The 532,336-nt window shown below is 42.9% G+C and overlaps 13 protein-coding genes and 3 long non-coding RNA genes across 53 annotated transcripts; 8 read left to right on the top strand and 8 right to left on the bottom strand.

Moving 5' to 3' along the window:
- Positions 1 to 7,963: 7,963 nt before the first annotated feature.
- SLC37A1 (solute carrier family 37 member 1) lies at positions 7,964 to 47,765 on the bottom strand. 11 transcript variants are annotated; one of them, XR_003924287.2, is made up of 22 exons: positions 47,370 to 47,765; positions 46,091 to 46,170; positions 42,836 to 43,118; positions 41,002 to 41,083; positions 40,076 to 40,202; positions 38,115 to 38,193; positions 36,546 to 36,681; positions 34,952 to 35,028; positions 32,983 to 33,149; positions 32,209 to 32,246; positions 26,543 to 26,626; positions 22,775 to 22,906; positions 21,089 to 21,179; positions 19,579 to 19,641; positions 17,740 to 17,825; positions 17,037 to 17,085; positions 16,105 to 16,178; positions 14,581 to 14,659; positions 13,907 to 14,004; positions 13,181 to 13,207; positions 11,477 to 11,529; positions 7,964 to 10,741 (listed from the first exon to the last, which is right to left on the bottom strand). XR_003924287.2 is itself a non-coding variant. In XM_041124974.1 (22 exons), the coding sequence occupies exons 4-22, from the start codon at positions 42,889 to 42,891 to the stop codon at positions 10,726 to 10,728; spliced, it is 1,587 nt and encodes a 528-aa protein (XP_040980908.1). In that variant the 5' UTR covers positions 42,892 to 43,118; positions 43,698 to 43,829; positions 46,091 to 46,170; positions 47,370 to 47,607; the 3' UTR covers positions 7,964 to 10,725. The 11 variants fall into 11 exon arrangements, 10 of the variants coding, with proteins under 10 accessions (XP_040980908.1, XP_040980909.1, XP_040980910.1 ...); XM_041124974.1 differs by lacking the exon at positions 13,181 to 13,207 and adding an exon at positions 43,698 to 43,829 and having other exon boundaries at positions 47,370 to 47,607; XM_041124975.1 differs by lacking the exon at positions 13,181 to 13,207 and adding an exon at positions 43,751 to 43,829 and having other exon boundaries at positions 47,370 to 47,607.
- Positions 47,766 to 58,714: 10,949 nt separating this feature from the next.
- Positions 58,715 to 70,024, top strand: RSPH1 (radial spoke head component 1). 3 transcript variants are annotated; one of them, XR_003924416.1, is made up of 10 exons: positions 58,715 to 58,810; positions 59,405 to 59,518; positions 59,640 to 59,745; positions 60,929 to 61,019; positions 61,258 to 61,393; positions 61,698 to 61,769; positions 63,550 to 63,781; positions 64,204 to 64,347; positions 66,189 to 66,300; positions 70,000 to 70,024. XR_003924416.1 is itself a non-coding variant. In XM_030020980.2 (9 exons), the coding sequence occupies exons 1-9, from the start codon at positions 58,760 to 58,762 to the stop codon at positions 66,236 to 66,238; spliced, it is 996 nt and encodes a 331-aa protein (XP_029876840.1). In that variant the 5' UTR covers positions 58,715 to 58,759; the 3' UTR covers positions 66,239 to 66,833. The 3 variants fall into 3 exon arrangements, 1 of the variants encoding a protein (XP_029876840.1); XR_003924415.2 differs by lacking the exon at positions 70,000 to 70,024 and adding an exon at positions 66,469 to 66,833; XM_030020980.2 differs by lacking the exon at positions 70,000 to 70,024 and having other exon boundaries at positions 66,189 to 66,833.
- A 7,840-nt stretch (positions 70,025 to 77,864) lies between these two features.
- Positions 77,865 to 99,483, bottom strand: UBASH3A (ubiquitin associated and SH3 domain containing A). Its single transcript, XM_030020979.2, has 14 exons — positions 99,366 to 99,483; positions 95,887 to 95,940; positions 94,081 to 94,267; positions 91,567 to 91,765; positions 90,680 to 90,849; positions 89,576 to 89,784; positions 88,591 to 88,717; positions 86,527 to 86,635; positions 85,011 to 85,133; positions 84,111 to 84,203; positions 82,927 to 83,071; positions 80,360 to 80,466; positions 79,732 to 79,838; positions 77,865 to 78,849 (listed from the first exon to the last, which is right to left on the bottom strand). The coding sequence occupies exons 1-14, from the start codon at positions 99,476 to 99,478 to the stop codon at positions 78,712 to 78,714; spliced, it is 1,881 nt and encodes a 626-aa protein (XP_029876839.1). The 5' UTR covers positions 99,479 to 99,483; the 3' UTR covers positions 77,865 to 78,711.
- A 1,982-nt stretch (positions 99,484 to 101,465) lies between these two features.
- TMPRSS3 (transmembrane serine protease 3) lies at positions 101,466 to 122,189 on the top strand. The gene is made up of 13 exons (XM_030021073.1): positions 101,466 to 101,597; positions 103,022 to 103,166; positions 105,173 to 105,283; positions 106,299 to 106,415; positions 108,235 to 108,358; positions 109,387 to 109,512; positions 110,244 to 110,287; positions 111,054 to 111,219; positions 111,474 to 111,643; positions 113,293 to 113,388; positions 114,548 to 114,690; positions 116,183 to 116,335; positions 119,292 to 122,189. Exons 1-13 carry the CDS (start codon positions 101,580 to 101,582, stop codon positions 119,310 to 119,312), a joined length of 1,434 nt encoding a protein of 477 aa, XP_029876933.1. The 5' UTR covers positions 101,466 to 101,579; the 3' UTR covers positions 119,313 to 122,189.
- Positions 122,190 to 146,558: 24,369 nt separating this feature from the next.
- Positions 146,559 to 150,295, top strand: LOC115343901 (trefoil factor 1-like). The gene is made up of 4 exons (XM_030020477.2): positions 146,559 to 146,640; positions 147,607 to 147,753; positions 149,337 to 149,486; positions 150,212 to 150,295. Exons 1-4 carry the CDS (start codon positions 146,559 to 146,561, stop codon positions 150,217 to 150,219), a joined length of 387 nt encoding a protein of 128 aa, XP_029876337.1. The 3' UTR covers positions 150,220 to 150,295.
- Positions 150,296 to 158,329: 8,034 nt separating this feature from the next.
- On the bottom strand, positions 158,330 to 221,058 carry ABCG1 (ATP binding cassette subfamily G member 1). Of its 3 annotated transcripts, none has more exons than XM_030020294.1 (15): positions 220,885 to 221,058; positions 217,569 to 217,812; positions 185,155 to 185,272; positions 184,263 to 184,395; positions 182,792 to 182,842; positions 177,775 to 177,920; positions 176,958 to 177,081; positions 175,764 to 175,878; positions 174,909 to 175,057; positions 174,622 to 174,723; positions 171,413 to 171,581; positions 170,550 to 170,650; positions 169,932 to 170,090; positions 168,428 to 168,546; positions 158,330 to 167,003 (listed from the first exon to the last, which is right to left on the bottom strand). In XM_030020294.1, exons 1-15 carry the CDS (start codon positions 220,924 to 220,926, stop codon positions 166,775 to 166,777), a joined length of 2,001 nt encoding a protein of 666 aa, XP_029876154.1. In that variant the 5' UTR covers positions 220,927 to 221,058; the 3' UTR covers positions 158,330 to 166,774. The 3 variants fall into 3 exon arrangements, with proteins under 3 accessions (XP_029876154.1, XP_029876155.1, XP_029876156.1); XM_030020295.2 differs by lacking the exon at positions 220,885 to 221,058 and adding an exon at positions 220,051 to 220,404 and having other exon boundaries at positions 217,569 to 217,813; XM_030020296.1 differs by lacking the exons at positions 217,569 to 217,812; positions 220,885 to 221,058 and adding exons at positions 195,363 to 195,367; positions 204,259 to 204,263.
- Positions 221,059 to 244,398: 23,340 nt separating this feature from the next.
- Positions 244,399 to 251,952, bottom strand: LOC115343553 (nucleoporin NSP1-like). The gene is made up of 4 exons (XM_030019613.1): positions 251,145 to 251,952; positions 248,837 to 249,079; positions 245,202 to 245,285; positions 244,399 to 244,606 (listed from the first exon to the last, which is right to left on the bottom strand). The coding sequence occupies exons 1-4, from the start codon at positions 251,950 to 251,952 to the stop codon at positions 244,443 to 244,445; spliced, it is 1,299 nt and encodes a 432-aa protein (XP_029875473.1). The 3' UTR covers positions 244,399 to 244,442.
- A 29,272-nt stretch (positions 251,953 to 281,224) lies between these two features.
- Positions 281,225 to 358,383, bottom strand: UMODL1 (uromodulin like 1). 3 transcript variants are annotated; one of them, XM_030020203.2, is made up of 22 exons: positions 357,819 to 358,383; positions 331,004 to 331,246; positions 321,900 to 322,061; positions 321,387 to 321,493; positions 319,242 to 319,434; positions 318,174 to 318,314; positions 317,249 to 317,368; positions 315,270 to 315,524; positions 313,721 to 313,833; positions 311,363 to 311,582; positions 308,754 to 308,891; positions 307,601 to 308,335; positions 304,346 to 304,458; positions 297,530 to 297,743; positions 296,247 to 296,384; positions 294,164 to 294,621; positions 293,348 to 293,490; positions 291,951 to 292,187; positions 290,927 to 291,086; positions 287,756 to 287,840; positions 284,823 to 285,030; positions 281,225 to 283,226 (listed from the first exon to the last, which is right to left on the bottom strand). In XM_030020203.2, exons 1-21 carry the CDS (start codon positions 358,291 to 358,293, stop codon positions 284,843 to 284,845), a joined length of 4,638 nt encoding a protein of 1,545 aa, XP_029876063.2. In that variant the 5' UTR covers positions 358,294 to 358,383; the 3' UTR covers positions 281,225 to 283,226; positions 284,823 to 284,842. The 3 variants fall into 3 exon arrangements, with proteins under 3 accessions (XP_029876063.2, XP_040980835.1, XP_040980836.1); XM_041124901.1 differs by lacking the exon at positions 357,819 to 358,383 and adding an exon at positions 334,776 to 335,022; XM_041124902.1 differs by lacking the exon at positions 357,819 to 358,383 and adding an exon at positions 332,453 to 332,493.
- Positions 357,999 to 377,872, top strand: ZBTB21 (zinc finger and BTB domain containing 21). Of its 2 annotated transcripts, XR_005932848.1 has the most exons (3): positions 357,999 to 358,095; positions 369,570 to 374,908; positions 375,992 to 377,872. XR_005932848.1 is itself a non-coding variant. In XM_030020204.2 (2 exons), the coding sequence occupies exon 2, from the start codon at positions 369,583 to 369,585 to the stop codon at positions 372,757 to 372,759; it is 3,177 nt and encodes a 1,058-aa protein (XP_029876064.1). In that variant the 5' UTR covers positions 357,999 to 358,095; positions 369,570 to 369,582; the 3' UTR covers positions 372,760 to 377,872. The 2 variants fall into 2 exon arrangements, 1 of the variants encoding a protein (XP_029876064.1); XM_030020204.2 differs by having other exon boundaries at positions 369,570 to 377,872.
- A 1,604-nt stretch (positions 377,873 to 379,476) lies between these two features.
- LOC115343769 lies at positions 379,477 to 382,926 on the bottom strand. Its single transcript, XR_003924276.2, has 2 exons — positions 381,828 to 382,926; positions 379,477 to 379,859 (listed from the first exon to the last, which is right to left on the bottom strand). It is a non-coding gene; the product is annotated as an uncharacterized LOC115343769 (long non-coding RNA).
- Positions 382,927 to 387,732: 4,806 nt separating this feature from the next.
- On the bottom strand, positions 387,733 to 390,166 carry LOC121233435. The gene is made up of 2 exons (XR_005932849.1): positions 390,079 to 390,166; positions 387,733 to 387,974 (listed from the first exon to the last, which is right to left on the bottom strand). It is a non-coding gene; the product is annotated as an uncharacterized LOC121233435 (long non-coding RNA).
- C2CD2 (C2 calcium dependent domain containing 2) lies at positions 388,881 to 430,167 on the top strand. Of its 5 annotated transcripts, none has more exons than XM_030020949.2 (15): positions 388,881 to 389,326; positions 391,437 to 391,535; positions 400,437 to 400,556; positions 400,981 to 401,082; positions 404,948 to 405,070; positions 405,373 to 405,493; positions 408,563 to 408,671; positions 411,709 to 411,770; positions 414,212 to 414,351; positions 414,642 to 414,813; positions 415,574 to 415,687; positions 418,048 to 418,175; positions 419,332 to 419,644; positions 422,216 to 422,253; positions 425,043 to 425,159. In XM_030020949.2, the coding sequence occupies exons 1-14, from the start codon at positions 389,027 to 389,029 to the stop codon at positions 422,242 to 422,244; spliced, it is 1,932 nt and encodes a 643-aa protein (XP_029876809.1). In that variant the 5' UTR covers positions 388,881 to 389,026; the 3' UTR covers positions 422,245 to 422,253; positions 425,043 to 425,159. The 5 variants fall into 5 exon arrangements, with proteins under 5 accessions (XP_029876809.1, XP_029876810.1, XP_029876808.1 ...); XM_030020950.2 differs by lacking the exon at positions 422,216 to 422,253 and adding an exon at positions 421,484 to 421,520 and having other exon boundaries at positions 425,043 to 425,157; XM_030020948.2 differs by lacking the exon at positions 422,216 to 422,253 and having other exon boundaries at positions 388,883 to 389,326; positions 425,043 to 430,167.
- Positions 430,168 to 432,751: 2,584 nt separating this feature from the next.
- PRDM15 (PR/SET domain 15) lies at positions 432,752 to 474,114 on the top strand. 12 transcript variants are annotated; one of them, XM_030020940.2, is made up of 26 exons: positions 432,764 to 432,831; positions 435,334 to 435,444; positions 437,948 to 437,993; positions 441,401 to 441,494; positions 446,293 to 446,446; positions 447,894 to 448,146; positions 449,333 to 449,455; positions 452,080 to 452,178; positions 452,971 to 453,192; positions 453,897 to 454,032; positions 455,136 to 455,317; positions 455,966 to 456,060; positions 456,995 to 457,082; positions 458,495 to 458,662; positions 459,943 to 460,037; positions 461,158 to 461,289; positions 462,247 to 462,381; positions 464,317 to 464,480; positions 464,911 to 464,990; positions 465,587 to 465,706; positions 466,436 to 466,567; positions 467,052 to 467,135; positions 467,333 to 467,508; positions 468,711 to 468,791; positions 469,087 to 469,299; positions 469,792 to 474,114. In XM_030020940.2, exons 3-26 carry the CDS (start codon positions 437,957 to 437,959, stop codon positions 470,266 to 470,268), a joined length of 3,540 nt encoding a protein of 1,179 aa, XP_029876800.1. In that variant the 5' UTR covers positions 432,764 to 432,831; positions 435,334 to 435,444; positions 437,948 to 437,956; the 3' UTR covers positions 470,269 to 474,114. The 12 variants fall into 12 exon arrangements, with proteins under 12 accessions (XP_029876805.1, XP_029876804.1, XP_029876799.1 ...); XM_041124903.1 differs by lacking the exon at positions 432,764 to 432,831 and adding an exon at positions 434,826 to 434,953; XM_030020941.2 differs by lacking the exon at positions 432,764 to 432,831 and adding an exon at positions 434,827 to 435,253.
- Positions 474,115 to 479,086: 4,972 nt separating this feature from the next.
- On the top strand, positions 479,087 to 497,602 carry LOC115343968 (histone H4 transcription factor-like). 6 transcript variants are annotated; one of them, XM_030020578.2, is made up of 9 exons: positions 479,087 to 480,371; positions 480,757 to 480,910; positions 482,030 to 482,253; positions 486,220 to 486,331; positions 490,180 to 490,332; positions 494,005 to 494,125; positions 495,149 to 495,287; positions 496,095 to 496,210; positions 496,838 to 497,602. In XM_030020578.2, exons 2-9 carry the CDS (start codon positions 480,760 to 480,762, stop codon positions 497,154 to 497,156), a joined length of 1,335 nt encoding a protein of 444 aa, XP_029876438.1. In that variant the 5' UTR covers positions 479,087 to 480,371; positions 480,757 to 480,759; the 3' UTR covers positions 497,157 to 497,602. The 6 variants fall into 6 exon arrangements, 5 of the variants coding, with proteins under 5 accessions (XP_029876438.1, XP_029876440.1, XP_029876441.1 ...); XM_030020579.2 differs by having other exon boundaries at positions 479,117 to 479,179; positions 480,242 to 480,910; XM_041124981.1 differs by lacking the exon at positions 480,757 to 480,910 and having other exon boundaries at positions 479,133 to 479,179; positions 479,392 to 479,426.
- A 5,794-nt stretch (positions 497,603 to 503,396) lies between these two features.
- On the bottom strand, positions 503,397 to 505,345 carry LOC115343969. The gene is made up of 2 exons (XR_003924349.1): positions 505,213 to 505,345; positions 503,397 to 504,684 (listed from the first exon to the last, which is right to left on the bottom strand). It is a non-coding gene; the product is annotated as an uncharacterized LOC115343969 (long non-coding RNA).
- Positions 505,346 to 506,128: 783 nt separating this feature from the next.
- On the top strand, positions 506,129 to 529,771 carry RIPK4 (receptor interacting serine/threonine kinase 4). Its single transcript, XM_030020986.2, has 8 exons — positions 506,129 to 506,368; positions 514,299 to 514,590; positions 522,306 to 522,454; positions 523,264 to 523,313; positions 524,359 to 524,517; positions 525,458 to 525,564; positions 526,076 to 526,328; positions 527,345 to 529,771. The coding sequence occupies exons 1-8, from the start codon at positions 506,187 to 506,189 to the stop codon at positions 528,520 to 528,522; spliced, it is 2,370 nt and encodes a 789-aa protein (XP_029876846.1). The 5' UTR covers positions 506,129 to 506,186; the 3' UTR covers positions 528,523 to 529,771.
- The last annotated feature ends 2,565 nt before the right edge of the window (positions 529,772 to 532,336 follow it).

The raw sequence follows: 532,336 nt of genomic DNA, 5'->3' as shown, positions 1-532,336 counted from the left end.
CCACCAGAATATTGAAGGCTGCATGAAATGGAGAAACTTTTAACTATTCTTGCAGTTTCCAAAATTACATTGGGTTCAGTGACGCTTTTCCGTGGGAGCATTACCTAGACAATCACTTGTCACACGTCTCTATTAGCATTGCCACCGTTTCTAAAAATCATAGGTCACAACCGAAGAAACTCAAAAGACTGGATGAGAAATCATTAGTGTCTGCTTTCAAATAAGACATTTGTGCTTCTTTTTTACTTGTCTCCTACTTTTTGAACCTGACTGTTCATCCAGGTCACACACGTGAGCTTTCCTCTACAACTTTGAAAGCCAGAAACTTTCACCAAGGAACAAAACTGAACTGAGATTTTCATGCAATAATAAGACTCCATCCACTAAGGAAAACAGTAAATAACATAAATTCACGGTATGGTCAGGAGGAAGGGCAGCACTGAAGTATTACAGAAAATGAAATGGAAGTAGCTTATGAGGGGAGGGAATGCCTCACACAAAAACCTGAATTTTTTTTAATTTTTTTTTTTTAATATTTTTCACTACCCTTTCTCCATCCTCCATTGGATTTTGCCCTGCACAGCCCAAGTTTTCACCATGGCGCTGGGTCTCGGCCCATACCTCCCCTGCCCTCCTGCACCCTCCCTTTCTTAGAGGTGGCCCCAGGTGAACCCTGGGACCAGTAACATTGGTTTTGAGATGTCAATATTCAAGTCCAAGATACTGCAAGAGGTGAAGAAAATAAGCCCAAGCCAGTGCTTCCCTTCCAAGCTCCTGCACAGGGAAGGACCCAACATCACCACGTTGAGGCTAGCTCTACAGCATGTATTTAGCCTCAAAACTGAGGAGAGCAGCCCAGGGACTATCACCAGGGACAACCATCGTGGCCGTCCCTGAGGGCTCCCAGCGTGACAGTTGCTGGCTTTTAGTGGGAAGCTTCTTCCAGAGGGACTTTCCTCTCCTGTCACACTCCAACACAGCTGAAACCATGTCTTCTTCCTAGTCTTTCATCCTCCTCTTCCTCCTTTCTTCTTTTTCCTTCTTTGAATGGGTTTTACTGGATTCACCCAGATTTTTTTTTTAAATCCTTGTCCTCTCACCTTCAGCTCCTTCCACACAACCTGGATACTGGATATGAAGGTTTTCCCCTCCTTGGATCTCTCCCACCGCCCAAGTGTTTGATGAAAATGCACTGATGGCTCTTAGCCACTGTCTAAAAAGTTCTCATAGGCAGCAAACAAGTTTTTGGACAAGAAACCAAGATGATCAAGAACATACAGAAATAAACACACAGAAATAAAGTAAAAACCCAGCAGACCTCCACTTTAAAGGGGACAACGTTGTGCCCCACTCTTCTCTCCAAACCCACACCTTTTACCTGCACTTTTACTCTTCGTTTGTTTCTCTTGTTGCTCTTCTATTATCATCTCCTCTGACCAGCGCTCTGCTCGCCGCTGTCTGCCCTGGTGTCTTCACCCGCCACGGCTGGGGGAGCTCCACGCTCTTCCCCTGCCCCATTTCATCCGAGGGGCACAGCCTCCCCGCCGTTTGCCATCCAGCTCTCCTGCCAGCAGTGCAACCAGCTCCACACCATCCCTCCGCCCAAGAAAACAGTGCCTACGAGCAGCAGAAAAGCCACAGAGCCAGAACCACTTACCAACAAAACAGGATTCCTGCAGAGACGCCAAGCCCAGCTTGCTTTGGAGCGTAGGTGTGCTTAACCCTCGCGCTTGCTAAGGAGAAGGCCAAAAGGCAACACATCACTTTGTTCCTCTGAACAAAATGGCACTTGCAGTCTATTTGTCTTCTACACGTTCCTCTCCCCTCCTCCAACCCAATCACACCATGTTCCCAGAGGGAGCAACTGAGACCAGAGTCTTATTTGAAGAACTTTCACCTGAAGAACTTATTTGAAGAACTTCGCCTGTTGCTGAAGAGCTGCTGTTCAGAGGTGCGCCTGATTCACGTGCCCGTGTCTGTGTGCACATACATGTCTGTGTGACTCTCTATAAGTCTTTAAGGTATGGCATGCATTATGAACATGCCTCCCCTGCAAACACCCCGACCCCCAAGACATGTGGTGGCTACCATAAATTAAATATTGCTAGCGTGCTATAGCATCATATTGCAATATGCAAAACATCACCATTACTAGCCTCTTCTGCATTGCTGAACGTTATTCGCAGGAATTTCCACGGAGTCCTCCACGAGAATATCCAAACCTCCTACAAGATTAAGACATGCCACCACTACTTGAGAGGAGCCGCACGCTCTTCTCATGTCTTTGGAGTCCTCTTCCTGCCCAGTGCTGCTGCTGTTGCTCTTTGGGTGCATCTGCTCTGTATTTCTTTTGATGCGATTTCTTGAGCGCCTGCCAGCTTCAACAACCGGCTCTGCTTCGTATTCTAAAGGTGAGGAGGTTTAAGCTCAGCCGAGTCCTCCTGAGACACAAAATCCACCACCGCGGATCACTTTGTGAAAGCATCCTGCCCTTGGCATCCCGGCCCAGCCTCTGCCAGCCAGCGCATCCCCCCCGGGAGCCTGAGCTGCTGCAGCCAGCCCAGATACCTGTACGGGCAGAGCCCAGCAAAGGCTGCACGCTCCAAAACGATCCAGGATTTGATTCTGGGTGAATCGAACTGTAATTCACAATGCAATTGCTTGGACAAACTTGCTTGAAAATAGACTCATACCACAGAATACTAAACTTGCTGGAAAGTCATGCAGCACCTGAGTGCTTACTAGATCCACTTTTTGGGCTAAAAAAAATAAGACTAGCAAGACAGTTTATCACAGGGTGGTTTGTTGTTGTTCTCAGCAGAACCCATTTATGTGGAAAATTTCAACTGTGCTTGAAAAACAGAGACAGCAGAAACGACGTAGAAGGCAGCTCATGATATTTACAGGGATGGATAAGGTGAATGTACTGGAGCTGCTAATCATCCATTTTGACTGCTTTTATGGGTCTGGGAAGGTGAAAAATCTGTGTATAGGAACCAGTCTGCGCTTCAGAATAACACTTCCTTTCTGATGACACACAGAAATGACATTTAGATGCTGCTTCAACAGATGCATTATTTTATTAGAGGATTTCAAGCAGGCAAATACAGGAGCTTTGTTTTCCCTGTTACTGTATGACTTACATCATCTGTAACCTTTCTACCAAGGGGTCTCATTTCAAATGACAGTGAAAACTGTTCTGAGAACTAGATGTGTTCTATTTCAGATGTTCAGGGGATTTAATCCATTTACCATTTCTAGGTGCTTTCCTGGAGAGGGATTTCATGCTCCTCAAAAAATTATTTGCTGAAATCTGGAGTAAATTTAGAGTCTTATGATTTGCCTGACAGCAAAGTGTATGGGAAGTCAGTCTGTCTAATGTAGCTCTTCATACAGATATCAATCCTAACACACACATTCTCAGGCTTCTCTGCCTTCACCCCAGATTTGTCAGTCAGCCCAGTTCTGCCCTTCTGGGCCAGTGACCCCTATTTTGAGAACTGCTGCTGTGAAAATCACAGCAAGCAAACCAGAAGGTTTCTCGCTATTGCTCTCCCCTTTCAGCAACTGCACCGTTTCGCAAGCAGACACACAGACCAGCTGTGGTAGTGGATTCCCCTCAGTGCCAAGCAAGCGAGCAAACTTTCTTACTTCCAAAGCCCTAACCCAGCCAAGAGGAAAGTGAAGAGCTGGCGCCGAGCTAAACACACACACGCTTCGGTGGGGTGATGGTCACCCCAGCACAGGTGACCTTGCATGCCATTTCAGCTCTTCTATTTGGGAGAGAGACTGTGCTTTTGATACATTTTTGTGACCTCTTCCATCCTTTTATTAACACGCTTTCTTCCTTTCACGTAACTGGAAAGCTGCAGCCAAAGGAAAAGAGGGAGGAAGCTTTATAAAGACTTCTACACAGGGATGGCTAAATCGAATTCTGCAGTTACACCTACCAGTATAAAACCAAACCTACAGATTCTGCCACAGAATGGCAAAACGTTCAGCTGTTTCCTACAAGATCATCAGAGCAATTTAAGAATAGATTCAGAACCAGCTGTACTTACTAAGCTGAAGTCTTACATGGCCTGCAGTGAAATTGGATGACTCAGACTCAAATACAATACTTCATCCTCTGTAGCACAAGTAACATCACTGTGTTTGGCAGAAACCCACTCCTTCCACAAATTTTGCCTGTACATCACTCAGCTACGATGGACTGCCTATATCCTTCGTATCACAAAAATGAGAAGGTGAGAATTCAGAAGTGACAAAATGATCGATAACTCCCCTTTTGAGCTAGAATCCCCATACCTATTGGGCAGTGAAATCCAGCCCTCTCAGCTCATTCCCAATTCATGCTGCAACTCGTGTGTGTGTATATACACACACACACATGCATACGTATCACTCTTGATTTAGCGTATGAACTCAGACTGCTGTTTTGAGTTCTGACCTCAGTGCGAGATGCTACTGCTGGTTTCTGAATAACCAAAAAAAAAAAAAAATTCAGGCAACCTGTTAAGGATTTGGGTATCAGATAAACTAAAAAAACTGCAGTGCCCAAGACGGTAAGGACTTCAAAGTTTTTGGATTCTCCAAATGCCTGCTTCTGAGCTACACAAGTGAAAGGGCAATCAGTTCCTAGGAATAAAGGCTGGAAAGCATTACATCTTCGCTGCAGCCTGTGAGTACAATTACGAAGTACTCACAGTTGGGAAAGGTTAAGCAACTTATCTCACCCTGCTCTGCCACAGTTCATCTATCCAATACCACCTTGTCAAGGTTTTGCCTTCTGTGAATCTTTATGTGAAACAAACAAAAAAAATTAACTCAGTCATAGATGGCAGGCCACAAAAAGCCAATTTTCTAACAAATACGAAATCCAGATCCTGCGTTATTGGGAGAAACCTTACAAGCTCAGGGCCAGGTTTATGCAAGAAAGTGACCTCTCAGGGTGAGGAAAAATGAGAAATAAGTTTTACTTCAAGTTTTTCTGTTATATTTTTAAAAACACACTATCTATGTGATTATGGCAGGAGAATCGATTAGTATGAGGGTAAATAAATGCAAATATTAGAGTAATACAGGTTCTAAGACATTTATTTGTGAAGCACTACCTCTAGCCCCAAGCCCAGATTCAAGTAACTGCAGTAACCTGAAGATGATCAAAGTAATTCAAACTGAGCTCCACAAGGACAGGCCTGCACCTGCCTGGAAAGGACATCCAAAATTTCAGCCCCCCTCAGGTTTTCCACTAGCTGCTCATCCAACCCTGCGTCCAACCTGCCATCACGCAAGCAAAGGAGCACGCTGATGCCAAAAAGTGAAAAATCAACTGAACGCTACTGGATGCAAGTCCCGCAACAGCTCCACTGGGACCTGCAGAAACCCTCGGCTGCTGCAGCACTGAGACAGGACATCACACCAACCGTCACAGGCATTTCTTACAAGCACAGCAACTAAATGGTTCCTGCAGAGAGAGAAAAAAAAAAGTTACAGGTGTGAGCACAAAAATGCCAAACTTTAAATGAACCTGCTGGCAGTTGAAAAATCAGAAGGTTGTTCAGGCCAAAGCGTCTAGGTATTTGACAGGTTATATACGCCCAAGTAATATGAAGTGACCGAGCAGCTGACCAGCTCCATGTCCAGCCACGGCAGCCCTCTCCCCTCGGGATACGTCCCCTGGGGCTCCCAGTCTCTCCCAAGGCCAAGCCCAGTGCCCGCCAGAGGCAGGTGGGGAAAGCAGCCCCCTCGTTCCTGCCTGCAAACGCTGCTCAGCACACAGTACCTTTGGGGTGAGGTGGCTCTTCCCCTCCCCTCCCCTTTTTTTTTTAATCCCAGCACCAGATTTTCACCTCTCTTTGTAGTTTTCCAGTCAATTCAGTCTTTTGTGCTTTGCCGTCTTTGGATTTTTACCATTACCCCATCCTGCATTCACATTTCTATAGCACCCCAATCACACCCTGCATTTTAATCACGCGTCATCACTTGGTGTCCTCCTCTTTCTTTTCACTTCCAAAATTGAACCATCTTTCTGTCTTTGCACTTCCCTTTTTAAATCTGTAGCCAATTTTTCATACACAAAGGCCCTTACTCTTTTTTTAGATGAGATCCGCTCAAGCTCTTGAATGCAGCCTTCTGGTGACTTATGCTATGAAGGGAATAACCAACGTTTTACAGCAATCAAGTTTATTAAACTCTGAGGCAGCAAGACACATACCACAACGTTAAGGTCACTGGACACGAGGCTGAAGCCTACCAGCAGTTAAATCCTTTCCTTCCCCCTCCCCAGCTTTAAGGACGACAGTCGGCTTTATAACTCAGCGTGGCAGAAACGTAGTTGAAGGTTACCAAAGCCCCAGGGCACGCAGGTGCAAACCTCCCAGCAAAGTGTCCACCGTCCCTCCGCAGGCAGGGCAGGCTGCGAGAGGAGGGCAGGAGGAAGAGTCTGCACCATCGCCTGGCCAGCTTAGCAGAGAGCAAAACAAAACCAAAACAGACTTGCCGTATGGTGAAAGGTCAGCAATCCGAACATCCGATCCGATAAGCTCTAAGGTTGGGACAATCATGAAATAATCTAATCAACCCTCCTATGTAATATGCAGGCCATAAAATTTCATTCAGACCAGAGAACACCACTGTTACCAATTCTGGGCCTCATCATTTGATGGGATTGTAAACAATCTTCAAATTAATTCCATATGAAGACCAGTAGCCTCCAACAGCTCTAAACATCCTCCAATTTCATTTATACCATCTTACATCTGCGTAATTTTGAGCAGCACTTCTCATATACACAACCTCACACATCAGTCACTGGAGAAACCTACCGGCAGCAACCAACCAGATTCCCAAGTGTAAACACGAGGTCAGCCGAAGTCTGAGGCACTGTGACGTTGCCGCGAACACACATGGAAGATTCCCATTGTTATTCTAAGGATATTATTCCAGAAACACATGCAAATAACCTCCCGAAGCGGATGACAGAATCCCTTCTGGAACTTCCAAACTGGCAAAACATACAGGAGTAGGTGTATCTTAGTGCATGGAGAAGGTTAGCAGTTTAACCTATAGGCAAAAGAAGTCTCAAAGCGACTTGTGAACACACCACCACCTTCCCTGCTGCCTATTCATCTTTTTCCCACCCTATAAACCCTTCCTACACAGAATGGAGAAAAACGTCCACTGCAGCGTGTCCAGCAACAGCCAGGGTGCTCATGAGGGTACAGGTACTCCAGTGGAGGCTCCTGCTCCCAATCAGGCAGAACAGAAACTTGGATCTGAGTCTCCCTTCTTTTGTAAGATGCCCCAGCTACTACTTGCCTATTCCTGGGAGGCACTTTGGGCGCATCTTGTTCAGAAATTCTGTCCAGGACCCTCAGACACCTCCTTCTAGCCAGAAACTGTTTTCCTTTTCAAGCAGTTTTTCCCCAGTGCATCTGTCGTTTGGACATTATATCTCTGGTAGAGACACACAAACCCTGTCAAACATTGTAATGGAATCAAGACAGTAAATGTTCCACATGATTAGAGCTAGAGAGAAAAGATGAAGCTTTTCAATTTATGTGGAACTGAAATTGAAGAGCAGGCAAAGCAGACAACAAAAGAAGTCACCTTAAAACTACGCTGTAGGAGCTGGACTCAGTCCCTGACTCAGGTTGAGTGTCCTCCTTCCCTACTAGACCAAAATAAGTAAGCAGAATACACCCATCTGATGCAGCTGATTGGAAATACTGATGTTGTACAACCCACAATCCCACAAAATGAAAAAAATTACATGTTCAAGTTGAGAAGGGCACTGTTTTCAAAACAAAACGTTCTTATTTGTTCTCCTAATGAACCATTTTCGTTACCCTCACAAGCGACAGGAGCACTGTCCCAGCAGGGATGTCTATCCTTCCAACCAATAAATGGAGCATTTCATCACAGAGATGTGAAAGATGAAGTAATCAACATTTCTCATTTTAAAGTAGAATCTATTTTTATTCAACACAGGACAGTAAATGGATAAAATTCACAATAACCAACATTAAAAAACAAGAAACAAATCCCGCAGTCATATTTAAATTTGGCTCTACCTACTGGTCATTCACATTTCTACACAAAAAAATTTTGTCAGTCTTGCTCATTTTCAGATTAATGGATATTGACACCCGATACTAACAAAACACACAGTTTATTCACAACTTGGGGGACCTTTAGGGTTGTTAAGAAAGAAAAGCAAATCTTTATCTTTTTGTCCAACACATTCATAGCTGGAACTGAAATGCTGCACATTAGCAAGGAAGGAGACATCGGCACACCAGGAGTCCTAACTCCCGCCTACAATCGATAGAAGGAAGGACTCAGCACAGCACCTCCAACATCGTCGTGATCCCATACCCAAGTCACTGCAGTGCAAAAGCTATTCAAATAAATAAATAAATAACAGCAGCAGCCCCAACAAGTAAAACGTGTAAAACCCAAAACACAGTTAAATATCTTCACAACGTGTGACTGTTAAATACAACTGAAAGCATTTTAACCTAAGACTTCAGCCCATAGGGATCAGCCTCTCAAAATTTGAGTGCAGCAGAGTTTAAATTGTTTCAATAAACTAGTATATAGCTTTACATACCTTTTCGGGGGGAAGGGTTTGGCATCTTCAGCTAAAGAAGTCCTCCATCCCTCCCTCCTCACACAGCCATTGAAGTTGTGCCAATACAGCTGTTTTGGGGTTGCAATGTTATTTTTCCCCCATTAGAGACTAGGTCAGTCCCCTGGCCAGGCTAGCACCCCCCCCCCCAGAGTCAGCCTGGCCAAGTGAGGGGCAGCGTGCCATGCCACCAGGACGGAATTCCTTTCAAGTAACTTTGCTGCAGAATTCTGTTGCATTTAACTACACCGTAAAGACCAAACGCAGCACTGATTTATGAATTCACATGTTGAGTATCCCCACTGGTCTCAACAGGTTTACTCAAAATGTGTGAAGTTAACCATTCATCTAGGTAACTGCAGGGTCAGGGCCGACCCAGAGCATTCCCTTACAAGGACTTGGTACCTTCCTTAAGTCTTTGTGGGACTGAGGTCTTCCCTGTATCTCTGTTCAGCAAAACAGTTAAAAATGAACACATTCTTATACTGTTCAAGTCAAGCATAAAGCATGTGCTAAATCAAACTAGTGAAATAACTCATCACAGACTGAACAATTACAAAACAGCCCTGGAAATTAAGTGTTGTGCCAGCACATGGAACACACCACCAGCAGCTGATGAGACATTTCTCCATGTTTTGGCAGTCTACTTTAGAGTGTGCTGTTTTGTTAATCAAGTGTAAAGACTACTGCATTGTTTCACAAAACTTAAGAGCATAGTTCAGAACAAGACATATGCCTAGAGCTTTAATAACTACAGTTAAGAATAATACACAGTTTAAATTATCTAGCCTTTGTGATCTAAGTATAAACACCTCATACAAAAAAATTGCTTTTTACTTTGTACATCTTTAAAAAAAAAATCACAGAAACATCTGTTTTGCAAAGGAAATGGCTGTACAAAGAAATGATATGTTTTGAAGACATTAAACCGTCTATTTGCTGGGTAACACTAGTTACTGAAATGTTCTCTTACAACCTACCACCTAGGTAATTTTTCTTTTCTGATATTTTGGCTCCAAATCTGAAATTCAGAGCCACTTGAAATTAGTCACTTCAAAGAGATTTCTGGTTATTAAGGCCTTGATCTGACAATGACTTCCACATGCACACACCAGCACTGAAACCGCGGAGCACCCAACAGAGATCACTGTGGCAGCAGGCACTAAGGCAGCTCATCTGTTCAATCCTGTAGTGCTAAAGTATGACAGCTCACAGTTCTCTGCCACCCCAAAGGAACAACCTCTCATTTTCAACCCAGCCTAGTGGAGCAGCACAACAGTTATATGACATTTGCACAACCAGTTTATAATGTCCTGAAAATCATTAGAGCTCCCCACTGGGAATTCTGACTCGTAATCTACTTTTTCTTGCTTAGGTCTCCTTTCACACAATGCTAATTGAGGCCTAACATCCATCCAGAGAGTCTGTGAAAACTGCTAACTGCGGTACACCGCAACACTAAATTCCATTTCATTACCTACCAAAAGGCTGGATGTTGTCCTTGGGATTAGAAGTAGTACTGTAGTTAAAAACTAATAATACAGTGAGGTTATTATTGTCTGAGCAGCTTCAAAATACTAATAGCAGTGCATCTTAATAGCCAGCTGGTATTGTGCTCTATAAAGTGACGCCCTTCATGTGCGCAAGATGACATAAGAGATACATACTTTACTCATTGACACTGGGATGTTTCACTGCTAGACTGTTATGATTTCAACTTCCTTCTGCTCTAGTTTTGACTTGTTTTTGGAAAATACACAGTTCGGCATTTTAATTAAAAACATCCTATCAAAAGAAATAAAAAGGCACTTGGTATTTCTCTTTGGCTCAGCTGAGGCGTGCTGCTAAAACCTTTCCAGTTCCTGTCTCTTCATCTGATGAATAGTTGCCATCCTGAGGTACTTATTCATGTGCAAAAATAAGAGCTTCAGGGATTTACCAGTTGCATTTCTCACATTGCTTCCAGTAAATGTGCAAAGTTCTTCACCAAACAGAATCTCTTAAATATAGAATAACGCATTCCATGAAGTTTGTTTTTCAGGGAAAAGCTCTGATCGCTGACGCAGTCCTTATTCCAAATCTGGTCTTGTAGCTCAGTGTTCTTTAAACCTGGAAAAGAACAGCAACCAGGCAGGAAAAGTTGAGGTGTGAGGCATAACAGACACTAACAGCCATCAAAATGCAGGATACATCCCTTGCCATGCATTTTACTATTCTCTGTCCATTTTACTTCTCCAAAACTGCAACAAAGGGGCTCAATTTAGATTTTCTGTATTCAAGTGTAACTCCATTGATTCAGTGGATTATTTTTTTCTCAATTTAAAACACTGTAAATTCAGAGCCACCCTTTCCTTTAAGGAGACCTTATGGAAAAAGTTACATTTGAAACTATTAATAAACACAGAGCAAGCAATCAAGTAGCTTCTTATTCCCCACCTGCATGCTCCATGATGAAACCCAGGAAGATTACATATTTAGGAAAAAACAAACCATAACCAAGAGATGGTGACAGAGATTTGTTTTCAGATACTTTTCAAAATAAGATATTCTAAAGAAAAATGTTCATGATTTGAAAACATAGAATCATAGAATCATTTAGGTTGGTAAAGACCTTCAAGATCGAGTCCAACCATCAACCATGCCCACTAAACCATGTCTCAAAGTGCCTTGTCTATGCGCTAACATCAAACTGAGATTATTCTTTTGAAGCAAAATTAAAACAGACAGAAATGGACGTACCGAAATCTTAAATGTTCAGTCTACATCTAGGTATTATGGGGCAAAGGCTTAGTACACATGTTTTTAAACTGTTGTTAAAGAGCAACAGCCATGCATAACACTTACAGGGTATGATCTGCATAACACCGAAGTTCCTTCTGAATAAGACGGAGTAAGAACTGTAAGAACAGTCACAGTATCTGTGTTAATATCCATACAGATATACAAATAAGCTAAGTTTCAGGATAAGATGTTCACAGTTATTCGAAGAGTTCCTCATTTGAAACATTACCCTGTAATGCTGAACTCAGTTAAAAAAAAAAAAAAAAAGAAAAAAAAAAAGAAAAAAAAAAAGATTTACAGATGCTCAGTCAATGTTTGGAAGAGGAGTTTTCACAATGAATAGGCAAGAGGAAAATAATTTCCTTTTCGCAACCGAGAGATCAATTTCTTTGCAAAAACCAGAATGGCTTTCCAAAGTTACTTTACCAGCAGACATGTAAAGAAACCAGCAGAGGGAACCCAAGACTTCAAGAAAACACGGCAGATAGGCATTTTGGAGCATGAAGGTATTTTAGCTGCTATTCTGAAAAACAACTGTGTGTGAAAAGTTTTAATCACACAATTAGTCAAGACAAGTAAAGTCAGTCATGTTTACTTGCCTCTGCAGGATCAGGACTTCAAGTGCACTTTGAAAGGTGTACTAAGACAGTACCCAGGAAAGTGATTTTACAAACAAAATTTGATGATTCCTATGTACCTTAGAGACAGAATTAAAACTTCCAGGGTTCCTCACTGTTACAGATTTCCTTATCCTCAGAGTTTCACTGTTATAAATGGAAGTTTCTTCACTATTATAAGTCTTGGTGTTTTAAGATGTTAAACCTAAGATTTCAGAGGTACGGGTGTGGCCAAGAATGACAGAACTGAATACCATGTAAGAGGCTAAAGCCCCTCCAGATATCTTTGAAGAAATAACATTTGAACATAGGCATCTACATGCTGTACTGCAAAGAACAGGAAAACCAGAGCAAGAGTTACAAAAACCAAGATTTATTACAACAGCAGAGAGTCAGTCCTCCCAAACCCAGAGCTTTACAAAGGCATTTTAACTGATGCTGCAAAGAAATGTGGCATTTTTTTCATTTGGTTTTAATAAATAACTATAAAAGAAAAAAAGCAGAGCTTTAAGTCTACTTGGGAAAACTATGACAATCTCCCAAACCTCACTCTGCAGCATGGAATACCTAATACTGAAAACAGCTCAAATCAGGATTTATAGAACTGCTGACTACCAGTGGCAATATACTTCAACTATTAACTTACCTAATTAATTTACTTAATTTTCAGAGATTTCACATCTTAAATGTGGAAAAAATTATTTTAAAATTTTGGGTTTACCTTGAATTTAGAAAAAAAGCCTCAATCGTAACTCAAAGCAAGACTTTCTGCTTTTCTTGTGTCAGGAAAGAGTGTCTCGCACACTTGGCATTAGCTCCTCTGCGGGAGCACAGAGCTCAGTGCAGTACTGTGCAGGCACAGGGCTTTGTCTGGGCACAGCCAGTACGGAGGAAGGAGTATTTCTGAAGCGTTTCACAGTCACCCTGCCCTCTCATGAGCACTTCCACCCAGGACTTCAAAAGGAGAGGATAAGCAGGTGACACTTCAGGACATCTCTGAGGTAGTCATAGCAGCATTCTGCTCTACTGGAGAACAAAGCTGGCATAGATGCCTGCCAGGGAAATCTGTGGCAAACTCAAAAATGTAACCTACAGGCTAACCTACAGGTGAGTGCAGCAAGACTAACTTCAAAGGTACAGCAAGACTCACCTTGCCTCATCTCATCTCTTCTTTGGTCTTTAAAAGCAAAGCAGAGCAAGTCAGAAGTGAAAAAAAACCCAACCCAACCAACCGAAACAAAAGCTTTTCAGATCTTCCTATCAATCATACGGGATCTCAGACAGGAGAAAAAAAGGAAAATGGATGTGCTTTGTACCAAGCAACCAAGTGTGTTGCACTCCTTTTCCCTAAACATCTGCTCCTGGTTACTGTCAGAAGTTAGAATGCCAGTTTTTCGTCTAACCTAGTACAGCAGTTTTAGGGCCCATCTGGAGATGTAATGTATTAACTTTCAACAGCTTCATTATCACGGTGATTTTGGTGATGCAGCAATGTAGCAGAACGTTTGTTACCGCTTTGCTAAACCGGCTTTAAAGAAAACAGAAGTAATTCTTTCGTGAGTGGAATCTGAAGCATCTTCTAGGTCTATATATGAAGGTTTACTTAACAATTATGCCTCCTGTGATCTCCTCGGCCAGCAATTAACAGATATGTATTTGCTCAGGAATTGAAGTGCATCAGAACTAATCTGCGCTTTTGATTAAAATTAGATGAGAATTTCAAAATGAGCAAATTAGCTCTTTAATCGAAAATTTCCTACACAAGTGGAAGTTTCTTATAAGATGGAGTATTGAAATTGCAAAGGGAAAATTTGCATTTTAAGACAGTTTAGCACAAAGGAAATACACGGTAACCAAACAGTATTTTTAGACTTACTAGCAAGGCACATGCATCTGCCACCATAAGCATGTAAAACACGTTGTTCCAACCAGATGGGGAAATAAGACCAGCTAAGAGAGGGCCCAAAGCTGCACCTGAAATATAATATTGATATTGTCACAATGATGCAACATAAGATTTACTATGTTGAAAAATAGTTATTCTGAGTTAGAATACCAATTTCTTCACCTAGTTAACTCAGTGTTACCTTATGTATTAAATGGTCCCAGAAAGCGCAAAACATTACTGGTACAGCTGCAAGCCTATGGGAAACCTAACACAGGGGAAGCTGGAAGACTAGAAGCTTGAGAAACGCCTGCCTTTGGCTCAACAAAATGCCCATCCAGTATTAAGCTGAATCCTACTCAATTTTCCCTTCCACATACCAGTGCGGAGGGCATGAATAAAATATCCCTGATCTCAGAAACAGCCCAATGGCATCTACTTTTGCTGTCTGTGCCCAGTATCAGTCTACCACCCTCTTCCTTCCTTCCTCCCTCCCTCAGGTGTGGGACCGCTAGACAGGTTTAAGGCTAAGTTTGCTCTACTCCCCATTTCCAAAGCTGTACTAAGTCCTGGCAAAATGTGAACTGAAGAGAGGCTAGTCTCTCAAAGATCCTTTGTTTTAACCTACCACAGCTAAGGCAGGCTATCTTACAGCTCTGGCTTACCTACAGATCCTGTTCCGTCGATGATCGCTGTCACTGTGGACAAGGCTCTTGCATTCCCTTTCAGGCTTTTATGGGTACCCTAAAGTGAAAAAAGACTGCTTAGACCCATTCTGAGCTGAACTCCGAAAAAGTCTTTAAATCATCATTTAGCTCATACCCCTTCATATTATGAAGATGCCTCAAATATCCTAGCTCAGACCCTTTTATCACTACTTAAAAAAGCCTTCTACTCCATCAGCCTGTTGCCTACAGTGTTCTCCTTTATTAAATCATGTTATTTAAACCACAGGAGCCAAGAAGCTTTCTGTTCTGCACATTGTGGATTCAAGCAACAAGGATGGCACTTCAGCTTTGCATTATGCTGCAAGGCTGTTTCCACAGCCATCTTTTTCCCCTGCTAATACAGCAAAGCTCTGCAGAACTGGGGGGGGGGGGCGTGCACAGAAATCACTGCTGTGACAGGAATACTAGATTACCAGAATTATGGTTATATACTGAAATGCTAATTCAGACAATTGTTGAGCCAGACAATTGTTGAGCCAAAAGAAGCTGTTCAGTCCCAATTTGAGAAGCCAGGTCTCCAAACAAAACAACTGATAAAAGGGGGTGACTTAGAACTGCTAATAAGAGACAGTCCTTTATCTTCAGTACACTTAGGAGAATCTAGTCAGGTAATAAGCGATTCACACTTGCTCATGTCAGATGTCTGATTGTTGACATCTGAGGAATTGGCTGGCAGTTTCAACCCTCTTTCCAAGGGCCAGGTAGGGATCTTGTGATGTCATGCCCCACTTTCTAGCTAGCCGCCCCTTCCACAAGGCTAAGGATAAAACGGGCAATGCATGGTGGCCTGCTTTGTCTTGCCAAGACCTCCAGGCCAAGGTTAGGGCTCCAGAGGACATTTGGAGATTTCTGTCCTGCTCCTTTTCCTATATTTAGAGCATTTGTTGTTAGAGGACTTTTGCCTCTTGCTTGGTGCCTTAAGGAACCAACACCTTTGAAAGCGACCTTCCAAAGCCTACCTAATGAAAGGTACCAGGGACAATGTTTTCACACGGCATTTGTGACTTGACTGACTTGATCCAGCTGGAAGTACTGGCAACCAGAGCAACTGTACAAGAAAGGGCAGAGGGTAGCATGGACAAAAATAAGGGTATGTGCCAGGTACAGCTTTCTGCAATGATGGGAGTTAAGTCTCCAGCACATCTCTCACACAGATACAGCTCCTTCTCTCATTTAAAGATGCAAAGTATAAAAAGGGAGAAGGCACCTGTATGGAGACCTAGCTTTGCATGCAACCTTCACATTCACTTTGGTCTGTCTTGTTAGTTGGAAAGAATAATTTAGAAGCCTCTCACAAGCATGACACTCATTCATACTAATACATGAACTCTAAAACAATCTCAATGGCTGAGTTCAGCACTGCCTATCCAGCTCCTTATCCCTCTGCTTTGGGAGAATGCAGCCCCTTCACTGACGCAGAAGTCAAAGGGCTCTCTCTGGAGGCCGAGAAGCCAAACTCACCAAGTCGGCAGAGACAGCAGTGGTGATCAGTGCATAAGGGCCATTCACCAGGGCACCACTGATAAGCAGCATCACTGTTGCAAGTTGACAAAAACGGAAAATGTGAGTTGCCTGAAAGACTTTTAACCATAACAACAGAAGACGTCATAGCCTATGGTTCTCAAATGGTTTAACGCTTCCTTGGCTCCCCTGACCCCATTACAGAATTGGGAAAGGAGGAAAAACAACATACATTCTTGTCTCCCTTCAATGCTTACTCCATGACATGAATTCTCAAATATAACAGGAGATGGGGCTGAGTCAAAAGGCACTTCCCAGGGCCTTTATTGATCCTGGCAGGTCAGAGAAAGGAGAAAATCTGACCAAACTGACCCTAAGAGCAGGGGATGATCACAGGATCCACCCACAAGCCCCTACTCTGCTTGTACAGTACCAAGCACCAGAGGGCCCTAAAACTTAACAAGGCTTTTAGGTAAGTGAGACACTACTGTCAGCACTTGTGTCTCAACTTCTGTTTTGAGGTAACAGATAGAAAGCCACAAGTGAACTCAGCCTATACAAGTGAAGTTAACATTGCTGTCAAAAGTACTACAAGTAGTCTTTAAACACCTCTGACATCTGGCACAGGAAATACAATAAAGCTTGTGCTGACACAACAAGCTCCAGAAAGAAGACTAAAGATATTAACTAAATCACTGTTCTCATGCCACCTTTTAGTCATTTCCTAGCCCCCCTTTCTCACCCTGTAAAAAGCCTGCAAAACAAAGTATAGGGAATTTGATTACATACTTCCTCCTCTCAGGGAAAATATAAAATAAAAATAAAAAATAAAATAAAATTAAAAAAAAAAAAAAAAAAAAAAAAGAGCATCAAAGGATCATAAATGAAAAGTTCACAGAAAGCCAGGCAGAAAATAATTTACAAATACTCACCTACAGTAGCCTCAAGGCCCATTTTACTAACTGCAGAGAACATGTACAACTGTAAAGATGAAAAAACAAGCATGTTGAATACCAACATACAGACTAATCCTAGGTTCTCCATTTTCACCATGTTAACTACAAAATATCTTAGTTGGTATTATGTGAAAGCTAGTTCTAGGTTTTACTAAATCCTTTTAGACCACAGCAGAATTATTGTTTGATTGGACACAGGAGGGAGATAAGGGGTTTGCTCCTATTCCCCAGTATGTCCCTTCAGAAGAAAGGGCTGTGTTATGACACCACTCAATTTTAATCTCTCAAATTGCCAGCTCCAACACAGCACAGAATACTGTTCACAAAAGAATCAAAGAAAATGCATCTCATATGTCCAACTGCCAGTTTTCCAACAGTTACAGCGCAGAAATTTTAGCCTTTGAGCAGCTAAAATTCTGGCTAAGAACTGAACATGAAATTTTTATAAGAGAGTGAAACCCTCCACATAATCCTATAACAAGCAATACATTAGACCTGTTTGCTTGTTTAGTAAAGGGAGCCCCAATGTCTATATTTGCTCACATGCTCAACTTTTCATGCCAGCTTTTAACCTGGCCTGAACTCTTTACATCAAAGTTAGAAGATGCTGTCTGCACAACTTCCAAAAGAATGCTGTCAAAGTCTCACCCACAGCTGTAAGAGAAGGGCAAACTCTTACTGTGGGTGCCGCAAGCAATAACATCATTCCGCAGGTTGATGCCCTCTTCTCCAGCCTGTCTGATATCAGGCCTGCCAAAATTCCACCTGAAAGAAGGCATAGATGCGTGAGGAAAACTCTGTGCATGTTTTACACAAAAGACATCAGTTATACTTAATGAAACCCAACCTGGATTAAACCAATACGATATGACTTTTTATGTACAGGTTATACACAGCAGCACAGAGCATGAGACTGACAACGTAATTTTCACGTAGCAATATCCTTATTAACCCAACTGGTTTTGAGTTGGAAGATAGCAGCAGCAGACAGTTGTTCTTCCTCATTGTTTATTCTAACCAAATATCCAAGATGACGGGGTGGGGGCGGAATAGAGAGGGAAGAAATATTTAGAAATCATTGTTCTGCTGCTTTTGAACGCAAAAAGCCTTTTTGCCAGGTGCCACACAGTCCCACTGCTAGCATTCTGGAATCCAGCTGTGCCCAGCTACTCACTGGTCTCTTAACTCCTCACATGCAACAGTAAACTTGGCTCTCAAGTGCTCTGTCCATGTTGCACTGCAACCAGGGGAAATGAGCTATTCTAGATCTTGGGGCAAATGAAACATTCAGTTTTCTCTCCAGGTAATCACTTCAGGATCTTTAATTTTCCCTACTTCTTGTGTTTGCCAACGACTATACACAGAAGTACTCATTGGAGCACATGGCAGGAGGGGGCTGGAAGGCCTGAGGGAAGGAGCTGCCAAAATGATATAAAGGGAACTTGGTACAGGGAGAAGGAAAGGAAGTTCTCTGGATTCTCCACATTCCTAAATACTGCTGGGCCTGCCTCTCCCTTCCCAGCTGCCCATCTCCAAAGCGCTCACATCCCACTTGAATTTAAATGTAAATGCCAAAGGTCCAGGCAGCACTGGCACATTGTTAAGCTTGTATTCACAGTGGAGTAAGGTGCTGCTGAAAGAAGTCACTCAGATCTCTAAGGTACTACTGACTCTGGCTTCTAGCTATCCGAGATGAAATAAGCAGTGAGAAATGGCAGAAGTCACATCCAGCACAAGACTAGAACAGTAACTGCAACACACCTTGACACCTGCATCTTGAACTACCAGGGTCTACATAGCTCTTGATCCAGTGAAACTTCATCATTAGCATCATTTTCTAATAGACTGATACAGGGCTTATCTCCATAAGGGAACCGGGGGAGGTGGAGAGGGGATGGGTGTGGGGGTGCGTGCGTGTGTCATAAATCAGCTGGCCATCAAGATGATGATGCTTGGTTTATTGTGAGCTACACTGTCTGCACTGGCATTAAAAAAAATTAACTATTTAGCAGCACCTCACAAATTACAAAGGAATAGTCTCATCCTCATTATTATTAGTCTCCCAATTTTATCACATACAGTTGTATGAGGCATCAAGAAAAAAAAAAACCAAACCAAAACAAACCCACACCTGTGGCCATTCCCCTCTGTGCCCACAAAAAATACAAAACTGTACAAGCTGGGATAGTTCTGTTCTGTTAGAGTGACAAAAGGAACATATTTTGATAGGTGGAGTGACCAAGACTCATGGCCCAGAGCTGACAGAGCTGAAAGATTCTATAATATTTACCTCTTACAATCTGTATGGGACAATATCACCAGTTCTGTGAGTTGTTGAAAACCTAGCAAAATATCTTTAAATTGAACAACTAACTCAGCTCTCAACTTAGTACCTTTACTGCCACTCTTCTTCAGTATACATAAGGCACAAGGATTAGTAATATATGTAAGCTGTGTGTACCACAGCTTTTCCTAAACTGGTCTGATTAAGGATGAAATATTAATATATAAAACTTACCAAAGATTCCACCCACATCAAACAGTGTAGAAAGGTCCCCAGCTCTTCTGGCATCAAGATGCTCTAGTGACAGAAGAAAAATATTTGTCTCATTTCCAGACCACAAAATGTAGAAATCTCAACACAGTCTTGTCATGCTGGGATAAAGGCATTTTATGGCAGTTTTGTTTGTTCACAGAAATAAGCTACCATAAGCTGTCATTGTATATGACAAATAAGAATGTATCATAACTGGGTATTCAGGTATATAGTCTTTTGAATGCAATTACACTTGTGGCAGGACATTTTACTACTTTAACTATAGATACAGCTGTTGATTGCTGAAGTCTGGACTAACAATATTCCCATTTGTGAATAGCGACACATTCATAAACAGTTAACAAGTGCTCATGAGACTCTTTGCTCTAAAAGCATGATTAGCATACATTTGGATCACTTAGAGAGCCTTATCCTGCAGGCCTCCATCACGTGACCAGTAATATTCATCATTAAATTACATCTGGCAACCCTGCTTGGCATAACATGCACTGCGTCGTTTATGGGGACTATGAAGAGACAGTGATTTCCTTAACTTCACTGTTTGCACATACTTACGTTTAGTCTAATGTAGTTACTGATATGCTACAGGGTCAGATTTCCAAAAGTACATCAGGAAGTTGGGGAACCCAGTCCTATTGTGTTAAGTATGAAGTTTCAAAAGGAGCTGGATTTCTAACCCCCTTTGGTATTTTTTTAGAAGTCTCTGAAATACATTTGAAAGAGCAGTATCTGCTAAAACAGTGGGGTCAGTGGCACTACCATAACGTCACCAACATCTGCCACAGTACAGATGGCAGTACTGTGGTAAATATCAATAACCTTTCTATTAAAAGCCCACTGCTTTCAAGGTACTCAGTCCTGCAGAAGCACTGGTTATTTGGAGTCCACACACAACAGCCTTTAGCTACAGGATTTGCAGCTCTATGTGTTTTCATAGGGTGTTCAAGCTGTCTCTCTCTGCTGGTTGTTACTGCCATACTTGTCCAGTACAGCTTTTTTGTTAGCTGGGTGTTTAAAGGTCACATTGTGACTCACAAGAACATGAATTTCTCTGGCTAGAGAGAACTCCTTTCTCTGCAGTCTTCAGCACAAAACAAAAAAGCAGTACTGAACAGATAAAGCAGCTCATTTAGATTTTTTGTACATGTTTTAATAAGGCTCTTCAATCATGTAAAAACATTAGAAAGTAAACCTTTTTGACTGGTTTGCAAGAGCCAAAGACACAGCATTGACGTTTGGAATTGTTGAAGATAAGCCAGATTCTTTTTTTGTTTGTTTTGAAAATGCCCTCTCATAATACTGAATTCATTGAACTGAGAAATATGGTAGCTGGTGACTTACAACTCTCCTGCTACTGTAGCAAAGACAGCTTATTTCGGAAGCAGACATGATTGTTTTCTTATTTATTTCAAGCTCTTATTTCCAGACACTTTGTAGTCACAATTCTGTATCCCCTTACTGTGATACTTACCTACATTTGTGATATAGAGGGGAAGCCAGAAGAGGAAAGTATAGCTCACCAGCTTTGCAAACAGAAGACAAAGGGAGAACTCTATGACTCCCTGAGAGAATAAAGAAAATGGGAAGTTAGCATCTTGATAGAGGCTGCTACTTTCAAAGACCATTATGAAAATGGTTTCTAAGAAGCATTTAGGCTTTTCTTTTTCTCTCAAGAATTCCCAAGAAGCATTCTTCCCCTGAGAGCACAAAGATTACCATCACAGCAGACTGTGGTATTTTACTTACATGCTTTCTCTTCTTAATTGTACTGAATTGACCGAAGAGAGAACACTAAAATGAACAGGAAGGATTTGATACTGTTTGGGACACCTGCATCATTTACGTTCCTCATGTAAAGAGTTTTTATATAGAATTATAGCAGATTCGGAGTGTATTCCAGAGAAATTGGCATATTTTTGCATTCTTTAGATCCTTCCTTCAGATGGGCCTAAGATTTCTCCCTTATCATTTAACTCTTTACAAAAAGCCAGTTAACCAGTATGACACAGTTCAAATCAGTATATGTAAGAGCACACTACAGACAGGGTATAGGCCTATCTGAAATACTCATTTGTTCCATCCTCTTTGCTGCTGGGTGTATGAAAAGTATACTCACTGCACAGAGCTGCAACCAAACTGCCAAACAAACCTACCTTCATTCCTGTCACCATCTAATACATTTTTGTTTGAAACCAGATTTCTGAAATCCCTGGTATGGAGTACTGCAGTTATCAGCAGGGACAACACACATACACAGCTCACACTACTTCACATCCAGCTGTGACCCTTCCCAACAACAGGCAGGAAAAGTACCACAGTGTTAGAGATTCCAGGTGGCAGCAGCAGCAATTTTTCTACGCATTACTTCCACTTTGCCACAGGAAAAAACAGTTGAGACAGAGGACCAGGCTGGATAGGATGAGAAGATGCAGGAATACAGTGGTTTGGTGTGGGAGATTTCTTCCCCTACCTTTACACCTGGTCCAAATCAATTTGCATTTAATTCTACTTGTGCAACCTACTAAAGCTGCTAGGCTTTAAGCCAAGAGGACAATCAAGGATGATAGTCCCTGACCTAAAGGAAACTTCCTTTCCTTTTACCAGCAGTCTGAATGTTTGGGCTGTCTGAAAGTTCTCACTATAAACCACAAAAGAGATTTTAAAATTAAAGCTTTTAAAAACAATGTTGAGGAGTGTAAATGGGAAGCCATGGAAGGAAGTTCTGATACAGAGAAGTGCTTATAGACTCAGCCTGCTATTCCATCCTTAACACCAATGTGTCATTAACTAAGACCAGTAAACTTTTACATTATAGGCTGTTCTAGTATTAGTTATAATGAGGTGAAAAAAACCCCAAACCAGTTTATATGGGTACTGGAGCCTAGATGCTTGTAGTTTCTAAGATACAACCAATGAGCTTATGCCATCTGCTTACTGGGGAAGAGAGTACTCTATACAAGTGTTTCACTCTCAGAGGGGTACACCTTGTCTTGTGTACCAGAATCTGATTTAGCCTATGTACACCAGAGCTGCCAATCAAAGCTTGTGATGCAAAGTTAATGTCATCTACCACTCCCTCTAGAACTTCATGGAAATATGAATTCTGAGGCAAAACTTAATTCTTAGAGGAACATGCCAGAATAGCACATGTACTCACAGGTATTCGCAAGGCCCCAAGGAAGCTGATAGCTGATGTCCCATGTCTACCTTCCCCAGTGACCACAGTGCTGGAGTTCAGTGACACACTGCAATTTTCACTGTCAATAAGCAAATGCTGCATCTCTGGATCCTGCAATTTTCCCCAGCAACACCACATGAAAAACAAACGAACAGTGCATCAAAACATGTATCAAGCAATCAAATAATTCCAAAATATTTTTTAAAAAAATTTATCTGGTTTATCACAGAAAGTTACAGCTTTTATACAGAGTACATAGAGAGAGTATAGAGTATATACAGAATATCAGGTGAAACAAGTCTGGTTGTTTATGTCCAAATGCATACACTCCATTATGGAATCAAGTTTCTGTTCTACTGTGGCACAATTTCAAGCTGCAAAAAACACATTAGAGTACGGTTTAATGGAACAAAACAATTTCCAGTCTTCCCTTATTCCACTACACAAATGTGGTCTAATTAACACTGACAATCTACCAAGTACTACAACATATTTCTGTATAGAAGCATGTATTATCTTCCTTCTGTACAAATATTAAGCACATTTTTCAGACTCTGTAACATCATCTTATTCACCGATTTAAATACAGGCCATTTTTCCAACTGAATTACGGATACCAAGTGCTTTATGTTAAGCAATCACTTATTTTTTCACACCTGTTTCATTTGAGCATTGCAATCCACAAATTATAAAAGCCTGGAGTTTACCAATATTACCTAAATTGTGAATTCCGAGTTCTTTTCTAGCACTAGGAAAGATTTTACTCTAATACTGGCTGCTAAGAATACTTGTGGAACAAGTTATCACTCAACAAGAACAAGCCATCCCAGTCTAGCCATGAGGATAACGTTATTTTTATCCATCCACCACACTGAAGTGAACTCTCAGAATAGAACTAGAAATTTACATCTTACAGCTGCACATAGAAAAAGATATTTTGGGTATAAATAGTCCTCAGTACTTCTTTTCCAACTCAGGAGGAGAACGGGATATAGCTATCCTTACTTTTACCTGCTCGCTGAGAAGCTTACCTAGCTGTGTACTTCTACTAGCTATGGAGGTATTCTACATACTGTCTTCTTTCTCTTAATTCTTGTGTATTTGAGTAAGGCCTTCATGAAGAATTAAGCCTCAAATATATATTTGGCTGCAGGTTAGTAAGGATAAAATGGCAGGCTATTCCATTTCCAGTAGTTATTACAAAGATAAAAACTTTCTGATTAATATTTGGTAAGCTGATGGCGGAAGAAAGAAAAAAAAAGTAACCAAGTGCTGGACAAATTCAATTCTGCTATTTTACACTCAGTGATTCTAAATAAATTCTGTTTTTAAATAACTTCTTTTAGGAGAAAACGCTAGGGAACCAACCAGGCACCTGAGCCCAGACACTTAGCATAATTTTAGAAGCTACCATGCAGCATCCAAAAATGTTTGTACAGGATTGGTAGATAGGACGTAGGATTTACAGGAGACCCTGCACCCTGATGAAGCGTTAACTAGAAGACAGGAAAAACAGGACCTCTGATGTGGCACTGTAAACCTATGTTATGGCACATGAGTCACTCCATCATCATCCTAAGTATTTATCTTCTGAATTCCTGGAGCAACTTCAAAACTTGGAACTATTTTAGCAGTAGCAATTCAAACCATCAGCTATTACACTTTTAAAAAAGAGAGAAAAAAAAAGAGCACGTGAGGGGAAAAGAACATGAAAAGAAAAAAAGAAAACAACTTAAGCAGTAAAGCTCCCCACTAGATTCAATGAAAGACACTTCTAGATAGTGTCTTAAGTGGCTATCTCTTGCACAATTTGCACAGCAAACTTAACCAGGATTGTCTGAGGTAATGCTGCTCGTTTCTCAGACAGGTAGATCTAAGCCTATTTAAGAAGACTGGGTTAATATTGGACTGGAAGTGACCAAGGTCCAAATAACTTATTTAACAATTCATGCTGGAAACTTTTATTGACAATATGGAATTTTTATGCTGCACATAGCTAAATGATAAATCTCTGCTTGGCAGAAATAACACTGTTCAGTCTTGCCAGCTTGTCACAGAGTGCGATTAGGCATATGGCACACTCTTGATCTCTGGTGAAGGACTCATTATCCCTCAATTTTGTGTAATTTTTAAGAGGCCAACCTGACATAAGCAGTAAGGAACACACAGAGGTATTCAGGTCACGCACCCAAAAACACATTCTGCTTTCCACCACTGCATGTCCTGAATATGTGCTTTCTTTTTACAGTAATTGAAGAGGTCAATGAAAAATCAGTAAAAGCTGCCATTCCAGTGTGCTTGGAGGACACCAGCTCATAAATGCAAAACATCTGTTGTTTGTACAGGGACAAAAGCTGACTGCAATAATCAGCTCACTATAACAGTAACACAACCCCTGTGAAAAGGAAAGGTCAGCTCTGCTTTGACAGGAATAAGATTAGCTTCTCTCACTGGCAGAAAATCAGGGGGCCCCAAACAGTGACAAAACAGGATTTTTAATTTTTTATTAATCTCTTTATAAACCTTGTTAGGACTCCATATTACAAACATATAACCCAGCTGGCAGGGTGGAGGCAGCAGCGCAGGCAGGGAAGAATATCGACGGGATTGCCAGCAAGTGCCCTCGTGCTTTGCTGTCTGTGCTGTCTCTCTGTCCTGCTCACAAGGGAGCACCGCTCAGTGAGAGGGGTACGACCTCCTTGCCCACTCGCTATGCAGACTCTTTGCACAGGCTGATAGTAGAGGTACTAGCAGAGTTGGAAGAGAAATCTTTGTCTGCTAATTTGCTGACTATATTTTAGCTCTGTCTTCACAACTTGTCTAAAGACACCTGCTGATACTCTTGCATCTTCTCCCCTTATCTTACAGCTAGTTGTGAAATAATATTGCCAAATGGTTTCTGGGCTGGAGACCGTTCTTGGGCAGCTCAAAATGAACACGAATAAACTCAGTACAGAGGGGATTTAGGCTGAACTGATCAAAATTATGAGTAAAGCATTTCCTTAGCAAAGATGTTCATCAACGGTGATTATTATACCCTGTGAATGCTAATTATTGTTCTATAGGCAAAGGATGAAAAGAACAGGAAGTTTCTATTTTCTTGTAAAAGTCTAAAAGAAGCTAAAAAAAAAAAGTTATCCTCTCAAGATGTGATGTGCCAAGTGTACTGAATACGAATACAAAATTTCAAATGGAAATTTTCTGTTAATGTCCATCACAAGATAAAATGTCTTTTTGCTCACAAATGGGCAAATCCACAATTCAGTTTCTAGTGAGAATTACCAGCACTTATGCTTACAGATTTTAAGCAAGATTTCTGTGAATAATTGCTCATATTTAGAACTCTCCATTCTCCATGTATAGTCTTGTAAGTATATACATCTATTACATTAAAATGGGAGAGAAGTAAGACTGCAAGGACTGGACAAACACAGTATAAGTAGTTTAAAGATTTCAAATGGTCTATCTTTAAAATATTTTGCAGTGCATTACTTTTGCTGGAATTGTATGAAGATCACAAGATAAGACCAACAGAGTAAGCATGGTATCTTATTCAGCTCAGTTTGCAGTATCTTAGATAACGCTTAGTTTCCTCATCTGAAGTTACATTTGCATACGAAGATGGAAGTAGATTTCAGCATCATAAAAGGAAGAGCAATCTTTACCAACAGTAAATCTACTGTAAATATTCCATGTGAGCTTTACGAAGTCTTCTATACTATTTTACAACAATATGTTATATTTTACCTGAGGTTTGTTGGTTTCCTTAGCATTTAAGATTGGCATCTGCACTCTGAATCGAGATGTGCCATTCAGAAAGGTTTTAGAACTCTGAAAAAAACAAAACAAAACAAAAAACTCCCATACTTTCACTGCTTGTTTTTTAAAGGATTATATTAGTGTTAATCAAGTCTCTGCAACAAAAGTCTTTGTGCATTGTAACATAAACATAACCCCAACTGGAGCATCTTTAATGACTGTGTATTTTGGGGTTTTAAAGTTCTTATGCAGACCTATGGCAATGTACATAAAATGCAATCACAATTTTACTCGAAGGCTGACTTCATACTGTTTTTATATCGAAGCAGCAGACTGAATTCAGAGCACAGTCGTACAATTCTTAACATCTTTAGCTGCTTTTTCCTCTGCTGAACTTTCATTGACATTGCAAACTTATTTTTTTCTCCTAAGCAGATGATCCTAGTAGCAACTACAGAAGTTGATTTGTTTCAGTAAAACCTTGATTCTTCATTTCCCTATCCCTTTAAGATGAAAGTTTATCCCTTTAGCTTATGCTTACTATATTCTTCTAACCCAGAAATGGACTGTGCTCTTATGGGCAGGAGGGTTAATGAAGAGTCTAAGCACCTCCAGCATGCCCAGTACAGAAATTGAAGCAACAAGCTATATTTTAGGCCCGAGATGGACTTGCTTTTTATACTTACTTATTAATAAGTGCATTAGTATATCAGTTCACACCAAAATTGCATTCATTGGAAAACATCATTCTGAGAGCCTTGGTCTAAAAATATTTACCAGGGACGTTAAGATTCATCTGCTGAATTAAATATACAGCTTCAAAGTAGGTTTGCAGTCAGGTAGGGACAACCTACCTAAGACCACAAGAGGCACTGTGCATTCCTCAGGGACGAGATGTTTAAGTGTCTAATCACACTCTGGATGCCACATTAAAAAAAACAAAATAAAACAAAAAAACCCAAACCCTGCCCCAAATAAAACCCCCCAAACCCACCATCACAAATAAAAAAAGAATGCCCATCCTCACTGAACATTTTAATTCAAAATGAATCACTAGGTAATTCTTCACTAGGTAATTCTTCCCCAACAAAACCACAAGGATATGTATTGCAGTATTCTTTAGACAAACTGCCATTCATCAACCAAATCTTTCTAAGGCAGTGAAAACCTTTTGAAGATAAGCTAAAGTATTTCTGCTGCTCAATGCAGAGCTGAGGCACAAGCAGTCTTGGGCATGCATTCCCTCAAATAAACAAACAACACTCAAACCCCCAGGATCTGATAAAACAGATTTTTAAAATTTTATCTTACAGAAAATTAGGCTCTTGTCAAAAAAGTGATTTACAGTAATCTCTGGGGAAGAAAATCCATTATCTAGAGACAAGTCATCTACATCTTTATTCAGCAGCTCAGCAGAGAAAGAATGAAAGACTTTTTCATTTGACTGTCAAAAATAAGATCTACTGTGGTAAGGAGGAAATGCCTGGGGAAAAGGACTAGACTGAGAGGCTGCACATTTAATACTTAGACTTCTTTCTCCTTCAGAAGATAAAAATTGCAGCCTAGTATCTTTTAAATGCACAAGCACTTTGCCACAGGAGTTTGAGTACCAAGTTTCCTGGAAATGCAAAGTCGGGTTAAAGAAAGTTCCTAGAACATAAAGACAGGTCTGTATGAACATGCTGCAACTAACATGTTTACCTATGAGGAAAAAAAAAAAAAAAACGTACAGGGAGAGAAGATGAGAAGCAGTAAAAACAGTTCTAAATCATCACATTTCACAAATGCTGTTAAATCTACTCTTTAACTTTCATTATGAAAGTGCACCAATGCTTAACAAAGCACACTGACTTCTCACTTGCATTTGTCCTAAGTACAGCCTTTTGGAAACTCATAGATTAAGCCTCCAATGTTAGCACTTAAAAGCACTTTGTTGTACTCAAATATTTGTCTTGAAACAAATTTCAGATTCGTAAATCAGAGCCAAGGTGAATACAAGCAAATGAAGCAAGAATTGGTGAATAAAGAATAAGAACCATGCATTCAAGGCTCTGTGCCTGGCTCTCCACCTGTGCTTCTGGACAGCTTAATGAAATCAGATTACTAACCACTACAAACTCTGTAGAAATACTGGGCTCACAATCACGCTGCAAATAAACAGTAGACCAAATTCACCCAAGATAGTGATACCAGGGATGAATCTGATCTATAAGTCTACCCTAAGTCCTTCCCTCACGTTGAGCATTTATTTTAGTTGTACTTAAATTTAACTGGCCTCATTCTTCCACAACGATGTTCAGCTTTTGGCCCCAGCTGGCAGAGCTGCCTGCACCTAACCAAGACATCTGTCCAAAGTGACCTACTACAGCCTTATGAGCAAAGGAAGTGTGTATTTTCTTTAATGTCTTAGAAAAAACATTTCTAACTATTTGCAAAAATACACAGGTTGTTCAGGTTGTCACTGAAATGACCGAGCAAAAAAGGACAGCTAGCATTTTATGCCTGCTAGCAAGTGCTACCCCTTGTACAACACAGCTGAATTTTTGTTCCCAGTAATAACACAGTCTATTTTACCACATGAACCTTCCTTCAGTTAGCAATCAGTTTTCTTTACAGTCATTGTCATTACCACATCTGCACTTGTAGGAGGTCTTCTTGAACTTCTATTGTTACCTTATTAATTTCCTTAACTTCTAAAACCACCCTCCCTGCAGTGAAGAGAAGCTGTGAGCCCTATTCACTAAGGATTTAGAATCCATTGTACTTTGCAGACCACACAGGTCTGAAGAGAGGTATTTGAGCAATTCAGATAGCATACAGCTTCCCAAGACAACAGCAAATCTTTATCTGAGAAGCGTCCAAGGCAGGCGGGGAAGCACTTTTATAAACCTCTTACAAGACTTCCAGATGTGAATACGTGGAATAGGGAAGGAAGAAGTGATGCCTTTTGTTCTGGAGAGCAAGGTTTCCAGGGAAACAGAAGGTCAAATTCATCCCTACACAATGAGACTGTGCCTGCAGCGGTGATCTTGCTGGTACCCTAGAGAAGATTAGGTGAAATGCTAGCCCTTTTCTGGGACTGAGGCAAAGCGTGGTGAATGGAAGGGGAAAAAAGCTCCTAAAATAATAAATTTTTGTTAAAAATATCACAGCAAGTAGAGATTGAATGTCAAATTTTTCCATACCAGCTCCTTGAGACGTATGAGCAACATCCTGTGCAGAACTCTTTAGCTATAATTTCCAGTAAAAGTGTATTTGAAACAAACAACAAACATTTACTTCCATGAAGCTTAACAGCAAATGCTGTCAACATTATGCTCTAGGTATTATAAACAGCAGCTGAAATGTTCACGGGAGCATTTGAAAGGCAATTAAATGACAAATACAGAGCGCATTGTGAGCACACCTTATCTCACAGTAACAAACTAAGAATAGGAGTTCCACAGACTGTTAAAAGTATTCAGAAGCTTTATCAGGAGTACTTCATATGAGGAGAAAAAGAACCCATTAACTGGTAAAGAAGAGAGAACACAGACTAGATAAGTTGCCTTCAGTCACTATTCAAGAAGAGGAGAGGATTTAAAATGTAAAAAGCCATCTATCTGAAACTACTGGGGGGGTGATAAAAAAAACCAGCAATCATCCCTGTACAATCTACCTGCGATACTCGGAACTAAAAGTTATAGTTCACATATACCTACATGTGCCAACAATCTCCATGTATAATCCCTTAGCATTGGAAAACATATGTGGGATTCCCTTGGGACCTTCCCTCCAACGCTCTCCCCAAGAGCCCTGATTTGCCCTCACACATGGGAAACCTTAAGACCTTCTTTGCCACTCTCCCCCTACTATTCTTCCAAAGAACTAGTTGAAAATGTGGCAGACCTGATTGCCCACGGGTCCCTGGGAGCCAAAGGAGAAAGAGCCTGGAGAACACGCTGCTGTAGGTTTTGGTTACAGTAGACAAACACATACCAAAGTCTTATGGAACATGAAACAGAGATGACCCTGCAAACACACTCCTAAACAAAACTGGGCTACAAATGACATTCTGTTATGGGAGACATTATATACTGCCGGTCTTCCTAATGCTCTCTTTCTTGTTCCCTTTCCTTGCTTTTTATTTTTCTCTTGTTCTATTTGGATTGCCTCCCTCCTCTTGAGTCAGAGCTACACGAGGCAAGAAAGGAATTGTCTTCTCACGTAGTGGCTAAAGCTTTCTAAGGCACTTCTTTTCTCCATTGACATGGCTTTCTACATTACTTAAATTTGAGTACATAAAATGTCTTACAAACTTTTGTTTCAAAAGCACTGGCCAAACATCTTGGTACCAGAGCTTAACCACTTCCAACCTACTTTCAAAATAGTATTTGAACAACCTTATACTAATACTTAAAGAGAAAGCTTTCCTGTTAGAAACAATTGAAAACGTTACGAGTTTTGCTACCACAATGGCACAAGGAAGTATACACGCAATGTTCAGCAACCCAAAGAAAGCTTAGACATTTGCACACACACGCTTCGATCCTGCTTCAACAAGGCCTTAAGTGGTCAATCTCTGATGCTGGATTTTCAAACTCTTGTGTCAAGAGAGTCACATTTTCCCTTGTGATCCAGACAGTAGGTGTGATAGTATATTTTCAGCTTAGTGAAGTTCCTTACCTTGCCAAAATTTAAGCCCTTGAAGTATAAGCTCTCATACAATAGCAAGATCCACTGCCTTGACGCCAGTAAAACATGATCAACGCATTCTAAAAATACACTGTATATTTTTAAAAAAAAAATCATCTATGTATAAACAGCATCTCCATCCTTGAGGATTTCAAAATCTGACAGGCAAGCCCTAAGCAATCTGATCCTATGTCAAATTTAGACCTACTACGAGCAGAGGGTAGGACCATACAATGTCCAGAGGTCCCATCCCTTCCAACCTAAATTATTCTGTGATGCCACAAAAAGTAAAGCATTCATTTGTCATGCAACGCATACCACTAAGCACAGATTATTTCTCTCTCCTTTTCACAGCTCTTCATTAATGTCAGTTTTGGTTAAATAAAGGCCGTATTGTACCATGACTAAACTCACTGTCACAGACTGATTGACTGCTCCACTCTCTTCACCTCAGCTTCCTATCCATCTCTTGCGTCCTCTTTTCCCTAGCCATGTGCTCCTACTGTACTTCCCTCTATCCAAGGGAACATTCCACCTTCCATCCCCAGGCCCATAGATGCATGGTTCATTGATGCTGTGTCAGCAAAAGGGCTGTTTGCTCTTTCTGCAATGCCTAAGCAAGGAAGGCAAAAGCAGGAGATAGGTCAAAATGCTCTGAAGATGCCCGGGAAGACTGGAGGGAAGTAAGAAAGTTCATTAAAAAAAGATGAACAGTTTTTACTTGGTTTACTGTAGCAAGATCATCTATTCCAAACTTTAGTTAAAATAAACTAATTCACCTCTTGATTCACATTACTTTGATTGAAAGTAAGCTACTGGTTTACCAGTGAAGCACAAAAGACCAATCATTCCCTCAAGTACAGGGTCAGTTATAACAGCCTGCCACAAAAGGGCCACGCAGATTATCCGATTTCCAGAACTATCATAATAAACATGTATCAGGAGGCAAAAAAATCAAAATAGAAAAAGCATTCACTTACACTGGATGGTGTGCAGGAGCAACTTATATCTTTAGGATCTGAAATACAATACCATGCACAGTTAGCAGTGAAAACAAGCATAATGAGTATCTCTTAAAACACTTACCAGTAGTGTAATTTACCAACAATAAACCAACAGTACAGGTAACACAGAAGTAGTCCTGGTAGAAATGTGTAACTGTAGCTTTAGAGAAAAAGAAAAGGGTGCTCCATGGTACCCTTCCCATCCTATGACCACACCGAGTGCTATTCTGGCAGTCCAGCTCATTACAGCATTCTAGTTATATCTGCAGAACTTTCTACTTCCTGAGATAGGATAGTAACAGTAAAATAAGCATTCATACTAATATCTCTGAGTCTATGTAGGGATAAGATGGGGCAAAGCTTTTTAATTTCTAATTTAAAGTGACAAAACTTGCTCTATCAGCTGACTTCTGTATTTCATAGCACAGAATATGGATGGCATGAGTTGAATGGTAGCACAGAATATACATTGCAGCCAGGTGGGACATTCTGCTACGATACACTTGAACAGGCAAGTGTACTGAATTCTGAAATGTTACTCTCTCAGGTATGCCAGAGTCTGAGTGTACAAACTCTTTAGACGTACACAGGTTCTTCTCCATCTAGCGTTCTAGGAAGAAGTTCTTTAAATATTGGCATAGCTTAAGGAACATACTTTGCACTGGGACATTTAGCTTAAACAGCTGGTGTTCTTCACCCATAATGAGCCCTCCGTAATTCTGTAATTTAATGTCCCATTAAAGCACTTACGTTCAATAAGAAACAGGAAACAAACAATCCCCATCACAGCGATGATAACACCAGGCATCACGAAGGAGAGACCCCAGCATGTAGACACCCAATAAGCAGCAATTAAAGATCCCAAGATATTTCCTACTGAAGTGTGTGAATTCCAGATTCCCATGATCAAACCTCTCCTGCATTAAAAAAAAAAAACAACCACCCAAACATTTCTTATTATTCCAACAATAAGCATTACTATCTTGAGAAAAGCGTATCAAAAATGACTATTCATCTGTGGGGTTAGTGAATATTTGCAATTCTATTGCTCTTTAAAGGACTGCTTCTCTATGCTACAGTCTTTCATCTGGCAATTTCAAGGCACCTAAATATTAACAGAAGTGTTCTAAATACTTCTCTGTGCACGACAGAACTCATCCTGCGTTCAAAGGCACCACTAGGGCTTGCGTATTTCTGGATAAGAGTTTCTCTGATAAAAACAAGTATGCAGATGTTGCGTAGCATGGGCACGCCAAGTCTGATGCTTCTGGGAATTAAAGTCCTCCTGCAAACACACTGCACTGATAATCTGATGCTTTCAGGGTATATTAGACTTATCATGCAGAAGAAAACAATCTGTACAGGATAGGTAGAGCAAATTCAGTATTTTCTGATCACATTCTGGACTTGCTAGGCACTCATAGAAGATAACACCTGCACAGGCTCAGCTAACAGACACATCAAACTGCTGTCTGCCTGGGAATCCCAGATGAGAGCTGCTGTAGAATAGCTTCAGCTGAGCTAATGTAAACCAGAAAAATCCTACTGAAGTCAAGACAGTCAGCAGGTTTTTCTTTCCTTGCAAGTCATGGGAAGACTGCCTTGCCCTGAGCAGCAGTTTACCTGGAGCAACCTAACTTGAACTAAACCTAATCTTTTCTGTTGGCTGAATACAAGATCTAAGAGGTCTGCTCATGTTTCACGAATTTGTAGCAAAATGAAAACAAGAACCAGATCACTGACGTTCAAGCGAGAGCCCTATCCACCAGTCCACTATGCGGCCTCCTTAAAGTAAAGGGTGTTGCTTTTGCACAAAGCAAAATCTTGTTTTACACAGTCTCGCCAATACATACAGTATTGTATGACAGTTATCATTCTCTGCATTTTGTAACATTCACCAAAAAGGCTGCAGGGACTATGGAAAACTAGTTTGAGCCTACATCTTCTTAACTATCCCGTGATTTTATATAAAAAGCATACGCTTTATTTTCATATGTCCTTCTCTTGAACCGATTGACAATAACGTTCATTCAATGGTATGTAACTACAATGGATGGCACTGAAGTAGCATTAGTATATGCTACATGCATCAACCAGTATCAGAGCCAATGGATTTAGCATGCAGCTCTTGCAAAATTTATGGAAAACTCCTGTGTGGTATGACAAAATAAACATTATGAGCAATCTATATGCAGGATTGAGGAAAAAAAAAAAGATTATTTAAGGAAAGTGACAAAAAGAAAGGTTAAATCAGTTGCCATATCTATTTTCTTTTTTTAATTAAATTTTGGAGTTTCTGTAAGTGTGTTAGAAAAAAAGATACTTTTAGAGTTACACCCTGACAACTGCTTTGAAACACAAATGAAAACACGGGAAATTCCACATTAAAATGGCATAATAACAGTCTTTATTAAAAATGGTTTTAGATTGTTAATATTTGCAAGAAGTATTCTTAATTCAATTCTGAAATATTTCACCTGAAAAATTAAACATCAGACTAAAGAGCTACCACAAAACACTGTTTTGACATGAGGGAAAGTATGTCAAACCGATATATAAACTAATCGGCATAACAAAGGAAACTCCTCTCAAAGATCTACCTGCTTGTTTCATCCCAAAAAACACTGAACCAAAAGAAAGATATTTAAATTTTCTATAATATTACAGCCCGGAATGTATTGATTTGTACTTCCAAAACTTTGGATTACGTATTATTTACCTTCCTTTTCCAAACCAGTTGCCAATACATGTAACGACACTTGGCCAGCCCGTAGTTTGCACCAACCCATTAGCTATCTGAAAGTATATAAAAATAATAATAAATAAACATACCCTATAATAAGTCAGGTTCCTACACAATTCCTGCTGAGTGCTGCATTGGGAAAAGGAAGCCTACACAAATGCTTTGAATTTAGAAATTTAGTGGAGGGTTTTGAAAGCATTCTTTTCCAAGAATAAACAAGTTACAATGTTTTGCAGAGATTCTTCCCTCTACCTACATCTCTCCAACTGTTTTATGATTTAAAACACGGAAGATTGTAATTCAATCACATGCTTACCAAAACCCACGTTGCACTGAACTGAACAGAGAAACAAATTCCTCACACCAACGGCAACATAATACTTATCTCAATTTGAACATACAGCAAAGCATGTTTGCAATCAAACAAGGTAGAAAAAAAGAAGACTTTAGGGGAGACTGGGTAACTTTGAACATTAACTTTAAAATTACAGACACCTGTAAATAAACTGAGAGGAGAAACTTACTATGTTGAGGCTGATGTAAGAACTATTTCATCCCCCATGTTGCACAGATCATAACCCCAACTGAACTCCTAAAAAACTCCCTATCTAGAATTACACATTAACACAAAGATCACAATACAATAATTCACATATACAATGAGCATTTGAACACGCAACAGAACAACCTCACTCTACCCAACAAAAACCAATTAGGCTGGTGGTGCAAGACCACCCTTGGTCTTACAGGATTCACTGACCACCTCAGGCAGTGCAGCATTGGTAGAGATAGTTAGATTAACCCTAAAGGAGCCAGCTCCTGTCTTGGAAACCACATAAGCCAAGAGCGCTGGGGCAGTGACATGGTTAAACAGATGACTTGGTGAAATGGTTATAAAAGCTTGCAGTACCCAAGTTAGTATTGCTGCATGCCATGTTGCACAACGCCATGCAAACGTGCCAGCGGTGAAAGTGCTACTGCAATAGCACCAAGAAAGCAGCAGGGCAAGGTGCAGAGCTGTCCAAAATGACACAGAAGTGCTAACCATATCCTGGTCCTGATCTAAATTCCATTTTAGGTCAATGGTAAATATTCTTGTGATGCCTGATTAGATCTACAAGTGCTCTGAAAAATCCCACACAATGGATCTCGCTACAGAAGCTGCCTGTTCTCAGCCACACCAATGTGGGAGACTGTTTATCATTAGCAGTATAAACGTAATTTTCCTGCAGAGAAAGCCAGGATACATCACTCAGGTCTTGGCAGACTGACAAAAGTAAATGCATCTGTTTTAAAACTCTCCCACACTTATGCTTGCTACGATTTGATCACTGACTTAACACAGACTGAAACACTTTGTTTTCAAAGATTTCTTCCACTAAAAAAACGTTTTTCAAAAATAAAACCTGGGGCTACCCACTATCATTTCTGCCTGTCATCAACGACAATGTATGCCAGCATTTACATCCTCCCATCCAACCACTAATCATTGTTTGCAACTGAAAAAAATCCAATACAACATTAAACAACACCACGGAAACTCAGAGTATGTAAATAACATCGTGCCTACCTGGGCCATTATGTAAAACCACAGATTATGTATATTATAGAAATAACCCAATCCAAACATTGCAGTGAAGAGTCCGCTAGCAAGCATCCCGACTGTCAGATAGTACCGGATAGGTAGCCGTTCTCCTATTATTCCACTTGAAATGTAGAAGGAAATAAAAAGAAAGGCAATAGTTAAAAATTAGATCATGCACCAAGCCTTCACAAATAGAGAATATTTTGTGTTGTTTAATTCCTGTTGAGGAGAAACTTTACTGGTAACTGCTGTTTTCCTTCACAGCAGCAAATGAGCAATGTTTAGCACTTGATAGAAAAAACCAACAAACATTTCATGTTCACTAATTGCCAAGTGCTGACATCTGCACAACCATCTTTCAGGGAAATACTCACCTGGAACACACTGGAAGTCATTTACTTAAGGAGTCATTTTCCAAATGACCTGTAAGGCAGGACATGACTCCGGCCATTTAAGGTGAGACTTGTCTCCCTTGCTAACGATTCGAGTTATGAAGGTTCAGGTTTTAGTCAATAAAAAGAAGCATCTCCAAACAGCAGCTAATATTGCACATTTTAAGATGGGTTCGGCATTTTTTGTTAGGAGGTGTCTGCTTCTGTCCTTTGACTATAGAGAAAGCCAGGACAATCAGTTTAGTCTATACGTGCAAGCTGGAGACTGATAAAGTTTACGGACATATATTCCAGCATATTGTCGTGGTTTAACACCAGCCAGCAACTAAACACCACGCAGCCACTCACTCACTCCCCCCCCACCCAGTGGGATGGGGGAGAAAAATCAGGAAAAGAAGTAAAACTCGTGGGTTGAGATAAGAATGGTTTAATAGAACAGAAAAGAAGAAACTAATAATGATAACACTAATAAAATGACAACAGTAATAATGAAAGGATTGGAATGTACAAATGATGCGCAGTGCAATTGCTCACCACCCGCCGATCAACACCTAGCTAGTCCCCGAGCGGCGATCCCCCGCCACCACTCCCCCCAGTTCCTATACTGGATGTGACGTCCCATGGTATGGAATACCCCGTTGGCCAGTTCAGGTCAGCTGCCCTGGCTGTGTCCTGTGCCAACTTCTTGTGCCTCTCCAGCTTTCTCGCTGGCTGGGCTTGAGAAGCTGAAAAATCCTTGACTTTAGACTAAACACTACTTAGCAACAACTGAAAACATCAGTGTTATCAACATTCTTCACATACTGAACTCAAAACGTAGCACTGTACCAGCTACTAGGAAGACAGTTAACTCTATCCCAGCTGAAACCAGGACACATATATTCCTTCATATTCCATATGAAGGCAAGACAGGCTAGACTGCAAGTCAGAAAGCATTCCTGCACAAGGCAGTCAGGATGGGTGCAAGTAAGAAGCTTTCTATATACCAACAGGTATGATACCACCGGGGACTCAGGATGATGTGGTTTTTTTACTCAGCAACCAAGTTTTCACTCTCTTCACCAGAAACATTACAGTAGGAAAGGGCAATATCTCAGAAGTAGTACAGCCTCATAAATTAACACAAAGTGATAAAGCAGGTTTCCAAGAGAATGAGGTTTACCTTAAATACATTCCAATTGCATATGCACACAGAAATGAGTAATCCAGTGCTCCCAGTAACTGTTTGTAGTTGTTCTTATCTAAGAATAATTTTCAAAACAAATTATCAGTTTTAATGTACCAATAACTTCCCAACCATTTTTACATATTACAAGAAAAATGTTAGTGAATGTGCACAGACATTTAATTTTCAATAGGCATGTTTAGACTTAAGCATGCACTTTGCAAAACTTTTTGTTTAACAAAAAAAAAAACCCCAACCCTCTACAACTGACCCTTTTGCCTGTAACATATTAGCAAAATATTGGTAGGCCCATTCTTAATTCCACCTTATTCGAAACAGTATTTTGGAAGAGAAAAAACATCAGTTATTAACAAGGTGCCCTTTTCTTATAGGTCCTCAGGCAAAAGAAAACCCAAACTTTAACAGACTTTAATAAAGTGGAAAGATGTGTTGCAAATGTGTGAGGTCCTAACAGTCAAAATGGCTAAAAAAAAAAATCCATCATCATATAGGCATTTAAGGAATCAGCTTAATATATATTTTTTAAATGGTTAAAGCCTTTTGCATTTCATTTTCCAACTACTCATAAGGCACAGAGATAGAAGTTTCGTTCAAAAAAACCCCAGGGTTCTGCTCTGTACAGCAAATGACCATAATCACAACTAAATGGGACTTGCAGGCAGGATGGAGGGAGCAGGAGGGATGGAGGGAGCAGGAGGGACTCCATCCAGACAGAAACACCAAGTCTAGTCTCAAGAGACCTGAGCTCATACCAAGAAAGACACTTTGTGTATTTGCAAGGAGCCACAATTCCCATTGACTTTGCAAATAAAGTCACAGTTATTACAGCATTCCTTCTTTCAGTGTTACTCCCAGCTTGCCAGCTATGTTGCCTGAAAAACAGAGCTGAAAGAACAAGTCTAGAGTGCCATCCCAAGGGGGTAGCTTTGCAATAACCTGTGTGTTCATGGAAAAAGGAGGACACTGGAGCTCAGAAGTCTCCATTAAGAAAGCTAACTAGTGTTTTAGACAAGTAAACTCAGTCTCCCCTTGGTCCAGGGACAAGAAACAGCAACCAAGTTTAACTGCATCCCAATACATTTGGAAAGTTGTGGGACTAAATAAAATCAGTAGACCAATTACCTTGCAGCAGGCAGTTAATACACAGAATTTTGTCCACAGAAAACCCAGAGCTCAGATCTTTAATTATCTTTGAAGAGAGTAGGACTTTTTTTTAATTGCTAATTAAAGAATAATTAGAATGGAGGGATAGATAGACTGGACTGGCACATTGACAGAATGGACCATACTTCACAGATGTTCTTGTTAGTGATAAAAGTGTCAAGGAATGATTCAAAATCTCTATTAAATTCAAATTTAATTGTAAGTAGGCAAATTTTTTTTTCTATTTAAGTGAAAGGCCAGGTTCATAAGCTATTCAGTAAGTTGTCAACTCTATTCTACAACAAAGTGCCCCATTTTTCTCCATTAAAATGGGGAGAAAAACATTCTTTCTGGCAGATACGGACTCTGAAAAGTTCCAATTTAGATAAACACCAAGTAATTTCATTTAAATGATTGCTGGACCTTGAATTAAAACAGCAGAAAATTATAACGATTTATTTTATTCTTCACTCTTTTTTTCCTTAATAGACATTCTAAAGACAAATCCCATTTTCTGACTGAAAACTGATCTACTGAAACCATCTCATAGCTATAACAGGTAAAATAATGTCAGTTGTTTAAGTGACTTTAAGTAGGAAAGACATCATAAGTCACAACTTAACTTTCTTTGGAAAAATCAATGAGAACATGGAAAACAAAACACCCCTCCCATACACATCTCCTGAATCCCTCCACTCATGAAGAAGAAACAGCAAGAGGCAAATAATCTAATTATGAATATCATCTCATTATTATGAAAGAAAAAAAAACAAAACCAAAAACCCAACCCTTACCAAATGGCTCCCAACCGCACTGAGATATATTAGATGGCTTTTTGACAGGCTGAATCTGGGCAGCATATTCTTGGTAGGAGTTGACTTCAACTTCATGTGAAGCACTGCAATGCTTATGCAGCTCTCCCTGATACAGAAAAGAAATTTGAAAATGGAAAATGCACTTGTGACTTTTAATACCCACTCAGCAACAAATTTAACAATTCTAGCTCTATATGAACCTGTGTCAAACCCACTGAAATCAGTAAAATTGTTAGCCATTATTAATTGCTTGGTATTTTGCTAGGTGAAGCCACTATTACATGCTACAGTGAACTGGTGTTCCTCATACTGCAGAATTTCAAAATTGCTCACTAACATCAAGTTGCTTTGCCCATTGTTGCTCATCAGTTACATACAATACAGCCCTGGGGGGATTTGATCTGTGTTTGGCAAGCTATAAAGACCGAAGATTAAACTAACAAACCTAGAATTAGATAATATTTCGCCACCAGCTTCACTAGGAACAGAGTCCCAAATGTACAGAAAACTGTAACTATGATGTTCAACAGTCTTGTAAATGCCAGTCGAATTTTGCCATGTTTGACTCATCGGTTATGAGCAACTTTTCTCAAACTTTTGAACGTAAACTTGTAAACTCTGAAGTATCTATAAATGGATTCGTTCACATGAATTAGGTGTAGGCATAGCTGTTTCAAGTCTTAAGACCAAAGATTAGACCTATACACAATATTCTAGGTGTGGTTTCACTAAAGTTTATCAAGTAAATGTCACTGCGTACTAGCTTTATCAGTTTTTCATCTTTTAAACCATTCCAAGTTAAAGTTTAACACTGCCTTTCACAAAAGGAAATACTGAAAAAGACGACTACTTCCGTGTTTGACAGGAGTAGAAGGATGTTTAAACAAGGACACAACCTTGCTTACCTTAACTATACTAATAGGTTTCCTTGATAAATGGAAGCTGGCGTACAACAAGAAAGTGAGAGAAAAAATGAAGGCTCTGTACCTACAACATAAAAAAAAAAAAAGAGTATTTGAAAATTATTGTATTCAGGTTTACTTTTAGCACTGAGTTACATAAAAATATTACACAAGTCATTGGTAATCTTGGAATAGTGAAAGACAACTATTTTCATGTTCTCCAATAGCCTGAAAAAACATCCTAGCAGTTACACTGCTTTACAACATCTGCTCTGATCTGGCTTTGGGAGGGAGCTTGGTAGCACATGGGTAGAGGCAGGACAACGTGGCAGTGCTCTGGAGTCCGCAGAGCTGATCTGCCTTGTTTACAACCTTCCTTCGGGGGCTGTTATAAGGCAGTTCAACATTAAACGTACTGATAATCAGATTTCACATTTCACTCTATCTTCCGGTTTTCTGGTACAATTAGGACATAAATGATGGCTCTGTGAATTGTCAGTTTGGCTACTGTGGGTTATTACTTCTTTCTTTCCTTACTGCTTTTAGGATTTTGCTTTACTTTGGCCTTCCTCTGGAACAACAGAAATCAGCCATTTCTAGAGATGGATGGGGGGACTGACACTGACTGTGTATACCATCAGCTGGAGCGCATGAACATAATTAACCAGCTTTGGGATTGGGAAGGAATTTTCCCTTGTACCTCACCTCACTGGCATCCTTGGGTCTTTCTCTGCAGTTCGTCTGAATGAAAAGGGTATCTCAAACTCCCTGTCACTACAAGCATTACAGAAAGATAACAATCTGATCTATTCTATTCTCTACCTTCAGCAGTTTCGGTTGTTTAAGGAGAACGTTTTCTGGATTGGTGCTTTTAACAATACACAGAGATCAGAGCGCATCTACTGGCTCATTCTAGCCTTGATCTTAAAATTAACATCTGTAAATAAAAGTACATATATATGTACAAAGACCTGATATCACACAGCCTACTATGGTCCCTAATTTTTAATTAACATTTCAAAAATCATTTTCTGCCTCAAACTTCTACATAACAAGGGTGTTGTTTTATAGATCTGGCATATTCACAGAGACATCAAAAAAACTAGTGAGTTATCCCACGAGTTGAGTTATTCACCCCCATAACTGAAAACATCCTCACAAGTGATAAAACTGAAATGACTTTGTCCTTGCTGCTCTACTAGAGAAAGCATGTGATAAAAGTTGCTCAAATAGGAAGCGCTTGGTCTTTCATTTGTTATTTTTTTGTTATGCACACACAATTGACTCAGTATTCTCTCAGAAAGCACAAGAACTGATACCATCCAACTTCCACGATTAGTTTTCCTAAAGCAAAGAGGTTTTGGTTTTGTTTTGGGTTTCTTTGGTTGGTTTGGGGGGGGGGGGGGGGGGGTTGATTTTTTTTTAATATTATAGTAGCAAGAACTAAAACTGTAATTCTACAAGTCTATATTACACATCAAATTATGGGGGAGAAAATACACTTCATAAGAAGAGAAAGCTAACCTCGAGCACCTGTCCCACCTAAGAGTTTGAAAATAAAAACCTGAAATTTATCCTTTCAAATACATACCTTGCAAAGAAAAGGACAAAAGGCTTTAATCTCTAGCACACTTGACTAGTAAGGGTCTTGTCTGGGTCTTGTCTGGGTTCCCCCAACAAAGTATCTCACTTTTAAATGTCAGCATTATTTATTATACAACTGACTATATTTTCTTGCTGTATATATTAAGCAATGAAAAAGCAGAAACAGAGCAAGGCAACAGTATGAAACTCATGTTGTCCAAAACAAAGATCACCAGCATACTTCAAGACTTACCACTGATCTCGTGAAAATGAAGTGATGAAGCGAATCCCAGGAGGAAGCTGAGCCATCTACTCTATAGCTGGTATCAAGTTTTAGGTGACACACTTAGGTACTTGTGGCAACGTTATCTGTTCTTCAGAATACAATAACAAAGATCCTCCCAAAGCCGTGCGATGGTAGGCTGTTAACAAACGTGGAAGATACGCTGCTGAGTTGATCTCCCCGTAGGTTTTTTTTCTTGTACCTTCAGTCACGACGTGGCAAATTCTTCACTCTGCCTTTGTTAATTGCTGATCTTCAAATAAGAGAAGCTGGTAAGTAAATATTCTTATCGAGTTATTGTAACATTTTCTAATCATAACATTTGAATCAGCAATTATTTCTTTCAGAGACAAGTAATTACCATAACTAACCTCCTAGACATCAAAAATGTAATGGAGGATTTTAAGTCAACATAAATCACAGCCTTTTCTGAATTTTATCATGTATAATCTCTTTTGAAGAAGTCAGCATAGTATAAAGCAGTGGGGACACAAAGGAAAGATGCACTTAGAACATGATCCAAAGACAGCTGATGTCCAAACGCTCTGCTTTTGTCCCAGAAAGACTACAAATAGGCAATTCCCCATCTTACAATGATCTATTTTAACACATCAGAAAAATTCATGAGGTTGAAATTTGTTCAAAAATGACTGTAGTGTTTTCAGCACAGAACAGAGATTCCTCCAGCTTGAGAGTGGGTGCTGCTGAACAATGCTGCCACCAAGACTTGACCAGCACTCCCTCTTCCAATTTCCCTGTCCCAGTATCAGTGCTGCACAGAGCACCGTATCGTCAGAAAACTTGGAAAAGAAAAAAAAAAAAGTTTTTTCACTACTTGAGCTCCCTACGCCAGCTTATCCAGCACAAGGGAGAAGGCAGGCTCACGTGCATATGTGCCATACAGGGAGGACTGAGACTGTGGCAGCATCAATTCAGTTTCGTTTAAAATCTTGTAGAGTTCCTCCTGTTTATTCAGATTTGGGCGAAGCCCCTCAACAGAAAAAGATGCACAGCACCCTTTATTACAGGTACGGCAACAGGAACTAGCTGCACTCTTATTTCACAGCAAGTCTGAGCCAACTGTTGAGTAAGATGACAAAAGGCAACGTAGGCAAAAGCCGTCACTGCAACTCATGCATACAAACAGAGCCTCCCTGTGTGCTAACAGCAGAGCCATCCCACCAGGATGCCAAATAACACACCAGGGTCTGCAGCATAACCCCCACCCTCCCGGTACCCCAGCTAGTGGGTTTAACGCCAGCACCAGCCAGTGCCACGCTCCTGATGGGAAGCTGGTAGGATACAGGACAATCTCTGCTGGTAAACAATGGGAGGTGAGCTAAAGCAAAATCTCCTTTGAAGAAAACACACCTCCCAAGGCCAAGGGTTTTTATTAACCTGGGAATTTTAGAGGCTGCCACAGGGCAGGCAAAGGTGTGAGACCCTCTCCTCTCATCTTTATTGCCCCATCTTCCTACACAAATTAAAACTACTCCTCCTCAGCCAGCTGAATGACACCACCAAACAGTATCTGCTGTGTCAAAGCTGGCAACTTGAAAGCTTCACTATCCACATAGGCTTTTTCCCCAGGAATGGAGGAAAACTACCACCTCTTCACATAACAGAGTACCCCACTAAAAGATCAAGGGTCTGCTCCTTTATGCTAACACATTTTTGTCATACCTCTATTTTTTCAACAGTGTCCTGGGTCAGCTTGACACATCCCTCCCCTAAAAGTGAATTGACTTGCTAATCTTGTTTGGCATGTTCCACCTCTTCCCCCTGCCCCTGAATCAGATAACTGGTTGTGCAATTAATCAGCAAACCCCACAATCATTCCCACCCAACAAGAGTTTCCTACCTCCTCTCTGAGGTTGCAGAGGTTAGGGAAAGTGCAACCCTACACCCTCCTCCCCTCTCCCACCCCCAGCTGCAGGTCCCTGCCTCCCTCTGTGTCACACCTTGCAGTCATACAGCCATGGTTCAGGTGGCTGATCCATCAGAAAACCTGCCCTAAAAACCAGCTGATCCAATAGAGAATATTAACTCACTGCTATGTAGGATGAATCCAAAGCAGCAGGAGCATAAAGGCAGGGACTAAATGTGGGACTGCCACTTACAGCCACAGCTAGCTAGTTAGGTCAGCTGAACTCTTAATTTCAAACCAACAACAGCTTGTCAGTAATTTCAGGTTTGGTTGAAGTGCGCTGTGGATAGCTCCAGTGGGAGAAGAAAGGTAAAGAAGAAAAAGAGGTGGGCACAAGCAGCCCAGAGTAGGAGTGAATTTTTCTCCCAGCAGCAACAGATCTATTTCAGGGTGATCCTAAACCCTATTTCGCCTCTCTCACAGTTATCCCAAACACCAAAACTATTATTTAACTTAAGTGAGGTGACAGAAATATCTACTGGGAAAAAACTGAGAGGCCAGCAAAGAACAAAAATCTGAGTTCATAAACCTCTTTAAACAGTTCCCTTAAAATATAATGGGACAAGGCAATTCTCATCATAGAAAAGTAATTGTTTAACAGGTTACTATTTAACAGCTTCAGTGTAAGCAGAAAAAGACTTCACACATCTTACAAAAGGTTTTGATGCTAAGCGGTCACACAAGGTTGCACATCTGTGCACCTGCTGCCCAGATCATACTCACACCACCTCCTAACAGTGTCTCCTTGCCGTAAATCCAAAGTCACAAGGCCCTAGCAAAGACGACCGGACAATCAGCAGCGTTTAGAGAATTGCACTGTAACTCTATTTGACAGGGGCTGATTTCATTTTATCTACTGCAGGCAGAGACACCTGAGCTCTCATTTACTCATCAACAGCTTATCTCTGTCCCCATATACCCATAAGTTCCTCTGACATTCATGTGCTTTTAATAAACAAATAAAACTTCCTCCACAAAAGCACAGAAACTTGGGGCAATAAAACTTGTGATAACAGGTTATAAAGATCACATCCTGCTGTAGGTTAAACCAGCTTTTAAAACCAAGCTATTCTTCAGAAATGACATTAACAGGCTACAACACATAACTGGTGGTTTACTAATACATCCTTTATATTTCTGTTTTTCTGATGAAGCCCAAGGACAAACTCCAATTCAATCACTCGAACTGGTTTTACGTTCTTTCATTTTCAGCAACTATTTTACCCGACAGCGAAAACAAATACTTTCACTTCCTCCTTGTTGTACTGCAATGCATAAAGCAATACTCTGGTACTTACTTTGAATCCATATTCACCTTCCAAACTTTGTATTGCTTCTTCAGGCTTCCCGCTGCACTGGCTGAAACATAGCTCCCTCCCTGTTTCAGGAAAATACAGTCATTCGTGACTGGCCTTTACCACTGCAAATACTGCAAACCGTGGCTCAGCTGTGCTGCGCGCTGGAGAGACAGAGTGAAGCTCCTGCCCCGTTACGCACAGTTCCCCTGGAGGGCAGACATTAATTCTGTGTATGTAGAGACAGCGGGTAATGCAAGTCCTCATCAGGGTGTCCTTAAGGACTCAAAAGGCCTGTAGACACATGCAAATCAAATGCATATTGTGCTTAATACCCAGCAGCTCTGCACCTGAGCCATAAACTGCCAAATCTATCAGCTTTGGACCCTAAATGGCCATATTCCTTCCATTTAATAAGAAAGCAGAAGACAGTTAGTCCTGGCTTAAGGGCAGGGGACAAGAGTCTTGTGAATACAGAGTGGATCCACACCTGCGCCCCGGGACCCAGCATTACCCACGGCACCGCACCACACGAGATGACCCACTGGAAGCCAGGGCAGCCACCCAGCCTCCCTAGACGCCCAGCCCAGGCCAAGGACAGCACACCCTCACCCTGCGGTCCTGCGGGGCCCGGCCAGGAGCAGAGCGAGGAGAAGGTGCCCAGCACACGTCTCTCCCTTGGCGGGCCTTCCCCAGCGGTGCGAGGGGCTGTGGCCTCCAGGAGCACCCCACCCGGCTCGCACCCCACGGGGAGGCTTCAGGCCGTTCAATGCCAGCCGAGGGCTGGTCTCTGCCCCTGGGTTACGACTGCTCAGCGGGCTCCCGCCTGCAGCCGCGCAGCCTCCGGGGCACACCGCCTACGGCTACTCCCGCCGCTGACAACGAATCCCGGGGGCGCCCCGAAAACAACCCTCCCCGGGTCCGAGGCCTGACCCAAGCAACCCGAGCCCGTCAAGAAACGGAAAGGGGAAGGCAAGACAAAGGGGGAGAGGAAAGAAAGCGGAGAGCCGGGGGGCGGCGGTGGCCGGGAAGGTGAACGCCTGAGTCCCGGCAGCACCGCAGCCGCCTTCCCAACGCCTACCAGCGGAGAGCCGGCGCCGCCGCGCCCGGGTCAGCCCCCGCCCGGCCGCCGCCACTCCCGAGCAGCCCCGCGGGGGAAGGGGCTGCCGCCGCCGCCGCACAGGCGGGAACCGGCGGCGACGCCCCCGCTCCGCCCCCGCCGCGGGAACGGCAGGTGCACGGCGGCCCCCCCCCCCCCCCGGCGCCCGCCCGCCAAGCCTACCCGCTGCCGCTGCTCTCGCCCTCCCGCCGCCGGTAGCTTCCTTCTTCCTGCCTGGCCTGCGCCGAGCCGAGCGGCCGGGCGCGGCTGCGGATCGCCAGCCGGCCGCGGGAGCTGCGCGGCGGGACCGGTCTGCCTGGGCCCCTCCCCTCCCCGCCGCGCCGCGGAGGAGGAGGAGGAGGAGGGAGCCCCGCGGCGGCGGGGCGGGCCGCGCCACGGCCGGGCTCCGCACGGCTCGGCTGGGCTCGGCGGGCAGCCGGGCACCCCCGCCGGGCCGGGCCGGGCCGCGGCGGCTGGCAGGAGTGGCGCCGTGGGCCGGTCCGTGCCGGCAGCGCGCCCCGCGGAGGCTCCGGGCCGCCTCTGTAGCGGTCGGCGAAGCCTCTGCGAGGGGGAAGCGCTGCCCCCGGCCGGGCCTCGCCGCCGCGGGGCTGAGGGGGCGGCGGCGGCTCCTCGGCGGGGCCCCGGCCCGCCGGCGAGAGAAAAGGCGCTCCTTGAGCCCGTGCTGCCCGCCGTCCCCGGCGACCCACCTGTCACCCCGGCCGCCAAACCACAAACGTTCAGAAATCACCCAGCAGGTCATCGGAAAACTGAGGGAAGAATTCGGTGGTGCTTCTTTTAAAAAGAAATAATACATTTATTTTATTTGCCTTCTGGTTTCCTGATCCTGCAGTGCGTTTTCATTTTCAGCAACCACGTGTATTTCAAAGCTTAGTTATTTAGATAAACATGTACTTCCAGCTGCAGGTCTGTTAATTTATCGTGACCACCTCACCAGCGCAGATAACCCTATGCTGTTTATTTCATCCAAAACTGAATAAGTGCTAACAGTTACCTTGTGCAGGTTTTAATTTATGTGTATAACCATTTGTCCCCTGTAGAGTATCGCCGGCCTGGCACAAGCAACCCACTTAAGGCACTCAATAAAATGTTCGGTTTTATTTTGTCTCTTCCCTCTCATCTTGCACTACCTATGCTGGTAACACCAATAAAAGAAACTCTGTCTCCCACTGCGATATTACTTAGGCCCCACATTTCAAACACTTACACACATGCTCAGCTTTGCTCCATGATCCCAGTGGTATCTTTCCTTCACTTTCTCCCAGTCAATAAACAAACCTTTCTGCCTTACAATAATGTTTGCAGAACCAGGGTCTCAGAGTTGCACCTGGACCATTGCAAACACAGATGGGTGTTGCACAATCTGATGCTTTTAAGCTTGTCACTGGCAGATGTTGATTCCTGCTCAGCCTCACACATCCTTCTAGCTGAGATTTTTAAGTAGTGAATCAGAGGTTAAAAAAAGAAGTCTTTACATCACCTCCCCAAACCCTACAAACTTCCTACTTCAAAAGCTAATGCACTGCTCTTGATTATCATCAATCTTGTCTTCTAAGGAGATGATTTTGGTCCACAGATAAAAGCAAAAGCCGCTACTCAGCATCAAAAGGTCTCGCATTAGCACAGCTTTTACAGAATCATCCTGCTGTATAAGAAAAACCACAGTTTCATCCAGTATCTCGGGGAAAGGACAATGCATAGTTGCTTTTTGACAATATGGTCCCATGCCCCTTGTGAATCCAAATGAAAAATTGTCTGCCCCAAACCCTCACCAGCTCAGCTGAAATGGCTGATGCCCCGGGTAGTAGATTAAGTTTAGCAGACTCTTAACACTTGGAGGTGGAGCATAAACAGGCATGTCCCAGAGCTGTTTTAGCTCTCCGCGTTTACTCTCTCCTGTATGGGGGTGCAAGAACTGGAGAAGGAAATACTTCAAGCTTCTTTATTCTTCTGAGCAGGCGTATCATGGAAATGTCATTGTCTTACGGAGAGGGCATTTGTTCTCTGGGGTGGAAAAGCACATGCTAACGTCAGATATAAATGGGGTAGTTACAGCCAGAGCAGAGAATCTGTGTATGTTGATGTTTGCCATTTCTGCTGTAACAACCACTTAGCAGAGACAAAACTAGTCAGGAAATGCTCCTCCAACAACAGTGATTTGCATGAATCATGTGGCTGCACTTTTGCACCAGGATGGGAAAGCACCCAGGCACTGTCTGTTCTGACTGGCACACACACACACAAAAATGAAGATTTGTCTCTTTACAGCAGAAAAGGTTAGACCCATCGCAGTGCATTTCTTTGTATACATGATTAGCCATCCCAAATTATCACAACAACTATCATCATCATGTTGGATCTCCTATTTTTTAATTGATGTTGGCTTGGCCTTTTTTACAGTTCCTTAAAGAACTTAACCTTGCTTGAGTCTTTCTATCTTCAGTTACAAGCAACTTGCAAAAAGCACGAGCCAAACAGCAACAGAACCCCCTGATATTTTTTCCTACTTGAAGTAGAAACTGCATCTCCCTTTAAAATAAAGGTCTCTTGTAATCCATTCCTCTAACATCACTGAAACCTGCTGGCTGCCACTTGGCACAGCTGCTCTCTCTGCTATGCCAGTGCTGGTCACCAGCAGCTACAGTTGCCAGAAGCCATCAAATAAGTAAGAACGCAGAGAGCAGGAGCAGGGTGAGCTTGTGCTGCTGGTTGCACAACAGCCTGCTGGTGTTGAGTATCGAAGGAGGGCCAGAGGTCCGTCAGAGTTAAAGGAGGTCCACAGCCAGGAGTAAATGGTTAAAAAACAGAACACAAAAAAACCATTTTTAAAAATAACATGTAATCTAGAGCCTCACAGAAAAAAATAGAAAGGACATTTTGCCAGTTCCTTTCTAGAAGGAAATACAAATGAAGGATACAGTCCAGCAAGTGGTCGTATTGGGTATCAAGTGTGACATCAGGTTGGCTTTCTAAGCCTCTGGCAATGTTCATACTAGAGGAAATAGAAAAGGGCGTGTTCTTGTCTGCAAAACCAAACGGAAGTAACTATGTATGAGCTGACAGATGCTTTTGCTGGCACTTCTCTCAGAAAAGATAATCTAATTTCCTGGTTGACAGTTAAATTTTACTTCCACTGAACAAGTGTGGTGCTCTTAACTCCCCAAGTCCTAACATAGCAAAACACTTTGAAGTCAGTGGATGTCAGCATACTCTTTCCTTTGCTGAACAGCTGATGCTGGCTGAACAGAGGTCTGAATGCAGACTATTGCATCCTTTAGCTGATTAACGTATTTATTTTCTTTCCAGTAAATTGCACAAGTATATTTTATGATTCATAATTGTACAGATGGAAGAGGCTAATTTGTTTAGACACTGAGTGATCTCTTTGTCTTCGGGGATCAGAAAAGTTCGTAATTTCATTACATAATAATGCATTGTTAAATAGTATTTTACTGTATAAAAATCAGTATTTACTTAGACTTTATTCCACACAAGTAGCAGGATTCTCAGGACTGATATAATCATGGCATTTAATTGCCTTTATTAGTTTTCCACGCTTTGTTTTCCCAACAGAGCAGCTGGGATATTGTATAAGCAATTCACATCAACACTGGGTGCAATCCAAATATAACCTGCCATCAAGCTTTGGCAGACAAAAACAAAAAATAAAAATCCAAAAGAGCCAAAGACAAAGGAGGCTGTGAAGGCTATGCCTGTATGTATGGGAGTGGACAGGTATAGCCCTGCTGCGTCTGTACTCAGAAAGGGCTGGAGGTAAGCCAACCGTGGTCTGGAAGCTATGTAGCTGAGTTAGCACAGTATGTCCTGCCTCTTGATGAGAAATTTTAGTGCCGGCACAGCGCCACACTAATGTGACGACATAGTTTCCAGACTGGTACTTTCATCGCATCTAGCTTGCCAGAAAGCTAGTGAGAATCACCAGTCAGTAGCTTTAGGAAAAGAGACCAGCGGACAAGGCCGCTGTGCCAGCACAGCCTCTTCCCCAGCCAGAGCAGGATGGTACCTGAGTACTAAAGGCTACTTATGGAATAAAAAACCCCTATAGCACGTGGAACATGGAGAGGGAGGGGCAGTAAAACTGCCTCCAGGCCTCCTGCATGAAGATAGATACTGCTGTGTCTTCAGGAGACATTTAGGAATAACGGCATTTATTTGAACCCTGCGAGTTGCCTATCAGTCTCTGGTTCCATTCAGAAAAATGAGATCAGTGGTGCTGATGGTATGCTACTCTGACCCTCCTCCTCCAGGCTTTCCAGAGAGGTGGAGAGTGGGACTGTTAAATCACCTCATGCCATCTACGGAAAGATCTGTAAAAAAAGCAGTTACAGCAATAGTAGTGTCTGTTGGGGTAGGATCTACTGGAGGGAGTCCAGGGCAGAGCTGCTGGACGTGACCTGTTGCTACAGGGATCAGTGGCCCCTGTAGCTAGGATGGAGGTTCCCTGGTTAGACAACCCGATCAGCTCTTGTACCTTCAGCCACCTCCTCACAGAAAACCGAACAAGAATGTACTGAGAACACAGAATTTAAAAAAAACCCAAACAAACACGACCAAACTGTATTATTATAAATGGAATCTTTAAAACAATATATAGACCATCTTTCATCACAAAAGAAGAACATCTATTTTGAGGAACTTATCTTGAAGAACTTAATTTTGCTTCCAGCAGGAAATGAGAGAGTTTCTCTTGTTACTTTGCCCTTATTTCTACTTTCTTCTTAAATTTCCTGGAGACCTGAATCGAAGTGCAAGAAATGGCTACGGAAACAATTGCTGAGGAGTAAACAGATTGAAATAGGCAGGTAGACTACTGACAGATTTCATTTCTCTGTGTTTGCAGACTTGATCACTGCAGGGTAGTTATATGAGAAGGGTTGACTGAGGCACATTTTAATAGAACTAAAATCCCAGACCAGCTACAAATACCATGGTAAAATAGAAAGCAGAGCAGAACAGAGAGCTTACACTAAAGCAATTGCCTTGCAAGTCATGTATAAGAAGATGAAGTACGAAGGTATTCAAGCTGACAGGAATGAGGAGGCAGCAAATTAGTCCCATCTACCTCAGTTGTTTCATTCTTCTCTGTTGAATTCATTCTGAGTTACCAGGTTAGGCCTTCACATGGTATGGATAGAAGGATTGGGCTGCTTTAGCTTTATGTCATTACAAGCTATGCCTAAATAAAGCAGCTTAGATTTGGGGGTTTGTTTATTTAATGAAACAAAACCCACTTCCAGAGAAAAATATAGTATTAACACTGCTTTATTCTTACACTGACCATAAGATATTTACCTCATGAATGCCAACTGCTTTCTTGGTAGCAGTAGTAACACTGACTGTGGTAAAAGTCTTGAGAAAAGACATTAGCAACAATTTCCTAAATGGAATAGAATTGACCTGTGTGTGTCCCTATTGCACTTTAGTGGAAAGGGAGACCCCTTAGATAAAAGAAAAACTTGACAATTTTCCCATATGTCTGAAGAATGGAATGCAGTCTGTACTTCAAAATGAGCAGTAAGGTCGGAAAAATGGGAGGCAGGGTATAAATACAGCAGAACATTTTCCTTTGGATATTTTGCAGGAGGGAACTGAAAGGTTATATTTAGCCAAGATGCAAAAAAGTATTACTGGTATTTCAAGAATGGCTTTCATACAAACTTTTGTTTCATATCATCCCACCTTCAGGATATCCCAATGTTAATTGTACTTGGAGGAAGCAGCTGGAAACTGAGTGGCTAGAAAGGTCATTTACTTGTTTTTCTGACGGTTATCAGCACAAAAAGAGGCTATCTTTACTTGGCATACAAACATACTGAGCAGCTTTCATTTTGCCCGTAAAGAGCTTAAAAAGAACTGTGCAGAGAGTTCCCATTTTGCCAAGGGTTTTGACATTTCAGAATCTTGTCTCATTCTGAATTGGAGGAAAAAAATATACGGAAGTTAGTGACAATAAATTGCACTTTGTCCACTGTTTGCTCCCATAATCTAAGAAATATTTTGAATTCTTTAAGTGTGTCTGATAGTATATATTGCAGAATAATAAAAAGACCTGAAATGTGTATTCCCAAACAAGAACTCTCATTTAGATATTATTTTAATTCCCTAATCCCACAGTTTTCCTCCAAAAGGCTAATGAAATCAACCTGGTTTATATTTAAGTTTCAGGAGGAAGAGAGTTGATTTCATTAAGTTTTTCCTGACAACTCCAGTTTACACTTTGCTAGTATCTGATACTGACCATGCAGTATAATAGACTGTGGTTTTAGCTTTTACAATGAGAAAGATGAAAATTACTATCTTCTAAGAGATAACAAAATATTTCCCTACAGATTTCTGTTCTTTAAATTCCTGTCAAAAGACATAATCTTGCCCAAGTCTGCCCTACCAAAAGCAATAAATGGTCATTTGCATCTCTAATTCAGCCCAGAGCAAAACTCAAACTGATTTGAGTGCCCAAGGACGGGCCCTCACAAAGTAGCCAGCTCTGTCAGTAATGATTGAACAGTATGTGAAGTGAGGAAACCAACCTGTGAATCAGGCAAATTACTTCCACTCTTCCTATTAATTGTGATGGCAGAATTTGAAAAGGTGGCTCCCTAGGGCCACATCACGGTTCACAGAGGCATTGCCCCTGGAAGAAGGATGCACGGTAGGACAGGGGCATAGAGCAGAAAGCTCCTCGAGGGCAGGAACTCCGAAGTGCACCTAGCATGAATTAAGAAGCACACCACCTTACCACATCAGAGGTAATGTGTGCACCCTGCTGTATTTTTATCACTCCTTTGAAGCGAGACACTGATTGCAATGTAAACGTGAGCAAATAGTACTGTCGTTTCTAATGTTCATTGTGCAACATGTGTTTTCAAAGCTCGGTCAGTGCTGGAAGGAGCGCCTGAGGCCAGGCCTGGCACAGCAGCATTTTCCCTGCAAAAACCTCTGTGCTGCCCAAAAGCCTCCCTCTTCTAACTCAGGGTAAAGTCCAAAGACAGCCAGGAGCATAGCAGGCCTTAAAAGTGCCTTGTGGCCATTCCTCCCCACAGAGGAGCTCTGTGGCTAACTTCAAAGTGAGGACCTGCAAAGCAGGATTAAAGGGCATCCAGGGCTGTCCTCTCCTGCAGGAGGCACCTTACGGTGCCTAGCAGCCTTTTTTGCTTTGCTAGGTCACCGTCTTTCCCTGTTCGTAAGCACCTCTGGCAGCAAAGGCCTCGGGGTTCTCTGGAGCTCGCTCTCCCTGCAGGGCTTCTGCTCAAACTGCAAACCAGGAGCCTCTCCAGGGCAGCTCGCAGCTATGGCAGCTGCTGCCCTCTCCTGCCAGGGTGATTGGCAGTTGGTGCCCGCAGCTGCCAGCTGAGCCAAAAGTAAGAGCAGAGCAGGTAATCAGCATATCCACTAACCCTCTCTGGCCTTTTGCCAAATGAAGTTTATATACAAGATCAGCAGGACCTTAAGAATATTTATGGTATTATGTTGGTCCTTTGACAGAAAAGGAAAAAGAACTATAAAATAAGGATGATAGCAGCCCTTCTTTCAATAGTAACATACATAAAGCTTAACTTTAATCTCACACTGAAACACATTCAAATGCAGCTGGAAGACCAGAAACTACAAAATATATCTTCCTTGTCATTAATTGTATTTATCTGTATAAGCTGTAGTTTACCTCTGTCCTGGTTTCGGCTGGGACAGAGTTAATTTTCTTCCTAGTGGCTGGTATAGTGCTATGTTTTGGATTTAGGATGAGAATAATGTTGCTAACACAGTGATGTTTTCGGTTGTTGCTAAATAATATTTATACTAGAGTCAAGGATTTTTCAGCTTCTCGTGCCCAGCCAGCAAGAAGGCTGGAGGGGCACAAGAGTTTGGGAGGGGACACAGCCAGGGCAGCTGACCCAAACTGGCCAAAGGGGTATTCCATACCGTGTGATGTCATGCCCAGTATATAAACTGGGGGCAGTTGGCTGGAGTGGGGGTGGATCGCTGCTTGGGAACTGACTGGGCATCGGTTGGCGGGTGGTGAGCAATTGCACTGTGCCTCACTTGTTTTGTATATTCCAATTATTTTATTATTATTATTGTCATTTTATTATTATTGTTAGCTTTATTGTTTTCTTCCTTTCTGTCCTGTTAAACCGTCTTTATCTCAACCCACAAGTTTTACTTTTTTTCAGATTCTCTCCCCTGTCCCACTGTGTAGGGGAGGAGTGAGCGAGCGGCTGCATGGTCCTTAGCTGCTGGCTGGGGTTAAACCACGACATTCTCACAGGACAGTTTCTAGGTATAGAAAACTTTAAATGATGCCTCCCTCATTTAGGTCAAACTATGTGATCCTGACATACAGACTTTTGTGCTATCTGCCACTTCTAGGTTCAGAGCAGTTTAAATTTTATAAAGAAATAGTTCTTGGCTGTTTCCCAAGAAAAGTGAACTGTTCCTCCTTCAGACCCTTTCCTCCTTCAGGACTCTGAAACAATTACATAAAGCAAGAGCAGTCAGTGATGATTAGGGGGAGTGTCTCGGACAGCTTGTCACTGCTTCCTGTTTGTGTCACAGGTGTTCCCTGGGCTGTGTCAACTTTGAAGCCAAAAGACATATCCGGTTATTTTTGTCATCGAGTTTAACAAGGAGCACCTCTATATGCATCCTGAACATATTTTCCCTTACAACTCCGAGTCGCAGTGTCTGCTTAGAATTAACATGGGACTCACAGACTAAGTAACCAGTTTTATAATTAGAGACATTACCTTATGACAGGTAAAAGAATTGAGCCATCCTTAGGTGAAAGAAGAAACTTAGGCATCATTAAGAGTGAGAAAGGAGGAAATGAGCAGGCTATGCTTCAGATAATGTGCACTCACATCCAGTTCTACAGGAGGTAAGCAATCGGAGCAGTAGTTTGCATACTCTGCAGTTACTTATTAATAGTATGGCCATTATGCAAATTAGGCTTCCCTAGTCAAATGCTGGGGATGTGCAGGAAAGAGAAAAGAGAAATAACTATACAATTTTGAGTTAATAAATGTATAGCTTCTTAAAGCTCTGCCAGCCAACCAAATTTAATCTCAGTGTCCTTAAATGTTTCAAACTGGGTTGGGTTGGGTGTTAACTCAGAATCCCAAATGCTTCCTAAGAGCTAAGAACATGATGGTATTTAGCAATAGTTCTCTTCCTTTTTCATCTTTGCCCAACTGAAAACAAAAAGACACATATGCCACATAAGTGACACATCTTAATAAAAAAATACTATTTATTTATTATCTAAATACTGGCTATTTAGATTCCTACCTATGAAAACTAAGAAAATTACCCGAATATATGGCATACCTTTATATAGAGGTGACCCTGTTTTTCTTCTCATTTGGGTTGGTAAAGCTTTGACCTAGGGTATAAGGTGACCTCCACCACGTTTTTCAACCACGTGCTGCTCCTTTTGCTGCCTACCTTAGAGGCGTCACCTCCTCCGCCCAGTGCTTAGTTAGCTAACTGCTTTTCACCACATATATCCTTGCATGGCTCCTCTTGTGAAACCTTGGCCCTTAAATTACTGAGCAAAGTGACAGTGGGGTGATTTGCCTGCCTCCTGTATCACTGGCAGGCCCTGAGTCCTGCCAAGCTCCTGCAAGCACTGTGAAGATGCTGCTTTGCAGAGGAGTGAGGTACCACTTGCATTCAGTAAGACAATCGGTCCTCAGCATCTGCGGGAGGCAGGCATGAGCTGTAGTGCAGTCATCATCAACTCCCTTAGCCAAGGTAGATTTTCAGGGCAGTTTCCTTTGTAAAGAGTAAGAAAGCACTACCTTGCGCTGAGGCAAATAAGATCTTTTTAAAGAGTGATTGTTTTTGAATACTGCAGCTCACATATGAAACATAAAAAAAAAGCAACATAAAATACAAAGCAGGTCTTTTCCATTTGGGGTATTATTACTGATTAATATGGACTGAGGGTGACTATGATGTACTACACTCTCTCCTTCTCCTTATGAGCTGCTCCTTTCCACTCTTCTTGGCCTTTTGAGAAAGGAGAGCCCTTCTCTTGCCTCCCTGTGTTGCTTTAGCTGCAATCATATTAGTACGGGAGGCTCTTGACTGGCTGACGTGGCTGAAATTGTCATCAGAGTTACGTAGATCACTGCTGAGGCTGACTGAGTAGAGGGGCTTGGAGAAAAGTCAGAATACAGAGAATTTCCTACATATTAAGATCATTGAGAATTATAGCTGCTAAAAGGAGAAGAAAAAAACTTTAGCAGAAGTAAAAGTAGTTGTATGTGTGAAAGCAGAAGATATGTAAGTGATGTAAAAACCTGACTCATGGTTCTGCTGTCTCACTGTTAGAACTGCACAGCACCCCTGTCACCACAGCAGTTCAGTGCAATTTAGAAAAAATAACAGGAGAGGTTAAGTTGCACTCCATTCATTTATGCAGAAACGCAGGATTTTCCAGGCCAGATCACACGGTGGTTTGATGACTTCCAGTGCCTAAGCTCCAGAAGTGATTAGTGTCAGAGCATTTCCCTGCCTCTGTCCTGACCCCTGAGTTAGTTACCCATATGGACTGTTCTGCTGTGCATTGCATAGAGAAGAGAGAGGAATCTCTTCAGAGTGCCCCGAAACGCAGAGCCTGACTGCTAACAGTATGACAGTGTGCCAGGTGTGCCGGTGACAGCCCAAGCACATTTCTGTGACACCTCTTGAGGAGTACACGTGGGTCCTCTGTCTCCAGCTGCGCCATCGGACGTGCACCGTCAAGCCAGCTGTGGAGATCCTGTGGGATTTCAGAGACCGGAGCTGAATGCCGTTGGCCTTCTGGCTCCAGTTTAAGGAGTGTACGGAATTTCCAGTAGGATTCGCCAGGCCGCGCGGGGGGAACGTGTCTGGTCCATCGAGCAGGTGAATGAGAGTCATCATCAGGCTGAAACTGTATGATATAAAACAAAAGATGAGCTCCATGGACTGGACTTAAACCTGACAGGAAAAAAAAGACTTCTAGATGCAGGAATGGTTTTAATAAATCTAAAATGTTGTTTACAGGCCAAACCAGCCAAACTACTGGGAGCTCTCAGAAGACGGGCGGGGACTCAGGTCTCATCTCAAATGCCACCATCCCGTTTCACGACACTTAAGGTACAGGTCGGGGCGCGCTAGGCGCAAGAAGCCGGAGGGAGGGCAGTGCCGGCGGAAGGCGGCGCCCCGCACCCCGCGGCGTTCACTAACGCGGCAGTCCTCTCACGGTTGCCGCAGCCCTCCCAGGACTTCGGCGCCGAGAGCCACCAGGCACCCCGGGAGGCCTCCTGGCCGGGCGCGGCTCTCCGCTCTCGGTTAACAGCCCTTCTCCTCACAGCCGAGGCGGCGGCGAGGCGGCGGCGCGCGGCGGACCCGCCGCCCGCCCCCCCGGCCCGCCGCGGCGGTGAGGGGCGGGGCCGGCCGTTGCTCTCAGCACCCGGGACAGCAGCGCGAGCCCCCGCGCGCCCCGCCCTCCCCCGCGCGCCCCGCCCTCCCCCGCGCGCCTTGGTTGCCACGGTGACGGCGACGCCGCGGCCATGTCGGACCTGAGCTCTGAGGAGACCGAGGAGGCCGAGGCCGATCTGGGGGTCCGCCGGGGCGGTCGGGGTGCCGCTGGCGGCTCAGCAGCGCGGGCGGAGGCGGCTCTGCCCCTGCCGCGGCGAGGGGCCCGTCCCCCCGCTGGGAGCATCCGCCGCCGAGGGCGCTGGGGAGGAGCGGGGCGGGAAGCGGCTCACGGCCGCGGGCGCCTCGGCGAAGGGGTGGGGGAGCGCCAGCGGGGAAGGGAAGAGTCAACGTTACCGGTTAGGGGGTCTTGAATACTGTGTGCCGGCCGTGCCGAGCCCTGGAGAGCTCCCGAGGCGCTTCTTCCGTGGGCACCGGAGTTTCGGAAGTGGGGCTGTACCGTTTCAGCTGGGACCTGCCTAACTTTCTCCGCTGGATGAAAACAAGTCATCCATACTTTCCAGTAATGTGTCAGGAAGAGAGGAAAGCCTCTGGGTGCCAGGATCTGATCAAAGTGTCTGCATAAGCAGTACATCTGTTGGCCAGGTGCTCCTGCAGTCTCTGATTCAAGCCAAACTGGAGCAGCTTTGAGCAAACACTTGTTTTCCTCTGTCTAATGAGGTTAAATTCAGTCAGGTCTAGCCCTCTTAAACATTTCTCCCCCCCCCACATTTGATCAGGAGTATGATGGTGAACGCAATTCAGAAGGTGAGCGACATGGACGTGGAAAAGCACGTCTACCCAATGGTGATACGTACGATGGAGAATATGAACATGGTTTCAGAAGTGGACAGGTAAGACAGTGACAGAAGACAGTGGTTGTGGTTAGGTTTCAGCAGTTCTTTTAGTTTGGGCACTATATTGAAACAAGAGTGAGAACTGACAAGAATTTTATCTATACCAAATATGTTTCAGGGGACCTACAGATTTAGAAATGGTGCTTGCTACATGGGAGAATATCTTCAAAACAAAAAGCATGGCCAGGGTATTTTTTTTTATCCAGATGGATCAAAATATGAAGGTAAAACAATGAACACAGTTGCAAGGATTTCTGTAACTGAAAGGACACATTCTTTCCCTCTCCCTCCTCCCCCACCCCACCCCGAATGCAAGGAGATAGTGAATTGGAGAATGCATTACTTTAAGAAGATAAATTTGCTATGAAATGTTTTCCTTTTATTTCTTTTTTACTACAAGCTCTGAGAAATGTGGGTTTTATTTATGGGGACTTATGTCAATTATTGTAAGAAAGCTGGTATTCAGCAGCGTTTTATTCTTGTCATGTCCTCCTTTCAAGTGGGGTGTTCCAAGTCCTGAGAAATATTAAGTATCTTTTACAAATCAGTGCAATCTTGGTAGAAGAGAGTATAGTTACTTATTTCTGAATGATGATAACTACAGGTGTGTTCAGTACAAAGTATTTCAGGACTTTATTATGTCCATCCTTAAAAAATAGTCTACTGATTAGAGCACTTACTCAGGGACTGGGATGCCTCTGAAGTTTGAAAAAGCTGAAACTCGCATTGTTTCCCTTCTTCCAGGAGACTACCCGAAAAACTCTGAATATCAGTTAGGCTTCAAGGGACAATATTTCCCCCCTCCTTTCTAAGCTAGACAAGAAAGAACATTCATGTTGTGAGGGCTAGAAGCAGAGAGCAAAAAGAGCAGCCCAGTCTTGCCTTACAGGAGCATATGCACGTGTGATTTTTTTTTAATTTAATTTAAGTTTGAATAGAAGAGTAATTAAGACACACAGTCTAGCATCCTTTTGAGTATATATGCCCCGTGACTGACAGGACAATTTTAGCAAATGAGTCAAACTAAAGTAGTCCCTCTTTTTATTTGAGTCACATTATCTAATGCAACTGTAATACATTACCAAATTTAAAGATAGGAGCTGGATGTGACATGACTTCTTGTGTTCATAATGATAATGGAGAGTGATAATGGAGACAGACTGTGATGGACAAAATGAAAGGGAGGTCAGGCAGCTGCATAAATATGTGTGGAGAGGGACAGACAGAAGGAAAAAGAGCAAGGGCTTAGAGTAAGGAATGGTGTAAGGAATGGTAAGGAAGGACAATGGTGTCATAGCTTTCTTTTCCTTCTCTAATAATTCATGTATGATAACTTTACAAACTGACCACTAAATCACACAATGAAATAAAGCATGTCTCACTGTTTTTATGGTATTCTCATTAAAGGAGACTGGGTGAATGACCAGAGACACGGCTATGGAGAGTATACATATGCAAATGGAGACACCTATACTGGAGAATGGTTTAACCACAATAGGTTTGTTTCATTCTTACAGTGATGTTTCAGGTCACCCAATGGCATTAAAATGCAAAGGTCATTTTCAAAGCATGGCTGACTGGAGCAAATCAAGTGCTGCTGGATGACCCTGGCAATTTAGTCCATCTCGAGTCATTTCAGCTACTTAAATAATACAGTTTTAATACCTTAAGTATAACAACATCCTAAATTCTTAATATTCAGTAATATAAAGCAAAATTATTATTTTTCTTCTTAGGCACGGACAAGGTACATATGTCTATAAAGACACAGGATCTAAGTATGTTGGTGGTTGGGTAAATGGAAACCAGGAAGGAGAAGCTGAACTTATCCACCTAAACCATAGATTTAAGGGCAAGTTTTTGAATGGAAATGTAAGTGTGCTGGAAAACTCTCTATTCATCTGAACAGTTAGCATGGAATTGCCTTAATATGACCTGTTTCCACTTAAAATAAGAAGCTAGGCTCCTGATCTTTTGTAGTATTTCTTGTACCATAAATGTAACATGAAACTGAATTAATCTGTAGGACAGAATGCCAAGTTTCTCTGCAACTTGGCTTTCAAACTATACTGTTATTGACTATTGTATGAATTTTGTAGTAAAGCATATTTTAAACTTATATGCTTAGAATGTACTAACTTTATAGTTCTGATGACTTTTTTGTATCTTTGTGCAGCCTATAGGTCGTGGCAAATATATCTTTGATATTGGATGTGAACAGCATGGCGAATACATACAATCAGAGCAGGTAAAAGAAATAGTGCAAATTATACTGAATATCAGAGAAATCAGTAAATCAAATTTATTGTTGAGTAATCTATAAAATGCCTCAGACCCTGATGTTAAAGTAGATCTTAGCAGTCAAAAAAGGGTAGAAACTCATGCATTTTTAAGAACTAAATGAGGTTTCATTTTGCTTTTTTCTTTAGCTTCTCTACTGTGTAAGCTTTGAGAAGTACAAGGTGTGATTTTTGCATTACTTGCAGACAGGAGTCCTTTCTGCTTAAAGTTTAGAAGAATCAGGACCTTCCCAAAACATTTAAAGTTTCAAAGCACAGAAGAATGTAGATGTATTTGTCTGTGCATTTAGCCTGTATTCTACTTCATTCTGAACACCAGAAAACAATGAAAAATATTTCTTCTTTTATTTCTGAATTGCTTGTTGCTCTTTGTGCAAATGGTAATTTCCAGCAGACTCGTGTTTTGGAAATATGTCCCATTGTTGTCCTGGTCCTGGGAGGAGCTTAATATCCACAGGTCCTAATAAATGTAGGGAGCAGCTGGGATCAGGGCTTGTTTTTCCTTCTCCTTCATGTGTGATTGTTTTGAAATGTTTCTGATTAATATGGGGCAAAATAGCTATAGAAATAAGAAATATATCAATATTACTGGTTTGATTTCAAGAAAATATGCCACATTTTAGCTTAGAGTTTGCTGCCTCTGTTGTCTGAAACATTAGTTCCCATTACACACTCTTTGAAAATTCTCCAATGCAGCAATTGTTTCTTAAGACAAGGACAAAATAATAACAAAAAAAATCCTATCATTAGTGATAGAGATTTGCAAAACATGGAGACTGTTTTGCTTTTTTGGCTAAAAGCAAGAGATCCTCAAATTAAGTATCGGATTCATTTGAGCATCCAAAGTGATGTGTGTCTAGTATCCTCAGTTCAGTTGGGAATTGTTGGATATGCTGATTTTGGAATATTAGGCCATTCATGTGGGAGTTTAAACATGAATTTAAAAACCCAAGGTTAAACACTAGGCTCCTGAAAATCGTTACTCTCAGGAATAATAATTTCTTCTCATGTGAATGCTGTAGTGACTGTGTAAAGCAAGGGAGAGTGCTGTCACTAAAGTAAGATTAAATTTTGCCTCTTTGCTTTAGTTGAAGTAATCGCAGAACAAGGCCCATTTAAAAAAAATTTAAAAGAAATTAGCTTGCCATACAGATAATGATTCCATTACTAAGACTCCTTCATATTTGGATAAAATAAAGCACGATTTTTTAAATAAAAAAAATTATCTTCAAATTTCAAAAACATCAGCTTTGTGCAGTACCTTACTGCTTCCTAGATCCATTCCAAGGTCTTTCCTAAGCAAAGATTGGGGCAGAAAGAGCTGTTTTGCTGCTCTGTTCCTGTGTGAGATAGTGTAGCATCTTCCAGACAGAGCATCAGGTCTTATTTGCTGCTGTTATACTGTAGACAGGCACAGAAGAGGAGACATAGTTGATAGGCCCCTCACAGCTGATCTGTTTAAGGGAGAGACAAAATTTTACCTTAAAGAAAGCAAGCTGGCAAGCCTTGATCATTAGTAATAGTCAGCTGATTTTATCAAGGTTCGAAGTATAGTTCTGTTCCAAGATTTGCGGCTGCTGAAGTTCCTCCACCTGTAAATACTTTAAAAGGCCATGTCATTGCTATTTTGAGCCCAGATAAAGAGGTTTTAGTACACAAAACCACCATCTTAGTTACTCCCTTAATACCTGTGAGATGAGATGCTGGATTTCCAGAGTTGTCTTCTAGGATAAAGGAGAGGGAGAAGAAGAGGAAGAACCCTCATTCCTTGTTGCACCAAAATGGAAAGCATCAGAAATTACCAAATTAACACTCTGGACTCCCCATGGGGAAAACCCACCTTCTCCCAGAAAAGCCTCCCTAGTGGGAGCAGCAGCAGCAGCAGCAGCAGCAGCAGAAGAAGTAGAAGAAGAAAGAGCAGCAGCAGTAACTGAAGAGGAGAAAATGCCATCAATTGCAGGTCTGTTCTGCTGGACAGCTGGAAACTCCATGCTTTCATTATCCCCTGAAGCCATGTTTTTCAGGTTTAATATCAAGTGGTGTGGGAGGGTTGTTCCCCGCCCCCCCCATAATTTACCACATACTGAATGTTAGGAACTTCCAAGTCTGTTCATAAACTGCACAATATATATATGTCTGGTTTATCTCACATAGCATAATGACATACAACTGTCTTGGGAAGCCTGTGAATCATTTTAGTCTATATCATGGCCTGTTATACAAACTTGATTATAAACAGTTACAGAAGATTTTGTGGGATTTCTCATGTGAGTAAAGACTGCAGACTTCAGTAGGAGTTATTAGCTACTGCATGAAAACAATGGCTGAGTGCAAATTTGTAAAATTAATTTTCTTTGGTATTTCTAATTTCTCATATTTCAGTCACTGATGAGCCTGCTGAGGGTAGGGATGATGAGCCTTCTCTTCATGAAGTATCCAGTGAAGTTTTTAGCCCAGCAAGGGATGCAGGAGAGGAAGATGAGGGAAGCAGAGGGGAAGAAGAAAACAAAGATCAGGAGGATCAAGGTGAGGAATGGGACATGCATGCTCATTTTTCAATTACCAATCGGGGTTTGAAATTATGTATGTCAATCAGCTCAAGTCATGCTGCTGTTGAGAGGTCCATTATCAAGCTGAAGAAACCATGGGAATGTCTACCTTTAATAAGGGGGGCCGTCCTCTATAGACGTAAACTGGTTTTGAGTAGTCAAGTTCATATAGTGTAACAGTACAAATTAGAAGTGACACTTCTGTGCAGCATTATCTATGCACATACAGTTGACACCACTTGCAGAGCTGAATTTGTAAGTGATTGCATTTGCAAACTTTTTTTTTTTTTTGGTACAAAAATGAGAGAGAAGATTTCAGACCCTGTGAAATTCAAGGGGTTTTGAGCACTCCACTTTTCTGTCATGGGTGGAACTGTGTATTCTTATTCTCTCAACTGAAATTAAAAAGGAGGCCAAAGAAATCTGAAGAAACAAATTTTAGGTATTGTTATGCATTATGGTTTGAACAGTCTCTGGTCGATTTGTTTCTCCTACAAACCAGAGAGATTTGGAATTCAGATAATCAGGTTCTCTTCCAGGCAGTTCAGAAGACTGTTTTAAATACAAAATTACTAAGAAGCAACAAAAGGATGCATCTATGTTTACTCATATTCAGCTGATAGACCTCCACCCAATTGTGTTGTTTGTATTTATTGTTAACGTTTACAAGCTTACATATCTGACGTATGAAAACATAAAATAAATTTATCCATTTGTAATCAGTCCATCTTACAATAAATCAAAGCAAAGCACTATCCATCGGGATCAGAAAGACTATTAAACCATGTAAAAATGCCTGGAGGTATACATTAAACATTTAGGTTAGGTCTTGGAATTTTTGTAGTTTATTTGCTCTCATTTTTTACCCATCACCTCTGAAGGTGCTCTCCTGCTTCAGGGCAGACTAGCCAGCTAGCTGATCTGGTGTGTAGGAATGATATCTTACAGGATCCCTGGGTTGCATCAGATACAGCAGAAATCTCAGCAGGTTTCCTGCATAGCTCTGCTTTGGATTTGGCAGAAGTTCACTGAGCCTGTCTCAAAGTTTGTCTCAAAGTCTCTTGGACTCAAAAAACCATTTTGACTGAACTTGATTCTAATAAATTTTCTGGCCTACCACAACGTTCTGGTATCCCCAATGTTTTTTGTGGTGTTTTGCCTTTTTTTTTAAAAAAAAAACAACAAATGGACCCAAGTATCTGTCAGAGACAGCATAGATGCAGATACCAATGCAAGATAACATAGGAATGTGGTAGATGTTCTCAAAGTTCCTTCCAGCTCTTTATTTCTAGACTCAGAGAGTTGGATGATTTTATACATTTTTCAGCATAGGTCTACATCCATAATTAATTAGACAACATATTGTTCCCCTTGTCTTTATGTTTAGCAAGATTAAGTTATAGTAAGAGGAAATGATTTGAAGAAAACGTGCATACAGTGAAGAGCAGATGTAACAAAATCTGTTTTCTTGTAGCCTTATATTCTCTGTCCCATTACAGTAATTTTTTTCCACACAGGAATTCCATTCTTCTTGCTCCATGTTTCTTATGATATCATCTAAATAGGAGACGTTCTTTGGCTATTCCAGAGATACATATGGGCTGGCTGGCAGTCAATATGTGTGTACTGAGTCTTGTCTGGCAGCTGACAAACAATGTATAACAGTTAAACTCAAGTATTGGCAGTGAAAGGCAGTGGGGAAGGAGGACTGAGGTAGACAGCGTAGTCCTAGAATTATGTTTTAGGTTACTAGGATTACGTTCCAGTATTTTGTAATAAAACGCATCTCCATGTCCTGTCTTTCCTTTGCCTCCACAGGAACTGCTAGTTTAGAGGATAAGGAGGATGAATCAAAGGAAGCAGAGTAATTGGATACAGCTAAAGACAAAGAGCCAAAAAAAGGAAATGTCAGAGTAAATCATTTATTATGGTAAACCTGCAATATTTTTATTCATAAAAGGCTGAGTTAAGATACTTTGAAAAAAACATTTTTGTCACTGTTCTGTCTGGAATATATATCTCTGAAACTTTTATGATCTCGGAGTATGCTCTGAGATGTTGTGTGTTGTCTCACAACAACTAACTTTATTCCATGTAGCAGGTAGCCAGTTGTTGAATTCAGTGCAGGATTATTCTGGATGTATGAAGTTGTGTCCTCACAAGTTTGCAGAAGCAAACTCAATCTTCTCCTACTACTGGTAGTTCTTCTCTTCCTTGAACCCTGCCTCTGGGCACAGAGACTTGGGGGTTTTGCTTGTGAAGACAAAGACAAAAGCAGCACTGGCCTTGCCAGCTCTATCTGTATCCCCTGTCACTGGACCACCAATTACAGGCCTTCATTTTCCTTGTTTACTTTATTGTTCATGTAGCTGTAGAAGCTCTTCTTGTTGCCCTAAATGTCCCCTTGCCAGTTTGAACTCAAACTGAATTTTGCTTTCCTAATACAGTGGTGCATATAAATTCTTCCTTTGTAGTCTCTTTTTTGCTTCCACTTCGTGTATACTACTACTTTTTTTGTGTGTGTGTTGCAGCTCAGTCCCAAGTTTCTTGTTTACCGTGTAGCCTTCCTTAAGCTGTTTAAAGGAGACTGTCAACTGATCAGGGTGAGGAAGTGGATCTGTAACAAATTCCCAACACTATCCCACACTTAATAGCCTCGCTGATGCACAAGCTCTCAACCAGCATGTTGTCCATAGTCTTCTTCACATAGAGGAAAACTCTCCTCCTCATTTTCCCTTTCTGTCTCTATTAAAGAGCCCTTCATTCATTGGAGAGCTCCACTTGTGTGAGCTGTCCCACCATGTTTCAGTTTTTCTAGGGATGTCACGGTTCTGCATCTGCACACAGAGCAGTTCCTAGTTCCTCCTTTTTGTTTCCCGGGCTGGATGCAGTTGTATACATGTACTTAAGGTAGGGTCCCTTTAGACTTCTTTTACCTTTCCCGAGGGGTATCTTGCTCCCATCACCCTGCCTCATTTACTTACCACCCCTGCAGTGACTGAATCAAGCGCTCAAGCTCTCTGTGCAAGATTCCCTTTATTTCACAAAAGAATCCAACTTATATATGTTTCAACAAAGATCTAGAAAGTACTAGCGGCATACAGCCAATACTACTAACACAGAAGCGCATATCTGGCTCAGCTGGGATGTTTGCCAGTCCTCACTCAGAACAGTTAAAGATAAAAACGTTCCATACACATACTCATGACTGTCTTCAGCAACATCTTCCCAGGCCTACACAAGGCCATCCTCCAACCTGACCTTGTAAAACTAGTTCTTCAAAGGCTTGGCAAACATGCAGCACAACAAATTCTAATGGTCACTCTTGAAAACAAATGCCAGGTGTTCCGAGCTGGTCCCACAACCTCTGAACTCCATTTCTTAGTGTAAGCAGTTATCAGCATCCTCTAAGGTATCAAGTTTAAGTCTCTCCTCACCAGATTTGCACACCTGTTGGCAAAGATACTCTTACCCCACTTTGTTAGCCCTCCTTGGTCCTCCAAGAGAGACCCACGGTGATGAAAGCCAAAGCACTACCTATGGCAACAGCCACGTGACCAGTTTTTACCTCTCAGGATTGTCCCCCCTCCTACCTGACCTCTTCCCATAGAGGATCAAGGGGACATCCTGTGGGTTTCCATGTCCTTTGCCACCCAGAATCCTGCAGTTACTCTTGTTTTGCTCCAGGTGTCCCTCAGCAGTATCACTGATGGTCACACTGATAAGCAATGAGGGATCACAGTCCCGGGACCAGATGAGCCTTGACCATCTCTCTACAACACCCAGTATCTGGGCATTTACCGAACAGGAAACATCCCATGACAGCATGTCTGGTCAGCAGACAGGTTCCTTTATTCCCTACAGAAGGGGATCTGCAACTGCTACCACTTGCTGCAGCTGCTCAAGCTGGGCACAGCTGGCTCTGAAGCTTTCCTTAGCAGCATCTGTTCCCTTCCTATGGCTCAATATTATTCGGGCTCAATACCAACTCCCTGCATTCAGGTCTGAGTAAGGAGGAGGAACATTTCTTCTGCTGCCAGAAGTCATGAACTTCAGCAACTTCCCTCAAGGGAGTCCCCATCCACTACTCCATGCAGCACAGGCCCTAGACATCCCTCCACCTCAGGCTCAGGCTCTCACCTCTGTGGGGACTCTGCCGATATCCCATTTACTCTCCTTAATAGTGAACAGTCTGCACACCACCTTCTGCAGGTCCTTGGACACACAGCACCTGGACCACGACACACCCCCCACAGGGGAGGAACCCATCACCCACAGCCCCGTGAGAGACTCAGACACAACATCCCTCTGCCCAAGCCCTGTCTAGGCTGTCACCACTGATGTGCCAAGGGTACTTTCTTCCCTGGTGCTGGAGATCAGGCCCAGTAGCTCATCAACATTGGTGTTGCACAGTCCCACACTTTGGAGGAGAGTTTCTGCCTCTCCCCAGCACCCACACAAATTACCAAAAGCTCTGCTTGCTGTATTCCCATCTCCCAGATGAATAAGCATCCCTACACAGCAGACAAAAACCAGTCCAGCACCCCCTAATCAGCAGGCAGTTAACTACTGAACATGCAGCTCCTTTTAACTCAAGAACTTGTCAATCAGGAAGCAGCCAGCAGGAGAGAGCAGCTGCAGAAGCCCCCTAGAAGCTACCAGAATCAAATGGCATTATATAAATAGTAAGTTAAAAGTACAGAGCAAGGCAGAGCTGCACAAAGTATTGTATAAGCACTAAATGCCACAGACAGATCTTTTCTCCTCTTCTGCAACGGAATAAAGCTGCTCTGAAACATTTTTTCCTGATAATATGTAACAATACCTTAATTATTAACATACGTATCTGTCTGACTGTAATTGACACTGTCATACTGTGGGAATATTGGCATGAATATTGATGGGCCTGGAGCCTGAGGTAGAGAGTTGTCAGCCAGTAGCAGTTGCTTTTGAGGTAAAATAACTGGTTTTGGCCCAGTTGGGATAAGACATGTTTTACTGATATTGCTGAAACAGGACTTAGATTTTCTTATTCTTCACCGCAGAGCAGGAAATCTATGCTAAAATTTTAGTTTAGGGGAAAGAGGGGAAACATTTTAACAAGTTCCTTTTCTCTACAACTCACAATTTCAGCAAAGATATGTCCAGAATTTTGAAAGTTAGTGATAAAAATGGATTAACAGAAAGTGGAGATAAGGAAATGAGTCATATGAAATAAATAGAATTTATTACTTCTCCCTTGCAATTTTTTCCTATCAGATATCTCATAGAAAATTCCCGTGCAATCTTTCCCCTCCTATCTTACATGTCATTTTGTTTGCAATTTCTTTTCACACTGATGTGATTTCAGTGAGCATTTTTAGAGGTGGTTATCTTTTCCTCCCTTTGCTTTCTCTGGCAAAGAGAAATGCTACATTTCCATCATTAGTGTAGCAAGATCAAAGCAAACTTGGCTTACTAATGTTGGGGTTTTTTTGTCTTTTTATAAAAAACTAAAAATTATTAGTTTACTTAGTAAATTTGAGAAATATCTGTACAACATATTTCCCAACTCACTTCCATTCTGAGGTAATCTTCAGGTCAAGCCGAGTTCATTCTTGGATAATTTGTATTACCTTTTCCCCTGCAGCCCTGTACTGTTTATTAGTACATGAGTGACCTCCAGTGGTATACCTGCAAAAAAAATGCATCTTGTCTGGAATACAATCAAGGAAAATTAAGAACATCTGGAATTCTCTAAAGTGTTACAAGGTGCTCCTGAGAAGATGGCTTGCTCCTTTTGGAGACCACCAATGCTTTTTTTGGAGGAGACATTTCATTTCACTGTATTTTCCAGAAACACCTTAAGGATAATTTGGAAACTATTTAATAGTAGTTCCTTCATTCCTATCTTGCAGAGGCAGGAACCCCTGCTGAAACTTGTTGCACGAAGGTGTGCTAAGCCTCTGTCATCCTTCTGCCTCTTAACTTTTCAGTAATGAAGAAAGACCATTTTAGAGAGTACTAGAGCAGTCATTTTTCAGACATCTTCCTAAACAGAGTAAAAAAAAAAGATGTGCTGAATGCAAGGATATGATGTTGAACTTAAGGCTTTGGAGCTGTCCCTCCAGCTCTTTATTCTTAGATTATCACTCTGGTGTTCAAATTACTTACTCCAAAGCTAGTAAAGCGTTCTTTAAAAATATTAGACCATTTTAACCCATGCATCTAATATTGGTTTAGGTGCCCAGCTTTTTGCCTTTAAATCATAGAATGATTTGCGTTGGAAGGGAGCTTTAAAGATCATCTCGTCCAACCCGCCTGCCATAGGCAGGGACGTCTTTCACTAGATCAGGTTGCTCAAAGTCCTGTCCAACATGACCTTGGTATATCAATGACATGTAAGACATTATGAGTTTGAGGTTAAAAGTCAGTAATTTTCTCCCACATATAAAGCTGTGTATAAAAAAAATGGTGCTGAGAGTATCTATGCTCCACATGTCTTCGAAAAACATCAGGAAACCATATAATGTGTGACCTGCAGAGCTACTTCTTCCCCAGAGATGGCACTTTTTCCACAGTTGACATGGAAGCTGGTCACAACAGTTCATTGCAGCTAAATGAGGCACTTGGGGTTCTCAAGTTCTTCTCACACCAAGGGCTTGGAGTGCACTGAACATGTAAATGTTTTAAACCCCTTCAGAGAGAGGTCCATTTTACATTCACAGATGATATGGAAACAAAGACCTGTTTGAGCTGTTGCATAAAGCAGGCTTTCCCCTCTTTCATCAACTTCATGCTAAGGAGATTTAAGCCATTTTCTAAGCACTTATGCATGCAAGATGTAGGAAACATCCCTTCTGTCAAATTTTATGAGTCCTTACTTCCTGCAAGTTTCAGGGGCTGCAGGAGGGAAACCTTGCAGTGTTGGGGCCTTTTCTCTCCTAAAAAGACTTCACATAGAGTGAAACATGAGTGAACATCATTCCTTTTCTCCAGGAGGATCATGCTGGAAGGGTTCCAGCAGGCTGTCTTTCCCCCCCCGCCCCCCCGCCTTTCAAAGGCCAATAAATTTGTTACATAGTGTAAGGTAGGTTTTTTTAAACTGGCCATGTACTTTTCAAACATGTTCAGCCTGGGGACTTTTACCAAATTAGAAATAATATCAGAAATCAAATGTTAGGGAAAGAAAACAGGTTAAGGAGACATGAAATTGTTTTATAATTGACTCAACAACTTCCCCACATGTGTACCTGTTGTGGTTTAACCCCAGGAGGTGGCTAAGCCCCACACAATGGGGTGGGGAAGAGAATTGGAGAGATCCTCCTTCTTCCTTCAGCTTTTATTGCTGAACACAACATCATATAGTCTGGGATATCCCTTTGGTCAGTTGGGCTCAGCTGTCCCAGCTGTGTCCGCTCCCAACTTCTCCCCCCTCCCTGACTACTCACTGGCAGGGCAGTGTGAGAAGCAGAAAAGGCCTTGACACTGTGTGATCACTGTTCAGCAACAGCTAAAACATCCCTGTGTTAAGAACACTGTTTTGGTCACAGATCCAAAACATAGCACCATACAAGACACTATGAAGAAAGTTAACTCCATCCCCGCCAAAACCAGTACAGTATCCCAAAAGGTGACATCCCTTGAAGGGGTCTTTGGTAACCTGCCTTGTTCAGCCTGTAGGCCCAGCAAAGAGGTTATCTATAATCTGCTCCTCTAAGAGACATAAGAAGACATGACTAGACTCTGTAAAGATATGCAGCGCTCACGTCCCTGTGCTAACTCTTACATTCACCCAGCACAGCACAGTGCTTTACAGGCTTAGGGTCCCAAAGTTGTAGCCACACTGGCACAATGCTGTGCCTGAGCTAATAGGCACTGTGGGAACATATTTAGCTAACGGTCGCAAGAGCATTCCAGATGCCTTTAGAAGGCCTTGAACAGAATAAACAAGAAGACAAAAAAAGAAAGATACCAATTAGAAGAACACAGGTGCGCATTCCATGATAAAGGGAACTTGGTACAAAGAACCTCAATTCGGCAGTTTATCTTGACCAATTAGATTGAGACAAGTCTCGCATGTTTTAGTTGATATAACCAATTATGTCCTATGTTTATGCGTGTGTACAGAGTTACTATAACCAATTATATCTTATGTTTATGCGCATGGACACTATATGCTTGCATGCAGCAACCAATCAGAGCTTTTAAGGAACTTAGAGAATAGTATAAGAATAATCAGCTATGACTAATAAACTGGCGACTTTGATCATCATATTGGTGTCCTGTCGTCCGTCTCCGCATGGAATTTCTCTACAAGGCACCATTAATAATTAAGGTAAAAAACATCAGTGTTGCTCTGTGCTGAGAGCATCTCTCCACGTGTGGCACTGACACAAAGATCTCTGCACGAAGTGCTGCTGAGCCGTGTGGGCAAGCGAAGCGAGAAACTACAGCGCCGATGCAGGTGTCTGTGCATTTCAGCCCTGCAGAAGAGCTCAGAGGACTGCAGAGTCTGAAGTTTTATTTTGTACGTAAAGTGGGAAACAAAGCTGTAAAAGAGATTTACATGTGCGTTCCTTATTCTTCTGCTGGGAATACACAGCTTGGCTCCATTCTTGAAGGCGAGAGATTGTTTGTGATTCATTTGCCAACCCACACAATCACACAGGTTTTCACTGGCAGAGGTATCTCCACAAATGACTCGAGAGTTTTTTTAAATAGCACAGTTACTCTCGTGTGCTAGAGCAGTTTCTGAACAGTCCTCAAGTACAGTGACGTACCAGATGATTTTAAACTGAACACCACAGCGTGTAGTAAATTAACAATTTCCTGATGCAGGTTCTGTGGGACCACAAACCCCCATTTCTTAAATACATCTAGCTTGCTGGTTTTTGTAAAGACTGATGCTTGGGCAAGATTCCTTTGAATAAGTTGGAACTAGATAATAGATTATATTGCACATAGGGTTTTTCCATTCTGTGTATTATTTATTCAGCTTTCTCACCCACAGGTGGCAAGAGAAACCTGGCAGAACACCTGGGAAATAATATCTTAGTATCAGGCAAATCTGGGGACAACTGAGCTTTAAAAGACAGAAATAAGGTCATTGTGTTTTAAATATATTCTGTCAAAATTGGATCAATGAATTTCCATAAACAGATTTGCAACAGAAATTCCTGCTGTGAATTAGAAAGAATATGTGTATTAGTAGCATCTCTCTCTATTTTCTCCCCACCCCTGTCCCCAGCACTATCTGAACACCAAAATGCTACAAATTTAGACCCTGGTTTTCAAAACACTTAATTACACAAGTAGTTCCATTAAAGAGGCACTTTCAGGTGGATCAGGTTAAATGCTTTTAACAATATGGTTTTGTTTTTATTCTTGCATCTGTAGAGGTAGGACATGCTGCCTCCTGGGTATCCTCACCAAGAACCCAGGAAGCTTGGGGAGATCCCATTTGGAGGTTTTCCACAGATTTTCTCCAAGTTTTTCTTCTGACTAAATGTTAGAATCAAGACCCCCAAAGTGCTCTCCGGACTCTTTGTGATCTCCACAAAAAACTGGACTATAAAATTCAGTGATTCACTAACTCCTTCCTATTCCCCATACATTCTTCTGAACTCACAATAAAGAGCTGCATACAGTCTTTTAAAAAATTTTCCTTTTGTTTCAGAGCATTTCTATAACAAAGCTCTCAGGAGACGGTCAAAAATCTACTCAACTGCTTTACTTCCCACCTGATGATTTAAAATTGTGCAAAGTGAATAGAAATAACTACTGTTTTGAGTCAGCAGAATTGCACATTAGCCTTGCACCAGTATCAATGCTGGCACAAGGAAAAAGCTTTGGAAAAATCAGGAACAAAACATTCGTAGCATTTTTTTATCTTGCTTTTCAGAAGAACAGGACTCAAGTGTCTCTCCAAACAGTTCTGCCTAAAAATAGTCCCAAACATTATTATACATTTCTGTGTTACTATCCTTTCAAAGTGTATGGAAGGAGCATTCTTGTTTGAAAAATTGCTGCTCCTCCTCCCCATCCCTCAATCACACCAGATCTTATTTAGTCATGTAAATCTGATGCGGTGTTTTCCCACAAGGTGTCACCATAGATTAACTTCACTGTAGGGCTTAATCAAAAGAATTTATATTTTCAGTTTTTAAGATACAAGCAAAACATTCAGATTCTCTAGGTAGTACTAAAAGCACCTATTAAAGTACACAACTTTGTAATGAAATAGACCCAATTAAAGAAAATTGCAATGGAGTAAAGCAACACCTATTTTTTGAAGTTGCATAAAAAATCAAGAAACTAGAAAAGAATTTCCTGTTTCTTTTGCTTACTACAAAAACAACTTCAAAGCTTCCAAGGTCATTTTCTTCATTTCACTTGTGTTCAGCAATTAGTTTCATATTATTAACACACCATATTAGGAATTCTTTTTCTCTCCTAAGCACTAGATTTTACAGCTAAGAATCCTCATACATTAAAGACATAATTTCAGCTCTGATCCTAAAAAGTGTTCTTTAGCGGTGAACCTGTGCTCACATGGGGTCCCAGGAAAGGCAAAAGTGGGGTCATTGTAAGTAGAAGAGCTTGTCCTTGCCCTTTCGTTATTAAGACTGAGGCACAGATTCAATGGCTTGCTATTTCTGCTGCCTGTTCTTTCTGTTCAAGTGATTTGGATGGTGGAAATAGAGACTTCTTTATAAGTTAAAGACAGTATTTTGCACCTAAGAATTTGTCCTCACTTGCTTAGCACTGCAGGGTCTGGATTAGAAACCACCACAAGAGAAATAAATATTTAAGTCCCCAAACCCTCTTTCCCACATGCTCTGAAGCTTAATTCATTGCATTCACTGAAGTAAAATTCACTGGAGTGCATCTGTATTGAGAAAAAAAGCATAGTGGGATTTTTGTTTCAAGTGTCTTAGCAATCTGCCTGTTAAGTATATTTAGTTTGCAAATGCTGTTCTTCATGCTCTGAGGGCATTTGATTAGATGCCAAGATTGGGTGAACCGGTTGAATCCTTCTCCCATGCCCCCACCGGTAAGAAAGGTCCTACCAGACAGAGGGGCACTTCCCCCAGCCGTGTCCTTCTCCCCTCTCGACACCTGCACGCACTCGTTTCAGGCAGGAACTTGATGGACAATAACTGCATTAGAGTGCTGTAAACTGGCTTTTAGTAACATTATTTCTGGAGTGAAAAGCAAAGAGAAGTATCTCATTGCTAAGCTGTACACAGTGGCAGCAGCGTAGGAAAGCTGTTCAAAGAAAGGAGGTGATGCTGTTCTTACCGGTTACTTTTCACAACCGACTCACACCGACAATGCTTCTTATGCCATTTGGTGAAGGGAGAGATATCATTTGGTATCTTATTTTGGTGTTTGAAAAGAAGACCCAGATTCTTAACCCAAATTGGTATTTGCAGCACATTCTAGGATTAATATATAAGATCATTACTGAAAAAAGCCCCACATTATTTCTAAAAAGAGAAGAAAGTGTCTCATGAAAGCACTTGAAATTTTATGTCACTAATTCTTCAAAAATGGCCAGTTTTTTAAGTGGCTTTGAAGACTCCTGTTCCTGAAGGACATTTCCTTTTCCTCTTTCCTGTCAGTTAGCGCCGACTCCATACCCCACAGGCAGGTGTGTCGCGTAAGGAGGAGAGCACAGGTCTTACCTGCCTCTCCTTACCTGCCTCTGGCTCCATCCCCAGGTGGACAGTGTGCCATCATGCCCTGCTATGACAGGGTGTCATCTGAGCAGCAGGCGTTTTCCTTTCCCGCATGAACCTGGAGCACCACTGTCACTCCCACCCATCCTTAGCCTCACCTGGGCTTTTTTTTTCCATTCCAGGCAGCCTCCATAGAGAAGAGGGATCAGTCCCAAGACCAGAGCAACTCAAAAGACTGAAAGAAGATAGGCTGAAACCTGGGACACAGACTCCAGAATCTGTCTCAAAAGGCAGTTTTCAGAGGCTAGGGACAACAGTAGCATGGATGATAACAAGCACAGCCACCGCTACCATGTGTTAAAACAGAGCCAGGTCCCTATCCAGAGGCTGTATCCCTAGCAAAAGCTCGACCCAGAAACACACACCAACGCCCACACATCCTGGTACCATGCACCCCCAAGTCCTGGTCAGAGCTGGGGCCATCTCTCACATGGAGGGTTCAGTCTGGGGTGACAGCTTCTCAGATGACACCTGTCCTATGGCTTGAAATCACTTGATGAAATCAGAGCAAATCACACCAAAAGCAACAGTTTTCATAGAGAGGAAAGCCCCACGGGAGCACTGTGAGGTGGGAGCTGACTCCTCTGCAGGCAACAAGCTTGAACCTCCCGGGAGCGACCGGAGATATGCCATGCCCAGGGCCGGTTCCTTGCCCCATGCCACCCCCATTGCCCCGCTGTCCCCATTTCCCCCTCCCTTCCCACTTGGACAGGTTCCTTGGTGAGGAAACAGGGTGCCCAAAGGGGCTGCTTTTCACCAACGGATGGTTGGGCTTGCACCCGTGGCCGGGGCTGAGCCCAGCCCGAGGGAGCAGGTACTGTGGAGGGTGGGAGACCCTCGCTGGTTGCTGTTGGCGTGGCTGAGCGCAAGGCAGAGGTGTTGCTCCCTCCCTCATCACCCTGCTCTTCCCCTACGTGCTGGTTTTCTTGGCCCTTTCTCAGCAAGACCTCTGACTCGCAGCCCTCCCTGAAGACCGCAGAGGAGCCTTGCTGCTGCCTTCGGGGCTCAGTGCAAAATCGTCCTTCACCACACCTACCCCTCTCAGCCGACAGCGAGCGCGTGGCGGGGCGAGATGTGGAGAAGTAACCAAACCGTGGTCTTCTCAGAGCTGCAGTGGCATCCTGCTCCCAGGGAGCAAGAAGAGGCCATGATGGCACTTGAGGTTTTTACCTTTTTCGGGGGCTGCATCCGTAGCCACCCATCTCAAGCATTCAAGCTGCAACCAGTGATGCAGTCCTATGCCCTTCTTTGCATCACTTGCTAGCTACAGAGCTCCCGTCTTGGCCCTGGGGCTTTTGGTTTTCACTTTAAAATTACAGCGCTGTCAGAAAAGCAAGAGCTCAAGCAATTTCACCAGAGCTGGAAAGTCAAAATGAATCATTTCAGGTGCAAGACCGAGATACGAAATCTCTACGCCCACAGATAAGGGTGCTTGTCAGACACCTCTCAGCCCCAAAGCCTGAATGTTGGATGGGCTCTACCGCATCCCCTGACAGCTAACGGCATGCATGCAGAGATATGTCAAGAAGGAGCAGGGAGGTGAAGGGTGAAAATGAAAACATTTTTAGTCATGCTAAGAGAGAAACCTCCATTTTTTCCTTTCATTGAAAGAAACACTTGTGCTTTCCCAGAGGTAGTTATCTGAGAGGATAACTGGACAGGAAAATTAGAAAGGAAAACAGACTGTGGAAAGGCATGTTCCTGTTTGTGTGCAAAATTTCAGGGCTGCATTCCCTTAATTAAACAAATCACCAGGAGAAGAGCTACAGAGACATTTTGGGTGACCCATCTGGTAGGTGTGTCACCATTTATACAATTTGGCACGGAACAGCACAAAGCAAAGCTGTTGTCCTGCGAGTGCCATCTCAGGCAGTGTTCAGCAGTTACGAGTTGCTCACGCCACGGTTTTGTCACCAGTACAGTAACACAGGGCATCTTTCTTTGTCCCAGCAACAGTAAAGCAATCAGTTCAGTTTTCTGCAAAAAGGAATCATTTAGTCCCTTTTGCAATATGGATCATTCGGGAATTGCTGGATTGGGAGCTGTTGTGATAGAAAATGGAGCCCCTTTGTAGAAGAGGTAAATAAATAGTCAGCATGGTATTTGCTCTCGTGAAACTGACGGAGTGAACAGGAAAGCCAGTGGCTTTAGGTAGAGCTGGTCTCCTCTTTGGGTAGGAGATGACTTTTCTTCAGTCCCAGTTTCTCTGCTTGTCTGAAAGATCCAAGTGCATGAAAAAAAGCAATTCCTACTGTATGTATTTTGGTCTTGGAAAATGCCACATTGTCTATGTTAGTGCCTTTAGCAGTGGAATTTATAATCAGGTAGTTCCGTATTTATTAAATGTTGGTACTCTCAGAAAAGGTTAAAAGGTACTTTCTTCACCACCAGAAGAGTTCTTTCTCCCGTGCACGCCAGTTCCTGGGTTCCTTCCTCTCAGCCGCTGAAATAAAAACAATATTCAGGCACCAAACTTGGAAATGTTTTTCTGTGCTTTGACAACTTAGAGATGGTATTTCCCATCCGCTGTAAGTCTTCTGGATGAAACACTGTTCTGTGCTGAACCATAAACTGTCTTTGGCTTATTTCTGACAACTGCAAAAGGCAGAGCCGGGCTTCTAATCTTCCACAATACCATTTCTCCAGTTAAAGGCTGCATTTGCTCCATGAGTTAACGTCTTCACTGGTGGGTTGACCATCTGCCATTTGTTCTCCTCTTTCAGCTCTTCACAGAAACACATGCCCAGCGATGGGATCTAGGAAGGAAGTTACCAGCAGAGTTACTAGCAGGGTCATTGCTTTGACATGAAAGAGGGGGCTTTGCTACAGAAGAGAGCAGACCCTGAGACTGTTCTGGGAGGAGAGACCAGGACATTTTGCCACTTCTGAAATGAACTAAAAGCAGACTGGAGGCCTGTGGGGTGAAAGCTGAACTTGTGTCATCACTCCACATTCATACTTGGATCTGATGATCAAAATATATTCACTCACCCCTCCTTATGCATTGACAGTGGTAGTAAAAATATATCTAAAGACTGAATTCTCTGGTTGGTCATACCAAGGCAGATGGTAAGGAAAACTGGGGTGAAGAATTCTGCCACTGGTGATAATACACAAATAAAGTAAACAAAAAACCTTGGCAACCAATCTCGAGCACAGGTCCCACTTGTGAAGCTGGCAAGAAAACCCTTCGCCACTTCATTCTGTAGCTGAGCACTGAAGCTGTGAACTTACAGTGACTTGAAAAACACACGGCTTCTTAAAGAGTGACTCACTGAATGTAGCTGCATGTTACACTCACAACACCACGGGGAGGAGAGGGAAGGCTAGGTCCAGATGGAGAGGTTTCCAAACGTGCCTCTTGTCTGTTAAATGTTACCTGGCATTGACTTTCCAGGGGAGTTGGACAAAAAATTTCTCCAAAGACTTAGCTGCTAGTCACATACTGTTCATGACGAGAAAATCGTTCTCTTGACCTCCTGCGCTTTGCTAAAACTACATGAGATTCCCTTTGTAATGAGAAAGCTAATGTCATTGGTATTGGCATGCAGTTACACGCATGTCTCACAGCATAAGCAGGCTCCTTATTAAAAGTATAATAAAACAAGAAAGCTTCCTGCTGAAAAAAATCTTCTTACCTTTCGTACCATCTGAGCAAAGTTGCTGCTGTCTCTGGCAGGGAGCCCTAACAGAGGTCGGGTGAAAGATGCCAAGGAAGAGCCATGGCCCACAATGAGGATGACACCTGATATACCAGAAAAAGCAAAGAAAAGTAGTAAGGGAGCTGCAGCACTGTCAGGTTACCCATCAGCAGATGGGTATGAGGCTCTTTTGGGGCTGTTCATCTTTGCAGACCTCTTTGATAATGTGGCAGGGTATACTGCGCTGGTCAGGAAAAGTCTGGTGTGTTGTAGGCATGCCAGCTAGTGAGAAAAAGCATTTGCTAGGAAAAGAGAGAGAAAAAAAAAACTTTCCAGAAAAGTACAGTATCTTATGCTGAGCTACATCCCGATGTAGAAAGATGAAGCAAAGTATACTCTTGCAATTTAGTAGTCTACTGTTTCCTGTTTAATTTTGCTTTTTCATTTCTATCCCATAAATCGCATTTATTTTAATTTAGCGTAGCCCAGGACAAGGACTAAGAGTTTACCTTAAGCTCTGTGGAATACAAACAACTCATGTTAAATGTGTTTCTGTTGGCTAATCTTCGCCAGTTCCTGTTACTGAAAGTCTCTGACAGAATATACAAAGATCTGAAACCTTTACCTTTGCTGGGGCAGGCAGTGATGATCTGTTTTATAACCGCAGAGCTTCTGCTTACATATTCTTCATAACTTTCCGATGGCACCAGAGACGAGAGTGGGAAGTTACCCCTGACAATAAAATCACAAATGTATGTTAATCTAGATGAATACTGGGACATTGTCAGCACTATTGAATGACTACACCAGAGGAAAGGCACTTGGTTAAAAGGATACAGGTTTTTCTACTGACTGGGCTGACATACTGCTGCCTCAGCTTGCATGCAGCATTAGTGTCCCCCACAGTAACTGCCATTAAATCTTATAGCCAAATCTCATAGCTCATAAGGCACCAGATGTAGGGAAAATCATGCTTTAATAAAACTTGTAGTTTACAGTGGAGATTATTTAAAGTAGGATTCATGCCTAAGAAAAGCTTAAGCTTTGAGCAATTCTGTCAGCAAGGACCACTGCCCAGCTATGGACTGCACACTCGCAGAGCTGCCCAGCTCTAGCAATCCCAACTGAGTTCAAACCAAGGCAAGACACTGATGATGTGAATGCTTTCAAGACTTGGCACCTCAATCTTAGTATCCTTAATAAACAAAGCAAATCAAAATCAGCAACAAACGAGGCATATCTGCACTAGCTGGACAAATGGATAGTAAAGACTTTCACTCCTAGAGTTAAAAAAAAAAAAGTGTTTCCAGCACCAAAATGCACCACTCCTAAGTATCTGAGCTCTTCTACTGGGACCAGGCGTTCTTCTTTCTTTTATATGCCGGGGCTCTTCAGGCACTGAATAAACATTTCCTAAAAAAGTAGGAGCCAGACCTCCAAACTGCTGCGAATCAAGGCAGCCCCACAGACGCGGTAGGGCTTGGGCTGGTGGGTGCCGTGCACCCTGCACAGACCCGTCCCACTGCCCCGCAGCACCTTCCAGGACCGCAGCTGCGTCCGGCCGCGGGAGCAGGGCTGGGGGCTGCCCCAGCCCGGCCGCAGGGGGGAAGAGCCTGCAGGGCCCCAGCGGTGCCAAGGGCAGGTGCCTGGGAACACCAAATTCCCGACGTTGGGAGGCCCCGACAGCCTAGTTGAAGGTTGTCATTTGCAGTGGGTGAATATGGTAAAACCAGCCCCTGGGACCTGAGGATTTTGAGCCCTGCACGTGACGGGAAGAAACTGGCATCATATGTACAAGTTTATTGCTCATCCACCCTATTTTTGCCCGGACCCGAGTGAGGTGCGAGGGGTCTGAACCCTGTATTTAGCATTGCTTCAGAGCTTCCCCTCTGGACTTCCCACTGCTCTGCATTTGCACACTTTCTTTCGAGGCAAGTGTACTGAAAAAACTAGGGAAAACGGTCTGCTGGTGGTAAAACACACCAGAAAGCACTATGATCCAAGAAAATGAAGCATTTTATTCCTTCAGGCAATTTCAAACGAAGACGCTTGGCTGTAAGAAATGCATTAAGACATGAGAAGTTTCCTTTCCCCCTTTCTTGTATATGTGGGAAACCCCAGAGACACTCACCTCTATTAGCTGAGTAATTTCCTGGATCTGGCTCTGCAACGCAAACACAGAGCAGCCTGGTTTGCGACCAAGATGAGGAGCTAGATTGAATTGGAGGCTTATCATTTCCTGCCCTGCTGTGGTTTGCAAGCGCTCAGAAAAGGCATCACCTCCCTCAAGTTGCGAGGGCCCCAAAAAGTCCTTGATGAGCACAGTACTGATCTTTGAGCAACGCAAAACAAAACAACTCCCCACCCCGACTGAATTTGGCACAAACATCAATTGCAGTGAAACGCCGTTACCCTGCCTGCCCCCAAAACCGCAAGGACGGCAGGCTCGGGTCGGGCTCACCTCTCTCTCCCCAGACGCTGCATGGATCTGCCCCGGGGTGCAGGGGGGGTTGCCCCCCGCTTTCCCTTCCTCTTGTAGCTGTTGCTTCAGTGACACAAAGCAGCGACGTTTCAGGCGTGGAGCTGTGCTCCCTGCTACCTCCCAGCCTGTGCTCACCCCCTGCCGCGGGGCAGACCTCTCGCTGCTGCCCTGCAGACCTTAAACAAAGGGCTTACTGACCTTTTCTAAAATCACATTTCTTCATCGCTGAAAACCACCATGTTATTTACCCAACAGGTTATTCTTCGCGTTTCTAAAGCGTGCTTTGCTCGAGCCAAAGGTAAAAACAAAACTCCTAGTACCTGACACTAATGCCTATAACGCAGGTATTTTTGCGCGTGACAAACCATGGGCCTGAGCCGGCGAATCTGAAGGCAACACCAAAGGAGGGCTGGTCCCATACACAAGTATCAGATGTTTGTGCGTGTGCAGGTGTACCCACGTGCTACGTGCACGCACGTTCCCAAGCGTGCGTGTGTGTCTGTGTCTGTGTCAGAGCAGCAAAGTTGACTCTTGGCACAAGATAGCTGACAGCGTATCATATTTGGGGAACACATCATGCAGACTTGAATTTGATCAGAATCACCCATTTTTTGCAGTGTTCATAATGGTTTATGACAAATATAAAGATGAAGAGATACCTCAGGGAAAAAACACCCAGCTGCTTTAACAGCTCGGTATGGAACAATTACCTGTAACTTGTGTCTATTTTGTAAGAGGCCTCTGCCAGTTCTGTCACAGCCATGAAGTTAGGAATTACTCTGCTTGCTTCCCACTTGGTCCATTCAAACAGTCCTGGTTCCACCCTGATTTTGACTTTTTGATCTAATTTAAGCCCTGAAAGAACAAAAAAATATTTATTAAGAAGAGAAAGGTACACTTGAAGTGTTACATTTGTTGCTGTACATTATACCTTGTTTGCTGTAATGTTTTCATTAATGAAAAAGAATTATTGTCAAACAAAAGAGGATCGTGTTGATTAAATGAAGTCAACATTATATTCTTGTCTGACTAATGTTAAGTCACTACAAATTCTTACATTATTATTATTATTTCTGGAGCTCTCTTGTGATGATCTGCAAAGTACAGGAGATAATAAAGACCTCGGTAATGTTGCAATCTCAATAAACTTTAGACAGGAAATGTTTTTACCATTTTTATATAGCATTTTACTCAGTGGTCCTCAGTGGGGCAATAAATTGTCCTACAGTGTTAGAAATAGAATTCTCTTGTCAAAAGACACGTTATTTTGTTGATAATTCTCGAGAGGTTACTGAGTGGTACTAGTTCCCAGAAGAAATGCACTCCTATCGTAATTCTGATATAAACATGATAATAAACTGTGAACCTCTGACAGACCTGTGGGAGGGGACAGGAGAGGAAAAAAGAAGAGAAGGAGGGGGAGAAGGAGAAGGAAAGAGGTTCTGCAATATGAAGGAATTAAAATAGTTTGGCTTGCAAAGGCAAATGCTTTCAGGAGAAAGTTGTCTTCCCTGATTCACATACATATCCTTCAGAGCACTGGAAACATTTGCTTTTTGGAAGAGGTGGCAGTGGTGATCTGATGAGCAGCTACTAATGTTGAATTCAACCTGATGTGAAACACCACTGTTTCATATAACATTAGATTCCATGTTAACTAGCGAGGACTAGAGTTAATGGGATAGTACTCTCCAGACTACATACATGGCAGCACGTTTGTTACTGCCTGTATTACCAAGCTAGACAAAACCACCCTGTCTTCCCTGCTTAAATGCAACAACAAATAGCCACAAAGTCATACATCTTCTTAATTACTCATCTCAGAGACTTCACAAAAGTTTGACGGGGACATTTTCACCGTGGCAAAAGCACCCGGCCAGTTTTGCTGCCTTACCCTGCAGTATGTGTTGAGCTGTCTGTATGCAGCGGAGCGCAGGTGACGAGTACACATAGCTGACTGTCACCCCCTGGTCCAGCAAAGCTTCTCCTGGATGGGAACAGCAAAGCGAGTTCCTCTTTCACAAACCACGACAGATGAGAAAATACTACAAAATACTTTCTGCAAAAAACAGCTTGGAGCTTTTCAGTTTCGTTGACATGGGATACATTGACAGTCCCTTTTTATTAATTTTTTTCACACTGTTGGCTCCCTGAGCTCACTAAAAAGCTCATTCTGGTTGTAACAGCAAGTTTAAAATGAGCATTTGAAAAATAATTTTAGAAGATTCACTCACATTCTGCAAACAGCAGTTAGGTATTTGGGTGTCTCCATATATCTGAATCATCAGAGATAAACATTTGCACCAGACTTGCATTGTCACAGTCAGGTGTGGCTGCTCAGGGAGCAGAAACAGCTTCATCTGGTGAGTGATCTGAGTCAGACTAACCCACACCAGCCAGCCGTCAGGCACCTGTGATGAGGTGACCACATGCTGCTGAACATGAAGCTGCTTCCTCTGGTCAGCCCCTTCGCTCCTCACTGCCCATTCACTGACAACTGCACAAGATGTTAGTCCCTTGCAGACACGCAGCAGGGCACAGCTAGTGTTGCAGCTTCTCTTTTTTAAATTTTCTTTGCCAGTAACTGGCAGAATGGGTCTCCAAGATGAGCAACCAGCCCCACTGTCTATTTTACTGTTTAACAAGATCTTGCAGCGGTTGCCCATACAGAAGTGTTACCACAATGAGTGCTACTAAGAAGTTTTTCTACTACAAAGCCACTATGAGCTTTTGCAGGTGCTGAAAACCTGCTTCCCAAGCCCTTACACTTTCAGTAGGATATTATCCAGCTTACCTATAAGCCTCGACTGGAAAACACCACAGCAAGATAAAGGAGGATCGCACTCAAAATGCTTCATGCTGTCTTTCCGCTTCGGCAGGGTGGAAGGGAAGTTCAGATCAGCTCTGTAGTATTTTCCTGAAATGAGGTGGGACATTTTGCCGCTGTACGAGGGAGGCAGCAGCTAACACACAGGCTGCATTTCGTTATAATGGCTTCGTTTCTTCTGAATGGTAGAATGGCTGGTTCTGAAAACTCGGCCCGGAATGACATCTCGACTGGCAAGTGAAACAGGTCGGGGTCTGTTCTCTGGCCACGAGGGTAAGTGAAGAAGCAGGGTGTCTGCCCAAGGAGCCGGTCTCTCTTCCCTCCACCCCAAACACCCATGCTGTCTGTCCAGCGGGGACCGACCCTGGTCTGTGCTCTCCCCAAACCTCGTCTGGAAACCGTAGGGGTGAGGGGGAGCTGCCGTCAGCCAAGACCACGCCAGGGAGACTGCTAAGATCTAAGCAGTTTGGGGAATCATGGGGCTGTGCCTGAACTCAGATGCCTACAGGATTATTTCAGTACTACAGACATAGTCAGTGTCTCACTGGTGTAAAAACCTGGTGACTACTACTACCTTAAAGGTACCATATTTTAAGGTCACAACACTGGCTTGGGAAATCACCTGTCCTAACAAAACAGAACCTCTTTTGCAAGTTCAGAAGGAGCAAAATGTGGGAGGAGAGAGAGGACAGGAAATCGTGAGACTTCGGCTTTGTGGGGCTCAAATGAAGCAAAAACCCACTCCATATTGATATTCTTTTACCATTGCCAATGACAAAACCCCAACATTTCCACTGAAGGAAAATGAAACCAATGAATTGATTATGCAGCCAGAAGGTACCATGCTCATTATCTAGCGTGAATTTTGCACACTTTAGATAGGAGATCTCCAGCATAAAGCTCTCCCTTCTGAACTCCCACCTTCTTGTTACCCTCCTTCCTCCTGACACACAGTTCCCTGTTCTGGGTCAGTTTTCTTCACCTCAAAACATACATTTTTTTAGAGAGAGGGCCAAGAAATTCAACTTTTCATTTAGGTCAGTGCTGACATCTCCTTTCCACCATAGTTTGCTCTTGCTTTTCTCCCCCAGATTTGACTAGTGACGTACTGTGACTGATCAACAGACCATGATTCTGACTGACGTGCAGAAAGTTGGAGGGGTCTGATGACCACCACCTTGTGTAATGAGTGGTAGAGATGTTGTGTTTTGTACATCCGTCAGTGAAACACACATCCGTCAGTATCACAAGAGCTTTGCTTGGTCTGCAGAATTTATCCAACATAAACATGAAGGACTTTAGGACATTACGAAATACTGGTTGCATGCAGGTCAAAGCAGTGCTGTACCTGACTTGCAATGTTACTCACTCTTTTGTGTCAGTGTTTACATTTACACGTAGGAGACTGAATCTCTTGTACCTATTACTGGGATTAATTGGTTTTGGTTCTGATTTGCTAAGATCCTTCCATTATCCTACTCACCATCTGCAGTCAAGCACTGTTGAAGCCAAGATTTGCCGAAGACCTGATCAATTCTTTCCCCATGACGCATGACCAGCACACCTCTTCGCAGGGTGGCATTCTGTGACAGCTGTGTAAAAAGGGTTTTTCATTACAATATTATATATAACCTGCATAAAAAGTCTGGATTCCTGGATGCTGCCTGATGGAGGAAGGAAGAGCAGACCTGTCCTGGGAGGTTTATAACAAACACAGAGGGGGAGAGAAGGAGCTGCTATAATAGGTGCCTATCTTTAGGACAATAGTAAGCCTGACTGGCTCTCCACTGAAGGCAAATGAAAGAGATCCGACCTTCATGGGCCACAGATTAGGTTTTAATTCTATGTTTACACTAGTGAAAGATAGTGCTGATAACAGATCTTTTCATTCCAGTGTGGGAAGGAATTATAATTTTAATATATATCATATGGTTGGTATAAACAAAAGAGGGAAACTAGCTAAGATTTAAGTGGCAATACTCTTTTCTACACCAGGACTAACACCAAGCTCATCCTTCTTTTCCTAATGAAAACTACTTTTACACTTTTCATAACTGTGTGGCCAAGTCAATAGTGCACCCAGTTTTCCTCTGAGGCCACTTTTTACTCAGACTGCATGGAATTACAAATAAATTCTGAGTAGTTTGGGTTTAGTATACAATGCACATTAAATACAGAAGAGAAGGTAGGGGGAAACAGGTCAAAGACTTTAAAAGTTTTTCAACCCATCGCAGCATTACTGCTGCAGCACTGAGGTTAGCGATGTGTATCTTCAGCAGCAGAGAAGGGAATTCTTAAGAAGTGGTATGAGATTTATATTCATGTATTCTGCTAAACGCTATTGCATTTCTGCCATAAAACATGAATCAACCGCCGCAAGATCAGAGTTTAAAACTAAGGTTTTGTGGTCTTGCTCTTCTGCTTAGGAGGAACTCAGAGGCTGGGGAAACTCCTAGACTGGAGACGTGCACATCTGCAAAACATGTTCCTCAGGCCAAGTGGTGGCTCTGCCACAGATCTGAGCTAGATAAGAGAGGCTAAGAGCAATCAAGAGCCGGTGGAAGGACAGGTGACTCGTGCAGATGTTTCTGTCTTACGGTTGTACACACAGCATCCTGGGACCCCCAGGATGGAAGTTCCCTCAAGGTGCCCTCAAGTTTCTCTGATGCTAATACAAATGAACCCAGGGTTATCCCCCAGCACAGCCAGAAGAGAGGCCATGGGGCCAGCAAGCCCAAAGGGGTTTCTGCAGCATGCCAGTGTGCTGGAAAGGACCGTCTTGGCATCCCTGACAGTCAGCCAATAAGGCAGTGCAGGTGCAAATGTGCTGTAGGTAAAAAAACAGAGTCCTTATTTGTTTTGCTCTTCCTACCAGAAGACCAGTGGAAAACCTGGGAAAAAACTGATACACATTGATTTTGAAACTCGGACAAAAATGTAATCCCATCAGTGCTGCTAAGCTTTACAGCTGGCTGTTCTCTTGCAGCAGTTCTATGCAGTTATTTGCATTAACTATGTATCTAAAAATACAAAAGAAAATGAAACATTTAAATGTGCCAAGATCTGGGACCAGGTAAACCATCAAGGTGACATCCATAGGATCCGGACATAAAAGTAACAATGAACAATGAGCCTAATTCTGCTCTAATTACTCTGCTATGAACCCACATGAAAGTCAGGGGATGTTGTGCCCGTGTCTCACTTGTCAGACTTTTCACCATACCTCTGCACAGCTTGCCCACTAAGGCTGTGCACAGAGAAACCTGAGCAGAGAACTCATATGTTGTCCTATTATGACAGCAACAAAAAGTCTTATGAAAGAAGGCAAGAGTAATATACATGATATAAGCCACAAAATATTTATGAGATATTATACAGTACAGTGTAAGTGTATTTGTGTGTGTGTGTGTATATATGTGCATTACAACCTACCATGAAAATGTGATGGAGAACAAGGAAGATAATATTAAATTTACTAAATGCTTTTAATACATAGTATATCTGCACAAGCACACGGCAAAGATTAGAAATGGAAAAAACCAATTACCTGAAGAGAAAGTACACTGGTTACGCTCCTTGACATACTAGGATTATGGACTTCTCCATTCAGCTTTACATTAGGTTCATTTTCAGTTTGGGTGAATAATCTCGAAGCTGTTACAAAAACATATTCCCTGTAGAAAAAGCAGAAGCAACACACACACACACAAACATGTGGGCACACACATAAATAGAAGGGATTTTTAAGTTGTGATTTTGTCTACAGCGACGTGTAAGTCAGGATTCATGTTCCATTCAATATTTTTTGCACACTTGCAATCCACTTCATCACTTTGTTCTTGCTTTAGAATCTGCCACGGAAAAATGAATCTAAAATAATATGAATCGATAGCATATATTGTGTGTAACTGCTGAAGTGTGATCTTCAAACAGGAAATACTACCTGGTTGCCTCCTCTCTGTCTCTGAGGACTCAACAAGTGCACCTACACCTCCCTGCTTAGAAAAATCAGCTCTAATCTACAAGTGGCATCAGCCGTGCTGTCAGCGGCAGAACAAAGTGCAGGAAGCCAGACAGATGCCTGCTGATACAGGGTAAATCAACAAGACAAGGGCTCAAGGTGGTGGAGCAACCTTTGCGTGGTTTCATTTCAAGTTAACTTTTCAAGCCTTTGAAATGAGAAAAAAGAAGAAAGAAGAAAGCGCTGAGCCAGGCTGAAGACTCAGTCTGCCTGGCCGAACGTGGTCTTTTAAAATTCATTAGGATGTTCAGGTTGTTCGAGAGCAAACAGGGGTCATCCCTTGAGCAGCTGAACTAATGAACTCCGGGTATCTGTGGGTGTGTGTCCTATGTCCCCTCTTCCAGAAGTGTCAGCGTCCCACCCAGACCCCCAGGACCCCCCTCTCCTCTGCCCACGCTGCCTCCAGTTCCCGCCTGGCAGCCCACAGCTCACAGCGAGGAGGAACGCTGCCACGGCTCCCCAGCGGGAAAAGCGGCTGACATAGAGCAACACCCACGAAAGCCCAGCTTACCTGTGCTTAACCCACGTGTCTGACTCGCTGGCCCTCTCAGTGTAGTTTTCGGGAATAAAACCCCTGCAGCCGGTCCGATGTGAGGTCCCGATCACCCAGCCTTCGCTCACGTCGGACTGCTGTGTCGGGTCAACGTAGACGAAGTCGCCGGCGTTGATCATGAGTTCGTCGATGTTCTGGGGCTTGTACTGGAAGAGGGCCCTCAGCGTCTGGGGGAACACGCAGCGGGGTCAGGCTGCTGCCCAGAGCCCGCTGCTGCACGTGCCACAGCGGTTCAGGAGATGCTCGTTCAACTCTCCACTGGACACGGCGACCGCTACTACTTTCCACTCTGCAAATGCTCTTTAACGGCATTTTGGCAGAGAAAAAGGAAGACACTACTGCATTTGCAGTATGTGTAAAAATAGGCACTTGGTTTTCGTAAAAATACTTTTTTCCCTGTAACTAGTACTGACTTATTTGGAAGCAAACATAGCAAAAGCATTGTCAGCTGGTTTTGTGATTACTTGCAGCTCTCCTGAGTGTGACCAAAATCCAATATAAGACTTGTGACAAAGCAATATACTGATCTGACTAAAAAATGTTGATCATTCCATAACTTAAAACTGGAAATGAGAACTGGAAAAATGTCGACTGGTTTTAGCCAGGAGTTTGTCAAGCAGAAAATCATCAGTGACAACTGTGCCCTGCTCACTGATATTTAATCTGTGCAGTTTTCATCATGGTTGGAACAATCAAGAAAACTGATTTTGCTGAATGGAATTTTACTGTAAAGCTGTGGTCTGACAAATCCTAGCAAATATTCAAAGATCATAATTTCCTGTCTCTCTTATTTTTTCATGTCATGGTAAGATTAGTTTTTTCTGCTGGAGTTGGGAATTAGATCTTGCTGACACGCAGGTCAAACAGCCTAACATAAAGGTATCTTCTACCAACTTGTGAGTACAATTTTTCAACCCAAAGAGGTACTTGAAATAACCATGCTTTTTGAAACACTGTACTATGCATGCACTGATTTTCTTCATGGGAAAAAAAAAGGCAAGATGACTGTAGCAAAGAGTCTGACCATGGGCTCAGGAAATTAAATAAATCTGATGACAGTACCTGGTAATGCACAAAACGCATGTCCCGTGAGTAGAGAGCAGCTACCCACCGGCAGCTCTCCCCTGGGTTAATGCATTTGGCCAATTCTTCCAAAGTCTTCTGATGGTGAGGATAAAACTTGTGAGCCAAGGTAAGGTGGAGCTGCTTTAGGCAGGGCTTCACGTGGCAATCTAGGAATAAAACAATCATGTCACAACATAGAAGTGAAGGTCATTTAAAGCTCTTCTTGTTTAGTCCTACATGTTTTGCATGCTACAGGAAACACCATAGTAATTAGTAGTGGAGTAGATCAGAGTTTTGCTGAATAACTCCTTTGCAGAATGTCATGATTTTAATCATGCCAAAATGATTCATAAATCTGGACATGATTTGCTCCCTGGCTTCAGCTGGGAGAAAAGAAATGAACAGGGTTTGAATTCGTCTCCCAGTCTGAGATATATTGAACTTGTTTCTCTGAGACGCAGCTATTCTGGGGTTGTATCCCCTCAGTCTCAACTGGTGATGCAGTTTCCCTTGGATGTCATTGGAGTGGCGATTAGGACCTCCTTCTCAAGGATGCAGTCGGGCCATTAGGCTGGGCCATAGCACCATGGAGATGGAGGTCTGGGGATAGGGAGGATTATATCCCCACCCATCTTGGATGTCCCGATCGATGACCTATCAAGTTACACAGCTAACCATTTCAGCTTCTAGATAAAAGCACTGTGTCTTCCAAAGTCTAAACCATGCTTCCCTAGCCATGTTATTTTCAAATCTGTAGGAGGAAAGGGTGTTTGCTGGCATAAAACATCAGCTAAGCTTCCCTGCAGGCACAAGAAATGCTTTCAGTAACATGCCTAAGCATTTGTGCTATGACCCACCCATTTTCCCTCTGATTTTGGTCCTACCTGCCTGGGCTGAAGCCTCTGACGAGAATGCCAGAGCAAACTCTTTGAGGATATTTGCATGGCTGTCACCAATGAAGAAGCCAAGGTAGCTGGTGGATGAATGTAGTGATAGCGAAATAGATGGTGGAAAGCACTGTGAAAAGCTGTCACCGACTCGCTTTAAGGTGTCATACAATAATTCCACTTTCTGGTCTTCACACTGAAAGAAAACAGGAGGAACAGGCTTTACCCACTGGCTCAACAGCCACTATTGTAGCCTGTGTCATACAGTAATAGCAGAAAACAGTGCGGGAATTAGACTTCCTGAGAAGGACAACACACCTACAAACTTGCTTGAAATTCCTGGTATTAAGATCAGTAATACTGGGCAGTTTGATCAGCACAGTATCCTGGTGCTATAATAGGAGATGGAGCCTTCTACCAGGAGGCTGGATAGGAAAGAGCCAAAAGATTTTACTGTCTGACAGGTGTGCAGTAACCTGACTGAAATGAAGCAGGGATCATGATTTCCCTCTTCAATTCTAGTTAAGAATTTGCATTATTGTTATCTGACAGCTGAAATAGCTCCCGCTAAAACTTCAAGATCTCAGATGCTGAGCAACATACCTAGCAAAATTTATGAGGCATCTTTGTCATGATGACCCTTAATGCTCTATTCACAGCAAATTAAAGGATTGAATGGAGCCATGATTCCACAAAAAGTGTCAATTAAGCAATTTAAACAGTGAAGAGACAAGGATGAAATTTGTGCTGTCTAATCAAAGACAGAAACATTAACGATGCACCATTTCCACACTGCTTTAGTCTCCTCCACAGAGCTATTTGCTCCATTCAGCCTTTTCACTAGGTCATGCTGTTGAAGGGGAAGAGCAGAAGAGAAGAAAGGAGCCCCTCCTGCTTAGACCGTCTTTCTCTCTTGAGCATTTCTCAAGCCACATACCCACTGCCTGGCGAGGCTCAGGCGTGGTGAGGAGACATGCATCAGGGGCACTGGGCAGACTGGGCCGTGGGGTGAAAGAGGCAGGTGGGATCCTGCACCAGGGCAAGTGCCGTGCAGCAGGCTCGTCCGGGGCTGACAAGTCCGGGAGCTGCAAAAGCCGTGGGGAGTCAGGAAACAGGAGAGGGCTGTGTCGGGAGAAGGAGGTGGGAGGCAGGTCAGTGAGTCTCGCTTTCTGCCTGTGAGGCATCCAGGCCAGCTCCTGCTGACAGCTGATGAGCAGAGAATAGCTCCGGAGGGTGCATTCATCCCTAGAAATATGCTACCCGAAACAGGGTGGAGGCGCCTGAGGTGAGGGTTGCAATTCAGTCATCTCTTCCAGGGGCAGGCCTTTAAACTTGACACCTTTCAACACCATGGCATTCGTTACTAATTCATGATTTTTGTTCTGTATAATTGTGATTAATGGCCACAGGGTACCCCGCTATTCAATATTTTGCAACAAAATACTCTTATTTTCACTGTCTATACTTAGCAGCATGGTTTAGCATGAAAGTATGATTAACATAATAATTTTGTCCAGCTACTCTAGCTCATATCTGTTTCAGTGCATCTCAGCTGCAGCTGATGTTCATGTGCAGCACCATCAGCGTGTGAAAACTGGATACCAGTTGGCTCCAGAGTTTTTCCAGACCTTTGCTGGTCTTTGCTGATACTGGGGCATTCACCTGTGCAGGAGACGCAGCTCTGCTGGGAAGTTCTTTAAAGGGTTACTGTTCACTCAGAAGGCCAGCTAGGAGGACAGTAGCATCTCCAGAACCAGAAAAAAGCCCACCGAGAGTCCAGCTCAGGAGCCTAACTCCCATGTTAAATTATTGACAAGGTGACTCAATTGCACTGCCTGACTCCCGTCCAGCTCCCCTTGCTCCTTCCATCCCTGTGCATTTTGCTTCTCCCTTTTTCACAACATCCAAGCTTCAATAGAAAGGGTAAAGACTGGAACATGCCACCATCGCAATGACCTTCTGGCTGAGGCTCTCTGGGCTAGGTAGGGGTTTCCCTGAGATTCCCATAGGCGTAATACCAAAGTTGTCTATATCCTATGATAACACTGTCACTGCTGCACAGTTGGCTGAAGCCAACCACTGCTGCCCCGGGCAGGAAGGTTGAACATCCTAGATGGATGCAGCAATGTGCATGGTCTTTCTAGCCTGCTGATAGCTGCGTGTGGGGAGCAGTGCTTCACTGTTGGCAGGTCCATGTGCAGCCTGGACTGCACAGAGTTGCTCTAGATGGATGCTAGACACGTGTCACTCAGCTACCCCGAAGCATCCCACTGGCCCCAGCACCCGATTTTTAGGTATGCCAAGGGCTAAGGTGGGTAGCTAAAGCAGGTAGTGGGAAGAAAGCCCCCGGTGCCTATGCAGGGGCTGAACACTCAAATATTAAGCAAACACGCCTGGACCTAGGTCATGTTAGTTTGATCACCAAGGAGAATTTCTGGTGTAAGACAACTGTAGGTGGTCCACTTCCACCAGCAGTTTATATTTGACCCTTGCACGTCTTTTGCGCCTCACCGTGAAGAAGTCACAGAGAGTGATGTGTGGAAAAATCTCGTGGGCTCTGTTTTTCCCGCACTGGCGCTTGCTCTCCTTCCAAAACTCTTGCAGATGGTCATGCAAACGGCCGGTGGGACACAAGTAAAGAGCATACTCCTGAGGGATTGGGTCATCCAAAGAGGGATCGTTGCAGTGGGAGTGCAACCTGAAATCAAGAGCATATCACAGAGAGTAAAGTATGTGCACTGCTTACTCTTGTTTCCTGTGGTTGAAGGCATCCATAGTAGAGACCAGAAAAAGGAAATACAAAGTTGTTGTTTTCTTACAAAGGAAAAGCTAAATTAAGAGCTCCTTACAAATTTTCTCTCTGAAATATTAACTAATGGGGAATGGGTTTTTCTTCTGCTTATTTTTTGTGTACCTTACATTTTAGTATGTGCCTTCACTTCTTTCAATGTCTGAAAATGAGACAACAAAAAAGATATTTTTAGATTTTGGGGGGTTATTCTTCCCCCTTTTCCATGACTGGAAACAGAGGGCTGGAGGAGGAAAAAGAAGCAATGGATAGAAAATATTGAATAATGACAAAATGAAAAATAACTGAAGATTAAAAAAATACTCAAAAAGAGCTAGCATTTTTATTCAGCCCTAGTAAAAGCAAACAAGACAAATCAGAAAATGCACAAGCAAAGATCAGAAACTCATATCCCATGTGATGACATCCTTCACCTTGCTCTTCACATGCTGTATGTTTGGCTTTGCAGCTGTTGGATTGGTAGTGATTGATGGAAAGTGTGGTGGCATCCCTGACAAAAAACTATTTCGGAAGAATCTGCCATTCTCAAATATCTCCTCTGGCTTTTTAAAAAAAAAAAAAAGAAAAAAAGAAAAAAACAATCAAACCAAGCCAAAAAAATCCCACAGCAAAACCCAGAAGAGAATACAAGGAAAGACTGGATTTGATTTGAGTGTGGATTAAAGAAAAAAAAATCAATTATCAGCATATGAATACTCTGTGGGACTCTTGGTACAGAAGAAAAACTTTGTAGACATCAAGACTAACAAGTCATTTTGACTCTAATGATACGTCCCTCTGACCATCAGCCTTTCAGCTTATTTTATAACGAGCCTTTCTCAAGGGAAGAAGATGGGCTGTTTGCCTTCAGCCATTGCCATTTAACCCCATGTTATTACTGCACCTGTTTGTAACTGCAGCCATGGGTTTACAGATATTTTCCCTGTTTCCTTCCTCCTTTCCTTCAGGATGGAGAGTCCAGGTTCCCCCCTCGGGCCCTGTGCCAGCTGCCCATGGGTGCACACCACGAGGTGTGAGCTCTGTGCCGAGGCGAGAAGGACATTTACCCCACGGGTGCCGCTGAGCGCCTTCCCGAACATGCCCCAGCGCGTGCCCGCAATCCTGGCTCGGACCCCAGGAACGCCTTGCAGAGGCAGTGAGCAGACCTCGGCGGCCACGGCCATAAGTAAGCAGGAGGCTTCGAACTGAGGAGAAGTGTCTGGTCCCATGAATTGACTAACATCACTGTGGTAAAAGTAGATGCTTCTGCCCAAGGCTGCCCTTTCCTCTCCAGCTTTTTTGATTTACCCTGGACCGTCTGCAAATAACCTCGCTTCCCATAATAAGTACAAATACAATTATTTCTTTCTCTGCGTGAACTAAAATGAAAAAAAAAAAAAAAAAAAGAACTCAGATGCAGGGGGTTTTATGGCAGCTAACTTCACGTTCGGTGACAGAATCAGCACATGAACAAGGATTTTTAGCCAAGTTTAATCTGAAAGCACTCCTTAAAAATCACAGGTACTTACCATTTTGCAGCATCTTCTATCGTCTTTTGTCCAGTAGCAGCCAAGGCTTTTTGCCTAACAAAAAACCGAAACAGACTCATCAGAATAACAGAAAGAAAAATTCTAAAAAGTAAAGAATGGACATGCTATCGTCACCAAATCTATTCTCCAGCACAGACAGGACCTTTAACAACTAGGTTATTCCTGGCAAATACTAACGTTCTTGAAGCCCTCCAGATAGTTTTTTCCACTACAAGTCTTTAATTCCTTGAAGATTGCTAACCTCTCCTCCTTTGTGTTCTGGAGGTGTTTCCTTAGCAGCCCTACTGACTATATGGATTTCCTTAGGGTTGAGTAAACCACGCACTGGAAGAGCAGGGTTTGCTCGGTTCATAGGGTTATGTTCTGGTTCAAGATGTCAGGCCCAAGCCCATATATATAAACAAAGCGAGACATACTTATGTTGGGGTTCGAAAACGTGGGTTGAGGATCTCCCACAGGCCAGCAGAGAGACAGATCTAAGCCACCAGTTCAGTCCAAGATGAGGGACAATATCTCACGTTTCTCTCTGTTAATGCAGCGGTCATTCTCTGGGATCGGATTTGATTCCCATTTCCTTTTCTCACTAGAGCTTTCAAAATGCCAACTATGGGCTTCATACGAACAAGTCTTTGTCACTAAATGCTAGGTGATGGGCGAAGGATTCCAGTTTTTAAGTAGCACCTGCACTCATGAACCTCATTTCCAGTCCTGTAACCCACCTACAAACTTCTCAGAAGAGACATGAAGGGGAAGTAGAGACAGTGGATGTGGAGGAAAACCTACTAAATTATTTGGCATCTGCTCATCTCTTTCCTTCTCTCTTGAGGCCATCCTTTCTGGCCAGTGGGTCCTGAGGACATTAATTCTTTTAGTCTCCTCACATTTTTATCCTCCATCCATCCCTGTGACACCTGAGCATGCACCAGCACTGCAGTGAGTGCATTAAGCAGCAGGACTCAGGTTCATCCTTGGTGCTTCCTCCTAGCCTTCTGTCTTCTCTCTAGTGCAAAAACTACACATGGGCTTGTTAAAAACATTTAAATGTACTTATGCAATCATGCCTGGCTCTTTAGTGGGGGTTCAACATGGATGAGGGCTAAACATGAGTTTTTCCACTCAAGCTTTACCTTCTACCTTTCTTCTCCATAAAGTAAATCAACTACCATGGCCAAATCAATGCAAAACCATGACCTAGCTTGTCTAAAACTAGCCTGTGTCCTCTGTGACTGAATACTGCACATATTCTTTCCACACCTCTGCTGGGTCTCCCTTGTCCATCACATCAAACACAACCATGTGTTGTTTTTGCCATTCTCCCCATACAGCCCTTCCTGCCGTATTCTGTTGAAATGTCAGTGCCTGCCTCTGCTCAGCCAATGATGCCAGACTTTGTCAACCACTTGTTACACCTCAAAGTCAGTGTTTTACTGCTTCATGTCATGCTGCTCCTCCTACTCGGAGAGAAGCCCTGTGCAAGCTGCCCTGAAGGCAAATCGAGCATGACTTCATCTTTTCTTTACCATAGGGCCTGCAAAATCATAAATGTAATAAGACAAGCGAGACCTGAGACCATGGACTGTCATGCTGCTCAGTACTATCTCCTTGCTCCCTTGTGCTCCTCTCTGTGCCTGTTCCACCTTTTGTCTCATCATATATGTTGGCTGTAGGATTCTTTCCAGCAGGGTTTGTAGAGCCCTTAGCACCAGGAGAGCATTAGGCTGTGATAGACATCCTATGCTTCCAAGATGAGCAGTGAAGATTGAAAGATAATGCATAAAATAAATTCTGTATATACCAATTTCTCTCAGATGATAGAGAGTAGGAATAAAACTTTGACAGTCTGTATTAAAAATAGTGTCTCTACAGTGAGAACAAACTGAGTCTTCCCTAAAGCAGAAACTGCTGACACTCTTCAGTTCTGTGTAAAGCACCAGGGAAGGCCCATTTTGTTGATCTGATGCTAGGCTTGATCCTCACATATTTGGTTTTTGTTCTTTGGGGAAATGTTGCTTTGGCATGCTGGTTCTACTTTATGAAAGATATAGTAATATTTCCACCCAGCCTCATTTTTGTCAGGCCAGGACGTCTCAAAAGAACAACTTTTCAGTACTTTCGTTTACGGTTCAACCCAGGAACTGCAGAGGCAGCTAAAAGGTTTTATAAAAACGCAATCAAAATTTTGAAGGTCTTAAAGTCAATAAAAGCAAATAAATTAAAAAATAAAGTGCTTTTGGACATTTTGTCATTTTATGTTGATTTGCATAGTGCTTCTGCCACTGCTTCTTGATTTTGACCTGGGAAGCACAAAGCCATCTCTGTAACAGCAGAAACTGTTTCGAAGAGGATTTGAAGAACATCACATACAGGACAAAAAATTCGAAAACTAGCTGTTACTTTGGGGGTGACCAAACTTATAGTATTACTAGAGAAATGATGAGCCAGGTTTTCAGCTGCACAGCTAAAATTCCACTATATATAACTGGGAACAAGGGACCCACAGTTTCCTTGCAAGCTGTGCCCATCATGTCTAAAGTTGATCTGCTAAACACAGCTGTTCCTAAAAAAGCAACATGGCACTTCTGAATGGAGCCTTTTCAACTTGCTTAATTTTCAGTCAAAAGGGAGAGATATTGCTCTCCTTTCTAAAATATTTTTATGAGGGGTTCTTCGACATTTAAATAAAAAGATTTATTTTTTTAACAGTTTGAACCAAAGTGTCCATACTTGCCCTTCAGAATTTGGAAAATCCTCCCCCAAACTTCCTTGTGCAACCAGAGTGATGTTTGGGGGAGGAGTGGCCACCACGTTTCTTTTTTATTAACTTGGTTAGCTGCCACCAGTTAATCTCTCATCCATTCAGGTTGCCAAGAGTAGCGCCTCATTCTTTACTGTTACATTTTCCAGGTAAGCTTTTGGAACAAGATCCTGATTCAAGACAGGAAGAAAAATTGACAGACTTAGGTGGCATCTTGTTAAGGAAAGCTTACTCTTTTAAAACAGTTTCCAGTGACAAAATCCAGCAGGAGGTCTTTGCCAGGCATGAAAAAAACTTTGGGTAGAAGTTACATCCACATTTAACTCCCTTATAATAACAGTGGTAAGCAGAAAAAAAATGACAGGGTATATATCCCAAGAGCAAACTATGGACATCAACTTCTTAACTTATTGTGAGGCCTCTCAACCTGAAGACATGGAAGGGTGTTGTGTCTTCAGATGTGCACAGTATTTATTAAAATGGGTACAGAGCAGGTTGTTTTTGCAGTATGGGCAATACACACAGCTCTACAAGAAATTCAAAGCAAGACAGGTCTGATCCCTGTACAGGGACATCACCCTCAGGAAACAGCGTGGTCTCTTGATGAAAAAAGCAAGCTGCCTGCTCTCAGGATCTTATGAGAAATACCTCTTATATCTTAAATACATCTTACTGTGCAAAGGCAGCCAAACACATTACTCACGCGATATGAGCCGGGAATCCTTTGGCGAGGAGAGACTCAAGGAGTACAGAGGTGCTTTTGCTCCTGTGCTTGTTGCCCACCTTTGCGTACAGCTGTGTCTCCGCCACCGCCATCTCTTCTGCTCTTCCCCTGACCGTGTGCTGAGTGCTGACAGAAATTGGGAGGTGGGAGGAGGGTGAGAGGGAGGGAGGGAGTAAGAAAATGAAAGAGAGAGAAAGAGAAAGAGGCAGCTAAAATAAAAAAAAAACCTCAAACCTCTTGTGATCTTTTCTGACAAAAGCTGACATCCTGTTTTCGTAGCATCTGCATCTCTGATTTTTTGGTTTAGGGTGGCTAAAAAAGCAAAAGCTACCTGCAGGCTTTCCCCATCTGCCCCAGCAGAACAAGACTAGTAGTCCAAAGGTACACACCACAGCCAGGGTGGACTTGCTGAAGTGTCTGAGATAGGATCTTTTAGCCTTTCATTTTAAATTGCCTTCTGAAAGCCAAGAAATCCACCTGAGCTGCTACTGCAGCATGGGGGAGGCGAGCAGGGATGTCCTTCAGCATGTAAGAAGTTAGTCTGCAGGCCAAATTCTTTCCTTTTGGGCTCAATTTTCATGTCCTCCCATCCCTATCGTCCATGGCTCCTGCTCTGGTCTCCTCAGCCAAAGGCGATGGGGTGGCCAACTGTGCAAGGTCAAACCCAGTGTCACATGTAGACATCAGACCCCGAGGCTGGGCTTGGAGCAGCTCAGGGTGGCAGCTGGGAGAAGCCTGTCCTTTCCAGTGGTGCCAGTCCCATCATGGGAGCCTTTGCAGAGCCGCGCTGCTGGTCCCCAGGGTTTTCAGCGTGGCCAGAACAGGTAAAATGGTTGGAGACAATTTTCTCTGGCCTGGGCTGTCCTCATTGAAGGTACCGCTGCTCCCGGGGGAGGACAGGACATCTCACCGTGTGGACTGAAAGGCTCACCTGAGCTGCTGGTCTCCTGAAATGAGCCCTCACTTTCTCTCCCTTGGCTGAAGTTCCCCTTGGGGCACTTGGCCAGTGTGGGCTGCTTTTCCAACTGCTTGTCTCTAAAGCCTGGTGGGGAGACCATCAGAGCACTGAGAGCAACTCAAGAAGTGCAGCTTTCTTTATACATCCTTCTCTGCTTTCTTTTTTTTTTTTTTTTTTTCTTATGTCCCGCTGTGTTTCCCATTTCCAGGGAAGGCTGCTGAAAGGGTGGCATAAAAGATGATGAAGAACTCTTGACATCATGGTCTAGATGTGAACAGTGACGTGGTGACCTCTCCTTTGGAAGTGCCAGTTTCCATTGTGCACAGCAAAGGGGCTGAACAGCTTCCCTCATTGCAGCCATGTTCTAAGGACATGGGTTTTGCCATGGAAAAACTTCATTTCTTCCTTCATTTCTCAGGAGCCTTGTTTCACTTACACTGCCATGGCTTTTTGCTTCATCTCTCCTCCTCCTTCTTCCTTCCACCATCTCCTCTGTCATCAATCTCTCTTCTTACTAAAAAAAACCCAAGCCAAATTGTTACTATTCTTGAGCATTTTATGAAGCTAAGCATACATTTTCATTTTCTAGATCCCAGAGTACAAATGAGCTGATACTTCAGAAAGATGAGATACTGCTTGCAAAGTACTTCCAGAATATTGTGCAATATTTAATTATAAAAGTTATCCATAACTAAAGCACGGGTCTTTTTCAAAGACCCTCTTTAAGTGTGCGCTTTGCTGCAAGCACACAGCAAGGGCTAAAGCAAGGGAAGGAAAAGCAAGGTGAACCTATGGGCCTTGTGTGCCGAAGAGACGAAGCACCTGGGGCTTCTGCCTTCTGCCACCCACAGCTATCAGCAGACTTCTCAGCTGCACGAGTTTTGATAAAAGATGAGCAAGCGGGAGCCTGTGCAGTTTGTGGTGCTCCTTTGCTGAGGGGTTACAGAAAGGTTTGCAAATACTACTGTATTACCTGACACTCTTAGGCTAATTAAAAAGCATGCTGAATTTTTATCTTCCCCTTTCCGTAGCCATGCCATCCGGGGCTACCTGATACCCCTCACCAGGTTGAATTACACAGGCTGCTGCCATAATGCCGTATACAGCAGATAACTGAACGGGCAGCTGTGGGCAGCTCAGTGAAAACCTTTCCAGAGCAGACTGGCTTAGCGACCTCAGAATTTCCTTTTGGTTTCTTTTGATAATGAAGAAAGAAAACAGTTTTGCTTTTAACTATGACTTCTCAGGAAGAGGTGAGTGAAGATTTAGGAGCATGTGATATCCTCTAAATAAATGCCACATCAGTGTTTAGCTTTCGTGTAGTATACTTCACAATGCTGTTTTGTTTCCTGATGGACAACTCACGTACGAGTTAGAAGGCTTTTTTTTTTTTTTAAATATTTAAAAATCATGCACAGCAAGCTGTCCTTTTCTCTGCCTTAAAGCTAGCAGATTCTATATAAAATTTAATTTATGTTCATTGAAATGTACATGAAATTTTATCAAATGAAAGAATAGAAATCTTATTTTAGTTGTTTGCTGAAAGGTGAAAAGATATTCCAGGTGACTTAAAGATATAGTCTTCACAGACAAAACACGTATTCTTTGCCTATAATGTGTCATTGTAAGCATTTTCTGGGACTGACTCTGCAAACACACTGCTTTTACAGCTTACCAGCTCCACTGTCTTTAACAAACCTAGACCTATTTCACATCACTGTGAGCTCAAAAATCTGATTCCTTTTGCCAGTGACATTGTGCAGAACCAGACTCAGAAATTAGCATTTCAAATCTATTTACCCTGAATTCTACTGTGGCCTGTTTTGGTTTTCACTGTGTAGAAAGTGATCAAAGTTTTCTGGAGTAAAATTCAGTGGGCCCCTGCATGAGTATCCTGCCAGGTGCTGTGCAGGTGTCATATGCTTTTTAGTCTTTCTCTTGTTTCCTATTGCAATTAAAGAGCAGGGGATGGATTCACACCCCCAGTATGAGTTATTAAAGGTATCTATGGTGCTTAGAGAAATTTGAACAAAAATTAACTTCAGTAGTTTGCTGGTAAATTAATTGTAAGAGCTCCTCTCATGAATGTTAAGTACATAACAATGTACTGCATCCAGCTCTGGAGCCCTCAGCACACGAAAGACACAGACCTGCTGGAACGGGTCCAGAGCAGGGCCACAAAAATGATCAGAGGGATGGGACACCTCTCCTGTGAGGACAGGCTGAGAGAGTTGGGGTTGTTCAGCCTGGAGAAGAGTAGGCTCTGGGGACACCTTATTGAGGCCTTTCAGCACTGAAAGGGGGCTTATAAGAAAGATGGGGACAAACTTTTTAGCAGGGCCTGTCATGATAGGACAAGGACTAATGGTGTTAAACTAAAAAAGGGTAGATTTAGACTAGATACAAGGAAGAAAGTTTTTACAATGAGGGTGGTGAAACACTGGCAGAGGTTGCCCAGAGAGGTGGTAGATGCTCCATTCCTGGAAACATTCAAGGTCAGGTTGGACGGGGCTCTGAGCAACCTGATCCAGTTGAAGATGTCCCTGCTCATTGCAGGGGGGTTGGACTAGATGACCTTTAAAGGCTACTTCCAACCCAAACCATTCTATGATTCTATGATAACATTTTACAAGGTGATTATCTTCTTCTTTTTTTCTTTTTTCTCTGGTTGAGTCAGGTACAAGAGACAAATCCCACTACTGGAAGTCTTGAAATCATCTCTATTACAGAAGATGAACCACCAGTACCAGAAATTCAGTTTTCCTTCAAAAGATTTTTCTGCATACCACAAGCAAAAGTGGACCCCAGTGCAGATGGATCTGGTAGGGATACTGCACAGCTTTTTGACCTTTGTAATCTAAATGGCTAACGTAGGTCTTTAGCCTTGCAAAACTATGCTAGCCCACTCAGTCAGAGAAAACAATCCCTTAGAGGAAGAAGAAACACAACCTCACTCCCCCAGCCGTGAAGTTTGCCAGGATATTAACAGATGATGACTTCTTGTGTCGGCTTGCATGCGCAAGCACTTTTCACAGCCAGATTATTCACACACTTCAGCCACATAGCAAATATTTGCCCACGCTTTTCAAACACATTTTTGAATGGCTTATTTGAAATTTTACCAACCTGGAAATTGGTCTATTAAAAAACTGAATATACAATTACAGCAGCGTTGGAGGAATAGCATGCATGTTTGCTACTTCCCATAGGTTTAGTGGCAAAAATAATCATTAACTCCAACAGGGACAGGCTGAGCATCAAGGATGAAAATAGAGCAATTTAATTTTCTAGTCCATTAGCTACTACAGCTGTCTAAGATTTTTGGCATACCAGACACCAACTCCATTGCCAAAATCAGTTATTCAGCTGCTGCTGAGAGAGTCTGTGTAGGCTGGGATTTACTTGTCAGTCTATAAGCACTGGGAGACACTCCTCATCCTTGACCAATTTTAAGTGTCTGCCAATCTCAAACTCAAAGCTTGAAGAATGAGGGGGTTAAGAGCTGCACGAATTAAAATTGAAGACAAGGTTCTGCCAGTTCCTATGTGTGCCCATGACCGAGCTGTGTATGCTATTTTCCCACAGTTTGCCCTTTGTATATCAGAATACACTTGAAACAAGTGAACCGTTCATTATTTTCAGTGGAATCTGTTGTTGTCTTCCAGACTGACAATATCACTAAGTTGAGGTCAGCTATGGAGGTGGTTGGTGAACAGGACTCATCCAGCTCATGAAATGTATTCAGCAATTACTACTGATATATATTTTAACTTTGTATGCATCTTTTTTCCTTGAAAACTCAAAACTCAGCCTTGAACCATTGCTCAGTTGTCTCCTTGTCTTTACAGCAAAACTTTGAACAGAACGCCTTTCCTCACATTTTTCAAGACTAGTTTGGGGGTCCTGTTTTTTGCAAATTTAGCTTTCTATCATTTTCAGTTAACCTTGCTTCCAAGTCCAAAAGGACCAGTGACTTTCCTCCTTCTTGTCTTGAACACCTATTTACTAGCTAGTCCTGTCTTTTTCCAATATCCTTGCTCCTGTTTGAATCTTTAGACTCCTCTTACTTGTTTCTGTGCCTCTGTTACTCCAACTCTGGAGGAATGCATCATGCACAGGACTTAGCTCCCTGGTGCACAAGCCAGAGCTCTGTGGCCTCTGTCCTTGTCCCAGGATTTCTGTTGTCCCAGACACAGTGCTCAGAGCAGTGTCCACCTGGGGCTACGGCTGGAGGGAGCACTGGGACCGCAGGCTTGGTACCAGCAACAGTCAGAAGGCATCACAGACGGGAACAGTCATAAGGAGGAGACTCAAACTAGTTTGTTCTTTGCTATTTCCACTGAAAGAATTTATTAGTCCACTTGAGCTTTCTGAAGTCTTCAGAGAGTATACCTGTACCCTGCACACAGGTTTGATTACACAAACAAAACAGATCTGAATTTCATTTTTATTCTGGGACTCATATTTTCAGGAGAGGTGCTTGTACACTTCTAAAGCTCTCAGTGTGATGTAGCCCAGGAAAATAAAAATTTAGAACTCATATTGTCGATTGCATTGAGGACAGGCCAGGTGCTCTGTAAGGGTGTGATTCAGACCCCTTGCGAGGCAAATGCTGAAGCGCTGTCTGAGAGCAGCAGCTACCTCCAAAGCACTTGGAGCCTTCTCAGCCCCTGAGCCAGGGGATCTGAACCGCTCCGGGTCAGGTCAGCTCACGAAGTGTATGCAGGGGTTAGTACTGCCATCTAGTTTAATGTTAGATAAATCTTTTTCATTGCAAACTCAAGCTGATTTAACTTCACAGAAGCTGTTCTCTCTGTTTGGCTTCTAGGAGATATCGAACCACCTTCAATGTGCCATGTTTTTATGTCCCTAAAATACTTTCCATATATCTGTGGTTTATTCCTTGCAGTAATCCTAGCAGTTGCCATTGGCCTGGGAGGTGAGTACAATTAGTTATTCATTAAGTTCTCGCTTAACCATTCAAATGCTTAATTTTTCATGAGCCTTTTACTTAGGATGGAATTAAACTGCTACTGTGGCTTGTTTGCTGAAGCAAAAAATGTTGTTGATGTGATGGCTTTAAATTTTATTTACATGTAGGGACAAAATAGATCTGGCACTCATGAGAGGATTGGTGTAATATTCACAACACTGAGGAACCCACAGCTCCAGGAAACCTTTCTCTAGTAAAACTTCACTGATTCCCCTTGGGTGGTGAGCTAAGAGTTTAGAAACCGGGGGAGGCTTCAGGTAGCACACATCATATTTTTGTCCTGTAATTCAGTTCTCTAAGTTTGTTCTCAAAGAATTAAAAAGAACTTTCCCCTATCACAAACAACTTCTACAAAGGAAAAGAAAATGCAGAATGAGTTTAGTTGCAACTGGAAAGTGTGACCTGCCCAGGTTTAGGTGCCAAATGCGTTGATGTTAGAGCAGTGCCTTCACACCTGCAACGGGGATAAGCTTGCGGGAGGTTGAGGCATCCCCTCAGGAAGAGAGTGCACTGGCCATGTTTTGCAAGGGAGACCCTTGCAAGGACTGTTGTGGTTTAACCCCAGCCAGCAACTAAGCACCACGCAGCAGCTCACTGTACCAGCTACTAGGAAGACAATTAACTCTATCCCAGCTGAAACCAGGACAGTCTCCTTGCTTTGCTGCTGAGGGGCTGAGGCACCAGGCAGAAAGTCGCCCTGGAGTGAAACATAAACTGGGTCGAGGGAGCTGGGAAGGAGTAAGCACAGACAACAAGGCTGACTCATCCTACGAGTCATTACTAATGGATAAGTTTAGCAGCACCATGTGGCAACCTCCAGGTTGTATTTCAAAAGTTCCTAGAGTACAGGAGTTGTCTTTTCCTTAGCAAGACAGAAATCTGGCCAGGTAATGGAAGTCAGAAGTGTTAAATTAATATCCAAGTGTGTTTTCATCACCCTGTTTTCTTTCATTCTTGTTAGTCCAATACAACTGCATTGGGAAGTTTCGCTGCCGATCATCCTTTAAGTGTATCCAGAAATCAGCCAGGTGCAATGGTGTCTTCAACTGTAAAGAAGGGGAGGATGAGTACGGATGTGGTAATTTAAATTTGATTATAAATCCCTCCTACCTCCTCCTGTAGCATCTGGCACATTATCAAGAAATGCATGTTGTAAAGAGTTTGGGTGAGACAAGAAAGGTAGAGACTGATGGATTATCTAAATCACCACTTCAGAAGAACAACCTCTCTGAGGTATTGATTTACAGTTTCTGAGAAATCAGACTGCTCTTATGGTAAATGTGATGATTGCTGAATACTACTACTGCCATATCGGGCATGTTTCCCCATTAGAAGTCTAGATGCTTTTTGACTGCTAACATTTCCTCTGCCTGCAAGGTATATCAACACTGCATTATGGTGTGTATATACAGCACTCTGTATTCGCTGGCACTCAGTTGTGTTGTGTCAGTTTTGAAGATTGCAAAAGCCTGTTATTATCTTAAGGGACGTGGGAAGGGGAGAGATCAGCACTGCCTGTTGTGCGTTGAGTACTGTGGAGTTTGCTGCTTCATGCGTGAAATGTATGCTCCCATGCTTGAGTTTCTCTCTGTAATGGTTTAGGGAATCACAGGGCCATTTTAAATGGTCCCTCCCCGTCCTGTGCTATGGAAGATGACTGTGGTGTTTGCAGCCACTGGAGGGAAAGGACTCTAATATTAGTAAACAGAATAACTTATTTTTAGATCAGTGCACTTGTAATTCTGACTCCTGCACCTACAGGCGAGGAGGCAGCACAGCTTTCTGTCTGTGCAGCACGAGGAATGACAAGAACCATGAGCATTTGGCTGTGGCTAACCCCGCACAATCCTTTCAACCTTTGGCGTGTTTTCCCCAGGGAGGCTTCAGGCCTCAGCGGAGCCTGTGGGCGACATGTCTGCTTTTCTTGTCTGCCTTTGCAATGCCATAACGCTGGCCCGTGGGTGCCTGCGGGGAAACCCCTGTCCGGCAGTGACCATGTGCATGGCCGCCCTTCTCCCTGGGAAGACCAGGTGGACATGGACTGTCCCAGGTCCAGGTGCCTCCTGCTCATCCAAGGCCCTGCGCCCCGGCGGCGGTGCGGGGTGCAGGCGTGAGGAGGACATGGCAACACGCAGGACAAAGGGACCGTGGGTGATGGCTCTGTACCCGGGCCCCCGGCAGTATTTCCCCATCGGTCTCTTGGCCGGAGGCAGCACAGCTTGCAGCAGTGCTGGCTCCATGGGCCAGGCTGGTGGGAAGAGCTGCCCGTGGGGAAGGGCTGTGCTGAGCAGAACCGGGCTGGCACGGGGAGGGAGTCCATGGGAGACGAGCTCCCAACCTGCGCATCTCTCCTCTCCCCAGCCTTTACACGCTCATCAGCCCAGACACGCCAGCCCCGTTTGAGCAGAGGGAAGCAGGTAGGAAACTCCATGGGAGCCCAGGGACAGCAGGGTGCAAATACCTCCACCTGTCCGACTGTGCTGTGCAGCGCAGGAGGTGTCAACCACCTTTCATCGTGTGTCTTGATTGTAGGTTTCCTTGGTGCCAAGCACTTGCGGCTCCAACTCACTGCAATCAGCAAGACTTGCTTAGGCTCACCGGAGGGCAAGGCAACGTTCTCCATCTGTATTAGAGCTAGCATCCCCTACCCATTCCCATGAGCATAAAATTTTTCCTCCTGGCTGTTCTAGCTCAGCGTGCCTTGGTTCCCTTCCTTAAGGGGGAAGAAAAAAGGCACAGAAAATTTCTGTCGAAGGATCCAAGTGATGAAAAAGACAAATAGCAAAAACTCAGTGAGCCAAGAAATGCGGATGCCACAGTGGTGCATTGATGCTGTTGTGTACCCGGTGGTTCTTCTTCACAACTCACTTAGGCTTTTCTTCTCCTGAATCTCAAAGTCAGGTTGAGTGGCAAGAAAGCAGTGCTGCAAGTGTTCACTTCTGGATCCTGGCGAACGGTCTGCTCTGACGACTGGAAAGCAGAGTATGGAAATACTACCTGCAAACACCTGGGTTTCTCGAGGTATGAACACAAAATGGAAGAAACCCTGTTTGGCATTTTGAACAAACTCTGAGGTTTTCAATCTTTCTAATGAAATCTTGTATTAGTCTGTGCTTAGAAAGAAAAATGGATTTATGGTTGAGGAGATTTGGGATGATGTGGGAAATAGTCCTGAATACTTGTGCACTGCAAGTACCATTTATTACTGCTATAAGTCCTGGATGATGGCTAAATACAATGGTTTGGTTAAATCTTCCCTATGGGGTGCAGGTGCCTGAATCCTACTTGTCTCTCGAGTAGCTTACAGCCTGTCAGAGAGGGACTGAAAACCATATGAGAATTTTCCATCTCTTTTACTTCCTCTGTAGAAAAATCATATGTACATTTCAAGTCATAACATCTGTTAGGAATTAAGGTCCACCTCACAATTAGAGAAGAACCTGGCAAGGCGATTCTTACTGGGTTGATACCATTCCTGAAAAATGCCACTTCTTTCACAAACTTTCACAACTGAGAAAGAGTTTGAAATTGTGACTTGCAATGATCCTTTGTCATTTCTTACAATGGCATCATTCTGATTTCTGCGCATTATAGTTAACAGTATAAAGCTTCTTTTAATAAATTCTTGTTGCCTTTAGGATAAAATACATCTCAATTGTTCAACAAAAAAGACAGGAAAAAAATTACAAATTATTCATCCTCCCTGCTGCAAAACATAACTCTAGAAAAATGAGACAATGAGCTTGTTAGCGTTTCAGGAAATGTGCCAACCAGTTACAATAAAAGCTTTATTACAATGTTAGAATTAAAATTTACTTTCTCTGCCGGTTAAAAGCCTCTCAGCATGTGTGACTTCCACATGTGATTATGGCAAAAATACATGTACATTATAAGAGGTATTTCTTGGGGAGGATAGGATTACTTCATGAAGTGTCAGAATCTGATTATTGTGGTTGCTACACTGGGTTTTCATTAGCCGAACTGCTGAATTATTTCAACAGATTACTGAAATGCTGTCTGAGAAAGCTGTGTTTATGGTTTATTTGCAGTTATGTGAGTTCAGGTTACCTGCCCGTGGCTGCAGTTGAAAAACAGTTTCAAAGACATTTTGTGTCCCTCAGCCACTGGTTAGCAGCTGATCAAGTGACATCCCTGCACAATGCAACAAACCTCAGGTATGCCTCAGCTTGTTCATTCTGACAGAAAGAGAGCAATCAATAAAGGAGAATTACTAATAGTTTGAGATTGTTGCCTATTTTTTCAGGCATGTAGTACTTCATAGGTGGTTGGGGATGTTATGCATCATAGACCAAGGTTCAGTACCAGTCTTGCTGGAATACGAATTAAGAGCCTGATCCAAGGCCCATTAAAATCAACAAAGGCTTTAAAATGAGCTATTTGAAAAGCCTTTTTGTCCCATGATCCCTTTTTTGCAAATGAATAGACACCAGGCTCTTATCTTTTTCCATTGTGATGCAGTTTGTTTCAGTTTACAGATCCCTAGATATTTCCCAGTGGGCTTATGAACCTTTTATGGTCCATTTCTTCCTCCTGACAATTGCTTGTTTTTCTTAGTTACCTTTCACTTAGAAGTAAGCTATGGATCCAAGGAGACTACAGATCACATGTTGAAAATTGCTAATGAGCCTCCCCTCGTGTAAGAGTGAAGCAGTCTTCAGCAGGGCAGCATATGGTCTGCAGGCTCCTGATGGTGTCTAAGCTCCTAACTTAAGTATTTCAGCTAAATGCCCTAAGTAGATTGGATGAGTACATGACTTTGTACTTCTTTCAATATATGAGTTACTTATATTGATGTGCACATAGCTGTACAGGAAGGTGACACAATATTGAAAAAAAACCAGTATTTGTGAATCGGAACTAATACTGCACTGTCTTTTCATCTTAGAGAGGAATGCACTTCTGGCAATGTGATCATCTTAAAATGTTTGGGTAAGAATCAGGAAAAGGGAAAATAAGATCAGAAACTGTCCTTCATCCACTGCATGGCAAGAATTGGAAGGAATTGTGTACTGAGGGCATACTATACTGTCAGTTTATCACACCAAAGAAAAATTGTATTTCTTATATAAAATTTAAAAGAATTTCAGAAAGTAAGAATAGGCTGGGAGGGCAGTTTGGGAGCATCAGGTAGCGGGAACATTTTGGTGAGAATCACAGTAGGAAGTAGACGTTTTAAGGTTTGTGAGTCGAGTCCACAGACTGATGCTGTAAATCCAACTCTTTGCCATCTCAACGGGGAAAGGGCAGTTCAGTCTTAACATTTGAACTTTCATCCCACACCTCTCCATGTCAGCTAGTTTTCAGATTGGGATACGAAAAGTCAAAAATCCAACAGCAAAATAATCACCAGGGGAGAGGAGATGCTTCAGCCTGCTTATGTGGGCCCGTGGGACCCTGTGCATTTAAGGAGGGCAGAACAGTGGGGTTTACAGCTCAGCTGAGCACTACGACCGCAGGGGAGAAGATGTGAGCCCCACAGCCCCCATACCGGCTGCCAGCCATGATGCTGCAGGGATGGGAGGGAGGAGGAGAAACCTCTGGGGGCAGCCACAGCCCGAGACGTGGGCCACGGTGATGGGGATGGTCCTGCTGCAGAGCCCTCCCAGCCTCAGCAAGGCTGGGAGTAGAGGGGCTGAAGGTGACCAAAACCATGCCTGCGTTTCCTCCGTGGACCATAACCTTTGCTTTCTGGCAGCGTGTGGGACGCGGGCCAGCTACGGGCCACGGATCGTGGGGGGCAACGCGTCCTCCCCCCGTCAGTGGCCCTGGCAGGTCAGCCTGCAGTTCCACGGGCACCACCTCTGCGGAGGGTCCGTCATCACCCCGCGCTGGATCGTCACAGCCGCCCACTGCGTCTACGAGTAAGTAAGTCCCTAAATCGCCTTGCTGGGGGTCTCCCGCTGACCCCGCTTGCAGCAGGTCTGCGTGGGGGGCCACTGCAGAGGAGGGCAAATGCACTGTGCTTTCTCTTAAAAATAAACTGCAGGAGAGATTGGGTTATCTTTACTTCACGGGCTTGCTGCGTAACATTTAAACCATCTCTCTCTCTCTCCTTGCACGAGTGCAAGTCTTTACTGAAAAAAAAGTCTCTCTCTCCCCTATCTCTTTGTTTCAGCCTGTACTTGCCGAGCTCGTGGAGTGTGCAGGTTGGTTTTGTGACTCAGCAAGACACCGAGGTTCACCCATATTCAGTGGAAAAAATTATATACCATCGCAATTATAAACCCAAGACAATGGGAAATGATATAGCACTGATGAAACTGACAGCACCGCTTACTCTCAATGGTAATTCTTTCTGTTAGCTTTCACTTGACTTTCTCAACTTTCTAGCTAAAAGCAAGAAGGGTCTTTCCTGGTACGGACAGGGAAATTTCTGTTGGCACCCTATGCGTGGCCCAGGACAGTCGAGTGGATCCCCACGACCTCTAAAAGCAGTGAGAGATGTGCAGCGTAGATGTAGCCAGCCTGCGGCTGTGATGGCAAGGCAGCGATCCCTGTTCAGACTGCACCGGCAGAAACCCTCCGGCCTCAGTATCAGGAACTCCTCTGTGCTCGATATCCAGGCACACAGAGCAACAATGTGGTCACAGGGCTCTGCAAAATGTTCCCAGTCCATTCTGGTATTGGCTTACTGAAGGCATTTAATAACAGGCAAGCATTAACTTTATTCTTTCTAAATATTTTTCCTATCTAAAATAAATGCCCTACCTCATTTTACTTGGAGGTCACAGAGATTTTTATTACGTCCTTTCTGTGAGTATAGGGAGATCCAGCAGTGTCCAAAGCTGAAAATCAAGCTTAAATTTCGAAGAGAAGGCAATTCAAATATAATGAAGCTTTTAAATTAAAACTACTTTTATTTTCTCAGCAGGATGCTACCTACAGCTGACACAGTTAGTGAATTGAAATAACGTATAATAATATTGTATGAATTTAAGTGATCACCTGCCAATATCTCCTAATCCCTGTGAGCTCTCTGCAATGGGTAGCTGGCTCTCTGTGATGCATCTAGACTGTCAGTTCCTAAATCAATTCCCTTGAAATACTTTAAACTTCCACTTCGAATGAAAATTAAGCTTGATTTTGTTCTGTTTTATATCTCAGCTAATGCTGTTTTCTTTTGCTCGGGAATAAGTCTGGGATGCTGTCAAGAACAGTAATGGTTCCACACCTGAGCGAGACACCCACTATGCCCTGGGCGGCTGGGGGCATCTTGGGGGGGGGCTTGGAGGTTCCCCGCTGGGGGCTTGATGCTTTGAGCTGGGATCGTTGCACTGTGGAGAGCTGAACCACTAGGAATTGCCCAGTAATACCTCGTATCTCCTGTCCCTTTGCTCAGTGCCAGCTCATCTCGACACATCACAGTTGGCCCTGCAAGCATCAAACACTGTTCGAGGTACGGCATTCAGTGCCCCAGAGTGCAGAGGCACTGAAGCTCTATGAGCCGATGGGTGGGAAGCAAAGAGCACCCCGGACATCTTGTTGTCCCTTCAGAAGAGCGCAGAGATGTGCACAGACGGCTCTTTGTACGTGCCACCGCACAAAACGTGTGAGGAGGTGCCCTGTAGTCATGGCGTGGTTAGCCAAGGCCATTTCTCTGCCTGAGCAGCCTGCCGTGGGGGCTTTGATCTGCCCATCAGCTGTGTACGCCATGCATTTCTTGTTTGCTCATTCTTCAATTTATTGACCTGCCAACACCTCCTTCTGTGGCTTTATTCTTGAAACTACTTAGGCCTGGTGTAGGTACTGTTTCAAACCTATGGTATTGGCTGTAAGACAAAAGACCTGCCGAGCTGCCAGGCTATTTGTGTGGGGAGTGGGTGGTGTTCATAACAAGGTCACAGCAAGCCGAATCCTCAAGTTTTACTGAGTCATACAGTTTTTTGCTAAATTTTAAAAGCAATTCTCTCTTCTCTCTCTCTTTTTTAAAATAGGTCACATAGAGCCAATTTGTCTGCCTAATTTTGGTGAACAGTTCCCAGAAGGGAAAATGTGTTGGGTATCAGGATGGGGAGCAACTGTGGAAGGAGGTATTTGAAATGGTCTGCTGTTGATTATACTACATGAAAACTTCTCACATATAGTAAATACAGGATTTGGTTGGAGCATTGTGCAACATTAAATTTTCTGGAATATCTTGGGGCAGGGGGAAGAAGACATATTGCTAAATCTCATGCTCACCCTGAATTGCAAAAGTGCTGTACAAACCCTTATCACAAGGAATAGATGGGTACACTCTGTGAAAAGGTCGAAAATGACATGTAGACAGCAGCACTGCCCACAGTCTTGTACTCAGCCTCAGTCAAACAGGCTGTGTCCTTTACATCTTCAAGCACAGAAAGCTCAGCATGAATGCAAGAATCAACCATCCATGTTTTCAGAGAAAGCATGTACACATTTTCAGGCAGGTTGGATGATGTAGAAATTGGATCTGTGAACAATGTCACAAAGAAAAACGAATTTTTTCTTTTTTTTTTCCATGACTCACAGGCCATGTTAATCAGTAATATATACCAAATCACTTTCATGTGAAAATGCTTGAGTTCTCAGGTCATTGTTTTTTATCATTCTTCATTCATCTCGTTTAACGTGTTCGCATTGTTCACAGAACAAGAACAGCATGTTACCTCACATACAGGTAATAGCAAAAGGTGGGAAAAAAATGAAAGCAAGGTTTACCACATAAAAAGTCAGCTATAAATTGACAATAGACAGTGTGCAAATACTCCCATTTATAGAAATGATCCATTCAGACTCTGAATAAAATAAAATAAAATAAAACAAAATTAAAAATAAAATAAATCAGATGTTTGCAGATGATTTGTTGACTAACAGAACAGGCAATACATTCAAAATAAGTTTTGGCACTAGTACTGAAGACAGGGTCCAATTAGCTTTTAAGTTCATTACTGTCATTGATTGTCTAGTTTGAAGCAGAAACATATAAGGTACAGCTTTCTATTATATACCATGATAATCCACAGCTCTATAGAGTTGTTGGTTACTGGATTCTGTAAGTGATGAGACACCTAGTTGCCTTACTTATATGTTGTCATATTAACCATATTTCTTTCACCCTTGCTTGCCAATTCTTCATATACTAAAATATTTTCTGTTTATAAATAGAGATTAACTTCAAAGATAGACAGTTTTTTTCTTCTTTTTTTTTTGTTGTTGTTTTTTTAACAGGTGATACATCTGACACCATGAATTATGCAGGTGTTCCTCTGATTTCTAATGCAATTTGCAATCACAGGGATGTCTACGGTGGGATCATAACTCCTTCAATGCTTTGTGCTGGTTTCTTAAAGGGAGGGGTAGACACCTGCCAGGTATGGAAGTTTCCAAACTGCAACTGTGCTCATTAACAGCAGCAATGGAAAAACATGAGTGATAAGTTATCAGAAGGCACTCCCAGGCTTTTCTTGGGCAAACATTTGGGGTTTTGCCATTTAATCTGTTTACCATGAATATCGATCATTGTGCATGCATTCATATACTACAATTCCCTTCTTATACTTCTGTGGACCATATCTGCTACTTCTGAAGCCAAATTTACTTAAGACATTTCTTAACTTCTTGCATGTGCTACAGCATGGTGCCATCCTTTCTTTGCCCTGGCTGTGGCCTCTGCACTGCACTGAATTGCCATGCAGTGCACTGCACTGCACTGTGAGCAGCTCCGGAGACCTGCAAGGTGTAGAAACCCTGTGGTGAAAAGCAGCCAAAGCATATATCAGTAGAGAAGCAGAAACGTGTGATTTTGGAAAGAGTAGAGTGAGGCAGGGGAAGGAAGAAAGGGAAAGGTGTTTGAGTAACTCAGAGGACTCATAATGGCTCTGGGCGAGAGGGGTTCATAGCAGTGATGGATCAGAGGATCCTTCACAACACAGGGTGGTGATGATTCAAAAATCACTGTCAGAGTCATGATGGTGCCCACCTTGTGCCAGGTCTCATCCCCATACACACTAATGTGGACTCCCCTAGCTAGTCATGGATAAAGAGCAAGGGCTGGGGAGGAAATTCATGTTTCCAGATTTGCTCAGTCCCAATTACACATGGGACAAGGGAAAGCAAAGGCATTAGGTGCATAGATCTTCATTTAAGCACTGGTTTGCACAACGGTCTCAGCAAGGTACCTGGCACCAGCACGTCACTATGCCTGGGAGAGCTGCCCAAAGGGAGCACGTTCAGCATACGCCTTCAAGTGACAAAATGAGCCCTGCTCCCTTTTTCTCTGTTGTTGTGCTGGCTTTGCTGCTCATAGGGCAGGAAACCGCCCCAGCAAAATAAATTGGGAGTCTTCAGTACTTAGATGTGAGTCCATTGAGTCAAATCTGCTTAGCAATGTGTCTGGGAAGGGCCAGAAAAGCGGTGCGCAAGACTGCACACGGGAGCAGGCAGGGAAGGAGGTGGGGTACTAACTTCTTGTTGCAACCCTGGGCTCGGCTCAGCTCAATAGCTAGGAGCTTTTTGAGAGAAGCAGCTGTGAGGGACCAAGACCATGGCACGGAGACTGCAGATTAGCGATGCCCTGCCCGCAGGACAGGCATGCTCCCCAGCACCTAAATGTTGTTTAACAGCAGGCTTCAACATTACTTCTGTTGTACTGTACTGCTAACTGGGGAAAGAAAAATAAGATCTAATACACATCTCTAAGAAGTCTCCAACTTCTGCTGTAACATACGCTTTTCTCAGGACCCAGAACAGAGCAGAAACAGGAGGCTTCAAATTACTGGACTATGCCTCTCCCCCTATCCCCCAAGTAGACATTCCCCTCCTTTTCTGGGGCACTGACGTTTGTTTTAATTCTTTGTCCTCCAGGGAGATAGTGGGGGCCCTTTAGCTTGCGAAGATATGAGTATCTGGAAGTTGGTGGGGACCACCAGCTTTGGAGTGGGCTGTGCAGAAAAGAACAAGCCGGGTGTCTACAGCCGAACCACCTCCTTCCTGGACTGGATACACGAACAGATGGAGGTCTGGTCTTGCCCCGTCTCTCCATCTCTGGTTGTCGCTTTGCTCCACCTGTGCCACGCAGGGTTTAGCTCATATTTGTAACCCAGCTCAGTTGTGTCGTACGGGCACGTGCGGCCCCAGGGCACGTTTGGGGATGGGGGCAGGTCCGTGGGCAGAGCAGGGTGTGAGGGTCTTAGCGAGATGCGGGGAGCAGAGGGGCAGGGGTAGAGAGGGGAGAGGAGCACGGGAGTGACTGGGGAGGGGGCCTGGAGGTGCGGAGCAGGGAGGTGTGACAGGGCTGAGTAAGGAGATGGGAGCCAAGGGAAGAGATGCTAGGGGACTTCACCTGAAGCCGTGAGGCTGCTACAAAAAAAGCCTGGGGAGTAGAAGCTGAGTGGGCCAAAGAAATGGGATGGGGGGAGACGGTGTTGGCTGGAAGGAAAGGAGAGCAGAGGCAAGGAAGTGGGAGGACGCTGCAGCCACCTTCACCTGACCCGAGGGTCGCCCACTCTGCGGAGACCAGGTCCTCTGCTGTCAGCTCCCCTCCAGCGCTGCCAGAGAGGTGCTGGGTTCAGTCAGCTGAGCAGGGAGAGTCGTTGTGCTTCAGGTGGACTCCCAGGCAGGGATCTGTTGCCTAAGGAGAGGCATCTAGAGCCATTTCAGAGACCCCAGACTGTCCTACCTGGCTCACGGGTACCTGCAGAAGGGCAAGGATCTGCAGCTAGCCCTGGGTTGTATCCACCATCCCCATGGGGGTGTCTCAGATGCCCTGCGATGGCTCAGGTAGATATGATAGAGGATCTATGGGAGATCTGAGGCCTTCCGGACCAACTGCTAGAGGTCTGGCAAAGTGCACTGAGACACCTCAAGTGGCACTAGATAGTGCATGTGCAAGGCAAGTGAACCGTCCTCCACTGCCCTGGCAGGAGCCTAGACACACAGCTCACAGGCAGACACCTATGCACAGGCTCTTCATTGTCATTTTCTTAGCTTCACGGCAAAGACCCCCTAAGCACCAAAGCGTACGTCCCGTCCTGCTCTAGCCTGGTCCTCACAGACAGTGAAGCCAGTGCTGCTATTCCAGCACCCGGTTTGCTGGAATGAATGAATGAATGAATGAATGAATGAATGAATGAATAGCAATGATGCTATTCCAGCACCAGCAATACAGCCCCCAGCCCAGACAGCTGCCTGTGCCACCGTGATAGTATGTGACGAAACCACTCCTGCCCCCGTCTCATTTGTGAAATATGTGAGACTTCCTCCTCAAACCAAAGTGCCAATATCAAGCATTGACAGACAAGGAAATGCCTGAAATAAGGTTTTGTGTGCAATTTCAGTTCAGCCCCCCATCTGTGTATCATACGACACACGCTGTTTTCACAACCTGTATTACAGATGGAGATTTATGCTATCACATGCCTATTTGTCACTCAACAAAGTTAAAGAAGACAGGATAACATTTCTAAATCTTTAAGACCTCTAATATTACTTTTTTTTCTTCCCCCCCAAATATATACATCATTGTGATTCATTTGCAGATACAGAAGTCCAGATGTTTCAGATGAAGAGTTCATATCCAATGAAAGCACAGATCTCCATTATAAAGAAGTGATCAAGGGGAAAAAAGTACAGCTAAATCTTTGTTTAGCTAAATGCTGGCATGTTATAATTTTTCACAGGGACGTCCTTCAGATGTAAACATTAATTCATCAATTTATCCTCTTAGAAAGGAATTTCAACTGCAGCATAGAAACATCGACACTTTTTAATGGACTCTGAAACAAACCAAAAGAAAGTAGAACTAGTGTGCCTTTGAAAATGGGGCAAAGGGAATGGCTTGACCTGGCAGATCTGTATTGTGACATAATGGTCCTGATCTGCTCTTACGTGCTATTACTCACCATGGACTGGGGTTCATTTGGTGTTTCCAGAAGTTTCTGTGCTTTCTTCAAACAAAATTAATTGTTGTAGCTAAGGCTTACCAAAGGAGTTAGGAAAGAGATCCATTTTGATCCAAGAGATGCAAAATTGCAAGATAAGGAATTTGGCCAACAGCATGCCCCTAGAAGCTTTCTTTCTGAAAATTAGCTTTATAACAGCTCACCTGTCAGGGCTAATCATCTAATGCAAGGCATGATCAAAGAAGAGGCATTTGTGTTTTCTGATCTTCCATTTCCAGTTTTGAAACCTGAATAAAGCACTTCTGTCTCTCAGATTTTTCAGGAGGGTACAAACATTTTGCTAAAGGCTCTCTCCTATGAGTGCAAAGAAAAGTTTTTTATTGCTTTCCACTAAGTGGTGAAAATTAGCTGATGTCATTTAGCAAGATGTTTCTCCAACACTGTGAATAGAATTTCTGCTGCCTCCATTTTGAACGGCTCTCCCACTAGGGAGGAAGCAAAAAGTTTATAGCACTAAGAGGAGTGCCAGTGACCTACATACATTACTGTCTGAGAAATATTATGCTTCAACTTTTAAATCTGAATAGACATGAAAGGTTCCCACCCCAGCAAAAAAAAAGAAAAAAAGAGAAAGCAGCAATGGAACAACTAAGAGGAAATAAAACAACCCCCTTCAAAGCCTAGTTAGCTCCCCGTAAGCATGTGTCCCATGCATGCAGTATCTACCACTATTACTAATATATTCCTCCATCCCCCATAACCATATTTCTTTATGAGCCTTATGTTCCTGTCTCAGCTCATGCAAGTCTGAGAACCAGCGAACTAAAGCGGTGAGAGAAGCTGATGGCATTTGCTCAGGTTCACAGTGTACGCAATGGGAATTGGACCACACCTCTTTTGTCGAGGTGGTGTGTTTCTCTGAAGAACTTCAGCTGGCAGAAGTGGCTCCAGCAGCCCCGGGGTTCCTTTGGTGACCCTAGTATAGCAGGGGAAAAACCAGTCATTCCCTTTCAGAGCTCAATAGGTGGCAACATGAGCATTTAAATAGATGCATAACTGGTTTTGCTTCCCAGAGAGAAGAACTGCAGACCTGAGGAGAGTGGCGGTGCGCTGGGCTTCCGAAAACCCACATCAGGCTCCAGCCCCACAGAAGGACCCACCACACTTTTCTGGACACTTGCTCCGAGCTTTGTACTTTTACAGACTACTTTTTACCATTTCTTTTTGGTACTGGTAACTGTACTTAATGAAAACTGTTGCACATTCAGCCTCTTTTGGATGGTAGAGGCAGCTGGATGCTCGATGATGGGTATGCGTATTTACTGTCAGCTACAGATTTCATATGTAAAGAAAGTGCTAAGACTGAAAACCCACGATGCTATCACAATAAAGTTTTGCAGGCATCATGAGTAAAAGACTAGAGCAACTTCAGATCAGGTTGCTAGCTATTATTTTAGTACTTACCTTCCGAAAACCAGACTACAAAAAGACTTTTCCTGAAAGCATTCATATATAAGATCCATGCTCTGTTGCACAGGCAGCAGCAGCTTGCTTTGAAGCCATAAAGCAAGCAGGAAGCAAGCAGTTGGCAATTCTGGCAAGCATTTGGCAAGTATGGTCAACTCTTTTTAGAAAAAAAATCTCTGGATTCACATCTTTTATCATGTGGCTGTGAACAAAGTCCCTAAAAATTGAGTTCTTAGGTGTTTTCTTGCAGTAAATAGCTCTGAGATGAGCAACACACAGGCTGTAACTTTACTGAAAAATTCTGAGATTACTGAATAGTCTTAAAGGGAAGAGGGGCTTCTTTACTGCCTTTCAATAGGCTAGAGAGCCAAAATCCTTGCTCTATGATGCACCATGCAGTGCAATAGCCACTGAATACTCCCAAGCTCACGTCATGTAGTACAGTTCACCAAGGAACTCATACTCAGTCGCCTTCCCTGTTTTCCCTCCTTTTCTCTGCAGGCAGGACAATGTAGATCTCACTCTTTGTACCTGTTAGTGACATCAGTGGTGCAGATGAGCTGATGCCAGCCAGGCAAGGGACAAAATATCTGAAGTGCTGCTGTGGTTTCCTGTTTTACAAGCCATTTTAGTATAACAGCCTTGTGTTGTTAGGTTGGCAAATGCCTGATCCTTTTGCACTTGCCCCTTGTAAAAATCCTGGGATGAAAGTTGTTAATTTTAAGAATTGATTGCCAGGGACTAGGTAGGCTGAATAATGGATAATATTGTCAGAGCTTTTCAATATCAGCCAAAATTGATCTTATCATTTGATCAAGTGCTGCTGATCTGCTTAAAATGTGGTTTTGGATGCAGTCTGTGTGCTTCTAAATCAGTATCTGCATCATCACTGTCATCCACCACTGCTGCAAAAAAGTGCCAGCGGAACTGGAACTGCATTCTCGCTTCAACACGTCAGGTCAAAAATGAGAGACAACAGCAAACCTGCATGAACTGTCAACCTCCACATTGCTCTGTGGATACAGACTTTGATCTCAGAGGACACCGCATCAATACATTTCGCCCTGGTTAAAGAAACTGCAATGCAATAGAAACAGCACTTCCAAAAATGGCACGTTGTTAAAAAGAAGAGGGACGCAAAAACTGGAATGAAATGGGAAATTTCAACTTGACAGAACCATGACAGAATTAAAACAAAGTATGTTGAAACCTTGTATAACTAAGACATCTTCAGAGGAGTTTTAATGTTCACTCTTTATTATCATAACATTTTCACAGTCCCAACATGGCTCATGTTTTAGTATTATCAGCAGTCTGGAGATGAGGGCACTGCTCTCTGAGCTCATGGAGTTGTTATTTCATATTTCTGAAAGGAGCCCTGAAAATTCCTTTTGAACTCCTTCTATTTCCATAAAAAGACTGTACGATAAGTATCCATTGTGGTCTGCCTTTATATTAAAGAGCAAGCCAATGTAAAATGTAGAATGCTAGTGAACTCTTCCCAACAAGAAGCCACATTGACCCCCAGATCAATGACTGTCACTTATGGGTACACCTAGCCCAGGGAGTCTGCAAATCTTTCTTCTGATTTCTGTTATGCCCCTTGCTGTTGTGTTTTAGGTATAGGCAGAATACAAAAGAGTCACTCTGTAAAAGTGGATTTTCCTCCCCCAGCTTATGCCATTAACATACATGCTAGAGGTTTTAAAATAAATATAATCACAACATTAGCATATTTCTTTGTGTTAACCTGGGTGAAGATACATGGGGTTTTAGGACATTTGCTGTGGGAAGGGTTTTGTACAGAGATGGGCATTGTATCCTATTCAAAGAGAGGTGGGATTAATGAGCTGGTCTCTTCTGGTAGTCAGTATTACAGCTGGAATGAACTGGTAGACAGTAAAGTAACTTTTCAAAGAGATTACATGACAGGTTACCAAGCCTTTCCTTTTCCTTGGATTTTCTTCTCTCTATTCAATGAAAATAACTGGCTACACCACGCATGCATGTATAGAGGCTTGCCAGACCAGGTGGGGTTGAAGGCAGCTCTAGTTTAACTAATCCTGATTAGGAATTTCATGGTAAACACCTTGGAAGGTTTTAAGATCTTTATACTAGAGGAGTGTATATCTGCTACATTATTAAAGAGGCTGATGAAAGAGCTTCTAGCTTGTGAACTCAGATCACTGGTTAAAATGGTTGCTTTAACATAGGATTATGTTACAGCTGTAGCATCTCTTAGAAATGCAACCTGCTTGTATGCACAGCCTGTGGAGAAAACTTGCATCGACATGTAATAAAGAGGCTCTCAGAAAATTAATCCAATGCATAACTTTGCAAGAGATGTCCAGCACGTGAAGAAAAATTCCTTTGCCATTCATCACTTCTTCCTGTCATCATTATAGTTAAGCCTGGAAACTGAGACAAAGCTGGTAAGTTTGGATGAACCAGATGAGACTTTTATTCAATATGCGGTTTTCCCAGACACTCTGAAAAACATCAGATGGATAAACTCTCCTTTGACAAATCCAAAATTCATTTTTTTTCACTTGAGATGTACAAATAAAAAGGCAATTTCTGTAAGGATACAGAGATAAGCATAAAAACAAATACCTAAGTTTGGTGTCTGAGAAAGCCAAAGTGTTTTCTGAGGGGTGACATGCTTTTAACTTGCTAAGACATCCTGCACCAGGAAGCAATCACTGCACAGGGCGAGGATGCCGCATAGCTCTGCTCAGAGGGGCTGTCTCACTGACAAGTTTCATATAAGTCTGTAAATGCAAATTCAAGAACTGTACATTAAACTTAAGAAAAATACATCTGGCTCATCCAATTTTTTGACTGCCTTCAACATCCAAAGCAAGCAGGTTGAAATCTTAGAATATAAGTGTTGCACTGGAAATCTTGCTGATTTTGGTGACAAACCTAGTTGCATCCCTGAAAGGTCTACACTCTCCAGTATCTCTGCGAGCGTAGTACCATTTTAAGATGTGCAGATCAACTTTATTTTCTTCAGCAAGTAGCCCTGTGAGAAACAGTATCACACTTGCAAGCAGCAGGAGCCTGAGATTACATAAAGCACAGTCATAAAGCCTGAGATCACATAAAGAAATGAGCTTACTTCAGCTGTTTAACTTTAGGGAAGGTACAAGGAAGTGTTTCTTATCTGAACTGAAAGAGTACACTCGATCATTGCCTTTAATCTCTGTTTTTATGTATTTTACATGAGCAGAGGCTTCTGAGTGTGTTTTATTGCTTTTGTCACATGTTTTCTTGCTCGTGGAGCTGCTGTTCCAGTAGAAGACAGCAGGTTGTGCCCCCAGCATTGACACCGGTTAGAAGGGTAGGATTTTGAATAGTTTGCTTCAAAATTTGGCAGGGGAGAGGTAAAAATGCAGCCTTGTGGATGGCACAAAATGATCAGACCAATTTTTCCTGATTAAAAGAAAATTGACTCCATAACTGATTTGTTTTCCTGAAGAGCACCTTGGCAGCTGCCAGTCTGAGCAATACGAATGTGCAAAGTGCAATGGGCAAGAGTGAAAAAATTACCGATCCCCCATCTCCTAATGCTGGAGTGGGTTTACGCAAGGTAAATGCAGGCACACGACTGACAGCTGAATGAGGAGCCCGGCCTTGCCTCGGGCACCCATGTTAGACCTCTGCTCTGAGGTTGCCTGCACACATCTGTGTCCCCATAGCCAGGGCTGGGTACAGCCGCATGGTGAAAAGAAGCTTGGCAAAATGTAGCCTTAGAAGATAAGGCCAAAGCAACTGCTTTAATCCTTTAGCAGAGGACTAAATAAATGGAAATTAGCTGCAGCGAGTGGGATGCTACCCTGTGCACCCATTTTTTCAAGGTCTTCCCTGCTGAGCCTGGTGCAGGGCAGGCTGGTGGGGCTCTGGTGCCTGGGTGACTGCCTGTGGCTTTCCCGAGAAAGGATTTGCTTAATTCTTGCTAAATTAAATCAAAGTGGCTCCCAAGGGCAGTAGTGGGAATGAGGCCGCCTTCTCTGACATGTGATCTTAAAATAAATATGGTCGCCCTGAAGCTTTCAGGTGAGAGAGGTTGGGCAGTGAGGGAGCAAAAAATAAGAAGGGAAGAGTAAAGAATAAGACTGTCTTGAAGGACCACAGCATAAAGCGCTTGAGGGGGGAAATCATTTGCACTTAAAAATAAAATCACCAGTAAACTATATTTCCTTTCTACAGATTTCCCACTTTTTGAAGTATGTTTTGCATAGAGGGTCAAACGGAAGGGCATTTTAGATCCTTTTTTTACAACTAGTATGACTGCCATGTATCATTTATTTGGGCACCCTTACCCTCAGCAGCATTACCTCTATGAGAAACTAATTTGAAACACTAATGCTAATATTAAGCCCACAGCAGATGGCAGCATACTTCAAAATTTTGCTTACATACTCTATTTAAAAAAAAATAACTAACTACCGAAACGGTTCATGCCTCAACCACCAGAAGTGGGTAATGCGAACACAGTTATGGTTCCCATCGCACTCTTGGCTATTTGAGGAGAGGTTACTGGGGAGATGCAGCTTCCCCAGCAGCGGAGGGGACTCTCAGGCACCCAGGAGCGTGGTCAGAGCATCCGCACGCCTGCCCAGGTCTCTGGTGGGTGCTGGCCCTGGCTCCCCAAACTGCATGGCTGTGTTGTGTGTTAGTGCTGCTGGCTCCTCATGGTAGGGGATGCCCTGGAAGTCCCAGCCTCAGGCTTTCTCATGCTTTGATATATTTAAAAGTGATACATTTGATATAATTAATACACTGAAGAATTACAGCGGAACAGTAGTAAGATGTCACTGCAGAGCTGTTTTTGATCCAGAGAGATCTGTTGAGCAGTATATTATCCACATCTCCAGCTACCTGGCTAGACTATTCCCTTTTGAGACTGAAGCTATAATTGGACAATAACAATAAAAAAGAACCTTTTCCCTACAAATTATTTTGTGTCATTCACCAATGGCAGAAAGAAAAAAAGTTTATTTAGAGATTTAGCAATGTTCCTTTTTACTAGCACTTTTACTAGGACTAGGATGGTGTCACAACTTACAGATGTCAGGGCAAAAATGTAACTCTCACATACAAATATTTCTGCATGGGTACCCAGTGCTAGACACCTACAGCCACGTGCAGATACCCATTAGGTAGCTTAATTTTAAGAAACCCTTAAAGCCAGTAGGAAAATGGAAGCTAAGCTTCTCCGGAAACAAATTACTTCATCACACTGTGGCTGCAGCGAGTGTGAAGGGAAAGATGATCACATATTTAAGGTTTCCTTCACCTCCTCCTCCTGCTTCTCCCTGCGGCAGGAGTAAGGCACGGCCGTGCCAGCGCCAGGTTGCAGTCAGGCTCTGCGTCCCTGCCCCTCCGTGGCTGTGTCCCCGCGTCCACCCACACCACAATAATCCCTGCTTTTTATAGTGCCTCCTCCGCAATACCCCTAGATCCTCTCCACCTCTCAAGACCTCTTTCTTGCCTCACAAGCCCTTTGCTTTCTCCACCCCTCTGTATCCCTAAATACCCATTTTCCCTCCCCTGGCTGCCCCTCACATCCCCTGCCCATGGCATTTGGCTGGGCAGGAGGCAGGACAAGCACCAGCCAGCCAGTCAGCCCAGCGGCCGATCCGCTGATGCCAAACCAAAGCCTGAAACCTCCCTGCTTTTCCTGCAGTGGGAACTGCCATTCAGACCTCTTTCTTCCTCCCGGCTGCAAATTTGCACAAAACTTGCCAGAAGTTGGTATGACTGTTTCAATAGTTTCTCCTCCAGTTTCTCTCTCAAATTCTTTAAAATGTCCAACAGGCTCAGGAGCCATTAGGGGATTGGGAAGCCAGGCAGGAGGAGAGGAAACATGCCGTCTGCTTGCAAAAATACAGGCAAAACCCCACAGGCATCCCCAAGGCGTGGGATAGCTTCGAGCCTTCATTCCCTTCCAAAGGTAGCAGCCTCTCCTCCTCCTCAACTGCTCACCCTCCTGGGGCGAAGCCTCTGGTCACACTGTGCCTGCACCCCTGTGACAACCCCGTCGGTCCTTGAGCGTCCTCGTGCTTTTCCTGCCATCCCTGCGCCGGTGCCACGCACGGCAGAGCCCGGTCTCCTGTTCCAGCGAGGGGGGCCGCACGCAGCCCCCCGTGGTGGCCGTGCTGTCTGGGCACCAGGCACCCCTCCTTCCTAGGGCAACCGCGGCGCTGCTGGCCCCTCGTCCTTTGGCCTTGGGCAATTTGAGCCTTTGAGGGTTTTTCTTCTTGGATGAAGCGGAGAAAAAGAATGAAGCCTCAAAAAAGACAGATAGGCTTGAAAATAAACATAAGCCAGCAAACCAACCAAAAAAAAAAAAACCCCCCAAAACAAAACCTTGGAAAAGCTGAAGAGCTTTATGGTTGTGGTTCATTTCCAGCATCCCTCCAGGACCTTCCCACTCCCCCCAGTTCACGGCCACCCTCAGCCCAGGAGCAACCCCCAAAGGGTGTGCTTGGTGGAGATTGGACCCCACGGAGAAAATCAAGCCCAGGTCAGCAGTTACAGAGGCAGAGCACATCTCACTGCCTCGGGTGGCTGCGAGGACCCCCGTGGTGGAGACCCTGCCTCCATCAGAGGGACTCAGAGCTGTTGTCCTCCCTGCCAGCAGCAGGCAGAGCAAACTGGGAGCATCCCAGTTTATGCATCACCAAATGCAAGGTCTTTTTTGCTGGCAGCCCTGCCTGCTGTGTCATGCCAGATATACTGCATGTGTGCTACACTGGGATCAGCATTTCCCACCTTTCAGAATCTGAGGGCCACGGAGTTATTTTAAACAAAGCTAGGGACCACCTTGCACCATGCAGCTGAAATGATTTTTTATTTACAAGTAGAGATGTTTGTTTATTTTGCTCGTTTCCTTTTTCTGTTCAGCCACTTGTACGCATGGGCACATGGTCATATTATAAAGATTTTTTTTTCTTTTTCTTTTTTGGCAGCTGCTGTGCAGATCACCCTCTGGTCACTAACAGACTGGGACTGGAGACTCAGAAATGCTGCTCCAGGTGATGAATTAATTCCCCTTCACATTGCAGTAGGACAGTAAGCAAATGCTGACCGCTGACTCCTGTGGGACTTGAAGATCCTCATCCCTGCCTGAGACATGGGTGAGCTGGAGGGGAGAGCGGTGACTGCCGTTCCCGGCAGCCCTCTGAGCCATGCCAGCATCCCTTTGTGAGACACCAGGGACATCACTGTGAGACCCGTCCTTACCGAGACCTGCGTGTCACGGGGGATTTGTCACTTGCTGGAATCGCATAAATCACACACACACGCTCTGAAGTGTGAAGGCTGTGGCAGAGCAGGGACAGACCCGGGGCCATCCCAGGGGAAGGCCAGCACCCACCTGGTTCTCGGGGAGACCCCCCAGCTGGCACCGAGGGCTTCTCCCCAGGCTTCTCCTACAAGGGCTGCCTGCACCCGAGGGCTGCCTGCACCCGAGGGCTGCCTGCACCCGAGGGCTGACTGCATCCAGCTTGCACCTGCCTGGTGTAACCCCCCAACCTGCGCCGTGCGGCAGGCAGCAGCGTCACCCCTTTTACCACATCGACATCACCAGCTCTGTGATGGTGACTGAGCCGTTATCAGTCCTTATGGATAGCATCTGCAACTGCAACGAGCGTAATATTAGGCCCTGTTGAAGTTCCTGGGAAGCAACAGAAACCACAGACATACACGGGAACCTGACTTCTTCTGGACTGTTTTGCTGATGATGTTTTTGCAGTATGAAGGAGACAAGCGCAGCTCCACCTGACCCATAGTCCCAATTTTCCCCAGTGCTACAGACAACCTGTGAATGCTACCCAGCAAGGCGGTAAGAGCTGGGAGCGGAGGGGCTGCACAACTGCTCCTCCACCATTTACCTGGGGGTACGTATCTACCAGACACTGTTAAAAGAAAGGAGGGGTAATAACAAGGCCCTCTGCAAATCCGTTCACATCTGGCTCTGTGCGTCACTAAAGAAGAAACCCCATTTCTTGCTTTTTTCCCCATCACTTGCAGCCCCTGTTCATTTTGTCCCTGGACTGAGCATTATTCGAAGGCTCCCCATCACCTGCATAATTTCAGAAGTAAATAAAAAATATTGCTGTACATACACATAAAAGCATTGACTTGGTGATTCACCGTGTTGAAGATGATAGCTTATTTAGCAACTGGCAGAACACACACCCAGTGATAAATGAGAGCCAGGCTAGTGCTGGTGAGAATGACCAGTTTGATGGCTGAACATTTCTACCACACAGACTTGACGCTGAATTGGGTATCTTTGCCAGCCTTTGCCCAGGGTCAGCCATCTGCCTGTTTATGGGACACCAAACGTGCCAATAACACGTTAGTCAAGAGTGACTAAAAAAAAATAAAGCAGCACAAAAATTCTTCCTCAGGCAAATGTAAATCAGAGTATTTGGACAAACACAACCAATATAAAATAAAAGCCTCAAAAGTGACTTTTTTCTGTGGACACACATGCTACCTAAAGTCTGCAGGTGGAGGACAGCCATGCAGAAGACGTTGTTCTGGCTCCTCACCACCTCACTGGCTGTAGGGCTCAGCAGTGCCCCAGAGAGTAAGCACAGGAGTTTGTATATCGGCATGCAGCAGTGGTTCGAGGTGTAAAATCAAGCCATATGAAATTAGCCCGTGCTGCTAAATAACATTTTTCATAGGGAGCTTGCTTCATTATCACGAAATGCTAAACATTAAGTGAATATTATGCTCATAGGTGTAAAGCTATGTGCAGAGGTAAAGCATAATTCAGTACAGGATCGTGAAAGACACGGTGGACACAGCAAATTAAGACACTTTCAGTGTCGTTCCTGTCAGAAGGAGGGAGGGGAGAGATTGGAGTGCCAATGATTTTTGTTTCTCTTAGCTGTGGTAGCACAGTCACACACAGATCTACTTTCCCAGCAGCGCTGCTTTTTGAGCAGCTCAAAACTAACATTTTCCTGAATCTGATCAGGAATTACTGCAGCTTTTTTTTCCTTTCTTGAGTTGGTGAAAAGCAGATTTAATTTTGGATTTAAACAATTCAGCAGCTCAAAAGGGGCAGCCCCATTCTACTAGCAGAGAATCAGGGAGTGAAGCTGTGTAGCTGCTTTCAAATTGTGTATGGGTGCCTCTCACTCTGTTGTGTATGTGACATCAGGAAAAATAAAGTGGCGTTGAGAACATCCCTAAAGGATTACATTACAAAAGATCTAATCAATTTTCATTCCTCTAGTTAAATGAACTCAAAAAATAAGCCAATATTTGGAAGTCAAGGGGATTTTCTAAATGTTTAGTTAATCTAGCGTTAAGAATGTAAGTAAGATTTATTTAAATAAGTTTCCGCGACATCATCCTGTATAATTCTTGCTGTGCAAAGCTCAGAAATGTTCCTTATACAGGTGCCTTCAACTCCCTGGCAAGGGAGGAGTGTAAGAGCCACAGGGTCAGGCAGAGAGTCTCTCAGGTGTTCGCAGTACGACGTGTACGGGCAGTACTCTACAAAATATGAAAAAAGGATTCCCGCTGGGGGCGTTAGCGCCCAGGCAGGGTGCGACAAGCTGTCACGACTCAGACCTTCTGGCTCGACCTCTGGTCCCTGGAGCACCCTCGGAGAGGTGGCTGCAGCAGAGCATTTCCAGCGGACGGAGGGGAAAAGGCCTGGCTCTGCCGCGGAGGGAGCTGAAGGCAGGCACCCCGCTCGCCAAGCCCACCGTCGCTGCTGCGCTGGAGCTGAGACTTTTTGCACGAGCCCCCTTTGCTTTTCCCACGGACCGTCCCTGACACATGGCCTGCAGTTTCGGTGGCATCGCCCTCGTATTACAGCTAAGTCAAACCCTGCTCCATGTTCACGCCTAACCAGCTTTTAACCCCTGATGTTTTCAGCTTGCCACCGCTGCCAGCAGCCCGTTTCCACAGGGAAGCAGAGCTGGGCAGTGTCACCCCCTCGGAGGCTCCTCGGGGCGACGTTTCGAGGCATACCAGTCTGCACTGCAACGTTATGGCCCTACACACAGATAGCTGCTAGGGGCTAATGTGAAGAGAGAGAAACCATTAAACTGTGTAGATTAGCATCTTCTGTTTCTGATAGCAGGCCAAGACCAGAACCTACTTCACTAAGTATCACTTTGCTTAGAGGATTGACCTGTGTTGGGCCTATTTATAGTGGAAGGCAATACACCCCTCAGTTCACAGCTACTTTTGATATTTGACTGGGCAGACCCTGGAGTGGCTGCATTCATTAGTTAGGAAAGACAAAATATTTATGCATCTCTATACTTTTATATATTTTTATATAAATGTATGTAGGTTTGTGTATGCATATGTTTGTGTGGCATATAGATATATATACATGTTGTTTACCTTATCCTTTGCTTTAGGTAGACTGTAATTAATGTGAAGTGCACCCAAAAGCAAGGGAAAACCGTGGGTTTCTAGGCATCACAAAGTCATCATCATACTTACAACAGATGTATTGCTTTGACCCATCCATCCCAAATGTGCCCTGCCACTTCAGACCTGTCTCCAGGCAGTCAGTATCCACCAGAAGCACTGCCAGTTCTCCACAGTTTTTAATGACAGGCCTTTCTGTCCGTGGCTTTCTCCCAGACCTGCGCTACGCTGAGGGCTCAGCACTGGTGCATCTGCAGTTTAAGATCCATGCTGGACCTTGCAGAATGGATCCCAGGGTCAACTAAACATCATACCACCTGCAGCTCTGCTGCTCGCTGGTTGATAACACAATGCCACGGGTTGAAGGAAAGCAGTATGCGGTATAGGGACATGGTTTAGTGGTGGACTTGGCAGTGTTAGGTTTACAGTTGGGGTCTATGATCTTAAGGGTCTTTCCGAACCCAGGTGATTCTATGATCCTATGATACAGATATAAGGCTGGCTACCTGCCAATGTGCACGGCAGGTATGGCCCTGCCATGAACGGAGGGTCCAAGGAGAGGCTGCCCTTCCCCTGTCCTCTGCTGATGCCAGGGCCCTGTGACATGCGACCTTCAGGTCCTGACAAGGAGACAGCCTGTGGTGTGGTGCAACCTCAGTGCCTGGTCTACCAGGGCTGCGGCGTGGGAGGAGGCACTTGGGAATACCGGGGAGGCAAACGCCACTGCGTGCTGATAGCAGAGATTTCTTCCTCCGAGCGAGCACAACTGGGGAGCAAGAACAAGTGCTGGGAAGAACTCAGGGTTATCCGTGTACTGGCCCGAGCCAAAGGGAAACAATTCTATCGTGAGGCCATGAAGTACACAAACTAGCTAGAAACAATCGATTTCTTTCTCTTGCAGCAAGCTGGAGTGCTGTGGGGCAGCTGAGGCATGGGTGTGCTCAGCCGGTGGTGGTGGGAGGGAGGATAACTCTTTGGGACGCGTGGTGCATGGATTACGGGAACCCTTTAAACAAGCAGCATTGGGTCGCCTGCGCACAGGAACCGTGACAGGGAAGAGAGGCTGAGGGCTGGGGTGGGTCGCTCACACCTGGGTGTTGGGTGCCCTCCAGCAAGCCCCCCAGGTCCTGTGTGACACCGGCCAGCACCCAGGAGCATCGCAGACGCCATGGCGTAGTACAGCCGGCACTAGGGGTGCACACAACCAAATCGAGCCCTGATGCAAAGCTCTCGGGGACTCTGGCGTGCCTAAACCCACGAGCAAGCACCATCAGGGTCATTTCACCAGCGCAACCCACAGAGTGGGGTTTCTGTTTAAGGAGACCCTCCTACCGGGGCCTGCACCTAGGCAGCTGGGGCAGGGGGCTCCTGAAAAAAGTGGGGCAAGTGGTTTCCCTTGCAGAGAGAAGCCGAAGCCCCTCTGGGTAGGTGAAAATGGCTGGGGAGAGCTGGGCTGGTGGCAGCGGGGCCGAGAGCAGGCAGGGCCCCCCATTGCCAGCACCTGCAAGCAGCTAGCAGCCCTTCTGCTGGAGGGGACCACCACCACTGTCCCTCCTCTTCTCCCCCCTGCTCAGCCGGTCCATGTGCCAGAAGAGGTAGTGCAAAGCCCACTCACAAAGGAGGGCACAGTGCCTTGGATGATCAGCGCTTCCTAGATCCAAATGTGCTCAATTTATAAAGAAAAAAATAAAGACTTTTATCTCTGGTAATTAGTCCCTTCATATTTCCTGGCCCAATATTGCTGAAGAAGAAAAAGCAGGAGGAAAACACAGGGTTTGCAATTAGGGTTTGCAATTAGGGCTTGCAGTTGTCAACCCTTCCCATGCAACCCGGGGGGCTGGCAGGACAGGAGTGGATCTCCGGAGCTGCAGCAGCTCTCCTGGGCCAGGGATGGCCGCAGGTCCAGGGCTGTGGGCAGGCAGGGACAGGCAGGGACGGGCAGGGAAGGCCCAGCCATGGCTGCTGCAGCTTCTGCCCTCCCAGTGGCTCACTTGAAGCTGAACTTCTGCTGCTTTATCCCTGGACACTTGCGCTTTCAGGGGAAGTGGGGCAAAAAGGCTCGGACAGCAGAAGGAGCAAGTGGGTCTGCTGGGAGCCTGTGAGCCTGGCTCTGCTTTCGTACTGACAGCAAGGCGTTGGTGCAGGGAAAAGGCTGGGGCAGCAGAGCTGTGTGCTGGGCGCGGGGTTAAACCTGCCAAATGCAAACACTGGGACCCCGTCCCTCTCCATCTCCTACAAGGATCTTGCATTTCAGAGGGGGTTTGCTCCCATGACTTCAACTCTGAATAATTAACCCTACTGACTGTGGAAGAGGATTTCAGAAAGTTTTGCTAACTTTTAGGCCCAGGAGGCTTGTTATGGAGGACCGGAGAGGAAAGACATCTTCCGAGTTTAACAGAACGGGAAGGGGGTGAGGCAAAGGACCTGCTGAAATCCGCTTTCCTCGTGTTCCTTTCTTGCAGAGGGGACTTGCTGCCTATGTCCTCTGAGCAAACTGGGCTAGGCAAGACCTCGGCGGAAAGGCTAGCACCCGAACCTGGGGGCAGAGGGCTGATCCAGCCTGTGCAACCTTGTTTATTCAGGAGTGAGCACCGACCCAGCGTGAATAGAGGGACTCAGACATCCCCGCTGCCTCCTGGTTTGTGAAGGCAGGTGGAAAGGTGACCGGCCATCTAAATCTGGGGCTGCTGTTGCATTTCCCTGGACTCTAGTCCAGGGTGCATCAAATTAAAAGCCACCAGCCCAAGCAGGAAAAAGCCAGCAACGTTAGCATAAGCCTTCTGCTGGGCCCTTTTCCCCAGTGGCAAGGTACAGTCACATCAAGCCCTCTGAAGCCATCGCTGGCCCACACTGAGCTTCAGGTGACAAGTTGTTGGAGGGGTAACCTGTAGTGCAACTGGGGACCTGAAGCCCTTAAAGCAAGTATTCACTATGGCAAGCATATTTTTTATTTTAAAATGTCTATAAAGGTAAAAGGATAGTAAGAGAAAATTATTTCCTTCTCCTGAACCTCATCCTCCTTCCAGCTGTGTCACAGGAGAGTAATGAGTTCAAGACAGGAATGGCCCAGATGTTAGTGTAACAAAGCATGGGATTTAAAGCACATCTGCTTTGTAGAGGTCTATATGCCCAGAGCCACTTTGATTCAACCACCTAAGAAGAGAAAGAGAAAACAAAAGAGAGAGAGAGAAAAATAAACAATATTTAAGTGTTTATTTTCTCCCCATTAGTCCTACAGATAGGTGACTCGCATTTCTATATCACAGAGGAACATAAAGATGACGGATGGAGCATATAAGGCTGTCTGTCCTCATCCTGTACTCATTCAGCCATTTTGCTACGACCACAGCACAGGAATTGCTCTCTTCAAGAACACACATAATTTTTTTCTTTCTTTCTGTTAAAAGGTGAAATGGATGAGGTCAGCCCAGTAGCAGAAAGTCCTGTTGGCACTAGGATGACCCACCTAACGTGAACGGGAACCAAACGTTCGTGCCAAGCTGAAGCCCTGACCCTGGGGCCATCTGAAGCCAGCAAAGCCCACCTTCCTGGCTCCGTGTGGCCAGACAGGCTCTTTCAGAAAGGGAGCAAGCCTCATTGCCAAAGTTACCTTCTGCAGGACCTCCTAGCTCTCCTGATGGCACCTGCCACTTGAAGTCTATTTGACAGCTATTTTTTCAGGAGCATTTTAGCTGAGGGTATCTCATCAGGGTCACTACTTCGCACTATCTGCAGGTCTGCATTTCCCAAAGGCCAACAATAGGGATTGTTTGTTTTGAACATTGAAAATCTCTGAGACTAATGTAATACCAAAAATTTCACCAAATTAGCCCTTAAAGTAGCAATCATTTTGTTACATCACACAGTTACAATGGCCAAGTTTAGTTAAAAGCATGGGAAGAAAACCTCTGACTGAAAATTTCTGATCAGTGTGTTGGCTCCTGTAACAGGGTAGGGAACAATCTAATCAAAGTTTGTATAAAGCTACACTTAGGAACGGCAAACAAAGCATTTACTAAATAATAGTTATTCTGAATAGATCCCAACACAAACATCAGGGTTTGTATAGGTGGCAACAAATAATTTGAATTAAATTATTGGCAGAACTTTTTCTTACTGTTAATGTAATTTCACTAAGTATTTTAGTATTTTAAAGGGGCAAAGGGACGGAGCCAGGGATTTACCTCCAAGTCCAGGCTAGAGGAGAGAACAAGGGGAAAAACCCCAACCCTGAAACTTTCAGGTGAAGGCACCTGGCTGGGGCTCCCAACAACTTTGTTCTGACTCATAGTTCCCCTCTCAGTTTCTCGTCTTGCAGGTGGCCCTCCATAATGCAAACAATTAAACAGGCATTAGGTGAAAGTGGTTGATGCTATTGCCTAATGAGGACATTTGGCAGGAAGGTAAGGGTGCCTGGCTTTTTGTTCAGAAATCAGGCCCTTTCTTATAGGGGCCTCATGTTCTCCACATTTCTAAAGCTCTCCTTTGTTATCAAGGAGATGAATAAAGAGGTTTTGAACCTCTCCAAACAAACTCCAGCCAGCCTGAGACTAAAACCCAGAAACAGTGTTTGTAGAACAGAGTAACAGTCAGTTCCAGCAACCAGAAACTCATCGTCCAGTTTATATGTAATTAAATCTTGCTGGCCCTCCCATCAGCAATGGGTGCTGCCGTCACAAAGCTCTTGGCTGCAAAGTGCTGTGCACCTGTGCTCTGCACCGGTAACCGGCTCAGGATGTGACACGGTGTTGGGTCCTAAGTGTGTGGGAGGGGGGCATTTGCCACCAAAGAAGTGTTTTCAGTGGGGCAGGACTGGTGAGAGGGCTGGGCTGCTTTCCATTACCTGCCTGGCATGAACGTGCCTGTAACAGCTGGGCAAGAGTCTCCTCCTGCTTTGGGAAAACTAGTTTCACTTTGGGAGAAAAGCCGTCTTTGATCTCTGGCTGGTGAAATAAGAAATGCCACGGACTCAGCCTGAAGTCCGTTGGGTTTGCATGAAGTTCATCAACGGCAAAGCCTGCCCTCGGCGCATACGTTGCTTCACAGATGTTGTTGCTGAAAAAGGGCATCCAGAAGCCTCGATGGCTGTTACGACAGTCACTGAATATCACCAGCACTTCTTGTCTAGTCTGCCTTTGCCTAAGAGCAAGGTGCAGCTGAGAGCTGTAATGCAGATCCCGCAGGTCCTGGGGAGAAAGCCGGGGGCGGATGGAGCTCTGTGCACAGCTGATCCCAGCAGCACTGTCCGCACCACCTACAATGACGTCCTCCTTCAGCCCAGGGTGCGGGTCAGCCCCAGCATCCGTACCTCATGGTATAGCCCCAGGGAAGCAGCAGCCCCTGAACTCCCCAAGAGCCTTCCAGGGAGGTAGAGCCGAGCCAGGCTGTGACACGGGCTGTAGGAAACAGCTACCTGCTGGGGGACTGCCGGGGCGGCCAAATGTCACCGGAGGTAGCAGAGTGTCCAGGATGGTCTGGTCCTGCGTCTCAGTATTTATCGTCACCCTTCGAGAGGGATCTGTGATGTCACCAGTGATGCCCGGTGGGATGATTTACTGCCCTTTTGGTTAACCAAAACCACAGCAGCCCCTTGCTTTAGAAAAGGTAAAGGCCCACAGGACATCTCTGATTATCCCACCAAACCCTCTCCCGGAGCGGCATTTAAGTGCTGGCACCAGCATACCCCCAGCCCTCTCCCTTCCTCAGCCTCGCTGCACACCAGCATCCAGCTGTCTGAAACGACGCCCAGCGTACTGCCTATTTCCTTTCTCTCTCTCTATTCTTGTTTGTAGTCCCTTCATCATTAGTTCCCACAAGACTATCAATAGCATATTTGTCTGACACAGACAGTTTCACTGCTATAAATTCTCCACAGCCTATTGAATAGAGACTTTTTAATTAGGTTTTAGAATTTTTCCATTAGCAGAGAGACATTGAGAATTCAGGTCTCACTTCTGAAAAGCAAAATATGATAGAGAGGGAAGCTGCTTGATTTCCTGCAATATTAACATTTTCCTCCCTCTATTTATGGGCATGAATCAATCACTGTTTTGCTACTGTGGACAGAAATGTGTTTGACAATTTATTGTGTTACAAATGAGAGATTTAATCCCGTGATCCAACGTGAGAGCCCTCTTGGGCTACTGTATTCTCTGTGTGACATATACAGAAAATGTGAACAATATCTTTTATCATCAAAATTTGATTGCTTTCCTATTTGCACCAAAATGGCAGTGTGTTCTCACTATTAAAGGGTCTTTCTGGCTTTAGCTCTCACTTTGCCTCGCAGATCTGAGATAGGGCCTTATATGAAAGGGGAAAAGATTGAGCTGGTGTCACGTCCTCAACAAGTGTGAAAGAGCAAAGCTGTGCTGCCTTCAGCCCTAGACACCAGCCTCCATGGTGACACCAAGAGGACAAACATTCATTTCTAGTATACTCCCAGCTGCTGGGTATTCCAGACTCAGGGAGTTCATGAACCAAGTGTAATATTTTTGTATTTTTAAAAACCCAGATGGATTTTCTCTTCCAGGAACTGCTGTAAATGGCTTTCTGTTGAGCTGACAGAGAGCTCTCTTGCTTGCTGTCTGTCCCATCCCAAAACACCTTCAGATCAGGAAGAACTGGCACGGCGGTGTTTTGCCAATGCAGTCCTTGAGGGCATCAAGTTTCTATTTCAATCTACTCGTCCTGACAAATCTTTATGTTGAAAAAAAGCCCAGCCAACTCTAACAAGCAATGTTTTAATCCTGCTGGGTACATTTGATCTAGTTCTTGCACCTCAGCTATAGTTCAGTGTGTTGCATCAGCTTTTGTTGGGTTACACCGGATAAGCAGGACGCAGCAAGGGCAGCCTCAGGTGCCATTTCATCTGCCGTGGCAGCCTTCATCCCAGCTGGAGACCGCCAACATGCTCGTCTAGGCCTGAGCTAAAGACCTTTGTGGCTTCTGCAATGCTTTCACCTGCAGTAACGTATTATAAAAAACACAGTAAAGAAAAATGTTCTTATTACAATTTTATAGTTTTGAGAGGAGGAAAATATTTTTTTTCCTTTTCTGATTCTTGCCAAAATTTTACAGTAGCCTTCATATGCTCACTCTCTTTAAAATCCTTAAAAGGAAGGTTTTGAAGGAATTTTATAGCTAGCCTTCTTTTTTCTTTTGACATTTTGACTTTTTTCTTTCTACTTTCAACTTTTTTCTTTCATTATTTTGTTAATTCCTTTGAAGAATTTAACTACAGAGAGAGAGTTTTCCCCTGAAGTAGCTCTCCCATTAATCCTCACATACTTTTGCTAATATTAGAGCTTAATATTTCTCCCTCTATTTTTAACCACATTTAATTGGTACAGAAGAAACACTTCCTGGCCAGTATTTCCTCCACTCACTGTCATCAATGAAAAGAGCAATAACTGACACTTGCTAAAAGCAGCGACTGCCTTGACGCCACTCTGCCACCACTGCAGGTAATTTTTGGTAGCAGCTCAGCTGAGCCAGTCCAGGTCACTTTTTGCCCTCTAGCATTTTTACAGACCCTGCCACACTGTACCTCCCTTTGAGCCTTTTCCAGTCCTCACTGCTATTTAGAGACAGCAGTTTGGGCAGTATCTTTTTGCTACCCACTTCTGAAATGGCTAGGACAAAACTGCTCTGAAATGCCCTTTTCCTCCCACATGATGTCTTAGGCTCACTTATTATTTCCTAGGTTTCCTGCTTCTCCTATTTCAGGAATTTCTCATTTGTATTTATCCCTTCAGCTATTTGTGCCAGAAAGAACCTTACAGCCCTTTACCTGCATTGCCTGGTTTTCAAAGTTTTGATCACCCACTGTTCCCATAGTAACAAATGAGAAATATGGATTTTTATTTTTTTTTCTAATGTGTCCTGAATAATATTCAGCCCTTGACATGTAAGGTGAAAACCAGACTTCACAATCTGCTCTAGGAAGCTGCAAGAAAACTAAAAGGGGAACATTTACCTTTAGCTTGCAGGATTAATGGCTGCTAACCCCTGCTTGCTCCGATTTATGTTACAACTTACTCTGACATGAATGAATGAATTAATCTAAAATGATACAATAGGGGCAATATTTATCAGCTGTTCCACGCCATGGCCCTCAGCACGTTAGTGTTGGGAGCTGCTGACCAGTCTCGGTGCCTCCCTGTGCCCTGTCCCGGGTGCAAGTGAGAGGTGTTGGCCTGCTCGTACCCCTTGCTGGCTGCACCACGGGGGACGCAATTTCACTGCGCCTGCGAGCATCCCTCCCTCCCTCCCTCCTTCCCTCCTTCCCGCCAGTCACCGTGGGAGGGAACTGACCCAGAAACCCTCCCCACTTCACAAGCGATGCTAGATATGGGTCTTTCTTCTGGTAATCGGAAGCAACCTGCAGGGGTGGGTTTGCTTTGGTTTTGGTGAGTTTCAGAAGCACCTGTGAAACTCCACCTATCACAGCAGTTTCCATTCTCCAAACTGGGACATTTTTACCAGATTCAGTATTAAAACCAGGCTAGATTATCTTGGTTTTGAGCTCGAAACTTTCACCAGATGATTAAACTCATCAACTCAGGAGAGTTTGAAAAGGCGCTCCTAAAAAATGATGAAAATCAAAAGTTGCAATGATAAAATCATAAGATTGGCCAGACTAAGCTAAATCCATCCCTAGCCCAGTTCCCTATGCCATGCATGGCCACTTACAGGTGCTTACAGGAAAACTTCAAGAAGGAGTAGAGAGAATACAGTCATACACCATATTCTTGTCATTTACAAACCCTGCCTCATCATTTTATTGAATGCCTTCTGGTTGTGGCATTCTGAGAAATGATGAGTAACATTAGCTAAAGTCCTGCCAGCCATGGGCAGTGATACTTTCACAGAACACATAATACTCTTCCAACCTCCAGTGATTTGCAGCTTAGACATTTCCTGAGACAGATGTGTAGTTTGGGGATTTAATAGCCCCAAACAATTTTTCTTCAATGAGTTCATCCAATTGCTTTTCAGACCTGCATGAAATTTTAGCATCCACGACGTCCTGCAAAAGGGAGCTCCGCAGCTGAACTGCATCCTACCCACACGCTCGGTGAAGAACCATCTTCCTTCACGTGCTTCTAACCTGTCACTCAGACTTTTATATTAGATGAGACAAGGAGCTCTGCCTCCTGTGACCTGGATGGGGCTCGCAGCCTGGAAGGACCTAGTGTACGTGGTCATTCCTGGTGATGGATGCTGTCCCACACCGCCATCCCCGACAAGGGACTTTTACAGTCTAGAGATTGAGAGCACAGCATGAAAAAGTGGACGTACTGTGGGTTTATAAGATGGCATAACAGTGTGAATCTGTGTGATTCTCTATCCCTTGCCTAATAATTGTTAACCTGCCATTTGCTTTTCTCACGGTTGCTAAGCACTGAGCTGGTGTTTTCATAAAACTGTCTGTTATCCTCCATATGCTCATGTCATACTTACATCACACTCGTGTGTACCTGGGCGATCATAATCAGCTCAGGGCCCATCATTTTATTTGAAAAGGTAGGATTGCTCCTTTCCCAGGTGTGCATCACTTCATATTTATGGACATTAAGCATCACCTGCCATCTTATTCTGCAGTCATTCAATTTTGCACGATCCATCTAAGCAGTTGGCTCATATCTTTACTACCACAGAAATATTGTGTCGTCAACAAATTTTACCCTCTCGCCTCCTCTTCCAGATGGTTTATGAGTTTGTTAAGCTGCAAAGGTCCCAGCATAACTCTCTGCAGGAGCCTCCTCGTGACCTCTCCACACAGTGCCAACCGTCCACTGGCTCCCGGCCTCTGCTTCTAACCCCGTTATTTATCCAGGAGAAAACTTCCCCGTCTGCCCTGTGACAACTTAGTTTCTAAGATCCTTACGCTCTTCAAAATCTTTTTTCATAGCTCATTGCTCCCATGATCCAGGGGGCTTTTCTCAGCATCTCTTCTAATTACACTTCCTCCTTTTTAACTTGGGGCAACCAGATCGTCACAAAGTGATGGAGGCATGGGAGCAGCAGGGACTGCGTGGTATCAAAATTATGTTTGCCGCTTTGTACTCAGTCCCTTTCCTAATAGCTACTAAAACTCAATTTGCCTTTTTGACACTTTGAAAATTCAGTTGGCATATCCACAGTGATGCAAAGCTATGTGAGTGACAATAGCTAATTTGCAGCCCATCTTTGTGTTTATATAATTAGGTTACTCTTCCTCCATGCACTTTACTTTGCACTTACCCACTCTGCCTTTCATTTGCCATTTATCACCCAGTCAGTCTTTTAAGATATTTCTGAAACTGTTCAGTTACCTGCACTTTTGAAAAATATGAAAAATAATTCTGAATCATCAGCATATTCATTGCCTCATTATTCACCAAGCTTTCCTGATCATTTATGAGTATGTTGAACAACAAAAATCCTCTCCTCTCCCTTGTGATTGCTGACCTTTGTCTCCTATCTTAAAAGAAGTTATTTGTTTACTTTTTTATGATTTTACTTTCCTGCGGTCAGGATTTGTTTTCTGCTTTTTTTTTTATTTGGCTTTGAAAAAAAGTCTTTTGTTCTAGTTCTTCTAGTTCCTTTACTCTGCCATTTAATTATTCTGGGTCTACATGTGTGCCTGAGGACATCCTTTTCATATTTTTTGTTTGATGGTAAATATTTACCCTGAGTCTTTCATGTTGTGTCTTTAAATAGCACCCTGCTGTTTGCGAACATTTAACCCATTTTACTCTTCCTTTAAGTTCCATTTAATAAGTCTCCTTTGTTTATATGTTTCCCTTTTTAGAAGGTAATAGATCAGGATTTGGGCTTTTTTATTGCTTGGGGCATGGTAAACTGGAATGCATGACAACCACTATCATAAAGAGACCTTTCAATGGCCACGTCTCGAACCAGATCTTCCGCATTTCTCAGGCGCCATTCAAGAATTTCTTCCCCTCTCTGGGTCATTGCAAAACTGATGGGGTCTAGAAAAGAAAAAACCCCACCTTTTCCTGCCTTGCTGGTTACAGCCAGTGTGTCCTTTTCTCCACAGGCTGGTCCCCATCCCATCACAGGAACAATAAGCATTTTCTGGTGTTACTTTGGTGCTCACAAAAAAAAAGGCAAATGTTGGCAATGCAGATATCATGGGCTGCTTGGAGAATGCAGAAGCGTTAGGAAAAATGATAGGCTGGGCTCTGTATTTTCAAATTGGCACTAAGCTTTGCAGTTGCAACTATAACTTTTTGCAATGTATTGGATGTTGAAATTCAGGCTTTTAGATCTGACTCAGCTCTGAGTTTTATATTTGATTAACTTCAGGTAATTATTTTTTCATTTTACCTCGTGCAAGGATGTTGGCCACAGAAAGGTGACAAAAGCCCTCCTCCAGCACTGTTTATGGTTTGTAGAAATGACATATTCTTTTACAAAATTCCCCTGAAGGAGTCTGTACACACCTGGTTAAAGTTGGTTTTGACACCTGCGTTAGTATATCTCAGGTAGGTATGTTTATCAAAGCAGTGGATCTCAATGGTTACTTTGAACTGTCCATTCCCAGAATTAAGATGTAGGGTTTTCTCTGTTTATTTTTTGAACCCACGGTGTTATTTGGTAGATAGGCAGATAACATCCTGATTTAAGGGCTTTTGTGTGCTAAGTCATCAGTTAAAATATGTGGGAGGCTAATGGCCTTTCCCTCATTTACACCGGAGATGCCAGGTTTGGCTCGCTGCTTCCAAGCATGGATCAACTCATCTTACACAAACAGGTTGTCAGAGCCTGTATAGTACCTCTTATCCCTACTACTTTCTTCTTTTTTTTTTTTTTTTTTCATTTACAGCTCAATGTTTCTTTGTCTTTTTATAGTTCCTTCTCCAGACCTGTTCAGATTTTGGTCCCACTGAGGGCGAGTTTAGCAGCTTGGGGAGACAAGAAGTACGGTGGGACACTGCCTGCTGCGGTAACCTACATCTGAACTTAGGTGTACGTGAGGGTCACAGAGTTCATCTCTATATTTAATTTCTCCTGACTCAGTTTTTCCTAGTGACACATACCTGCCCCTGTTTTGATGGATGACATTTTTATGCAACACGTTTCTCTGTAGCATGGCTTGCAAAAGTAAGCCAGGCAGCAACCATGCAACTGGAGCGTTGCAAAACCTTTGGCTGGACTCCAGGGGCTTTTACATACATAAATGAGTGTTTAAATTTTTCCAAAAATCTCACCTGTCCCATATTTTGGCCTGTGTTTAACAACATGCACAGTTTCAACCTTTAGAGTCTCATGCGCTATAGTTAGGTCCAGCTGTGTTTTCCCAGATGTGGTATTTTTAAGCTTTCCTCTGAAGCATTGCTTGGCTGATTGCTCATGAAATGGGGGCCCCCCTGAAAGAAAAAGGGAAAGCCAGCCCCAGTCCGTGCCCAACAAGGGTGACCCACGTGCGCAGCACAGGTCGAACCCCTCTGCACGGACATCTCCAAGCTGCAGCACAGCTCCTGCCTGCTTGGTGGGAAAAGAAATTTTTAAGCATGTTTTACAACAGACCTATATCTAAAAATAACATGGTAGACACCGCCCACACACACTCAAAATATTGACCTTTAAGCTTCAAAAACATGGGGATTTCCTGTGTGGGCTAGAGAATAACCTCTGCTAGGGAAGCACAATAAAAATCTGAGACCATGGTGCTTGTTACGGGCACTGAGCTGCGAATCTTACCATGAACATTTTCCTGGTATTTTTGCTTCTGTTCAAACACACACTCCTGCACAATCCCAACAACCTTGGTGGCCTCTTGAAATTTCCATTCCCAGATGTGTTTGGCACGGAAATAAATGAGTACAGGCTCAGAACAGGAGGGAACATTAGGAATTGACTATAATATCGCTTAAAGATTCTATTACAAGTCTTTCAACCTCCAGGTAACTCTAATTTACACCAGGGATTGGGGAGGACTGGAATGATTTCTGCCATTAGCCCAGGACCCTTGCTGCATGCAGAAACCTGCAGCTGCAAATCCAGTCTCCTACTTTATTTATCTTTATTTAATTTTCTCTGGGTTTTAACAGGAGCAGCAAGGAAGCTCGTTGCTGTGCCATGCCTTGCAAGGACAATGTGCCTATTGAAAACACAAGGGTCCACAGAACAGTAGCTGGAAGAGACCCGTGTCCCTAATTCCAGCCACAGCATCTCATCCAGAGGTGCATGCCAGGATGAACATCCCCACGTTGGGAGCCCAGAACCTGCCCACAGATGCAGCAGCTGCCCACTGCGTGGGTACCCTGTGTATACACACACATAGACGGTTTGTGTTGGTGCTGTACACAAACCGCCCACATAACTCGTCATGGTAGAGCAGCCCCACAACATGGTCCTATGGGCCCCATGGGAAGTACACCCTGAAAAATATACCCTTTAAATGTTGTGGTCCTACAGGCCACACCGTGGGGGAGAGCACCAACACCACTCCCCCTGTACCTCCAAAAGGGACAGAGGAAGGCAGATATCGCAGGGCACCGGTGGCCATCGTGAAGCCAGGCAAACAGTAAGCCTAGTGATAAGGGAGGAGAGTACTATTCATTGCTATGGTTTCTAGAAACGCTCTCATAAAAAACAGTATTGCAATGAATGAGTGGCATGTAGGGAGGTTCGCCTAAGTGGTGTTGTCAGACTGTCCCGGCTCCTGAGTCTCTCCTCCTGCTGAGCACCCCTCGCACAGCTGGAAGGAGCAAAATTGCTGAAGACTCCCCCACTTCCTTTGCCTCTGATTTTTTTCTCTTCTATGACGATTTATTTTAGGGAGCACTCAAAACTTGGCATTTCTTTTGTGGGTTCACATGCAGTGGTGTTGGCCCAGTGACAGATTTCTCAGGTCAGCACTCATCCTAACAGTTACCACAAAAGGAAATTCTCTTTAGGTCAAAAAACTCCATTTCCTTGCTGGGAAGGAAATGAGAGCACCACAGTTCAGCTAAAAGCCCCGTGGGACCAGAGGAGGATGATGAGGGAGGACACGAAGGCTGGGGAGGAGGAAGGAGCCCTCCAAGCCCCTTCTGGCCATGGGCACTCGCAGAGCCTGGGTGCCCTATGCTGGGTTACCAAAAGGTCTAGGTAGATGCTGGGCTCAGGGAAGGAAACTCATGTACAGGGATATCCCAGATAATTTTCAAGGCTTTGCTATATAAACATATTAAAGATCTTAAACTAATCCGCTGGCAGAAAGCAAGAAGCTTATTTCTTTTGGTGTGTTTGTTTTAAGATGCCAATCAAACACTCTTTCCGCAGCAAAAACTCAATGGTAGATTTGCCTTTGTGCACACAGTTGGGATAGGGCCCAAGAGGTGACAGCCAACAGATAAGGACTTAATTAATGTCCAGGAGGGACGAATGTTATCGGCAGTTTCACCTAACTCACGTGATGGGCCGATAATCTATTGAGAACTCCTTGGAGGTCTGAAAGCAGCACGGTCCCCCCCTTGGGATGACTGCATTCCTCTCGTGAACGGGCAACGTTGCAGTCAATCTCACTCCCTGCACCTTGAGAACAAAGCTGTTGGAAAAAAATTACTAATGACTTCGCTGTACCAGGCATCACAATGGGCCTTTGGGAGCACTGTTGACATTGCATGTAAGGAGAAAACTGGATTTTTAAGTTTTAAGTCTGATGTTTTCTCCCAGTGATGGAGGTTAAAGGTGTGATATGAACTGCTGAGTGCTGGAACACTGTCTTCTTCTGCCTGCAGCTTGGTATCTTGTGAAATGAAAGATACACAAAATGTCTGGTTTATGAATCATGACTTGCAATGAGAAATGCCACCAACATATTAAATAGGGATGGAAATAAATAAAGTCCATAAAGTATTAGATAAGTTAAACAGCAGGAAAATGATCTCTATTATTTTTTCCTTTGTGGACCAAAATCCCTCCCACAGGGTTCGAAATACTTTTCAACAAATAAATTACCTTCAAAACACAACTACAGAAGTTAAAAGTTCTCACTTGGGACTTCGTCAAGGAAAGAGGCACAAAACAAACTTATATATAATAATCAAAGGCGTGAAGACACAATTCTGTCAAAGATCAAAAAAATGCATTGAATGCCTTTTTTGGTGATGAACAGGAAGGATTCCCTGGTGGTTTTCCCGTGAAAAAGGGATGCTGCAGAGCACCACGGGGGCTGTGGCCAGCCCTACCGCTCTGCAGGTGTCTGTGTTGGGGAGGGTGCAGAGATGGTCCAACCATCCCCACTGCTTGTCTCCCCCTCCCTGGCACTGCTCTGCTTGTGTTCAAGCGATGGGAAGTAGCTAGAAGTTAAGAATGTTACAGTCAGTGGTAGAAAAATGGCCAAAAGGGAGATTAAAGCCTGACCGGGCAGTCCAGTTGCCAAGGCTCGTTGTCCTGAAACAGCCCAAAGGCTACCTTAGAGGCCACCTTTGAAACCAGGAGAAAAGCAACTGGGAAATTAATAGGTCAAACATGGTGCTTCAGAAGTTTTATTTTGGCAAATCCTGTGCCAGTGGTGTTGGATGGGTTGCAAAGCAGTATGCTGCTCCGGGGATGGGGGCAGCCCCTGCTGTGGCTCCCCTGGGACAGGACCCGCAGACCCGGGGGGTGAGGGGGGATCTGCTCCAGGAGCCTGACCTTCCTCTTTGTGCAGGACAGCAACCCCAAAATATCGGCTGGGACACTTGGGTCTGACCCCTGGATGAGCACAGTGCCTGCGGGTCAGGCTGAGATCATATATAAACTCTCCTTTCCTCTCTGGAGTCTCTTTATGCTGTTGTCCCTCTTGGGTTTGGGGTTTTTTTTCCTGATCTTACCTTCTTTTCCTACTCCAAACTGGTGCAAATTGTCTCATGTGTGGAAACAAACAGCGGCCTCAGCAGGGCTCAGTATTTCACAGTCACACCTTCCACTTTCTGCATTTATGTATTTCTTCAGGTGCACGGATTGCCCTGTGGTCTCTTGAAGCTTGGAGGTGTCAGACCTCCAGCCCTCCTGTTTCAGAGTAAGCATAACCAAAACCTTAAGGCCAGGGAAAAATTGAGGCAGAAAAGATACACTTGGATAGGAAATATATCTACATATTTTTCAGTAGTGGCAACCATTTAAAGCAGCCCAGAGCCCTGAAATCCTTGAAAGGCAATGAAATCAGCTGGGGCTGCCAGAGGCACCCAGCAGCATCCATTTAATAGATTATGGGATCATGTAATAGATGTGTATCTATAGGTACGCAATAGATACGTGATCAATAGCTCACGGGAGCCTAGAAATTTACCTCAGGAATATCAGAATACGCACAGCAACATTTCCTAATTAAACAAAAGAAAACCCAACCTCTATGTGAAGTGTCGGATGGAACAATGTTATCAGACCTCACCTGGCAAACACGAGGAGCGTATAAAACGAGCTGCTCCCAGGGAGAGCGGCACCTCTCTTCCACCTGCCTTCCAAGAGCAATGGATCTCAAAGTGATCTGTGCGCTCTCCGTCATCCTCATCGTATCCCTCAGCACCTTCGCAGAGGGAAAGAAATTACCAAGTAAGTACATTCATCTGCTGTTGCCTTCACAGGTATGTACGTGGGCCTGATCGTACTGACTGTGACTGCAGCAAGAGCATGTCTCCAGTTTATGTGTCAGACAGCCAATGTCTTGCTCTGGTACTACTACCAAAGTTGGAGTTGACTTTTTAAATTTTTCAGAGAAATCTATGGCAAAATATAAAAAGACTGCAGGTGAACTCTTGTGTTGGTGGAATAACCAGGAACCTGCTGCAGAGGGACAGACATGCCCACAAGCTTGCTAGAACAGGACCAGGATTGGAACAGGAGCCAGCTTTGTCTGAGTAGTGTTCTGACATTTATTTTATGCTACTTTGCCATTTGAATACAATTTTAAAGGACTCTATCTGCCTCCTCAATAAAAGACAAGTCATTTAGACAAGAAGTGCAAAGCAAGTAATTCAATGACAGACACCTAGGGACGTCTCCAGAATTTTTTGTTTGCAGATGACTGTGCAGTAGACTTAAGAAGTTACAAGTATAGCTGCAATTATTTGCATGTAATCCTGTGTTTTTATAGTCACCTGACAAGAATCCAAAGATTTTTTATCTTTACACCTGTTTGAATATCCACTGGACCCTCAACTCTTTCTTCACATGAGATGGGCAAAGCAACAAACATTTACTAGCACGACATTTGAAGTTATGGGGTTTTACTATTTGATATGGTCTATTTGACAGACCCCACTGTGCTGGGCTGGTTTGGCTGCGAGACCACAGATTCTCAAAGGGTGGAGTACAACCCTTACTGAAATCGGTGCGAGTTTAAAAGCACCTTTTAAACCACACAAATTCTGGTCTTAGCAAGCAACAGAAAAGGTACACATGCAAAGATGGACAGTCTAGGGAAAAGATCCTTGTTCTCAGTGGACATCTGATAAATGCACTGCTACTAACAAGTGTACAAACTGACACCCAGTAACTTGCTACTTCTGTCCTGAACAGCAAGTTGCCAGTGTAAAATGGCCCCCAGAGAGCGGAAGAACTGCGGCTACCCGGGAATCTCAGCAGAGGAGTGCAAGAAAGCTGGGTGCTGCTTCAGCGATTCAGTCGCCGGCGTCCCCTGGTGCTTTGCTCCTAAGGCAAAGAAAGGTAATATCTCTGCCAGAAACACTGATTTACCTAGTGGTTGATTATGCAGAAATGTGTACAGCTGGGGAGCAGCTCTGCTTTTCTTCTTAGGCCAGCGAAGTGGGCACAAACCTCTATTAGAAGACCACTGGTAGTAAAATGCAAAGTCAAACCTTGCTTACCCATCAGTTTTTTGTCTCATCCTTTTCACACAATATATTTCCACTTCCTTCAGGCTTCTAGTTGTCAAATAACCCATGCTGATTATTTAAGAACATTTCACTGCCATTTGTGGTCTTATTCATCAGTAGAGCAAGGGATCTTCAGAGCTTATTTAAATGGGTTTTCTGTGTGACTGAGGAAGACTTTAGCACTGCATGTCAAAGTCCTCAGTAGATGAATCCCTCTATAGTCGTCTGACACCTGTACAAAAGACCACAGGCATCCTGTAACTTCTAGGTTTTTTGCTCTTTTCTCCAGCCTGTTTTGATACTTGCTACTTCCTTCCTCTCCTGTCTGTTTCCTAGCATAATTGCATTTGGTGGTTCTTTTTTTCGCTCCCATTTTTCTCCCAGTCTTCATTCAATGAAATCTTCAAAATATCCCAGGGGAAATCCTTTTCTCCTTTAGATTCTTCCTTCTAAAGCTTCGAAAGTCCTGCTTCCACTTTTTGCCTTTGTATTCTCAGAGAGGGCAGGAGCTGCTCTCCCAGTCCTTCAAGGACTGAATGTATATTTTACCTAACTGCTGAACGTAAGCTACGTTTGCTAGGCTGACTATGTGACTCCTTCTTAGGAGAACTTCAGGGCAAACTCAGCAGTTGCACAGGTGAAATGAAAGGAATTGATGGTGCAAAGGCAACGTTACCCAATAAAAGAACTTGATATGAATCAAGATTGGTCAACAGGGCTCAGAAAAATAAGTTTGCTTTTGAACACCGTTTGCATTTCATGAAAGTCTTGAAAAACGAGTTGCAGCACCTTACAGTGTCATTTTCATAGAACTGCTTTTCTGAGCAGAACTGTTTTGGGGACGAAAACTGAATTACTCAGGCCAGCAGGTATAACATCTTTACCTGTGATTTGACTTTAAATTGCCTGGATGAGCTGTGATTTCCTTCTAAATGACCTACCTCCTTTCCATTACTCAAGTTGGCATGCAGAGGAGGCTGAGTTTTCCTCTCCCCGCATTAGCCAGGCTGCTCTGGGGTTAGCATTGCGTCAGGTCATGAATATACCCTGTCCGAGGCCAGTATCTGTGGTACCATTATGGGAGACAGACGGCTTTTCACCACGTTGCTGGATCTAGGAAAGGTAAAGCTGGGTTGCTGCCTACCAGACACTTCTGGGGGTGAAGTTTTCCCCCTCTGGCCCCTGGGGGACAGCAGCAATTCCTCACCCATTGGCATTCAGTTTTGCCTAACAGGCATTGTAAGCAGTCGCGTGAACCTGCTGCCTGAAATTGGTACGGAGAAGGTCATCATGGGTGTCATGTCTGCTCACTGACCTCACCTTCACGGCCTGCCTTTTATTTGTGAGTTATGCCGCGAGGTAAACAGAGTGTAAAGTAACATAGCCACCTTCCTTTGTTTTTGCTTTACGCAGTTAAGAAAGTATGTCCCAACAATCCCCATGCCAGGGTAAACTGCGGCTTCCCCGGCATCTCGGCTACGGACTGCAAAAGGAAGGGGTGCTGCTTCATGGCACAACCCGCTGGTGTCCCCTGGTGCTTCTACCACCACATGGTGGAGGAAGGTAACGTCCTGCATGAGACATCGTCCCCGCGTCCCCACCACAGCTCCTGGCGGGTCCATGCTGTGCCCGGGCTTGGCGAGCTGTGCCAGCCCGGCGCGGTGGAAGGGAGCGAGCAGGATGGGGTCTCCCCCCTTCCCGGTGTGGGTGCAGAGCTTCCTCAGCCCCAGCGTGAGTGGGAAAGAGGTGGCTAAACCCTAAAATGACCATCATCTTGCACAGAGGGGTGGGTGTTGCCGATGCATCTGTGTCAGGGACTTGTGGGCAATGTGGCTGCACTGGTAGTCTGGGCTCAGGTGTGAGCTCAAGCCCTCAGCTAATGCAATGGTAGAGGTGCAGCTACCAAACTCACATCTACTTTATCACACGAGATAAAAGGCTTTGCTTTAGAAATGTGAAATGAAACTTACAGAAATTTCTGATCCCCTACTTCCGTTTTTTTAATTAGGATTGACCTTTCAGCACATCTAACGTAGATAACCGATAGCCTCAGCCAATTCCAACCTACCCCACAGTGTATTTTGTACTGGAAACGATTCACCATAATTTGGTTTTACTGATCTGAATCATCATTAAGAAACACATGTACGGATGGGGGGAGGGGAGGAAGCAATTGCTAAAATTTGCCTTTTTGATGTCCTGCATCTAGGCAAAACACTTCCCAGCATTTTGTGTAATTTGTGGAGAAAACATGTCCCTTAATCTGCTTCTCCTCTTTACTTTCCCAGCTTGTTAAAGGAGAAACTTCCATCAAGACCCTTGCGATCTCTGGACCTACTCCAATAGGAAACAACAGCCGGAGGTCCCAACTCGGACTTCATAGTCTGCAACAGCTATGATTTCTAGGTGATTTTTACCTTGGATTGACTCCTTTCTGATGAAAAGTTACTTGCAGCTTTTCTTCTTTCAGTAGGATAGTACCATGTAGGTTTTCACTGTAATAAAAGAACTAAGACACATTCGTGAGTTCTCTGCTGTCTTTATTTTAAAGCTGTGTATTTCGCCGTTTCTCAGGAAATTCAGCATCTTAGCAACCCGCTGATGAAAGAGTAGTCACTAACACTTCCGAAAGGAACATGGCACTCAGCTTTTTGTGTTAGTTACGCTTCACACTTGCAAGTGACTGCTTGCATTTGTTAGCTGATATGTGGCATCCCACGGGCCACTCACCCTTCTGAATACTGAAAATATTCAGTGTTTCCCTTTATATGGCTACAGCTGTGGGTTTGGGCTTTTTTTTTTTCCCCCTCAAGATATAGGGAAGGGTACCTTTATTAGCTGACCACTGCGCTGGTCTGGCTCAGACACCTCCTGCTCTCTGCATCTCTGTGTCTCTGGTGCTGCCAATCCCTCGGTGCTGCTGCCAGCGGGGCACGGAGTAGCTCAGGAAGGCAGGTACCTACCTGGTACCTGACCTAACCCAACACGGGCCCCGGCTGCTGATGCAACATGCAGCTGAATCACCGGGCGTTCTCACTGTCAGTCAGTGTCCCCACACGCAGGTCCCATGGGTCATGCTCGGGAAAAGTCTCTGCAACACTAAAAGCAAGACACAGGTCTCCCTGGCCCTGACGTATACCTGAAACACAGCCTGCTGTGTCTCGCCAGACACAGGAGAAGCTCCTGGTCTCCAGGTGAGCGTGGCTGCCTCCTCCTGGGTGTCTTTAATGCTCGGCACAGCAGCCCAAACGCTTCCCTGCTTCAGCTGAGGGAGAGCACAGTAAAGAGCCTCTAAAACCACCGTTGGGGACAAAATGGGTAATGCGAGACTGCCGCGGCAGCAAGCGTGCTCAGGGCTTAGCAGGAAAGAACGGTTGTGCTGCAAGGAGAGAGAAAATGGTGGAGATGCATGCCTCCTTAGAGATTTCTCCAAGTACACTTTTGTGATGAGTAAGTTTATCCAAGCGAGCAAAAATTAGTGATTCATAAAACTTCATTATCACTCACTTACAATAGGCTCAATAATATGATTTGAATATGGTAGGATATTGGCTGTAATATGAGCAATAAACTGACAAGTCTACTCTGAAGGTCTTTGCTGGGAAAGGTTTGGCACTGTAGCCCAGGTGAATTTGTAAGGCCTAAGCCCAGTGTAATCATGATAATACCGCACTGTAAAATCTGGTGCAACAGGTAGGTGCATCCACCAGGTACTGGGGCCTTCACAGGAGTCTCACTGGGAGAAAGAATGAAAACACAGCCACACTGAAAAAGGTAACCCTAATTAGTGCTGTGGGAAATGATCTGCAGGGACTGCAATTAGGCTGCCAGAGTCAGTGCCCTTCCAGGGCAGAGCTCTCATTGACCCACACGTACTCACTGAAAGACTTTTTTCCTTCTGCAGAGGCACATGCCGATGTGCACAACACAGAGTGTAAGGGGGCATGCAGGTATTTCAGAGGGACAGGCTCAGATGGGTAACTCCTTACTACTCTTGCCTCACCCTCCCAGATCTCTCCGTTGGGGCTGTGCCAGTGAGGCAGGCGCAGGTCGGTGGTCCTGCTGAAATTCCCCTGCCACAGCATACTGGGGCTGTATTTGGCTTTGCAAGAAAAATTATGAACAGAAATGTCTTATTAAGGGGGGTGGTGGGTATTGTGGAGTCCTTTGCTGCAAAACCTGATTGGGAAAGTCTGCCTGGCAAGGCACAGCCCCTGAAATTTCTGGGAACTGCTTGAGCCCCTCTGTTGAAATGGTTTGCATGTTGGCATGGAGAAAAACAGCAGTGATGGTGCAGGAAAGCTGCGCTGACAGCAGTCTAACCCCAAAGGGATGAAGCATGATGGGCTGAACTTGCTTACTTGTTGTACCTGGGCACGGGCACCCCTGCAAAAACCATGAACTGCTGTGTGCTGACCAGCAAACCGCTCCCAACAGCATGCTAAGCCAAGGCACTGGGTCATGCAGTTGCTCCGGACATTTGAGGTTATAAATCAGAGTTAGTTGCTCATAGTACGAAGAATTACGACTTAAGGATCTGTCATAATCAGCTAGACCTAAGGGATGATGGCCATTTACATTAGGAATTTACATTAGGTAAATGTAATGGATGGGAATTTACATTAAGTAAACGTTTGAGGTTTCTCTATATAGATTGTTATCCATACCCATCCAAATGCACTTGAAAAAACTGCCTAGCATTCTTAAAATTAACATTATTGGTGAGAAAACAAGCTGGTAACAACAGAATAAAGCCACAGCCACTGAGGATTTGAAGATGGCAGGCAGAGCCAAGGTAGAGCAAAGTGACATGCCAAAACAGGAATGCACACCAAAGAGGAGTGTGCAGGACCCGCAGAGATGTGGCTGCAGAAGGAAGGACCTTCCTCTCCTCACCTTCAGGGTCACTCTGCGGGGTCCCCTTGCCTGAGTCAGTCACCATGGGCCCCGTTCACAGACCTCAGAGAGAAGACACCTCTGGGATGGAAATCATCTGGCTAGTTCAGATGTCCCCAGTAGGGTGAACTGAACTGCCCAGAAAGGCCTCCTTTCCTGCCCAGCTCCAAGGGTTGTCTAGACAAGCAGCTCCATATATCTGCTCTCCTTCCTTGGGTTTTCCCATCAGTGCCTCTTGATCCCGGAGAAAGCTACTCAAGGGACAGGGGAGAGAGAGTGGTGGGGATCACCACTGCCCTGGCACAGATTTCTGGCTTGACGCTGGCTTTCCTAGCTGACCTGGTGGCAGAGGCCCAAGAAAGAAAAATCACTGCACGGGAACAGAGGCATCCTGGCTGCTGGCAATTGGTTGCCTTTTGGAGCTCACAGTCTGGCCAGCAGATAGACACAAGTAGACATGAGTAGTTCGTTCATTTATTTTGTGTCAATAGATGGATAAACTTCACTAGCTAATGTGATTCAAATAGCTTCACATTATTGGATTGTGTAAAGTCTGTCTTTTTCTGTCCCTTCTTTGTCTTTTTTTTTCATTCTTTTTGCTTGTATGTAGCCCTATCCACCACTAGGAAAAGAAATTAAGACAGAAACTTTAAAACTGTTTTTAGTGTTTCAGGCTGGTTACTTTACTACTTTACCCAATTGATCTGTATATTGGAAAGAAATCCGAGTGCACCCACAACGCCTTGAGACTGATGGGTGGCCACACTGGGTCGTTTCAGATGTTCATCTAGCCCTCTGTCTGTCAGTGACCAAAAGGGTCGTCTCAGGAGAGATGCAGGATAAGCATGTAACGAAGCTGCTCTTCTAACAAAATGCAGGGCTGTCACAAACGTGTTATCAGTTTTAACAAGCAAATATGAGAAGCCCAAATGAAGACTTGCCCTTTGTATCTCTGCAACTCTGCTTGCACACCCCCGTCACTGTACAGCGAGTGCTGAATAAACAAACAAAGTTCTGAATATTTTTCTGGGGGAAAAAAAGTAGCACAGCTACATGACTTTCATTGGCAAAGGTGCTACCGTAACAGGAATCAATTCTTTGTGACACAAAGTATTTGTGCTGATGGGGCTTTTATGAAGATCGTGAATGACGTTTAACATGACGAATGCCTGGTAGTCCAAAACTGTCTGTAATCATAACAGCTGTGTGCAACCAATGCTTCAGCTTCTAATAAAGGCTGAAGAGAAAATGTTTGACATTGCAGATTGATTGCCTGTGTGGTTCTTTAGTGAGTGAGGATATTCTACTGTTTTTTAAAGCAATTGTAGCCAAGGAAAAGGTCTCAGAAATCATTCATTTTGAAGCAATGCAGGAAAGCTGTATTTGGCTGACGTGGAGAATTAACAGGGGAGAAAACTAGGACAGACAAGGAGCTCAGAGCAGATGGGTGCTAGCAACAAAGAACAAACCTGTAGCAATGTGAAAAAGGGATATAACTGAAAACACCTCCAAAAATGTGTATTTTAATGTGCCCACTTACTTCAGATACCATTCCCAAATGTCTCTGGAAAGGATATGCTTCCTGCTACAGCTAGTATCACACACCTCCTCCGGCAAAGCTCCGGTTCAAAAGGAAGGTTTCAGACAAGGTGCTAATCCAAAGCAAAAAAAAAAAATACAGAAAATGAAATCTTCTTCTGTTGAGAGCAGCTAAATCACACAGTTCTGCCACAAGTCTCTAATGAGCTTCTGCTTTTATTAAAGCTTGAAAACTTGACCATGATGCCATTAAACAGCTTGGAAAGCAGAAGGTAAAACACAAGAACCACACCTGATTCGCTGTGTTAAAATCAGGCAGAATGATGATCTCAAGACCCAGATTCAGTTTCCAGGAGGCTGCCCTCACTGCCAGGCTGAGTCCAAAAAGGGGAACTCACTGCTCTGAGGTGCAGGTTGCAAAACCTTCCTTATAAACAAAGTTGAGGTGAGAGTTTCAGAAGCTCTCAAGTGAGAGTTTCCCAAGCAGCTCTCTGCCAGAAACAAAACCTCTTTGCGCAAATGGTCCATTATTGCCCTGTAGACCTCTTTATCCCCATCTGAACCTTCCTCTAAAGCATTTGAAAGCTGTCAGTGTCAGTATACAAAACAATGAGCTGCCTGACTAGCTAAGACAGCATGCATGGTCCCTGTCCCAGTACACTCCACCAGGTACACAACGGGAGGATGAGACTACAAACATGTCCTCAGTACTAGAAGACAATGGCCAAAAGATAGAATTGCTTTAAAATATGTGTGCTGCAATGCATAATACACTCAAGTGCTAGAACTAATTAGTAGCACTCACGGATGCAATAGAAGAGGATGCTGTTTTGTTCAAGTGTTTACAGTCATTTGGTGCTACTCCCCCTGCTACTGAATGGTTAAGATTTCTGTGTGCCCATCAGAGGTGAGCAGGGTAAGAAAACAAAGTACTTTTCTGCTGGAGACTAGTGGATCCATTAATCTAGCTCTAATAACTTCCTGTGCTTTGTGAGCACCCTTTGTATACCCATTAGAGTACCCAGAAATTCCCTTCAGAGAAGACGCTAGACAAAGACAGGCTTTTGCAGGGTCTTGCTCCCATCTGTCTCTGAATTAGGTCTCCCAGGCTTCCTTCAACATGCACTTCCATCTCTGAGCATAACAAAAGGTTGTTTTGGAAAACGGAAATTTTGAGGGATTTAATACTGAAATACCACAACTGAAATGAAACTCTGGAAGTCTAGAATCAAAATATTTCAAGCCAAACACCTTCATTGCTGAACTTGTTGCAGAAACTCTAGGAAATTCCCAGCGTTCAAAGCCCATGAAATTTAGTTGGGTCTGACTGAACACAGGAGCGGACTGACGGTTGTTTGAAAGCAGGTATCATCAGTTTGATGATTTTGGTCTGTGGTGTTTCCAGGAAGCTTCATGAAAGGTAAATTTGGTAAGTAAAACCCAGCCAGAACACATGCTCCTTCCTGCCACAACGTAGGATTTCCCCTGCTTGTTACCCTTTTTCAGACTTGGCATGACGCCCCATCCAAGGGATGCTTCACCAAGACTTTGGATACGGGTTTCAACAGGAGCAAAATCAAAATCTTTACCGTAGCTTCTGTTTCTTCTGTAACTACTTTGGGGCTACTTTCTGATTCTTACACAGGAGAAAGACAAAAAGCACCTGTAAGGCTCTTGATAAAGCCATGAAATCTACTTGGTATTTGACTCTACAGATGCCGGTGGGGATGAGCAAGGCGGTCCTAGGAACAGGTGGAGCTTTATTCAACCTGCCCAGCAGAGCAGATGAACTGGCAGTGGGACAAGAGAATGACTATGTGCTAGAAAGAAGTGGGGGGAATATAGCACAACTCTGAGGGGTGCGTTTGCAGGCAGAGGCTGACAATGGATCAGCTTTGTGTTTTGATAGTATCTTCCATCTGTGGAAGAGACCAGGTATTGATTTCCTTCTCAGCCTTCCTATGTGTGTGTGGGCACAGGCACAAAACTGAAATGTCAGGTACCCAGCAATGCCACTGCACAAAGTTAACACTGCATAAAAAATTCATGGATCTTGAAAATATCTTCAAGGCACAGAAAAAAATAAAAGAAACCAAATGAGGTTATGAAATTTAAAATAAAATAAATTGATGCAGTTAGTGCCTATTTGATTAATCCAGCTCTTGACAGCTTTACTGCCCTAAATAGAGCTTGCAACATACACTTCCCCGCCAAGCCCTTTATTAAGGCTCTCCCAAGATAAGATGTCAGCACTAGGGACTGACAGCACGACGGCTGCTCATTGCTCACCTGGGCACTGCACAGATCCTTGTATCCTCCCGTGCCGAAAGAGGTGATCATTCTTCCTGTAGCAGCTTTCCTGGCTTCCAATGCCTTCCAACCTGCCTTACAAAGCAGGTTTTTAAATGGGTAGCTATTAGAAAATACAACATAAAATGTCCCTTATTTTCAAACGCTCTTTATTTTATGAATCCACTTGGAGTACACAGTGGATGGTAATTGCATGTGAAGTATATTAATTTTTGCAGCATCGCCAATGAGAATTTTATGGTTGGCTTATTTCATAGCATTAACTGTAATATAAAACACTTAAAGTAATTTATGTTACCACTCAGGCTACGAAGGACTCCTGTTCCTCTTCTTCCCTTCCTGATCTATAGACAGTTGGCATGGGGAGGCATCTAGTTTTTGAGACCATAATTCCTTCAATCTAGTATTATTTGCAGGCCTATAAAACATAACATAAAGTATGATCTTTAGAAAATTTAGACAATTAGAAAATTGTCTTGCCATCAGTTCTGAAAATACAATCCTCTTGTGTCCTTAGGGTAATTCATCCTTTAAGCATCACTGCTCATGTCACCCAGGACTGGACGCTTAACTAACTTTTAAAAGTTATGGCTGTTATCTTCGAACTGAGGTGACCAGTGCAGGCAATTTTGTTGCTGTGGTGGTCAGGAGGGGTGGCACAGTACAGCGATGTTGTGTAGGCTTGACCTTAAGTCCAGTACACAAACAGACAGCTTGATAGCATGAAAAGCCACCCAGCCAAACAAAGCATATGGCAAAGTAAGGGACACCTACACTGCAACCCTTCTTGTGACACTGCTGCTCTTGGGGCCTTACACAGGTCGAGTTTTCTGCCCAAGAGTTTCCCTGCCAGTGCAATAGGAAGCAGCAGTCCCAATGTCTCATGGACTGTATTTTGGGAGACAATATGGATCTTCAGGAGAAACATGTGAGGAAGAATACTGGCTTTTTAAACTAGCTGAAGAGACCTTTCATGATGACAGAAATGCGCAGAAGGCTGCAGAAGAACATAGCATGGGTGTTGTGGCTGAACAAGGGAGAACGATGTTTTGTAAAATGGGGAATGGACAGGTGTGACTGCCAGAATAAAACATGGTTTCTCTTCAGCTGGGAACAAGGGAGGAGGAAATGCATACATTCCAGAGTGCCGAACCGGAGGTAAAGAGGGGAATGATCCTTTACTGCCTCCTGTAATGCAAGAGCATGGGGAACATCTGCTGACACTTGGAGGTAGCGTGGTCAAGATGAACAGCAGATAAGTCCGTGGAAGAAAAATCCATCAAAGGCAAGAAAATACAAAGATAAACCCACTGGTTCAGGAAGTCCTCAAATTGTGCAGGGTTTGTCAGGGAAGCACCCCCTGATGCTTACCCTGTTCTTGCACTCTTCCCTGTGCGGTGCTGTTGTTCACCGTCAGGTACTGCGCAATACAGACCTTTGCTCTGAGCCAATGTGACTGCAATTAATGTTTTAAAGAATTTTTACTGCATATTCTGTAATCTACCTGTATTGGGAGTTACCTGAAACCACCACAATGTACATCTGGAACAGGCAATTCGATGTCCTTGCTGGCTGCCAGAACCTAGGAGCAGGCAGTGAAAACGTATCACTACCAATGCACCTACTACTTCCCTTTGAGAGAGAACAGGGACACAGGCATCTGTCTGAAAATAATAACACTTTATTTGAATTTTTTTTGTTACATTATCATAAATGTTCTCTAGTCTCAGAAAACAAAGCCCTAGTTTGGAAAATAATGCACATACAAATCTCTTCTTATGGGTATTAAGTATACAGAAATATACAAAGATTTGTCTATTATTGTAATATATCATCAGAATGCCCCACATCCCACATTTTTACTCAGGTCCACCGTACCGGTAAGCGTAAACTACAAAGGTAACAAGCAACCTGGAAAAGACATGGTTTATATAATATATTTATATATAAGTATATATATATATATCTACAACAGTGCAAATATATCACAGCGTGCAGGCAGCAATAGTCTCTAGAGAAGCATAATAAAATTGATTCATAGTAATGCAAATGCATTACAGAAACAAGAGACAACAATGACATATTAGATATACAGAATATGCACACTTTAGCACGCTGATTTAAAATGATACCTTGCATTGACTCTTGCTTTAAAAACAAAAGAACAAATGTTAAATAATTCAGTAACAGATTCAAGGGCAGTTTCTGACAATAAGGTCAACTGACTCAGATAAGGTATTCCACAAATCTTTACTGACACAGGTAAAGGCTTGGCTACACTGCAGGACTTGTTTGTCTTTTTAGATATATCAATGTAATCTTTTCCTTAAATTTCATTTACTTTTACCGTAATTTAAGTGCATTTTTTCCATATTATTTTAAATTGCTCAACAACTAATTCGCATTTGTAAAGGTTGGTACAATTATCACTGAGGCCAGGAAAGCTGGTTTTTGGAAGTAATAGAAAGGAGTTTGTATAACGATTACCCTAAATGGGCTACTAAAATAAGCTACAGTGTGGTCAGAAAAAAAGACATCACAGATGCCACTGAAGTAAAACACCCCGTCAACCTTAAAAGTAAAGACTTCCATGTTGCCTTGCAATCTGCTTAAAAAGACATTTTAGATTTTTCTTCTTCTTGAAAGAGTAAAGCACACCCATAGATCCAGCACATTAGGCATTCGGTAGCTCAAAAAAGTCTAAAAGTCATCCCTCCAACTCCACCTACCTCACACTGTTCCCAAGCAGCTCATTTTTACACCCCACGTGGACAGCAACCATGAATATCTAGCCATAAGAACACAAGCAATCGGTAAGCATGGGCTAGGCTGCACGGAGGACCCCAGAAAGAAAATGGGTTGACAAAATCTTGATGTATCTTGAAGGCATAAACAATGCAGAGAATGCAGGCTGGCAGGCTGAGCCACGGGGATTTCTTGCGCCAAAGTATACGTGTTTTGACTGGTCACCCTTTGTTTTACTGTGCTGGCAATGGGTCTCAACAGAAATCTAAATCTCTTAAAGGAAGGTCCTACAGTTGACAACTGCATGAAGTTATGGGTCATTGTAAGATTCCAAAGTAATAAAAACACTGAAGCTAGATTTCATTCTCTACAGTACCATTACTCCTTCACAAACTCTATGTGAAATGTGTACAGAAAGAGAAATATGCTAACATATGCACAGAATTACAAGGAAACTTGTTATGCTTGCAGGCTCAACCTGCAACTTTTGGACAGATCCAGAAAGATATCCACAGTTATAAAAAACACTCAGTGGGATATATTACAACAATCTCTTTATGTATTATGAAAACAGGTATTTAAGAACAGGACAGCAGGAGTTGATCCCTGAAAATGCTACTGCCCCTGTCCATGAATAGCAGAGCTCATGATTAACTTCAGTGACACTCAGCACTTAATTTATGCACTCACTAGTGCTGTGTGGCAGTGTCACGGGCACAGCAATGATCAGCCTGTCACAAACTGTTACAGAGGACATGACATGGTATAATTTTCTGCCTACTTCTAGCTCCCAACAGCTTTTCAAATTATCGTACTTTATAAATGGCCTTCCATACAGAACTAAAGGAAAGAAACTCCTGAGCAATTGCACCCTATCGGGCTGTTCTGGTAGGAAAATGGATCATTTTCTCAAAATAAAAGGAACAACATGTAGGACAGTATCTCTGCAGCTACCACTGAGATCCTCTCTGCAGGAATACAGACCGATTATCTACCACAGTCAAACTGCTCTGGAGGAGCCTACAGCTAGCTACTGCCAAAAACAACTTTGATGTTTTCCAATATTCCTGCTTTTGTCAGGGATCTTTGCTGCCCTGGTGAATGTTAAAGGAAACAACAATCCTAACACTCAGAGTTCAGGGTGAAGTCCAGACCTTTTCTAACTTACAGTAGGGCTACAGAAACAAGGTAACTTCAAACACCACATCTACTTGTTAAGTGTCCTATGGTACCCACAATGCAAGATCAGTTTTAACAAGTTTCCATTTTAGCAAGGAATTGCTTGAACTTCCAGCTCCAAAGGCCTAAGCACCAAAGCTTTAAGCTCTGAAGTTGCAACGTACAGGGGCTCATCTCCTCTAACTTGATGTGTCCAGAGCAGATAGGCAGACCATCTAAGGTACCTTCCTAGGCTCCCTCGATACTCAGTGCAAGAGTTATGTACCTCCCTGAGAGCAAACAATACTTTTTTGTCACATTACCTAATTCCCAATCTTCTGCCAGTGCCCAAAACACACGCCTAGGAAAGACCACAAAGGAGATGCTAAGTTCAGTGTGAAGAATTGCCTCTGTAGCTGCCTAGCTAGTCCGCATTAACTAGAGAAGGAGCTTGGGAAACCAGAAGAAATGTGTAAACTACAGCTCAGTAAGTCCGGAAAGCTGAATTACACTGCTAACATTTCAATTTATCCACTTCACGGCTGTTGCAAAAACTGAAACCACACTGGCAAAAAGAGGATCCAGTCCTTCTCCAGCTGACATTGCCCTGAACCCTCCTGGGAACAGGCATGACTTCAAATGTGGCAACTGCTATAATAAAACTCACTGTATGGGCCAGAATTCAAGTCACTAGGAAAAATACGTACCTCAAGGAATTATGGAAGTACCTCAGGTCCATTTGTCCTGGAGATGGACATTTCTTTCCTTTTATTACAGAGAAAAGTAGATGATTAACTTAGACTGGGCCCCTCATTTTTAGACAGCTATGGTTCTGTGAGATAAACTATCTCCAAAACCACTATCCAGCTGATGAAAATTAAAAAGAATTTTAATTTCATTGGCCGAATCACAGTATCCATAGTTAAAAGCAGCATGCGTGTAATTTCCTCTTACTCCACACCTGGATCCCAACAAGTAGGCCAATGCTGTGGCTGGCCACCTGCACCCTGAGCTCTACCCATGCATTCAGAAAGAAGCGCTGCCTCGCTGCTACTCCAGCAACTGATGTCCTTTTCAACCGTGTTCATACTAACTCACAAAGCTTGGCCCAAAACAAGCACAGGCCAAGACAACTGTTCTGTTTGGGAAAGCATTCAAGCTTGTCCTTACATCCCACTCAACCCATGACAGCTGATGGACTTCAAAATCCTCCCTGAATGAGGATACACCAGAGTAGAGCCAGAGCCAGACTGGGCCAGAAAATGCTGTGCTGAACCCCTGTGAAGAAGACTCCAAGCCAGCTTCTGCTGCACTTAGATCAAGGAGCATCAGAGCAGATCCCACAGGTATCAAAAACTCCCCACAGAACTAACTTGACCCCAATGAAGGAGCTGATAACCAACCTGCAGAGCTGCGGGGCTCTCCTGCATTATACAGGACAAACACGCATGATCCTCTCTCCCACACAGCCACCAAAAGAGACTGGACCTGAAGCTCGGTGAGCAAAGGCAATGTGGAAGAAGGTGCAGCAGGCTGCAGAAAGGTACACATGCCATTTGCACCGTCCTCACACACATTTCTGAGGAGCTCTGTTTGGAAACATCATCAGTGCACCTTAAGTTTTTCTCTCTGCCCTTTGTTATCGTTCCTGAATATGATCATCACAGAGCAGGAGACAAAAGAATAAAATCATATTCCAATAAAAGTTATCACTGAAAAATAATTAATTAAAATCCCTTCCTGCTTACTTTGGAAAGTAAAAATAAATGCTGACGTTGTTCAAATGCAAAGCAGTCCTCGATCGGCATTTCTGGTACAGAAAGAAAAAAAAAATAGAAAGTTCATTTTTCCTTACCAAAACTATGCAGATAACAAAAGCAATTATGCAAAGCAACAGTAAGTATACAGAAAAATATATGCTCATCTCCATGCTTGATTTTCATTCTCCTCTTCCCCACAAAGTATTTTGTGATTCAAAAAGATTAATTCAAGATCACTGTAAAGGTGTAATCTCCTAGAGACTAATTCAAAGCAAATGGACTTTTCAGTATAGTCTCCGAGTCCGTTTAGACAGCCAACATCTCAGTCTTCCTGTGCCATACAGCCCTCACCCAGCAAAGCACTTAAGCCTGGACTTTATTTTAAAGACGTTAGTTGTTCCTTTGATTCACATGAGACAATGCAGATGTAAGAAGTTATTAAGACACTTAAGCACTTTGTTGGATCCCATTAAGAGTCAAAAACCTACATCTAGTGTTGAGTAAATAGGACAGACAGGACCTCCTCTGTAAGGATCACTGGGATGGTACAGGTCAGTATGTATCACCATTTTTTCCAGAAACAAATGTTTAATGAAACATTCATTTCTGTTGACAACAGACTTTGACAGAAGAGTAGATCGAAATGTCAGTCACCTGATACATCCAGTATTTGGACTCAAGTGTTCATTATCTCCCACTTACATAACCAGCTCTCCCTATTATGTGTACATATATTCCTCTCCTTTAATGAAAAAAAGATATCTTGGGCTCCAAATATTAAGAAGTGAACAGGATTTCAGCACCAGATATTCTTCTGTTACTGCCTTTGATCCATAAAGACGAAATTTTCTCAGTTTCTTATGTGAGTAGAATCTGCTTTCCAAATCTTTTATTTAATTGTAAATAATAATGTTTTAAGTTCTTTTTAAAAACTTTCAGGGTTTTTCAGATTATATGCAAGTTTCCACAAAGAAAAACAACAAAAAACCATCTGAAGCACCTAAAGTCTTAACTGATGCACATAGTAACCAAAGCAACATGTCAAAACAAGTCGAAATAAAACAAGAAGGCCAACAGAACACTAAAGTCTTCCTGCAATCCCAACAGAAATCATACATTCAGTCTTCAAGAGACCTTTAAAAAGCTTTAGCCTCTTAAGCAACTTTTAGCCATATTGTGACTCGTTCAAATGGTAATAATGGCATTGATTTCAATCAGTTTATGGCTATATAAATTGAGGATTTGACGTCTTTAGAATCTTGCTGGCCTCGTTATTCTTCCACATGAAGCCTCCAGTGCTTCACAATGTGCTTGCTTAACACTACAGCACATGCATGCTCAGTCCATTAACCTGGGAATGCATTTTATACTAGCCTGTTAGGATTTATTTCCACATAAATAGAAAAAAGTCAAGCTGAGACTATGTTAAAAATCTTTGCAGTATATGAAAACATAATTGGGATGGACTTTAAATACTTCTGTCCCACAGTAATGACAAAGGAGATATCATTAGTTAATTTTAGAGCTAAGGAGGGAAAGAATGATTATCTCCTTTATGTGTAGGACTGAGTTTCAAGATAATTAATTTCTTTCTTTACTGGGATACTACAGTCTTAAAGTATTCCTTAGAATAGCAGCTTTCAGCTAAATGCTGCCAGCAGATGGCTGGGAAAAAGTGTATCTAACAAAAAAAGGAGTGACAAAAAATATTCCAGAGCATGCATTTTCTTAGGAACACCCATGGAGGACCAGACTTTTGGCTACCACAATACAATGCAAAGTTACAGTACGAGAGAACATATTACAGACTAGAGATAAAATAAGAAAGTCTACAAACAGAGGAATGGGCACAGATAACAAGACAGTATCCAAGGAACTCATACTGCTAAACTGATCTAGACAGGAGAACACAGCATTGTCATCGTGTAAGTTAACAGTGTTGGAATGTCAGCAAAGTTACTTCATTTGGTACACTGCAATGGATTTTCAATGTGGTATTTGGTAAATGGTGTTGGTAAACACGAACGAGGAACCCTGAAGGTATTTAATGCCACGGGTGTCACACTCTTTCATACTCAGCTAGCCTACAGCTGGACCAGCAGCGTGCAACAGAAGAGTAATTTGGCAAATGTAGTCCTTCGTCTGCTTGCAAACAGCATTTGAACCGCCTGTAACATTCACAAATATTTTGAGAATCTTGAAATAATCAAGGCACATTGTGCCAAGGGATTTCAGCTTGTGACTTATTTAAAAACTGTTCACAATTATGAGTATTACTTAGAATAGCCAAAATTCTTAATTTCTCATATGTGACAGCCATAGAGGTCCATACCTGCTTGTGATTATGCCTGGAAAAGCTCCAGAGCTGTATAAAAGCTTTTGGGGAAAAAAACTATGCAAAGAGGTTGTGTAAGGATTTTTTTTTCTTCTACAGTAAAGATTGACCTTGCTTTCACAGGTCAATCTTATTTTCAGGGAAAGTTGAGCTAACCTTCCTAAAACATGTGACTTGACTTAAAGTCTTCCAGAACACGGGCCTAACTCAAGTGTCCTGAGTTTAACAGATACACGCAGTCTATGTCTGTATTGGTAAATTAAGCAGAGCCTGCGCACGGGCCAGGAAAACTGGGAAACAATTGTCTTCACTGCTAAATGGCAGAGCTGCAGCCCAGCACAGCCAGAGCTTTTCCAGACAATGTTTGGGCTCTGTTTAGAAGTTAGTACAGTACAGGGACCATTTGTATTAGCCCCAGTTGCCTGAGGCCTAACAGAGCTGGCCCTGGCACTATTTAGTTTACTAGTATAGATGTAGGCATGGAGTGTTCAAAAACAGTCTGTGAATTGTGACTGCTGATGGCCAGCAGATGCGCAAGGTCTCTCTTCATCTGCTCTACTGTCATAAGCTGCTGAGCTCCTGAACAGTTTGCTGACATTGAGCTGCTTCCAATCTACAAGACTTCAGCATCCTGGTAGGAATAATGCATTTATAGAATTTGTGGGTCTGTGACACTAAGGTAAATGCACAGTAATGGCAGAAGGTAGTGGAATTCACACAGAAGTTCACCAAGGTGTCCAACATGAGTATGAGCCCCACAGCTTCATTTTGGGTTGAAAATCCAAACCCATGAAAATCAGTGACAAAATTCACATCAACTTGGAACCAGAATTCCCCCTGCCAGGTTTACAAAGGTGAGATACGCAAAATAAATGCATGCTTCTTTCAACGGTTTCATTGGTGTTTAGATCAATTAGCTATTATTTCCATGTTGTGCATGTAGACTTCAGGATGAGAACAAAACTGCTTGGCATAATTAGGCCTGCAGGATTACAAGGTCATTTTCATATTTTGAGGACAGTTCTACATGTAGCATGTTGCAGATATAATGAACACTGCCATATGAGGCAGTTACAAGTGTTTTAACACAATCCCCCAAGCTTTGAGCTGTGGATAGCTCTGGCACTCCATCAGGCTTTAACAATCGCTCAGGCTTTAGGGATAGATTCTGCTTTCACATATTATCAAAAATGAGCCTTGGAGTGCTTCAATTTTTTCATTCGCAGGAGGTAGATCAAACAGATAATGAGCAGAGTTAGCATTTTAAATGTCACAAATATTGAGGATTTAAAAGAACATTTTTTCAATCATTCAGCGACAGCTTGAACATGTCTGACTGCCTGTGCTATCTACTGATGCTTCCAAATATGGACCACAGGTTTAGTGCAGACTCAGAATCTGCCTTTTCCTGCTATCATTACAGTTTTCAGATATGAGACCAGCTCGACAAGTAAAGCACCAGAATTCTAAATTTAGACAGAAACAAAAATAATGACTTGAATCACTTTAGGTTTGTTTTAAAAAAGTATCCATATTAAAAAGATATCTTTAACTTATTAATTAATACATTTACAGACTTTTGGCCAGAAGGGGTAGTTCTGTGGAAAAGAATTGCAAAATAATACATAGAAAACTGCAAAGATGAAACTCTGAATTTAAAAGGATGAGAGAATCCTATTTTCTTTGCATTTCCCATTTTCCCCATCTCATTACCTTGTCAACTATAGGTGACATTATACTATTCTGGCTACCAGGACTAGTATCCTAGTGACCTTACCACGAAATTGGTTTTCATAATGAAAGTTCCTGCAGCCAGGTTTTTTATTACAGTTACACTGCCTTGGTATTGATACTCTGTGGTGTAAAATTCCCTTCTATTTCTTCTTCCTAGTTAAAGCTAGAAAGTGTAATGAAAACATGACCCAACCCAACTGGACTGATTGGCTTAACACTATATGTCCACTATCCCATTGTGGTTCTCTATGGGCTAGGTCCTAACAGCATCTAGCTGGGCACTGAAGACCGGCCTGCCACAGTGAGACAATGTCAAGTGCCCTCTACTGCATGTCTAAAGATCTTCCTACTGCATCATTTTAGCCATTTTTCCTTTACCTCTCTGCTCGGATTTTGTATCTGAGAACAAAATAGGCAATTAGGCGCAGAGAGAAGAAGAAAATTCCAAGAACAATGAAGTCCAGGTAAAGTTTGGCATTTTCTACATCCAGTTCTCTCAGAATGGCCTCTGATTTTTGAAAATGGCAAGTGTCATCTTTGTCACAATGCAAATCTTCTCTATCCAGTCCATAGATGGAGAGAATAACTCCTTCAAACCCATATCTGGAAAGAAGAAAGACGGATTACAACGAAAGTCCTGATGATCTGTTTAGAAGTACTCTACCAGCAATACAATCCCTATGAGAGCTCAGCTGAAACAGCAAGGGGTTCAATATCGTCCTGACACATGTGTCTTGGGGCAAGTTCTATCCCTGTTGCAATCAAGCAAATGACATGTCACTGGCATTTTACATAAGATTGAACAAGGACAGAAGTTTTGCCTTTAACTGCTTCCAGTTAGTGTATAGTACAGTATCTCCAAAGAAAAATGTTAAAATAGAAAGCAGTCTAATTTCAGCTCATATTCAGAAACTCCCCTTTTAAAAGTGACATCATTAATTCAATTTTTAAAAAATAAGCAATGGGGATACAATTATGGTTTGAAGTCACAAATATATTAAAACCAGCATCAATCTAGAACAACTCTTTCCTTCCATGTGCTACAGTTTCACTAACAATGCACAGTTCCCACGTTTCACTAACAATGCACAGTTCCCACGTCTCCCCCTGGCACTGGGTGCACTTAGCATTTGACTTTGCAAGCAGATACACCATCATGGATCCCATGTGTATGATAGCTCCCTCCAGCTTCAGGAGACCCCACATGGGCTAGACAACAGCTTAAGGCCTCATCTTGAACTCTAGCTACTAAATCAGGGGGTCTTTTAATCTTTGATAGGTCTCTGTGTAAGATCTCACTTGCCAAATGAGAGGATATTTTAGCTTGGGTTTTCTCAGTAATAGTGCAGCTTGGGCAGGGTGGGGAAAAGAGGGATGGGAAAATTCACCTCACCTAAGTTCAGCTATAAACATTTAAGTGCCTAGTCTAAACTATCGCTCTGTGCTAGCCTCCAGAGGTTTCCTGATGGCAATCATCCCACCTTAAGATAGCTGTCTCAGCCAGCAAGAGACAGACATAGATAGGATATAAGGTGCCCACGGTTCTTAAAACACTGGTTTAGATTAGAGATGACACAAATCCCATGCCTCTTGTGGCAGTGCTACTGCAAAACTTAAACCCAGGTATTTATCCAACAAGTCTACGTAGGATACAGCAGTGATTTATACAACATTTTCTTCCAAAATGAGGTGCTGGCATCAATTTCTCAGTTGGGCATGCTGTCCCTATTATTTCAGAAATCCACTATTGCAAAATCCAGGAAGATTTGCATGCTGTGCAATCCCACTGAATTCAAGGGGACTGACATGGACTTGTGGCCGATAATCTGTACTGAATGTTCCTATTTATTTCACATCATATACAACATGAAATGCAGTGAGATAATGTGGTGTACATCATATGTACGTTTATACTCTAAAAGAATGTGCTGGGTACATAAGTCTCTTTAGCACCCAAAATAACCAAACAAACAAGAAAAGGCAAACAGCATTTCCAGATGGGAAGTTAACGGCCTCCCTAGCAGTACCTGACATAGGAAATGTAGGACATCCACTGGAGGTATGTTGGGATGGTATCAAAGCTGACAAAAAACCCAGAGAACAGAAGCACCGGGATGGCAGTAACTGGGCCCACAAAAGTGGCCACCTGTGAAGAGAACAGACAGTCTCTTGTCAAGACAGAGAAAAAAATATAATTAACTTGCTCTTTTATCTGATGTCCTGACCTCCAGTGAGGAAACCAGCCTTTAGAAGAGCAGACTTTCCTTATGGCAAATCCTCTGTTCTGTGCCAAACCTAAACAGGCAGTGCAAACTTACTCTTTAGGCAGTGGGGAGTGATGCCATTCAAGTCCTTCTTATAATGCTACTCCCCCAAATTATCACAGTTCCAAATACTAGGAAATTATTGATCATTTTTTTTAATGAGATTTTTTGTGAGGGGGAGGTTAGATGCTGCTAGTGGATGAAAAGGGGTACCTCTCCACTTCCTAAACCTTTCTGCTAGTTCATGACACTGCTGTGCTGGGATCTGTCCTTTGAAGGACTTGAACGCACCAAGAAATTTACAGCGCAAGAGGGGCACTGTGATTCCCTTGCTTCTCTGGGTATGAGACCCCTCTTTCTAATTATTATCCTTTCTCACTCACTCCCCACTGAGGACACACAGACCTCCCTCCTCATTAACCCCACATGAACAGTAGCTTCAACTGGTCCTAGAACATTGTGAAGAGGATAAGGAACATCTCCAGCTGGGTGGTTTTGGTGGGGAACAGATCTTGACCTAACTCCAGCCTGTCCTCTCTAAATCCCCTCCAGGGCAAAGGTACCTCTGGAGAGAGGAGAAGCACAGGCATCACATAACAGGGCTATGCTGGTCTCTACAGCATGGCACAGAGAGGGAACCAAGTCTTCTACTACAGAAATCTTGATAGCATCAATGAATATTAGTGTCAATATCAGTTATTATCACAAGCACTGCAAAACAGTTCTGCTGTGGAATGGTCACCTCAGCACATCTCCTGCCAGGAAGCAGAATGGAGTTACATGGCCAGCTTCCAGTGTGACAGTCATGCCAACAGCTGCTTCTCTCCCTCCCTCTGCAGAAGTTTAGTTTTTGGGCAAGCCTATTCCTACCTTGCCTTCTGAAACTTTTTTGTATGTGTATAGAAGAACCCTCTCCTGAGCTACTGATCCTCATGGCCTACCTCCACTTTATAGATGCACAAAAACGTATCAGTCCTGCAGTTTCTAGGACCTGCTCAGCCTGGGATGAATAGCAAGAGACACTCAAGCAGGGGCAGGCACAGCGCCATTCAGATGGAGAACGAACTTCAGAACCTCACATCCAGTATGTGTATATGCTGGTTTAAGTTGATACTAGTGGGAAGTGTCAAGTAGCTATATCAGACCAAGACAACTTTCTGCCTGTTGTCTCTCAACAAATGTCTTGGGGACACAGCAGCAGTCACAGTAAGCAGTCAGTGTTGGGAGACAGCAGGGTTCCTGTGACACCACAAAACACTATCAGTACCTGAAGGGATGTAGAGGCTGCACCTATGAGAAGACCAAGTGACTGAGCCACCAGGGATGTCATGGTTCCCAAGGCTGCGAAGAGGACAAATCGGAGTGCATCAGATGGCTGTGAAGTCATCCAGTACACAATGCTGCAGTAAGCCACAGGAAACATAATCTGCAAGGAGATACACTAGGAGTTAGTCCATTAAAGCCAAACATTCACCGTTACTCTGAATAAAATAAAAACAGGGAGTTCTAGTTAATCCACAGCTCTCAGCCTTTCCATTACATGACAGGCATGGCTAAAGAGAGTAAATATAGCTGCCACAGACTGTGATATCTATCTTACTACTTGGGCATTAGAAAACAGATCCCACTCACAGCCCTTTTCAATTCCCCTTCTGCAAAAAAGCAAAGACAGTCATCTGTTTATTAAAAAAAATATGTGGTCAGGTCTCAGCTTTTGTGAAGGTCTGCTGTTTACTCTTAGGGTGCTTCCGAGAAGCTTCAGCACACATATATGAACAGTTCCTTCACTATTCGGATGGATGAAATACCAGTACTAATCTTCCTGGCAAGTGGACTTGCCACGAACTTAAATGGTTCTTGTTTTATTGAAGAGTAGAGCATATACCTGAAAAGGAACATCAGCCATGGTTTTGGCGAGATAATAGGCTTTCAGGCTGTACCAGTAGTTCAGATGCTCTCTGAGAAATACTCCCATCTCAAGAGGAACTACAGAGAACACAAATTAGTAAGTTAGGTTGTCAGCATGCAGTATTGTTGCACATAATAATATAGTTTATTCATATCTAATTCTGCACTGCTGCAGTCCCATAGTGGGACTGGAACTCTGAGGCCTTCAACAGACCAGCAAGTTTCAATGATTTGTAATGAAATGTAAGAAGCCAGCCCTGAGAGTTGCTCACTGTTTAGACTATGTACCAGTCTACTCAGATGGTCTGAACCTCCCTTAAAGAAGCTTTTTGAATTAAAAGTGGTGTCAAAACTTAAAGAACATGGTTATTCCTTTTGGTCTAACAGGGAATCCAAAGTAACAGCGCTCCCAGAGGAAGCATGGAACAGTTCTTACCACAGGAGTTTGCTTCTGACACCACATGAATACGCTGATCTTATGCAGGAGTCATGACTTAGAAGTCCTAGAGAAATTATTACACCCTCCCCAAGACCAACCACAAGCTCATGACACGGTTGAGATGCACTGGCACAAGGGGAAATTCCAGTTCAGGACTGTAGAAGTGAACTGTCTGGATTGAGAAACACTGGCGTAACTGGGGGGAGAGAGGTGCCACTGGACAAGTCTACCTCTGCCTCTACACAGCAGTTTAGCGAGTGCAAGATTTATCCCTGCACCTGCCTTACAAGTAGAAGCAAAAAGTCAAACATTATCTTATATGAAACAGATACATTATAAACACCCTCCCAGCTTACTGCAATCTCCTTGTCCATTGATGTAATAGTATGACTGATACTCACATGTAAGGACAGTTGGCATGAGCGCAGCAAACATAAGAAACAACATGGAAAAAAAGAGAAAGCCAGAGTTGCTGAGGACTTTCTTAGCTTCATTGCCAATGCCTAAGTAGAGTAAGCCGATGAGCAGTCCAATGCCAATGTGTGAGGTGATACGCAAGTGTGTCAGAACCTACAAACAAGGAAAGAGTAGTATTTCTGATCAAAAAGTCTGGGCTCAAAAACAATGGCTATATGACTGAAATCAGATATACAGATTGCAGAAAAGGAGTACTTATGTCCAGAAGAACTTAAACAGAAATGTTAATTTCCTACTGGCAAACTGGGCTTCAGCTAAGGAAAACTTACTGTAATGAGCTTCCCAGTGTCAATAAGACACACGGCTATTACAGTACAGAAAATTTCTTCCTGCAAACACAGGCAGAAACTGCAAATGCTGCAACCTGAAATCTTACTGGCAACATTATGGAGCCATTGGCCCTCATTCATGAGGAGAAGGAAACTTTCTCTATGACTAAAAGATAGATTTCCAAGAGCAGAAGAGAGGCAGAAAAGGTATTTCAGGCTTGTATAGACCAAACTAACTTAATCAGGCATAAAATAGCCTTCTGTGCCTTCTCTGCAATAAAGTATTCCTACAAGAGTGTCGTGGTTTAACCCCAGCCGGTAACTAAGCACCACGCAGCTGCTTGCTCACTCCCCCACACCCAGTCGGATGGGGAGAGAATCAAAAAACAAGTAAAACTCGTGGGTTGAGATAAGAACAGTTTAAAAGAGCAGAAAGGAAGAAAATAATAATAACAATAATAAAATTACAATAATAATAAAAGGATTGGAATATACAAAACAAGTGATGCACAATGCAATTGCTCACCACTTGCCAACCAATGCCCTGTTAGTTCCCAAGCAGTGATCCCCCCAGCCAACTCCCCCCAGTTTATATACTGGGCATGATGTCCCATGGTACGGAATATTCCTTTGGGCCAGTTTGGGTCAGCTGTCCTGGCTGTGTCCCCTCCCAACTTCTTGTGCCCCTCCAGCCTTCTTGCTGGCTGGACATGAGAAGCTGAAAAAATCCCTGACTTAGTCTAAACACTACCCAGCAACAACTGAAAACATCAGTGTGTTATCAACATTCTTCTCATACTGAACCCAAAACATAACACTATACCAGCTACTAGAAAGAAAATTAACTCTATCCCAGCTGAAACCAGGACAAAGAGGTATAGAAGAACAAAAGAAATAATAAAATTTGGAACAACTGCAAGCCTTTACAGTTGAGCAGGAAAAAAAATCTTAAAAACAACACTGGTCTTCAATCTATGCATCAGAAAATAAGTTACAGTTTCCCTTTGGTGGAGATGAGAAGAGGACCATATGATCCATGGTTAGTGCTTGCACACATCTGAAATACGCTCTCCAAGTGTACCAGAGACATTCTGATCAGCTAGTTGAGCAACATGGAGAATGTGAAGCTGTATTTACGCTTTGGATTACAAGAGCCCTCCCACATGAACATGCCAATTTATTTTTGACCAAATCTTTGGTACTAGACCAAATGTGCAATATTCCAGATTGCAGGAAGGCAAAATTCAACATATTAATTGATCCTTGAATGACAAATGCACTACAATGTAAAACAACAAGGAAGAAGAACAAGCTATGGCAAAGACATGTGCTGGCAAATCAACAAATGGGCATAATATATATGGTCTGGAAACAGGAAGATGCTTCTTAACCACTACAGTTGCATTGTTCTGTCATATCTTCCCAACCACAGCAGTGGGGAAAACAGCTGATTGCTTTTACTATAGCATTCAATATATTGTTTCCCTTTCTGAAAGGGAAGGAATACTGTGGTTATCCGACAGCAGAGGCCTGGACACAATGGTCCAGTAGGTTTCCTGCAGGCCTGTAGTTCTGTGCGGACATGTCTACACTGGAAACAGTAGCGTCCTAAAGAGACACCTGCCTGGGTGCGGGGCAAAAGCAGTGCAGCTGCAGCACCTGGAGCTCAGTGAAGCTCAGCTTACCCTGTCACAAGGGTAACTTACTCATACTGAGCTCCACATGGCTCAACTGCTTTTGGTTTCCAAACTACCTCATCTGAATCCACCATGTGCCCACCAGTATAGATATATTTATTGTCTGGCTCTCCCCTTTCTTAAGGACAGGTATGTAAAATTAAAATATCAATATGTATTAATGTATATATTGTCTTTTCCCCCCGTCATGTAAAGCACTGAAAACCTTCCAACTCGCAGAAGGAGCAGTGGACAAACCCTCCTCAGATTTATCAAATTGCAAATTTGCCACAGAGAAAAGCACTTGGCCAACCAGTACCAATTATACAGTACATGGGTATACCTGTTCCTTGGACAGGTGTGCATGTAAGGTCTAGTTAAAGAAGCTCACCTCCTTAACTTATGCCTGTTAATGAAAGGACAATCTTATCTAGAGGACATTTCAAAGCATCAATCAGACAATGTAAACAGTCCTATCTCTGAAATTCATGAACAACTCAGCTACTCAGAGATAAGAAAAACTTTGTTGAGTAAAAAACAAAAGCACCATTGCATTTTGTTAATGCAAACTAGGCACCCAAAACATTTAATGAACATACATGAAAACTGCAGAGTTTGGGATTTTGAAGGAGGTTGTTTATTTTTAAGAAAAAAGGTGAAAGATATATTTTTTTTCCTTGGGAATGAAGAGTTTCATTATGATACTTACTTCATCTTGATATTAAATGTATGAAAACAGAAATGTTCCCTTTTCAGAGAAGGAAAATTTTTATTTACCAATTTTCTGTTTCAAAAATAAAGACCTTAAGTATTGACCTTACATCACACTGAAATTATTATCTCTGCCACCCTGAATTTTCTGGAAAAACTAATTTTGTGACATACCAGTACCACTTCTCACTCACTTTTCAGTAGGATAAATATCTGTACAAGGGACCTGGCAGCACAGAAGGGATTTAAGCTTTAGGTTTTTAGGCCAGAGGCTTCTGAGTTCCTCCAAAGAAAACTGTTCTTCACAGTGAAGATGGTACAGTTAATAGCAAGACTGAAAGATCAGTCTCTTTCCTTTGAAATTCTGTGATGATCTTCATGCATGGGAAGCACAGGACCTTTAAGGCATATTACACTACCTCACAACCAACTGAATAGACCTTTTGGCTACAAAAGTTATTATAAAGGCAGTCTTACCGAATCCCTCATGATGGTGAGAAAAGTTCTTTTGAAGAGGATACAGAACTGGGTTAGGCAGCTGGCAGAGAAGCTGTGGCAGCCTTCTGTGGAGGAGGAATCCTGCGGAAACACATAAAAGAATAAACTTCTTTCTTTGCAGTATCTTGCTTAGTTGTCATTCACAAAACCCCACTCTCATCAGCTGAATGTGCCCAGAAACCTCCTCCATTGGCTGAGGATTTAAATTCTTTTCCTCCCCCCCTCCAGTCTCAAGCCATGCCCATTAGTTGTGATATACAAAATACCTCTTCAGAAGGCCGGTGCCAGAGGAAGGGATTCAACTCATTCTCACCACCAACATCTCTCTTGTAGTCTGTGTCACATATCCTCTCCCGTACCGCCCTTACTAGCCGGCCGTTCTGGTCTCCATATTCACCAGATGCTACTTCCATAACTACAAAAACAAGAAGGTAAGTTACTGGTTTACACTACTGACTAGTTACAAGCCTTATTATTAGATCCCTTTGGTTCTGTAGCATTGACAGAAACAGGAGTTTTGTCTAGAACAGGCTCTAAAATGCCACATGCAAATTCGTATGCATACACACTTAATTTAAACGTATCTTTCTATAAATCTTCAGAGAGTTCTCTTCATCCTGGACGTTAAATGAACCATTTTAGAGGTAAGACAGTGAATATGGGATAGTCTTGGTAGTAAAAAAATCACAAAAGTCTATTTTTGTGGTCCTTACTGCTTCTTTGGAATTCAGAAACAACAATGAAAAAACCCTCAATGCTATTAGCTGTACAATACCACAGTGGTATTGTTCAAGACACAAAACCAGAATAGTGGAGCCACTTTGAAAAGCCACTAAGATTCATTACTATGAAACACTAAAGAATATATTTTATCTTTCATTTCCTGGACCTGAACTTCCACCAGAGAGAAATATTCTCTAAAAATAAATTTTACCACTAGATGGCATTCAAATTACTTAGAAAAAAATCTGAATAATTTTATTTTGAGTTTTGGTACATGCATGTACACGCGCACATACGTACATATGCACAGAAGTATAAAACACACCATGGTCCCCATTACCCTGAAGGTCCTAATCAAATGAAAAATAAATTAAATAAACTATTCAAATTGTCCTTACCAAAATCTGCTGGATTGTGGTAGGTTGGGCAATTCAAACCCAAATCTCTCAAGTAAGGGACTAGGTTTAATACCTTCCCACGGTAAATGCATTGTCCTTGACTTAAAACATAGAGCTGGAAAACAAGGCAAAAAGAAGAAAAAGAAAAAGGAAAAATGTGAAATAGTATCAAAATATTTAAACCTGCTATCTGTACAACAGCAATCCATGAACCTAATGACCTCTTCTTGTTCTTGTGGGACGAACACCTTGGGAAGATTTGTCACCTCTTGGAACTACCTTTGCATGGAATTACAACTAATGGAAAATGAAATGCTTAAGGTTTGAATTCTGCAAACATTCCCTCCAGGACTTAAAGCACATTAACACAGAAACAGACTAATTCCAGCCTTAGACACATGCTGAAAATAGGCAAGAAAGTATAGAGCTGAGCCATCTAATTTCCACACATTATGGATATTTTGGGCTGGGAGACAAGGCTGGTGAATGCAGGAAGGGAATGAGAGGTGGAACAGCACAGCAATGGGAAACAGCTTGATTATTCTTACTTTTAGCTACACTATTGACTTTAAACAAACCTCCTTGCTAGACTGGCAACCTGCAAAAGCTTGTTCACCTATGGTGCAGTAGGTTTTCTCTTAGCTCTCACAGGTCTAATTTAAATCTCCTAACAAGATTGAAGTAAATTTAAATCTAACCTAAACAGGCATGGTCTACATCCTGTTGTTAGGTTGGAGAAAAGATCTCCAACTGACTTCATTTCAATTATTATTATTTCACATGAATAAACTCTTCTGAATTTACACCTGTGTAGCTAGGATGAGAATGTGTACTGGCAACATTGCTGACATTGGCACTAAAGCTCTCTTGCTCTTAAATTACTCTAATTTACTTTACTGACAGCCCTGTGCCCAGGAGCAGTGGTGAGTGAAGACATGAAAATCACAAGTGTGATAATCATGATTTCACAAACATACCAGCCAGATTCTTTTAAAACATTACTTGCAAATAATGGAAATGGGCAGAGAAGAAAAAAACATAATCAAAAAGTATATTTTACTCTTATTTATTTAATTTCTTTATTTGATTTGGAACCATAGACTAGAATTATTCATGTTTTTACTTAAAGAGTGTAGCCCTGAAAGTATAACTCACCTAAACCACACATAAAGAGAAAGCGTTTGAGAATAATACCTGATCAAACAACTCGAACAGTTTAGCACTGGGCTGGTGAATCGTGCAGATGATCGACCTGCCACCCTGGGCTAAAGCCTTCATCAGAGAGACAACCTGAAAACATGATGCACTATCCAAGCCACTGAATAAAAAGAAAGAAGTTTGTTATCCACAGGTCCATATGCACCACTCAAAACTAGCACACGTATTGTTACTTTGGTCTCTCACTATTATCCTTTTATAAATTTTCTCTGTAGCAGTTTAATTTTATCATATGCCAACCTTATGCTTGTATTTCTCCATTAGTCTTTTAATTAAGTTGGAAGCATGCCTGAGAATGAAAAATAGAGTATTCTCAAAGCTGCCTTAAGGGACTTCTACATTTTAGGACCGCAGATTTAAATGCTCCCAACTTTAATGAATAGATAGATATTCATAGCTCTCCCAACTTCCTCCTAGTCTGATCACAGAATTTGATTCTAAATATGCTATATTATTAAAAGTCACACTTCAAAATGCTTATATTCAAGCTATCTTTGCTTGAAAAAAAAACCTCTCATGCCACAATCTGAAAATATTTTCCTCTCTCTCTTCCTTCCTGTTTAAGTTTGTGTCTCCCTTAAAAATTATTTATAGTTTCATGGTCCAGCGGTTACAGTAGTGACCCAAGGCAGTAAGTACCCAAATCAAATTACTTCTTGTGGCCTTATTCAGTATTTACAGGCGACACAAAATGAGCCTTTTCCAAGGACTTAGGGGCAAGTAACCTTTCTACAGCACTGTTCTACTATATAAAGCAATATTTGTCTATCTTTAATTTATGGCCTTGAAGTACCTGGTTGGTTCATCAAAAAACATGACAGGAGGATTGTTCACCAGCTCCAAAGCAATGGCAAGACGCTTTCTCTGGCCTCCAGAAAGACTCCCAGTCCTCGTATTAGCACATGTCAGCAAACCGAGGGCTGTCAGTATTTCCTTTACCTAGAGGAAACAAAGCAATGCATCATTTAAATTTGTTAGCACAAAATAAAAGCCTCTTTATGGATTTTCATGGAGAATGTAAACTAGCTCATGACTTTGTTTCACCATCCATACACTGAAACCTTTTTCCATCTAATGTAGCATTTATTAGATGCAGTGGGGCTTAACAGTCTACCATTTAGTATTTTGACTCAAATTCTACTTGTTTGTCCTACATGACCTGTCTCAATAAGGAAGCCTTTCCTGTGAAAAGGGAGTGGAAATCAGTTCTTCTATAGCACTCCTTGGATATGGCACTGATATCAAAAGAGCTTTGCAGCATGTTTACACAGTGAAATCAAGAAGCTTTTTTCAACAGAACTTCTACGCTTTATTTACAAGGGATTGGAGAACTGTATTAACAAAAATTAGTGGTTTCTATAGAGCAATGACCTGCTCTTATCTCATCTGTACTTGTATTGGGTTTGTGTGGCAAGGTTTTGGTAGCAGGGGGGTGCTACAAGGGTGGCTTCTGTGAGAAGCTGCTAGAAGCTTCCCCCATGTCCGACAGAGCCAATGCCAGCCGGCTCTAAGAAGAACCCGCCGCCGGCCAAGGCCGAGCCCATCAGCAATAGTGGTAGCGCCTCTGGAATAACATACTTAAGCCGGAAAAAAAAGTTGCTGGGAGAGACAGAAACGGCAGCCGGAGAGAGGAGTGAGAACATGTAAGAGAAACAACCCTGCAGACACCAAGGAGGGGGAGGAGATGCTCCAGGCGCCGGAGCAGAGATTCCCCTGCAGCCTGTGGGGAAGACCATGGTGAGGCAGGCTGTCCCTCTGCAGTCCATGGAGGAACACGGTGGAGCAGATCTCCACCTGCAGCCTGGGGAGGACCCCACGCCAGAGCAGGTGGATGCCTGAAGGAGGCTGTGACCCCGTGGGAAGCCCGCGCTGGAGCAGGCTCCTGGCAGGACCTGTGGGGGACCCACGCTGGAGCAGTGTGCTCCTGAAGGACTGCAGCCCGTGGAAGGGACCCATGCTGGAGCAGTTCATGAAGAACTGCAACCCGTGGGAAGGACCCACGTTGGAGAAGTTCATGGAGGACTGTCTGCCATGGGAGGAACTCCACACTGGAGGAGGGGAAGAGTGTGATGAGTCCTGCCCCTGAGTAGGATGAAGCAGCAGAAAATAACATGTGATGAACTGACCGTAAGTAACCCCCACTCCCCGTCCCCCTGTGCCACTGCCGGGGGTAGGTGGAGAATCCGGGAGTGAAGTTGTGCCCGGGAAAAAGGGAGGGGTGGAGGTAAGGTGTTCTGAGATTTGGTTTTATTTCTCATTACTCTGCTCTGGTTGATTGGTAATAAATTGAGCTAATTTTCCCAAAGTTGAGTCTGTTTTGCCCATGACGGTAATTGGTGAGTGATCTCTCCTGTCCTTATATCGACCCACGAGACCTTTGTTATATTTTCTCTCTCCTGATCAGCTGAGGCGGGGGGAGTGATAGAACGGCTTTGGTGGGCACCTGGCGTCCAGCCAGGGTCAACCTGACACAGTTCTTCACAGTCTAGTCTTTAAAGTGCAGCCACTGATTTTAAGTGTTTCCATTCTCCTCAGAGCCAATTCAGTTGTCACACATACTCTCAGATGTTTGGGATTTCCTCAAGGCACAGGCTCAGGAAGGGCACAGCTTGTCCAGGGTCTTTGGAGCAAAAGGAGAACAATGCCAGCAGCTATGAATCAGTGATGGTAGATCTGGCCTGATAGCCCTATATGAGGAAAATAGCTCTTAGGCATCAGTAAAAACATGGACATAAAAATGAGTGAATCCAAGCTATGTTGCTCATGCAATTAAAAAGTCTACCTCCTGAAAGGTAGAAAGAAAGCCCAGACATTTAATACTTCACTGAAGTATAGGAAAAGGAGCCTGTCATTTTTTTTAAGTAATAGTTGCTTGGATGGAGGGAGTTTTCCAGAAAGGGTGGCTAACATGGTAAAAATTGGTTAGACCAACCAGGGCCTGATCCTTCACTTGTTCTGACTTTGATTTCCTGGAGCTACCTCTCTCAGTGAGAGGGGGTGAAAAAAGAACAAAACCCACTAACCTTCGTTCTCAGAGGGAAGAGCCCAACCTCCTTCCCTTTATCTCTAGGAAGGATGTTACAGGACGTGGGCAGCACAAGCTAGGTCAGCTAGAAACATAAACTATGGTTCTCTGGAGGATTCTTCACTTGTGTCTGTTTTAAACAAGCATCTGTAATCTTGCTAACACAACTGCATAAATTCATAAAATTTATCTATGATAAACATTTACCTTACAATTTACAACAATAAAATGATCTAGTCCAGCACAGGCCAGTAACACTAAGCCAAAAATGATGGCCCTTCTACTATGTGTTGAATAAACGCATACAGCACAGGTTTTTCCTCAAAGAGCTGTTTGTAATTACAGTGACAGTGTGAACCAGTGAATTAACTTGCCTGGCCTAACTTACTAAAGTGTAAATGAATTAAGACTTTCAAAGTACAAATAAAATTAACAGCTGTTTCTAAGCAAATGTATTTTCCAGTAAAAAATCTGTGTTTGGCTTATTAAAAAAAAAAAAGGATTTGAGAGAATCAAAGCAATCTTAAGCTACCAAACATATGTTGATTCCTGTAGTTTCCCTCTCTGGAGCTCTTTCTGATTTTCAAGGATTCTATGATTGAAGAAATTGAGATTGAAGAAATGCCAAATGGTCTAATTTGGAAATAAATACAGACAAAAGACAGCCACAAAAATGGCTGCTCTACCTCTGAAGTTGCCATAGTTTTCACACTTCAGGCAAAGGGTATACTTTTCACCAGGTGGGTCAGAAGCAGTTTCACCTTCTTTATAAACCTCTGCTTAAGAATCACATGCTGGCTACTGTCAGAGGCACCTTTTACTGGAGTAAGAGACTTCTGTGAAATGATTAAGTCCAACAAGTCAAGTTCAGGCCTCCAACAGATAAAAAAATGAATTAAACTGGCATCTGGGGAAGAGCAGGAATCCTCTCATGTTCCTGAGACAGCAGGCCACAACTTTCTCATGTCCACGTTCCACTCCCACTCCTGTATCCCCTCATCTCCTCCTTCCTCCTGCACAACTTGGTTTCAGCTGAGCCCTGCAAGGTGGCTTCTTCCAGCCACCTGAAAGACTTCCTAATTTGCCCACAGAGGGTCTCATCAGTGCATGGTTTTGGTACCACAAAATGCACCAAGATGAAAATCTCACCTTTCTATTTATGAAAAAAAAAACCCACTGAAAAATCATGGAACGCCCAAAACTTGAATTTTACAGGAGTAAGTATAGCAAAAGCATGGGGAGCTTCCTATACCAATAGTAACTACCTTTTCATTGGTGGGGCAACTGAGTTGCTAAGCCGCTAGAAGACTTGTCCAGAGTAACATACCTGTCCCTAACAAAGGCAGGAGGAGCAGTCAGCTTTCTTGGAAGGTAAATCTTAATGTTAGCCATGGGGCCATGTTATCACATTAGCACTCAGCGTAACCCCCACGTAAGAGAGGCTTCCTCCTCGAGGAGGCAGTGTATGAGAGATCATACTGTCTCCTTGTTGGTGCTGTCTTATGCTGGATTGAAACATAGCTTGAGGCCAGCCAAAATGCCTCCAAACACTTTCTGAGCTACCATTTCACTTTTCACGACTGTCTCAACAACCTGAACCATCTCTGCTTTCACCTGTGCCACGATTTTTTGTTTATGTTTAGCTCCAGACATTATCCTCCCTAGGCATATATGGTTTTGAAACATGCTGTGGAGCACCAAACTGTTCCTCTCCTACACTTCGGCATGCTCTGGTAACTCTAGCCAAGCACAGACACCTGAGCTCTGAGTGTCCTTAGGAATACACAGGCCCAGACATTTTAAGTGCAGAATAAATGTGTAGAAAGGGCACATTTCCAGCCATTTAAAGTATAAGTGAGGTAACCAAATTCAGTTGAGAAAGCTGCCTCATGCACAAGCTAATGTGTCAGAAGCCATTTTGTCTGGTCACACACCTCCAAGGTATTTTCTTTAAAAGGACAGCCCTATATCAGAACAAATGACAGGAAGGAATCGTGGCAATCAGATGGGTGAGAGGAGCACACTTCCTAGTGCAGGTCCAGCTGGGTTATAGGTCTCCATGGGCAAAACACACCAGGACTTCTCTCCCGCTCAGAAAAGTCACGTCAGCCACAGGCAGAAGCAGAACAATGCAGCAAATGTGCAAGAGTAAATCATGCAACTCATTCCCAGTGTTTTAGAAAAGATACGTGCATGTTTTAGCCTAGTTTCCTACTTGTCCAAACCTCGGTCACCCAACACAGCTTCAAAATACATTAGTCTGTATCTTAACTACAGCTGCATTAACTTGTCCAGTGCAACGATATGCCCACCAGCATAGCCATAAAGATCAACCCTTTCAAACACGAGCACAGAAGTTTCTGCAGCAGTTACAAGAACTGCTGAGTTTTTCATTAGTCCTTGGAAAAATTAAGCCCTACACTCACCATTGCCAGACATGACTGATTAATCTCGCCACACACAAGATGCCTGAGCCCTCAGACATGCCTGTAAGAGAATCTAAGGTGTTAAGGTACATTAAAAGGAATCCTACAAAACCTGCGAACTTATTTCAGTAGATCTGTTACAATTATCTACTCAGTCTCATACTGAAAGCAACTTCCACAGAGACTGCAGTAAACATTGCCTCATAATGATACCTGTCAACTTTGAGGTTATGATTTATTCTATCATTACAAGTCCAACGCAATTCAGTGTTAGATAAAAATGTCTGCTTTACAGAGCTCACTTCATGGACCTCTTTGGCATCCCCGCAAAATCTCAGTTTGATGGACAGTATACATACCATTTCTCTCCTGCCTTCATCTTTCTCTTGAAGTTTCAGATGAGCAGATACCTGGAATGCAATACAATGGAATTTCATTTTGAACTGGTCTGAAGCACAACAACCAGTTACAGTGGATGTCTCAGACACAACATCCCACCATACCATTTAAACAACTTCTTCCAACCCAGTCAGTAAAGTTTAAGTTGAACTATAATGTTCAAATCACAAGCATCACATATGCCTGTTCAGTAGGTAACTGAGTATAATCTGACTTAAGAAATCACTTAAGTATCTGACAAAAAGCATAGTAGGAAGGCCACTCTACAAGTCAAAGCGCTTGAGAGGAAGATGGGAGAGTCATGGTTTTTGCATAGCCACTAACTTCCCAGGCAATGCTAGAATCACAGTTTATTTGTGCTTCATCTGTATCATAAGGATAACCAAACTCTGCCATTCTCCAGGATGTGAACAAATGAGTACAGAAATAAATAATCTTATGAAAGATGTCATTTGCTGTCTTAAGAGGCAGCTCCACAAATTATGATTAACCCTTATTAGAAGCAATTAAACCGTTAAGTAATTATTTTTGTCAGAGCCTTGATTGATTAATTTACACAGCAACAATCATCTGGGCCCACTTCTACAAAACTGGTCCTATGGGATTCTGAGTACAATGTTCAAGTAAACAAAAGAGAAGAAAAACTTCCTCACAGAGAAGAGCCTTTGCAGAAAATTAGCCATATAAAAACTACAGTGATTTCTTCTGGCCTTAAAATTTGTGAACTGATGCTGGCATACAGTATGAGCAACCTTAGCCTGATTTTGGTAACACCCTCTGAGAAAAACTGGCTCGTTTCTCAAATTGAGTAACAGGCACTTCTAGACTGATTGGTCAGGCTGGCAATTAGTAAACTTCTTGATGCTACGAAAAACGGTAAGAAGAATTTACATTGCCTGAAAGTCTTGGGATTATTCTGTTCCTGTTTTTTCCTGTGAAGAACTGGAAGAGATTTTATACAATGCCTTTATTAAAGAAAAGGCACAGAAGAGTAGGAGTAGAAGTAGCAGAGAGACCATGCTCAAGTCAAAATAGCACTCTGCAGTCAGAACATGGAAGATGGGGAGAAAGAGAGAGACAAGGTTACTCATCCACTACCCAAGAAAAAAGATGATCCCTACAAAGGCTCATTCTGTGCAGAATTTCAGGTTCCATTCTCTAGGAAGTCTAAGGAGTAGAGCCTTAGATCTTCTTCCAAATCATAATGTTGATTACAAATTGAAAATGATAAAACTAAAGAAGCTCAGATAACCCCTAGAAGGATAAGCCTGAAATGGAATTCAAGGCACCATCAAAGTCCAAGCACTTCCACTAAGTGGAATCAAATAGAGATAACGGCTCGTGACATTACCAGGAGTAAGAACATGTGCACAATACACAGAGATTTTTTATATTTTCTCCTGACCAATTAGAGCAAGAAACAAAGCTCACCATCATAGCTTCTTGGACAGTCAGATGAGGAAGGAGCATGTCATCTTGCATGATGTAGCAGGAGACTTTGCGAAAAGAGCGCAGGTCACGAGGCTGTCCATTGATGAGAATTTCTCCTTTCATGCCTGTCTCTCTGAAATGAACGAACAAAATAACCAGGAGTGAATCTTGCCTTTGGTTGTGCTGCCACAGGCCTCAGTACGTGGAATTCTTAGGTAATTACCATCCACTATGGAATAAAACTGATACAGTGGATAAAAATTAATTTATTTCATGATTATGCTCTCTTTCATAAAAGGCTTCATGGAACGTTGCTGAAAATTTCACTCAAAGTTAGTACAAAACGTGTGCTGTCTTATATGAATGTCTGAAAAAACATCAAGCCATTCAAGTAATTTTTTTTAGGTTTCTCTATCCTGTTCCTTATGCCCTAACAACAACACACAGACACTTTGTATTTGGCCATACAACAGGGGATTCAGGAAGATGAACCACAGTCACTTCATACACTGCAGTTTGGTCAAAACGTCAACATTATGAAAGTGGCAAATAAAAAGGGTCATTTTTTTCAAGTCGTTATAAAATGTGATTTAAGATATATCACAAACATAAGACACTGAGTCAGACGAGTTACACAGCTAGAAGGGAGACTCTTTTTGTGTGTTTTCGACTTTAAATTGCTTCCTATTTTTGGATCAGACTTGTTAACAGATAAATCCTAAGTGACCTGAACAGGACAAACAGAAAAAATATAGGCAATAAGAATCTAATTCAAAATCTGTGAAATACCTGTTTTCTACAAACACTGGGGTAAGATTTCTTCTGCTGTTGTCTCCAAGGAGCCATCAGGCTAGGTGATCTGATCTTACCTGGTATTTTCATTGTTACTGACCTATATCCTGCCAGAATGTTCATGAGTGTTGACTTCCCAGCTCCTGAAGGACCCATAATTGCAACAAGTTCTCCACTGCTGAACTTCCCTGAAATTCCTTTCAAAAGAGTCTTATAACCTGAAAGAAGAAAGAAAAGTTCACTGAATCCTTCACAATCATGTCTGGGGGCAATGAAAGTTCATTTCCACTAAACAATGATGACAAATAGGCATTAGCGGGTACCTACTGAAAGGTTGATGCTAAGATCAGCACACTGCAATAACTATCAAAAGCCAAATTCTGAGTGGAAGCGGCAGCCTCCTCCCGCTACACAAGTAGTATGGTGGGATTACAGAATCACACACTCTTGATTCACTCTAGGAAAATTTTCAAACAGGGCTAAGAAGCCTTGCTGCCATTTTCTAAGCGTCTTCTCAGAGTATATTACTAGGATGCTGATGCCTCCATTAAAATATCTACTACTCCACAGCTAATGTAACTCCACAGCCTTGGAGCAGACTGCCCTCCAATTGCAGCTTCAATGCCGAAATTGTGCCCTCCCACCAAAACAACTTATTGGATAGTAATAGCCATGATCTCAAAGGCAAAGCCCTATGCTTTTGTTCATTCCCTGCTAAAAAAGGTATGACAAGAAACACAGCAAAAGGAGACATACAGGAAGACAAACCTGCTTAGTTCTCTTACCATAAGGACTCTCTTATCGTAAGAACTCTAAAGGCTTGTCTAGACAGGGAGACTGATCACAATAACTCTGTAAAAATAATTCCATGGGAAATACTTATTCCAGATTAAGAACATGCAGGTTTTTTTCTCATTTAGATTAATCCACCTCAAAAGACCATGCCACAATAATAATGTCCTCAGGCAAAGCTGTTCTAGAATAACCACAATACCAACTTCAAATATCTCACCTTGTTCCTGAGTAAATTACCTTTGTCAAGAAATGTTAATTTAAACCCTAAACTCCATGTTACTCTGGGTGTAAGCAAACTGGACTCCAATGAGAATTCCAAATTCAGACTTAGTTGCATCCATCTTGTCTTGCATGATTCCCATTTTAAGGCATAAGGACGGGGTGGGGAGGGTGGAGAGAGCCCTGAGCAGCTTTTAAACTTTTCAGGATCTCTTTCCCTTTTATTTCTTGCTTGCTTACTTCGTTTTAATTACCAGCGCTTTTAGTTAAAAATCATTATAATAAAAAAATGTTAAGTAAGGTGTCAAAAAAAACGTTGAAAATGTTTCTGTCATTAAATTAAAACCAAAACAGAAGAGTGGAAGATCCATTTACATGCAGTGTTGGGATTTGACAATCCATTTTGCCATACTGGTGCATATGCAGCCAGCATTTATATTCCACATGTAAACTATTCCAGTCCTGTGATTATCATTAGCATAGGTTGTAGCTGGAATGTTGAAATGCTGTAAAAAAATCACGTTGCCTGCAAGCTCCTAGAAAATGAATGGTGGATTACCTTCTTCTGATTTCTCTTTATTCCTAACTCCATAATTTCTTGTTTTCCTTTCATCCCCCCCTTAGCATTCTCTTTAAATTTTCTTCTTTTCTCTAGTCCCAGTTCACACTCTTTCAATGCCACAGAGAGCAAACTTTGCACCAAAACCATTAATGTCATGCTGCCATGGGGTCTCCCAAATCCTCAGCAAATACTCTTCTCTGAGCATTCCCCAGCCCAAGAGGAAAGCAGTAGCCACAAAAACTCTCTCTAGAAATATCTGATCCTGCCATTTTCATGGCAAATGTCCTAGAGAATGTAATTGACCAAGTGAATCACAACATAGTTTTCTTGAGTGCTTTTTTTTAAACAGGCCAGTAATTTTTCACTCTAAAACCTTGTCCTGGACCTGAAACAACTTGTTTGGAAGCTACAAGATATGATAGTACGAAAACAGCAGTGTATTCACACTGATTGTTTATGGCACAAGACCTAAAAACAAAAGCAAAGACAATCATCTATCAAAAGGAACAGCTATTTCGAAGAGAGAAATCCTTGGCACTCCAACAAGGTCAACAAGCTCGTCCTTCACGCCAATGTCACCATCCAAATCACCATTTGAAGGAAAAGTACAAGGAAGAGAGCAGACCTTTCAAACATGACAATATTTACTAAATGGGATCTATAGAGACAAAGTCCTTCACACTATCCCTTAAGTGTAATGAGAACCAGCTACCTCCCAAGCCTATTAAATTTGTAAGGGACTCCAACATTACTTTACCACTGATAATTTGCATTACGCACACACCCACCACACACACAAGCTATATGCAGCTCAGAACTCTTTCTCACACTTGTCAAATGCTGGCCAAGTTGGCCTGTCATTAACTTCCACTGGGACAGGATTTCTTTCAGTGGGTCCCACACGTAGTGCATGGGGTAAAATACTCATTGGTGTCTGTCTCTATTCCCTGTCTGCCCCACAAGGCAGTTCAACATGACAGAACATCACGTGACAACTCCATTACAACAATTTCTATTGTATGGGCTTGTTCTGACCCAGATTTCCAGGGTAAAGGGGTCTTGTCAGAGTTTCGTAATAGTCAGCTCATCATGAGTTTCAAGATCAGGACAGTAAATATTGCACAAACTTATAGGGGAGCATAAAGAATGTGTACTACCATGAATACCGAGGGAGGTACAACCTAAAATACACACTCATGGTCTTAAAACATGCATCAACATACATACCATTACCTAAAACTGAAGCCTTTCCTCTCACTACACATGACTGTGAGATTTAACATTACATCCATTGATTTTTTTCACTTTTCCAGACATAATTTCACTAATTATAATCAGTTTAACTTCAATTGCAGTAACTTCTCCCTCATTACCTGCACTTGTTCCTGCCCCTCTGATGGGAGATTTCCATTTTAAGTATTCTGCACACAATGTTAAATCAGAGCGGGACACATCTCTGCAACTCATTTGCAAAACAGTAGAGGAACATGATTTAAGAAGAAATAGAAAAAATGATGTGTTTTAGATCAGGATCCCAATCACTGGCATTTTAAGTTGCTACCAACTCAAAGCCATCTCTTCTTTTGACTGGAAGCACATAAGAAGCCTTTCTATTACAAAGGTTAATTTAGCAAACCCACAAAAAGATTTGACACTGTAGCAGTAGCATGGCGCCCAGTATAATCCTTTACAAGGAATTAAAGTCCCTAAGTAACTACAGTCTTCTCTTTCAGAATATTGAGGCTAATCTTTAACTGAATCAGTTGACCTAAAACTTCTACATTGGGCCACATGTCTTTCACAAGGAACAGATTATGCATTTGGAGGGGATTGTATTCTTATAGTACAGGGACTGTTTCATATCCATCTGCCATATATTAGGAATTTCTGAGCACCTTCAATCCTGGTTTACCTGGCCCACCTCATTTTCCTTACAGAAGTGGCCCTCTCCCTTCCTCCATGCAGCAAGGAGTTTTCGTACCCCAGAGTTCAATGAAAGGCTGAACCTCAAAGCAAACTCACCCCAAGATGGATGCATATTATGGGCTGTTCAGATCGAGCACCACAGCAGCTGTCTCCTTTTGGATCGGACTTACATCAAGACCAAGCTTGGCACCATGACCTGCAGTTATTTCTCTTAAAACTGTTTTGATTTCCAATGGAAAATAGCTTGGATCCTTTCAGTTTTCCAATGTCCCCTCCTGGAGTTACTGCGACCTCACCCTTAATATATTTAGGGGTGATGCCCATGGGAATCCAAATACCAGTTTTCAAGAACTACTTAAAATACAAATTTGTCAACAGGACATTAACACACCATCACCAACCAGAACAAGCAGTCAGCAACTTTCTCAGTCCAACCTACTAAAAATAGAATACAAAAAGTAAGAAATCAAAACTGGAACAGAAAATTCAAGTGATGCAAAATTTTTTGGTCTTAATTTCACCTCACATTACATTCCAGAGTTCAACTGCTCCTCCCAAGAAGAAAAATGTGTTTCATTTTCCCATGTTAGGATTTCCCATAGAAAGCAAACTCCAGGCACTGTGATATTAGACCAGATTCGCAGCCAGAAACACATGACTGGTCTGAACAGACCTCCATTCAAAAGGCAGATTTCCCTCACTGCCCGGCTGCAGCACAAAGCCCACAGCAGCCCCTTGTTTAATGAGCTGATAGAGGGTGACCTTTTGTCTTTGGTGAAGATGCTAGGGGAGCTCTTGTTGCTCAAGTCACCAAAACTTTTGCTAATGGATTCAGCAAGGGAGAAGCCTGTTGATGGTTTTGTCTGCTTCCTCATGGATTTTACAAGGATTTCTGGGAAGATTTGGTTTTACCATTCTCACAAAAATTATGACTGATCTGGAAAGAAGCAAGCCACCCCCTCCTCATACTTAGGGTGGGAGCACATGCTTCAGAATGTGTCTGAATCAGCACAAAAAACCCCATAACCAAAACTCACCCCTACCCTTACAGTGAATTTCCTCAGGTAAATACCGTCTCTAGGTTTTTAACTAAAATGCTTCATTCATTTGCATTTCATTGACGGTAATATACTCATCTGTTACTCAGAGAAATGTCACACAGACTCCTAGAAGTTTCTAGGCATTGTAGCCTAATTCTGCATCCATCAATAGGCACCTAGAGCCTGTCTCAGGTCCCGGGTGAGCACAGCAGGCCTTCCCTGCTTGCTGCAATTAGAGCAGGATTTGCCCTTCCCAATATATCTGAACTGTTTCTCTTTCATCACAAGCTCTTCTGAAGGTAGGAAATAGCTGTTGGTACCCTGCAAGTACCACTGGCCTGAAATTACTCAAAGGTTTTTCAGAAAATTCACTATCGCTAATAGGTAACATAGGTAATTTCAACTCAAAGAGCTCAAGTTTGGCAAAACTATAAATGACTGAAAACCAAGCCACAAAATAAGCAGTGTTCGGCATTTAAACGTCAAAATCAAAGACATCATAACCTGCTCTTCCCACACTCTCTACCTGCAGCCAGGCAGAAGTGCACCATTTCTTTAATTAAAAAAATGTATACAAGGACTGTATTTCTATGTGTTTTTGAGGTGCTTTTTTAGATGGGATGTGGTATATTCCTTCTCGGAAACATCCAGCTGGAAATACAGAAGACATCTCTGAAAGTACTATATTACTAACCTGCCTTACTTTAATACCTTCAACAAGCAACATATGTTTTAAACAGCAATTTAAATTTCAATACACAAATTTGTTCTTTTACAGGACCATCAGTCAAATTGTTTGTTAAATCATGAAGAGAAACCACAGCAATTTCTTGGCACTGTATACTGACCCTGTTTCATTAACAAAACTCCATTGCATTTTCCTATTCTAAAATTTATAGGCTTAACCCTCACCTCATTTCCTCTTGTTTCAATCAAAAAAACTATGCCAAAGTCCAGGGAATTCTCCACCACAAAACCCAAAAAAGAGAAAGTGGAATCAAGACGTCACATCCACAGCTTTCCCCTTGAGGCAGGAGTAGGGAGTCCTCCTATTACAGAAAAATGCTCCTAGCAAATTCATGACTTTGCTGCTACCCCTGAGATCTACCATACCCACACCTTGATGGCTAAAGACCATTCCCTGGATTACCTACTGCGCAACAACAGAAGTAAGGGAAAAACAGGCTAACCCAGTCACATATCATATTAAAGGGAAAGTTAGTGACTTATGGGTGAGAGAAAGAGCTTGCAGAAATCCATCCAGACATGGAAAACATCCTCATGATATCTGGCAGACATTTCATTTGTAGACTCTTTAGATTTATATCAGAAAACTTAACAGCTGGGGAATGCTGGCAGAAACTCTACAGAGAAGCACAAGATGAGAAACACACACAGAGAGATAACAGCCCAAGGCCAGATTTACACTAGAAACATTTGTAGATGTAATAAAACATTACCAAGAAAACATATTTATCATTTTTACATCAGCAAAAAGTCTTTTCCATACACCTAGATGTAAATATGCCAACAAAAAATCCTCCTGTCTGATCCTTCTCAGTCTATTATTCACTTTCTGCAACTCAGCCCTTGTTCTCACTCTTGAGAAGAAGTCACTGTCATAACAAAACATCTACATGTTTATTGGTAGAGACTAGCCAATCTGCTTCACCTAACAGATTTTTAACCCTGTAGGCCAGGAGTAAGCAAGGAGCGGCAGCACAGATATGTGAAGTTCCTGGAGAAAGCTACCCCATATTGGCATCCCATGGAGTCTCTCTCGGTCTCCTCATGCTTTACCTCCTCTGTCCCCGCCCTGCACTGAGCAAGCACCTTCCTAAACCCCAGAAGCAAGCAGGCACTTACAGAAGACCAGCAGGTTGGCGCTGCAGAGTTTTGAAGGGGTAGTGACAGTAAATATCTTGCATTTATTATGCTACTTTTTGAGCACACAGTCATGACCACATAGTCATGCACATGAAAAGACGTGCAGGTTCCTCTTCTTTGCCCATAAATAGCATAATTGTGCATGTAAATTAGTTTCTGATGAATTACAGTTCCATTTTACAACTCAGCAGTCACACAGCCATCCAGTTTGTGCATGTAAACATGATAGCTGTACATATGGCAGGAGATGTGCAGAGTGACTAGCAGCCATTGCAAGGTCGTGGCACAGTTTGTGCGTCTGTGCTAGTCGGAGCATACAGTTTCAGAAGCACCTCACAGCAAGAGAAGATGACATTGTTACTGAAGTGGGCAGTCTCCTCCTGCCCTCTCTCCCCAGGACACCTTCCCATCACTTTCCCTTAGCTGGCTTTCAAATGCACCTACACATCCAGTGAGGACAGCAAGCCCATCCACCTGGAAACCGTTCCTGGAAAATTAAGAACACAGAGGGTTTGTTTCCAGCTGCATGGGCTGCAGGACTGTCACTGCCAGGACAAGACAGCACGGTTTGCAAGCAGGGTGGGGAGGTGGGAGAGCCCCTTCAGCAGCTGGGGACCTTCTAGCAGTTTGTGCCACCCAGGAATCCATCTCTTGAGATACCTTTTCTTTTCCATTCTGAAACATAAATAGGACTTGAGATACCTTTTCTTTTCCATTCTGAAACACAAATAGGACTTACAGTTAAATGAAATTACCCCTTTTTACAATTCATGCTGGAGCATTCAAACCATTTCATTCCAAACTGGATTGCTTGTTTGCTTTATTTTGGTATAAAACAAAAATTAAATCACTTCCCAATGATAAGATGAAGGTATTTGGGGCTTTTCACCAAAATCAAAGTTAGTTCAAAGCCAGGGTGTTTTAATAAATTGGGATATCGTCAGGGAGATGTTTTTCATATATTTCTAATTCTGCTATTAACCAGCCAGGGCACCATGTTCCCCACTCACTACATGAGTACAGAATGCTTTCCTCTCAGTGGTATGGACAGGGTTTGTTAATGTTCCAAGTAAGAGTTTGTAAATTCTCAGCTGAGAGGGATTATCTGTATCTGTTGATAATTATTTAAATAATTTGAATTTTAAAAACCTCTTGATAGGGATTATTTAAATGGACATTTCTTTCCCAAGCTCCCCACTGAGTTCAAACAGGCTTAAATTAAAGTGAATTATAGGTACCGATACTTGGGAAGAAAAAGACGCATCTTTTAACTTCCAGAAAATGGGTGGGACAGAAACAGCTTTCCTGAAAAACAGAGTGAAAAACTATACTGCTTTAATAATAGGAACTTTCCTGATTGTATATTGGCCTGAACTGTACCTCTATAAAGCCTGGGGGGGCAAAGTCATGCTAGAAGTAATAAACATGTTTAAGGTAACTGTCTACCAAATAAAACCTGTATGTAAACTCAGAGGTCATCAGTTCATGGCTTCCACCATCATTTGTGTATCACAAATTAATAAACCTTTTTATGAATCATTTTTCCACGTTAGCTTTAGAATCCACAAATCCATATACTTCGATTCTATTCACACATCTCTCAGGGACATAGAACAATAGGATTTTCCATTGTCTAAGCTCTGAGCCCTGCTTCAGGACAATTAAGGGAATTTACAATTGTAATGTATTCTTGTACCTTGCCTCAGAGAAACGACCTTCGTTATGTAAATGTCTATAAAACAGCACGCCAGGCACCAAAACATCAGGACAGAGAGGGCAGAAAAGCTAAGTGAGTGCTTGAAGTAACTAAATCAGATTCCTTTGCCTCAAAGTCCTTTCCATCTCAGATATGAGGAATCCATTCCTCTCAACCTAAAAATATAATGCCTTTCATGCTTTAAAAAAAAAAAACCCAACCCAAAAAACCATGAAATCCCCCTGGACAGCAAAGCTCTTTCTTTGCAGTGGACTAAACTGCATTTCTTAATATAGCCCACAACCAGGCCTTCTTAAACATACTGTTCTTGATCCATGGCCGATTTCCAACCTAGTGATCATGGGACGGATTATTCATATCTCAGATGTAAAGCTTAGCCCATGCTCACAGTGAGCTTTGTAGTGTTCAATCTACCTAATTTTATACATCTACAAGTTTGACGCTTAACCTAAATTCATTGTTTAGGACCCATAAATTACCAATAGAGAGAAAAAGGCACACCTAACAGGTAATTAATTCTACCTATTTTGCATTCCTATTCTGGGAAGGGATAAATAACCTTCTGGAAGTGCATCTTTCTCTTAACTATAGTGGGAGTTCAGAACAATTAGCTTAGACTAGAGACTAGATGCTGTGACAAATCTCATCCTTTGCCAACAAAATCATGGCTGATTTCAGCATCAGTCAAAAATAAAATGGGTGTAAAAGCATTTTCTGTGTTTTTCAAATGTCAGTTTGATCGTGGTCCCTCATTTGCTTGCACAATTGCAGTAATTAAGCACATAAATTAAGCACACTCAAAATCTTCAAGTTGGATTGGTACTCCACATGTTCAGATGTTTCCTATGAACATATCAAGAAGAGCATCCTGCCCATGTTCAGGATGTACAAATGTACCAGATGTTGTGTTTTTACTTTATCATTAGTATTTAGCACTTACTTCACACTCTAATAACTGGGGACAGCCCAAAACTCCACAAATTTTTGCTTCAATCTACCTAACTAGCACAAGAACACAGCACTGTATTGGTAGCACTTGGTTCAAACTTAACCAGAACACCTCAAAGCCTGAAAAATCCAAATGTGCTTTGGAAGATTAGATGTTAATCAAAAGCTAAATGTTTGAGAACAAACTTTAAAGCAATTTTTAAATTTTATTTGTGTGGGTGCCTAAGATTTGACTTCTATCAGTGCACTTCCTTTGTGCTAAACATATCAGCTAACTTCCTTCTGTGGCAAGTCAGTAAAACATACAGTAAATTGCAGCCTAAAGAGAGATCATGAGCCCCTTGTGACATGAAATCCCTAGTTACTGTAGACCATGTTGCAGAATAAAAGAGAATGCATTGATGAGAAGATGAGAAACTGAGTTCTAGCAGAGGGAGAATCTTCAACCAAACTGTAGATTATAAAGAATCTGAGAAATCCCTTTAATTTCATTGTTCTCTTAGATCCCTGGACTAGATACTAAACTTATGCAAGACATTGGATCTGACAGTCCACATTGTGCAGTCAAACAAAAAAAGCCCTGACTAAGTAAAGATTTCACTCTTCTGAAACTTTGAAATGAGAGTTGTGTGCACCATGCTCCTTCTCTATTATGCAGGCTGCTCATCCCATTATTTTAGTATCTGAATACTGCTTTTCTTCAGAATAACTAATTAGATATGACAGTCTGTTAGGCTGCAAGCTCTGCAAACCCCTAATTTTGAGTCTGAAGGTTTAACAGACTACGCAACCTCACTCACGTTGTCTGGCTGTATCACATCTCCTGGCCAGGCCACGTTTCTCTATAAACAAGATGGGTTTTACATACACAGAACCTAAACCACCAAGTAACAGGAGACTGAAGTGCTTGCAGGTGGACACAGAATTTACAGACTTTCTTGAAACATGCATTCCTCCAACAGTATGGAGGAGCAGAACAGGAGTCAGTAGCATCATGGGCACACCTCCTTGCTTCTGCAACTATTGATTACATCTCCCCACCATGCTGTGAGATTAATGGATTTTGTGCTAGTCCCCTTTAAGTCTATGCTCTTTAGTAACCTGTCGGTGCAAACTGAGCCAATAACAGGCCCAGGTAACTACTAGACACTCTTCTTGTTAAAGGAACAGCTCATATTAGTTGATACTAGTCCCTCTGAACAGCTGCTCTGAGCCTTTCCTTGTATTTACCTTTTCTGTATACATCCCTTTATCTGCTCCTACAGCAAGGTTACAGCCTTCTACTGAGGTTTACAGGATGATTACGATTATATATGGGTCCTGCCTATTAATTTTAATCAGATACGTCCATTGTAAGATTCAGTTCTTGTCAGTTTCTCTGTTGAATGCTTCTGCCTGACAGACTTAAAGCTGTTCATCTTCCATACACAGGCACATGAAGCCATATGTCTGCAACTGAGGATAGAGAATCGCAATTAAATGGGTCAATGAACGAAAGTAACCTTCAAACATGAATGCAAATAAATCTGTACTTGCAGTAAGACTTGATGGCTTCAGAAGCAGTATTTACATGTTGAAGCATTTGGAGATCTGGGGCATAGATTGTACTTAGCCCGCACAGAAAATAGCTACCCTAATTTATCTTCAACCCTTAGGAAACATGAAAGGGAAAAAAAAACCATGTATGAATGATGCACTGCTTCATCCTTCTTCTGAATCTAGTAGAAATATCTTTCCAAAGCAATATCCATAGCCTAATCCTTGTTTGATAATTGCTTTTTGCTGTCTTTTTTTTAATTGCCTTTGTTTCTGTTACTTAGGCACGCAAGAAAGGTCTTTCCTGACAAAAGAAGAGCCAACACAATTTGAAATGAAAGCTGACACATTCCCCCGAATGACAAACTGAAGTCACGAGCCCAATACATGCATTTAGAGATGAAAGCTGTTTACGTATGCCAGTCAGGCAGAAAGCAATTTCTCATAATTGCAGAACCTTTATACCTCAAAGTACAAATAGTATTATTCACAGTCTTACAAACAGATAAAACCAGAACCCTTCCCAACATCCCTTCCCTTTTGAAAAAAATCTTCAAGTAGGAGATATTCCAAAATAGCCAGCAGCTGTTATGAACTGAACTGTCCCATCTGCCTTCATTTCAAAGTGCAGATCCAGCTAGGTCACTCTGCAACAAGGGAGAAGAAACTCTTCCTCCCTCTGAGAAGACTACTTCGGGTCTTCTGTGTTGATGTTCAGAGTCACCACATATTTTACTGCTGTTCTCTCCCTTCCTCCTCCCAGCCTCTCCCTACCCATGTGCATGCACAGAGCAAGAAAGCGGGAAGGGAAAAAAGCAAAAGTAAAACTTATTTCCCTCCTCCTACCTACCTGTGTAAGGGCTTGGGAAGAAGGCCCTGGGGCTTTCCAGAGCTACAGCAGAAGCAGCTTAAGTTATGTAGCACCTCCTTCCTTCAAGAATGACCTGATGGCAGTATTTAGCCTGAAGAGCTTGGGGTGTAAAGAAAAGCCTTCCCTAATACTTCTGTGTATACCTTTATCACAAACTCTAGGTTAAACTGGAATGTGATGAAATGCCTCCTGCAAACTGCATAGGAGGAAAAAAACATACCTTTTCCCAGACTATTAGATCCCAGAGTTGTTGTTCAAAACGCAGACTTCTGTGATGATTTACATGCTCAAAAGACAAAATTTTGTCTCTAGCCCTTACAGATATGAGGAGCCACATTTCTTGGATTTTGAAAAATGTTTCAGTCCTGGTCACTGCAATTTAAAAGCTGGCGCAGCATTTGACCTTTTAAAAAAAATCACAGTTCACAAGTCAGCTTCAGTAACTCAAAATATTACATTTGACTCCAAATAAAAAGTATTTTTTCACAGCAGCCTTATTGAACTGCAATAGTGACAACAGTTTGTTGCAGGAACTTTCTCTGAAGAACAAGCAATCGCCGAGAACCTCGGCCATCCGACTTTCCGAACAACTCCTGCACATTCTTCTCCTGCCTCCTCCCACCCTCTCAAACCAATTCTGCACTGCAAATTGCAAGAAGCATTTCCACCTCCTCACATTCCCACTGCTCCCATCCCATTCCCTCCCACAAGCAGGCTGAGGAACACTTGGAGCCAGGAGGACCCTTTGAAACACACTCAGAAGCAAATATTAGAGGTGTTTTAAAAAGTAAATTTTAAACTCACGCATTGAGTCTTTAATTCTACTATATACACCCAGGAGCAGAGACATGGATAGAAACTTCAGCAACTGGCCTCCAAAACTGGAAAAGTTCAGTGAATGAGAACAGGAGTCACATTCAGAAGAACCACTGAGGCTGAAGAAGCTCCTACAGCAGTGGGACATCCCTGTGGCCAGCCATATGGATGGCCAGAGCATGTGTCCTGGGAGACTTTTATTTTCAGAAATGGCCATACTGATTCTGCCCATTTCTCCTCAACACTCTCAAGACTTTATTGAAATAGAAACACAGGATAATATATTCACTTTATTCTAGCACTAATCTAGTAACAGATATAACCTATGATCCTGAATGTAAAAATAAAGGAAAACCTGAAGTGTGTGCGGAAATAAACCCTGGATTACCTCCAGTTCTTGCATTTTACTTAGAACAACTGTGTTTTTATCTCTCTTCTTGAATATTTACACTAATGAAGTTGCCCAAATTAAAATACTTTTCGTTGTCAGCAAACTAAATATAAAATCCTCTAAACACCACTGAACTAATTATCATCTTCAGTAGCATGTCAGTGCTGAATATGTTACAAACAAAACCCACTGCACAGGGCCTTGCTGCTTCTGGAATGAAAATGAGTTAGAATGAACGCCTTTCAGCAGTCTGATTCTGCTTTTTTCGGAATTTGGAACTGGAGAAGTTGGCAGCCTTGTGGGGACATACATCCATTGAACTCCCATAAACTACTAAATTTCCATCTGTTTTAAAAAGCTCCAGCTGACCTACATTTTATGTTATGGATTAGCTGAAGCTTACAGAGTAGCACAAAGCAAGCTTGACTCTTGCTGCTAACTATATATCCTAAGCAACTAAATGTTTTATCAATAATATGTCCCATGTAAAGATGACAGTTTTCAAGAGGAAAACTCTTTGACATTTCACATACAAAACTGAAATAATAATTTGACAGATGCACTTAGATTGCAGTATAAGTATCATCAAATTGATTAACTTTTATTTCACATACTAAAAAAATTCCAATGTACACATTAAAATCATTTGAAGTTTAAAAAAAAAGGCTAATGAACTTTAATTCATAATTTTATGACAGGCTAAAATAAGGCATCAGAATCATTCAGCATTTTGGAAATCCTGTCTTTTTTAAATTATCTACAAAATGATTAGTAAAGCAAGTTGGGCAACAATAACTCATTTCACAAAAGCATGATTTCCACCTCAAGTTTCTATTTTGTTCTTATTCTGAGGCAGAGAGAAAATTCAACTTTGATGTTTGGTGGTAGATTTTTTGGTTTTATTTTTTACAAACCAGTAACAAGTCAGTCCAGAGGCCAGTGGAACACACTGAGATGAGGGTGAACTAAGTCTAAGTCCTTGAGTCCGATCAAGAACTCCAACTTGGGTCTCTTACACTGTAAAGTGCCCTGGCCAACAGCGCAATTGGGTTTTCTCTCTTCCTAACTAGAAAGTTCTTGACCTAAGAAATCTCCATGAAAATGTGGTCAGAAAAATATAGTGAAGAAACAACATGTTTCTACTCTGATGCACTACCGTTTTCCAACAAAAAGAGGATTTGAAGCTTTCCAGAGGGGTTTTCATTACAGGCTCATCAGGAGACCCTCTGTGTTAACAGTCCTTTCACTTACACTTTATCTCTTCATGGGTTCATTTCCCAGCAACACCTGTAACTTCTTTTGACTTTTTGTCCTTCTTTACAATAAGGTTACTCAACTGTTCAATGAAAAGGCAAGGGGTAAGCTATGGACAGACTTAAGCTGGATGTTGACTGATCCAACTAGTCTATTGGGACAGGAAAAATTTGGTAGTGAAAGCAGTTGCTTCCTGACAAATTGGAAGTCCATCAAAAGAAATTAGCTATGTCAGTGGCCTGAAGACTCATATGTATCACTAGTAAGAGAGACTTACATAAAGAGTGTTAGTCTTCTCACATCCTCCTAATTAGGTGTCCCTGTAAACCACATTCCAAAATACATGTTTTCCAAAATCAAGACAACATGATTCCACTTTTTCCTGACCACCAACTAAACTAACAATGACATTTCAAAAAAATGCCGGTTGGATACATTACCAAAAAATGAAACTTGACTTGTCTCTTGAGGTTTCTTTATTTTCTTACTGTATGACTTCTACATGACTGGTCTACCTATCCTTAACATACTTCTGTAAGTCATTTATCTATGTTACCTATGAACACACCAGTACACACAGGAAAGAAAAAGGAGTCATGGCTGTTTAAATGGTTTTCCTCACAAATACTGTCACTTTAAATGAAATAATGAAGAGACATAGTTAGAACAATAACCGTGTCACCTCAAAATACGTGCTTTGATCCTAAAAACCACAGGCACTCTCCAGACTCAGTTCCTGTAAAACAACACAGCACCACTAAAATCAATACAACAGCACAGGTTTATGCTATTTCAGTAGCTGACAAAGTCTAAGGGATCAAGAGCAGGGATTCATGACAATCTAGACACACAGCAATATTGCAAAATTCAAAGACTGAAAGGTAGAAATCTTCCATGTAGTAATACTGATATATCAGGAACTCAAAATCTCAAGATGGTGTTTATTTTAACCAGCTGCAAACATCTACAATGTAAACATTTGCATGTGAGCTATCCCCCTAGGTCTGGCTGGGATAGAGTTAATTTTCTTCAGAGCAGCCCCTATGGTGCTGTGTTTTGGATTTGTGTCTAAAACTGTATTGATAACGCACTATCTTTTGGCTATTGCTGGGCAGCGCTTGCACAAAGTCAAGGCTTTCTTTTTTTGGAGTACACTGAGTTGCGCAAGAAGCTGGGAGGGGACACAGCCAGGACAGCTGACCAAAGGGATATCCCACACCATACAACATTGTGCTCAGCAATAAAAGCTGGGGGAAAGGGGAAGGAAGGGGGGACATTTGAGGTTACAGCATCTGTCTTCCCAAGTGACCCTTCAATGTGCTGAGGCCCTGCTTTTCAGAAAGGGGCTAAACATCTGCCTGGTGACGGGCAGCAGTGATAAAACTCCTTATTTCACTTTGCTTGTGTACACAGCTTTGCTTCACTTATTAAACTGATCTCGATCCACAAGTTTTCAGCTTTTGCTCTTCTGACTCTCTCCCCTATTCCAGCGGGGGACACTGAGAGAGCGGCTGTGTGGGTGCTCAGATGCTGGCCGGGGCCACCCCACCACAGCTATTCCTCCTAGTAAATGTGGAGAGTCACTTGTTCTGCTCATTTTGTATGAAATGATCCATTGACTGTCAGTGAAATCTTTTGTCTATAAAGAGAGCCTACGCTGTTGTCTAGCTTGGACACAGCCTCTTACACAGTAGAAACCTACAGGGACTCAGATGAATCCAACTGTCAAGCCTGTCTCACCGCTATGAGATGCCAAAGGAAAAATGTGGTCTACTATCTATTAGGTACAACCGCTCATGCAATCCATGTTTTTAAAAATATCTGATATACCTAAGTGTAATTTAAAATCTCATTGTAAGATGAGCAGTTTCATTACACACAGTGATAAAGCAATTGCAGTCTGCCAGGCTACAGACAGTCCTTCTACAGACAGTGCATTCAGTGCCACACAGGAGATGCACAAGTTCAAAGTTTTCATGCAATTTTTTCTAAATGTATGTGACAGAACAAGGAAAAGTCATGACAGCTGTAGCCTGTGTGCAAATGGAAAAATAAGCACATCTCTAATATTGCTAGTTTTCAGTTCAGTGCTAGCTAAATGCTTTTGATCATTATGTGCAACTGGTGAATGCACCACCTGTGTCTTTTTTGTCTTTGTACCAACAGGTGAGATTACATTATGCTGATAGGGGCTGCAACAATCCGGGTAACGGCACAAGTACAGAACATTGCTCTATCAACAAATCACAACATTTTCAAAATATTACCATTTTTAAAAATTTCTGTACGTACATGTTAAAACTGAGTCACCACTCTACTTCCAATGAAGACCTGAGCTTTTAAGCTCTGCTATCTGCCCCCAACAGATGAGTTTCCACTTCTGTATTTGTAGTATTTGTAAGAGTTCTTGTGTATTTTACAGTTGATATTACTGTTAGTGTCGAAACCAGGACAGTTAGCACAGTAGCTTCCACATGCCCTGGTCAGACTCATGGTCCCATGTTCTTAGTCAACTGACATCAAATATTAAGATCAAGATCTTGGAGCAGGGACAGAATCTGATCTACTCTATCCTTCTCTCCCACACTCCATTTATTTGCTGTTGATAAATTGTCCCAATGCAATGAAAGGGTTTGCTATAGTATGTTTTCCCGCAGGAACCCAAAGCACTGCTCTAAGACTCTTATATGTCAGTAAAGCAACGGTCAAACCAGGATTAGTTTCACATAGAGTGGTAAATTCAAAACTTAATCAAACCTACAGTTTGGCTTTGCCCACAAAAATTCCACCATCTGTTATGTTAGAAGAATGCTTGGGGAAACTGCTCTTCTAGAGCAATATTTGCTGAACCTAAACCAGAAAGTCATTTCAGAACTGATGCAGAATGAAAATCAGAGAATGAGGCATGAGTCCCAACATATATAAACCCCAAGAATGGGACCTATGAACTGTGTAGCAACAGCCCCAGCTGCAGTATCTCCATATATTTAAACTATCTTGGCCGTTTTCTGCAGTAAGGCAGAGCAACTACTGGGTGACAAGAGTCCTTGTTCAGGTAAAGGACCTTTTCTGGCAACTGGGAAGAATTCCCCACTCCCTCCTATTCCCTCTCCATCCAGCTTATCTGAATCACAGCTCCAATTCCCTTATAAAGGCTACTTGTGCCTGTAATAAAATAGCATGGGTGATTCAAAACCCTCTCCTCAGGGTCTGACCCACTGAACTGCAGTTGAGCTGTTCTGTCTCTGCCCCGGCAGCCCAGGGGCAGCAAAGACAAGGGTCACCCATGGGGATCGGCCAAGAGTCAGTGATTTGGGGGGCAGAAGCCTCTTTAAAGGCAATGCGTGTAAGGAGAACATGCAACTGCCTTTGGGGAGGTTTACATCTGTTACTCTTTCCATCTTACAAAGCCGCAAAGAAAATGGTGTAGGTGGACGGCTGAAGATCGCTCTTCTCAAAGGCTTCCTCCTGAAATGGGTGCCTACGCTCTAATACTGACTAAGCCACAGGGCTTTGCTTCTGATCTAATTAGATAATGATACTGTGATACAAAAGGAGAGGTTAATCTTGACTGTATCTTCAATCTCCTTTCCTTGTGTACAGTTGTAAACACCCTGGAAGCATTTGGAGTCACTTCTTCCTATGTGTTTTAGTGTCAGCACTTGCACAGAATGACTACAAGTGTGGATAATTAGGGGAGCTGGAGAAAAAGAAACTGGAGAGACAATCTTTTAAAATGCACTGGGCAATTCACACAAATCCTGAGGTGTATTAGTGCCAGGGTGGCTAGCAAAAAAGACGATGACAACAATGCAGCTGTTGCCACCCCTATCCCACTACCCTCATCCCTGTGAAGAAGCACTCCTGCTCACACCTCTGAGGTATGTCAGGTGTAAGAGGTACACGGTGTGGATCCTCTCGAGGCTAACCGCAACCAGACAATAACCTCACCAGCCCTTTCCCTTCCCCACATCAGAGGTGCTCAGGGAAGGCAAATGCAGCTACAAGGGAACATGGACATCCACTGTGTGCACAGAGCTGTTTCTGGGAAGTGCCCTCCATCTGCGGATCTTTGGTACTATTTGCCTTCCCCAGTGCAGTCAAAGGACATTTCTAGCCCCCAAGAAAATCAGCCAGAAGAACATCTCTACCATATTCCCGTTCTTTGCACGACTCTCTCAGTGGCTTTTGCAAATTGAGGCACATGTTCCCATTAGTTTACATAAAATGTTGGTATTTTCCTTCTGCACCCCAAGATACACACTCCTTCCAGTTTTCTGTCACCAGCAAACCACTACTGAAACAAACAGAAGTAGCACACATTTATCTGGCATGTAAGCATACTCTCTTTTACACCCAACAGGAAAGTGAGTTGCAATAATGCTCAACTAATAAAGAAGGAAATTCAGACAATGATGCTGGCAGTTATAGACAGGCAAAATTCCCCAAACACGTATGAACTGAACCCACCACTGATACCCACGAGAGCTCCAACCGATTCTTTCTTACAACTTCTAAAGAAAACAAGAACAAAGCACAAGCAATCTGATTATGAGAGAAATGACCGAGAGCAGAAAATTACTCAATTTATGTAATGCAATAAGTCCCTATTGAAAAGCATCAGCAAAATGCTGTCTTTTCTTTATACCATTCTTTACACCACTGGCATTCAGGTGCATAAACCAGCTTCCATTTTACAGTCATTTTTCCTGCTATTTTAGCTTTTTATGCTGTTAATCCAGCAGCAACAGACTTGAATTACTTCTAAGCGACCGCTATTCTTTTGCTTTTCATTTTAAAGAAGATCAGGTTGTTACTGCTTTTCTATAATTGTATCATCTTGTCACTACAAAGGAGGAGGAATACACACCTCCATAAAAATTTTCTCTTCAAAATACTTGTTATAGTGATACACAGCCAGTTTTTGTACATAAATAAATATACCTGAGTGTATATATACACACAGGTATATGAAAACAGAAATAATATGTATGTATATATATGCTCACACTTATACTTACACACATCTATATAAATATATTAAAGGTATCTATATATATACATTATATTGAACGTATTTATCTATATATATAAAGACAATGCACATACAATATACTCTTAGATTACTAAAAAGAAAATTTAGAAGTCTTGGTAAGAAGCAATACATTACTCTTTGCACTCTGAAAGGGAGACCTCTGATGCTCTGAGACGTGCCTATATTGGATGATGTCTGCTGACACACTTCCACCACCATATAAACATGCCTTGCACTCTCATTTGTATCTATCTGAGTATCTATCTGGACAGGAGTTGCAACCCAAGTCAGGACAACTTTTCTTAGGTTAAAACTGTGGGTGATGCGAAGGAGTGGGAAAAAGAAGGCCTTTGCTTTATTACCCTGGTAGTCAAAAGTCTAGTTTGGCCCAAACAGCGTATTAGTTGACATTCAACACTGACACTTCACATGAACTGCATTAGCTTCTGTATTTTTTAGAATGCAGTTTTAGCAGTAAACCATACTAATCAGTGAAAAAGTGTCTTTTAGGTATTCGGCCATACTCTTCCTTTAGGAAGCTTTATTCATTTCAGTTAATTTCTATCAGGGATGAATGTGGTCCAAAATGTTCTATCATAAGACACCACTCCTGGCAGACTGTCAATAATCTGTTCCTCCAGTAAACTACATCCATTATGCCATTGTGGTGATTTCAAGGTTCATTTGGCCCTGCACTTTTAAAGCTATATAGTATGAACATCTGAGATGAGTTGTAGGTTGGCTTGGCTTCCAAGTTAGTTTTATTAATTGCAGAATGTGTCACTTTTGGCCCCAACTCAGTTTGCTTGGGGAGTTTATTTTTACTGCCTGTCAATACGAATCAAATGCTGAGTGTTAAAATGCCACAGCTATGCCCTGTATGGAAAGGCCTGCTTTATTTTGATTTATTTGGTTGGTTTTATAATGTGTACATGGCATATTTAGAGTATATGGGATTCAGGAGACTGATGCTAATAGTTCTGTTTGGAGGCTAAAGGGTAAGTATGTTAAGTGTTACTATGCATATTCTGAAGTTTCATCTTTCTTTTGGTGTTCCCAGTTGTCATACTATTACTGGACAAGACACAATCATTCTCTATGAACACCTAGTCTTAAGTAATCCCGGAGTTCATGGACTTGTGACTACTTCAGGTATTTCTCCTTGAGGTGTACATCGTCCTTCTCCTGGACAAGAAATCAAACAGTCAACCTTCTTCATGAATGTCTGTCAAGCTTCTCTCACCGTTTTTGATATAGCAGCTCGCACATACAGTCATAACTCAGCCTTTAAGACAGAAGAACCTGATTTATTATAATCACAAGTGGCAGCAACTCGATTCCCTATTTGCAGTTACTCACAACTCTCCTGAAACTTTCACATGTGAGGGTAAACACGTGCCGGTGTGAGCTCCACTTCAATGATGATTTACATCACAAGGAAACTTCCCATGGGCTTAAACAAGTGACTGGCCAGCCACATGATTTCATTTATTTTTAAATAGAAAGCTTAGAAAAAACAAAGCAGCCAAGAAGGTCTAAAAAATGGTCTTTGCTCAGTTACGTGATAAAAGGCCAGTCACACTGAGCACAGGGACCGAGCCAAGGCTCAGAGGACCAGCCCTACTAACTACCCAGTGCAAATGCAGCCCCTGCAATCGGCCACTCTGAAGATGCTCAAAGGAAAAGGACAGGACCACTGTTCCTGGAGGAAAGCCCACCAAGATGCATCAATAAGGAAACTCTCTCCCTGGAACGCCATGCAAGCGAGAGGGGGCAATGGCCCGCTGGGGAATAGGACTTACCATGTCATGCAGGGGGAACAGAAGTTTGGGATGGTGTAAAACCAGCATGGGGTGGCTATGGGAATTACTGAGAGTGAGAAATACTTATCACAGGATGTTTAGGGGAATTACCAAAGGCAGGGAAAGGGATGGATCAGACTGAGGAGGAACAAGTGTAAGAAAATATATGGAAAAGGGGATTAAAGGGGCCAGACGCATGTGAACAGGCAGCTGGCCAGTACACCTGTCTGACCAAGCCCTGTCCCTGATCACTGCAGTCCAACCTGTACCAACAAACAGAGGAGACCAGATTCTGGGCCAGGGACTGGATTGACAGAGTGTCCAAAACCCATGGGTAGAGAGACCTGCCTTGTGTGCTTGTAAAACCCTCAAGGAGCCAGCGAGGAGGAACAGCAGTGAGCCATCAGTGTAGGTGAGGTCTGCACAAGTGCCATCTGTGTTTAGGTGGGTGCTGTAAAGGCACTTCTGTCCTTGTGCTGGTCTATATGGCTGGCTGAGTGTACTGCATATATGGACGTGTACATCTGCCTCTTGGGAATACATGCCCTGCCTTGTTACTAACTGGAACCATAAATACAGAACTGAGGCTGTGACATACCAATTGGGCTGCAGCAGGAGGAATCTCCTCGGGTCCTGAAGCTCCACCAAATTTGGCTACTGCCAACGGTCTTGTTTTACAGTCACCACAATTAAAAACTCCTGCAAACTTCTTGTGAGGAACTCACAGTTCTGATTACAAAACAGATCTGACCCAACTAGTTTTCAGAAAGGTCTCTGATCCAGCATTTGCATGCTTAATATTTATTTACTGTCAATTTGCTCCTCTGGGGCAAATTCTCCTTCAATTAATTCTCCAAGACTCAGGGTCAAAACCATAACCCAAGAGAGTAATTTTTCATGGCTGACTGTGCAGAGATGGACCCCTCCACATTCGTCCTTGTCTTTCTGATACTCACATTTCTCTGGTGGCAGCATATGACCTTCACCTCTCTGAGTGGAGAAGGAAAAGGAACTCAGTCCCAGACAGCCACGCACAGGCTTCAGCTTTATGAGCCTCAAATAGTTATTTTAGATGGTCAGGCCTCAATATTCATATTCGATAAGCTGGCTGAAGTTTGTGGCTTTTTGACCCAGAAAAAATAACTGCCCTTCCTCTAATAGCAAATATTTACCTTCGATCCCCTTAATTGCGTACTCATTTACCAATTCTAGCCCTGTCATGCTGGTGCTATGAGAGTGTTTAATTTCTGAACCACTTGAGGTAATAGCTGGATCATGACTAAAAAAATTATACTAGCCATGCTCGGTCAGTGCAACCTCATCCATTTGTCTGCTTCCACAAGCACAAAACAGATGCAACAGGGCAGAATTTAACTCCGTTGCTTAACAAGCATATTAAAACCTTCAGATTTTTTTTCTTCTTCAAATTTCATATTAACTAGGTGCATCACTTCATTTGAAATTCCTTTCTTCTCTTGTCTGGCATAAAAGCCTACCCTCCACAAGAGACAGAGCAGAGGTCTCATTCTCATTTACCCTGGAACCTGACCATTGCATGTTCCACCTTCTCCTCTATCCTGTAGATGTACTGCAATTATAAACAACATTTGTTATTATTCTAAATATGCAAAGCAGAAAGAAATATGATTCTTACACAAAAGATGTAGGCTGTAGATACTAAATGAGAGGCAGATGGTAAATTATCTTGTAATGCCAAGGTCTCTGCCATTTATTTTTCTTTGGAACAGATACATAACAAAAAGTGAACAAACAAACAAGTGGTTAACTCAGTTTAACTATTATGTAATTCCACATACTTCTGATAAGAATTTGGACGGCTTCATCCCTATCCTCTCTGAAGAGAATTAAGTCTTCAGAGTGCATCTGTTTCTCCCCCTGAAATCAGCAAAGTCTAAATGAACTGTAAATGAGAATACAAGCTTAACAGCGACAAGGAAGTCCAATCAGGAAACGTAGTTACAAAGGTTCCCGCAGGGTGACTCAAGACATATAGCAGCATGCATCTCCAGCCACACCATTTCCTAGACAGAATTATTTTGTCCTCATTCCAGAGACACTTACACAGCACTAGTCCTTCTGTATTTTATACTACCTCTTACATTCTGTGTCAAATATTCATTCTAAAATCTTTTCTAAGAGATGAAGTATCCAAAGGCCAAATTAAACTCAAACATCTGCACTAAGGCACATAATTCACAAAGGAGCCATTTTCAAATATCTGAATCATCACCAATGGGATATTTCAACAGGCTTCCTGATAATTATTTCAGGAACAAATGAAATACAAAAGAACATCTACTTGTAGGAAGCTATTGAGATTCAAATAGTTACTGAAAACAACCAAAATTGCTTGGTCTTCTGTGTATGTGCTGTGACTCTTTTCCTACTTAACATGTTGTTTTGGGGATGAATAAGTTAAAGAATTGGTTGAAAACATGTATTTGAAAGTTTGTGAAAAAGTGACTACATTTGTATGAATTTGGGGATCCTCAGTCTTTCCATTTCCTAATTACCACAGGCTTTGATATCAAGAAGAAGATGCCTCCTACAGCTTGGTCCTGGGCTTGATGAGGAGGACTCTGTCAGTGCTAGGCACTAAAGCTGTGCTTGTAAATTATCCTTATACTAGAGAACTAAATTTTCCACAGTCTAAGTAAGGGCTGGTGGTTTTGCTGTCCTCTGTACCAATGGTGTTAAAAATTGCTAGCTTCTAGGTTCTATAGCCGGCACAGTGGGCAGCCAATCTGAACCACTAACATCTCAGCTTCTTACTGTCCCAATGCTTTTGATAGAGAAAAAAGACAGATCTTGTGCAGAAGTCTCTGATACAAGATTTGGTAATATAAAATGCATGTGATGTCTTTTGGAAGTAATACCTAAAAAAAGAGGGCCATTTTGTCATCTTACATGGATGTCATGTTTCAGCAAGGTCTTTTATTAAAGTTCTTAAATAAATGAGTCTGACAAGAAGGTAGATGGCCAGTTCTCAAATAAATGAGAAAGCAGATAAAGCAACAGGAAACAAAAGAGTAGGAGTCAGTGGTCAATCAATGATGAAAGCTTATGCCTGAGTCTCAGGGAATCTTTACTGGGCTATGTGCTGTTCACCTTCCTCCTGCATGGTTTGAAAAAGGATGCAAATAGTGAGGTGACAGCACGAACACCAAAAGCCCGCTTAGGTTCAGAGAGCAAGTGAATGATTTTACAAAAGAAAAATCTATCGAGAGCTAGTAAACACAAAGATACTACACCTAGTTCAGGAAACCTGAGCTGCAAGCTGCGAGAACACAAAGAAACACTACTACACACTTGCCTGCACTTGAACTCTTCCCCAAGCATTCAGCTCTACCTGCTGTCAGAGAAGGGACACCGGGCCAGGTGGGCCTTCTCTGACTTCATATAATGGCAAGCTGACCTAAACTCCCAGCTTATTTTTGTCAAAAACTCAGTCTTATGTTAGACATATATCCTTACATACCTCAAGAGTATGCAAGTCACAGAGGTTCTGGGGATAATGCATGGCCTTTTTGACTAATGCATTTAGGTTTTGCCTCAAGGACATTCGTCTTGAGACTGAACACCCACCCTTCAGTTTGCAATGCTTTAATTTTAAATCCAAATCAGTTCATTCCCACGTGCTAAACTATCATGTAAATTTTGCTGGGATTCTCCTTGCGTATTGTTTGGACTAAGTCTTGAGATGTTCTTTTTAATAGTAAGACCAAACACTGTTTTCTAATAGAGGACAAAAGTAGCCACCAGTTTAACGGGTACAGTTCTAAATTATAATGCAGTTGAGTATTCCTTGTGAGGCTCTGCCACATTTTGAGTAGTATCATGTTCCCTGAACTCTGTTTTCCTAAAGCCAGCCAGTTTACCTACAAGAACAATGCTGCAGGGAAGTGTGAAGTAATTAATTTCTTAGAGAATACAGAGCTGAACTCTGAGATATTAAATCCCCTGACAACAAAAGAGCTGCCTTAGTAATCAGGTAAGTTTAGAGCCCATGGGCTTCCAGAAGGCACTTTCCAAAATGGCATGTAAATACACAAGCAAAAATGGACTCTAACAGCATTTTTACTCTTGAGCCATCTTCTATTTTTGGTTACTTTTGTGATTTCTCTTTCCTTTTCCTGAGGTTATGGAGAACCCTGATCAACCATCTGATGGCTGAAACATTAAATTGCAAAATGACTCTTGCTTCACCTTCCTTCAGACTTCAGACTTATCTTCAGACTATGGACCAAATTCTACCTTGAAATGTGAAAAAAGTACACCCATATGATGGTGCATGCTGTTTCTAACTCCTCAACACCTTGAGCAAGACATGACTGCGAATGGGCAGAGGACAGCAAAGCATTTCATCAAATCCCACTCAGTGTACAGAAAGTTGTAGTGGAGGGCTGTCAGGGTGAGTTACAACCAGCCCCCAAGACATGCTTACTGTGAGATGGAAACAGCAGAGACCATAGCTCAAACTCCCGACAACTCATCATCACCACTGCCATCACCACTTCCCTGGCATATAAATTCTGAAATGTTTTAATTGGTATCTCTCTAAAACTTCCTTTCTCAGCCACAATTTTTCACAACAGCAACGAATAAAACTTACAGTATTAAGACATTAGCTAGAATGAAAAACAGTCAGGTCATTGTAATGTTTAGTTTTAATAAACAATACGGCAAAGAGAAAGAAGAAAAATATGTTCTACTCACACAAAGACTCAGTGACCAAAACTCACTGAGTCAAACTCAGATGCATTTCCAAACAAAGCTCCACATAAAAAAAAAAAAAAACCAAACCCACAACAATAACAATGGGTTCCGCATGGAGGAAAATAAGTAATGCTGAAGTAAGGTCACACTCAGCTGGGAAACAGTAGAAGGATCAGACAAAGGGGCTGACCAAGCCTTGTCTCCAATAACCTCTGGTTTATACAACCCATGCAAGAGGACGCTAGGAAGAGTTATATATCACTTAATAAAACGCGGTGAACTATTCCTGTAACAGTGACTACTCAGTATATTTTTACCATCTTGAGACAGCTTAAGTGTTAAAAGAAAAACTGCACAGATTTTATCAAGGTTGAAACATGCATTTAGACATCGTCTGCTAAAAATCATGTTTCATTTTCATTAATTTCGTTAACATTTTAAGTCACTGAAAAAGAATCCACAAAATATTTGCTTGAACAGCTTTTTACTAGCATTGTAGTTCATTTCAACCAGCTTGTTTATTCTTTCCAACATATGGATCTTAATTTGCATACATCCCGCTCTCCAAGATGAAAACACGCTCTCAGACAAAGCAGGCAAAAATGGACGAAAACAATACCACCCATCTGTCAGGGAAAGGAAAAAAAAAAAAAAAAAACCCAAACACCCAAACCCTCTCTCGCAAAGTGGGTTTTGCTCTTTACTGTTCTGCATCTTTTCCTTCCATCTTAGCAACAGCGCCTGGAGCAGCCAACCAGGGCCCGGGCGGCGGGCGAGAGCATCACCGCCGGGTTACTGCAGTGCATTGCCCGCCAGTAACCGTGCCGGGCGAGACCCAGACCGTGCATGCGGCACCTCTACCGCAGTGCACCTGCTGGGGATGAGGACAGGCTTTTTTTTTTTTTCCGACTTCTCCAGCAAGGATTAGCAAATAATTTAGGGCAAATCCTCCCCTCCTCACCCCCCCTGCCCTTTTTCATTTGGGTCTTCAGATATCTCTGGAGGGGGTGTGTGTGTGAAATCTTTTAAATGAAGTCACAGAAAGGAAGCAGCAAAAAAAGCCTAACTAAATAAAAAGGAACAGGTCTGTCCAAGCACACGTACCAGAACTAATTTGTAACAGAGCACTAAAGCAAATCAGCAAAACCCAGCCTGTTTAAATCTCTGCTGACGACCTGACAGCGGGTTATGTTTCCATCTTACGCAGAGATCAATCAGTATTAACATAATATACAGACCTCCTAGCTGAAATGTAGGTATCTAGCTGTTCTGATGACACTATCTCGGACTGTCACGGCCACTTTTCACGTTTCATGAATATCAAGCAACCTGCCAAAAACCCCATGTTTCCCCATCGGACACAACAGAGCCATCCAGAATAAGCACGGTCCTTCTCTCCTTCCACTCCTGCCGTTTGTTGTGCTGAATCTCAAAGCTGTGAAGCAACAACGTTCTGAGAAAAGACAGCACCTCTCCGGCTGATTGTTTCCACACGGTCTGAGCCATTAGAACAAACTGAAAATAACAGAAATACCACATTTTCTGCTGAGCATGAATTTCTGTATTGCTACTAAACCACCCCGTAAAAATACCCAGCCACATTTTGACCGGCTGGAGCCCGTTCTCTCAGAGGTTACTAAAGACCAAATCCTACCAGAGCTTACACTCAAACGCAGCACAAATGAGTCATTACGGTCCTAAAAATAACAACGGAGAAATTTCCAACTAAAATGCTGCCTAATTAACCATGAATACTGACAAGTATGAGGGAAAAAAAGCAATCCCTGAGTTGCTGTGGAGTTTTGAAAGCCAGTATCTTCCTGGATGCTCTCAAGCTATGTAGGAACAGTATTTCCATTTCCATCCTACATCATAACAAAACCACCTAGAAACAATAGAACAAATGTCCTTTGGTGGGTATATAGAATGTAAGCATCTTTTCAAAGTAAAGCTGAATGAATTTGACCAAAACAGAAGGCTCCAAAGTACTTTTCATGCCCTCTTCATATTTGGGACTGTCCATAATTTTATCCCCAAACCACTCATTCTCTTCAGATTATTTTATGGTGCTTTTAGCAAAAATGGCAGAAACCTAAGGCACTAACTTTTCTCCAAAATCCTCTTGCAAACAGTTTTCAGGCAGTCCTGGTATTAAAACCTATGCATCTATAATTTTTCTATAAACTGGTAAAACCAATATGTCTCTGTGGTTTGCATTTCAAACTGCAGTTTAAACGAACAGTTCAGAAGCCAAGGTAAGATCCACTTTCAGATCTCTTTCTCAACCCTTAGATAAATGACTTTGTGACAAGACAGTGAAACTTTGGTCACATTCTGTTCTGAAGCTCTGCAGATCTTGCTTTTCCACATTTAAGGAGCCCACACTGGACCTAATGTAGGACTCTCCTCTTTTTCTTCCCCTCCAAGCCAGCTGGTTCCCTTGTCCTAAATGAAAGGAGAAGGCATTCTTGGACTAAGTGGCCCTATTATTTCTCTGTGTGATGATGTTTCCTTCTTCTGCCTTTGCCAGTTCATCTTAATCTTACAACACAGTGTCTCTACTCCAGGAGTCCTGCAGCTTTCTTAAGCAAATCTTGAACCTTGCTGACCCGCAGGAGACCCCTGGGACATACTTGAAGATAGGCTGGATTCAAAGACTGAGACACATTTTCAGTTCTGGAAGATCCTTAATCTCACGTGATCTGGATCAAGTCACTTATCAATCTCTTTCCTTCAAAACTAAGAAACAGTTGATTCTATCAGTTGACTAACTCCCTAAAAGCTTTATAGGGAAAACGCCACACGAGTCATACGAGACCTTCTGAAACTTTCACCTCTGTAACCTTTTACAAATTCCCATATAGGTAAGAACTCCTACTGAAGGGAATGGGTCAGATACAGGTGCTTTGATCAAGGACTCACCTGCCAGATTCCTCCCCTGTTAATACCACTGACTACAAGAGGAATTACATCATGAATCAGGTCCAGAGTCATACCAATCTTTGCTATGAATCCGATAAAACGTCATTAAAATGAGTAGAGCAGCATTTATCATACAAATCTGAGAATGAAAATGCCCTTCCTCATTTTTAAAGAGAAAATAAGATTTAATAGATAAATTAGCATTTTAAGGCTAAGACACAAATCAATGAAAAATTCTAATTTGAAGTCTGCTATGGCTTATTTAGCTTCTTTTCTGTTGACAAGTAATGCAAATTCACATTTCTTTGTGCTTTTAATAAAAAGTAAATGATGTTACATACCATGAGTTTCATTGTCTGAACAATAAAGCTAAGTACAGAACACAATGGCAGCATTACTAATTATTCCTCCTTTTGTTAGTTTAGAGCCTAACCTTAACATTACTTTGCAATACCATTTTTACTGAACAGAGTACATTTTTTTGTTGTTGCTCTTTAGCTGAATTCCTCTCCCAACAGGCTGGCACAAACTGTCTTTGCAAGGAAACTATATTTCTCCTTTTGTGATCCAACACTCATGAAAGTTTTAACTAATTCATTACAGTCGTGGAGAATGATGTAGAAATAGCAGAATTTTTTCCAAGCTCTGTTTCGGAATAGAAACACCATTAATTTAAAAGGCACATTTTCATAACAGCATCCCTTATCGCTTATTGCCATGACCAGCACCCAAGAACAATGTGAACTGAGAGACAACTCCCTTTTTTTTTTTTTTTGTACTTTCAGGAGTGTGTTTTCTGTTACTTTTCTCATAAAAAAGTGAATTTAAACATTTCACATCACAGCATGAGAAATCATTTTAGCACAGGGAACCCACAAGGGGTATAGAGCTACAACAACCACCAGTGTTTGGAGGTACAATATTGCCCTTCTGTTGAGCAGACAGATTAAAACCCACTGCAAAGTCCCAGTTTCCCATGGAGGAGAAACCAGTAAAAGGCATTCAGAATAGTTTTACGTGAAATGCAGTCATCTACAAGCCCATCGGTTTTAAACAGAGATATTCCAAATTACACACAAACAATTCTACTTGCAGAACCACTAAAACATTTCAAGGAATCTGATAGTTTGGTCCTTACCTTCTTTTGAGACTATCTAGGCAATCTGGTTTTCTATTTCTCTGAAGGAAAACCTCTTCTATTAAAACCAATATATTGGCTCAGTCCCTGGAGTAGGAGGGAGGAAACATGGCTGGGAGGAAAGTTTGTTTCTAGCAGGTTTCTATAACCTGACTAGCAATTCACTTAATCATAGAAGGAAGGGACCTCTGGAGATCGCCTAGTCCAGCCTTCTACTCAAAGCAAGATGATCACCAACACCAGATCAGGTCTGGCTCTGCCCAGCCAAGTCTTCTACACCCCTCTGGCATGGAGAAAGCAAGCCATCTCTGGGTGACCCGTCCCAGTGCTGCACCAACCTCCCGGTCAACAGATACTTCCTAATGTCCACCATGAGCTACCCAAACTGCAATATGTGGCCACTGGCTCTTGTTATATATCATCTGCCACTACTGACAGGAGTTTAGATCCACTGCCTTTGTAACTGCCCTCTAGGTTGCTGTACGCCAAAATGAGATCATCCCCCAGCTTCCCTTTCACTAGACCAAGCAAGCCCAGCTTCCTTAGTGTCTCTTCGTAGGTCCCCTGACCAATTTTTTACCCCTCTGACAGACCTTTTCCAGCTGCCCAGTATCTCTGTTGATCTGGAGGGCCCAAAACTGGATACAGTATTCCAGTAGTGCTCTCACCGATGTTGAGAAGGGTAACAACTTGCCTCCATCTGGCCATGTTCTCCAAAGGTTTACCTTACTTGGCTCATAGTCAGCTTGGGATCAACTGTACACCTTCAAGTCTGTTTTAAATCCTTGGCTAGCAGAAGAGTGCCAAGACCTGCTGGCATGCCTCACAGCCACTCAAAGGCTGTCCTTAGTGGTCCAAGGAAAGACATATGGTGCAAGACCAGGTGAGGAGGGGAGAATTTGAACTCCTTCTCACAGATAGCCAGGAAAGTTTAATCTCCTCTTTCAAATCTAAGTGTAGTAACACAGTCATAGCCATGCCCTAGAGCTATACACCTCAACAGGTCCTTTTCAGCAGCAGGCCATTTTGCCAGGATGTGCCATTTTGTTCAAGCCAAGTCACTCAGGCATGTCAGCAAATGTGGACAGAGGTTTTTGGTATAGAACCCCTCGATCATTTCTGGCCAATGAGATCCAGTTAGAAAACTCAAGTTTTTAAATCTTACATGAGACACTTCAGCATAGTTCCATTTCTTGAGGGAAAAAACTTCAATGTTTGAATTTGTTGTGGTAAGATAAAAACTAATTCTGCATGTATAAAAGTTGCTGCCAAATCAAGTTGTTCTCCGATGGACAGTATGGCTACACGCAATTTTAATAAATAATTAAAAGAAGGCAGGTGTTGTGTACATACAGTTTTCATGTTGAAAAACCCATTAAAGCCTCAAGTCTGCACATCCTCCAACAAATGAATAACTGTATGCACAGGCTGTCCACATACAGTAGCATTTCCATAGTCATAGCTCCAGTGTTTTTCATACCACACATTTTTAGACTATTAAAGCCTTGGTGGTGTGACAATGACACAATTTCCAGACAGAAGCAATGTACTTTGTGAAACAATTTCAAGTGGAACCTTTAAGCCAGTGCATTTATAGATTCAGAGCAAGTGCAGATATCAAGTATGGCTCAGGTGAGTGGTGCATTGGCAGGGGCTTATCTCTTAAAAGAACTAAAGCACACAACCATACCCATTTACCTTACTAAGAGAGAATTCCTTGAGGAAGAGCAACTATGTCATTTAGTACACAAATTCTCCTGAAGATTTCAGTATTTTCTTTAGAGCTTACTTTTTTCGCTAGCAGGAATTTACCGCACGACCTAGTTTTCCTTTCAGAGATGACTAGTCACACACACACAAAAAACCCCAAAACTCTCTAAGAAACACATGGCTACACAAAGCAGATGAAGGTATAAAAGGAACGAATGCAAAGCAGATGAAAAAGGACGGAGCCACCTCACACCCACCTTTCAGAACTGGAATAGACCAAAAGCATATAAAGAAGAGAGCTGAATATGCCCTCTTTACTCCCATCAGTAAATCAGCACCAGAAGAATTGTCTCAGAGCCAGCTATAAGTGAAACTGGATTGTGAGAGGAAAGTGGTTAACACTTCACTTCCTTGAGATGCATCCAACAATATCTGTATCATTTTGGTGTGCCCTGTGTTGTAGGCTGTAAACTCTTTCCTGTGTATTATTAGCAAAGTAGCTAGCAAAAGAGCATTCTGGTCTGACTAAACCTCAGGATTCAGTCCTAGCAGTAGCCAGTGATTTAATCAGTTAGAAGAAACGGTAAGCTTAGACAGACCCATCGTAGAACACCAAGATATGGATGGACTGACACTCCTATAGCTCACAGCATTTACTTCCAAACACAGCATTTTAAGAGAATAATTTTTATCTAAGTTTCAAATGCCTTCTGAAATTCTGAGATGCTTGCTGTTCTGAAAGAGTACTGAAAAAATAACCGTTTCACAAAACAGCCAATCGCAAAAGTAAAAAAAAGCATCTTCTCCCCCCCCCCACCTTTAAACTACTGCATGCTCTACCACCCTCAACAATAAATTGTAGACATGCAAGATCATAGGACAGATACTTGGCAGCACGGCAATACTATATTTACTTCAGATACTTTAGAATTGGGAGGCAAAAATAAGCAGTTGTATGAACTACTGTATCTACAGTTTCTTGCTGTGCAAGGGGCCATAAACCCCACTGCATCAGGCTCTGGGAAAGTTCCCTGGTGTCGGCTGGGGGGCAGTGGGTCTATCAAGAAGCCAAATAAAAAGCAACTGTGAAAACCCGCTCCCTTTACTTGCTTTGCTTTGCCATCCGCAACAGACTCTTTCCACCTATCATGACTACCCACATGGGCAATAACGTTTGTATGCTAGCCAAAACATTAAGATTTCCTTACCTTTCTTCCTCCACCATGGCCCTTCTTGGATAGAGTATGACAGTTCTTTAAACTCAATATTCACAGCTGGTCTGCGGGGTAGGTAGGAGAAACGATGAGCTTCTGTCAGAGTATTGTCCACTTTTTTTAAATGTCCATTCATCAGTCGAACATCTTGGTTATCTGTGCCATTTGAGACCACTTCATCCACCGAAACACACACTGACTTTGGCTCGGCCATGGTACAAGCAGAATTGCTGCCGTTCTAGAGGAAAGAAGTTGGAGAATGGACAAAGTTCACAGACTTTTGTTTAGGAACATGTTTCAAAACCTCCTGCATCAGAAAAATTATTATTTAAATAACACAAGAATCCAGCACAGTAATGTGCTGAAAGGGGAAAAGGGAAAAAAAAAAAAATTTTTTTTGTTTGTTCTGCCAGTGTCTTGACAGAAGAGGTAAAAGAGCTCTTGGACTTGCAGCACACAAAGGACAGTTCATTTAGCACCAGTTTCCCCTCAAAGGGTATATACACAGCAAATTAGTATCTTCAGAACAGAGTAGCTCTTGCACCAGATTAATACATTTATAAGTTCACTCCCCATTGTATTTGGTTTCTCATGCACTCAAAGAATTTGGTTCTAGCTACTCTGATTCCACTTAGCTCTTATTCCTTTGGATCAGCATATACTTCCGTAAACGTGAAACTGCACAAGTTATATTTCTGTGAATTTTAAAATGTACTATTTTGTGCCTTATTTGCTGCCGCACTGATAGTTCTGGAGACTCTGCAACCTGGAACAGTACAACTTCTTTCCTAGAGGTCCGTTAGGAAATCACAGCGCTTTCCACCCAAATTCCTTGCACGCTTTCCTTGCTTGGCAGTGATCCCTAATGGAAATCTTATCAGCTACATAAACATATTAAACCCAGCTCCAGTACTGCACCATTGACACTGTAAGGTCAATGCTTTATGCTTACAACCATACCTCATACTACGCTTTGCCAGTTCTAGGGCTCGGTGCAATTCCACTTGGCATTATTTGGACTGAATCTCTTTCCCCTCCTCTCCTGACCATGACAATGGCCTACTACCTGCCTTTCTCTTCTTTTTTATTATGCACACAAAATCTGAACTTTTCCATTCCTTTTACCTGCATGAGCACCTTGTACCGATATCAACAGGCTGTGTGTAAGGCCAAAAGTAAAACAATCATGAATTTTCTTCAGCTAAACAGAATTTTGACCAGTTCAGAGGCTGTTCACTGTCATCTGTTGTTTGGAGTATGTCATAAGCAGGGCCCAAAATCTGCAAAGTTGTCTATTAGAAAAATCAGTACTTTTAATGTAGATCTGTATTGGGAAAGACTTCTGTAGCTGGCTTATGTGCTGTCCCATCTACCTAACAATCTACATCCCCCCAAAGGTATCTCTTGGAAAGTGTACATGCTGCACTACTTTTCAAGGCATCAATGTTGAACACCCCTAAAAAGAGAGCTACAGGTCATGCCAGTGTCTCCCCCTACTTGTCCTCCAATGCAACTAAGAAGTCACATTGTGTCCTTTTCACTGTGCCATTTTCATCCTTTCTGTCATGGTTACTGGTCTTCCCATTTATGTTGTAAAAGTAGTGCTCCTCAGATCGGTCACTTGTCATAAGTGTTGATGGAAAACATTAAAAAACCAGCCCTACATAACCACTGATGAAAAATATTTTAAAAAATCATCCTACATAACCACTACATAGCTAGCGTCTTCACGTTCTTCATGCATATGCCCCAATTCTAGACGTAAAAATCAGCTCTGCTTGCCACATTTTCTCACAAAAGAGATTTTAATTGTGCTCTCAACTTACTCAGAGGTCAGGTATCCAGTAACACACTCCCAATTTCTTAAATAGTTGATTGCAATGGTATGTAATTTGAACATAATAAAAGTAATGTGAAACATCTTAGAACTGAACAATTAAAGTAGTGGAACCTCCCTCCTCCCTAAAATATAAGAGAAGATGAGTTAACAATATTCTTTCCTCAATGTTTTCTGTGGCACTCATAAGCTGTTTGGTTCAGAGGAACCACTAAGCACCTTCACACGTCAGAGGGAATATCCGAAAACTAACTCTCAATGAGCAGGTTAGGTCACCTTGAGTATTCAGGTGACAGTTGGAGCTTCTCCAGTTTAGATCAATTCAAAAAAGAAATCCTTTGGACAAGGTCCGTGTTTCTGCCTACTTAATCATCTGTGAGTATGAAGCCAGAGACTTTTGCTCCTGAGACACTAAACAAACCAATCAATCATGCAGTGGACCGAAACGCCTGTTTTCAGCAGAGGGTCACGGAGTCCTGCCAGCCCCGGGTCACACACCCGCCTCCTCCATGGACCCCCTGCTACGGGCGAGGATTCCCCCGAGAGACTGGGGTGGCACAAACGGCTCCCAGTCGCAGGGCCGTCTTCGCTCGCAAAGAGGTGGGCAACTCCCGTGGTTACGACAGCCACAGACTTCCACGAGCCCTGCGTAACTGCTCCTCAAACACACCTGAACTCCCTTCGTGTATCTGCTAACACCAACTGACCGTTTGTTTCTCCACTGACGTACCGATGTGTATCTACAGCCGCGCACGTCAAACTGGTGTCCATTTCAACCCCCCTGCGCACCAGACATGAAGAGCACACGTTCTCAGAGACGGCGCTCACATCTTCCTTGGTTCCGTACAGTTTGATTTCTCACACAGTTTTATTCCCCCCCCCCCCCCCTACCCGCAAGGAGCTGGACTGCTTCCCGGCGCCCAACGGGCACGGCAGCAAACGCCCGCCCGCTCACAGCGGCAGGACGGTCCCACAGGCTCTGCCCGCTCCTTCCCCAGCCGCCTCCCCGCCGAGCGTGTGCGTGTCCCCCCCGCTCCGCTCCGCTCCCGCCCATGTGCCGCTCGCCCCGGGTGTTATGCAAAGGTTACGGTCCCTCCGCAAATCTGTTTGGAAAAACGGCGGGGCGCAGCGGCGCAGGGAGCATGCTCGGAGCAGCCGCTAATCCCCGTCTTAGCTACGGCCCGGAGGTAACCAGCGGTCAAGCCCCGCCATGCGCCGCCGTCCCCTCGCCCACCCCGCCGCCGATCGGGGGCTGCCCCGCACCCCGCACCTGGCACCCCGCGGCGGGACGCAGCCCCGGGCCCGTTGACCGGCCCCGGTTTTCCCTCAGGGAGCGCGGGAAGGCGCCCCGCGGAGCCCTCGCTCCGTCCCCCGCCGCCCCGCGCCTCGCCCGCCCCGACCGCGCAGCCCCATCCGCCCGCCCCTCGCCGCGGCCCCGCGGAGGGAGGCAGGGAGGTGCCGGGCGCGCCTTACCAAAGCGGTGCCCAAGGAGAAAGCCGCCATCAGACATGCCATGTGCCCCGCTGCCCGCCCGGCTGCTGGCGGCGGCTCCCGCTCCGCCGGCGCCGCGCGGAGCCCTCGAGTGCCGCCTCTCCGCCCGGACTGGCTGCGGGAGGCAGGCGGGCAGGGAAGGAACGGCCTCCAGCCGCGCTGGGGCCGCCTCCGCCCCGGCCCGCCGCGGCAGGTACGGCCCCCGCCCGCCCCCGCGGCCCCCGCCGCAGGGCTGGAAAGAGCCGGCGGGGCCGCGGCGGCCCGGCCCGCGGGGGGCCCGTCCGCCGGGGGAGGCGTGGGCAGCGTGACCCCCGCTGCGGGTAGCAGCCCGTCCCCCGGGTGGCCGCGGCTTTCCCTCTATGGAAACACCCGGCAGACGCTTCTCCAGGGGCCTGGGGGCCGAAGACAGACCGCTCTCTGGGACATCACTGAGGAGGGCTGCCGAGCCTTGCCTCCACGCTCATAATTGGCACAGCTCGCGGCCCGGCTTCCTAATGAGCTCCCGGAGGGGACGTGGGATGGCATTCCCTGAGGAAACGGGGAATCGAAGCACCGTCTAATTGCGCCTTGTGCCGTGGCTCTTCTGGCCCTGGGACTTGCACGCCATTGATTTATAAGCTGAGCAAGCTGTTGTGGTTCAGAAATGGAGAGAGAGGAAGGTTGTCACGGAATTTCCGTCTTTGTTCTTTTTTTCCTCAAATCGAAGACCTGCATTTCAGGGAGGTCTTGCAAAGACGGGGGCCCGAACCGCACATTTGCCCTTGAAGTGCAATGGGTGGTGTTCACATGCCGTTAGGCTTGTGTTGGCGCTGCTGACTTGAATCTAGATCTGTGACTAGGTTTTGAGTTAGATTCATTAGCTACGCTACCCAGTGGCAGAAAGCTTCTGCCCAACCAGTTCACCAAGAAGCCAGATAGTGGAAGACCCACCAACCATCTGAAGTGCCTCTGAAGTTACGTACCCGCTGGGCCTGTTTTTGGCGTGTGCTGAGGCTCCCTCTCTATTCCTCTGGAAGCAGCAGGAAGAGGGGATAAATTACAGCAGGGGTCTGAGAATTGGATTCAAAGCGTCTACCAAACATTACATACACGAGTTCATAATCTGTGAGGAATCTTCTAACCAGGGAGCTTGCCATAACGCTTGGTGCTCACGTAGCGTTGTGCAGACGTGGAGGTAATCTTCACAAAGCCCCTGGAAGGTAGGTAAGTATTTTATCCTTGCTGAGCTGCGGAGGGGTGTTTACTGTAGGTGGCACAGCACTGCGGGGAGGGAACCACTGCACAGAACATCTGCGATGGGTCAGACAGGGGCCCCTCTCCCGCAGTACCCTCCCTCCTGGCAGTGGCCAGGAGATGGATACTCAAAGAAGAGCTTAAGGACAGGGCTGGCTTGTATCAGACATCTCCCTAATACTCTCCCAGCCTACAGCCATTTTCAGCTCAAGGACTTCCTGACGTAGTTGTCACTCCTGAATGTGCTAATAACCCTCAGTAGATACCTCTTCCATGAGAGAAGACTGCCCCTTGGAAACATACAAACTTTTACCATCCACTACATCCTATTGCCAAGGAGTAGAGTGTGGAGACTCACTGGGCTTGACCTTGGATTCAGTCTGTAGATGTTGCAGAAAACCATTTACTTGTAACTCGTGTATTGAGGAAGAAATGCCTACCTGTTACGGAATACCAGACCAAACATGGATGGACCCATCCAGAACTCCTCCCTGAAGGCTTGAACTGTGTTTGAGAAGAAATTTGAAATACAATTATCTCCTAATATTAGAAATAAAGAGAAATTGTGAAGCATTCTTCAGTGAGGGTCCAGGGTTTTAATTAACTTGATTTGGAGCACGTGTCTGTAGCACCTAAAATATATTCAAGCTTGTCTCTTTTATTTTCCCTTAGAAACATTGAAAAGGCTGTATTAACTCCCTACAGGACCTGGAAAGGGCTGTGAAATACTGCTGTGTATGTTTAAGGCATTTAAAGGGTAAAACAAACTGCTGAAAGACATCATGTATTTTAACTGTGAGGTGGAACAAGATACAGAGAGAGAGCAAGAGATACTGTCATCTTAGTGAATGTGTGATACAGACCCAGCACAATGCTTACTATCCTCTGTTTTAACTTCTTAAAGGCTCAGGAAGAAGCAAGGAAAACAACATACAGGCTCTAACAAAACTTAACTGTACAGTACTGAAATCTGCTGCACAAACAAAAGTTTTAGCTCTGTCTGTAAGCAGCTTACAGTACTAAGGGCTGAACTGTGCCTTTCACAAACCAGTCCTTGGCAGGAAGGCATGCGCTGCCTGTTGGCTGCAGGACTGTCCGCGCTGCCCACCTGGGCTCGCCCGCATCACCAGCTAGGTTGTGTTACTGCCCCGCGTTCACAGGCCGGCAGTGTGCAAGGAGGAGCATTACACCGAGTTCATGCAACGTTATATGCCCCTGATCAATAAAGTGATGGCTTCTCTATCAATATTATGGCTGAAGTAGTGTGGGCTCAACTGTGTATTTGCCATACTGCTTTTAATGGCGTAGGTGAAAACTACCCTTCACTGTATGAAGTGGCACAGAGGCACAGACGTTAGGCATGATACGAAGACAAGTGGCGGCTTGACCCTGCAGCCTCAAGCGCCACTCCTGTCACCTTCCTCAGAGTTTTTCCTGAGCAAGAGTACATGATCAGATTCTCAGGACTTATTTTTTTCATGGTAGCCGCAGTATCAGTATCTAAGGGAGCTTCTTGTAAAACACTGAGACATAAAACAGATTTCTCAGAAACCAAGTTCTATTTGGTATCTATTTTGATACCACACAGGAAAAAAATGATTACATAAGATGAAGCATGCTAAAAATAGCAGTCTCCTGCATTCCTACATTCCCTCATTAACTCTTCCATTAACTTTACAGGTGATCCTCTGGTCCCTGCAGACAAAAAGATCAAGAACACAACTGTGGGGAAAAAAAAAGAAGGAGAGGTATAAAACTGTGTTAAAAAAAATCCAGGACAAAAAAAAGGGAAGCTACAAATGAAGGTGAGGACAAGCAGGCAGGGACAAAACTCTTGACTCCTAAAATAGATGAGGAAATAGTAGTAGCTTCCAGGTCTTACGGCAGGGTAAGCATTACAGATAGTACACTGGTGCAGCCCACAGGAAAGAAAAAGGACATCGCAAGCAGAAATGCAGTGGGAAGGGCAGGGCAAAGTGGAAACGGCACCAACAGAAGGAGAGGGCAGATTTAGAGCACAGCCACAGGAGGCATTTTAGTGCAGTACTGATAGCTCTGGTGTCTCTGTACAAGAACTAGTTCATGCATAGAAGCAGGTAGCCTGGGGAAATGCAGAGGCCAGCATGGACTTAACTACTGAGCTAAAATGGAGGAAAAGTTTAACTGAGAAGTGTAGAAGAGGCAGATGAGAAAAGAAAGGCTTAACTATAGAAGGCAAAATATTTTAGATGGAGTTTTCATTAAAAAAATACCTCAGCTTTAACTATTTGCAACTTGTTGTTAATTTAAGCTGGTCTGGACAGAGTTTAAGGAATTCTATGGAAAAGATTTAAGGAGCTTTTGAGAAAAATGTCCTTTAAAAAAAAAAAGTTTATGAAAGAAAATCATTTGGGGTTTTCGTTTCAGTTATGTTTCTAAATCTACCTAAAAAGTCAAAGGAGCTGAGAGCACAAAGAAGCATATCCCACTGTGAAACACTAATGCAATTATTGACCTAAATAAAACCCCAACAACGATAGTTTATCCCAGATGGAGTGTCAGTTTGCCATTTGAAAATATACAGTTTTGGGTGGTTTCTGAGGTATGTTTTCTCTCTTCTTATGCCCTACCCCAATTATTTCCATAAGTTTAGTGAACTAAGAGTGGAAAGAATATCAGTAGGTTTGAACAGCCTAAGATGTAGTTAAAAAAAAACTTACAGTCTGATCCTGAGAAAGGCTGAGAGCCTGGGTTTCTGACAGCTAGTAGCCATGAGTCTGCATTGTGCTTTAAAAAAAAAGGACAGGGGAAAGGAAAGCATAGTGGGGAAAAAAATTAGTATCTTACTGGAAGAGAATTATTTTATCTAAAGAGAGATTATTCTCTGTTTAAGTTCCCATGTATTAGGACTTGAAAGACATCAACATACATACTACTTTCAGGTGATACATCAAACAAAACACCAGTGACATATCAAACTTTGCTTTACTACTAGGAAGTTATTAGCAGCTTTGCACCTAGTCTCCAACTAAAAAGACTATTCCAGTACTTTCTGGCAGTGGGCTGGAAATTTGAAGAAGCATCTTACTAAAATACAATAAATCCCTGACTTAGATCACATTTTTCTTCTCCCTTCCTGTTGTTCCCCTTCCCTGTTGGAACAACAGTCATAACCTGTCTCAATTTTGTGATGTCTTTTTGTACACGACATTAACACTTTCCTATCTATACAGGAAATATTCACATAATGCTATTTGAGAAGAATGTGATCAGTCAGTTTAAACAGATCTGCCTTCAGAACTATTTAATATTGAATAACATAATCAGTCATTCCTTTCAGGTTAGGTATACTCTGTATAATGGGTGGGTTTCGTCTCTTATTTTAGCTGCTTAGAAAATTGGTATCTAAGCTAGTTGTGCAGACTCTTTTTCAGTCAGTGGAGAGAAATGGGCATCCCCAAAAGAAAATTCAGTCTCTTAAATACCTTGATTTGTGATGGATTCTGGATCCATCTTGGCTTCTCTATCAACTGGGGCTCCAGACACCTAACTTGGAATAGCCATGGCCAGTGTTACAGAGACAGATACCACCTAAGCTGTGTTCTTAACACCACTTTTGCCTTCAACTAACATTTCCAGGAATAACACAAGAGGTTTCACCTGTTTATTTTACATGAGATTTTATCAGTATTTTTACATCTGGGTACTCAAATGTCCCTCTTCTGAGATCCAAAGGCAAGAAATTCAAGAGCAAAACACCAACCTATTTCTGACCAGTTTTAGCTGCAATTCATTTCTATGGCTGCTCTCTATTATACTCATGGGAATCAGCAGGGTGTACAGTGCTCACTTTGATGCAAAGGGGTTATTTGTCTGAGCACTTTGTCTCAAGCAAACTGAGGGGGATAACACTGGAAAGAAGTAATAGTAGGTGCAATGGATTAGCTCAGCTCTGCAAGAGATGGTGGTCCATTAGTCTGTATCTAAGTAGCCCTCAGTTGCCATAGCTGATCCCAAGACATGCTAGGAGAGAGCAAGAAAACACATCATCAGTCTTCCTGCTTGAACAAATAGAGTTATTTTGTCAGAGATTGAGCATAATTTATATGAACTCACTACTTTCAGTTGATGTCAACATGGCACGCTCACAGCAAATTTACTTTCCTTCAGTTATTATGAGAGGAGAAATAGCAAATTTTTCTGTCACCTATATATCATGCTGGAAGCAGACAAGGTCTCTAGGGAAAAGGTGCCCAGCACAGAGGCTATTTCAGACATATTTCTGCATTCCTACAGTGCAGTCCCCCTCAAAGCATGCTGCCCTCATTATAACCAGACATGGGGACACATTGCTCAGACTAATGGCTGGAAATCACAGCTAAGAGCAGCAGGATTTTAGGCATCATGTCTTCCTAGACTGTACCTTCCCAGACTGTAGCTTCAGGGTCTGGGCACAAGGGAGCAAGTGGTAGCACTCATGCAGTGATAACCAAGGGGAAAAACTTAAGCAACCCTGTCATGAGCAGATTAGCTGAAGAAAATATTCTCACAGTCTGATGAAAAGACTGCAGTCTCAGTTCACAAGGCAGCTTGAAAATTAGACATGGCACCAATCTTCTGAAATTCTTTGCCAGATTAGGCTCCCTGTACAGTGCCAAGGAAGAGAGTCAAGCACCTGGGTAAAGGATACACAGACATCAGCAAGAAAAGTTAGGCAGAAGGAAATGCCAAGGAAAGACGCATGCCTGGAGGACTTGGACTTAGTCCCTGAAAGCTGTTTCCAAAGGGGATTCTCAGCTATGACACCAACTCACGTTTTTCTCACAGAAAGCTGCAAACAGCACCTATCCTGTTACACCCAATAGCCCTGCCACTGAGCACTCATTCTGGTGCTGAAAATTAAATTTCGAATTCAGTCTCTGCTCGGTTTCAGGAAAGGTTTTGCACATGCCTGTTGGGACAGGACAAGGTCTGAGTCACCAAAATTAAATATTCTATGGGGAAAGCGTTGGGTGTCTCTCCCCTCGCAGTCGTTCTGCTTTGAAAATGCAGCGAAACACCAACTGGGGAAGGGATGTGAATGCCACTCTCCCCTTTGTTTCTGTGTGAAGTGGAACAACTTCAGGAAGTCCAGAGTTTCACCCCAGGATACACAGCTCTTCTACAAAGGACAGGAGACTCTGAATAAATCCCCCTGCTCCAGGTTAGGCAGAGCAGTTACTATGCCTGCCAGAAAAGCACACTTAACCATCCACATTCAGAAGAAGGAACAGTCCTTTTCCCAACCCTGTGTGCCTCAGGTGGTTTTGTACATGACTGGCAGCAGAAGCACAGATGATTTGGGATTTGAGAGTCTTTCTGAGAGATGTGAGACTCAGCAGAGAAACCTCGATTATTCTGCACGGCCATGCTTTCTGGCACATCTCAAAGATCATTATATAAGTGACATGAACCTCCCTTGGTGCTCTCTGCAGTTGTATACATTTATTTCCTGCAGCACTGAAATCCCTGGGAGATAATGACTATGATTCCCAGGCAACAAAACTAGTCTTTTGGAGTGTCAGTCTCATAGAGAAGTTGCATGTTCTGCTTTAGCTCAAGGGAAGAAAGCTACAAAACCCCTCAGAACTCTATAGTTACCAACGAGGCATTGGAAAAGTTGTCCCCCTCACTCCTTCCAGTAGCCCACATGAGAGTGACAGGAGAACAAAGCACCAACACTCTTGTATCAGCCAACTTCCAGGACTATGTGCAGAAAGGAGCGTAGCAGGAGCTGATAAGCTTAGTACATGCTTGTTTGCTTGTTACATGTACTTGGTGATACTTTTGTCCAAAATTACATCTAGAAACAAGAAATGAGTGTGATGCACTCTGAAAAAGGTGCCTGGTCACCAGGAAGCCTCCCAAGGAAGCAAAGCTGTCATTACCCGTGAGGGAGCCAAACTGCAGGCCCTGAACTACACTCAAATTTGTCATGGTTATCAGAGTGACAGTCTGTCAGTTTGGAGATATGAGCTCCTTGGAGTCCCTGGCACAGCTAATAGAGGCTTCAGAGTGGTGCACTTGGAACCCTGCAAATAATTTGGCACTGTCACAGATCTCACAGCCATAGCACTCAGTAGTGCCTGACTTCCTTGGTCAGGCCACAGGCCTGACGTGAAAGCCTTTCACGATGAGCCTTTCCTAATTCATACATATTTGACCACTGATAGACTGATACATGTCAGACTAAGAGGCCATATCTGCTAGCCTGGTTGCTTGTGTGTCACTGGTCCTTCAGTCATGCTCAGTTACCCTGTATGGGAGTCAGTAATGTTCAGCTCGCTTCTGGACAGGTATTTTGGCTTTATTTGAAGGTACCAAATCAAAGGTACCTTTCAAGGTCACCTTTGATAGTTTAGTTCACCAGTTTGTCATTTTCTGTAAAATAATTTGTAGAGTATTTACATGTCTACTCCAGTTTTCAACTATTTACATGTATAATTAACCAGGTTAAAAAGCCCTTTACAGTTTGGTACTTTCCCCGCCCCCCCCATCCCAAGAAGGTAGATAGTTAGACATAATAATCAAGTTGTATCCAATCTTCTTTTTGAGAAGCTAAACACACTGAACCCTTTAGGGCTCTCTATAGGCAGTTCCTCCTGCCATCTAGTCATTTGTGGCTCTTTTTTATACCTTTTTAGCCTCTCTTTAGAGCAGTTGATGCCAAAACTTGATGTAGCATTCCAGCGTTGATCCCACTAATGCCATGTTCAGAGTTAACATTACCTTACTTCTGCCCTGCTTATGTGCTGTTAATCCAAGCATCCCATTAACCTTGTTTGGCCACAGCATAACTGTGGGAGCTCATGCTGATTTACTTATCCTTTGATTGCAAAATCCTTTTCTGAGTCCATTCCTGCTGGGATACAGCATCCTGTTCTGTAGGCATGACCTTCATTCCATATTCCTAAAAGTATATCTGTGCAGTTGACTACTTACATACATTTCACTTCAGTGGGTCAAGCTTATCAAGAAGTCAAGATCATTGCATGCAACAGTTCTAACCTCTTTGTTTACCATTCTGCATAAGTCACACACCTTAATCAGAAAAGGAGTTATATTTACTTCCGAATCACTGATGCAAATATTTAATTACTTCAGGTCTAACACTATCTCCAGTGCAATCTTAATGAAAACATGCCCATTAGAAGCTTCCCCAGTGATAACTACCTCGAGGTATGTTAGTTTACCAGTTGCTAAATTATTTGTCTTATTCTATGGTATTGTACAATATTGGACAGATTGTCATAGGATACTAAGTCAAACCTCACAAGAATGTAGCTATATCACGTGTGAGCATGCATATATTTTCATAAATCAGGCTCATACCTGGCTAGGACAGACTCAGAAAAGGACAGTCGTCTCAGCACATGGCATTACGCATCTTGTTTGATATTATAGTTCATTATTAAAGCCATTCTGTTATTTTGCCTTGAGCTGGTGTCACAGACCCCAACTTAATCCAGCCATTGCTCTGGCCTTTTCTGAATTCTAGTGCAACATTTTTAGCAGTAATGACATTTCCCCAGGACTCCAACTTTTATTCAATGTGATCAAAGTTCTCTGTAGAGATATTTTTAGCAATCATGACTGTAAACTATCCAGGCCAATAATTTACAAGTTTAGTACCAGCAAGTGCTATGTAGCATCATCTTCCATCCTGAGGGCCTGAGAAATACTTCTTTGTCTTTATTGATTTACTCATGCCATGCAGCTCCTTTCCAAATTTTATTAAATTACTCTGCTATTTTCTGCAGTGCTGTGAGTCATGTCAGGCTCATAGTGGATCTATCCCATACACAGAACACTACTGGGACTGTTATCTTGTTGCCTTGCTTGTAAACAGGCAGACTGGCATCAATGGTCCCTCAGCAACCACTGGCTTCCAGTCCAGTGAGACAGAAAGTACCTAGCTACTCTGTGTTGGGCACAATGCTTTTATATGTTACCAAATTGGTACTTTTAAAAATTAGAGCATTGGTTCACTACTGGCAGCTGCAGAATCTCCCATGTTAAAATCTTTCTACTTTTATTTCCACCAAGGTGCACTCTGTATGGTGTATGGACAGTAAGCATCCCTCTGCTTCCTTTTCCTATTTTGAACCATTCAGATCTACTTCCCACGTCATCTGTGCATGCACTGTGGACATCTGGAGTTTCCAGATATAGAGCACCCTTGGTGAGAAGCTCCTTGCAACCATGCATGTATATGCCCATGGTATAATGTATGCTCAGTGGTAGCAGGCTGTATCGTTAAAGGCAAGACCGCACACCTTGGCATCCTGAACTAACATAGCAATTTCTCAAACTCGGCTCAGATAACTTTTCTGAGTAGAAGAGGACAGGCCTGATGGCCATGACAATGTAACCCCACAGGGGATGGAAATGTCTCAGCATCATTTTATTCAAGATATACTTCCAGTTTTGCAGTAGCCTACTAGCTTTCTGTTGGGAAAGGAGGGTGAAGAGGAGAAGAGGGTTAGGGAAAGAAGGAGCCTTTAGGCAAGTTGTCATGGATGGAAGTTTTCACTACCCAACTCCCTGCCAGCCTAGCTGGTGTGGTGGATTGAAGGCCAGAGTCTGAGCAAGCTGACAGGAAAACAAGCAGGATCCTGCAGAGCCATTTGACTTTGGCATTTTTCCAGTGTAATGCTTTTGGTCTGAAAAAATGACAACTAGTTGTGTACTCCGAGTCTGTGTCAGAGGTAGTTCCAAAATTGAATAGCCATTTCACTCTCTTTCAAGCCCCCCAACACTCCCAGCTCTTTTAAGAGCTGAGTAGTCAACTAAAAAAATAAATCAATCACTAAATGTGGTGCTTGTAACCTTAACGAAAGAAAGACTAATTAAAGTCATCATGAAATAATTACAAACTGCATTGTACAATGTAGAGAATGAAAAGGGAGACTGTTCCCAGCTACCCATGGAGAGATCATTTAATAAAAGAGAATGAGACAGAGATAATTGCAATACAAGCTATAGGACGAAGCAGGAAACTCCATTTCCTCATATTTAAGATATCAGTCACTTCTGACATTGCACAAGCAGAATAAAATCAGATTACCCTTTACAGTGACCAGAAAGCTTCCTTTGCTAGGTTTTTTGGGGCAGTGATAGCCTAGACCATATTTTCCTGTAAGTGAACTGTAAATACACTTTGCACACATTTGCACCATGGTGTTGCAAAAGGCATTAAGGACAACCCAGCAAATTCAGAGTTGTTATAGTGAAGCAGGAACTAGTTACTAGCAAGAGACTGAACAAAATGAAAAGGGAGTTTTGAAGCAAGGCATAAACTGCAAATTTACTCTCTCTTCTAAGTTTTTCAGCACTTTTTGCTAGAATTGAGGAATTTTTCACAGAGCAGTGTGACCACACTCATTACTAATTAACAGGCCAACCACAAGGCTTTGTGGCCATACAAAATATAAAAGGAGGAAGGGTTTATCTGGTTTCCATTACGCTATCAGATGAGACATCCGCTGCTAGCAGCCTGCTTGTCTGAGGCAGGCAGGTTGCTAGCAGCGAGAATCAGAACAGACATCTTCTGTCAGGCTTGCACAATAGTAACACGTCCCTGCTTCCTCGCTGCTCTGAGGGCCCCATGCAGTAAGCACAGCGAATTTGCAAGGCTGGGCAGTGATCTGTCATGAAGGAGTGAAGCAGTCACAACTCTCCTTAACTAGTTTCCTTAGCTCTACCAGTATGCACTGACAAGTTAGCATTGAAGGAATTTTCAGCTTGTCCTTGCTTTAGTCCTTTTTTTCTGTCTTCCTCCTACATAATCTGCACGCACCCATACCTTTGTTATGTTGTGATTTGTCCAGTCTTTGCTGATACACATGATCTGGCTGCAGCTCTACATGCAGGCTGCATAGGATGGGAGGCAGCAGCACTGTGATGGGGGCAAGGGCACGTGCAATAGTGCGCTGGTGCCACTGCACATCTTCTCTAACATGTGCATGCTGGGGTCAAGATGCATTCTGACAGGCATGGTGAGAGGGATATGGGATGGAAAGACACAAGTGATGTGTGTCCTAACCCACATGTCTTCCTCCAAGGCCAAAATCCTGTTAGTGAGACCTCCATTCTGGTTATAGTTGAAGCGACAAAGGGAGGAAAGGCACCAGTCATGAAAGGCTCTGTGGTAAGTAGACCCTATGGGCCATTATTGGAAAAATCCTGGAAAAGAGAAAAAAATTCTTGTGCCAGCTGTTTGCCTGCAGAGCCACAGGCTCCCAGTTAGGTGCTGCTGCTGCTGAACTCCCCATGCTTGCAAAAACTGCTGCTCTTTCTCCATGACACAATAAAATGCCCTGCCCAGGTCTGTAACACCACAGATCTGCTGACCCACCTCACCAGGTGTTGGGATGATGGACGAAGCTGGCACCTTCTTCCAAGGCATGAAAGTTGGGGACAGTTTTTTTTCTGAGCACCTATAGCTGTCTTATGATGTAGGTGTCTATGAGTTAGTGTTGCTTTCAGTTCCCTTCAGAGTCAATGGAGAGAAACAGACATTTCTGGGTGATTTCATCTCATCTGAAGTAGACACCTAAAACAGGGCGGATGAATCATGTCCTGAAGGTGCTCATTTTTCTCTGTTGACAACAGAGGCCAGCCCGAGGCAAGACAAATGGCCTCATCCCTGTCACAGCATTACGCAGCAAATACAGCTGTGTCTCTGGGAAGGGACAAAGCCATGGTTCCTGCAGGGAGGGCTCCCTCCTCCCAGACAGCCCTGCTAGGTGGCAGCCCCCCATCCCCACCCCTGGCCAAGGGTGAGCTGCTCTTCCCGAGTCCACTTCTTCTGGAAAGACAGAAAGGGGAGCTGAGAGATTATACAGCCCATCCCTTTGGCCCCGCAGGGCTGTTCACTAGCGCATGGCTATAGGGTTATAGCATATTACTTGCCCTATAGGCTGAGTGACACAGCAGTGACAAACCTGAGGCAAGCATATAGCCTCTTGTTGCCCTATATTACCAGTCATGCATTCTTATTTCCTTGTTCCAGGGGTGACTTCAGTGAGTACCACTCATGGATTTAGGCACCATTCAGCAGAAGTGAAGGAAAAGGATCTTTTTCTTAAACATTGATTAGGATTTAAAAACTAATGGTGCAATATTCAGGCTCTTGTATGTGATACTCAAGAGCAAGCAAGCTTGCTGATAGCTGACACTCTGCAGCTATCCATTTCCTTAGACAAGAGGAATGATTAGACATATGAAATGACCTTAGTGTTAGTTAAGGAAAATGACAGTTGGAATATCACATTTTTTAATTAGCTGAGAGCCTATATTTAATTACATTTTTGATTCATAGGGTGTTTTTTTACACAGATAATTTGGCCATGCTCGTAAAATTACATATTTTTTAATATTAATTTACTTAAGTTGCTGATTCAATGAATCCAATGTAAAAATCTCCATGAGGAACAGCTGAAAAGATGAAGAGTCCATACACTGCATAAGCCTTCTGAATGTGAGAAGTCAAATTAAGGTTCTGAATGTGCTTCATGTACAATTAACCTTTTAATCAGAAGAACAGGATGCTTATTGTTGCAATGAGATGAATAAAAGTTTAGGAGCTGCTATCAATACTGGACCACAGTGACAACTTAGTGATTTGCATTGCCACGACAGCAGTGGCAAAGCCAAACAAACACATCAGTCCCTTGCCTTAGGCTGCAAGTGACTGCTCCTTGCTCCCTGACTGCTGCACTGGCTTCATGGGTTGCCGACGTGCTGCCCTCCGTTCTCACTTCACCTTGCACCAACCCAGAAGATACAAAAGCAAGCAGAAGAGGAGTGTGTGGCGGAAACAAATCAAACCCTTTTTCTTGGAGTATTTTCACAGAGTTCAGGACTATGCTTTACGCTGTGTTTAGGTGCTCAAAGAGACAGGTAGGAGCACACTGAGATTCCCACAGACACCTTTATCCCTTCTCTTTTTTACTGTAGTTCCCTCATGAGCTTAACTGCATGTGTAGAAAGCTGCATGGCTCTTCCTGCCTGTGACAGCATGGCCACAGAGTCTGCTGCCAGGGCACAGCCAAGGTGACCTGCAAGCAGCAGAAGCTCCCGTTGGCTGTCCAGCATCTCTTTGGTCCATGTCGTCTCTTCAGAGTGATGAAATTTATTCATTTCCCAACTCTTATGCCATCTCACGTGCTGGAAAAGAAGACACTTGGATGGCTTAAGGCAAGACTGAAGTGGAATTAAGCATTGCAAAGGCCACTGAAAGGGATGTGAGTTTCCAGGCTGCACTGTCCCACAGACTAAGCCAAAAATTCAGGAGTTATTGAAGATTTTAGTGCAAACAGGTCTTGGAGCAGCTGATACAGGTACAGGGAGCACCATCTGGTGGCTACTGCTGCACAGTGCAGCATTTTCTTGACGTGATACTTTCATGAATGGATAGTTTTCCCTTCATGTCTAATCAAGGTATTAACAAGATTTTTGGAAGTGTACCAGGTGTACTGTTATACTCATCCAGTCTCATAATTTTAAAAAAGCCCTTTCTTTATGACATTGGAAGTGTAGGAGAGGGAATAATTGCCACTAAAGTAGCTTTGAAGTCCACCCCCCACACACACCCTTTTCTAATTAACCCTGTAGATTTTTTTTGCTTGACTGTGCACATCTGCTGTGGGATCACACAGCTGCACTGACTCACTGCAACAACTGGAACCAAACTGGAAGAGCACAGAACTGCACAAAAGTAAGCTGAGCTTGTCTTCAGTGACTTGAGTGGTCATATACGCAATGTCTTGAACCCCTGGCAGGACCAAGTCTTCCTAAAAGCATCCTGAGTTGTTTATAATCCTGCCTAACCTGCATTAATGTTGCTGTCAGCACAGGATCATGGTGAACTCAGAACAGGGCATTTACAACACCAGTAACAAAAGCTTATATTTCTCTGAATTAAAACATCTATTATTGCTACAATTTCTAGCACAATTTCACATATATTCTACCATGCGAAGATCAGGTGCCCCACAGAGAGCACGAATAATTGAAAAAAGATGTGACCTACAGTGCAAAAGAGCTTCAGTTGCTCAAAGCAAACTTTTAACTGGGGCCATGAGACAGCCAAGCGGACATGAGATGGCCAAATCCCATTTTCTCACTGCAAGCTTTCTGACCACAAGTTGAGCACAGCCCTAAATTTCTCAAACGTTTGGAAACTGAGTGCTTAAAAGAACTACTTAACACTGGAAACAATTGACAGATGGGCATGTTTGTACAGCTAAAATGTTTAAACCCAACCCCTTTTCAGCAGCAGTGCTGTCTGGCTCTGCTCATAAAATGGAAACTGGGTTCCCAGCAGGCAGATGCATCAGCTTGATCCAGTTAATGGTAGCTAAACAGGTATGTTATTGATTTGGGTCCCCAGAATGCAATGTCCTAGGACAGCCCTGCTCTCGTAAAGATGAGTAAAAATGACGCAGGTCTGCTTGGATTACCAGTGGTAATATTTCTATTGGTAGATTATTTCCACACTATTACACTTTAAAGCAGATGTCAGCAGTTTTTTTATTACAAAGTCAATCATAAGGACTAGCCGCAGTCCCTAGTCAAGCCAGGCAATATCGTGTGCAGGTAATGTGGGCCTGAGGGGCTGGCTGATATCTGTGTGGCTTGTGCATGCTTCCTGGCACCAGCTGCCAAGGTCCTACCCAGACCCAAATCCTGCAGTTCATTTTTCCAGGCCATGCTGAGTGCATACATGCATTCCTTAGTGTATAGGTCAATATATGCTTAGGATATTCTGAAGTCCTACAGCATTTTCTTGCTGTTTGGGAAGAGGTAAGCAAGCAGGTAAGCTTGGATAAGGCACATCGCTGTGCTAGTGGCTTAGATGATCTCCAACTTTGACCCCTCTTGTTAGTATTTTGAGTGTCTTTAGATCCTTTAGTGTCTCACTTCACTGTCTATTTCAGCACACAGTAGAGCCAGCTCCCTACAGAGGAAACTTCTGGCCTGGTGGCTTCCTTGTGTTGATCAACCAGTTCCTTCTGTTCCTCTGGCACCTGGCTCACCAGCTGGAGGACAGCAGGAGAGAGATGACATTCCTGGTGTTTCCCAGGCATCTTTTGTTCAGTCTGAGAGCATGTCTTATTGCTTTGCTCCTCCCTTTTAAAGAAGGCGTAGTTCCCACTCTCCATCACAAGTCTACAATGACAAGGGCACTAAGGGAAATTCCTAGCATAGCCCACATAATCCCAATTGGATAGAAGATGGTGACTGCACAACCTGCTCTTCCACAGCGTGGCTAGATCCAGTCCCAAACTGCCTGTGCCCATGGGAATGCAGTGCAAAAGCTGAGTGTGGTCCTGGTTTCATAGCACTGTCATTTTCATCACAACGCCTAATAACTTACTCATGAAGCTGGAGCAAAGCTTTTGGTTATTTTCAGGAACTGGAATAATAAATTGTGGAAAAGGGAAATTACTTAAAAATCAACAGAAGACTTGAGTCTCATCTCATCAGTTCCAGGGCCATCGCATGACGTGACAAAGGACAGAGGCTGCCTGGGTCCTCAATCTCACCAGGAAGTCAGCTGGCAGTGCCTTTCCTCAGTCACATAGACCCTGACCCACAAAGATGTAGGGGCTGCTTAAATCCCACTGATATCAACAGGACCCAGCTACCTAGATACCTTTGAGTATCTTACCGTCAGCCATTTATTTCCCTACCCCACCTGCTGGGCCTGCTTCTCTCTGAGTAGGGAATATGCTCGAACCTGTCTGAATGCTGCTTGGAAGTGAGGAAGTGAGCCCCCATGGAAAGGGGAGATAGGCTCTCATTTTCAGAGAGTTCGCAGAGTCTAGACACCGCAGAATGATGGTAGGGGGATTTTTATTGGAGTAGGGGAAAAAAATAAGGGTAGATCCATTAGATCTAGCTTCTCTTGTTTAATCTAGCTCAAAGAGATTGTGCCTTTGTGTAATCATACACTGGACCAAGGTTAGCTCTGTTGTTGATAGTACTGGTCACCCTCTCCTCCTGCAGGTAGGAGAGGCTCCAAATGACATGACAAAATGAGAGCAGCAGATGCCTCCCGAATGCAAAATTGTAAAAATAGAGATTTTATTTGTAAAGCGTTTTTGAGAAAATAATTTAAAATACCATTTTCCTTCAGAGAGTTTAAATATATTTTGCATGAACAAGTCCCAGGATTCCATAGTACAAGCCTGCTGTAGATGGTCTTTATTTCATCCTTGCAAATAATGTTATCAGAAAGGTTTACTAACAATGAGAGTTTGCTATTCAAAGTAGACCCCCCAAAAAAGAAAGAAAACAGTATTAACATAAGCAAGAGCGCTCGTTTGTATTTTCAACACATAGCTCACTGGAGAACTTGTATTTACTGGCAGAATACATTGTCAAGAGACTGCTCAGTGAATATAGCACCAGAGCTAGCTATGTTTAAAACCCACGTAAAATAAGTTTAACAAATATTAATCACACTGACTTTCCATCAGTGAGGTGGGCTGTGACTCCGTACCCCAGACCAGAGCAGGACAGCCAAGCTGACACTACATGGAAGGAAAGGGAGAGCAAGTCCTGCAAGACCGCTCGTTCATAGGTCCCTGAAAAAAAAAAAAATTCCAGATAGGAACATAAACCACCAACGCAACTCTGTGTGCAAAGACGCCCTAGGTACTCACAGAGCCTTCCTTTCTCAACCAGCACAGCCCCTGGGCCTCACACAGTGACACTACTGCTGCTAAGCCAAGGACAGAGGAACAAGGCTGGATGTGACTTCCCTCATCAGGGTGATGATACAGCCTGAACTAAATCAGCTTTTCTGCAGTAAGGCCAGAGCATAAGATGGCTTCACCCTTCTGCTTAACCAGGGTCCTCGGCAAGGTTCCTCCAGGACCCATACTGTAGCGCAGGAAAGGAGGTATAGAAAAAATTAACACTGGCTGCACCCAGAGGACAGCAGAGTTGCTTGTGCACCACCACTCTGCTGAGGTCCTTTGTGGGCTGATGTCCCACAACATGCTACAGTTCTGGACACCTCCCGTGCCAACTAACCGTAATGCAATCCACAAAGAGAAAGGGCCTGAACTGTTCGGGGGGCATGAGCCAGGGCCTCAGCATCACAGGATATTCAGTGCCTCAACACGAATGCTGAGCATAGGCATACAGACAAATACACAAGCACAGGGAGAACTGGTTTGAGATGAAATACATAAATCCTACCGAAAATATGCACAGCGATATACTGCCCTTTATCATTTGTTCAACACCATGTTCCAAGCAGAAAAAATATATCACAGGAGAAACAGACTGTAACTTCACCAGGACTGCAGCTAAAAGTGGTGAAAAGAGATAAAGGCCATTTCTCTTCATTGCTCTGAAGCACAAGGTCTGGTCCAATGCTACAGGATCCTTCAGGTTGCTTTTAGCAGACTCTACGCTGGGATTATCAAGAGCAAGGCAAAATGGCACTATATGACACACCCATGCCCCACTGTGGTGGGTTGACGCTGGCTGGACACCAGGTGCCCACCAAAGCCAATCTCACTCCCCTCCTCAGCTGGAGAGGGGAGAGAAAATGTAACGAAAACCTTGTGGGTTGAGATAAAGACAGGGAGAGATCACTTGCCAATTACCATCACAGGAAAAACAGACTCAACTTGGGGAAATTAGTTTCCTTTATTACCAATCAAATCAGAGTAGTATAACGAGAAATAAAACTAAATGTTAAAACACGGTCCCCCCACCCCTCCCTTCTTCCTGGGCACAACTCCACTCCCGAATTCTCTGCCTCCTACCCCTCAGCAGTGCAGGGGGACGGGAAATGGGGGTTGGGGTCAGTTCATCACACGTTGTCTCTGCTGCTCCTTCCTCCTCAGAGGCAGGACTCCTCACGCTCTTCCCCTGCTCCAGCATGGGGTCCCTCCCACAGGAGACAGTCCTCCACGAACTGCTCCAGCACGGGTCCTTTCCACGGGCTGCAGTCCTTCAGGAGCACACTGCTCCAACGTGGGTCCCCCGCGGGGTCACAAGTCCTGCCAGAAAACCTGCTCCAGCGTGGGCTCCTCTCTCCACGGGGCCGCAGGTCCTGCCAGGAGCCTGCTCCAGCGCGGGCTTCCCACGGGGTCACAGCCTCCTTCGGGCATCCCCCTGCTCCAGCGTGGGGTCCTCCCCAGGCTGCAGGTGGAGATCTGCTCCACCGTGGACCTCCCTGGGCTGCAGGGGGACAGCCTGCCTCACCATGGTCTTCCCCATGGGCTGCAGGGGAATCTCTGCTACGGCGCCTGGAGCATCTCCTCCCCCTCCTTCTTCACTGACTTGGGGGTCTGCAGGGCTGTTTCTCTCATGTATTCTCACTCCTCTCTTCTCTGGCTGCAGTTGCTGTTGCGCAGCAACTTTTTCCCCTTCTTAAATCTGTTATCCCAGAGGCACTACCACTATTGCTGATGGGCTTGGCCTTGGCCGGCAGCAGGTCCGTCTTGGAGCCGGCTGGCATTGGCTCTGTTGGACACAGGGGAAGCTTCTAGCAGCTTCTCACAGAAGCCACCCCTGAAACCTCCCCCTGCTACCAAAACCTTGCCATGCAAACCCCATACACCAACCAATCATTTTTCACACGCAAAAATAGATGAGTAAAATACTTTGGCCCAAATTTACCTTTTGTCTCCCTTCCCCAATTTAGCAATATGTTATGGCTATGCAATTACTGATTTCCTATTAAACCACACCTGTATTTAGCATGCTATACATTTGTCACATAAAGGCATAAAGGTTTCTTCATAGCCCAACAATTAAAGAAACTAACCTTGAATTCAGAGCCTCTGGATCAAATTCCTGCTCCACCAGAGACTCCTACAGCAAGTCCATATAGCCCAGATCTATCCCACTTCCCTTCAGACTCCTAACCAACATGCATATGCTAGAATACTAATTGCCCTATGCTCATTCTGCAGTCACTGGAGAGAAAGAAGCATCTTCATGTGGTGATAAAAATCTCAGATGAGGTGAATCACCCTTGGCGAAGTGCATAAAGCCCAACAGGATGACCCTGGGCTCAGCTGTGTATGCAGGTGACCTGCCATAGGTACTAAGATCAGTCACTCCGTTGGCTTTGTCATCTAAATATGAGAGAGTATTGAGCAGTTTGGATCCTGTCTCTCTTTATAGGCAATGGTTAGGAATCATTGCAATACTTATAGTGGATAGTCTGAACAGAAGTTTCTCTGTGCCTCACTCTACCACATGTACAATGGGGAAAATTCCCCACTCCATACCTGAGAGCAGTGTTAAATGGATGATTCATTAGAGGTTGTTAGGAGCTCAGGAATTTAGTGATGGACATTGGGAAGGAGAAGGTAGAGTTATCTTAAGTTAATATAAACAATTAACATAAAGTTTTAAGACAAATATATTAATTTTTCCCCTTACCCAAAATATGTAAATGAAACTGATGGCTTATATTATAAGTGCTTGTAGACAAAATTTCCCAGGAGTCCTTTAGGTTCAACCAAATATTTAGGCGATCTTTTCTTCATATAGATATAAACCAATATTACCAGAAGAATCAGCACTAATGCAGCTCCAAGTAAAACTCCAAGGACAATCACTGCCACTTTCCAGGTGGAATTTTTTCCAGTTGATGACTGAGCAGGCAGAGCTGGAAATTTAAAACACATTTTAGAAATATTAGCTAGAAACAGTAAAAAGTAGGTGTAAGAAAGCTTTGAGCCCTAAGTGACAGCTGCATTTTACTTTTTGGCAGCTTTGAAACTTTTGAATAATATTAAAAAATATTTTTGTATGTAGTAAAGATCTGTTAACTAGAAAATTTTATGGACCACTCTCTCTCTGAAGGTCCTTGTGATCTATTGGTGACATCCATTATCAGCAGCTCTGAGGATTTGCTTGGTGGAAGTATCTGGAAGGTTCTGGGAGGAGAGAACTCCAGTCTGTACCTCAACAAAGAATCACTCCAAGGTGTGAAAAAGGGCCATGAAATGGAGGTGTACATAATTTAACCCTCACAGTCCTCCTTATACTTGCACAAGCAACTTTGTGAAGTTAACCAGGACCTGGTCTGCCAGCTCTACTCACACCTACCCATGTCTTGCTCCATGAGACAGTCTACTGAAACCAAAATCTCTAAACTGATAGGCCAAAACCAGGAGGCTTCCTAATTGACAGATAAAGGCAATGAAAGGCCTGTAGCACATGTAAGCATACCTCATCTCTGTGGTAAAGATGCATGTATTAATGGTAGAAAGGCACATATACTAAATTATAGTGCTAGCCAGCATTTTACAAAGAAAGGGTATTAACTGGGGCAGAAGGAGCATCTGTGTTGCATGAAGAGCCCCCAACTCATAGGAGCTCAAGGCAATAAGCACATTACCACTACCATGAGCATGACAGATACTGTATTTTGGTTTAATATCCTTTCGTACTATTTCTACTTCCCCTCTCAGCCTCTCTGCTGTACTTCATGTTGCTAAATCCACACCACCTCTGGCCACAGAAGCAAGGGCCAAAGGTTTTCAAGGTTTGTCCAACAGAAGAGGTGAACCCTTCCATCACATCTCTATCCAGAGAGAAGTATTGCAGATGCCACTATGGAGGAAACCACCTTATCCCCTTCTCCACTGAAAGCAAATTTTTTAGGATCAGCATGGAGTGTACAAAGGTGATATACACTGCAACAAGAAGCTCACCTAGCCCTCCTTCTATGTGAAGAGAACCTATCTTTTGAGTCTGGAACTGGGTATGTGTAGTGGGTCTTTAAAATAGATCCATAATCTACATGATATCTGGACTATGTGTTCTGTGAATGTTTAAATAGGTTATCTGAAATACTTGAATCTCTTGAAAGAAAGAAGTTAATTTATCAGCTTTTGTGAAGAGTAGGAGATCTGACCCTTTAATCCTCACATCATCACAAAGAAGCTGTTTCAATATCACTTACTTTGTACAGTTACTTCAGTTTGGTCACCAAACTTGCTCTTAAGTATTTGACTTAAGTATGCTTGCATAACATCCACACCGATGGGCTCTTGTTTTTGCAGTAGAGAAGTAAAATAAGCAATCACACTCCCAGGTCTGAATCCAAGCATAACGATATCGAAGTAGTCATCTTGCAGTTTAATGCGCATTTCTCTAACAACCTGTGTGAATTGAAATTGATACTTGTTCCATGTGTCAGTCAACTGAGGCAGAGCAGGAATGCACTCATCATACACACATCAGCATACACACATCAGGATATTCATGTTCTGTACTTCTCATTCTTTCAGGGTTATTGCTTTGGAATAACAAATAAATGAATAATGACAGTAATTTTTGTCTATACCACTAAAAAACTTACTGAAGTAGGATTCCAGAACAATGCATGGTCTGTGATTGAAAATATGACATCAAAGTTTGACTTCCCAAGCAGTAATCTGTTTAACTAGTTATCAATGAATAGTGCATTGAAACTAGTTATCCTCTTCCACCGGCTACAAACCCATATGGGACCCCGACTGTACAAAATTTGGAATCTACAGAGTGCACCTAACATTTCTAAAGTTATCTTCGGTGTCCCCTAGCTTTTCTAACATGTACAACCAAACTTCAAGCATGGTCATGCACACACTACCAGTGCAGAACTTGGCATTAGAGGTTTAGAACAGATAAAATGTTTTTGTCACCAGATTATCAAAATCATGATGTTACAGAATAACTATGCAAAGAGACAAGGGTCTGATTTGACTCTCAATCATTCTGGCATAAATTAAGTGTAATCCCATTACACCAATTGGAATGATTTCAGGTTTACACTGATGTCTCCAAAAGTACAGTCTTGCCCAGTGCTTTCATGTGGATATAAGGCAAGAACAAGCAGTCCTCCCTTCTAAGTAAAACTGGTTGAAACATTTCTGTCAGGACTAATCTTTACAGAAAATTAGGTGTTTGATTCAACCCACTAAGAAAAAGGTATCTTCTTGCTGTGGATAAATATGATATTTTATCTGAAATGTCTGAAAGATTACTATTTTTCATAGATGATAATGTACCTTGTTCTGAGTCACTGCTCAGTTGTCTACCTCCATCTTTCTCTCTGGGATAAACCCCCACCCCAAACTACAGGTTGCCTTAAGTTCTCTGGCCAGAAACTCCAAAAATGCTTTTCTTTTCCTCACCACAATGAGCAGTCTAGATCAGAAACTTGGCCTATGCAGGCAAAAGTGTAAAATTTGAAAACTACGACTACAGTGTGGTAGTACTGTGGAATTTAAAAGAAATAGCTCAACATTCAAATTGTAAAAAAAATCCAACACAGAAATTGACTACATTGTCAGTCATGTTAGTACAGCCTTTCTTTGGTTTTGCCATTTTTTAAAGAAAAGTATGATAACAGTCATGCTGACATGTTGCACAAGGCCTGAGTAAAAGCTTATTAAAAGACAGTAAAGGGATTCCTGTTGCATTCAGCCATTGGTTGGAGGAAGCCTTTTAAATTCACTAAAGTAAATTTTCTATCCATAAAATGGAGACGACAGCACGCATAAGACAAGGTTACCTCTGAGTCGGCATTGTGAGAACAAATTAATTACTGCTTATGAAATCTGTGGAGATTCTTAGCTAAAAAGTATGATAATCACACTAAAAATAATTTTCTATGTTAGTTATTTAAAAGCGGTCTACCCCAATCTTGCAGTAGTTTTACCTTTCCAACAGGCTTATATATATCAGGATTCCTGAGAGGTGTGTAAATTATCAGTCCTTTTCTTTAAGTACCTGATAAAGACAGCTGAGCAGCAGGCTGCTGCTTCTGCATTCCAGCCTTACTAGGCTCACCCACTGTCTCTAAGTTTCCACTTTCCCTCTTCAGTTCCACTCTGATATAGACCCCTCAATACTTTCTCCAGTCCTGCAACCGCTGCTGTGAAGCAAGTTGGCAATAATCTGGACTAACAGTACACACTTGTAAAGGTCCCGTATTTCCAAATGTGTGTTGAAATGTTATTTTTGAGTACTATTCTTTTTCCATCTCCACAGACATCTGTTTAGCAAGGTGGGAGAAAATAAACAGAATGGGATGTTCCTTGTGCTTATAAAAAGAGAATTTTAAAGTGCCTTCCACTAAATACCTTACATTTGAGGATGACTCAGGGAACATACCCCGCTTTGTTGGACAACATGCTTTCTGTACTTTGGTCAAGACAGTTCTTGTGCTTCCTATACTGTTTTATCGAGGAGGGATTATCTTCTCCTGTCACAATCTTGATTTAATAACGAATCTAGGAGACTGATGTTGCTAATCACAAAACTTTTCTTAGTTCATTCATGATGACAAGATTGCAGCAACTTACTTCTGTTTTGATACTTTCTGACATTGTTTTGTAGCCTTCACTATCAGAGTTATAAAGTGTATGATTAAATGTCTGGCTTTTTAACAAAACACTGCAGGCAAATGCTTGGTAATCTGGAAAAAAAAAAGAAGAAACAATTAGGTGAATTCCAGGATGTCACTCCACAATTTCTTTCCGGACTTTATTATCTCATGTATTTATAATATGCATTGATAAAAACAGAAACTAATCAAATAATAAGAAAGTGTATCATGTGTCTAATGCACTGGCTTCTGAACCTTCAGAGTTGAATCTCTTCCTCTTCAAATTTGTCAGCCATCACAATCCTCACAACTTGTTAGTCATTCCTGTATTATTCAGGGTGCATCTTACTCCCTAATTCAACAGCCACCCTCCCATGGATTTCAGCAGAAGCAAGATCAGTCTATTAGATTTTGCAAGGCACTATGTTTAAACTCTCCTGAGTAGGTGGATGAGCCTGGAGCCAAAAGAAGTATATTTTACACAGAAAAGTCCAGACTAAAAACAGCTGGAAGCTGACACTGAAGTTTGATGAAGGCAGCTTCCTTATCAAAAAAGTGTGAACTTCAGATGCTACGTGAATTGACATAATAAAGCAGATGGCAAAATACTCATGAAAGACAGTCTATTGTAAAATAATACCCCATAGTTATGAATAAACAAATTTTAAAATTCTATAAAACTTACATGAGCATACAATATATTTTAAGTCAGGACAGCCAGTATTTTGTGGCAAGCAAAACTCAGTTCTGCTGAAACAGGAAACAGGATCTGTAAAATAAATTTAAAAAATCAAAATAATTGTGTCTGTGCATGCATGAGTGTTGCTAGTACGAAAATGATGAAATAGGTGAAAGTATTTAATCATGGCCAAGGAATCACCTAAGCAGCAGTTCCTTTTGCCCAGTGAGAACTTAGAACTGCAGATTATAAAAATGAAGCGTATCAAAAGAGAGGCAGGTGGTGGGTGGGTAGGTGGTATTTGAGAACTTTACTGAAATAATGTTGAGAACTCTAATTTCTTATGAGAGTTAAAGATATAGGTTGTGCTGTTACATGCTTGTACAACTCAGGTAAACTAGATAGAGTTTTCAGAAGTAAAAGTCACCTACAATTTCATTTGAAAACAATATGCATTATGGAGTCTCAAAACCTCAGTATGCTTGTCTGGACTGGCTAATCTGAATAATATATAATGGGTTAAAACAGTAGTAAAGGGTGGTACTGAATTTTTATACAGGTAGCTTATTGGGTAAAGCTCTAGTTCTCACAGAATTGAACATAATCTTTAACTCCACATAAAATCCAGATGACTTGGTCTTTATTGCTCCTTTTAATTAGCTCACAAACACTTTTCTGGTAGGGCAGATGACTTCAGATTACAAAAGGAAACAAAACATCTTTTTTTTGGAAAATAGGGAAACTAATAAATGAAAGCCAGTGGACTGAAGTATCAAAAGATTTAAATGGAAGTTATGATGAGAATTCCTTGGCTCTGTGGTCCTAAAGCCTAAGATAGAGGGTAAGTCCATAAGAAGGAACCCCACATTTAACTTCTAGAATAATTGCCGTACAAGGATTTTGAGAATAATTAGGCAATCCACTAGAGAACTGAAAAAAGGGTTGCAACAAAGACAGTTATATTTTAGAGGTCAAGAAATGCTGGAAGAAAGTAACAATTGCCAAAAGTCAAGTTAGATCCTTCAAAGGATATTAAAAGAAATCATGAAAATTTTCTCAGCCATTGAGAAAGTATGATAAAGCACAATACAGTTTCATCAGAAGTGGATCATGCCACAATAACCTAGTAGCTTCCTTCAACAAGCTGACTTTCAGACCTCTTCCAATGATAGAAAAGCAATATTATACACTGCCGAGTAGTAAATTTTTAGTGGAAAAAGATTTGTCTAAAGGAATTGGCTAATGGGGAGATGGCAATGGGTAGCTTTAGAAGAAGAAACCTTGCTTTAGAGGGATATTACGTGTAGTGTTCCTTGAGAATCAGTCCAGGTGTAGAACTTGTTCAACATTTCCATTATAGATCTTGCCAGAAAACGCAGGAGTTTGCTTATGAAATTTGTTGATGGCACGAAGTTAGTAGGTGTCATTAACACGGGAGAATTGAGATATCTTCCAGAAAGAATTGGATGAAACTAAGGCTGGAGCAGCAGCGCTGGGATGACATTCCCTGAAAGTTGTGCCTTTGGGGTTTAATAATAAAAATGTCCTCTCTAACCTGGCAGCACAAGCATTGAAGAAAAAAGGACTTCAGTGCCTGAGCTGATCACAGCTGCGATGCAGCTTTGAAAAAAGCATGTGTTGTCATGATGCATAGTTCAATACATTTCCAGTAGAGATACGGTAAGCACACTGGTACAACCTTGACTGGATGGCTGTGTGTAATCCCAGTTACACACATTCAAGAAGGATGAATTCTATTTCAAAGAAACTAAGAGAAGAGTCATGGGGGCCTTCATAGCAGAGAAGAATTCGTCTTGGGAAAGGAAACTAGGAAAGAATGGCTTGTCCGGTCTAGCAAACAAAGGGTGAGAGCACTGTCTGCAGAGAAGTTTATAATTATATCAGGGAGGGAAAGCACAGTATGAGAAAAGGAAGAAAGGGGAGTATTTAAGCTAGAGGGCAATGTTAGCACATGTGCTGGTTTTGGCTGGGATAGAGTTAATTTTCTTCATAGTAGCTAGTATGAGGCTATGTTTTGGATCTGTGCTGAAAACAGTGTTGATAACACAGGGATGTTTTAGTTATTGCTGAGCAATGCTTTCACAGAGTCAAGGCCTTTTCTGCTACTCACCCCACCCCACCAGTGAGTAGGCTGGGGGGGCACAAGAAGTTGGGAGGGAACCCAGCTGGGACAGCTGACCCCAACTGACCCAAGGGATATTCCAGACCATGTGACGTCATGCTCAGCATATAAAGCTGGGGGAAGAAGGAGGAAAGTGGGGGACGGTCAGAGTTATGGTGTTTGTCTTCCCAAGTAACTGTTACACGTGATGGAGCCCTGCTTTCCTGGAGATGGCTGAACACCTGCCTGCCCATGGGAAGCGGGGAATTAATTCCTTGTTTTGCTTTGCTTGTGTGCACGGCTTTTGCTTTACCTATTAAACTGTACCTCGACTGACCAGTTTTCTCACCTTTACCCTTCTGATTCTCTCCCCCATCCCACTGTGAGGGAGGTGAGTAAGCAGCTGTGTGGTGCTTAGTTACTGGCTGTGGTTAAACCATGAGAGCACAAAAAGCAAACAAATATGGATTTTCCATGGATAATTTTAGGCTGGCAATTTGATATATGTTTTTAGAACATCAGAGCATCACATTTCCAGAACTGCTTTTCATTTGGAATAGCGGAGGAAAAATGCGCCTAAGGACTCTCAAGATGGATTAGAAATGAGTTGATGAGAACCCTCTATATTTTTTACCTTATAACTACATAGCTATACTTAACAGACCACTTGTGGTAAACCTTGTTAAGAGGCAGGTATGGATCTCAGGATCAGCCCTGCTCTAAGGGCACTATATAACTTTTGAGTGGTCAGAGGTGGGCAGAGGAAGATTTCTCAAGAAAAGCAAGTGCCTGTCTGCCTGCAACAATTTTGCAGAGGTACCCATGACATTATGACTATCGGTGTACAGACATTTCAACTAAGAAGGTCCTGTTGAATGCCCTGGATGCTAAAATGTTTGATCTAGATTATATGTACAGACCCTAAATGACTCGTAAGGAAGACAATGTCTCCTGGGAGGCTCTGTACATGATATGAAAAGTTTAGTCAAAAGCATTTGGCTGAGGGAAAGTACGTAAGCATCCAGGAGTATATACTTCACAAAAGATACTTTGCAGGTGTATCTGAAATTTTGAGAAAAAATATAGCATTTGTTCTACTTTTTATGCTTTAGTACAGTGATACAATTAAACAGTCTGTCTTAATGTCTATATGCTAGGATGAAATTAAAAAAATAACAGTGACAATTAAGGACTGCCTGCATTCACAAAAGCATGTACCACTTAAACCTCACATTTCCAGCATATTTCCTGTTAAATTTACAGCCAAAATACCCTGATTTTTGTATAGAATTATCTGGTTTAACAATACATCAAGGTCAGAAATTTTACAGAATAAGCACTTACCCTTGCAAACTCCTGTTTAATCCAAGTAGTCCTATCCAAGTAAGGGGATGAGTCAGATAAATAAAGACAACTTACAGGAATAATAGTCTATGAAATCAAATCCAGATCATATTGTAAAAAGATATTCTGAGAGTACATTCATTAAAAAGAAGTGACAGGATGATCGAGGAAATACCTGTTCGGACACTAGCTGAAGTCCAGACATTCTCAGCACAAGATAATACTGCCACAGATATTTTGTATATATGACTGGGAAGTAAATGGTTAAACACAGTTTTTGTCTCTTTCGTAGTTGTTTTATTTATCTTCCGGTTTCCATCCATGAGGGAGACGGTGTAGAGGCTGCCTCTCCTGCCACCAGTCCAGCTGAACTGTATTGCTTCCCTAGTCACATTCTGAACTTTGATGGACACTGGCACTGCAAAGTAAAAAAGTTTCATACAGCTGAGGGCAGTTCATTTCACTTCTGCAATTCTACACATTTAATATTGAAGCAAAAAAATACAAATTAAACCAATATAAATTTTTGTGAGTTTTCTTAGGGCTGATTTCAGCCTTTCACCTCATTCTCCCACAGAAGCAGAAATAAACTGTTTGCTCTATAGATGTTAATCATACATTAATGTACTTTATTTGGTGGCTCCAAAACACAAATGGGTGACATTCTACTTGCTTCTAGTCTTTCTCACCGCAGGCAAGGCAGCCACTCTGATGAGTGTTCTGAGGTGGACTGCTATTTGACCCATACTGATATCATCAGGAAGATGGATTACTAAAATGCCACCAGGAAACCATAAGTTCAGAGCAGTAGATAGGCATTTAATAAATGTGCTTCATAATAACATTAAGAAAAATCACCTATCACAGTGGTTTATCAATGGAGGCAGGCACCCAGTGGAACCGTATGGGGTCCAGGAGGGCTTTACTGAGGTGTAGAACATGCCTTGATTGATATTTGTATAATTATGTATTTTCAGTGGTTCTCTCAGGCTTCCCTTTCTGGAATTATATCCAGAGATTCTTGTAGGCCCCCTTTAGGTACTGGAAGCCTGCTATAAGGTCTCCCTGGAGCCTTCTCTTCTCCAGGCTGAACAACCCCAACTCTCTCAGCCTGTCCTTATAGGAGAGGTGCTCCAGCCCTCTGATCATCTTCGTGGCCTTCCTCTGGACTCGCTCCAACAGGTCCATGTCCATCTTATATTGGGGGCCCTATAGCTGAATGCAGTACTCCAGGTAGGGTCTCACCAGAGTGGAGTAGAGGGGCAGAATCACCTCCCTTGACCACTCCTGGTCACGCTTATTTAGATGCAGCCCAGGATACGGTTGGCTTTCTGGGCTGCAGATGCACATTGCTGGGTCATGTTCAGCTTCTTGTCAACCAACACCCCCAAGTCCTTCTCCGCAGGGCTGCTCTCAATCCACTCATCGCCCAGCCTGTATTTGTGCTTGGGATTGCCCCGACCCATGGGCAGGACCTTGCACTTGGCCTTGTTGAACTTCATGAGGTTTGCACGGGCCCACCTGTCAAGCCTGTCATGGTCCCTCTGGATGGCATCCCTTCTTCCCTCCAGCGTGTCGACCACAACACACAGCTTGGTGTCGTCAGCAGTCTTGCTGAGGGTGCACTCAATCCCACTGTCCACGTTGCTGACAAAGATTTTAAAGAGCGCCAGCCCCAATACTGACCCCTGCCTGAGGAATGCCACTCCTCGCTGGTCTCCACTTGGACATTGAGCCATTGTGAAAGACCAAGTCACACCTTATCATGCATATGCATATCTCCTGTTGAATTCCATGAGAGCACTATGACTCCAAATCAGGGTAGGATTAACGCCTCAGATTTGCATTCAAACTAGGAGAATACTATTATGCTCTAAAAATGGAAATCATATCCCCAATTTTTTTTTTTTTTGGTGCAGAATAGAAAACGGCTGCATTCTCTTCTTTTCCATCTTTGCTTTTCTTTTTTATCCATTAAAAAATGATGAAAGATTCATTAGTGCGTATTCTTTCAATTTGGCAGATAGCCACTTGGCCAAAACTGAAGATAGGCTAGAAAAGAATTACAACTGAAACAAGCAAGAACTGAGTTAGCACAAATAAATTCGATGGAATTCTTCCAAGGAAAGAACTGCCTATAATATTTCATCAAAGGGAATTTTGAAATTCAAATAAGCAACAACAATTAAAGTTCCCACTAACATAACTTTAAGTATGCAACATAACTACACAGCATTTTGCCTGTGACACACCACAGTGCATAACCACAAGGTGTGCCATTTCGAATACAACTGCAGATGGGAGCTGCAGCTTTTGAGGAATGTACGTAGATGCAGTGATTCATATTCTTGGATTAAATTCCCAGCTTAAAAGACATATTGTAAAAAGTTAAAATTCTGACTGAAAATAGCGAAAGTAAATTATACTGAATTCTTCCAAGAATACGGAAAATAAAATTCAGTATCATGTATTAAAATACTCACAGCAAGTTCCAGTAAAAGAAGAATTAACAGATGTCGATTTCCTAAAATCTGTCATGGATTGGGTCACCAACAATGTGGCAGGGTGGGAAAGGGACGTCTTGGCATCGGGCTCAGCCGTCGTGCCGCTCCCCTGGTTCGCGGTGGGACTTTCGCCTTTGCCGGGAGGAGTCGTGGCAGGGCTAGCCACAGAGGCTGCGCCTGCGGCAGGCGAGGGGCTCCCCGTGGAATTCGAAGCGGTCCCCACAGCTGCGAGCTGCCCCCGCGTGCGGGGTCCGGAGGTGAGCCGTGCCGCCTGCGTCTCCACACTGCCAGCCAGCGCGGACGAAAGGCTGGCCTCGGCGGTACCTGAGGCGGGGGACACGCTGGAGGCAGCGGCCGACGGGTCGGGGCTGGGCGCGCTGGGAGCTGGGCTGCGCGTCACGGCCTCTGCCGTCGCAGCGCCCGACCCAACGCTCGTAGCGCCGGGAGCGGAGGAAGGAGCGGAGGAGGCGAGAGTCGTAGGTGAGTGGGACGCGGCGGCCAACCCCGCCTCAGGGGTGCCGCTGGTGCTGCTCGGCCGGGGGCTGGGAGCGGCAGCTGAGGAGCCCGCAGGAGAGGAGGAGGAGTGGCTCGTCGCCGCCGAGCTGGGCCTGAGAGGCCGGGAGTCAGCACTGACGCTCGCTGTGCCCACGCCGGCGGCAGTGGCGTCGAGACTCGTTGTTGGGAAGGCGGGTCTCGTCACCTCGCTCCCGGCCAACACACCGATTGAGCTGCCTTCCCAAGTTGGCGTGGTGGGCGCAGTATCCGTCCTCCCTTCTCCGTCCGCCATGCCCATCGTGAAGTGGGTCGCCAGTGACGTGGCAGGGAGGGAAAGGGACCTTGTCGCCTCGCTCCCAGCCAACACACCGATTGAGCTGCCTTCCCAAGTTGGCATGGTGGGCGCAGTATCCGTCCTCCCTTCTCTGTCCACTGTCCTCATTGTGGAGCGGGTCGCCAGTGACGTGGCAGGGAGGGAAAGGGACCTTGTCACCTCGCTCCCAGCCAACACACCGATTGAGCTGCCTTCCCAAGTCGGTGTGGTGGGCGCAGTATCCGTCCTCCCTTCTCCGTCCACCATGCCCATCATGAAGTGGGTTGCCAGTGACGTGGCAGGGAGGGAAAGGGACCTCGTCGCCTCGCTCCCGGCCAACACACCGATTGAGCTGCCTTCCCAAGTCGGTGTGGTGGGCGCAGTATCCGTCCTCCCTTCTCCATCCGCCATCCCCATCGTGGAGCGGGTTGCCAGCGATGTGGCAGGGAGGGAAAGGGACGTGTCGGTGTTGGGCTCAGTCATAAAAGTATTTGAGCTGTGTGCAGGCAGGCCAGTTCTGGTGTCTTGCTCCCTGCTCATAGACCCTCTTATGGGGTTCTGAGTGGTGGTAGTCAGCACGCTTGTTCCTTCTTTCAATGCCATCATAGTCTCTGCACCAGTTACCATTTTAGAAATGTGGGTTGTGGATATTTGCCCTGTAATTATATAAAGCACTTTAATACTCTACTAAGTATAATTTTGTTCTTGTGTGAAGACTTCATTTATCTTTCTCATCTTATTTTTTCTTCCTTTCCTTCCTCATTTTCAGTTACGTACTTTCTTTGCTATTCCTTAACTACTGCAAGATTTCTACGCTATTTCCTTTTTCATTTGCATAGATTTAAGGAGCTATTTACCTTACTGATTTCCTGATAATAAATTTTTTTCTGTGTCATTTTAGAGATCTAAATTACCTTATTATATGCTTTGCTGTTGCTAGTCCACATAGTCTTCAATTTCCTATGTTCTTTTCTTCCTCTAAATATGATTTCTTGTACACTTAGGGACGTGGTTTAGTGGTGGACTTGGCAGTGTTAGGTTTATGGTTGGACTCGATGATCTTAAAGGTTGTTTCCAACCTAAATAATTCCATGATTCTAGGATGTCTCTAAACTAAAATGTCTAGAGAATTAAAAAGGAAAATTAATAATTTTTTCAGCATCATTTTCTCCTCAGGTGTTTGTGTATATTTTATTGTTTCCATTTCTTTATTTTGCAAGGCAGTTACGTCTGTCTTATTTACTGGCTGTCAGGCAGGAGAGAAAGCCTGTTCTGTGCATGTCTTTATGTCTATGATATCCTACATTATAATAACCATGGGAGAAAATACATTGCTTTCCTGTGTTTACCTGTATCTCCAAGAATAAATAAATCATAACTACTTTAGTTCACAAGTATGAAGATGACAACATTTCTAATACTCCTGAAATCTCTTAAAAGGGAAAATCAAATCCTTTTTCCATTGTGATTAAATACTCAGGCTAATTTGGGCTCATTTAATTTGCTTGCTCAAGTAATTTAACCTTGATTTTGAGGAGTGGTCTTGTTCTGACTAAAAACACAGACATAGTCTTCTGCCTCACGTTAATATCACTCCTTAGCAACACATAGTTATTTTCCTGGGTCTTTGGTTTTGGCTGTATAAAACTTAAAGGATTCTCAGAGAGGGTATACCGGAGTAGCTCTATCAAAATCTTAAGAACCACGTTAATTAACTTCTTTTGACTCTACTTACCTGTAAAACCAAGGTGGTATTTTCATATCATTCAGTGTATACATAAAAGCTTGTAATGTAACAATACGTATTTTACAAAATTCCTCCTACAGACTGATATGTTTTCTGCATCCCAATACAGCTTGAATTGTAAGACGCTGTGCTTATATCCTTCAGACTATTAACAGCAAGCACTGATCACTCAAGAAACTTATACTCATCTGCATTGAATGACATGAAACTAGACAGTAAGAATAAAATAATGCAGCCTTCTGAATTTCTAGCTGTTATTTCAAAAAACTTGCAGTACAGTGAGAACACAGCATAATTAATACAACCTAGTCCACGCTTTCTTATGAGTCTTTTCCTAAAGAGTCTCTCAGGGCAGAAAAATTGGCAAAATAGATCATTCATTGGTCTCATAACTAAGCTTAAGGCTAAAAAAAGTCATAAAATCCAGTCAGACACTGCACATTTCATCTTTTAGATGGGAGTTTTCCAAATACTTTTATCCCCTTACAGCTTTATGTCCCTAATAAAATACCTGCTGAAATACTACACATTCAAGAGTAATAAAAAAAAATTAACTGTAAATATTGCATGTTACTGCATTTTATATTGATTTTTAGCCATCCAGCCCCCCTCCGCCCCCTGCCCCAGATTATAATTTCAAATGTATCTCAAGGACATCCTTTAAATATATAGCAATGGTAAATAATCAAATAGACTTTAACTTACATAGAAGAAAAAAGAAAATAAAATGCCAAAGGTAATTCCACATCCCCATGTTGAGTTTTCACCTCCTTGCAGTACTCTTCCCCTTTGTGAAACTGACATTTTGAATTGAAGACTTCAGTAATTTAAACAGAGGTGGGGCTGCATTGTTACCTCTCAGCCTCAGCTAATCCCTCACACAGGTGGGATCACAGCCAATGTAACTAAATTCTCACACCTGACCTGTACTATAACAAATTCCAAAGTCTTCTGTTGAAGTATGCTTGCTTTTGTTGAACGGAACAAAGTCTGAATGTGATCCAAAGGCTAGTGAGTCAAGAGGAAAGACAGACAGAATTCAGTGAGCAGTGCATCACACCTGAACATCTTTTTGTTCAGGATATTCAATAAGCAGAATAATTTAACAACCTTGGGCCTGGATAATGCATGGCTAAGATACAGAACTGAGGAGCCTTGAGTCCAAAAGTCTTGCCCTAATCAGGAGATACAACTTTTTTCCTCCACATTTTCCTGTACTTTTAATTATTTAGAAGTAAATGTTTAAGTATTCAGTTCTAACTTGTATTTTTATTGTATTAGAACGGCAATTTGCTAGAAATTTTTCCAAACAGACATCAGCCTTTGGTTCTCCAATACTGTAAACAGGCTGGAGTGGTTGTAAATCTCTGCCACTTCACCTCTTTGAACTAGGTGGTAAATGCTGGATAACCAGGCCTTTCATTCTTCGCTGAGTTTATCCACATTTTCTTTAGCAGGTAAGCTCCTCCTAACTATAGGCAGTTGACCCGGACAGTCACTGCTGGTGGCCTGCCTTGGGTCACAGCTTTACCCCAATGATACCATACCCACCTATCTTCTTTTCAGTGACAAATCATTACAGAAATCCCAGGCCTCTGTGTGCCCGTGGGCTCATCAATGACTTAAACATTTACATTATGTCATATTTGTAATAACCTTTCCTGCCTGCGGTTTATGCTGATAAAAGTCTTTATTAAATCATTTTCAGTGAGATTTTTTTCAGCCACACTGTGCGCAGAGGAATGCTGCTAAACAGACAGAGCACTTTTGGTCCTTTGCAAAAGGAGAGGGCTCCCTCGTAGTCTGCAGCACACTGGGAGTTAATACCTGCCTCGCTGGAGGATGCTACTAGGGCTGGCACAGCAAGAGCAGTGAATGTACTTAAATTTCCTGCAGCCCCTGTCCGGAGTGGAGTGGGGAAGAGTGGAGCAGAGTAAGGCCGGAAGAAGGAAGACCATTATTTATCTGAACTTTTTTCAAGTTTTTTATAGGTATGCCAAGACCTGGCATATCTATAACTACATAAATTCTAGATTTTGCTCCAGCAGTTATGTCTTCTAAAATAGGTTTCATTTTGGTTTTATTTTGACAGGGAAGTAAGATGAAGGCAAATAGTCCTTGAAATGAATCCAGGAAAGGGTATTGTTGTTCTCTGGTGTGAGGTAGCAGGTTTCAGCTTTGTGCCTTGTTTGATGTAGGAACTCCTGATGCAGTCAGATGTTTTCTTAGTAATCACTCGTTTACAGCTTTAAGTGAAATGCTTAAAGAATGTATATGAGCTATTTCCTCTTGCATAAACCATTGGAAATTCCATCTTCCTTTTACTTAGGAGGCCAATGTCTTCAGGCTCCTCTCTCTTGGACTCCCGTTAGCCTAACACCAGTCTTTAACTCCTACTCAGCTTGGGCACTTACGGTGGTAGCACTCCACACAGGAGGGTAGTGTTTGGACCTAATCCCCTCCCATGACCTCTGCGGGTCCTACTTATCTGCGAGCAATGTATGAGCATCAATGCTCTTGCAAACTAGAGCCTTCTGCCCCTATCAAGGAAAAGGCAGGATATGCCACTCCCTACCTTTCTTAACCAGGATCATCTATGAAATGACAGCCATAGAAAATTGGCTGCAAAGTCTATTAAGTCAGGTCAACTACCTGAGAAGAAGCACCACTGGTTTTTAGTGTACAATGACACTTAACCTGTATGAAAGAAGTCCTTTATGAACCAAAAGAACAAACCAAGTTCAGATTTAGTAGTATAAGCCCATTTTTACTAACATACAGCAAATGACATATTAACTTAAAAAAAAAAAAAAAAGACTTCTCTTTTTTCAGGGGAATAGATACAGCAGGGTGGCTGCTTGTTAAGTTACAGCCTGTTGCTAGAGCTGAGGTTCAGGTAAGCAGCTGTTAGGCAGCCTCAATTCCACAGTGCCTCTTTTTACACCTTTGACAGTTTATGCCCCAAAAAGCAAATGAACTTCTAATTCAGCTTGCCATATGTTTTACCATAAATGTTGTTTTCTAGCAAATGCAGAACAAGTTTTACCACATGCCTTAAAGATATGAGAGTTCACAGTATGAAACTGGTGACCCTTCCCAAATTTTTTAAATGCCTTTTGACTCATCTCACCAACCTATAAACTCAAGATTTGACTGACTACCTACTTCTTGCATATGTCTTTCACAACTTGTGAAGAAACTCAGATTACACCTAGAGGTAGGAGGTGAAGATACACAAGGAAATAACAAGACTGAAATGCCATATAGTTCACTTGTTAAAACCTTGGCATTTCTTTGGGTTGCTCAAAGACCCTGGACTTTATATTGGAAAAAAATCCTTTAAGATCCTAAATTCCATCTGCTTAAGAACATGTTGGTAAAAACCTATATTTAGCAAGGCCTTAGCTTCTCAAAAAAAAAAAGACAAAGCTAAAAGAAATACAGAGGGCAGCTGAATTGGCAGAGGCAGTATCTTTTATTAAGTCAAAGAATACAATGGGGAGGAAAACAAAACTCTTGTGGGCATCTAAGGCCCTCAGCCAAATTGAATCACAAGCACCAGATATTGAGGAGAAATGCTAGTTACTTCACAGCTGAAAGATAAACAACGCATTCTGAGGTACTCAATTTTCTAATGCTCCCTTCTGCCAGCCATCACCAAACACTTCCAGGCTCTCACTTTCCCATTTATTAGTCAAAGACAGAATTTCCTGGGGAAATCACAATTCAGGGGAAGAGGATAATACTGTTTTTAACTTCTTTTATTGTGTTGTAGTACCAAACTAACATATCTAAGAACCTCCAAAAACATAGAAGTACTGTCAGTAAGATGTGTATTGCTCTGTGGGTGTTGGGAGTGAAAGAAAAATGATTTTTTAGGTAGGAACTGTACTTTCAACATATATAAGAATGTCTGTGAGGCCACATAGCTGTCATTGTTAAAAATAAAAATCTGTTCCACCATCTTCTTAGAATAACACAAAAGGAGCTCTGTAATCTACCTGTTGCCATACAGTAATGCCTGTAAATGAAACAGCCTTAGTTAGAAGCAGGATGTACCTGCACTGTCACAAAGTGCAGCCACAATATGGATTTCAGACATTCAAACCCTCCTGACTTCTACAGTCACAAAAGGTTTTTGCTGGAGGGATAGATTTTTTTTTTTTTTATTTTTTTTTAATACTAGCTGTGGATCAGTGACATTTCCAGCTGACATTCTGTATCATTTACAACTACACTTGTGTAAGAAGTGCCCTATCATTGAATTTTCTCTTCAATTACTTGATATGTGAACCTCATGTCAGAGAGTTCAGCCCACCTGAACAATGTAAAGCTGCATTATTCAGTGGAAATCTCTGGGTTTGTTCCAATATAAGCCTATCATATATTAACTCAGGACTGTCTCTTAGGTTTTTATTTTATGTTTGTTTTCTCATTAATCATGAACAGAAGTGAGGTTCTTCCTTCTCCAAAACTGCTTCCAGAAGAACTACCTTCTCATTTTGTAATTTCACTGTCAGAGAGAATTTTTTTTTTTTAAACAACTCTCCTGTTTGCAACTGCTTCATGCATTTCTAATTCAGTATGATTCCAAAAAGCACAGATATGATATGTATTTTCTACTGGTCACAAAAGTCCAAAAACATTCAAAGCGTACGGGTTTAAATGTGCACTCAAAATTTACTGGCCATAAGGCTTTAAAGTGTTCCAGAGAAAAAATAACACTGAGGAGCATGAAAAGTTAATCAGACATAAGCAAATTAGATGGTATTAGCACTAGGCATTCAAAGAGGATAAGCTGTCTCGGCCAGAGACCTAAACACTACACCATGTTCCAACAGGGTCCCTGCTCCCACATCATCCATACTGAAGACCTGATGGAAACAAGATGAATTTCCCCCTTGCCTCTTCACATTTGGTGAGAAAGCAATCTGAGGGAGTGTCCTGGTTTTGGCTGGGATAGAGTTAATTTTCCTTCTAGTAACTGGTATAGTGTTATGTTTTGGGTTCAGTATGAGAAGAATGTTGATAACACACTGATGTTTTTAGCTGTTGCTAAGTAGTGTTTATACTAAGAAGTCACGGATTTTTCAGCTTCTCATGCCCAGCCAGCAAGAAGGCTGGAGGGGCACAAGAAGTTAGGAGGGGACACAGCCAGGACAGCTGACCCAAACTGGCCAAAGGGGTATTCCATACCATGTGACGTCATGCCCAGTATATAAACTGGGAGGACCTGGCCTGGGGGGAGCGGATTGCTGCTCGGGAACTGACTGGGCATCTGTCGGTGGGTGGTGAGCAATTGCATTGTGCATCACTTGTTTTGTATATTCCAATTCTTTTATTATTATTATTGTCATTTTATTATTATTGTAATTTTATTATTGTTATTATTATCATTATTATTTTCCTCCTTTCTGTCCTATTAAACTGTTCTTATCTCAGCCCACGAGTTTCACTTTTTTTCCCGATTCTCTCCCCTATCCCACTGGGTGGGGGGGAAGTGAGCGAGTGGCTGCGTGGTGCTTAGTTGCTGGCTGGGGTTAAACCATGACAGGGAGGTACAGGAGTATTCCTGTCCCTCACCCCAATAGGAAACCAGTGTACAGGGGGCATTTCATGGAGTATGGGAACCATGTAGCTCCCCCACTATAGATACCATGCACATAGGTACTGAGATAACTGTGAGAAGCTACTTGCTTTTTAGCACACCATGTGAGCTAAACCAAAGTGTTCTGAAAAAAATTTTCAGTCTTAAGGAAACTTTTGATTGCATTAAGGCTGAATGGTCTGGTTTTGACTTTTATCTGAGTTCAAACACTTTGATTTCCTGACTGTATTAAATTGCAATGTTATCTGAAATGCAAAATTATGAAGGCAAAATAAAGCCTATTTGATAGTATTTTGGAAAGAAATGTTCTAGTAATTTGTCCCTGGTTATTTCAGTTAAATCAGTGTACATCTCAGGGAGAGTTTCTTTTCACATAAACAGATATTTTTTTTTCAACAGTTCTGTTCTCAAGCCAGCAAAAAAAAGTTAAAGACTTTTCAATGAAGCAAGTTTTTGCCAGGGACTCTTCTATGTTGATTGTTTTCTTTTACATAATCTAGGTAATGACTATGCAAGGAAACCTTGCTCCATCTTAAGTTACCCTTTTTGATACCTACACACCTTTCATCAGAAAGCATTAGCTTTGCTACAAAACAATCAAGAGAATACCATCACAGCTAGGGTCAGGATTCCAGCCTTCCATCGCCTTTTTCCTAAAGACCTGTGATTAGCTTCATGTGGCTGTACAGAAGGCACAAGGTCAAGGTTTTACAGAAAAGCAGTCTGTTTTTCTAGAAATGGGAAGTGTAAAATAAAAGGAAGTGCCAAAAGATCACCATTAACACAAATATTGCTAAATAGAAGCTATGGACTGCTCCTGGACCCCAAGACCAGAGACAACAGCTGGCTCAAAATTACACTGCTTAGAGGTCATCCCTCTAAAGCAGGTTTGTCTTGGAGACAACCGGGGAGTGAACTAACAGAGTACTGTGAAAGATCAGAGGTTTGGTGAGTTGACTCTCTCCGTGGCCTACTTTTATTTAGAAGCATAGATGTCACTGGTAAGAATGTGCTATCTCTTTTTGTTCAGAGAAGACATTTGTGGAAGCTTTTCTCTGATTCTTGCAGGGAGAGGTTCCAATCATGCCTTTTCCATTGTCTCACTGACACGTGCAAGATCTAGAAGATTAGACCGTCATGAATAAACATACTAGTGCTAAGGGTATGCGGGGATCTCTTTTGGCTGAGGACTAAATGCTGAACATTGATTAGCTGCTGTGTTAAATAAGTGATTTCTTTCCAAGAATTCACTCTATACCTTTGGCTTAACCAACTGTGTGTAGCAGCTGAATATTCACTGTTTGAACACCCTTGGAATTCAGCTGAGTTCTTACAGTCTGGGTTGGATTCCCCTGTACAAATAGCACAAGGGCAATGGAGCTGCTCCCTGCTAAACATTCAGGTGGAGTGACTGACACTGTATTTCTCACTGGTCCAGCCTGTAGAGGAACACACAGGCTGTTAAGTTTAAATTTCCTTTCACTAGTTTAATTCTTTTGCAAAGAATTATTACTTTTGCTCAGTAGCAACAAGACAGCTACAGCCTTTTTTTCTAGACAGATAGCCCTTATATAGAATCATCCCAGAGAAAGTCTGTGCTGCTCTTTCCTCCTTAAATACAGTAAGTAAATGAAGGCATAGATCAGGTAAACGAGCACATAATGAACATCTTCAAAGGAGTGAGCGTATACAAAAATGAGATAATAAGTGATTCATAGATATATTATAAATATTATATGCATTATAACATGCGTTACCCTGAAGGTGTGCACAACATCTATATAAATATGCAATATGACTCTCCCACCCCTCTGCCTATCCTCAGCACCACAACAGAATGTCAATGCCAATTACTACAATTAGTGACAAAGTCAATTCCATGAGTACGTGGATTATTGAATGCTTCCAGTACTTTTTTACTCCCTATGAAATAACAGTCCCAAGCTTTGTGGATTTTTAAAAAAATTAATTACCTGTAATGACTGTTCAATGTACCTGGCATGGCAGCACAATCCCTTTTTGTACTCCAGAACTACACAAAAAATAACCCTATGCAACACAGGTGTGGGAACAAGAAGTCGATGACATCTGTGAATAGGGTGCAGATAGCTTAGAGCCTTGGCTTGCTACCATCCCAATCAGGATAGCCAATTTTTTAGTGCTCTGCATAAGTTTGTGAAGGATGATTTAGCTTAAGGAATGACTTTTGATTTGCCTGTGATGTTGCTCTGGGGCAACTCAAAGCCATCAAATTCCTTTCTAGGTTAATATAACTGCAAAGCAAGGGCAGCTAGGCTTTAGCTATTCACACCTGTTCCAACATTATTTGTGAGGAACCATTTTGCAAATCAGATATGGCAACAACAAGGTCTTAGCTGGAATGCAAATTACTCTACAGGGGCCTGCCAGAATTAATGGGAGGAGGATGGGACCCATATTCTTGTTTTGTTCAGTTTCAGGATTGAATATAATGGAAGGCTCTGTTTCCTTGTTATTATCTTCCTCTGCAGACTCCAGCGGGAGATCAATGACTAAGATTTGTCCCCTGCTGTTATTTCTTTGTGTCTCAGTTCTTTAGAATTTCCTTTTCTTTCCTCACTTTCTTTAATTTGGTCTGATTTGCTCTCCAGAGCTATATTAATTTAATAAATGTCTAGCCTACCTTCTGACTTCGGAGACCTTCTCCTTCACCAGCCTCATCTGTCCATAGCTTTCAAAATAAAATACATATGTAATAAGCTGGCATCTTTATCTAGCAAGGATATTCCCAGAAACAAAGGAATCTTATTCTAAGCAAATTTAGCTAATGATCCTTCTTTAAAGCATCAATTCTTTAAAAAAAAAAAAAAATTCTTCAAATTCCCATATAAGCCTTGCAAAGGAAATAAGCCTGAGAGAGTGCAAACCAAACATCAGACACAATACCTGAAACTTTTCTTCAGATTGTGTATTTGAATCTAGTTATGGCTACAGACCTCCTCTTGAATCCCTATTTAAGCGTTTTGCTGCTTTTTGAAACACTGGTAGTTTAACAGAAATACTGAATGCCCTGCGCTCACTGTTATTGCTATGACTTTGAAAAGTCATACCAGTTTACTGATAATGCTATAGCCACTTCAGGGATCCAGATAACCCGCATGGCAACACATAGCTGAAAGTGAGGATCACAGCTTAGCAAGGCACTGGAGTGTTTAAGTACAGAGGAAAGGCCATAAGCACATGTTTACAATCAAGCAGGTACTGCTGGATTACAGTTTAACACAGACATGAGTGAGGAAAACATTTCAAGCATAGAGTGCACAGGATAACAAGAGTATCTATGATCACTAGCAAATAAAAAGAATAAACATTGGCAAAGTCATTTGACTTCAATGCCTAAGGATTGTGAAACATAGCCTTAACTTTTGCATCTCTGTATCACCTGCCATTTGAGATTTTCAGAACATTTTACAAACACGATTTGGCTACATTTCATAATGCATCTGCCCCAAGCGTTTCTCTAAGCTTCATTTCCCTGATTTTATTAATAGAGAAACTGAGTGGTTAGATTCTGGCTCGAAGTGCTTACACAAAAGAGCTCCTGAAGGCTATGAATACCGCTACTTAGAGGCTAGAAATCTGTCCATTTCTGCCGGGGATAGCTTTCAAGTGAATGAGTGCAGCAGAGCAATTGGTACTGTGAGAGGTGAGGACCTGGTATGTTGAAATTTCAAACACTTGGAAAACTTTCTATTTCCCTGAAGAAAGCTTAAAAGCCAAATAAATTTAAGTGATTAAACAATGTGAGGATATGTTTATTTACTTCTACAATAGGAATACCAGTTGGGGAGAGCTGTAGGTAGAAATTCTTACTATGTGGTAGGTGAATGGAAATAGAGAAGCTTTAGGAATAATGCTATATTCCTATATTAAGAGAATCCCCTGTTTAGGTTTGAGAAAAAAGCCGCACCACTTCCTTACGATGTATGTTACAGTCATGGTGTGAAACCAGCCATTCCACTGAATGCATTCAAATTTTGGACATTTCATTAAATGACTGACAACACAGAAATTGTGTTACAGTATGTACTAGAATCTGCCTCTCTCAGGCATTTTATGTAAGATGAGGATGGCATTCCTGTTAGTCCTGGTATGAACCTTGGCTTTACAGGCATCCTGTTGCACTAAGAGTGGACAGCGGAATTCTTTGCAGGACATTGCCTGACATACAAATTTCATTCAAGACCCCATAATTTCTGATCGGATATGGGTAGAGACAAGCCCCTAGACTCCCATTATCAGATTACAATGGATGATACCATAACAAAGCTAGCAGTATGTGAGCTCTGCCCCTGTGCAGGAAGACTGATCACTGAAGTGTCTGACTTCAGTTCGCTCTCAGCAAAGTCTTCCCAAAGGGTAGTGGTAAGGTGGGATTAAAATGAGAGCTCCTAGCTTTCAGAGAGCACTTAGCCACTCTTGAATTATTTTTTCTCTTCATGAAGCAGCTTTTCTGGCATTTATTTCTCCAGCAAGGAAAGTAGGGAAAATTCAGGTATTGATGGCAGATCCCTCTAACAGTCATCTTTCAAGACAAGGTTTCCTTCAGGATCCCCTTCAAGTTCCAAAAGTTGCACCTGAGCCAGACAGTTCACTGGTTTGTGCATCCAGAGCCAGGGTATCACTGCAGGCCCTGGATGTTGGAAGAGCACTGTCCTTTGGTCACTCAACAGAAACCCGCTTGAGGATCTTCATGGCTGTTTGTGTCCATGCTGATACTGATCTCTACATTCAGACTGTCAAACTGGATGATAGATTCACTTGCTATGAAATCACTGAGCTGAATCAATAATCAGCAGTCATGGCACATTGCAGAAGAGGTCAGGATACTTTTGTGGCCTCGTTGTAGAAGCTCACAACCACGTACATGTGTAGCACAGACAGTTAAACTTTTAGTTCATCTTACCCAGTAGTGCACCATTTCAGAGCTATATCAATGTGACTTAATATTTGATAGAAAGTTCTCGCAATTGTGTTTCACTAAAGACTCTGAGATGCACTCCTTCTCTCCAGATGGATTAAAAAGGGAGTGCTGTACCTATAGTGTGAATGAATCAGAAGTGCTCCCTCAAGCCCAGAAGTTGCTGAAATAAAAAAGCCTCAGTGCTAAGGTCTTTATGGCGTATGTGTCCTTACAGTATACAAGTACATAGGAAATATATAAATATATGCACACGTGAAATATAAACCACAAAGAAAACTAGCTGTTGATAAGTAACTTCCTTTTCTATGATATGACACATATTACTGTATAAGACATATTACTGTATGTCTTAAAAATAAACATAAATTATTTTTAGATCAGTGATTGGGTATTTTGCCTAATTCTTATTTCTTCCACTGTCACTTTTTACACTGAAATCTCTTTGGAGAAGGGGCAGTCATGTCCTACAAAGTCTCAGCACCAAGCGCAATGATTCCACAGCCAATCTGGCCTCCCTGCTCTACTGTAACACAGATTATTAAAAACATTTGTCTAGCATTTCTATCAACCTTTTTTCTAGTTACTGTTGAAGACACAAAAGAAACTGTAAACTCAGTCTCAAGAAGTGAAAACTGGCTCCGCAAACCAGATGATTCTGAATTAGTCTTGCAACAAGCTGCTGACAGCTCTCTGTTCAGCTCTGCTAAGATGGGTGGGGAAAATTACACTGGTGGGTGAGGTGAGACGGAAGGGTAAGACAAGACCAGGAAGGAGCCTCTCCTTCATTGTATAATCCTGAGTGCACACCTCACTTTGCAGTGCTAACAGTGAGGTCAAAACTGCCTTCTAACCTCTGCTTATCCTGTTAGTGACTTAAAGCATGTGAAAAAAATTTACAGGGAAAGATTTACATACAAGTGTAAAAGAAAATTACATACCCAGGGTATTTAAAGAAATACAATAATATCATTGCAGATCAGTGTTTGTTTTTTCTTCAGTGCATTCTTTTCTCCTTGCTCCTGGAGCTGAGACATGTGTAAGTGTCTCATGGCATAGCTTGACAGCAGGATTGTTGAGGGCTTTTCCCATCATCCATTACTATGGTGGCATGTTGTGGCTGACTGCGCTTCACGGGCACGAGGTACACATGAGGGAGGAAAGAGAGGACCAGGACTACGCTACCTGAGAGGAAGTTTGAGAAGAAACCACGGCTCAGTCACAGCCCAACTCCTCCAAGCACAAGAGGGTAGATCTCAACCAGGGACAAAACATGCCCCACCGGCATGTTCAGATGACATGTGTTTTCTGGAAAGTGACAGACAGCAAGACAAAGTCATTCTCTATCTTCTCCCTCCAAGTGTTAAGATCTTGAGACCAGTCACCAGGCTAAAAGGTGTTACAGCACCGTACTTGGACAAAACCCTGGAGCTATGCCTGAGTGCTAAAATTTGTCTTGGCTCTAGTCACATTATAAGCACTTTGTTTTGTACTCTGATGTGCAGACACTTAAAAACATCGTTTCCCTCTCCAAAATGTTGCTCTTGTAAAACCTCTTCTCATGGCAGCGCATGCAGGAATTTGTGCTTTGAGTCAGTGTCACAGCTGGTTGTAGGGGACCAGATCAATTCCCAGGACTAGCAGATCTCTTGGTAGGCAGGCAAAACAATCCCCAGGCTTAGGTAAGCAGCACAGCAGGCCTCCACAAGGTCAGGCTGGCAAAGAGATTCAGTTGACCAAGCATTTAGGAATGAGCTCTGCAACTCTCTGGAACAGAAGTCTGCACACTAGACATACTGTGGTCTGGGCTGACATACTCACACACAGACTTCAGCACTTGTCTCAGAAGTCTCAGACCTGTATAGCCACCTCTCCTAGTGAGCAGAAACCTCACTGGAGACAGTGAAGGAGTCACAATTGCACTGGAGTATGTTACGGGTTTGCACAAACCTTTGTTGAATGCTCATCCCAGGCCCAGCTTCAGTGTCCTGGACCAACCAATATTTTATCTCCCTGCCCTCCTGCATCACCAGCCCTTTAGATATGCATTCTTCAGGAGAGGAGTTACCTGATATTTTGTACCTACACTGTGCCTCTACCTTCCGTAATATAATACTCCTTTGGGAGTGGTGGATTGCAGTGTGCTATTGTCACTGTCCTAGCTCATCCAATTAATTACATAAAGAGGGCAGGTGAAGGGGGAGTTTGTGCAGTCCCAGGTAAGCGGTTTTGAACTGCCAAGACTTAAAAACACAAATGTGAGGCTCCTCTTCAAAAAACAGCAACGAAGAGGATCCAGAGAACTTCAGGCTGGTGGGCTGCATTTCAGTTTTTGGGAAGTATATGGAGCAAATCCCCCTGAAAATCTTTTATTCCAGACATATGAAGGAAAAGAAAGTGATTGGGAACAGCCAGCGTGGATTTACTAATCACAAACTGTGATCAGACCTGGCCAGCCTGACCATGCCTTCTATGATGAAATGTCTGGCTCTGCAGACAGGGAGAGAAGAGCAAATGTCATTAACCTGAGCCTCAGCAAGGCTTTTGACAATTTCTTCCACAGCATCATTGTATCCAGCCTGGGGACAGATGGACTAGATGGGTCGAGACAAGCAACTGTTTCCTCTAATTGGAAGTTGTAAGGCTGTGGTAGGAGTCTTGTGTTCAGTTTTGGAACTTGCAAATACAGAAGAGATATTGTGAGACTGAAGCAAGACCAGCAAAGGGTTACCAAGAGAGTTAAAAGGCTGTGCACGTGACATTTTAGGGCTTGAGAGTGTCCCTGGTCAATAGGCACAATAGAGTCCTCTCAACAGTCTGCCAATAAGTTAGTTCTGAGTATAATATGTTCACGCACTGTCCCAGGGTGCTTTCCCCACAGCTCTGTAGACAGTGCTTTGGTTTGGGTGCTTCAGACAGGGCAAGGGAGATGGAAACTGTCATCTTGTGCTGCTGGAAGACATTGGCCTGGTCCATGCTTTATTCTTGTATTGGCAAATGATGTTATCTCAAGGTGTCCCTTTTTTTAACCAAAAGAGATGTACCTGGATAGCCTACAGTGAAAGTGTGGTTAGATGAACATGAAGGTGGCTTAAGCTGGAAAAGCTTACTGTCCTTTCCCATACAGATCACTAATTCCAGTTTGAGTGCATCCTGGACAGGGGACTTCTGCTTTCACTACTCCAATACAAAGAAAGATGACAGTACTATTATATAGAAAAAGTGCATTTTTGTGTTTAGGGAAGCCTTAGTGGGTGTCTTCACTGACCGTCAAAAGTTCTGGGAACTGGGTGATTGCTATTCAGAAACAACTATGTGGCTTCGACTGTTTCCCAGACACCATTACTCTCCAACTGGACATGTTTTTGAGATCCACTCTCCCTTCCTTCCTCCCTGTTCCCCCAGGTTCACCTGTGACTGACATCAGAGTGGAAGTCATGCCTACTCACACAAAGAGCCTATGAGAAGAGGTGTCAACAGCACAAAGATCAGGTATGACCTAGCAAAAAAATTGTCTATTTTTCTGGATCAGTCAGTGCATGCATGAGTTGAACTTATAAACGTGTACTCATATTTCTTCTTTATTTGTACAGAAATTGTCTGTTTGATTTGGTGTGTTAAAACAGATAGTTTTAATCCACAGTGACACTGCTTAGTCCATGCTGATTTGTGTTCCTGTTTACATACAAATTCATTCTCTACAGGACAGTTAGCTGTCTATATCTATAGACATGCTCCTGGTTTTTCTTGTTTGCTGTGTAATAGCACTAGGAAGCAACACTTTCTCAAACCCTATTTGACTCATGTCACTTGAAATTAATAGTTATTAATATTGCTGCCAATCCAGAAATAGAGGAGGGCGTGAGGGGATGGGGTGGTTAGAGGTTCATTTTCTGACTGGAAAAGCATGTTTTCTTTCTTAGGCTGGTCTTCATTCTGCTAAGTTATTCATGCAAAGACATCCTCTCATAGGATCCCAGAAAGGACCCACTTTTATGCCATGAAGCCTAAGATTTGACTCATTTTCGTTAGCTCCCCAAACTCCCTTAGCATCCCAAAGCTTTTCCCCCTTCCTCCAAGTAAGTAAAATCTTCTCTTCTCCAAGTGTCTCTCTGTGGATAAGAGAACAAAACCACGGAGAGTTTTGGTAAGACTTACCATCCAAACTGTGGTTTGTTGCCACCATGGGTGGGTTCATTTGACTGGTGTAGTGAATTTACCTGCTACACTCCAGCCTTGCTAGAATCTCAGTATTCTAGTTTTTCAAAGTATTTTCAGCCAAACTACTGCTGGCTGAAGGGGCAGAGGAGTCTGTCCACCCCCAGAGAAAGGGGGGAAGAGAGGAAAGGGGAGAGCTTTGAATGAGGAATTAAAAAGCAGTTTTCAATAGTGATGCAATAACACAGCAAGATACCTCAAAAAGGTAGAACTATAAATGCATTCCAATTTTAATTAAGAAAGTTCCTGCTCACCTTCTAGCTGCTCAAAACTGGAAAAAAATGAACAGGTGTAGGACAGAACTAACAACACACCTAATCTTGATGTTGTCTCACTCATACTTCTCCTTGGCTTGTTCTCCTAACCTGGGGAAATTCCCTGTTACAATGTGAGTAGACAGTTAACAGCTTTGCCAGATGGTTATCAACGGGGAAGCGGAACTATAAAATGAGTCATTTCATCATCTCTAAAGATCAGTGATGAATAAATGTTTTATTGCATATAAATATGGGAACATGCAAAGTACATGCTCATCCACATACACGAATGCAGTAGTTTGAAGAGCTAAAATATTGCATACATGCATCAGGCCTCAAACCCTCTTTAGGCCATGAGATGCTTTCCAGAGAGGTCATGGCCAGATGAGCAGGAAATACATTCAAGAGCATGGCAGAGGCAAAGCTATATAAAGGAAAGCTCACACTGCCCCTGCCCTCCAAAATTTGGGCCTTCATTTCTACTAGAGGTCATACTGTGTGCTAGAGGGCTGCATTTCCTCTTTGATTTCAACCCATCTGACCATAAATGCTCAAATCGTGCCACTGGCTGCAGTAAGAGAAGAGTCATTTGAGTGACTTAAAGCTATAGAATAGGATCTGTATTATGGAAGCCATTTCCACTTGAAGAAGCACAGAAATGATTCAGTATCCAGTTCTGTAAAGAAGTAATACGGCGTTTGATCTGAATGGCATTGTATAGAATGTGTTATTTGCCACAGGACAAAAAAAGAGAAAGCCATAATAGGCATAGTACATTTATCAGGTGAAAGTACACAGCTAGCAGTAACAAACTGTGAACAACTAAATTATGGTATCTGTTGCTATTTTAACAGGAGAGGTTGAGAAACATGAGTGAGAAAATTCTTTCCTGAGGTCAGAACCACCGGCAGAGACTTAAGAGGTAGTTACAGATCAGGCAGCTAGGGAAAAAGCTCTTTACATGATTTGTGTGTGAGCTCTGTATCACACATGGATTATCAATAATGAGTTTCTTGTGCATGGCTCTGCAAATTTCTTTGACAGCTAAAACCACACATTGAGAATTTACATATATCTGTAGTACAAAAGAATATGACATATATTATGCAGTAAAAAATGCACCCTGCCAAGACATGCTAAGTCATTAAGTTTTAAAGTATTATATTTTCTGGCAGATTTTAAGTAGTTTGTATTGAAAATATTAAACATGTTCACAACAGAAAAAACAATTTTTTTTCACCTGTAAAGAATGTCGTAACCTGTGGTATTCTTAGCATCTATATCTAGCACCTATTCAGCAATACAGGAATATGTATGTAGGGGCTAAGCACCTCCTGGGTTCTGAGTTCATGTAAAGCTTGTGAGAACACCCACAGTTTCCCTGTCAGCAATTACCAAGTGAGCTTTAGAGGCAATTGGCACTGGTTTTGACAGTCGTCTTCCATGTCTTTTAGGATTAATTAGCAAACATCTCATTAAGAGTGTGCCCCATTTTTCCAGGCCATACAAAGGCAGAGCAGATAGTGCCTTTCTAATAAGTATACATGTATCTAGCAGACAGAGATTTTAGTAGGTGTGCAGCTTTCTCACAAGTAGAAATTTGATGATCTTTAAGGTCCCTTCCAACCCAAACCATTCTATGATTCTATGAAGTACAATTCTTCCATACTCAGCCTTGGTGACTGTTAAGTTTAATGCAAAAAGTGACTCAGAAATGGGAAGATCAACTTCTCCAACAAAGGTCTGCTTTGCTTAGTATTAAATGTTACAATATTTATATTAATTAATTTATCCACCATCCATATCCTATAGTGAGGAAGTAAAATTAAAACATGCATTGATGAATATATTTGGGGCATGGTTTCAAACTACTTTGAACAGTTAGTTAGATTTTGTCTTCTGCTTAGCAGATAAACGGGAATAAAGCACCAGATCACTAGAAAGTTCTCACTACAGAATGAAATACTGCAGTGAGAATGAAACAATACTTCCATTTCAGATACTGAACAGCTTCCACCTTCTGCTGGGAAGGAAAATTTATCAGTGCAAAATCACATGACAAGGAAGTAATGTGACAAAACCACTTTCTGCACACATAACTCATCACTGGCTTAGCTTAGCATGCGTAGTACAGTTGTCTCCCCCTTGGTTGTGTAATTATGAAATCTGGAAAAGAAAAGGAAGCAAATGACTTTGCAATGTTACACAGTAGGGCAAGAATTAAACATAAGTGTAAGAAAGATATGAGCTTTAGAGCTTGTTTATGCTCCTGCTGATATAAAGAGGAAATTTAAATGCTTTCCACATGAGCCTTTCTCAGCTGAAGAGATTTATGTTGCTAATGCAAGGTTACCACTTCAGCAGCCCCACCAATCTTTAACTACAACTTTGGGTCAATGCAGCCTCAGAGATGTCCCCTTACTAACTTCTTTTAAACATGGTTGTTAGTGTACCCTGCAAGTGGGATTAGTCACAGTGATTAGAACCATAATCACTGTCTCCTCCTCCTTGTCTGGCCACTTTCTATGAAAAACAGCACAATCAGCTGCGATTAGAGACCCCAGGGTCTGCATGCTGAGTGGACGCAGGATCCTCATACCAAGCGCTAACGCAGATAATCAAACTGCAAAGAAGGGCAGGACCTCATACCAGTTTGTTCATATTACTTGGCTGCAGGCTCTCAGCCCTGCTCAGCATATCAGCTCCTCGCATTTTCCTCTGAAGGGACTGCAGAGGGTACTTAAGACCTGCCAGAGGTAGTACGGTGAGATTTACTCTGTCAGCGATGCATACGTATATTTTACGACTTGTGGCTATAATGCCAAACAGCTGGGCAGTCTACATCTGCTACATCCTAACGAGCACTGGTAAATCTGTCCCTGGAATGAAGAAATTGTTGTCGAAGTAAGGGGATGTAAGATACAAAATCCCACGTAGAATCCCATACTGTAAATTTCACATTTCTGTGGGCAAGGCCCTGACAAGGTGCAGCATTCCTGGTGGAGCGGATGGTTGAAAAGAGAAACCCTTGAGTCCAGGGGGAACCTCACAGACCTCCAAGGCTGCCCCTGCCCTCCCTGCGGTCTCGGGCCTCTCCCCATCCCTGCCTCTCCGTGAGCTGCGCGATTCCTGCTACAAAACCCTCACTACACTTCTCCTCCGTTGGCCCTGCTTCCTGCAAGGGGGGAGGTCCCCAAAAACGTCTCCCAGGTCCTCAGAGGGGAGACATAAAAGACCCTTTTGAGTCCGTCCTGCCCCAGGCCAGCAGCCCCTCGCATCTCGTAGTCTGGACCTCCACAGGCACTGCCCATCCACCTCCCCACCCCAGGGAGCAGACACCCTCCAAGCAGGCTGGCAGAGCCACCCGGCCGGGCCTCGGCCTCCCCGGCCGCTCGCCCGCCCTCTCCGCCCACCTTGGGTGCTCCCCCACCACTGGCACCAGCGCGCCGTAAAGCGATGGCAGGACCCCGGCGAAAAAACCAAACCCCAACGCTGCTGGTGGGAGGAAAAACAACATCCAGGCGGGAAGGCAGAGGAGGGGTTGCTCTCTCCCTTCAGCAGGAGGAGCCGCTCGCTGCCGGCTGAGCGTGGGCAGGGGTCAGGGACTGAACGCGTGACCCTCAGCGCGGGGATCTCCAGGAGGGCTGGAGCAGCCCCTGGGTCCTGGGCTGGGAAGGAGACAACGGTCCCAGCCCCTGCAGCAGGCCCTACGGCCGGTCGCTGCAGGAACAGCAGAGCCCGGCGGGGACACCGACCCCTGCTGCTGTCATGAGGGCCCCTCGTCGGGGTGAGGCACGTCCCGCGCCATCTGAGCAGGACAGGCCACCCTGGGCTCGGGGCTTGGACCCCAAGGCCGTCGACAGCCATCAGCGCTCAGGGCAGGGCTGGAAGGCAGGTGGGGGCTGAGGAGGCGGGAGGGCAGCTGTGCCGCTGCTGGGGTTGGCTTTGGGGTGGGCAGCAGGTTGGGGTAGGGCCACAGGCAGGGACACCGGCGTGGTGTGAATCATCTGCCAGTGCCGGTCCCTGGCTTTCACCCAGACACAGCGGCGAGCGGGAGCAGCCGCCTGGCTGGCCTGGCCAGGGTACGGCCCACATCAGGCAAGCTCCCATCAGCCGGTCTCCCCGTCCTTCTGCTACGTGCCCGGTGATTCGTAGCAAACCACCCAGCTTGTCTGGCAAGGCACTGCTCTGTAAAGCAAATGGGGGTTTTCTCTCTCTGTTTTCAGAGCAAGATGTTGTATCAGCTGCCCGACACTTCGTCTATGCCCATTCAAATCCCTCTGTGTGTCTTATGTTCAAAACAGGTGCATACAACTGTACAGCAGTGAGGAGCTGCTTCTCTCAACTGTGAAATTGTCTCATAGCAAAGCAGAGGCCAAAGGCACCACCATGCATCCCCAGGAGAGAGCATAGAGGAAGGGGAAGCAGGTACAAAACCTTAACTCACCCGGCTCTGCGGAGTGTATTTGTCAAGGCTGCGTTTGCAGGGAAAATGCAGTAAAACTTTCCATGAGATTTTACTGAGACATATCATTAATGTAAGGTTCGTTTCCAAAGGCACCACGAAGCACTTCTTAACTACAGCAGCTGTAATCACAGATTTTGCGTGTAACTAGATACATGCAAGTAACTAAACCTGTGTCACTAAATGTGCAGAGCGTGGCTAAGTGATTCTGTCAGAAGTAGGTTAGCAGGGTCCATCTTACTCCCTGAGGAAGCTCTAAAAGAAAAGGCAGTTCTGTGTGTATCTTTATGGGGACTGGGGAATAAAACAACCTCCTAGCAAGTGTGCTTAGAGCACAGATACATTTTGTTCAGCTGACAGTCACTAACAGGAGTTGTTTAACAAAGGAAAATTAAGCCATACAATCACAGAAAGAATTTAAGGGCTTGTTCCATCCTTTATCAGATCTCCTGCTTCATCCATCATCTGCCAAATACAACAGGAACACCAGTAAGAAGCTGACATGCAGACTTACCTCAAATATTGGGAACTTGCACAAAGGGAGGTTGTATTTTTACTCAGCATCTCACTTTCAAAAAGCCCAGGTACCATCACATTAAGTTCAACTGCATTTCTTACTCTTAATTTCAAATTTCATTTACCCCCATGAAATAATTGAGCAGATGCCTGCATAGGCCTGAATGAAGGCTTCAGTGAGGCGATGTATGTCACATTTTGCTCTCAGTGACAACTGGCTGAGGTAGTCACAGGAGTTGAATGAATATGAATGGCATGGGTGCTTTGCTTGGGAGTTGAAAGCAGTAAAAGCAAAGATGCACTATACCAAGACATGGTACAAATACCAGTTGCTCGTATCAATGGGAAGACACTATCATTTGTGGTTACAACAAAGGAAGGCCAAAGTAAGTCAATAGCATAGGCCATCTCAGGTGTTCCTTTCTCTGACGTGTATGGCTTTACTCCATGAAAACACCAATATCAGTTTAAGAAACAAATTCTGGGGGAAGTGCTAGAAATAACAAACCTGGAAGTTACTAAACATGTATCTTCCCAGGGAGGCCATTGAGCTTCCAATGGTGTGTATTAGGGAGTACCAGAAGAGGGATTGTATGTTATCTTCAGTAGTACTGTCTCATAAGAGAAGTCCGGGATATAGGACATCCAGGTGATAAGACAAGGACTGCGGCCTGGACATCCTGGCATACTGACTTAGGCTTTCATATAATTCAGGTGAGAGTTAGATGTCATTTCAGGGGAGAGACTTAACTTTACAAGATGGTGCTTCTCATACACCTGTAAGACAACAACAGTGCCTTCCTCCTGTTTAAGAATCAGATGTCACAGCTGTAGTCAAACAAGTGAAAAGGAGGAGAACAGGTAGTCAAATAAACACTGAGAAACTCAGGAAATTGGCAGCAGTGTTTGGTATCTCCTGAGAATAAGTCAGCTGATCTTTAAATGGACTGCAAAACGTAGCCTCAAACAACCTATCAGCTGAAAATCTTTCTGGGACATAAAGAAAACACCTCCAGAAGCCAACAGCGTCTTGTTCAACTGTTACTCCTGACATGCCTTACTGGCATAGACAAGAGCTGTGGCATTCAGTTTGGTCCTGTGCTCTGCAAAAGCTGTTCTGTAAAATTCAAGTTGGATTCAATAAACATCCCGTTCCAATTTCCAGTTCAGCCATATTTTCACATTCTTTGCTGAGTAACTCAGTGGACAACATTACATTCTCACTGAGCAGATGTGATACAGTCCACAATTAAATATGCTAGACTAAGCTTAAGAAACCTATTCATATATAACACTCAGTAATTAGTCTCTCAAGGTTGGCACTAGAACAAACACAAGACCCTTCTATCTCCACGTACTAGTAATAGCCATATTTGTTCAAAATATTGATGTGAAGCACTTCCTTCTCCTTTCAAATTGCCAGATGCTGAAGGAGCTAATAAATGGGAGCATTGTTTGTGTCCGGCATTTCACATCGAAGCTCTAGGCAGCACAAGAGGCAAAGCCAGACATTTCCTGAGTGGATTTGAAGAGTTTAAGTATTATTGAGCATAAGCCATGAAGAACCCAGGCTGTCAGCAGTGTTATTAGCTGCCAGCACATGATATTGTTTGCTAGAAATATTTTACCTAAATGAAAATTCCCCCCAAATGTCTTTGTCAGAAAGGCAGTCTCTTCTTGGAATTCAGTCACCTTCACAAAACTGGAGCAAGCAAGGTTTCTTGGTGCTCTGGGATGGATTTGCGTCAGCCTGTTGAGAATACTGCTACCCCATAACCTACTGCACCACGCCTGATCCACTTCCAAATATCAGTGAAAGTAGCTCCATAATGCCACCATACTTGGAGTTCCCCAGCACTCCTCAATGCTTATATCAAGCTTTCCTATTTTTCCCTTGCATTTTCCCAAAGGCTCCATCCAGGTGAGGAAAGAGTAAAATGTCCCATGTAGGAAGGTGCCAAATATTCACTACACCATCAATAAACTAACCGGGGCATATTTTCTCTCCTCATTATCCTTAGGTTCTGACCCTCCTCAAAATTATCTGTAGCAAGAGCAGACATAAAACAGTCAAAGAAAAGCAACTGTCATGAGATTGTGTTCTTTACAGGATTAAACAGGAAGTTTGTGGAAGAGAAATGCCACTTTTCTTTTGAAATTGATTACTTCCATAGTAAAGCAAGAAAAGGAGAAAATCACTATTTAAATAAAGGTTTATTACTTCTTCTCTGCCTACAGATACTTGCAATTTTCCAGAAGTTATCAAATATTTTTATATGTGAGATAATTGTGTAAGAAAAAACACTTCCATTAATACTTTCTCTGAAAGGACAGGGAGAGAAAAAGGAAGAACAGTGGGATCAAATCAAGCTCTCTGTGCTGTATAATTGCAGTATTCCTAAATATGCTGAATTTTGTCTAACACACACCCAAACACACACAAAGGTAGGTTGATAAAACTACTGTGTTTTTTTTATTCCTAACAGTTATTATTTGAACAAATCCAGTTTCTAGGCAGCAACACACATTTACCCTAACTATCCCAATACTTTTATAGTCTTCATTATAGGTAGGGCTGAGCACCAGCTGATTTAAAGAGAATAGCGTGAGTGGACATTTCGGGATCCATTGCAAGAACTACAACAGTGATTTATTACTGACACTTCCATACACAATTTTTTTGTGTTTTGGTCCTTCACTGCTCTTTTCTTTGCCATCTCCAAATGTTCTGGTTTTTTCTCGATTCCTCTTTTATACTTGTGTTATGATTGGTTTTAGTGTACAAATCTTTGTGTCTGTGTTAAATCTCTGAAACCCTTCTGCCTGAGGATTTCAGAGAAAAAATCTCTGTTTTGGGAAAGAAGGGCAGGAGAGGCAGAGAGCACTTTCAGGGGAATTTGCTGCCTGTGGAAAGGTGCTGCATTGACAAGTCTCCCATGTTAGCCCCTGGCAGGCACTGTCACATCCAGACTATGTACCCAAGAGTGTCTTTAGCACAAGGTGGTAGCTGTCCACACAGCCAGAGGGAGGTGAGTTGAAGAAACAGGCAGAGATGCCCTAAAAACTGTAGGCTGAAGTATTGTCTGCAGTGAGCCTGCTAGGATCAAGAGAGAAGAAGGAGAGAAGAGAAACCTGCAAAAAGACCAGAAGGGTCTTGAAGAAAGATAGTACCTTTACAGAGAGAATACTACTCGGTTGTAGGTTTGCCACAAGCCCTGCAGGACAGAATCCCAGGCAGAGTAGATGTTACGGAGCAAATCAAAGAAGCCGTTAGGCGGCTCTGTGCTCTAGGCTTTCTACCAGATTGTAGCCAACATCATGTTTTTAGATCAATTGCAGTTAAACATTTTCAGTTACTTTAATTTGTTTCCTTCCGCAGCCTACAAGAAAACTTTCCAAACAGGCATTAAAAAGTCAGCTCCTTTTTATTTTAATGGACAAGGAAATTTTCCAATTACCTCAGCTTTTTTTCCCAACTCTGCTGGGACCAGACTTTGGCAACCTTATAATATGGGAAAAAGGAATAACCGTTAGTGTTTTGCATCAGGTGTCAGCAGTGTTGTGTTCTCAGTGAACAATAGGGACATTAGGCACGCATATCTCTGGTCTAAAGTGCTTCTTAGGAAACAATGTAAGCAGTCAAAACTAAATTTTCGTTTCTACATATTTTTCATCCATTCTCTCAAATAGTTATCTAGAGCCAGTGCTTCATTAACAGAACAAAAGGTGGGCAACACCAGACTGGAAAGGGGAGATGGTCAGTGCTGCTCCTCTACAAGATTTCTCCTTGGTCTCAGAACTACTTGTTTGGTGAAATTGCCTGATCACTGTTGTGGGAAACTGACCATAGCAGTCTAAAATGAGCCCTCCAAAGCCATCAAAATTTGTCTGAGCAGCAGATGGCGTGAAATGGTGGAGACAGAGGGATCCTACTGCACCTCATATATTTCCTCCTTCACAGGAAACACCTGTGAAATGCCTCAAAGGAATTAGGGGGTGTTCCTCTAAAAAGGTGACATGGTCAATAGCCCAATTTACACACCTCTATACCAATGCACACAGGATGGGTAACAAAGAGGAGGAGTAGGAAGCTACTAGCTAGCAAGCTACAATCTAATCACTGTCCCTGAAATGTGGTGGAACGAATCTCGTGACTGGAGCAGTGCAACCAACGGCTATAAAATGTTCAGAAGGGATCGGCAAAGAAGAAGGGGTGAGGGAGTTGCGCTCTGTAAAAAAAATTGATTGACTGCACAGAGCTGCCTTTGAAAAACAGCAATGAGTAGGTTGAGAGCTTATGGGTTAAAAACTAGGGGCCAAGCCAACAAAGGAAACCTTGTGGTTGTTGTTTACCACAGGCCGCCCAATCAAGTGGAGTCTGTTGACAAAGTGTTCTTACTTCATACTTGGAGGCTCTCATCCTGCCGGGAGACTTCAATCACCCTGACATCTGCTGGAAGAGCAGCACAGCAAGGTGTAAGCAATCCAGGAGACTCTTGGAGTGCACGGAGAATAATTTCTTAATCTAGGGGATAGACAGCCCAACCAGAAGAGAAGCATTACTAGACGTGTTGCTTACAAACATGGATGAACTAAATAGAGATGTCAAGACTGGCAGCAGCCTGGGCTGCAATGATCATGCCCTGGTGGAATTCACAATCTTGAAATATATGGGCCAGGTGAAGAGTAGAGTCAGGACACTGAATTTTAGGAGACCAAACTTTCAGTTGTTTAAGGAATTAGTGGATGGGACCCCCTGGGCAACTGCTCTCGGGGATAACAGAGCTGAACACAGCTGGCTGCTCTTCAAGGACATATTTCTTAGAGCTCAAAAGCTCTAAATTCCCATGCGTAAGAAATCAGGAAAGGAAGGAAGGAGACCAGCATGGCTGAGTAAGGACCTCCTGGTCAAACTAAAGTGTAACAAGGAAATGCACAGGCAGTGGAACCAGGGATGCTGCCCAGATGTGTAGGGATGGAATCAGGAAAGCTAAGGCACAGTTGGAGCTGAATTTGGCAAGAGATGCAAAGAATAATAAGAGCTTCCACAGGTACGTTGGTCAGAAAAGGAAGATTAAAGAAAATGTCCCCCTGATAAATAAGACAGGAGAACTAGTGACAACTGTCATGGAGAAGGTTGAGATACTCAACAAATTTTTTGCCTCAATTTTCAATGGTAATCTCTCTTCCCACATCTCTCAGGCCCCTGAACCTCAAGGCAGGGACTGGGGGGATGAAATCCCTCCCTTCAAAAGTGAAGATCAGGTTTGATACCACCTGAGGAACCTGAATATACATAAGTCCATGGGACCTAACAAGATGCATCCCAGGGTCCTGAGAGAATTGCCTGATGTAGTTGCCAAGCCACTCTCCATCATATTTGAAAAGTCATGGCAGTCAGGTGAGTCCCCAGTGACTGGAGAAAGAGAAACATCACACCCATTTTTAAAAAGGGTAAAAAGGAGGACCCTGGGAACTACCGACCAGTCAGCCTCACCTCTGTGCCCAGTAAGATCATGGAACAGATCCTCCTGGAAGATATGTCAAAACATAAGGAAGACAGGGTGGTGATTAGAGACAGCCAACATGGCTTGACCAAGGGCAAATCATGCCTGACTAATCTCATGGTCTTCTATGATGGAGTGACTGCATCAGTGTACAAGGGAAGAGCAATGGATGTCTTCTACCTGGACTTATGTAAGGCCTTTGATACAGTCCCCCATGATATTCTTGCTGCTAAATTGGCAAGATAGGGGTTTGACGAATGGACTGTTAGATGGATAAGCAATTGCCTAGATGGTCATGTCCAACAAGTTACAGTCAATGGCTCAATGTCTGAATGGAAACCAATAACAAATGGTATCTCCCAAGAGTCCGTACTGGGACCAATACTGTTTATATCTTCATCAATGACATAGACAGTGGGATTGAGGGCACCCTCAGCAAGTTTGCAGATGACGCCAAGCTGAGTGCTGCAGTTGATTCAGGGAAGGGTTGCCATCCGGGCTTGAGAAGTGGGCCCATGTGAACCTCATGAAGTCCAACAAGGCCAAGTGCAAGCTCCTACACCTGGGTTGGGAGAATCCCGAGTATCAATACAGATGGGGGTATGAATGGATTGAGAGCAGCCCTGCCGAGAATGACATGGGGATGAAAAATTGGATGTGAGCTGGCAATGCGCACTTGCAGCCTAGAAAGACAATTGTATCCTCAGCCGTATAAAAAGAAGTGTGGCCAGCAGGTCGAGGGAGGTGATTCTCCCCCTCTACTCCACTCTCGTGAGACCCCACCTGGAGTACTGCATCCAGCTCTGGGGTCCCCAGTACAAGAAAGACGTGAACCTGTTAGAGCAAGTCCAGAGGAGGGCCGCAAAAATGATCAGAGGACTGGAGCACCTCTCCTATAAAGAAAGGCTGAGAGAGTTGGGGTTGTTCAGCCTGGAGAAAAGAAGGCTCCAGGGACACCTTATTGTAACTTTTCAATGTATAAAAGGGGCTTATAAGAAAGACAGAGAGAGACTTTTTACCAAGGCCTGTAGTGACAGGACAAGGCACAATGATTTTAAACTGAAAGAGGGTTGATTTAGTTTGCATATAAGGAAGAAATTTTTTACGATGAGGGTGGTGAACCACTAGAACAGGTTTTGCAGAGAAGTTGTGGATACCTCATTATCGGAAGTGTTTAAGGTCAGGTTGGACGGGGCTTTGAGCAACCTGATCTAATGAAAGATGTCCCTGCCCATGGTGGGGGGGTGGACTAGATGATCTTTAAATATCCCTTCCAACCCAAACCATTCTGTGATTCTATGATACCTCAACTGAACAATCTGTCCTGTGCCTCAGCATGAAAAGGAGACAAAAAGGGACACAGTCCTGAGAAAATAATGACTGCTAGCCACTAAAACATAGCACAGAAAAAAATTACAAATAAAGAAAATGGGTGGCAGCTGTTCAACAGTTTTGCACAGGGATAGAAAGGAAGCATTTGGAGCAAGTGCTGGTGCTCTTCCCTGCTTTTCACACTGGGCTCCAGACAAGTCCACTAATGCCCTCAGGGTAAGCTTCATTGAGGGTAAGCTCTGAATATGCTGCTTTTGGACCAGCTGTCAGAACTGTATGAATCAAATGCGCAGGGAGGCTGGTGTGATACTAGTTTAAGGTTGGATCACTACGTTGCTGCAGTACTATTATTGGACTGGGAATGTTGAATACTCTTTTGGTTGTCTTTGCTGCAAAGCATGAAACTAAAAATACATTTGCCCTTTGTAATGGTGAAGAAAGAGACCCGTAATAATTGTACATATGCAGTTCTTGGTAATTGCAGTCCCTTGGTGTTTGGATATGGTCATGTATTGTGTTTTGAGTGATGTTTGAACATTATACTGATACTTGAACAGTTCTTCAGAAGCTGCCACATCCACACAATGCACATCTTGATACCTGTGATTAAATCATAAAAGGAAAATATAACAGTACAAAAGTCAACGGTTATAAGAGTGCTTTTATTAAGACACCAAAACTCCACTAAACAGACTCAGATAGTCACAACAGCAGTTTCTGCTGAGCATGCAAGATATCAAATACAAGCTACTGTTTTGCATTTCATCCTGAAGACTAGTGCTTAGTTCTTGTAAATGGCATAGCTCCACTGAAATCAATAGGTAAATCTCTAGTCTTGTTACTTTCAAGCAGTTCAGAATTATAAGTACTAAAAACTAGAAAAATGTTTATAGTGAAATAGCTTATCCTTTCACTGCGTGCAGAAGGCAAACATATTATATATTTGAGAGCAAACTGAGCAAAAGTTAAGACACTCCTACATAACAAAAAGCTAATGGTTATGTTCATTGGACTCTAAGATTGCAAAGATAATTTGCAGTTTCACTAATGAATTGCAACCAAATGGATCTTTTTTAATATCAGGATCTGGTAACTGATATTTCAGCAAGGAAAAGACACGTCAAAGATTTTTACTCCTTATAGATTCACTTGAATCAAAAGCAGAATGCAAATTATTATTCTGAAATTTACTGACATATTTAAAAGGTGTATATATAACCTCTAAGATCAATCAGTGCAAAATGTAGAAGTCCTTTACCCAGTAATCTTATTACCTAACAGAAATTGGACTAGGGGGCATAGAAAAGCAGCTTTCCAATGCTATTCTGTACCAAAAAATCAGTACCTAAATGTTATGGTTACTAACAGTATTTGTGAGTTCAGGTTAATGACCAGTTTCCACTAACTTATTTATAATGGTGTCCATTGAGCTTAAAGAGGAATTAGCTTGTTCACTGTAAATTACTGAATTACATGTGATCCAGACGCAGCAGACTATCACTGTGTAGGAGGAGTGCATGCAGCAATCAGAACCAAGGTGTGGTGGGGACAAGTCACCACACAGCTTTACTCTCCATCTTCTAACACACTCACTGAAGTGGAGGTTTGGGGCAGCAGAGTGAAGAAGAGTGCATTGGAAAAGACTCCTGCAGGAGAAGTTTACTGCGTCAAAAGATTTTTGTTCCAGTTTATCCAGCTGAACAGACTGCTGTTGTATCCAATGTAGCATGTAAACTAAACCTTTGCTGCTGCACTGACGGTAGGGTCTTGCAGCCAGATAAAATTCAGCTCACATTTATAAGTATTCTGTTGCTCTCACTTAGGTGGGCAGCACACTCTGTGGCTTGACTGCACAATCATTGTGGTCTAATTAAACAGAACACGTAGGTACCAATTGACATATCTGGAAAGATATGAGCTGCCAGTAGCAAAAATAGTTTATTTCTTTTTTTTTTTTTTTTTCACTAAGTCCTTGTCAATTAAAGAATTTACAATCAAATCTCAAAAACTCATGCTGAAGAACATTCTTGAGTAGGTTGAGCCCGAGATTCATAGTGCCTTTTATTTATTTGGTGGAGAATCCCAGACTTGTTCTCCAGCTTCTGTATACTTAAGGCATTGTACAATTAGGTCTTCAACATTGCTGTAGCTCAAAGTTTCAACCTCACCTTAAGTAAATAGTGAATTACAAACTGAAAAGGAGATCTCTCTAAGGGTTTGCTGATTTACTTCCTGGAATATTTATAGAAACATGCAGCTTGTCAATAGTAATGGCACAAGTGTTGCTAAGATGGGCACATAGCAACATGGCACAGTGGGAGAGCCAAATCTTTGAACTTCAATAGAGAACCACGAAGTCTGTCTTTTTTCCCTTCTATTCTATCCATAGAAAAAACCTGCCAAAATTCACTTCAACCTGGAGCTGCAGTCACAAATAGTTCTTAGGACACCAGGGAAGAGCCAGATTGCTAAAAAAAAAAAAAAAAAAAAAAAAAAAAGAGGGGGGGTAGAAGGCTTTTATATGTGACATTAATTCGGAAGTCAGTGCTGCAACCAGTCATGACCACCGTTGTGAAGAGTAATGAAAGCCAAATGCTGAGTGAAGACAAGCTTCAGTTCTCCATGTGATGAGACATGATCCAACTAGAGAAAATAAAAAAAAAATTAATCACGATTGAGAAAGGTAATCGACTACCTTCTGAAGAAAGTAAAGTACATAGGAAAGAAGAGCTGAGTAGTTCCAGCATCTAAAAGGAGCCATTAGCTGAGACTCCAACATGATGTATAAGTGTTGTGAGCCTGACAATATCCTTTATGCTCCAACCTCATTGCACAACTCCAGAATTCCCATTATTATCAAGTATTGCAACCACTCATGAGAGCAGAATGATGAATGAAGACAAGCCATTCTTCTCTCTGTGGAGACACTGAGAGGCTTCACATATAGGTTTTAATTTAATGGACCTAGATATGCCCTTTATACTGGATTATGGCTCCCTAGTGGGACCTGTATCACTGATGGAACTGTACAGCCGCTGGAGCTGTACCAAGGAGCCCCAGGTACCTTCCCTTTGTGCTCCCGACAGGCAGCCCTGCCCAGCCTTTGGGAAGCAATCAGAGCATCACTCTCACCTACAACCGTCTCCTAGGAGCTGCCCATAGACGACTACAGAGGGTGGTCTCCGTAATGTAAGACTAGGGGAAACAGAGCTAATAGTGACTATTCGAGACTTTAGAAGCAGATAGCTGGGATACAGTCTTCCCTGTCCTTTCTTTGTGATATATATTAAGCATTATTGTACTTACTGAAGCAAACTAAATTATCTGTAAATACCATCATGATGAGTCTAGTGAATTTACTGTGGTCACAGCAGCTGCACTGTCATGTATGAGGCCTCCATCAGGAAACAGTTACTGACTAACTCTGGTAACAATGTAAAATGAGCCTGTTTCCAGGATCAGAATTGGATCTGCAGTAAACATCCTTGAGTTGTGAAGCAGTATTAGATGTTCCTTTTCAGCAAGCCAGCTTTCTCACCTCTCTCTCCTCCTCTTAAAGGGACAAACATACAAATGGTGGTGAGCAGCTAGAACACACTCATTTTACAGAAAAAGTGCTGAATCCTATGGTATTTTGGAAAAGTGTTAAATTCCCAAGTTGCAGAGGCAGAACATGTAGTAGTGGTTAACACTCCTCAGAGCTGTCTTTTCAGACTCTCTGCAGGCACTTGTAAGCACTGCTTATGGATTATCAATATTTCAAGCTCTTTATGTCTAACATTCCACTATTTTCTTGAAAAGCACACCCTCCAAAAAAAACTTAAACCCAAGCTTTTGCAGAAAGGGATAACTTTTGAAGCAAATTAGCAGATTTATAAAGAGAGTGGTATTGGTCTCCTTTATTATACCAGTCCATGATCCAAAACCAAAAGTGATACACTTTTAATGGAAATGTTTATTGGTGTTCTTCTAAAGTGGTGTGTCATTTACTCTGACTGAGACTGAAGCCATGAAGGAAGATGAAGAAGAGAAGGCTGTCTTCCTCCTCTGTAGTTTGCAGCATTTGAAAACAGGCAAGAATAGTAGGAATTTCATTCTTAGTTCTGTGACATTCACCCACAGCAAACAGGACAGGAGGTTCAAATACTCTTAAACAGAGGATGCTCATCTGCAAGTATTTAACCATTTCAGGAAGAGATAAACACCTAAAAAAGTAACTGATCATAATTCAGTACTTACATCTGGTAACCTGGAAATCGCTAATCATAGAACACTTGGTAGCTGAAGTTGTCAGACTTGATTCTGAAGTTGTATCTTCCCATCTTTCGCTGGTACTGGAAAATGAGAAGGCTCACAACTCCCAGCACAGAACCAAACACAGCAAAGGCAATGAGGATGATGTATCCAACTCCCATCCCAGCCTCCTTCTTTCTCTTCAAATCAGATGCTAAAAAAAAACAAGAGGTGAAAAAAAAAAGCTTTGAAATTCCTAAATCTTTTCCTGGGGTAAGAAAAAAGCCTTGCCTACAAATTAGCCAACACGCATGTTGAAGCATAGAGCTGTGATACAGAAGCGAATCAGCCTTTTGGGGAGGGTGATTCTCATGGAAATGTCTGTGAGCCACAATCCAAGTTCTCTTTTTACATACAAGTGTAGAGTCCCTGAAGACATGAGTGTGATGTGTCTTTGGAATTTGACTCTAAAATTTTCTGTTAAAATAAGAATTAAAGGATCAGCACTGGTGACTTTTTAAAATGCTGCCTTACTTTCAGAATGACCCTAGAGGTGAAGCATTCTCCCATCTTAATCCTGCCCCTGTTCATCTATGATTATTAAAAACCACTTGATGTGCTTTTATCTCATATGTAATGCTTCTGTAAACACAAAGTATTTAGGGAAGGATTCTCCATGTGTGCTGGGTCTCTAAGCTCCCATTCTAATCAGCAGAGATCTGTCTGGGGCAGTCCGTGGAGGCAGGTAAGTGAATCACACTGAAGTGGTCACCGTGGGCTCAATTCTGTAGCCTGTGCATAGGCATCTAGTGCCACCTGAGAAGCCCAAGGGTGTCTACACTGTCTGCACAGGTCTGGCAGACATGGCATGGGACCTGCAGGAGACCTATAGTCTTTTGGAATAGCACCCAGACACTGAGGGGAAGGAAAGAATAGGGCACTATGAGTCAGGAGCATTAAATGCCTATGTGTGGGCAAGAGTCAAGTCCCTTGTTGCCAGCTGTCTCCCTAGGCTCCATTGACCATCGACAGAATGTGTTTGCCTGGTTCACGTGTAGACACTTCCATGTATTTGTTCAAATCTGCAAGCAGAATCCCCTCTCCCTTTAACATTATACTTCTATTGATGTTTGTACATGTACTCTTGCACACTTCTAATTCATTCTTGTAAATGCTTGATGCACCTACAAAAACATCTCTTTGTCTGCATACATTTTCAGGACAGCACTTATTTAGCCAAGCACTTGTGCAGTACCTGAGGTGCACAGAAGACAAATACTAATGCATACACGCCTGTAATTAGAGACAAGATCTTTGGCCAAAGGGCACTGTTGGCAGCCACAGGGGTATGCAATAGTGGTGTCCAAGCTACATAACATCCAGGGCATCATTACATAATATATTTAGGATTATTTCTGAATTTCAGTATGAAACAAAGGAATAAAAAAGAAGATGCACAGTGGAAATGGCAGCCTGTAGCCAGACACAGACAGGACAGGCTTTCCTGAGGACATGTATCAGTCTTGGTCTTACCTATAGTGTGTGGCCAAGCAGTATAGGCAGAGCAGTTAAAGATTTTTTCATGTTTCACTGCAGCAGCTTACCTGACATCATAATTCATGTTGTCTCCTTCAACACAGAGATGCATATCACTGTCTAGGTCTAGCCTCACATTTAAAATGTGATGTGAGTATCCAAATTGGAAATAGGAGACAACATCTAGTAGTGCCACCTTTGCCTAGGAATCAATGTAGTACAACCCAAATAAAGCTCCCCTCACCAGAGTGCCTTTTGTGTAATGACCATTTTTCAGTATTAGAAATGCATTGGGGTCTCCAGGGAAAATGGGAGTGAGATCTACTTAATGTAAGTGCTGTACAAAGAAAGCTGTATTGATTGCTAAGTTTTAAAAAAAGAACTAATTCAGAAATGAACACTGAAGGCCTATTCTAACAAATACTTGCATTAAGGGAAGAAAAATACAGTATGCTAAGTCAGAGCCAGTTTCTAGGTCCAAAAGAACATTGTGACCATCACAGCAGAGCAGAAAAAAATACCCTGAACCCACTAACAGTCCAGCATTAACTCATCTCCACAGTCAGCAGAGCGTTAAGTGACTGGCAAAACAGGCAACCAGCAGGAGGGAAGGGGTCAACTTCTGTCTGTTCACAGTAGCCATGTGTTAAAACTCTGAGATTGGTGTGTACTCTCGATGAGTGTTTTACGCTAATACGATATGAACACAAATGGCTGGAGGAGGCCAAATGACTGAAAATGTTAGAGGCCACAGGTGCCCTTGAAAACATCACTCGGGGTAAATGCAGAAGAGGCAGATGCATAACAAATTAGACCTTGCTTGTACACAGTGCTGGTGTTCGCTTTCTATTAACCTGTACTGTACCACTCCACCAGATTAACCAAGGTGCTGTGCATCAGCTGTGCTCTGCCACTTTCCCTCATGGTAGTAATGAAGTCAATACCAGGGAGTCTAAGGAAACACAACAACACAATCTCTTATCTCCTCTGATTTTGGACTTCAGTGCTCAATATAATTGTGGTCTAACACAGTGTGGAGTAAACACTTGAAAAACTGATTGCAATCTAAAAGATTCAAGCTGCTTTCACACTTTACAATTGTAATAACTGTTTGATTTTGTGGCCGTTGTACTTGCTACCCTGTGCAAATAGCTCCATGAAGCACTTTATCCTCTTCCTTTCTACATTCCTTTGACAATCTGACAGTCACTTCACCAAGAAGGGCGCATGCATTTCCGCACTGCCACATGGTTTCAGTAAGAACACCTGCTCCTCAGAAGAATATGCAGAGGGGCATGAAAACCTCATATTACAGGTCTTCAGGTTCCTTTGCCAGTGAAAAAGAATCTTGAAATGATACTCACTCTGTGTCCCCTTTTTGTAAGCATCTGTTCATAACTCACCAGCAGATTTACATAGGGGTCCCCAGGATGTTCTGTGCGTAGCGATGGTTTCACCAGTCTTCAGGGATCGAACCCCATGGCATCTCTGCAACAGTCAATTCAAACTCTAACAAGTAATATGGCTTACTAATTAAAAATACAAAGCCTTCTGATGAGTATGTGAAAGCCCAGTGCTATTCTCACTCATTGGCGTTTTTGTTTCTTCATGTTATGCTTTGTTAAACTGAAATGAGCACCAAATGGAAATTCAAAAGAAATGGCATTCAGGTAACAACAGTATAAAATCTGTAATTAGTCATACTGGAAGACACTGCTGTGAACAGATATTTCACACAATCTCTTTCCATTAACTTTCTGTTTGTTTTAGAGAAACCTTATGGGAGAATAAACTTCTCACTATTTCTATATGCCAGGGTTTTGCAAACATTTTTGTTTGAATGTTTCTACTTCTCATGGCAGGCACAGCAGCTACTACAACCAGCACCAGCAAAAGCAGTGGCAACTTTCAGCCCCTGCCAAGCTGTGTGTCATTTTGAAGTAATGCACAACTTTTCAGTGACATGTGAACTACTAATCCAGGAACTACTAGTTTGAAAGCCCTGCCCTGCGAAATGTTGGGGATTAGCTGCTTTAGATTTGTGTGAGCAGCACTTGCAGAATTCACAGCACACTCCTCTTCTGCACACTTCCTTAGTAGCACTGTTCAGTTTGTCTGATACCTTTTTGTTTTAAGTTGCAACCTAAAGGTGTCTGATGGGAACCATAGCTTGTTGAGGTTATTCAAAAGATACTGTGGCTTTCCTGGAAGTGCACAAAAAAACCAGAGAAACTGCAGTACCATAGTATAATCAGCAAAAGAAAGCATGGAAGTGCAAGGGTGTCTTACCAGCTTGTCTAGAGAAGAATGTCTTACCAGTGTTACCAGCCTGGTTACACTGAAAACCCTCTACAATCCACTGTCAGCAACAGTGTGTTTAGCTGGGTCAGCTGCCAGAAAAATACCCATGTAGCTACGACTTTGGCCCACCCTCAAATAGCTTTCCCAGCTAGGCATATCCATTAGGGAACACAGTTACATACCTGCTCCCTGATGTCAATGATTTTTTGGTTCCACGTGGCCATAGAGCAGCCATGTTCTACCAAACGCATGGTGGTGGTACATCGCTCCTCTTCCCATTCAAAGTCATGTTCCTTACTCATTTCGTACTACATTGGTCCCCAGCCTGTCTATTTTTTTCTACTCTAAACTTTAAAACACCTTACTCTCTTCCACCAAGAAAACAAGGAATAAAAAGACTGGGTAAGAAGAAATAATACAAGATGTAAGTCTCAATTTTGTGGGCAAAGAGCTGAAGCAAATCTGCCCTGAAGCAAGTCAGTATTCTCCAGATTAGCAGACAGATCAGAGGACCAGATCCCAGACCCTGGGCACTTTCCCAGCCATCTCATATTATTTCCAGATATACTCTGTTCTTGCTCCAATTTTCCTTGATCTTTGCAACTCCTGCAGCTCCCCCTCCCTTCTTTGTAGAAGCCATTGTCATCCTGTGTAGATGTGCCTAGCACTTGTCTTCTCTGCATAACATTTTAATCTCATTCTAAGATACTGAGTTCACTAACCTTTCATACGCGGTAAATTTTGGATAGGAGAAAGAACAATATATCTCACATATATATATGAATAATATACAGATGAATAATATAGAATATATGAAAGAAGAGGGCCTCACTGGTTAACTCTCCTGCGCCTTGTTTACTGCAGATGTCAATCTCAATCAAACCTCATCCTGGGCTAGCAGAATTACCCCATCACAGACCCCTGTAATTCAGATCAAAGCCAGTCCTTTAGTCAACCGTGTTCCTAAACACTAATCCATACAGCTAAAGCCTGCTCTAATGGCAAATCCAGCAGCTCCTAGCAAAGCAACTGTTTGATTCCTTACAGCAGCCATACCAGCCCACACAGTGCCTGTCCTGCCCATCCCTCTTATTCCCCTGCCTCGCACCCACCACCATGTCCCTCCTCAGCTGTGCAGGACACACAGAGAACTCAGGCGGGGCACCCCCTCCTCCAAAGGAGGGCATAGGCTGGGGGTTGCTGAAGCACTGATTTTTAACATGCAAATTCAGCTGTGAAAACTGGAGCCATCTTTCCATCTGTCAGCCGTGTTTCCTATCCCTACATTATTTATTTTTTTTTAATCTAGAGGAAGCTTTATACTTTGGGAAAGGAAACAAGTATCTTCTGCTAGCCATTTTTAATCCTTTAGGAAGAGATCGTTTGCTTTATAATGGGCTTAAACTGAGTTATTTAGAGCCAGAGGAAAGTGTTTAACAATGGAGGAACACCAAACTGCTAATGAAAACATCCTTAACAGAAAAAGAGCCGGGAAGGTTGGCAGAGGGAGAGGAGAATTCCTGTGTATCTGCTATAAAGCAAGCCATCAGCAAAACCTATTTTTCCTTCTTTCTATGGTTGCAACATATTTTTAGATGAAGCAACGTGTATCACTTAGAAGCAAAAAGAAACAAAGCAATGCTTTGGAGCACAGACAATTAGAAACTGAAGTTGTTACCAGAACATTGCTTGGTTTATTGCTTTAAAAAGCAATAGGGCTTTAAAAAGCTGTAATAAACTCTATTAGAATCACAGCCCTAGAAACTTAATGCCACCGGGCTTCCTTTCCTGGCAGCTAAACTCTCACCTGGAGAATCAAATCTCTAGGGGAAAAAAAAGGACAGAAAAACATTCCAAATCAATTTACTCAGACTTGCTGCTGACACTGCCAATATGGGTGCTCTCTTTTTTGTGAGATGTCCATCCAAGTTGACACGCTTCTGAACAGCCTATCTCATTATGACTTCTGTTCATTCCCTTCTAGCCACCCCTATGCAGAGATGAAAGGTTCCATTCTCAGGTTCCCCAACTTTGATTTCCCCATTTCTGTGCAAGCTCCATGCTTTTAACTATGAGGATGAGGAATAGGAAGAAAGGCGGACACTTCCATATGGTTGTAGTTCTTCTCCACTCCTCTCTGCTCTCAGCAGACAATGAAGGAAAACTTCAAGAGCTATTTTAAACCCTGTTTGGAAACATTACTCCTTCAATTCCATAGCAGGACTGCATATGGCATGTTGGAGAAAACCAGCATATTGGAGCAAAACACTTACTGTCCTGCAGGTGCTTCCTGGTGTCTCCATACAAATACGAATTTTGCAGTGTAAGTAAACCACAGAATTGTTGACAAAGGAAAAAATTTTCATCTTAAACTGTGCTTTGCTTGAATTCCCATTCTCTAGCAGTGTGGTATATGTATTTGAGATGGCACAACTGAAAAAGAAGAGAAAAAACATACATAGCAGCCAGGTCTATAGAAGGCATGTTGTGGTTATAGCACATAACTCGGGTTTTAAGGCTCCTTTAGAAAGTCACAGCCAGACCCTCCACGAAGCAGCTCTCCACCAGTGCAGGGGTGATAAAGGGCCATTTGCTGCTTTATTCTCACAGTAACCAAATAAAATAGGAGATTCAAGAAGTGGTTGGAGAGTTGGAAAAGAAGGGAAACAGTGACGGAAAGAAGGATTTAAGCTTGGCTTCACTAAACACAAATTGAAAGAACACCATATTAAAAGAAATAGCTTTTCTTACTGAGCAAAAGGACTATCCTGTATTTTAAGGTGGCGGGTGACCCCAAGGAATATGACATCAGGGTGAGATTAGGGATCCAGACAGGAGCAAACCTCCTCTTTTACCAGAGGCTGCATTAATATTGTGTGTGAGTCACAACACATAGGAATCAACTAACCTATGTCTTCATTGATGAGAGGCACATAAGCTCTTGGTAAAGCTGAGCCATGGAGAAATAGATAAAGCACACACTTTTCAAATGCTCTTTCACTACTGACTGCCAAACCCACCTATTTCTTCATGTCAAAAGTACAATTTCTTTACAAAACTATGGGGAAGACAACCAAACTCAAACAACTACCATATTACCCTTTGAAAACATTTTCTCTTCATACTTACCTTTCTTGCTCAAAGAAGGTGTGACCAGTCAGTCCCAATGCTAAGTGACTGTGTATATGAATGATGAGAACAGACATAAAAGGCATTTAAAATAGAACACATTAGTAGTCAGCACCACTGGAAGATCTAAGGTATGGCACATGCTATTTGCAAGTGGCATTGCTGTACCTGTTGCTGATAAAAACAAATGAGAGGGGATCCACTGAATTATTAGTTGGAGTTGCCCAGCAGTCAGTGAGGACCACCTTGAGCTTGTTGTCTGCTCTCTGGATCCCCACTTCAATCAGTACATCGTCACTGGCAGAGACGCTGAAATTTTTTGGTATTGGGGAGTTTCCAATAAACAACTGCATTTCTGTTCTGAAGTGTCCAGATCCACGCAAATCCTCAAAGATCGTGTAAAGTCTGAAACATCAATTAACCTCCTTTAAAGACCACAGATTTGACTCTGTGTTTCTATAAGTCATAAATCAGTGCCTGTTTCTTCACCTCTTGTGCATTTTAGTAGTGAAGAGTTATCTGCAGTCCAGGATGTTAGGACACGATGTTCAAGAGGAAAGGGTGAAAATGCATCGAGTTTTTAGTTGGGAAGGTAGGGAGCATGGAAATGCAAGTGGGAAAACCCAAAGGGTGGAATGTCTTGGCAATACAAATAGCGCAGAGAGAGAGATTTAAGTGGAGCTGAAGGGGAACACGACTATGAGCTGTCTTAAAGTTGAAAATAAGGAGAGCAAAAGCTTAGTGAAGAAGGGAAGAGCCAAAAAAATTCAGAAGAGGCAAATCTGAACACTAAGTGAGGGACATGAGAAAATTATAGAGCTAGAGAGAAGGGGCCTGACAAAGACCTTGTGGGGGGATAGAAAAGAAAATACAATGTCTGGAGGGTTAGGAAACAGAAAGTGGATTTGGTGATGATAACTTAAGCATGGTGCTAGGCAAGAGAGAGGAGGTGCAGTTGTACGATGGGAGAACCTTCACCATCAGAGCAAAGCTTGTGCTGCCACTTTTTCTGTGAGCATGGGTTTGATTTTCTATGAACAGTGGATTTGATTCCATCTTACCTGAAGATGGGGCCTTCCATTAAAAAGTATTGCATTATATATCTTCTCTTTTTTCCAAGTTGATCAAAAAAGGATTTGTGGGGGTTAAAAACCTCAGCACCCACATAGCAGTCTGCATGCCTACATCAGTTGAAAAGATACATCATTGCTATGTTCCAAAAGCAGGAAAATAACTGTTATTGCTACAGGTGATTGCCAAGAAAGGCAAAGAGGAGTCAGGAATTCTAGCTCCCAAACCTGCACCAGTAGCTCCCAAAGGTTTTTCATCTATAGTTTAGCCAGGCAATTGCCAGTCTTGTTGGCTGTTGGATCTATTGACATATTAGATGGAGTAGGAAAGAAGCCCATAGCAGGGATCACCTGAGCACAGGACTCGCAGGATGGCAGACTACTTGGCATAGCAAGTACTGTCACTGGATGCAGCTAAGGTCCCTGCGGATTTTTCCGATGCAGCAGCACTCAGCCACACAGCAGTGTTTCAAAGCACAGCGAGCTGTTACTTACCCTTCTGCAGTGTATCCAGAAGAAGTCAAGAGATCATTTTGAAACACACAGTGAATGGGACTGGCAACTTTTAAATTGTGGATTACTTCCTGAGCAGAAACGTCATTCCGAAGGATGGTTTTCACCACCGTATTAGTCATGTTCTGGAACACAGAAAGAAGAAAGCACAACTTGTGAACATCAGTATATCTAGGGACATTACAGAGCTACAGGCTTACCAGCTTCAAGTGCTTAGGAATTCTCCATTCTCCTAGCTGCAAAAATCAAACAGATTAAACCTCTAGTATCTTATTTGCTGTACAATGAGACAAGGAAAACCCACCAGCCTTCCTCCTCTTCTTCAGTCTGTTCCACAAGGGAATTTCTGTACTTTGGCATGGCCAGAGCATAGTGTTTGGTGTGGGATCCAAAGAGATAGCCATCACCCTTTGTCCCCATTACCGGTAGCAACTGGGATACTTGTCTAAATACGATAATGAAATTGCTTTTAAGAAAGAGAAGCTTCTGACATCTGCAGAGGGAACCCAGAGAGACATGGGAAGTGACTCTCAGTTTGAAGAAGCCCTTGAGTTTTGCTGCATGAACCCCAAAGATTCCCTTTCTCTTTCTGGCTTGCCCTCCTCCCCAAACAGCGAGGTAACTTTCTACTCACAGGAAGAGGTTTTCTTTCTCCAAAGAAATTTCTTGAACATTTCAGCAACTAGTAGACTTTACTCCTAGCTAAGGATCTGCCATTGTCCCCCTTCTCACCTCACCCCCAAGACCAAAAAAAAATGCTCTGGTGCTTCTTTGCATTCATGGGCTCAGGGGACTTACAGTCTCAACTTCAGTGCCACAGTTGTTCCAGCCTGCCTGCAGCACAACATGAGTGCCATTGCTGATGCTCACGTTGCAGTGAGGCTCCCCCAGGTACAGGGAGGTTTCTGGGATAGACTCCTGCTGTAAAAATCTCTTCCGGATAGCAAGGACAATCTTCTCGATTTCACAGGACACTCTCACCGCATCTTTAATGGAAACGTCCTGGGCAGGTTTAATGAGGGGGACAGGAGATGCTTGAGGAAAAACGTTCGGAGTTGACACAGGATCCGTGGTGAGAGGCGGCAGCACCATGTTGGAGAATGTACTGTCCTCCAGAGCTTTGTGCTCAGCAGTAGAGAAGTCCAGTGAAGCAGGGGAGGAAACATGAGTTGAAGTTTGCAAAGATGTTGCAGGTAAAACTGTGCCGTGTACAGGTTTCTTATCCGTCAGTGTTGCCTCCTGGCTGATAGGAAATGCTGAAGAGTGCCAAAAATAAAGGTACTGTTGTAATTTACAGATCCAAATTGATTTTATAAGGTAAGAGCAAACCCACAGGAAGAAACTCAGTTACTGGCAGGAAACCAGCTTCTGTTTTTTTAACCCTCTCTACTTACTGCCAAAGCTGTGGCTTTTTTTAACAAAGAGTGCAAGAGATACATAAAGTGCCTGTGAGTAAATCTGAAGTCCTTTATTTCCTGAGATCTGCAATAATTAGTGCACTCAAGTAAAACACATATATACCGCTTTTGGAAAATCTGCTTGCAAGGGATCCCCAGCTGTAAGTTGCTCAGCAAGTGTCCGTATTTTTTGCCTAGTACTGTAGGAGACTGCCCACTTCTGGATGTGGGGTATAAACAGGAGCAGAGTTTGTTAAACCTGGCCCCATTGGTGACCACTTGGTACCCAAAAGATATGACCCTCAGCACTTTGGAAAACCCTTTTTGGGGGAAGTGCAGGACAAACCTCATGTAGCAGACCCACATTGCACATGTGTGTCCTGAGAGACACAGTGGGGAGTTGAGCAATCTTTAATGGTTTCAAGAAGAAAGCATGCAGGGGGAAAGGGGAAGCACAGGTTGAGATCACTGTTTATGTTGAACACCCAACATCAAACACAGGCTCTGGGGATACCCCATGGCACTTTGCTGGTAGAAACAACCTAAGTATTCATCCACCACTGACTTAGAGAGCACTAAGATAATAAATTCCATTTGTAGTGAAACACAAAGGATGTGTCTCATAACACAAAAGTTCTCTTGAATAATTTTAATGGGTTGTACAAACAAAGAACATCTATTTCCCAAGCAACATATAAAATCTGTACAGATATATATATATCCTTTTGGAACTCCCCAGCTTTCGGAAAAGCTCCAAAGTAAGAAGTTGCTGATTTGAACATAAGAGGAAGAAAAAGAAAAGCCTGAGCTCTTTCAGAGCTGAATTTTCCAAAAGCTTATCATCATAATGCTAAATATCTTGGTTAAACAAAACTGAGGAAAGGTTGGTATCAGTTGACAAATCCTTGTGACTTCAGCCAAAGAGTAGCTTATCACCGTGGTTACAAAAACAAATATAAATTACTGAAGAAACCTAAAAGAACTTAGGAGCTTAAAGACCCATCATATGTCAGCTAACAAATGATTTAAGGAAAGACAGAAGCTAGATGAACTGACTCATACAAAAAAGTAGTTTGTAATACCAACATTTCATCCCTGCTGCCATACAGAGGTCAAACCACCTGCCCAGTGCTTTCTGTTACCTTCTCTATTATCTCTGCTGTCCCCTCTGCTATGCTAGTAAAAATAAGTAACAATCTTGACAATCTTATCTCATTTTAATGGCAAATATGAGAAAACAGAACTGTTAAAAGAACCTTACAAAGACAACATTAAATATTAATATAGTAAACTCTCATAGAGTATTAAAGTCAGAAATACTTGAAGTCCGGTGCAAGACTTTTCCTGTTACGATCCAGCTGAAAACAACAAACTAAATTCATCCCTGGCAAAATTTCAAGACCTCTGGCAAGTGTGACCATGATCTAGTAAAGATCAGAACACTAAGTGTTCCGTTAGACATTAGATAATATTTTCTTTTTTACCTTCACAGCTTCTTCCAGGCCTTTCTGGATGCACATCAGCAAATCCTTCATTGCAGCTGCACTGGTAAAACCCCAGTGTGTTATGGCATGATGCATCTGGGGAGCAGTCATCTTCTTCGCTTTTGCACTCATCATAATCTGTTGGGTATATTTAAGCAAAAGGCAAAGGTGGAGAGTGTATAAATAAAAATGTGATAGTTCTGAAACTGGAGCACGGTTGTATCATCACGGTGGGATTACATCTCTCAGGTGTGATACTCTATGTGTCAGAGAGCTGCTGGGTCTAGAAGAGCATAAGGATGTACAGCCATAAGTGGGACTCAAAAAGCAGGACTAACCACCTGCTCTATGGGGACCTGTCCCTGAAACAAACCATTTGTTTTAGCACAGGTTCGAAGAGGGCAGGCACTCTACAAAGCACTACCATGAGACAGTCATGATCTTACTAATTAATGGGATATGTAACTTTCCATATTCACAGCTGTGAGGGTAACAGGCAAAGAGAATGTACAGGACAGACCCTATACATGTTTCTGAAGTCATTTTGCATGAGATTCTAATTGACAGCTTATAACAATATCCTTTGGACAAATATATCCTGTTAAGGATATAGAAATTGTTATTTTTTTCAGAGATGACACATCAACTTGTGAAACAGCATTCAACAGCAGTTAGTCAGGAGACTAATGTTTCTTGTTACCAACTAAAATTACATATAAAGGAAAAGAAGTTGTACAATCAGCCATTGTGCTGGTCTTGGTAAAGTGACGACTTTCATCTGAACTCTCGACACACAGGTATGTGAGGAAAACACATACTCCCAGGGCAGAAGAATCCACATGTTCATTTATTTGTTTCTTGGGGTTTCTATCTCATGAAAAATTATCAGTGCAAAGCAGAGGGTAATGTGGTTCAAAATTATTTTAAACAAAGCTAGCTATGTCTGTGTACAGGGACCTGTTTCCACTGGTAGCTTATAAAACCCTCAATTTGTGACCACTGTTTCTAATGTACCTTCTTCTCTATAAAATTAATGCTAGCTATAGACAAAAAGACCAGTTGGTTTTGTCCTATTGGATCAGGAGTACCTCACTTCTTATTTCATCTTTTGATGTTCTCTGAAAAAGTGTATTGGATGGATAAGCAGGAGCAATATAAGGAGAGAGAATGGCTTTTCATCCCTCTGCTTTGCAGATACTTTCACCTCAAAAAATATAGATTAATAAAAGGCTTTATCATCTTTCTAGTTCTGAAGAACTATTGGGATACAAGCTGCTCCTTACCGTTTATGGAGAGACTGCTTTTGTCAATTGTGAAATAGGAGCTGTGTTCAAAGGCATCACGAAAAGTGGTGATGATGTAGTAGATATCCACATCTTCTGCAATCAGTAAATTGAAACTTACCACTGTGCTCCCATTAGTAATACCCGTTATCAACACTTTAATCAGGCTAGCATCCATCTGCTGAAGAACCTCAAGGGGCAGAGATTTATGTACCTGGAGTAAAAACAAAATGCATGTGGAGACAGACAGATAGAAGCAATTACATTTTAGACTTTGTACACTGTCCAGAAGAGAGCATATGCATTACAATTGTGCTTCATACTCTGGAGGGAAGCAGCAGAAAATTGACCTTTTGCTTTATAACATTTCCACTCTACAGCAGCTGAAGGATGTGGTATATATTTAACCATGAATATTAAACAAGCTAAGCGATTAAGATACCTCGTCTGTCATTTGGCACAGGTCCTTGCCTCTGGTAACAGCAAGGGAGGGAGGAGACTGCAGGGAAGCTCCCGTGTTCTGCCTCTCAAAATGCCTCCAGGGAGAGGGGGCAACCCAATACGAGGAGGAGCTGCCAGTGGAAGTGGAGATGCCTCCTGGCACTCCACACTGCATAGATGTCTCAGAGGGCTCCCTCAGCTCAGGTACGTTACAGCTTAGAGCAGACCACCCTCAAGCCTTTCTTCACAGGTGATTTCGCACCAGAGCCAAGCAAATAATACCTCTTTTTAAATGCCCGGACCAGGGTAAGGAAAACAGAAAGGTGTTTCTTTTCATCAGCACTGCCACACAGTTCAACCTCCTGTCAGGCTAGTCTTCAGTTTGATTTCAGAAATAATTCATTAAAGTCTTCCCTGAGGAGTATCATATTATTTTTGCAAATTCTGACTGTCATCAGGGCACACAGCCCTGGCTTATGGTCCTCTTCAAGAGTCCAAGAGCCAGGCTAGGAAATGGCTCCGCACTATTTTGAATAGGAACAGTCACCCTTAAAGTATTGCAACACCAAATTGCAGCTGAACTTAGGTCAGTCTAGAGAAATCAATAAAATAAACATTCACAGTCTGTACACAGTAACCTTGGACTTCACTAGTGGCCTAAGAAATAAAATGCCACCTTTTTCAAAGCACGCTGAGCCTTAGTCATGATAGCCCCAGAAGCTGCCTCCTTTACCACACTGGAGAGCAGGACGGTCAGCTTTCTGTGGGATGGGAAAACACAGCCCTGTGTGAGGCTTTGCATCAGCTGGGCTGCTCAGTCTCTCCACTGTCCAGCTCAGATGGAGGCACCAACCCCTCTCAAAGAGATAAACAGACAGGAGCTGTATGTTTGACCTCTTCCCTTTCCACCCTCCAAGGCTGGGTACCTCTGGAGGGCAGCCACCCATGGGAACATCTCCTCCTCCCCCCACAGGAGAGCAGTCCATGGGGTAGGGCACCTGGACACACGCAGGAGCCCTGGGGGGACATACAACAGCATTTGCATTTCCAGCACCATTCCCCTTCATCTCCAGGCCCAGCACCAGCCACAGGAGGAGCAGACACAGGTCAGATGGTATCATTTCACGGGACCAACCCCAGACAAGACACAAGGCTAATATTAATTCAGCTTTAAAGGACGTGTTGAGAAAATATTATACACAGAAATACAGCCTTTTTCTGAGAAACTAACCACAGAGAGAGAGCAGTAAACATCCACAAGTTCTCCCTTCAGTCCTTCTCCTCTAGTCGCCTAGACAAGGGGCCCGATAAGACAGCACTGGACTCCCTGCCTACCTGCACGTCCCAAGGGAAAGCAAGGCACACACATGCACAGAGGTTTGCATGCCAGGTCTTCCCCCAGCGTATAACCACAATGCAGGTAGAGTGCATACCTGAAGACCAGATGCCAGGGTAAGCCCAGGCTGTGTGATACCATCCATCAATGTCCTGAATTTTTCAGTTAGAATTGCATATTTTCTTCTCTCCCTTTCTCCAGGAGACGCTCACAGATCCTCTGTGTTTCTTAATATCTCTTACCTACCTCTGGGAAATCTTTTTACGTTCTTCCACACTTACAAATAGAAAGTGCAACAACAGAAAGCATGGGACATAACTTTCAAGCCTGCATCAGGCAGGTAGTACAGGCTGTTCTGAGCTATTGATATTAAAATTGCACTGAAAAACTGCCAGCAACAGTGCAACAGGAGACTGTCCACAGTAGAAGAGCAGCTCCCAGCAGCACGTGAAGGACAAAACCCATGCCATCTCTGTCAACCTTCCTGAGCCTGGGATACACGGAGCTGCCTTGTACTTAGCAGCCACTAGCTTCAATGCAGGACACAGAGAGACGGAAACAGCCACAGAAACACCTACATTTTTGTGATTTCTCCACATACTTGCTCTTTGCCTTTACCCTTCTATGGCTATCAGTCTCCCAGGAGGTGCCAGCAGAGAGAAAGGCACAGAGCAGCAGAGCAACCACATCGTAAGGGCCAGACGAGCCACACTTGGCCCAAGAGAGAGCTGGCACGTAGCTGCCCTGCAGAGGAGAGTCACTCCTCTTTCCCAGAACCTCGCTTTGCTTTAGGCCCTCTCTTTAGGGTACATCACTCACTTCCTTCCCTAGCTCAAATTTCCAGAGAATTAAGGGGGCAGGTGGAGGCTACGCTGCAGTCACCTCCAACCCCTTCTTCCCCTACACATCTTCTGCAGGAAATATCTGGAGCAGCAGGGCTGGATTTCAGCCATGAGTTTAAGGCAGAGCTTATGTCAGTGGTGTAATGCTCAGGGCTGCAGGCAGTGACTCCTACCAGGGAAAGCCTAGGGAAGAGGCAAGGCAAGGGTCAGCGGTGGGAGCCGACAGGAGAAGCAGCCTTGTTTCTCTTGCACCCACACACAGAGCCGGTGCATTTTGTGCTGGATTCTCCCAGGTGATCACAGCTTTTGCACACCTGTATGCCAAGCCTGACTTACCTGCCTGCTGTGTGTTATCCAGCCCTGACTTACTTGCCCGCTATGTAGTATCCAGCCCTGCAGACAGCCCCAGATTTTGCAGGCATGCTGCAGCCCTTTTCTGAGTCGTCAGAGCTGATGTGTGTTGCATCGCACTCGGTGGCAAGGTAACATTGCACGGAGCAAACCCCCTTGCGTGCAGCTGGAAAGGGCTCCCACGTGCCTGGAAGTCCCACACAGCAAACCTTGCAGTGCCTCATGGGGCACACAGGCAGAGCCGGGAGGATGGAAAGAGCTAACTTCCCTACAAAAGCCTGGGCAGACCGTAGGCTTTGTCAGCCCCCAAATCTCCCGTTTCACCAAGCCAGTGGGATTTTGGGCCCCTTCTCCTCTCTCTTTCTGCTGTTTCGCAAGCATGTACTGAAAAGTTGGAGGTCAGCCCTAAGTTTTCATCTTTCATAGTTTCTGTCTGAACTTCTGCACATTAAATATGCACACCTGGGACATCCTCTTAGCCCATCTCTGATTTCACCTGTATTTCCTTCTCATCTAACCTGAAGATTTTATTTTATAGGTGCTTCTTTTTAACTAAGGCTTGGGAATTTTTTTTTTGTCTGTTTTTTGTTTGTTTATTTTGTTTCCATCCTTATTCGTATTTTTCCTCGCAAAACAGGACTCGGAGCTTGAAAAGTGTCAAGGGACATTCATGGTATTTGTATTTAGCCACTAGGTGACACTACAAAACCCTTTATCCAGAAGGCTGCATGATTTCACAACAGGTACCACACCCTAGGTTACCAAAATAATGGTTGATGAACTGGGGCTAGAAAAAAAGGAAAAGAAAGACTGAACTTTTTAGAAGGAAATATTCAATATATAATACCCTTGAGTATAAGGTTTTCTTACTAAGCAAATAAATTATCTTGGGATCCATCCAATTGCTACAATTTCTGTAGCACACAAAGGAAACATGAGCAATGCCAGACCAGGAGAAATCAGTATGCCAGAAGAAGAGCCATGAGAAAAGGAGAGAACATGAGCAAAATTAACACCAGCAACGAGGGAAAGGAATTTCCCTTGCTCAGGCAAGAAAAACAGGAGGCAGATAAAGTCATGGCCAGATGGAAGCCACACTAAAACCAATTTAACAGGATGGAAAAGGCCAATAGGTTTTTTGAGCAAAAGGAAAGTGGCAGACCCAGGCAGCCAGGCTCACCCCTCGGATGGCTGTGGCATGTTTGGTGGTTTTTCTGGGACCACCCATCCATAGGTCCTAGGCAAAATGTCAGCAGCTCTTTGGAGCTATTGTGGGTACCTGCACAGGAGCCTGCATGGCCGGCAGAGCAGGGAATGCACTGGTGGTCTGGAAACTGGAAATAAGTAAGTAAAAGGTACATTAATTTGAACAATCCTGCATGCAGCCTGTTTTTTCACTCAAAGAGAAAAAAAACCCTCCTCCCTGTCCGTGCTTTGGCTGCACCTTCAGAGAGAAGGTACTAGAGCACATATCTGCCCAGCCACCACTACCAGCAGCTTTAAGCATGTCCCAGATTGCGGATAAACTCAAATTAACAAAAGGGGTAAAATTACACTGGAATAAGAAACTGCCTTAATCCCTGTATCAACACTCATTCCACATTCAGATAGCTTTAACTGCTATCATTTTAAGTGCATTAAGCTACATCAAACAAAGGCTATGTGACTTCCAAATGAGGGGGTCACCTTGATAAGGCAGTATCATTTATCAGTTTCACACTTTTTGTCACTCAGTTAAGTTTAAGAGACCCAAATTCAAAACAACCTTTCCACTCAAGAATTTAATGCACCTCAGTGAATGCATTTTCAATTCAAACCTTTTGTTTTCCTGATTAATTTTCTTGAGGACAAGCCCTAGGTGCCATGATATTCTTCTTGGCTCTTGCAAAAGGCAGGCTGAGCAAAACCCAAGAAGGCTAAAATACTCTCTTGCCCTTAGCTGTGTTGTTTTTCAGTTGCATTGCAAGGAGGATGGTGAAACTAGTCTGGACAATGACAATGCAAGTTGTCACATCAAGTTTTTACCTCATTCTTATCTACATATTATTTAACGGACAGTATTTCCATTTGCTGTGCTGCCAATTTAACCACATGGGATTTAAGTGCTGGGGCAGCTCTATGCTAAAGAGCATTATACATATTAGGATTTATAAATCCTCTGAATTGTAGATGGTGACTCCAAAGAGGTTTAAAACAAAATCTCTGGCAAAGTTTATTTAACTAGAACCTGGTAGTGGTTTTAAAGTCCATGAAACTTTCCTCACTGACTTTAAAGCATCAATTTCTGGCCCTTATAACCTGAAAAGAATATATGCAGATCTTTCTATTTTCTTAAACTTCCTTTTCTTTGGTATCTAGAAACACAACGCTTATATTAAAAGACAATATATTTTGCCATATGCAGTAGCCTATATACAGTGGCTCAGCAGCAGATGGAATCAACACTAACACATCTCGCCAGCTGATCCACAAAACCAGTGCGCTGGAAAAAGGAGTTAGTTCCTTATAATCGTAAGTGACTGTTTTCTGCCTGAAACTTTGAGAACTGGGTAAAACTGACACAAAACTTACTTTAGTTCCTTTGTGCAATCGTTTTATAAATTTTCCAAATATATTTGTATCCATGATATTCTGGACTAAGGTATCTGACTGAATGAAGAAAATATATTCATTTTAGTCCATTTTAATAGTATGCTATTCCAAAAATAGCCTCAGGCAGAGAGTGATGCTGAATGAGAGTGAGGTCAGTGGAGAATTGCTCCCTTTTCACTTTGCTAACCATGTCACTCTCATTTTGTGACTGTTTTTCTGATGTGACAGCTTGGGGCCAAAACAAGTCTAAGGAAGCTGTGCTCTGCTAACACATCCAGAAAGGTGCAAACCGGTAACAACCAGTGGGAAACTTATTCGATTTCCAAGAAAACATCATGCACAGCTAAAGGGATCACGCTTTTTCCCTCCTTGCAGTTTTCTCTAACCCCACGCTAGCCCAACCTCTGCCCAAACACACGCTGCTGTCACTGCATCTGCTGCGGACAGCTGTATTTTGGTGACAGGTTGTAACTCTGTACATGGTGAGTGTCTGGGGAGGCCTCTGCAGGATTTGAAAATTCATACTATTGTCAGCAATGGATTTATCATCATAGTTTTCAAGGCCTCTAACAACACGGACAGTTAAGGGGAGATAAGAAAGGCAATAAAGCAGCCCAGCATAACCAGCCTTTTTCCAAGCACAGGTGTGTTTGAGGAAACACCAGCAGGAACAAACTTCTGATAAATCAACTAAGAAATTAGAAGAGTGATACTGTCAAAGGCAATGCCTGAGAATTCTGAGAGCATTAAAGGCGCAACTGATATTACAGTGTGCTTTGATACCCTGTGCTCTAATTAGAAGTGAGGGCAGAGGTGACTTATCAAGAAACCACTCCCTTTCCAGATACAGGGCTACAAAACCAAGGATGATTATAAGAAATGTCAGCCTTAAGGTACTATCACAAAGGGTAATAACAATCACGGTTTATTAATATACCGCTGTGCAGGGCAAGGATATCAGACCGCTTTGCAAATATCCATTAACTTTCCACCACACCGTTGGAGGAAAACAATAAGCCAGTATAACCAGGTATGAGAAGCAGAGGAAATGGAGGCACCAGAGAATCCCCAAATCCTGATCTCACTCTAAAACACAGCTGCACGCTCATCCTGCAGTCTCAGACAGCCACGGGAACTCAAACCTTACAGATGGGTCAAGGGACGCACATGTGGCATACAGCCTTCATGGGAAAAAGATCGTACACGTGGTTTCATTGAGACTGGTAACAGGTCACGTCCTTCTTAGCCACTTACTTCATCAAGAAAGAGCTGTGCAAAGGTTTGGTATTCCTCACTGCTTGTATTGCTAAAGCCCAGGGAGTACTTCACATTTGTTATCCGTACTGTGCCACTAAGTTTCTGGACAGCTGCAAAGTAAGAAAAAGACAATTTAAATGCATGTTCTGTGGACTGTAGTCCATGGACAAGTGTGACAGTCACCGGCATGCCTGGCCACATGGAGTGTGCATCAACTCATAACAGCAGAAAGCCAGCCCTCTGAAATGTAGCCCAAACCCCAAATGCCTAAACATAGGCACCCAGCACCTTAGTCTGCCCTCTCTGACCCCCAGATGACTCTCATAAGGGCACTGACCTCCTGTAGGTCTCATATCTGCCAGCTCTGTCTTGGATGCTGCAGGGCATCTGAAATATTGCTCTATGGCTATGTTCAGGCACCTGAATTGCTCTCCTAGACTCAGCTAGCTGTCCCAGCTCCCTCCACATGCAATGAGGTGACACCGGTCCCTCCAGAGGGCAAATCACTGCAGCACCAAGGTCCTCCCTCCACCCTCAGAGGAAGGCTAGACAGCTGCCTGAGATTAAACATCTACATTTTAGACAGCTATTGTAAGATAAGATGAACCCCAACAGGGTGTACACTTCCTCCCTGAAGTTGTATCTGCTGAATCACATTAAGGTAGTCTCAAATGTCTTAAGTTATTTCTCAGTATCACTGGTTTTGACATTGTTACTACAGACACTGAAGGTGATCACAAGCAGGAGAGAAAGGGCTTCTTAAGACACGATTCATACCCATAGCATCCTTTTAGTGGCTAGCCAGGCAAGCTGACTGCCATCACCCTATACCGTGACCATTGCCAGCCAGTTGTCTTCACGCTGCCTTCCAGCTGCTAACAGAACATCACTCCTAGCATACCAAGATCTAGTGTTTCAACGTTTTATATAAATATAGGATAGTCTTCACCAAAGACTTCAAGAACTCTATCATCTGGCTAAGGCTTCAGTTTAAAATTGTTTCTGAATCAAGTTACCAGTCTTTACTTTCTGGTGTACCAGCTTGCTTTCCTCCTTACACACATCTGTCCTGATTTCAACAGTATATAAGGCACCAGGTTCCAGCTCTGAGACTGTCAGACTCCTATACTGAGTTTTAGCCTCCCATATTAGCTGCTTTTTCTGAAGCAGCAAGAATTGAAAAGCAGGGCTCTGCATAAACTCTGTGGGCCATGTTACACCAAAGTTGGTTCTAGTCATATTGGGGATAATAATCTTTTGAACTGGGACAGATACTAGAGGAAAAGAAATAGTCATCAAGTAAAGCTTTGGAAGGGAATGGAGAAAGTCGTGCCCACTTAAAGCAAGCCACCAAAGCAGGCTTCCTTTATCCCAGCGTACTTGTGATCCCAAAGGAACCCTCACCACCACCAGTCAGATCAAAGGATTTGGGCTTGCTTTTTGCTATGGGTTCTCCTGTCACGTGAGCCTAGGTACTTAGGAGATAAACCACATTCAGTTATCTGATGGTGAGAGGGGAAAATGTTCTGAACAATTTTCAAACAAACAAAAAAAAAATCAGTATTTAAAAGACATGACAGGCGATGAAGAGTTGGCTGAGGCTGACCCTCCAGGTCAGAGACGTTGCCACAAGGAGGAGCTATATATTAAACTTCACCAAACACGGATTTTTGCCCTCTGAATTTCCTGCCCCGGGCTAGTGAGATACCACTTTGGTGGCTCTTCCTCTTGTTCCCCAGGCATAATCCCTTCACAAGCTTCTTTCCCAGCAAAAGCACTTGGCTGAATATTTGAATCATCAGGAGAAAAAAACAAGCTTGTATAAACTGAACTTGTTTGTGTAGAATTCTTCAATTTGTTTTCCAGCTGGAAGAAAATGACCTTTGCTATTTTTGTCAGTTAAAATTAGCTATTTTGATATTTTTTTTAAAATGAACATTTTTTGTTTTAATTTTAAAAAAAAAAAACAAAACCCACATTTTTTTAACTCTTCCCTGCATTGAAAGGGGGCATGGAGAACACAAAGCAAAGCAGTAAATGGGGCTTTCCCATTCAGGTCAACATGTTGTTCGGTCCAAAGTTATTTGTTTCCTCCATTTGGCCACCGAGGTCCCAAATCAGTTATTTGCCCAGCTCTGTTTCCAGGTCTCACCCATGCCAGAAAGATCAAAGGATACAACATGAAGAAGAGAGAAGACAAAAGCTGAACAGGGGCATCAGCACGGCTGCCCAGAGCTTAGCAGGACTGGAGAAGTGGACACTGTGGCACTGGTGATCAGGACTGGTGGTACAAGAGAGGCTGGAGAAGCAGCAGAGCTGGCCTTACACAGCTGAAAAAGAGGTTTACCAGGGAGAAAGGAATGAGGGAGAACAAGAAGTGGGGCTGGCTGAGAGGAGACTCCCAGGAACGGGAGACCATAGGGAAGGGGAAGAGAAAAGAGCAGAGGGGAGCGCAGTTTGGGATTGGAGAGATATGGACAGCATGAGAGGCACAACAAAGACAAGCAGAAACAAAACTGAAATAGGTATCACTTACTAACACACTAAAGAAAAATACACTTAGTGATGGGCAGAGACAGTAGCATTCATATCCCAAACAAAACCATAATTTAAAGACCAAATCTGACTCTAACCTTGAAATATGATTCAGCTCCAATCAACAGAAAAATCCCCCAATTAGCTCCAATACATCCGCCCGAACAGATTAAGCCCTCCCTGCCAGCCTAGTTACTCTCAATTACAGCTCTTGAAAAAGTGGCTTACAGGTTTCCACGCAGCTCCTGCCCCACAGGGGATTTGCGGGGCTCTGCCTGATCCATCCTCCGCTGAGAGGAAGAGGAAGGCAGGTCATCTGCCTTCCCAGGTCTCTCAGGTAATTCCATAGGCGACCGCTGCTGCTGCAGTACCCTGGTGCCAGAGCATGCAGGAGAAACCAAGATGTGTGGCAAAGGGACAAGCAGCATATGTTTCGATGAGCCACGCTCAGTGCACTGCATGATTTGAGACGAAGAAATGTAACATCGATAAAACTAACTGCCAAATTACCAGGAAGAGAAATTATTTGACATGCTGATTTAGGAAAAAAGTGCCAATTCCTGCAAGAAAATAATTTTGACACAGAAAAACTAGTTTCAGATGCCTTCATCCCAGACCACTGATTCCAACTGCATATCTTTCCCAACTCCAAGTGAGGTTTGCTTCTCGTGCAGCCGAACTACCACGCGTGCGGGCCCCCGCCGAGCGCATACTCACTGCGGTCCATGGCTGGGCCTGGCGTCAGGCTGGGAGCTGGAGAGACTCCTGGAAAAGCTGGTGACCCCAGGGCTCCGGCGTATTTCTCAGCCCAGGAGCTGTTCTCTCTTCCCATCGCTGCGTGCTCTCTAAGAGTGGCATTGAGGGCGGGAACGCCAGCATCCCCCGCGGCCGGCAGAGCTCTACTGGGGCCACCTTGGGAGTTGGCTTCAGGCACACCAAAAGCTGCGTGACTTCTGGTGGTAGCAGAGGCCGTTTGATTTGGAAACACCAGCAATGGCGAGCTGAGTTGCTCTTGCCCGGCTGTGCCCATGGGCCCATTCGTGAGAGCGGCCGCTCGCTGCAGTGCACCGGGGGAAGCCTCTGCCGCGGAGCTTTGCTGCGATGGATTTACGGCCGCCTGCCGCTCTGCGCTGATGGCCAGTTCCTTGCTGGCTGAGACCCCCGTGGCCGTGGGGCTGTGGTCCCCGAGGAAGCCCGTCTGTGGTGCCAGGCCTTTTTTCCAAGGGGCTGGAGGAGGGCTGGTGGGAGAGTGACCGTGGGGTGCTTGCTTGTCACCCAGGGTCAGTGCAGCGGGGAGGTGATCGGCGGTGCTCGTCTTGGAGCCTACAGCAGCCACCATCTTGGTGGTGGCAGGGGAAGCAGGGCCTGCAGGGCTTACTTCTTCAGCAGAAAACTCTGTGCTGTTTGTTATTTCAGGAGCCACCGTTTCAGTGAGAGGGTCCACAATCTCACCTGCAACACAGCAAACACATTGAAATGGGACCTCAGAGTGGATGAGGAGGCACCAGGGTCTGGCCTGAAAATGGGACTGAGACCACTCAGCCACGCGTAATAGTATTACAGAAACATGTCTTGGATATTTCATTAACACGTTGTAGCACACGTGATTTTTATGGTGCTGAATCTGGTTTATGCCTATACAAAGAAGCAGATTTGATTCCTGGGTCTCTTATTCTGGTTCTCAGGCCATGGATCATTACAGCCCCAGACATACCAAAAGAGGAGAAAGTACGCCTCATGTACTACAAAGGTGCATCTATACATACATTGTTTGCTATATAAACAAGTGCAATAAAAGCAGAGGTAAAAACCCACAGCTTATTCCAACCTTTCATGGCAAGAGGAAACTACATGCCAGTCTTTTGCTCACCCTCACAGTTTCTTCCAGGTCGGGATGGATTGGTATCCATGGTTGTCTTGCATCTGCACAGGTACGAGCCCATCAAATTGATACACTCAGCAAACACAGAGCAGTCATTCTCAGCATGAGAAGCACATTCATCCCAGTCTGTAAGACCAAAACCAGAACATTAGTCAGATAGCCTCCCTTCTGGCTGCATTAAACTAGAAACAATCATAAAGTAGTCCTTTCTTCAGTTTTTGAACTTATGAATGTGGTCTTTTTTCATCATTTATCGCCAAGCTCTGAGTGATGCAGAATGCTATCTGTGTTGTTATTCTCTCACATAAAAATCAACCTTTGCCCTTGTACTCTGAAAAGTATTTTCTCCAGGTAAAGATTTTTTTAATAATTTTTTTTAGAAGTAAACACTTGAAGTGAAAAAAATATTGTATGTCTGTACCATAGCTATATCAAAAGCATATATTATACCAAGTTCTGCATACAGTACCTCCAGATACATCAGATAATGAATAGATCTGTTACCACTAGCTACCAGTAGATAGAATATTAAATAGAGACTTAATCCAAATAATCTTCTGCTTCAAATAAAAGGTAAATGCAAGTAACTCCCACGGGAAGCACTCTTCAGTTCTTAACAGAGGAAGTGCTAAGGGCAAAAACTCTTTTTATAAAAGATTTCTTCTCAAAGGTAATACTGTAAAACTATGACCCCCTTTCTGGAAGTGTCAGAAAAGAGATCCTGGTTCATCAATGCATTAATACGCTCTAAGGGTGTTCTTTATGTCTAATTTCAGCTCCTCTGAATCAATTAGAGATGCTTCTTTCATAGAGTTATAGACCTATTTTATTGCCAAGTCTCTTCACTCTTGAGGGATTTAGATCTGGAGTCTTATATTACCATTCACACCCTGTTCCAGCAAACATGCAAAGGCCGAGTTAATGCTTTGGACACGAATAATCTTGGTGAATCCCATGTGAGCCCTCCCTGTGTGCACTCCCTGGTGCATACACCTTCACTGCCTCAGGGCCTTAAGTGAGGGAGAGCTGAAAACTAGACTGAAAACTGCGTCTTGGGACAAATAATTCTGATCAGAGGCTAGAAAATTGTTTTGAACAATGCATTATCGTAAGTGCTTGTTCTGCAAACATGCAGACATTAATCACTGTGATTATTTCTCTGAAACAAAGTCCCATTCTAGAACTTAATAATTTATGAATCTTCAAAGAGACATGCAATTGTTCCACCCCCTTCAGTTGTGCTATCCCTTCTGACTCGTCACCGTTGCTGTTTCAAAGTTGAATTCCCTGCTCTGCCACTGTCACTAAACCAAGCACCTAGCCTTTTGGTGGCCAGGCTCCACAGAGGATCCAGGTGGTGCTCCACTGGTGCAAGAGGATCTGTGCGGGCTTACTGTCAAAGGGCATGTCCCAGGTCTCTCGGGGGCCAGGAAGCAAAACAGCCCATTATACAAATCTTTTCTTCATGTGCTTCACTCCTCTGCCTTATTTTCCACATTTAACTCTAGGAAACTTGTGTCAAACAAATGCTTGTTTGGGCAGAGCTAAGAAATAGACCCCTTTGCTCTACTCCTAAGGAGGAGTTGGCTGTGCTCCTGGCTAAGAGTGGTGCTACTGGAAGCCACCTGGTTTTCTGCAATTAAAGTAACAGTCCAGAGCTATTGCCTTCTTCCTCCCCACCCTTTCCGTCCCAGGATCAATAACATTTGTAAAGTATTTGCAAAGTATTTTGGCAAGATGCATCAGCATCTTGCAAGTCAGTATCTGCTACCACTGTGACATTTGTAGGCTTCAGGTGCAATTTGTCTGTTCTGTTTTTTTCCTGTCCTGTTCTCCTTAACCTCCATATGCTTCACACCTCCAAAGGGAGTTTTCCCTGATCACAGTAAATGAGCTTTTAAGGGCTCAATACACTGGAAGAGAATAACCCATTCTGTCGGCTTTGGCAACTTTCTGAACACTAACTGGCTCTGCCAGCTGGGAAACCTGAAGCCAGAACTTAGCCCTTTGAAGATAAAAATGGTGATTACTGAAGATCAAACAAAGGCCTAGTTTAACATAAATTCCATGCGTGTTTCTTTAGTCCTATTCACTGAGAGGACACTTGGGAATTTCTCTGGCTGGATTTCTATAGTGAAGATGTTAGATTTCTTTTCTTAAACCCTGGGCCAAACACAGCCCCGCAGCCTTGAAGCACAAAACTGTTTAGAGGGCAAGTGTATCCAAAGGCTACAAATATTCCACAGTAACCCTATCTGCAATTCAATTCAAGAAAGATATGGCAAACTTCCAAATTCTCACAAAGAGGAGAGGGAGGAAAATTAATAGGGAAACCAAGGGCTCCACTCCTCCTTAAACACAGTGGAGGGAAGCTGTGCCTGTAGGTACCTGGGGACAGCCAATGCTCCTTCGTCCAACCCCTTCTGGGCTTATGGATAAAAGCCCATGGAAGAGTTCTTAAGTCATGGTTTTCCCTCCAACAAACCACATACTTGGTCCCTCTATAAAGTACCTTTTGTGAAGAATGCTGGTAATACTCTGTGTGATCAGAACACAAATGCTGTGTTCTTGTTTGAAAAAAAAAAAATAAAAATTACCTTCCACTGCAGTGTTTTGCTGATCCACCAAAAGCACAGAGCCATTGTGCAGGTAAGAAAGCACTGGGGCAAATGTAGAGGCATCAACTGGAAACTCAGGATCCTGCACAGTGATTCTGAGCCTCACAATGATGCTTCCAGCTTGCAGGGATTCCGTCTGCACTTTCAGCTTTCCAGATTTGTATAAAGCAGAAATGTTGGGTGGAAATGAATTTTGAAGCTGAGCGAAGGGAGAGAAGCATCGACAGTTAGGAACCCAACAGGAATAGCTCCTTTTAAAACTGAACTATGGTGGTACCATTTTAAAGATTTATATATACACAACATAGAAAATGTTGTAAAAAGAAAAGTTTCAAAGTGTTTCAGAAATCTTACTTTTCAGAGATTATTGAGGCCCAGAGAAGTGTGAGTCTCCTTGGTGCAGCTAGGTACCCTTAAAAATGGTACCCATCTGACCACTGGCCTTACAAACCAAATTTCATTTTGGCTCAAGAGATCAAAATTCCTTCTGCCCCTGTTTGCCTGCATCAGAGCTGAACTGGCCCGGTAAGTGTGCATGCATCAGACCCTTGATGTTAGCTGTGTATGTCACATAAGCTTTTTGTCCCAAGCCTCTTATATATTCACCTCTGCACTCCCAGACACTGGAACTTGGTCAACTCCACTGTCGCTGGAGCAGACTCTGGTTTGATTTTGACTACTAGCAGCTAGCAGTCCCCCAGGCAGCACCCAGGCAGACTTAGCATCAGCCAGGGGCCAGTCCCAATAGGCAATCTGAATGTGACCACCGTACTTTGGAAGACCCAACCACATGGGTACAGGATGGTTTGTGCCAGTTGGTGTCAGTGCCAGAGAATGGTTCAGGAAATGTTTCGTTTACAAGTATGGGCATAGCTTTAGCTCTCAGCAATTATTTGAAACTCACCAGTCAAAGTCCAGCCTGCAGCTGAGTCCAATGACAAAGAAATCTCAGGATGAGACAAGAAAAATGGGGATGGGTGACTTCAAGAAAATGTGTTTGAGACAGCCCAGTTTCAAGGCAATACCACAATTGCGCCATGGTTGATTACCAATCCGGTAAGTAGACACATCAGTTGAACAAACGGTGTTACTCTGAACATTAAAGCTGGCATACTGCTGTTCAATATTTGAGCTGTGCAGGAGTTGGCAGTTTCACCTTACATCTCTAGAAGGCACCTCCGTGCTTGAGCCTTTTGTTCCTACATACACCTCAGAGCATGCCTCTGAGCACGCAGTGCAGCACCATAAATCAACACAGCTTTCCTCCTGTTCAGCCAGAGTTTGCTCCAAAAATTCCTACAAACAAGCTGTTTAACTAGTCTAAGTTCAGATCAGGGTGAGGAGGCAAGAAAAAGAGAGGAGAGAGGAAGTGAGAGGGGGATGATGTGCTCCCAAACACCCAAGGAGGCAGAAGCAACACAGATGGGCAATGCTCCTTTTCCTTCCCAACCTCATGACGCCAGTTAGGTCTGCATTAGTCTCAGAGAAGATTCACTGACAAAAGTCCTCCTGCACAACAAAAGCAAACAATTTGCACCTATTGGAAATAAAACCATGTCAGGAAGTTTAACTTGATATTTCTCATGAGCAAATGCCTCTTCTGTGCTGCCTTTGAAGGTATAGATCCATTATTATTTTTTTCCTTGGATTTATATTCACATATGTTTATGAGTCCCCCCTTGTTTTGGGAAAGTCTTGTTTTGGATGGAGATCCCAATTCTTTTGTATGGGCCCTGCTCTCTACAGCAAAACTGTGAGATATTGCGGCATCTGAAATGTTCCCCCTGTTTGGGAAGCTGAGAGCTGGTAATAGACTTCATGACTCAAGTTTTGTTATGGCTGATTACACCTGAACATGGACAGTGGCTATATGTGTGCATCATGCAATGAATGGGGCTGGAGAAGAAAGCCTCATCCAGTCACTTTTCCTTAAAGAAGAGCGAGCTCTGAGAGCAGTCAGACATTTATTGAGAAGACAGCGTTGAAATGAATGCCAGCAATGTCATTTCAATAATCCATTAAAAAGCCTGAAGTCAATTCAGTGTGAGTTTACTGCCAAACTAAAGATCCAAGGAATGGAGTCCCTGTTGCATGCCTGCATTTTTAATTCCTTTACTCTTCTGTAGGGGAAAATTCTCATTGGCTCCATTGCTAATAAGGCCAAGGGCTTGATGTGTCTAGTCAATTGAATTTTGTTTTAATTATTAAGAAAGGTCACAGGAAACAGTATGATGATTTTCAAGGAATATTTCAGCCAGGCATAAAATCCTCTATTACATTAAATAAATCCTAATTTGAAAAAAAAAAAAAAATTACCCACAGATATTTTAGCATTACCTCTGTAAGCAACAGTCTTGAAAATTCTTCATATGCTGAGCTGCTGGCATTATGGAAATCATCAGTGAAGTTGTAGTTGAGAATCCTTACAGTAACACCAAATATCTTGGCCTCTGTAGGACACAATATTAAAATACACAGTGACAAAGTGGAAGAGGAAAGGATTCAGTCAAAAATGATGTACCCAGACCAAAATCTCAGATGATGGAGGGAGAAGGAGGAGAAGGTTGAGAGAGTTTGGTATTAAACCACGAAAATAAAGCCAATATTCTGCTACAAGCTTCCTATACATTGAGGAGATGCACTTACATCAGGACCATAAAGATATTTCAGTGCTTGATTACAACTGCATGAGAACTGGGTATACACATATCCTTGTGGACCTGACCCTACATAACTCCTGCATTTGAGTTACACCAGGGTTGAATCACCTGTGAGCTCATCTCTGGTCCACTAGTCACAATTATTATTTTTTTTCCTGATCTTGGTAGCATGGATAGTAAATATATTCTTAAACTGAAAATAATAACAAAAAACAGTGCATGCCACTTCTGTGTCTGGTAAGCCCTGACAGATAATGTACAGAGCATGTGAGCCAAAACCAAGAGCCAAAGAATCTATAACCACTTTAACCTGTATAAACAATCTGAGGCTGTTACTCTTTGGACTGACCTTTGGAAAACGTTTCTTTTTCTCAAGGGCTCCAACTTCATAATCTGAAGTTCAGCCGCCTCTTTCCATAACCACTAGACCTCCTACTTTCCTGCTACAAAGGGATTAATTTCCTTCTGACCCAAACTGGAGTCATCCTTCGTCTGATCAAAGGGAAGGCTCTTACGGATAAACATAAACAGCAGCATTCTCACTGTGGCCAGTATTAAATAGTTCACTGCCTGCTTTTTGAAGAAAATGGGGAGAGATTGATTTCTTTATTTGCATGAAGGCTTAGGAAATAATTTAAGGATAACGGAAAAGCAAAATTATGTTTGATCAACCCACTAGGGTCACAGGCAGCTAGCATCCCTAGCTAATTGAACAAAATTATGCAGGTATTCTGCAAGCTTTCTTACACAGTCCTTGCTATTCCCTTTAATCCTGGTCACTCACAAATATTCAGCTGAATCTGGCCTTCCCCTGGGCACTCTTGTTAGCTCAGTTAGCTCAGCTGAGCCCTTGACAAACCAGTTGACTGGATTTCTCAATGGCCACAGCCATCAACCAGGAAAAATGGGGCCTGATGGGAGATGGGTGGCAGCAGAATGCAGTGCCAGGCACAAAAAAACCCCAAACAAAACAGTATTCTAGCTTAGCCTGATATCTGTAATAGTCTGAGTCAGCTCCAGCACTGCTTTATCAGCTAAGGCCAGAGCTCTGCTGCCTGATAATCTGGGTTGCATAAATGCTGGGGTGGAGGAAAGAAAAAGTTCTGAAGGAGGTGGGAAATGGAGTTCAGGGAGGACCAAATGGATCACTGCTGAACTGTGAGTGAATGGAGAGAGAGCGGGGAGAGAGAAAGAGAATGTATATATATTTTAAAGTGGCGATTTACCTGTTTTGACATTTTGACGGGAGATGCTGGTTTTTCCACAGGTTTCATAGCTGATCTCTACTGAATACAGCACACCTGCCTCCAGGTGAGAGACATCCATTTTCATTTCCTCTGTCTTCAGGTTTTGTACAATCTCTTTGCCCTTGAACACTTGGACTTGGAAAGTATGGTTCAGAGTAGAAGCGACATGCCAGGACATTTCAAAACTGTTGCTGGTAACACTGAAGATTCGGTGATTTCTAACCGCAGAGGGATCTGTTGCAGTCCCAGGAAGAGTCATCACAGAAAAAGCAACATTACGTCTGTAAAGCATTGTGCTATTCTAAATCTATTATAGACAAGCACTTTGACAATCAATAGGGGAAGCTCCTCTTTACATTATGTCAGGACAGAATCTGCCCCTCTCACACTACCAGGTCCCCTCATCCATGAACCATTCCACTAGACTGATTAATTGGGTGCTTTTTTTATTTGCTTTTACTATACATATTTGTGTTGAATGACTAGTAACACTAATAATCAAACAGTGAGCTACAGGTTCAAGCAACAGGAGTAAGTTTGGAATAGTGGATCTGTGTACTCTACATACATTGACACCTGCTTTGCCACTTGTCACTTTAATCACCAAAATGCACCTCTTCATGCAAAGGCTGCCTTGATTTCTGCCTGGAAAAACCCCACAGACCCCAGCTTACAGAGGCTGGGGGCAGAGTGGTGGGCAGCATTTCACCTATTTATGCCACTTTAGTCCAGTGCAATCATTGTCATGTCAATGGGAAAAGACAGGACCCTTCAGAGATGATTTCTCTCCTCAAAGGAGGAGGAGGAGGAGGTGTCTAAACTGGGTAGGATGAATTGCCCTCCAGCAGAGCCTGTCTGTCTCCACTAACTAGAGAGCCCAGACTAGACAACTCTGCTGTAGATAGTTGGGGTCAGGTGAGATGAACATCATCCCCCACGCTAACCTAGAGACCATGGCATGCTGCTGCCACAACTTCAATTCTTTCATGCTAATGGTTAGCCTGAGAAAAAAGTTTGTCTTCTTAAATTGTTTCAATAGGACATAATTGTTTCCAGGACTCTGAGCCAGGTGGCTGCCAAACACCCCCAAAGCCAGACACCCCCCCCTGCACTAGAGGGACTGCAGTGTAATTCCTCTAGCTTCAGCTTGGATCAGAAGCTGTGGGTGAAGGTGAAGAATATCCAGTCTGTCTCTCTGAGCTAGGCAAAGAACTACTTAAAGCTATTTCCTCCCACAAGGAGAGCAGGATGTTGTTAAAAGGATTGTGGTAACTCTTGCCTGAAAGTCATCCATATAAAGACAAATGGGTTTGTTCCCATCATAGTCCCTCAGACAGCTCTAATGTATTGCAGGGAGAGTATTCACAAAGGCTACCTCCAGCGCAGGGTAGCTGTGGCCAACCTCCCTGACTCATGTCTCCCACCAACATCTTCATGGACTCAAAAGCATCCCCCAGTGGCTGTGGCCAGGAGGAGCTCCTGTGGTTGGTAGCAGATCCTCTCATACCTTGTTCCAGGACAAGCCTAGGACATGCAGTGAGCTGAGTCCAGGGCGAGTGAGTGGTGCTGCCCTCACACAGCCCTCACTGGCATGCTTCTTGTGCTTGGAGGATTATCCAGCACAAGCCGTGTGATGGGACCTGCACTTGAATGGCTCACGAGTGGCTCAAGAAGCCCAGTGTGGCCACCTCCACTTCCAGAAGGCCAGTTCCCTTCAGTAGCCATGGGGATAACAGTGGGGTTTCTCCAGTGGTCACTTCACAGCACCACAGCCCCCAGTCTGAATGTCCCATTGGGGAAGCCTCTCTCTTTCATTTCCATAGGTGGAGATTCACTCCAAAACTATTAACAGCTTCTGTGAACACCCTCCTGTCACTCAACCAGCCCCAGGAAAAAGGGATCAAAGAGGGGCTGAATTAAAAGTAAGACAATATTCATTCAAATCCAAGGTTACTTACAGCACCCAGCATCTGTAGATTGGTTAGTTATGGAAAAGAGACTTGAATTGCTTATAGACGGAGAGCTATTGCTAGTGTTAATGGGATCTAATGCTGAACTTGGAGTAGATGCTGCCATGCCTAGGGGAAAAATAGTATTACCAAAGAGTTAAAGTATTCCTAATAAAGTAAATCCAAAATAATACCATTTATGTTTTCTGCAGCTGAAAAGCAGCAGTAGAAGTAATATAAATAGGAATGAAAATAAACATATTATCCTATCACAAAAGCATAAAGTAATACGTTATCTCAATTTTTGAGATTAAAGGATTGCAAAATTGTTTTTTAACTAAAGCATAGAATCTACAAGCACTTATCTATCTCATTAACTTAAAGCCTATTAGCAGGCCCATTGATGTCTGTGGGCTGTAAGTGCATGTCTCTATCTTTTGCTGAGCTAGTACCACAAAGTATTATTTCACCCATTGCCAAACTCAGTCCAGCAGAGGACTCAGCAGCAGTGCAGCTGCTCAGGGTGGGATTATACAACCACTGAGTCCTGGCTGCAGTCACACAGTCAAAATGGGAAGACTTTGTGTACAAATAGTGTCATTAACTGTATCTTCCCAGGAGGCTGGGGAGGTGTACTGACAATGAATGACTTGCTCTGAGAAGCAGTCACGGTCTGAAGCTAGAGATTTTTGGCAGGTGAGTGAGGACAGCTGAGGGTCAGATAGGAGAAACAGCAAGGAACTGTGAAATAAATACACTGCATTTCAGTCAGAAATAGCAAAGAGCTGGCTTATGTGGCATCTTCTCCCAACAGGAGGAGAAGGGGCACTGTGTGTTCCAGAAATCTTTGCCTTGCAGGTGACTCCTGTGATAGACCACAAAGCCCTGCAGGAACATTCTTGGTATTTCCCAAGGTGAGACCTATGTCTCTTACCTTCCTTTCTTCGGCTCAGCTGGTGAGAGATGACATCTGCATGTTCATGCTGAGGGTCACAGCTGTAATAACCCTCCAGATTTACACAGGTATTTTTCTCAGGACAAGCGTTGAATTCAGCATAGGAACATTCATTGACATCTAAGAAGAGGAACACAACTTGCACAGATATTGATAGCAGCATCAAGCTTGATCTGCAGTGTGTGCAGACCAGGCTCTGGATATGATAAATTCAGTGTAAATCTGCAGTAACTCTGCTGAAGCAATTCTGGATGTATAGGGGTGCAATGAAATCAATGCTGCCCTTCCCCAAAACAGTTATAACCCTATCACTTTTTCCTCCAATTCTTTGGAATAAGAGGACAGTTAGTGGCAGCTCCTGCTTACAGTCACAGGATGCCATCCAAACCTGAGAGACGTCAGTGGCAGGAGAAAGGAGATCTACTCAGTGATTTCACTGAAAGTTGGACTGAGGACTGAGTTTTCAAAAGTAAACACAGAATAAGAAGTGATGACAACAGTGCTTATGGATGCATTTCAGGAGTGAAAATGTTCAGGTAACCACACAGTAGTAAGTAGATTAAAATAATTTAAACCAAATATATTTAAATATTTACCTAACATTTAGAAAGTAGGTGGTAATGCGCTATAGTAATTAACAGACTATAAATACGACTTGTTTCCTGCAAGCTACTGTAACACATGTCTATAAAAACAGAGTATATCTGCTTCCCAAGAAAACACTTTTTTTAAGAACCTGTTTAATACAACTAATGATTGTGCTACATATATGGACACCTTTGCTTTTTCATCTGAAGATGGGCTATGCTATTATGAGAAAATAAATTTAACTGAGGAATCAGGAGTATTCCCCTCCAAACTATTCACTCGTTATGATCTACAAACCTCTCCATCCTATAATGGAAAGGTTAGGGCTATATTTGCAAACTTTACAAGATCCACTATGTTATTTTTGAAAGCAAATTGACAGTCATATAGATGAAATCCCAAGTGAAGAGGGATGAAACCCCCTAAAAACGTTTCCCCTTGTGACAGGATTATAATAACCTTGCACTTCTGTGTCAATCACTTCATACGTGCGCTTCACAATGTCCTTCAAGGAAGAAGAAACCTCCGCTAGTGGAGCTGGGTGATGCAGTCCAATGAGAACCCAAGAGGCCACTGTCCCGCCATATACTTCTGCACGGTTACTCTGGATATGGTGCACAGAGGCATTCAAGGGCTGTAACGCACCAGTAATCTGGAAAACAGGGGAACAAACACTTCAGTATCTCATTCCTTTCTCAGCACAGCTGTATGCCAGAGAGGCATAACTTATGCAAGGATTATCATCATAACCTGAGTGTAGAAAGCACCAATTCAGAAACCATAGCAAAGTGGCAACATTTAAGTCTGTATTTATGCAAGGTGTGTTCTTCTTGTTATCACATTTCACAATGGAGTTACGATATAGTCATGCCAAGCTAAGGTAGGTGTGGAGCTGCATGTCAGATCTCAAATTCTTAAGCAGGAGGATGCAACCCAGGAAGATATGGGAAAAGTCTCTTTGGCTTGTAATGCTTAAACACCAAAATCTCAATAGACAGAATATACAAGAGACATGCTATTACAGGGCATCTGTAATAAAGCTGTCCAACACGTCTTACTTTAAGCAACTAAAAAGACTGCTGGCAAAGGGAATAGAAAGAAAAAGAAGAAAAGCAATAGACTGATGAAGAAGGCTGGGACTAAGAGCCACAGAGAGACCCCAGGACTGACCAAGTCATCACAACTGCGAGTCAGGAATGAGAGAAGGGACATGGTGGTAGGCTGAGCATTATGAGTCAGTGAAGCAGACAGGGCCTGGAAGACATTCCTCTGAGTAGCAGCTTATTGCAAAGCTTTGGTTTGTATTCCCTATTTCTTGAGTGTTTGACTTTGCCATAGCTTGCTTTAGACCAAGATATAAAAGTCTTGGTAGATCCTTGCCCTCTACTCCTTACTACACAGCAACAGGACCAGGGTTTCTCTCTTTTTTAGGATATGAGAAGGCGGAATTCAGGTAGGAGGAAGAACTACACTCATGCAACATCCCCATGCTACTGCTACCATTTCTGTTCTCGGGCCCGTCAGTGCCAGTTGACGATGGCAGAAGGGTTTCCTTTGCTACTTGCCCACTCCCAGCTGGAAACTGGAGAGGAGCAGAAATAAAAATGGAGGGAAATAGGGACCTGCCCTCTCGGGTACCTTTCAAAGGCCACATCCAAGCCTGGTTTTCTCCATGGTATGGTGATATGTACTAGGGAAATGCTTCGGGTTTATGACCTGGAGGGTCTTCATGCTAGTTCATCAATCCATTATCCTAACTACCACTGAGAGGACAAAGAGAGCCGCCCTGTCTGGGCACGGCTTTAGTTTGTAGCCTGATTCTTCCTACAGACCCTCCTTTCAGGAAACATGCCTCACACCTCTGCTCTGTGTTCTTCTTGGGACTTTTCCTGCGTGCCGTGTCGGGGACAGGGAGAGATGTGCCGCGCTGCTGCCGCGTGGCCCTGCATGCGTTGGTGCCCTGGCCGCTGCTAAATCCATGCACAAGGCAAAGCCTCGGTCCTACAGCAAAAGCAATGCTCTGCTGTCTCCCCCAGCCCTGCTTCTGGGGCAAGAATGACAACGAAACACCCTTGAGCCAGACACGGTCCCCCTGCCATAAGCCTGGGTTTTCACAGCGAAACTTCTGGCGCTGCTGAGTCCACCTGCCGTGTAGGTCCCAGCGCCATAGATCAGGCTTGTCTCTTGAAAGGTTTAACTCAAAGCTCCTTATCAGAAAACATCACACTTTTCAGGTCTTGAAATCCGGACCCAGCCAGTCATAGACCCAAACCTGAACTGAGCCAGAGCTGGAGCAAGCATCACTTAAGTAGGAAAAAACCCTATATTTCAGAATGTCTTTAAATTGCCCTTGGAAGAGAGCTGAAAAATTTACTAAAGAAGCTGATAAATCAATGTTACTTGAGCTGCTTGAAGATGCAGCTGACATTCAGTAATTAGGAATAAATTAGGGCCAAAAAAATCGATCTGGCAGAACAAACCAGGGAGTGACGGGCTGGCAAGGTTATGCCCAGCACAGAGGACTATGAAGCAAGTGGTGGTTCCTGAGTAACAGAAACATAGACACAACAAGCAACACAGGGGAGCGTTCGTGTTTGTACGTACCATGGAGTGCAAAAGGCGTGAATGATTCAGAAGGCGGGAATCCACTCTGATTAGTTCATTAAAATCCATTTTCACAAGCACTGTCACATTGTACCAGAACGTTCCTCCTGAAGCGTACAAAATAAAACAGCCAAGTCATCTGAAGTCTGATGCTATGGAAAGCGACAGAGCTATAGGAAGGCTCTGAGCAACCGAAGCAAGCTTTAACTTGGCAAATATGAAGGGCCCATGTACAGCCATCAGCTATGGCCTTGTTTGCCATATGCCGCTGGCAGCGGTGCCAGCGAAGAAGAAGCAGCCAAGGGAGGTCCGCTGGACCCACAGCACCCACGCACCGTTCAGTGCTCACGGGTGCGAGTACTGAAGCTGAATATCGTGGAATTGATCCAAAGCAGATTCCCGTATTTGTTTTATGAAGAGCTATGGTAACAGTTTTCCTGCCCCCTCCACCCTCAGAAGGAAAAATTAAGCATATTTCTATTAGAAGCAGCCTTGAATTTATCAGTAACATACCCTCTGGCATTGGATCCACACAGCCTGCTCCTTTGGACGAGTTGCAGCATTTTTTAAGCCCTGGACATTCAGTATCGAACGTGCAAGGATAATCAGATGTTTCCATATTCTCCATTGGACAAATACCAGGTCTTGAGGCAAATACACTGGATCTATTGATTCCTAAGTAACAAAAACATTTCTGAGAACAAAAATATATAAAATTGTTTCCATAAAATCGTGCTATTTAATTTATAGCAAACACCTCCTCCTCATTTTAGAAGCGTGTCTGTTCTGAGGTTTTCATGTGGAGAAAATAGCAGCCTAAAATACCATTATTTCATTTCAAGAGCGTAAATGTTCTCAGATTTTTCTCTTTTTCATGACATTTCTGTTACAGAAATTTTGAATTGATAATTTTCCATTAATAATATAGATGGATAGATAGATAGACAGATAGATAGATAGTTTCTAAATGAAAGCACTGCAAAACAGAAAATGTGCCTGATGTCAGCTAGGACTAATCCAAATAAAATATAATGATCAAAGGAAACAGGTAATGTCTAAGCTAGAAAATGGGAGTTTTCATTTAACCTTCTGTTGTGACAAAGTTAACCTTTAGTTATAGGAACTGAAGATGTTCCATGAGAGCGGAGACACAAGGCTGTTCTCAGGTACAGTTCAGTGGGTTACACAGAGGGACCGGGGAGCAGAACTGAGCCCACGGTCTGCAGCCTGGCAGCACCCGCTCTGTATCAGCTAGCCACCCCGGGAGGTCGCTAGCCCACACGCGACAGCCCTGCAGAGAGGGCAGCTAAGGCAGAAGGTTACTGCTTCCCAAGCCAAGGGCAGACAGCAGTCCTGGCTCAATGCCAGCACATAACTCGTCTCCGGAGGAAAAGGGAAAATATTTCTAAGCTCTACGAACATTGCTTTTACCCACGGTCTCAAACTTAGGTCCAAGTAACGCTCAGCTCTGGTCTTTCCAATCAACCTAAAAGATTTCTCTTTTCCATTCATTTTGGACCTACAGGTTTTTGGTCCTACAAATTCTTGATCTGGGCAATTAAAGTCAGCCAGCAGAAAAATGAAAATTATTCTTGCAACAGAAACAGGTTGTAGTGCAAGAAAACCACATTCAATATAATAAAATCCATAGCAAATGAAAGGCCCATAGCAAACTATAAATCTCTCATGAACCCTCATTTCTGTGGGGTTTCTCTTATCCCAAGGCTCTGAATAATAGTAAACCTGAGGTTTCTGAGAAGCAGAAGGGAATATTGAATCTAGGACTTCTGGCCTCAGCAAAGTAACCTTCTTAAACAGGTAAATGATCGTGATTAATCAAGATTTAAACTAAATCTATTTAACTTGCTGCTACGTGCACATTCTAGTTCTCCCTCTTTGCCAGTCCATGGGAGACTGGAGGCTATTGCAAGCAGAGAACCTCAGCTTTTTAGCACACTCCATAACAGAGGTCATTTCTAGTACTCCAAATCCCCAGCTCAATCTACAGTTCAGGGATTGAGCTCAAAATGGGGCATGGAAAATTCAGCATGTAAAATTGTCAGTCACTTCTGCAACTGGACATGCAGTCATATTTGCACAAAGAAACAGACTATTAAGACCAGTAGTTTTAAGACCATGGTCTGTGTCTCTTTGGGAGCCCACAGTATGCTTGTCAAGGGTCTCTGAAAGGTAATTAAGAAGAGTAATCATGATTTAATGATGGGATTCCACACCTTTACTGAAAAACATGCCAAAACCCACAAGCTAGAAAACAGGGAAAGCACTGAGTTGAGACCTCTCAGCAGTATGCAAGTTACTTGCACGTGTATTTTTAAAGATTTTCATGCAGAATATATGAGGCAGCACCTTCCCACAGTTTTATATTGTATTTGATACTCTGTGTGTGTACACTTTGTGTGTACACAGTCAATGAGCACATGCTTTAACAGGGCTGTGAGCGTCTTTCAAGTAGAGTTGGTGTTAGACCCACAAGAGCTCTAGGCAGCAAATTAGGAAACCCTACCTCTGCTCCCAACCCCAATGAACGGCTGGCTGTCCTACAGGGAGCAGGATTTGTCCTGCTACCTAATGCAGCCTAGTATGGGCCCCTTCATGCCTGAAAACCAAGAGCCCTTACACTCCTTAGTCTTCCCCAGGACCAACTCTGCCTTCAAAGTTCATTTTGAGTCATAGGCCTAGGTTTGCAGTGGGAGGATGAGGCAAAAAAAAAAATCAACCCTGTGCAATCTGACTCAAGTTACTTCTGGGTCCAGCAAGCCCCAGTAGTCCTATTCTGCTTCCCAGCATGGACCAAGAACCTCTGCTTCTGGCTCCGGGGCTGGCACTACAGGTCGCTCCCCCAAACGCGCCCTACTGCTAGAAAGCTTCTTCCTGATTTCTAGTCTAAAGCCACAATAAGGTGTGATACGGCCTCAGTTGCCCTTAGATGAGTCTCCCACACATTCCCCGTCTCATGCGATTGCTCCGTCCCAGCCTCCTGTGCAGGGAGGCTAAGCAGCCTCTCGCACCGGGAGCTTGCACAGACAAAAGCACCAAGGGATTTCCCTGTGTCAGTACGTCACCAGTGCTCCTTACTATTCAAACCAGGTGGATCTTGGTGAGCTGGACTCAGACATGTTCAGAGCCTCTAGCTCTGGTTCTGAGATTCAGGTGCAGTTCAAGCAGGTTTGAGGTTCAAAGCAGCTTTTTTCCACCTAGGTCTTATTTTGGCATGTTTAACTGCGGTGTAAAAGATTTAATGAGTCACATGCAATCTCAGAAAACACTACTGAATCCTGGCCGAGTGCCACACTAGCCATTTATCTAAAATCAAAAGGTCATCATTTTCAGATCAGCGGAAACAGAGATGGATTCACATCACATTTCTGCCCCATTGTACCAGACGCACTTTGAAAATTCTATTTATGCTCTCCACTTCAATCACTTTGGGGACAGTCACCTACCAAGCAACACTGCCAGCACTGGGGAGCAAGCCAGCTAACTGCTCTGTCAGTTGGATAAAGTATAGGCTTTTCTCCTCCATTATTTGCATAAACTTACAGAAGCAGAAATGCAGCACCCAGTGCTTAGCAACGAAAGCTCAGTTACCAGCCTGCCCACACGAGAACTGCCGGGTCTGCTGTGACTGTAGAATAGGGGGATCTCCCGGGAGATAAATGCTGAGGGACACCATTAGCTCAGCCATAACCCCATTCCTCTCCCTCCTTCCACCTGGAGGGGATGGGTTTCATCCAGAGGGTGCAGCAGAGCCAGGCACCAAACACCTGCATTCGTCTCAGGCATCAGAAGGTGGAGACAAATCTATGAGATTATAGAAGGAGCCCCTGGCAAAGCCTGTTACAAAGGCAGACTGGCAGTTTTCATCATATGACCCTGTTTTGGGGGTCTTTGGGCACTGCTAGACTTTACCTGCTCAGATGGATGTTTTCCACCCTGATTGCCTGTCTGGGGGTTAATCGGGATGGAGGGCAGTGTCAGGATGTGCTGGTTCAGCATCTGACAAATATTTAACACCCCTCCCTATGAAAAGCCACATCATTCACTAGAACATATTCAGGAGCCATGGGTTGAAATTCTGCAAGGACACAGCTTTTGGACAATGGGGGAGCATGGCCTTTGAAGCACAAAACCAGCCTGTGCATGCTGAGAAGAAACTTAATGAAATTGAGCCACTGCCACCTCCAGCGGGTTCATCCCGCCGGCAGCACTGCGATGTGGCCGTGCTCGCGCCAGCAATCACTGGAGAGCTGGCAGGGACCCGTGGTGCACCCGCAGCTCGGATGCGACTCCGGGTACCCCTGCTCCCCCTGGGGTTAACATGGTCGGGAAAGGCATGAGGTGAGTAACTGAATGGAGCAGATATAACTTGCAAGGAAAGACTACTAAAAAGGCTGGGACTTTTTGCTGTGGAGAGGAGAAGGCTGGGGGTACGAAATCGCAAAGGCAGGGGGTAAGGTGAAAGCGGAGCTGGTATTCACCAGAGCCCACAATAATAAAATGGGTAAAAGCACACACTTCTTTACCCAAATGGGAGTGAACTTCTGCAATTTGTTGGCATAGGGGGTGTGGAGGCAGACAGCTTCGGTGGGCTCAAAAAAGGACAAGACGGTTCCCAGATAGGAGGTCCATAAGCAGACACCACGGGCAATAGGCAGAGACATACCCTCTGACACCCGTCATCCCATTTCTGCAGCAGCTGAGGGCACGCAAGGGACCCAAACCACAGGGCAGCCAGAGACACCTGCTTCTGGGTGAGGTCCCGGAGGGCATTTTGGCACTTTCCCACCCCAGCGGGATGTTGCAGCGCTGCCCGCATACCCCTGGTGACACCGATGTCCCGTGGCTTTCTGGTGACAGCCCAGGCAGGGGGAACAGCTGTGCCGCACCTCCCCGCTGCTCCGGTTAGACTCAGCATGCAAACGTCTGCATGCACGCTCTGGAAGGTCCCAGCCCTGCTGAGGAGCTACCTGGGCACCTAAAATGAATATTTTTTTACTTTACAGTTGTTTTTCTGACAACCTTAGGAAGTTACGCAGACAAAGCATTCTCTGATTAAAGCATGGCCTTAACATTGCAAATCAAGTGTTCTCAAGTTAAGAAACTCCAGGATTAAAGTAATCTGGACCTTCTTATTTCAAGGTATTTTTGTATATGTGTGCTTAAAAAACAGCCTTCATCGCATGCTGATGCACTCTTCTGCTCCCTAGCTGGGTATCAAGCAGGGTTAGATGGCAGATAAGGAAGCTCTCTGGTTTCATCTTATGCAGTAAGGTGGAAGGTGGGCAGCAAACCACTCACCAGGAGAAGTCACCATACCATTGATTCAAGCAGCTGGAAACTAGCCTGGAGAATTGGACTCTCTACCTAAAAAAAAATCCTGCAAGATGCTGGTAAAGTTTCATACAACAAATTCGTAACAACCTTTCAGAACCGTGAGTTTTGCAGGTCCAGGAACCAGACCTGCCAGCCCTGGGACCTGCTTAGCAATCAGGGGACTGCTCACAGTCACCATCGAGGACATGAGGCTCTGCGTGCCAACCACACAAGTTGTTACAGGCAGGACTAAGCACTCTGAAAATCAAAATCAAAATAAATTTAAGAAAAAATTAAACCTGCACCCTAGGTGTCTGAGAGTGGGCATACAAAATGGTTTGATCTCAGTGTCTCTGCAGCTCAGTTGCCCAGCTGTCAGAGAGCCTCGCTCCCTTCCCGCAGGCTTCGTGAAGACAAATTGCTATCTCTTTATCACCTTAAGAGGTGATAAATAATTCTCTATTCAGAGAGAGGCTCAGCAGAGCTCTGCACCACGCACCGAATGCGGAGGCCAGGATGCCGCGCTGCTGGGGAGCTCCTTAGAGGGGCTCCGTCGTCCCTGAGCACCACAGGGAAACGTGGTCCTCGGGGCAAGGCAGCGCCGGATCAGATAATTAAAAGAGTTTATTAATCTGCATGCACAGGCACAAGGAGAGGAAACAAAGGTTGTTTTATTTAATTCTACCTCTAGAATTAATTCTAGCACTTCCTAACTTTTAGATACTAAGCTTTTCGATTTTTATTTAAAAAAAGTTAAAGTAGTTTGTGCGTGCGTAATACTATCCTAATGGACTGATGGGCAACTATTGAGAACTACCAGAGTAACTTGGCTAATGATCTAGACATTTTTTCCAACAGTAAAGAATTAAGAAAAGCGGGGCCTGCCATATCCCAGGCAAGGGTAAATGTTTTCTTCTAGGAAGAAAAGGTAGGGAGCGGCCAGGAGCAGGTTGCTGTGAAAGGTCATGGAGACCTTTCTGCTCCTAGTAGGATGGAGAGCATGCCAGCATGGATAACATCAAGAAGAAAATAACAGTAGTTCAACAGCATGCTGTGCAGTAATTTCAGCAGTTCCAGTTTCCCTTCTCATCATTTATTTAAGACTGTGTCTAGACAGTGCATTACCATTCACAGAATTTATGACTAATGCCCTGAAAATCAAAGATACCAGAATAATGTAAACACAGAACTCACCTAGAAGCCATACAAATCCTTTTATGGTTTAAAATATTCCCAAATTAACTTTGACAGGAAAAAGAGTCAAGGTGACCACAGTATTTCATGGACAAACCTGCCCAGCGTGCCCATCAACAACGTGGCAAGGGCAGAGCGGAAATTCTGCAGCTAAGCTTTACAAGAGATTTACAGATTTGTTAATGCTAGATGAAATCAGCCCATCAACAGCTCTCAAGCCTAAAATATCCCTAGAGATGTTTTTAAAAGGCATAGAATTATACTAGGAAAAATACCAGGATGCCTTTTTTTTTCCACCCAAGAAGATGTTCTTGATTTTCAGAGGTTCTGAAACACCTTGAAAATCAGGATTACTTGTGCAAATAGAGACAAACCATAGCTAGCTAGTGACTCTTCAACATTTAGCTAACTGTTTTGGGTTGGTGTGGTGGGGTTTTGGTAGTGGGGGAGGGGCAGAAGGGGTGGCTCCAGTGAGAGGCTGCTGGAAGCTTCCCCGGCTCCAAGTCGGACCGGGCCAAGCCAAGGCCGAGTCCATCAGTGACGGTGGTAGAACCTCTGGGAGAACAGATTTAAGAAGGGGAACCTGCAGCGGGGGAGGAGATTGGAATATGAGAGAAACCCCTCTGCAGACACCAAGGTCGGTGAAGAAGGAGGAGGAGGAGGTACACTGGAGGAGGTGATGCCTCCACAGCCCGTGGAGGTTAAGAGTGGAGCAGACGCCCACCTGCAGCCTGTGGAGGACTCCACACCAGAGCAGGTGGGTGCCCCCAAAGATGGCTGTGACTCCATGGGAAAGCCCACGCTGGAGCAGTCTGTGCCTGAAGGACTGCAGCCCATGGCAGGGAGCCACACTGGAGCAGTTCATGAAGAACCGCAGCCCGTGGGAAGGACCCACGTTGGAGAAGTTCGTGGAGGATTGTCTGCCGTGGGAGGGACCCCACGCTGGAGCAGGGGAAGAGTGTGAGGAGTCCTGCCCTGAGGAGGAAGGAACGGCAGAGACAACGTGGGATGAACTGACCCCAACCCCTATTCCCCATCCCCCTGTGCTGCTGGAGGGGAGGAGGTAGAGAATTCGGGAGTGAAGTTAAGCCTGGGAAGGAGGGAGGGGTGGGGGAAGGTGTTTTAAGATTTGGTGTTTTGATTTGATTGGTAGTAAAATTAATTTTGTTTTTTCCCCAAGTAGAGCCTGTCTTTTGCCCGTGACCATAAGTGGTGAGCTACCCCTCCCTGTCCTTGTCTTGACCCATGAGCATTCCTCTGTATTTTCTCCTCCTCATGTCACTGGGGACAGGGGGTGGGAGGAGAGAGAGAGCGGCTTCATGGTGCTTTCTTGCCGGCTGGGTTTAAACCACAACACTAACAGCTTCTTCCTTGTACTACAGAATTAAAAAGCAATTTTCGCCACTTGCCTCTCAGTCTTGTCATTTGATACATAGGTGCACACATGTATGCACATGCATGTATATCAGAAAGACCTTACTGAAGTAACTTTTAAACAATAATTAGACCTACTGGAGATTTTCCCCAGCATGGAACTGATGCTTGGAAAATACACATGATCAACAGTGGGTCCTTTGCCAGTCTGACAAGATTACCTGGACACACCATAACCTACAGGTCAAATTTTTCCCTGGCTGACACTCCACAACAGCCACAGAGCCAAACAATAGCAGAATACAATAAATATAAGAATGATGTGTATCTAATTATGCTTTCATTTCTCTTCTCTAGCAAATCATTTTAAGAACAAGTAAAACACAACGACCACTTCTGTGTTCCCATCTTTCTGTTAAAAGCATTTTCCTGCTAGACACAATATTCTACTAGTAACTGTTGAGAAAACACATGGCAAAAATTGTTTGGAGGTTCATTTTCCAATGTTATGAAGCAACTTACAAGTAGGATGAACACATTGTTCTTGACAGATCCCATGACAAGACATATGGCTCATACCCTGTCATGTCACGTTATATGATCTGATGCAGGAGCCAGTTCGGGGACATTCCCATAGATCTGAGTCACCCAAGTCTTATGACCCAAAGCAAGGGCCAGGGCTGCAACAGGACCTTTCCTTTTCAATCTTCTGTGACAGTGTTGTGACTACGTAAATTCCCAGGACCATAACTTGAAATGGGGAAATGGAGAAAATACAACATCATACTGAAAATAGGAGACAAAATTATGTTCTGCAGAAGTTTTCTGGATGCTGGAACAGTTCAATGCTGGCCTAGCTAATCCAAGATGCCTAAAAGCATGTGGCTTTATGCATTAAAAAAAAAAGTTCCTTTTCCCCAAGAAATCCTTTCCATTTACATCTCAAGTTCTGCTAAAATTGGGAATGTAGTATTGACAACTGGTAGCCCTGATGTGGGAAGGGGAAAAAGCTTCCCTCTTGAGTCAAAGATGATTAAGTCTTCCTGAGTAGAGTCTTATTAAAACTCAGAAGTTAGATCAGGTCCATCAAAAGGTTCACCAGTTTTTCCAGACCTCCAACATAGCCCTAGGTAACCAAGGAAGCCCTGAGAAAATGGGCCCTAATGTAGTTTTGATCGGAAAGCAGTTGGTACCAACTTGCCCGGAGGCCACAGGTTGTTTTAAATTAACACCAAAATTGGGTTTGCATCCTGGGAACTGACTCTGCTCCAAATCAAAGGAGATGTTATCCTAAGTGCATCCTGAATTACTTTTGAGAAGAAAGCTCCTACTGTAAATGCAAGCACGCTCAGAGCAGACACAGCACCAAGCAAGGCTATGTGAGTTATTGCCCTTGGCCATGGATATTGGACTGAACCAGGACAAGTGACGAGCCCTTGTAGGGGTAGCAAGCAGGTGCCTTCTTCACACTCACCTGGAACTTTAGTGATTTTGTGACTAGGGGTGGCCAAGAGCAAGAATCAGGAGCATTAGTCTTTCAGGGCTACTCCTTACCATGTTGGACCAAGGTTACTGTAGATTTTTCCAGACTCACTGATTTCAGCGAACAGGAACCTATTGCCCAGAACTGAATTAAGCCTTTATACATCTCAGTTTAAGTGAACCCTCTTCCACCAGAAGCATTTATTTTAACTATTAATCTGACTAAAACTTACCTAAAGAGCAGTAGAGTCCAACTTGTTCATATCCTTCACAGCAATCTGTAAGAGTGATGGTTTCAGGGACTTCAACAGTATGATACTGTGTTTTATAGTACGTCCGGGGACACACCATCCACGGTATCCATCCTCCACAGGAAGTGCTTTTCTCATAGGACTTTTGGTAGGCAATCGTTTTAAACACATTTTTGGTCAGGCTATAGTTGCACAGATGGTACCCTAGCAAAGAGAGGCCTTTTTCTAGGGAGGAAAAAAAAAACACCACAGGAAAGAAAGGGATCAGCACTAACTTGTCACCACAGAGCATAAGTTCCCTGCAGTAGCTAGTTAAAAATACTGTTATGAGAAAGCAGTGACAGAAAGAACACAGATGAATGATTTCCAGGAAGGCTGATGTTAGGAAGAATGTCACTTCAGAAAATGGACAGAAGAAAGAATTAGTAGTGACTGCTTGTCATAGGCATCACTTCAGCCATAAAAGGATGCAGACTGGCAGAAAATTCTAAAAGCTCTCAGTGCCTTCAGGTGCAAAGAAGAAAAAGGGCAATTTAACTCAAGTAAGCATAAAGGAAATTAATATACATTAATAGAAATTAAAAGTAGAAGAGAATAGGCACTTCCAGAGCAGACTCATCCAAGTACTTTAGATGTCCACTCCAGGCTCATGCTGCCAAAGTGTTCATCTTTCTCCGTTGACTACAAAGGGAACAAAGGGCGACGAATTCATGGGCAGATGAGTCACAGTAGATGTCTGGAATATGACATCCTTCAGACATTACCCTAGGCTAAAACTGGGTACTCATACGTCACTGGGAAGGACTTTCAGGTATCTGACACAAAACATATTCCTGAAGCTCCTATGTTGCCTATCCGCATTTGTAGCAGACCATATTAGACCAGGCCCTTTGAGAGCTGCAGTGGTTCATTGACTTCAGTATAAACGAAGCCAGTGATAAGTTCATTAACTACATAATTTCACACAGGTCTGGGAATGGGACTCAGTTGCTGGAGCTCCGAAACCAGTCATGATGAGGAGCAAGCTTGTTACATGCTTTACTTAAAACTGAAATACTTGAGAAGGAGCAGAAAAAGAAACCCAAACAACAACAGCAGCAACAAAACCAGATGGAGTTTAAGAATTAGCAGTAAGCAACCTACAACCATGTCACAGACATCAGGCTGTCTCCTAATGAGATGTTTTAGAAGCCAGAGGGGCTGAGTCACCCTGTGTCCCATTTGGGAAATAGATGGGATAGAATTAAAACACCTATATCATCCTTTAGACAAAGCAAAAAAAACTTCAATAAGGATAAACATGAATTAGCTGCAGAGATTCAAGTATGGCAGGATTGTTATTTCCGAGAGCTCTGAGGGAACCAGGGCCAGTCAACAGACAGACTGAAGCTAACATAGTATACACAACAGGCATACAATTAAAATACTTACAGCTTATCTTATTTGTACAACTTACCTCCTGCCTGAAAAAATGAAACATGTAAAAACAATTCAAGAAAAAAAGAATTGTCAGGTTCTTAGGAATCATGTGCTTTTATCATGTTTAGCTTTCCAGCTAAACAAAAGAGATATATGCAATTTGAACAGGACTGGTAAAAGAGCTTTGAACAGGATGATCCATTTGTAGTGCAAGGACAGTCCAGAAGAAAGCATGGGATAGATACCATAGGCCACAGTACATCCCTCAAGCTGGCTCAACCAAGTCACCCAGAAGGTCTTCCTCCAGCCCTGATCCTAGCCACTGCTCAAATAATAACAGCCTGAAAGACATCCCCTGCCTTAGATGTTCAAAAGGCCGTGAAGAAAAATGGATTTGCTTGGTGCAATTCCCAAACAGAGGCACAGACACCTCCCTGCGGAGAAGGGCACTTTGGAAGAGCAGAAGGATGGAGAGAGGGCTGGGACTGACCATAGACCACCCCCAGCATAAATACCTTGCGTCTGACCAGACCCAGGAGAGCATCGGGCCCCTGGGAGTCCAGCCCTGCTCTGCCTTACCCATCTGTGCCTTCCTCCGGCACAAAAGGCAGAGTTCGATGGCAGGGCATGCTACAGAGAGGACGCGTGAGAGCAAGAGACCTGTCAGCGGGCTCCAGGGAGCCCTGTGCTGCTGCTTAGAGCAGGTGAGCAGGAAAATAATGAGAAATATCTGGCATATCTGGAAATCCTACTCCCTGCTTCTTCTTCCTCCCCAGCCTCAAGCAGGGCACCAGTGTGTCCAGTCCGTGAAGCTAGCTCCAGAGACAGCAGCTGAAAGGTCTTCACTTCCCTAAAAAGCACCAGGAATGTAGTCCTTAAGAAGAGAGTGAAAGGAGATGGTCATGAGGGACAGGAGGGAAGACACGCAGCCTGTCTCAAGCTGAGAGGCTGAAACCCACACCCTGCCTGACCCAGGAGAGGACCCCAGTGGCCAGGATAGAGGTCTGACCAGGACCACGAAAGCCCATACCTAGCTGTGGCACGTAGGTGGCTGTGCAGGAGGGAACTGAAGCTGAAGCGAGCCAGAGAAAGTAAGGTGGTCTCCCTCCTCTGGTTAACTTTAGGACATCCCTCTGTGGGTTCTCGAGCAGAAAACAGAGATCAAGGGCTGCTTTTTATCCAACACATGTGATCGGCTATCACTTCACATCAGGCACAAGTGCCTTACAAGAAACAGGTAGCTCTCATTGCATTTTGTAAAGCATTCCCTTGCCACTTGTTAAGAGTGCTCCAAGAATACCTACCCCAGCATATGCTTCTAGGCATGTAGGCATGGGAAAAAAGAGAAAAAAATCTTGTTTCAGCTTTTTTTTTTTTTCATTAGTTTGGGACCTGAATGGCTAAATACCCAAAGTGGAATGGAAAAACACCTAAATCATTTTGGATCTAGCCTTTATCTGGAGAAAGTGCACAAACATCTGTTGGTGATCAGGGAAGGTGGGAGAGGCAGGACAAATTTTGTTATATGAAAACGAGAAAAAGAAACCATTGTATTAAGGAATCATACTGTTATAGTATAAAATTTTGTTGAAGGAGGGTAGGGCACGTAAGGAAGAAGAGTTGAGCCTGGTTCCTCATCACTATGATCCCTCTGTTTCTCCAGAGCTCACGTATTAGCATGGCTAGAGCAAAGCAAGGACTGGAAGAGAACAACCAAGTAAGGAGAGCACTGAAGATTCGTGTTGTCCATGCAGAGCTGAGGCTGCAGCGAGGACGTAGCACTGGAAAGCTAAAAATTCCAGAGTCAGCTGAGCTGGCTTAGGCTCTACAGCAATGTGCAACATAAATACAGGTATGAAACTGAGAATAAAATGGTGTAGAATTAGACACAGTTTATTATTAGAAGCTACAGCTGTCAGCGCAGATATGAAATCATATTTCATACTTAAACATTGATACTAGGTATAGAATGAGGCTGCCAAAGCCAAAGAGAAGGTCTGAGATACGGCTATGGTGGTACAAAAAGATACCCTTGCTGGAAGAGGTTAGACCAAAGGTGAGAGGGAAGGTGCAGCACCACCAACCTCGCCATCATCCATCACTTCCATACAGTTTAAAACAAGCTTTGACAGTCACAGTGTTCAATTATTTGCTGACAGCAGTTTCCTGCTGAGCAACGTGGCTTAGATCAATTTGGGCTCTTTAGCAAATTGGCTTTCTGTTCTCATTACCCCCATCTACGGGATTATGGCACTATCAAATGGAATTAAAATGCACTGGCTGTTCTTTCCAGCAATATAAAGCTGAAGTTAATTGCAAAGCAGAAGGCAGTCACCTGACATGAGTAGGGCTATGTTACACCTATCATCTCTGGACTTCAGGTTTTTATCTTGGCAACCACCAGCTTTCAGGACTGTCAGGGAAAGTATAAACTTTATTATGTTAAGCAAGAGCAGAAACAATTAAAGCAAATACTTTATCAATAGAAACAAATACTGAGAGGAAAGTCTGAAAGGAAAGTCTGTGTAGGAGCAGGCTGCTTATAACTCAAGGTCAAACCCAGATCAGAACTGAGAGCATGATCAAAAAATCAGCAATAAAAAATGCTTGATAGCATTTATGCCACAGACTTAGCTGCAATTCTGGAAACTTCACTGCTCAAGTGCCAGAAAAGCCATTGTGAGCTGGGATCTGCAAAATCTTTTCTCGCTGGAGAACAGCAAGAGCCAAAGACAAGCTCCTTTCTTGTCTTGACGTAACCTTAAAAGTAATCTGTTGGAACAGGTTCACAGAGGGCAGATTCAAACTCAGCTTTAAAAGGCGAAGGCTCTGAAACATGAAAAAAAATGGATTAAGAGCTCAATTTTTCTGGGTATTCCAAATTCTTTTTAAAGTCAACACCATTGACTTTAAATGGCACTAGAATGGGCGTTCTGCTGACCCCCAATCTGTAGAAACCTCTTTTTCAGCTGTGACTTTGACAGAATAATAGAAAAGTCTTCAAGGCTTTAAGAAATATAGTTTGTATTTTAACTGAGACTTGCAAAACCACTGAAGTAAAAAAATGCAACAAAAAGCAGCCAAAAATCACAATCTTTTCTCATCTAAATAAATCAAACCAGGAATTAAGAGCAAATTAGGATTTAATTTAGCAGTTACATCCTAGCAATTGGGTTAGGTTTTTTCCAAATTACAGCCCGTACCATAGACGAAAGTTAAACATGTCTTCTACAGCTTAATTTTATGCTTCTCTAGGAATTTGCCAGGTACATTACTACATTCCTCCAAAAGCTTATTTTAAAGACAATTTTCATAAAAATTTGCACATTACTGAACACAAAGCAGAAATCCTATTCATTCATTTCTGGCACAAAGGAAATGACAAGGCTTTTGCCTGGGGATGAAGAGTTGGGGACAAAGGTTGTATTTTGGTTTGGTTAGATTTTCATTGTTTAATTATCAACAGAGGATTCTTAAAGGGTCCCTGAGACATTGCCAGTTCTCTGGAGAGTGGCCGCCTTGGCTGCTTTATTTCAAATAAAGAGATATCCCACATCCAAACTAAGCTGTCCTACATAACAACCATGGTCCTCTGACCAAGTTTGCATCACTCACCTGTAATTTCATTTCCCCTTCCCTGCTGCGTGGCTGCCCAGAGGATGATAACAAAAAAAAGAGTGATTCTGGCCATTGTATCGCCCGTCCTGGATAAGCCCTTCTTACCGCTTCGTTTCCAAGGTGGTAGAGCTTGATCGTCCTTACATGTAAGCTTTTGGATTAGGGGAAAAGGTGCTCTGTTTTTTTTTTACCTTTTGCAGGTGGGTGATAACTACTGGCAACAGAAACAAAGAAGCTCCAGTGGGAATTTTGCCAGTTCTCTCTCCTTCGCACTCTCCCTGGGGAACCTGCGTCTTCTGCCTGCTCAGCTTGGCTTCCCACCAGCCTGACTTTGAGAAAAAGGCATTTCAAAATTGCTGGTTTAGTCCATGTTTATCCTTCTGAGCACTTATTCCCTCTCGCACCTTGAATACCTGACAGCTAGGAGCCAGATTTACATACCTTGAATGTCAGGTATATGTATCCTGAATTTTGTTTCTGTCCACACATCAAGTGATACCATTTTGTAGGTCTTTAATTCTGTACCTTGAAAAAAAACTAAGAGTATAAGCAAATGTCTATGTCAATGTTTTTTCCTGAATTTAAGCTGTTTCACTAGCTGCTTTCATTGTGCTCCTCATTTCATTGCAATTTCAGCATCACATAAACCAGAGCAATGCTAGGCAAAGAAGACCCTTACTAGGCAGGGCATGAATCAGGAGATTTGAGAAACCAAAATCTCTTTTCATTGTGCAAATCATGAAGGCATGTTCCCAAGATAGATGTGCCTGCAGCTTTACAACGCAGGACAATAACTTCAGTGCAATATCACTTGGCTCATGCAAAGAAAAGGAGCAAACACAGTATGATATTTTACAAGGAGCTGACACTAAAGTATGGAAAATCACAGGTACAGTTCTTGGAGCTGAGGCAATATGTTCAGACCAGCACTTAAATACATGTTACATTACTGTAGACAATTTCATGTGGACAAAAGAGCCAGATGTAAGGGAGCTGGAAGCACAAACTCTCATTTGTGTATGTTCAGAAAATCAGTAATACTGCTTCTGTAAAACACTGCCAGGCAATCACCATGTTGGCACTCACAAGGTAGGAGAGCTGGGGCCCTGGAGAATATGCGGGGCCAACAGGGGAGTCGCAGGGTGGTTCAGATCCTCTGGCAGAGGGCAGAGCTAGAGCTCCGTGTAGTGTCGAGGCACTTGTGAGCTGTTTTTCTGGCTTGGAAAATAAAATATCAATCTCATCAGGGAAAAAAAAAAAAAGAAGAAGAAAAAAGGAAAATTAAGGCTTGCCCAGACTTCAATTGAAAAATGTTTTTGTAGAAAATGGGAAAATGGGTAGCGGAGAACATTTCAACAAAAAAAACAAAAACAAAAATATATTTTGGTTTGGAAACCTTTCTGCTGTGTCTATGCAGAATGTGTGCCTTAGCACCCCTTCTCCTGCACACACCAGGATATCTAGTCAGGCTGTATCCCCCAGGTGCACCATCTCCTGTCAGCAAAGGGAGGCAACAGGGAGACCCTGGCTGTAGGCTGTACAAAGGACGCCATCTGACTTAAACCCCCCAGTAATAAATAAATAAATAGAAAAGAGGACTTGTGTCAGTGAAATTCAATTTGCAAATAGAAATATTTCTCTTCATGATCTTTTTTTTTCCAACCATCTAAATTTCCTGGAAAAAATGTCTTGATTGAAATTTTTCAGCTAGCACTCACAAAAAAAGATCTTTAGCCCTTAGAAATTACTTGGCACCTTCTGTAAGAAGCATATGTCCTGGCCAAATTCAAATGTAGGTAATGCCAGACTGGCATCTGGATTGGATTGCATCTGGGGTCTCCCACTTACAATCCTAAATTGCTGGATAGGGTTGCAGTATGTCTTAAATGGTTGCTGTATGTCTTAAACAGTTGCTGCTTTCCAGAGTTAGCTATAAAACAAAAGTCATCATCTTCACCACTGAGGACTTCTGTGACTGAAGTATGATCCTCCAAATTGCAGTAAAGGACTAACATCCCCATTCCAAAAGACTTAAGTATACACACTCATCTTTAGGATCTTTAGGACTATGAAAAAACATGGATAAAACTTTGCACATTTACAGCTCAGTCTTATGGCTCGCAGCTGCACTGGGCTTACGTTCAGGGTGAGGCAACTAACAGTGAGTTGCAATTTTATTGCAGTAGTGAATGAAATGGTTCCTAAATACAGAATATGTAGAACCCCCTTTTCAAACAAAAGTAAAGTCAATGGGTGTTTAATCTAAACAAGAAATGGATACAGAAGTCATGTGTATTTAAGGATTTACCTTGTAATTTAAAAATTCTTTGAGGTTCTGATTCATATCTGCATTATTTCTTCAGTTACAATCTTTTGGACACACAGCAACCTACTTGTTAGCAATGCAGATACTGGAAGAGACCACTCAGGCAATTAAGTATGCATTCCATGTCCTGTACAACCATTTTCACATCTTCCAGACATTCTATTGCACTGAGTTAACTGCAGTAAGTTGAAGATGATGCCCTGCATCCCAGGCAGTAGCATGCGCTCTTCATATTACTGCAGTTGCTGTAATGAGTTGCACTTACTCAGCACAAGTCAATACAGTCTCCTGCAGGGAAACTAGATAGACTTATTGATCATTTTGGAAAAATGACCACCTGTACATGCATGGCTGATTACATATAATTATATTTTTAGTAACCATTGATGTATTTTATAGATAAATTTTTGGTCTTTTTTCCCTTATTCCTTTCAACTAGGTGTTATCTGAGGACCCCAGTAGAAAATTTGCTCACTCTTGCTTCGGTGGTGAGGAAGGTCAATGGAGAGAGGAACGGAGAAGATGTTAGTGGAATAAAAGCCCTGGCTGTGTGGTGCTGGTAGTGAGCTGGACTCTGCTCTGGAAGGAACTCATCACAGTCTTCCTGGACCAGTCACCTGGAGCCGATCAGTTCTCCCAGCTCTGTTGTTTGTATTTTCTGCAGTTACATTTGTAATGTCTGAATTGACCTAAAGTATGCAATTTATACAAAGAAGGGCTGTGCCAATAAAAGCTATGTCAAAATCCATTCATGGATAATTTTTCAGGATCAAGAAGCAGATTTTTAGAGGTGGGATTTGACTCTCCTAGACTGTACTATCAGTAATTGGAATATCGTGGCTGACAGCAAGCTTTCTCATCATACTTTTTAGCCATTTATTTCTTTAGATGGATTCACTTTTTTTTTTAATTAGTCACTTAGAAGATCCTGATGTTCTTTCGGCTAGGAGTTTGACACAGAAAGTTCAGTTGCTGGAACATTTCTTTTTGCTTTGCATTATTTTGTCTATGAAGTAATCACTATTTCAGATGCCCAAAATGGTCATGACGTTTCAAGACAGACTGGTTTGCATGCAGGAAACAGGACTACGCATTTGGGCTCCACGGGAATCTAACAAAAGCCGTTCCGTGCTCCAGAAGCCAGCAAGCCTTCCCATAGATGTATAGGACCCAAAGCTTGAGAAACATTAAATCATTTAACCTGACCTCTCATGATCAGCTGTCAGTAAATTTCTCCCAGATACCTCTTCCAGACCCCCACCATTTCAGTCTGTCAGTCTGAGAAAGCCCAGACTATGGCCACAGCAGACTGTGGGAATGGATGGAGGTGCCACCAGTCCTGAGGATCTCACAGTGGAAATAAACTGATCCAGGTCGGGAACGCAAAGGCAAGACCATGCTGCTAGCTGCCAATGAAGTTGACAAGAAGTTCAGATGAGACCTGATTTCCATCTGATTTCTGCCCCATGACTGCATCCCCTAGTGTCCATGTCTCCCAGGGATTTTTTTCTCACCATCAGGGCAGTCTTAAAACCTGCCCCTGCTGTGGTATTTCAGACATTTGGTATAGGGCTGAGCTCAAACCAGTCTTTCCCTTGGGGGGGCATTGCTAAGGTTTCTCTCCTCCACTCCTGATCTTTGCAAAGCCTGCAGAAACTTAATTGCCTTTGAGCCTGCAGCTGATCTGTCAAAACTGGCTTAAATAGGTCAGCAAGGCCAAAAGGTGTTAGAAGAGAGGAACAGGCTGACTTGGCCAGAAGTAACCTTTTTGCGGCTAAAGACAAAACAAAATAAATCACTCCTGCCATCAGGATACAAACTTATTCCAGCTTCTGAAAATCAATACATATAATGGACACCTTAATGTCCGCTCCCTACAGAGAACTGAACTTCTCGGAAACTTTAACTATTCAGTTCTCAGAGTTAAAATGCTGGTCTGCAATTCCAGGGACTTGAAGTCCCTGCCCCTGCCACGGAGCTCTTGTGCAGCCACAAGCAAGTCATGCACATCAAATGTGCCACCGCAATGAAGACATGGGGGGGCAGAAAGGCCAGTATTTCAGACCTCGTGAAAGCCACAGCTACAACACTGTAAATATGCTTTTGCTTATGTTACCTGAGAAAAAAGTAGAACAGAAAAAGCACTGTTTTGCCTGCAAATGCTAGGCCTATGTTAGCATGGACAACAGCTAAACTTGTGATTTTTGAAGGGGTCCTTCTTTCCCTGAGCTTCAGACACATATCCAAACAGTGGAATAATAACACTTGCTCATTTTGCTGATGTGTTTCAGAGAAAAATGCATTCAAGATGAAAGGACATATACAGATGAGAGTAAAAAACCATTCACTTAAAGCCCCAGGAGCTAATTAGCTCAACTGTGCAGGCAGAACCGCCCCTGACTGTACTCAGTGATTTCTTCTGTCTCACCAACAAACTGTTCCTCAGGAAAATCTTCGGGTTTTGTTTTTTCCCTGAACACGCACAAACTGTTTTAAAGTGACTCATGAGGAAAAAGTTCTTACTGGTAACAGGAGGAAAAAATATGAGTCAGGCGGAGGTCATGCTGAACCTCTGCCTGGCCTTGCTCCTCCAAGCAAGCGCCGGTTGCGCAATCTCAGCACAGAGAAGCTCTTGTTTGCTCCAGTGCTTTGATGGCACGGTCCCACTCCCAACACCGAGTTTGGTACCAGATGAGACTGTTGATCACACCTCGTACATGATTTAGCAGCGCTGCAGGGAAGTAAATCCCATCTAAGACATTTTGTAGCGTGCTCCTTGCTCTTAACTCTCAAGCCAGACGTTTTTGAAAGAAAGCAGTCTGGGCAGCGGGTATTGCCCTTTGCTATGAAGGCTTACTTGGAAAGAGGCTCTCTGGCTCAGCATCCCCCCATGGGGTACGAGGGCCAAGTCCACCTGAAGGTCCCATTCAGCAAAGAGTATCGTGTCTGGCCTGTATCAGCACTTGGTGATGGGACCAGAGCCCCCTCCCTGCTCTGGCTGGCTGGCTGGACCATCGGGTCCCCGCAGAAAAGGGCTGGGAACACAGCACCGACACCGGTCTCACACCTCCGTGCTGAGCCGATACCACAGGGCTCAAGAATGACAATGTCTTGCAAACACCAGTGACCAGCCCACGAATGTGGCCAGGCTTCACTGGTTTGTGCCAGTGCCGCTGTCTGTAAACCATTTTTGACTGACGGCCCCTGCTGCTCCTCTTGGAAGAAGGATGACTCCTCATTTCTTATTCCTCCTAAACCCATCCGACATACAGCCAGAATACGGATGGGAAGGACAAAGGACTGTGTATCCAACTGGCAAGTCGCCTTGTGAATCCGCCTCTTGCATACACATGAAAAACCTGCCTCTGTTAAGCAGATTTGAAGCACAAAATAAACCAACCAAAATATACAATCTGCTTTTCGCTGTTAGTCAGCATAAAATTTGGCCCTTACTTCCAGCTAAGAGATACAGAGATACATACACACCCCCAAGTACACCTTTCTGATGAGAGATCTTTCTAAATTGTTGCAGATGCTAATCTATAGCCCAAACCCCAGAAAATGTTTCACAATTTGTATAAGATCTTTTATTGATGCATTAGATTTAAATGCCTATAGGAAGCTTCTCACTTTGCAGGACCTGAAGGAAAATTGTTTTGGTGTGTTCCTGAGCCAGCTCAATTAAAAGCACAGAAGCTCATGAAGGAAGAGAAGCCTTTCAAAGCAGAAACACTGGACTAAGGGAACCTACTATACAAACAAGGCAAGTGATGGCACCCTGCTCCTACTATGTGAATACTGAGTAAGGATTTCAGGAAAGGTTTGCAGAAAACCAGCACATTTTAACCTGGTTAGAAGATACAAACACTTGAATAGATTTGTTTAGAAGGAGGAATGCAGTAAGTTGTTTTGGGGAGGTGTATTGTTTCTTTTTTTCTCCCCATTAATAGCAGTAATTGTGATCAACCCTGACAAACACTGGATTACTAAGTACAAAGGAGGCAGGGAGCTTTTTAAGTGGGCAGAAAAACACCAAATTACTAAAACACCAAATGATTAAAAAAAATACGGAGTCAAGTTTGGGGTAAAGGGAAGCTTGGGCTGCAAGAAAAAGAATAAGAGTTTAAATCTTTCTGCCAAAATGTAATGACCAGACAAGTTATGCACCCAAATCTGTGTCTCTGAGGGAATCTGAACAGAAAATTCACCAGTAGTTTCAGAGATCTCACTGTATACAGTGAGAAAATGCTTTTCTTTTTTCTTCCCTTTTTTTTAAAGAAAATCCTGGCCTGCTGTCAAGTGTAACTGTTGTTTTGAAATTATTTCTGTTTTGAGATTGATAGTAAATCATCAGTGTGATTAAAATCAAAGGATATATGGGTTTTCCACGCCCTTGGTCACACCCTTCCCCCAAATAAAGACTACAAACTACTTTTAAGAACCCCTGCACCAGGTGTCTGTCAGAACCAAGCCAAGTCTGAACAAATATTCAGACTTGCCCAGAAGGCACTACAGGGCTAAACCGCCCTCGGAATTACTCAGCAGGAGGCTGTTAGCATCCTACTCTGACTCTGCATTTTGACAAGTATACATTCACCATGGTTTCACCCACCAAGTGACTTCTGTCATCTGAAGCATCTGTTGAGTTCAAGCTTTTGCTTCAACAGAGAAGAGCACAGCTCCAGCTTGCAGAGTGTTTTCCAGCACACTAGCAGAATTTATTCCATCAGTACCCATGAATTAAGTAATGGGAGAGTGGAAGTCTAGTATTAGCCTACAGGTCTCTCGCAAGGGGGGCACTTTGCAGGACTGTGCAGCCAGAAGGAAGCCTCCATCCTTGGAGCTTGAGTTTTACATTATACTGGGGAAGAACCACGCTCAGCAGAGTTTCTCAGCACTGGTATTTCCACTTCTGATGCCAGGAAAACTGCTGCTTTTTCTACACCCTCTCCCACGTGCAGCCCCTGCCTCAGTTAGATAGCACTGTCTGCTTCTCCAGGTACTCAGGAAAAGAAAATCATTCCTACCTCCTAACAGCATCAACACAAACAGTGGCAGTTTCTCTATGATACCATAGTGCTGAAAGGAGATGTAGAAATCGAAATGCTTAGTTTGGAATAAAGATTATATTGCACCACTGGCTTGGTAATCTATAAAAGAAGCAATCGATCACCTTCTTTGCAAACATAATCAGGAAAAAGGAGACATGCCTGGCAAGGACGTTCGATGTTTGGAGCGCAAAGAGACTTCACACCAGGTTTTGGCATTCTAAGGTGAAGAGAAGTATGTGGTCATGCACTGTAAAATAGGAGGAAAATAATTTTCTTGATTTTTCTCTCCTTCCAGTTTTCAGACCACAAAAACCCCAGCTAAAATGATCTCTCTTTATTTAACTAAAAAAAAAAAACAAAAAAAAAAAAACAAACCACATTTTACCAGATATTGAGAGTTGGTATTTAAAGCTCAAAAGGAGATGTTTTTCAAAATGTTTATTGGCTTGTGAAAACAGTGGGTTATTTACTGAATCTGTTCTGCACCCTTAATTAGCACAAATGCCAGTAGGGAAACTTCCTGCGTGCTTTCTCCCATGCTGACCTTCCGCATGAGAAAAATTCCCTAGTGAAAATAGATTTTAATTCCCTCCTTGAAATCAAACATCTGGCTTTGGTTAAGGATGCACATAACCCTGTCCTTTGTGATATTTGGATTGCAAGTGGTCTGGGGCAGGGAGTACTTTCTTTGTTATTTGCTGCTGAAAATGATAGGGCCTTCAGTTTATAGATATAATAATGATAATGCTACCACTGAAGGATAATGAGAACATGATTGTTATCATGATTAACGTTCATTTCCCATTCAAATGCCAAGTATAAATATCAGCACGCATATTCCGTCACTCTTCATTTTTGCAATTAATTTCTATCATATTCTAAAAACTACTGAATATTGTCCTACTCGAGAGATGGAGCTCATGAACTGATCTAATGCCTCAAATTCTCATTGAAAGGTGAGTCAAGGGTGTGTCAGTCTCCTCCAAAAGGTAGTACTGCTGATATAATTATGTGCATCAGTTACATCAGTTTAATAAGAGATATGAGAATGTGGTGCACTTCTTAAAAAGTGGGAGGCAAATGAAATAGGATTGCATCTAGCACATTTTCATTTAGTTCACTGTTCTTTTCTTCTCAGAGATCTGATGGGATGGATGGACCAGGGCCCACTGGCAAAGTCAGAAAAGGCTTTAGGACAGTCTACAAAACTTCCATGCCTTAGCTGCAATGGATTTAAGAAAGCAAAAGCTTAGCTGATGACAAGAGTAAATGAATGCTTTGCCTATATGCCCCTGATTCTAAGCAATCATGCACCTAAGAGGAAAAACGTTGAAGGGCAACGTCATTCCCTGCTTGCTAAAGATCTGGTTTTGACAGACCTTGTACTTCCAGAAGGAAGAAGGACAAGAATACTTAACACAACTTTAGGCACTGGAAAAGCTCACATGATGAGCCCCGAGGGCTTATAAACAGCAGCAGATGGGTAGACCCTTAATCATCAGTCTGAGAAAATCACCCTGATGTCAGTGCTGGAATTTGATGCTTCCTCCAGGATGTGGTGAGCACGTTTCCTAACCAGCAAGGTGGAAACCTCATGCTGTGGAAGGACACAGAAAAGTATCCTCATGGTAACAAGTATATCTTTATGGTAAAAAGGGTCCAGTAAGAAAGCATTTATCATATGGTCAACAACTAAAGCAATATTTCCGTGTCAAATATGGCATGGCTGGGGCAGTTTGGCATTCTGAAGACTGGCAGTGAGTGACAGAAAGCAGCCAAAAACCTCAGCAAATCACCTGGAGTTTCATTTGGCACAAGGGTGATACAGACCTGGAAAAATGGGCTCTGTGTAATTCTCTGGTCCGTGGGGCAGAGAAAAGGAATAGTCAGAACATTTTTGCCTTTAAGATGCTGCTGAAACACCATATCTCCAAGGGAGATAAGATCAAGAGGAGGCAAAGGCAAATTCCGACAATACTGGTTGGTATTCCCTTTCCTTTTGCTGTGCCAAGTACAAAAATGGAAGGTCTAGCTTCTTTTTTTAAAAGCAAACATCTGAATTTTGAGGAGTCATGTGCCTACGTTATGCAACTACCTAGTCCCTGACAAAATGGGCTGATTTTCAATGTGGAGTTGTCTAAAAATAAATTTGGGAGGACCGTTTTCCCAAAAGGGTAAGGGTTATGCACATAACTCAATGTCCACTTATGAAAATCTTTTCTGCATTCCTACAAACAGCATGAATAATTATCCAAGCAGAAAGGTCTTTTTAATCTAATTTACTTTTAGGTCCTCTTCTGTCTTTCCCCTTTTACATTTCTATCAGTCTGAATAGTAAATGCAGATGAATGTTTTGCTTAGGTTTTTTCTTATCATGTCTCTGCCATTATATACATTTATTTTTATACACATGTATGTTTATATTCACACAAAAACATATGCACATGTATATATAAACAGATACATACAGCTACAGGCATACATATATATGTGTATATACACATGTGTACAAAGATGCAACCATTGCAAGAGGAATTCTATTTGATTCAACACTTAATATTTAAATTAAAAATGACGGAACTATTGGCCTGTTGAAACTTGTTCTTACAAAACCCATTTTTCAACCATGATTATTACACTCTTCAAGCATCGCAATTTATACAGAAAGCAATCGTGACAAGGAAGGACCAGTTCTGGCACAGGTAGATGAGACAAAGGAGAAAAAAAAGAAGTAGAAACAGTGGCTTGCATTACAGTCTCTGGCATCTGTGTACAATCAGTGAGGAGGGAAATGGCGCTCTGCTCACTGGATGCTTGAGCTGGATGTTGTAAACACCCTCTAGAAGCTTTTATCTATCAGTTTAGTTTAAGGTTTTATCCTTAACAAGTCTTTACATGAGCACCATAAAGACAAGTCCCATAGCACCTTATTAACTTGTTTATTCTTTCCAGCTCTCTGCATTCACACTAAATCACATTATGCAATTAGCTGCTATGAAAACAAATGAAACCTATTTTGTTTTTGTGTGTTTAAGGATCAGTTCAAAATCTGTTCTCTTAAAAAAGTATTTGACTTAGGATCAGTTTGATGTTTGAATTATTTTCCTGTACTATGAAAACAAGCTGCTGCTGATGTTATGTTTAAAAACATTGAGATGGTGCAAAAAAATCTGTGACTCGAACAGTCAATGTTGATGATTTGGACAACTTCATCACCTTTCCTATAGGAATAAAAGAATTCATTATTTTTAGGAGGTAGGTGTGACAGGGTTGTCTTGACGTGCCACAAAGTTCATCTTGTAGCATATTAATTTTTTTTCCCATTGAAAAGTCTTGCTTCTAAATTTCAGTGTTCAAGTGATTCAATTATTAGCAGCTGCTTCTGGAAAATAAAAGGCAGCACGTCTCAGCTATGCTACATGACATTTATTTGTATGGGAAAAGGAAAGAGACAGTTACCATGTAAACAAAAGAAAAACAAGAACAAAATCTCACTCGCTCAGTTGAGCTCATCACCAGCTAAGCTTAATTTTGATTAGCTATCCCATCAACAGCAGGATCCACTCTAACAGAATTTACCATAAAAGGAGATTGGGGGGTTTACTGTTATCAGAGGGATTGACCACATGTTAAAATACCAACGGCAAGAAGAAACTCAAACTACTTGAAACTGTTGATTTTAGCATGCATTTCTTTTCTAAATGTGTAATAGGTCCACCGTGGCTGTCATCGGAATGGCTCTGCATGATTTATTTCATGACCTTCTTCATGGAGTCAGTTCATACAAGCCTATTTCCAGTGTTAATGTATCCCCCCCAAAATGCAGATTGAAGGCATACACTGGGTGTATCCCAGGTCATAGGAAAAACTTAGCCCTTACTTGTCTAAAGCATACTACGAAATTAGGGTCTCCACATTCTTCTATCAAGTGCAGGACTTTGTGGGTGTATGAGGTTCCCTTTAAACCAAATCATGCACACTGTATGGGTATATAAAATGTCATCTAGAGATAAAACAGAAAAATTCTTGGTCTCCTTAAAGAAAAGGGAAAAGATTTTTGCATGCCACATGAAGACAGGATTATTAAAAAAGGATACTTAAAAAAACCCTAAAATTTAAATTATGCTATAATAAGCTGTTTAGAGTAAGTTCAAGCTAATCCCCACTGAAAATAAGTGGGATGAGTCTGAAAACAAAAGGGTGTCTTTCAGTAAATATGTATGGAAATATAGAAAGAGGAACAGAAACTTGGTCATACATTTGCCAAGATGAAAAGAAGGTGTCATTAACGTTTGGTCTCTCTGTATGAGCCATGGGTTCTTCCTCTTGGGGGAATCACTGTGCAAAACTGTAAACAAATTTTTCTGCACAGCATCATAAAATAAATTCCCAGCTCTGTATTCAGTGCCAGAGGTATTGCCAGGCAACAGGAAATGATTGCTATATCTTGAGAGAATGCCCTGAATTTATTATTTTTAGGTCATCTGTTAGTGACACAATGCAAAGTTTCGCCTAGGTTTTACTCCAATGAGCCCATACTTGAAGCTAAGCAGATGTCCAGAAATTTCAGTAGATCAAAAAACACAAACAAATCTCTTCAGTTCACTGAAATCTGTAGCTATGAAGGGGTAACAATCAGTATGCAGTTTAGCAGGAATTAAGACTTTTGCTGTGGCCACTCAACATTACTCTTAAGGCTGCCCCATTCAGAGCTTCAAGAAGACCTGGGAGGGCCAGCTCCCTGCTGAAGCTCTCCCACAGGCTCCGGACACACCACCACACCTGCGGGAATGCACCGGGCATATGCACGGGCTGTGGCACAACCTTGGGACAGGAACCTGGTCTTGATGACAGGGAAGCCACCATAACCCTCAGCACATTTTTCCGGTGGTTAATAATCCTCGCTGTTAAAATAACCCTGCCTTTTTCTTCTTTCTTGAAGTTACGGCTTCCAGTCCTGGAAACTTGTCAGGGTTTTGCTATAACATTAATTACCTTTTTTGCTTAAAACATTTTCAGCGAAAATGCTCCTTGCTTTCCTAATGTTTTTTTTAATTGGAGAGGAGATGATTTTGAAAGGTTCAAGTCTTTCAAGCAAGCAGAAAAGGTAAAGCTCTACCAGAAGCTATAAATTCAGTGCAGGGTTAATGAAGGGCTTTGTGGACTATGTACATGCAGAGGTGTATTCCATGATTGTAATAGCCCTCTTTAACTTCAGAATTTTAAAATCCCAAACAGAGAGTTCTGTGTAAGTAGTAATGACAAATTACTTCATTTTCAAATGCTTTCTTTAAAATGCAAATGCATACATCATCTTTGAACACAAATCTATTAACAACTTGGCATCATAGGTGGCATTTTTAAATATTAAATACTTTGATGTTCACCATTCTTAGTGGTACTTTATTTTGTTCACCACTGGTTAAAAACACGTTTTCAGACAGATTTTTCAGCTTAGGTGGCAAGCACTAATCTGTTAAACCATGGTTAACTACAACACTTGCATCTGCCTCTCCATAACCACCAGATGCACCCAACTGACATATGGAGATGCAATTAGGTTGAGCCCAGTTTTTAATCACTGTACCCAGAAGCAACTGCTGTCCCTGTGTTGGTACGCACTGGGGTGGAAGGCTGTTCTTGGTGGCTGAAGGCACACCTTGGTGGGAAAAGGTCAGAGTGGGATGAAAACCAACCACGTCACCCTCTGTGTGTTGGGACCTGCTGCTAAAAAATGAGTAGCAGTAACTGCGGACATAGTGTCTGAAATACGTAGCAACGTGGTGGTCCAGGACATCTCCTGACAACCTTTGCCTGCAAGAGTTTTTGTAGATACCTGGCTGTAACTTAAAACTGCATGAAAAGTCATGAGAACTCTCCTCTGAACTAACTCATGGCTAAAGAAAAAAAGTCACATTTTAGCAGCGGAGCGCAAAACCGTCCAGCTCACTCCCTGAAAAGCTGTGGTGCAGTAAAGGCAAGAAGAAAGAAACCACCTGGGACTAAGGAAGGTGACGAGAGGGAATCAGGGAAAGCAGAGAAGAGGGAGGGAGAGAAGGAAGGAAGGAAGGAAGGAAAGAAGGGAGGGAAGAAGGAAGGAAGGGATGAAGGGAGGAAGGAAGGGGACAAATCTGTATGTTGTTAGAAATAGCATTTGTCAATTCCATATAGACCATAACTCCAAAAGACCCAATTAAGGCAATGGAAATGTAGAAGCAGTAATGCAGAGATGAATCATCTGACTTAAAATAGAGGGAATGATGAAACATATAAGGGAAGAAAGTGTGTCATTTTAGCTTTAACGGCAAAGTAATTCCAGATATAATCTTTATATAATCTTTCAAAAATGTTTGGCCAACAGAAACCACAAGACAGCGTTGGTTACTACAGCTTTATCCAGGTACAGTGGAGAATTTATCTGTTAAAAGCTATAGTTTAAAATGGACAGGTCTGCCCTTCTGCAGGTCTCATACACAAAAGCTAGGCAACACCCAAACTACCACACATGCCAGCCAGTCTCCAAGAGTGACACCGCCAATTAAGGATACAAAATAATCTAAAGATCAATTTATCAGCTTTTTTAAATAGGATGTCAAGTATGTCATGAATTACAGAATCCCCTCTCACTTTCTCTCTTCCAGGTCAGTGTTGTACTAATAAATAAAATGAGACCACAAACTAACTGTCATCGCAATGTAGGTCTGCAGCAGTTCTGAAGCAATGGAGAAAAAGTTTCCAATGCAGACAGCCTGCACATAATCCCAGAACTTTTACAACCCTAATTTAAATGAAAAAATGTTCAGCTGAAGGGGGAAAAGAACATATCCAGGCAGCTGAGCAGCCTGCCAGAGAGGAGAGGACAGAACTTCTGTTCCACATCACACGTTTCTGCAGATTCCTGGGAACAAATACACCCCTTCAGTAATTCCAGAGTCCATTGACAAGACTGCAGGGGTCAGATTCCTCAACCATGGATGTCAGGATTTAAGACTAGCTCTAAATCATTCAAACCTACCCTGTCCTCTAGCCTGGAAAACGCTGAACTAATCTCCCCTGCAAGTGTGTCAGGTTCCAGCAGCAATTCCCCCATATGCCATCCTGGCAGCATGGCACTCCCTGCCTTTCCCCACTTCGACTACCTCCATCGTTCACATATAAAGGGAAATTTGTATTTTCACCAGGTTGTCTCCAACAGGGAACCTCCCTTTTGTATTTAAAGACAACTTTAATACTACTCTGTACTACTTTGGATTTAGGAGGAGACCTCAAGAGGAGAAAGAACGGCCACATACACTGAAACGCAATAGCTAGGTCCTTCTACGCCACTCTGAGACTCTCACTATTTTCTGTGCTTTAATTAGCCATCTGGTAAGTGCCACCATCTTCTAATCCAGTGTCAAAATATACCTGCATAAACTTAAAGCCAATTTCAACCTAGGGACCAATGTCGAGCTAGCATTTCTCTAGTCCTGAACCATCAGATATCATAGCTAGTGAAATGTCTTCACGTATGTGCAGTACAAACAGTAATGCTTCAGACATACAAACATCACAAAGTACAAAAATAAAAAAGTTTAAAGACAGATTTGTCTGCATATCTTCATCCTTTTTGCTATGATTCTGTTTAGCTTCATAATTTGTGCAGAAAAATGTCAATACTCGGTGTCTTGTGGCAATGCATGTCACATGCACTATAATGCTGAGGCTTCACTGCAGTCTGCCCAAAACAACATTAATTGCAAGATTGAAGTCCACAGTTTCAGCAAAATTGACACTTAGATGCTGTGCGCTGAGACACGTGCAGTCCACGTGCATTTGCACCACCATACAACCCTAGCTCAGACTAAAGAACTGAGCTACACTGCCCGAGGTCCTCCTTTCTACCATTTCCATCTCACTGACCCCGGCTCTTTCTACGTCTGACACCAAGTGAGGATCCTTGGTGAGAGACCTGCTGCTTAGCTAGCTGTGTAGGGACCTCCCTTAGGTCTTCAAATTTGATTAAAACTCTAGGTAGTCTGCCCATTAAAAAACTTTTTTCAAAAAAAGTTGTGGGGGGGTTTTCCGCCCAAGAAGGCCCATGACAACACCAAGGGAGATGCTGTAAGATGTCATCAGATTGCAAAGAGTCTGGCAAACAAAACAGCTCAGCTCACGTGTGTGATTTTACCATCGGAGTTGTTTTCAAGCAGAAACACTTGTCCTGTGGTTCTCCAGGATATATTCTAGTTGTTCTCCAGGATATATTCTAGTTGTACTGGTCACCTGGAGTCTAGAGCTATGATCTCTGCCAACGTAACTAAGAGAATGACATTGGAGAGAGTAATGTTTGTATAATTGAGGGAGAGGAAGCCAACTGTACAATGGCATGGCCAAATTTTGCCTCTTCACATTCAGCATTCAAAATGACATGTATACATAGTGCTGTGTAAATGCATGTACCTACCAAATCCCTAGAATAGAACACGTTACAGCCAGTTAGGCCCCAAGCAAGATGCTTGTACTGGAGAGGCAACCGGCCTCTCTGTTGTCCATATATAATTGGCTCATATATAATGAACTGCCACAGGGAATGGGGGGGAAGAGCGCCAAGTTGACAGAAATGCAGGTCAGGCGAAAAGGCCTCTTCCAGAGCACTGTTTCTGTACTTCAGAACTGTAAAGCAACATTCACTAAATAAACCTCCATTCCATTTTGGGTCTGAATTCATCATGCAAAGAATGGCATTTGACAGTACAGAATTGACAATAATAAATTCAGTCAGCAGCCTGAATGTAAAGACATCAATAATTCAGTATCCTGGTTATTTCTGCTATGCCACTTGAAGTTTCTACTCAGTAATGAATAAATTGGTACAGAGATGACATCAGTAAGACTGCACAGGCCATAGAAATGCAAAAGTTGACCCACAGTTGTTACAGGGCAGTATTTCTGTATTCACGGCCTGAAAGCAAGTTTCAGTTCCTCTTCTAAAATTATGGTCGTGTCTTTATAGTGCACAGAAAGGCAAGAGAGTAAGTTTAAAGTTGTTATAAATTGCAACCTCTCCTTGAAATACACATTTTGTAGTTTTAAAACCAGCATGTTAACATCATATATGAAATTACTTAGTGACACTACAGCACCCTTGGTTATAGTACATGCAAAAAGCAAAAAATAGCTTTTTGGCTGCACAAACCAAAAAATACCATCTAGAAATAACATTTCTGGCACTATTTGATGACACAAAGAAACGTAGACACAATTTTTCATCCGTTTACTTCCTAACTTGCATTTTTTCCTTGATGAGAATTTACCACAAATCACCTCTAACATTTGGATACAATCTTCTGAAAAGAAGAATTATCTACTCAACACACCACATTTTTCCAGCATCTTAGCAATGTACAAACAGAAATGCACTTGCTGCAACTCTGAAAATTGCTATCCATCTCTCTGTAATCTCTAACCCAGAAGACCATTGTCTGAGGCCAAACTGTCTCAGGAATCTGACTGATACTGAGGAATTAAAGCATCAAGGTGACTTTTAAGAAATACCATAGCACTAATAGCTCTTTGGTGCTCTCTCTGATTCACTTATATAAACCTTCTAGAGAACTGAGGCTACCGTCACAGTGCTTTCTGCCAAGAAACTGGATCCCTAAAGCCACATTTACAGGAAAACAGGATGATAAACATAATTACAGTACTAATGCAAAATTTCACACTATTATTCCATTTATTCTTCCTGAAAATAAACTTTGCTAAACATGAACAAAAGCATAAGCCTTCCTTTTTTATAACAAGCACAAGACGCTTCATTTTTCTTTGCTTGGAGTTAGCGTATGGACAGAATTATAGAATATGCTTGCCATACCATCTGTCTTTCCATTTGCTTTTTCCTGAATGTCTTTACACACAGTTTGGCTGAAATAAAGAGCCAGGATGCACACACTTGTAACTAGGACATCAAAGCCACTTTTTAATATTGTCTTACACACTTCCACTGTAATCAGAACACTCAGGATTTTATTTTTAGAAGACTCAGACACTGAACTCCAGCTGAAGTTAATCAGAGCTGTGAAAACTGATAACATGAAATTGCACCCTATCTGCTGCACTGTGACAGATTCTGTATTTCAGTTGCTCCTGCAGCTTTTTATCAATGTGTTTTTTAAAGCACCCACAAATGGCTTACTAGTTGCAAATGAAGATACATTATTCTTTTAAACAACAATCATAGTACCATAACCATCTGCCTGCTTAGAGAACGCATGCCTTAATATTTGTAGTGTATTTTGATCTGAATCATTGTCTGACCTGTGGAACTATCGCCTTTTTAAGTAGGTATGTGTTTACTACTACTTAGCCGTTTTCTTGTCATTGTCTGGCAGCGTTTATCTGAAACTGTCCAAGCCACTAAGCATGTGGATTCTGAGTGGAAAATATTAACTAGATTGTGCTATTTGCAGAAGAATGAGGGTGACAGCTAAAAAAGCTCAAGACTTGGCACTCAGAAACAGCCATACCAGGAATGAAAACAGTTTTACATTATACTGTATTATAGTTATTTTCCTGGTAAGAAATTTAAATCTTCAGGAGGAGTCTTGTCTGTGTACCTTGCTCCACACCAGTTACGGAAACACTGCGATTTTTGTAATATTCTCATTGCGTACCTTACTGCCTGGTTGTCTCTCTGAATACTGGTAAGTGTCTGTACTTTTGTGACAAGACAAGTGACAGGTTTTAACTAGAAAAAGTAAGATTTCTTTTTACCTGCTAGCATTCATTACGGGAGGTTCCATATGAACATATCAGAAAAAGAAAAAAATAAAAATCTAGGCACCCTTCTCTATGCACAGCTGTCAGCAATCAGAAACTGGTAGAAAATTTTGTGTCTGTATTTTAGCAAGTCATTAATTTACCTGTGTTTTGGCAGACTATTTGCAATCGATAAAGCTAGACCTCTAGTGTTTCCAGAAACATTTTCTGCATTCAATAGTGGCTGAAAGGAACCGGTTCATTCAAGTGTCTTCTGTGATCACAAGTAACAGCGCATCACTTCTCAGAAGTTCTGGGCTAGAAGCCGGTATCTGAAGGAACATGGTAACAGCCATAGCATGTCCTGCAGCATTAGCATTTGCTCCGCTGATAAGATTTTAAGGGCCAACTGAGAGAGGAGGCAGTTTCTTAGAGATTAATTGTCTCCCTCTGCAATATGTCCTTGGCAATAGTAATTCCAGAGGTTTTGGTGGGAAACAAGAAAGACGTAACACTCTGTCCCTCAAGTACTGCATTTCTGCTATTACAGCAGCTACTGGAGAACCTTAGCCTTTGAAAAGCCCTGCAGCCTAGGAGGAGGGGATGCACAGCAGCATATACTCCTAAAGCTATCAAAGTACGGAAGGGACCTCTCTATATGGACACAAGACTCAAAGAAAATTTACCAAGATGAAAAATCCTAGCATCTATATTTAGGCAAGGTTCCCCCACTGAAATGAAGCAAAATTAGACTGCATGACATTCCTTCTGAGGTGCGTTCTTCTTTGGTTAAGCTCTCTCCTTCTCTTCCCCCAAACCAAGCTTTTCTCTACAAAACTCTTTCTCAGCTGCTGATATAGGAGTGCCTAAGGGTATCTGAGATACTTCTAAAGCTCTCTAAAAGAAAATAACCTGATGTCACTAGTTTTAAATTAATCACATCAGGTCCAAACCTTCACTGAAAAATTTTTAGGGGTCTATAAATCAAAAAATGGATGAGACTACAGATCTAGAAAAAGACAGCCTAGCTCCAGGATATGACTTTATTCCAAATATTTTTATACTGAAAATGAAACAAGTGTTAGCATTAAAAAACCCAAACTATTCAGAGTACACAACATAGCCGTATAGTACAACATTTGCATCACAAAAAATAGTAACTTCTCATACTTACACATACAACCAATGCAAGTGTTTCAGTTTTTACATGTAAATTTTCTTACAAAGTCCATGTATAATCTTCCATATTTTCAAAATAGTTTGCTTTACATTCTATGTTTTGCAGGGGTTGTTTTTGACAAAAATTCCAGTGATTAAGCTTGCTGGCAAGTATGATCAAAAGTTAATCTGAGCAGCTATTGGATACTCTGAATGAAAAACAAACCTTACACTCGACAAACGTGCATCTGGTAATAACAGCTGCAACCACACACGTGTAGATGAAAAATATATCCAACTAAGCGCTCCATCAAAGCATTTAAAATTAGAAATGTTTGAAAAAAATGTTCATAAACAAGCTATTCTTGAAGAACGAGAAAGTATTCAAATAATTGTGAATGGTATCCTTGACAAAATTAACCTACTTAGAGACAACTTAAACCCCAAATAATTCTACAGCACGAATTCCTTGCCTAGATTTCATTAGAACCAAGAAAAATCTGATTTGCAGGGAATTAAGGCATCCACACAACTTTAATAACCTCAAGTCAATCAGACTCAATCATGAAGTACAGTCAGACTGAGTCTTATGTCCCTTTAAACCACAAAATCTTTGAGAATTGCATTCAAAATTTTCTCAAATCATCTGCTTAAGGTAAGAACTACAGAGAATAACTGCTGTCTGGTGCCAATATTATACGAGCCACTACATGGGCTCTCCTCTAATGGCTGCACTTTCACTAGGGAAACTGACAAATTAAAAATACTGATAATAAATACCTGCACAGTAAGACATACTTATATACCTGTGTGTACACCTTAAAGAACACAATTTTTTCAGCAGGGTAATTCCAGCATGAAGGCTCTCCATCTGTGTGTGACACAGGCCCTTTTGGAGAAGTGGACAAGAAAATCATTATGCAAGACCAGTTTGTTTCTACTTGACTGAGAAACATCCCAGTACATATGAAAAAAGTCAGCAGGGCCTTGCTGGATTTACGATCTCAGGTTAGTTTCACAAACGCTTCACTGGCAGCACAGCCAGTGTCACTGCATAAACTGGTTTATGCGAACAGATCCAACTGCTTTCCTAGTTGTTTGTTCCCATTACCACCACAGTAGGCCCTATTGTGCCAGAACAGTTGTCTGCATACCCACGCAACAAACCCGATCGGGGAATCATTCCAGATGAAACCAAGCAGCTTGCTTGGGTTTTGTGCCGGTTCATCACGCAGCCACACTCATGTCAGGACAGAAGCAGCAGGGGCACCAGTCCATGAACGAAGAAACCCACTCCTTTTACAGGCAGCTTAGCAAGTTTGCAAAACCACCAGAAAAGCCAGCAATGACAAAAAATACATCTGGAGAGAGGAGCTGGACCCGGTGAGGTACATCACATTTTTCTTACATGGGGTTTAGCCCGTTTGCAACAAAACCTTGGCAAAAAGGTTTAAATGCAGCACTAAACGCATTACAGAGATTCTAGCAGCTGCTTCAGAGTATTTGTGACTCGAGCGGACTATCTAAAAGCACACTGTTTGAAAACGTGTACGCGGATTAGATGTTAATCTCTAGAATTTGAGCTGTCCTTAATGAAAAGATAATGGGCCAGATTAGCTTTCAAAAAAACACAAGAGAAACCTTGTAATTCTGATTTCTGTTTTAATACTTGTATTTTGACACACAAAGCCCTATTCAGGTATTTAATTCAAAGTGGATAACTTCAATGAGAAGCAAGCCTAAAGCAATGATAACGTCCATTATAATTTTTCAAATCACATCAAGATGAACGAGTACAGCAGTTACAAAGGGTCGGAGCCAAAATCCACCAGGGCCCGGCCATGTGCCTCCCTGTTAATACCGGGCAACGGTGGACTAGCTTGCGAGGCCGCCACGTGCGTGCCACTAGACACCGAGCTTCTTTGCAAACCGCGCTGCACCTTCCCCGCTACATTTCAGAAAAACATGGGTTAAAATAAAATAAAATAAAACCCACAACAAAACAGACTGTTAAATTAGCTGAACTGCAAATTAACGCTGCCCGCAGAGGGTCGTCCCTCCCCTCCCCTCCCCAGACCCCCGCCCGCAGTACGCGGTGCCCAGGCCAGGGAGGGGGTGCGGGTTACCACAGCGGCACCCTACCAAACCCCACCGCCGCCGTCACCGGTGACACCCGCCCCACAACGGCGGCAGGGGCCGACGGGGACCTGCCTCTCCGCGTCCGTCCCCCCGCCAACCGTGTGCCGGCCCGCGCCCCCTCCCGTCCCCTCCCCCGGCAGCCTCGGCGCCCCCCGCGGCTGCCTCAGTTTCCCTCCCGCGCGCGCCAAGCCGTTAAGCGGGCGGGGGGGGGGGGGGGGGGAACGGACGACACGGGACGGACGACGTGTCGGGGGACTCCGGCGTTTGGCGCCGTCCCCGCCACGCGGCGCCGGGCGCGGGAAGGCCCCCCTCGCGCTCGCGTGAGGGCTCCCGCCCGCCGCGCTACCTGTGGGGGAGGGGCGGCGGGTGGGGGATCCCCCGTAACCGTCTCCAACCGCTACCCTCCCCGCCGCGCCAGCGCCTCGCCCCCCGCTCCCCCGCCGGCCAATCGGAGCGCTGCGCACGTGACGAGCGTTCCCTTCGATGACCTCATCCCTGGTGTGGGATGACGTCAAATTCAAGATGGATGGAATCACGGCGGTGGCAGCAGCGCGCGCGGGCGAACCGTGAAAGGAGGCGCCGAGGGGGGCAGCAGGGGGGGGGCGCGGCCGGCGGCGGAGAGGGTGAGTAACGGCCGCGTCTCGCGCCCGTTTCGGGGGCTGCCCGCGCCGTATGGGTCTCCCCGTGTACAAAGGCGTCTTTTCCTGACGTAACTCTGAGGTGGTTTTTTTTTTTTCCCCCCACCGAGCGGGGCTGCGGTCCCCGAGCAGCGCACTGCGCCTGCGCAGGTTACGAAACTCGTCTCCCTCGCCTCCGCGCATGCTCCCTTTGCTTGGAGGAAACGGCTGGTGCTCGCTGCGCCGGCACACGCCCGCCACATAGACCTGCCGGCCTGCGTTCTGCGCATGCTCCGCGCCCGCACGCCGCTTCAGCTGTCCCTCGTGCGCCTGTGCCGCGCCCTCCCTCCGCCGCCCCCCCCCTTCCCTCCCCGCGGCCGGAACCCCGCGGAACTGCGCCTGCGCGGCGGCCAGGGCCGGGGCGGGGGGGGGGGGGGAGCGGGGCAGCGCCTGTCGTCGTTCTGCCTCACGGCGCATGCGGAGCGGCGCCGTTGCCGGGCGGGCGGGGCAGGAGCGGCGCCGCGTGGAGAGCGGAGGGGAGCGGCGCGGGGGCCCCCCCCCCCTCCCCCGCTGGGGCTGCGTGGGGTGTCGGGAAGGAGCGCCGGACCGCCCGCCCGCGGGCTCGTGCTCCCACCCACCTGCCCGGCGGGAGGGCGGCGCCGCCGCCGCCTCAGGAGGCGGTTACCGCGCCCCGCCCCGCCGCAACGGCCGCGTGAGGAGCGGGAGGGACGGGGCGCCCCGGTGGTACCGGCGCTTCCCACCCCCCCCTCCACCTGCGGGGCGGCGGGAGCTGCCGCTCACGGCTCTCCGCCGGTAGATCCCGGCTCTGATCTGAACTGTAAAACATGACAGAGGATCCGGGAGGGCTGCGCCTCAGTGCCATAGGTCCTCCCCGGTGTGTCTTGGAGGGAGAGCTGCGCTAGCCTGCAAATTTCAGGGCGGAAAGCAGTCCAGCAAGGTTCCTGCGACTATAAGTACATGCAGGTATTAAAGTGTAGCTTTACTAGTCCAAGCGCTCTTTGTTGAGTAAGAAAAAGCACATCTCGTAGTCTAGTGGAAAAATCCTGTGCCAGCCTGTGCTATGCATTTGCAGAAACCTGTGGAAGGTGTCTTACCTGACCTCAGCTATCGGAGAGAATTTTACCTTAATGCTCTTTAAAGTCCAAACTGTCATATGTGTCCAGATTGGATGCGGCTCATGTAAAGTATCAAACGGCAGGAAAACCGAATCTAAGGGAGTAATTATTATGAGACAGGAAATACTGTGGAATTTCATTGTGTACAGAGTAAGCTCTTAATAATTAAATGGCACTTGTTTTACAAGCTCTTCAGTTTTTTTGTTGTTGGACTCGCAGTGGAAGTAAGAGGTAGGTAGGCTGTGAGCATAAGAAGAGATTGCGATGAATTACATAATCACGCAACTTTTTGTGAATACAGTGAAGATCTTGTAGCTAAGTTATAGTTAGTATTTTTCTCCTTAGATAATCTGTTTTGATATTAACATTTTTTTAAATTTATTTTTGTACAAGGCTTTTGCTATTAAATCAGGAGTAGTTAATATGTATTACAGGTAAATCCAGTACTGCTTTATGTTCGTATTGCCTGAACAGTGCCAATTATAGTGTTCTATTCTGACTTTGCTCAAACCGACAAACAAACTGCTTTGACTAAAATTTTCCACCAGGGTTACGCTGATGTTCTTGAGGGGAAGTTTTGAGTAAACTTTAGCAACTGTTTTTATAAACCTTGTTTGCAAAAAAACAAATTATGAGGCCGTCTCATGGGTGGAAGGGGATCTGACATTCCTTTCTCTCAGAAATTTTATTACCCACATGCTATACATTTGTAATCTCATAAGAACATTTGGTTTACTCTACCTGTAGAAAATCCACCCAACCTGACTGGATTGTGAATGTTTAAAGAACTGTCATTCGCATGTTCTCGGTAGGGACTCGCAGGGAGATGTCACAAATTACAGCCTCTGGAGTTTCCAGCTACAACAGTGTGTGCCACACCAGGATTTATCAGGGGTTTCTCAGGCTGTGAGCTCCCCTGAGCCTGCTGGAGCCAAGGTAACCCCTGGGGATTGGAACTGAGAGTGAGTGACCGTGCCTCTTGCTCTCAGTGGAGCTCTCACTCCTCCACTAATTTCAACATTGCCCTGTGATCCAAAACATGATTAAAGTCATAATGAGTTGGGTGCTTTTTTAATGCTTAAGGTAACTTATCCTTTAGTATGTATTAGCATTCTTATTTGATATAAAAAGAGGCAATGGCTTGTAAGAAGTTCCTGAAGTCCTCTTTGTGCTGTACATTTAATGGTACACAAGTATGATAAATGTGAATGTTTGTGCTTCCTTTTCCTACTGTGTAGGTTCCAAGTGGCAGGGTGATACTCTGTCAGCTGACTCAAATTCAACACACCTCTCAGACTGAGAACCCTCCAGATCACTAGAAGCTTGATATCACTAAGAGATTGGGGTTTGTGAGCTCGTGGTTTTTGTGTGTTGATGCGAGAGAATACTGATACACAGAGAATTAAATAGTTGGTGCTCTGATCACCTTCGTAGTAATGGCTGACTATGCTTTCCTTAAAATTACTTGGAAGCATGCCAACATTTGGGTTTAAAAGGACAACTTTACAGAAAGCCGCGAGCTTTCATACTGTATTGAAGTTGTTTCTTTTTGAACCTCAGTAGCTGTGAAGCAGTTCCTGTAAAAAACATCAAGTAATTTCCCATTATAGTTTTCAAGGTTTTGAAAGCCGTTTTATCTGCAAAACTGATAACTACGGTCTGTAAACAATTGTAGACTTACAGGGTAGAGGAAGGAGGAGCTGGGGAGCGGAAGTTGCGCTGTAACCACCATATGGTTTGTACTGCACTGGGAGGTGCTATACTGTGAGTCACACACTACAGTTGCAGCTATTTCCAGCTCTCATTAAAAGAAATTCAACTTTTGAGCAAGTGAGCTGTTTCATAATGAACTCTGCTGCATTAATGATCTGAGATCCTCAGAAGGGAAGAAAAAAATCTTTAGAGGCAGCAAAATCATTTGTTCCAAGTGGAAAGACTGCAATATGCCCTGCTTTAAAAATAGATATTCTGTGCAGAGGGAGTTGCTTTCCCCAAATATTTATTGTGTAGATTTTAATATTAGTACTATGTACTGTAATCTTTTTTCCAATTTTTTCCTTAATGATAGTATTTAAGACAGCAGTTCTCTTATATTTTCTTTCATTCAGCAGTGCAATAAAAAAAAATCATCTGTTGTCTTTGCTTATTGGCTACTTCATGTATTCTGTTGTTCTAGAATAGTCAGGCATATTTTATGAACAAGAAAAAGTGTTGAACAACTCTTCTACCTTCCTAAACTCATTTTACCACCACCCCTACCACCATCAGTTCAGCAGTCTTGCAGCCCATCAAAAATAAGAAAGTTTTAAAATCACCTAGTCCTGATTGTTGAGTGAGTTTTCCCTCTGAGGTTTAGTGAAACACCACATCTTTGTTGTGCAAAATCTTTCCATACAATCTGTGATGAAAAGGCATGAAAAATCCTTTGGCCAAATAATTTCAAAAAAATGTTGTGAAACTTGTCCTTTCATAGTAATTTGTATAAAATTAAATTGCATTGTTCAGGAAGGAAGAAATATTGTCCCCTTTTTTGTCTTGGAGCATTTATCTCCTTATCTGTGGTTTATCCTACATCAGCACTTAACAGTGTGAGTAATCTTTACGTTGCAATTCATTCTCAGTAATCTCTTTGATAAGTTGTTAGAGCAGGGATAGTTCTTACACGAGGGACAGTGAGTGTCCCTGCTACCCCCTCGCTCCCCATCCCTCTGACTCGCTGATTTCCCGCCAGCACTGTGTGGCTCGTGCCTAGGCCAGCACCAGGCCTGACTCCACAATACACTGGAACTAGGAGTGTACCAGTAGTCCCAGTAGGGTGGGTGCCCACCAGCAAAAAAAACATTAGAGCTGCTTTGGGGTGAACTATTTGGCATTCTGGTCTGAATACATTCATGAGTATCTTCAGATAATTTTTCAAAAACAGTGTACTTGGTACAGTAAATACACCTCACAAAAATCCTTTTAAAGTGAATTCAGAAACATGGAAGGAAAAGCAGCAGAATTACAGTGATTTCTAATCACTGTTTGCCACAACTTAATCTACCTGTCACAACCAAAAGGAATTAGTTTATTTTGTGCCAGGACATAACTCTTGAGTACAGTCCTTCAGCTAGTGAGGTCAATGGCCAAATTCCCTGGAAGTTCAGTAAGAATAGGACCAGCTCCTTTCTCATAAATACTTCTGAGGAATAAAGAAAAAATACATAGTGTTTTTGTTCTTTTTTAGAAGTATGAGAGATGTCGCCTACCTCCAAATACACATGGAGTTTGAGTAAGCTGAAAATCTTCCACGTGCTCTTCATGACCTTGTAAATCTCTTATGTAAAACTCATGTAAAATTGCTGCTGTCTTTGCCCTTTTACAGTATCCTGTATTGTCTTCCCAGTATCTTGGCCATGATTAACAATGGCTGAATGGAGATGATGGCTGAATGGCATTTTCTTTGGATACTTCAGTGGGTGGAGGATACCTGTGTTCCCTGAATCATAAGTATCTCACTTGGCAATTTTTTAGGCTCAGCTTTTATTTTAGTTCTGCATGTTTCAGATTAAGTGCATGACTTTTTCTCCCATCTCTTGTTTTCTTACAGAAACCTCAGTGTAAACACAATCCTGTTCATAGAAAAGTACCTTATATGGGTATAATTGGCTTGTCTTCCCATCTAAAATACATTATGCCTGTAAAATGCACCTTTATATTAATAGAAATATGCTCACATTTGGTGTTTGTCATTTTCACTATACCAGCAAAATGAAAAGCAGTATGTAGACAAGATTTTATTGTGAATTGGGCCAGTTAAACAAAGAAAGAGTGGCTCATCTAGTAAACCAGATGACTGAATATTATTCTATTTGGTAAGTATATCTCAGCATTACCAATAAAATAATAAAGTCAACCTGTAGAAAGAGTACAAGTGTACACATTTGGTGTGTGTCTCCCCTTCTTCAAATTCTTGATTTCGTGCATCTCTTACCAAAAAAATCATACAAAATATTTCCAGGGATGAGGGTTTTGTAGCTGTTTAAATTGTATGGCCATCAAGCCTTTCGGTCTTGTCCCATCAGAGAGTTTAATGGCAATGTTACAAAACTCAAGAGACTGAAAACTGAAGAACTCCTTAGGGAAAGGTATTTTTAAAATTTCTAGTCTCTTGATTTAGTTTACAGGAATTTGGATGATGAGTTATACACCTTTCAGTCGAGGCATTGAGGCCAGTACAAATATTTTGTCAAACCGAGCTTGGTGTGTTTTAATCTTCATGAACTCTCAAGAATCAGAAAAGCTCACAGCCAGCGCACATTCCTGCCCTTCTCCCTTAGGTCCAGGAGTCATGCAATCCCATGGTCAGCTGGATCAGTTTACTGAACTGACAGCAAGCTAGACCTTCCTTGGTGGGGGAGGAGACATGGACTGCTCCTTGCAGGAGCAATCCCTAGTTAGATTGGACTGAGAGTAAGATGAAATTGCACCCTTAGCTGCTGCTTGTTTGTAAACAAGAATGAGATTGACATGTGGAGCTTTGTGGTGTTACTCTGACATTTTGTAGTTTGCTGTAAGTCGGGAGGAGCTATTTTGAGTGTCAATTGGTGAAACTATGGGTATGACTTGGATGAGGGAAGTAGCCTCTGATTTCTAAGAAAATTTCTAGTCTGTATCAGGATAACTTAATTATTTTTCTTTAGTGGAGGGCAAAATAGAGAGACTGCACAATATTATGGAATTTCTTCTTTTCCTCCCTAAATTTCTGCTTCTGTATGTGTGGAGGATAAATAGTTGGAAATTAATACATCAATTTCACACCCTAGTAAATATATTCTTTATCTGATTTTATGCCTGTCTTCAGACTAGTGAGTCTCTCCTTGCTGCTGACCTATTGGAAATGAAAAACATTTGTCTTCATGGAGAAAGTTTGCAGTATTGTCTGCAGTGGAGAACAGCAGTAGCAGTTGAAATCTTGTTTCGTTAAATCGAGGAAGACAGAATCCCCGAACTTGCAGCAAGAGATCACTCAAATACTTAGTTAGAAAAAGATCATAGAAGTGCAAACAATCTTGCTCTGCAGGTTTGGAGCTTTTACATACAGCTTTGGGGTGTGTGTGTGTAAATATATATGGACTGTAGGAGAATATCTATATTGCAAAGGCTATTGATGGGAGAAGAGACATTCGATAAACTGTTGTCAAATTCAAATAATAAAATCCAGCATAGTATCCTTGAGTAGAAGTTTAAGCAGTGTAGGTTTCTTTTGCATCTGGGCTCCTGATGGGTAATGGGACTTTTTTCCCCCCTTGTGTCTGAAACAGCACATGAATTGTCGGAGCCATCAAATCCTCTGCAAAGCGCTCGCAACTGAGTGCAACATTCCTGCATTTACCTGGGAATACCCTGGGAAGTCACTTGCATTTCTTGGCTGAGTCTTATAATCCATGTTTCTTTGGGTTTTTTAGTGGGTTTGCCCCCACCACACTTCTTACGTATATTTTCCCTGTTGAAACCCCCTGTTTGGTCTCCCTTGTTGCCTGTCTCCTCTGTGTTTCCTCCTCCTTCCTTGTATTCTCTGCTTCCAACTGCAGTTTCTCACAGCCCTGGCGCCGCCTTGCTGCAACATTGCTTCTCATTAAGTATTTCAGAACATAGTCTTTCCCACCGCCACCCCCAACATGCTATTAGTATAGCTTTTAGCTGACAGCTATGTCGTCGTAATGGAAGTCAGCAGGCAACATCAACATCTTATTTTAGTTGCTTGTGTATTTGCAAGTTAGGCTGAAATTGTTCACACAAGTATCTGCCTGATTCTATTTGTAAAGTTTCAGCATCGGTGACTTCTTTCTGAAGGTGAAGTTTCAGGTGGGCAAAGCTGATTGAACAACTTGCTGACAAAGAATGGGTAGTCTCATGGCTTCTCTTGCTGCAACTCTGATGCTCATCTGACCTCTCAGTGAGCTGATTAAGCTCCTAACCTATAAAAATAGCAAACGTATAAAAAGATGGATTGATTTTGTTTGTTTTCTGCTTCATTTGAGGGAGCTGAATCAACTTACTGGGGGGTGAAATGAGCAGCAGAGCTAGTGAAAGGAAGAGGAGGGTACCATAGGGCTGGGAGGAGGAGATGTGAGAGTAAGGGACAGAGGAAAGGAACGGGAACTACCACTTCAAAGGCAGGTAGCTGTTGAAGATCAATAAACTGCTGGGCCAAAGATTAAACTTTTTCACCCTTTCCTTGTGAAGAGCTTTCCCAGGTAGAGATTTCCTTTTTGTAGAAAGTGATTTTGAAATAGTAGAGGTGTCTTTTTCTATCCTTGTTCAAAAAATAAAATAAAATAAATCTTGTACCAAATATGGTACTTAGGTTTCTGAAGTCTAGTTTGCTGAGATCAGTAGAGGGCTTGAAGTTTGACACTAAAATCTCTTCTTTGCCTCCTGAAGGAAGGCTGCAGGTGCTTCTGCTGCACTTGCCCTTCCCAGGTCTGGAGTCTTGCTGTCGCTGTTCCTCCTGAGAACCAGCAGCTGCTATAGCATGTGGCACCTGAACACGGACAATGGGAGATTTTCTGATATGCTCCTACTGTTTCCTTGATGTCACCTGAACATCATGGAAGAAAAGATGAAAGAGTTTTGTTTCCAGTCAGTAGTGAAGATGGCTGGAAAAATGGTTGGAGGGAATAGAAGCAGATGATCTGCAGGAAAGAGCTTAGGTAGTTAATGGCAAAATAATCTTCAGCTGAGGAAGTATGAGTCCTCAAACACCTGGAATCAAATCTAGTATTACAAGAGACTGCCATAATTCTGTTATCTACACAATAGCTAGGCACACCTTTTGTGTCAGGGCTGAGGGCAGTCAGCCAAGCATTGGCTTTGATGACAAGCTGTTGCATAGTCCTATAGCTGCTCTGCTGCCACCGTTTGCTGCCTCTTCAGTTATGCCAATGCAATTGTTTTTGAGATTGTGGTTTAATATAAAAATTGACCAGCATTTGAAAAGAAATAATTGTTTTTTATTTATTGTCTGATCTGCTGTGTTATACAGGCCTGCAAATATTTGTACTGGCACAGCTGAAGGAGTGAACTGCAGTGTGCAGATAAGATGAACAGAAGAGAGCAGGAATGTCTTGGAAAAGTGTTTATGTAGTGAAATTTTAATACATTGTACATTTACTTCGGTAATCTTTGGGGGTTTTTTACATGTAAGTATTTCAGGCTTTCAGATGATCTGTGTAAATGTCTTCAAGTGATTCTGCAAACCAGTTCTGGTTTTGTTTCTTAACGTATCATAGGTTGTTTTATTTCTGACTGTTGTGTTTAAAGGCTATTAAACTGAAAGTCAAGCACTTGAATTAGGAAATACCAGGATTAAAGCTGCCTTTGCAGGATTAATTTGGTCCCTTGCCATTTGTGTACATTGCAGCCTTGGTTACTCTTAAAGTGACAGAGTTACGTTGCACCAGAGAACTCTGCCTCCTTCACTGCACAGAAGAGACTGTGCTTTGAGACTGAAAGGGAAGATTGTAGTGGGATGCTTATCTCTGTCTTGTTTAATGTAATAAATTGAAGGTGTTCAACGAATAAAAAAGGAGAATGGAAAGAAGGATGGGTGATTATTGGATTCTGCTTCAGGTGTCTGGATTTTTACACCCATCTCTACTAATAGAATTACTGTGCTACAGTGGACAAAGGAACACATAGTAATTACATGGTGTTCATTCTGCAATGTCTTACACAAAACACAAGGCCTGGGTAAAGCAGATTAAAATGAAAGATTTGAAAATATTTCAAAACATTTGAGTAATATACTCCTTTCCCACGGTGTCCTTGAAGTATGGGTTCTGCAGCAACATCTATTGGGTGTCTCTACAATACTGGTTTAGTTCAAGTTTCCTTCCTAAGCCCACTGTTGATCTGTTACCTCCATATACTGTGCTGCAACTTGCATCCCAGATGAATCACTTGAGTTTGCAAACTCAGTTTGTTTCAGATGAAGCTAAAGGAAAAGATGCATTCCTGGAACACTTGTTCTAGTAACACTCCAAGTGTTAATGAGTGCTCAGACCATGAGACTGGATTAGAGCCAGTCATACTCCACCACTTTAAACTGCAGTGGCATTCACAAAGGAGACGGGTAGTGCACACCCCCCCAGACAGTACTTTTGAGCAAAACATAGAAACCAAACCAAACCAAACCAGGTTGGTTTCTCAAATTCATAGTAGCTTGACTGCTCTGCTCTTTTTAGATGGAGATGTGGGGGGATGATGCATTATAACTATCTGAGGTGAGTTAAGGATAAATTAGTGTATATGAAACAACACTGCAAGACACTGAAACACTCAGTAAAGACAGATCTGGTGAGGAAACAGATTTCTGCTTTTGCTATTGTCGTGACACTATTAACTCATTCAGTATTTTCAGATGCAGAAGTGGTAGCTGAGTCCTATGATATGATCAATACCTTCAGACACTTTATGCAGCACCCTTTAAGTCATTTCTCAATCATACCAATTTAGACTTTGATCACTTATATCCATTAGTTGTAAGATTTACCACCCTCATTTATTAATCATGGGGTTACAGCTTCTTAATAGTGTTATTTATTTTGATAAACTTTTCAGTTTTGCTTGTAAGCTGATGAATAGTGAAACCTTTTTGTTGTAATAGCGTACATCAGGTAGAAGTTATAAACTGTCCTGGGTTTGGCTGGGATAGAGTTAATTTTCACAAGAAGCTGCGAGGGGACACAGCCAGGATAGCTGACCTGAACTAGCTGAGGGGATATTCGATACCATATGACGTCATGCTCAGTATATAAATTGGGGGAGCCAGCTGGGGAGGGAGGGATCACAGCTTAGTAACGGGCTGGGCATTGGGTTCTGGGTGGTGAGCAATTGCATTGTGCATCACTCACTTCGTATATTCTTTTATTAGTATATTGTTATTATTATTTCTTCTCTCCTAGTGTTGTCCTATTAAACTGTTGTTACCTCAACCCACGAGTTTTTAATGTTTTCTACTGATTCTCCTCCCCATCCCACTGGGGGCAGGGAGCAGCGAGCAAGCACCTTTGTGGTGCTTAGTTACTGGCTGGGCCTAAACCATGATATAAACTAAAGAGTAGTTTCTCAAATCAGCTGTAAAAAGAAGATAATTGCTTTTAACAGACACATCATTGACTTGTTTTACTACCACGATGGAGGAAGGTAGTGTAAAATTCTTACAGGTTAACTTTAACAGAATTGTAAAAGTGTCCATGAAAAAAAAGCAAATTGGATATTGCTGATTTCTCCCTGTGTGTGCATGTGCACAGATACATAAATTTCAATTCATGCCACAGAAGTTCTTTGTTTAAACTAACTTAAAACCTGATTCTCTTCTTTTGTTAAGATCTAATCAGGAGCAGTCTATTGAGTTATTGAGCCATCCTGCAGTACAGAGTGGGCTGTGTTTTGAAGCATGGAGATTTCTGCACTGCAGTTTAATTTGTCCTTATTGTATTCTTGGATGCATTCATGGGTAACTTCCTCAAGTATATGGCCTGTGGGCATAAAGTGCTCTTATGCTAATGAAGAAAATGGGGAGTTCAGTTCTCTGATTGCTTTTAAGCTAGAACAAAGCAATGCAGGGATACTTCAATTACAGTTGTGACGTTTCCAAGAAACCAGATCCTGTCAGTGCAGTTATAAGTGACACATATTTGATAGCTAAAAGTATATATTAACAACACTTACTAAGCATAAGCAAATATGATGAATTAATCTAGATTACAGACAATAATCCTGCTTCCTCCTTCCTTCCCAGTATTAATGCCCTTTCCATCATCCTATTAAAAATGACAACAAAACCCCATTAATTTGTTTACTCAGCAGGAGACTGTCAGGGTTGCTTAGCCTCAGAAAGGTGACTTGGCATAACTAAGCTTTAGATATCTGATGCAAGAGTTTATCAATGCAGTTGTCAAGATAGATCTTCATAAAGCTAAAGCTGAGAACAAGATGATCAAGAGTGAAATGATTGAACTGTTCCTTCACGCGGACAGGTGTATTACAAGAAGAGACCACTGCCCCCCCGCCCCCCAAGTTAGTTAGGTGTAATAAATATTCTTGGTGTAAGATCAGCAATTAACAGTGTATTTGAAAATGGGCACGAGCTGGTTCTTCTTGTGCCCGTGCATCTGTTGGAGCAAACAGTGTTGTTTTAATTCCCATACCTTTCCTCCAAACAAGCTGTTTTCTTCAGCACTGTTGATGGTGGTTTAGCCAGTTTATGAAGTACAGAGGGATTAGGTGTGTTTACTTTATCTCTAACAACAGTTCACCTAAGGCAACCTACAACTTTTTTTTGTTGTTCTTTTTCAGAAACATCAGAATCATGGAGGGGCTCTTGCATTACATAAATCCAGCGCATGCCATTTCACTTCTAAGCGCACTGAATGAGGAGCGTCTAAAGGGACAGCTGTGTGATGTTGTTCTTATAGTAGGAGATCAGAAATTTCGAGCTCATAAAAACGTTCTGGCTGCCAGCAGTGAGTACTTCCAGACTCTGTTCACAAATAAGGAGAATGAGTCTCAGTCGGTGTTTCAACTCGACTTCTGTGAGCCAGATGCTTTTGATAATGTGTTAAACTACATTTATTCTTCATCCTTGTTCATTGAGAAAGGCAGTCTTGCAGCTGTGCAAGAACTGGGCTACAGTCTTGGAATATCCTTTCTTACAAACATTGTTTCTAAGAGTCCTCAAGCTCCTTTTCCAGCTTGCCCTGTTAAGAAAATACTGTATCAAGATGAAGACGAAAGTAGTTCTCAGAAGAGAAGTGTCATTGTCTGTCAGAACAGAATTGAAGCACAAGCGAAAAGTATAAATCAAACACAACATGATTTAAGCCATACTTCTAAACCTTCACCCTCTGTTGCTGTCAAAACTAGCAGTAGGCCACAAGTAACAAAACCAACTGAAACCCTTCACAACTTATCACTGACTGAAAGGAGATGGCTGAAAGAAAGCCCTGTGAGCTATACCAAGGTTCATGAAACTTCTGGAACTGTGGAGGATCAGAGCAGAGGTGGTTTAGTGAAAAGGAACACAGTACTGCCTCAAATGCCTTTAGCAGAGAAAGAAATTGCAAGCGATGAACCAGGAAGCAGTGGTCAGCTTTTAAGAGGAAAGGCCACAGAGATGTCATTAAAAAGACCACGTCCACCAGTCTTATCTCTGCGTGGCGCATCAGAATCTACATTTTTGTTGCGAGAGGCAGGAAAGGGAAATAGTCAAGGTGAAGACAGAAATTTGCTATACTACTCAAAGTTAGGGCTAGTAATCCCATCTAGTGGATCTGGTCCAGAAAACCAAAGTATTGACAGAAGTGGGCCACTTGTAAAAAGTCTCCTTCGAAGGTCACTGTCCATGGACAGCCAGGTTCCTATTTACTCACCTTCTGTTGATCTAAAACCTTCACAGGTATCATCCTCCTCCTCACCGGGAACTAATGATTCCCAGAAGACTTTTAATGTTGTATCTCAAAAGTCATCCTTGAAAGAGTCATCAGAGAAGATAGTCATAGATGAAAAACCACAGGTAATACACCCACATCGCCTTAGGTCTTTCAGTGCCTCTCAGTCAACTGATAGGGAGGTTGCTTCCCCTCTCACAGAGGTGCGAATAAAAACTGAACCTAGCAGTCCACTTTCAGATCCTGCTGAAATAATAAGAGTTACAGTGGGTGATGCTTCAGCATCGACAAATAAAGACTTTCCTTTTAAAACTGAGGATGATCATAAGGAACCAAGTAGACTTCCAGCAAAAAGGAGATTTCAAGCTGATAGAAGACTACCATTTAAGAAACTGAAGGCAGATGAGCAGGGTTCTCCTGGGTCAGAAGATAACTGTGAGGAAGGCTCAAGCCCTATGCACCTTGATACTGATTTTCCTGATTCTGATGTCAGTAAAGATGAATACAGCGAGATGGAAGAAGTAAGACCAAATAAGAAATTTAAATGCAAGCACTGCCTTAAAATTTTCAGATCAACAGCAGGTCTTCATCGTCATGTTAACATGTATCATAATCCAGAGAAGCCCTATGCTTGTGACATATGCCACAAGAGATTCCACACAAATTTCAAAGTGTGGACGCACTGCCAGACACAACATGGAATTGTGAAGAATCCCTCACCAGCTTCCAGTTCGCATGCTGTTTTGGATGAAAAATTCCAAAGAAAACTGATCGATATAGTGAGAGAGAGAGAAATTAAAAAAGCTCTAATTGTTAAACTAAGACGTGGCAAGCAAGGTTTTCAGGGACAGTCTGCTTCACAAGCACAACAAGTCATCAAAAGGAATTTAAGATCGAGAACCAAAGGAGCCTATATTTGTACCTACTGTGGGAAAGCTTATCGTTTCCTCTCGCAATTTAAACAGCACATAAAAATGCACCCAGGGGAGAAACCAGTTGGAGGGAATAAGGCTCCTAAGCAGAAAGATCATATTCATATTGAAACTCCAGTAGAAAACAAAGAGGTTTATCAGTGCCGTCTCTGCAATGCTAAGCTCTCTTCACTTATTGAACAGGGAAATCATGAGCGACTCTGTAGAAATGCTACTGTCTGTCCTTACTGCAGCCTTAGATTTTCTTCTCCAGAGCTGACGCATGAGCATGAAAGCAAGTGTGAATACAAGAAACTTACTTGTCTTGAGTGTATGCGTAGCTTTAAATCATCCTTTAGTATTTGGCGTCATCAAGTTGAAGTTCACAATCAAAACACAATGGCTCCATCAGAGAACTTTTCTTTACCTATCCTGGATCACAATGGAGAAATAACTAGTTCATCAAGATTGCCTCCTCAGTCAGAATCCAATAAAATGAACAATTTTGTTGCTGCAAAGGAAGATGGTGTATTCAGTGATTCGTCAGAACAAATAAATTTTGATTCTGAAGATTCCTCATGCCTACCTGAAGACTTAAGTGTTTCCAAGCAGTTTAAAATTCAGATCAAAGAAGAGCCTGCAGATGATATAGAGGATGAGGTCACTGAAAAGAGCAGGGAACCTAAGGAAGTAGTCTCCAACAAAGATGCTGGTTTGTGGCCCTGTGAAAAGTGTGGAAAGATTTTCACTGTACGCAAACAGCTGGAGCGTCACCAAGAGCTCTTATGCTCTGTGAAGCCATTTATTTGTCATGTGTGTAACAAGGCCTTCCGAACCAATTTCCGGCTGTGGAGTCACTTCCAGTCTCATATGTCACAGGCTGCAGAGGAGTCCACAAATAAGGAGCCTGAGATATGTCCACCAGCTAATTCCCCATCACCACCACCCTTACCTCCACCCCCACCCCTCCCCAAAATCCAGCCTTTGGAGCCTGATAGTCCGACAGGCTTGTCTGAAAGCTCCGCTACTACTGAAAAATTATTTGTACCACAGGAGTCAGATACACTTTTCTATCATGCTCCACCACTCTCAGCTATCACATTCAAAAGACAATACATGTGTAAACTCTGTCACAGGACTTTCAAGACAGCTTTTAGTCTTTGGAGCCATGAACAGACACACAATTAGCTTTAACAGATACCTTAAAAAGCTGGTTCAGTGGAGGCTGTGTTCAGGATCTCAGATGTATACCGTATAAACTAGAAATCTAAGAGGATCAAAACAATGACAACGATGATGAAAAATGTGGAATTTGTGATGCTGCTTGGATTTGAAGATTAAGGTAAACTAACTTGGTTATTAGGTAGAAAGCAGAGGAATTTATAATACTGTGGTCTGGGATCTAATAGTAACAGAATAATTTTATTTCCTTTAACACTGAAATATGATCACATCTGGATTGTATGCATGGATCTTCATCCTGTGATGTTGGCGTGTGCGTGTGTATTATATAAAAAGTTATATATTAAATGAAAGAGCAACAACAATTTGGATTCTAACTGTGAGTTTATAGTAGTGAAATACTGTAACCAACTTCATTAGTTTTTTTTTAAAAGAAACCAACACACAAGCTCCATATAAATAGTTGCCATGCACTTGCAGTTAGGGAGGAAGTGGATGGAGTGTCTTGCTGTATTGACTTAGGTCTTAGAAACCTTTAGCAATAACAAATAAACCTCAAGTTTGAGTAATCCTGATGTTATTGGATACGAATGTTTGGTATTTTAAGACAACATAGAATTGTTTTGTTGTTATATGGAACTTGTGCAAATTAAAATAGACTCTAAAGTCAGCAATATTATTACTAAGATTTTATATAAAAAGTAGCAGCAAGCCTGCTTTCAGCCATTTAATTATAAGTTTCTAAGGAAAATTGGGGGAGGGGGTACTTTGCTTTATATAATGTCCCAAAGACTAATTTACTATAGATACTTCGGTAGCTAAAGTCGTTGTATTAACAGCCATCATAATGCAAATGGTACTGTTTATAATATGAACTAAGATTGAATGGATGTCAGACAAGTTTCATAATTTTGTTCCACTATTTGTACAACTGTTTGTATTTCTAACTACAAAGGAATGTATAACTATTAAATCAAAAAAAGAGAGCTCCTTAAGGGACGGAAGATGAGTTGTGTTCCTACACACAGTAATAAGCTTGGCCATGAGTACAAAGATATGTTTTAACAAAAACTAAAAATGTAAATATTTATATAGACACCTGTATAAATGAAGAAGTATGTATTTGAAATTTGTATTAAGCATACATATCCAGCTCAAAGCAGAGGAAAAAACATCACACTACAATCACTGCATTTTATGAATACAATGCATAAGAGTATTTCTTTCTGCTGCTTTCTATCATATGTGATACTGTGTTGCAATTTTCTAATTTGTTGAAAATCGTGGTAATAATGGGCTGCAGATATTCTGTGTAGTTCCATTATTTTACCTCAAATCACAACTGGAGCATTTAGTGTAAGTAGGATCATAGATATTTACCAGAAGCTATAGTACGGGTCCAAAATTATTCTGTAAGTAAAAGAAATATTAACCCAGAAGTAGGTGGAAAACTAACACTGAAAAATTCTTCTGCTAGAATTTAAACTTAATGGAGTGGTGATGGATTAAAGTGAACATAAATGATGCAAACAGTATTTATGATCCTGACCAACTTTACCCCGTGCAGCTTGGGAGAGGGGGATTGCATTCCACACTACATAGTCAGAGCCCAGTCTGTGTTCGCTGAAAGCAACAGGAGTTTGGTCACCAGTGTCAGGGGGAGCAGGAGCAAGGCTTTAATTCTGTATGTAACCGTGAATTTTTTTTCAGCATCCCAAACTCAAAAGTAAGAAGAATTGCAAGCTGACACCGAGATTTAGCAAAATTAAGCACAAGTGTAACTCCTAAGAATCTGAGGATGGGCATCCTTAGTTAGGCACACATAGGAGTAGATTTTTCTCAGTGAAAGCCCAAGTGTGCCACCATTTTTTTCCAACAGATATATTTTTTTAATTATTTTTCCTGTAAGTTAAGTTTAAAAGAATTGGCTCAGGATAGACCCCTGATTTTATCATCTACCAAAAAAAATTGCAATGTTAGTTTCAAGCCTCTTCTGTTTAATTTTTTATTAAAATCTAAAATTGTTACTAAACACTTCTAATAGTAATGTGTTGTTCTTTTTTGTCCTCTTTCAGGCAAATTGTAGCTGAATATGATTGTGCTAATTTGTTAGAATATCAGTTAAACTCTTTCGGTGCCATTGCAATAAAACAAGGTACTAGTTTAATAGTGACATTTCTAGTTACTGACTTTTTTACTCCACCTAATAAGACTAAATTTCTTTCTTAGCAGAAACAATTTCAAAATAAAATGGTTATTGCACTTAACCTGGTGTAACAAAATCAGAAAAACATAAAGCTTTGCTAAGTGTCCTTTAAATGTGTTTAAGAAACCTGTGCATATAAAATATGAACATGTTTTTGTAAAAATGTTCCTAAGTTTTTGCCAATGATTCCTCTACACAACAGTCTGAAAGTTTATATATAGCCTTTTAAAAATCAGTGTGCTTTCTAAAGGAAGATGGCAACTAGTTCAGCTATGTCATAGTCATCTAACTTCCAACTGGGATTCTGCTATGTGATATGATGATAAATTCCACACACTTTAAATCAAAAGCTTGTGCAACATCTTTGAAGAAACCTTGACCTTTTTCCTAGTATACTATGTATTATAAAAAAAATCCATAAAATATTTTTGGTCTAAATAGCCTCCTTCTAAGCTTTTCTTTAGTTGTTTTGTTTGGGGGTTTGGTTTTGGTTTGGGTTTTTTTTTAAGTTTTGTTTTTAACTTTGAGCGTGTTTTGTGGTTTTTTTTAATTTGGTTCCTATTGTTTAGTAAAGGAATTCAGGATCTCTGAAGTTTAAATATGAGATGTTTATATAGCAGTTCTGGTTTTCTATTAGCTTTTATACAGTATCTTAAAAAGCCCTTGATAGAAGTGTTTATTTTGGAGGATATGGAATAAATATGCTTCCACTTATATAACTTTAATATATGTTTAAAAGTTAAATTATGGAAAAAATGTTAGTTGCTTGTTTATAAATAAAGGTCTTTTCAAGATTGTCTAGTTTGGCGACAGCCAAAATAAAAGGCAAATTTATTGATACAAAAGCCTGTCTTCATCATATATTGTTTAATTTTGTAGCTGTGTACTAAAGTGACGCAAAGTTAGAGGTCTTGTTAAATATAAAAAGTGTTTTGCTTTTTTTCTTAAAATTTGTGACAGGAATGTGCAGATGTTTTAATATATAGATTAGAATCTTTAATTCTTTTTTTTTCTATTTTTATAATCTGTCAGATAAATCTCAGAGAACTATGCTGCCTCATTGGAAGTACAGTGGAAACTTCTTTTGCATTTAAGAGGAGCAGGGTTGAGCCATGAAATGTATTTTGTTTGGGGACTTTTTTCCTTTCAGGCACTGTATTGGCAAAGCATCTAAGCCTATGGTTAAGTTCCATTAAGATCAGTCTTAATTTTTTTTAAACGTGTGCTTAAGTTCGTTGCTAAATTGGGACCATGATCAACCTTGAAAGTGAGCAATGGCAGAAAAATACATACAGATTTTTTTTAAGTCCTAGAACCAAAAGTTAAAATGTATTTTCCTCTACATAAAAACTGCATATAAAACTAGGGTATAGTTCTGTAGTTTTACAAAAACAAAGGACATGAACTAGTAATAATGCTGTCTCTACTTTTTTTTTTTTTGGTAAGGGGGAGTGAAACACCCTGTGACAGTTAATAGAGCAGATAACCTGCTGAAACAGTGGGTGACACTAGAGTTTGTCTTGCATATTTCAGAATGGAGATGTACCCTTATCCCTGAACCAAAACACAGCTGTAAGAGACTTGTTCCTGCATTTCCTATTTAAGCAGGCCTTCTAGTGACATCCAGTAGGTTTTTTGTCTGATGTTGTTTGTTTGTTTTCCCCCAAGTAGGACATGCGGGTTTGGTCTGAAGCTACATGTGCTCTGTTTTTGTTCCAAGCTTCCAGTGGTAATAAAACTAGAAGTTCCTCACATGGGATAAAGACAGACTATGCCTAACTTCTTGGCACTAACAGTGAGGGTGCAAGTATCTGGCATGAGCCTGTAATCTGGCATGTGCCTATACTGTTCAATAAAATTGTTTACATTTTCCTACCAGAAGATTTAGATAAAAATCAAAGCAAGCTTAGGGGTTTGGTTTGGTTTTTTTTTTTTTTACTGTTGCTGTTAATGAATCAGTGTTAAAATCTTTTTTTGTTGTTGTTGAACACAGCCTGATAGTATTTTTTAATGTCATTGATTCTTGTTTATTTAAAATGACTTGTGAAAAACTGTACTATAACTGTTGTACATGAAGGGACACTATCAAGAGAAGAGTTGTGTACAGTAAATGTACTTACCTGTATTAAGAATACTTGATATTCATAAAATCAAAGAATTTAAAAACATGAATTGAGTCATAATGCTTGAGCTGCTTGGGCATGTTAAAGCCTATTAAGGGCATCCTCAATTGTTGCAAGGATGTCTGAAAAATGTATCTGAATTCTGTGGGTTGAGCTTATTTTTCATGTTGCTTTTTCTCTCGCTATTCCAGAATAAAGGACTCAATCCATTTTTCCTTCTCCAGTTTCTCAGTGATACACATTACCTTTTAAAAACACAAGCTTCCCACTACTGCAGCAGCATCTTTAATTAAATTATGTACCTAAAACCAGAACAAACTATATTTTGCAAAATACATGCAAAATACATATAAAGTACACATTTTAAGGATTATTCTTGACAGTGTCCCTTTTTAAAAAGCAGGAAAATGGGAACACTTTTAGTACTTGGGTACAGGGGAATAGTTTCCTACAGTTTCTAGAAATAGGAGTTATCCAATATATTTGCTATAGAATTTTCCAATTAGTTACACAAAATCACTTGTCATTTTGAAGGATTATAGAGATAAGACAAAAGAAGCTGGTTTTATAATCCTGTATACCTTATAGTCATTCTATATCAGTTCAATACGCCAGGATGGGTTTTTACTTTTTTTAGGACTGAGACTTAATAGCTTAGGGTAACTTTTTCTTTAATGTAATGTAAATCCATTGCTGCTTTGTACAACTTTTTCTACTGTGTGTTTTCTTTACTTAGATCTTAACTAAGAAATGTTGGCGTCTAATAAACTTACACTTTGTTTCTTTTGAATTACTGTGTCTTATACTGGTATCTCTTGGCAAAGTGTGATGTTATTGTACATACCATTGTGTCTGTGGGATGGGAATTTTGTTTATAAAAGAGCATCTTTTGATCTATTTGTTGGATGTAAATGATAGTTTTTACATTACTAAAATAATGGCTTTTTGTTTGTTTTAGTAAGTGCCCCACTGAACCTTTTACTGGAAAATACAAGAAAACCAACTGCTCTAGACAATCTCTTAAAAACTTGAACACAGCCCAAATTCTGCTTCCTATGCAATCAGTGATTAAAATGGGACTTTGTGGAAGCAAGGTTACATCAACTGAGTATATCTTTCATCTAAAACTGGATCGAACCAGATGTTTGAAAATACACAGTCAGGAATGTTTATGGTATTTTGCAGTGCTCTCATGGAAAGCAGTTTCGCTGTGTGTATTTCCCTCTTCAAAAAGCCGTGTGTGGGAACGTAGTGTGTAGATTCCCATGACGCAGAAAATGATCTCTCTGTCTTTTGGGAACAGTGTTTGCATGGCTCCACTCTTCAAAGTGGATGAGACCTATTTTTGAAAAGTCTTAGGCCAGTTTTCTCAACTTCTTGGACTCCACGTTTGCTGTCCTTTGCCATTTTTAATTTGTGCAGTTTGGTTGAACTCATTGACCAATTCCACTCACATTTAATAGAGGAGACAAGGTCTCAAGAGTTAATCTCCAACAAGTTTTATAAAAATCACTTGACTAGGTAGCAAAGAATGGCCTTAGTGGGAAGGATAAGATTTGCAGCCATAGCACGTGCTGAACAGTTATCTGTGCTTTTTACCCCAGCGCTTGTCACTGTGTGCATGTGTACTGCCTTGTCAGCATAAGCGGGGCGATAGGTCAGGTGAAACATAAGGCAGAGCTAAAGTACCAGGTCTGCCAAATGGTCAGAATCAAGGGTTGAAAGGGCACTCCAAGCTCAAGAGGATTTGGGCCTTTGATGCTCTTTAAATCTCTTTGAAAACAGGGACAAAGGACTCCTGGCCTGTCCCTCCATGGAGTATCCCTGCACGTCAGAAGTTAAGTGAGCTGTGGAAAAGGCAAAGAGAAGGTGGAGAGCAGCTTTTTGACTTGTTCACAGAGTCATAAATGACCAAAGATTTGGCTCCCTCTTTCTCCTTGCAGTGTAAGGAACTCCTCCAGCCTTTTCTGCACCCAGTTAAGATCTACACACAGTCCTCTCTCTGTTACTGTTTCAGAGCAGTCTAACATCCGCTTAAATGCCTCACAGAAAATGTCTGGTCTACAGAACATACAACCTATATTTGACATAAAAGTCAAGAAGCAAACCAAAATGATAAAAAGTTACTGATAATGCTATGAGCTTTGCACCTGTTTTCATGGTTATTTTTTGTTCTAATTCCAGCCATCCACTTCTAAGACAGTTGCCCTGCAAGCAAATCCAGTGACATTTACTTACTTTTCTGTTCATAGGATGTTTCCAGTTATCACTTCTTTTAATACACAGACACTAACAGGGTAATTTTTACTATTAGACCTACATGGATGATATTTCTGTTTCCAGTCCTGAAATACTCTGGCAATAAAAATTTTCAAGGTGTTGGCTGCAATCAAGCAACATACACAACTTTTTATTTCCCCTTCATTTTACATGTGTTGAAAGAATTCATCGAAAGCAAAGCCAGTTTCTGCTAACAAAGAATTTGCTTTAAATTGCCTCTGCAGTTTTGATACAACCCTTAACAATTTCTTAATGTCTTGTCAGTCCAGGATCTAGGATGGATACAGCTCTTCGATGTCATGGAGCCCTGGCTGTAGTTGTTAGCTTAAGCTGTTATTTGAGGGCACAGGCTCTCATCCAGCAACATGCATCTCTCCAATGAAGTCCACTGGTGTTCAAAATAAGGCAGTGATGATGCTGGGATTACTAGCATCCAGGGATTCTTCTGCTGGAAGGAAGAGGCCATGCTGTAGTTTGCAGGTTCCATGGGCAGGTGTCTGAAGGAAAAAAGGGCAACAAGCCAGAAGAAGAGGTGGGAGAAAGTAGGATGACAACAGAAGAACATAAGATACATAAGAAGAGAGCACACTGTGGCCCTGACAAAAACAAGAAGAAAAATCAGCCTTTGTTTTAAGGTGTCATTTGTGATGAATACGGCTCTTTGGTTCCTGCTTTTTCCTTTCTTCCCTAATGAACAGCTAGGCATTCCTGGGGTTTGACACCTTCTAACCACTTTTGGCTGACAGAAACTGCATTCATTACTCTATGCTATAAAGTCTATGAAAGAGCTTAAGGGAAGAAAAACTTCCCAAAAGATTGTTTAATATTTCCCCTACATCTTGCATTGGGGGAAGTTTGGGTCCTGTTGGAACAGGCTTTGAAAACTGCATGTCCTGAGGGCTTCACCAGGTGTGGCAACTATACCTGTGGAGATACATTCACAGTTTCTCCACCGTGCCACCTGCACCTGTGGTTCCTAAAAAGAGAGGGATCTAAAACAAGAGGAAAATCTATAATATGGTAAATACAACTCTGTTGACTGCCATCCTACTTACTCCTTCCACAGCTGGCTAGTCCTTGGCTTCATGCACAACTCTTGCTCTGTGGGGCACACTGTGTGGAGTCCAGTTAATGTCAGAGCTGACACAGCTGTTCCCACCCATAGAGAGAAAGGTAAAGACTTCCTCTCTGCACGGCAGCCCAGGGCTGTGATTAACAGAGCATCTGCTGTTTGCTGCTGCCTCTTCTTCACTCATCAATCAACTGAGCAGCCAAATGCCACAAGAAGGAAACTTAGCTTTGTTAGCTTCCAGTCAGATTACTTGTTTCAGGAGAAATTTGACTGAGGCACGTGAAGGCATGTACATGCATTTTTAAAAAGCATGAGAGAAAAAAAACCTGTAAAAATACCAAACTGTCACTCGGAATAAGTCTGGAGGAGAATCACAGATATTAAAAATGATATTTGAAATTGGGTAGTTTTTTAGCAAGTATTACTACAAGGCTCAAGAGGAGGAGAACCACATAGAACCTTCGTTTTATGGAGATGATCCTTTAATCTATTATGTACCTCTAACACTGTGTACAGGCACTAGGAGGAGCCAGAAACAAAAGACTGCACCATCGCATCCACCTGAAGAGCCACACTCAACTGAAGGTGAACCCCTCTCTCTCTAGATATATGTATGTATGTATGTATGTATGTATATAAAAATGCATGTGAGTGTGTTTAAATATGGCTTAATTACACAGCAATTGCTGAATTTGGAGAAACTTCCCTGTTAGGTCAAAGGCATTTTACAATACACTTTTGTCTAAAAGCTGTCGTCTTTGGTATTTCCTTCACTAAGCAGCATAGTTTCTGGCTAACTGACAGCTAGGAGTGGAGAGATGAGGTGCATCTCCAAACTCTCGAATTCTTGGCTCCCTGTTGGGACTGCCAAGGAGGAGGCCAGTCTATCCCAATGCTTTTTGCAGTGCAGACAGCTGTCTAAGAAAATGCAAGAGCATTAGTTGTAGCTTAACACCTATTATGATAACATATAGTCAACACACTTGAACATAATGTGAACTTGTGACTGAGGAGTTAAAAGCTTTTTACCCTTTGCCAGTCCATAACACATTGCATTCTCCTTCAAGTAACTGGCAGGATTTGCATAACGTGAGTGAGCCTGTACCCATGTGCTCCAAACTCAAGGTGTTTTAGCCTTAGCACAGTACCCATGGGGGTATGTACCCATGGTACTGCGGATGACATGCCACACAAAACTGGTACATGCCCTTGGATTTTCTTAGCTGTCTAGCTGAGTTGGAGCATTTTCACAGTTCCTCTAGAGGGAGGTGTAGGTTCTGGGATTTTTCAGAAGCCTTTATTTTATTTCACACTCTTGCTATTGATTTCCTACAACATTGCTTGAAATGCCTTTGCTCTCAGTCTAAAACTTGAAGATCTCTTTACTACTTACCAAGTCATATCTTCTTTCTGATGCCCAACATTCCCAAAGCCAGTTGGTCGTAGTGTCCTCAAGCACGTGTCTGAGGGGCATAGGGGTGTTTGTACTGCATGGGAGAAGCACACGTCCCTGGGAAGTCAGCATCTCCTGGGCTGGAGCCCAAGATGCAGAAGGAGAGGCAGGAATGTCTCCAGTACTTCCTTGTCAGGAGATTCTTCAGCTCTATCTTGTACATGGGAAGCCTTAACTATTCGGGCACAATGTTAACTCTGAGCCTACATTAACCCATAGGCAAGAAACTTCATATAGCTGTAATCACCCATCATGTCTAGAGAGCCGTCCTTGAGGAAGGCAGCTCACAATACTGCTTACGAGTACAGCAATCCCTCCATCCCAGCACCACCACTTCTGGTGATACTTGCGCTCTCTGGTGGAAAGAATGTAACTGGCTCCAGCAGGCGAAAATACAGAAAAAAATAAAAGCTTGTCTGTCATGTTTTAGTTTCTAAAAACTCATGGTATTTTACTGAAGTCTAGTAAATATGTAAGAGTCATCATCATAGAGAAAATAATACTCTAGAAAATATTTTTCTTTCTTCCATTGCAGTGCCAGATACAAGTAGTAAAAGAAACGATCAGCAATTCCGGACAAAATGTCTGTTGTTAGCATTTTGCAGAATCATAACCACTTAGGAACAGATTATTTACAGGATATTGGAAAGAGCGAAAAGTGTGATCCTACAGAAAAAAGCAGAATAGTTATAATATGGCAAAATTATAAGAGACTTCTAAAATTAATGGGTGGAATATTGATGTACTATGATGAATACAAACACCATGGTGCCATTATTTGCCTGCTTTCTCATGTTGGTTTTTTTTCCTTGATAGGCTGTATTTCTGGTGCATGAATGGCTTCAAAAGAAAGTACAAGTATCCAAGGTGTACCAACTCCGGTCCATGGTTGCTCTAATAGAATTGAAACATGGCTTTGCAGTTTTGCTTTATATCTCAACACATAATTCGAAATTATGATTGGTCAAAATAAAACATTGTGACCCATTTGTCTTGAAACTTAGCCAGTTTGTCAACAATTATATTTATGAGGCCTGGTTTGTTTTTTCAAGATTTTTTTTTTAGGACCCGGCCTGTATATTAATAACATATATATAATAACAAACCTATAAGAGCAATTTTCTGATCCAATGAAAAACTCAGCCCCTGGCAGTATGCCCTCTTAAGCACTTACAAGATGTAGGCATTTGGGCATAGAAGAACTAAATGACCTAAATGAATTTGAAGTTTTTCTACTACGAGGTCCTGGCAGACATACTACTTTTTCTTCAATAGAGACTGCTGTTTGGATAGATCAGATATCTCCTGTTTTTGCAAAAGAACCAAAAATAAGAGCAATTAGTCAAAGTGAAGTTCCAATGATGTCATCACCTCTGAGCCTTTTTTGTATCGAGCAAGACTCCTTCACTAAGAAGAGGATGCTGTCTGGAAGACACGAGTTGGGGGGGAGTTATTCCAGATCAAAAGCCAGCCAAGCGCTAGCCACCTTGCCCCCACCCTATCTCCTAGTTATAAGAGCTTGCTTAGTGGCATCTCCTCTCCTTGGTGCTAGATGGTGCTGACCGTCTTCCAACGAGGCTTCTCTGGGCATCCCACCTGGTCCTGGTTCCAGCTCTTCGCACACCCATCACTCTCAGACAGCTGTCACAAAGCAGGGGACAACATTTCTGGTATGTCGAGTCACATGAGACAAGATGGGTCACACGTGCTGAATCTCACCTAGAAAGGGGCTACAGAAAACAGGCTGGAGAGTACACATTAGGGCAGGACCAAATGGAGGAGCTCATCTTCTGGCTTTAGCATTGTGCCTCTCCTTGCCCCACAACTCCTGAGCAAACTTGCCACAGTCAGCAGATAGAAGGACATGCCTGTTACCTGCCTCTGGCACAGCTGGTAAAAGAGTGGGAGAGAGGCTGAGATGCTACATGTGAAAGGGGAAATGGTCCCCTCTTCCATGAGAAGTAACATGCTGAGGTGTCACATGTCGTGTGTGAAGATTAATGGGTCTATTTCTGCTGGCAGAGCTGTCAATGAAGAGTGTGCGGTGCTATCACCTCAGGCTGACTGTTACACTAGCTAAATCTCATAATGAAGACATGGTTATAGCCACCTCACAGGTAAAGGTGGCATCACACAGAGATGCTGGAAAAAGCTCTGCTGGCCAAAGCGCAGTTTTGCCAAACCAAGCATCTCTTAACACTATTATACTGTCCTGACAAAGCACTTGTTTCAGAATTCATGTTAGACTGCACGTATGGCCTCTTATGAACCTTCTCTTTCTTTCATGTCTGTAAAAAATACTCTGGAGCTCAGAGGCAGAGAATTAGTGGGAGAGGTTTGGATTGATTTTATCTCTGTGCATTGTAATTATATAAGTGATCATTTAATTGCAGTGATTGAACCTACTATGCTTTTTTTTGTCATTGTTCTGCTCACAGCTTTAAAAATGAAATTGATTAAATAACTATGATCTCATCCTGCTCCCTTTGCTTATGTCTATAACATGGGACTCAGGGTAGTCTCAGATCTTGCACTTTCTGGGTGCTAGGTCTGAGTGCACACCCTGCTGTGTCCCACCCTGGCATACACATTTGCCTGTGCCAAGTCCAAGCCACCGTTCCACCCACCTGCAACAAATGTGGAAAGCTCAAACAGTCAAGCTCCTAAAATTCTGCCCACATTCTGTCTGCAAGATGAAAAAGAGCATCTCTGAACAGGTGTATGATGAACCTGGCAGCACTAGTTAATGGGCGAGATCTTTCTTTGTTGTTCATGTGCCTAGGGTAGCACTACCAGCAAAACATTCTAGCTTAGACTAGGTCAGAGTAAGCTACAGGTACAGGTGTACAGTTTTCTTCTTGCCTTTCCAACACAGAGTAAAATGGTTGACAAAATTCATACTTCAAAGGATCAAAACGGGACATGTGAGGTAACCATGATGAACGATGCATTTATAACTCTCTTGTTCCAGAACCCTTGTAAAATCAACCGTGTATCAATCTTACTTGCTTTACATTTTTTAAACTTGCCTTGCAACCACAATTGACAGAGATATATACTTGCTAATTAAAAGAAAAGCTGGGATTTGGGACATACAGAAGTTCCTCACTAGAAATACAGCACATAGCAGAACCTAGGAGCAAGTTAGAAGCACAGTTCCCAGCTTCAAAGTACATGGAATTATGAACAACTAATTACTTGACTAATCGCATCCCCAGAGCTATGCTTTGATGGGTAACATCCTGAATGTTCAGAGAGGGCTATTCCAAGTTCACAGGTGCACAAAAAAGGAAAATAATTAAATATTAGCTGTGACATATTTTTGCTATACTTCAAAAGTAAAAATGTAAAATATTTCTAGTAACAAGATAGCTGATAAAGTTCTGTAAAGGAAAACTGTTCTTAATATCTCAATGTATTCTTTTATTCTTGTCATTTCATGTTCACTAATTAGACTCACAAAATTCCTGCTAGTTAAAGAAAACTGTCTATGTGGCATAAGTGGGGAACTGAAACATGGGACAAGCTAAGGGCAGGTTTGTCTGCCACAAGGCAGTGCTGTATTTGAAATCCCTGAGCTATCTGCAGACAAGCTGGTCCAGCAAAGATACTGGTTTGGATCTTAAAAGCAGCCCGGCTAATCAATCTGTTCTCTCAGCAGGGTCAATTAACCTATGTACGGAGCTGTGCTAACATAGCAATATGGCTCTGGTTGTGGAGATCTCAGCAGCTTGCTCCTTGGTATCATGCAGGTGTACTCTAAATCACCTGCCTGGAGTCAGACAGGCAGAAGGCAGCTGGTCAGTGAATGGAGTGCAGGATTTCCCTGTGTCCTGGGCAAATACTTTGACCTCTGAGTAGCCCATTCTTCTTATGTCTGTACAGTAAACTACCTACAGCAGATAAAACCATGTTCTGGCCCTGACAAGTTTGCAGCTTATAGGTGCGATGTATAGGACAATGTATTTACAACACAAAATGATCAAATTGCTTCTCAGGCAGCAACCTGTTCCTCCTCCCAGAGGCCTAGCTCCCATATTCTCAAATACTGTATTAAATGTAGATGTAACAGCCCTTCAGGAATCCCAGGCCCCAGAGACCAAGGTGAAAGTCTGTAGCAAAGAAGATGTACCCACGGTGGAGGAAGATCAGGTCAGGGAATACTTAAGCACACTGGACATATGTACGTCCATGGGCCCTGAAGGGAAGCACCCACAAGTGCTGAGGGAGCTAGAAGATGTCAGTGGAAAGCCACTCTTGATCATCTTTGAATGATCATGGTGACTGGGAGAAGTGCCCAAGGACTGGAGGAAAGCAAACACCACTCCTAACTTCAAGAAAGGCAGGATGGAGGACGCCAGGACCTACAGACCAGTCAGCCTGCCCTTGATCCCTGAGAAGGTGATGGAGCAGACACATGAACATTTCCAGACACATGAACAACAAGAAAGTCATCGGGAGCAGTCAGCATGGATTCACCAAGGGGAAGTCATGCCTGAGCAACTTGATAAACTTCCATGATCAAACTACTGGCTTGGTAGACGAGGGGAGAGCAGTGGACATTGTCTACCTAGATTTTTGACGCTGTATCCCATAAGATCCTCATAGAGAAGCTGATGAAGTATGGGCTGGATGAGCAGACAACGAGGTGGCTTGAAAACTGGTTGAACAGCCGGACCTGGAGGGTGGTGATCAATGGCACAAAGGAGGCCTGTTGGAGGCCTGTAACTTGTGGTGTACCCCAGGGGCCAATACTGTGTTCAGCCCTGTTCAACAGCTTCATTAATGATCTGGATGATGGGGCAGGCTGTACCCTTGGCAAGTTTGCAGATGACCCGAAACCGGGAGGAGTGGCTGGTACACCAGAGGGTCGTGCTGCCATCCAGAGGGACCTTGACAGGCTGGAGAAATGGGCCGACACGAACCTTGCGAAGTTCAGGATGGGGAAGTGCAAGGTCCTGCACCCGGGGAGGAACAACTCCAGGCACCAGTACATGCTGGGGGCCGACCAGCTGGAAAGCAGCTTTGCGGAAAGGACCTGGGGGTCCTGGTGAACAGCACATTGAACATGAGCCAACAACATGCCCTTACAGCAAAGGCGGCTAATGGCATCCTGGACTGCATTAGGAGGAGTGTTGCCAGCAGGCTGAGGGAGGTGATCCTTCCCCTCTACTCAGCGATGGTGAGGCCACACCTGCAGTGCTGCCTCTCCACTGGGTAGAGTCTAGTGAAAGGCCACTAAGAAGATTAAGGGGCTGGAGCATCTCTCATATGAGGAAAGGCTGAGAGAACTGGCGGGGCGGAAAGGCTAGAGAAGGCTTGAGGGGATCTTATCAGTGTATGTAAATATCTGAAGGGAGGGTGCGAAGAAGATGGAGCCAGGCTCTTTGCAGTGGTGCCCAAGTGACAGAACAAGACGCAATGGGCACAGACTGAAACACTGGGGGTTCCCTCTGAACATGAGGAAAAACACTTTTTCACTGTGAGGGTGACCAAGCACTGGAACAGGTTGCCCAGAGAAGTTGTGGAGTCCTTGGAGATATTCAAAAGCCTTTAAGGCTACAGTGGCAACACCCTAAACCTGAGCGGAGTAAGAACTTACAATGACATTTCACTACCAACCTCAATGACATAATCACTGGTGGTTTTAGCGCATGGATTGGGCAAAAAACACAAGTGAGGTTCATCAGCTGGGAGCTGCCACGGGTAAAGAAAGTCACTAGGAAAGAAACAGAGCAGGCAAAGAAAAGCAGAAGAAAAATGAGGACACAAATAGCGATGAGCTGATAAGGTAGCACTCTGAAAACCAAACAAGAACTTACTAAAAATTAATGTGACAGAAATAAAGAATTATGAAACTTTTATTTACTATCCAAAGATAATTTCCTCCCCTTTATTGCAAACCTCCTACTGATAACAACAGTCATTCAGCATGGTTTGCAGAAAGTACTTAGTTCTGAATTTACACTCCAGGACGCAGATCACAATGAAACACAGAATTGGTTTTTTCCTCCTTCCGGTGAGTTTGACATCCTCGGCAGAGAAGATGCTGAGGCACCAGGAAGAAAAGGGAAGCTTGCGTTCGCCCTTTGATAGGAAGCAGAGGGAAAAATAAAATGTCTCGTCATCTCCTTAGGTGTTCCTGCAGTGCTGAGAAGGGGTGAGCAGGAAGGCCGATCACAGACCCGCAAGTGTTACCCCGTTACGTGAAGGGGTGCCTTCATGAAACGGTCACTTGCTACTGAGGCACAGGGTGGCAATGCTATCCACTGGGCTTGTAATTCTGACGTTAACCAGCTGAGTATGCCTCACCCTCTTGAACACAAAGATTGTATGATCTTTCTTTTTTGGGGGAAAAAAACCCTGGCTCCCACTGCCCACAAGCAGGCACGAACGCGTTTATCCATTGTGTGCGAAGACGTGAGGGGCTGTTCACATGATTTTTCATTTGCAGCTGTTGCTCGGTGTGCAAACGACATCACTAAATAACACCGATATAAGGGGAAACCCTTTGTTGTACGAAAACCAACAAACCCGACTAGTTTGACACCCGTGTCCATCCCGGGCCGCCGAACGCCTCTCCTGTCCCGCTGTCCCTACTGAACTCCCCCTTTTTGCCCACCCTCGGCAGCCCCTTCTCGCCCCACGCTGCCCACGGCACCGCCCGACACGGCAGACGGCTTCTCCGAGAAGCGCCGGCTCAGGGCACACGCGAACCCGCCCGGCCGCCGCCGTCCCGGCCGCAGCCCGCCGGCCCCGGGCACCCGCCCCCAGCCCCGCTCCCTCCCGCTGCAGCCGCCGCCGCACCGGGCGCCCCTCACCCGCGGTGCTGCGGGGCGCCGGGGGAGCCAAGGGCCGAGCGCCGCCCGCCGCCGGCCGGCCCCCGCCGCCGCCCACGCCGGCAGCGCGGGGCCGGGGCCGGGCTTCCCCTCGCCGCCCCGCCGGCAGGGGCGGGCCCGGCGGTTGACTGCGCCGTGGGCGGGCGGTGCGGCGCGGCGCGTCCCCGGGCAGCTGGCCGGACGCCTCGCCGCCGCTCCCGGCTCGGGCCCTGCGCGGGCTGCGGCTGCCGCCGCCCGGCCCCGCCGCCGCCGAGCGCGCCTTGGTGGGGGCCGGTAGCGCGGCTCCCATTATGGTCAGCCATGGCGTGGCTGGCGGGCGGGCTGGCCGAGCTGCGCTGGTGCGCGCTGGTCGCCCTCTTCGTGGCGGCGCTGGCCACTCTGGCCGTCTACCTGGTGCAGTATGCGCTGCTGGCCCTGCGGCGGGGCCGGCGGCCGCCTCCGCCGCCGCTGCTGCTCCCGCCGCCCCCGTCGCCGCGGCGGGACGAGCTGCTGGAGGAGGGCGGCTCGGTGCTGGCCTGGGCGCTGTCGTTGGGCAGCTGGCGGCGGCAGTGGCGGCGGGCCTGGGTGGCGGCGCTCCGCGCCGAGGCGGCGGCGCGGGCGGTGAGTGCCGGGGACGCAGGTGAGGGGCGGCGGGCGGGAGGGGAAGCGGCGGGGGGGGCGCCGCCCCGCCGCAGGGCCCGGCCGCGGAGCTTCCCCCGCGCCCGCCGGGCCGGGGCCGGGGCCTGCCGGCCGTCCCGCCCGGGCGGGCGAAGGGCGGAGTGCGCTCCTGTGGCGGCGGGGGCTCTCCCGGCGAGGGGCGGCTGTGGGGACACCGGGACTCGCTCCAGAGATACATCGGGGTGCGGCCAGCACGGCGCTGGCAGCGCCTGCCGGTGTGCGTGTGCATGTGTATCTGCGTGTGTGTATGTTTGCTTATGTATATACGCACCAGATATGTCTGGTGGCTGCTTGGCAGGAATTTGCAGGAGGGAGCTGGCCGGAGGCACGGAGCGGGCGCACGCGTGGGAGCAGGGAAGGACGGGGAGGAATGCCGTGACCCCCGCCGCCCCGGCAGGGGCTTGGGCTGCCGAGGACATAGTTCGGGTGCGGGGAGGAGGAAACAATGGAAAAACTTCCTGGCCTGGGCGCCGACACGGGGCCGGTCCTTCGGCAAATAACTCCCGGAGCTGGGCTTCCTTCGTTCGTGTTGTCTCAGGCCATGCTGAACCCGTGTGCGTGTCGGTGTAACACTGAGGGCTGGTGTCCTCTGGACACCCGCGGGACGGTGGGCTTCTCTGGTTTTGGTCGGTTGGATTTTAACCCAGGTCAGATAAGACGCACAAAACGCGGCACCCCTTCCCTTCCCATCCTACCCTTCTTGCGAAGGGCACAGCGTGGCATCCTGCTCGTTGGTTTGTGATGGTATGCCCGGGTCTAAGAGGCAAGGAGGTTAGGCGAGGCCGTGGCAACCTAATTGACGGGTCCTGAGGACTGAACCCTTGCCATGTCAGTGGGAAACGCTGAGGCTAAGCTATCTAGAAAGTGGCACATACCCAGGTCTCTTTGTGCGCAGCCCTCTCCCTAGGTCTAGGAGGTTCCTTTCCCTGCGGCCCCAGCATGCTTTCTTCTTACATGTCAGAGGGCAGGCTGCGGGAGAAGGAAGAGCGGGGCAACGGGTGTGTGCGAAAGATAAGGAAAGCACTTTAACACTTTCCAGACATCACCGTAAGTTAGGGCAGCAGAAAGAAAATACTTCGCCTGCCCTTTCAAATTGCATGGTGCAGTTGAGAAAAGCATGGATTGTGCTAAGAAACAAAGGTTTGCCTCGTGTTTGTGGAAGAGGAGAGCCCAGACAGCTTGGGCACAGGTGCCAGGAACTGAAAGTAACTAGAAACAAGCATCAGCTTCCCGACCCAGACCAGAGACCAAAGCCACTTTGACAGGGGCACATGCATCCTCCCTCCCCGGGCAAGCCGCTGGAGCCATCTCTTGCCATGAGTTCACTGCCTGGCACTGCAGCGTGCCGTTGCTCCTGCTGTCAGGCTCCCAAAACAATGCCAGCAGCACACAGCTAACGACATTCCTGCGTGCAAAACAACCTCGGGTGACGAGGGAAGCGGTGCTGACCGCTCGGTGTGGGTAGCAGGTGGAGAATGCGAGTGCTGATGCCTCTGAAAGTATGACCTCACTGCCAAAACAGGTATACGCTGTCTTTTTCTTGCTATGTGAAGACTGAGTAGCTGTCATCGCTGCCTGCCATCACACATGAGGAAGGATTGGGCAGGGGAAGGCTTCTTTCCTCACCTCTGCAAGTTGATACTTGGGCTTTCTTAGTTTTGGCATAGCCTAGTGCAGCCATATTACTAGGCCAAACCAAAAGTGCGTTTTAAAACTACAGCACTGACTAATCCTTACTTGAGAAGAGCAGTTTCACTGAACTCTGTCACTCTTCATGGGCTTCGCTCTGCACTGTGCTGTGTACCTTGATGCTCTGCTGCAGAGAAAGATGAGTTATGATTAGGCCCGTAGTTATGTCCTAAGTATAGGTTTTTGGGCTCTACCCTATATCATGTAGTGAGGTGTCGTGCAATTAATACATAAAAGTTTTGACATACATGTGCAATTCTGTCTCTGGTTCTTCCAGGAACTTCACTGGCAGTGCATTTTTATCACTCGTGTCCAAGCGATGGGTTCATCACCTAATGATGCTTCTTTTTTTCTTCTTTCTTAGGATTCACAGTTGCTTACATTTGAGGAAGATGACCCACCAGAACCACTTGAGCTAGCAGTTAAACAAGTTGTTAGTGTTGTAAAGTCAGCTCAAGAGAAGGTAAATTTCAGTTTTGTTTCAGTGTACTTTTGGGCAGGAAACGTAAACTTTTCTTACTAGCATCAGCGGGAGTTTTTATTTGTCAATACTTCTGTACCCTTGACCTAAGTTTGTCAAGGCTGGTAGGAGGCTGCCTCTCTAACGAACCTGTCTTTGCATTGATTCACTTCTTTTGCAAGTCATGAGCAGAATGTGCTCCAGGGCTTCTACCAAATGAACAATAACCAGGGTTATGCCAAGTTTATAGGTATGCCTTCAATGAACTCGTACAGCAGCCCTCTTCCTCCCACCCCCACATTCGGTACGATGGTTCCCCATCCTATTGCTGAAGTGTGGGGTGGGGACTTCTTCATGAAGAAGGAAAGGGACACTTCTCCTCTGGGACAGGAAAACATCTTTGTCTGCCTCTTGCTGTTTGTGTGGCTGATTACAGGTTTGCTTCATAAGTCGGAGCTGGGTAAGGATCAGTGGAACAGGTACAAAGTCCTGAGGGTGAAGTCCTGACTCTACAGAATCCTGTATTCAGTGAGGAGCGAATTGTCTATTTCTTCCTCTCCTGCCCCCACCCCACATACTGGGAAGTAGTTTAGTGCATGTAAAATTAAATTAAGGCAGAATGTGGCTCTTAGAACAGGGTAAAAATGCATTAAAAGGAAAAAAAAAAAGTATGTATGCTTATTAGCAATGATAGCTTCTGCATTTTCATCCTAGTGACTGTAACTACTAGTCACATCTGAACTGGTGCTCAGCTTTAGGCACCTGCATCAAATTAGCCTAATGCTTTTCTTCCAGTTTTGCTTTGTTATTTTGGTTTGCTTGTCTGATTTAGATGTTAAGCAGCTCTACTATGATTCCTTTGAAAATTATGCATGCTTATCTGCCTGATACACTTGTAGGCACACCCTGATTGGTGGCAGCTGGGGATTGCCAACACGTAAAGTTGTTTGTGCAAGTGTTCTCTCTCTTTTTTTTTTTCCCTTTTTTCTTTTTTTTTGTTTTGTTTGTTTGTTTCCCCCCTACCAGTGGTCCCTGCCCCAGCAGTGGGGCTGGAGAGACTGGAGTTGGTAGGGCTGTAGAATTGGCACTAGTGTTACTCTGTGCCACTGGAAGACACCACAATGGGAAATTGTAAGGAGAGGGGACTGCTCGGTCTAAAAGTGGTGTGCTGTATAATGTGTGAAGCCAGCAACCGAGGGACATCTGCTACAAATAAAAGCTAGCAACTAACAGCACAAAAAACAGGTGTCTTGCAGTGCAGTGTCTAAAATGTTGCTGGAAGGCAGGCAGGGCTGCAAATATGTTGGCATGGGAGGTGGCCGGGAGGTGGGCAGGTTTGGGTCTGCTGGTTGCCCTTGGCCAGTGTCAGAGTTCAGCAGGGGTGTGTGGGGCCAGCTGTGTGCTCAGAGTACTGTGCCTCTGGCTGGACCACGATGAGAGCAGCGTCTCAAGGCTAAAACCTGCTTTCATCTCGCCTGTGTACCAGAACCAAGGCACAATGCTGGAGTTCTGGATTTCCCTGAAGTCATGTTGTACCACTGGGAATATCTCTGCTGCAGTCCTCAGTTAACTTCTGTCTTGCTTAACTGTAGATTCTGACTGCTGTAGCAGCGAGGTGATTTAGTGCCTGCGGTGCCCTGTGGGCACCTGAACCTGCTGTGGTTAAGCTTGGGCAGCAGAAGGCAGCAAGTGCGGGCTTTGTGGCAGCCTAAGCCCAGGGAACTGCTCACTGCTGTAGGGCTGTTCTCTTGCTCTCCTCTACCTGTGGCTTTGCAGTCCAGCACCCTCTCTTGCGCAGTTTCTGGTCCTTGTCTGACCTTGGGTTGAGCCATTTCAGTATGTTAATCGAGCTGTTATACTGCAGCCAGCAACCTAATGTGGTTTTGCAGCAGCTTAAACCTAATATAAGCACATTTAAAAATGTATTGGATTAAAACAGGTTTCCTTATGTAAACTGGGTTGTTCCGAACTGTCCCAAAACCCATTTCTGTAGTCTTGTGCACAGCTGCTGGAAAAATTTCGCTGAATTATCCTTACTCCTTCAGTTAAGGTACAACCTGTATATTTATTTGGATTTCAGTGTGTAATAACCTTAGAGTGGCACTCTGGTAGTTACTTTCCCTCCTTCCTTAAATACATACCTTTCTGTAAACACCTCAGGAGTTTTCTCATATGGTGATTATCTCTCTTACATATTCCACTGCTAATACCAAGAGTCCAAAGGGAGGGGTTTTGTGGTGTTTTCTTTTCCCCCCTTGCTCTTCAAACTCTTAATCTTTGCATATGAAATTGAAATCTCTCTCTGCAGCTTATCCAAACTCAAACTTAGGATACCTGTTTGTAACTCACTGCTGGTGTGACTGGCTCTGAATGTAGTTTGTGACCAAGTGCTGCATGTTTATCAGTGTTGTAGCATCCCGCAGAGCTCTGCACTTGCCTGAGGCAAGCGCTGGCACAAGACTGTTTTCCTGCAACTGGTTCAACATGCTGCTTTACTTGTGGTCTGTATGACAAGAGCATATAGGTGCCTTGGTTCAGCAGTCAGGGCTTGATTTATTGCACGTTGTTTCACATGTGGATTTGACCTTGCATCAGAGAGGTTGCGGTCATCAAAGTGGACGATTGAGGATGAGAGATCAAAATAGCAGTAAACATGGGATGTGTAATACTTTAATGCAGCTGTATGCTGATAGAGCCCTGTGGTATGTCTTTTGTGGTTGATGGTTCTCTGTCCTCTTGAATGCTGGGCCATGGAGCACAGCCAGGTGATGAGTCTGCCTGGTGCTGGGAGCGAGCCTCCTGCCTGGGAAGTCTTGCTCCAAAACAATATGGGATTGCCAGCCAAACTGTAATTATTATATTAGTGCTGACAGCCCTGTTTATGACCAGGACTTACACCGACACGTGCAGTCCTTAGATATATATGTACTGTCCTTGTCTTGAAGAAGCTGAAAGTTGTAAAACTGGTGTATGCTCCACAGTGCAGTGCTGCAGACGTGGTTGGGGAAGCTGCTGGTTGTCAGCTTGGCCAAAGCCATTGTGATAGGGACAGAGCTGCTCTGTGGCTGAAGGTTACACCACACTGCTTCTTGACAAAGCCTCTTTTTATGCATCGCCTTCACTCCAATTTTGGGCCAGAGCCTAAATATATAGAATGAGGTGGCCTGTTTTCCTTGTGTGGTGTTGGTTGTTTTGTTTTAATAAAGTAAACATTAGGGATATTCTTAGCTAATTCTGCCAACCTTTCCATTACTTCAGTCTATTTCCAGAGGCTTTGAACTTCACAACAACAACAAAAAAGGCAACAAAAAAAGATGATTCCCTTGTTGGGGACTTGGCACAGACGGTTTGGATGGAGCAGGCTACAACAGAAGTCTCCCTTCTTTCCCTGCTTCATGCTTAAATAGATAGGGGTAAAATGCCCTCAGAGTGCCATTCCTTTAATGAGTGATAATGAATTGCTATACAAGGAATGACTGTCTTGGATCACAGCAGGCAACAGCAAATGTGAAAGCTTCATGTTAATTTTTCTGTGATGAATCTTGCTGAGGGAGAAGGTGGAGAGAAGGGAGGGCTGTTTTGCAGGCTTGTAAAGGTCCTGTTTTCTGATGATCTGTGCAGCATGCCCAAAGAAGCCTTATTCACCCACACAGCTGTCGTAGTTTCATCTTGGTATCACTTTGTTTGCAGCCACCCTGCTGCGAGCCGGCAGCCTGTGTTTGTGCCGCACTGGGGCATTGGGGCTTCCAGTTCCACTTGCTCTGAAGCAGGTAGAGACATTGTGCAGCAAAGGCTGCTTTCTGCTCCGGGAAAGACTGGTTTCTTGTTGTCACGATTACGGTACTAACTGGGATCACTCCTAGTTACGTACATGTGTTTATTTCTGATTATTTTTGGTGGGGTGAACAGCCCTGACCATCATGTGCAGTTCCTGTTGTCTTTTAACTCCTTGTTTTGCTTGAAAAGCTGTCCTGGAGCTTTGCTGCTTTAATGACTAGGTTTTTTTTACAAGCCTAAGTGGAATCATGGCCCATGCAGCTTTTTTCTTTTTTTCTTGTTTTTTAGTTTCTGTACTAGTATAATCCTTTATCCTTAATGTATTTACTTTTCTTCCATGGTGCTTGCTGTCAGTAAACATATCATGAATGATATCGTGAGTGCAGGGCTCAGGGATGCCTTCGGACCCTAATGGCACAATGTGCCTGTGTCTCTGCAACTGAATCTCTCTCCAAGCTACTATAGCACAGACTGGCAAACCGCTCCTGTGTTTTATTGTTTTCTGGTGGTCTCCATGTCTTCAGCTATGCTGTCTTGCTAATGATTTGTAAAGACTTGCGTGTTAGTGAAGCCAAGCTAGCAAGTCTGTTTCTGGTATTTATTTATTTTCCCCTTTCTTAAATGTAAGTACTGCTTCCTGTCCTCGCATCATTTGATACTCACTTAACTTGATAGGCGGATTGAAAATTCTTCCTGTCCTGTCTCCTTGTACTTCCCGCTTGTTTGTTTTATCCCCCCTCCCCTTTTTTCCACTTTTTTTGAATCTGTATGTCTGTCGGTCTCAAAGGAGTGGATAAAATCACATGTTTTATCAGTTTCTGCTTTGTTTCTGTTGCTGACATGGTAACTCTCTCTCCCCTGCACTCATTCCACCACTCACCCTGCCTTCACCCTGGTGTTTACCATTGTTTTGGAAAACTGGTCTGGGGTTGTCTCATTATATTTGCAGGCAAATTCTCTTTGATACTGGCTTCTAAAGATCCGCCCCTAGCTGTGCCTGGGTTAAACATTGCATTTGTCTTCTCTCCTTCAGTTTGTCTGTGTCACTTGGTAAACTGCTTGGGTAATGAGGGAATGGTGAAGAAGCTAGAGAAACCCCCTCAAGAAGTTAATGAATAGGCTCCGGTAACCAGGGAAGGTCATGTAATTCTTCTTCTGGACAGCTGAGTGTTATGACTATCAAAAGGCAGAAGTTTCTGCCTGGAAAATTTTCTTATGGTGAGGTTTTAAGCTGAGCGCACAAACTGTCTGTGTGGCCATTGGCAAGATAAGTTTTCCATGCCAAAAAAAGAGCCTTCTCCTTCTCAGAGTAGTACTCCAAATATGGGAAATCGTGGGGGTCCTAAACCTAATGGCATACTGATCCCTACAGCTGAGATCAACGCAGCTTTCGCTGTGTGGCTGCCTGACGGTGCATACTCGTTTTCTTGCGAAAATGTTAAAGATTTGTATTACTTACATACGACTGAGTAACCTCAGGTAACCTGCTTTTTCTGGAAATAAATACCAAGTGCCGTAAAACTGATTTCCTTCCAGAGAAAAAGCAATCAAGGCCTGTAATGCTGAGGGTTTTCCACAGGCACGTGATGCGGTTGGGGCCTGGGTGAGGTGAAGAAGAGCTTCTCCAGCAGGGCTGTCGGAATTTCCCCCTGAAGTCACAGCCCTTCGCCCTCCCTTGGCCACGGGAGGGAACCTCCTGCCGCCCGTGGAGAGGGGAGGGAAGAGCAACGAAAAGGCCACGCGTCAGCGGCTCACCCCCGTGGTGGGCTAGTGGGTTCAGGGACGGCGGCGACTGAGGAGGGAGGCTGGAGGGTGTTGAGGAGGCAGCAGGAATGACCCTGATCAGGTGCCAGGAGTCAGCGGAGCGTGGGGAGGGGTGGCAGAGGGCTGAGGGGGAGCGGGGACACAGCCTTGCCCGTGAAGGCCCCTGAGGAAGGGCTGGAAACCCTTTCCATGGGAGATGCCCAAAGTGCGTGGAGAGGCCTTGGCTGGTGACGGGGTGCTTGTGCTGGAGGAGGCCAGAGCTACGGAGGTGCTGGAGGGAGGAAATACCTTCGTCCTGCTGGTAGAAGAGACCTGGGTTCTTAGTGCTGCTACTTCACCTCACCCTATTTCTGCTAATTTAGGAGGTCTTGCTTGTCCAGATGGAAGGTAATGAGAGGGCTGGGGTGTGACCCCTCTGGGAGTCCAGAATTAGCTGGCTACAGCTGCTGTGTGGTGGTGCAAGGGCTTAATTTTTAAAGAGCAGTTTGTTATAAAAATGACAGGTTTTCTAGACTCTAAATCACAAGGTGTTGATGACTGGGGATGTCCCTCATAAGGAGGGGTGGGAGAGAGATTAGGAAGGTAAATGAAGTTGAAGAGCAACTCCCTTCCCATCAGTCCAGTTTCTTGTGAACATCTATCCTTCCTCTTTCTCACCCCTGTTGACTAGAAAGGGCTGCTTTGCCTGACCCTCCCTTCTCCTGCTCTTCATCTGTGCAGAGAAAATGAATTTGAGGAAGCCAGTTGGATGGGGTCATGAAGGAAGAGGAGCGTAGCACAGGAAGCTTCAGTATTTTTCTTCATGTAACTGTTCTGGGTAAAACGGCCTACATATTTCTGCTCTCGTCTATCAAAATTATCCACTACACTTCTAAAGGAATGTCACTTCAAAAGGGAAGCGACAGTTGCGGTCTCTTTAATCAACTTCTTACCACTTGTGGCAGCATCTTAGATGAAAACAGAACTGCTTTCTCTTCAAATTCTAGCCTAGAATTCTACTTTTCTCAGTCTTCTGACTCCATAATCCATCCTGCTCCCAGAACAAAGGGATTTGCCTGATATAAAGACATATTATTTTCCATTAACAAACATGGAACCACTCCTTTTTCTGATGGGATTAAAAATTAGCAGACCTCTGAACCTGAAGACCACAGTTATTTTATTAAAAGTGAAGGGAGAAGGGGAGTAAGACTTGATAGATGTCTTTGCCAGAAAATAAATTGATCAAGGAGACTAAAAGCCTAAACCGTGCTGGTTTGGGCTCCTAAACTAAAGGTACAAATATAAAAAAACAGATTTAGCATCTCTTGACAAGGTGTAGAAAGAAGAGTGAAAGTTCCACCACCTGCAGTGTCTGTTTCCATCCTTTACTTAGAAGTAAACACGATTAAGAAAAAAGTGGCACATTAACTCATCTACCAACATTCCTGCCACACTTTTTTTAAGCAGTAATCAACAGCATACCTGGCAACGTTGGCTCTTAGACATCCAGAAATTCCAGACAAATGGCTCCGCATCATAGGTGCAGCAAGTCCAACTTGTTCTGAATGCACTGAACTTCCTATGCATGTGTGGACGAAATGTGCATGGATGATAAACCACTGCATTTAGGACGTGCAAGTGTCAGCAGCTTTTGCATCAGACCTGTCCTTTTCCCTCCTCTGCCCTTGAAAAAGAAGGCAGAGGTCTTTAAAGTCTTTAAAGAGCCACCATGCCAATTCACAATCCTTGTGAATGAAAGGAGCGATTCTGTGTTTCAACTCAAGTAAAATAAGCAGTTAGGCTCTTCAGTCTTGTTAGCTATTAAAAATGCTTAAAAATCCTTTATGATACATCATAATAGTGGGTGTTCACGTTGATTATGTGGGATTAAGGGTCAGAAATCACTTCTGAAGAAATTTAGACTTTGGGGAAGGGGAGAGGTGAGGGAAACTGATTTGTCCACTTCTAAACTATAATTTGTGGAAGACAAACCTGAAAAGGCAAATGTTGTTGCTTGTGGGTGTGGTTGGGATTTTTATTTGTCATGTCCACCCCCTCCCCCCTCCTTTGTAATTAAGTCTCTACCTTAATGGATGTGCTCTGAAGCCCTTGATAATGCTCTGGTCCTTCTTAAAATGTATGGTATAGAGCCCAGGGAGATGAAATATATTTAAGGAGAGACTGATAAGCATCTTCCAGAAGGTACATGATTCAGTTTAAAGCCTTCAGCTTCAATTCCAGTGCCTATAAGTGAAGCAATAAGTGCGCAAACATAATTTAATAGCATACATGCAGAGTTTCCGTCAAACAAATCTCACAGCAAATTATTTGTCTGCACATTGCACTAACCTGGTTAACTTTGCCTGAGTCAGCCTAAGGAGGGCTCAGCTATCCTTTCCAACGGGGGAGCTGTGGGGACAGTAACCACAGAGGGACAGTGACAAGCAGCTGTCTTCAGTCAGCAGAGCTGTTTGCAAAGTGAGCTTCTCTCTCTGATGTAATGAGTGATTTCTGACTTGGGTACCTGGGGCTTTCCTGTGCTGCCAGGCGCTTTTGGCACACTCCGGGAATTTTGCACGGCAGCTCTGGCACCTCCGTCGGTTTGCAGGGGAGAGGGAGGAAAAACCATGCTGTGTTTGTAAACTCAGTGTGATAACAAGTTAAATTACTGCTCATAAAAGTGAGGGAGTGTACTCAGTGAAGTCTGTTACAGTCAAGTGGCAAACAAACTAGTCCCAGATATTTAGCTTTGTCACCAAATTTTAGGACCTTTCTTGGTTTGGTCAAAGACTTGAATAAACTTTTGAAGGGTCCTGCCCCTCCCCACCCCACTGGGAACTGGAATTACACAGACAAAATTCTCTTCTGCACCAGTAGGGTTATGCTGAAGTTTCACGTTTGTAGGATGCCACTAAAACAAATCTTGTTTGGTAAAACCAGCTGTCTTATGGTAGGCTGCTTAGTTCAGAGCAGAAGAGAAAGAAGAACAAACTTCTTTGTCTCCCTGATGCAAAACTGTGATCTTTGAGCTTTTAATGGATAGATACATGAAACACAAAGGAGTCTTTGTCAGGTGAGGAGTTATTTTTGTATTGGATAACTATGCAAAAGGAATTTTGGAAAATACCATAATTTCCAGGTATTAAATTCTGCGTCCAGAAATGAATGAACTATGGTTTTTAGAAGTGAATGTACAGAAAGAGGTAGGGATGTTAATGAAATTGCTTAGAAATCTCCCACCTATGGAATTCAGCGTAATTCTGGTAGCTTAAAGTCCTTCCTTTCCTTAGTTCCTTTCTTGCCTTCACCAAACCTTCTTCTGAAGACTAAATTGTTTTTCCCTTCCCTTGTCTCCCCCCCTGCCCCCTTTCATTTCTTTAGGTGGTTTCTTGTAATGTCGTGGGAGATTCCGTTAAATTTGTTGTCACTGTCTCACATACTTCGCCAGCAGCTGCGGAAGGTCAGTCATACAGCGTGAAACTGTCTCCACTTCACTTGCAGGTAAAGTGTTAGGTGTTGTTCTCTCTCTTTTTCCTTTTGCTACGTCTGATCCTACAGCTGAGCTGAACCTCCTGTTTGCAAAATGCATACAAACTCATGTTAACTCCAGTGGAATGTTTAATAGTATTACAGTTTCTCTCTGGGGCAAGTGATAAATTCATAAATTAAGCCGCCTCTTTAGGAGACTGTGGATGAATAACACGTTGGCTAGACTACTCGGATGTATAGAACAACAATACACTTTTTTGAGTGGCATGCACTCCCAAAGCTTAAGTAACTTCTGCCTTCTTAGATGGTCACTTTGAATTTACTTACTCAGAAACTGGTATCATTCTTCCTTTGGTGAGCCTTAGTGCGGAGCTTGACCTACAATTTCTTTGCAGGACACCAGAACACTCTCCAATAACTGCTTTCCTATCCACAGCTTCAGCTCTGTGTGAAAGACAAAGGAGAAGATATCAAAGTTGAGTGGTTCCTCATTAACACCAATGAAACCAACTTTGAAATCCAGCCAACAGTGCAGGAGGTCAGTCAGTAACTTTTATTTGGTGTAATGGTAGAGAAGATGGGTCTCCATCCCTTCGGTGCAAACCCTAGTGTAATGCTTTAACTTGGTAGTAGAAGTGTCTAGAGCTAAGGTATCAGGTGAGGCTGGAAGAGCTGAAGCAAAAATGCCCATTCCTTTCTGCTGGCTGCCTTCAGTAGAAGCGTGGAGCAGTTACCTGTTGGCAGTGCCGTCTTGAACTGCTTCAGCGACGTCTGCCATGGCTCATCCATCAAAACCCTACATCTCTGAAGTGTAGGTGCCTTTCTCAAGATTACTGAAGCATGAAAGATAAATCAAGTCTGTATTTGACAGACAAATGGCAAACATTTTTCAACCAAATTCAAAAGTGTGAAAAACGTCTGTTCCTTAAATACCTTCTCAGATGCTTCTGAAATAACAAAAAACCCCAATTGTAATGGTATTCCCATCAAAGTAACTACAAAGTTGCCCCATCCTTGACTTAAATGAGTTTTGAAATCTGGCAACAATAGTTCAGAAAGAGCTCTGAAAAAATACAATTATTTAAGGAAATGATGGATGATCTAAAAATATCTTGATGTTTTTGGAATTGCACCTTATCTTAGTATATAAGCAGTGATTCATTGGGGGTTTTTTATTGGGACATCCCCTGAAAAAGTTTCTTCATGACTGAGATTCTCTTCTGCCTTTGACCCTTCACAGTTTTTTTTTTGTTTTGGCACAAATGTGGTGACTTAAGCCTTTCTTACAACAGTGGGTGAACACTTGCTTGTGTTTTGTGAAGTTGGTTTTCTTACTGATGACCTTGTTAAAAAATAGGTTTATTGTATAGTAGAGCTGCTTCTAAAGACCTGTACTGAGTGACCTAGAATCATAATAATTTATTACCATAGTTTTTGTACACAAAAATGTGAAACTCATAACTAAGACAAGTCTTTTGAAGTGTGTTTTAATATAGGTTTTACTGTGCATGGGTAGCAGTGTAAATGACCTTCACGTGTTGGGGTGGCATGCTGATTATCCACATATTGAACAGTCATTAAGTACTTACTGGCAAATCCAGATGACTCTGGTGCAGTCACTGGACTTCACAACCTGCTTTTTGAGAGATGCCCGAGTCCAGAGTAGCAAAGGAGTTGTAAATTGCTGTGCTTTGCCTGCATTTTTAAAATGAGCCTGTTAAGTTCTTAATAGCTAAGGGCTTTATTTTCACTTTGAAGTTTCTATTAGCACTTAGGGAAGAGGCGAGGCAATAAACAAAGGGCAAAAACCTGTGAGCAGCCTACACCTCAGAAATTGCTTCAGCTTCTAAACTTAAATGTCAGCTTTTGTGTCTTGTTTTTTCCTCTTTTGGAAGCAATATTATATGTACAAATAAATACCTTTAATTGTGTCTGATTATCTACACAGTGGTTTTGACATCAGTCAAACAAGGTGGATGTAATAATTGTTTTCTGTTGACCATAGCTGGGTGAACCTGAATTGCATTTGGCAACCTGGCTGACTGTCAGGGCTCGGGTTTGCATGCAGTTGTGCCACTGTGACTTTGTGTGCTGGTGTGCCTCAAGCTGGCCACAGTAGCTGGCTGTACGGCTCCAGCCCACGTCAAACCCAAAGTAAAATGTGTCGTCTTAAGCCTTTCTGGTTGGCAATTGAGCCATTGTGGCTTGCCTTGTAGAGGGTGTTGTGATGGAGCATTACTTTCCAGATAAGGATGGCTAAAAATCAGGTTGGGCTGACAGGAGGCTCTTCAACCAAACTGCTTTCCAAATAACTATGGAAACATCAGAAAATAGCTGTTAGTAGAAGTCCAATGACTATTGTTGCTGTTGTTACTGTTAAATACCAAGCGTCAGATTAGGTTGATGGCAGAGCGAGAGGTGGATGGGATTTTACAATTTGACAGCATTCTTCATCAGACGGTGTTTAGGTGAAGGCAGGGGAGGGAAATTACCTCTGAAACAGTGAAAACTAACCATGATTTACCTGCTTATTTAAATAACGTAAGTAATGAAATTACTGAAACTGAGGCTTTAGACAGCCTAATTTACTTCAATATTTTCTTAAAGTAAAAGACTATTATCTGCAAGTTGCAGAAGTGTGCTGCTGCCCCTTTCCTTGGTGGTTGTTTGAGGGAGCACGGTGTGAACAAAGCAGAGTTTCTGTGGGACTGGTCGATGCTGTTCTATGTTTTGAACCGTAGCGACCTGTCATCAAAGGGCAGTTAGGTAAGAAGGCAGCGAAACAGGATTTCTGTACACAACATTCCTGGGATTTTTATGAAACACCCTAAATGTTTCTGTAACACTTGGGTAATTGGGAAAGGGCTGTTACTCCAAATCTGTTTGACTTGTTGTGCAAGCTGCAAGCGTACCTTTAGGAAGCCGTTGCACGATAGTTCTCCTACACCTAAGAAAGGACCTGGGGCTTTTGAAAGACGGATTGCCTCTTGTGCTAAGAGCTCTCTGTGATGGGGGAGCGTGGTGCAGGGCGTCCAGGGAGGGAGAGCAAAGCCCGTGCTCTGCCGCGTTTGCAGAGATGCGGTTGCTCGAGGCTTGAGCTGTTACCGCCTCGCAGCTTTGTTGTGCCCCGCGGCTGCATCAGCACGGGTCCGGTAGCACCGCAAGCTGGTGGTGCACGGCCGCGGTGTTACCGAGGCAATCTACCAGGATTAGGCCTTCAGTCCCCTGCTTGATCTCCCTGCTGGTGCAAATCGGGTGTCCTTGTTGTGAGTGTGCCTTGTCTTTGCGGCAGGGCCCTGTTTGCTGGCTGTGGGCGTGCTCCCACCGGAGAGCAGCATGCAGAAGGGTCCCTTTATTCTGCTTTGTGTGATTATTGCATTCTCCAGCTGTTCAGTAGCTGCGCCTATAAATCAGTTCCCTTTCTTTTAAACCCTGTAATAGTAAAGTCTCTCAGGTGTGATATCAGGTGAGAAGAGACAGATGAGTCCTCTGTTGTTTAGGTCAGATCTTTGTCTCCTACTTCAATCTTTTCTTTAGAAAAGAAACCTTGCTGAGATTTCTCATGTGCTACCTTCAGAGAAGTTGGGTATCAGACTGCCCTTTCTGCGACAGCTTAATTTAAAAATCCACTCCCTGTAGGTAACTGAGCAGAAGCGACTTTCTGAGGAGTGTGACATGGGAAGCAGGCTTCTCCGGGAGCACAGGGAGAGCAGGGCCGGGTCACCATCTTCGTACACCTTACACTTAGTTGTGTGAAGCTATGTGTGTAAGCAAAACCCGTGGTCTGCTCTGATCCCTCAGAGACAGCAGTGCTAAGTGCAGATTGCTATGAGATTTTTTGAATGGACAAACGTACGAGTCAGTTCCCCAGAGCAGCATGACTGTCTGTCCATACAGTGCACTTTTCAGCAAGGTTGAAGACCTCCAAGAGATGCTGTAATATTTTTTCAGTGCAGCACAGGATTAGCTGCTTCTCAGCTGTTGCAAGCTGGCATAACTCCCATTAAATCACTGGAACAAGTGCCGATCTGCTTATCTGATGACCCGATCTGCTCTCCCGGTGGAGTGCAAAGCGGTACAAAAACTTAAAACACCATCATAAGATACAAACTGTTAATGAAACTTCTGGTTTTGTGATTAATAGCTGTGCCTTCCTAACTCTCAGAACAGCATGTGACTTTTTCAGTGTTTATTTCTAGTTCTCCTTTAATGCATAATACAGAAATTTAAGTAATTACTTGCATGATCTCTTGTTACATTTTGTTGTTGGCAACAGAAACCATGTCTCTCTCTGACAAAGTTTATGTTTGATAGCTTTGGTGATTTAGATATACCAAATTAGTTTTTGCCTTAACTTCTTTCTTCTGGGTTTTGACAAGCATGATTGTTTTGTTTCTTCTTAGGGACAGACAGCAGGGACAAGTGCAATATCTGAAACGCTCAGAGATGTTTTGAAGAACCTCTTTAGCTCAGTTTCTCCATCTGTAGTGTTGAGTACGAGGCCTACAGATATAAAGGAGGTTCAGGTAAGTCTTATTCCTACCTGAATCTTTTAAGAAGTGTCCTTCTGCTTAGTGTTTTTATTATATATTCATGACTCACAAATAAGTAAGTTTGACACTGTTCAGTGATCAGAAACAACTGGAACGCATTCTTTAAAACAACGTAGCCTTTGACAGTGAAGGCTTTGCGATCATAACTCCCATGTGGCTATCTGTTGATGTTACACCCCATTGCATGTCTGCTTCCCTATACCGATGTGACAGAAGTTAAAAGTATTTGGTGTTTGCATATGTGTGATCCCTCTTGTTCTGCTTGCTTTTCACAGAATGTACAGAACGTAAGCCTTCTCCCTCAGGGCACTAGTCCGCCTAAACCTCCAAGGGCTCATGAACTCAGACTGCTGGTGAAGAACATCGCAGTAAACCTAACTGATCACAGTGCTGCAGGTAATATAGCCTGTGCGATGCTGCTCGTTTTCAAGCAGGGTTGGGTTTTTTTTTTTCCTTTTGGCTGAAATAATTTGGAAGTTCTGGGTTACTACCTTCTCTCAAAAGAAGATGTAAAAAATTGCTGTACTTGGAGAAACAGACTTAGTCATGCTTGTACAAAACTCTGTATGTTTTGGTTTATTTGAGTATTTAAACATCTTGATCTTCTTGTAAACAAATCCATCATTGTTGAAACCAAATTGAAATGAGCATATTTATGAAGTTGGTTGATTATTTTCTCGATTTTAGTTTTAATTTCTGAAAGTTACCACTTCAGGTGTACCCAAGATGAGGGGCTCAAATCCAACTCTCCATTAACTGTTAGCAATGACGTTGGTTTGGTTCAGTATTACCTTATTTTTACAGCTGCTTTTCTTTACTTTTGAGCAATTTGCTGGTTTATCTAAACCTCTCCTCCTCTATGTAGATTCTCCTCAAAGGTGGTGTTTTGTTGTCAGGGTTTTTTTCCCCCCTAATAAGTACCTCTGTGGGTAGGGGAGGGAGTACCTCTTTCAAGTGGAGAATGAAGCCAAAAAGGAGGTCACTGCCTAGTGAAGTTGCAGCGTTAGTTTTGGAAAGAAGCACCAAGCCTGTCTCGCAAGTATTCGGACTTCTTCAAGTGCAAGCACGCCTCCATCACTGATTGAGGCATGAGCAAGCATATTTCAGATTTTGTCAGTGGAAATACAAATTGGAGGCTCTGTTATTTATGGTCACGAGCAATTCCATAACAGTCTTTTTAATGGAAGCTTGTGGCTGCTAAATTGGGCAAGGCGCTAGTTTTGGATAAATATATCCTACTTGCTGTACTCCTTTTTTCAGTTAGATGTAATAGATTTCTGCCCTAGACTCTTGCATAACGCTGCTTTGCTCATCCTGGTTGGAAGTGATTCCCCTAAAACTTTCTGCAGACTGTTTTTTTTAAAAACAAATTATTTTCAAAGCCATTCTGGAACTCTGCAGTGAAATGTCCTACATAAATAAAACTGTGCTGGCAACTGGAGATTGCAGGAAAACTCATTCAGAATTTGTTATTACTCTACAATTTTGTAGTGCAAACTAAACTTTTCAAAAGAGCAGTTCATTTTGGCTGCCTTTAAAAGTCATGAGAGGAGATACCTTTATGTGCATATGGTGCACACAACAGAAGATTGATCTTATGGGAAGCCTCTCTGCCCCCTCTGTGAAAATGAGAAGAAGGGGGGACAATTGATGTGCTCTACTTTGGGAACTCTGATATTGAGAGCAAAATCACCATTTGCTATTCTAAAAGGAGACGGAGGGAATTTTGCTGGTTCCTTAGCACTCTGGGAGTGTAAATGCTTTGGAACAAGTATGAGAAATAAAGCTTCATGGTGGGGTTTAGCTGGTACGCTCGAAATCCAGTGGAAGTACTGCACAGCTGGGAAGATGCTAGCTTCTGGACATAGCTTGCTCCCTTTTAATCATTGTTCCCTTCCCTTTTCCTGGCCTTGTCTTGCAGCAATAATTAATTATCCTGTTGCAACTCTGAGACTCAGTGAGTGTGTGCAATGTTGCAGGCTAACCTGCGTAGATACACATAGACGGTTGGGGAGGGGTGGTTTGTCTGTCTTGATCATTATCATCTTACAAACCATGGATGCTAACAGGGTTTATAGGAGCTTGTGGCTTTCCTATAGACGTGTTAGTTCAAGTAGTGAGTAACCAGTAGCAGAACTGGTCTCTGCTTATGGGCTGTGCCCGTTTTTATCTCCTTAGTTTGTGTATGTAAACAAAGATTATCCTAGATTTAGTACTATATGGTCCACGGTGTATCATCTAGGGCAAAAGTGATTTCTTCTGTTAAGGCAAAAATTGTTAGTTGTGTACAGCAGGGTGTGCGGGGCAGAAATGCTGAAATACCCTGTTCAGTATCAGTCGTTCAGTAGTGCTGGTGTAATTTCAGGCAGAGCTATACAGGCGTTTCTGCCCTGGGCTGCTGAGCGCTGCTGGCAGCAAGAGCAAGCTGCAGAGACATATGGCTGGGTTAACAGAAAACCACCCCAGGTTCATTAACTCAGGCTCAGCTCACTGTGAAAGCAGCTAAACTACTTACTCCAGGGTTAGCTTGGATCCCAAATAAGCTGTGTGTACACAGTGCTTTGTCTCCTCTAATAACCTTGCCAGACCTAAGCTGCTTCTGTGCCCGAGATAGGACTCGTCCACAGCCCCGATGCACCACCAGAGAACAACTGAGAGTTGATGCTAGTGAATGTACACCTAGATTCTTCTGGAGAACTGGAGGCAGCATGTGTTCTGTTTGCTTTGCACACAGTCAATACTGAGCTTTTTGCTGCTTTCCTTGATTTTTTGGAACGCTGGGACTGAAATGAATTCTGATGCTGTGAAAGCCATACAAAAGAAATTGTTTTAAGAGGAACGCATTGTGCAAATTATTTCCCCATATAACTACTCTAATATGCCAATTTGCCATGCTATTAAATTCCAAGATCAAGGTAGAGATAATTCTGTACCAGTACCCTAAAATGCCGTGAACTTGTTAAGAGCCGCAGTCCACAAAGCCACTGTTAATTAACACTACTGTCATCATTCACTTGCTAGCAGAAAAAGCTTGCTTTGATGTCCAAAGAAACCACTGTGACTGTGGCCAGTAGGAAGTTGGAAAACTTCTGGGTTTTTCACAGCAGCTGAAAGCAACTTTACTCCCTGCCCCCCTCGCACCCACACCACCACCACCTTGCTGTTCATTCTGTGTCCCCATCCTTTTTGATCTTTTTATGCCTGCACTTTTTTGCTTCACGCCAGAATTTAAATCAGGTTGGTGCATGGGACAATGATGATGCAGTCTTGACCATCGCCATTAATGTAGATGGTATACAAACTGAGGGAAGAAATTTATTATGTGGGAGGGTGAGGAAGTGTTTGCAATAGCCTGCTAAAAAATGCAATGTGTAAGGAGCGGGGTTCTTCGCTTTCTTTTGAGTAAGTGTGACTCCTGGTGATGAAATATTAATAACTGGATATTGATTTTTCTTGCCCTTACAGGCAGCACAAACCTTGTGTGTATAGTTCAGTTGAATGACCCTATGCAGAAGTTTTCCAGCTCTGTAGCCAAAAATGCTGCAAATCCCTTTTGGAAGGAAGAGTTTATCTTGTAAGTAACTTACCTACTGAGAATACTTTTATAGTGAAGCATCTTTTTTTTTGCTTAAACTCCGCAAGTTTAGCAATCTGGAGCTGGTAGGGACTTAAGGATATCTAATTACCCTCTGCATGAATATGAGATCAAATAGGTCTCTAGATCTTCCCTGGTACATGTCTGATTCTAGTAAATGACAGCAGTAACAGTCATAATAAATCACCTTGTTCTATCATACAGTGCCAAAAAAAGTGTTAGCAAGGTTTTAAAGTCACTTTATGTTGAAAACTGCATTTGAGGAAATCTGATGTCTCTCCCTTGCCTCCGCTGAGTGGGAAGTGTAAATGTGCAAAAAAAATGACCATCTAAAAGAATGGTGGCTACGATAAAAAAGAGATTGTAAAACTAACTAGATTTTTTTTCTGTAGAGCAAAAATGGGAATTTCAGGCAGCCTGCACGGTATTCTGTGATTCACACAGCTTCTGTAAATAAGGTCAAAAGTGAGCAGTTCTAAAACTGTTTTCATTTCCACTTTCTAGCAGCAGAGCAGAAAATAACTGGTAGCTTCTGTATTGTATGGGTTGAAGAAGGGCGAGTCACTGATGGCAGGGTGGGTCAGAGGGATGTTTCTCTAGTGGCTTTAAACACACGCACAGGCAGGCAGAAACAGCTTCCCAGGGGAACAGGGTAGAGATGCTGCCATGCAATATACTGCAGATACTGCTTTCTTTTTTGTCTACAAGATTATTAATGTGAGAGGCACTTCGTGTGCAGTGGAGTCTCTCTAGTTCTTTCTGTAGCTTTCCTCTCCCATCTCAGTTCCATTTCTCTCTCTCCCCCCACCCCATATTTCAGAGAATAGTATTTCAGTTGGTTTTGTCTGATGTTTTTCTTCACTGTAGTCACAGCCTGGCATCCACTGTATCTGTTCCTTCTCTTGCAAAGCAGAGGCTTAGCTTACAAGGAGCTGAGTGTATATTCAGACCTGTGCCTGTCCGTGCCGAGTGTTCTCTTCCTCGAGGAGTTATGTGCACTTCTGCGTGCTCCTCCTCAACTTGCAGGGGAAGTGAACGTGCAGTGCACAGATCTTTTTCTGCCTCCTCATCGCAGTCTGCTGGACTGCGCCTGTGAACGTTATGGAGTGTGCACTGCAGAAACAGGAGAGCTGAGGGGAAAAGCAACAGGGGCTGCTTGATTTGAAGGAGGGCGCCAGGATCGGTCATCACAAGTTGTACAGGACTTGGAGAACACCAGACCCCTCTGCATGTGTGCAGGCGGTGGAGATGATTACAAGTCACCATAGTCAGCAAAGAAAAATTGATGTGTAGAGCAACACTGAAAGGCCTCATCTTTTTATGTGGTCTGATGGGGTGTGTGCACCTGGTTCTCATCCTGCTGTCAAGTGGAAAAGCAGCTAGGAAGCTGTCTTCCTTCAGTCACATACAATCCAACGACTTACAAAGTCTGATTTTAGTTATGAGGACCTACAGCTTTTGTGGAAAGCCGCAGATCAGACAACGTTCTTTTGTGACAGTGTCCTGCATTGCCATCAGGACTTGAGGATTAACATGATAAGATTTCTTCTCCACGGTAAGAGGGGAAAAAAATGTACTTCTGTAGCAGCTTTCTGTTCTGGAGTATCTCAAGTGCTTCAGCCACTGGGTCTGTGAATCACTTCAGCCATCTGTTGGTGGAACAGCATCTGTGCTCGGTGTCACAGAGCAGACACATTCCCAATGATTTCGGACAGGAAGTTTGTAAGAGTAATACCCTTTCCAACTGAAAGTGCAGAGAGAGGGCAGGCAGGATGTGATTAAGTTGACTGGAATTTGGCCTTGACGCTAGGCATAATGCTGGGTTTTCCACAGCGTTGGCTGCTTTTCAGAAGTGCATGAGGTAAGCTTGGGGACTTTTACAGATGAGTGATAGGGATTTGGCTGCATACCTTCTTTCAAGTTCACATCCCACTCCCCCACTCCACCCTTTTCTTTCTTCAGAAATGAAAATACCCCCCAGTCTGAAGACCAGTGTACTGACCACCATGTCAGGCTCTGCTTTAGCTTCATGGGAAGAGCAGCAATAGTACCATCAAGGTGCTTCCTTTCAAGTTTTGGAGGTGCAGGGGGGGATGGTAGTGGCAGGGAAAAGCTTAAAACCTGTTGCATAGGTGATGTCCCACAGCATCTAATGGAGGTGGGAAGTCTGCAACCAAGATCACACCACCCTGAAATGGAGACATACAAAAATAAGATACATATATGCATGCCCTTAAGGTTTTTGGCAGAACACCTACTGAGAAGGTTATAAAATCAAGTTTTACTGGGAGGTTCCTCAGTAGGTACCCAGTTCGCTTCACTGTCTCAGAGGAAAGTTTTTGTATCTGTTGACTAGTCCATCTTAGGAAGAGCTGTATATGCCAGTAATTCTACTAATTGTTCACATTGGTTTTGTCGCACAGAAACTAGTTCTTGTTATCTTGCAACATCCTTGAGTCTTACTTCAGAGAAGTAATACTGACTCTTCTCACATAAGACTGTAACTGCTTTTATTTACTTGCATCTATCCTGCTTTTGCAGGACACTTTTCTGCTTTGACAGGATGCCCCGCAACTTTCAATGGGTTGTTGATTAGACCTGTTCCAGCATCTTGACTTAGAAATTTGATCCTGCCAGGAAAAAATCGCTTCTTGGTGCTGTGGTGTGGATTAGGGACCAACATCAGCTTGAAGGGCAGTGTTTGTCAACTACTGGGGAGAAGAAAAGCCTCTGAAAGTTTAGGCAGTCAAATTTCTGCAGCAGTGCGGAAGAGGAGCAAGCAAAGTTTTTCTGACTATGATCCCTTTAGTCAGTCTTACCTGAGGTCAAAAAGATTCTATGCATGCAGCGTGCCCAGCAGTGCTGCTTGCCTCAGTTAGCAAGTTGTACTGCCTAGCTTAGTGCAGACCAAGAAAAGTTAGAGCATTGGCAACCAGAACGGGAAAGGGGAAAACCTAAGTGGGAAAGAAAATCTGCTCACCTGCAAAGACCTAACATAGTTTCATTTACTTCACAGTGAACTAAGTGCCAAATCAAAAGCATTGCAACTGCAAATAGTAGAAGATGGAAAGTTGGATAGTAAGTACTAAAACTGAATTATTTTGCATGATTAGCTTGTGAGCCTTGCTAAATGTTGACCTATGTCCTCTTTTAGTTGTACCCGGCTGTATAGGCAAACAAGAAACTGTCAGATTTCTGAACCCGCATTAAAGCGTAGATGTCTTTTGCTGACTTGGCCTGGTAGTGAACTTGGGTATGCCTCAAGCATGGCTCTAGGCAGCCTTGGGGGGAAGAACAGCTGTGGAAGGGAGATCAGCTGAAAATAGCCAGCCAAACTTGCGCAAAACGGACAGCTTGGGGAAAATTTATGACTTAAGTTTGTGTTTTTAAACTCTGTAAGCCTGTCCTTAAATTTCAACCCAGAGTTGAAATCCATGCAAATTTGCGGCATTCTTGGGCAACGCTGATTGACCTGGGTTAAGTGCTGTCTATGTACACCATTGCTTCCATCAGTAATCTTGGACAGAAGAGAGAATACACTGTTCACGTGTGTCTGTCCTCCTCTGAGTTAAGGTTACAGAGAAACCTTGAGTTTCTAGACTGTCCACATACGGAGTCTTCCATGTGCTGATATCCTAATTCTTCAGCCTTCTAAACTTCTAACAGATCTACTGTGAGTAATTTTAGTTTCAAGTTAAGCTTTCCATGCCTTTCTGTTGCTGAAGGGGAGTCATGGGTGTTAATCCTAAATCCTTCCTTTTCAAGCCCCAGAGGCTGCCTAGCAATTACCAGGTATAAAACACACTAATTCTGATTACATTGGATTAAATATAAAACATTGGGGCTGAAACATTTTTACTACTTGATTCTGTTGTTGCAGTTTGCAATTAGCCTTCAGTGGCAAGAAAACCCCACCACTGAACTATTGCATTTGGTTTATTTGGAGAAGCATTACCTTCCTAGTGGGGGTAAGGGCTAGGTGGGTGCTGAGACCAGAGAGCATGCTGAGGTGTTTACATGAGCTTTAAACTTGCTCCAAATACTTCGTGACTTGGGCTTTATTGAAGTGATGACACAACATCATAAATTCTTCTCATATATGCTGCACGTTCTTTTGCTGATACAGAGTTTTGCTGTAGCTGGAAGTAGTAACCATTTCACCTCTTGGATCCATTTGCTTTTTACTTCTTATGTCAGGTTTCAGATGTAAAACAAAAAAGAAGCATTACTTTTTGACACTCGGCTATTTCTCTGTGGTTTAGTACTGTCAGTTGTATTCAGCTTAGTTCAGGAAAAAGTTAAAAGTATTGGCCAAAGGTCTTCATACCCAGTGATTTAAAAAAAAATGTGCTTTTACTCATGTTGTCTTGTGATAGTGGATGAAGGCTTGGCCAATAATTCCCTAGGTCACAGTATTTTATCTAAGCCACTGCTAGTAAGTAATATAGCCAAGTGGACTGTGTTTGATTTTTGGTTTTGGGTTACTGTACTTATTTTTATTCTAATAATCTAGACATACAAAGTTGGTGCAATACCTCACATATGATCTGCAGTTATTTGAGGGATTGGGAAGTCAAATGTAGGCAAATGCTTTAAAAAATTTCTCTGATGTGGATGCTGGTTTTTTTTATTTTTAACCAAAAAATGGTATTTATATACAGTCAGCAAATATATATTGTTTCTTGCATAAAGTTTAGTCTTGCCTGTACCTAAGCATCTTTAGTAATGGGTCTTTCAAACAATACCGGTAATGTTCCATATCGTACTGAGAGTGTAACTACCAACCTGGTTTCTTGAAGAAAAAAGTCCTAATTGATTGCACTGTCAACTGTCTCTTTTATTTTCTCCCCCATACCATCTTAGCTGTTCTTCTCCCAAAAATTTGAATAGAAGACTCAAAGTAGAATCATATTAGTGAGGAGAGAGCTGGGTAATGTGAATATAACGTAGATCTCTACTTGTCTTTGTATTTCACAGAAAACTAGGATTTCATATCTGAAATTGTGCAGTAATTTTGCTAATAGTTTGGTCCAGTCTAGTGTAGATAATAAAGTAAGGGGAGGAACAAGAGAACTGCTGAACTTGCACTAAAGTTCAAATCAAGAAAGACTGTTCTTAATGCTATACCAGTTTACCAGGAATGCAGAGCATTCTCTGAAATGAAAGATGCAGGTAACTGGTTATAGAGATTGTTCAAGAACCTAATAGTAGTATTTCTAGATGTTTTCTTTTCCTCTAAGCATTCTGCATATACAGGAAAAAAGATGGCCAGTGATAGTGGCAAATAAGTAACGTTTCATGTCTCCATTCTTTCCTGTTGCACAGTCTTAGGCCAGGCTGATGCATAGTCGTAAAATGGAAAGCAAGCTGTAAAAAGTGCCATGTTTCTGCCCCGTGGCGTAGAACCAGTTCTTGCAATTAGCTGCCTGTGTTCTTCCTCCTCCTTCCCTGTCTTCTTGCCCCTTAAACATACTGACAGCTCAGATGTGCACTGATTTGGTTGATTTTATTTCTTCTAGGTCCCTTGTCCGCAAAGGTGACTGTACCGCTAGACTTGTTCAGGAAACAGCCTTCTGGCCAGCAAAGCTTTGCACTGAACAGCAGCACCAGTGAGAGCAGCCCAGAGCTGGGGCCTGGGCTGGGATCCATTAGTGCAGAGGTACTACTGCATTTGGATGGTTTTACGGTGGATCTTTTACTTCAGGAAGTACTTCTGAATGCTCATCTTGTGCTTTGGACTCACTCGCGGTGCAGTGCCATTCGTGGCTGAGTTCAGAGTAGTGCATTCAGATTGCATGGTAACACTTCACATGGTATTTGTGTCTATCAGAAGAATTAGCTGTTTGATTTTTGAATGTTAGTAAAAATGCTGAAGGGGTATTAGCTAGAAATGTTAGTGTCCTTCTTGCTTGACTGTGCTTCCAAGGTGCCATTTTTTTGTCCTCCTAGTTCTCTTTCATAGAAGCCAGTGAATTAAAGACGTGGCAAGTCTCTTCTCCAGTGCCAGCTACCAAGATAGAAAAGGATCGCACTGTGATGCCCTGTGGGACTGTGGTCACTACTGTAACTGCTGTGAAAACCAAACCTCGTCTAGAAGGGAGATCATCTCCACTGAGCACAGGTGAGGAACTCCCCTTCTTTCTGTGTTCACTCTTAGGATTATCCATGGGGAACAGAAGTTGGGGAGGGAGTGGGATGTAAGGAGAGGCACTGTTGTCCAGACTTCTCTGATGTGTTGATGGTAGGGGGCATTGTTTGTGTTCTTCAGAACTAGGTTTTTAATTTTCATGAAGCCTTGTTGTTACAAGAGGAGTGGTTAATGCTCCTTTTAATGCACACTTTAAAGCTGCATGGTAGAGTGATAATGCAGAAGAGCTTGGTTTTGGTGGGTGGCTTTCCACATGACAACAGTATCAGACTCTTAGACTGTTTGCGATGATGGACCATCCTGTGCCTTGGTCTATATTATAATGTCTAATAAGGTTTGGTGTCATCTTGTGACAAAGTTTTTTTCAGTGTACCTCTCAGGATTAGACTTTCTGATTCTTCTTGCAATAAGTATGAAAGTAAAACCTCTAAACAGTCTTTGTGTGAAGTCTCATGAAGAGCTGCATTCTTTTAAGTCGTTAAAGTAGATCTTTTACTTAAGTGGGTGTTGTCTAGCATATTACAGTAAAATGTTTAAAAAACAATAAATTCCTACGCTTCACAGGTCTTTTAGGGTCAGCTTACTATAGAGGGCATGTGTTGAGAATTTGTATTAAACAACTTGCTCAAACACTTATGAATTGAACAGTCTTTAACATTGGTATAATAAATTCTTGTTGTTTTCATAATAAATGTCTTGAATAGTTTAAATAACCAAAAAACTTGGTCCTCAGATTCTCCTGTGAAAACTCCAGTTAAAGTAAAGGTGATTGAAAAGGATTTCTCTGTTCAAGCTATCCATTCTCATGGTGCTCCAGTCAGCAAAACTTTATCGTCTTCAGATACAGGTAATAGAAATGTTCAAAGCCGCTAAGGAGAACACATGTCTCTGTGGTGCACATGGGATTAATGTAATCCTGTTAAAATAACAGCAAACCCATACGGCTGCTGCCTTTCGACAGGCACTGAGATGTTTATGTTAGCAAGTACTGTGGTTAGGGATATAGCAGTCTTGCAGTAGAGGTCTGCTTTTAATTGGTGATTTAAATTACTGATTTTGAATAAATAACAATGAGCTGTGGTTTGGAGAGGGGAGGTGACTGCAGAAAAGTCAGGCTATCTTTTCTCATACTTTTAAATGAAAGATCCCTCCTTTATAAAGGCATGGGGGACACTGCACAAAATTAAAACCCTGTGAAACTTACCTCTAAGGCCATTGTGAAGTCCCCCCTGTCTGAACAGAAGGCAGGAGGCTGGACTGATGTAAGGAAGACTGAATTCTCCTCCTAGCCCTGCCACTGGGCTTTTTTTCTGCTAATGCAAATGCACAATCCTGCTGTGCCTGTTTTTCCACCTTCCTGCGTCACCTGGCATACAGCTGAAGTGCCTTCAGAGTGTCAGGTGGCATTGTTAATAACTTTAATTATAAATTCACTTTGCCTGTATTAAACCTGATTTTGACTCTGGAGCATTTTACCTTTTCAAGTTGCAACCCTGAATCTTCAGCATATTTTTCAGTCCTGTATGTGGTCACTATTCGATCTCTCTGTAGCTCTGTATGGAACAGTAATGAAAGATGTGACCTAGTCTAGCTGCAGATGGCACATGATGTGGAGTCCAGTTTTCTTTGTATAGATTTGAGTGCAGATGGGACAATCTGGAGATTATCTAGACTGCTCCTGGAAACAGTCAGAAGGCTTGCTGAGAGAGAGAAATGTATTGGCCAAAAGACAGAAATCTGGGGAAGAGCATGAGTCAACAACTGTGAATAGCTGTAATACTGCTTTAATCTTTCCCTACCTCTAGACTAAGAAGTACACTGATAACCATGAAACAGGATGGTATTACTAAGCCAATTTGGGAAATGTTAAGGTAGTGCTAGGCTTCTGAGTTAATTCTCATAACTGTTCATGATACTAAAGGTACCAAGCACTTACTGGAAAACTCTTTTGAAGACAACTTAGAGCATATTGTTATGGACAGTGTTTTTCTTCTTATGGGAGCACAGGGGAATTTCTGTGAGATGTTTATACAATACAGCAGGAAGAATTACTCGTTAGAACAAAAGTTTAAGCCAAATGAAAGAAATACAAAGGAGTGTTTGGTATGGCAGTAACTTAGGTAGTAGTTATTACAAACATCATGCCAAAATAGCAACAAGCACTATGGAAAACATGCCGTGGCCGTGCCATAGTTCTAAGTGATGACAACAATAAGAATTTGCAAGTGCCACTGACGCTGTCCTGGATGCTCTCAGCTGTTCCTGAGGGCTTTGCAGTGGCTAGGGAGACGGAAAAGTAGGGGTTTATAACGACTGTACAGACATGCATGGGCGTGCATACCCCTTGTGCACACATACTTTTAAGTTCCAAAAGTATCTGAGATACTTGGTGTAGCATAATTATTCAGGCCTCATCTTTTATTGCATTAATGTCACAGTAACAAAAGAGTGGTTGGTTTAATTAACTCTAGTTCTATTCCTGCCTGCATTCTTTTGTTGTTAAAACTCCTTCTCATAGAAAAGCCCACCTTAGACAATTAAATATGGGGGGGGGGGTGTTTCATTAACTTTCTTAGCCTTGTTTGTTCCTTGATGAATTCGATTAGCGTGTATTTGTCGTGCCCAAAGTAATTGCATACTAGATGCCAGAAATGGCCATGCTTAAAAACAAACTTGTGTTTGTCATTAAAGAGCATTTTATAAAGCAGGTTTTTTATTCCTGTGCAACGCTCGGAGGGGAAAAGGGGGTGCACTTTACAGGCTTTGGAGGCAGCTGATGAAGTGCAGAGTGACTGCTGCTTTGCCTTCCCCATCCTATCATAGTGTCATAGCAAATCTGGAAATGCCAAGCAAAGATGTCTGGAAAAAGAGCAAAATAGCTACCTGAAGAAGCAGTGGCACGTGTCAGCTTTGTACCATGTTAGAACTATGGCTCTTCATGACTGTGATACCTGATGCTCTCCTGTGTGCTCAGGGCAAGGGTTTATAAGTGCAACTTAGGTACCTTTTCTCAAAAGAATGGGTAACAGAGGGGAAAGACAAGACTGAATAGATGGGTAGTGAGTTGGAAGGTGTTTTGATATGCCTGGTGTTTATACCATATCTGCTAATTTCTTTGACTTTTAAGTCAAGAACAAACTCTGCCTCTCTTTGCTCTGTTTTTTCCTATTTTTCTTTCTTCTCTCTGAAATAATGCTTTCTTTTCAGAACTGCTGGTACTGAATGGCACCGATCCTGTTGCAGAAGCAGCCATTCGGCAGTTAAGTGAGTCTGCAAAGCAGAAGTTGAAGTCTCCTAGAAAGAAAAGCACCATTATCATATCAGGGGTGTCCAAGGTAGAGCAGAAAACAATACTTATATTTAATGCTTAGTACTGTAAAGTTATTGCCCCACTGAGTGTGATGTGAACTTAAGGTGCATTCTGCTGTCTCCCATTCAGCAGTCTCTGCAGGATCTAGGTCTGCGTGCCTGTTTGTTTCAATAACTGTTTCAAGTTAAGCCAAATCATGGTGGGTTTGGTGGGAAGGGTGTTGGGTTTTGATTGTTAAATTTGACAGCCTGACTAAAAATGCATTGTATTCTTGGATGGGAGTGGGATGATCAGGGATTTGGGAAGACCAATTTAGGTAAGAACAGAGGATAATTAGTCCTCCTCAGTGTTTCACCCATGGAGGGAAAATGCACAGAAAAGGTACGAAAGATTTTTCTGTTTTTTTCAAAGTTGTTAAAACCCTCTGAAAAACCTCCTAGTCCTCTTGGCTCTGTTCCAGAGGGAGGGCAAACAGATGACTGTTTCTCACATAGTATATAGCATTCCTTCAGACTTTCTTCATCCACAGCCTCAGTCTCCCATCTGGTGCTTGGTGCCTGCCTGTAGTCCTTTCCCTGCAGGCTGCTGTATGGACATACGCTGTCAAGTCTTGCTGTTATGCACAGGACCCCTAAAGAGCTCTGAGTGAAAGCTGAGTCAGTGGGCATGGATCCCCTCATCATCACTGTGCTGTGATGAGGGGAGGGAAATGAGGATCAGCTGCCACAGTGCCAGATACATCTCCTTGGGAAATGGAGGCACTGGGACTGCATGGATTTGTGTTTAGCTGATACAGCTGACAAGAAGTCCTTCCACAAGATGAAATGCTTTGATGTTTATTTTCTTAAAAGACCAAAAGATTGTTTATGCATGCTGATACTTCATTACAGCAGCACATGTAGGAAAGAGTCCCGTTATTTGCAGTGGGGCCAGGGATAGGTGGGAGGCATGTACTTAATTTGGTTTTTTTCCAATCATTTGGCTTTAACAACATGATTAAAACTTGGCTATATGCTCCTCTCCTTTAGTAGAGCTAAGGAAGCTTCAAGTGGCTTTCTGATAGCGCTGAGCAATACAAATAAAAGGGTAAAGAAGAGCAAAGAACAGAACTTTTGCAGGGAGCCTTGTTTTTTCCAGCAGAGCGGCTTGTGTCAGTGTTGTCTTTTGTTTTCACTGGGCAGACCTCTTTATCTCAGGACAGTGAAGCTGCACTGATGATGGACTATGCTGCAGCCATGGATAGCTCCTGCAAAGAAGTAGATCCACCCGCTGTGGAGGAAGCTGTTGCAAAAGTCACCTCTGATGAAAAGCTATCATTAGGTGGTTCAGAAACAGTACCTGATACTGACCCACAGCAAAGTGCCCATAAGGCTTGGGGTTTGGAGAATGGCAGCCAACAGTGGGACACCAACACGCTCTTAGACCAGACCTGTGAAGAAATATCTGGGAGCTCATTAAGTGTTTCAGAAACTGGGAGCATGAAAAAATCTAAAGGTATGTGATCCTTACCTTTGCTTTAGTGAATGACTGCTTTCTGTACGTAATTGGTAATGTCATGCAACACTGTAGTAGTTCATCCTTTCTCACTGATTTTTGTCCTTAAACTCCTTGTGATTGTGGTGTTGGTTGAAGCTGTCTTACTAGCAGCCATAAAGAGTGTGGTCCTCTGGCTCTCTGAGCCAGGTCAGGCTCTCTTACACTCCTCTCCGTCAGGAAACAGAAGGGCTCACCCTTAGAAGTTGAAGGGCAGCTCGCTAAGCCCACCTCAGTTACCTGGGAGAGAAATAACTAGCCACATTGTCACTTCCTCGATGAAAACCATGTTCGTGTAAACAAGGACTTGTGCTATATTAGCAGCCCCATTACTAATGTGAAAATGGCAGGGTTCCATGGTTGCTTTCTGATACGTTCCTTCTCCTTCACATCTCTGAGCACAAGACTCCCCTGCCCTCACTAAAGTGTGTGTTCAGGAAGCACCACAGCTAAGCCAGAAGTACACTCTCTCTTAACTGCCTTGTGAACAGTTTCTCCCTTTTCACTGTTTTTAATATGTAGTTTCCTAAAGAAAATGGAATAAAAGGTAATTTAATAGGTAAATAAGAGGTCAGATCATTTTGCTTACATAGTTACACACCTGGATAGCTGCAGTTTGAAAACATCTTAGGATTCTTTGTCTTACCTTTATAAATACATTAACCTCTGAGGCTGTAGCACTGGTTTGTGGCTAAGTGGTAAACAGAGGGGCTGTTAGGAAGTCTGACAGAAGAGCCAGTGCAGTGGACTGTGCCCTGAACAGGCGTCACACCAGTCTCACAGGCTGCATGTTGAAGCTGCAAAAATTGTTGTGTTTCTCACCCATATCCATCCCTCTTGTGCTTTATTATTTTCTATTCTTTCCTTCCTCAGAGATAGCATACAATGGTTTACTACAAAACCTCAGTATATTACTAGGTTATTGTAATCCCCCCTACATAAGGCATGCACTGGACCTCTTTGCCAAGGCTCTCCCTTAGAGCACTGAGGTTTTCTGGCCTTCTCACAGCTGTATTGCTCCACCTGATAGATCAGGATGGTACAGCGACAATCAGTTTGACTTAGATGGTCAGGCACTGGAAAGTTTTGGGTGTGTTTGGCGTAGGGGGTTAGTTGTGAAGGGATTTGTCTCATTTGGAGCCGGGAAAAATTTAGGAAGCTGAATGAGATTTTGCAAAACCTCTGGACTCTTCTTTAACATGTTATTCTAAATCAAGCAAGTGGAAGTTTGTATGCAAGCTGTTGTCTAGTTTTGTTTTTCCCTGCGCAGTATGTTGCAAAGAGATCGGCCTTCTAAAGATCCTGTTTTCACGATGTAGTATAGGACTGCTAAAAAGCACAAAGTATCTCTAATATTTGAGACAGGTGTCTCATCTTGAAAAAATATTTAAAAAAACTGTCTCAAATCACTTCCTTTATACACAGATTGCTTCGTGGAAGTCTTGAATCTCTGCTTTGTCAGAGCCAAGTAGCTTTTATGGAGTGAGACAGGAAAACATTTCAACCCTCCTGCCCTCAGTTAGCTTTGAATAGTTCAAGGTTTCTGTTTTGTCAAATGCTTTCTCTTAAAAAAAAAAAACCAAACAAAACCACAAACCCAAACACAACAACAAAAAAACCAAACAAAACTCAAACAAAGCAAACAAAACCCCTTCTGCTTTAAAAAGCCTTGTGTGTGTATTAATGTCTTAAAGTTAGCACTGTCTTTTTTTTTTTTTTCCTTCTTTTTACTCTTGCATATTTTTGGTTTTTTACCTTTCTGACTTCCTCTTTCTACCCATTCCCTTTTATAAACTTAAGAGGACTACTATGCAAACCAGAATTAATTATCTACACAGTAAGTTTTTTTTGTCTTTTTTTTTTTAAGAAAATGTAGCTTTACAATGGTACACTCATTGTAAAAACTGAAGCAAAACATAGTTTGGCACCCGTTTTCTTCTTCCCCCATCCATTTCTTTCCTCCCTCCAAAATTACCTTCCTGTGCTCAGGTGTCTTAGCAGACTAGTCTGCTGTAAGAAGTCATTCTTCTGGTGGTCGTGCTGTCCAGATGGGTCACGCAGAATGGACAGCAAGAAAGGCTTGGAGGGGTGCTCTACATTCCTGATCTCTCTCCATCATGCCCATTCCTGTAGTATCTGGTTATCAATCAAATTCTGCTCACACAAAGCGTGCGTGACCGCATAACTGGATATGTGTACGCAGAAAGCTTATTTTAAAACCTGCTGCTTACAGTTTTCTAGATCTCTTTTCTAGCCTAATTTGTAGAGCTACCAGGACCTCACCAGGTATTTACAAAACCACCTGGACAAAACTGTTTTGGAAGTTGGGAAGGAATGGAAAGAAGCGATCTCTATTTGTAACCTTGTAGATGTGGAAGGAAATCTTCCTTTGTTAACAAAAATGAGATACAGAAGTGATCCCAATCCCACAAGCATTTTCAGAACACCCTAAACTAGTGCAGAGGAGCCTATGAAGACAAGTCAGTCTGTACAGCACTCTTGACATGCTCTCTGCTTGTCTCTTGGCATTAGGGGCAGAGTTGGCATATGGATCCTGTTGAACTCAAGAAGTAAGCATGCAAATAGCACGAGCATTGCCAAGCTTGTGATTTGCCCTGCCCTGCCTTCTTAGCAGGGGTGCATGCCTCCACAACAGCTGGAGCCACTGTCAGGCAGCACGTACAAAACTGGCTAGAGACTGATGGGTGGCAGCGGGGATGTGGCAAGCTTCCAGGTAGCAATGACCTCAGTATCTCTGAAAACACAGGGATCTTTCATGTCGGGGGGCTGCTGCTTGTGCTGAGCCTGTGCTGCTCTCAGGGAAGCGCTGCCTGCAGTTATTCAGCTGCAGTGAGTTTTCCCAGGCCACCGACACAATTTTTGGAGCGTTCTTGCTTCAGTTCTATTTCCTAGTATGGGAAATCAGTCTGAATGGATAGGACTAAATAGCTGCTTATGGATAAACCCTTCTGTCCTACTCCTCCTGTTGGCACAGCTTCAGCTGCAGCTGCCAAGACTGCCGGGCAGAACAGCTGACTGCTAAAACAAAAGCTGGGCAGCAGCAAGGCCTCATCAGTCCCCCCCCAGCCTTTGCATATTAGCAACTGTCAGTATCATGGGGTTGAACACTGTTTCTTTTATGCTGTTGACAACAGCCTGAAGTGGTACTGCCTTGCCAAAAAGATCAATCAGAGGGTGATGGGAGAGCAGTCAAGATTCAAATCCATGAGTTCCAGTTGCTTTCAGCTGACTTCTGCTTCCATCCCATCGTGCCCTGTGAGAGAAGACTCAGCAGCAGCAAAACATGCTGGAATATCCTCCCAGGTGCTGAGTGCTTAGTCCTTAAAATACAAAGTAATAAACCCCAGCATGTGTTAGTAACTGCTGTGGTCTGAACAAAGAAGCATCTGGCTGCTTGCAGCAGAGCTGCCATGAAATACCTATTCTGCAGCTGTCGCTGTGCAAAATGACACGCAGCCTGTGTCAAGTCCTTGGGGGACAAATGTGTAATTCTAGCTATTGCACACTATCGCATGAAAGAATTGGTCTGTGTGTTGCTTTTTGTATCCATTTGCAATGGGAGGAAAAGCAGAATCAAGACCGTGCGGTGACAGGAACTAATAGCTGAACTGAGAAAGCATCGGGAAACCTGATAGTGGTGCAGGAACAAGGTGTGGAAGCTTTGCCAGGGAGATGACTGTCCTCACGTACTAGTCTGACTGCCAGAAGGCTCCTGTGTTGGCTTGCTACCTGGGTCCTCCTTCGTTCAAATTGGCTTGTGCCGCTTGGACAACACCACTACCCAATTCTCTGCAAAAGTGCTGCTATTTTAACATGGGGCTGATTTACTGACACCAGGCTGAGTGTTGCTGGTAGCTCAGAGCAGTGTCCTCGCCAGCTGCAGCCGAGCTGCCTTACACATCAGGCACACGTGTGCACATGGAAATGGAAGGTGGAATTTGGCAGAACGGTAGCTGCAAAAACAACCCGAGCTTGCAAAGAGAGAAGAGTACTGGTGGCTGGTGTTGGCAACATGAGTCCCGAGTCCCTGTGAGATGACAGCTGCAATTGCCTTGGCTGCATAATAGGTTTGACATGGGATCAAGGGAAGGAATACAACAAAATAAATCAACTTAATTTACGGCAAAAGGGATTTGAGCAAATTTCTGAACCTGTTGGAAGTAGTTGTAATGTTATTTTTAATCTGCTTGAAGTGAATTGCTATTCCTAACAGGATTTTAAAATAGCAAATGCTTCGTGATTGTTACTCTAGGTGGTGCTACCGAATTTGTGTAGAATACGTGCTGCCTGGCTTGTATGGGCCTACTGCATGCACGTTGATTGCCAGGTACTGTTCTCCGGCACCAACAGTATCCTTCACCTCAAATTAAAATGCCGCTTTCATGTTGCGCATCACAGGCTAATCTTTTCTTCTCAGCTCCTTTGATCTCTGAAACAACAAAGAGTAGCATTACTTCCTCTGCTTCATTCTTTTTATAAAATACTTTGTACTTCTATTGTATTGGAAAGATTGGATATGCCTGTTTGACATGTGAGAACCCAGTGTACAACCCACACCAAACACTGTGCATGTGTATGTTTGACCACAACCATAGCTTTCAGAAGATCATTTGAAACTAATAAAGTGTAAGGAAGGAGACTTCCACAAGATGTGTGGATTGACTTTAGAAGCTGAAATCAGAGGATAAATATTTGATCGCTCATAGGCATATTTCATAGTAGCTTTCCTTCCTTTTCAACAGCATCATTTCTGAAAGAACTGAAGGAATAATTCCTTTTTTCTTTAGTGCTGCTCTAGCAATATATGTGAGCTCTTCTCTCCTGAACATTTCTGCTAACTGTGCAAGTGTGTGTATATGCATATATCTAGAACTACCAGTCTGTCATGATTCAGTTTGCATGATACTTGCATGGAATGAGGAGAAGTGGAGAAATACATACTTCCATGGAGTCTGAATTTCTCAGCAGTGTTCAGTTGGGAGAGAGCTGGATCAACAGCAGGGCTAGGAGGATTCAGTAGCATGTAGTGTATGTATGTGTGCCTCTGGCTGAAAGCACGACGATTGCTTGTGTTCGCCAGTATCTGAAAACACTTGTTCTGAGGTGGAACTCATACTGTTATGGCCTCTAGGTTACAAACCATCAATATTCTTGCTTTAGACTCGCCATGCTATTAGCTTTCTAACATTGAATAATTACCAAGGTGATGCTTAAACTGGAAATGTTAAGACCAAGGCTTTTTTCAGTCGTGCTGCCATTAAAGTTAAAGCTGAGCTCCAAGAAGAAGGCATCCTGTTCTGTCTAAAGTGTCCTGCACCTCTGCTGTTTGCTTCTGCAGGTGGGATTTTGAAAAAAAGCGCGAAGCTCTTTTTCCGCCGGCGACATCATCAGAAGGATCCAGGAATGAGTCAATCGCACAACGATCTTGTCTACCTGCAGCAGCCACTGTCGGAGGAAACGCGCAAGAAGGGAGGCACACTTTCACGTATTCTGAGCAGAAAACTCCTTTCCAAAAACAAAAGCAAGAACAAACTGAATGGTGCTTCGGCAGAACCATACGTGTAAGACTGAACACTCTCTGATGGGATACTTGCACATCAGTTGACCATTTGTTTACAGAGCAGTACTAGAGAATACAAATACAAATGATGACTTGCATAAAATGATGTTCACTAATACAGTGGTCCAGGAATAAAGAGAAAGCTTGTCTTTTTTGTTTATTTTTCCAGAATGCTTTTTCTCTCTGATTAGAAAGCTGCTCCTCCAAATACAAGCAGTACTAATTGTATCGTGACGGCTTTTGGAGGACCATGTGGTTTATTGTAGAAGATGAGGGAGGATGGGGAATGGTGCAGGTGGGGAGGACCTGCATGTAAGCACCTAGTTTACATTAATGGGGAACTAAGAACTGAAACATCATACCTGCTATATGACTGAACCACTAAAAAGAGAGAAGATACCACTGTGCTTCCTTACTGCAGCCTGGAATAGTAGCAATGCAAGTCTCAACTTGATTTTCTAGTCAGGCTGAAAGGGAAAAGAGAGACCCAGATCCAGTTAGTATTGTAATTTGGAAACGGGTAAGTTTTCAGAAGCAGAACTAAAATGCTTATTAAGATAGCCTACTGTAGTAACTGTAGCCTGCTGTAATAACTGCTCAGTCCATGTAGGTGGAGAGATGCCTTTGATATTAGCCATAAATCAATAAATTATGCAAATACTTATACTAGCATATTGTTTAATGTTCTGTGCATAAGTTATGCTTAAAAAAACAGAACTTTTTTTAAAGTCTACTTGAGTCTACTCACAAACAAAACATTTACAAATTCTTATATGTAGCTTTTCTTCCCTGTGTGAGAAGCTGCGTTGCTAATGCAAAAACCTATCTTAGGGGCTCTAATTCCTTCTCCCAAGTACTTGTTAGACAAGTATATTAGCCATCATATCAAATGCAAAGCTAGGAGCAATAAGTGATGAATAGAGATATTTAACCCTATAATGCTTTTCATTAGACAGCTTGTTTTTCTTGCCAAACACTTACCACCGAGATCTTAGAAAACACAGTTGTGAAGAGAGCTTTTTAAAAAATAATAACAATTCCCTTAGTCATCTTTCAGTTTCTAGATCTACCAGTGTTGTCATGTGGTGAGTGGTTGGTTGGGTGAGGTTTTTAACTTTTTTTTTCCTCATTAAATATTGCAGCTGGCTCCTTTAAATTAAAAGGAAAAACTGATGAAAGTAAAGGCATAGTTTTGGCTTGTTTTGGCTATTAAGAAGAGTAAAATGTCAGTCAGTATTTCACAGGTACCATCTTTCATGCATACCTGTACTTTTCCATCATCTACATTCCTACTGAGGACAAAGGACCAAGCCTGTTCTCTTTAGCCAAGAAAAACATCCATTCCATCTAAATTACTGACATGAATGGATGATAGATTTGTGCCTGCTTTGCCAACAGTGATTTCCCCCACCCCCCTTTCCTCCCCTTAAGACATCCTACACTTTGGCAGATACTTGGGCTTTCAACTTAAACCATTCTTCAAAAATAGAAAGTCACTGAAGAAGAGAAACACATTCCAAAACTTCTGATGGACTCTAGCTTCCTTGGTAAATGCTTTTACAAAGAATATAAAAGTAGAGGCGTTTTGGCTTCTTTTTTACCAAGAAAATATTACAAGAAAGAAGCTGTCAAAGTCTTTTAACTGAGCCTAATGTTTAAAACAACTGTTTATGTGGAACCTCCTAAAATCACTGTGGTAGTACAGCAGTCCAGACTATCAAATAGTTGTATGTTTAAGCATGCTGCTTATTATGAAAACACTTGAAGGCATTTTAATACTCTGTATTTTGAAAATTGGTTACAAATGAGTCTTCTAGAGCTGTAACATGCTTAGAAATCCCAGTTCAGTAATACAGGTTTGTACTGCTTGAATGTGCTTGAACAGTTTTTTGTTAATTTAATACAAAGTAGAAGTTAGGTTTCTTCATTTGTTCTACAGTGGTTCATGATACAAGCATTAAAAAACCTGATGTTACATTCTCTTCAACATACGTTTTTTCCCTTGACTCTAGTAGGGGCTCTTTGCATGATGGGGCAGGGTGGGGGGTCAAATCCCTGCCATGTTTGAAATGCTCAGTCTTGTTTGCTGAAGGAGAAAACCACAACTGGTCACTGAGCTCAAGAAATCAAAGTGAGACTGAGCTCCATGGGTGGCACCCCCTTACACTAAAACTGAAGAGCTGTGGAATTGGGAAAGTAAAAGGAGCATGTAACATTACTTGAAGTCTGCTTAAATTACTGAACTGGGATTTTAATTTATGGAAGCTTTATCATGTACTGTAGAATGGGGTGGAAATAACACTGAATAAGTTGCAGAATACAGGAGTAGGATTTGCTCGTAGCTTACCCCAAAGAACAGATACGCAATGAAGAAGTGGGTTTTTGGTTCCTCTTTCTTAAGGTCTTGGTGATTGCCTAAATGCGTATCTTGATGGTGGGAACCGAGAACATTCTATACTGCAAACTGTGTGAAGGTTTGGGCTCGCATATATTGAAAGAGAACGAATTCTTAAGATGAGGAAAGCAAGGCATTTGGGGTAAAAAGGGAATCTTGTTTTTTAATTGCCTTCACTCCTCAGGAAAATAAACATCGTTTGGTTTGATGTTTGACCTCTATATCTGGCTGGTGTGTTCCTCACCTCTTCCTACTCCTCTACAAATAATTTATGTCCTGTTGTAAAAACAAGCTAAGGTAGTAAACACAAAGGAACAATTGAGTTGCTCAGTTGTGACAACCCCGAAGGCCCACAATATTGAATCCCATTCCCCCCTTCTGAGATGATTAGGTTGACATTTAAGATCAGGAGATCTGACTGTGTACATTTTCTGTGTGCTAGTATTTAAGTCAGCGTGAGTTGGGTCCTGACAACTAGTGGGAGCTGTGCTACAGGTTTGGGTCGGGAGGACTGAATTTGTAAAATGGCATAACTAACACTGCGACGTATCCTGTCAGCTGCTGAATATTTCCTGTGCAGTTGTGTGAAGGATGCCGGAGGAAATAATTTTGCTCTTTTGTGTTTTGCAGTCTTCATAATTTTAATAACTATACGTTTTAACAGTAGAACAAATCTCTGCATGATATTTCACTGAAAACATCTTGGTTTCTGCCTTCCAATTTAATTACTTCAGAACAATAGCTTGGAAACAACCTGTGAAATCTTTCTTCCTTTTTGCCCCTTTTCTTACACTTTAGTGTTTCTGGATGTTCTGTGCAGCAAAGAAGGCATGGTATTTATTTTATGAGGACTAAGAGATGAAAGCTTGCTTTTCCTTTCTAAAGGAATTTTTCTGCTCATAATCAAACCTTCTTAATCTGTGTCTGGAGTTTGTTTTGCTTTACAGCATTTTAGCTTTTCATTTGCCTTGATGGAGACGACCTGCATCCTTACCTAACCAAGATTTGCCTTGGCTTTAGTGTCAATTTTGACCAAGTAAGTAGTACAAGAGTTAGATTTTTCTTTGTAGATTAAAGCAATAAAAACTACCTAATATCTCAAGTGTGAATACAAACTAGGTAACTTTCTTAAAGTGACTGAGATCACTTTAAAAGTCACTTTAAAGAGGAGGAGGTCCTTTATCCCTCGATCACTGGTATTTCATATCCAATTCACCCCAGGAAGAAATGAGTCATTTCACTCCTAACTATATATGAAACTTGTGAATCTTAGGTGGCAGGAAGGAGAAGGAATGCCATACTGGAAAAAAGGTTCATATTCATTTAAAAAGCAAAATACCTTTGGCAAACCTCTTCAGCTTAATGGACAGGTCATAAACTGTGCAGGCATAAATACTGGGCTTTATTCTTATGCTTTCTGTTAGATTTTCTTTTTCCCCTGTTCTTTCTTTGGGAGAGAGGTTGGGGCTCCAGGTCATACAGACCTGTAGTTACTGTCTTGCTCTTGAGAGGACTTGGCTTACAGCGCTGCTTTTTTTGAGGTGTTCTATTGCCTGGCAATGATAGCAGTTTTGAGGATCAGTGAAATTTTACAGCATTTCCTGGTACTGCATCTTCTTGCTGGTTCTAGGTGGTTTTCAAGTAAAAGCTTTCTGCTGTGTATTTCTTGTAAAGTTGTGGTGTTCTTGATATGCAAAGTATCATATGAAGAAGCGAAGTCGACCATGTAAAATGCTACCAAATGTGTATGGGGAAGCAAAATAAGAGTCTTGCTCTTGTTTTAACATCTTTTCTCAGCTCTGGTAGCTCAAGGTGTTACAAGGAGCAAGAGCTCTATACAAGGTGGGAGCCGCATGGCTTTTTCATTTTAGTTTATTGCAGTTTTTGAATTGTGGAGCTGAAGTCTGAGATAAGTGCTTATCCTGGTATAGAATTAAGTGTACTGTACCTCCAGGCTAAGACATTCCCAGCGTGAGTAGCAACAGCTGACCTCATGCTTTGACCTCCACAGGACCTAAGTGGATTTATTCATGTTTGAAGTCAGCATATGCTTCTGTACATTGCTAAGCCACAGCCTTGGTGACAAACAACTCAAGATTAACTATATAACAAGGGTGATTAAGTTAAGGGTGAATAATATCGTGTCACTCAGGATATCCAAACTGTTACTATGCAAGGTGCTGGCATGGTGTGAAAATAGCTGGGAAGGATGGGTCTGAAGTCTTTCCAACACTATAACTCTGTATTTCCCAATAACGTATTATGCTCTGATATTCCAGGTGGGGGTAAAACATTTTTTTCTAGCATTCAACTGTGATAGTCACTTCTTCTGTGGTGGGTTTTTTGTTTGTTTTTTGTTTTTCTTTTTTCTGTGTGTAGACAAAATTAAGTTGGTGCAATTAAGAAGTCTATGATGTACAGCTTTATTATATCACTAAAAAGCCTGAAAAGAGGATTTTTTAAAGAAATAACTACTGCTGTACATACAATAAAAGCCAATTGTCTCTGTGTAGTGTGCTGTCCTACATACCTAGTCAGCCAAGCGTAACAGATGGTTTTCTACTCTCCTTCACTAATTTGACCTGTTGCTTAACACGGTCCATTTACCTGTTTATTCAGGAACAGAGTTCTCCACCTACGCTGTGCTGACACTGTGGGTTGTTTCTGATAACCCTGGCCATATCAGGTAGCCCCTTCTTGTTACTCGAGAAATTGCGTGAAACATGGAATGTGGGAATCTAATGGAAAAAGGATTTGTGGAACTCATCGTGGTGACTCGTCGTCTTTTCTCTCAGTTATGTTGTATTATCCTGAAACCATGTGTAATTTGGGGGGAAAAGGTGGAGGAATGTTAGGGCCTAGATCCTATATAGAAGACACCAGTACTAACATGAGCACAGCCTGGGAATAAGCTTCTCTTGTGATCGTTTTACCGAAAAAGTTATGTTCTAAATTAATGCTGCCACAAAGCCCTACCAGACTGAGGAAGAAAAAAAACCAAAACAAAAAAGAGGCATTCACATGAAAATAGCCACAGTAGTGTTTTTATTTCCCTTCGCAAAGTGAATGCTGTACCTTCTTTTGCAAGGAAATTGTATGTTACCGTACTGGGAGTTACAACCCACGTTTCTATGCCTGTTTATTTCATATTCTTGAAGTGCTTAGCTGAAATTTCCTAACAGTGTCCCAAAAAACCTTACCTTTCCTTCCTGCTGTAATCTTGGGTGAGGTTTTTTAACTTGTGCGATGCCGTTCATGTACACTAGCAAAAGTAACAAGACCTATCAGAGCAAGAGCAGGAATGGATGTAGCACAAAATCTGGCACCATACTCTTTCCTCCAGTTCATCATTCTTAAACAATGAATGGAAGGGATCTTCATTTTTTCATCTCTACCCCAGTGAGCATGGTGTGAGATGCAAGTTCACCAACTGATGTTAACTCTGCAGAAAGGTAGGAATACTGACAAAAACAAAAAAAAAAGCAATCATTTTGGAGCTGCAGGATCCAGACTCACATGCACTGTAAATCCAGACTGCTTCATCTAGGCAATGTACAGAAAACTGTTCTGAATTAGTTAATAGTTATTCTGACAGAGTGAATGCACTGCAAGTAGGATAATCACGCTTGTGCACTGGATGCTGGAGAAACGTAGGCAGAGGCCAAGACGGCACGGTGAATGGAAATATGCACTGATATGTACAGGGAAAATAAGTAAAAGCAGACTGTACAAAACTAAAGGCCAGTCGGCTTCGGTCTTTGAAAAAGTAAGTGACCTGTACATGCAGCTAGATCTTGAAAAATTCCCCTTACTACTCCTGTGCTCATTGAAAACTACTGGGGAGTCATTTTTAAAGAATAAATGGTTCCCCCTCCTTAAATTAGCGCTGTTTTGCCAAGAAGCAACATTTTCAAAATTCAAATGCTGCATTGTTTCAGTTTACCCAAGCACTTAGCAAGAAGAGAGTCACAATACTCTGTACACATCCCTCTTGAAACTGGGTGTTTGTGGAGAAGGGGATGTGGGATGGGTAAGGTGAGAAGGGAGAAAGGGCCTGGCCTTAGCCAACTGTTACAGACATAGCCGCGAGAAGAGCACATCCCCTGCAGAGGACAGAGCTGCTGCCTTTGAATCTTTGGGGATGCTCTTACTGTGAAGACTGGCCAGTCACACCACAGCGGCAGGGAGCAGCACTGCATAAGGCTTAGGCGGGACTTCGTTGTAAGGGACGCTTCTTGCCAGAGGAAAAAGTTGAGGCATCTCGCTTGAATACAAAAAGCATAAGCACGTCCTGGCCCTGGCCTCTGAAGGGGTGTTCGTGGCTGCCCAGCGCACCTTTCAGCTGGGAGAGGGGCGAGCACCGCAGTAACCTGAACTGGGGGTTTAAAACCCCTTGAGCCGAGGGCACCGAGTCCACATCCTTTGTTTCCAGGGCACCAGGTCTCAGCGGTAGCCCGTTACATATATCCAAAAAAAAGGCATCGCTGGTTGTTCCCGAAGGCTGTGCGTGGCCATGCCCTTTGCTATCTCGCACAGCAGGGCTGGGCCCCGAGAACACCCTGGTAACGCAGGGCTGAGGAGACTGGGGAGCGCCGAACTCCTCAGCCTCGCCGAGGCGTAGGTGCGGAGGAGACGGGCGCTCAGGTACTTACTTGTTCGGGGCTTCGCTGGGGAAAAACCACAGGCCCCACAGCCTGCCGGGTGCCCGGGGCGGCGTTTCTGTCAGCCCTCAACGCCTCCCGACAGGCCGCTTTGGGACTCCTTCCTCGCGGCTGGCGCTCTCCGGGAGGACGCGGGACAACCGCAGGTTGCGCAGCCTGGGTGCGACGCCAAGTTCAATGGCAGCCACCCGCCTCCTCCAGCCCAGCCTAAGGCCGAAGCGCCGCGCCGGCGGTACGGGGGAAGGCTGTACGGGGGGAGCCGGCTGGGAACGGGCCCGGCTGGGGGAACCCCGCCGCCGCCGCCGCGCAGACCGCTGCCCTGAGAGGGGCGAGCCAGCGCGATGAGGGCGCCGGGAGCGGGACAGCGCCGCCGCCCTCCCCGCCGGCGGTGGACTACACTTCCCGCCGTGCTTTGCGGCCGGCCGCGCCGGCTTCCGGTGGCGCGTGGTTTCCGGAGCGGATCGGAACCCGGAGTCCGGATCCGATCCGGGTCTGGCCATTCCCCAGGCAGGTAACGCCGGTTCCCCGCGCTCCCGACCGCCGTCCCCCCCTCCCTCGCCCCGGCCCACGCGCGGGACACCACCCCACACACACACGCGGGACCGCCGCCCCACGCCCGGCCCGCGCGGCCCGGCCCGCCGCTCCTCCTCTCGCCGCCTCGCCGCTCCCCAGGGCGCGCCGGGCCGAGGCGGAGGGAGCGGCGGCGAGGGCTCCCCGGGGCGGCGGCGGCTGCGGCCCCGCCGCCGCCTCCTCCTCCGCCGCCGCCTCCTCCTCCATGCCGCCTGTTCTTTGTTACAGCGGCCGCGCCGCGGCGCGCGGAGGGAGGGCAGGAGGGAAGCGGAGGGGGGGCGAGGCGGGTCCGAGGCAAAACCCGGCGGAGCCGCTCCCGGATCCCGGGCCGGGCCCCGCCGCCCGCCGGGCTCCTGGCGGCTGCGGCGCGGTCCCGCCGCTCAAGCGCCGGCCGTGCCCGCGGGGCCGCGCCGAGGCCTCATCCCACCCCCACCCCCCCCCCCCCGCCCCGCACACCCTCACACCGCCCCCCGGCCGCGGCGTCGGGAGGCTCCGTCCCCGCCGGTGTCAGGCGGGCCGGGGCAGCCCCCGGGGCGGTGGGACGAGCCGCGGGGGGTGTGTAAGGGCGGGGGGGGCGGTAAAGCCGTTGGTCCGGGGAGGGCGCGCGCCCCGTGAGGGAAACCGGCCCCGCCGGGGCTGGTGGCGCCGGCAGCCGGGGCGAGGGGCTGCGGTCGCCTCAGCCGGGTGGCGGGGGGAGCGAGGAGGGCCTCGGGGAGGGCGGGGGGGGGGGCCGCTTCCAGGTGTGAGGGCGGGATCCGAAGGGAGGAGGAGGAGGCAGGTCCGGTGAGCCGGTGTGGGAACGAGGGCTGAGGCGCGGGCCGGCGGCTCTGCCCCGGGTCTGTAGGTGCGCGGCTGCTGGAGGAAGGTGCGGTGTGTCCGTTGCAAGAGGAAAGGAGGAAAGCCCCAGCCCGCAGCGCTTCACACGCAGAGATTTTCCGCAATACGCTCGTTTTCTGCTCCCGTTCATTCAACTTTGCATATACTTCACTCGCCCTAGGCAGAGCGAACGTGACCGCGGGAGATGTTGGAAAGGGCAGGTGGCGTAAACTCATCACCCGCTCTGTTGTTACTCAGTGCTCCCCTAACCGGTACAGAAATTGTCCCCCTCCCCCTTCTCAATGATGAGTGATAGAACGGTGGTAATTTTTTAGAAATACAGGGCCTCACTGTAGTTTAGCAGGTATTCTGCCAGATAGTTTCCGATTACTTTGAGCGGTAGCGTGAACAAATTACACTCCATCGTCTAAAAAATAAAGCGTGTTTTTATGTGCATTCTGCTTGCACACGTATATTGGCAGTAGCTGTCTGCTGGTGTTTTCAAGTTACTTATTCACACTGGTAGAAGCCCATCCTAGAACTTTAATGGAAAACTGAAGAAAAAAGGAAGGGAAACTAATTTTACTTTGATGGCCATTAAATTCACGTGCAGATTTTTAGGGGTTGGGTTTATTTTTTAATTCTTCTTACCTATTTTTTTAAAATCCATTTGCAAGATCAAAATTACCTTATGCTGGAGCCTGATTTCTTTCTTCAGCGGTTTATAAGGGGAAAGTATGCTTTTACACGAGGTCTTACATTTTTGGATAGCTTATGGCTCAAGTGGTTCCCTGACACATCATGCTCCGCAAGCAGATAACTGTGACGCTGCAGCCCCTCAGTGTCTTCATTTGCGTTCCCTTGAGTTTCAGAAGTGTTCGGTGGCCCATGCTGCAGGTGGAGCTTGTGTGCTTAGCTGTGTGCTCTACTCTTGGGCACAAAGTCACTCAGTTAATTATACAAGCAGAAAAATCTGGTTTTCTGGCCTTTTACTGCCATTAGAATTAGGCCTTGTACCTGTGGTCTAATTGCTTCTGTGTAGCTTTTCACCTGATTGTTCACTGCTTAATGATTGCTCTCTGCTTTATGTAGAAATATCTGGAATTCCCAGAAGCTTTTATTATCTCTGCAAGACAAGAACATAATTATGTGCAGTGGGATGAGTGACTTAATGGAGTACTTTTCTGATACAAACGCTTGAAAAGAAAAAAAAAATCAGACGTGGCCCAGAGCAACAGCACATGAGGGTAAAAAACTCCGAAGTCTGTCTTCAGTGCCATCGTGTGAGCTAATGTGGCACTTTGTGACTCCGTTTACCAGCTGGAGCGGATGGCATAATGTCATTTATTTCAAAAGCTCTTGGCAAGTACAGTTGAGATATGTGATGAGTTTTGAAGCCTGTGGGTGAGAAGTAGTACGTGTCTGCAAAGCAGAATTGTTAAACCCATTTTGGGGCAGTTCTTCCTTTCTTACACTTTCTGTAAAGTAGGAAGGGGGAAGAAAAGACCACCCAGGAATTTGTAACAAGGTGCAGACACTAATGCAAGGTAATCCTCTTTTTGCACCTGCGTGTTGAGGTGTGAGTTTATTTGATACGCAGTACATTACCCATTCCTGTTTATTTCAGAGCATAGCAGGTCATTGTGCTGAGCATAGGAAAGATGGATGGCAAATCAGAAATTTTGCTATGTGGAAAATGAAAGCACTTGCTGCAAAAATGGAAATTGCGCTAATGCAGGTAATAACTGAGATGTCGTGTCCTTATCAGCTACGTGAGATACTTTTGAGGGACCTTTACGCTTTCTCCACATCACCTTGAACAACATGTAGGCTACTATGATTTCTCCGCCCCTTTGTTGCTATTCTCATCTGACAGCCCCTAGAACAAGACTGACATTGATGCTTCTGTAATGCTGCGTGTCATCAGTCTGCTGTTTGTGAAGAATGCGACACAGGAAAGTCCTAGAAGGTGAATGCCTTTGATGAGCAGGTCGCACAGCAGTATTGCTGTTCTTGCTACACTGTGTCCCCTGCGTATCTGAAACCTTGACCAAGAAGGGTATTTGTTAATTCAGCCATATTTAGGATTAAAGTCTTGTCAGGACACAAATTATCTAAAAATAACTGGACGTACACCTCTTGAAAGAGTGCAGAGCATCCACAAAACATCTTGGTTAAAAAGCAAAACAAACCATTTTTGACATCAACCTATGATGTGCTTTCTGTGGCTTGTTTTGCACCGTTATACTCTGGGTTTACCTAAATACCTGTTGCATTGTTTACAGTGCTTTCAGGAAAAGAGCTTTTGGGCAATTCCTTGAATTGCTGCTCGTGCTCAGCATTGGGCTTTTGTATAAATGTTTAAGTGTTTTATGATATGAGTTTAGTCCCCAAAAACCATAGCCAAGAAAGGTCTAGCTTGTGCCACAGATGGGCAGCGCTGGCCCCTTACTGGGGCAGCGGGTGTTAGGAGGGATTGTGCTGTTGACATTAGGTGGAGTTGGGGAGGGCAGTGCTTGGGATGGGCCGTGTGGGAATGCCAAGGTGCCCAGGCTGTGTGATCAAAATCCCCCTTAGGCTGTTGCCCAGATAACTGAGCAGCAGGATCCCTCCTGCCATGACCATGAGTGACAGCGACCGGGTGTCCCTTTGTATTCCCATCAGTTGATATGCTGCCTTTCCACCCAGCGCATCTCCATGTGGCGATGGACTGTCCTTTGCTAATTGGGAGTAGCCTACAATTGGTGAAGGAACCTGTTTGCTGCTTGTGGTGGAGGCTTGGAGCGGGGCGGCGGGAGCATGGGCGCAGCTGGCAGCTGCAGATCAGACATTGCTCCCTGGCACGCGCAGGTGCCATCGTGGCACTAGCAGCAGACTTGGCACAAGTGTGGAGTTCTTCCTGAAACAGTGAGAGGGGTTGCGTGGGACAGGGTCTTCACTTGTGCTGAGAAGTCAGTAGAGCCAGTACCTGCGCAGAAGTAGCTACTGCTCTAGGCTCCAGCCTGAGGCATATTTCCATGGCCCAGCTAGGCAGAGCATATGAAGAAGCATCAGTGTTCAAGAGTAAACTCATAACGGGGGGACCTGATCCTGAGCAACGGCTGCGCTTGTGCGTATCTTTGGCTTGGCTTTTGTTGTTGTAGTAGCAAATGCTTTATCTTTTTGTGAACAGGGCTCTGCTAGCTTGGTGTGTCTTTGGTCGTGTTTCCTCTCCTCCTATCCTCCTCCCTCTCACAAGTTCAGTCTCTTACTCCTTCCTCTTCTCTTCTTGACCGATGTGCTTGCTGTTTCTGCAGCCTTATTCTCTCTTAGATTTGGGTCATGATCTTTGTGTTGCTTTGCCTCTCACTGGGGTATTGGGAAAATTGCTTATTTGAAGAGGAGAGCCTTTTCATGGTTAGAAAAGGGAAAACTATCTTCTAGATCCTGCTTGTATTGTGATCTTAGCCATACATAATCAGACTATTTGCCAACCATAATTTAGATTGCCTAGACATCATTGAGGAGCAATAGATAGTGTTATTCAAGTTTTTAATACATACTGCCAAAACTGATTTATAAAAGTGAATATAGATTATCCTTATTTTACGGATGCAAGCAAATTGGTGAGTTACCATTTCATGGAAGGTCAGTGAGAAAGACAGGATTTGTTTTCCCAGGTTTTCTGGTGCTTGTTACTACAGTATACCTTTGCCTTTGGAACAAATCTGTGATCATATCTGCAGTTTCTAGGTTCTTAAGATTATTATGTTTATTAAATAAGTGATCCGTCCTTCAGAGATAATTTGTTAAGCTTACTGTTCACTAAAATGTTGCACTGAACCAGATGGGCCTTGTTTCTGCAGTGGTTGTTGCTAGCCTGGATTAGTCCTCTGGCCCTGCTTGTTCTGAGGCTCCACAGGAGCTTATTGCAGGGGACACACAGGAATGGCTGGAGGTTGGCAAGAGGAGGGATAGGGAACAGCATGAGACAGCATTGCCTCAGAGAGAAATGCCTGTGAATGTACACACATTTCAGCTTCTTGGTAGTGATTTCAGCAACACATGTGATGATACAGCAGTCCCTGGGGGTTTTTTAGCAACTTTAATTTCTTTAATTTTCCATTGATACTCCTGCAAGGGCAGTAATGTGTTTGGGTGTGCTCTGGGTTAGTCAGCTTCATTACTCCATAAAGGGATGTTTCAATAATATGAAAAGTAAAAGTCATTCAAAACTAACTTCATCTTTTGTATTTTGGCAGGTTTAAAAAATGGCTGAAGATGGCAGTGATGAGACTATGTTTATCTGTAAGTATTAGAAAGGAAAATGATCTAACTCCCATGATGTGTCTTGTCTACTCAGAATGTTTGAAATTAAAGACTAAAACAGACTAAGTGTTTATTTAGAAAAGTGTTTATGTAAAGGAAGCTCAAACAGCCTATGGAGAAGTAGAGAGAAGGTTGCTCATTTTAAGCATACACATTCTCCTGGTTTTGTTGGCAAACACACAAAGAGACCTCTGAATGTGAGTTAGCAGAACAGCTTTTTCGTGGTTGAAGCAAGTGAGATTGAAGGCCTAAACACTAGTCTAAGCCTTATGTTTACACAGCCAGCTTTAGCAACCGGGGGTGTCTGTTGGGAACTCTGACCTCTAGCCTGAGTTGAAGATCTGTACCTCCACAGGAGGAGGACGCAGGCTCATTATTCTTCCTGGACAAGCCCAGTTTGAGATGCACCGACTGCCCTGACAGGTCTCACTCGTGGCATTCACTGTGTTTTCTTGTGCGCCTGCAGCTAGGCCTGCGCTTCATGCAGCTTAGCTTTGTGGTCTGCCTTCTGTGTAACCCTGTGTGCCGGGCTGGGCTCCATGACCTGGGATTTGGACTCATGGGGTCATGGTGCGTGAAGAGAGGCTGCAGCGGTGGTGTGCCCAGGCAGTGTGGTGGGCAGTGTCCCATGCTTGATGGAACTTGGCTAGTAGGCTGCTTTCCCAGTGGCATACCAGCCCTGCAGCCTCTCCTTTGTCAACAGCCTGGGACATGCAGGATCTGGTGTTAGAGTGGAGAAAAGTTAAGAGATGCGGAGTCCGCTCACCTACTTGTATGAGCAGAGGGGGCCCGGATATTGTAGATCCAATCTGAGAGGAGCAGAATGGAGTGTATGTCTTTGGTGATATGGATCCACAGTCTTTTACCCCTGATGGCTCCACAGCTGCATGTTAACCTTATGGCAACTCTATTGGAAAGTTCCACTTTTCCCTCCACCACAGATTCACCAGGGTTCCTTCAAAAATAATGTTGACTCAATAAGCATTTGTATTGAGTTGCAGATACCAGTAGTGAAGTTACCTTATCTTCCCTTTAATAGAAAGACCCTGGTGGATAGCAACAGGGATGGGGATGTGATACCATTCCCTAATTGCAGAGGTAGAAGGTGTCACACAACACAATTTTCCACCTTCCAGTGGAAGCTGGGGTCATTGAATTCCTTGAGCTTTCTTGTGCTTTCTGTAAGTTTTTCCCATGGAATATGGGGACTACTTATGTTCTGAAAAAGTGAGTTGTTAAAAAATACTGTGCACTCCCATAGTTAACATCGTTGAATACATATTTCGTAGACATAAGAGAGTTTTGGAATATTTTTAATAGAAGTGTGTAAATATACTACCCCCAGGGTATCTTACCATTTATCCCATGCTTAGTTTTGTATTTCTCCTGTGGCTGTAATCTCTTGAAAGTGTCACATATGGTGAGTGTAACAGCCTTGGGGAATGTCTGCTGTAAGGTATCCCGTAGATTTTGAGAGACATGCTCCACAATGTCAGTATCATATTCCCCCGGCTTTGATCATTCATCTGCAAAGGAGTGAGAGAAATGTGTAGCTTATTCCTGCATGTAGTTTTTGGACAGTGCTGTCTGCACTTTGTTGAACCTGTGCAGTGGCTATCTTTGCAGAAGTGAGGGGGGCCTAGGTGCAGTTGAAAGATAAGGGGAGTGACAAAGTGCTTCGCTTCCTTTGCCAGCAAAGCTTGTTTAAGAAGCTGTTGCTCCGGCTATTCCTTCCTGTCCCCATTGGTTATGACAACCCTTTGTGGATGATAATCCAGTTCTTTTCAGCAGTCTGGTTTACACATTCCTCTGTGGCTCCTCTGCCCTCTCTGGTTTTGGAAATTTGTATTTAGCCCAGGTTATTTCAGTAATATTAAGCGCAACGTGAGCTACAGGCACACCTAAGGGGCGGGGGGGGTGGTACAGTAAACAGCGCAGGATAGGGTAGGCTATTTGGCTGTAGGCTTAGTTTTGACGCTGGTGCTATGTGGGTAGCACTTGCCTGCAGATCCCTTCCTCCGATACATCTATCTGTTGCTGTACAGGAAACTGGACTTGGAGATTCATTCAGCTGAAAAGTAAACTGCTGGGAAAAGCTGTTTGTTTCATTCCTTGGTTCACCAGAAGCCAGCACAAACAGCTGTAGGAGAAGCAGCGGCCAGGCTTGGGGGTTGCATGAGCTGGTACTGCTGTTTGTGAAATGTTTGTGGATTTTCACTGCTAAGCTGTTTTTGTTGCCAGAAGAAGAAACAATGTGGAGCTGTGCGTTGTAGTTTGGGATCCCTTTTCCACATCTTAGAAGAAATCCTTTTGTTAGTTCACTGGGACAAATACTGGGAGGGAGGGGTTTCCAGTTAGGAGTACAGAGTAGCTTTACCAGAGAGGACATACCCTGGAATGACATGGCTTTTGTCTTGTTCTCTTCCCAAACAAGGTGTAACCACCCTCTTACTTTGCATCCTTACTGGGGTTACCTGACTTGCCCTTGTGAGCGTGGAGCTCAGGTGGAAATCGCACTATAGGAATATAAGCCCTGTGCAATCATCTCTTCTTAAGCTGTGTCAGCAGCTGACCAGGCAGAGCAGTTTGACAGCTATTTTTCACAGTGAAGCAATGTATACGCATTTGAAATCCTGTTAAGTTGGCTTATTTTAGAAAGCCTCAAATTATCCTGGTCTGAAAATTGTTTCTTAGGAACCATTCAGTTCTGGGTAATTTACAGCCACTTAAACTAAAAGTTAATTTAGGTAAGCTGACAGTGAATTAAGAAGTGGCCAAAATGTATTGTGCAGCCAGCTGACTTGTTTGGAAAGGCACCAGAAGGTATCTTGGAGGTATCTTTCCCTGCGCTGTAGGTGAAGAATGTGAGCGGGCCAGGCATGGCACCGGGCAGCGCTGGGCTCCCACAGCATGCTCATGCCCTGCCGAGGCCCTGTGCCAGCTCTCCTACTGGTGCTGGGTTTATGCCTCCTGCCGCTAAAAAGACCATGCTACCCAAGCTGTTTCTAAAAGCTGGGTTCTGGTGAAGGTAGTAATGTGGTTTTCTTTAGCTGCTAGATGTTACGACACTTTATCTGAAGACTAATGCCATCTTTTAAGCAGAATATTTACTGTAGATGTAAGGCGATTATTTTCCTTTGAGAGAGAATTTAAACAATTGTCTTCTGATAGTACTGATCACGGTCTGTGTTACCTCACCTACACAGGTGCCAGCTATCAACTTGTTCAATTATAAATGTTCTTTTAAGCAATATAAATAAACATCTGTCTATGTATGTATGTATTTTGCCTGGTGCTAGATTTTGTGTTTGGTTCTTGAAAGAAGGCAGCTGTCTTACAAAAGTGTTTTCCATCAACCTTTCTGTATACTGTCTGTTTCCTTGCAGGGTGTGAGGACTGTGGACAGTACCATGATTCAGAGTGTCCTGAACTGGGCCCCGTGGTGACAGTCAAAGACTCCTTTGTATTGAGCAGGGCGAGGTGAGGAACGTTTGTGTTAGTTCTGACTAATCCAACACCCATGTTAGTTCTTTAAAGCATATTTGCTGTTTAGTGGGTGTCACACTGACAGCTGAAAAGTGAAGTCCCAACCTATGGAAGGCACATGGCCTTGATTAAATAGAAAAGTTGGTGCATGCACCTAAGTGCTTTTCTGAATTGAAGCCAAAAAATAACTTGCTGCTCATCAGGACTTGGCTGCTTTGCTGAGGTTTCTGGCAAAAAGTCAGATAGTGCCAGATGGGGTGATGACTTCTGTCTTGGTCAAGTACCTGCAGCTTTTTCCCCTCCTCAGATGTACCATATTAGTTTCAGAGAAGTGTGTGAGGATTTCTCATTCGTATGAATGGTTGTGTCCTCCTGCTTGGTGTAACCTCTGTAGTTCCTCCATTGAGAAGCGAAAGAAGTTGTTCTCATTATTGTGAGTCTTTATGAATGATTAGGGGTAATGCTTCTGTCAGAAAATCTGTGACAGCACAGCAGAAACATTCACCCTTGCCAAAAGAAACAAATAGACTAAATCTAGTTAGGAGAAAACAACACTGAGTAGTGATTTTTACAGAGAAAGGCAATCAGGCATTGTCAGCAAAATTCGTATTAAGGTGTAAAATGTAAGGCTAAGGAAAAGAAACAACTATTGTGAAGATGCAGTACAAATCCAAAAAGGGAAGAGAGTTCAAATGGCTTCATGTATTATACAATGTGCTTAGGGCTTCCATATTTCTTTGTGGGAAGTCATGGACAGAAAACTCGGGCACATGGGCAGCAAGTCTGACACATACTGGATACATAGGCCATACTGTGTATTCCTAGGATCATTTTGTAACAAATACTGAATGTGCTGGGTCTGCCGCCTGGGTGCCCTCACCCCTCTCTGCCTGGGAAGGATGCTCTTGGTGTCCTGCAGTGTAAACTGGCTGCACGTGTGCAGGAGCCGTAGCCATTTTTCTGGGCCTTCCCAGAAAAGGAAGCTCCCTGCAGCGCCTGCCAGGCACCGCCTTCCTGTGCCTGGAGACCTGCCATGGATCATCTTCTGCAGCAAGTGTTAATGGGGACTACTGTCTTCACAGCCCTGACACTAGAGGTGCTTCGTTCTTGAGGGTAATTTCAAAATGCCCATAGGAATAATAGAAACTGGCCATGGAGGTGCTTTTCTTATACACAGATACTGGGCAGTGCAGTAAGTTTCTAGTCCATACTAAGCAGATTCAGTGAAAAGTTAAACTATTATTTCTTACCTTTTATCTTTTTTTCTTTTTTTGCCTTGCTATTTAATGCTCATATTGATTTGTATGGTGGAAAATTACCATACTGTCCAGATGTTCATACTGTGAACATTTGCAAATATGGTGCATGTACCGGGTTTCAGCCTTCTTTTGACATGCAGATGCTGTTTTCCCTAGTGGAAGTGTGGGCTGCTGGGTAGTGGATTTGAAAGCAGAGTTTTAAAATGGCTGTGTTACAGAAAAATGTATTTTATTTTCCTGAAGAGTTTACAGCTGAAAACAGGCAAGATAAGAAAGGGAAAGAAGAAATATAGTTGCAGCCTTTATTTTACATCTGGGGAACAGTAGCTGAGAGAGTAAGTTGTCTGAGGTTGAGGGCAAGTTTAACCACAAACTGGATATGAATCTATTAAAAACCAGTCTAGCTGCTTAACCACATCATCTTTGTTTCGTCTGTCCTACTGCAAAGGTAAAATGGATGCTTTATGGTTAGAAAAGAAGTGTTAAACATCTGAACTTCACTGTCTCTAAGATTGCATATTCTGTTATTAAAACTGAAAGCATTTTTTCAATTCATTTGTTTATCACTATGATTGCAATCTTTTTGTATTTCTCTTCGTCTAGACAGGGAAGTGGATCTGCCAGGGTCAGCTTCTATAGAGCAGTCAGTAGCCTGTCTGATTATTTTTAGCTTTTCATCCATTAGCACAGACCTGAAAAAACAGGGTTACATTTGGTGTCTGTAGAACCAATATGGTGGTTCCAGTCATTTGGAAGATGTTCTTTGTGTATTGTATGTAGTAACAATATTTACTACGTGTAGTTCTTCTCAGAAGCTTGTTTGGTGAATGAGAGAGGCTGGGAGCACAGAAGCACTTGTGATCAATGTATCAATGTTTGCAATAAGGGAGTTAGAAGACAGAACGGCAACTTCCAGGGCTTTCATCTTAAGGGCTATGATCTGCGTAAGTATATAAGGTGTTAATTTGGGGAGGGATATAGGTTGTTTTTTAAAATAAGCATGATCATAACCAGAGATCTGTAGAGCCATAGGATAATTCATTTTGGAAGAGGTCTCAGAATATTCCAGTCAGAACTAACATCCAGGCTGAACTGCTTATTTTCCATTTTTATGCATATTGTCTCATCTGCTCTTGCCATGAGCCCCTGGGAAGAGCCTGACTCCTCTGTCTCAGTGATGTCCCTGTAGGTGTGCACAGGTGGCTGTTTGGGCCCCCACAGCCGTCTCTTCCCCAGGCTGATCAAGCTCTGCTTCCCCAGCCTCTCCTCACAAGGTAACTGCTCTAGCCCTTGACCATCCTGGTGGTACTCCCCTGAGCTCACTCCAGTTTGTCAATGTCTTTCCCATATTGGAAGCCCAAAACAGGAGGCAATAGATAGCTAGGATGTAGCAAGTGCAGAGCAGAGGGGGACAACCACTTGCCTTAATCTGTTAGCTGCTTCTGTTCATACCATCCAGGATGCATTTGGTCCCCTTTGCTGCTGGGACATGCTAGGGCCTCATGTCCAGCTTGCTGCCCACCACCACCCCCAGGGTCTTTCTCCCTGGTGATGGTACTGGCTGGGGTTCTTCCTTCCCAGGTGCAGGACTTTGCATTTGTCATTGGAATTTCATGTGGTTCCTGTCGATGTATCTCTCCAGGCTATCCAGGTCCCCCTGGATAGCAGTCCTGCCCTCAGATATATGGACTGTGTCCCCCAGCTAGTGTGATCTGCAAACTGGATGAGAGTGCACTCCATTGCCCCTTCTAGATCGTTGATAGAGGTGTTAAACGGTACAGGTCCCAGCACAGACCTCTGTGGTATCCCAGTTGTTGTGGACTCCAAGTAAAGAACCGTTTATCATGACCCTCTAAGCCTGACCACTGTCACGTCCCAATTTCTCAGGATGACAACTCAGGTTTGCTGATTCCCAGGTCAGGATTAAGGTGAAATGACACCAGGGATCCTTTAACTCCAAAACCTCAACTTTAATTTGCTCACGACAAGAATTGGCATGCTCACCACAAAGATTGCTATGCTCACAACAAAAATTGGTGTGAAACTACATCAGTAAACTGTGTAATGTGTGCTAACGCTACATCACCAAACATATACTACAGGCCTTGCTTATTTTTGGATCAGTTCAGGGAAGACAATAAGGAGAGCCCTCCCATTGAGTCATGGGGTTCAGAGCGGACCCCCCTTGCTTTCTAGACTCCTCAGTGAGGAGCCCAGGGGCGGCTGGATTCACTCCTAGTCCCAGACTTCGTCAACGGTTTATGTCTAAAGGGATAAGGTGTAGGGATTACGGAAAAGGAAAAAGAAAGAGAAAGAGAGAAACAAGACAGAGAAGAGAAAGATTTCACTGGTCCTGGGTCCAGCGTTGGTTCAGTCAGCCAAGGGGTCCAGCTCTGGTGGGCGCACGCCCAGGGGGGGCTTCAGTTTGTGTCCTTTTATCATCCTTGCCCCTCCTTCCGGCAGGCACTCGAACTCATTCGGCTAATTAGGTGTCCTGAGCAGTTTGTGAGCCTTTGGGAAATAGGTCTGTGGGCTTGGGGGTCGTTTGGGGAGTAACTTCCCCTTCCCTGCAGACGTGATCTTTCGCCATACATGGTGAGCTGCCCTGCTCAGCATATCCAAAACAGCACATCAGAACAGGGAGCTGTGCACCCTCCGGCAGGGCACAATGCCCTCCCCCACCTGTTGCTGATGGGTGCTGATCGGCTTCTTTTCACCTGGGATTCCTTGTTGTTATGCAGAGTTCGTCCTTAAGCAGAACTTGCCCCACCACAGTGTTTGAAACATTAACTCTTTCAGTCTCTCATAACCACCCAACAAGTTATTTACTCTAGTAGTTGTGTACCTGCCCAGACTATAACATCCCAACCTGGATACAGAGATATCAGTTTTGAAAGTTTTAGGAAGTCAAGGGAAATGACATCCACTGCTCTTCCCTCATCTACAAACCTGGTCATTTTATCCTGGAAGGCATACAGTTTGTCAGGCATGAGCTGCCCTTAATCAATCTATGGTGACTGTTTCCAGTCACCTTCTCCTCATGTGCCCATAAATGCCTCCCAAAAGGTCTTGTTCGGTGATTTTCCCAGAGACTGAAGTGTGGCCGACCAATCTGTGGTTCCTTGTATCATCCTTTTGGCCTTTTTTGAAGATGGGTGCAACATTTGTCTGTCTTCAGTCATCAGGGACCTCCCCTGATGCCCGTGATCTTTCCAAGACAATAGAGAATAGTCTCACTATGGTATTGGACTGCTCTGTCAGCACCCTCAGGTGCAGCCTGTTGGGTCCCTGGACTTACATGGATTGAGCTCTCTCAAGTAATCACTGATTTGGCCCTCCTCCACTACTGGTAGTTATTCTCCTCTGTTTATTTATAAATCCTCATAGAAGTTAGGGTATGTTGATCAGAAAACTTTGCTGTCACTGGAGATTGGAGAAATAGATGTTGACTTCTTTGTTCCGTGGGTTCCAACACTGCAGTGTTGTCCCATGTGTAACTGGTTTTGTTTCTCAATTCTCTCTTCAATTTTTAGATCATCTCTGCCTTCTAATTTGGAGATAAGGCAATTGGAAGATGGGACTGAAGGAGTGTTTGCTCTGACTCAGCTAGTGAAACGTACACAGTTTGGCCCATTTGAATCCAAGAGAGTTGCCAAGCTGGAAAAAGAATCAGTTTTTCCCCTGAAGGTAAGACATGGCACATGAAAAGCAATAACAAGGAGTCAGTTTTACCCGTGATGAATTTATGCTATCTAACACTATGGAGAAAAAAAAAAAGTGTGTAGGGGGTAATTTGGGACATCTTTTAGGCATACGCTATAATGGACTAGCTAAACAAGCATTCTCTGGGCAAGATACAGAAGAACAAAACTAGAGGCTCATTCTGCATGTTTGAAGTGAATATCCTTACAGGAGATAGGGTTAGGATACAGTCAGCGAAACTGCTTGTCTTTCACCTTCTGCATGTGATCATACAAGAAGGACAATGACTATGGCAGTTCATTTCAGTTGTTTTAATGAGTGTTCAGTTTTATTATATTTGCTTAATGAGCGCCATATGCATTAGGTTTATGGAACATGCAGAATAAATATTTTTTTTCTATCTTGCATTTATTTTATTCTTCTCTTGACAAGTTTTGGTAGGAAAAAATGCTATGGTAAGAATTGAGTTCAGTCTTAGTTTTCAGTAATACTTAACTCAGAAGTAAAGATTTAGAAATGTGACTCAGGCTGATGGGTGTTTCACAGTGTGCTGTTTGGATTCCCCTCCATTCTCCTGTATTCAGTCATTCAATTTTTGTGAGAAACTGGTGCCTATAGCAAGAATTCTTAGGATAGAAGTTCAGTTTGTTTCCATCCTGCCCTTGGTAGTCTGTTGTCCTGGTTTCAGCTGGGATAGAGTTAATTGTCTTCCTAGTAGCTGGTACAGTGCTATGTTTTGAGTTCAGTATGCGAAGAATGTTGATAACACTGATGTTTTCAGTTGTTGCTAAGTAGTGTTTAGTCTAAAGTCAGGGATTTTTCAGCTTCTCAAGCCCAGCCAGTGAGAAAGCTGGAGAGGCACAAGAAGTTGGCACAGGACACAGCCAGGGCAGCTGACCCAAACTGGCCAACGGGGTATTCCATACCATGGGACGTCACATCTAGTATAGGAACTGGAGGCGGAGGGGGGGGAGGGGGGAACACCACTCGGGGACTTGCTGGGTGCTGGTCGGCGGGTGGTGAGCAATTGCACTGCGCGTCATTTGTACATTCCAATCCTTTAATTATTACTGTTGTCATTTTATTAGTATTATCATTATTAGTTTCTTTTCTGTTCTATTAAACCGTTCTTATCTCAACCCACGAGTTTTACTTCTTTTCCTGATTTTCTCCCCCATCCCACTGGGTGGAGGGGGAGTGAGTGAGCTGCTGTGTGGTGCTTAGTTGCTGGCTGGGGTTAAACCACAACATCTGTCTTAGACTTACTCATCTGAAGATGTGGCTGGTACATGAAACATGCCTGATACAAGTGTTGAGGCTTGCTTTGTCTCTGATGTACATTGAATGGAAGCTATTGCAAAAGCAGAAAATAAAAGTTCTTAACTTTGTATTATTTGTTAGGGTTTTATTATATGCATATTTTGCTTGGCAGCTGTTCCAGAAGGATGGGCCCCTGGTATATTTTGACACCTCGAATGAAGATGATTGCAACTGGATGATGATGGTGCGACCAGCCACTGAATATGAGCATCAAAACTTAACTGCCTTCCAGCACGACAATGATATTTACTTCACCACCTCCCGGGACATCCCACCAGGAACTGAGCTGCGAGTGTGGTATGCAGCTTTTTACGCCAAAAAAATGGAAAAGCCAGTGCTGAAGCAGGTCACTAGTATTGCCAATGGTATGTGTGGGGGCCTTTTTTCCTTCCTAAGGGCCCAGTGCTGATAGGGACTGATAGTCCCCTACTGCTGTAGTTGACAGTGCTGTTTATCAAATAGGCTTTGACCCTGAGTTTGTTAGCCTTTAAAGTCAGGCTAACCTGCGTACATGGTTGTCCTACAAGAAGAAAGCATAGATTCTTCACCATGATGTATCTGAGTTTTTGAAAACGGATGGCCTAGGCGATGATTCAGCCTCTTCACAGTGAACAAACTGGATAAATAGTTCTTAACTAAAGAACTGGTGGGTGCATCAAAAACATTTCTGGGTAGAAGAGCAAAAGAACCCAAGTGTCAGTGTAAGTCTAAACATATATGCAGATTTGCTAAAGTAGCCATTCTTTTTCAGTTGTAGTGAAAATGTTTTGGTTTTGCTCAGAACTGTTATACAGTTCTAAAAAACTACTTTTGTCTTACACAGTCTTACATGGGACCCACTAGAATAAGGTAAGCTCAGGAGTGAACTGCCATTCCACATGACTGTGCATTGGCAAAGAAAGGCAGCAGATTTTTTAGAATCTGAATTAGAATTGCCGGAAGTCTTTTGTTCCTCTGCCCCTTTGTTTTCTTCTGCTTTTGCATTTCTACAGCTAAAAGAAATGACCCTTTAGCATTGCAAGGGCATTTTCTTTCTGATCTTGAGTTTGGAGTACTCCCTGAATGGTATTACTGCTGTGCTGAGTATAACTTGGGGTGACAAATGGCTTGGGGAGAGGCCATTGCCATCAGCATGCTTTATGGCTGATCTTGATGGTAAGCACAGTCTTAAGTGCTACAGCTGAATCAATGTGGTTAACAGGTTTCTGAATTCTAAGATGTTTCCAGCTGGTATTAACTGAGAGGTTTCATCTTTTTCCTCTTTAGTTTAACCTGTTCATGTATTTTTGTGTACATATGGATATTTAAAAATATTGTGAGGTATGTCCTGCTTTCTCTGTTCAGCACTTTCACTATACACTCCAGAATATGAAAGGCACATTGTATGAGATTCAGGCATAAGAATGTCCTAGTTAGGATTTTACATGAGAATGTTTTTGCAGGCCTGCTATAGGGCAAAACTTTCTGACTATGGTTACTGCCCTCAGCACAGAGCAAGAGAATCAAAGGGTCTGGAAAGTAAAGAAAAGGAACTGTTTTTCCTCTTCACAGATGTGTGTTTGGTAGTGATGGAATCTGATAAAGAGGGGAATAAAATCTCTTCAAAACCTTCGTCTGCTGTCTTCCCCCATAAAAAAACGAAGAAATCCAGCATACCAGCAGCTGATCCAGCAGGTATACAAAATTATGGTATTTTTAAGGGAGATAAAGGACAGATGTAGATCTAAAGAGCTGTTAGGTGTACCACTTCTATGCATATATTATAGTTAAATAACTTTCAACAAATACTAATTTAGAGAGAATTTGAAAGTCTGCATTTTTATTTTTATTTTCATGGGCATAGTACTTAAAATACATATGCAGTTCAAAAAGTGACAGAGGAGCCGATAAACCTTTAGGCAGATGATTTTCATGAAAACCACAACTGCTTCTGACTTTGGAGGTAGTTAGTGTTGGGGCGGGGCCAATTTCAAAAGAAAATCTTCAGACTCTCTGTGCAAAGTGTAATAGTTCCAATGATCAGGTTCTAGAAGAAAACATGAGACTGTGAGTGAATGTAAGAACAGTGCTGTTTGGAAATGAAAAGAACACTGGCCATCCTGAAATTACAATAATACCAGAAGCCTATTAGAGTTCAGACTGTTCTAGATTACAGGAACTCAAATTTAGATAAACTTACAAGCAATACAGATACTCTTGGCAAAGAACATATGGCTCAGGAAATAACCAGTGGTGTCATAGGAACTTGGTCGCCAAGGTCAACTATGAAGCAATGCCCTTCCACCCTGTAATCTCTGATAAGTAGAACAATGAAATTAAGAACCCACTTAACACAAACTGCCATGTCTAAAAGTAAACTCAGAGTACATAGCGTGGAGATCAGGATCAGAACAAAACCATTCTGGATCTGTTCTTTGAAAAGGTTACTTTGCTAAATTTTGCTTACTAATACTAAAAGTAGCCAGGAGAAGAGGAGGAGAGTTGTTACAGATGTGTACAGAGCAATTCATCAGAAGATCCATTCATTTAACCTGGATACTGTCACAGCTAAAATGTGAACTTGACTGGGGAGTTGTCTTTCAGTTTGGCACCACTGATATTTCCGAGTGGGGAGGGGGGGCAACTATGAATAATTTGAACAACCCCTCCTACATCCTTCATCCTACTGTCTGAAAGTCCAACTTCAATAGAAACAAAATGCTGCCTATTATACTTTGGGAACCCTAAAGTGTTCCCACTGATGTAGTGTTCTGGTGTTTCCAAAACAAAATATGCCTCTCTTGATTCTGACTATTTGCCTCAAGTTGTACAAAGCAGTTGCCAACTGACAGATCTGTGCTTCCAAGTAAACTGGGTTGCCCTGCAGCTGCCCTGGAAGCCTGAAGAAGTGGGAACCTAAACAGGACCTGACTTTTCCCGGCAAACCAGTGCACAACTAGGGTTTCTAGGTTTACTGCTTGAGGCAGCTAAGGAGCAAGGGAAGTGCAGAGTCAAGGACATATTTCCAAGACAGACTTCCGTTTTTCAGATAGTGCTTTCTCAGTTTTACTTTTTCGGTTTTACTAGGCTGCAACTTCATGAGACAGATACAATAACTTATAGGTTGCTTACCAATCTGACTCTTTTTTTAAAGTTACGCAGAATCTTGGGGTTTAGGTTTGCTGGTTTTGGCCTCCCAGACAGAGCTCTAAAGATAAGTTCTTTACGTAGCCTGTGAAGAAGGAATTTCTGTTGCTGAATTGTCTAGTCATTTTTTATTTATTTATTAAAGCATGGATGAGATCACACCTCTGTAGTGCAGCATGTTGAAGGTGACTTGTAGCAGGGAACAACCTCTGCCTCAGAAAATCTTTTGTTTTGGTTTAAGAGCCAACAGTGAAAAGGAGGAAATAAGTTTATTGTCCCATTACAGATGGGGTCCTGAGGCAGAGAGAGATGAACTGACTTGCTAACGATAGTACAGGAAATCTGTGGCAGAAACTGAGGCACAGTTTGAATCTCCTGTGCTGCCATTCACTTAACTGAATTTCAGTGTTATCCTTCTCCTTTGGGGGAGTCTTGTAGACTGTGGAATATTCAGCTTTGTGTGTACCAAAAAATCTCTGAAAGAGTCCAGATTTATCAGATCCTCTTGGCAATTCAGACATATCATCCAAGGACTTAAAGACAATGGACTGTGAACAGAGTAACTGTTTTCCTCTTTGTTTTTTTTATTCCACTTCCATTTTCCGCCTAATTTCTTCTTTATTTTCTGCATCTGTCGTGAGCTGATACATTAATTAAAACATTAATATGGTGGTTTCATAGAACATCTAGTTAATGAAACTGCTCAAAACCAGGTTTTCATTGTCCTCACTCTTACTTCCATTAATCCAAATGTTCTTACTCTGCAATGCTCTTCACAGACAGCAAGGAGGCTTCTCCTGCTTCTGTCCTCAGCTGACCCAGAAGAGGACTGGTAACCCTGGTTTTAAAGGTGCTAAAAATTGCTTTATATTATGCCTTTGATAATCACAGTTCTTTAGAAAGTGGTAAAGGGATCCTCAAGACTTCACAAGAGCACTGACATTCTGTCCTGGCATCATTTAGTTTCTGTTCTGACTTCTCATCTGTTCTGATGTTTCAAGTGTTCGTGTTTGGAAAGTCCTGAAGTGGTCCCAGCTGCCCCTGTGGGCCTCTTACTCCTTAAATCGTGACTTGTGGTACTCGGGGAGTTATGGCAAGATAAACAAAGCTACAGGGATTTACCACCTTCCCATTTTCCAAGCTTTTCAGTACTTTTTCTTGTTGTGATTTAGTGAATGCTCCAGAAGGCACTGGAGCTGCAGAAGCAGAGTCCAGCCAGTGGACGTGTAAAGTGTGTTCATCTGCCTTCCAGGAGCCTCAGCTGCTCACAGGTAGGAAGTGCTAGAAATTTGTGAGAGAGTACTGAGAAGCATCAGGAGAATTCTGCTCTTCCAGAGCAGGACACTGTGAAGCCATGCCCCATCCATGATGCAGTAAGATAAAGGTTTTAATTTTTGTGTTCCTTTAAGAAAAAGGGTAGCGAGGAAGGTAAAATATTGATATTTTGGATATGGCAGTGGTCAATCTCTGGGCAAACAACTGTGATGTTGAATCTAGAAGAAATAAAACTGTTGTCTAGAAGATGACATGTGAATGTTGGGAATATCAAGGATGGGGAACTGCATGAGCAGCGTATAAGGTCAGTGATGCCAGCTTATACTTAGTGATATTGTCTGCCTGGTATTTATGGCACAGATTTAGTAAAAGTAATGAAATACATTTTTTTTTTTCTGCATTTCATTTGCAGCTATTTTATGTGGTTTTCAAAAGAACTTAAAATATTTAAGAGCTCTGACCATTTGATGAATCATTTTTGAAAAGGGGACTTAGGCCACTAAATAACGTGGGCATTTGGAAAAACGTACCCATTATCAGGGAGCACAACCTTTTTACAGTGATACCTAACAAATTTCTTAAAAAATTCAGTCCCTGTGAGTAATCATTTCAATGTTTAATAGATTCTATGCTTTTATTTAGGAAGGTATTGTGACTGCTTTGGAAATAATTTGAAGTGAGTCTCTGCTAAGTGAGGTTGACCCAATAGATAGGCTTCAGCTGGATCTTTGAGTATTTCATGACAGTTCCTTTCCTCCTTACTCTCGTGTTCTTTCCCATCCACCCAGAACACTTGCTGAGTCACCTGGAACAAGCTAAAGGTGCCCGCCAAACCAGCCAAAATGGGGCTGTTGCAGAGAAAGCAGCAGAGGGTCCCCCTGTGGATCAGCCAGTGATTTGTGATGCAGCCAGTGCCAGTACAGACTCAAGGAGGAAGGCCAGGCGGGGAAGAAAGCCCAAAACAGCAAAAGCAGAAACACCTCTTGTTGTTGAAGAGAAGGATTCTGCAGGTAAGACAAAACTTTAAGAAAATGCTAAGCACACTTCCATTCATATGTCTGTATTGATGCCTTCTCAGAAAGGCCTAAAAAGTAACACAGAGACAAGGTAGCGGTTTTTAGTTAGATCACTAAAGCAGACGATTTAGAAACTTTGTTAATTAACTCCGAGGGCCTTGTCTACCCTACATGTTGCAGCACCTACACTTAGATTACCTGCATTCTCCTGTGACGGTTTTAGTAATAGAGAGTCCCAGAGGAACACAGGATAGTGGTTATGAGAGACCTGCCTAGGTTTCTGCCAGAAGGAACAGGAGAGAAAGCGTCCTCTCCCTCAAGAGGAGATACCTTCTTCTCTCTACCTCAAGGTTTATTCTTGAAAGGGCCCTTTTTTCAGGGCCTTACCTTTCTTCGAGGGAGGTTCTAGTAGGAAATTTCATGATGCATAGTCAACTGACCCCTTAGTAATAGGTCGGAAAGGTAAGAAATTATGCCTCCGTAGGAGATGTTGGCTACATCTTACTTGTCATTCAGTAGCCACTTTCTCTATCTTGCAAGTGCTACCTACTCATTAGCAATCCATTATTTGTCATTGACAAATTACATGTTTGTGGACAAATAATGTGTTCAGTGCCACATCTCATTGCACATTCTGCATTTGAGGTTTTATTTCTAGCTGTCCACATTAACACTGTATTTTTATGATGTGTTTGCAGTGGAACGTGTAGCTGATGTTGTAACAGAGGTCCCACCAGAAGAGGTAGCCTTGCCTTCAGCTGCAGAAGAGAGAATTATGGAATTGGTTTTAGGAAAGATGCCTAGCACCACAAATAGCATCAGTTCAGTGACAAAGTAAGTGTTCTGGGATGCAGAATTTCCTCTTAGGCTTAATTAAGATCACGTAGCATGTAACAGCTCTGCTCAACTTCTGGGCCCACAGATGCTCTTTTTTATTAGCATAAAAATGTGTGATGCTGCTGCTGCTACAAGAGCTGACTTTGAGTGCCGCAAAGATGGCTTGTGCACTGGAGGATGGTGCACAGATGGTGAGATATTGGTGGTAGAATTTTGGAGCATAAACCACGGGAATTTCATTTTTCATCATGTTACTGCTTTTCTTCAGTGTGATTCCAAAAGCCTCCTGCAACTGCAAGGTGAAATATTTCTCCCGTTAGATGTTGGTGCTAAAACAGTCAAAGAGATTTTTTCTAAAAAAATTATGCTAACCATTATTATTATTCAGTCTTGCCTGTCATCTTAACTCATGAATGGCTTCATGTTGATTTGTGCGTGTGATACTTGAGATTTAGAGCAGTGGGAGGGGAAAACTTCAGCATAACAGAACCTCAGGGAGACTCTTAAGTATCATTTGATTAATTTAGATTCTTTTATGTCTTTTTGTCTCGGTAAAATTGGCTTTTTGAATTATTTTTTGTATAATAGAGCACTTGATTTTTCAAAATTAGCTAGTAGTGCTATATATTGAAGTCCTTAGCAAACACAGAGTCATCAAACGTGCATTCCAGCGGGTGGTTGTGCTGGGAAATAGAACAGTACTGCTTCTTGGCGCCCTGCTGCCCTCTTATCATATATGCCTTTTGCATGTGAACTGCCAAGCTTTCTAAGCTGAAGTAGTGCTAATGTTTTCAGAGGATAAGCAGAACAGGTCCTTTATGTTCCTCTGAGGGGCCTGCAAAGAGAATCTCTGAGGCTGGTGGCTGCTGCTTTTTTCCTTGTTTGTGCTGGGTGAAGATAATTTGGAGTGAGCCTCACTCTGACATCTGCCACTTCCAGGGGGTGGCCAGGAGGGAGCCTTGGCAATGAGGAAGCTCCAGGCCCCCTCCCTCCCCCCAGAAGCTGAGCATAACACTCCTCTAGCTTTTGCCAGCTGTTGGGACTCTTTCTTGCAACCTGTGGGATACCTCTCAGTCCCTGCCTTTCTTTCTCTAATCCAGTAGGTTTGCTCATCACCAAAACACCATGTCCCTCAAAAGAAGTTTAATTCTCTCCAGTAGACATGGTATACGGCGGAAGCTGATAAAACAACTTGGGGAGCACAAGAGAGTCTATCAATGCAGTATCTGCAGTAAGATCTTCCAGAACAGCAGCAACCTCAGCAGGCACATCCGTTCTCACGGTGGGTTTGCTTTTGCCTCACTTGCGTATTGGTTTTGTCTCCTGTTGGTTCCACCTTTGAGTAAAAGAGCTAGGCTATTTTTAGATACTGGAATTTTAAGAGAGATCTTTTTTCTTTCTTTTTTCTTTTTTTTTTTTTTAACTCTCTCTAGGAAACTTTTAGTTATGCAGACCAAAGCATGAGAAGATAATAGTTGAAAGTTGAAGTTAAAGTATTTAAAATTTGAATTTAGGTACATATTTTAAACGAGGGCAAGGATGTGATGTTTTTTCCAAAACTATTCTTGCCTTTAAGTTTATACATATATATCGCCCCTCACCTTCACAGGCATATGGGTAACATTGCTGTGTAAATGTCAGCTGAGTGCTTTGTAGCTTGTGATCTGCAGTTCCAGGGGTCCATGACCTACTTCTAAAGATTTCTTGAAAAATAATCACTGAAAAAGGGTGGGGGAGCCAAAAAAAAAGTTGTCAAAATTGTTGGAAAAGGTTAAAATCCACTATTTGGATCTCCTGAATTGCTAAAGTTTCTCATGACTAGTTTGTTTGCAGTTGTTTGTGCTCTGGTTTCCCCTGTCTTGCCTGGAGTTGATTATTATCAGTCGCTGACTACTTTCTTTTTTTATTTTATCTTGATTGATCCCCTCAGGTGACAAACTATTTAAATGTGAGGAATGCGCAAAGCTGTTCAGCCGTAAAGAGAGCTTGAAGCAGCATGTTTCATACAAGCACAGCAGGAACGAAGTGAGTGGAAATGACTAGCGGGCTCTTTCTGAGGTTAGGTGAAAATGTACAGTGAGCTTCCAGGTGCTAGCTTGGGAGCTTGGGTCAGTTACATTTGAGTGGATATCCGTGCGAATAAGTGAGACAAGGCTGACAGGGAGAGGTAACATCTTCTGTTAGAACAGCTGATGAATTTGCAAAGCAGGGACATGCTTTTCAGCATACAAGTCCTTTCTCGTGTCTGAATTTCCTATAGAAAGTTGTTTTCAGGCATCAGTTACAGAAAAACAAGCTGGAGTTAGCTGGACGTGCATGATCTAGAGGTGAGATCTGACTTCAGTTTATGGTACTAAATAGGACTGTTCCAGTCTTGTTTGCTTGTCCTGTTTCATTTATCCCCACATATAGTGTCATTTAATGTGTGAACTCTCTGGGTAAGGGCTGTGTCATTAAGGGCTATGCACACATGTGTAAACCTACAGTGCTTACAGTAGCAGCACCATGCCTGTTGGTGAGGGCGTTTCAGTGCTGCTGCCATATAAATATTAAACATGCCTGTAGTGGCGCCTTGTCAGTGAATATTTCCATTGCTGCTTGGCATCAAGGTCCTAAGCTCTCAGACTGCTGGCATCTGTTCTGGAGCTGGAGGATGAATCAGATTACATCTTGCTTCTCAAAAATTCTGTCTCTGTGTTGGACTGGAGGTTATCAGGAAGACTGTTACATGCACACAGGTGCATGGTCTTTTTTTTTTTTTTTTTTAATAGAGCTCAGATGTAGGAACATGGCAGGATGATATAGCGTCAGAATTTTGCATCAATGTGTATTTAAATGTTCTGTTGAAGGAAGAAAAATTGGAAAAGACAGAAATCAGAAAAAGTAGTTGAGATTTAGAATTCCTGTTTCAGATGTGACTTGGCTTTTTCCCCACTTAAACACTGTTTGCAATCCTCAGGTTGACGGTGAGTACAGATACAAGTGCACCACGTGTGAAAAGGCCTTTCGGATAGAGAGTGCATTGGAATTCCATAACTGCAGGACAGGTGAGAATGGCTAACCATTCTGCTTCCTCTGGCGTCTCTACTCTATTTTGGGGGGATGTCCACAAATCCATCTTAGCATAGAAACTACAGAAGGGGAGTAGGAATTTAGATTTTTGTCATCATCACAACAAGCAACCTGCTCCGCTTCCCTCAAAAAAACTCTTTTTGTGATAAGAAAAGTGTAACCAGTAATTTGTAGAGCCACACATCCACTTATGTATTGCTTTTTTTAGTATGTCCTGCTCACCTGTCTAATATCTTCACTGGTATTTCATTTGTATGTTTGCAGATACCCTGTCACCATCTCTGTTTCATTTTCTTTCCTGAAACTTAAGTTCCACCTCATTTCTCTGAAATAGAGGAACTGCAAAGGGCGCTAGTACTATCTATAGTTTGGTAGTTTTCTGGGATTGGAGTTTTCTTCTGCTTTCTCATGCTTTCTTTATACTTGCAGTAGTCTCTCTAAATGTTTTTTTCTTAGTATCACTAGAGCCTGTCCTTTTCTCCCATAGCCATCCCTTGTGGTTGCTCATATTATCTATGCTGAGTGATCTTACGCTTAGAAAATGACATCCTGGTTACTTTTATGGACCCATGTTAACTGTCAGTCCAGAATCACCTGGGCAATTGCCCCTTACAGCACCATTCAAAGTAGGTTTTCTCATTTCCTTTTAGAGGGTACAGCTTATATAAAACTCAGCCTTATGAAGAATGGAAAGTAATGCCAAGTAACCTCAGTATTGTGTTTATTCAAGGGCAGCAGCTCATTTTCTCTCCGAGTTGACCAAAACAAGCAGCAGTTTTTGCTCTACTCTTCAAGGCATCAAACTGTTACTTCTTTGTGATTGCTGCAGCACTGACAGATTCTATCTACAGGACCATGCTTCCATGTTCCAAGAAAAGTCTCAACTACTGAATACAAAAAAAATTCCCCATAGGCCAATTGTCGTGTAATGGTATATTTTTGAGATTTTATACTTTCTTCTGCAGTATTCTGTACCGGCTGGTATTAGGAGCCAGTGGTGGCAGAAGTATTCTGGTGCTTAAGACACAGCTGTTTATGTGATGCTGTGTTGCTGTTTGTGTAGTGATTTTACCAACATTAAAAACTTGAATCAACTGTAAAAGAATCCACTCCAAACCTAATTTTAATGTATGCTAGCCCACAATGGAAATAGCCCATGTGAGGAAGTTACAATGCTAGACTCCATTTTCCAAGTTAGCATCATATATATTTATTGCATTTGAAAAAAATTTTAAAGTAAAACACATGCTTTTGCATTTCCTTCCTCAGTCCATATAATGATGGATTATATGTTAAAACTCAGATCTAGCAAAAGAACTGCCTATTTCACAAACATATAAAACCTATTTTCATCCGTAAAGAGCTGCATGGTTTCTCTTGCTTGCAGATGACAAGACATTCCAATGTGAGATGTGTTTCAGATTCTTTTCTACAAACAGTAATCTTTCAAAACACAAAAAAAAGCATGGGGATAAGAAGTTTGCATGTGAAATCTGCAATAAAATGTTCTACCGGAAGGATGTCATGCTAGACCATCAAAGACGACACTTGGAAGGTAAGTATCCTGCAGATCAACCTTATTATTACTCTTGAAACGGCAGTAGAGGTGGGAAGGTTAAGGAAATGATTGCTCATTAGATTCTTCTGGATGGTAGCTGTCATTTTTTTTGTCAGTTACCTGATCTGGAGTAGCAGGTTTCAGCAAAATGTGACACTTATTAAAAATAATAGTAACGGATCCTGGAGGGCAGTTGTCTAATTCTGTGAAAAACTTTCTAGGAGATGCACCTACCTTTTTTTTCAGCCTCACATGATTGGATCCAGTGCTACTAACAGTCACGTGAAAGTTGCTTGGCTTATTATGCAGTAGTTTAGACTAGCTGATTTTAATTATATCTTTTCTTTCTTTGAATTCTATTCTTTCTGTTTTTTAAAAAAAATGTGTGGTAACTTGAAAATTTGAAGGCAGAGAATTGCAACGTACAACTGAAAGTGACTACTGTATAAATATAGTGTAGATGGAATGCTGTGTGATGTTATCTTTCAAAATCTTGAGAATATATGAAAATGAGACTATAAGAGTTTACTGTTCAAAATCCCACACTTCTAAGGATGTTATAGGTACTCAGAGACTCTGGAAAAACTTGAATGATGGTAGGTTGCCAAAATATGTATTAAAACACCTCTAGTGATCTAGATGATAAAACCAAAGGTGATTTAAAAAAAGCAGCCAGATTGTCTAATTTGGTGCTTTGGGTGTAGCTGACCGTCACTGGCTGCTCTTGTGATTCAGACAGACCTTTGTGTTATGAACTAGAGGACAGCTAGAGGACAAGGGGTTGAATGGCAATGTCAAGGTATCTCATGTTTAGCTGTCTCAGAACAGCAGCAGCCCTCATCCTTCCTGAAAGTAGCAGAGAAAGAGGTCTGAAATCCTCATTGAGCATTAAAGATGATTGATGCTGGGTGGTTGCCTCTTTCCTTAGAGAGTGCGAGGGGGAATTTCTGGGCTAGATACCTGATCGAAGTGCCAAGGCCTACTAGATCTTCCTGTTGCCAGGTGTTGACAATAAATGTCTGTTTTCAGACACTTTACAATTGGTGTAATAACCAATAAGCCATAATACATCACTTTGGCAGATTGCTTTTATATTCTTAAGACACCATTTTAATTTGGAAATTACCCTTTTGTTAGCAATTAGATTCTGCATTGAGGCTCTTCCCAGTGTTTCACTCTTCTTTACAGTATTCGCCCAAAAGGGCATGCAGATTGGAGTGGAAAACCATGGTTTATTTTTTTTGTTTTGTTTTTTTGATGGGGACTATTCTGTTAAGGGGTGAGGCGTGTGAAAAGAGAAGACTTTGAGCACAGCACAGAAAACATGGTTCGCTACAAGAAGGAGCCTTCGGGATGCCCTGTATGCGGGAAGGTAGGCGTCTTTGCCAGCGTGTGCCGTGGTGTGTAGCTCTGCGTTGTAGCTCCAAGGATACTGCAGGGATACGGTGCGCCTCAACCCAGTGCTTCCAAACGAGTTACCGTGGCATAACAAGTTACCACCCATGTATGAAACCACTATAGCAGCCAACCTGAGTAGGTGTACAGCCTGCCAAAAGGTTGAGGTAAATGTCTTGCACTGAGGTATGTGCCAAGTTAGATTACCTTGCAACTCAGGCATGTGGTAAGTTACCAGCGAGCCCTGTTGCCCAGCCAAGATGTTACTCTTTAAACTGCCTTAGCTCCTTTATATATCCAAGCCCACTGTGGCCATGGATGGTGGGAGCTGTTAGGACAAAGATAAGAACAGAACTGAAGTTCAGACTAGACTTTGTTTCAGGACATGTAGCGCAATGTAAAGTGTAACATGGCCACTGTGTCTGTCAGTGAAATCTTATGGCTTATGTTATTTAGAGTGAAGTTTTTCTGATGGAATGTAAACAGCTGGAGTTGACTGTGTACATTAGGAATCATTTTCTATTAGAAATCAAAGTGAATTCATGGTGTAGTCATGGCATTGTTGCATTTGGATGTTTAACGCTCATGATCTTAAGTTGCTGTTATCACAGGTACAAAGGCTGTGGGTTTAACTAGTGATTTTTAAATGTTTAGTGATTCATGGTGCAAGATGTACTCAACCAACTCTTAAGTTGGTGTGTAGACCTTTGGTTTTGTTGCTTTGGGTATGTTATATATCAGTGAAGGTAGACTTTGTGGAGTGTCTTTTTATAGATAGGTGGAACATTCATGATTCAAAAGATTCTCTTAATATTTCTAAATCTACCCTAAGTAATTCTGCTGCAGCTTTTGTGGAAGTCCACCTCTGATGAATGGCCAATTTCAGTCAGTCCCTTGGAACTGTACACCTGTATTTTGCTGTGCCAGCAGTTCCTGAGGTAGCCTGCTGGCTGGATAACAGGAGCTCCTACATGTTTCTGGCCGGAATGAACAAAACAGTACAGTAAATATGTTCTGTGCTATCCATTGGATAACTTGCAAAGAACTGTAGCCCTGCTGGACATGATACAAAACCCTTCCTTCTTCTTTTCTTTTAGGTATTTTCATGTAGGAGCAATATGAACAAACACCTTTTAACACATGGAGACAAGAAATACACTTGTGAAATCTGTGGACGTAAATTTTTCAGGGTGGATGTGTTGAGAGATCATATTCATGTCCATTTTAAGGTATTGTGTTAATAATTTATTAGAACAGGCATGTTACTTAGCAGACACATAAACATATCAATAAATACATTGAGACTGTTGTGGCCATGTGTTCATACTGGCAACACAACAGTGATTATGTAACCTGTGCAGTGATGTTTCTACCACAGCCTAGCACGAGTTGTGCTCTAATTTACCCATGACTCTGTTTCTACATCTGGATTGCTACAGAGTATGTGGACTATCATATTTGAAGTTATTTCAGCTACCACTGCAGAACACTGTTCTGAACGCTATGGAAAAACCACCTTTGTGACCTTGGGTGAATCACAGAGGTTGCTCAGTTTAAAGCAGGGAGAGTAACTTAACAGGAAGGCTGTTCCAGCTGTAGTTTGGTTGGGTTGAGGGATTCCTGTCATCCCCTGTCTTTGTGGGGAAAAAAACAAACAAGAACTAATTGTTCCTGCCCTTTCCATGGCAGTGATTGTGATTCTCTTCTGTATGCCAGCATAACTGCCTGTGTATTGAGTTCCTTACCTGGCTTTATCAAAAAGTTCCGAATCACAAAACCCTATTAATAGTGCTTAATCAGACCCAGATTATTTTGATGTAACTAGGTTAACACTGAATTGTAAGGAATTGAACTGAAAGGGAATTTTAACACTCAGTGGTGCTTATAAAGATGCTTTTATGGTTGTAACGCTGTACCAGTTGAGTCTCTGCTTACATTAAAGTTCCTTTTATACACAAAAAATTGAGTATTATTCGTTTGGATAATCAGTTGTTCCCCATTTAGTCATGGACAGAGGAATTTTGTTTACCTGAATTGAATGAAGCAGGAGGATATTTTAAATAAATAATGTTACAGTAATTGTTAAAGGAAGGCAGTCCGCATGGCAACAAAAGCTGACTAGGTGTTACCTTTTGAAATAGAAATTTAATCTATTAAAACAGAATATTCTTTCCCACCCTACACAGGACATAGCACTAATGGATGATCACCAGAGAGAAGAGTTCATTGGTAAAATTGGAATCTCATCGGAGGAAAATGATGACAACTCTGATGAAAGTGCAGATTCTGAGCCTCACAAGTATAGCTGCAAAAGGTGCCAGGTAGCTTTAAATACTTTGAAATTAACTTGTTTTGGGATGGGAGGAGGGAGTGGAGATGTCTATAAATCATTCAGATTTTTAAATAACATCAAGGGTTCACAAAGAGAAGGCTAGTCTTCTGCAGTGCTTGTTACCTCTAATCTATGAAGTGCTATTCTAGAAGACTTTAGGTGGTGTTCTGTAAGGTGAATGCTAAACATTTAAAAAGAGAAATACACACACACTTACCTGTGTGCAAGGAAGCAAGCAAGCAAAACTGGAGAAAGAAACAATAAAGGAACACTCAAATCTTACACTACCTTTTAATTATGTGCAAATTAAAATCATTATAGCATTCCTGAATGTACAGTCCACAGATGGATTCATTTTGATGAGATCAGGTGGTCCTCTAGTGGATATCCAGTTTGGAGGACTAAGACTGCTGCTTATGTTCAGTGTGACAGCTTATTCTTGGCCTACTCTGTTACTAACAGGATGGCATTAGAAGTACTGCTGGAACATACTTTACCCGGTTGTCAGCTGAGAGAGGAAGACTTTTTAAACCTCTTACTGCATGGCTTTTGGCATTTTATAAAGAAATAATGGGGAAGAATGGGGTCCGTAAGGCCCATCTGGATTCTGTGCCTTTACTGGGTGAGCACGCTGTGCTGGGGCAGGTGGGATGCAAAAACAATCAGTGAGAACAGCAAAACTGGGCAAACTGACATAGGGACTGGGGAATTTTGGTAGTTAAGCCACTGACTTGGCCCCTGGAAATCAGAGCTTATTTCGCAGTTTACACTTAATGTGGTGAAAGTGCTTAGCTTAACTTCATTTTGAAGACATGGAGATAGTAATATTTCAGTTTTCTGTCCTTATCTGTGAGCTGGTTTTAAGTGCAAACTGATTTTAAGCTTATGTCAGTAAGCATAAGAAGATGTGGTATCAGAGCAGTTAATCACATGCTTGCTTTCAATGTGGTAATTTTAACGCCTGACACTTAATGGGTATATAAACTATATAAAATTGTATGCTTCCAAATGAGGGCAATTGTGCCATTGAAATTAGAAAGCTCTTTTTGAAAGCTGGGGTTTTTAGTGCTTTTGCAGGTGTTTGTGAAGTAAACAGTTGTGTAAGGCAACAGCTGTAGAAAATGAGTGTTACCTGTGATGAGATCGGGAAAGCTCTTTTGGCTGAAAGTATCTGTTCACACATTCTCTAAGGGAGAACAACATAAGAATGAATCTATAGTGAAATATCTCTTCTGAGCTCTTAAGAATCTCCCTCTTTATTTTTTTCTCATCCCAAAGTACACCTTCACCAACCTGTGCAGTGCTGTCAGAAATATCCTGACTAGTTCCAAAACTGGAGCAAAAGATCATGTCATTATGGCACTTTGCCCTGATATGTTGGAGCATATATGCGTATGGAGGGTTACTTAGCCCAGGGAGCTAAGTATGGAGCACCTGTCTGTCGTAGTTGTAGCACTTCCAAGAGCTGAGCTAGAATCACTGCCCTGCAATTCCTAGAAATACCAACTCTTCTGGAGCAAGTGCCAAAGCTTACTATGCAGACTAGAGCTTACCATGCCCCTAGAGCCCAAAAGACATTTTCGCCATCTGTGACATCCTTGCTTTGACAGCTAGTGGAGGTTAGACGTGGTTCTTCTCTTCAAGGCTGTTCTTCAGTGCACAAATAATTGGAGGTCCCCTAGTTGTGCAGTGTAAGAAGCAGAGGTACCATCTCAAGCTAGTTTTCCAAATTAGTTAATGGATGTCCTGTAGCAATGTGCTTGTAATGGCCAAAGAGGTTCAGGCCTAAATCTAGCTTTCACAGATTTTTCATCAAGTGATACACAGGATAGCTCTGACTCTAGACCTTGATAGTGTGTTACTAGATTCTTACTGTTCCCAAAGACTTTTTTCCCCTTTCATTCGCTATTGGTTCATTCCACAGTTGACTTTCGGCAGAGGGAAGGAGTACCTGAAGCACATAATGGACGTGCACAAGGAGAAAGGCTATGGCTGTAGCATTTGTAATCGACGTTTTGCCTTGAAGGCAACTTACCATGCACACATGGTCATTCATCGGGAGAACCTGCCTGATCCTAATGTGCAGAAGTAAGATGACGTGTTGGACTGATAAGAGGAGCTATTTTTTTGAGTTACAGATGCTTTTAGAGAATTGGACTGTACTGAATATCTGAAACTGTATAATGACTGTTAAAATGTTTATTAAAAGCTTGAAATATATATATCACCAATGATTCACTTCAGACAGATGATTAGTCAACAGCCTCACAGTTTGGGCTTTGTAAAGTATAAATCCTGTGATTTTGGTAAATATTTTCTAAAAACTGTGATTTGGGCAATACCAGACTACTCCAAGCTTGCGGTGAACTTAGGCTTATTTCGAAAATGCTTTTATGTTTCAAGGAACTTTTTATAGTAATTAGTATTACCAAATGAAATACAGTTACTGACAGAGATGCCTGAAAACCACCTCTGTCTCAAGAAAAGAATGACAGTTTTTTGGTCTCTTTGATTTCAGATACATCCATCCATGTGAAATCTGTGGAAGGATTTTTAACAGTATAGGAAATCTGGAAAGACATAAGCTTATACATACAGGTAAAAATGTGTTTATTATTATCAATATTAAACAGAAATTTCTGTTGCCAGTGCCAGCCTTATTTTTTTCAGGAGGAAATAAGTTATGGTTTTTACTGTAAGTTACAATAAGATAAATGTTATTTTTATGCTTTTAAGGTAGACCAGTTTTCTAAAGCAGATAGTATTAATGAAGATATTTGGTCTAGGCACACAATCCAGATTCCTAATTAATGTGATGCAGGATGCACCTGCTAAAATCCTAATTCTGTATTCTGTTCTTCCCCAAATTCTTATCCATGCCACCTTCTTACCATTACACAGGCTGAAAACTGCTATTGCAAAATCATTTTTAACAGCTCATTATTATTTCATGCTATTCAGTATTTTCCTACCTCAGGTGTTATCTTTTTTTTCAGGTTTCACACAAAAAGCCATCTTTTCTCTTTCTCCAAAGTCTTCTAATTTAGTTTGGGCCACAATATGCATGAAAGATGTGGTTGACAACACAGGCGGACTGTTGCCCTCTAATTCACCAGTTTAGTCAGCTTTTAGGAGATGCACATTTTTCATTAACATTTTTTTTGTTTATGTTGTCTTTTAAATTTATTTTTAAGGTGTAAAAAGTCATGCTTGTGAGCAATGTGGCAAATCATTTGCTAGAAAAGACATGTTAAAAGAACATATGCGAGTCCATGATAATATCCGAGAATACTTGTGTGCAGAATGTGGCAAAGGTATGTCTAATGCCTTGTTTTCCGTTAATTGTGGTAGTGAATAGCAGGTGAATATCTGAATTAAAACTATTTCCATTTGTAGAATATTTGGAAGGTCATCGGAGTGCTGTAGATCCTGCATTTTTGAGAGGTAGAAACTGTATTAATCAGGAGCTTTATGGATACATAAACTACCCCTAACTTTATACAATCTAGTCTTGTGGCCTGTAAGATAAAACTGATTTTAATAAAATTTGCTTTTGTCAGATTGAGGAATGCTTGCCTGACTGAGTTCCAATGTATTTGCACCATAAAAGTGAATACGAGTTAATTATTTCATTCTAGGCTGTTTTCAGGCTTAAGAAATAGAGTAATTTCTCTCTTTAAGAGCCTTAAGAGTCAAAGTTGCTTTGACTTTTTGAATTGTTTGTGTTATAACTCGAACAAATCTGAACTGGTATTTTAGTGGAAGGCAGTAAGTCTGACACCTCTAATAATGTTTTTTTCTTTGCTTGTTCCTGCTGTTTTACTTCTTTCTCAGTGGTTACTCAGATGTTTTCCAGAGCTTTTGCCTGGAATTAAAATAATAATGATAATGTGCACTGCTACCTAAACTATTAAAAATACGCAATTGTGGACATGCAGCAGATACAATCTTAGAGATCTTGGCTAACAACATGATCATCCTGAGTTTTCCTCTGAAGGTGGGAGCAATGGACTAATTGTCATGCTGTACTTTTTGTCTCACAGGAATGAAGACAAAACATGCACTTCGTCACCACATGAAACTTCACAAAGGGATTAAAGAATATGAATGCAAGGAATGTCACCGAAAATTTGCACAGAAAGTCAACATGCTGAAGCATTACAAAAGACACACGGGTGAGGTCTCTAAAGATGTACGAAAATTGCACTGAATCAGTTAAATGCTTCCTGAGAGAACTTTTCTAGAACAGTATGAGGAACACTAATTAAAAAATATGCGTATTCTGCTTTTTGAAAAATGAAATTTTGTCCTCTCATCAGCCAAGACCACCTGTTACACAATTAAGATACATAGTTTGGTTGGTTTCATGTTTTGCTCTTTTAAGAGAGGTGGGTTTGGTCTAGGGTAGGTCTAGAGTGTTGGTTTTGGTTTAAGTTAGTCTTCAGGTTCTCGTTTCCCAAAACAAAATTTTACCTCTTGCATCAATTCCTCTTGGATTCATTTTCTGCCAGATGCAGTGGCATGGCTTAGATAAAAATAGCTAGTGAAGCTGGGCTTCTTCTACTTGTTTGGCTTTTTTTATTAGTGATATGAGACTCGGAATTGTCCCAGATACCTTAGACTATTTTCACTCTGATGCTATATGTGCTCTTCATGCAGGAATCAAAGATTTTATGTGTGAGCTCTGTGGCAAGACATTTAGTGAGAGAAATACAATGGAGACTCATAAGTTGATTCATACAGGTAAATCCTCTAACAAACAATATCCAAAGACTATAGCTCTATTTTGTTCCTAGGCTTGCTTTAGACTTGCCAGTCTTGGAACTAGTGTTACACATCAAGCTATCAACATAAAATTGTTCCTCTTGTTGAGATGCTGACAATACAATACTCATCTGCGGGGGCTGTTGCTAACAGCGTTTCCTTCCATCTGCCACCAGTAGGAAAACAGTGGACATGTTCAGTCTGTGATAAGAAATATGTCACTGATTACATGCTACAGAAGCACATCCAGCTCACTCATGATAAGGTAGAAGCCCAGAGCTGTCAGCTGTGTGGGACAAAGGTTTCTACCAGAGCATCCATGAGTCGACATATGAGGCGTAAACATCCAGAGGTGAGTTAGTTTGGCAGGCAGATTGTGGGGTGGTTTGTTGTGGGGGAGGGGTGTTACCTTTTTTTTACCTTTTTTTTTTTTTAAAGAAACTTTATGGCCATCAGTGACTTGAAAGGAATTACTTTTTTTTTCTTTCTCTTTTTTTCTGTTCTTTTGGGTCTAATTTTAGGTAGTGTCTGTTCAGCATGCACTTAACTGAATCAGCCCTTTCGTTATGTTATGTTTCAGTAGTAAACTTATCTGATTGTCAGTTCCTAAAAATGAAGTTGTTTTGATTATTTTAAATCCCTTTTCTTTTTCTGCCTCAGCTTAAATGTATATTTTTTTTCATGTTTTGTCTTCATCCATTAGGGAGTATAATTGATCCTTTTTCCCTATTGTGTTCTCTGTATTCAGAAGTGATCTGAAAGAGTGGTGAATAGAGAGGTGATGGCAGCATCTGCTGATGATACAAAATTATTCTTAGTAATACAGATGAATGCTGACTGCAGACTATCTGGATTAGAGGGATGTTTTGTCTGACCTCAGTGGGGCTTTTTCTGTGTTCTAAATTTCTGAATAGCTATTGTGTTTCTCTTCAGCATTTCTTGTTTAGGTTGACTAAGGCTTGCCCATTCCCTTTGAGGCTTTTTTTTTTTTTACTACCAATTTATCATTAGTATTGCTTTGCCTTGAACTATCCCTATTTTTTATCATCATGACTGGGAAGGAAATCAACAAAAAGCTCTGTTTATTGATTTTTTGGATTAAAAATGCAGCTACATATCTGCAATCCAGAGGGCAATTTGTCTCCGTTCTTTGATAAGCTGAGATGTATAGGTTTAGCTGAAAATAACGGATTAGGACACAGTTGATAGGTTTATAAATAGAAATGCTAAAATAATAATTTTTTTTTCAAACACATTGTTTCTTTTCTGTAGAATTCATCACTTCGCACTGGGTTGTGTTCTGTCCAGAATATGAAAATAAACATATTCTTATATTGTTGTCTTTAAACTTTGCTGGTTTTCAGTGAGAAAGAAAAGACGATAGGCCATAAGGTCATTTAAAAAAAGCCCTGGTTAAATCCCTTGTATTGGTATGTGTAAAATGTTAGATTACATCATTTTTGCTTTGTGACAGGATTTGTTAGGGCAATGCTGTGTTGTTTGATTGTGGCATGCACTGCTGTGGTTCACCAGCTGGTACCTCTTTGTCCACAGATTCTTTCGGTGAGGATTGGTGATTTAGAGCAGCTGCCAGAGACGACCACCATTGATGCCTCCTCAATTGGGATTGTTCAGGTAAATTTGCCATTGCAGAATGCTGATAGCAGCTAGGCTCCAGGTCTACTGGAGGGTGAGGTGGGGATGTCACTTTTTTGGTACGTATCATAGCTGGGCATAGGCTCATGGCCAAGAAATGTGCTTTTTTAGATAGTCAGCCCAACTTAACACATATGAGCAGATGCAAGCCGTTGCCAAAGTTTGTTTCTTCACTTGAGAATCGACAGTAAACCAACTTCAGGTGATAGTGTCTTACTTGGAACTGCACTAAGCAAAATGACTTGATGTTTTCTTTGGAAATGTGTTGCTCCAGCCGGAATTAGCCTTGGAACAGGGAGAATTACCAGAAGGGAAACAGCATATGAAAGCTTCTAAACGTGGCCAGAAACGAAAACAAAAGTCAGGTGAGGAGGAGGAAGCTCAAGTGCCTGAAGACCCTGCCTTCAGTGAATACACAGAGAAGGAAGGTGAATTCACAGGGAATGTTGGAGATGAGACTAATTCAGCTGTACAGAGCATCCAGCAGGTGAGCTCCAGCAGCAGGGTGATGGGTAGCAGGCATTGCTTAGAGGGATAACAATTCTTTTTTCCCAATAACAAACACAAATGAGTGATCAGACCATTTAGGGCTAATTTGATAAATCCACAAAGATGGATAGAGACTTTAAAAAAACCAAGGAGTTGGACCAATAAGCTCCTCGTGGTTTTGGGGGTTTTTTTTTCATTTCCTTTGGTGTTACCATCTCCTTGTTTGCCAGATACCACTAACTATCTGAAGCTGTGACTAAAAGTGTGAAAGTTAATTTGGCTGCTTGTTTTGAATGTTGCATATGCTTCCCTCCCATTACCTTCTTATTTCTATACATGGAAGTTGTTATATTCCAAGCTTTCTATGTTCCCCTCTGTGTGTATGACTTCTCTTGCTGGCAGCAGCACTCAGGTGATCTTTCTTGATTCTTGGTATTTGGTAATCATCTGCAAGATATAAGGTTGAGATTACCTTTCTGTTTTTCCTCAGGTGGTGGTGACCCTTGGTGGCCCAAATGTCACAGCCCCTTCCAGTTCTGTGGGGCTGACAAATATCACTGTTACCCCCATTACAACGGCAGCTGGAACCCAATTCACAAACCTCCAGCCAGTGGCTGTGGGCCATCTGACTGCACCTGAACGCCAGTTACAGCTGGACAACTCAATTCTCACCGTGACGTTTGACACCGTCAGTGGTTCTGCCATGCTGCACAATCGCCAAAATGACATTCAGATCCAGCCGCAGCCAGAGGCAGCCAATCCTCAGTCTGTGGCCCATTTTATAAACCTGGCCACCTTGGTGAACTCCATTGCTCCTCTAGGGAACCAGATAACAGAACAGCATCCTCTGACATGGAGGTCAGTGCCTCAGACTGATGTCTTGCAGTCCCAGGCACAGCCAACGCAACAGCAGTCAGGACAGCAACAGGTTCAAACAGAGCAACAACAACAGATGTATAGCTACTAATTTATACTTCGAAAAGTTTTGAAATGGACAGTACTTAGAGACAAAAACACACAGACATTTGGAAAATTTCTAATAGGATTGTTTGCTGGATACCAAACAGAGATGGGAAAATGTTTATACAATGAAATGTAAGCTAAAATTGGCATAGCACCCTGCAACACCCTGATCTTGAGATTCTCATGCTGTCTCTAGACCTTGCATTGTCTTAGAAAAAAGAAAAAAAATCTTACCATAAATTTAGCGCCCCCTTGCACTATGTATTTCATGCAGTAAGATTGAGATTTGACAGGAGCATCATAATACATCTTAATCAGAGCAGGGAAATCCTAAACATTATGACACTTACACTTGATTTACAAAACCCTTTCAGCCATACCATGTCACTTCTTTCCAGTCTGGAAATTACATATGAAGACCTTGTTCACTTTGAGGTGGAATGCATTTGTGGTCAGCTGGTAAAGACCAAAATGTAAAGACACAAATGGGCAAAACAATAATTGTCTTGGTTTTTATCTTCTTTAGGTCTTGTATTTAACAACATTGGTAAAGTAGGTGGAGGTTGGGGTTTTGGGGTGGGGATAAGTGTGGTGTGGAAGAAAATACATGAATTTCATAAAGTATTTCCATTTTAGTCATGGGAAAAACCCTGTACCCATAACACAGTGTTAGTGCTACTTGAATCAGATAGCTGGTCTAATGCTAAAGCAACTTTTATGGTCTTCTAGTCAAGTTTGAATCAAACCAGTTATGAACTGAAAAAAAAGAATGTGATACAGTTTTATGTAATTTTTCAAAACTGCTCTTTCAATCTTGCTTTTAGCTAATAGGTCTGAAGAGCAATCAGTCCCCTTTGATCAAGTTCAGGATGTGATTTTTTTTCAATTAGTCGTCTTTCATCACGTAATAAACATTTGAGAAAGCATTCTTTTTTATATATATATACACATATATATATATAGCCTTTGTACTTACTGTGTGTTCCTGGTGAGTATTGGTGTGAAAAAGTTATCAATATGATTCATTAATTTTTTCATCTCCATATCGCCCTTTCTCACAGAAATAACGTATGGATTCTATTCCTTCTCTTTCCAAAACTGTTTTCAGAATTTGTAGCCACACACGAGATTGTGTGAAATGCAAGAAAAAAGAATGTCTGAAGCATATTCTGCCACATGGAGGCAGTATGCCCTAGTGTATAATGGACAAGGTGTGCATGACTGTTGGGGATATAAGTAGTGGGTTGGGTCAAATACATCATTGCTGATACAATGCTTTCATTCCATTCTCCATACATTGATGTGCAGTCTGGACTTTTGCATGTCAAGAAGATAGTGTCTTTCCCATAGAGAAAAAGCAGCTTATATCAAAAAGGAATAAACTAAAAGAAAAATGTTGCTGCCTGGAATCCTGAAAGGCAAATCTGTCCTTCCAGCTGTGGCTGAAGAACAAGGTCCTTTGGGGCACCAGACTGAGCCACAGAACCGTGCTAAAGATTTTTGCTGAGGATAAAGCAGCTGCTGTGTTTGACAGTGAAGATAGATTAATGGTTGTAAAAATCCTGTCTGTGCCTATCATATTTATGAAAATGTTTTATGTATTAGCAAAAATATGAGTAGGAATGACTTAAGCTTTGAAAGTCTGTATTAACATGGACTACTTGACCCCTGAAGGATGCCTTATAATCTCTACAACAAATTCTTCCAAAGTATAAATGTCTGGATATTAAAGTTAACCTCCAGTGGTTTTCTTGGTGCCATAGCAGTGTCCGGAGGCTCACTATGCTAGGCTCTGTGTAACGCTTAGTTGCAACAGGACATGTATAGGAAAGGGGTTTCTGGTGACGGATTTTGTGTGTCAGAGGAGCAGAACTACTTTTCTGTAAACATCAGCAAGCCTGTAAAATGTCTGCATGGGAAGGACCTATATTTGGTGGGAAAAAGATGCATATCAGAAAGAGAAAATACCTTTTACCAGTGTGGGAAAGAGAATTTTTCATTCCCTAGCCCCTTCTGCCTTTTCTCAGATCCTTTTCACACAATACCATGAGATCCTGTAGTTTTATTAGCCACCTAATCCCGAGAAGTGCAGTTTTATGTCCCTCTTATCATCTGGATTATTTCACCACTGGCTTGAGCCAGTTAAGTTTCTCCTCAGCTGTCCTGTCCACAAATGCTTCGCCTTCACACCAAACCCACTAGCCAAGAGAAAGCTAGGTTTTATTTATGAAAATAAATGATGTTGTTTATGTACTTGAAGCTTCCCCCTGCCCCCCGCCCCGTGTTTGGTGCCTAATTGGTAAAGGAACATTATCTTTTGGCAGGGTACTCCGGAGGGAAAAAAAAAAAAGGGGGGGGGGGGGGGGAGGAAGGCAAATGGAGAGGTCCTAGGTCAAGTTGTTATGGTAAATAAAAGATGGCTAACATCTAAAAAAATACATATGTATATGTACACACACACATGGAGGGTTACAGTGCTGCATATAGAGTTTCTACAAGGTCAGGGTTTTGTTTAGACATACATAAATGGTGATTATGCTTTTAAGTGGGGAAGAAGAGGTTTTTTGCCTTAGCTGCAGAGTGAATACATCTGCTCTATGTGAATACTACTGACAGTAGCATTCATGATGCACTGTATCAACCTGAGTCATTTTAACATGTAATTATCTATCTGATAAGAATTGCATATGGAGGTGATCAACCTTTACAGAGACCTCTGACTTCACAAAACCTCTTTATCCTAATGTGATCCTCTGGTATTCTGTACTTTTATGCTGCCTAGCATCCCTCCCACACTTAACTGGCCTGCATAATCCCATCCAGGCAGGTTAGCATTTTACCTTTCTGATAATGATTGATTCTAGCTAATTTAAAAAGGAATGATCACATAATAAATGCTTGCATGTTGGTGGTCACATAGAACAGAAATGTCTTTCCAGTCTCTCAGTATCCCCAAATCATAGAGCGGCCCAGGCTGGAAGGGACCTCGGAAGATCATCTGGTCCAGCCTTTTTTGGGAAAGGGAGCTTAGATGAGATTATCTAGCACCTTGTCCAATTGCACCTTTAAAACCTCCAGTGACAGGGACTCTACCATGTCCCTGGGGAGGTTGTTGCAGTGGATTATTGTTCTTACTGTAAAAATTATCTTAAATAATATTCTGCTTCAGGAGGGAAAAATATAACCACTGGAAGGGCTTTGACTAGGCCAGGCAACAGAAAGTTCTCTAAAAGCTAATCTTCCCCAGAGCAGTCCTTTTGGAAATGAGCTTGACTCTCCCTGCAACCATTGCTATGGTACCTCATCATCTCTCAGTGTGATTTTATTATTACTATTGTTATTAACATCCCTATGAGAACGCAACTGTATCTTGGGTGTGCTGCAACATGAAACATTTCAAAACAAATTATTCTGGTTTTGTTTCAAACAAATTATTTTGTTTGGAGAAGTTGGAAATGGATACCTTTTCAGATAGAGCTTACCTTGGAGAACTACTGACTGCCAGCTGCCCTCCCAACAAAGCCTTTTTCGGATGAATACCAAAGTTATACTGATGCTGTTTCAAACTGCACAAGAAATAAAACTACGTAAGGGATGTGCAATCTAAATTTCCTTTGCCAATTTGTTACTAGCCTTTTCAGCTATAGGATGTGAAGGTTATTGTTTTCAGCCACGTGTTGGAGATTTTGCATAACAACTGTTCAGTAACAAACTGGAATTAGTTTGAGCCAAAGGAGTGATGTTGTGTAGTATTCTGTGTATTGTCATTGTTTATTGCTAAGACTATTATTTAATTGAATGCTGTTTGTGGCACATGGGCTCTGAAGTAAAGGAGCATCAAGGTACAGAACCCTTTCTCTACCAGTGTTATTCTTTTCTGGTCCTTCATTAATGCATCAAACATTTTTTTTCTTCAAATCACATAGACTTGCCTCAAAAGCAATAAGCTTAATCATTATGTCATAGAGCTTTGTACATCCTGCAGTATACGGAAACATGGGGTAGTGTTCTAAAATATTTATTCTAGAGCTTGTTACTGGGTAATAACGGAAAGCAGAGGAGGCTGAATCTTTCTTGGCTGTGGTCTGTGGTGAGTTCTCTCAGGAAAACCTACTGTATCAAGTGCTATTACGCTCTCTAAAATTAAACATTTCTTTTGAGATGTGTCAGTATAAAAAGTGAGTGTTTTTGCAGAAGACAGTCAGTCTCCTATGCAACCAGCTATGTTTCCGTACCTTTTTCTTGTTCCAGAAATTGTTTGAAGTTAACAGCCAGGTAAAGGCTGAATTTATTTCTAAAACTGAATTTTCTGTCAGTTTGTCAGGGTGATTTACTAGTGTTCTGCACACATAGAGATGCCTCAATTTCTCATCTTGAAAGCTAGGAGTGGAAAAACTACCATACATCCAAATGACAATCATATAAAAACTATAGGTACTACATGAAAATGGATAGGGTAAATAGCTTTGTTAGTATTGCTTTGTGAGTTCTTGCTCGGTAATGAGATTTCCTTAGTGCTATTTAAAGTAATAATAATGTCACTCCTTCTAATTACTTTTGGCCTTACATTTATTATTGATATAGGCACACCTGTTGGAAAATCTTTAGCCCTTTGTATTTTTGGCATGTGTTTTCATGGTGGATGTGTGTTGGCCTCATCTGGTGTAAAGGAGAAGGAAACATACTGGAGGATACTGCTGATCCACGCCAGCATGCACAGCAAATCTCTGCTTGTAGTTTTGGAGACAGACTGTGCAGCCAAGTGACTTGCATCTGTGAGGTTAGCTACCAAGGTTTGTTTTCACATAAGGGTTTTTGCCCTATAGCAAACCCAAAATGTCATGTTGGCAACAGGAGAAAGAAAAAAGTATTTCCATTGTGTTTGTCAGCAACTCGTCTTAGAGTGGTTTTCTTCAGTACTGAGATGCTACTGTAATATTTGCACCGTATATGGCGAGAAGCCGTTAAATTTTCTTGATTAAGAATGTTGGAACGCTGTAAAAAGGCACAGGTACTTCACCATACAGTGTAACCATGGTTGGAAAATATGTTTCTTGCCCTAAAACGCTTTGAGAAAGCTGTTCTGGATTTATTTTCCCTCCTGGGTGCTGAAGTGCTGTTCTGCAGGTGTACTGCTGCCAGCTACAAAGGGCACAGTTCAGTTCAGACTGGGATTCGGCACACCGAGCCCCTGCAGTACAGCTAACGATGGCTGACACATTGGATCGCTTTTCTAGAGAGTCTAAGCTCACTGTTGCTAAACTTAAATTCCCAACAGCTGAGCTGAAAGGGGCAGAGAGGGTATGCTTTGAGTGCGGCAGGGAAGGTAAGACTTGTCCAGGACACCTCAGTCTCGCCCCAAGAGTCAGGATGTCATCAACGTTTGTCGTGTAGTGCTGTTGTCTTTCTGCCTTATCCATGAGCTGTTTTGACCAGTTATGGTGCTGGTTAGTGGCTAACACTTTTGAAAAGCTGGTTATTAGGCGCAATGGCCGTCGAGCAGCTGATGTCAAAAGCAATTAAAAATACTGAGTTTGGGGATTTATTTCATCTAAAGCAAAGTTTTTAAGTTCTAATGTCTTTTTACTGTCAGTTGAGTGCTTTACTGTATTTTTTGGTTTACTTATAGATTTTGATTCTAAGAAGTTTTTAAGGGGTCCCGTAAGTAGCAAAATCTAAAAGGCTACAAAAAAAGAAGTGTAGTAATGGCAGAATGAGGAGTTAAAATTAGGAGAAACTAATGATACTAATTTTCTACAGATTTTCACCCTTCTTCTACCCACATGAGTCTGAGGTTCTTGGTGTGACCCAGCTCAAGGAAGGAGACAGCCCTTGCTTTGGCTCGTTTGCCAGAACTACTCGTGTAGGGATTGATGCACTGGGTGCTGTTACTGAGAGCAGAGACCAGCCAAGTTCTGCCAGCCTTCCCCTCAAGCCACGTGCTCATTTCAGTATCTCTTCCCAACATAGCTGGCTGTTTTCACAGAGCTCACAGGAACATGAGTGTCTCTGAGACTTGTACCTCTCACGCTTAGTGAATGTCAAGAAACAGATTCAAAGCTGGGAAGAGGGACCTGAGAGGCAATGAAATACATTGGAAGTATACCTAAAAACTGTCTGGGAGAGCACAGACTTAGCCTGCTGTACCGAATTGTATGGTAAGTTGTGGTGGAAGCAGTGCTGTTAACTAAACGTTAGTGATAATTGTGTTCAGATGCTTTTTTCTAGCAGAACCTATATTCTCTTACTCGTATAGGGGAAAGTGTTAGTGTGTGTTCAGTTTACCATAAATTAAATTCAAAGGTTTGAATTCACACGCTCGGTGTGTTATATGCAGCAACATGTAGAAACCAAAGGGTGAGATGCTCAAATGATAAGAGGCCGAAGTAGGTCCACATTTCATCACTTTTGGGAAGAGGGAAAGCAAGGTTGTGGGCAGCGTTTTCTCAAGAGTGACTGCCCTTTCTCATGCACAGAATAGACCTGCTCTGTTGCATACGTGATATCTGCATGCAAGGCAGTCACGGGAGCGTCATCGAGGGACTGACACTGGAATAGAACGGGGTGTTTTACAATCAAAAAACAAAAAAATTGAATCAGCTCATTAAAGGAAAGGGTCGGGAAGCTCTAACCCTAGTTCCTTGCTGTGCCAAGGAGAGGAAGATAAAAAAGAATGGCTCTCAATCTGTTACACTGGCTGTGTTGTGAGTAGGTAAAAAAGAAATCAACCGCATGCGTGAGCTCCTCTTCCCTTCTCTCCATACCCATGCCTGTATTAAGACCCTAGTCTGAGCTTTCAAAGGAATAAATACCTTTGTCTGACTGATGTACAGATGGCACTTGTGCCCAAGGGCCCTAGTTATCATCTAGAATTCAGGATTGGTTTTCAAAGTAAATATGGGTACACAGGCTAGGGGTATTTGGGCAGGAGCAGGTTCTTTTTGGGGCTGTGTGTGTCTTAAAAAGCAAAGAATAGTTGCTTTATTGCCCTCCTGTGAAGTCCGTGCTGATGCAAACAAGATTTTTGCTGAAGAGACAGTGGAATCAGTGACAAAGCACCATTTTTAAACACGCAAAAGAGCTTAGATTGCATAATCAAAGAGAAAAATGAGAAACTTTGTCCTGAAGGCAAATGCACCTACTTCTCATTCACTCTCCTCCCTTTTCCACTACTTTTTTTCCCATGAAATACATGCAAATCCCAACACGCACGAACTTTTCCTCCAGGCATGATATACTTGTGTGGTTATTTAAGTAAGAAGTGGGTTGAATAGAGATATGAGGTGTTCCTGGCAGAAAGGTCTTAGAAAAGAGTGCTCTATTTACCGCTGCTGTTGTAATCCAGTCACCCCTGAGAGCATTTCTAGCTAGTGAAGGCATAGCTGTCATTCTAATTATACACCATACACATTTCCTTCTTAATTTAGTCTTTGCACAGTATAGCCAGTATTTCTGAGTCTACCTACGTTTAAAAATATCTAGGAATTAAGTGTAAGCATTTTATCAAAATGAAGAGTGGTTTAAGAAGTAATTCAAGTAGAGCAAGAACTCGCTGTAATCAATTAATGCTTGCAAGAGATCACAAATTCTGGTTGCGCAGGACATTTACCAGGATCTGGAAGCAGTAACTGAATGTGCATGGTCTCCTACACTTGGCTACGACTTCCAGCTCTCAGTGGCGTGAATTGCTGGCTAATACTCTCTTACTTTTAAAGGTGCCCCTCTTTGGTGTGAAGGATATTGAAAATGGTGGGGGTTACTCTAAACTGAGAGCACTATAAGGGGAAGAATTAGAGGGCAGGCAGTGGTGAGTGGGATTGTTCAGCGGTAGCTAGAACAGCAGTCATAGGAAGATGTGTTCTAATCTCCCCAAATGCCTTTGCAGCCCCTTGCCTGCCTCCCTTCTGCCCTGGACGTTCGCCTCCCACCAGCTGCTCCCCCGTTCCTGCCGTGAGCTGGCCGTTCAACCTCGGCTCCAGCACCAGAAATGGGGGCCTGCGCCGCAGCCCGATGGCTCTCCCAGGCTTCTGCAAGACGTGCCGCTCTTCACCGCCCAGGCCCTCTGAAACGGGGGGGAACTCCGTGCGCCGCGGGGCCTCGGCAGCCTGCGCCACAAAGGAAGCAAGACGGACCGAGTCCAGCGACGGTGCGTCCCCACCGCCCGCGCCTACACACCCGCACGGGCGAGGGGTGCGGCCCTGCCCGCGCCACCGGCCCCACACCGGGCACCCCTCGGGTTTGGGACACACCTCATCGGGCTCCGGAGAGGCTGAAGAGGGAAGCGCACCTCCGGGGCCGCCCCCGCCCAGCGCGGCAGCGGGGGACAGCTCACCGCCGCGGCCCTCCACGGCGCGCAATGACCCCGGCCTCGGGTAAAACCACGGCCTTCGTCACCGCGGGGGCAGCCCACGGCTCCACCCGCGGAAGGGGAGCGCTGTGGAAACGCGGCGCCGAAGTCCCGGCTCGGCCACCGCTCACGCCTTCGCTCGGAGGAGAAAGACGGCGGCGCCCCGAGCGAGCGCGCCCGTCCCGTCCCCCCCCCGGGCCGTGAGGTGAGGCGAGAGCCCGAGCCGCTCCCCGCCTTGGGTACGGCCTCTGCGCATGCGCACGCCTGCGGCTGGCGCCGGTGCCCGTTCGTACCCGCCTCGCCCTGCGGCGTGCCCCTCCCGCGCCCCCGGGGCCGGTTAGCGCCGTTGGTCGGGCGTGTGGAGAGCCCCTCGGCCCGGCCGGGCTCGCTTCCCCGCCCGCTAGCAGCTAAGGGCGGCTGAGGGGGGGGGGGTGTCTGTGGGCGGCTGAGGGGGGTGTAGAGACGACGGGGGTGAAGGCTGTGGGCGGCTGAGGCGGGGTGCGGAGGCAGCCCGGGGAAGGGGGAAGGCGCTGAGGGTCCCTGTCGTTATGGACCGGAGGATTTCAAGGTCGGTCCCAGGGTTTGCCCTCTGGTCGTGTTTGCCTCTAGTCTAGTCTGCTTGTTAGGATATTGTGGACACCGGCATTGGCCAATTAGAATAATTATAACTTGAAATATTTTGTTCCAGTGGTATTAATACTGTCTGGAATAACTTGAATAAAGTACTTGACAATGGATTATTTAATGCGTAGCATAAACGGTAGTCATCTTACCTTTCAGTCGGTCTTTAGGGATGCCAACGTTTCCTGCTTCAGGTCAGTAAGATGGGGCATTGGTGAAATAAAAGGCTTGGTTGTAGCAGCGTGAATTAAACTGTTACAATGTGAGAAGAGTCCTACTTGCAATCTGAGACGATCGGTTCTCTCAGAAGCTTTCTGCTAATTCACTTGCTGGTGGAGGAATGCTTCCAAATTGGTTTTTTTAGTAGCGGAAAGTACAAAGATACTGCCAGTTATGTTGGTAGTGTCTGCTTAACACCATTGAGTTGGCATACTGATTCCTGCATGCTTTTCCACTTGTACGCTATTTTTTTTTAACCTAGTATTATGTCAGTGCCTGACTTTTTTAATCACTAGAATCAACAACAGCATCAGGGAAGACACAGGCAGACTTTTATATTGATGCTTTAGGCTATTGGACAGAGTTTGTCTTCCAGGTCTGTACGTGTTGATGAGAAAATGAAGAACCTCCTCCCAGCTGCTTGTTACCATCCTCCTTCCAAAGTCTGCTGCTGACTGAAATCCATCAGCTGATCTGCTTGGAGGCTATTTAAACTCTTAAAACTAATCCAGATTGCTGGGAATAATGCAAGTTAGGGAGTGGTCCTCTGAGCAGCTGAACCGGCAGATCTTTGAAGCTAGTAACTCAAGGAAGCATAGGGGGATGGAAAACCACTGAGAACAGGCCAGTATTTTTTAATAAAGTTTGCTGTTGTTGTATCTGTTCAGAGTCATGAAAAAACAGTGGAACTATTTCTCCTTGGTTTGTATTCCTGTTGCTTCCTTTATACTGATACAAACATGCGTTCCCCCCAAGAATTAGCTTTCAGCTGGATCCGTTTTCTCGTGAGTTTAGTGGCTGGCTGTGCCAATTCCAGAGCTGGATCTTGAGAAGAACAAGAAGGGGTAGATGGAACCAGCCCTGTTCAGTGGGAGCCCGCACTGATGTCAGGCTAAAGTGACTGTGAAATTGCACTCTTGGTAATGGTTACTTCGGCTTTCTATGTGGAAAGAGGTTTTACAGTACTGCTGTGGAATTAAATTACAATAAAGGCATCCTCAGCAGATGTTTGGGATGGTGATCGTAGGACTCTTACTGTATGGTTGTAATGAAAATGTTACAACTTGTGGCTTTAGGCAAGGTGTAAATGTTTGTAAAATACGGCTTTATATTCTTAAAATAATGTATCCAGTAATTAAAAAAAAAAAAAAAAAGAACACACACACACACGCACACACTTCCCACACACACACAAAGCATTTGTGTCATCTAGGAGTCTGTAATCTTAACTGCTATTTGTACAAGAGAAATTTACAGAAATGTAATATGATAACTACAACTTCTCTGTACTTCTAAAAATTTTAGGCAATGGCCTCTGGAGGTAAATTTAAGAACGCTGAATTGATATTACCATGTGAATGGAAAGAATGCTGCTTTGTAGGGAAATGCATGGAGGAATTTTGTAATCATATTGCAGAACACCTGGAAGAGTACCTACACCATCCCCTGGAAACAGCAGGTCATTTATGTCTCATCTGTCACACAGATTACATTGCAGTTTGGAAGATGATTACCAGTATAGAAAATAATACTGACTTATGTTCACCTGCACCTTAGCTTTTCTAAGGCCCACCTGCATGAAGCCCTTAGACAATTACACCTGCATTTTGCTTCGTATCTGATTGTCCTGGTTTTTTTGTTTGTATTGATAGCTATTACTAGTATGGAAAGAGACTGGAGAGGTGATGTCATGAGAACTTCTGCCGAGGATTTTTTTTCTAAGATTAGGGCCTGAGCAGGTGCAATTGTCTAAAACAGATTTTAGCAAATTGTTTTTGAATGGTACAGTTCGTCTCCTTCAGGGAACTGGCCTGCTGCTGAAGAATTCTAAGTTTAAAGCAGCACTTGCATGAATCTTTATAGAAAAACAGAAACTTTTATTGTTTGTATGATATTTACCTTATTTGGATATCTACACTGGTGTTATTTTATGACGGGTATTGTATTTTACATCTTTTTAGCAGTATTAAATGTGTTTAGAACAAAACCAAAAAAATCTGATTCTGCAGAAAATTATAGGCGGTCTCTGTGGATGTAATAGCAGTAATATACTAGACTTTTTAATATAGCTATTTTGGCTCTTGTATATCCTACTCTTTATTCTTAACACTGTAATCAAGTGTAATTACAGGTGTAGACATTTTAATTAAAGGTGAATGAGTTTTAATTAAAGGTGAAAAAAGTAGAATTGGACCAACATTAACAATGTCTCTGTGACCTAAGCTGAAGAGTGTCGTAGTATATACCTAAGAAAATACTTATTTTTACAAATTTTTCCTATTGAATCTATGAAGTGCCTTTCTGCAAAAAGTTGTATTTTTAAGGTACAAAGCACTCTAGTATTGCTGCAGTTGTGAGACAGTGGTAAATCTGTTTGCCACCGAGATTTGCAAGTTTTATCTAATGCGTTATGAGTAGATAGCAATTACCAGCTTCTCTGCTAAGGTTACTTACAGATTAAGGTTACTTACAGAAAGTTATTGCAAATAAAAGTACTGTTGGCATTCTCACTGTTGTGGCACACAGCTGCAGATTTCATGCAGTGTTCTGTTATATGTTACTTTTTTCTTGTGTTTAGAGCAGTACCGGTGCTGGTGGAGAAGTTGTGAATTTGGAGCGAAAGATCCCAGAGAGCTGATAACACATGTCAATTTTCACGGTTACCACACCAAACTAAAATTCATAGGCTCTCAGTTACAGGCATTGCACCGCGATTTGCCAGTGTGTTTGCAGAACAGTCGTAGCTGGCATCAGTTACCAAAGACTTCAGAGGAGTTTGTTTGCCATTGGGAGAATTGCAATGTAAGTGAAATACGTTGAGATGTTGCCGTTTTTTTTCCTTTCCTAACTTTACCTTGACATTCTTTGGATTTGACTCACTATTGGGAATTTTTGCTCAGTCTTACCTCTGAACAATGTTTCCCGCTATCTTTGTAAGCAATACATGATAATTATTATGGTAGCATTCATGAAAATGTAACCAACGTATTTGCATAACATCTGTGACCTTGAATTAAAATTTTCTTTCTCTTCATGGTGACTGAAATGATCTTTTTGACAAAGATGCAACTTCTTTTGTGTTTTAAGAGCATATATGCAAAACTTTAATATAGCCAGTTTAATAATAAATTAATGAACTTGGTAGTTTGTAGACAGGTCCAGAGTATTTATTGTTTGTCTGAAGAAAGGTGCAACAGAATATTTGATGTTTCCTTGGTCAGTTGGAAATGTAGTGGGTTTTTTGGTTTTGTTTTGGTTTGCTTTTTGTTTTTTTTACTGGGACAGAAATCAGACATTTGCAACAGACTGTTCATATAAGTCTGATGTTCAAATGTGGCCAAGATTCGTTTCAACTAAAAATGGTTTGTATCTTGACCACTTTTTGGTGTCCTGTATTAAATAAAATCATTATCCATTTCATTTTGACTGTGCTATTTCTATATCAAGTAAACCAAGATGATTAGCAGTTGCTATCTGTTTTGACAATGTTAACATAAATAGTGCTGCTTGTATAAATTTTTTTCTGCTTCTTGGAGGTGTTCATTCCTGATCAAAAGTGGCTTCATATTGATATGACATTATAGGGAAGCACTTTCTCTGTCTCTGTTGGCCTTACAACCTCAGCTGTTATTTATGGCTAGTGAGCATTACCTTTGCCTCCAAGTGTGATGCCTTGGAGATGACATTTTCTTACCATCTCCTTTTGTGTAACTGTTGAGCAAGATAGTTTTTAGAGAAAGAAGTAGTGCAGAAAAATTGTCTATCTGGTCTACATTAATTTTTTCATGTTGTATGAAGTTTTTTGTTTCATTTGAGTTAAGTGATATAACTGAAACCAAAATATTGGCAAAGAAGAAACAACTGAAATGAGTCGTACTGTGGAAATTGGAAAAACTGTAAAACTAAACAATTTTGCAAACCTCATATGGGCAAATCTGATGTAGGTTTAGTAATGTTGAAATACAAATCAAAACAAAAACTTTAATGTTTTTCAAAGGCCTTTGATCCTTTTTTTCCTTATGTCTTTCTAGGCCTTTCAATGTTTCATGGGTTATCATTCTTAAATCCTATTTCTCTATTATCTATGACTTTTTCATATCAAAGTTGTGCTAAAATTAATGACATAAACTATGCTTTTTGAGGTTATAAACAAACACTAATGAGGATGAAAATATTTCCTGGCAAGGGAATGTCAGACTGGTGGTGTTTTACATAGGTATTGTATCCCTCACATTGTTGAATTAGAATCAGTGTGATGTTTGAGTAAATATACTGCAGTGATGGAGTGAAATTACTTTTGTCTTCTGATGGTGGTTATAGTCCATGCTTTGCTTTGCTAACCTTCTCCTTACTAGGTCTGAAGTTAGTTCTGTTTTTCTCTTAACATTTCAGCTTAGAGATTGTTTGTGCCATAGCATATATGAAAGGTGAGTGCCTCCTCATCTGTATGTTATAACTGAACAGAATGTCTAGAAATATCCATTTCCTCTTTTGGCTCTGAATTTAGAATATCTATACTCACATAATGCTTTGATATCTCTCTTTTCATTAATTTTCCTTTACATGAAATAAGGAATGACATAAAAATCTGAGAGTGAAGTTTATAGAGAGGGGTAATTCTGTTGTTAAGTCAATCTGTGAGAAACTCTATCTCTCTAAATAAAGGCTTTTATTTACTAGTGGATTACACATGCAAGTATCCCATTCTCTTCTTTTTAAAACTCTAAGCCTAAACATATAATACAGCGCATTATTTATGATAACTTTTGGATTGTTTGCATAGTTTGATTACAACCTATTGTTACAAACAAATCTTATTGCCATTATGTCTCATAGCTTATAGGAATCATATTTCTTACAATACTTATTTTTGTTATTAATGCTTTTTAATATATACCAATCAGTCTTTACTCACATACTGCCATGATTGGTCTATTTATTTTAAAAATGAAGAGGTTCAGAAAAACTTCAAAGCCCTCAGAATTTGATTTTGCTGCATCTGTCAGTAAGCACAGTCTTTTGAAAAACATGCTTAAAAACCAGAAGACAAATCTTCCTGTTAATTGATTTCATGTTCCATTTTTCATTTATGTAAGTGGGCAGTTTTGGCTGATGGAATCCTTTAGTCCGTAGCATTTTGCTAAATCTTTTTATACATGTTTTTTCAAGTTCAAACTATGTTGTGAATTTTATTAATTAAAAGAATGTTTCCCAACTTAGTAGGCAGGCTAGACTAGACCCAGGAGGTGGGGTAGGGCACACTGCAAAAGAGGAGAAATTTGAGGGCAGGGAAAACTACTTACCTTTCCCACCCTCCTGCAAATATGTTCCCACAGTTATGAATATAATTGTCTTTGAAAATCACCCATACAGCTTCCCCCGACACTTGTGGTGCCTCCTACTGTGTCAGATTCCGTTTCCCCAAAGGTAAAACTTCTGACTCGGGCAACAGACCCCAAAACTTCTTTCCTATTTACATATAAAGAAATATTCAAGAAAGTTCCGGCAAAACACTTAACGAGATGGTGTTAACAAATGAAAATGAGTTTAACCCCCATATGGTTACTCTGATTAAGAAGTGAAGAGGTTTTCGATCACTGCCTAGCTCAGTATGTTGATTCACCTTAATATGTCTGTATGTTTTCATGTACACAAGACCTTGGATCTCTCAGATCGTGTTTCAAGCCCTTCAGAGGAAATAATGGCTTGTGTCCCTGAGGGAGCTATTGTGAAATACATTGGAGTATGAATTTAAAATGCAGCAGTTTGCCTGCATTAACTCCTCGTGTGAATGCTCTATTCTGCAAGCAGAATGCCTAGCAGCTTAGTTTAATCCACTCTACTAAGAATAGGATGATTAAAAACAGATAATAATAAATAGGTTTTTTCACTTATATATTTTTCTTTAAAACAAAACAAAAAAAGGTGTTTAAATTTGAATCAACTATACAGTATTGGTAGTGGCAATATCAGCCTAAGGAGTTTCACCTGTTTCCCATTTCCTCTAACCAGTGTTTTGATTTGGTTGAAAGCCAGATCAATTCCTTGTCCCAATTCAATGTGTAGCCTTACAAAATTGTGCCAGCCCAGCAGAGAGGTTAAGGGGTTAAATTATTGGGAACTGAGAGGAATACTTTCAATTGCAACTGATGACAGTATGCAGTTGAATGACACCCTGTGTTACTTGCAGAAAATGCAATATGCAGTCTACTTTCACTCTGCAGGTGTGGAGTTTTGTGGAGTGAGGCAGAGGCTAATTAAGGTTTAGTCCCCCTTGTCACATAAGTACTGACTCATGGAGTGCTGTGTCCATAACACCTAATTCAGTTTAATCATTGTGCAGCCTTCCCATTTCTGCTGGAATTACCTGCACTGCCCTCATAGCCTTCTCGTGAGTAGGAGCAGGTAGAAATGAAGGGAGGGGAGAAAGTAAAGATATACCAAAGAAATAAATCAACAGAAATACATTAACAGACACATCTCTGCCCCAAAGAATGGGTAGCATTCACTCAATTAGTCTAGACAGACTTTTCAACTACTAGATGGTAGGTGAAAATTCAGGACCTGGTTTGTGTGGTGGATACTGCACAATGTTCTACATTTTTGTAGTTGATGTAATTGTCTCTGTGTTGGGGTGAGTTAATTAAATGTTACTGCAATATTTACTGGTGTCTGTTTGGTTTCTAAAAACACTTAATTCTATGTTCCTGTCAGTTGATTTCCTGCCAAAACTATCTTGTCTTCTTCATGCTTCTATTTTGTTTTTAGGTTACCTTCAATAACCCAGTGTGGTTTTATCAACATGTTGCTATTCATGCCTATGCTACTGAGGAAGAAACTATTACAGATCAGAAGAAAGCTGTTTATTGTCACTGGAAAGGTAGTTCATATAAAAAAAAATTCCATTTCAAAAACTATTTCACTGCAGTGTTTCTTATAAATTCACTTAGTGCTACATGTTGCATAGGAACTTGTGAGAGATCTTCAGATATTTTTTCGTCTGTCTTAAATAGTTGCAGAAACATTTCTGTTTTATGGGCACCGTGATTTAAGTAGAATAGTTCCTATCATCCATGGGGTTGAACAGTGTCAACTCCCAATTAGTCTAAGTTGAGAATTGCCAGTACTGAACAGGGTTGGGTTTCCTCATAATTCTGCCTGTGGTTGATAGTTCATATACCATTCAAACAGACTTCACTTATATTCTACCAGGATCAGGGTTGTGTCCCTCAAAATAATCTGTCATGGTGAACTTACTCTTTGCTCTCCCTCATCTGTTCCCTTCAAAACAAGGGAAGCACAGCTATTGCCCTCCTAGTTTTTCTCAACTCTGTGGTGAGAAAGAGCATTTTTAATGCATTCTCTGTATTGCTAGCTACCTCTTGAGTTAAAATTATTGTCATGACTTCAAAGCTGATGTTCTGCCCTTGGCTCTATTGTAGAAGCCACATTCCATTGACAGTCTTTCATAGTAGATGCCTTGATTGTTTGAGTAAGGGCTAAACTATGGACTGCCATTTGATGTGCATGCCATTCAGCTTCACACCTACAAAGTATATGTGCAGAACCTCTCCAGAAGAAAAGACTTTCTGCTGAAGAATAATGAGACTATTTGTGGAACTCTGGTCCTGGAACAGATCATTCCGTGCTTGCTTTAAACCAATCAATTTGGCTATGTCTTGTAAAATGTGTCAACAAAGTCCAGGTTTGTTTGGAATCCTCTTGGTGAACCCTTCAGATATGTCTTTTCAATTCATGGGTTAAAGTTACATTTTGGGTTAGCTATTCACTGGAATGATGACAGAATCCTGTTGGTGGATGCAAGGTGACATCATTTTGTTCCTTTTCCCTCTTGAGATTAGCTGACAGGTGCACTATTTTTTTTGGCTGGGGAACTCACTCCAGTGACATAGTGTAGAATCTGTAGTACTTAGAGGAACAAAAAACACACATCAGTGTGATCATAACTTTATAAAATATAGCCTATTAGGACAGGTGAAGGGACTCGTCTGACTGTATAGCTTAAATAACAGAATGGGGAAAATGGAAATGCAGAAGAAAAGGAATATGGTATGTCTTCAGATATGTTTAATAAATGCCCTGCTGTTAGGAACAGTGAAATCATCTGTTCTCCATGTCTGTGCTAGAAAGGATGAGAAGTAATGAGCTTCAGTTGTAACAAGAGAGGTGCATGTTATAAGTTAGGAAAGCCATTTTAATAGGGTATTTTAAAATACTGTAGCAGCTGCCTGTTGAAATTATGGAGGTTGTCTGTCACTGGGGAACTGAGAAGACCTCTTTTGAGACCAAGGTGTAATTGATCCTGCCTTTGAACAAAAGAATAGGTCCTGGGGTTTAAAGGGTCTGTTGTAGTCTGTGATCTTGACATACAGGGTGGTGGTATACATTTGAAAATGACATGCAGAATCATAATGTCCAGGCAGTGAAAGACAGCTTTTCATTTGCACCCCCAAACTTAACAAGCAAGGACAGGCCAGTAAGGTCTCATCTCTGTGAGGAAGCAGTTGTCATGTAACTGGGACAACAGATAGAAGGTGATCAGTCTTTTCCAGGGACCCTCAGTGTACTAGCTGGCAGTCTGAGTTGGTTTGAATTTGTGGTGGTCCTGCAAGAGTGGGCTGCTCTGCAAGGGAAGGCAAACTGGGAGTTAAGGGTGACAGTTAGGTGGGCAGGGACCTCACTGACAGGGTGCAGTCTCACAGAACTTGAACAAGAAGAATAGAGCAGGTCTGGTGGTGCTAGCCAGGTTCAGCCACAGCCCAGTGATTTACCAGCCAAGTCCACTGTGACAAGACAGGTCTGAGGTCAAGCCAGGAAGTCCAGAGAGCAAGTCACAGGCAGGGCCAGTGAGGTGCAAGGGGTAGGTAACTGCAGCTCCCAAGCCAGAGAGCACAGGGTGAGTGGAAGCCCCAGATGAGGCTTCTCACTGCTCTTTCTCACAACTTAGCTGTTTTCACAGAAGTGTGATTGAAGCTTGAACAGCATCACCATATTGGAGCAGACCTCAAATGCAGACAACTAAACTCTTAAATGTGTGGGGTGGAACTGGCCGCAGAGGAGGATTACAGAGAAAGATGGCTATAGGCTGGTCAGGGCAACCAGAAGCTGTTGGTATACTTGGGGCCCTGGCAGAGTTCACAAAGGAAGGATGTAAGAGAGAGATTCAGTCTGATGTCATTTATATTCCATTTTGAATCTGGGGCTAAACAGAGACAGAAATCTTCATGTTGTACTAGAAGAATAACCAGTCCTCCAGCTTTTGATCTAGACATGGGAGCTTGTCCTTTTTCTATGGCCCCTCCTGATCAGAAGTATCCTGTACACAGTAGAGGTGAAAGAGACACTGATGATCCTGATTCCTCATTGTAGGCAAGGTGAGGTTTTAGGATTTCCTTTGTCTGTTAGTAAGGTGTCTAGAGTTCTGTCCCTTTACTAAGTATGTTAATCTGGAGCTCAGAACTCCTTTCCAGGAAGCTGCCTATATTCTACCCATTGGAGTGGATGTGGGTTGTTATCAAGGCTATTACATTCATGTTCTACTTGAGAGAATGTGCCAGTGAATAGTAGAAATGGATCTCACAATGCACATACTTGGTTAAATGAACTAGGCAAATCCTTGTTAAATGAATTTTATGTATTCATTTCTGAGACCAAAAGGTATCCAACCTGTCGTTGAGTTTGGTTCACTTGATTAGTCTTAAAAAGAGTAATCCACAGAAGAATATTTTATCTTTCCCTACCTCTTGCTCTTGAATTTGAATTTAGTCCTCTTGATTCTTAAGAGTCTTTGACTGGGTCCAGGCTACTTCACCTTTCTAAAAAGGCAGTATTCTGCATAGCTGTTATCTTTGTTAGGTAGATGAGAGAGACTTGTGGTTGCTTCTCCTTATGTGAGAGGGTAGGCTATTCCTTCACATCTGTCTGAAGTTTTCTCCTGAAAGTAGTTCTTTAGTTCCATTTATACCAATACATTAACCTACTAGGGTTTTTCCCCTTATTTGTCACGTCAATAGCTGGAGCTTTCTACTTGTGCTGTTAAAACTTGCACTGTGTTTATGGTACCAGACTGTTCCTGAGTTTGAGAGATCTGAGGACATAGCTATTTATATGCAAAGATTGTTTGGTGGATAGCCGATTGCTTGTGGTTAACCACCATGTGATTGTGTATGTAAAGATAGAAAATGTGAAGATAAAAAAAAAAAAAAAAAAAGAGGTCAGGAAGCAGAGTTCTTGGAGATGTACAGTTGACGTATTCACTATACCATCTTGTTCTCCTGGTTATCCAGAGACCACAAAGATTGCTGGAATTCTGCGATGGGGGGGCAACAGGAATAGTAATGAATGTTATCTCTATTCTACTGTATGGGCATACATGTGGGGTCAAAAACTTTGACATGTGAGGGTGGAAAGCATAGCAGCATGCTCTCTGCTGATTCAAGACTGAAATTTTTGTGAGACACACACATGGCCAACGTATCTTGAAGAATTCTGATTACTGACAAATAATCTGGCTTTAGCATCAATATTTGTGGGGTTAAATGTCATGTGATGTTTGTAATAGTACCAGTCTGATTCCCACCCCCCTGAAGCTTTTTTGTATGTTTCTAAAAATACAACAGTAGACATAAGTATGTAATAGCCTTTTCTGTTTCTACATAAGAAATAGTACAGTACTCATGTGCAGCTTTTTTTGTTTGGTTCATTTAGATTGTTTAGGCATATTTAAAGGAAAGCATAAGCTCTCGGATCATTTAAGAACCCACACACAAGAAAGAGTTGTAGCATGTCCTACTTGTGGAGGAATGTTCTCCAATAACACTAAGTTTTTTGATCATGCAAAGAGACAAATTTCAGAAGATAGTAAGTGGATATGCTCTTATTTCTGTTTATATTTGTAAGAAATTTTCATTTAATGTGCTTTGTGATAATGTGCACATGTAATTTCATAAATATTTCTATTTTTCATATAAGTCAATTGCATGAAAGCAGGGTTTACTCCAGGAAGGCAGTTGTTTTCATAAAGCATAGAAGTTCTCTTGACTTTGCATGTCCAATGAATTAGATTAATGAAAGTGAGCAACAGAACACCCTTAGATTCAGCAGAAAAGCTATTTGCTTGGCAGCTGTGGCATCACACTGTCTCTCTTCCCTTGGTGCCTGTGGCACCGCGTGACATTCCACTGACACTGGGAAACTGCCCATGAATGGGAAAGACTTTTGATTATTGAAGAGTGAACCTCCACACGAGCCAGACTTGGATTACAAAGTCTCTGCAAGTAATCCCAATGAGCATTTAACTACTCTCAGGTCAAAAGGCAATTTTTTTCTCTTCAGCTTTGCTTTTCCAGTAGGTATTTTCCTCACCAGAACACTCCCTACCTCAACCAACTGTGTATTAGTTGGCATGCTTTCCTGCATGCTAAAGAGGAAGGGAGAGGTGGTTGGTTTTTCTGTTTTTAAGTGCTTGGAATATATTTAGGAATTATGGGTGTTTTGGTGATGGAAAGTAGGTGCATTCTAGGTAATTGACAGAAGAGCTCAAATTCCAAACTGTTAGTGTTTTGAACAGCTTGTTATTCTGTTTAGGATAGAATTAACTTGCTGATAAACAATCCTTTTCATTAAGCGTAAACTAAATTTTCTTCTGAAGAGTATTGGTAATGAAAAAGAATATTGAAACTCTCTCAATGCTGTGTTAGCTTATTCATTAAACTGGCAGCTATAGGTTATTAATTAATAAATCTTTCATAAGTTATTTGTATTGCCACTAAATAGTTTCTACTTAAATTCAGAACAAATATTTGTTTGCCAGAACTGTCAGAAACATTTTGCCAATGAAAGGCTGCTACGAGATCACATGAGGGGACATGGTAAGTCAGAGCTTTTTAAGATAAAATGTACTTTTCTCAAGGTCACCTTGTACAGAACAGGTTTGATAAACTACAGAGTTATAAGTATGATTATATCAGCTAAGAAAATCAATATATGGAACTAGGACAACTGTGTAATAAATGCTGGAAAGTAAGAATTTCATTGCCAGTCCCTCTGAAGCATGGAAATTCCCTTCATGCCTTCTGATCTTAAAGTTTAAGGGGCTTTTCTATTTTGCAGGAGCTTCTGTGCAGATGCTTTTTCTTCACTTGCATGTCTGTTTATTTGCTTTCATGACTAGGGGCATGGTTAAAGCCAAAGCTGTGTTTTAGCTTGGGCTGCAACTCTGCTCACCTTGCAGTGCATAATCAGCCTCACTCAAATAGTGTAGTCCATCGTTGACCTAACCACAATCTCCCTGAGGTCCCCAAATTATTCCCACAAGTTATACTACAACAGCTATGACTTGCTGGGAAAGAATCCTACAGCATCTAAGCACAAGGAAACATGTGATATTGCTGTTGGACATACAGGAAATGCAGAAGCCGAGAGGTGGGTAGGTCTTTGCTTTGGGAATAGGAATATTTGAACCATGTAGCTAGACCTGGGTATCAGTCGTTTAGGTTGTATAAACATGCAAGTAGCTTTGTGCAGACTTGCTCAGTCAGGGTAGATTCTACTTTCTAGCTGCATTCTTAAGGAAACATGATTTTTCACTGTCTGCAAGTCACATTGATGCTTAACAACTATGCATTTGATTTGGTGCTTACTGTGAGCTACCAGGACTGACCATGTCTGTATTTAAGTGGTTTTACAGTTGACATGCATCTGACTAAAATACATTAATTTTTATATTTTATATTAGAAAATATAGAATTATTTTAGTTTTGTTTACTAGATTAGTTTTATTCCTTTGTCTCAAGGTGATTTTGGATAGAAATTGGAAATAAATGCAAATTATGATTTCTTTGGTTTTGTTTTTGTTAGCTAATGAAGCATAAATATGCTGTTGGGTTTTTTTAAAATTAAAGCATAACACACCTTAAGATAAATTTGATATATTAAATAAAGCACATGGCAAACTGAACTATTTGTTTCTGGTCACTCTGGCTGCACTTAAACTTTTGTGAATTGTACAATGCACCTGGCTGTCCTTGTCCGCTGATAATTCAGACTGTGTTCTGCTTGCATAGCCAGGGAAAATCACAAGGTGGCTGGACCTAGGAACAAGGATGATGTGAACCTGTGTCATGTCCCAGTAAGCCACAGCGAACCAGCTGCAATGTGAACTTGGCTGAAGCAGCTGGGAGGCATTCCTGGGTCCAACTGTTTAGGCACAACCTAAAGCCATTCAGATATCAGAGCCAGTTACTTTCCCGATCCGTGATTCAGCTTTCCTTAAAAATTCTGGCAGCATACATGTCTACATGTTAGTGGAGACTGCCAGTGCAGATGTGACATTTTCAGATTCTTACCCCAGCATATTTCATAATAGCTTGCTGGTATAGATAAATACTGAAATTTTCTTTTAAAGAGCTTGCCTACCTCTAAGAAATTATTCTGAAATAAGCTGTGATGTGAATGCAAATGCTGTAGGTACTCTGAAATCACTCCCTACACGGACCTACTTACATGCCAGACAACTAAGTAAACTGTTGGATACTCCCATTTCAAGAGACTGCTGAACTTCACTGATGCAGTTTTACAGATTAAGTTATTCCAGACTAGTTTTCCACACGGAATTATTTATTTTAGGGAGGAAAAAAAAAAGTCATTTTTCCTGATTTAAGACAAACTATGAGGAAAAGTGCCTATGCAGGGAGTGATTCTAGAATAGTTACAGTGCATTATATTTACTTCCTTTTTTGAGAAAACATGAGCACTTCAACTGCATGGTTTTCTTTGGCCACCTATAAAGCACTGGGCTGATTATAAGATAATGTGTTGTTTCAAAGTCCTAAATATAACATTTACTCTAAATCCAAAACTTCTTTATTGAGACTCTTCGTACTGCATTCATCAGGTTGCTGATTTATATGCAGCAAAGCAAGCATTTGTTCAGCTTAAGATGTTATAGTCCTGCCTGCCAATCTGCCAGAGGTTCTCTGCAGTTCCAGAGTCGTCAGAGCAAACTTGTGTCTCAGCCATTGCAGTTCATAGTCTGGCAGCTTAGCAAGCACCTAGCATTATTATGCCTTAAGCAAATATATCCGAGTGTGAAATGGGGAGGCGGAGGACAGACACATACTCTTTCTGCCACCTTTTTAAGAGTGGTAATGCCTTAAACACTAGAAGTAGATTTGCCAGTGCTTGTCTGTCAGAAGGCCTCCAGACAGCATCCACCTTCTAGAAATCCTCCCAAAGTGCCAAGAGCAAAACGATAATCATCTTTTTTGTTAGAGCCTAGAGAGTGAAACATGATCCTCTACATCTTTTTCCCTTACCTTCTATTTTTTGAAAGTAAAAATTTTTTTTATTGCATATGCATTCCATTTTTATATCATTTTTTTCTCTGTACATTTTATTCCCAAATGTATTATAATCTGTTAATTTTGATATGATATTTTAATACATTTTTTTGTCATATATCATAGCAGACAATGTCCTGGTGAAGCTGTAGTATAGAACCGAAAGTATCTTTCTTTCTACTATCTTTTCTAGTTAACCGTGTTACATGTGCCCTTTGTGATATGGTATGCACAAGTGTCTCCTCACTGAAAGCACACATCAGATTCCGACACTGTGATGAACGTCCTTTCCATTGTCACCTCTGTGATAGCGGGTAAGAAAATCTGAGGCTCATAGCTATGTGAGCAGAACTGTAGAACCAAGTTAGTGTTCTACATAGGAGTTAGTAAAGAAAGAAAAATTTCAACCACTAAAATAATCAGCTGTTCAATGAAGAAATCTAACAGCTTCATCTGCTGTTCATCTGACTTCAGCTGCTGAGACATTGTAGTTCATGAACTTCCGGTGCAGGTAGGACTGATGAGTTAAAAGGTGAATTTTCTTGGCAAGACTGCATACTACAAAATGGTCATCACGACAAGTTGAGATGTGTAGCAGTAGCACCTTAAACTGTGGGTTTTGCCATTCTAAATGATTGCTGGCTGCTTGCTGGGAGAGACACAATCTTCTCCTTTGAGTGACTTTTCTGCCACAGGCTTACTGTACCTTGTGCTGTCTTGCGCTTTCATCTTTCTGTGGTGGTTTCTTTTCTGCTTTCACCATATGATGCCACACAGTAGTGAAATTTAAAAAAAAAAAAGTGGCATTGTGATGTGATAGACCAAGTTGCATATATAAGCATTGGCAAACTGTGTTTAACTTTGCCAGAGAAGATGAGAGGTCTAGCCTTTTTATGCTGGAAGTGCGATAAAATGAACAAATATTTAAGTACTTCTGTGTTCACACTGTGGGTGGACAGAAGGAAATAATCTGAATTTCTAGACCAGAGAGGATGAAGTGACTGATTGATAATGGACAAGAATTTTGTCTATGTGAACAGAAAGAGAGGGTGATGCCTTACAACGTGGTTGTGGAAAAATTACCTAAATTTGGGCATGGTGTGGATGTGTGGGAAGAAAGAGGGAATGGAAAATGAAATCCAGAGCACATCAAAGAGATGTCTGTACTATCCCCTTTTCACAGGTGGAAAAACTGAGGTAGAGAAGTAATTTACACATATTCCGCTTTCACTTGTCATTGTCGGAGCCAAAAATTACTACCTCCCAGTCCTAAACATTAACCACAAGACTACTCCTCTGTACTATTATATCTGTTATTTGTTTTACTTTGTTTTCAGTTTTAAGAATGCGTATGATCTGCATAAACATGTTGAAACACACAATGATTCAGATGCCTACAGCTGTGATGTTGAAGGATGTGGTTTTACTTCATGGACTTTACAAAATTTGAGACAGCATTACAAGAGAGTGCATGTGGTGAGTATATTAAATAGCAGAAGAAAATATATTGCTATAAATGAGACTAAAGTTTCAAATTTACGTGCTTTTAGTTTCTTCTGAATTAATGAAATGCTTCATTTTTGCATCAAATCAAGTATTCATTTGCACACATTTCTAGGACTCTTGCAAGGATTATGCAAATACCTGACTCATCCTTACCTATAGATTTTGAGTACTTACTTTAGGTGCATGCAGTTGCATACTCACAGTCTTGCACTCTGGCCAACCCCCTCCCCCACCTTCCCTTTTTAAAAAAAAAAAATGCCAATCCTAATCTCAACAGCAGAGTATTTCGGGGATTAAAATCCAATGTCACCTTTCTCCTTATATTGGTACTCCATCCTTAGAACTAATATGGTACCTGAAAATAGGGAAACTATAAAGTCTGTAAAGCTTATATCACTTTTAATTGGGTGAGTCTGGCCACAACATTAAAATACAGTTTTGGCTGCTATAGTTTATGCGCGCTTGTTGCCTGTTTCTTCAACTTTCTGAGTTATGATCACTGCTATGTTGTAAAATGAATATATTTTAGTGGAAGCTATGTGTCACACTGCTGTTGGCGATATCTGCAGTACTGATGGCCAATGCAGAGAATTTCCATGTTCACTAGGGTTCCTTAATCAGACAAGTTCTAAAACACACACATTTTAAATGTTTTAGGAAGTCAACTTCAAAAGGTTTTCAGCTAGTTAGTGTGGTTTTCCCCTTTTCAACAAAGGAGTAATTTTTGTCATATATACATGCAAGCCTTCAATGACTCTAACAGTCTTTCTTCCTAAGAGTAAAAGCATTCTGAAGTATAAATGCCACATCTGTCAGAAATGTTTCTCCTGGAGTTATACATTGACGCTACATCTTCGAAAAGCTCATAAACTCAGCAGTCATTCTCGTTTCAGGTATGTTACCAGTTGATTCTTGTTCAGATCATAAAGTATTTTTTTTAACTTTTTGTTTAAGAGATCCAGATATTTAATTAAACACTATCTTAAGTTGTGTTCCATTTTAAACATTTCGACCATGAAACAATTTACTAGCTAGGTTTCACTATCATGATGGAAAACCTAGTGTAAAGATGGTTAAACCAAGGAAATAAAAAGCTCTTTTGCTTTTATAGCTTTTACCACTGTGAAAATCTTGTAACCTAGATTGTTGAAAGAAATTTTTTCACCCTGCAAGTTGTATCGACCAGAGAGTACATAAATATATCAACAGCTTCTGTAGTATAAGCAAGCCATACTCTCTATTTTCGGACAAGAATATCCAGCAAATAAAATATAATTATGAATAGGTATCTTTTATTTTCTGTTACGCGATGTATATTTGATAAAAACTACTTATTGGAACCGTCTTGCAGGTGTTCCTTCACATAGAGTGTCTTGTTTGAGTGCCACCTTATAAATAGCAATCTAATTCATCTTTTAATTGCTGACATTCTCAGGTTTGGCAACCTAATTAGATGTCATTCTTATTTTCTGCTGTAAATGCTATGTTTGAAACTTGTATTTTCAATTTTATTTCCTTAGATACAAAGAAGATGATGAGGGTCATATGAGTTTGAACATAGCAGTATATAATGCTGTCATGGGTTTAGGTCAGGCTGTTAATAACAAGATGGTAACAAATAAGCCTTCACCAAGTCAAAATAGTTTTGGAAGAGAAGGAGGGGACTCTTGCGAAAGAGACACTTCAACAGTAGAAGTACTTTTCACACAGCTTCAGCCGTGGTCACAAGCTACTGGAGAAAATGTTCTGGTAGAAAGAGAGACTTCTATGCCAGAGCCTGTGTATTCTGAACTTCAAACTGTTGTACTTCCGCTAAAGTTGCTGAAGCAACACCAATGAATCTGAGGGAAAAACTCTTAGAAATGGAACTGGGCTTGGGAATTCAGATAGCTTTCTAAAAAACAGACTTTTTGTGGATTTTTACTGTGAAAACTATACTCTTCGGAAGAGGTTTGGTTTTTTTAAACAAAATATGTTTTAAAGTCTTCACTTTTATCCTTGTCAAATCTTGTATATAATACTGTGTTTTCTCAGCTTTCATGTTAAATTATTCTAATATGCTTAGAGAATATATCCAAGATACACACAATACTATACACACATAATACTTTCATTTTTAGCCTTTTGGAGAAGAAACTTTTAAGTTCTTTGTATTCATATAGCATATATGTGTGTGTGCATGTGTATTTATTTATTTATTAAAAAAATATAGCCCACAGGGAAAGTGTTGAGCCAATGCATGAGACAAACACTTTGACTCGGTAGGTAAAACATCCCATTTTTTATTAGCACACTATGTTATTGTGATGGGTTGACCCTGGCTGGTTGCCAGGTGCCCACCAAAGCCATTCTATCACTCCCCCTCCTCAGCTGGACAGGGGAGAGAAAATATAACAAAGAGCTTGTGGGTCGAGATAAGGACAGGAGAGATATCACTCATCACTTACCGTCACGGGCAAAACAGACTCAACTTGGGGAAAATTAACTTGCTTTATTACAAATCAACCAGAGTAGGGTAATGAGAAAAAAAACCTGAATCTCAGAACACCTTCCCTCCACCCCTCCCTTCTTCCCAGGCACAACTTCACTCCCGGCTTCTCTACCAACCCCCCCCAGCGGCACAGGGGGAACGGGGATGGGGTTTACGGTCAGTTCATCACACGTTGTTTCTGCCGCTTCATCCTCCTCAGGGGGAGGACTCATCACACTCTTCCCTGCTCCAACGTGGGGTCCCACCCACGGGAGACAGTCCTCCACGAACTTCTCCAACGTGGGCCCTTCCCACGGGCTGCAGTTCTTCACGAACTGCTCCAGCATGGGTCCTTTCCACGGTGTGCAGTCCTTCAGGAGCACACTGCTCCAGCGTGGGTCCCCCACGGGGTCACAAGTCCTGCCAGAAAACCTGCTCCGTGGGCTCCTCTCTCCACAGATCCGCAGGTCCTGCCAGGAACCTGCTCCAGCGCAGGGTTCCCACGGGGTCACAGCCTCCTTCGGGACAACCCACCTGCTCCGGCGTGGGGTCCTCCACGGGCTACAGGTGGAGATCTGCTCCACCGTGGACCTCCATGGACTGCAGGGGGACAGCCTGCCTCACCATGGTCTTCACCACGGGCCGCAGGGGAATCTCTGCTCCGGCGCCTGGAGCATCTCCTCCCCCTCCTTCTTCACTGACCTTGGTGTCCGCAGAGTTGTTTCTCTTGCATGTTCTCACTCCTCTCTCCGGCTGCCGAATCTGCCTGTCCCAACTTTTTTCCTTCTTAAAAATGTTATCACAGAGGCGTTACCGCTATCGCTGATTGGCTCGGCCTTGGCCGGCGGCAGGTCCATCTTAGAGCCAGCTGGTATTGGCTCTCTCTCGAACACAGGGGAAACTTCCAGCAACTTCTTACAGAAGCCACCCCTGTAACCCCCCCCGCTACCAAAACCTTGCCAGCAAAACCAATACAGTTATTTATTAGAAATCAGATAACAGCTTGTGAGATGTATATAAAAAAATCTACAATTTTGGCACTTTACTTAGCTTTACTTAGTGACTTTAAAATTATTTCAAGAGTTATTAGAGAGACTTTATTATAATGGACTTTTAAGCTACAATGTATTGTTAAATGAATACGTTTAAATAAAAAAAGGTTAGGTGTAAATAAAACAGTTCAAGATGTTCGTACAGCTGACTTTAGGATTTATATACCATTTGGTATAATGGAAATTTTATAGTTATTTGTTGGGTGCTGCAGGTACAATGATGAGAAAGTAAAAGAATTATATTGGCATCATAGCTAAACGTACCTAACTGTATTTTTATAAATAATTCCACATAGCCGTAGTAATTCTGACCTGTTAGGAAAAATGCTTGGCAAAGACATTCAGTTGATTCTTGTGTAAAGGGCATAGACAAAAAGACCAGCATCTTTCATCACAGTAAAAATTAATTACAATGTTTGAAACATTTTTTGAAACAAGACCTGAAGGAGCCCTCCAACTAAAGTATGTAAGGCTTACACACAGGAGAAGGTAGTATTCAGTCAGCTAGAAGACTAACTTACCCTGTGTTAGCTACTACAAGCCAGTGTCCCTTGAGGACCCAGAGGTATTCTCTGAGAAGGGCTTGCTGTGCCACTTTGAAAGCAGCTTCCAGCGCATACACAGAGCTGTATTGCTTACTGAATGTTCATTCCTTTATGTAGACAAACTGATGCTGAGAGCCCAGGACAAGCAATCAGCCTGCACGCAGGTGAGTCCCCAGCCAACCAGAATGAAGTATCAGACAGACTGAGAATAGTTTGAACAAAAAATAGGTCATCTGAAATTGAAGTGAGCTTGTCATGTAACTCCAAGGATGCTGGGGCACTTCTATTTGGGAGGATTTACACTGTGCATCTTCTGTAGAAAACTGACTCCCCTGAACTGGCCCCTCATCATCTAACTGCTGACCGCTGTTGCATGCGAGGACTATGAAGCTGTGCTGGGCCTGTGTGCGGGGCCAGGGGAAGGAAGGACTTGTTCCCTCTCATCCCCACAGCTGGAAGAGAACAGTGCTCTGCCTGGGGCCCTCACGAAGGCTGGCAGGAGCAGGCGAGGAGGTGGTATCAGCATAGGACCTGTTACGCTCTTACATGAACTGTTCCTTCTGCTTCCTGCATTTGCTGTCACAAAGAGCGTGGGGAGAGTGAGCCCGCTGAAAGGTCTGTGCCTTTTTGCTGCAGATGCATTATGAACAGGAGCGGGGCTTGCTGGAGGGAGCTCTAAGTAATGCCTGACTGTGCACCTGTGCTCAGACAGCAGTGCTCACTGCTGCTTCAACCTGACAGCCTAGACCAGGTTGTCTATGACATTTAGCAATCTTGGCCAGAGAGAGAAAAGGAATTTAAGACCCCTGCCACAACTATAGGCAGATTAAAATTCATGGCTGTAAAAATCTCCTTCCATAGCTGTCCACCTTGTTAGTTCCTGCCTTGAAAGTTCCTGCTTTGCAGGCAGCTGAGATCTTTGTGCTCAGGTTTTAGTATTATTAAATATGCTGGGCTGTAATTTGTGGCAATTCAGCTGATGTTTCAAGAGCAGTTGAGCCATCTGTGCAGTAGGGGCAGGCCAGACAGATGTGGGTGGCAGCCTGATTTTAATCTGCCTTTGTGCGTGAATCAGAGACCCAGCATTTTTAATACTTTACAATATGGGTAAAACTGACTCACGTTTCTCTGGGCAATGAATAGGTACCACTGTAGCCTCTGGGATTTCCCCTGCTAAATATCAAAGGCCTGCAACAAACAACAGAGGTGTTAATGCTTCCCAGAGAAAGAGTCCTTTATAATGGAAAGTATTAGTCAACCAGAATACAGAGGAGACTTTTCCAGATCTTTTACACTAGTTTACCAGAAGCCTTTAATCCAATATCCAACAACTTACTCCTTTGGGCAGATCCCCATGCCTGCCTGATTGGGAGGTTGCTGCCTTCGTGCAAGCTGCACTGCAGGTACCAAGGTTAATTTACACAAAGCCGGTTCAGGGCTTCACATGACAGATTTGAACAGGGCATTATAGATCTGTACTTGAGCTGCAGAACCACACTTGCAGGGCAAAGGTATGACCTGCAAATTCTGAATTGCCACAACTTTGTGTGAGCCTATTAAATACATTTTGGAAGACAAAATCAACTGTGGGGGCAGACACAATGGGATGATAATTTATTAATGGAGACCTATTTTTGAAAATCATATTTTAAAATAATTTCCCTCAGTTATGCTGCTTAATGACACTCTAGAGTTTTATTCTACTATTGCTTAGGTACCCGTGGCACTTTATTATTATTCACAGTGTTTGCATTCACACAAGGGCTTTGCAAAGCTAAAAAGTTACCTCCATTTTCTTGTCAGTAATGTAGTTTAAAGTTTACATTCTTATATTAGTTTGTATACAGATGCTTTGTTAACACCCATGTATTTACTAGGCAATAGTAGTTAGCGACAATGGATTTCAAAGTTGTTTTGTCAGATTTTATGTTAAGATTTAAGTATTACATTAGCACTCCAAGATGCTGGTTTGCATGTACCAAGCAAAATAAAATATCTATGTGAATGAAAGCACTTTGGTGAAGAGGCTTTTTTTTCTGATTTTGATACCAAATTATAATTTTTTCATGCTAGTAACTTGTACTAAAATAACTGTATGTAAATCTATTCGGTTTTGAAAACTAGGGGTTTGTTTCTGCTTAATTTTCAACGTGATTCTGAAGCTGCTTTCTCCCCAGCAAGTGCTGCCGAGTGCTGTCCCACAGAAGAGCCTATAGAGGGTGCCTGAGGACTGAACGCGCTGACTCACCCTGCCACCTTGTCCTACGACATTGTGTGACATGTGTCAAGCAAATAGCTTCATTGAACACATACTTTATTCAGTGCCTCCTGGAAGAAAGAAGCTCTACGAGAAACAAGGCATTATTTGCTGGGATTTGTGGGACCCGGCCTGAAAAACAACTTCTTCCCGTGCACACCAGGTATGAGGTGGACGTGAGTCATTAGGGACTTGTTCTCATGGAGCCAGATCATCAGATAAGGTAAACTGGCGCAGGTCCACTCACGTCTGTAAAACCAGCATAATGTCTAACTGTGGCTCTGGCACGGGACCTTTGTGGATTTCGGTAGGACCGGACTAGCCCTTGGCTTTGTGGAGGCAGGAGGAGACAGCTTGTCAGGCTGACAAAGAAACCCTTTGATAATGACCTCGGAGATGGTGCCCTGCAGCACAGCTAACAGCAGGAAAAAATGCACCTAAAAATGACGGTGTCTGCCAGGAAGCAGAGCAAGATCGAGCTTGAGGAACTCATGCAGAACACCTTTTTTGTTCTCAGAGGTTTGAGAATGAAAATTTAAAACTAGGCATTCTTTTCCTTAATACCACAGCAACAACCATGTTAGTCATTCACTGCTTATATGAATGTGATTAATTTTTTTTTATTCTGTATTTTTTTCACTTTGTTCAGGCTCTCTACCATCATAAACAGAGCTGATAATGAAATACAGGTAAAATTTGCATTGTTTAATACTTCTCGATTAAGTTCCTGAAAGCAGGGCTTTTTACTATCTTTACAGAGGAAGAATGTTAGCAAAAATAGTTCAGAAGTTTCTAAGAAAGCAGTTGTGAAAAAGCAAGTATTTGTCTCCTGGAAAAAAAATTCTCAAAGCTGGATCATTAAGCAGTGCTATTATTTTGCATGGGCTGTAAAGTTTAGCGTCTGGGAGAGGAGTGATTGCCCTGATCTGTTTTTTGGCATATAATTCGATGAAGTAAGACGTGTTAAAAGCAATCTGCAAAGCCTACTTAAAGCCCCGAAACAGTAATTTTCTTACTAGATCACATCAAATACAGAGAATGTTTTGTTACTGTCTCTACAGCAAGGAGCATATGTGATCTTCAGCAAATTATGATGTGCCTTGGTTTTCTGCCTCTAAAGAGGAGTTCTCAGCTTTACAAGGAAGCCACAAGATTTTTATTAACATGTGTTCTGATTTGTTCAGCTGTTATAGTCATGAGCACTAAAAACACGCTGATGAAGGCCCAAGCATGGTTGCCAGTCTGCCTTTTAATTCATGGCTTACTTTTGTACGTTCAAATCAATTTATAAAGGAACTGACCCTTGGGGTGCTGAGCAGGCAGAGCTGCCATTAACTTAAGATCTTGAACTAGCAAAAATTCATACATGTGCCTCCCTCTGGGCACTAGGAGCAGCCCAGCTGGAGTGTGTCATTGACTTCATTAGGATTACCTACACTGTACCTTTTTTTTTTTTTTTTTTTTTTTTTAATTTTCTTCAGTGGAAAAGTTAGTTTGAGAATTCCCACCCTCTTCCTACTGCTCATTTCCACCGCCACACCATACTTCTCAGTTGTTCGCGAGGGTGTGCTTTAAATGAGATCAGCAAGGAACTCCAGCATCTGTTACAATGTGTAACTATGCCCCTTTCATCACTTTCTTTGGAGGTAGTTTCCTTCCAGCCTACTCGCCTCCCTTTCTGTTGACATTAACAAGCATCTGGTAAGTCAGGCCAGCTTTCTGATCTGTCTGAAAACTAACCAAGGGAGTTTTTTGAAGTGAGATCATTGAGCTGATTCAGTTACTGTTCAACCACGTGAACGCCAATACAACCGTGTGAATACTAGCACCGACACAAAAAGGGGACGGCAGGCTCCTTCAGAGACAATGTAATTTTAGGTTGGCTTAAGCCAACTGCAGTATTGCACTGTTTGAGTATAAAAATCTAACCATAGGTTAAATGTTTGCAAAGTGGGCAAATGGATGGATTTTTGGTTTATCTTTTTGGAAAGTTGCAAGTTGCAAATTAGTGCTCTTTTGTATCAGCTTTAAAGCTGTTACATAGTTGCCATCTGCTATCTGTTTACAGAACACAGAAGCAAAATATTTTAGCTCTAACATACAGAACAAAGGTGCCCCTAAGACCTGTTGAAGCTTCAGGTTGGTTGACTTCATATACCCCAAGCAACCCTTTAGAAGGATTTCATTTTAAAAAGAGAAGGCTAAAGCACTGGATTAAATCCTGTTCTCCGAAAGGACTGAGAAATACTGCAAGACAATGAAACAGTGTAAGAAGGTAGTTTCTTTGTGATGCCCTTGCTAATGTACATGCACGGAAGAGCAGGATTTATACAAGACTGGTTACCTTGCCACAAAAAGATACATTAAGTTGGTTTCACATGATTTGTTCTCAATAAACCTAGTATTGACTATTGTTTTGTCAGTCTGGCTAGCTATTAGCATATTTTATCTATTTGTTTATTTATAGTCAGGGACCTGACTGCTCTGGAATTCCCTTGTGACTTTCTTTTTCTGCCTCTTGAAGACAAGCTCTTCTGGTGCCCTTTTCCAGCCTTCCTACACTTCACCAACTAAAAGCTCAGAGCCTGAGCAGCCAGTTCTCTAAGCACTTTAAATGTGAATTTTATTTAGGCCTAGTCCTTCTGAAAGCACTGAAGTAATCGAAATTCTCTTAGATGAGCTCTTTCTATGTTCTTTCATGAGCTCTCACTCCTTTGTTGCTGGTGTTTGTTGAATTAATTCTCAAATCACAGTGCAGGTAGAAGGTATACAATCTACTTTTTGCTTAAACTCAACTGCCAACTAAGTGCAAGCTGGGTTTCGTCCAACTCAAGTTTTACAACTTTCACCATCTTCCCAATGAAACAGGAGTTTGAATGACAATGTAACATTAGTGGAATAAAATATCTGGTGTGCTATTTGGAACAGAGTTGTGCACACCTCCAGAAGATAGAGCGTCCAAGGCCCTGGTTCTGCAAATCACTTTGACTTAAGCAGAGCTCCTTGAGAGAACAGCAGTCTCTCCAGGCTGATCCAGTTACAGCTGTAGTCCCAAATCAAAGCAAGGAACAAGTTAGGATGATAGCTAGGAGAAGGAGGTCAGATAGAGGTGTATTGTTGGGTCACAGAGGTGACCTAAGGGCTTGTCTCTACACACAGCTATTTCTTATTCCTGATTTATTTATACATAGATGTTCTCATTCAGAGTAAACCATTGTTTAGTTTAATCCGGAGCAAATTAAGCAGGAACAAGTCGATGTGGAATAAAGCCCTGAGAACAGACTTCATGTCCCATGTCTTCTGAAAGTAATTAAATGTCTCTATAGATTCTTTTTAAATGGAGTTTTGCAAAGACAAGACTGCTATTAAGCTAGCTTTAAAACACATTGTCCTCTATCTATTGCCTAACCTGCCAGATTAAATTATCATACACTAACTGCCTGGAACAATCAGCTTGAGTCTGATATTCAGTATAACAAACAAACACGAGCTTTATTAACCTTTAGACATGTGATAGGTGTGAAGGTCATGATGCAGATTGGAATAGCCTCTTTACCATGGAGTTACGTACCAAAGGTTGCAGACTCCTTCCTTCCAACTGCAGCATCTCAGTAACAGAGTAAGACTCTTTATCCATCAGTCCGAGTCCTGCGGTACCTGCAATTCGATCCACAAAAGGATTCAGGCACTGAAATCTGCTGCTGGGATCATCAAAGCTCCTACTCCCAGGGGCAACTAAAAGCCAGAGATGCCTCAGTTCTTGGCAGTACGGTTTCCCAAAGCCTAAAAATTGTTGCTTCGGAGCACGCCTGGACAGACACCAGTCTCCGCCACGCGCTGCAGGCTGGCCCGAGTCTCGCAGACACGGTCAGGATGCACAGATGAAGCGTTTGTGCCCCTTGGCCGGAGGGACGCAGACCCACCGGGGTTTCCAGAGCAGGCCCTGCTAGAAGAAAAGCAAGGAACGCGGTTGCCGGTGCTTCCCTCCCCCTTTAAGTAATAGCTTAATTATCACAGCGCGCCAGCCTGCGCAGCCCTCCCTTCCTCCCCCGTGGCTTTTGCCCGGGAAGCTTTGGACACGCGTGCTGCACGGGGGCGGGGGGGGGGGCTGCCCCGCTCCCCCCGGCCGGGAGCTTGCGGGGTGCCCGGGAGAGAAGAGGGGGCCTGTGGAGAAACCCACCCGGGGGTGAGGCAACTGCCCTCTGCGGGTGTCGGGAGAAGCAAGGGCCGGGCCACAAGCGCTGCCCCGGCCCTGGGGACATCTTGCCCCCCTCCGGGGTGGAGGGGAGGCGGGCCGAGGAGGGCGCTACGGCCCTCGGGCCGCTACCTTCCCCTCAGCCGCACCGGGGGCCCGGCGGCCGGGCCACAACCGCCCCCCGACAGCGCTCGTTGCACTCAGCTCCCCGCGGCGGCGGCGGGCCCGGCCCAGGAAGTGACGCCAGCCCGCTCCCCCCCCCCTCCCCCCCCGGGCACACCTGACTCACCTGGGCGGGCGGGCGGCGGCTGAGGAGGAGCAGCAGGATCGGGATCGGGAGCAGCAGGAGCATGGCGCGGGAGAGCGGCTCCCCGTGGGCCATGGGGCTGCTGAAAACCTTCGAGGAGAACGAGTTCGGCAGCTGGGAAAAGATCGGTTCGGGGGGTTTCGGGCAGGTGTATAAGGTGCGCCATCTCCACTGGAAGACGTGGCTCGCCATCAAGTGTTCGCCCAGCCTTCATGTGGATGAGAAGTAAGGGGTGACAGGGACAAGGAGGGGAGGGGGGGACAGGGGAGGGAGGGAGCGGGGAAGCGGTTCTTCCCACAGGAATGACCCTCTCCAGGCACCCCGGAGCCCCTCAGTCGCCCCGCGGCTTCCCGGCTGCGCATACGCGCAGCCGGGAAGCCGAGGGGCGACTGAGGGGCTCCCCCTCCTCAGCCCTTGCCCATCTCCTAGGTCCTCAGAGATTTACCTTTTTAATTCTTTTGTCGCCAGGGTTTGTTTTCGGTTTATTTTATTTCCTTGGCTCGGCCTCCACGAGGCATGCAAATGTGGGTGATTTGTGCTTCACGGCAGTTCAAGCCCTTCCGAGGCCGAACGAGATGGTAATACGGCTCGGCCTGTCAGCACAACACCTTATTTCTGAGAAACGAACCAAGCGATGTAGCCCAGAGTTACAGGTCTTGGGAGCGTACTCGAAAAAGAACAAACCAAAGCGACCCAGCCCCACACCAACACAGCAGGAGCACCGTAGCTGCAGCCCTGTTTACCAACAGCAACAACGGGTATGAAGGTCTGACTAAATGCAGTGAAGAGAGCCACGCAATTAAATATTCCCCAGGCAAACGTGGCCTTTGTCACACTTAAGCGAAGCCCGGACCAACACCTTTAGTTATATCGTACATAATGGGGCTGGTCTCCCTCAAAGAATAAGCCATGTTCCTCAGCCACTTGCAGCAGCTTGGAAAGAGCCGCCGCACGGCTGCAGCATAGGTCTTGCTTATTCCCTCGGAGCAATTCGGAAAGCATTTTGCCCTGCCCTGGTCGTGCGTGTATTGGCTTGCGCCGAAGCGTTCGGCCTGCTGCAGCTCCAAAGGTCGTGGAAGGCAGTCCTGAATGGGAAGTGCAGGAGGAGTGAAAATGCCGAATGGGATCTGGGGGCTTCTCAGGCCCGCCGTGTCTCGCTCCAGTGAGCTCCCTACCTTGAGAAAAGCCAGCCCTTTAGCTGGCATTTGCAGATGCATTAGTTGTGACTCCCATGTGGTGGTTAGCAGTGGGGTGAGCAGCGGGCTTGGTGTGGGGGGTGTTGGGGCGTGGGCGCTGCAGGCACGGGCGTGCTGTCTTTCAGGAGCGGGTGCTGAAAGGAGATGTGCTGGGAAATATGTTCTCCAGCTTCAGTTCAGGGCCGGTGCTCCTCCCTGTGTCTGCCGGGGATGAGTCCTCACTGGGTAGTCCAGTGTGGAGCCGTATTGTGTTTCAGGTAAATATACCACATGGTGAGAACTTTCTCCAGCTCATCTGCCTTCTGTAACTAGCTGTGGCCCATGGTGGAGGACAATCAGCTATGCTGTGCTCACGCAGTCCGTGTGTGATGGGGGCCTATGGAGTGCAGCTCTCCTTTCCTAGGAGAGGAAGGCTGTTAGATGCATCTTTAGAAGCATCCTTCTGTTTTGTGGGACAGTAGTGATTTCCCAGCCGGTTGGCATCTGTGCAGAGGGAGGTGAATATGGCCAAGTCGCATTCATGAAGCTTTTCCAGCTCCACCTTGATCCCTGGGATCTCTGCTAACTCACAAGCTGATTCTGCAGTTCATTTTTTGAGATGTGGATTGGTTCAGTCAAAAAAGGTTTCCCTTGTTGTGGTTCCTGCAGGAGGAGAGAGATAAGTTTGCCCAAGATGGAAAATGTTTCTAAAGCCTGTCTTCTACAAGATTACTAAGGCAGTGAGGCATCTTGCCCGTTATCTGAATTGCTGACTTTGCTGTAGGCATGGCTTATATAATACAGTAAATGAGACAAAATGTGCCTTTTTTAAAAGGGGAGAGGGAGAGTTTAATACATGCGTAGGGTAACTGTGCTGTCTGTGAATAAAATGTGAAAGACCTCAAAGTTGCAGAGGGTGTTTTGTTGGGTTAACCCGCAAGCCCTCCTACCATTAGAACTTCAAAGTAGGTTTCAGACTTGATGCTTATTGAGGCCTAATCAAACTAGTACTGTAGCTGACTAATTTTGCAGTTAAAATTAAAACATCTCTTAAAAATAAGCTAGAACATGTTATACTTCTCATTTGCAGAATACATCTAGAAATTTACTTAAACATTAATTTTCAGTCAGAGAAAGGATGCTGTCACCTATTTTAATATGAATAATTAATTTTGGGAGTTGCTATGAAATCTCTATATTAATATATTCACAATGTGCAATAGAGAACCACCTGTCCCTCAGTGGCTATGAGGTGTGCAGATACTGGAGAGACCATGCGAACATGCAATACAGTTAAGAAAAGTCCCTTGAGAATTTGGGAACTTTGAGGGCGTGGGGCTCCTGCAGCTCCTGGTTAATTTTAACAAACCAATCCTTGAAACACTAATTTATTTGTTTTACTGCAGAATTTGTACTTCAGATGCTTAAGGGGAGTGCTAATTAGAAATTGGTAAATAAAGCTAAACTGAATTTGTATATGCTTTCTCCTTTGCTTCTTAGGCTGCTCTACCAAACCCCTTTCAGTAGTTGGTAATGCTGCTCCCCAATGAGACTTTTCACCTGGAACTTTTCTAAGAAACTTGTGCCATTCAAATGGCGGGGCGGGGTGGGCGGCACAGACAAAATACAACACTACCCCTTTAGTTCACAGGTTGAAACAAGCCCATGTAATTAGATTGTTAATCCAGGAGATTAACTTGACTAGCTGTTCCTTGGAAACCTGTGAAGCAGCAGAGTTGGAAGAATTACCAGTGGTATCAGAAACATTGACTGAAAAACACAGAGGCTTTTTCTTATTTATTTATTTGGTACCACATTAAAACCCTGTTCATAATAGCTTGGTGGCGGTAATACTGTGTAGTCTCTCTTACTGCGTTTTTGCAGACAGTAAGAGATTTGGAGTAATTCCTTTGGCAATTATCACAGCATAGAGCCAAGTGGCCTCAAGCAGAAGAAAAACTGAATGTACAGCCAGATGTGTTTTTACCTTTAAACCCAAGCCCTCTCAGGCGATCAAGCCAAATTCCATTCCTAATTTGCTCCCCCCTTTCTGTCTCCTGAAATCACATTTCCCACATAAGACTCAAGATGCTCTCGAGATGGGGAGGTTCAATGTAAGCCTGAAGAAAAGAGTGTGTGACCTAGAAGGGTGGAGGAGCCTCTCCCCCAGGACTTGCAGTGGAGAGTGCCAAGTCTCTTCTCTTTACCCCTCTTGGCCAGAATGGAAGTGTGGCCTGGAGAAAAAGGGTGGCGACCTCAGAGAGAACAACCTGGAAGCCTTTGTGGATTTCTTATAGCTGAACGTGAATGTGCAGACTATAACGAGTATGAATGATGTAACGGTTCCCAGAGGGGGCTCTTCACTGGAGGTGTTAGCTGGTGGAGGTGACTACAGGGTGTGGAAGTGGAAAGGTCTGCATTCTTGATTGGAAAAAAAAAAATAAAATGAGCAAAGCACTAGATGTACCTCCCTCTGCAGGACCTGGATTTAGGAAAGGAGCAGGACATAGAAATTTAGGAGGTTTTAGAAATGCCTTGCTGTTAGCAGATGCTGCATTTATTTAGGTGACGAAGGTGAACAGATGTCTGTTCTGGCGGTCTCTGGATGTGTAGGTAGAACTTAATATTCACCTTGTGCTCCTTAAAGAGTAGGGGTGAGCCTGGCTGTCCAGGTTAACCTGTAATCCTCTTGTACCAGGGCTATATAGGAGAGATCTGTTAGCAGGGCTGAGATCTGTGTTAACCTGAAAGAAGGAATTTTCTTCCCTTTTTTTTTTTTTTAATTTTTTTTTCTTTTCCCCAAACTTATTCACCCTGACAATGCAGTGGTTTTTCTTTTCTTCTCTTATTCACATTCTTCTCTGAGGATCAGCAGTGTGAAGGTCATTAAAGATGTACCCAGCAGAGCAGAGGTCACTGTATGCTCTTAAACATCTGCCAGCATGCAGATGAAAAGAGTCCTTGAAAAAATTCAGGAGTGTTGTAATTTTGTGGACCCAATCTTCACGACCAGCAGTTTGTAAAGAGGTAACCTGCATTCCCCACTGGTCAGCAGCATGGCTGTGCAGGGCTGGATCTCGCCTGGGCTGGGAGAAACCTGGCTGCTCTTCGTCTGGAGGTGGTTCACACAAATGGCCCCATTACAGGTTTTCAGGGCTTTTTGAGTTTCTCTGGAGCAACTTTAACTGCTCTGTCTCAGACTCCATTAGGGAAATGTGATGGTAGTGGTGGGGGAATATAAAACTGCAAGGACTGCTTTGTGAGTTTAAAGTTGCATTTTTTATAACACAGTGTTATCTTTAGGGCATAAAGATTGGATACATGCAAATGCGGATATAGTTGTAATTCTTGTTGTTCGTGTGGCAGGGTTTGTGGTACAAGGGTTGGGCCCTGGGCCCTGGGGAGTGAGACAGTGGGCAGGAGTAAGTCCCTTGTCTCTCCAGGAGAATCCAAAGAGTGCAGCCCTATCCATTCGGGGTCTGACTTTGAGTTGAAGCAGACAGCTCTTTCGGGGATGTCAGAGGTTCCCCGTTCATGTAATATTTCTGATTGCTTTGAAAATGGCTGATCTGTCACTGACTTTGTCTCTGACAGAGATGCTATTTGGCACTGAACCCAGTGCTAGATCTCTTGATGTGTGTGCCCCTGTCTTCGAATACTGTTATAAGGGAAACTGTATGTACCCCATGAGCTCAGCTGTCCTGTGTGCAAGCTTTTTCTTTTTCAAATTTTTATTACCATAATGTTAGGATATAGTACTGGAGGGGGAGGTGAATAGACCCAAGGTGCTTCGAGAAGATAATTCTGACTCTTTAATTGTGTATGTGTTAAATAAGAAACTCTGTTATAACAGAGGCTAGTCTCATGCCTCTTGACTGAGAAACCTCATAAGGAGCTTTTCTCTTCCTCCACTTTGGAGGGAAGTGTTTCTTGGTGATAGTGCAGAATAATTTCTAAGCACTAGGAATAACTGAGCAGCATAAACAACCCCTCTCCCTCGTCCCATCCCATCCTTTGATCTGTTAAATGTGAACTTGAAGGATACCTACATCATCCTTTGTTGCAGCATTAGCACTTGCGTATTGAGGTGATGGGCGCATTGAGAACACCTAAGACTGTGCTGAGTGCCAGTAGCACCTTGTGCTAAGGGAAGGGAAAGACCTTTCATCTTTGCGTGATGAAGGAGATCTTGGTTTAAGGAGCTGTTTGTGTTAATACAATTAATGCAAGCCACTCCAGCACTTGGCTAATGACCGAGTTGTATTTTGTCTCTCTTTATTTCTTTTGTCTTTTTTCCTTTTCTGTTTTCTAAAGGTGACAGGGGCCTGTATTTGAAAACTTACATGTCTCCCTGCCTATAGGAGATCACTGACTGATTCAGTTTTGGATGCTTTGGGTATGGGAAGATGCTAAAGATGGCAATTGTTGTATGGGGATTTTATTTAAACAGGGAAATTAGATAAAGGGCACTTGCCTGTTAATTAGTCAGTTAATTCACTCAAGTAACTGACTCTGGTCCAAGCAGAAAGGGAGCTTTTTTTTTATTTTGTTGAAACTGGAAATTCTCTCTTCGTAGAGAAAATGCCCCATTTCAAGCAGCTGATCTCTGTGATTTTGGTGATGCTCTCTGAGATTGTCATTAGCCCAGGAACTCCGTCTCTGGAAGTCTAGTGGTTCTTGTTAGGCTTTAGTTGTTGCTGAGTTCTTGCCTTGCCTTGGAGGGCTCAGACAGGTATTTTACATCCCTGACTCCAGAGCTCAGCCCTCCGAAGCCTGGTGAATTATGCTGGCTATGCATGTGGCTTGGGGGCAAGGAGTTGGTTGTGTTATTCATAGGTGCTCCCTTCCAGCGTGCCAAAGAGCAAACTGGGTACTTGTCTACAAAGGCAATTATTTCACAAGAAAGTTGCTGTAGGGAGCAGCAGGAGCCAACATGGTTAACAGAGAGAAAAGATTTCCCTTATCTTTTTAGTTTCCTCCCAGTGTGTATATCCCTCTTAAACCACTTTTCAGCCTGATCTTGCCTCTGAAATAGGTCTGCTCCTTCTTGCTAGGCTAGATTCGCCTCTAGTGTGAAATGTTAACTGCATCGCGTTATTGCAGGCTGCTACAGTTGGTGAGGAACAGGCAGCAGACTGGATTTCCAACCTTGTCTGGGTGAACATCAACTCTGTGCTTCCCACAGCAAGGTGAAGCAGAGGAGAAGGGGACGGGGTCTAAGGGCTAAATGATGGCTCCCAAAATTGCTCCCACGTGGGAGCACTGAAGCTCCATTGCAGGCTTCGTTTCAGCATGGGTGGTGTGTGATGCCCCGGATCATCCAGGCATTGGGGGCGGAAAGGGGAGACTTCGTTGTGCTGAGGTTGCACTTGGCATTTTTCTTTTTAGAAATGGAGAGTGCTTCTAGCTGGCCTTGGATTTTTTTTTTTTAAAAAAAAAAAAGGTTGATTGAGCTGATAGCTCTGCCATGGCAGAGGCTCCCACAGTAGTAAGTGGCATCACTTGTTAGTGGCACAAGGCACAAACTGTGACTGGGTTAGGATTGGTCCCCAGGTGTTTTCCAGCTCTCAGGGACTGGCAGAGGGGGCAGGTGACAGAGCTTTTTTCTGCTTTGCAGAGGGTACAAGCATCTTTCCTCTAATCAGTTGTTGCAGCCACTGTGAATGTACTTGCTGAGCTTTATATTTAAACCCTGACATCTTCCAGGACAGCTGGTCTTCTCAAAATGCCTGCGTGGGGTGGGGGAGCATCAAAGCAATGTTTTTTTTCTTTTAAAGTAGGACTCTCTGTTTACCAGGCATCTGTGTTAAAACTTTGTCCTATTGCTCCAGGTATTGTTCTCCATTAAATAGTGTACACACATACTGGGTACATTACAAGAGCTGTCGTGTAATAAGAGAGGGTCTGTTCGGGAAATATTACCTATCTGACCTCCCTGTGTCCTCTTTTGTGAATCGGTGGGTGGCAGCAACAGTGATGCATCAGTACCTGTGGCCCAAAGCTTCTCTGGCTACTGTCTGTTGTCACTAATAATGTAGTTTTTGACAGACAGAAAGTTCTTTCACCCGTCATGTGTGGCTCCTCTTTGTGGGCACAGTCGGCCTGGGGAGAGGACCCTTGTTTCCTCTTTCCAACTCAGTGCCTGCCAGGTCCTTGCAGGCTGTTGCAGCCCAAAGGCTGTGCGTGAGGTGCAGAAGGAGGGCATGGCAATTAAGGGTCTTGACCTGGGAGGCTGCAGCTTGGACTGAGTAATGCTTAGCACTCTGCAGGGTCAGGCTAAAGTGACCTGTAAACAACCCAGTGGTGCTCATTATGTGTGCCGGTGCTGGGCCTGTTACATCACTGAAAATGGCATGCTGGGAGTTTTTGGCATCCGCTGGAGCTGCGTGAGCATAGTATTGGGGTTGCCAAATCTGGGGTTTGAGGACGAGGAGGCTTTTGCTGTGTCCCCCTAGCTACAGCAGGCAGCTTGCTCCCCTAAATGGTGGGTCCCGGGGATTCCTTTCCCAAGGCCTGGGTCTGTGTGCTGGCAGCTTGTGCCAGCAGGGCAGCTGAAGCAATGCTGTCCATGCTCTCTCCTGATTAATGCAGTCTTATGACTCACAAAAAGTTAATTACCTTAGCCCAAGGAGTTACAGCGGTAGTAAATCTGGGCACTACATGTATCGTCCTTGTTCTTAACAGCGCAGCATAAACATCAAAGCAGGGAGATAGACTTTACACTAGGGATATTTGCACTGTTGAAGTGTACAACTTGCCTGTGGTTCAGCAGCTGTGAGCTCCCTACCATTAGAAGCATAAAAGAAAGTTAGTAAATGTGGAAATATGCCTGGAGTACAGGCCGGTGAGATGTAGCATGGTTCAGCCAAGTGATGATCATGAAATGTGGTGTTCAGTTTCATAAGAAATGTTTTGTGCATGTTTGAGGGTGGAGGGGAAACAGCTACTCTGTCCTTCACCATCTGTTCTCTTCTACCCAGGGAGCGCATGGAGTTATTGGAAGAAGCCAGGAAGATGGAAATGGCAAAGTTTCGCTACATCCTTCCTGTTTATGGCATCTGTAAAGAGCCGGTTGGCTTAGTCATGGAATACATGGAAACGGGATCTCTGGAAAAGCTCCTGGCTTCTGAACCTCTGCCCTGGGAACTGCGCTTCCGCATAATCCACGAGACGGCTGTGGGGATGAACTTCCTGCACTGCATGTCCCCTCCACTGCTCCACCTGGACCTCAAGCCTGCAAACATCCTGCTTGATGGTCACTACCATGTCAAGGTACACATTGGGCACTGTGCCAGGGGCCCAGCTTTGGATGTTCTTGCATGGCTCCTGCCAAATTCAAAGGCCTGAGAGAAACCAGCAGCATTCCTTCTAAATTAGAAAAATGCCCACCAACCCAACCTCTCCAGTCCCCCAACTTGTCTACCTGATTTATGCACCATTTTGGTACATAAATAGAGGTAGAGTTAGGGAACTTGTGAGAACCCTCCTGAAATTTTAGGAGGGTGCTAGTGTAGTGAACTCTGCTTTTGAGACGTAATGGGTCCTGCTATAAAATTCCATGCAGTAGGGTCATGAGGCAGATGAGAACAGGGAGAGGAAAGCAGTGTGAACCTCTAAATCATCTATGCCACTTCCAGAGCTCCCAGTGGTAACCTTATTCTGTCTAGGTCCTTCTGGCTTTGTACATTCCACTAAAAACTCAAATTTCATTTACAGCTGGAGTCCAGAGAAGCCTTCCCAGAGGCAACTCGTTTTCTTCTTTCATTTGCTCAGAGCATATACAGTGAAGAATTATCTCTGTCCTGACTGTTTATGCATACCAGAGGTCACTTAAGGGGATTTCTGTGGCTGTATCAGCATGAAATTCTTTTTGTTATCCATTTCCAGAGTAAGCTAGCAAACTTATTGGCCTTCTCTCTTGGAGGTTCTATTTTGACAGCTGGGCTAAGGGGGTTGTGCTTGCTTTCTGATCCTTTCTTTTGGAGAGGAAAGAGATTGAAATACATCTTTTTCCTGATTTTTTTTCTTTTTTTTTTTCCAAATCAGTGGCCAAACTCTTAACCTTAGAACTGCAGGATTAATCTGCAGGATTAATCATGCTGGCTGGCTGATAGAACTCAGTACATGTAGAGATAGATTTTTATCAGTGCCATCATCCATCTGGCTCCCTGTTTTCCCATTCCGCTCAAACTGGCCAAATGGCTTTGGTCTTGCTGTACCATTCTAAAAATGAAGTTTTCGTTAAATGAAAACATCTCTCCAGATGTCATGCAAAGGTTGGAGCCATAAGAGGTATGTGCCTCTAATAAAATCACATCTGTGACAGTCTCAGCTTTTTTACTAGGCCTCTTAGTGGTTTACTTCTAAGAAGGATTTTCCTTCTGAGATAGGAGGCATCTACAGGTGGTCCATGGTGTTATGACCAGAACATCAGGATCTGAACTCTTGAAAGTATATTCTCCCACATTGGTGCTGAGAGGCCTTTGCTAGATATTTATTTACCTAAAGTTTGTGCTTGCTTGCATAACTTCTTAAATTCCTAATTCTTGACTCATCCATGAGCCAAGATATGAAGGCTGTATTTTTCTCACTGTTTCAGGAGGTTGAAATGCTGCCTGATACTCTGACTGCTGTATAGCCTATATCTGAGCGGTGATGTAATACAAGGGGGCAAAGCGTGAAATGTACAAAACAGAAAAATGTTTCTGGTGAGGTCATTGCTGACATCCCTAGACTGTTACTACTTGCTCTGTATATGAAACACATGAAGGTCTTTGGACCCTTTCCATTATGTTCAGAAAAGAATGGTCTACTCCAAACCTTTTTCCAGCCAGCAGTGTTTTACATCTGCAGGCATCTTAGAAACCCCTCCAAGCAGCAAAGCAGACACAGGAACCTATATGCAAAATAAGAGATGTACATATTCTGTGAGGCGCCTTCACTTTAAAAATGTGGCCCCAAACCTTCTTTTTGTGTGATGTGAGACTTGTAATTAAATTTCAGACCCTGCAGCTTGATTTAATGTGCATTTTCTTGCTGGAAGGCTAATGGAGCTGATGATTGAAGTGTTTTTACTTTTTAAATGTTAGAGTTAATTTAGTAGGTGACCTGTCCCTAATAGAATCCGAAGGTGTGTGAACAGATGTTGCAGACTGCAAAAGAAGAGTTTGGAGGTAGGGAGTACTTTTATAAACTGTTTGCCCTTGAGCCAGGAAACAGACAGTCTTCCAGTGGGGCACATTAGAAATGCTTCTGTGCTCTATTGCTAGTTAAATGGAAACACGCCCTTCTTCTTTTACGAGCACAGTGCTTGCTGTAAAAACCCCAAGTGAGGATGGTGACTAATGCAGTAGTGTTGTAGAGAACTTATCATCAAGTAGGTGCCTCCATATCATAAAGTCGTCTCCTGTGTATTACATAAGTGTGTGCTGAATTTTGTTCTTGGGAGGATAATTAAGAGGATAGCATTAGCCTGAGCACTGAGCAGGGATATAGATAGACAGATATTAAATTTTTCAAAGGCATGTTGGGGGATTCCTTGGTGATTTTAAATATACAAAATATGTACAATGCAAGCTAAGGTTTTGCTGGTTTTTGGAGGATGGATGGATGCACGCATGCATGCCTCCTCCCCTGCAAGTGGTGGTAGAGCTCAGTGCTGACAGGAGCCTCAGCTGGGGGCTCCCTTCACTGCCATGTCCTGCTCCATCTTGGTTGCCTTAAGCAGTGTGGTTTCCTTGGGAGGATTATTCTGTACCCAGGCAGGCTTTGTGAGCAGGGATCAGCCTGCATTTGTTTTCCTCAATGTCAATCCGTTACTTCCATTTGTACCAACAAGATGCTCCCTGCCTCTTTTGCCAGTGTTCCATATATGCAGCCTTCCAGTACTTACAGGCTGTCTAACACCTATCTTTTGCTTAACTGGACCACATCTTATGAACTTGTTCTTCAGCTCTCCTGCCCTCCATACGCATTCTGGATGTCTCCCCAGAGCTCCCTGTGATGTGGCAATTGCTTGTGGGGAGCTGGCACTGGGGAAGCAATGCCACATTCCAGTGCTGCCCTCGCGGCCTGTTAGTTTGCTTGTTCCCTGCTCCGATGTGATCTTTCTCCAGGGCCCTCGGTAGGAGAATACACACACACCCCCCACACCCCAATGCAGTAATCTCCTACCTTAAATTGTTGCCAGCTACCATGCCTGTACGCTCTCTCTATTGCTGCTTCCCAGGTTTCTTATCTTCAATCTCTCATAGTTAAGAGTGTTACTTTTTGTTCAGGTATTTAAAATGAAGTCAGCATGCAACTTAATTCTTTTGGGCAATAGCATTATTTGTAAGTTCTTGTTTCTCTTACTATCCAGCCTGTTTTTTGCAGCTCCTCATCTTGTCACATATATGTATACATACACATATACACACAGGCACGTATATATGTGTGGGTACATGCATGCACACCCCACCAGTTATTTTTCATCTCCCAGATTTTGTTTTTAAAGAACTTGAAGCAGGATGAGCTGGTCTCAGCTGTGCACTGCTTTAAGCTCACTGTAGCTGCTTGTATTTCCGCCCCCCCCCCCCCCGTGCTCTAATTTAAACAAGTGTGAAGAGTGAAGTTCGCTGCTGTGTTGTACTGCGCTGATGGTCTTAGTAAATATGGATAGGTTGCCTCTGTGGTCTTCACTTTTATTTGCTTCAGCTGAAGAATGGGCTGCAGAATTTCTGAGTGTGGAGTTAGAAGAAGCCTAGTCAGGCAGCAAATTTGTTTATCAGAAAGATTCTTAATGTAGGTTATTAACTGTAGGTCAAAGTAATACCCAGAGGCCAGGCTGGTAAAGAGCAGTTGTCTGCTTTTATTAGACTAGCTGATGTAGTTAACGCAGCCACTTTTTTTTTTATCAGCTGCAAATGTTTTCCTGTTACTAGAAGCGAGAAGCTTTGTTGTTTTGTGTGTCCTTTCTCCCTGTTTCCCACCCCTCTTGATCAAGGTTTCCATGTAGGGCTGTTGTTGCATGGCTCTTTAATCCCAACTAACAAAGCTGGTGTTCACCTTGATCAGTTCTCTAATTGATCTATTTGTGGTGGCACAGGGGAAGGAACAAGACCATCCCTGTTACAGTAATGCAGATTTATGATGGACTGAAATGGATGTTTTACCATGGCTTTGGTTTCTGCCACTTCTGAAGAGAGCATTACAAATTGTCACACCTGAAACAGGTTTTGAGGAGTTAAGGTTTCAGGACAGGTTGGAAAGGATGGAAATACAGTCTGTTTCAGAAAGACTTCTTTTAGTAGCTAACTGAAGTGTGTTCATAAACACTGAAGTAAAGACATATGTCTAAAGTGCGGATGCTGGTTATGTCTACACTTGGAATTAAATTTTATTCCTAATTTTTAGTAGTCCAAATCTGTGACCCATTTAAGTCTCTTAAAAATTTCTGGTACTTCTTAAAGAACAAAATTGAAATAACCAGCCTTTCTCCCTTACCCCCAGAAAAAGAAAGAAACAAGGCCAACCCCACCCCCACCCCCTAACACGGGAAAACCCTATAGATAGATGTGGTGGCATTCTCAATATCCAAGTGCATGGAGACTTTGGACAGAGGCAAATAGTGGATGTGCCAGCAGCAATTAAAAATTAATCTGATGGCTTTGTTACTTATTTGATGAAGAAAACCTTTTGGTGAACTCTGTCCCTGAGTCCATTGCAGTGGGTTCTTGAGTCTCATTTGCAGAAAAATGACGTGCAGCATCAGAAGCTAAGTGCATGCTTCAGAATGGCCTGTCAGGAGTCACCAGTGAAAGCGCTTTCCAAACACTAATTTTGTTCCTGAGAGATAGATCCCTGCATTGTTTGGGAATAGCTGACTTTAGTAACCATTGTAGTTATGTGACCATATCTACTAGTTTAAAAAAAAGAAAAAAAAGTTCCAAAAAAAAGAACTTGATAAACTCAGAGCATCCAAAACTTTGCAAGTGAGTGGTTTTTACAAACGAGAACAGAAATGGCCACAAATGACAGAAGCAGAGAAAGACCTGTGTGCACAGTATGCTCAATTTAAAACAAAACTAAAAAAAGAAAGAAAGAAAAAATCTTCAGATCTTGGAATCTCTCAGTAAAGTTAGTGTTGCTGGGAAGTGGGGAGGAAAACATGTACAGCTCCCCTCGCCAGTTGCTACTCACGTGTTTGTTCTCATGCAGACCTTTAAATAGCAGAGACTGAGCGAGCTGTCTGAACATGAACAATCCCACTGCCTGCGTGGGCTTTGGCCAATGTTTTTTTCTCTTCTTCCTACCTCTTCACCACATGTTTTGCATGAAGCAGTCTGTCGCCTCCATGTCTCCTCTTAACTCTGCTGATATTAGCTATGCTTTTGAAGCATGATGGGATCCACCTGAAATAACTGATGTGAGGAGTAAGGTTATGGGTTCTGTCGGATCATGGGGCAGGGCAGATCCTGGGGTGGGCTGCAAGGGCTAGCAGGGATGTGGAAGTAGAAGTGGGGAGGGCTGCTCCACTTTCACTACCTTCACCAGCAAGGGTGCCTTGTGTTGCAGAACTAGGTACCTGGCAAGCAATTTAAAGGCAAAATAGGTAAGTTAAATGGCTGTGTCTTCCACCCACTGCACAGTTCCCACTGATGTTTAAAGAAACTTCATGACTAAATACACCATGCAGTGTGGAAAATTTACCCTAAAGGAACTAGTAAAAGCCACAAAAGCTGTCTGCAGAATGTTACTATTTTGTTGCAGCCTGGAAGATAACAATTCTTCAATTTCCAGTGCTTTCTGCAGCATTTGATATAATTGAAGCTCTGGTCTACAGATGAATTTCCTATTAATTGGTATAAAACCTAGGCCTTTACAGTAGGTAGGGGCAAGTTCACAAGGTAAAGTTATTGCTAGCCTGGGGGGGGGGTATACTATGTACCTTAGCTGTTTCTTGGTTTGTAGGCTCTGACTGAAACCTTTTCTATCTAGTGTGCTTAGCCTTCTGTCTTAGGCCCTAGCCTTAGATTCACGCAACATAGCTGGTGGCTCTTAACGCAGGAGTGTCACTGTGCTGTCTGTATTTCATCTTTATTTCTTAACTTATACAGTAGGAAACCCGGTATTGTTTAGACAAGGAGGAAGGTGTATTACTTTAATTATGCCTGCATGCCATATGGATTTCTTGAGGTGTATACAAGTCTCTGCTTCACATTAATCAAAGGATAGCAGCGCTTCACCAAGTTGGATCTGTTCAGACTTGCAGCAGTCGGTTCATTTATTAACCTGACACCATGGGCTTGTATGATGTTGGGATTGTGCTTTTGTTCTCCTGTGGAGCAGTAAGTGCCCCAAATTCATGCAGCACTTCCTGGGGCAGTCAATTCAGCTCTTCCCAGGGTAAGCTGGCTTGCAAACCTGTGTTTCTTGACTACTTACTGCTTTCCTGGACTCCAATGCTTGGCTTGCTAAGGAGGTCAGCAATCCCCCTCTGAGAGTGCAGCCCTACATGCATGCAAAGCTATTTCTCCAGATTACTTTGCTTTTCCCCCCTTTGTTTTTCCCCTCTTTTTTTTTATCTTCTCAAGTCATTCCCACATTACCCTACAGACTTAAGATACAGATGGACAACAGGTTGGATATACCTGTGTCCTAGGGTACAGGACTTCTACAGCTCCTAAGAATGCCTCTATTGAACTCTTCTTCCCTGGGAGAAGTTCTTCCTGAAGCTGTGTGGGTTGCTTGCTTTGTTTTATGGCAAAGGGAGATTCCTAGCATTTGAAGACCAATGGCTGTGTAGCCTGCCTGTTCTCCAGGAGGCTGAAGCTGGCAGTAGTTTTCTCCCTTTCCAGTAATGGATGCATGTTATGACTAGCTTTGTGGTACCTTTAGAGAGAAACTTCTGAAAGTGTAAAATTGGAGCCTATTTAAAAAAAAAAAAAGCAGTATTTTTTTAATTATGCTTGTTGTTTTGAGGGAGAACTTTCTCAAAGGAGAAGCTATGAAGATCAAAAGGGGAATGAGTCATTGAAAAACCTGAGTATTTATTAGATAAAAAGAATGTATAAGTCAGGGGAGGGGGGGGATCTTATCTAACATGTAGACAAAAAAATCAGTGGGCTGAGTGGTCCAAAAAGACTTGACTTTTCTTGAAATTTCCACTTAGCATAATAGACATTTTTGACCAGTGGGAAATAAGTAAGACAAAGGAAATTCTTTGTCTATCTGTTTGCTTGATGATTGGTATGCCTTTGAGAGCAAATGAATGCATATTTGTTTGACACTTCAAATTAAAGTGGAGGTGTGTTTTCCTTTTTATAAACTTGCTGTCACTTGTTTTGTTCATTTCAGCTGTGTTCACTGCGTCACTGCACCAACTTGCTGTATCTCCTAGTTGCCAAAAAGAATTCCCTGTGTGGGTTTTTGATGTGTGTGTGTGTGTGTTTTGGTTTGGGTTTGGATTTTTTTTAACACTTGGTGCCTCTGATGTTGGGCTTAGTCCTTGTTGGCATGGTCAGTGTGACAGCTATATCTGAAAGAGCAATTCTCTTGCACTCATTGGAGTGCTCATGGTGTGAAAACAGGTGTTCAAAACACTTAAACATAGCATACGACATGAGGTTACATAGGGAAAGGGGGTGGCAGGACCAATAATTACATTAAAGTAGTTTGCACTAGCTAAATTTGACTAGTTTTAAATTACAATAAATTGTCTTGACTATTTGTTGTGTTTGTTATGTAATGGGCTAACATGTTGCTGCTTGCAAAAAACTGCTTGCTTCTTTTTTTTTTTTTCGCTTAACCATATAAAAAACCTACCATAGCATAATGCTTCCAGAGATGTTTTCCTAGCTTAGTATTTCTGAATGGCAGCTTGCTATATTTTGTTGGGTCATCCTGTTACATCTATCATTCTTTACAAACAATTTTTTGCTAACACCTCTGAAGACTAATGGTAGGTATGCACTTCTCTCCCCCTCATCCTCCTCCATTTTTTGCAGATTTCTGACTTTGGACTTGCAAAGTGCAATGGCTTGTCCCACTCTCATGACATCAGCATGGATGGCTTGTGTGGCACAATTGCATACCTTCCTCCAGAGCGCATCAAAGAGAAAAACAGGTGTTTTGACACCAAACATGATGTGTACAGGTCAGTTAACTATGAAAGTACTTAAAAGTACTTTAATACTGTAAAATGAGCCCTCTTTTTCTGGTTATAAAATGTAATTGAGCGTGAAACCCCTAAATCTAGTTTAAGCCTTATCTTGCAAAGGGTCATGTTTGCTTTGTTTTTTGCTAAGTCCTTATAGGGTAGAGGCCTTTTAACAAACTGTAGCTGATCCTGGGTCTTGAGCATTATCATTCCAAGTAAAACTTATTTATTAGCAACTGGCATGGGAGGCACTCTGCCCATCTTTAATTTCCCCATCAAAAGGTACATCCTGACCTACTTTTTGAGCCTGTGACAAAATTCTTAGTTATATTCAGTGGATTTCATCACTAGGTCTTTGGTTCTTCTTTCATGGTAAGGTTATTGGGAAAAGGAAATCATAGCTGTAGATTAAAAGATATATTCTAAATGGAATGTATTTCTTTAAAGGTGTCTTGCAGCATTGAAGTATTAAATAAAATCCACAGTAATGCTTTTCTGCCCTCTGATTTTGTCAGTTTTGGTGTGGAATAGTTGGTAAATGTTACCAAGAACTCAGCAGCCTCCAGCAAGTCCCTATGTTCACTGCCTTAGGTTCTTCCCTGCAAAAACTAGATTTTCAAATCATGGTTCTTGGCAGCATCTTGCTGTGTGTGTTCATGGGTTCATCAGCTGAATTAGATGCAGAAGTGAAAGACAAGGAAAGGGAACTTAAGAAAATAAATTATACTTCTGTGAGTTTTTTAGCTTTTTTGTGTTGGGTTTTCTAAAGCTTTTCTAGAAGTAATTTTTTTTGCATTTATTTGTAGCTTTTCTATCGTGGTTTGGGGAGTTCTTACACAGAAGAAGCCTTTTGCAGGTAAGTTTGATGTATTGTGGGTTGTGTTGGAATTTTTTCTTTTCTCCCATTGATAAGCATGCTTCCTGCCCCACCAGCCCCAGATTACATGCATGTTCTCCAAATTCCTACAGTCTTGTGTGGTAGACACTTTCAAGCTCTCAAATTCTGATCACAAATGTAAGTCCTCCTTTGTCCTACATCATGAAACCCATACTGCCGCAGGGTGCCCTAGTCTGCACTTTTTTACTTCTGCTGATTAGCGTGTGGCCTGCGCAGACTTCTGACACATTTGTGGCCAACGAGGAACAGAGCAAAGCCAACTGGCAGGCAACTGTGCTGTTTTCAGAAACAGCTTCTCTGTAGCGAGGTTCTGTAGTTTATTTGTAGATTGTGGGTACAGATTTGTTCTTTAAAAAAAAAACAAAAAACAACAAACTTGTCTGTGAGAATAAGCCTTGTTCCACCCCATGGTAAATGTACTGATCAACAGGCAGATATTTATTCTTCATGACTTTTCCTGTGTGTATGACTAGCCTATGTATAGCAAACATGTTTGAACAGGTTCCAGTCTACTACTAATTTTTCTTCAAGTGAGAGATCCCATTTAGCCCAATGGTTGACTTCAGAGTCAAGAGCCACATACTGCAATTCTTGATTTGTGTTCTTCCTTCACCTTTATGAAAAGTTCAGGTACCTGGTCTAAATAAAAGCTGGGGTTCAGTTTTCTTACAGCAGATACAGAAATCCAAAGAGAGGTACCAAAGAACTGTTTGAGGTTTTTTTTCTTTGGTTCTGTGTCTTTTATGGGTGGAAAAAGAACGCAGTCACTCACTGACAATTGTTTTTAACTGATACATGGGAAGTAGGTGTTACTGCGTTGATGAATGTATTGTGGGAGAATAAGACCAACTTCTTTTTCCCTGTTGATAAAAGAAAGCACTGTAAATCTAGAAAAAATGGATGAAAACCAAGTTTCAGCCTAATACACTGTTAATGCTCTTAGACAAAAGATAAATAATTCCTTTAGCTGGGGGATCTTAATTTGTGTGCTTTTGCTTTACAGAGGAAAACAACATTTTACATATTATGGTAAAAGTAGTTAAAGGCCACCGCCCAGAGCTACCTGCTGTTTCCAAATCCAGACCTCATTCATGTAATAACTTGATCAAACTGATGCAAAAATGTTGGCAAGATGATCCTGGTGAACGGCCAACATTTCAAGGTAAGATTTCCTCGTAACTTGGCTGCCCATTTATTCTTTTATGAGTCATGTTATTGCTCAAGACTCTGTTAATCCTTGGGGTAAATGCTGTGAACCTCTGTGACAGAATAAATAGAGCACATTGTATGGTAGAGACAATGATACAGGCCACTTACTTACTCATTTGTGGAGGAAGGGATTATCTGGGGACAAGTCTGACCATGACAGTGTTATGTAAACACATCAGGAATAAGACCTGTGCTGAACCAGCTGATCCATTTAGCCAGAAATTATGTTCATTTCTGATCGTGTGTATTGGGGCATATGCCAAGCTAGAGTTGGTGTGGTTTTCACCATACCAAAGTGTTGAAGGCCCTGGCTCTTGAAATTTATTGTTGTATGCAGAGAAACTGAATTGTTTTCTTGTAACAAAACAATTTGTGGTGTCATTTTTCTGCCAATAAAGGGCAACTCTGGTGAAAGGCTTGAACTTGCCCAAAGCACCTGTTATGAATTCAAATGTGCAGAAGGATGTAGCAAGTGCTATCTCCAGGTAGCTTCACTGAGTGTTAATTGGAGGGATTTGCCTCTTCCCTCTTCTCTTGCCCAAACAAGGTATGGGGACTGAAGGGAAAAGGGATCCCATCTTTTTAAAAACATACATCTAAGTCTGCCAGCAGTAGACTGATTCCCATTTCACAGTCCTGTGGTGTAGCCACCATGTAATGTTTGTCTGGTCTGAATGTGAAAAATAATTGTTCAGTCAGCCCTGTGCACTCTTTGCCTAGCTACACACTTGTACCCACTGATGAGGTGCTGGATGGAATAGTCAAAATTGGAGTCTTTCTCCCACAGTATCTCAAAGTTGTTAAGCTCTAAAGATAGAGAAATGCAGCAGGGCATCTCAGAAAAGTCTCCTATTAAAAAAACCCAACCAAACCTTCTCTTGTTTTCTTCAAAGAAATCACTTCAGAAACAGAGGCCCTTTGTGAAAAACCAGAAGATGAAACAAGAGAGATGATAACTCAGGACTTGGACACCAAGAATTCCCCAGAGCAGAAGCCTGAGGTATTTTCTCTTTCCGCCTCTTGTTCAAGTGCACTAGGTTTTGCGAGGAACAGGTTCCTCTGTGACCTGTAACTTCCCAAGCAACCTTCTCTTTGCTGCTTTTGAGCACCTTCTTGCCTGATAGAAGTGGGTCTTGGTGAAGGACTGGAATGCAAAATTGGCAGCAGCTGCATGGACCAGCTTAGGAAAACCTCAGTGCAGGACTAAGTGCCTAGACTGTTGAGGGAGAGCAGGACAGTTAGGAAATAAAGGCTGGAACTATGTGGGTGTGACTGATCTTAAAAAATGCTGTAGACAGAAGAGCTATGCAGCTTCAGTGGCTGTGTGAGTACTGATGAAAGCTGCCCTCCTGCATCTGAAAATTTTCACTGACTTTATTCGTAGGTTTCATTTAATACAAACAGTGCTTAAAGACTACCTGCAAATGAACAAACTTACATTTCTTCCTGTAGGGCCTCATGCTCAGTTTTCTCTACTGACCTTTCTAAAATGCTGTGTGCTTCTCTTAAAGGGGATGTCTGCATTATCCCAGCCAAAACAGGAGCCTGCTTTACCATCAGTTAAGGATTACAGTCTCTCAGAGTTGTTGTCCCAGCTGGATTCAGGGATTTCACAGACTATGGAAGGCCCTGAGGATCTCAGCCGCAGCTCTTCTGAGTCCAAACTTGCCTCCAGTGACAAGCGGCTTTCAGGAGTTTCATCTGTAGATTCAGCTTTTTCATCCAGAGGCTCCCTTTCCCTTTCCTTTGAAAGGGAGAGTTCAGGTAATGGTCAGGTTTTTCTTTGTTGTTGTTTTTTTGTAGTTGTTTGGACTGGGGCATGGGAGTCAATGGGTTGGAGAGTAGTCATATAAAGAATAGCATTCTGGAAATCTAGCATTGCTTTGTCTTGGTGTCAGCACTACAGAATTGTTTACTGGAGGCAGGTTTTTTTTTAAAAAAAAAAAAAAAAAAAAAAAAAAAAAGAGGTGGTTCCCAAACATGACCTAATGAGAAATAATAAATCTCATTTACTTTTGAAAAGAAGTGACCTGAATTCCCATCAAAGCAATACAGAATCAGTCATGTAAAGGTTGGTTGGAAGTGAGATCACCTAGTCCAGCATCCTGCTCAGAGTGGGGCTAATGCCAATGCCCAGTCAGGTCAGCTGAGTTTGTGACTTTTTCAGTTATACTAAGCCCAAGTCTGAGCACTTTTTTTTTTTTTTTTGAGAAGACTCAAGCCACCTTCTCAGCAGCCCTCATGAACATTGTAATAAGGACCGCCCGCTGTTGTGCACATGCCCTTCCCTTTTCAATCCAGTGCTGCAAAAAACAGGCAACTATTTTCCCATTAGGCAAACAATGCTTAGTGCAGGGAGATCAACCACAGCATCCTTTGTTCTTCATTTCACAAGAAACAGAGTAAGAGTAAGTGGGGCTCCAGATCTGACCTGAAATTGTGCTGAAACTACTGTGGGGGGAGGGGAGTCAATAATTGCTGAAGCCACCAGATATGTTAGCCATGGGCAAGTAACATTTGATGGGTATCAGAATTGCGATGGTGTCTTTTTCATAGAATCATAGAATAGTTTGGATTGGAAGGGAACTTTAAAGGTCACCTAGTCCAACCCCCCCCCTGCAATGAACAGGGACATCTTCAACTAGATCAGGTTGCTCGGAGCCCCGTCCAACCTGACCTTGAATGTTTCCAGGGATGGGGCATCTACCACCTCTCTGGGCAACCTGTGCCAGTGTTTCACTACCCTCATTGTAAAAAATTTCTTCCTTATATGCATCTAGATATTGGTACTACAGACATACAGAAGAGGAAGCTAACGGAAGCCATTTTATCTGGAGATACCAGTAAGCTGATGAAGATCCTCCAGCCTCAAGATGTTGATATTGTTTTAGATGGGAACTCCAGTCTTTTGCACTTGGCTGTTGAAGCTGGTCAAGAAGAATGTGTCAAGTGGCTCCTCCTGTACAACGCTAACCCTAATCTCACCAACAAGAAAGGATCCACCCCTCTTCACATAGCCATTGAGAAGAAAGTTAAAAGCATTGTGGAGCTGATTATGGCTAGGAAAATCAATGTTAATGCCAAAGACGAGGATCAGTGGACTGCTCTTCACTTTGCTGCCCAAAATGGGGATGATTTCAGCACCAAAATGCTGCTTGATAAGAATGCATCCTTAAATGAGGTAGATTTTGAAGGCAGAGCCCCCATCCACATAGCCTGTCAGTATGGCCAAGAGAATATTGTGCGGATCCTGCTGAGAAGAGGTGTTAATGTGAACATCAAAGGAAAGGATGACTGGGTGCCACTGCACTATGCTGCCTGGCAAGGTCATCTCCCCATTGTAAAGCTTCTAGCCAAACAGCGGGGTGCAAACGTGAATGTGCAGACCGTGGATGGAAGGACCTCGCTACACTTGGCCGCCCAACGAGGACACTACCGTGTCGCTCGCCTTCTCATAGACCTGGAGTCAGATGTCAACATACAGAATGTGCTCTTGCAGACTGCTCTCCACATAGCTGCTGAAACTGGCCACACAAGCACGTCAAGGCTGCTCCTTAAACACGGTGCAGACATTGAGGCAGCAACAGCAGAAGGATACACCGCTTTGCACTTGGCATCTCGCAGCGGCCATTTAGCAACAACAAAGTTGCTGATAGAAGAAAGGGCCAGCGTTCTAGCCAGAGGCCCTTTCAATAGGACAGCGTTACATCTTGCTGCAGAAAACGGGCACTCTGAAGTAGTAGAAGAACTTGTCAGTTCAGAAAATATCAATGTTTCTGACAGTGAAGGTTTGACAGCTCTTCATCTGGCTGCACGAGGAGGGCACACAAAAACAGTTGAGGTTCTTCTGAAGCATGGGGCGCACACTGACATGCAAAGACCCACATGTCAGACCCTGCTACAGCTTGCTCAGCAGAGCAGTAATAGCTCGGTCACTGTGTTGTTAAGTGAGACTTAAGCAAAAGGTACAGAACATGCTACCTTTCTACGTGGTGCAAGAAGGCTGCTGGAGCTTGACTCACGAGGGCCTTCTTCAGTTGTGCAGTGACCTGCTCATCAGTGGTGTCAGCTGATGGACTGAGGTGCAACAAGCAGAAGCTACTTGTGTTTGAGTGTGCAAGTGAGAGTGCACATGGACTAAGGCCACATGTAAGGCTAAGAGTTGGAGTCTGCCATGCTGTGGTCTGTATCAGTCATTCTGCCTGTGCCTGCCCTGTCTGTATATTGACATTCCCCTCCCAAGGATGTTGTGAGAAGGATGCAACTTGTAGGTTCCCTCCCTGCTTTTTTTTTTTTTTTATGTGCCAAACTAATTTAAGAACTAACATTCTGCTTTTCTATTTTCCTCAAAAAAAAAAAAAAAAAAAAAAGGATGGTGTAGATTCCTGGTTTATTGCAGTGATCTATATTTTGGGCTGAAAGCCTCCAATGTAAAATAAACACAACACAAATCTGCTTGAAATAATTAACACAAGAGATGAGGAAAGGGCTATTTAAGATATAGTTAATCATCTTTCAGTGTCACAAGGTATTCTACTCTGTTTAATAGAGACATTGATTACAGATTTCCATGTACTCAAAATTGATGAGGCAGACTTATTAACAAGGCAGGATCCCAAAAATACATAAGCAGAAGTAAAAGATTAACACTGGTATCTTCATATACAGTACCGCCTTGTATGTATTCTAAGATCAGTAAGCTGAACTAAGTGCTTAGTGGTTTGTCTTAAATGAAAAAGTCAGAAGCTAAAATTCATACTGGACTGTAACTGGATGGTATATTCTAACACCATTATACCAACTTGCAAAACAATGTTTGGAAGGGCTGATGACTAGACTGATATACTGTGTATATAGTATTTCTACCTGTTTTATGCTTTTTTTCTACTGAAGAAAATAGATTGCTTAGAGTGGGTATGTTTTAATACACCTTTTAATTTCACTCTTTTCAAAGTTCAAATGTGATCTGTTATTAATAAAAGATTGTGTTCTATATCTCTCTGTATGTTGTAGTTGTTAAAGCTACTGAAAACCCATTGACCAGCAGCAGCACGCAACTGTAATGTGTTTGATGATGTTGAAGCCCAAACCATTGCCATGTAAGGCTGTCCTCAGTTTTACATTCCCCTTAGCTTTTATAATGGAAGGTAAGGAGCTTGAATGAATTGGAGGTGTTATTTACAGAATAAATTTATAGATTAAAACTCCACATAGCCTAGCATTTATGTGTGTAACACATTGATGTACAACCGGGATGCTTTCCTCTTATGCTGTAGCTGTTCAGGGAATTTAGTTTTCTTCCCCACCTTGAAGCCAAAGCAAATGCCTTTGCATCTTCCCTGTCAACTGGTGGGCTGCTGCCCAGACAGGTATGTCGCCCAGGCATGTTCCCACCATGCATGCCACAGAGCAAGCAGCAGTGTTGTGCTTTGCTCCCACTTCCCCTGACAGGAAAGCTGTTCCTCCTCGAGCCCTTTTTTGCACATACCTGATGGCAGTCATATGAATGCCAGTGCTACCTCAGTATCTGATTTTAGGAGTCAAAGTGCTCCTGTGGGAATCTAGCCCCATGAAAGTCAATAATTTCTTAAAAACCAAAAAGAAGCCTCCTGTCACTAGAGAGGGTAGTGGCTGAAAGCAAGAACCAGAGGAGGATGGGGGCTTGCAGAGGGAGCAGGGAGCCTGCTGCTGTTTGATACTGTTCCTGGCTCCAAGTAGGTACCTCTATGTACCTGCATGCAACTCCCCTAGTTCAATTTCTTGTATTTCAAGACAGTTCACTGACTGCCTAATGAAACTATTAAATAACAAATGGTAAAGCCATGCTCATGTCAATATATGGTGGTTACAAGGCAATATACCTCTTAGCAGAGCATGGCAGTCATGACAAGCTTCCTAAAAGTGCTGACAGTGAAACTTCTCATTAAAGAAACAAAACTGTAATTTTCTTACTGCTTCCTTCAACTTCTTTTGAGACCAATAAGGGTGTCATGTTTCATTAAGCTATACTTAATCAGTCTCTCTTTATAGCAAATTCAACCACAGACCACTTAGTCTCTCAAGTCCTGTGCCACTGTGATTAAACACGTGGCCTAGCCTAGCACGCACCATACCCTTCTATTTCAAAGTCCTCCAAACAGTGAGATTTGAGATACTTTAACTCCAGCAGTATTTGCCTGAACTGCAAAAGAGCTGTAAGACCAGGTAACAGCCGTCTTTTTTGTGCCTTGTAATAAAGGTGGTGCATGCCAGCTAGGCAAGGGGAAAGTACACTTTTAAAATGCTTTTAAAACAGCTCAAGCACTGCTTAGCCAGTACATTCCTTCAGTGCCTAATAATAATAGCACATTAGCTTCTAATTAAACATGAGGCCACACTCATGAGTCTTTATTTTCCATGCCGTCTTTCACAATAACAGGCACCAGCTATGCATTACATAGAAGGCAGCACAGCTGGCACTGGAAAAAAAAAAAAAAGAAGGGATTGCAATGACATGCTGCCAGTATTGGAGTGGGTATTTGTCCCTGTGAACCAACCTTCCTTCAGGGCAGGAGGGGTGAATGGGGGTGCTAAATTAGCACTAATGCAGCAATTACAAATTACTGTTTTGTAAAGGTCTCCTGGGGGTGACTTTCCTGATCGTATATGTGTGCACTCCTCTGACTTAGCTGAAATCCTAACAGAGCGGCTGACCTAAAGCTTACAGGCATTTCTTCGCCTCTTCCCAATTTTAGCCATGTTCTTTTACAAAATACCCCCAAAATACACAGAACGACCTGATGGCAAGATCAGGCTTTGTCACTACTTACCTACAAACCCCCCGCCCCTACCAAAACCAAAATGAAAGCCCCAGAGCCTACCACAAATGCACACTCGGTATCATTTGACTTCTTTTCCCTAGCTGAGTTGGCAGGTTGAACTCAGCTGCCCCAAGTCTGAAGGGAAACCGTTCCCCACACTACTTTCTGCCAGCTTCCCTCCCTCCGCCTCAGCTCACGCCCTGAAGCAAGCCAAGGCAACGGTGTGAACCACCTCCCGAGCCACAGGCTCTGCGCGCTCACCCGCCAGCTCCAGCCCTCGCAAAACCCCCTAAAACGTGCACAAAACCCCGCACGCTCAGGAAGCGGGTTCGAGAGGTGGTGTGAAGGCACAGAGGGCTCCGCGGAGCTGAGCCTTGCTCCAGCTCCCCCATGCTGCCTAACTGCTCCCCGGCAGCAGCAAAGGCTGCAAGATGAACGTAAGCTCCTCTTGCTCGCCTCCAAAATCAGGTAGAGGTTGCTTGCAGGGTTTCTGCGTACACCGTGCTCGCCTGCTTCCTTAGGGCTTCCGACCATGACCCCAGGTGCCTATTTCAGCCCAGGGAGTAACAAAGACAGGAAAAAAGATACAGTGAAATGGTGTTAGTGACCATAAGCTTCACCTTTTCATCTCTAGACGTGATTTTTCAACCCGGACTCTGCGTGCATGCCTGCAGTAGCATAGTCTGGGTTTCCACCAGCACCCACTGGTGCCAGCTCCCCATGCAGAAGGCCCCAGCAGTGGGGAAGGTGCCTCCCACCATCCCCATTCCTCACTCCTCCACGCCAGCCTCCGCCGCCGGGGGATAGCACAGCCCCTGATGCATTACCTGTCGCCACAACAGTTTGTTCCCAGCACCCGGTAGCTTTATTTACCTGCTACTTAGCACGAGGTGCTGCAGCGCCATGTTTCTACAGGCCTCGAGAGGACTTGACAAGCCTGCAGTTCAAACACGCTCGGCGGTGGCGGCGGCA

The sequence above is a fragment of the Aquila chrysaetos genome, chromosome 7 (genome assembly GCF_900496995.4).
Source record: "Aquila chrysaetos chrysaetos chromosome 7, bAquChr1.4, whole genome shotgun sequence".
Lineage (NCBI taxonomy): Eukaryota > Metazoa > Chordata > Aves > Accipitriformes > Accipitridae > Aquila > Aquila chrysaetos.
The sequence above is the reverse complement of the archived record's forward strand: the minus strand, read 5'-3'. Positions and strand labels throughout refer to the sequence as shown.

Bases quoted from the DNA above. Each gene is read 5' to 3' on its own strand.
- UMODL1 (XM_030020203.2), bottom strand. From the start codon at position 358,293: ATGCGCGGAGGCGAGGGAGACGAGTTTCGTAACCTGCGCAGGCGCAGT. The intron at 319,435-321,386 runs GTACGTACAAAC...CCTGTTTTCCAG, and splicing joins CACGCCTTTTGCACTCCATG to ATTACTGGTGCGTTACAGCC. The intron at 291,087-291,950 runs GTACAGCAATGC...CTTCTTTTTCAG, and splicing joins TTTGTTTTTATCAGCAACAG to TTGTGCCATCTCAAATACAT.
- TMPRSS3 (XM_030021073.1), top strand. The intron at 109,513-110,243 runs GTATGCCTCAGC...TTTTCATCTTAG, and splicing joins CACAATGCAACAAACCTCAG to AGAGGAATGCACTTCTGGCA. The intron at 111,220-111,473 runs GTAAGTAAGTCC...TCTTTGTTTCAG, and splicing joins GCCGCCCACTGCGTCTACGA to CCTGTACTTGCCGAGCTCGT.
- UBASH3A (XM_030020979.2), bottom strand. From the start codon at position 99,478: ATGGCGGTGGCGGAGACACAGCTGTACGCAAAGGTGGGCAACAAGCAC. The intron at 95,941-99,365 runs GTGAGTAATGTG...GTTTTTTGTTAG, and splicing joins GGATTCCCGGCTCATATCGC to GCAAAAAGCCTTGGCTGCTA. The intron at 89,785-90,679 runs GTACTGTCATCA...GTGTTCCCCCAG, and splicing joins TGCGTTTTGTGCATTACCAG to ACGCTGAGGGCCCTCTTCCA.
- ZBTB21 (XM_030020204.2), top strand. From the start codon at position 369,583: ATGGAGGGGCTCTTGCATTACATAAATCCAGCGCATGCCATTTCACTT.
- LOC115343901 (XM_030020477.2), top strand. From the start codon at position 146,559: ATGGATCTCAAAGTGATCTGTGCGCTCTCCGTCATCCTCATCGTATCC. The intron at 146,641-147,606 runs GTAAGTACATTC...TGTCCTGAACAG, and splicing joins AGAGGGAAAGAAATTACCAA to CAAGTTGCCAGTGTAAAATG. The intron at 147,754-149,336 runs GTAATATCTCTG...TGCTTTACGCAG, and splicing joins TGCTCCTAAGGCAAAGAAAG to TTAAGAAAGTATGTCCCAAC.
- LOC115343968 (XM_030020578.2), top strand. From the start codon at position 480,760: ATGGCCTCTGGAGGTAAATTTAAGAACGCTGAATTGATATTACCATGT. The intron at 486,332-490,179 runs GTAGTTCATATA...TGGTTCATTTAG, and splicing joins TGTTTATTGTCACTGGAAAG to ATTGTTTAGGCATATTTAAA. The intron at 495,288-496,094 runs GTGAGTATATTA...TTTCTTCCTAAG, and splicing joins ATTACAAGAGAGTGCATGTG to AGTAAAAGCATTCTGAAGTA.
- RIPK4 (XM_030020986.2), top strand. From the start codon at position 506,187: ATGGCGCGGGAGAGCGGCTCCCCGTGGGCCATGGGGCTGCTGAAAACC. The intron at 522,455-523,263 runs GTCAGTTAACTA...ATTTATTTGTAG, and splicing joins ACCAAACATGATGTGTACAG to CTTTTCTATCGTGGTTTGGG. The intron at 525,565-526,075 runs GTATTTTCTCTT...CTTCTCTTAAAG, and splicing joins CCCCAGAGCAGAAGCCTGAG to GGGATGTCTGCATTATCCCA.
- SLC37A1 (XM_041124974.1), bottom strand. From the start codon at position 42,891: ATGGCTCAGCTTCCTCCTGGGATTCGCTTCATCACTTCATTTTCACGA. The intron at 36,682-38,114 runs GTAAACCTCATT...CTACATTTCAAG, and splicing joins GCAATTGGAATGTATTTAAG to TGGAATAATAGGAGAACGGC. The intron at 16,179-17,036 runs GTGAGTATTTGT...AACTTGCAACAG, and splicing joins GGGCCTTGAGGCTACTGTAG to TGATGCTGCTTATCAGTGGT.
- ABCG1 (XM_030020294.1), bottom strand. From the start codon at position 220,926: ATGGCATGTCTGATGGCGGCTTTCTCCTTGGGCACCGCTTTG. The intron at 184,396-185,154 runs GTCAGTAACAAT...CGTTCATTTCAG, and splicing joins AACATTCTGGCAGGATATAG to AGAGACAGGCATGAAAGGAG. The intron at 177,921-182,791 runs GTATGTATACTG...TGTTTCCTCTAG, and splicing joins ATGAAGGCAGGAGAGAAATG to GTAAAGGAAATACTGACAGC.
- PRDM15 (XM_030020939.2), top strand. From the start codon at position 437,957: ATGGCTGAAGATGGCAGTGATGAGACTATGTTTATCT. The intron at 437,994-441,400 runs GTAAGTATTAGA...GTTTCCTTGCAG, and splicing joins TGATGAGACTATGTTTATCT to GGTGTGAGGACTGTGGACAG. The intron at 465,707-466,435 runs GTATGTCTAATG...TTTGTCTCACAG, and splicing joins GTGTGCAGAATGTGGCAAAG to GAATGAAGACAAAACATGCA.
- LOC115343553 (XM_030019613.1), bottom strand. From the start codon at position 251,952: ATGGCGGACGGAGAAGGGAGGACGGATACTGCGCCCACCACGCCAACT. The intron at 245,286-248,836 runs GTATTTCCTCGA...TTTATTTTACAG, and splicing joins TTCAGCTAGTGTCCGAACAG to ATCCTGTTTCCTGTTTCAGC. The intron at 244,607-245,201 runs GTAAGTTTTATA...TTTTTTTTCCAG, and splicing joins AAAATATATTGTATGCTCAT to ATTACCAAGCATTTGCCTGC.
- C2CD2 (XM_030020948.2), top strand. From the start codon at position 389,027: ATGGCGTGGCTGGCGGGCGGGCTGGCCGAGCTGCGCTGGTGCGCGCTG. The intron at 414,814-415,573 runs GTGAGGAACTCC...CTTGGTCCTCAG, and splicing joins ATCATCTCCACTGAGCACAG to ATTCTCCTGTGAAAACTCCA. The intron at 415,688-418,047 runs GTAATAGAAATG...CTTTCTTTTCAG, and splicing joins TTTATCGTCTTCAGATACAG to AACTGCTGGTACTGAATGGC.
- RSPH1 (XM_030020980.2), top strand. From the start codon at position 58,760: ATGTCGGACCTGAGCTCTGAGGAGACCGAGGAGGCCGAGGCCGATCTG. The intron at 61,020-61,257 runs GTTTGTTTCATT...TTTTCTTCTTAG, and splicing joins GAATGGTTTAACCACAATAG to GCACGGACAAGGTACATATG. The intron at 63,782-64,203 runs GTCTGTTCTGCT...CTCATATTTCAG, and splicing joins GAAAATGCCATCAATTGCAG to TCACTGATGAGCCTGCTGAG.